The 576,716-nt window shown below is 43.6% G+C and overlaps 4 protein-coding genes across 8 annotated transcripts in view; 1 reads left to right on the top strand and 3 right to left on the bottom strand.

Annotated features, from left to right (window-relative positions):
* GPAT2 (glycerol-3-phosphate acyltransferase 2, mitochondrial) overlaps positions 1 to 108,104 on the top strand; it is a 206,570-nt gene extending 98,466 nt beyond the window's left edge. The window contains 10 exon segments of the mRNA XM_077469522.1: positions 13,211 to 13,311; positions 62,951 to 63,021; positions 68,318 to 68,579; positions 69,950 to 70,083; positions 76,511 to 76,588; positions 76,677 to 76,808; positions 81,788 to 81,908; positions 82,577 to 82,648; positions 94,528 to 94,583; positions 107,732 to 108,104. Of these exon segments, the coding sequence (XP_077325648.1) occupies positions 13,211 to 13,311; positions 62,951 to 63,021; positions 68,318 to 68,579; positions 69,950 to 70,083; positions 76,511 to 76,588; positions 76,677 to 76,808; positions 81,788 to 81,908; positions 82,577 to 82,648; positions 94,528 to 94,583; positions 107,732 to 107,851 (1,147 nt within the window). The 3' untranslated portion in view covers positions 107,852 to 108,104.
* LOC143960702 (oxaloacetate tautomerase fahd2, mitochondrial-like) lies at positions 107,865 to 153,607 on the bottom strand. Of its 3 annotated transcripts, none has more exons than XM_077469526.1 (8): positions 153,500 to 153,607; positions 142,677 to 142,941; positions 140,882 to 141,098; positions 130,941 to 131,000; positions 127,293 to 127,455; positions 118,789 to 118,897; positions 110,671 to 110,758; positions 107,865 to 108,204 (listed from the first exon to the last, which is right to left on the bottom strand). In XM_077469526.1, exons 2-8 carry the CDS (start codon positions 142,934 to 142,936, stop codon positions 108,142 to 108,144), a joined length of 960 nt encoding a protein of 319 aa, XP_077325652.1. In that variant the 5' UTR covers positions 142,937 to 142,941; positions 153,500 to 153,607; the 3' UTR covers positions 107,865 to 108,141. The 3 variants fall into 3 exon arrangements, with proteins under 3 accessions (XP_077325652.1, XP_077325653.1, XP_077325649.1); XM_077469527.1 differs by having other exon boundaries at positions 153,486 to 153,601; XM_077469523.1 differs by lacking the exon at positions 153,500 to 153,607 and adding an exon at positions 153,451 to 153,469.
* A 30,930-nt stretch (positions 153,608 to 184,537) lies between these two features.
* Positions 184,538 to 411,694, bottom strand: KCNIP3 (potassium voltage-gated channel interacting protein 3). 3 transcript variants are annotated; one of them, XM_077469519.1, is made up of 9 exons: positions 411,551 to 411,694; positions 353,832 to 354,000; positions 236,294 to 236,418; positions 228,638 to 228,707; positions 213,915 to 213,985; positions 201,820 to 201,927; positions 189,672 to 189,776; positions 186,431 to 186,493; positions 184,538 to 185,373 (listed from the first exon to the last, which is right to left on the bottom strand). In XM_077469519.1, exons 1-9 carry the CDS (start codon positions 411,554 to 411,556, stop codon positions 185,326 to 185,328), a joined length of 765 nt encoding a protein of 254 aa, XP_077325645.1. In that variant the 5' UTR covers positions 411,557 to 411,694; the 3' UTR covers positions 184,538 to 185,325. The 3 variants fall into 3 exon arrangements, with proteins under 3 accessions (XP_077325645.1, XP_077325647.1, XP_077325646.1); XM_077469521.1 differs by lacking the exons at positions 353,832 to 354,000; positions 411,551 to 411,694 and adding an exon at positions 320,318 to 320,465; XM_077469520.1 differs by lacking the exons at positions 353,832 to 354,000; positions 411,551 to 411,694 and adding an exon at positions 274,286 to 274,829.
* Positions 411,695 to 464,653: 52,959 nt separating this feature from the next.
* PROM2 (prominin 2) lies at positions 464,654 to 574,821 on the bottom strand. Its single transcript, XM_077469508.1, has 23 exons — positions 574,428 to 574,821; positions 563,319 to 563,368; positions 562,029 to 562,219; positions 548,339 to 548,459; positions 534,993 to 535,056; positions 529,848 to 529,937; positions 526,801 to 526,994; positions 526,577 to 526,651; positions 523,482 to 523,545; positions 523,224 to 523,383; positions 519,291 to 519,443; positions 517,456 to 517,579; positions 517,269 to 517,360; positions 514,577 to 514,661; positions 514,009 to 514,155; positions 507,820 to 507,894; positions 502,684 to 502,776; positions 491,039 to 491,092; positions 489,980 to 490,060; positions 489,452 to 489,520; positions 485,898 to 485,987; positions 485,246 to 485,343; positions 464,654 to 466,403 (listed from the first exon to the last, which is right to left on the bottom strand). Exons 1-23 carry the CDS (start codon positions 574,696 to 574,698, stop codon positions 466,268 to 466,270), a joined length of 2,577 nt encoding a protein of 858 aa, XP_077325634.1. The 5' UTR covers positions 574,699 to 574,821; the 3' UTR covers positions 464,654 to 466,267.
* Positions 574,822 to 576,716: the final 1,895 nt, after the last annotated feature.

Raw genomic sequence — 576,716 nt, 5'->3', positions numbered from 1 at the left:
GTACTCAGATGGACTGTGACAGGTACTCGGGTACTCAGATGGGCTGGGACAGGTACTCGGGTACTCAGTTGGGCTGTGACAGGTACTCGGGTACTCAGGTACTCAGATGGGCTGACAGGTACTCGGGTACTCAGATGGGCTGACAGGTACTCGGCTACTCAGATGGGCTGACAGGTACTCGGCTACTCAGATGGGCTGACAGGTACTCGGCTACTCAGATGGGCTGACAGGTACTCGGCTACTCAGATGGGCTGACAGGTACTCGGCTACTCAGATGGGCTGACAGGTACTCGGCTACTCAGATGGGCTGACAGGTACTCGGCTACTCAGATGGGCTGACAGGTACTCGGCTACTCAGATGGGCTGACAGGTACTCGGCTACTCAGATGGGCTGACAGGTACTCGGCTACTCAGATGGGCTGACAGGTACTCGGCTACTCAGATGGGCTGACAGGTACTCGGCTACTCAGATGGGCTGACAGGTACTCGGCTACTCAGATGGGCTGACAGGTACTCGGCTACTCAGATGGGCTGACAGGTACTCGGCTACTCAGATGGGCTGACAGGTACTCGGCTACTCAGATGGGCTGACAGGTACTCGGCTACTCGGGTACTCAGATGGGCTGTGACAGGTACTCGGGTACTCAGATGGGCTGTGACAGGTACTCGGGTACTCAGATGGACTGTGACAGGTACTCGGGTACTCAGATGGGCTGGGACAGGTACTTGGATACTCAGATGGGCTGGGACAGGTACTCGGGTACTCAGATGGGCTGTGACAGGTACTCGGGTACTCAGATGGGCTGTGACAGGTACTCGGGTACTCAGATGGGCTGTGACAGGTACTCGGGTACTCAGATGGGCTGTGACAGGTACTCGGGTACTCAGATGGGCTGTGACAGGTACTCGGGTACTCAGATGGACTGTGACAGGTACTCGGGTACTCAGATGGGCTGGGACAGGTACTTGGATACTCAGATGGGCTGGGACAGGTACTCGGGTACTCAGATGGGCTGTGACAGGTACTCGGGTACTCAGATGGGCTGTGACAGGTACTCGGGTACTCAGATGGGCTGTGACAGGTACTCGGGTACTCAGATGGGCTGTGACAGGTACTCGGGTACTCAGATGGGCTGTGACAGGTACTCGGGTACTCAGATGGACTGTGACAGGTACTCGGGTACTCAGTTGGGCTGTGACAGGTACTCGGGTACTCAGTTGGGCTGTGACAGGTACTCCGGTACTCAGTTGGGCTGTGACAGGTACTCGGGTACTCAGATGGACTGTGACAGGTACTCGGGTACTCAGTTGGGCTGTGACAGGTACTCGGGTACTCAGTTGGGCTGTGACAGGTACTCCGGTACTCAGTTGGGCTGTGACAGGTACTCCGGTACTCAGTTGGGCTGTGACAGGTACTCCGGTACTCAGTTGGGCTGTGACAGGTACTCCGGTACTCGGGTACTCAGATGGGCTGACAGGTACTCGGGTACTCAGATGGGCTGACAGGTACTCGGGTACTCAGATGGGCTGACAGGTACTCGGGTACTCAGATGGGCTGACAGGTACTCGGGTACTCAGATGGGCTGACAGATAATCAGGTACTCGGGTACTCAGATGGGCTGTGACAGGTACTCGGGTACTCAGATGGGCTGTGACAGGTACTCGGGTACTCAGATGGACTGTGACAGGTACTCGGGTACTCAGATGGGCTGGGACAGGTACTCGGGTACTCAGATGGGCTGGGACAGGTACTTGGATACTCAGATGGGCTGTGACAGGTACTCGGGTACTCAGATGGGCTGTGACAGGTACTCGGGTACTCAGATGGGCTGTGACAGGTACTCGGGTACTCAGATGGGCTGTGACAGGTACTCGGGTACTCAGATGGGCTGGGACAGGTACTCGGGTACTCAGATGGGCTGGGACAGGTACTCGGGTACTCGGGTACTCAGATGGGCTGACAGGTACTCGGGTACTCAGATGGGCTGACAGGTACTCGGCTACTCAGATGGGCTGACAGGTACTCGGCTACTCAGATGGGCTGACAGGTACTCGGCTACTCAGATGGGCTGACAGGTACTCGGCTACTCAGATGGGCTGACAGGTACTCGGCTACTCAGATGGGCTGACAGGTACTCGGCTACTCAGATGGGCTGACAGGTACTCGGCTACTCAGATGGGCTGACAGGTACTCGGCTACTCAGATGGGCTGACAGGTACTCGGCTACTCAGATGGGCTGACAGGTACTCGGCTACTCAGATGGGCTGGGACAGGTACTCGGGTACACAGATGGGCTGGGACAGGTACTCGGGTACCCAGATGGGCTGGGACAGGTACTCGGGTACCCAGATGGGCTGGGACAGGTACTCGGGTACCCAGATGGGCTGGGACAGGTACTCGGGTACCCAGATGGGCTGGGACAGGTACTCGGGTACTCAGATGGGCTGGGACAGGTACTCGGGTACTCAGATGGGCTGGGACAGGTACTCGGGTACTCAGATGGGCTGGGACAGGTACTCGGGTACTCAGATGGGCTGGGACAGGTACTCGGGTACTCAGATGGGCTGGGACAGGTACTCGGGTACTCAGATGGGCTGGGACAGGTACTCGGGTACTCAGATGGGCTGGGACAGGTACTCGGGTACTCAGATGGTCTGGGACAGGTACTCGGGTACTCAGATGGGCTGGGACAGGTACTCGGGTACTCAGATGGGCTGTAATGGGTGGTGATAGGTACTTTGATGGGTGGTGACAGGTCCTCTTTATTGGGGGGGGGGAGCGTAATCAGTGTGTGTTGGTGTACACTGAGCGGTAACGAGATGTTACCGCAATCTCCTCCTCACACACGATCAGTGTGTGAGAAGGAGAACCCGGTAACATCTCGTTACCGCGGTTTGTTTACATTTGGTGACCGGCTATGATTGGACACAGCCAGTCACGTGGTAAAGAGCCAATTTCATTGGCTCTTTACTGCGATCGGGGTTGGGCTGTGTCAGGGTGACAAGCCGCATCCCCGAACGGCGCTCTGCACGCGCCCTAGGCGCTTGCACGAGCGCTGTAACGGCACAGTACATGTGACCGGCTGTGATTGGACAAGGCCGGTCACATGTATCGGGGGGGTCGATGGAGAGGAAAATCCCACAGATTGGGGATGGGCTGTGTCCAGCTCATCCACGATTGCAGCGCTGTCGGCCCCCGGGGGCCCGCAGGAGCAGCGCAATACCGAGGCCCTCATATGACGTCCACCCAGGATGGGAGATCCCATCTGTGGTCATCATTTGACTATGGCCCGGTATTAAAGTGGTTAAATAAGCACCGTCACTGTGGAGCTTCCAATCCTCCACTAATCAATATTCAAGAAAAACGATGGGATTGCTCATGATGCAAAATCTTTAATCTAATTTTCAGGAATAACTACATAGCAGTATTCGCAGTAGCCACTGTACAGTTCCGAGCAAACAACCACTCTTCGTCAGGCTTTCTCTGGCTTGTGTAATATCCTACTACTCACACTACCTTTATAAATCCAACAATCAACAGGTATACCACTCAGATGTGTAACCCAAATCACCTAGTCACTATAATCCTAATGATTAAATCTTAACCTCTTCATACTCAGCCCACATCTAAAAGTCATCATCTATCTGGTAGTGGCTGAAGAATTAGTTTCTCTATCTCTATTTTCTATCTTCCATATAAAGGGCATGAATTAATAGTCATGAATGTTCTTCATTAGGGATACATTGTATGTCATATTTTCCATATTCTTCCAATCTCTATTTAGCCTGTCCAGAATCTAGAAGAGGGGAAAAAAATACCTGGTGATTGTTGGATTTATAAGGTGCGAGTAGTAGGATATTACACAAGCCAGAGATAGCCTGACAAAGAGCGGTTGTTTGCTCGGAACTGTACAGTGGCTACTGCGAATACTGCTATGTAGTTATTCCTGAAAATTGGATTAAAAGAAGATTTTGCATCATAAGCACGAGTCCCATCGTTTTTCTTGTGTGTGTATGTATGTGTGTGTGTATAGATATATATATATATTTTAATATATTAATTATATACTCCCAATATTATTTTCCCCTTGCCAGCCAATCATGAGAGCTGTTGAACCAGGTCTCTGAAATTCCCACAAAATCCAAATCCTCCTCGTACAATAGTATCTCTAGTTAACCCATCTTGTCTGCCAGACTCCTGCCATTGGTGAACATGCCATGTAGTGTAGACCGGTCGCATATTATTATAATGACATTATATATATATATATATATATATATATATATATATATATATATATATATATATATATATATATATATATATATATATATATATATATATATATATATATATAATGTTTGGGGGGTTCTAAGTAATTTTCCAGCAAACAAAAAAGTGTTAACTTGTAAACAACAAATCTCAAAAAGAGGCTCGGTCCTTAAGTGGTTAACAAACTCTGAAAGCTGTAAGGGAAAAATAAAAAAGCAATAGAAAAATTGCAAAAATGGCCTGGCTACCCGAGTTTTAAAATGGAGCCCAGGGCCTGGCAGCGAAAGGGTTAAAGCAAACATGTGGCTTGTTCATTCAGGGTAGAATAAACAACGTTGACTACATTTCCCCTTTTTAATAAAGTTTTACGTCCTTTGCGAAAAGCTCATGATGAGGGAAAAATAGCAGGGATGAAGAAGCGACAACACAATGAAATCAGTCTGACTAAAGACATTTGTAGAAATAGCAGTTATGTCAGATACAGAACATTTCATTCTATCCTTATTCAAGAGTATTTACATCCCCACTGGGGATTGCACATTTAGCAGAGACTCGCTTGAATACTAAGCAGATCTGTACCTCGGATAGACAGAATATATTGTGAAAATGGTTACCAGTAATTTTGTCTCTGTTGTAAATGTACATTTCTGAAAATTGTTAGCATGCCAGTGGTGATTAGTGACTGTCGGATAAATGAATCATTGAACTACAACTGGAACAAGACAGGTCATGTAAATGGTGCATCTTTTGTGGTTTTCAATATATCTTTCAACATGCTGATCTATACAAAATGCTTCTGGAAGTACATAATAGCAGACATCTGATTTCTTGCCCCCCTGTTTAAATTGCCCGGTTTTATGTAGTGCCTGGCAGCAGCTAGCAGAATTTTTTTAAAAAAAAGCTGTTGTACATGCAGGATGCGGACTTCATTGCCAATGCATTGAACAGCACTAAATACCATATTTATCGGGGTATAACACGCACCGGCGTATAACACGCACCCCAAGTTTAGGAGGGCATTTTAAGGAAAAAAGTTTTAGGAGGGAAGTTTAAGGGAAAAAAAAAACTTACATTTAAATGCCTGTCAATGCAGCCTTATCAGTGTGCATCTGCAGCCTTGTCCATAATTGCAGAATGATCAGTGTCATTTGCAGCTTGCCCACCGCTGTTTGCAGCCTTGCAGAGTGTCATTTGCAGCTTGCCAGTGTCATTTCCAGCTTCCATACTGGGCAAGACTGCGAGCCGAGCCAAGCCGAATACACAGTAGTGTCGGCTCGGTCTTTTTCGGCAGCGCTCGCTCCAGAAACAGCAGGGAGGCGGGACTACGAGCGATGCCGAGCAGACGGCTCGGTCTTTTTCGGCGCCGCTCGGTCTTTATCGGCGGCGCTCAGTATTTTAGCCTCACAGACAGTGGGGATCGGCGTATAACACGCACCCACGACTTTCCCCCGATTTTAAGGGGGAAAAAGTGCGTGTTATACGCCGATAAATACAGTGCATATTTCCAGGCCTTCTGTATTCTACCCTGTGTGAGGATGCACACTGTACTCAGGGATCCACAAATTGATACCAGGGGAGCTCCAGCCCTATTGCTAGAAGCAATACATGTATATATTATGATAGTGCTGCACCTTGATATGGTGTTAGAAGGGCTAGATGTCACCCAGGGTTCTAACTTATGCCGGTTCAGGGGCACTAGGATTTGTGTGCGGAGTTGAGAAAAAATTTTTTTGCAGTTTTCTCCAGGATAAGTAACTCTTGGGTTGGGTTCGGGAGCATAGAGACTTAATAGAGACTTGGAAGGGATAAAGCCAGCAACCTGATTGTGTAGACATGCCAAACCTTTTTAGTATAGGCTGAATATGGTTCAGGGCTCCATCCCTGGCGAAATGCTGCTGCATGAGCAGTGGATGTGAACTGAAGAGCGTCTGCTCAGTCTAACCAGGCTGCATAACCTGTGAGATTTATTTTAAATTACATTTTTGAATAAAAGTGGGCAAAAAGCCCTGAAATGTACTTCACTGGCTGGGCTTACGGTCATGAAAGTCCCCAATAAATATATACACTGTGTCTTCAGCTCTTTAGATTCTATACGTATAACCTCTATCCTGGCAGTTCTTGACCTCACCAAACTGATGCACTCCGTCAGAGCCCCTGCCTGTAATTGTTCAAGTGACTGTGATAAACAATTATAGAAACAGGTGGCCATTGCAGAGCTATCCTCCTAAAAAAAAAAAAGTTATTTACTTGTTGCCCTTCCTGCAGTTCTCCTGAATTACTGACCCAGAACAAATAAGCAAAGAAGGACTTTTGTCTTCTTTGTTTAGAGACCCTATCACCAACTTTGATAATTGTATATAATAGAAATATGTATTTCATAAAAACAGTGTAATGATCAAAGGTAACAACTGTGCAAAAAATTATACATAATATCCATATATAGTATATAAGAAAAGAGCACCTCTCCTATAGCTCCACACATTTCGAGAGATTCAAGATAAATCCCTTCTTCAGGGGCATGAAGGAGACAATAGTTGGAATATGCTCTGCAACAGAAAAAACAAAGTATAGATTTCCAGAAAACAGGGAAAACATGGTGGCAAATTTGGAAACATTGTAGCCATAAAAAATGTGCACATACCAATCCTACATTAGTGAAATCAAGTATTTATTAAAAGGTGGGCCCTTGTTTAGTGGGGTATCATGGTGGATTTGGGTTCGGTCCCAGCACTGACTGGGGCCGTCCTGCTCCTCTGTCACTCCCTTTCGCACCTTATATTTGGATATTATGTATCGTTTTGTGCATAGTTATCGCCAGTGGCGTCATTCCCCTTCTTCCTCCTTATTAGCGTAGGAGCAGCTTGCCAAAGAACTGCAAGAGGACAAAGGGAAAGTGACTTTTCCAGAAGAAAAGGATGATTCCTTTTCAGGAGGATCTACTCCTGAGGAATTTTAGGGCTAGGTTTTGCTTCAGACCCAGAAGGCTTTCATGGAATTTCTTATGCAAGTGGTCCATACCAACTTAAAATTACTGCATCCCATGTTCCCAGTCCTAAAGGTCATGGGATTGGGATCATGGGGCCTGCCACAGCAGCCTCAATTTTTCCCTGTACATCCTCCCAGGATGTGATTTACTTAAACTGGGCTTACCCTGAAAAGATGTTCGTTCTGTCAAAATGATTTTCTCAACAATAGTCAAGAGAAAGTGAGTTCACGAAGGAATGGATGCCTGCTGTGGAAATGGCAGTGTCCTATCTTAATAAGACTCTCACTGTATTTCAGGATGCATCTGACAAACATCTTAAGGCCTTATTCTCAACGCCTCTTTTGCTCTTGTAGGAGCAGCCTTACAGACTGAAGTTTTGGCTGTAGGAGTGTGTTAAAGCCTCAAAGTCTGGGCTCATTGGATGTTGAGAGGCTTGGGCAGATACTTGGAGTATTATCCTTGTACCCTTAGTTGGATGCCTCAATGGATGCCTTCATGGGCTCCATTCAACAGCTCTCTCATCTGGGTCTGTTGTCAGTGCAAACGTGCAAGGTTTTATGGCTGAAATGTTGGTCAGCGGAGTTACCATATAACAGGTTGACTGCTTACTTTTTCCTAGGTCAGTGTTTGTCCAGTCCTGCTTTGGATGATTGCATCCAAAAGGTGACTCTGGGTGAAGAGAGAAGTCAAAGCTCATGATACAAAGCCTGCTGCGCTTTCTACTTCCAAAATTGCATTTTTTGCTATTCACAAGCTTCGGGCTCTAAGCCCCAGTCCTAGGTTTGCAAGAAGACATGGACACTAGAGCCCTCTAAAGCAGTGTACAAATCCTTCTTATAATGAAGGGGCATCGTCACACATTCAGGTAGAGGGGATATTTGCAAGCCTGCATGGACATTTGAGATGGGTTTGTAACATAATGGCTCAATGCTACAAGCTGGAATTTCAGAGCTTTCTCCCCCTGTGATTTATGCTTTCAAATGTTTCTTTAAATCTGAACAGAAGGACTATCTCATTTTGGATACTAAATCAAAAGCTATCTTGGGGAGTGACCGTTCTATTTCATGAGAGTGAAAGGTTTCTACTCAAACCTATTCATGGTTCCGAAACCCAGCGGTGATGTCTGTCCCATCTGGCTCTTAAAGAGACTCAGTATGTTTCTCCAAGTGCAGATGTTGCAAATGGAATTGGTGTGTTTGCTGGTTGCCTCTCTCAAGCAGGGACATTTTCTAACATTTGTGGATAACAAGGATGATTATCTGCACATTCTAATATTCCTACCTCACCAATGGTTCCTAGGGTTTGCTGTAGACCATCACTTTAAATTTGCGGACATGTCTTTTTTGGCCTGTTCACTGCTCCCAGAGTATTCAGCAAGGTTGTAGCCTTGGTCTTAGGATCCTTAATCAGGGTATTTCTGTCAGGTTACATGGACGATTTGCTTTTGAGGGAGCAGTCTGCTCCACTTTTGGAACTCAGTGACTTGAATGGTGCAAACGCTGGTGTGTATGGGTTCTGAATTTTCTGAAGTTAGCCTTTAGTCCCATCTCAGAGGTTGACATATTTAGGTCTGATCCAGTACATCTTCCATCTGAGAACGGTCCTCCCCATGACAAAGGTCTTGCTCTCTCTGAAGTTGCTTTAAATTCTGACGAATCCCTCAATTTGACTTTGTATAAGGGTCCTAAGAGACGATAGCCACCTTCCATGCAATTCCCTTTGCCCAGTTTTATTCCAGGCACCTCCCAACTGAATGTCTTTTCAACATGGAAAAGGGGGGTACAGTTGTCGTATTCCCTGATGCAATTACACCCTAGATCGAAACTGTCTCTGGATTGGTGGATTTCCTTGTGAATGCTGCACAGTAGAAATTTTTTTTTTTCTGCTGTGCTGCAGGGTCCTGATGATGGACACCAGCCAGGGCAATATCTTGGTACAGGAGAAATTGCTGCCCATTACCATCCTGGAATTTGAAGGCGGGTTTGTCTTGGTCTGCTGCATTGGTTAGTGCACCTGGAGGGCTTCCCTCTAAAGGGTCAGTTGGACCATACCACAGCACTAACATACATAAATCATCAGGCGGTTTGGCTGCTCAGCTGGAAGCATATCCCATTCTGTTTTGGGTAGAATTCCATTTTGTCCAAATTGCCTGTGGGAAAAATTTGGCAGGTAGATTTTTCCAATAGCAAACCAAAACTTGTGCATACGAGCCTTCTAGCTTGGCTGTGAGTGTGTCCATAGACACCTACAGTGTGGCTCTGTCCCATCCCCTGCTCCCTCCCCACAGGATTTAACTGACAGCAGTGGGAGCCAATGGCCCCATTATGGAAATGTCATATTCGGAACCACTGGTTTCTAAGAGTGGAAAGAAACAATCCATAGGGGTAAAACCCAGGTGGGAAATAACATGAGTCAGTCTAGAGGGAGACTGGCAACAGGAGAGTTTTTGTTTGACTGCATCATTGTAAGTGTACCCACAGTGGTCTCCCCCTCAAGCCGAGCTTCCAAATCTACCATTACTTGTTGAATCTGATGGCTCATTTCTCAAACATACAGTTTAACAAACTTCAGCCTCGGAAGGATTTGCCTCTTAATGACCAGGCCATTTTTTGTGATATGACACTGCGATGCTTTAACTGACAATTACGATGTTATATCCAAACAAAATTGATGTCCTTTTCCCCCCAAATAGGGCTTTCTTTTGGTGATGTTTGATCACCTCTGTGGTTTTTATTTTTTGCCTTTATAAACAAACAGAGCGACAATTTAAAAAAAAAAAAACAAAAAAAACTTTTTTGCTATAATAAATACCCCCCCCCCCCAAAAAAAATGTATTCATCAGTTTAGGCCAATATATATTCTTCTACATGTTTTTGCTAAAGAAAATTGCAATAGGCATATATTGATTGTTTTGCATAAAAATATTGCGTCTACAAACTATGGGATAGATTTCGAATTGTTTTTAATAGTAACGGCGGCGATTTTTAGTAGGACTGCGACATTGCGGCGGACAAATCAGACCCCTAATTACACTTTTTGGGGACCAGTTATTACATTGATCAGTGCTATAAATATTCACTGATCAATGTAAAAATGACACTGGCAGTGAAGGGGTTAACACTAGGGGGCGATCAAGGGTGTTAACTTTGTTCCCTAGGTGTGTTCTAACTGTGGGGGGATGGGCTGCCAGGGACATGACAGATCACTGTTCCCGAACACTGGGAGCAGAAGATCTCTATCATGTCTCCTGTCAGAATGGGGATTCGCACAGGAGAGCCAACCTACCACTGAACAACAGCAGCTAATCGGCAAGTGGTTGAAGAGCAAAGTTCCACCTTTCTCTGGGATGGCTCATTCTACTAGGAGGTTTAGTGCTTCCTGGGCTATTTGACATCAGGCTTCAGTAGCTTGAGTTTGTAAGGTCTTCGGTTCATACTTTTACAAAGTTTTACCAAGTGAATGTTTGAGACTGAGGATGTGACCTGTGGTCAAAGTCCTGCAGTTTGCTGTGTGGGGTTCTAACCTGTCCTGGTTTCATTGTTTGGGGTCTGAGCTTGTTGCTATGTTGCCCTCCCCTCATATTCAGTGCTTTAGGACATCCCTATCATAATGGATATGCCCTCATGTACAATAAAGAAAATTAGACTTTTGTTTCACTTTTAAAATACTTTTCTTGGAGCACATCACAGGATCCCCCTCCTCATTTGTTGTTCATGGCTTTCTTAAAGCGGTTGTATACCCGCTGATGTGTTTTTTTTTTTTCCTACCTGCAAAGGAAAAGGCATCATGAGCTAGTATGCACCGCATACTAGCTCATTATGAAATACTTACCTTAGAACGAAGCCCCGACATTTGGTCCGATCCATGCCGAGGGAGCTGACATGTTCCCTCTGCGTTTCTTCCGGGTATTGCGGCTCCGGTGCTGTGAGTGCCGGAGCCGCGATATCGTCACTCCCGCGCATGCGCGCGGGAGGTTTCTTCCCGGCAGGGTCCGTCGTCTGTCGGGCTTTCAGCCGGGAATCCCCTGTGCGCATGCGCCGCTGCAGTCAGCGGCACATTGCGAGGGGAATATCTCCTAAACCGTACAGGTTTAGGAGATATTTTTTTTACCTACAGGTAAGCCTTATTATAGGCTTTCCTGTAGGTAAAAGTCCCAAAAAGGACTATACAACCACTTTAAGAACAAAAGCTATACCTAGCTGAGGGGAGGGGGTGTTATGTCTGGGAGAGGATTTTCTGTGTTTTTTTTTTTTTTTTTTGCCAGTGTCCTATCACTTGAAGGTGGCAGCATAACTGTATCATAATAGATATCAAGATACCCTGTGTCCTGTGATGTACTCCAAAAAAATGACTTTACAGGTACAACCCAATGTCCAAAAAAGTTGGGACTCTGTGTATAATCTACATAAAATAGCATGCATTGATTTTCAAATCTCCTAAACCCATATTTTATTCACAATAAAAAATAGAAAGCATATCAAATGTTTAAACAGGGAAAATTTACCATTTTAAGAAAAAAAAAAAAGTAATTTTGAGATTGGGGGCAGCAACACGTCTCGCAAAAGTTGGGACAGGGCCATGTTTACCATGGTATAGCATCTCCTCTTCCTTTACCAACAACATTTTGTAAATGTCTGTGAACAGAGGAGACCAGTTGCTGGAGTTTTTGGAGTAGACTCTTATCATATTCTTGCCTAATATAGGATTCATCTTTGGCATATTTTTCACTTTAAGATGAGCCAACTATTCTCATTTGGTGAAAGGTCTGGACAGCAGGCAGGACAGTTAAGCACCTGAACCCTTCTACTCTTCTACTACAAAGTCATAGATGTATTGTGCAGTTTAGCATTGTCCTGCTGAAATATGCAAGGCCCTGCCGTGCAAAAGACATCTGGATCAATTTAAAAATGTTCTAAATTTTAAAGTGATCTTATTTTTTTTTTTCCGTAAAATAGTTTGTTTAAACATTTAATATGCTTTCTATTGTGAATAAAATACGGGGTTATGAGATTTGCAAATAGTTACATTTTGTTTTTATGTAGACTTTACGTAGTGTCCCAACTTTTTTGGAATTGGGGTTGTAAACCAAAAATACCAATAACATTTTGTTGGAAAATTGTAGAAATGGTCTGGCAACAGACTCTCTTTAATGAGTATTAGTGGTTTAAAAGGTTGGCTGATTGTATAGACACCAGGTGGATGGTTCTTTATACCTTGCACTCTAGGATTTTTTTTTTTTTTACTGTGCCTACAGGTTTTCTGCTGACTTCACACAAAATAATAGCGCTGCACAGGGCAAAGTGAAAAGTTCTGGAGCACATATTGTGTTTTCAAGCAAGACAGACCTGCCAGCTCTAGTTGGTTGTCTGTAAATGGGCACTTATGGTGATGTAGTAGGCTAGACCACCTTGGCTTGAAAGTACTCTTACCCTTTGAAATACCGTCAAACACGCAGTCAAAGTATTCACGCCAATGGGTCATTATAACAGTATTTCTCTCGAGACAGATTCACTTTAATACTTGTATCTAGTGAGCCTGCATGGGAGCCTAATCACAGAGGGTGCAATAAGGTGATTTATGTTAACTGCAGTTGGAAATCTGTAGGGCCCATTCACAACTATGCATTGTGTTAACACATGCAATACATTTTAGTGCATTTCAGTGCATTTATTTTAAATAGACATGTCTGCTTTACCATGCACAAGGCAATTTTAGAACTGTTGGGGAGTGTTGGCAGCCCGTTTAGATAGGTGGCCCTCATACAACTTGTATTAACTTGCAACTTAATGTGTGACTGGATAGGTCTGAATGGGCCATTACTGTTTTAGTGAAATGTCCAGTGGGAACTCTACCACCCCTTTCCTCCTCCAAAAAGAAATGTAAAATAAAATCTATTCTCATTACTATCACTAGTAAAATTACCTCCCAGCTTATCCTGTTTTTTTGTTTAGGAAAAAGATGTATGATGAGACCGCAGTGGAAAGGGATGCCAGCAGAACTGTCTTCCAGGAACAGGCATTACTGCATGGCTTCTTGATGCATTCACTCAGAGGTAAAATGCCTTATACTGTCAGTTGGTTAGAAAAAATACAGATGTTTAACCACTTGCTTACTGGGCACTTAAACCCCCCTCCTGTCCAGACCTATTTTCAGCTTTCAGCGTTGTCGCACTTTGAATTGTACGGTCATACAACACTCTACCCAAATGAAATTATAATTTTCTCCCCACAAATGGAGCTTTCTTTCGTTGGTATTTGATCACCTCTATTTTTTGTTAAAAAAATTGAAAGACCAAATTAAAAAAAATATATATATTTTTTTATATTTTGTTATAAAATTGTGTAAACAGGTAATTTTTCTCCTTCATGTACGCTGATGAGACAGCGGTGATGGGCACTGATTACTTACACTGACAGGCAGCACTGCTAGGTGGCACTGATTGACACCACTGGTGGGCATTGATAGGTGGCACTGGTGGGCACTGGCAGGTGACAATAATAGGTAGCACTGGCAGGGGGTACTGAATGGCACAGGGGAGGCATCTTTACCTCCTTCCTCTTCGGAACGTATGTCCCTTTAACATAAGCTGGTGATCGGCTTTTTTTCTCCTCATGCTGTCAGCGTGAGGATGAAAAAAAACAATCACTGAACTTTTGTTTACATCGTGTGATCAGCTGTCATTGGCTGACAGCTGATCACATGGTAAGGGGCCAGGATCGGACCCTTACTAGGATTAGTGATCAGCCGAGCCTCCGTGACTCTGTGATCACAGCACGCACCCTGCAGGGCGCGTACACAGGGGAGGACATCCTATGACGGCCTCCCGGAAATTGAGGTCCGCACTGTAGCAGTCATTCGGCTATGGCCCGGACCTCAACTGGTTAATTTTTCTTTGTAATGCAGATTATAATAAACATTTATTTTAAGTATAAAAAAAAAATCCCATTTACAAATCTTTTCCTCATTCAGATTGACAAATTTCCAATTATTACACTGTGAAAATAGGAAAAACCGTAGGCAGGGTAAAGGACAAGGTTGAAAACCTCAATAATACAACATCTTTAGGAAAAAAAGGCTACTGTAAACATCTTCCTCCAGTCACTACAGTTTACCATTTTCTGTTTTTTAAAGTATAAAAGAGAAAAACCGTATTTCTATTTGTGAGAGACTAGAAAGAAAAAGTGTTACTAGTCAGAAAATTGATGCTGATTCTGGTTTCTACAGATACAAGGAACCTATTGGTTCCGTTTTTTTCTGGCTTTAAGTTAACAAATATTTTTCTCCATGAATATACCTTCCTGTGCAATTATAATTTGCTACATTTAACACAAAAATAGTATTCTGCGTTGCTTTTAACCAGCACCTATATATCAACTAGTTTATTATTTTATCGAAGGATTCTTCAATCAAATATTCAATGAATTCTTCATGGTCTTCTAATACAACAATAGAAGCAGTGCATCTTAATCAATGTAACCTCAGTAAAACTGTGGGAGCTGTACCAGTACCCCATGCCATGACAGGGGTGGCCTATAATGTTTCTTCACGGGATCCTACATGGACGGCCACCTTTGCACTTTGTGCACTGTGTGTAGTCAGCCGCCGAGTGCTATACAGGTGCGAGGTCATGCTCCATCTCTGGGGAACCCAAACCCTAAAGACCTATTCAGTGGTATGCTTACCATGATGGGTAAAACTTGGACCCTATATAGGGCCCAGTGTCATGGACAGGTGATTTAGGATCACCTTGTAGCTCTGACCATTACTGTTAAAACGGGCTGTGTTTGTAATGTATTATCTCAGCAAAAACTTTTCAAACTTAACATTGAAACTTACTGCAAACTTCTTCCAGACATATTTACCCTGTATTCGGCACCCTACTCCGTTTAATACCCCACAGAAGATTTCCTTTACCTGTAGCCATGGCAGAAATTAAGTGAAATGGAGCCATGGCAAAAGCTCAGGCCCATACAACATTCAACCTCAAAGTGGTGATGCTTCTTTCGCACCAGAGCAGAACCTGATTCCAACACCGATCGCTGCACCAGATTGTAGTTCTATTTCAAGCATGCAACAAGCAGCCTACCTGATAAAAGCAGATTTTTTTTTTGTAACAATTTCTTGGACAACAAACGACTTTAATACAGCCATCGATGTCCAGGGCTTAAAAACACCAGCCACTTTCTCCAGCTGCACAGTCTCTACCTGAATCACAGCCTAATATGCCCTCCCTAAAAGACACAGAAAGGAATAAGTGGACCCAGAGGCAGTGTTAGAAGAAGCTGTGGAAGATTTTTCACCCCCACACTCCTATATGCCCGGTATGGCAACTTTCCACAAATTGACACAAATGTCCAGAATTGCTCTAATCTCCATTCACATGCGCAGAATCGTATCACTCAAGTCCTGGTAAGCTACAGCTGACTGTAAAAGACACCTCCAATGTATGCTCTTTGAAGGAGGCTGTCTTTTTGATGAGACAGTTGACAAATTTATCAAGGATGTCAAAGAAGAGAAGGTTCTTCTTACATATCAGAAGATACCAGCCTGCCTCCCCATTTCCTCCAGGAACCTCCACCTCTTCAAAATTTAGAGCCCCTAATTGCTATCTCCAGGATTCAACTCGGTCATATTTGCAGAATGCCCTGAATCAGTTCTTGTCCAAGGGAGTAGTTGTGCAAGTACTCCCACAGGACAGAATCAAATGATTTTATTCAAGCCTGTTCACGGTACCAAAGTCCAATAGTGGTGGTCCTCCTATTCTGGACCTAAAATCCTTCAAATATTAAATTTCAAAAATATTGGCTGGAATATACAAAATCAGTTATTGCCTCTCTGAGACAAGGAGAATACATGGCATCTGTAGATATCCAAGATGCTTATCTGCATATTCTCATTTATCCACCTCATCAGGGATTTCTATGTTTTGCAGTAGGAGATAATCACTTCCAATTTTTCACACTGCTTTGTTGCCTATCCTCTGCTCCTGGAGTCTTCCCAAAGATCCTAGTATGTCTTCTTGCCTTTCTCAGAACTCAGCTTCCAGTTCACAGGTAATCTAGACGTCCTTCTCCTAGGGACTCCTCTGCCTTCAAGCTGAAAACATCCAAAAGACAATTGAGATGTCCCAGGCATTGGGTTGGGTATACTAGAATATGTGGGTCTGATCCTGGACACATTCCAAGTTTTTCTTCCGCAGAAGAAAATACTCTCTCAGAACTTACGCTCAGAAATTGCCCTCAGGTAATTTCTCTGTGAAAATCCTTGGCCTAATGGTATACTCTATTTGAGGTTGTTTCATTCATTCAATTTCATTTAGGATCCCTTCAGCACAACATCATGCTGACCTGGAAAGGCCATGATCCTTCTCTAGACTTAGTCATGCTCCTGTCCAGACAAGCAAGGAATTCACTAGCTTGGTGGACCCTCAGCCCAGCTATATCTGGTCCCTCACCATACACGTAGCATGGAAAAGCAATTATTTGAGTAAATATAGATTGCTTAATACCTTTTTCTCATCAGCAGTACATAGTAGTCTTGTTACTTCTATCAGTGTCAGGGCGAGCACTGGTTAAAGCTTGTAGGAGGAGTTTTCATTCTCCTCTGACTGTCCTATGAGGTGCACGAACCGTGCCGATTACATGCACCCTCCACCCCCCCCCCCCCCCAAAAGAACTCTCCTAGCAATACACTCCAAATGAGCATGTGCAAGAGTGCGTCTTAGGACTCTGTTCATTTATCAGCAGATGTTTTGGGGACAGTAAAAGAAGGTGAGGGTCAGAGAAGACAGGATCAAACAGCCTTTTTACACAATTAACCCCTTAGGTTTCACAGTGAGTATAACAATCATGCTTTACTGACTGATTTCACTGTTGTGTGTTTAGTAACACTTTAACAATGGGGAAGTCTTCCCTTCCTCATCACTATTCTGCTACACTGAACCCCTCTTCTGCAATGACACCCACTCATGGGTATAGGGTTCATGGCTGTGGCCTACATCAACCATCAAGGGGGCACCAGGAGTCATGCTGCCTTGAAGGTAGCAAGCCATGTCATCTCGTGGACCGAGATTCACTCTCCAATCTCTGATGTCCACATCCCAAAAGTGGACAACTGAAAGGTGGATTACATCAGCCATCTCCACCTGGACCAACATCTTCAGTCCATCATTGCTCAATGGATAAGACAACTCCTTGCTAGAGCTTACCCTCTGAAGAAAACAACGGCTTAGTTAGTGTTTTTTTCCTGAGTATTTGGGTAGCTTTGTAAGGCTAGCACCTGGTCATCTGTTCATACAATCACAAAGTTTTACCAGGTGCACGTCAAATCTTCTGTAGATGCCGCTTTCTTACGACACCCTGAAGTTGGGTCTGTTGACCTTTGTTGTTAAGCCTGTTGGCACAGTTTCTCTTTGCCTAGTACAGTACAGCACACAGACCACCGTACCTTTTTACTTAGTTAATGTGCTTTGACTGCTACAACATTTAAGGTTAAAAGGGATGTGCCAAGGTAACATGTCATCAAAAGCTTTGCCAGTATTCAATCACCTGCAGATATGAGCTTACACCCTATGAATATTCAGTTTGTGTCCTGTACTGTACTCCAAGATATGGAGTTTACAAGTAAGTCAAAACTCCTTTTCTTAATTTTTGTCTGCTTCCCTTTACAAAAACGAATAATATATATATATATATATATATATATATATATATATATATATATATATATATATTGAACTAGGTACCGTAATAAAAAACAAAACTACAGGTTCTTGGATGATCTTTGATTTATGTCTTTTTTGCAACCTTTATCGTTTAAATTTTCTAAAGTACTTTGATAATTAAAAAAATAAAAAATAAAAAATGTTTATAGAAAAAAATATGCTTTCTTTGCCACTTCTTATTGCCAGACACTTGTGGAGGTTGTACCTGAAGGAAACTTTCTCAGTGTGACCTAGGTAATCGGGTCTGAACTAGAATTTGCTCTAGTGATGCAGGCGGTTTCCTCTATTCTGTTTAGTAGAGGTTAACATTATATAGTGGAGTAGATAAAAACAGGCATAACATTTGAAGGTGTTTTCCTGCAAAAGTTCTTCGTACCATTGCATGGAGACTAGATACACATTTTAAACAGTTGTATTTATTTATTTTTTCATTTTAATAGAAGTAGGACTAATGAAGGCAAGAAGTCCTTAGTGATAGCCTTATAATTCTTTTTAATCTCTGACACCTTAACCACTTCAGCCCCGGAAGGAATTACCCCTCTAATAACCAGGCCATTTCTTGCTATACGGCACGTCGCTTTAACTGACTATTGCGCAGTCATGCAATGTTGTATCCAAACAAACTATGTCCTTTTTTTCCCCACAAATAGAGCTTTATTTTGGTGGTATGTGATCACCTCTGCAGTTTTTATTTTTTGCGGTATAAACATATTCATCGACCGACACAGCTCCTCTCTTAGCCATTGGGTTGTTATGCCCTATTACTAGGAGATACTAGGCATTGGTTGTACTACAACACTCAGAACTTAGTTCCGCCCCTTGGGCAACAACCCTCCACCCTGCCATGCAGTCATCAGTTTTATTCTGCCTAGTGAAGGAGAAGGACCTAGGAACCCAGCGAGCCCATCGGTCCGTGCTTTTTTTTTTTTTATGCAGAAGTGTGACTTTTTGCACAAGATGAATGATCCTTTGATCTACTATCAACAGCCGGCTGGGTGACAGGCTGGATGCCCGTATCCTTGTAGTCTCCCCAGTCCGGCCATCGAGCGTGTGCAGGCCGCAGCTACCCGCTCGGCAGGCCACGACGAAACCTCAGCTCCAGAGGTGGTCGGTGAGCTTTTTATGCTCAGTGACATACATATGACCGGGCTACTGATGTCTGCGTCACAGTATGCTGGGCCAACAGCCACCCTGTACTTGTCTGTGATGGAATGTCTCCCTGCTTCAGCTGGACATTCCCTGGGATATCGATTTGGGGGTCCCTCACCTCCCTCTCTTCTCTCCCCTGTCCCTATCTCCCCCCCCCTCTCTGGGGAGATGCTGAGTGTGTGTGTGTCTATGCAGGGGCTTTCTGTGGGGGCTCTCATCTGGGGGGAGGGGGGGCTGCGCTGGTTAGCGGTGTCCTGGGTCCTGTTCTTCATGCCCCCTGCTCTCACAACCATTTTCTCCGTGTTTTAGGTCTTTGTTCTGGACACTGGGCAGCCATTTTATTGAAGCCTAAGCACACTTCCGAGCGGTTTTGGCACTATTTGCAGCTGCTGCCATGACAGCGGCAGTAAGGAGGGTAGGACTGTCACTGTCCTAAGTCCCCTTAGGGTGGCAGACAGAGTAGGGTCAGCATGGCTTCAGAAACAGGTGTTTCTTCCCCTGAAATCTAGGCAATTGCAACCGGGTCACCTGCAGATTGCGCAGTGCCCATGGACACCCTGATTGCGGTCCTCAATTTGTTCGTTGCCAAGATGGAGGCGGTGCGTGGGAAGAAAGGTGCAATAAAGCGGCCCCTGTCCTCTGGGGAGAGCTCTGACACAGACTCGGGTCCTGCTGAGGCTGGTGACCCCTGCTCTGTCTTGTCAGACGACGCTGACCAGGACAGTGAGGATGAGTCCCCGTCCGGGACCGTGCATGACAAATCGATTGTTGGAGCACTTATCACAGCTGTGCGTGATACCCTGAAGATTCAGGAGCCAGCAGATCCCTCTGCTGATGTACCGGTCCCTTTTGGGTCCCGCAAGCCAGCACGTTCACCTAAGGTGTTCCTGTATCTGACTTATTTTGACAAGTACATTTACAAGGAATGGGGTCGCCTGCAACGGACCTTTTCGGTCCCCAAATACATGGCGGTGCGTTACCCTTTTGAGGAGAACCTTCTCAAAAAATGGTCGGCTCATCCAGTCGTGGACCCCCCAGTATCCAGGTTAAAGTAACCACGATCCCAGTTGAGGGGACTTCTGCATTCAAGGATCCCACGGACAGGAAGGCCGAGGCAGTGGCTCGTTCCTTGTTTACGGTTGTGGGGTCAGCCGTTCGACCAGTACTGGCATCCGCACTTGTGTCGCACGCACTGAGTGGGAAAAACTTTTGCACCACGAATTGGGAAAGCAACAGGCTTCTCCTCTGTGTGGAACTAGCAGGCAAATTAGTGCAAGGCCTCAAGTATGTCTGTGACGTGGCTTCAGTGTCAGCTGTCGTGCTGAGGCGCCTGATTTGGCAAAAAAGCCATGATGGATCTTCCCTTCCTTGGCGACTGGCTCTTTGGAGCTTCGTTGGATGACATTATTAAAAAATGCCACCGGTGGTGCCTTCCGGAGCTTCGACAAAACGTCCCCAACCTGACAGGACAATAACAGATGGACAAAAACGTCCCTGGAACTGCAAGCCTACCAAGTCTGCGAATAAAAGTGCTACCGCATGAAGGTTTGCCCCCACCCATGTCTCGCGTGGGAGGTCGCCTTCGGGAGTTTGCAGCCCGGTGGTCCCCTCGTTTATCCGACCAATGGGTCTGCGATCTGATTTCCTCAGGCTACAAGATATTTTCTCTCTTGGCCGCCAAACAGATTCTTCCCCTCCAGCATACCCATATCCCGGCTTGCCGGGAGGCCCTCTTTGGGGCAGTAAGGGACCTGCTGAGTCGCGGGGTGGTTGTACCGGTTCTGGAATCGGAACGTTTCCCGGGATTCTACTCAAATCTGTTTGTAGTTCCCAACAAGGAAGGGGTACGTCCAATCTTGGACCTAAAAGCCCTCAATCACTTTGTAAAAGTGCAGAGGTTCAGAATGGAATTAGTTTGCTTAGTAGTCCCTGCACTCCATAAAGGGGACTCCCTGGCGTCCTTGGACATTCAGGATGCATACCTGCACATACCCATATGCTTTCGGCATCAAAAGTTTCTGCGGTTTGCAGTCGGGAAGCCCACCAGTTTGTGGCTCTTCCTTTTGGTCTGGCATCAGCCCCCCGAGTCTTTACCAAGGTATTGGCTCCAGTTTTGGCGTTGCTGCGGCAATGTGGGATCGCGATCGTGGGATACCTAGACAATCTCCTCCTGAGAGCATCTTCAGCCTCAGAGTTAGAGGAGGATGTGGCGATCACCATACAGACCCTGCAAGAATTTGGGTGGCTGTTGAACCTAAAGAAGTCGATGGTTGTGCCGACCCAGCTTCTGGAGTACCTGGGTTTACTATTGGACTCCAGGGAAGCGAGGGTCTTTCTCCCCTCAGACAAATTGCAGACTCTCGGATCTGCGGTCAAACTACTGATGAACCGCAAGTGGTCGTCGCTCCGCTTTTTCATGCGAGTACTGGGGCTCATGGTAGCCTCCTTCGAGGCAGTACCTTATGCCCAGTTCCACACCAGAGTCCTGCAGAAGGAGATTTTGACAAAATGGGGCAAATCTCCGTTGTCCCTGGATCGACAGATTCAGGTGAGCCAGCCAGTCAGGGACTCTCTGATCTGGTGGTTGAGGTCCCCGGTGATTCAGTCCGGAAAATCGTTCCTTCCTCTGCAATGGACGGTGATCACTATGGACGTCAGTTTCTCAGGCTGGGGTGGAGTGATGGGGATTCAGTCGGCTCAGGGCCTCTGGTCGACTGAAGAATCCAAGTTGCCGATCAATCTGCTCAAATTGAGAGAGATCAGGCTGTGCCTCCACACGTGGTTGACGTGTCTTCAAGGACGTCCGACCAGGATACAGCCAGACAACGCCACGGCTTTGGTGTACATAAATCACCAAGGGGGAACAAGAAGCTCAGCCGCTGCTCGGGAGGTCGCTCACATACTTCGGTGGGCAGAGCGACACCTTCCGGCCCTGTTAGCCATTTACATCCCGGGGCTGGAAAATTGGCAGGCAGACTATCTGAGTCGTCAGATGCTGGACCCAGGAGAATGGGCATTGCATCCGGAGATATTCAGGCTGCTGTGCCTGAAATGGGGCACACCACATGTGGATCTATTGGCCTCCTGTCTCAATCGGAAGGTGCCAAGATTTGTGTCCAGGACAAGAAATCCGTGGGCAGACGCGCTGGTGGCTCCGTGGGCTCAGTACCAGCTGATCTACGCCTTTCCTCCACTGAAACTATTGCCACGTCTGCTGCACAGAGTGGAAGCCAAGGGGATTCCAGTAATCCTGGTTGCCCCAGATTGGCCTTAGCGGCCCTGGTACGCAGACCTGGAGCGTCTGGTGGCAGACGCTCCCTTGCGACTGCCATTGCGAGAGGACCTACTGTCTCAAGGTCCAATCTTTCACCCTGCTTTACCATCACTTGCTTTAACGGCATGGCTATTGAGAGCCAGGTGCTGAGGAACCGGGGTCTGACGGACTCCGTGATTCCTACTATGTTGAGGGCGTGGAAATCATCTTCACGGAAGATATACCATCGTACCTGGAAGGCCTACATCTCCATGTGTGAGGAGAAAGGATGGCATGCACGCTCCTTTTCTATATCCAGGATCCTGCTTTTTCTTCAGCAGGGAGTAGACCAGAAGTTGGCGTTAAAGTGGTAGTATGGTCAATTTTTTAACTTTTACCTACAGGAAAGCCTATAATAAGGCTTACCTGTAGGTAAAAATATCTCCTAAACCTGTACGGTTTAGGAGATATTCCCCTCGGTATGCGCCGCTGACTGCAGCGGCGCATGCGCACAAGGGGGTTCTCTCCGTGAAAATCCGGCAGCGCTCGTGCGGCCGGACTGAAATCTCGCGCGCGCATGCGCGGGAGTGACGATATCGCGGCTCCGGCCACTCACAGCGCCGGAGCCGCGATACCCGGAAGAGACGCCGAGGGAGCATGTCGGCTCCCTCGGCGTGGATCGGGCCAGATGTCGGGGCCTCGTTCTAAGGTAAGTATTTCATAATGAGCTAGTATGCGGTGCATACTAGCTCATTATGCATTTTGCTTTGCAGGTTTAAAAAAAAAAAAAATTGCGGGTTTACTACCGCTTTAAGCACCATTAAGGGGCAAATTTCAGCCTTGGCTGTCTTTTTTTCAGCGACCCCTGGCAATTTTTGCCTAGTTCTCCTAATGGCAGGCTAACAAACCCATTTAGTTACAGAGAGGAGCTGTGTCGGTCGGTGAATTACAGAGAAAAGGATTTTACGGTGAGTACGGTAAACCTTCAGTTACCAGCATTAGACAGAGTACTCTTGTCACACTCTAACACACTCTACCCACAGTGAAATCGATCTTTTCCTAGCTTCCCATTGCTTGTCGAGTTTGTAACCGCTATCTTAGATACCACTATCTTATAGTTGATCTTCGTTCTTTTTTCTCAGATCATTCCTTGATCCTCTTTTCCATTCAGGAGGAGATACTTCTAGTAATTAAATCATTACTATCTGGAAAGATTCTGGGTCCTGACATTTTATGCCTTTAAGAAAACAATTTAAAGAATTCCTAGCTCCTATCTTAAACTCTATATTTAATGCCTTATCTGAATCCTTTTCCTCCCGATGCCAAATTTCAGGAAGCCTATATCGCCCTAGTATCCAAAAACCAAAAAAATGAACCTCTGTGCTGAAGCTACCAACAACCAATCTCCCTAATCAATGTAGACTTCAAGATTTATACAAAAATATTATTGGATAAGCTTAAATATCTTATCTGGCCCAATAAGCCCAAGAGGGAAATTTCAAAACTCTGACCAGGTGGTATAGAAGCCCGGCCATATTACATAAGACTATACCATTGATTCCTGGAGGTGTGGGAGTCAGGTAGCACACACCTACACTTGTGCTAGTCCTGTTTCCATGTCAGGCCTTTCTGTAAATCTGTTTTTCAATTATCTCACCAAGTTATGAGTAGAAACCCCAGAAGTAGCTCGCTTATCAGTTATACATGGGTCAATCGTGAAGATAAAGAAGGAATTATTTTGTCTCCTAAAATTAGCAGATCATGTGTTGATCTCCAGACACTGGATAACGACCACCATACCTATTAGGGAATCAGTTCCTGAAACTGTAGTACACCTGGATCAACTTTTTGAATTCTGTGAAACTACTACACTTCTTCTAACCGGATCATGGTCTTTTGATTAACATCATCACTAGGCTGAATCAACCTTGCTGGGTAATCCCCCCCCCCCCCCCCTTTATTTTGTTAACTTTTCCCCTGCCCTTTTCCCTTCCCAGCCTTACCTCTCCTAATTAGTGGCTCTCCATTCATATTTAGTATTTTCTTTTTAGGAGGCAGCACTTGATGTCTTCAGGCCCCTTTATCATCCCAGTTGTCATCCTGGACTTTGCACTATTTAACCGCTGCCTAACTATATCTTCTTCCTTTCCAGAGGTTGCCAGGAGGTATCCTGGGCTTGACACCTCCTTTTGTGTTTGCGACCTGCACATTTTTTGTAACCGATAACGATAATTTGTAGAGAACAGCTGAACAGACTATAACGGTACCAGAGAGGACGATAACCAGCAGTTTCTATAATATTGTCTTTATTACAAAAATTTTCATCTATACATAACATATTATGTATACATAACATATTATGTATAGAGACAGGAGGCCAATAGAACCAGCGTTTTTGTGGTTTTATGAATAATATGTTATGTATAACATACTGTACACATACTTACATTACCTACATACATACAGAGAAGGACCACTTGCACGCATCTAAGGTGAATCAGTAGATGGAGGAAGGGCTGGTGTGCCGTATGTCCTTTGGAAGTGGCTTAGTATGTGATGCCATTATGTCATACAGGAAGATATAACTAGATAGTCCTATTATGAAGGAAAATGAGAAAAACACTAGTTGGCCATGTGTGAGCAGCTAGGCAAGTACATTACAACACAGACCAGCAGAAGAGATATACCGTATATACTCGAGTATAGGTCGATCCGAATATAAGCCGAGGCCCCTAATTTACCACAAAAAAAATGGGAAAACGTATTGACTCGTGTATAAGCCGAGGGTGAGACATGCCTGTCCATCCCTGTGTGTCCATCCCTGTGTGTCCGTCCATCCCTGTGTGTCCATCCCTGTGTGTCCATCCATCCCTGTGTGTCCATCCCTGTGTGTCCGTCCATCCCTGTGTGTCCGTCCATCCTTGTGTGTCCATCCCTGTGTGTCCGTCCATCCCTGTGTGTCCGTCCATCCCTGTGTGTCCTTCCATCCCTGTGTGTCCAGCCCTGTGTGTGCAGCCTTGTGTGTCCCGAGCCTGTGTCCCGAGCCTGTGTCCTTCTGCACATATGGCGGCCATGCCAGGATCGCCGCACCTCTTCTCGTCTTACAGACGGCGGCCATTCCAATGTTCAAAAGCCGCGCCTCCGTCTGTGATAGGCGGAACACTCAATTTCCCAGCAGTCTGTGTTCCGCCTATCACGGACATCCTCTCATCCTCGTCCGTAGTATGAGGATGAGCGGATGTCCGTGATAGGCGGACCACTGACTGCTGGGAAATTGAGTGTTCCGCCTATCACAGACCGGGAGGCGCGGCTTTTGAATAGTGGAATGGCCGCCGTCTGTCTGCTCGACACGCTGATCGGGTAGACAGACGGCGGTGACTCGAGTATAAGCCGAGGGGGGCACTTTCAGCCTAAAAAAAAAGAGGCTGAAAATCTCGGCTTATACTCGAGTATATACGGTAACACTTACTAGACATTTAAACACTAAAGCATGAGGCCCAGACTAAGCGATAACTGCAAGTATCACGATATTCATTTCCATGCAGGACAGCATGATCTATAATATCCAATGAATACAGATCCAGCATTACAATTGTATATGATATTCCTTTTGCTAATAAAAAAAAAAGTCTAGTAATAAAATTCATAGACATTAGTCTATACCTAAATGATGTTCAGCATAATAACCTCCGGCTGTACTCGTATCTCAGGGATTAAAATCTCCCATATGTGTATATTCATGCAGGACAGAACCTATAAGCCACAATAACTAAAGAAATGTAATGTTAAAGAAAGTAAAACACAGGGTATTATATAATCAAAGTCAGAAACAACTGTAAATATTTTTAATGATTTATTTGGGAAGGTTAGTAACCTAAAGCTGACCTTGCCTTTTTTGGCAAAGTTAAGTACCTCATGTGTGGGTGCCACAGGGCTTTGCCAGCTACAGTTGGGGTATTACAAAATGGTCCCAATTATTATTGCTCCACCCTCCATTTCATGATGAGTTGCTCCAGCTGTTTCTGCACTCCTGCACATCTCCTTCCTGCTCCATTCATACAAAAAAAGTCTGTCTATCTAGAGGTATCCAGTCTATTTTATAGCTGCCTTTTAGAAACCAGTACCATTTTTTTTTTTTTTTTTTCCCATAGTAAGGAAGTGAACACCATTATCTAATTGGTATGACATTTCTTCTCCACTTTAAGGCTCGGGTGACTAACCCAACTTTCAGCGCAACTTTGGAGTCTGACTTTGATGCGGCTTTGATACAACTTTTTACACTCTGTGGCATTGAAGCCTTATCAAAGTTGGATCAAAGTAGTATACGTTGAATTTTACATCATCCGACTTGGGGTCTCCCAAGTTGGATCTTATGTGGCATCAGTGTGAACAGAGATTAAAAATAGAATTCTGTCCCTTAGCCAGAAGTTTGGACAGATCAAATGGTCTATATTCCAGCTCCCCTTTGTACAAATATAGTATTAACGTACTTCCTTTTGAAAAAATAAAAAAGCTTTCCATTTGTTCTACAAACGCTTACCTCCCTTCTTCATGACTGTTTCAAAACACTTCATCCTTACTTCTGCTTCACTTCCTGGACAGACATATTATTATTATTTTTTTTTTTATGTCTTTTTAGTATTTTTCAATAAAAGAACCCAAAAAAGAGACCAAACAATTAAACATACATTGGTCTTACATGGTGTCGTTGTGATCCTTGCAGGGATCTTACTTTTACATTTTTATTCATACATATCAAGCATGAAGTAGAGATTATTATAATAGTTAACAGCAGCACAGTTCACTGGGTCACGAGGTAGTGCAATTCACAGTTGAACATGATATGATAACACATTATGGACTCATTGTGTACACTCGGCACCCACTTTTGAGCTATTTTGTGCTCATGTTCTATTAGGAGGCCTCTGAAGCAGTGGCGGGATCTGCCAGCCATTTAGACCAGACCTTGTCGTATTTGCTGGGGCAGCCTCTGTTGGCATATATGTCTTTATATAGAGGTAAGCTATTATGGATTAGTTGTTTCCACAGGGAGAGAGGAGGGGGGGTTGATTTGTGCCAACTAAGGGCTGTGGCTTTGCGGGCATAGAACAGGAGCAATTCCACCCGCACGCATCCTGCAATCGTGGGAATTAGTTGTTCTATCAGGCCTAAATGCAGATTGCCATTGATGATTGTAGTGGCACAGAAGTGATTTGCATGATAAAGTCTAATATCTCCCTCCTCCAGTACCCGACGATTGCCGGGCAGGTCCAGAAGATATGGGTGAAGTCACCAGGAATCCCACCACATCGCCAACACCCGGGGGGGGGGGGGGGGGGGGTCGGGGTTCATTTTGTGTAGTCTGAGGGGTGAAATATGCCCGGTGGACTATCTTGAATTGGATGAGGCGATCTCTGAGAGACCAGGGTGCTAAATGGGAAGTCCCATATGTCACCCCAGTCTTTGTTGTCAACATCGGGGATGTCATGGGACCATTTAGATCTTAGCTTTTCCAAAGTCGGGAGAGAGGTGATAATCAAATGTGAATATAATTGAGAAGTGAGTTTTTTCACACAATCTGACCTAAGGAGATCCTCTAGTGAAGATTGGATCCGTTGAGCAGGGGAGTTGGAGAATTGGCAACCAAAGGCATGGGAGAGTTGAAGGAATCTAAAAAAAAATAGGATTGTGGTATGTTAAAATCAGTTCAGTTCAGTTTGGAAAGTGGGACTAGGGATTGGCTGGAGACAATCTGTGTCACCTTTTTGATGTTTACTTCCTGGACAGACTTTAAAGGGGCGTTCCGGCCGCTATTTATTTTTTTTTTTTAAGTCAGCAGCTACAAACACTGTAGCTGCTGACTTTTAATAAGGACACTTATCTGTCCAGCGAGCCCACAATGGGGGCCACCTGAGGCCCATCCATCCATCGGATCTACTGCTGGTGCCTCCATCTTAACGAAGGGAAACTGGCAGTGGAGCCTTGCAGCTTCACTGCCCATTTCCTACTGCGCATGCCGAGTCGCGCGGCGCTTTGTGAATGACCCCGTTGTTTTCTGGGACACACACATGTCCCAGAAGGCAACGGGCCGCTTGCCGAAGAGGAGTAAGCGCCGCGGTATAGGAAGAGGCAGATTAGGAAGACTGCCTAGCAACAGCGGTTTCAGGTTAGAAAAAAAAAAAACATTTTTTTAAAAATTTTTAAAAGAATTTTAATGCCATTTTTTATTTCAGGGTGGCCTTCCACTTAAGTCATGACACAGGAAGGAGTTGACCAGCTGACCTCATTAGCACACACCCTGCGTCATCTACCCTCAGCTGGTCAACGACTTCCTGTTTCATAACCTAAGGTCTATCTAGGAAGTAAGGCAGAAGTAATGGAGCAGTGTTTTCAAACAGCCATGAGGATATAGTGAGTTGTGTGTAGAATACATGGAAAGCTTTTTTTATTTTTGTAAAAGTACATTATTGCTATATTGGTACATAGGGGAGTTGACATTTTAGGGGGGAAAAAAGTGAACAAAGAAGAACTTGACCTTTTTAAGCAACTGCATCTCTTTTGCACTACTTCCATGAATCTAAAACTAATTATTGTTACCTGTTTAGGATAGGGAAAGCAGACAGATTGACCAAAGATTTGGCCATATGCATGCATGGCCAGTTCTCAACTGGATATTTGGTACCCAGAATGAAATTGTGAATTTTACAGTGCATGACTACTGACAGATATGGTCGTATACAGTCATTTTTTTTTTTTTGTCTGATATTGATAAGATGAACATGTTTAATGCTAGTATAAAGGGAACATGGAGCTCAAAATGCATGTTAGCAGTCACTCATTCATGTTAGCGGTCACTCATTCATGTTAGCGGTCACTCATTCATGTTAGCGGTCACTCATTCATGTTAGCGGTCACTCATTCATGTTAGTCAAGGCTGGGCATAGACAGGCAGGTGTTATAACCAAAAATGGTGGATGGTAATGAGGCATGTCACTGTCTTTGTCCCATTCCCAGACAAAGACAGGCAGATATTTATCTGTACTCTAATTTGGTTCACGTGAGAATACAGCAAATGTATTATGAAAGGCTTAGTTTTCCTTTCCTCTGGAGCAGGGGCTTGCTACAAGATTTTACCCATCCCACTTCAACTTGACCCAAGTTTGGGCTATGCCTTTGCATGGTACAGATGGGCCAGTTGCCAGCGCCATAAGAAGTGATGACAGTATGCAACGTACACAGCACAAATGTAGAAATTTCACCCACCATCCCTCCCCCCTCCATGTCCTGCCTTGAAGGCATGTTAAACACTGAAAGAGTAACTAAAGGCAAAACCTCTTAATTTTTTTTTTTAATGGAGTCTGTGTCCCCTTTAGGAAGGATTACCCCCTCTATTTGTCCTGGGAACACTAGTTCTGGTGACACTAGGATTCCCTCACTTTGAAGGGATTTTCTCCCATTTCAATCTCCCCAATGGGACATAGATGATAAATAAAAAATGAAATTAAAAACTGACAGGTTATCCCTCCCTTACACTAAAAAAAGTTTTGCCTTTTAGCTACACTTTCTTCTTTTGGGTGGGGTCATGCACTCCCTTACCAACTGACCCCTTTAACGTTCCTCGCAGGGTGGTCCCTCTATAGGATTGCGTCATCCTAAACCCAGGTGAGTGATCATTTTGGCTTTCTTTCTAGGGCTTCTGCCCTCTGGGAATAAATCCCTCTTTTATTACCCAAACCTCCTCTCCCAAAGAGGTTTTAGTTCTTGGGTCCCTTACAGCATCTAGCATCAGTCCTTCTAGCATCACACCACCACCTGTTTTTCTGTTCATGTTTTCAAAGCCATTTTTTTTAAAAGGTGGGGGTTTGAGCTGCAGCTGATCTTTGCTTCAGCTACAAGGTGCTTCTGTTGTTTTCTATGTGCGGTTTTGTGGGCCGTTCTTGTTTATCCTTTGGGCTTGTTGCTTCGGTTTTGGCTGTATGCTTGCTCCTTAACTACTTAATTTACTTAATTTATTGCTTAGGGATGTCCCATGGTTTAAAAGTCCAACTCTGTGTCCTGTACTATATGATTATAACCCAACTCTATTGGCACAAAAGGGTGACTTAGCAACAATGACCTCCATGGAAAATATGTGTAGACAGTATAAGCTCAGAGGTCATATATCTGCTATATATACGGTATTAACATATATTAATGTGAAATTGAGTTATATGACTTTATGGGAACAGGATCTCTAAGAGACCTTAGATCTCGAAGAATGGCATTTGATAACAGCAGCATCTCACTCTCTTATCAATACTTCCATTATTGAGGCCAACTATAAGGTTTTGTTAAGATGGTATATGGTACCGGCCAGATTGGCCACTTTTGTGCCTGGAGCCCCCCCCGGATTGCTTTTGAGGATGCGGACAGCGGGGGACAGCTTGCCATATTTGGTGGACGTGCCCCAAGGTCAGGAGATTTGTGATCAGGGTCTACAACTTTATTTACACCCTCACCCAGAGTAACCTGCCGAAATCCGCAAAACACGCACTCCTGGGTGGCAAGGTAGCCGAGGCCCCCAAACACAGAGGAAGGCCTCTCACCTTCATATTTATATCAGCTAAAATTACGATAGCCAGAAATTGGAGGTCTGCGGTCCTACCATTTGATCAACTATCATGGATTATGCTAAATGAAAGATTTACGGCAATAGTTCAGGATAAAATGAAAATGTTTACTAAAGTATGGACCAACCGAGGACCCTTCTTAAACAAACTATGCAATGTGGAGCCCCCCCCCCCCCTTATTTTCCCCCTTCTTTATTCCCAACTTCATTTTCACTATTTCTACTCTCCCCCTCTCTTCACTTAGATAATGACCAATAACTTCCCTGTTTTCAACAAGTTGAAGTTGTCAATGACTGGGGGGACCTCACAGCTGCAGCCTGGGAGCCGGTAGCCCCCACTGTTGGGGGGGTAAGGCCGGCGTCACGGGTCAGGATGGGGGGGCCCCTCGATTATCATAGAAATATAGGATGGAGCTGGTCTCAGCCCAGAGGCTAGGCAAGGATGGGTATGGCAGCGAAGGCCACATAAAGTTAAATATGCTTACCTTACTTCAGGTTTAAAAACTGTGGCTGTACACTACCGAACAGTGGAAAATGAAGCAAAACCGGCAACTGTTGACACTTAAGACGGATTTCCTATGTAAGTGTAAGCATACAATGTAATACCAAAAAATATAAAGCTGCGCTAAAACTTATACATTACAATAATAACATTGTGACATATTAAATTCTAGTATTAAATACTAGACAGTGTGTACTATCAAAAATTTGGTAGAAAATCCTCAAACTTAAAACACATAAAAAGTCCAAGAGGAGGGAAGCCCAAAGGTATGAATTTAGTCCATTGAAGTGACTCTTTACAAATACCCTTCAGATCTATAGCAGGTGCGCCCAAAGAGAAAGTTCTATCCACCACCTATTTCAATGAGGCTTACCAGCTGCCAAGATCTCTTTTTAGGGAGATCATACAAGCATGAAGAAAAACGATCGTTCCTGGTCTCTCCAATGGGTTCTGCTGGCGTCTCCACCTCTTATATCTCTTTCTTACAGCGTCTCACATTCCACCGTAATTATTAGGTAAAAAAAAGAAAGAAAGGCTCCCATAGCGTAATTCCGCATAAAATTTTTAATTCGAACGAAATAAAGATAAAACAAACTCACAAATTTCCAGTTGAGTACAAGCGTAAGTACAATCACGAGCCGGCCGGCTCTCTCCTATTAACACTGCCCGTCCTTCCTGGTCAACGGGGAATGGCGGTAACGTCAGCACGCCGCTCACCCTACGTCGTTTCGTCAAAAATGACTTCTTCCTGGGGTACAATGTAATACCCAAAGAAATGTCGAGAACTGTGTGATTCATATTCTGAAAACTTTTATAAAAATTATTGAAACATAAAACCCAACTCCAAGCAAATATGAAATTTAAGTAGAACATTGTGCATCAATTACCATACGTCTCCGTTTTAATTCCAAACACCTCTTCCTAAGCCAGATTGCAGTGTAATAGATCAAAAAGTCATTGTTTCCTTTATGAACAAAGCTGATTTCCTGCCCTGGGGATGAGAACTTTTTCCCTGCTTGTTCTCTTCTTGGGAAATGTCTCCCCCCCCCACCGCCCCGTGCGTTCTTTTTCATCTGGAGCCTATGATATGCTGGCCACTAGAAATGTTGCCTCCACCAATAGATGGTGTGCACACAAAGCAGGCAGTAATGTGGACACCCAAAGAAGGATCCCAGAAAGTAAATAGCAAAGGGCAAAGAATCATCATGTATCTACGGCTTCAGTTAAATGGGCATCTGAATCGTTTTTTTCTTTGGTAATACCAGTGACTAGTTGGGGGGGGGGATTGAACATAGAGGTGGAAGGGGGAGTTGCTATTATACTGGAATTGGGCTTTAAAGGGGTTGTAAAGGTAAGTTTTTTTCACCTTAATGCATTCTATGCATTAAGGGGAAAAACATCCGACAATGCCGGCCCGCCCGTTTTACTTACCTGATCCCTCGAAGTCCCGCGCTCACCCCTGACATCCTCTTTGCTACTCAGCCTGGCCGTTGATTGGTTACAGTGGATGGATTGAAAGCAGCGCAGCCATTGTCTCGTGCTGCTGTCAATTACATCCAATGATGCACCATTCCGGGGGCGGGTCGAGTGATACAGTGAGTGGCTATGGCCGCTGACTGCACCACGGACGCGTGCCCGCAAGCACTCCTTACAGTGCGAGGGAGCTCGCATGAAGGTGAGAAGTCCTTGCGGGGGGGGGGGGGGGGGGGACCGAGACAGCTGCCTCGGGGCCACTCTGTGCAAAACGAGCTGCACAGTGGAGGTAAGTATAACATGTTTGTTATTTAAAAAAAAAAAAAAAATACCTTTACAACCCCTTTAAGATAATGGGAATATTGGTGTACCATTTGTAATGGAACCACCCAGCTTGGGTGCCACTGTAAAGAATTAGCTTCCTCCAGTCTCAAAACAGTTGTTATAGCTGAACACCCAAGATCTATACGACAACTCTTTATTGAAAATTCACACAGAAGATATAGCACCCAAGATCAGGTAGGGCCTGATCACATTACCCTAACAATACAAACTGAACAGGAATATAATGAACATATTTAAGGAACAGACCACATAAACATCCCGCAGTGGTTCGATACCAAGGTAAAGTGGACACAATATTAATCACATTTTCAAGAGATGAGCAGGCAGACAGAAACAATAGGCGACTTGATTAACAATGGGAATTCACATCTAGGAGACACACTTAAAGAGGAAGTAAACCCTGATGAGTTTTACTTCCTGTTTCTTCCCCTGCAAAGTAAAAGCATAACGGGCTAGTATGCTAGCCCATTATGTTGCACTTACCTGCAAAGACCGCAATGTCCCTGCTGGTGTCCACGTCGATATTTACCCCTTTTCCTTCCAGTGCCGTGGACTTCAGCTCTGTGACTGGCCAGAGTCAAGTGACATCACTCTCTGGGTGCATGCAGGAGGCAACGCAATGGTCCCAGAATGGGGCCATTAGAAATGGAAGATCATGCCATTCCTTCGGTGCGCATGCGCCAATGATGGCGCAAGCATATATGGTAAATATCTTCTAAACTGTGTAGGTTTAGAAGATATTTACAGTACCTACAGGTAAGCCTTATTATAGGGAAAAGTGGTGTGTAATGCCACGTACACACGACCAGACTTTTTGACAGCAAAAATTCGATCTTGTGTGGGCTCCATCGGACCTTTGCTTGCCAAATATCTGGTGGACTTTAGAAATAGAACATGCTTTACATTTTTCCACTGGAACTCCGCTGGACCCAGTTCCTACCGAGAAATCTGCTCGTGTGTATGCTAGTCCGATGGACAAAAACCGACGCGAGGGCAGCTATTGGCTACTGGCTATGAACTTCCTTATTCTAGTCCGGTCGTATGTCATCACGTTCGAATCCGTTGGACTTTGGTGTGATTGTGTGTGTGGCCAAGTCTGTTCATTCGGAAACTCCGTCAGAACTCAGCCGAAAGTCTGTCGGACCTAGTCCCTCAAAGTCCGGTCGTGTGTACGCGGCATTAGGGTTTACAACCACTTTAACAATAAACACATAACATAAACAGTGATCCCTCCCCACCTCAGACTCTCCAGCACCAGTCTGAGACAAACTCATACAATGTTCCAGCAGTCTGAAAAGGTGGAATTCATCTTCATAGATTTCTTGATGGATATTGTTGATAAATATTTCTGCCCCAAGTGAAGGAGCCTCTCCAACCCAGTCTGCAGAAGGGCCACCATATTCCCTCTGACTATTAACCTGTACAAGAATATTATAGTTTCATAGTTAGTAAGGTTGAATAAAGACACCAGTCCATCCAGTTCAACCTGAGTGAGTATCTACAATTGTCCAAATCCCTGTACGTTGCACACTTACATTGGTCCCTACCCTCAAGGAGCCCACAATTCAAGGTCCCCATTCATATACTAGGGCCAATTTTTGGACAGAAGCCAATTAACCTACCTGCATGTCTTTGGATTGTGGGAGGAAACCAGAGTACCCGGAGGAAACCCACGCAGGCACAGGGAGAACATGCAAACTCCTGGCAGGTAGTGTCGTGGTTGGGATAGTAGTGTAATTGAACCAGTGATCCTACTTACTGCTAGGTGAGAGTGCTAACCACTACACCACTGTGCTGCCCCATATTACATTTTTCCATCCACTCCAGAAGGGAAGCTTTATTGTCCTTATTCAGAGAATTAATCCAAGCCTTGCTCTCAGCCTGCATTAAGTGGTTGTCCATTAGAGAATGATCTTTTTTCTCCATGGGGTCAGAATCTTCGCCATAATCTGACCAGAAGAAGCAGAGTAAATCCCTGGTCTGCTCCATGGGCCATAATCCGAGGTTAGGAGGCTTTCTCCTAGTCCCCTCCATAGGCCCCTGTCTCGGTTGGGTCTATCATACCTGTAAATTCCTTATCTTTGAGTACAGCACAGGATACAGGTCCCTCTCCTGTTCCTCTCTGATCTAATTACTATGTGCCAAAACTGGAGCCTCACTATTGGCCGGGATTATAGGAGTACACTATGGGGTGGTTTCACAGCAAAGCTTATGCTAGAGTCCAATCACCTGAAGGTAGCAGCATAAAATCCATGGTCTAAGTATCAACTCCCTTGTCCTGTACTGTACTCAAGTACATTTGGAGTTTACCGGTATGTGAAAATTCCTATTTTTTTTTTTTCGGTCCCCAAATATCTGTAAAATATAAAAAGTTTCCCTCGTAATGCTGTCACAACATTTGTTAAACAGTTAACTCACCGCTATGATGCATGTAAGGGAACTATTTTATCTACCAAATGTTGTTTTTTTTGGCCATCCAGTTCAGAGGTTTACACAGTCCTGACTGGCAGGGAAGGAGACCTGATTTTTCTCTGCTTCAGTTGTTACACATACAGGTCTTGTCTCTCTCCTAACTTCTAAATCCGGGATATGCAATTAAGGGACCTCCAGCTGTTGCAGAACTACAAGTCCCATGAGGCATAACAAGACTGACAGCCACAATCATGACGCTCAGAGGCATGATGGGACTTGTAGTTTTGCAAAAGCTGGAGGTTCGCTAATTGCATATCCCTGTTCTAAATAGTGACAAGAGAAGCTGTGCACTGATATGCTCATTTCTCTGAAACTGCTTTCTTCTCCAGTTCTTGTGCTCCTTGCACTGCGACACAACGGATTGGGTCCCTGTGCTACTTCTAACTTCCCAGTCTCAGCTGCTGTACAGGGACTACAACAAATTAAGATACATTTTAGATTCTTACAATGCTTGTATTACCCCTGACTTTTAAAGGAAAAAAAGTTGTATCTGGACCTCATAGCAGTGGTGTGGCGCTTTAATTTTAATTTTTAGAAGAAGGTCAGCAATTGCAGCTTCCATATTTCTCTTGATTATAGGTTTCTTTTAATTGGACCATCTGACGCTCTTTAAACCTACACAATGTGATGGCTTATTTGCACCATAAAGATGTGTCCGAGCGTGCATTTGGAACAGCCCATTACTTTCCGTGGGCTGCCAAGCAAGCAGGAACGCACAGAAAGTAGTGCAGCGATACCGTGTCTGGCGCACGCATTTGCCAGATGCGTGGGGGTGCCAATAAAAATGAATGCCACACACGCATGTCTGCAGAACATTTTTTGTGTGGTCTGGGAAAATTTAATTTTCGCTTGTGTCCCCACATCGCATCTGGTGTGAAAAAGCCCTGAAAGTTGTCCATTTGTAACTAATGCTTCTTGAGGTAATTATTACATTGCTTGCAGTTATTGTGTTATGTATGGCCTCAATAGGACTGGATAAACTTCCATATTATTTGGCAATGAGGATATCCCCAAACTTTCTGGCTTGCTCAGCTTATACTTTCTGTTGTGTGCTTATGGCTTGGTGAACCCTCGTCATCTTGTGTTTTATCTTTTGAGAGCTCACTTAGCTTATTAAATTGGGTGAAGCTGTGTTCACTTGAATATCCAATCCTGTGATGTCTTCTTGTCATTGTAGATATTTCGCTACATGGATTATGCTGTTTTTAAAACATACCCAATACTGCTGGAGACACTTAATTTGAATTTAAGCAAGTTTTCATTTAAGGAATACTGTTTTATTTTTTAGCTGTCACTGAGCTGCTGCACCAATTTCCTCCCTCACTTGCTCCTCCCCTCTCGTTTCGTAGGCGAGCACCAGATGGATTTATTCTCATTTCTTTCCTCTTCATTAATGTAAATTGCTCCATCTCCCTCAATCCTTTTGTCTGGGAGCCTTTTGAATGCTTTGATACGTTTGATTTGCGTACACAGTTGAAGTGATCCTTTGTCAGATGACAGTGTCTCAGAACAATGATGAGGGGGCTGCAGCCGTGTTGGAGATTGTGGCACCTTTCTAGAGGACATATGTGACCCCCCCCCACCAATGATATGTCTTATCTAATACCTGCTCCCCATTCTGAAAAGGGGGGATATAACCCTTTAGTTTCAGGTATGAATTTATAGTTAGACATGCAGACATCGCATAGCATGTTTGGAATATCTGGTACAAGAGAGAGAAAAATTAATGGCTGAAATAATACCTTTCCTTAAAATCCTTGAAAGACCTCTTATTAAATAAAGACTATTTCTACTGTGAGATGTGACAGGCATAACGTTGACAGATTTTTTTTCCCTCTGTTCAAAATTATCCATAGGCATGAAATTCATACCTGAAATTGCAGCACATTTGGACAATTCTGGATCAATTCTGGATCTTTATCATGGGCATAGTTGACTGCTGATTTTGTTTATCGGCTTAGATTGAGTGTTTTGGTCAGCACAGAATTCAGCAAATACAATATCTTAATTATACAGTACAAGGTACACCACTGTAGTCATGGACCATGGGTTATTTGCAGGCTACCTTCAGGTGATTGGACAGGGCAAAGAACTTTGTTAGGGTTTCCCTTAGTAGATGCTTACATAACCCCACCCACTTAATAAAACTCCAGTTTTGTGCTAGTGTCCCTAGGTAATGGTTGCTTTGAAAAAAGTTTTTTTCTTGAGACCATTTCTTTGGCTTATCAGACTCTTCTATCAATATCTGACTGCTTATTACCCTGGGCTATTTAGCAGTTTCCTGTAACCCTCAGCGTTTACCTTGGGGACCATACCCATACTCCACTGTCGTGAATCTGATCTTTAATATTTGATTTGGGCCCTGGATCCTGCATTAAGTGTTCATATTGGCACATTCTTGCAACAAGCGTAGTTAGCTGCAGGATGCTATAGAGGTTCAGGGCCATGAGCATCTATAAGGTTCCTATGCCAACAGGGATGGGCAGATCCCGAACCCTTAACAGGCCCAGTGTCATGGGCAAAGTAAGACGGGGGGGGCCCCCTGTTTTGCACCGTTCCTGGCTGTACACAAACTACAGTGCTTAGCACACAAGTAAGCAAAGTTATTTACTTCATTGTGGTAATCAATAGAGGTCGACCGATATATCGGCCGGCCGATATTTGTCAGTTTTTATGAAATCGGCATCGGCCGATTATTGTGCAAACCATGCCGATTTGCGGGTAGCACTATACCCGGCCGCCTGCAGTACAGACCTGTGTCCCATGCAGCAGCATGTAAAATTAATCCTTGCTCCTTCACCCGTGTGGCCGGCCACTATAGAGTGGAAGGAGAAAGTTTCACTCACCACACTGTCCCGCCCCCCTCCCCCCAGGCTGTAGCAGAGGAACATCATTAGCATATCACATGTCTCCGCAGGAGATCGTAGCCAGCACTAGCTAAGCTCCTCTTCCTTCCCTGCGGAGCCTGCTGGCTGCTTCTATCTCACTATGTGATTGGCTGGTCAGCTTATCGGCATGCACCTAGCCCTATCAGGTGCATGCAGATAGATGCCAGCTTGTATGCACGGTAAGTCACAAAAATGGAGTGTGCTACTGTGCCCCCTTGCAGACTTTATTTAATATCCTTTTAAAGTGAAACCTGACTGAGGCTGACAAGCTGGCATTTAGAAAATGGATGACCCTCCTCCACAGCCACCTCTCTGTACCCCCCTATTACAACAGCCACCTCTCTGTACCCCCCTATTACAACAGCCACCTCTCTGTACCCCCCTATTACAACAGCCACCTCTCTGTACCCCCCTATTACAACAGCCACCTCTCTGTACCCCCCTATTACAACAGCCACCTCTCTGCACCCCCCCCTCCACAGCCACCTATCTGTACCCCCCCTCCACAGCCACCTCTCTGTACCCCTCCTCCTCCACAGCCACCTCTCTGTACCCCTCCTCCTCCACAGCCACCTCTCTGTACCCCTCCTCCTCCACAGCCACCTCTCTGTACCCCCTCCTCCTCAGCCACCTCTCTGTACCCCCCTCCTCCACAGCCACCTCTCTGTACCCCCCTCCTCCACAGCCATCTCTCTGTGCCCACCCTCCTCCACAGCCACCTCTCTGTACCCCCCTCCTCCACAGCCACCTCTCTGTACCCCCCTCCACAGCCACCTCTCTGTACCCCCTTCACAGCCACCTCTCTGTACCCCCCTCCTCCACAGCCACCTCTCTGTACCCCCCTCCTCCACAGCCACCTCTGTACCCCCCTCCTCCACAGCCACCTCTCTGTACCCCCCTCCTCCACAGCCACCTCTCTGTACCCCCCTCCTCCACAGCCACCTCTCTGTACCCCCCTCCTCCACAGCCACCTCTCTGTACCCCCCCTCCTCCACAGCCACCTCTCTGTACCCCCCTCCTCCACAGCCACCTCTCTGTACCCCCCTCCACAGCCACCTCTCTGTACCCCCTTCACAGCCACCTCTCTGTACCCCCCTCCTCCACAGCCACCTCTCTGTACTCCCCCTCCTCCACAGCCACCTCTCTGTACCCCCCTCCTCCTCCACAGCCATCTCTGTACCCCCCCCCCCTCCTCCACAGCCATCTCTGTACCCCCCTCCTCCTCCACAGCCATCTCTGTACCCCCCTCCTCCACAGCCATCTCTGTACCCCCCTCCTCCACAGCCATCTCTGTACCCCCCTCCTCCACAGCCACTTCTCTGTACCCCCTCCTCCTCCACAGCCACTTCTCTGTACCCCCTCCTCCTCCACAGCCACCTCTCTGTACCCCCTCCTCCTCCACAGCCACCTCTCTGTACCCCCTCCTCCTCCACAGCCACCTCTCTGTAACCCCCCTCTTCCACAGCCACCTCTCTGTAACCCACCTCTTCCACAGTCACCTCTCTGTAACCCCCCCTCTTCCACAGTCACCTCTCTGTAACCCCCCCTCTTCCACAGCCACCTCTCTAACTCCCCTCTTCCACAGCCACCTCTCTGTAACCCCCCCTCCTCCACTGCCACCTCTCTGCAACCCCCCCTCCTCCACTGCCACCTCTCTGCAACCCCCCCTCCTCCACTGCCACCTCTCTGCAACCCCCCCTCCTCCACTGCCACCTCTCTGCAACCCCCCCTCCTCCACTGCCACCTCTCTGCAACCCCCCCTCCTCCACTGCCACCTCTCTGCAACCCCCCCTCCTCCACTGCCACCTCTCTGTAACCCCCCTTCTCCACTGCCACCTCTCTGTAACCCCCCTTCTCCACAGCCACCTCTCTGTAACCCTCCCTCCTCCACAGCCACCTCTCTGTACCCCAGTGGCGGTTCATCCATAAGGGGCACACGGGCGCCAACACCTCTCTCCTGTGACATCTCTATCACCATAGATAGGTTCATGCATGGTATTTGTTTTTTTAAGCACCCGATTAGAGCCATAGGCTCTAATAGGCATCCAAAAAGGTGCTGGGCGCTCGCTGTTCACTCAGCGCTTTTAGGAAACCGATTCATTTGCTTTCCTAACCCTGAACCTGCTCAAGTCTGTTTCCTGATTGGCTGAAACGACAGTCACTTTGATTGAACGCCTATATAGAGGACAGAAGACATTGAGGATCGTGGAGCACACCACCGCCGTGACCCGCTGCCTTACCGAAAAAAGATAAGTGCAGGGCGGACGGGGGATGCACACTGGCAGCATTTGATGGGGCACAGTAGCTGCATTTGATGGGCACAGTGGCGGCATTTGATGGGGTTTTTTTTCAGTTTGTTTGCGCCCCCCAAAAAAGTTTGAGCACCAGCCGCCACTGCTGTACCCTCCTTTAAAATGACTAAGATTGTAATTTTAAATTTTTTAATAATTACAGTCTGATGATGGCTGAAAAGGAATCAAACCCAGTATGGCAGTATTTCAGTGAGCCAACATCAGGGAAGGCCAAGTGCAACATCTGACAGAACTTGCTGAGCATGGGAGCAGAAAAAGGAAAGGCTAAAAATACCACAAATATCTGGAATCATCTGAAAGTCCACCACCTCCAAGCTTATAAAGACGCACAGAGGGAGAAAGAAGATGCAGCTTCTTCTTCAGTCAACTTTCAGCCCACTGTAGTACAGATGTTTGATTCTAAAAGAAAATGGCAAAATACTGATCCCCCGGTCCAAGAAAATTGATACCCTAATAACAGAAATGATTGCCACAGACAACCAGTCATAGTTTCATAGTTAGTAAGGTTGAATAAAGACACCAGTCCATCCAGTTCAACCCGAGTGTCAACAATTGTCCCTATCCCTGTACTTTACACACTCACATTGGTCCCTACCCACAATCCAAGGTCCCCATTCATATACTAGGGCCAATTTTGGACAGAAACCAATTAACCTACCTGCATGTCTTTGGTCTGTGGGAGGAAACCGGAGTACCCGGAGGAAACCCACGCAGGCACAGGGAGAACATGCAAACTCCAGGCAGGTAGTGTCCTGGTTGGGATTCGAACCAGCGACCCTTCTTACTGCTAGGTGAGAGTGCTAGCTACTACACCACTGTGCCGCCCACTTCTTTTTTTTTTTTTTTTTTCTTCCTTTACAGTTGTTGCAGATATTGGCTTCCAACGCTTGCTGGCAACCATAGAACCAAGATAATCAATCAAAAGTGAACAATACTACCGCACAGACATGCTGGACAGTGTGTACAAGAAGGTTACACAGCGGATTAAGACACTAATTGCAACAGAGAATGCTGGCCCCTATTTGTTCTTCACAACAGACTGTTGGTTTGGTGAAACAGAATCACTTATGAGCCTAACGTGTCGTTTTATAGACAGTAACTGGGAAAGGAAACGGGTAATTCTAAATGTCAAGGCCATGTCTGGCTCCCATACTGGGGACTATATCAGGGAGATGTTCCTTAGCATGCTTAATGATTGGGACATCAACCAAGACAGAGTGGTGCTTGTGCTGCGAGACAGTGGTGCTAACATGCAGTGCACACACATTACAGCTTGTGGTGAAAGAGGGCATCAGCAGTCAGCGAGTAGTGGGGGACATCATTGCCAAATTAAAGACTTGTGCTACACACTTTAGCCACTCTGTTCTTGCAAAGCAGCGTCTTGGAGCCATCCAAAAAGATCTTGGCCTCCCACCCGCTGGAACTCCACATTACATATATTGCAGAGGATGCTGGAGTAGAAGCGTGCCCTGAATCTATGTAGCAGAACATGGCAAGTTTACCACACCTCCAGCAGAACAATGGGATATCATCTCAAATTTGATAGATTCCCCTCGCCCTATTGAGGAAGTGACATTGGATATCAGCAAGGCAGAGGCCTCCATCTCCTGCATCATTCCATGCATTGCTGTGCTGAAGATGGTGCTTCAGGCAGAGGGTCACACTACAAGGGGGATCAAAACACTTAGGGAAACCATGTGGCAAAGCTTGGAGAGACGATTCACAAAGATGGAAGATATCAAATGTTTGGTACTGGCAACACTGCTTGATCCTCGGTACAAGGGTCATGTATTTGCAAGGGACACACTGAGCAAAGCAAAAACTTGGCTGTGAGAAGAGCACTCTATTGTGTCCGAGCAACAAAAAGCGCCACCGGTGGAGATGAAGGACCAGAACCAAAATGGACCAGGACAAGGGTAGAAGAGGAGGAACCCAGTCCCTCTGGGTCTTCTGGAGAAAATGTATGCAAACATTTTGGAGGCTCATGGAACTCCTGCTGAAGAGAGTGATGAGCACTTAATTTCTGAGCAGTTGGAAAAGTACCTCCAAGAGCCACTGATAGACAGACGGACTGGTCTGCCACTGGAATGGTGGAAACAGAATGCATCCCGCCTGTCACCTTGCACCACTGGCAAGAAAATTTCTCTGTCTACCTGCCTCTTCTGTTCCCAGTGAAAGAGTGTTCAGTGAGATTGGGATCATCCATGACAAGAAGAGGAGCAGGCTCACAGGAGAAAATGCAGAGAGACTGTGTTTCCTGAACTACAACCTGAAGCTCTTAAAGTGGGGTACCCCCTAAAAAAAAAAAATTAAAAGTCAGCAGCTACAAATACTGCAGCTGCTGGCTTTTAATAATCGGACACTTACCTGTCCCGGGTTCCAGCGATGCGGGGGAACGAAGCCCCCCCCTCGCTCCCCGCTCCGCTCGCGGCGCCGTCATGCATACTGTGGGCACCCGGCTGTGGCTTCACAGCCGGGCACCCACTGCGCATGCGCGAGCGGCGCAGGGCGCCGTGATACGCCGTACAGTCACCTGGGACACGTGACAGGTCCCAGGTGAATGTGCGGCGCGAGGGGAAGTGATGTCACCAGCCCGGGCAATGAAGAAGGCAGACTACGAGGGACCCCCTAGCAACCGGTATTTAGAGGTGAGTAAAAAATTTTTTTTTTGCCAATTATTTTTTTTTGATTTTTTTTAAGAATTTTAAGTAGTTTTATTTTTTGGGGGGCAACTCCACTTTAAACTGGGAGTACCAAGAGAACTTTTAGGTGATGGATGTGGGTGAAGAAGAGAATTGGGAACTGGAACTGAAGCAAAAAGCCTAAAACTAAAGAAAATTTGCACTTTTCTATTGTTTACTATCTATTGCTGTTGATTACGTTGATTTCTTTCAAAAGTTTTGATTACCTCACCTGTTTTTGTGTATTTTTAAGATGCATAGTTATGTTTTTATTTAACTGACATACATGTGCACTGACTGGAGGCTTGTTGTGCACTTCTGTTTAATAAATGTTTAATTTAAGCAATTTTCTGTATCCCTTCTTTATTATTTAACTAAACTGTTAGATTTAATGAAATTAAGAAGAAAAAAAAATCAGCCTAAAAAAAAAAATCGGCCGCAAAAATCGGCATCATATATATGCCATCGGCTGCCCCGATTTCTAGATATAGTCATCGGGCAGAGAAAAACCCATATTGGTCGACCTCTAGTAAGCCTTTGGTGCTGTAAGACTTTACACTTCATTTTAAATGTTGCTGTATTTTACCATCCACACTATGTCTCAGGATGGGAATGTAGTTGCAGCACGCCTTCTGGCTGATGCACTTACACCTGTCATATTAGCAGCAAATGTGAACACGGTTTATTGCACTCACTGCTGTCTTCTGCTACAGAGATACAGCCAAGGAACATGGTCAGCACCTGGGCTATAGCAACTTCTCTATTCCAAACACCTACAACTCCATTCATCTGCATCTTTTCCATGCGTACCCCATCAGGGATCCCCTCGCTCAATGAATTATAAGTGCATGGAGGCTGGGACAAAAGGACCAAATAACACATGTTCCTACAGGAAATTTGGAACACCATTTAGGATAGCTGTTCCTTTGTCCTGAAGAAGTTTCCTATTATGACACTGCTCCCCCCATCTGACTCTAGCTCCTTCTTAGGCATGCTGCCTGTCTGACAGAAGCAGATTTCTTTGCCACTATGTCTGAATTCTTTTGAATGCATGTGGCATTTTTAAAACCTTTTGGTTTCCAGAGGCTAGAAACACTATATTCCTCCATTCCCTCTGACCCTGTTCAGGAATCTGAGGCAAAAACTCTTTTTCTTTTGTTCATTGATGGACACAGCTCCTTTAAATCTTGACCTTTAGGGTTATATCTCCACCTTCAGGAGAGGACTAGGGAGAACATGTAAAATATGTAAAAACAGCAAAACTGCATAGCACTGTGCAGGGGGCGGTCCCACTAGCTATAACTCCTCACTCTGCTTCCTGCAGCTCTTTTTTTTATGCCTAGTGTAGGAGGACCTGACTCTGAGGTCCTGGGAATTTTTAAATTTTTTTCTGCATTTTTGTGATCCTGTGATCTACATTCAACAGCGGGTGACAGGCTGGATTATATAGGTCCTTGTAGTCTCCCCAGCCTGGCCATCAAGGTGTAAGTAGACCCTAGCTACGCGCTGGGTCAGCCACGACATGCCCCTTTCTGGTCCAGGGGCGGCCGGTGAGCTGTATGCTCTGGGGCACACATATGATCGGGCTACTGCTGTCCATGTCACATTGTGACGTGGCTGATAGCTACCCCATACTGCACGGATGATGGGTCTGTGGGGCAATGCGTCCAGCGGTCCCGACAGGAGGAGTAAGTACGGCTCCACCTGTCTCGGCAGGATGGAGCAGCTGGGCATTCCCTGGGAGGTCCACTAGGGGGTCTCTCGCGCTCCTTTTCTTCTCTCCCTTTCCCTCGTTGCCAGGGTGGAAGTGGTGTGAGGGCACAAGGGGGGTAAAAGACCCCCGTCTTCTGGGGAAAGCTCTGATTCAGACTTGGGCCCCACAGTGACAGGTGGCCCCTGTTCTGACGTGTCAGAGTATGCGGACCAGGATTGCGCAGACAGTGAGGATAACTCTGTGTCTGGGTTAGCGCAGGAAAAGGCGCTTGTAGGAGCACTTATCACAGCAGTGCGGGGTACCCTGAACAGACAGGATACAGCAGGGGCATCTGCAGAGGTGGCGGTCCTTTTTAGGTTCCGCAAACCAGCCCGCACTGCTCAGGTGTTTCTGTATTTAACTTATTTCGATCAGTTTATATACAAGGAATGATTGACCCCCCGGTATCCAGGTTAAATAACCACCATTGCTGTAGAAGGGACTTCTGTCTCCAAGGACCCTACCAATAGGAGGGTCAAGGCGGTGGCCCGGTCCATGTGTACGGTAGTGGGGTCAGCGTTACGACCAGTGTTGGCCGCGGCTTTGGTGTCACAGGCGTTTACTGACTGGGCAAAATTGCTGCACCGGGAATTGGTGAAGCAACAGACCTCCCCAGTCTGCGTAGAACTGGTAGACCTGTTTGTGTATGGCCTTAAGTATGTCTGTGATGCGGCCCTGGATACGGTCCCCCTGCTCTCTAGAGCATCAGTATCAGCAGTGGTGCTATGGCGCCTGATGGCTGAAACGCTGGTCTGCGGACCAGGCATCCAAAAAAGCACTGGTGGATTTTCCCTTTCCTAGGTGAGAGGCTGTTTGGAGCCTCGTCGGATGGCATTATTAAGAATGTCACCGGTGGGAAGTGCACGTTGCTCCCACAGTCCAGGAAGGGTAAGAAGCCACGCCGTAGGCATGGGCTCTCTCTTTCCGCTTTCAAGTGGCTTTTCTGCTCATCCGGGTGGGCAGGTAATCGCTCCCAATCCGACAAGGCACATGCGGAGTGACGAAAGGGCCCCTGGTTTCGCAAGCCAAACAAATTCTGCGAGCAAAGATGTTGCCGCATGAAGGTTGCCCCGCCCGACTCTCTGGTGAGGGGTCAACTTCGGGAGTTTGTAGCTTGGGGAACCCCCCTATGGTCTGACCGACCTACAATACAAGATCTACAAACTGGTTTTATCAGGATACAAGATAGTTTCTTGTCCACCAGATTCTTTCCCGCCAACCTTCATCTGCTTTTGGCTCGTCGGGAAGCTTCTGCGCGGGGTGATAATTCCTGTACCAATGCTGGAAAGGTTTCAGGGATTCTACTTCAATCTGTAGTCCTGAAAAAGGAAGGGGTCCAGCCAATACTGGACCTTAAAGCCTTCAACAGCTTTGTGAAAGTGCAAAGGCTCAGGATGGAATCTGTTTCGCTCCGTGGTTGCTGCATTCCATTAGGGGGACTTCCTGGCATCCTTGGACATCAAGGGCGCATATTTGCATATACCCATATGCCTCAGGCATCAGAGGTTTCTGCGATTTGCAGTCGGGGAAGAGCACTACCAAATGGTGGCTCTCCCTTTTGGCCTGCCGTCAGAGCCCAGGGTCTTCACCAAGGTGTTAACCCCATTCTGGCGTTAAGGCAATGCGGGATCGGAATCCTAGGTTACCTGGGTGACCTCCCATCTGAGAGCAGCTTCCGCCTCAGAATTAAGGGAGGATGTGCGATCACCATGCAAACTCTTCAGGAGTTTGGTTGGGGACTAAACTTAAAGTCAGGGTTGGTGCTGACTCAATGCCTGGAGTACCTGGGCTTACTGCTGGACTCCTCAGAAGCAAGAGTCTGCTCGCTTCAGACAAGCTGCAGACTCTTCAAGCCGCGGTGAAGTTGTTGGTGTCCCACAGGTGGTCGTTGCTGTGTTTCTGCATGCGAGTTCTGGGTCTCATGATGGCTACTTTTGAGGCGGTACCGTATGCTCAATTCCACACTCGAGTCTTGCAGAGGGAACTCCTCCCAATATGGGACAAATTTCCCCTGCTCTGGTGGCTAAAGTGTCTGACCCTTCGGTCCGGGAAAAATCGTTCCTTCCTCTTCATTGGATAGTGATTACAACGGACGCAAGCCTGCCCGGTTGGGGTGGAGTTTTGGCGTACAGTCGGCCCTGGGCCGTTGGACGCAGGAAGAATCCTACCTGACGATCAATGTGCTCAAGCTTCGGGGCGAACAGGCGGTCCCTCTCCACATGGTCAAAGAGGCAGAGGGCGTCTGGTCAGGATCCAGTTGGACAACGCCAAGGCAGTGACATATGTCAACCATCAAGGAGGAGCAAGGAGCTCAGGAGCAGCATGAGAGGTCACTCACATCCTACAGTGGGCAGAGCGGCACGTTGCCGGCCTTGGCTGCCGTATACATTCCGGGGCATAGAAAAATGGCATGCGGACTACCTGAGGAGTCAGATGCTGGACCAAGGGGAATGGTCATTACATTCGGATGTATACCGGCTCACTCACCTCTGTTTGAGGAGGTTCACCTCTGAGGAGTTCCTCTTGTGGGTGAAGTTGTTTTTTTGCTATTTCCACCCCTCGTTTTTTTGACACTGCTTGGGGACATCCCTAAGGTCAAGATTTAAAGGACCTGTGTCCGTCAATGAATGAAAGAGAAAATAGGATTTTTGTACTCGATGTAAAATCCTTTTCTCTGAAGTTCATTGACGGACACAGCACCCACCCCTCCTATTTCTGGTCATACTGCTTTTTGACAAACTGAGCTGCAGGAAGCAGAGTGAGGGATTATAGCCAGTGGGACTGCCCCATGGGCGGTGCTGTGCAGTTTTTCTGGTTTTACATGTTCTGCCTAGTCCTCTCCTGAATGTGGGGATATAACCCTAAGGTCAAGGTTTAAAGGAGCTGTGTTTGTCAAGTTATGCTGTGGCAAGAGAGGTAGATTGTATCCTGCCCCAGGCAGAGCTTAAAAGTCCCAAATGTATACATTTCAGACTTAGACCGTTGGAAGGCAGTTTTCCATAGCCAGCAGCGTCTGGACCAGGCAGAATGGTCCCTATACCAGAAGGTGTTTAGGACCTTGTTGCAGGTGGGGGTAACAGATCTAGTTTCCAGGTTTCAAAACAAACTGGGCAAGATTGTCTCCAGGTACAAATATCAACTAGTGAAAGCAGTGGATGCTCTAGTGCAGTGATGGCGAACCTTGGCACCCCAGATGTTTTGGAACTACATTTCCCATGATGCTAAACTTCATTGCAGAGTGCATGAGCATCATGGGAAATGTAGTTCCAAAACATCTGGGGTGCCAAGGTTCGCCATCACTGCTCTAGTGCCTCTATTTAATCCGTACACCCTGATTTTAGGTTTTTCATTCCCTGAAATCTCTTCCTCCTCGGCTTCGCAGAATTGAGACTGATACCATTCCGATGATACTCATTGCTCCAGACTAGCATAGGTGTATGTGGTACTTCTAGCAGGTGCTCCATGGCACTACCAGATGGTCAGTATCTTCTATCACAAGGACCATTTTGCCACCCTGCTTCCCTGTCACTGACTTTATTCGCATTGCTGTTCTTAAGGATGGGAGTCTTTGATTCCTACTATGCTAAAAGATAGAAAGTCTACTTCCTGCAAGGTCTATCATTGGTCATGTGAGACATACATCACTTGGTGTGAGTCTCATGGCTTCTACATCAAGAGCTTCTCCATGGGACAAATTCTCTGCTTGCAACTGGGTCTTGATAAGCTTTTGACTGTTGGCATGATCAAGTATCAGCCCTTCCTATCCTGTTTCAGAGACTGTTGGCCTCTCACTCCTCGGTAAGCACCTTTTTGTACATGCAGTCTCCCTTGTAGCTCTCTTGTCCTTCCCTCAGTGGCTCCATGGAACCTGAATTTGCATGCTTCAGAAACTGCTGTGTGAACCCATTGGAGATACTACTCTACTCTAACCCAGAAGGAGGTTTTCCCTATAGTCATCCCCTCTGCAAGATGAGTGATTGAACTGGCAGCCTTACTTGCAAAGAACCCTTTCTGATTTTGTATAGGGACAAAGTGATATTGAGGTCCTGGACTTCTTGTTGCCTGAAGTAGTTTCTGTCTTTCTCATCAAACAGGACATTGTTCTTCCATCTCTCTTAGGGCCGGTTCACACAGCGGGCGATGCGAGGCGACACGACTCGCCTCGCCTCGCTCCCGCAAGTCGCCCCCGTTCTGTACAATGGAACCGTTCTGAGAGGAGCGACTCGAGTCGCTCCGACTCAGAAAAAAGGTTCCTGTACTACTTCTGGGCGACTTCGGGGGCGACTTGCATTGACTTCTATACAGAAGTCCTCTGCAAGTCGCCGCTGAGGTCGCCGCAGGTCGCGGCGAGGCAAGTCGGAGACGCCGCGCCGCGCCTGCAGTGTGAACCGGCCCTTACTGTAACTCATTTTAATTTCTCTTTATTGTCTGTATGTGGTTCAGGCTGTGAGAGTATGTATCTCAGACATTGTCATTTCTTACAAGCATATATATTGGTAAATGAAAAGACATTTTGAGGAAGGGGAGTACAGAATGTATTTGGAAGCTTCAAGGTTTATGACCAGCTAGGGAGAATATTACTCCTGAACCCCAGGGTGTTAGCCAGTCATTTACAAGTATAGGAGTACAACCCTGATTCCACAAAAGTTGGGACACTGTGTAAATTCTACATAAAAACAAAATGCAATGATTTGCAAATCTTATAAACCCATATTTTATTCACAATAGAAAACATATTACATGTTTAACCACTTCAGCCCCGGACCAATTGTCAGCCTAAGGACCAGAGGTCTTTTTACAATTTCGCACTGCACTGCTTTAACTGGTAATTGCGCGGTCATGCAATGTTGTACCCAAATTAAATTTGCGTCCTTTTCTTCCCACAAATAGCTTTCTTTCGATGGTAATTGATTGCCTCTGCGATTTTAATTTTTTGCGATATAAATGGAAAAAGACCGAAAATTTAGAGAAAAAAAGATATTTTCTACCTTTTGTTATAAGAAAAATCGAATAAACTCAATTTTAGTCATACATTTAGGGCAAAATCTATTCAGCCACATGTCTTTAGTAAAAAAAAATGTCAATAAGCGTATATTTATTGGTTTGCGCAAAAGTTATAGCGTCTACAAACTAGAGTACATTTTATGGAATTTACACAGCTTTTAATTTATGACTGCCTATCTCATTTCTTGAGGTGCTAAAATGGCAGGGCAGTACAACCCCCCCCCCCCCCAAATGACCCCATTTTGGAAAGTAGACACCCCAAGGAAATTGCTGAGGGGCATGTTGAGCCCATTGAATATTTTTTTTTTGTCCCAAGTGATTGAATAATGACACACAAAAAAAAAAGTTTACAAAAAGTTGTCACTAAATGATATATTGCTCACACATGCCATAGTTATATGTGGAATTGCACCCCAAAATATATTCTGCTGCTTCTCTTGAGTACGGGGATACCACATATGTGGGACTTTTTGGGAGTCTAGCCGCGTACGGCACCCCGAAAACCAATCACTACCTTCAGGATTTCTAAGGGTGCAAATTTTTGATTTCACTCCTCACTACCTATCACAGTTTCGAAGGCCATAAAATGCCAAAATAGCACAAAATCCCCCCAAATGACCCCATTTTGGAAAGTAGACATCCCAAGCTATTTACTGAGAGGCATGTTGAGTCCATGAAATATTTTATATTTTGCCACAAGTTGCAGGAATATTACAATTTTTATTTTCTTTTGCACAAAGTTGTCACTAAATGATATATTGCTCACACATGCTATGGGCATAAGTGAAATTACACCCCAAAATAAATTCTGCTTCTCCCGAGTACGGGGATACCACATGTGGGGGACTTTTTGGGAGCCTAGCCACATACGGGACCCCGAAAACCAAGCACTGCCTTCCGGATTTAAATATAAAACGCTACCAAAAAAAACTGTTAGCGATCGCAGGGATCAGGCCTGACTCTGCGAACGCTGCAGTTATGTGTTTAGTGTTTTGTTAGTGACAGTGATCGATCGATACTGCACTTGGGTGGGCTGGGAGAAGGGGCAAAATGCAGGTGCTAGCAGGTATCTAGGCTGATCCCGCTAAATATGCGTTTTTTGGAACCCTAAACTGCTGGGGACGCTAGTATAGATCTGATCAGTCAGATATTGATCTGTTCAGATTCTATACCACTACGGGAGGTTTATGCTTTGCGCATGGGTGTTAGCGGTACTGGCACTGACCTAGCGCTGCCTGGGGCGACGCAGACCCTGACCCTAAAATCTAATTGATATCACCCGCCGGGTGATCAGGGGGCTAAACCTTTATTGGGTAATAAATGGTGGGTGCTCTGATGCTATAAAAAGCAAAATAACTAACCAGAGTCACCCGTAACACTTATACAGTGATCACTGGGGAAAGGGTTAACTAGGGGCAATCAGGGGGTTAAAATCTTTTAGGTAGTATATGGGGGTCCCTGGCGCTATATAAAAACCTGACGGGGGACCTAAAAAAATAACTAGCTACCTAGCGACACTAGTGACACTAATGCAGCGATCGGAAAAATGATCGCTTAGTGACACTGGCAAAAGGGGGTGAAAGGGTTAACTAGGGGCAATCAGGGGGTTAAAACCGTTATTGGGTAGTATATCGGGGTACCTAGCGCTATAAAAACCTGGCGGTGAACCTAAAAAAATAACTAGCTACTTAGCGGCACCAGTGACACTAATGCAGCGATCAGAAAAACGATCGCTTAGTGACACTTGCAAAAGGGGGTGAAAGGGTTAACTCTAGGGGAAATCAGAGGGTTAAACCTTTATTGGGGGGGGGTAGGGGGCTACCCTGGACCTAACCTTAACTGCCCTGACAGTTTTTACTGTCACAACTGACACTAAATGCAGTGATGAATAAATAAATGATCACTGCAATCAGTGACACTGTGAGGGGGGGGGGAGGAGGTTTGTGTGCCTACATGTCAGTGTAGTGTTGGTGCACATTTACTTTCACTGTTCTCCTCGTAGTCCGGTCAATAAGACCGCCCCGAGGAGAATGACATCACTTCCTCCCTGCCTGTGTTTATTATGCACAGCGGGGGAAGCTTCTCATTCGCCAGGAGCGAAACCGTTGGTTTCTGGCCATCCCCTCATCCCGGATCGCTCCTGAAGTGAAACGGATCACCGCATCCAGCGGGAGGGGGTCCGATCGGACCCCCCACCCGCTGGAAGGCGAGCGCGTACATGTACGTGCTTGTGCCTGTCAGTGCCATTGCACCGACGTACATTGCCATGCGGCGGTCCTTAAGTGGTTAAACCAAGTAAATATACAATTTTAAGGGGAAAAAAGATCATTTTGAAATTGATGGCAGCAATAGGTCTCAAATTTGGGACAGGCCAACAAAAAGTTGGTGGCGGTAATAACCAGGAAGAGCTAGAACATTTTACAGCTAATGAGGTTAATTGGGAACAGGTCAGTAACACGATTGGGTATAAAAAGGGTAACTTGGAGAACCAGTGTTTCAGATGTAAAGATGGGCAGAGGTTCAACAATCCATGAAAAGTAATAACAATTTCAGAATAATAGTAATTGTTAGTTATCCTCGCGCCACAATGAATAATCAACAAGAAAACGACTATGGTTGCAGCAAAACACTGTCAGGGGTGGAAACCCTCCCCTAAAAGTGTGATATCGAATAAAAAAATGGTGTTGCGCTCCACAAAAAATAATAAATCAATTCAATAAATAAATATATAATGATAAATAATACCAAAATCAATATCTTCAATTGTGCACCTTTTAGCCCTTGTACACACGGTCGGAGAATCCGTCGGAATGTGTCCTATAGGACCGTGTTGTCGGATAATCCAACTGTGTGTGGTATGCATCGGACTGATTCCGTCGGAATATCCGTCGGACCCAATTTTCCAACTTGTTGGAAATATTTTCCGACCAACTAGTTCGATCGGACATACTCCGATCATGTGTAGAGAATTTTGATCGAACCAAGTGCCACGCATGCTCAGATCAAATTCCTACATCAAAGCTATTGGCTACTAGCGTGAACGTAGTCCCATCGTAGCGAAATTACGTCATCACGTTCTGAATGATCGGATTTTTCGACAACTTAGTCTGACCGTGTGTATGCAACAGTTTCGGACAAGATCCGACGGACAAAATCAAACGGATTTGGTTGTCGAAATCTCCGACCGTGTGTACAGGGGCTTAAAGTGCATCAGTGCCAGTCAAACAATATTCGATCCAGTGCAATGTGAATGGTTAAATATTCCAAATAAGGATAAAAATATTCCAAATATATTATTGAGCAAAGTTACAGCATAGTTACAGCATAAGACGAACAAACTCCACGTTCGTACCCCGGACATACTTCACTATTGGAGCTCCTTTTTCTTTTATGGATATGATCTATGGTTCATGGCCGAGTACCTAGAGGGGATTACCTGTAGTGCCTGCACCAGCTGACAACAACATTGTAACTGCTGGAATTTATTGCTGTTTACCTTACAGGTGTGAACACCTGATTTTGAGGATTCACAAGATCACCGGTGGAATTATCCCCCGTCTTTATTCACGGAGCTAGTTTACTGTATGGCACAGTGTGGATTCACATATTGCATGGCCTGACATGGATTGTTTTTTGACGTTATAGATAGACATTCATTTTTTACTGGACTTTTTATTTTTTCCTCTTTTTATATTTTTTTCACTGTACGCACTTTATGGATTGAGACACATTGTGAATGTTATTGCATCTTTTTATCTATGTCCACTGTTTGAATTTTATTCGTAATTTTAGTATTAACTCATTTTTCACTATTTACATTTTATTTGGAATATTTTTATCCTTATTTGGAATATTTAACCATTCACATTGCACTGGATCAAATATTGTTTGACTGGCACTGATGCACTTTAAAAGGTGCACATTTGAAGATATTGATTTTGAATAGTCACATACAGCTATTTTCTTATTTGCTTGGTATTATTTATCATTATATATTTATTTATTTATTGAATTGATTTATTATTTTTTGTGGAGCGCAACACCATTTTTTTAATTCAATTTCAGAATAATGTTCCTCAATGTAAAATTGCAAAGACTTTAAAGCGGTGTTGTACTCACATTTTAAAAAGCTCACAAGCCATAGTGTTTCTCCCATAGATGCCAAAACCAACCTTTATAAAAATCCGATCGCCGTAATTAACTTTTAATTTACATTTCAAAGGTGACTTCCGGGCTCTCCTCCCGTGGGAGTAGACGTGGTTACCGCCTTTCCCCGTCTCCGCAAAGTCCCCTGGGAGGTTTCTCACATTGTTCCCATGAATCAGCGGGGAACGCTGTCCTGCCGAAATCTCGTGAGATTTCAGCGTCACATGACGCCGGTCATGTGACGAGGGCGTGTCAGAAGGCACCATTGTTTATTTTGTTGCCATCACAACAGGGAGGGAACTTCAGAGGACGCCGCCCGTTGTGATGGCAACCCGAAGTTTTACGGCGCTGCTCGCTGCTATCAATGAGCATGCGTGGGATCGAGCGGTGAATGCTGGGAGCACAGCATCACCGCATCCCAGAAGGAAATGCTTGTAGGCTTCAAATGCCCACAAGCAATATGGAAACGGCCGGCATGAATTTTTAAAACTGTTCCTTCCGTAAGAAATCGGCAAGCCGGGGAGTAAAAAGCCACAAGTAGTGAGTACAAAAACACATTAGTAAACGCATTACAAAGACACAAAAAAAAAAAAAAGATTCGGCAGTGGAATCCCGCTTTAAATATATCATCATTGTCAGTACATAATATCAAGATTCTGAAAATCTGGAGAAATATCTGTGTGCAAGGGAAAAGGCCGAAACGCAATATGGATGCCCATGATCGTCAGGCTTTCAGATGGCGCTGCATTAAAATTGGACATGATTCTGTGATGGACATGCATGGGCTCAGAAATACTTCAGAAACCACTGTCTGTGAACACAGTACACCATGCCATCCAAAAATGCAAGTTAAAGCTCTGTCATACAAAGAAGCCATATCTGAACATGATCCAGAAACGCATCCATTTTCTCCTGGTCAAAGCTCATTTAAAATGGTTGTTGCAAAGCGCTCAGTTCAAAAGTCTGCATCTCTGATTGTATGGGGGTACAATAGTGTGTATGGAAAGGTACCATCATTGCTGAAAGATCTATCCAGGTTTGAGGGCCAGTACACGCCATAGAAACACAGTCCGGATGTGTTCCAGATTCTTTTCTGCATGTGCGTTTATGCGGTCCAGTGCATTTTCCCCCCTCCTTTTTTTCCCTTATTCTTAAATAAGGTCATGTGTGTTCCAGTGTGGTTTAGGTGCATCCCAGTGCGTTTTACAGTGTTCCAGTACAGGAAAAATGAAGCATGTTCTACTTTTTTTTTTTTTTTTTTTTTTTTTTCTGGAACTGCAAGCACCGCAGGCAACTATGCTATTGAAAAACAAATAACCTACTATGTATGCATTTTTGATGCAGAAAAAAACGCACTGGACTGCATGTGGTGTGAACTGGCCCTCAGAGCAGCATATGCTCCCATCTAGATTATATCTTTTTCAGGGAAGGCCTTGTATATTAAAGCAGAAAATTTGCTAAACTGCATACGGCATCTATGACCATAGCATTGCATCTTAGTGGAAGAGTCCAGGTGCTTAACTGGCCTGCCTGCATTCCAGACCTTTGACTAATTTAAAATTTGTTGCATCTTTGAAACAAAAAATATGACTAAGAGGACCCAGTACTGTTGAGCAGTTAGAATCCTATATCGGGCACAATGGGACAAGTTTCCTTTCCCAAAACTCCAGCAACTGGTCTCAGTTCCCAGACATTTACAGAATGTTTTTAAAAGAAGAGGGGATGATACACCATGGCAAACATGGTCTTGTCTCATCTGTTTTGAGATGTATTTAATTTCAAAACTACCTTTTTTGTTTTTTTGTTTTTTTCCTTAACCACTTGGGTACCGCGCTATTGCCGAATGACGGCATTAGCGCGGACCTAGATTTCCGGGACTACGTCTATTGACGTCGTCCCGGTTACGAGCGGCCTGCGCGCCCCCTGAGGGGCGCGCGCGGCGCGCTCTGTGATCGGCGAGTCCGTGAGACTCGCCTGATCACCGATCCGTGTAAGGGGTCGATCCCGACCCCTTATCACGTGATCAGCTGTCAGCCAATGACAGCTGATCATGTGATAGAACGGAGCCGGTAATCGGCTATTATTCCTCCTCGCGCTGACAGCGCGAGGAGAAAAAAAAAAAGCCGATCACCGGCGGCCGTGATCGGGACATCAGTCCCGATCACGGCCAGCAATGCAAGGCACCACATGCCACCTGCCAGTGCCCACCTGCCTCCCGCAGTGCCATCCTGAAGTATAACAAAGTAAAAGTAAGTGCCCCCCGTCTGTGCCCATAGTGCCCACAGTGCCACCCACAGTGCCACCCACAGTGCCACCCAATCTGCCTCAAAGGTGCTGCACCCCAGTGCCGCCCATCAGTGCCCAGCAGTGCCACCTATCAGAGCCACCTATCAGTGCCACCTATCAGTGCCCATTAGTCCCATCTATCTGTGGTACCTATCAGTGCCCATCCGTGCCACCCATCCGTGCCACTTATCCGTGCCACCCATCCGTGCCACTTATCCGTGCCCATCTTTGCCCATCAGTGCCGCCTTATCTGTGCCCATCGGTGCCGCCTTATCTGTGCCTATTAGTGCCGCCTTAACTATGCCTATCAGTGCCCACCAGTGCAGCCTATCAGTGCCCACCAATGCAGCCTATCAGTGCCCACCAATGCAGCCCATCAGTGCCCACCAATGCAGCCTATCAGTGCCGCCTTATCAGCGCACTTCAATGAAGGAGAAAAATGACCCGTTTGCAAAATTTTATAACAAACTATTAAAACATGATTTTTTTTTTTTTTTGCATCTTTTTTTGTTTGTTTAGCAAAAAATAAAACTCCCAGCTGTAACTAAATACCACCAAAAGAAAGCTCTATTTGTGGGAAAAAAATGATAAAAATTTCATTTGGGTACAGTGTTGTATGCCCGCGCAATTGTCATTCAAAGTGCATCAGCGCTGAAAGCTGAAAATTGGTCTGGGACTGAGGGGGGTTTAAGTGCCCAGTAAGCAAGTGGTTAAACTAGTGTAAAATGTACCATTTTATCAGTTTAAGCATTTGAAAATTTTCTATTGTGAATAAAATATGGGTTTGTAAACTATTGCATTTTGTTTTTATGTCGATTTTTACAGTGTCCCAACTTTTTTGGCGTTGGGGTTGTAATTTGGACAAAGGAATCATGGTTACACAGTTTTGCAGTTACTTTGCTGTGTTTTTAAGAATTAATCAAGCTATGCCCCCTTATTTTATCTAAAACTGCAAGTCCTTGTATGTGGTTTTAGGTACATCCTCTACAGTAGTAGATTTCCAATTTCTAGCTATAAGTCCACAAAAGGCAGCCAATGCCCCTGACAGTTATTACATTATTCCATTTTGATCTGTAAATTTTAAGTACTTGAGAAATAAAGTTCAGTTAAAGTGTCAATTTGCACAAAACCAGTATGTAATTTTTTTGGTAGATGTTGGAAAGTTGAAATGCCTCGCAGTTCTGTATAGCTGTCTGAGACTCTATTTGAGATCCCCCCCTATTTTAGGATGGGGCCCCTCTAGTAGTTTTTTAGTCAACTTTTATGTCACAGCACCAGAAGGAAACAGTTTTTTTTTTCAATTGAGGCTGTGCGTTTCACTTTGGATTTAGAAAATTCCAGCATTTCTTTACCTGCTTAGCCTTGGTGTTTAGCCGCAGATCTAATGTAAACGAGTATGTCCTTTTTGCCCCATATGCTATAGATTTATTTACAAAAATTAGGGTTATTCCATACAATCAATTCTGGTCATAAATTATTCAAGACAATCTGTCCCTTTCTGGAAAATATTTTAAAAAGAAAAAAATAAGTGGTCCACTCCTGAGGTTAATAGGTTGATATTCCAGTATCTTGTCATTATAAAGTCTTGACCCTTCCTATTGATGTTGCTCTGTCCTTTTATAGACACTACCAACAAGAAGTTGGAAGCTTTTTCTTGACCCTAGTTACTCTTTAGTAAGATTGGCTCTTCAACATTTATGTGCCACTGTCCTTTTTTCATAGACTTTGGCTACTTGGTCTAAATTCCCAAGTGTAAGTCAGGTGGCTGTTGGTGTCGATCCCTTATTTTGTTCTGTTGATCAGATGACTGTTGCATCACATTTTATGTTAAAAGTATGTTGGTTGTAAACGCCATTTTATTTTTAAAAATAATATATTCGCTTTACTGCAGGGGTCCCACGCCTGCATTCTCGGCTTCTCCGCTTCTCTGTGAAAAGTTGCTTCCTATGGTGCCCCACCTGCAGGCTCCCCACTGAGCTGTGTGCATCCATAGACACAGATAGCACAACAGCAGGAGCCAAAGGTTTCTGCTGCTGCCTCCATGAGGAGAGAGAAAGACAGGAGAGGGCGCCGCTGCAGATGGCACAGCACTGGATAAAAATAAGACTCAAAAAGGTGTCTATAGAGGGGTGAGGGGTGATCCAACTGCTGGGACATTTTTTACTTTAACATAGGGAGTGCATTTAGGTAAAAAATGTCCCACCTTTACAACCACTTTGAGTGCTGGTCAGTCACCTCCAGGTTATTGAGCACTGGCAAAATGTTTGGAAATGCTCCCCTGTTTGTAACCCTAAAATCATACTATGAGGCCTCCGTTTTTGCTAGTGTCCTGTAGGTGATGGACCTCTTCTCCCTTGTGGAGAAGTTTTCTATATTTAACTAGTTCTTATTTACTTTGAATGTTCAACTCTTTACTTGTCTTCTACTATAACTACAGAAGAAGTGCATTCAAATTGGTGCAACCTTGGTAATCTCTTTAGAACCATACCGAGAACCCATGCTCTGGAAACAGCTAAGTAATGTTGCTTTATGCACTTGATTCTGCTTGGGTGCTTACTGAGTGCAGTGCTTGTTAGTTGCAGGGTGCTATACAGGTCCAGGGCCATGTTTCATTCCTATAGTTCCCAAACCTAGTAAATTCTCCAGGAGTATGCCTACTGTGAGGGGTTAAGCCTGGACCCACACAGTGACCACCAATGTGGAAAGGTTAAGAGAGATTTATCTTGTTATTAAATTGTGTAAAGTTCGGGGAACCAGCTAGATCGCAGGCCACAGGCTTTGCAATCAAAGTAATCAGAGTTTCACCGACTTGCAGAGTTCAGAACTGCCATCGCAGGTAAACAGTCCCCAACTTTTTGCAGAGGGTAACTTCCCCTGTCAGCAGGTTTCCAGGCAGAATACTGTCATACATCTTCACAGTTGCACACAAAGCCGCCATCCAAAATCTCCTCTATGCTTCACCACACCACACCTACAACTTCCTGTTTTTTTTTTTTAAACCCACTTCCTATGAATTAACCCTCCTGTTCTCTTAAAGGGACCACAGTTCAAACCGAGGGGGAATGTCCTTCCAGGACCCAGCCCCGGCATCCTTTGCAATTGTTACTGCAGCCTTATAGAAAGTATGAGATGTAATATCTCCATTACTTAGTATCTCCAGAATAGTACTGGTTTTTACATTAAATCAGGAAACAGTGAACTGTTTGTCTTTATTCACTGTGAGTGTTAAAACTTTCAAACTTGACGTTAAAATTGCCACCATTCACAGCTTAGTCTCAGGCGAATGACTAGGTGGTAAATACACCACCACTTCTACCCAGAGCCCTAATAAGTTACTTAGGCACTTGCTCCTGCTCTTTCACCATGGAGATTTTGCTGCAGGACAGTCGACACCTGGGTTGCTGTGTATCCTACTCTGGGCTTGCTTATCCCATTTCCACACCCTATTCCGTGTCTACTTCACAGGGTAATCAAGAAGACGTTCCTTCATTTAATAATTCTGCAGACAGAAAACTCGAGATGGTTTGAAAGGCTCTTTACTCTTGCACATCTAGCCCTGCAACCAGTTGTTGCTGCAATTTCTGTCTGTGAAACCCCAGGTCAGGGATTTCCAAACCATGGCTCTCCAGCTGTTGCAGAAATACATGTCCCTTGAGGAATTGTAAAACTCTGACATTCAGAGACATGACTAGGTATGAGAATTGTAGTTCCTGAACAATTGGGGGACCCCTGCCCCAGGTAATTTGACTAGGGCGACACACTGTCACAACACACATTTTCATAATGTCTCATTTCTGTCCATATGCACAGAACCTTGTAGCTAACAACTTGAAGCTGCCTGTAAAAGTGTAAAAGACACCTCTATTGTATGTTCTTTGAAGGACATCTTGTTGAGGCACTTGAAAAGTTCATAAGGATTTCACAGGAGCAAAGGATCTACATGCTACACAAAACCCACCATGTTTCCAGCAAAACCACCTTCACAATGAAGGCATACCTTCACTTCCAAGAGTAGGGAAGTGAAGGTGTAGCCCCCCCCCCCCCCCCCAGTATGTGGTGGTTCTGTCTGGGAGAGGTGAACCGGAGGTGGAGGAAGAAGCAAGCAAAGGACACAGCATTAAAACTAAAAGAGCATATTGACCTTATAGCTATAAGGAGGTCACATCAACATGTACAGTTGTGCTCATAAGTTTACACACCCTGGCAGAATTTATGATTTCTTGCCCATTTTTCAGGGAATATGAATAACACAAACATTTCTTTCACTTGTGGTTAGTGTTTGGCTGAATCCATTTATTATCAATCAACTGTTTACTCTCTTTAAATCATAATAACAGAAACTGCCCAAATTACCCTAATCAAAAGTTTACATACCCTGAAATGTTTGGCCTTGGTACAGACACAGAAGGTGGTACACACAAGTTAAAACTGCAAAGGTTAATTTCCCACATTTGTGGCTTTTTAAATCAGTTAGTGTCCGTGTATAAATAGACATTGAATTTGTAAGCTCTCACATGGATGCACTAAGCAGTCTAGAGACTGAGTCATGAGGAGGTAGAAAAGAATGGTCAAAAGACCTGCGCAACAAGGTAATGAAACTTTACAAAGATGGAAAAGAATATAAAAAGGTATCCAAAGCCTTGAATATGCCAGTCAGTACTGTTTAATCACTTATTAAGAAGTGGAAAATTAGGGGCTCTTTTGATACCAAGCCAAGGTCAGGTAGACCAAGAAAGATTGCAGCCACAACTAGCGGAAGAATTGCTCAGGATACAAAGAAAAACCCTACAGGTAATCACAGGAGAAATACAGGATGCTCTCCCAAAAGACAGTGTGGTTGTTTTTAAGGAGCACAACTCAACGATACTTGAACAAAAAAGAGCTGCATGGTTGAGCTGCCAGAAGGAAGCCTTTAGTGCGCTAATGCCACATAAAAAACCAATGAGGTATGTCAAGGTGTTTTAGCCAGGCTTTTTTGTGGAACTTGTATAGTAAAGACTTCTTTCTGGGAACTTGACCATGCAGCTCTTTTTTGTTCAAGTATCATCGTATTGTGCTCCTTAAAAACAACTACACCATCTTTTTCCAGAGCAGCCTGTGTTTCTCCTGAAGTTACCCGTGGGTTTTTCTTTGTATCCCGAACAGTTCCTGTGGCAGTTGTGGCTGAAATCTTTCTTGATCTACCTGATCTTGGCTTGGTATCAAAAGAGCCCCTATTTTTCCACTTCTTAATAAGTGATTAAACAGTACTGACTGGCATATTCAAGGCTTTGGATATATTTTTATATCCTTTTCCATCTTTGTAAAGTTTTACCTGGTTACGCAGGTCTTTTGACTGTTCTTTTCTAGCTCCACATGGCTCAGTGTCTAGCCTGCTTAGTACATCCATGTGAGAGCTAACAAACTCAATGACTATTTATACACCGACCCTAATTGTAATTTAAAAAGCCACAAATTTGGGAAATGAAGCTTTAATTGCCATTTTAACTGGTGTGTGCCGCCTTCTGTGTACCAAGGCCAAACATTCCAGGGTATGTAAACTTTTGAGCAGAGTCACTTGGGTAGTTTCTGTTGTCATTATGATTTAAAAAGAGTAAACACAGTTGATTGATAATAAATAGCTTCAGCCAAACCCTAACCATGAGTGAAAGAAAAGTTTTTGTGTAAGGCTCCATGCACACTGAACGTTAAAATAATGTTATAAAAATGGCAGTAGCTTTGCAGTGAGTCTTTTAACATTTTTGAAAGTTTTTACAATAGCGTTTATCAGATTTTTTTTTTAAAGAATTTTTTTCCCCCACACTGATGAGCCACGTTTTTGAGCGTTTATCAGCGTTTATGCACGTTTAACATTTTTAAACATTGCACTTTAATTGCAGCACTTTATAACATTGCATTATTTAGATTTTTTTGCACTGACTTGTATTGATGTATTGTTTATAATTATCAGTATTAAGCACAGCAGCATGTTTAAATGTATAACATTGCAGACTATTGTCCATGTGGATAATGGGGGGGGGGGGGGCTCAGTTGCTACACCATATATTTCACATTCAGCTAAACCCTCTCTTAGCGTTGATTATTTTTTTCTTCCAGCTGCATTGTCTTGCTCATCAGTCATGGCTTCTCACATGATTTCAGCCCTTCTCCTCCACAAACACAAAACTGTGAGTATATTGTACATTCCTGGAGGTAATTCAGAACCTTATGAGTGATTTGTGCTATGGGGCACGTGTAACTCTTTTATGAGTGACCGTTCACAAAAGCATATTCCATGCCGTATTTGGGTTACGTGACACATTTTCCCCAAATATCGAATGTGATACTGAAAATGTCAATTCACTATATGCAGCATTTACCTGAAGGAAAAACACTTGGTAAATACGGCATAAAACGGGTTGAAGTCAAATCAATTAAAGTAAATAAATGCACGTGTTAAATAAGTAGGTCCAGGTATGTGACATTTATGGAACTTTTGGCTGGTTGGCACCTGTCACCATCCTTGACAACCACTGAATAGGTGACTGTTAAGAAGCAGACACTAGCTGCGTTCTAAACCAGGGATCTCCAAACTATGGCCCTCCAGTTGTCCAGGAACTACAATTCCCATCATGCCTAGTCATAAGTAAGAATGTCAGATTTTTACAATGCCTCATGGGATGTGTAGTTCCGCAACAGCTGGAGGGCCGTAATTTGGAGATCCCTGCTCTAAACAACCATGACTCGTCTACTGTCAGTGGCATTCCATTGCACAAGCAAAGGTTACCTTCAGTGAAAATTGCATGTCAAAACAGTCAGTTAATGCACAGATTTAGGCTGCTGAAGGCAGAGGTAGACCATGACTTCAGGTTGCCCCTATGCAAGACCAAAAGTTTCCTCATTCTACAGTGCCTTGCGAAAGTATTCGGCTTTTCAACCTTTTGCCACATTTCAGGCTTCAACCATAAAGATATAAAATTTAAATTTTGTGAAGAATCACCAACAAGTGGGACACAATTGTGAAGTGGAACGAAATCTATTGGATTTTTTAAACTTTATTAGCAAATAAAAAACTGAAAAGTGGTGCGTGCAAAATTATTCGGCCCCTTTACTTTCAGTGCAGCAAACTCACTCCAGAAGTTCAGCGAGGATCTCTGAATGATCCAATGTTGTCCTAAATGACTGATGGTGATAAATAGAATCCACCTGTGTGTAATCAAGTCTCTGTATAAATGCACCTGCTCTGTGATAGTCTCAGGGTTCTGTTGAAAGCGGAGAGAGCATCATGAAGACCAAAGAACACACCAGGCAGGTCCGTAATACTGTTGTGGAGAAGTTTAAAGCCGGATTTGGATACAAAAAGATTTCCCAAGCTTTAAACATCCCAAGGAGCACTGTGCAAGCGATCATTTTGAAATGGAAGGAGTATCAGACCACTACAAATCTACCAAGACCTGGCCGTCCCTCTAAACTTTCAGCTCAGACAAGGAGAAGACTGATCAGAGATGCAGCCAAGAGGCCCATGATCACTCTGGATGAACTGCAGAGAAATACAGCTGAGGTGGGAGAGTCTGTCCATAGGACAACAATCAGTCGTACACTGCACAAATCTGGCCTTTATGGAAGAGTGGCAAGAAGAAAGCCATTTCTCAAAGATATCCATAAAAAGTCTCGTCTAAAGTTTGCCACAAGCCACCTGGGAGACACACCAAACATGTGGAAGAAGGTGCTCTGGTCAGATGAAACCAAAATCAAAAATTTTTGCCCACAATGCAAAATGATATTTTTGGCGTAAAAGCAACACAGCTCATCACCCTCAACACACCATCCCCACTGTCAAACATGGTGGTGGCAGCATCATGGTTTGGGCCTGCTTTTCTTCAGCAGGGACAGGGAAGATGGTTAAAATTGAGGGGAAGATGGATGCAGCCAAATACAGGACCATTTTGGATGAAAACCTGTTGGAGTCTGCAAAAGACCTGAAACTGGGACGGAGATTTATCTTCCAACAAGACAATGATCTCAAACATACAGCAAAATCTACAAAGGAATGGTTCACAAATAAACGTATCCAGGTGTTAGAATGGCCAAGTCAAAGTCCAGACCTGAATCCAATCGAGAATCTGTGGAAAGAGCTGAAAACTGCTGTTCACAAACGCTCTCCATCCAACCTCACTGAGCTCGAGCTGTTTTGCAAGGAAGAATAGGCAAGAATTTCAGTCTCTCGATGTGCAAAACTGATAGAGACATACCCCAAGCAACTTGAAGCTGTAATCGCAGCAAAAGGTGGCTCTACAAAGTATTAACGCAAGGGGGCCGAATAATTTTGCACGCCCCACTTTTCATTTTTTAATTAGTTAAAAAAGTTTTAAAAATCCAATAGATTTCGTTCCACTTCACAATTGTGTCCCACTTGTTGGTGATTCTTCACAAAAAATACAAATTTTATATCTTTATGTTTGAAGCCTGAAATGTGGCAAAAGGTTGAAAAGTTCAAGGGGGCCGAATACTTTCGCAAGGCACTGTACTCCTAACCAGGATAAGACATGCACTGTGTCTCAAATGACGGCTAAATAGAGATGAGCCGTGTCATAAGCTACAAGATATCTTATAGCTTATGACACACCAGCTGCACAACTGATATCGGAGAACAAAGGAATAAGCCTGGACAGCAGCACTCGGATGCAACACCTTTATTCGATTAAAATCCAATGTACAGCAGTCAATCCATATGGTACAAAAGAGGGGGATGCAAGCATCAAATGAAGATGTTGTATCTGAGTGCTGCCGTCCAGGCTTATTCGTTTGTTTTCTGATCCCAGCAGAGCCTGCACCTGAGTGCCTATCAAGGGTGTGTATCATTTGGAACCTGTGCTTTGAGAGCATTTTTTTTTTTTCTTCTCTCTGATACTGAACTATGCACAACTGGTATGTTAACCCCTAGCTGTATAGTCATGTGAAAAAGTACACCCTATGGAAATTGTTGATTTTTTTTTTTTAAACTCATTTAACCACTTGCCGCCCGCCCTATAGGGAATTGACGGTGGCAAAGTGGTTTCATAATCCTGACCGGACGTCATATGACGTGATCAGGATTATGAGCCGCTGCGCGCCCCCGGGGGCGCGCATCGCGGCGATCGTTGTTGCGGGGTGTCAGTCTGACACCCGGCAACTACGATCTCGGTAAAGAGTCTCCGACGGAGACTCTTTACCATGTGATCAGCCGTGTCCAATCACGGCTGATCACAGTGTAAATGGGAAGAGCCGGTGATCGGCTTTCCCTCACTCGCGTCTGTCAGACGCGAGTAGAGGAGAGCCGATCGGCTGCTCCTCTGACAGGGGGGGTCTGTGCTGATCGATTATCAGCACAGCCCCCCCGAGGATGCCCACACTGGACCACCAGAGACACCAACAGACCACCAGGGACGCCACTAGACCACCAGGGAAAAGGTAATAAAGGCCATAATCCTCCCTAGACCACCAGGGATGCCAGTCAGCACAATGGGTGCCAATCAGTGCCCATAATGGATGCCAATCAGTGCCCACAATGGGCATCACTGATTGGCATGCATTATTGTTTGGCACTGATTGGCATCCATTACTATAACACCGATGCCGCCTATGAGTGCCCACCTGTGCCACCTATGAGTGCCCACCTGTGCCGCCTATCCGTGCCCACCTGTGCCGCCTATCCGTGCCCACCTGTGCCGCCTATCCGTGCCCACCTGTGCCGCCTATCCATGCCCACCTGTGCCGCCTATCCATGCCCATCCGTGCCGCCCATCCGTGCCAGCTATCAGTGCCAATTTGTGCCACCTATCAGTGTCCGTCCGTGTTGCCCATCCGTGTCGCCCATCAGTGCCGCCTATCAGTGCCACTTCATTGGTGCCACATTGGTGCCCATCAGTGCCGCCTTATCAGTGCCCATCAGTGTAGCCCCATCAGTAAAGGAGAAAACGTACTTATTTACAAAGTTTTGAAACTGAAACAAAAAAAAACATTAATTTTTTCAAAATTTTCGGTATTTTTTTATTTGTAGCGCAAAAAATAAAAACCGTAGAGGTGATCAAATACCACCAAAAGAAAGCTCTATTTGTGGGAAAAAAATGATAAAAATTTCACTTGGGTACAGTGTAGCATGACCGCGCAATTGTCATTCAAAGTGGGACAGCGCTGAAAGCTCAAAATTGGTCTGGGCAGGAAGGTGTTTAAGTGCCCTGTATTGAAGTGGTTAAAAATGCAAATGCTGGTGAGGGGGGTTTGGGGTTTGAGCTGCATTTTTACATGCCCCCAACTGCTCCCTATTAAAGCAGAACTTTACCAATAACGTCCTGATAAAAAATAATGTTCTTTAGCAAGGAACGTACATGCCAAAAGTAGTGTTTGCTGTAAATTGCCTTCATCATTGCTCCTGTTTGCCGGGAGCTACTATTCCAGAAGTCCAGAACCTCTGAGCAGCAGTAAATCCTTGGGCTATCAACCTCTAGTGGCTCTGATTTTGGGCGTAGTACCTGAGCATAAAAAACAGGCTGTGCAGAGCAGGATGGGGCCCGTGCATTATTGGATTTTAAACCGTAAAGGCAGTTATTTTTAATATTTTACACAGCTGTACCTGCAAATAAGGGCCAGCATGAAGTAGTCCATCAAGACCTAATTTTCTGACTAAAGCTCCACTTTAGGCTGCCAATGCATCAGACAGGGGCATACACATTCTGCAACGGTGATGCTTTGCATTCTAGAGCTGCAAAAGTAATCTTCCCTGTTGCATTCGGTAGGCATCACCACCTGCCAAACATAACCTATCCAACTTAACAGGGCTGCCTGCAACTGCTTACGGGTTTTTAGGGGTTAAAACAGACAGTGAGGAGGTAACAAAATGCCTACTCACCGTCTGTCAAAAGACCCGTAAAAAATGATCCACTTTAGAAGGTGAAAGTGTAAATAAGCCCTAAAGCCTCCAGAAAAAAGATTGTAAATGTGTTTTAAGAGGTGCTTAGAAATGTCAATTTTTTTTAAATCAATCATTCCAGTGTAAGAAAATAAATCTGCAAGTGTTAAAGATTTAAAGCGCCTGCTGATTTGTTTAAGACCAGCCAGGCCAGGAAATCAAGCCCATGACCTAGATATCTGAAGTTTAAGGCAGATTCCACCAGTGCAGATTAGGTGTCCGTCATTAGAACCTCCTCAAGAACACCTGATTCTATAGTTATGGATTTCAAATAATGGTAAATTTGTACTTTGCCTTTTCAATTAGACAAATCTGCTTTTGTGTTCATTTACAACATGAAAATGAGTATGCCACATCCATTGCGTATGCAAATATGTTAGAGTCAATAATTTCCATAGGGCAGAAGGACGGGGCTGCTCTGTGCAAAGCCATTTCACAGAGCAGGTAAGTGTAACATGTTTGGTGTTTTTTTTTTTTTTTTTTTTTTTTTTTTAAAGAGACTTTAATATCACTTTAATCCTGTTGTGTTCTTTTAGGGGGTCTCCCTATCTAGACTGCTTTCTGAATTTTCTTCATTGACAGAAGATATCCTCCTTCATGGATTTGACTTGGGGTTTTCTGGTCAGCGCTGGGACCTGCTTCGTCATAGTCTCTACATGTTGCGCAGCTGCGTGTCCCTATTTTCAGTACCATCCATTGATGTATATGTACTCTGTCGAGAATCACATGACAGCATTAAGGATCTGGCACAAAGGAGTGCCACCTTGCTCCCTGTCTTCCTTTATGAGGCTGTAGGAGGTTAAGTAGCTCAAATTCTGGTTCAGCAGTTTAAAATATTTTTTGCAAATTTATCAAGCTGTGAAAATATTTTTATTAGAAAAAATATAGGTAAATTAAAGATTGTGGCATTAATAATACCATATCTGTTAGTTTGTGTTGTGATTGTATGCCTTTTATCATAATTTCAATTGGTTTTGGGCATATTTACTAAATGGTTAAATGTTTGTGAACCCCTGACCATCACACTTAGATTATATATTCAGAAGTATGTAAACGCCCCTTCAAGTTGAGGTCAGGTGTTTCCAGTGAAGGGTACTGTTGCTGCTATAGTGTACAAAGTCATGTTCAACATTGAAAAAAATAAAGCACATGTTTTTGCAGAGAAAAAAAAAAGTGCATTTATCATTATTATTATTATTATTATTTGTTTTTTACATGAGCCTGCAAAGCATTGCACTGGTGATCAGTGGGTTGTGGGTGCAATGCCAGCCTCCTGTAAACTCTTCCTCCTTCTCTCTGCCCATACCTCTGTAGGGGCTGTCCGTTGGAGAGCTGGAGGAAAATTCAATGGACTATGGGTGTGCTGGTTACTACACTCGTAGTCTATTGAGAACTACAAAACTTTCTGCCAAGGTTGCAGACAAGACTTCTAGTTCATTCCTTCACAGATCCCTGTAAATTAATGATGCTACTGTGCCCCTGTGTACAAAGCTAGCCCCTAAAGGCAAGGCTTGATGAGTTTATGGTGTGGAGGCACTCCAGTGGCCTGCACCAGAGCCCCATCCTCAACAGTACTTGCCACCATTGGGATGAATCTGAATCAATTCCAAGTTAGAGAGCCAGAAGAGTGGAAGCTTTAACAGCTGCAAAGGGGGTCTATTCCATACTAATACCCATAATTTTGGAATGGAATATCCATCAACATGATACCAATTGTATGAGGTGGGTGGCTGAACTGATAGTAGCAATGTCAGATCAGACAGCATCGGTCAGGCTTTATCTCACCCAAAGCTCATCAAAGCCACTGGGCTCCAAGACCATGACCAACACTTAAGATCTAAGCAAACAAAAAGTTGAATTTCTTTATATCAAACACAAACAATGACACTCCTCACTAATGTTAGGTGGGAGACCTAGATGACACATATATACCATCCACAATCCTGCCAGCCAGTGCCTTACGAAGTGTAATAGTCGGGTGTCCACAAACTTTTGCCCGTATAGTGTAATACCTGACATACTGTATTTGGTAATATTTGTAATATATTGATACAGAATGAGTGCTAATCATATTTACGCTAAGTCCAAAGAAAGTTTAATTCAAAATACATCCATGTTGCTCCTAGTACAGTGACATTTTTCAAATACGTTTTTCCTTATACCTGCAGCCTGCGCTTTGCATGCCTTACTGACACAACTGCCCACTCTTTGTGTGACGGAAATTTTCCTAACCGAAGAAGAACTGATTGAAATGATGATGGCTTTGTGTTCCCTGCTTTCCAAAAATATCCTTCTCCAGCCAGTATGTATGGTTAAATTATATCTCAAGCCACAAAGGTTTTTTTCTTGTTTGGGTGAAGGGAGCAAGCATTGGAATCTCTCAATGTTTTTTTTTTTTATGCCTGTGTCTGCATTTGGGATGTCCCCATTGCTTTCTGATGACAGGTGGCAGACTGAATAGGAAGTGAAGGGAAATCTGTCTCATCACCCAATGGGGATACAGATGGCATTTAACCCCTTCCTGCCTCTCTGCCCTTTAAGGCCAGCCATAGATGGTTTGAATCTCGGCCGGTTCATCAGAAGATGAGATTCAAAACATTAATGGGCCACTGAATGTGCCAAGTTGATCTATCATAGGCACAAACGATAATCACTGTCTTCCCCCACTGGAAGAAGACAATTGCTCGGCAGGAGAGATTCCCCTGTCAACACTGTCTGTGTTGAAGGAGGAATCATGCAGAACGCAAGCGAATCCGGCAGGCTGGTTGTACCCAAGTTGCAGAAAAAAAATTTGCACTGTCTATGGCCGGCCTATAAGCTTCTAAATGCCGGTAGGTGGGTATTTGGGTCATGTGACCGATGTGATTTGCTGTAATGGCAGTCACATGGTTGTAAAGTTCCCGATCGCAAGGATGCTTTAGGAGATTTTCTGTTCCTGCTGGTAACTGTGATGGGAGTGCGCAGGGCACACATTCTCAGCACAGATAAGTGCTTACATAGCATGGCATTCAAGCCCACGCGCCAAGAGGCTGCATATAAATGCGTACCATCAGCGGGAAGAGGTTAAAACCTGACATAGTTTGAAGTAGGATAAACAAGACTGGTCCAGGCAGAATTTTCAGTGAAACCGTTTTAATGATAACAGCTGCAGTTGGGAACAAGCAATTGAGCTTTATAAACAAATCAAACCAAAGCACTATATCGGCTACATCATGATTGGTCGTCAAGGCTTACATTAATATCGCTAACCATAAATGTGCTATTTATTATACATTTAGATGCCAATTTAAATGTATCTATTACAGTCCTTGACAAAAACTATACCTTATCTATCTTTAATTAACCACTTGACCACTGGGCACTTAAACACCCTTAATAACCAGACCAATTTTCAGCTTTTGGTGCTCTCACGTTTTGAATGACAATTACTCAGTCATGCAACACTGGACCTATATGAAATTTTTGTCCTTTTTTTCACACAAATAGAGCTTTCTTTTGGTTGTATTTAATAACCGCTGGGTTTTTTATTTTTTGTGCTATAAAAGAAAAAATAAAATTCTGTAAAAAAAATGAATTTTTTTCTTTGTTTCTGTTATAAAATTTAGCAGATTAGTAATTTTTGTTCATAAATTTTGCCCAAAATTTATACTACTACATATCTTTGGTAAAAATAAGTACAAATTGGTGGTTATTATTTGGTCTTTGTGAAAGTAAGGCCGCGTACACACGGGCGGACTGTTCGCCCAACTTTGTCCGCTGAACAGTGTTTGGGCGGACAGTCCGCTCGTGTGTGGGCTTTCAGCGGACAGTTTCAGCGGACAGTTGGACGGACAAGGTTTTTCGGAATTTCCGAAAAACTGTCCGCTGAAACCTTGTTTCAGCGAACAGTCCGCTCGTGTGTAGGCTTGTTCGTCAAACAAAGTTGCGCGCATGCTCAGAAAGGATTTTCACGCCGAAAGCTATAATGCAGTGTATAGGACGTCGTATTTTTCGTCCCGTCGTACGTGCCGTTCACGTCATCGCGCACGGTTTCAGCAAACTGTTCGTTCGTCGTGTGTGGGCATGTCCGTCCATGCTAATTTTGAGCGGACTGTTTGCCGAAACTGTTGGACGGACAAAGTTGGGCGAACAGTCCGCCCGTGTGTACGCGGCCTTAGAGTCCACAAGCTATGGTGCCAATATCTGAAAATTGATCACGCCCGAAGGACTGACGGCCTATTTCAATTCTTGAGACCCTAACATGCCAGAAAAGTACAAATACCCCCCAAAATGACCCCTTTTTGGAAAGAAGACATTCCAAGGTATTTAGTAAAGGGCATGGTGAGGTTTTTGAAGTTGTAATTTTTTTCCTACAATTCTTTGCAAAATCAAGATTTTTTTTTTTCCATAAAATTGTCATATTATCAGGTTATTTCTCACACACAGCATATGCATACCACAAATTACACCCCAAAACACATTCTGCTATTACTCCTGAGTATGGCGATACCACATGTGTGAGACTTTTACACAGTGTGGCCACATACAGAGGCCCAACATGCAGGGAGCACCATCAGGCGTTCTGGAGCACCCAGGACAATTCTGACATTTCTCTCCTACATGTACAAATCATCATTTATTTGCTAGAAAATTACATAGAACCCCAAAATATTATATATGTTTTTTTTAGCAAAGACCCTAGAGAATACAATGGTGGTCGTTGCAACTTTTTATCACGCACGGTATTTGCGCAGCAATTTTTCGAACGCGTTTAAAAAAAAAAACTGTTTTGTGCTTAAAAAAAAGCAAAACAGTAAAGTTAGCGCAATGTTTTTGTATAATGTGAAAGATGAAGTTACGCCGAGTAAAAAGATACCTAACATGTCACCCTTCAAAATTGCACATGCTCATGGAATGGCGCCAAAACGTCGCTACTTAAAAATCCCCATAGGCGACGCTTTAATTTTTTTTTACTGGTTACATGTTTTGAGTTACAGAGGAGGTCTAGGGCCAAAATTATTGCTCTCACTCTAACATTCGCAGCAATACCTCACATGTGTGGTTTGAACATGTGAACGTTTTCATATGTGGGCGGGACTTGCGTATGTATTCACTTCTGCATGCGAGCACATGGGGACAGGGGCGCTTAAAAAAATTTTTTTTTCTTTTTTATTGTTAATTTTACTTTAATTTGAATTTTTTTCCCCAAAAATAAATTTTTTGATCACTTTTATTCCTATTACAAGGAATGTAAACATCCCTTGTAATAGGAATATGGCATGACAGGTCCTCTTTACAGTGAGATATGGGGTCAATAAGACCCCGCATCTCACCTCTAGGCTGGGAAGCCTGAAATAAATAAATAAATAAATAATTGCAGGGTATTGGCAGAGTATTGGTAGGGTTAAATTTCGATGAGCAGCGCTGTGGGCACTGCAGATGCAGCCCACAGCGCTGCTGACACCGATCTCTTCCCCCTCCGCTGTACCGATCATTTGACGGAGCGATCACGTGGTAAACGCCCACGATGAGCCGTAATCAAAACTTTCTCCTCCTAGACAGTCTCATCCCTACAGTTAGAACACACCTAGGGAACACAGTTAACCCCTTGTTCGACCTCTAGTGTTAACCTCTTCCCTGCCAGTGACATTTGCACAGTAACCAGTGCATTTTTATAGCACTGATTGCTGTATAATTGTCAGTGGTGTCCCAAAAATTTGTCAAAAGTGTCCAATTTGTCCGCTGCAATATCGCAGTCCCGCCATTACTAGTAAAAAATAAAAATGCCATAAGTCTATCGCCTATTTTGTAGATGCCAAACCTTTTGGGCAAACCAATCAATATACGCTTATTGCGATTGTTTGTTTTTTTGTTTTGTTTTTTTTTATACCAAAAATATGTAGAAGAATACATATCGGCCTAAACTGAGGGAAATGTTTTTGTTTTTTTTAACCGCCTCAGGCCGATTTACATCGGCAGAAGCGATCGTACAGGCAGAATCACATATCTGTATATTGCCCTTTAAGAGGCGGGTCGACAAGCTCTGTGAGTCGAGTTGCCGCGGGGATACCCGCGACCGCCTAACAGGGAAATGCTAATTTAAACAAGCACCTGCCTGTTCTGCCTAGTGACAGTGTCACTGATCTCTGCTCCCTGTGTCACATGTAGCCACGCCCCCCCCCACAGTTACAAACACACCCCAGGACGCACTGAACCCCTACACTACCACCTAGCGGTTAACCCCTTCACTGACAATGTACAGGTATGTGATTACACAGGAATCGATGCATTTGTATAGCACTGATTGCTGTATAAATAACAATGGTCCCACGATAAAAAAATCTGATCGCCGCCATTAAAAATAAAAAAATTATTAATAAAAATGCCATAAAACTATCCCCTATTTTGTAAACGCTTTAACTTTTGCGCAAACCAATCAATAATTGCTTATTGTGATTATTTTTTTTTTTTACTAAAAATATGTAGAAGAATATGAATCGGCCTAAACTGAGGGGAAAAAATATATATATATATATAATTTTGGGGGATATTTATTATAGGAAAATGTAAAAAATGTTTTTTTTTAATTGTTGCTCTTTTTTTGTTTATAGCGCAAAAAAATTAAAACTGCAGGGGTGATCAAATATCACCAAAAGAGAGCTCTATTTTGTGGGAAAAGGATGTAAATTTTGTTTGGGAGCCATGTTGCACAACCGTGCGCGCAATTGTCAGTTAAAGCGATGCAGTGCCAAATCGCAAAAAGTGCTCTGGTCAGGAAGGGAGTAAATTCTTCCAGGGCTGAAGTGGTTAGAAAATGTGGGATATTTATTATAGCAAAAAGTAGAAAATATTGTGTTTTTCATGTTTTTTTTTTCAAAATTTGACGCTCTTTTGTTTATAGTTCTATAAATAAAAACCGCAGAGGTGATCAAATGGCACCAAAAGAAAGCGCTATGTGTGAGAAAAAAAAAAGTCAATTTTGTTTGGGTACAGTGTTGCAAGACTGCGCAATTGTCAGTGAAAGCGACGCAATGCCATATCGCAAGAAATGGCCTGGTCATTGAGCAGCCAAATCCTCCGGGGCTGAACTGGTTAAGTACCAACACTGGACAAATCTCAGCCTTGACCATTTTATTTGAGACCTACCGTGTCTCATTCCTTGATAAAAAAAAAAAAAAAAAAAAAAGCCTTTGTGCATGATGGCACATGGATTGTTTATCCTGAGCGGCCCTTCTTGTCTCTGTGGGACCTTAACTTGGTTTTGTCTGGTTTGAACACTTCCTCTTTTATATTCTTTCTGGGAGATTCCTTTGTTGTTCCTCACATCCTAAGATTGTCTTTTTAGTTGCTATTACCTTGGCTCGCATGGTCTCAGAGTTGGCTATATTTTCATACTAGGAGCCTTTTTTAGTTCTTCACCAGGATAAGGTGATTTTGTGGCCTTGGTCCTCTTTCCACCTGAATCATGACATTGTACTGTCATACTTTTGTTCCAAGCATCCTAAAGAGAAAGTGCTTTTGGATGTTTGTGTCCAAGGACTACATCTTTGTTTCAATAGTCTGATTCCCTGTTTTGCCTGAGGGTCCTCTCAAGGATCAAGCTGCTTCTTGATCCAGGAATTCTAGGTGGATTCATCCGCTCATTTCTTAGGCTAATGGTATCAAGGGCAGGTCCCTCCCTTCCCAGACAAGGCCCATTCCACCAGCAGTGTCAGTGCTTTCTGGCCTATTCAGCATCAATCTTCTAGTGATGTTTTTAAGGCTGCTACTCGGTCTTCTCTTTACACGTTTATGAACTTTAACCACTTTGTAGATACCGGTTTTGAGCAGAAGGTCTTAGCCCTTGTACACACGGTCGGAGATTCCGACGGAATGTGTCCTATCGGACCGTTTTGTCGGATATTCCGACAGTGTATGGTCTGCATCGGAATGTTTCAGTTGGAATATCTGATGGGCCAAGTTTCCCAACTTGCCGGTAATTTTCCGTCAAAATGCTCCTATCGGACATACTCTGATCATGTGTAGCCTACTCCGACGGACAAAGTGCCACGCATGCTCAGATCAAATTCCTAGACCAAAGTTATTGGCTACTAGCCTGAACGTAGTCCCGTCGTAACGAAATAACGTCATCGCGTTATATACAATCGGATTTTCCGACAATTTAGTCTGACCGTGTGTATGCAACATCACTTCCGAACCTCTTCCGGAATTAATCCGTCGGAATTACTCCGGATTTGGTTGTCGGAATCTCCGACCGTGTGTACAAGGGCTAACAGGTAGCTCTGTAGTTAGCCCCCCCCCCCCCAATCATTCTATTTTGGGGTTTTAGTATATATAGGCTTGTTGATGTGTTGCCTACCCAAAGTAGTCATAAATATGAAGTCCTATGTGCCCTGTGATATACAATTTAGAAATTAAGATTTTGTACTTTTCTTGGAGTACATCACACGATGCAGAGATATCCCTCACCTCTTGTCTGAATCCTACATTTTTCTCCAACCTCCAAGAGTAACATACACTGATCCCACACTGAGTTGTGAAAATTTGAGAAAAGCCTACAGGGAGTGAGTGGGAGGAGCCAGAAACAGACTCTTAGCAAAGTATATGCCCCCTGACCTAATTAGCAAGAGTTGGTGTAAAATCTATGATAACCTCTGGAAATGTCCTGCCAGTTAAGTTTGTATAAATTAACCATTGTGTATCTGTAGGGAAAGGACTTAATCTTATGACTTTATTTCATTATGTTGCAGCCATGTCAGCCCCTGTATATTATGTGCCAGGATATTACGGACAAGCTAATTCACTGTGGTCTCCTTTCCATGTATGAAGTAAGGTATACATTTATGGCAGACATTAACTCACAGGCATTAGAAAGTACGGCAGTGAGATCTCAGGGCCTCTTGCCTGTCTTCTTAGGACCCCAATGCAATTCCAGCTTGTGACACTGGGAGGCGTTCCTTTGCAGATAGCCTTATGTGGAGAGCTACTGATGACTTTTCAGACAGTGACTGCGACTTCACAGAAGAAAAAGTAAAGAGACACTACAAGGTACTGCATGGGTGGGTTGTATTACTGACCAACCAAAGTATAGAATCTGCTTCTTTTTATTATGTGGATATCCATATACCTGCAGTTCTTTTATTTAACTTTTACTCTAAATCTTGAAGTCCTACAGTTGTTTTTTTTTTTTTTTTATAATAACTGCTCTATTTACAGCCAAAAAAATATGAGCTCTTGCCCTCACAGATCATCTGCATTTTGGTGAACCCTCTGCAGCCTACTGATATTATGTTAACATCTTACGGTGGTGAGTGAACTACTCCCGGCTGACATTGGGGCAGGGGGTTGCTTTTGGAGACAGTAGACTGGCTGCTCTGATAACCCAATACAGAGCCTCAAGAGTGTAGTCTAGTGCAGGGTTTCTCAAACTTTTAAAACACAGAGGAACCCTTGACTTATCATCCCGGTCTCAGGGAACTCCTGCTAAAAATGTCTATCTACAATTCCTGATACATTAGTTTCATGGTCTGTGGGAAGAATGCTTCTTATACTTGTGGTCACTGGGATAGCTAAAAGATAGATGGCTAAAAGGGATCAGTGGTATCAGTGGGAACTTATCTCAGAGGCAGAACTTGCTCATTGCTCAAGGAACCCCTAACAACCCTGGTTGAGAAACCCCAGTCTAGTGTATAGAAAAGTAAATTTCCCCCTCCCACAATTTAGTACTGTCTGCTTGAGCAGCTTATTAATGTGAACCTGTGTTTAGATCATGCACACTAAGCATTTGCATATTCTAAACATGCCGTAAGCATTTGCATAGTGGCACGGACGCGACGCGCGGCGACTTATATAGGGACATCGCCGGATGATGTCCCCGTCTATTATGATGTCACAGTCCCAGCATCCTCTGGGACTGTGACACCATAATGGGCGGGGACATCATCTGGTGATGTCCCTATATAAGTCGCAGCGCGTCGCGTCGGTGCCATTGTGAGCGGAGGATGCGACGAGGCAACATCTCCAGAAGAACCGAAGAGGGGGACAAGACCCCCAAAGTCGGAAGAAGAGGGCGGCGGCGAAGAAGAAAGCCGGGCTCCTCCGCTAGTAAAAGAGCTAAAAGAAGATAGCGGAGGAGTCCGGCGAAAAGACCCCCGAAGACGGAAGACCCCGAAGACGGAAGACCCCCGGAGCTGTGCAATAAACTATTTTAACCCTTGTGTGTTGTTTTTTTACAGGTGAACGGGTAGGGATACATTGTACCCCATACTCATTCACATAGGGTGGGGGGCGGGATCCGGGGGCTCCCGGATTCCGATAAGCCCCCCGCCCGCAGACCCCGACAACCAACGGCCAGGGTTGTCGGGAAGAGGCCCTTGTCCTCATCAACATGGGGACAAGGTGCTTTGGGGTGGGGGGCCACGCGGCCCCCCCCTTTCCCAAGGCACCCCCCCATGTTGAGGGCACGCGGCCTGGTACGGCTCGGGGGGGGCTCGCTCGTCCCCCCCCTTTCCTGGCCAGCCGGGTAGCGTGCTCGGACAAGGGTCTGATGTGGACCTGGGGGGACCCCCACGCCGTTTTTTTCGGCGTTGGGGTTCCCCTTTAAGTCCATACCAGGTGGCGGGGCCCGCGATGTCTCCTTCGCGGGCCCCGCCTACCTGGAGACGTGCTCAAAATGAGCGGACTTTTCTCCGGGCGGGAAAAGTCCGTTCATTTCAAAAGTACGGCGGACTGGCATACGCACGGCCGGAATGTCAGCCGAAATGCAAGTCCGGCGGGAAGATTGGAGTGCAAAACTACTTTCTAAGTCCACCGGAGGATACACATGGGGGGATTGTCTGGCGGACTTGAGTTTGCCGGACTTTTCCACTCGGTTGTTTGATCGTGTGTACGCGGCATAAGTGATGTAGCTGGGGGCCAAGTTGTGGATGGCTTTGTAAGTTATTGGTTTTAATTAAATTCATCGGGTGAGTGGCAGCCAATGGAGGGATTGGCAGAGGTGGATAAGTCTGGCAGCAACATTCATGATGGAGTTAATAGGGCATAGCCTATTTAACCACTTCCCGCTCAATATGAGTGGGAATAACTGAATGATGCCTGCAGCTACAGGCATCATTCAGATATCCTTATTTTCAGCCGGCGATTCTGTACACCATAAAAATGATCATAGCGGCAGTTCCACCGCTTAATCATTCTTACAGGCGACGGGAGGGGACATCCCATGTCATCTGGGACCCGGAGGAAAGAATCTGCCGCCACCAGATGACCATAGAGATTTCTGTCGGAGGCCCTGGTGCGATGTTATGACGTAACATCCGGGCCGCGAATGCAAACAAAGTCGTGATCGCAGCTGGTAAGCATGAGAGTGTGGACTTTTTTTCCTGACCTTAGCTTTCCAACCTGGAGGAGAGATGTGGGGTCTTATTGACCCCGTATCTCTCCATAAGGAGGACCTGTCACGAACGATTCCTATACAAGGGATGTTTACATTCCTTGTAATAGGAATAAAAGTGATATATATATATATATATATATATATATATATATCAATCAAACAAATAATTTAAAAAGTCTCTGTCCCCGGTAGCTCGCACTAAGAAGAAGTCCCGCCCACATATGTAAACGCTGTTCAAACCACACATGTGAGGTATTGCCGTGCGCATTAGAGTGCGAGCAACAATTCTAGCACTAGACCTTCTCTGTAACACTAAACATGTAACTTTAATTTTAAAGTGTTGCCTATGGAGATTTTTAAGTACTGAAGTTTGGCGTCATTCCATGACTGTGCCAGAATAGGCCCGATATGGAAGTGGTTAAAGGTAAGCCAATGAGGAGGGAGTTGCAGTTCAGCTAAGAGCTAGCCAGGGACTGAACTAGAAGCTTTGAGGTGTCATTGGTTAGGAAGGGGCATATTTTGGAGATGTTGTGGAGGTTGAGGCGGCAAGCTTTGGACAGTGATTGAATGTGGGGCCGAAAGAGTTCAGTGTCCAGGACTACATCTAGCACCTTGACATGCGGGGATGGGTTAATGGTTGTGCCATTGATCTTGACTGAAAAGTCAGGGGAAGGGGAACACGGGAGAGGAAATATTATGAGCTCGGCTTTGGATCGATTGAGTTTCAGGAAGTAATGTTATATCCAGAATGATATGTCTGTTAGCAAATTAGTGATGTGTGAGGGGTAGAAAGATAGATTTGGGTATTGTCGGAAGAGATGGGCTCAGGCGTGTTTGGGATTCTAGTCCCAACCCACCTGCCCGATCCCGCCAGGAAGCCGACGCGGTGTGCAATGTCGGCTTCCTGGCGTGATCGGGCAGGTGGGTTGGGACTAAGAACCCGAACCAGCCTGAGCCAATTTTTTAGCAGTCCGCATAGAAATTATATTGAAAGCCATGGGAGGCTATCAGCTGACCCAGGAAGGGGGTGTAGATCAAGAATAGGAGAGGTCCAAGTACAGAACCATGGGGGACCCCAATGGAGAAAGGAAGAGGAGAGGTGGAAGTATAATTGTAAGTGACACTGAAGATGCGGTGGGGTAGGATGAGATCCTTGTTTTGTTTTTTTCAGAATGAATAACTTCACATTAAAAGCACCTGCAAAGCTCACAGATGACTTGTTTTAAAGCTCTTTTACTGCCGATTAGGAATATGTAAATAGTTTAATGTCCATAGCCTGGGAAAATGTGCCTCTAAAGTTACTGTTGGCTCACAGGAAAGGAACTTTTAGAAAGTCGTCATTTGCATAGAATCAAATTGGGGCTGCAGCAGAGAATCGGGAAACCTGCCAGCAAATCTGAGGCTTACTTTGGTTTTAATACACCAATGAGAGGTATGGTTTATTGCATACCTTAACTGACACAAAGCTAAAACTAGCTGTTGTCTGTTGGCCATTGTGCCCACATGAAAGGAGCAAGTTTTATTGGAGTAAGTTAAGGCCTGGGAGCATGAAGGGCTTTACACCACAGAGATCTTGAAGGTTTTCCAGTCAACTCATACAGAAATATCCACACAAATTTGTCATCTTTGTTGTGAAGTAGCATATTGACCACTACTGCATGACTGTGGGTTTCCTATGAATTATTTCTGTAAATTTCTGAATTGTAAAATCTTTACAATTTTATTTTAGATATATTAAAATATTTAATGACTGTGCTTCAGGTAAATTTAACTCTGAGAATCCTAAGATACAAATGTGCTACAAAATACAAGAATGTAGTGCAGTAGTATGTTGTTACCGTAACAAGTAGAAATTGCAGTAAACATGGCTTTGGTTTACAGTTAAAAAAAATAAAAAAAGAGTCCACATGTGGCACTAAAAAAAAGCAACAGTCTTTTCAAGTATTAAAAGAGGAAAAGATGATAATTCCTTCACCAGTTTTCAGTGTGTATAGGAAAGCACACCACACCACACCACGTGATAATCAAATCTGCTTACCAGATATCAGCAAGTGATGGGCATTGATAACTTCCGAAGGGATCACATCTGAACTCATCAATCACCAGTAGGTAGATGGTTAAAATACACTGCAAAGCTTGCATCTATTCACTTGTCCCAGGCAGCCACAAAGCGGTAAACTTCCAGCAGTCATTGGGCGTCTCACCCAATCAAGCGGATATCATAACCAAATCAAAATAAAGCAGCATATAGTGAAGCCCGTCTCACTTGTGAAAGAATTTATTGTAGCAACTTACATGCACAATCATAAAGAACGATCATCACAAAACAAAACAGCCGCGGCATTGAGCGTGCTTGTGTCTCATAGCCAGCCTGACATGTTTCACCCGAGTGGGTATCATCAGAGGTTGTCTATTGTTTATGGTTGTCTATTGTTAGTGATGAGTGAAATTCATTGCTACATTTTCCTGTTCTCTTTCCTGTATTCTTACCCAAGTGCAGCATAATCCTACAAGAGTCCCACGACGCCGCTGTTTTTTTTTTTTTTTTCCAGTACATGTCGAGGAAAAGGTTAACTGTACAACCAATTAAGTTATTACTATTAACATTTTGCTCACTACTTTTCTCCTATACTAGTTGGGTCGCTCAGAACATCACGCTGATTTCTTTGTCTTCCTGTGTCATCTTTTGGGCCCAGTTTTGAGGGCATATGAGAAGGCTGCGTTATTCCTGCTGGAGCATGAAACCTGTGGAACTGGTATGATATAAGTTTTATCAGATAGGTTGGGGGAGACACCATGCAGGAGAATGATCTGTTATGAGCATATGTTGTCTTTCATCACCTAAAATCATTTGGGACACATTGAATTTAAAAAACGCAGGGCACAGTCTACCATGTCCTAGTTAGAGGCATGTGGGTCACAGGTAGTACAACAGTAAGAATATTCAAAATAAACGGGTGTCATCTAATCCTTTTACCCTTGCAGACTGGGTTCAGGAAATGTATAACCCTGTAATGTTTGAGAAATACTCTTAGGTGCAGTGCCTCTCAGAAATTTGAAAAAATATGGAAAAGGTGGATGGACGCATCATGTTCTAATTTCCGATCTGTAATAGACAAGGATGACCTGCCATAGAGAGTTTCATTACATTGATATAACATTGGTTGCCCTGGAGTATTTTTTTTTCCAGATACTTCTGAATACTTTTGAAGAATTTGATGGTAATAAGTCAAATGTATTGAAGATGTTATTTATTTTTGTGGTGTGCTTATTGCTTTGTGAAGCTATGTGATTTTTTATTTTTTTTTGTTTTTGTTTTTCTTTCTTTGCGTATGCTACTGTTTTTGTGTGTTTTATTTTTTTCCTTTGTTATATAAATATGAATAAAAAAAAAAATTAAGGAAGACTTAACTGTTTTCTACAGAAACAGAAGCAGACTATGTGGATCAACTGCACCAGTACCTGCTGCTGAAAGCAGAAGAGGATGGATCTTATGGTAAGTTAATGCGTTATGTTTATCGTGTAATAGAATTACTGCTTTAACATGGATGACTTCTTTCATATCTCTTTAATTTACACCTAACAATATATCTATCACCAACATAACTAGGCGTAGAAATGTAATTTTTTTTTACAAATATATAGGCATTGAACAGTTGCAAGTCTTATTTCTTAACCCCTTAGTGACAGAGGGTAAAACAAATCTTAATGCCGGAACACAATTGCAACTTTGACATGTGTTAGTAAAACTGTACATATCGCAACCTCTTTATGTATCCTTGTTTTTTTCAGGACTAATTGGGCATTCTTCTGTTGGTAAATAGTAATAGATATCTCCTAATTTCTTTCTTTATTTTTAGTATGAATGAAAAAATGGCCCAAAATCTTATCTTTATCACTATCTTTATTGCTATTGGCATAATTTACCACCAAATAACAACCCAAAATAAATTCTGCAGTGATGCCACATATGTGTATGTTGTTGTTTGTACCTGTAGTAGGGCCCAAAAACAATGGTGCACATTTTGCTTTTTTTTTATATCCTACATAAAACACAGACACTAATTAAAAAAAAATAAAAAAAAATCTTACCCTAAATATACCTACCCTGAGCTTTGAGCCCAACAATAAACCCTGACACTGACCTAGATTAAACTTTAATCTAGCTATTTTTTTTCTTCCACCCTTTTCAGCCAAAATGCTGTCCACGTGGGTTCTGCTGTTTTCCAGAGTAAGGGAATGCAGGATTTGGCTGTATTTAATAAATGATGTACTACAGATTTCTTGTAGGCTCTGGTCAGTATTGTGGAAACATGCAATAGGAAAAATGCTGGGTCAAAATCTGTGAATTTTTGGGATATGATGCGGACCGCCGTCCAAAACACTGTCAATTTAGGGCATGTCCAGAATATGTGTTATATCTGTACGACACCTCCAATAGTGTTCTGGTGTGTCTGTGAAAATAGTGTGAAGTCGGCTGGGTGTCATATACCATCTCGTTAGTACCTTATAATTTGTTTCTTGTAGCTTAGTACATAGTGAGGATTTGAGCGAGAAGTTTATCATATTCTGAATTTGTAGGGCAGTAAACATGCGGTTTAAATCCGTCTCGCATTTCAGTATACAGGCTAGTGTTGGTTGTTCCTGTGGTGTGTTACGTAGGGCATATGCTTTGGAGAGGACTTTGGGCATTGGTTCTGTGTCAGAGCAGTATTCAAATGTGGTTAGCTGTCTAGTGTACATCTGGGGGTCTTGTATAGTCTGGAGGAAGTGATGTATTTGCGCAGCATTCCAAAATGTAAGCTGATAAGGGCCTGAGGGGTCCATCAACTCTTCAGTGGTGGGCCATTTATCCCCTATCACAAACTGAGAGGCAGTAATTCAGTCGGTTTCACGTAAAGTCAAAAATTGTGTGGGCTGTAAGCTCGGGGGGGGGGGGGGGGAATTTGGGGTTTCCAATAATCAAGATTAGAGGTGATGACTTGGTTGTTTGTGAGGTCAATAGGGTGGCTTGTCAGCATTGTCTCAGGGTGTTCCCTATCAAAGGGTGCAATTTGAGGGCTGGTGGTAAGGAGTCCCAACACCACAATGCTCTCTTCAGGGGTGTGGGAGATTGACTCTGTTCTATTTGTACCCATAATTTCAGTTCACTATGTTGTTGCCAGTCAATGACTCTGCCAAGGTGTACTGCTTGATAATATCACCGGATATCTCGTAGTGCCAGACCCCGTAATGTTTGAGCATAGTTAGCTGGGTATGGGGGATGCACGTTTTTTTATGAGCCCAGACAAATCGGGTGAATAGAACCTGTATCTGCTTGAAGTATGGGGATTGTATTTTGACCAGTAGAGCTTGAAGAGAGAGGAATATTGGCAAAATGCACATCTTTAGTAGATTACTCCTACCAAACCATGAATGAAGGTTCGTATTCCATCTATTGAGTAATACTTTGGTCTTTGTTAACAGAGGGGGAAAGTTTTTAGGTCATAGATACGAGAGAAGTCTGCAGGAATGCTCGTGCCTAGGTAATTCAATGTGGATGATGTCCATTTAAAGCAGAAGCCAGATTGTACTATTGCAAGGGTTTGTGGCGGTAGTGTTATTCCCATCGCTTCTGACTTGGTAAAATTTATCTTCAGGTTGGATAGTGTGCCATAGGTATTGAATTGTTTGAGGAGATTTGGTAGCGAAACTGCAGGGTTTGTTAGTGAGAATAGCAAGTCGTCAGCATATCCCAAAATCTTATGCTGTGTTTTATTGACTGTTATCCCTTGTATGTCAGGATCTAGCCTGATCGTAGAGAGGAAGGGCTCTAGGTAGAGGGCAAACGAGGGGGGATAGAGGGCAGCTCTGCCTAGTTCCATTTCTGATTGGGAAGAGTTCTAAGAGTACCTCATTCACCTTAATTTGTGCAGTCCGGTTGGAGTATACTCCGGATAGCCAGGATTTTAGTGAACAGCTTGAGATCTACATTTAACAGTGATATAGGCCTGTAGCTGCCGCACGCTGTGGGGTCTTTCCCTTCTTTGTGAATAATGGAGATATGGGTCCTAATGTGTCTCTGGCAAAAGAAGAGCCATAGTCAATCGCATTATAGATTGATCATGCGTAGGCCTAAGATTGGAAGTAGTGTCTTGTAACATTGCTCTGCCAAGATCTCAGGGGGTAAAGATGGCATTTGAGATGTTCTAATATATTCCTCTCCAACGGGGGCGACGGTGGCAGCGGTAAGTTATATAAGTGGGAATAAAACTCAGAATTTTTGGGTAATTTGTGCTGGAAGGACTACTTTTCAACCGTCGTCCCTGACAACTTGCGGAATGTACGTGGAGAGTTTGTGTTCCCTAACCATTCTCACCAGTAGTTTCCCACATTTGTCCCCTGCTTCGTAGGTTGTCTTTCTGCAGAACTGCAATGCCACCTTTGCTTTGTATTAAAGCAGGTCAGTAATCTGTTTCCTGAGTACTGTAAGGTCTGTCTCTGAAGCTCGAGAGGGGGCATCTTTGTGTCTAGCTCCCGTTGCTGCCGGTCTATTTAGTAATTGCGAGAGCTGTTTTGTGCATTCTCATTTAATGCGAGCTCCATGCTTAATGAGCATACCCCTCACTGGTTTGTGTGCTTCCCATAAGATGCATAAGTCACAGTCAAGTTGGTCATTTGTTTGGAAGTACAATTTTAGCTCTTTAGTCACCTCCTCTAGTACCTCTGGAGTTTGTAAGAGGCTATCATTAAGGCTCTAAAAACGGTTTCTAGGTGACTGCATACCTGTCAGATTGTAGGTCAGGAAAATTGGTGCATGATCTGACCATGTGATACTGACTATTAACGTGGGTGTCTGTTGATGGTATCAGAGGGACATTGAAGTCACCTCTGAGGATTAGTTGTCCCTGTAGTTTCCCTAGTACCTCGTCTAAAGAAGCATGGTTCTCTTTGGGGGCATAGATTGTCGCTAGCATCACCTGTATGTGTCCTAATAGACCTTTAAGGAAGATGTAGCGTCCCATAGTGTCTGAGAGAGTCCTGGCATTGCTAAGGGGTGTTAGGAATGAATATCGAAACTCCTTTTGATTTGGTCTTGGGGTTAGTGGAGTGGTAGGCCAGTGGGTAGAACCTATTTCATAGGTATGGGAGACAGTTATATTTGAAGTGCGTCTCTTGGATGAAAGCAATGTCTGCATGTGAGTGCGCGTCTTTTTTTCCCTTTGGGATTAAGTGACATCACTACCATTTTGTCCAGTGCCATGTTGAGAGGGGGGGAACCAGAAGGAGGGGGAGAAAGGGGGTGTGGGTTGGAGTGGTGAGATAGAAGATTAGGAGAATCTAGAGAGGAGGGTTGGAAAGGAGAAAGAAAAGGGGGGGGGGGGTGAAATTAGTATAAAAAAGAAAAGAATGGAAAAAAGATCGGAGGAGAAATGAAAAGGAAAGAGCAGTCAAACAATATAATCTGGGCCTATTGCCCTAGTTCCATCTTAAATTATGGCAACTACAATATAACTAAAGGAGGTAAATATTGCGCTAACCAAAAATGAATGTGAAAACAAGCAGCTACATATGAACATAACCAAATTCATAAATAAAACTAAACAATATAATGTAGTGCTAAAAAAGTACTGTGAAAACACATGTGACAAGTATTAAAAATGAAAATAAATAAAGTCCAAATAATAAGTGAATACAAAAAGTCCTTAGAGTCCACATAGGACATAGGATGTGGTGTTTCACATAATATGAAGGCTAGAGAGTGATCTTGGAGACATCTCAAATCAGGGAAATCAACAGAGGTGTCTGTCCCTTTCGGGACCCACAAGCCGACCCGCGTGGCTAAGATGTTTCCTTACCCATCTTATTTTGATACGTTTATTTACAAGGAATGGGGGAAACCGCAGCGAGCCTTTTCAGTCCCAAAACACATGGCGATGCGTTACCCCTTTGAGGAGAGAAAAAATGGACATCTCCACCGATTGTTGACCCCCCAGTATCCAGGTTAAATAAGGTAACCACGATTCTGTTGGAAGGGACTCCTGCTTTCAAGGACCCTGCCGACAGAAGGGCTGAGGCGGTTGCCTGGTCCATGTTTACCATGGTGGGGTCAGAATTGCGGCCAGTGTTAGCCACGGCCCTGGTATCGCAGACGCATACTGAATGGGCTAAATTTTTGCACCGTGAATTGCAAGAGCAACTGGCTTCCCCAGTCTGTGTGTAGCTGGTGGACCAGTTGGTGCAGGGCCTTAAGTATGTCTGTGATGCAGCCTTAGATACGGCCCCCTTTCTCTCTAGAGCCTCAGTATCAGCTGTAGTGCTACGTCACCTGATTTGGCTAAAATGCTGGTCTGTGGACCAGGCATCTAAGAAAGCACTGGTGGACTTGCCCTTCCAGGGAGAGAGGCTTATTTGGAGCCTCGATGCATGACATTATTAAGAATGTTACTGGGAGTAAGAGTACATTACTCCCACAGTCCAGAAAAGGGAAGGAGCCATGCTGTAGGCAAGAGCCCTCTTTTTCCGCTTAGAAGTGGATTTTTCGTCCGCCTGGGTCGGCAGGTAAGTGTTCCCAGTCCGACAAGGTGCCTGCTGAGGGACAAAAGCTTCCCTGGTTTCACAAGCCTGGTAGCAAATCTGTTACCACATGAAGGTTTGCCCCCCGCCCGACTCTCGTCTGGGGGGTCGTCTTCAGCCTTGTGGACCTCCCTACTTTCCGACCAGTGGGTCTGCAAACTGGTTTCCTCAGGATACAAGATAGTTTCTTTCTTGTCCGCCAGATTTTTTCCCTCCAACCTTCATCTTCTTCCCGCTTGTCGGGAGGCCCTGTTTAGGGCAGTACAGGACCTGCGGCTGCGCGGGGTGATCGTACCTGTAGAGACACTGGAAAGGTTTCAGGGTTTCTACTCCAATCTGTTTGTAGTCTCAAAGAAGTAAAGGGTCCGTCCGGTCCTGGACCTCAAGGCCCTCAACAGCTTTGTGAAAGTAGAAAGGTTCAAGATGGAATCAGTTCGCTCAGTGGTCGCTGCACTCCATCAGGGGGATTTTCTGGCATCCCTGGACATCAAGGACGCATACTTGCATGTCCCCATATGCATCAAGCATCAGAGGTTTCTGCGATTTGTCGTCGAGGACAAGCACTACCAATTTGTAGCTCCTTTTGGCCTGGTGTCGGCACTGAGGGTCTTCAACAAGGTACTAGCACCAATTTTGGCTTTGCTGAGGCAGCGAGGGATCACAATCATGGACGACCTCCTTCTGAGGGCAGCTTCCGTCTCAGAATTAAGGGAGGATGTGGCAATCACCATGCAAACTCTTCGGGAGTTTGGTTACTGAACCTTCAGTAGTCTGTGCCGACTGAACGCCTGGAGTACCTGGGCTTGCTTCTGGATGACTCAGAGGTGAGAGTCTTTCTCTCTTCAGACAAGCTAAGCTGTAGACTCTTCAAGCTGCAGTGAAGTTGTTGGTGTCCCGCAGGTGGTCAACGCTGCGTTTTTGCATGCGAGTCCTGGGTCTCATGGTAGCCACTTTCGAGGCGGTACTGTATGCTCAATTCCATACTCGAGTCTTGCAAAAGGAGATCCTGTCCAAATGGGACAAATTCCATTCCATTGTCCCTGGATTGTCAAATTCAGGTTTGCCAGCTAGTCAGGGATTCCCTGCTCTGGTGGCTGAGGTCACTGGTACTTTGGTCCGGGAAGTCGTTCCTTCCTCTTCATTGGATGGTGATCACAACGGACGTACAGTTAGCCCAGGGTCAGTGGACCCAGGAAGAATCCTGCCTGCCGATCAACGTGCTGGAACTTTGGGCAATCCGGCAGTGCATATCCACACAGTCACAGAGGCTGCAGGGGCATCCGGGCAGGATCCAGTCAGACGGCACCACAGCAGTGGTGTATGTCAGCCATCAAGGAGGAACACGGAGCTCGGCTGCAGCACTGGAAGTCGCTCACATCCTGCGGTGGGCAGAGTGGCACGTGCCGGCTCTGTCGGCCGTGTACATTCCGGGAGAAGAAAACTGGCATGCGGAATACCTAAGTTGTCAGATGCTGGACCAAGGGGAATGGTCCCTACATCCGGATGTATTTCGGCTCCTTTGCCTAAGGTGGGGCACGCCAGATTTGGATCTCCTGGCTTCTCGACTCAAGAAGAGTTGCTGTGTCCGTCAATGAACTTAAAGTGGTTGTAAACCCTTACAAACCACTTTGACCTACAGGAAAGCCTAGAATAAGGCTTACCTGTAGGTCCAAGAAATATCTCCTAAACCTATACGGTTTAGGAGATATTTACCTGAAGACAGCCACCGCTGTCTATGGCGCATGCGCCGTAGACAGCGGTGCGCAGGCGCACTGGGCAAGCCACAGATCGCAGCGATATGCCGCGGGAGTGACGTCATCGCTACTCAGTCACAGAGGCTGCAGGGGCATCCGGGCAGGATCCAGTCAGACGGCACCACAGCAGTGGTGTATGTCAGCCATCAAGGAGGAACAAGGAGCTCGGCTGCAGCACTGGAAGTCGCTCACATCCTGCGGTGGGCAGAGTGGCACGTGCCGGCTCTGTCGGCCGTGTACATTCCGGGAGTAGAAAACTGGCATGCGGAATACCTAAGTTGTCAGATGCTGGACCAAGGGGAATGGTCCCTACATCCGGATGTATTTCGGCTCCTTTGCCTAAGGTGGGGCACGCCAGATTTGGATCTCCTGGCTTCTCGACTCAATCGGAAGGTACAGAGATTTGTGGCCAGTTCAAAGGGTCCCTGAGCTTGACGCGGCAGATGCGTAAGTGGCTCCATGGGGGCATTATCAGCTGATTTTTATGTATTCCCCCCACTCAAGCTTCGACCACGTCTGATTCGCAGAGTGGAGGCTGAGGGGATTCCGGTGATTCTGATTGCCCCAGATTGGCCTCGGTGTCCATGGTACACCGACATAGTACGAATGATGGTGGATGTTCCTTGGCGACTGCCGATGCGAGATGACCTTCTGTCGCAAGGTCCGATACTTCATACTGCTTTACTGTCACTGGCTTTAAAGGCATGGCTGTTGAAAGCCAGGAGCTAAGAGACCGAGGTCTGTTGGATTCGGTAATATCCACTATGTTGAGGGCACGGAAGTCATCTTCTCTGAAGATTTATCATCGTACATGGAAGGCCTACATCTCTGTGTGAGGAGATGGGGTGGCGTCCATGTACATATTCAGTTTCCAGGATCCTGCTGTTTTTGCAGCGAGGAGTGGATCAGAAACTTGCATTAAGCACCATTAAGGGGCAGCTATCAGCTTTGGCTGTCTTTTTTTCAGTGTCCCTTGGCACCTCATTCATTGGTGAGTACATTTGTTCAGGGGGTTTGACATGTGGCCCCTCCGGTTCGACCATCGCTACCTCCCTGGGATTTGAATCTGGTGCTCTTGGTGCTTCAGATACCACTGTTTGAAAACATTAGGGAGATTCCATTATTGTCACTCTCTCAGAAAGTTGTCTTTCTAGTGGCCATTACATCTGCCAGGAGGGTTTCTGAGTTGGCGGCCTTGTGCTGCTTCTGTAGCCTTTGTTTATTCCAAAGGTTGTTTTGGCCTTTCATCTTAATGAGGACATTGTGCTTCCATCCTTATGTCCTCAGCCATCACACCCCAAAGAGGTGGCTTTGCATTGCCTGGACGTGGTCTGGGCTCTGCGGGTGTATCTGTCTGCTACGGCTTCTTCCAGAGGTCGGACTTGTTGTTTGTATCGGTGGCTGGTCCGAAGAAGGGACAGGTGGTCTCATTGGCCACCATATCTCGGTGGATCAGACAGATTGTAGTTCAGGCTTATGCCATAAGGGGACAGGCGCCTCCCTTTCCTGTCACAACGCACTCTACCAGGGTGATTGGTGCCTCTTGGGCTTTCCGACATCAAGCGTCTGTTTCTCAGGTGTGTAAGGCCGTGACCTGGTCGTCCGTTCACACTTTCACTAAATTCTACAAGGTTGATGTGAGCGATTTTCGGATGCTTGCTTTTGGCCGCAAGGTTTTGCAAGCGGTTGTTTAGGGTTGCAACTGCGCTGTTGAGGAGCTCTGCTTGTTATGGGTGGAGTTATTGTTGTTTGCTGTTCCCACACCTTGTTTCTTTGACACTGCTTGGGGATGTCCCTAAGGTCAAGAAGAGCTGCTGTGTCCGTCAGTGAAGGATAGAGAAAATAGGATTTTTGTACTCACCGTAAAATCCCTTTCTCTGAAGTTCATTGACGGACACAGCGCCCACCCTTCCTATTTCTGTTTGCTTTTGATGAACTGAGCTGCTGGATGCAGTGTGAGGCCAGTAGGACCGCCTCCTGGGCGGTACTGTGCAAGTGTTGCTGTTTTTAACACTTTCTGCCTAGCCCTCTCCTAAAGGGGCGATATAACCCTAAAGTCAAGAAGAGTTGCTGTGTCCGTCAATGAACTTAAAGTGGTTGTAAACCCTTACAAACCACTTTGACCTACAGGTAAGCCTAGATTAAGGCTTACCTGTAGGTCCAAGAAATATCTCCTAAACCTATACGGTTTAGGAGATATTTACCTGAAGACAGCCACCGCTGTCTATGGCGCATGCGCCGTAGACAGCGGTGCGCAGGCGCACTGGGCAAGCCGCAGATCGCAGCGATATGCCACGGGAGTGACGTCATCGCTACTCTGGCAAATCACAGCGCCGGAGCAGCGAGACCCACCAAGAAGATAGACGCTCGGAACTACAGGGGACAGCGGTGACTTCGCTGGCTCCTGTGTCAGGTAAGTGACACATAATGGACTACTATGCGATGCATAGTAGTCCATTATGCTTTACCTTTGCAGGGAATCAAAGAGGAAGTAAACCCATCAGGGTTTACTTCCTCTTTAAGAGAAAAGGATTTTACGGTGAGTACAAAAATCAGTTTTTTGCTTTTTCAATTTATAGCACTTTCAGCATTCTTAGAAATCATAATGTGCTTATTTTATGAATGTATAGGAATGGGAAAATAATTGCGGGGAAAAGGTCAAGTAGTAACATGTTCTTAATTTTTTTTTTTTTTATTCATCTTAAACTGATGAAATGCATGTGTACAGAAAGACCAGACAGTGTAAATGCGTGTGTAAAAAGTTACAAGTCAGGATTCCCGGAGGGAGGAAAGCCATAAGCATAAAAATATCAGTATTGCACTCACATGACTCCTGAAATGACAAGCATGTGATCTCTCAGATAAGTCCACTGGAGGGATTCTGGTCCGATTAGTGGGTGCCGTGAGCCTGTATCTGCTGCAGGAGGAGATGCAGGGAGCCACCATGTTTACACAAAACTGTCAGAGAGAGCTGTCAGACCCAGGAATGGAATGGCCAATCAGAACACTTTTCGGAGACAGGGCCACGCCTCCGTCAGTCTGCTGGCTAGGCTGACCTCCGGGTTTAAATGTAATCTGTAATTAAGCCTGTATTAGCCAGGGGAACTGCGGATTGGCAAAAATCTGTGTAATATAATTTAAGGAAAACAAAGTAAGTTATTGGTAACAATAATAATTATGACAAAAAAAAGTATCTATGTAAAGATTTGTTATAGAATTATTTTTTAAACAAATTATTTTACATACATCGTTAAATATATATATATATATATATATATATATATATATATATATTTTATTTTCATACCCATATGTTTAACCACTTGCCTACTGGGCACTTAAACACCCCTCCTGCCCAGACCAATTTTCAGCTTTCGGTGCTCTCACACTTTGACAATTACTCAGTCATGCAACACTGTACCCAAATGATTTTTTTGTCCTTTTTTTCCCACAAATAGAGCTTTCTTTTGGTGGTATTTGATCACCTCATGACAGAAAATTTTGAAAACAAACGCATTTTTTTTGTTTCTGTGATAAAATTACACAAATTATTAATTTTTCTTCATAAATTTTGGCCACAATTTATATTGCTACATATCTTTGGTAAAAATAACCCAAATTAGTGGATATTATTTGGTCTTTGTGAAAGTTAGAGAGTCTACAAGCCGTGGTGCGAATCATACAAAATTCATCACATCTGATGTACTGGTGGCCTATCTCATTTCTTGCGACCCGACCAAGCCAGGAAAGTAGAAATACCCCCCAAATTACCCCTTTTTTTGAAAGTAGACATTCCAAGGTATTTAGTAAGAGGCACGGTGAGCTTTTTGATGATGTAATTTTTTCCCACAATTCTTTTCAAAATTAAGATTTTTATTTTTTATTTATTTTTTTTTCCACAAAATTGTCATTTTAATAGGTTATTTCTCTCACATGGCATGTGTATACCACAGATGATGCCCCAAAATAAATTCTGCTACTCCTGAGTATTACGATACCACATGTGTGGGACTTTTTCACAGCCTGGCCACTTAGAGAGGCCCAACATGCAGGGAGCACCATCACGTGTTCTAGGAGCATAAATTACACATCTAAATTGTTGACTACCTATTACACTTTTGAAGGCCCTGGAGCACCAGGACAATGACACGTGGCACTGATGAGCCACTGACAGATGCCACTAATACGGGGCACTGATGACAGATGGCACTAATATGTGGCACCGAAGACACGTGACACTGATGACAGATGGCACTGATAAGTGCCATTGATGACACGTGATACTGGTAACAGATGGCTCGTGACATTGACAGGTGGCACTGATGACAAATGGCACTGATACGTGGCACTGATGACAGATGTCACTAATACGTGGCACTGGGGACAGGTGGCACTGGGGACAGGTGGCACTGGGGGCGGGTGGCACTTTATTTAACTTTTTTTTTTTTTATTTTTTTTTACTTGCGCCCGCTGCAGCCGTTCATCTCTCCCACCTCACACACTGTCTGTGTAAGGAGGGAGAGCGGCGCTGAGAGACGATCTCATATGTTTACATATGAGATCATCTCTCATTGGACACACCGATCGTGCTGTAAACAGCCACTGTGATTGCCTGTTTACAGCGATCTGTGACTGGCTGTGTCCAGGGGACACGGCCAGCACAGAACTTCCCCGATGCGCGCCCGCGGCAGCGCGCAGAGGGGAAGTAAATAGGAGGACGTCCAGGGACGCCCTCCCGGCAGGAAACGTCCACGCTGTAGCCGTCTTTCGGCTATAGCGCGGGCGGGAAGTGGTTAAAACTAATTCTTTTGTTTATGCAGCTTGCCATACAATTTTTTTCTCTAACTTTTGTCATACTGATTACAAGAATCCGTAACAAGTACCAATAACTTACTTTGTTGTTTGCCTTAAATTATATTACACCAATATTGGACTATTGTGATTCAGCTTTGTCCTATGGCACAAAAATGCCATTGTTCCTAAACGGAGTTAATCTCATATTTCATAATGTGCAAACTGTAGGCAGTTTTTGTTTAAAGTTCTCACTCAAAGTCTTCTTTTTCAGAATGTACAGAACACTCCCTGGCTGCCTGTGCCATTGAAACCTTCAAAGATCTTGGGGTATGCTATCACATATTACCGCCACTGTTTGCATTAACTTTTATTTAAGGAACAGATGTTCACAGTAGTAGACCTAATTGGGGACTAGTTATAAAAGAAAAGTGAGAAAAATATGCGACAAAAGTGAAGAGTCACCTATTCAGATGCATAGTCTAACCACATTGCTACCGGAGCAATTTGTAATTTTTCACAAACTCATACTGCATTCTTGTCTAGAAAATGACTTAAAACCCACAAACATTATCTTTATTGTACAGCACAGGATATAGGAATCAATTCATAGACCATGGGTTATATGCCGCTACCATCAGGTGATTGGACATTGGCAAAAGCTTTGCTAATTCTATGTATAGATCATTTCTTTGATACTTGAAATCTGGATTTAGAGTTTTGGTGCTGCAAGGTCTTTGGAATAAACATATAGTGGGTTCCTTTGCTAGCTACTCCAGTTATCCATTAGTGAAGACTATAGCGTTTTGACTTCTAAACCTCCTTTGTGCTAGCAGACCCTGCCCTACAGCCAGGCATGGTCAGCTTAGCAGTTACCTGGACTGAAGAAATTTGCGATGAACTTTCTTCAGAGGTACATTATCCAAATCTTTATTCAGTTACAGCTTTTACCTTGAGCGCTAATATGCTATGTAGATGCCAAGAAGAAACTGATCCATCAGATTTCCAGAATGTCTTTACTTTTTGTGCATACAGCAACAAGATAAAGTATGTGAACCCGTTGGAATTAACAGTTTTTCTGCAGGAATCAGCCATAATGTGCTTAACCTAATAACACACAATCATAATTTCTCCTGTTTTATTTATTTTTTATTGAACACAATCAATAAACATTCAGTGTTTGAGGAAAAAGTAAGTGAACCCACAGACTAATCACTTCTAGAAAAGCTAACTGGACTTAGTAGTTTGCACACCCGGAATCCAGTTAATAAAATTAGCTTGAAGGTGTGGTTTAGAGCTACTTTTATGAAAGACATTCAGATGTTTTAAAAGTGCAGTTCATAAGAAACATCAGCTATTATGAACCATGCCTCACAAAAATAAGCTCTTCTGAAGACATATGATCAAGAGTAGTTCATCTGCATAAGGCTGGAAAGGAATACAAAACAAGTGTTTAGGCATCCATCAGTCGACAGACAAATTGTCTATAACTGGAGACAGTTTAGTACCATGGCTATTCTTCATAAAAGTGGGTGCCTAGTCAATGACTCCCAAGCCTCAATGCAGAATCCTCAGTGGGGTAAAGAACCTATGAGTAAGGCGGCATACACACGGGCGGACTGTCTGCCGAAACTAAGTTCGTCAAACAGTCCGCTCAAACTTTTGAATGAACGAACTTGCCCACACACGGCACTTTTTGAGCGGACTAATACGGCAAACTAAGTTCGTCGTACTAAGTCCGCGCAACTTTTGAAATGAACGGACTCGCCCACACACGCGGAGAACAGTCTGCTCATTTCGAGGTGTGTCAAGGTAGGTGGGGCCCGCGATGGAGACGTCGCGGGCTCCGCCGCCTGGAATGGACTTAAAGGGGAACCCCAACGCCGAAAAAAAATCGGCGTGGGGGTTCCCCCCAAGTCCACAACAGACCCTTGTCCGAGCACGCTACCCGGCCGGCCAGGAAAGGGGGGCGAGCGAGCGCGCCCCCCCCTCCTGAGCCGTACCAGGCCGCGTGCCCTCAACATGGGGGGTGCCTTGGGGAAGGGTGGGCCGCGCGGCCCCCCCACCCCAAAGCACCTTGTCCCCATGTTGATGAGGACAAGGGCCTCTTCCCGACAACCCTGGCCGTTGGTTGTCGGGGTCTGCGGGCGGGGGGCTTATCGGAATCCGGGAGCCCCCTTTAATAAGGGGGCCCCCGGATACCGGCCCCCCACCCTATGTGAATGAGTATGGGGTACAATGTACCCCTACCCATTCACCTGTAAAATAAAAGTACCCAAAAAAAACACAACACACGAGATAAAATATTTTATTGCACAGCTTCGGGGGTCTTCCGTCTTCGGGGGTCTTCTCGCCGGACTCCTCCGCTATCTTCTTGTAGCTCTTTTGCTAGCGGAGGAGTCCGGCTTTCTTCCTCCCCGCCGCCGGCCTCTTCTCCCGACTTCGGGGGTCTTGTCCCCCTCTTCGGTTCTGCCGGGCCACCGCGCCTTCTTATAGCTCTTTTACAGGTCTTACTCTTTTATAGGTCTTCTGTCGCCGTCGCCGCCTTCCGTTCTTCTTCTTCTTCTTCTTCTTCTCCAGGAGATGTTGACACGACGCTCTCTCCGGCCGGAATGCCAGAGCCGGGCTGCGCTGCCACTTATATAGTGACAATGGGGCGGTGTCACATGGTATATGTCACATGGGTTGGTCACATGGGTTGATGTCACATGGGGACTATGACATCGTAAGGGGGCGGGGTCACCATGTGACCAACCCATGTGACATATACCATGTGACACCGCCCCATTGTCGCTATATAAGTGGCAGCGCAGCCCGGCTCTGGCATTCCGGCCGGAGAGAGCGTCGTGTCAACATCTCCTGGAGAAGAAGAAGAACGGAAGACGGCGACAGAAGACCGGGCCACCGCCTGTAAAAGAGCTATAAGAAGGCGCGGTGGCCCGGCAGAAGAACTTTTATTTTACAGGTGAATGGGTAGGGGTACATTGTACCCCATACTCATTCACATAGGGTGGGGGGCCGGTATCCGGGGGCCCCCTTATTAAAGGGGGCTCCCGGATTCCGATAAGCCCCCCGCCCGCAGACCCCGACAACCAACGGCCAGGGTTGTCGGGAAGAGGCCCTTGTCCTCATCAACATGGGGACAAGGTGCTTTGGGGTGGGGGGGCCGCGCGGCCCCCCCCCCTTCCCCAAGGCACCCCCCATGTTGAGGGCACGCGGCCTGGTACGGCTCAGGAGGGGGGGCGCGCTCGCTCGCCCCCCTTTCCTGGCCGGCCGGGTAGCGTGCTCGGACAAGGGTCTGTTGTGGACTTGGGGGGAACCCCCACGCCGATTTTTTTTTTTTGGCGTTGAGGTTCCCCTTTAAGTTCATACCAGGCGGCAGAGCCCGCGACGTCTCCTTCGCGGGCCCCGCCTACCTGGAGACGCGCTCGAAATGAGCAGACTTTTCTCCGGGCGGGAACAGTTTGCTCATTTCGTAAGTACAGCGGACTGGCCCACACACGGGCGGACTGTCCGCTGAAACAAAGTTTCAGCGAACAGTTTTACGGAAATTCCGTAAGACTTTGTTCGTCAGACAGTCCGCTGAAACTGTCCGCTGAAGCCCACACACGAGCGGACAGTGTTTCAGCGGACAAAGTTGGGCGAACAGTCCGCCCGTGTGTACGCGGCCTAACAGCTAAAGGCTTAGACATGAATCAGGGATGTTTGCCAGTTCCAGTGATGGGCCTACCATACACAAGTCTTTGAACAGGCAGGGTAACAAAGGCAAAAACTCCATGGAGGAAGCCGCTGCTCTCCAAAAAAAAAAAAAAAAACTTGCTGCATACCTGAAGTTTGCTAAAGAGCACCTTGAGAACCGCAACGCTGCTGGGAAAATGTTTTGTGGACTGATGAAACAAAAGTTCAGTTGCTCAGGAAGAGTACTCAGCACTCATGTATGGCACAAAAAAGGGCACAGCTTGCCAACATCAAAACAGCATCCCAAGTTTGACATAATCCTGTAGGATATTTTGGTAGAGTGGCTGTCTGCAAACTGAAGCTTAGTAAAAGTTGGGTAATGCAGCAGCACAATGACCCTAAGCATCAAAGTAAATCCATCACAGACTCGTTTCTAGAGATGTTGCGGAACGACCTTGAGAGCCTTTCATACCAGAAATGTAACAACGCGTCTGTGCTGAAGCAGTTTTGTAAAGCGGAATGGTCAAAAAGTCCTCCTGAATGTTGCGCAGATCCAGAGATACTAAATGTATTTGCTTAAAGTCATTGCTGCCAAAAGGTTTGAGCAGCTGTTAACTCTAAGGGTTCACTTACTTTTTCCTCCAGTACTGTGAATGTTTAATGGGTATGTTCGATAAAGACACAAGAAATTGAAATTATTTATCGGCATAAGCACATTTTGTTTGTTGATTGTTGTGACTTAGATAAAGATCAGATCATATTTAATGGCAAATTACAGCAGAAAACCAGTTAATTTGAAGGGTTTTTTGTTTTAATCTTACCACTGTGTGCATAGAATTCTATAGCTTAAAGCCTGGGTGACTGATTCAGTGCGGGAAAGATGCCTTTTGTGCATGCCCTTCGAGGGCGAGTTTCTCTTTGGTCCTTTTTTTAATGAACACATCAAGCAAGCTATGGATGAGAGAGGGTTCAGGCTCTTTGCTGCTCCAGTTTCACAGTCCTCTCTGGAATATGTATCCCCTGTGCATATTATATCAGTTCTCCGCCCCCTCCGGTGCAATCATCTACTGCGTGCTCTTTTGTTTGTGGCAAACCTTCCCTCTCTAAGCCCACCAGAGCAGTTAACCAGCCTTCCTCACACTAAGACTGGGTTCAGTTTAGGAGATATTTACGTTGCATGCAGCCACTGACGTCAACCGCACATGCACTGTGAATGCCCGGCTGTAGGTTCGGCAGACGCTGCCGGACCTTGGCAGAAAAGAAAACTCCTGCACGCATGCCCGGGAGTGATGTCATCATGGCTCCAGCCACTCACAGCCCCGGAAGACACGCCAAGGGCAAAATGTCAGCTCCCTTGGCATGGACCAGGATTAGATACCAACGCCTTGTTCTAAGGTATTTCACAATGAGCTAGTATGCACTGCATACTAGCTCATTATGCCTTTGCCTTGTTTTTTTTTTCCCCCTGTGGGTATACAACTGTTTAACCCCATTCTCACTTTATCATTGCAATAAGTGTTCCTCTCCTTTATTACTCAGAAAAAGATTTAACACGGTATTAAGAACTGGGGTATGTAAACTTTTGATCAGGGTCATTTGGGTAGTTTCTGTTGTGATTACAATCTAAAAAGAGTAAACACAGTTGAATGATAATAAATGCCTTCACCAAAAACTAAAATGAGCGAAAAAAGTTTTTTTGTTTTATCATTCATATTCTCTGGAAAATGGCCAAGAAATCATAATTTGTCTTATATTCACTGACCGACACAGCTCCTCTCATACCATTGGGTTTTTATGCCACCTTTAGGAGAGGACTAGGCATTACATGTTATGAAAAACACAGCACTTTCAGTTCCACCCAAGGGGCGGTCCCTTAGGTAACAACCCCCCAGCCTGCCATGCAGCTTCAGTTTTATTTTGCCTAGTGAAGGAGAAGGACCTAGGAACCCTGCGGGCCCATCGGTCCATGTTTTTTTTCTGCAGAAGCTTTCCTTTTTTTGCGCAAGACTAAAGATCCTGTGATCTGCTATCAACAACCGGCTGGGTGACAGGCTGGATACCCTTATCCTTGTAGTCTCCCCAGCCTGGCCAGTGAGCCTGTGCAGACCAGAGCTACTTGCTGGGTCAGCCATGATATACCTCAGCTCCACAGGTGGTCGGTGAGCGTTAATGCTCCGGGGCACACATGACCGGGCTACTGATATTTGCATCAGTGTGCCGGGCCAACAGCCACCTCGTGCTGATCGGAGAGTGGGTCTGTGATGGAATGTCTCCTAGCTCTGCAGGACTGGTAAGTATAGCTCTCCCTGCTTTGGTGGGGCTGAGCAGCTGGGCATTCCCTGAGAGGTCGATTTGGGGGTCCCTCACCTCCCTCTCTTCTCTCCCTGTCCCTCTCTTCCCTCCCCCCGTGGGAGATGCTGCATGAGGCTGCTGAGCAGTGTGTGTCATGTGCAGGGGTTGTCTGGGGGGGGGGCTCCCACCTGGGGGGGGCTGCGCCCTGATGTGTGTTTTTCTCTCCCTGGGAGGGTGCCTGTGCCTGTGGATCGCTGCAGCGCTGTTCACTGCCATTTCTCTGTCACTGTCCCCCATAGTATTCAGTGTTCTGCGACTATCTTGGGTGAGGGCAAGGGGCAGCATGCTCTCCTGTAGCTCGGCTGCCATTTTCCCAGCGTTTTTGTCCTTTATACCGGACGCTCGGCAGCCATTTTCTTGAAGCCTTAACACGTTTTTTGGTCAGTCTCAAGGAGCAGCATTCTATCCTGTAGCTCGGCAGCCACTTTCCCTGTGTTTATGTCCTTTATACTGGACCTTCGGTGGCCATTTTCTTGGAGCCTGAACACGTTGGGGATCAGTTTCGGCGCCATAGCAGCTCTGGATAGCACAATGTGATCGCCTATGCACCTGGAAGCTGACAAGGGACACAGGCACTACTAGCTGGACAGCGCAGAACCAGTCAGGGTGGTGAGTCCTGCGGGAAAGAGCCCCTCAGCCAGCAGCAGTTAGGAGGGTGGGACCATCACTGTCCTAAGTCCCCATCAGGTGGCAGACAGGGTAGGGTCAGCATGGATTCAGAAACTGGTGTTTCTTCCCCCGAAATCCAGGCAATTGCAACCGGTTTGCCTGCAGACTGTGCAGTGCCTCTGGACGCTTTGTTGGCGGTCCTCAATTCGTTCGTTGCCCAGATGGAGGCGGTGTGTGGGCGCAAAGGTGCTAAAAAGCGGTCCCTGCACCCCCGTCCTCCGGGGAGAGCTCTGACACAGACTGGGGCCCTGCTGAGGCTGGTGACCCCTGCTCTGTCATTTCAGATGATGCTGACCAGGACCGTTCAGACAGTGAGGATGAGTCCGGGTCCGTGCGCGACAAAGCGCTTGTTGGAGCACTTATCACAGCTGTGCGTGATACCCTGAAGATTTAGGAGGCAGCAGATCCATCTGCTGATGTAGAGGTCCCTTTTGGGTCTCGTAAGCCAGCCCGTTCACCTAAGGTGTTCTGGTATCTGACTTATTTTGACAAGTTCATTTATAAGGAATGGGGTCGAACCGCAACGGACCTTTTCAGTCCCCACATACATGGTGGGGCGCTAACCCTTTGAGGAGAGCCTTCTAAAAATGGTAGGCTCCTCCAGTCGTGGACCCACAAGTATCCAGGTTAAACAAAGTAACGATGATTCTGGTAGAGGGACTCCTGCATTTAAGGACCCCACGGACAGGAAGGTCGAGGCAGTGGCTCGTTCCTTGTTTACGGTTGTGGGGTCAACCATGCGACCAGTACTGGCATCCGCACTTGTGTCGCAGACACTAACTGAGTGGGCAAAACTGCTGCACCGCGAATTGGGAGAACAGGCTTCTCCTGTCTGCGTGGAACTAGCAGACCAACTAGTGCAAGGCCTTAAAGCGGAGGTCCACCCTAAAGTGGACCTTCCGCTCATCGGAACCCTCCCCCCCTCCGGGGCCACAATCGGCACCTTTCAGGGGGGAGGGGGGTGCAGTTACCTGGATAATCCAGGTAACTGCACCCACTTCCGGGATAGCTCTCTGCGGAAAGGGGCGTAACTTACGCCCCTTTCCGCAAGTGCCCGCCCCTTCCCGCAAGTGCCCCGCTGCCTGCTGGGAAACACAGATCCCAGAGGCAGCGGGGAGCGTCCTTATTGTGCAGCGCGATTCGCGCATGCGCAGTAGGGAACCGGGAAATTAAGCTGAAAGGCTCCATTTCCTGATTCCCATACCCAAGATGGCGGCGACCTAGAGATCGGCTTCGGGTGCCGACATCGCGGGCGCGCTGGACAGGTAAGTGTCACTATTTTAAAAGTCAGCAGCTGCAGTATTTGTAGCTGCTGGCTTTTAAAAAAAAAAAACGCGGAGTCCCGGTGGACTCCCGCTTTAAGTATGTTTGTGACGTGGCCCTGGATACCCTCCCTCTGTTATCCAGGGCTTCAGTGTCAGCAGTGGTGCTGAAGTGCCTGATTTGGTTAAAATGCTGGTCTGCCGACCAGGCATCCAAAAAAGCCCTGACGGATCTTCCCTTCCTTGGTGACCGGCTTTTTGGAGCCTCTTTGAATGACATTATTAAAAATGCCACAGGTGGTAAGAGTACTCTACTCCCACAGGCCAGGAAGGCTAAGGAGCCACCACGTAGGCAAGGGCCCTCTTTCTCCACTCACAAACTGCTTTTTCATCCGCCCCAGGGCTTCGAAGAAGCGTCCCTAGCCCAACGGAACGACTTCTGAAGGACCTAAGCGTCCCTGGTACCGCAAGCCTGCGAATAAAAGTGCTACTGCATGAAGGTTTGCCCCCATCCCCAACACGGGTGGGGGTCGCCTTCGGGAGTTTGCAGCCCGGTGGACCTCTCGGCTGTCCGACCAATGGGTCTGCGATCTGATTTCCTCAGGCTACAAGATAGTTCCTCTCTTGGTTGTAAAACAGATTCTTCCCCTCCAGCATACCCATTCTCCCGGCTCGCCGGGAGGCCCTTTTGGGGGCGGTAAAGGACCTGCTGAGTCGCGGGGTGATAGTACCTGTTCCGGACTCGGAGCGTTTCCAGGGCTTCTACTCAAATCTGTTTGTAGTCCCCAAGAAGGAAGGGGTACGTCCAATCTTGGCCTGAAAGTCCTCAATTACTTTGTGAAAGTACAGAGGTTCAGAATGGAATCAGTTCGCTCAGTAGTCGCTGCAAGGGGACTCCCTGGCATCCTTAGACATCCAGGATGCGTACCTGCACATACCCATATGCCTCCAGCATCAGAAGTTTTTGCTTTTTGCAGTCGGTGAAGCCCACTACCAGTTTGTGGCTCTCCCTTTTTGGTTTGGCATCAGCCCCCCGAGTCCTGTTTTGACGTTGCTGCGGCAACACGGGATCGCGATTGTGGGATACCTAGACGATCTCCTCCTGAGAGAATATTCCGCCTCGGAGTTAGGGGAGGATGTGGCGATCACCATGCAGACCCTGCAGGAATTTGGGTGGCTGTTGAACCTAAAAAAGTCAGTGATTGTTCCGACCCAGCGTTTGGAGTACCTATGCTTGCTGCTGGACTCCATGGAAGCAAGAGTGTTTCTCCCTTCAGACAAGCTGCAGACTCTGAGCCGCAGTAAAACTGTTGATGAACCGCAGGTGGTCATCGCTATGCTTCTGCGTGCGAGTCCTGGGACTCATGGTGGCCTCCTTTGAGGCAGTACCATATGCCCAGTTTCACACCAAAGTCCTGCAGAAGGAGATTTTGACAAAATGGGACAAATCTCCGTTGTCCCTGGATCGGCAGATTCAGGTGAGCCAGTTAGTGAAGGACTCCCTGATCTGGTGGCTGAGAGCCCCGACACTTCGGTCCGAGTGGACAGTGATCACAACGGACGCCAGCCTATCTGGCTGGGGTGGAGCAATGGGAGTTCAGTCGACGCAGGGCCTCTGGTCGGAGGAGGGATCCAAATTGCCAATCAATGTGCTCAAGCGATCAGGCTATGCCTCTCCACATGGTCGATAAGACTTCGAGGGCATCCAATCAGGATCTAGTCAGACAACGCCACAGCGGTTGCGTACATCAATCACCAGGGAGGAACAAGAAGCTCAGCCACCACACAGGAGGTCGCTCCCATCCTTCAGTGGGCAGAGCGACATGTACCGGCCTTGTCGGCCATTTACATCCCGGAAGTGGAGAACTGGCAGGCGGATTACTTAAGTCACCAGATGCTGGACCCAGGAGAATGGGCGTTGCATCAGGAGGTGTTCCGGCTACTGTGCCTGCGATGGGTCACACCAGACGTGGATCGTCTGGCCTCCCGTCTCAATCGGAAGGTGCCAAGATTCATGTCCAGGACAAGAGATCCTTGGGCAGACACGCTGGTGGCCCCCGTGGGATCAGTACCAGCTGATCTATGCCTTTCCTCCACTGAAACTGTTGCCATGTCTGCTCTGCAGAGTGGAGGCCAAGGGGATACCAGGAATACTGATTGCCCCAGATTGGCCTCAGCGTTCCTGGTACGCAGACCTAGTGCGCCTGGTGGCGGATGCCCCTTGGCGACTGCCGTTACAAGAAGACCTTCTGTCTCAAGGTCCGATTCTCCATCCTGCTTTACCCTCGCTGGTTTTAAGAGCATGGCTATTGAGAGCCAGGTGTTGAGGAACGGGGGTCTTTCAGTGCTCCCAACTATGCTGAGAGCACAGAAATCTTATTCTCAGAAGATATATCATCGTACCTGGAAGGCCTACATCTCCATGTGTGAGGAGAAAGGATGGCGTTGGCGCTCCTTTGCTATATCCAGGATCCTGCTTTTTCTACAGCAAGAAATAGACCAGAAATTGGCTTTTAGCACCATTAAGGGACAAGTTTCAGCTTTGGCTGTCTTTTTTTTTTTTTTTTTTCAGCGACCCCTGGTGCCTCACTCTCTAGTGAGCACTTTTGTTCAAGGGGTCCGGCATGTAGTTCTTCCCGTGCGCCCACCATTACCTCCGTGGGATCTGCATCTGGTGTTGTCGGCGCTTCAGAAACCGCCATTTGAAAATATCAGAGAGATTCCCCTGTTGACTCTTTCCCATAAAGTGGTCTTTCTAGTGGCCTTCACATCAGCCAGGAGGGTTTCGGAACTGGTGGCCTTGTCTTGCAAGTCGCCCTATCTGGTTATCCACAGAGTTAAGGTGGTGTTGCGTCCGCAACCTTCTTTTCTGCCGAAGGTGGTTTCGTTGTTCCACATCAATGAAGACATTGTGCTACCATCTCTGTGTCCTAAGCCTAACGTATCATAAGGAGGTGGCCCTTCATGCCCTGGACGTGGTGCGGGCTCTGAGGATGTATTTGTCTGCCACGGCTCCATTTCGGAAGTCAGACTCCCGGTTTGTTTCAGTGGCTGGTCTGAAAAAAGGCATGGCGGTCTCGTCGGCCACCATTTCCAGGTGGATCAGACAGATTGTAGTACAGGCCTATGCTTTGAAGGGGCAGGTGCCCCCCTTTCCGGTCATGGCCCACTCCACAAGAGCAATCGGGACATCTTGGGCCTTCTGACATTAAGCATCTGTCGCTCAAGTGTGTAAAGCGGCGACTTGGTCGTCTGTTCACACTTTTACAAAATTCTACAAGATAGAGGTCAGTGCATCGGCTGATGTCTGTTTTGCAGGCGGCTGTATAGTTGCATTTGCACATACAATTTTTCCTTTTTTCCTGTTTTTTTTTTTTTTTTTTTTGGGGGGGTAAAAACGCAGTACCTTTAAGTTAATGCACTGTTGCATTTGTTACCGCAGTTTGATTGCGGTTTGAGGGTAGTGTCTCTCTGTTGAGGAGCACCCTGTTTTTTTTGTGGTGGTTTTTCCACACACTGTCGTTTTTTTGTGGGTAAAGTTTATACTAGTTCCCACATGCCATGGTGGATGAAGTTTTTTTATGCTGTTTTCCCACAACTCGTTTTGGCACTGGTTGGGGACATCCCAATGGCGGCTAAGAGAGGAGCTGTGTTAGTCGGTGAATATAAGCGAAAATAGGATTTTTTTGTACTCACTGTAAAATCCTCTGTAATTCACCGACTGGCACACTGACACAGCTCCCGCCCCTCCTATTTTTCTTTACGGTTATACTGCTTGTTGACATACTGGAGCTGCATGGCAGGCTTGGGGGGTTGTTACCCGTTTTTCATAATGTTATGCCTAGTCCTTTCCTAAAGGTGGCATAACAACCCAATGGCTAAGAGAGGAGTTGTGTCAGTCAGTGAATTACAGAGAGAAGGATTTTACGGTGAGTACAAAAAAATCCTATTTTTTACCAGGGTATGTAAACTTACAGCACAACTGTATATACAAATGAATTACAGTTTATATTTGAAGACAATACTTAGATGCAGATTCCTTATTTATACAGTAAGGCTTTTTTTTTTTTTTTTTTTTTTTTTAATCAGTGACATTAAGAAAAAATTTTGTGGGTGTTTTTGGACAGCTTGCTGCCGTTTCTAAAGCTTTGTTGACACATGGGATCTGGGGACAATAAAACCAGGTGGTTTTAGCACACTGACATGCAAAGGCAAAAAAATAAACAGAAGGTTGCATTTGGTAGTGTTACCACCACCGAATGCGATTGCAGCACGGTGGCATTTGCAGAATAAAGTCAGGTGGGGAGGAGTTGACATGTTTCCGCCTCGTTACCTGTCAAACGCCCATGAAATGTGATCCACTACAGGTTGCCTTTCAGAGGGCCACGAAGGCTGTTGCAAAAAAAGCCAACTTATGTAAATGTTGTGTTGTCGTTTTTAAAGATTAACTTTTAAAATGGTGGCCGAGCGGATGGCCTAGAATGTCATCCCAGGATCATGCCTTATGCTCTAGGGGGGCTGCTCTGCAGCACGATTTGTCACCCACTGATGACAAATCATTGTAACAGGCCACTGTTGGTACCATGTGATCTCTGTAATCAATCACAACAAATCACATGACCAGTTGTACACAATAAATGGGTTTCATTCATAACCATTGTGTAGATCTCTGATTGGTCACAGTGATCACATGGTACAGAAAGGGCCAATCACAGTGCATCAGTACCATGTGATAGCTGTGACCACTCATGAAAAGCAATTGCTTATAACTGATCGTTACTATTATAAGCACTCGCGCGTTTAAAAAAAAAAAAATGGATCACTTCCCCAGAGTTGTAGTGTCACTATAGTAACACTATACTGCTCTGCTCTTTATTTTCAAAAGTTTATAAAAGAAACAATTTTCTGTCTTCTTAAATTTATTTACCACATACCACACAAAAAAAGCTCTCTGTCTCAAAAAAATAAAATAAAGAAAAGTTGTGTACAGTGTTGCATGACTGAGTAATTGTCATTCAAAGTGTTAACAGTTTGCAACTAGAGAATTGTTTCCATTGAAATTATTGCAGAATTTGTCAGATCTTTCTTTTCCCAGATTGCATCATTGGGTGCCTCTGAGTAGCATGCAGTGTTTAGTATATACTTGTCTGTTTTTTAACCAAATATTTTTCTAAATCCATTGTGTAAGTCTATACTGTACCATGAAAGTCTATATTGCCTCCACTTTCTTTGGTTTTTCTATTTAGTTTTAGGACGGAGGTACCTTATTAATTTTCTATCAAGTAGCATTTCATATCCAAATTGTGGCAGCGCTGATATGTGAAAAGGGGGTGAAAGTGTCCATTATTGAAGTGGTTAAACTTGCTGGGTGCTTATGTGTTGCCATGTATAATAATAGGATTAGAACCTCCATGTTGGCTATCATGGTAAATCCTAAAAATACAGCGTGCCCAGAATTCTTGATGCTAATGACTGGGTAAAAGCTGTGTGTGCTGAATTCTCTTTGTCACTCTGCAGGTCTTTCAGTGTTCCTCGAGTTGTCCCGGATCAATACTTCACCTCTCAGAACCTTTTACTTTGAAGGAAAACTGCAGCAGACTAGTATCATTTATCCAGCAGTTTATATACAAAGGATGACCCGTATCAGCACTTTAAAATACTAATTCTTTGGTTTATTTACAAAGTTGAAAAATGTATTTCAATTAATGTTTGCCTTGTTTAAATGTATGTGCACAATTTGCTTGATTATTTGATTTGAACCTACTGATTAGTGAAATGTAAAGGTTCGCTTTAGTTTGTGGCCTTGCAGACACTTTTCACAGTAAGATGATTCCTGTTCTGCTTCTAAAAATGTGAATCGTTCATTATTATTAAACCCAAGTCTCCCGCACTTCTTTTGGTGTCCCTCTGGTGTAATGTACCAGTCTTCACATCACAGGGTTTCTGATCGCTCCCAGTTCATCAATTTCACACTCAACCACGTCTCCTGCCTGGAAAACAAAAGACACAACAATACAAGGCTTGGATGAATTGTGTGTGTTTGTATGGGTCATCTATTCAAATAGAGAGGAGCCATCAGGCTATTACACAAGAGCTTCTTTTTGGGGGCTGTGGTTGGGAACTTTGCTCCATGAGGTACAGGTTCATCCCCTCCACTCTCATACACCACATATTCAGAAAGGTGGTCTTGGAAATCTCTATTCATTAACCAGCAAGGATAGGGTCCCTGGTAGCTGAATATGAATATGTTGCCATCTGCTCAGGCATCTTTATCAGTTCTTAGTGAACACTAACTTTAACTTCTTGGCGTCAAGTGCACACAAATATATGGCCTCTCAAAGGATGGGCCTTGGTGCTGAGGGGGCCACATATTTGAGTGCAGAGCGTGTACACTCCCACCACAGTTACTGGCGGCTAAACGGCTACCGATCGGGAGCCTTCCGATTATGTGACAGCCAATCACATGACCATGGCTACCATACACAGCTCCATCAGATTCTGAGTGCACCAGTTGTAGTAAATCTACCCCTGGGTCTTTGCACAACAGGAGTGGTCACCATACCACCAGAAATTTCATCCTGTCCATTTGAGAAGCTGTGCATGATTTTCACATGAACCTGGTTATCAAACGAATTAAATGTAACTGCTATATATTGGATACACTGCAAGAATTTCTGCTATTCTCCTAAAAGAGATTTAGGCCCCTTTCACACGGGACGGATCAGTAATGATCCGCCCCGTGATGATCCGCTTGCTCAGCGGGGATCACTCCGTTGTCCCCGCTGAGCCGGCGGCGGACAGGGCGGTCTCTGCACACTGTGCAGGGACCGCCCTGTCAGCTCTCTGCTCTCCTCTGTGGGGGATCGGACGAGCATGGCCCGTCTGTCCGTGTTCATCCGATCCGCTCTGCAGACGGATAGAAAAATAGGACTTTCCTCCATCTGCAGAATCGGACAATTGCGGAGGCGGGCGATGGCAGGTGTCTGCGGATCCCATAGGGATGCATGTATGTCCGTATTTCATCTGCAAACGGATGGATGAAATAAGTACATAATGTCCACATGTGTGAAGGGGGCCTTATGCATTACAATAACTTCCTGATTTCTAAATACTAACTGTGAATGACTGGCATATGAATGCCGTAATCACATGAGCAAAGAAATGCTGGGAGAAGCAGTGAACACGTACTCCATGCATAGAACAACCCATGCTGTGGTTGTGTGGAAGCAGCACATGCTTTTTGGCAGTAGTGTAAAAAACAACATGGCTGCAAATGGAAAGAGAATTGTATTAGGCCGCGTACACACGGGCGGACTGTTCGCCCAACTTTGTCCGCTGAACAGTGTTTGGGCGGACAGTCCGCTCGTGTGTGGGCTTTCAGCGGACAGTTTCAGCGGACAGTTTGACGGACAAGGTTTTTCGGAATTCCAGAAAAACTGTCCGCTGAAACCTTGTTTCAGCGAACAGTCCGCTCGTGTGTAGGCTTGTTCGTCAAACAAAGTTGCGCGCATGCTCAAAGGATTTTCACGCCGAAAGCTATAATGCAGTGTATAGGACGTCGTATTTTTCGTCCCGTCGTACGTGCCGTTCACGTCATCGCGCACGGTTTCAGCAAACTGTTCGTCCGTCGTGTGTGGCCATGTCCGTCCATGCTAATTTTGAGCGGACTGTTTGCCGAAACTGTTTGACGGACAAAGTTGGGCGAACAGTCCGCGCGTGTGTACGCGGCCTTACTGTTAAAGTATGCCTAAAAAACATTTCCTTTTCTTGGTTATGGATAGAGTATGAAATGGATTATCCCGTCAGTTTTTTTTTTTTTGTCTGTGTCCCATTGGGGAAATTTCCCTGGCTTCTGGTCATGGAGCCACAATAGGAAGCAAAAGGGAATCCCTCCAGTAGGAGGAGAAAATCCCATCTTAGACAGTTGACACTGGAACAGGTGTCCTAATTAGAAGTGTTACCCTCTCTTTCTGTTCAGGTGACTGCTTTAGACCTACTTTAGGGGCGTGTTAGAAAAAGTTTGCATAGCAATTCACCCAGTCAAATGGATCACTAGCCTAAATATGATGCACTTGGCCACTAGATGGTACTAAGTATCATAGGAATTACCTATGATGCTGTGCACCATCTAATGGCCAAATGTGGCCTTTTCTGATTTAAATCAATTAAAAACATTTGGGAAATAGCCTAATAACATTTTCCCTCCATTTTGATAGATTGAATGTACATTTATTTTCACTGGGTGAACTGATATGCAGATTTTCAATAAAATACACTCCTCAGTGCCTTGTGTAGTAATTAGATAAATCCATCTTTGCCACTAGTGTCAGTGGCGTATGTCTGACTGGGTTCATACAGGAGATTTAGGCAAGTAAAGGTGTTAACAGACACCTTGGGGAGACTGCTTTTAGATGGCATGGTTATGTATTTTCTAATTTCTGGTATAGTTGACTCACCTTTAGGTATATTGGAGGCTTTCTGAATACACCAACTCCAGGGGGGGTCCCAGTTAGAAATAAATCTCCTGGATAAAGAGTGACAAATCTGGCAAGAGAAATGGTTTAAAATGTTAGCATTATTTTGTATTCAGACTATCCACTTCTCAGTAACAAGGCTCATGTCTCTCTGACTGACCCAGAGCTCTATTGTAGTATACATGATGGTGAAAAGACTGACATTTTCATATAGTGTGCGTGTATACAACTTCCAATTCACTTTTCAAATGAAAATATCAGAAAAGACAAACTCCAAAAATGTTCTCATACGCCAACAGAACTAACGATTTTAGTTTAACCCCTTGATGCCCACTGTATACAAATATGCGGCCCCACTGGACTGGGCTTTTTGCAGTGGGGTCATATATTTGCATATCTCTTTGTGCTGGAAGTGCCCAGCAGAGACCGGGGTCTCAGCGAGAGCACTTGGCCCGTACTAATAATGGTAGCCAGATCTCCCAATTCCGGGTCACCTGACTGCTGTAATAACCTCCGATATGCTATCACAGTGATCAGTCACTATCAAGCTCGCCCTTGTGTTTTCCTTCTCTGAGGGGGGAAAAAAAAAAATCTAGATCAAGGTTTGCTCTAGCTCATTACCAGAGTTAGTTTGGGTCAGGGTCAAAATTTTTTGACAGGATTATTTTTTTTTATTTTTTATTCATGTCAGTGTGTTTTAGGTAGGATAAAAAAAAAAAAATATATAAAAAAAAAAAAAGGAGGAAACTGCACACTGTTTTTGGGCTGTACAATGGGTACAAACAACTAACATGCGGAGCGGGGGGATTTCATTTGGGTTCTTTGATGGTAGGTTATGGTAGTAGCAAGAAATATACCACTAAATTAAAAAATGTACTAACACATGTCAAAGTTGCAAAATTGTGCATAGGCATTTAGATTTGTTTTACGTTTGCGCAAAGGGTTAATGTGTACTGTTTTCGTACAAGAAAAATCAGATATGAAAGACCGCATGATCAGAAACCATAAACTATGTACGCTACACTGTTTATATGTCAAGTCAAAAAAAAAAGCCTTTGCCGTTCGAGAATGTTTGTACGATTTGTACCATCAGGTTAGACTTTCTGTAAAACGATTGTTCACCCAATTTTCTTATAGTGTGCATCCAGCTTTAGTGCCAGGCTACACATCCTACATATCATCCAGACCAACATGTTTAGTAGAACTGACAGAAAAAAAGCTGGCCATAAATAGAATGAAATTTGACTAGTTCAGTAAGAACTGGAAGAAGTTCAATCCATCTATGAGCAGGCTGGTTGTGCTGAAGTCTTCAGTTCAATCAGCCTGTCAGTAATCATTGTATTTTGACAGCAGGAGGCTTCCCTTCCATCACAATACAATAGTGGGAGGGATACCCCCATCAATAATGGCCGTGGTGATGGGGGAATGGAACGATTTTCTTTTCATCAACCTATGATTGAAGGAAAGAAAATTGCATAATGTATGGCAAACCTATGGCAGGTCAGGAAATGTGCAAGTTTTTTTTTTTTTTAATGCTCTTAAGCTGGCACCAGAGCCTCTTTACTTCCCCATAGATCATATCCAGGTTCATACTCCTTTTTACTGAGCAGTCAGATTGTACCTTCATGTCTAAACACACCCTCTTATGTACAGACGTCAAATGCAGATACTAAAACTTTCCAACAACCACAGTGATGACTAGGATTGGGGATGCAAAGGACAAGAAAGAAATGTAAAAACTTAAGTCTGTAGCTCCACTCTGTGACTGATCTGAATCTGGTTCTCTTTGTGCTTCAAAGACCACCATTTGAACCCATTGAGATATTTCCCTCTCTATTCTCACCTACAAGATGATGATTCTGTAGCCATCACCACGGCAGGGTAATTGTCTGAGCAAGCAGTCTTAACCTACAATGAGCGTTTTCTGGTTTTGCACAAGGGCAAAGGTGGTGTTGAGGTATGGAACTGTCTTCTTAAGCAAGGTAGTTTCAGTCTTTGAATTCAGTCCCTCTGTCTAGCCCCAGTTCAAAATAAGATTTCCCTCCATTGTCTGAATGTGATGTGGGCTGTGAGTCCATATCCCAGTTACTGCTTCCTTCCAGGCTGATTCCCTTTTTGCCATCCCCTAAAGGGTAGATCAGCCATTGCTTGACCATCTATAAGTGGCACAAACAGACCATTATTCAGGTTTATGGTCTCAAGAATCAGGTTCCTCTCTTCTAGGTGTCCAGGCGCCTTTTTCTTTTATTGAATATAAGATATACAAACAGACAATTAACAGTAAACCTGCCACAGCCTTGGGACTAGACCCACGCAGGGGTTAGTGCCAGCTGGCAATTGGGCTGCTTCCATCATTAGTGACATACAGCTGTAGCACGTCCACAAGAAAAGAACAAACACACATCCTAGTGCAGAAGTGGCTCCTGCTCAATTGAACTATCTAAGGATCAAACCTTTCAGTCGAGACCCAGGGGACACTTGTATATATCAGGTTAACCCATATCAGAGATTACATAAAGAAAAAAAAAACCCCAATGTATACGTATCCCATTCACCCGTAGAGTGGTAAGATATGTATGCTCAATCAGTTTTCGGTTGCCATGGAGGCCTCGGCCAGCCATTTGGCCCACACTCTATCGTACTTTTTGGGGCATCCTCTATTTTGATATGTTTCCTTATAGAGTGGTAGTACTTTATTGACATGCGATTTCCAAAACAATATTGACAGCGGGGTACGTTTTTTCCAGCAGAGAGTGATCATTTTCCTGGCATAGAACATCAGGAATCCGATCAGAGTTCTCGCTGCTATCTTGGGGGTTAATTCTTCTACTAAGCCTAGAAGGCATATCTGCAGGGTTGGGGCTATATCTATTCGTCCAGGCGAATTTTACTAGGTCTGCAAGTACCTTTTTGTGCTTTTTGGCATCAGGCGAATGTTTACCAAATTGCAAGCCTGTCATCTGGTTGTCTTTTCACAAGTTCTTCAGTGCCCCTCACTGGGTGAGTATGAAAATAGGATTATTGTTCTCACCATAAAATCCTTTTCTTGGCATCCACTGAGGGATAGAGGGTCCCATCCATATGTATTTATGATCATGCTTTCAGTACTTCTTGCTCTAAAAGTGAAGCATGCTGGTTGTAGGCCAGTTGTCCAATCCTTGTAAGCGGCAGTATAAACCGTTCCTGTGTCCCTCAGTGGACGTCAAGAAAATACATTTACAGTGGAGTATAAAAATTACATTTTTATACATCACACCAGCTTGCCCACAGCAAGTAGGGTAGTTTATTTTAAAGTTGCTCTTTGGGAATCTTTCACCAATACTGTACTGCAAAGTGACTTGTTCAAGTAGTTTACCAAAAATGCAGAGGATGTCATTCAGTACATAGTCCTCAGCATGTCCCTGCTGCAGAGATACAATAGATATTTTGACTGTGCGTGGGAATAGCTGCCTGGGAAATATGTACATCCTTTAATGTGTAAATAATATATGTATTAAGCTAATAACATACATATGTTACACTATTGCAGTGGGAAACATCTGAGGATTCTTGATCCTCTACAATCCAATGTTTTCCTGGACCCAAAATGCATTGTACAGACAATTTACTATTTCTGTACATAAAAAGGTTTCTTAGTCTAGCTACAGTACTCGTTACATGCCAAAACAGGACTCAATGTGAAAGCAGAAGTTGCAGCTTTGGGCCTCTTTCAGGCGAACGATCCATTCAGGTCCGCCTGTCAGTTTTTTTAGGCTGAACTGAACGGATGCTCCATAGACCTCTATGGAGCGTCAGATGTCAGCGGTGACAGGTCCGGTGACATCCCCCCGCTCCGATCCGAAAAAGTGTGACGGAGGAACTACGGATCGGATGACGACAGACCGCAGAGTCCAATCTCCCATAGGGGAGAGTGGCACTCTGACAGGCCCGTCCCACAGTGTGCAGAGGCGGACCTGTCATCTGCCGGCTCACCAGGGATCGATGGAGCGGTCCCCGCTGAGCATGCAGATGTCCACGGGGCAGATCATCACTGATCCGTCTCGTGTGAAAGAGCCCTTATTCAAGTCCTCAGTATATTGGAAAGCTGCACACGTGACAAGATTGAATTCATAGGTCTCATATCAGAAGGCCCTGAAAGTAAATCTTAAGCCCCATACACATGATCTGACTTTGTACAAACTTTCTCTTGGATTTTTGTACAAAGGGCGTATGGTGTATCGCATACACACGATCTGACTTTTTAGGCTACAAACACGAAAATAGTGACATTTCATCGTACTGACGACACTTCAAAATAGGACGTTCAATTACTCCAGCGCCACCTTTGGTCAACTTTTGTATTGTTGTCTGATCTTGCATTGGTTCTGAGCATGCGTGTTTGTACTTTGTACAAAAGTCCGATGGTTTTGAGTACGCGCGATTGGACTTTGCTCCATCAGACTTATGTTGTCAAAAAGTTTGTCCATTCGCACAGCCAACAAAAGTCTGTCCAATGGAGCGTACACCCGGTCAGATGTTGCCTCAAAACAGCTAATTTGCATGTTTGTTGTCAAAAAAATCTGATCGTGTGTACGGCCCTTTCTTGTTTATAGCCAAGGTCTACAAAAGATCTGGGGCTAAAGCCCAAAGTAGCAAAGTAAAGAAAGTCATACACTTGGGTGGGCATATACATGTATATAATATACATGGGTAAGTATGTACACCATTTTTAAAGTGCTAAGTACTTAGTATGCTCTTTAAAACCATCTTACTTAAATCTTACTCGCCCTCTGCTGCCCCCGGACTGGCATGTGGAGATGGTGGCGGCACTTCACCTTTCTACTGTTAACAGTAGTCTAAACTTATCAAACTTTCTTATCCTCCATAAGAGTATTTTGCATGTTCTTTTCAGAGTACTCCAAAAATGTTAACTTGTTATCTGTGCTTTAGTTTTGAACAAAGTTTCTATATGTAAAAATAGCTTTTCATGATTTTTGTGGAGCTGACTTTCCAGCCATGTCATTATCAAGTGACAAACCCTAATTTTAAATTCCTTGGGAAATTTTGAAGTTGGATTTTTTGATGGTTGATTTTGTCAGTTTTGGCTGTTGACATGTGGCTCTGCTGTAGGGCTAATTATTTGGAGTGGATTTTTTAACCCTTTTACATATTTTATTGGGTAGGGAGATGATATGCAGTCAATAGTTGCTATGTCCTTTGATTCCTTATTAAAGCAATACAATCAGCACCCATTGTATTGCTTTTTTACTTTTATTAGAGAGCATAGTTAATAGTACCAAATTAACTTATTACTTATTTTACAAACACTTTAACTCTTCTGCCCCAGCCACAGGCTTTCTTCTGTTCTCCTGCTGCCCTCAACCAGGCATAATCAGTGTGACTCTGGAGGCAGCAGACTAGTGGCCATCGCCGCGCTGGCTGGGTGAAGGAAAAATCCAGCACCAAGGCTGTTCTGTTCTCCTGCTGCTGCCCTCAGCCAGGCATAATCGGAGCGAGATTCTGGAGGCAGCAGGCTAGTGGGTGTCGCCACACATGCTGGATGCAAGGAGAAATCCAGCATCAGGGTTGTTCTGCTGCCGCCTGCATCTCACAACACAGCCTGCAGGTAACAGTGCAGTGGGCGAATCCCGCACCGGCCTGATCACACAGAAGGTAAAATGCAGCTGCCACTGCTGGCTGGTCTTTTTATTAAAAGGCTGAACCCACTAAGACACTAGGGGCTATAGCCCCAAAAGCCACCTCCTAGTGATGCCACTGTCTATAGCTGTTAATCATGGGTCATTTTCTGGACTTCACTAATCAAACGTGTAAATTTAGGATTCCTGTAGGCTTCTCCTACTTATAGTCTGGCCATTTACAATGTATTGTCTATGATGCATCTGCAGATAATGCCACCTGGAACCTCTAGGAAGGCATAATTCTATGACATGTTAAGTCATTGCATAAGGATCTGCCTTTTCCCTACTTGGCTGACAAAAAAAGCACAGCACCCACATCTCTCCACAGGCCATCCCAAGTTACAATACATACACTATTATTGCCAACCGTATTGGGACTCCCTGCCTTTACACGTATCTGAACTTTAATGGCATCCCAGTCTTAATCCGTAGGGTTCATTATTGAGTTGGTCCACCCTTTGCAGGTTCAACTCTTCTGGGAAGGCTGTCCACAAGGTTTAGGAGTGTGTCTATGGGAATGTTTGACCATTCTTCCAAAAGCTCATTTGTGAGGTTAGGCACTGATGATATGGATGAGAAGGCCTGGCTTGCACTCTCAGCTGGAATTCATCAAAGGTGTTCTATCGGGTTGAGTTCAGGACTCATATGTATCATAGCATTGCTGATGTTAGCGTCAAAGACCACTCAGTGTCCTAGCAACCAATCACCAGCTGGTTAACTTGAAAGTCAACTCAGGCAGATCCCACCCTCCATCCAGTGCTGCTGTGCCTCTCGCCCTTCATCCATAATCCTTTTGCTCTGCTTTGATATTAACAGTGGCAGAGCAGCTCCTAAATGGTGTGACTGCAGCTGTCCAGATGGGGCAGTGGCATGGTCTATGATTTAGTGATGCTTGTTCTAGACCGGGGGTCAGCAACCAGTAGATCATGGTCTGGACTTGCTAATCCGCCATCCTAGAGCATCAAACAGAGTGCAATGCAGAGGAACTACTTGAAAAGTTGTAGCTGTAGTAGGGAGCACGAGTCAATGCCACCCCTGTAATGCTGGTCCTGTCCCATGCAGAGTAATACCAACTGTACTCCAACTGTTATCCCGGGTAGTGTGCCAGCAGCAGGAAAGAAGAGCTCTTCAGGTCAGTGTGAAACAATACACTGGGAATAATAGTATAAGGCTTCTTTCACACTGATGCGCTGCAGTTTACCCACACCGCAGATTTGCTGCACCTGCAGATTTGCTGCGCTTAGCCATAGACTTCTATTATATCCTGTGGATATACCACACCTGCACGATATAATAGAAAATCGATGGCAAAGCACAGCTAGCTCAGGAAAGTTGCAGATGCACTGTACCCACGAGGTGTGGGTAAATTGCAGAGCATCAGTGTGAAAGCAGCCTTACAAGGGGATCAAAACAGTAGAGGTTCATTTACATTTGTAGTTTGGGGGTTGGTAAAACCCTATAGTTTAAGATGTTTTTTTTTTATCAACCCCCAACAGCACCTCCTTTAGCTGCATTGGCCAGTCATGTACACGTCGCAGCCACAGTTATATGCTCTGTCATGGTTGGTGGGTGTAGCAACTGCCAACCATGACCCATTCAGTGAATGAGGTAACTCTGAAGGTGCCCTGCAACCTTGTGCAACAAACAAGGGGTTAAAACAGATAGCATTGTGTTGCTTTCTCACCACCTGCTTTAACCCCTTGGACTCCGCAGAAGCATGCTGGTGTGCGGCGCTTGCAGCGTGGCCCCATTTACTTGAATGGGTCACAATTGGCAGGCGGTAGCACCCACCAAAAGCCCCCCCTCCCCCACTTCACTAAGCATGATGCTGCCAAATGCAACTAAGGGATTTAAACCCATGATTACCGTGCAATGCACACGATTGTGCCATGGCAGTACAGCTATTAAAAGTTTAAAATCAGGTGTGAGGAGGAGACACTGTGCTTGGTGATCTTTGACTTCTCGCATGTTGTTCAGGTAGATCTCCACCTCTTTAAGGTTGCCTACTCTTGTTCTAGACTATACAGGCATGTTATTGAGCAAACATAACATAAGGTTGCGTCACCTTTCTGACAACCTTTTTTTTTTCCCCTGCCCTTCGATGCAGAGGTTTTCACTGCTGCCCTTTCTACAATGTTGGATGATTACATTTTGCCCCAAACAACCTACAACCCCCAATTCCGAAATAGTTGGGATACTATGTAAAAATGCTGCCATCCATTTTAAAATTCCCCTCTTTTTTTTTTTTCCTATAAATGGTACATGTTGAAACATTTGATAAGTTTTCTATATAAAATATGTTTTTTTGACATTAGAAAATCATTGCATTGCTTTTTCAGATTTTCCACAGCTCTCCAACTTTTTGAGAATTGGGGTTTTATTTGCGTTTTGATTTTTAAACAGCCTGTGAGTACACACTCACTTGGAGACCCAGGCTATGAGACTTTGCGTCTTGAAGACCATCTGGTTTGTGTTACTATCCTGGACGAGGTTTCCATTCACTCGACAGCGAATTCCAAGTCCATGAGGGTCTGGGGAAAAAAAAAAAAAAAAAAGGAGAGCTTGATGAATTGTGATTTATACTAAAATTACAAGCATATTAATTCTAGCATTGCCGATGTTAGTGTCAAAGAACACTTTATATGTCAGATGTGTAGCAAGACAAGTAGACATTGACCATCCTGGAATCTTACTACACACGTGTATGGACAGAATTCTGTTAAACCTTAAAAGGGTAAATAAATTCTCTAGCTCGCAGTCAACATAGATGCTGACTGAACTGTCAGACAAAGGGACAACCACTAGGGGTAGCACCCACAAATCTGCATATGGACTACAACATGAAGGTACAGCACAAGGAGAAAGCAAAAAATAGTCATAGGATACAATCAAATTCCAATTTTTCCAAAAAAAAAAAAAAAAAATCTTACTCTTGCATGGCAGGTGGGAAGAAAGCTACAAGCAGCTAAACGTGTACACTATGAAAAAAGCAAGATAGGGCTGTGGGATATGGGGGTATGTTACAACATGGAAATAAAAGAGATAGTCTCCTTTTACTTTAAATTCCTCTACTTCCAGACCAGGCCTTTTCTGGCATGTTTTAATCACAATCAGTTGTTTTTGCTAGAAAATTACTTAGAACCCCAAGCATTATATTATTTTTTATTTTTATTTTTGAAACAGAGGCCCTATAGAATAAAGTGTTAGGTTTTGCAATTTTTTTATGTCACAGTATTTGGGCAGCGGTTTTTCCAAACGTAATCTTTTTTGAAAAATTACACTTTTTTGAAATTTAATGCCAAAAAACACAATACATTACTCAATTTTTTATACAATATAAAAAATGTCATACCAAGTAAATTAGGTACAAAACAGGTCATGCTTTAAAATTGCCTGTGCAATGGCGACAAACAACGTCATATTTATTATTCATAGGTGACACTTTAAAAGCTGTGACATCTTTGGGTATCTTAAGCCGCGTACACATGATCGGATTGTCAATCTGCCCGTGTGTGGGCTCCAGGGGACTTTTTGTTCCCAAAAGTCTGGCAGACTTAGAAAGAAGTCTTGACTGAAAATTGTCCACCAGACTCGGCAGTCTGTGTGCTAGTCCACCAGACTTTTAAAATGAACGGACTTGCCCACACACGGAGTAAAGTCCGTTCATTTTAAACGTGGCTCCAGGTAGATGGAACTAGCGAAGGAAGTCAATGTCGCCGCCTCCATCGGCAAGATTGACACCTCGCGAGCCCCGTCACCTTGTATGGATTTAAAGGGGAACTCCTAAGCCAAAAGAAACGGGGTGGGGGTCCCCCCAAAGTCCATAGCAAACCCTTATCCGAGCACGCAGCCTGGCTGGTCAGGAAAGGGGGTGGGGACGAGCGAGCGTCCCCCCCCCCCCCGCCATACCAGGCCACATGCCCTCAATGCAAAGTACCTTGTCCCCATGTTGATGAGGACAAGGGCCTCTTCCCGACAACCCTGGCCATTGGTTGTCGGGATCTGTGGGCGGGGGGCTTATCAGACTCTGGGAGTCCCTTTTTAATAAGGGGCCCCCAGATTCCAGCCCCCCCCCCCCCCACCCTATGTGAATGAGTATGGGGTACCCCTACCCATTCACCTGGGGGGGGAAGTGTTAATAAAAAAAAAAAAAACACTGGTTTTTAAAATACTTTATTAGACAGCTCCGGGGGTCTTCTCGCCGGACTCCTCCGCTATCTTCTGCTCTTTTGCTAGCTCTTTTAGGAGCGGAGGAGCCCGGCTTTCTCCTTCGTCGCCCCCGCCGTCCGGGGGTCTTCTTCCGTCTTGGGGGGGTCTCGTCCCGCTTTTCGGTTCTTTTTCCAGCTCTTTTACTGCCTTCTGCTTCTTCTCTTCTCCTGATGTTGACACAACGCTCTCTCTGGCCGTAATGACAGGGACGCGTTGTGCGGCGACTTATATAGGGATAAGGGGCGGGGTCACCGGGTGATGTCACACTGACACCTCCCCTTATGATATCACAGTCCTGGGGGATGCTGGGACTGTCATTGTAAGGGGCGGGGTCACCATGTGACATCACCCAGTGACCCCACCCCTTATATATAAGTCGCCGCACAACGCATCCCTGCCATTACGGCCAGAGAGAGAGCGTCGTGGCAACATCGGAAGAAGAAGCAGAAGGCAGTAAAAGAGCTGGAAAAAGAACCGGCTTTCCTGACCACTTTTATTTAAAACCACATCAAAAAATGTACACAGGTATGTCTTCCCATGCAGGGGGTTCTCACTATCACCATGAATCAAACATAACATTCAGCCTCCTGGCTCTCTTGGGGCAGCTTTACTGCTCCGAGTACCTCTATAGAATCCTCCTGACCATAAGTACCTTTCTGTTCCCCTTGACCATGAAACACATTCCGGTGTTTATGCAGAACACGAGGGGGGCACTTTAGATTATTTTATTTCTTTTTTATTCACTTGGGTGGGGCCCCTTATTATTAAAAGGGGGCTTCCTGATTCTGTTCTTCCACACAGCTGATGTTGTGTTCAGACCATACCATAAAGTGATTGTTAGGTGGGGGAAAAAAAAAACCTTTACAAACATGTTATACTTACCTGCTGTGTGCAGTGGTTTTGTACAGGGTCCCCCTGGCACCTCCTGTTTTCCGAGTGGCCCCCTACCGGGGTACACTTGTGCGGGCTTGATCTTGAGCTGCACTGTGTGCCTTTATTAACACACACAGTGCAGCTCAGCCCCACCTTCTGCTCCTTTGTCACTGGGTTTGATTGACTCAGTCCAGTGAGGAAGGAGAGAGAGCAGTGCTGCTGCTCTCGGGCACAGTACTGGATTGAGATTGGGCTCAAGTAAGTATTTGGGGGGGACCTGTACCTCTACCTTAGGGTAAAGAAAACCCTTTAGAATTTACAACCACTTTAAACTCATACTTAATAAAACACAATGTGAAAACATTGAAGTTACATGACACCCTACAGACATCTCTCCGCCACCCCCGAAGGCAAGTCACATTCTGCTGACAAGGAGTGAAAGATCATTATTGTTATTGCAGAGTTGGAGAGGAGAGGCTCTATCAGGTCCCATCTGGATTGCTCCAACTGCCTATTAACAAGAATAATAAAATTGTAAAAAAAAAAAAAAAAAAAAAATTTTTTTTTTTTAAATATATAGAGAATTGACAAAAACAACCCTCCAGGTTACAATTACCAACTCAATCTCATAACCATATACACAGATTTTTATTTTAATCTTTGTGGTTCGTATAAAAAAAAAAAAAAAAAAAAAAAAAGGGTCAAATTTGACTCTGGGCCTTTGTACGCTATTATGTTACAGATACATTGAATGTATGTAATATTATTGAATCAGTCAATTATATTTGAAGAAAGTATTCAAAGAATTAAATAAAAGCATGGTTTTCTCTTTTTCCCCTCTGATTAAAACCTATGAAATTAAAATAAAATAGGATTTTAGTATTCTCATATAAGCATTGTGCTATTAAACTAAATATACGTGCTGCTACTTAAAATGCAAATAATAAAACAAAGGGTGAAAAACAATGTAGTGTCAATCTACACAATCACAGTAGCGCAAAAGAACAATAAAAATTATTCTAAAGTGTCCATAAATAAAATCAAAAATAAATTGTCCATCATAAATAAATTCAAATATCAAAAAAAGAATCAATTGTGAAAATAGTGCAACGCTTCATAAAGTGGAAAATTCTGAACACCTTAGAGCCTTCACAAAATTGCACAAGTGCCAATCCACACCCCTATAGAATGAGGCTCACCAAATCGTAGATTTCAATCGCATGTGTGATTAAATCACTCTAAGCTTTATGCAGATGATCAACCCAATCTCCACTCTGATCTCCTCAGATTCGAATGGATGACCGCTCTCTCCATATGTAGGGATTAAATCAACACAAAGCCAACAGTGTAAAAATTTCTTGGGTAACAATTTTAATGAAAAAGTATTGCGCTTACATCACAAATGAAAACAAATCGCCTTTGGTTACATGCTGGGTGTCTACGTGCTGCGTCTTTAACCCCTCGTCGCTCGCACTCACAAATAACACTCTCAGCGTCAAGTTTCAGTTGCCATATAGCCACACTCCTAACATTTTTCATTACTTCCAACTTGATCACGGGCTGCACGGCACAGCAACTGAGCTTAAAATATCTCACTCCACATTCACAGTGATGGGACCGAATAGTTTAGCTATCCTAGTGTGCAATTAGCCCTCCAATAGCCAAACTAGACTTATCCATATGTACAATTAACCCTATTTGTGCTGGATGAAATTCATCCAGTTTCCATTCAAACATTGATCCTATGGGGCAAAATATCTATGCCACACCCACATTTACAGTAATGGGACCGGATAGTTTAGCTATCCTAGTGTACAATTAACCCTCCACTGGCCAAATTAGATTTATCCATATGTACAATTAACCCCATTTGTGCTGTGTGCAATTCATCCACAGGTTCTAATTCAACAATTGGATCCTATGGGGCAACACATTCATGTCTACACTTAATCCTATCCTCATTGGACGCAATACATCCACAGTGATTACTCTACCTTACTCAACTAATAGGTGAAAAGGGTGGTGTAACGAGCCCCTGCTCGCTCGGTTCTACTCTCCTGGCACTCCTCTGTGGCTATGGAATTAACCTGCAGATCACAACGTCTGGTGGTTCGGTCCTCCGATGCTCCGGGATTTGAACTACAGCTATGTGCCGTTCGAATCCAGTTGCGATAGCTCAGAAAAAACACCAGGCAAGCTGTATGCAAGTTCAAACAGGAATCTCACCTTTATTGGATGCACACAACACACTTTTATACATAACGGTTTGAACACCCACCCCAACAACCACTTTCCAATTGGTCAATTGTAAAGTACACTTTAGTCCTCAATTAGGTCCTCTTGGCCATGCAAATGAGGACTTGAAACAGGGTCAGGAGGGATTGGTCTGATAGCTTTAATAGGAAGACAGATATGTGTGATGATACAGAGAAGTCCCGGGGGGGTACTTAAATAATCCTTGGATTGACCCTTTGTTTATGTACTTTATTATATAAACATTTATTTAAGGATTTTAGTATTGGCTGTAAAATCCTTTTCTCTGAATACATTACAAGGCACAGGATGATGTATCCTGGAACCAATGAGACAGCCTTTTATTTGATGTTGCTCACTCTTCAATTGGACTGCTTTTGGATAACGACTCGAAAGCAATGGGTTAACAAGGGCAGTTCATAGGACCCTACAATGTCGCCTGAAGAAGTTTATGACCAAAGCCTGTATCAGCCGAGGACTGAACATCCACCTGCAAAACCATTACAGAAGGTCAGGTGGTAGCCCTGCAACCTGTGAAACAGATGCCCGATTCTGAAAATCTCAAGCACCAACTGATCTGGTAGAGTGCGCTCTATCAGGGAAAGAGGGCACCTTGTCCTAGAGGCCATAAACTTTAATAATAAGCTGTCCATTCACCCCCAACAATAGTAGAACAAGATGCAACCTGTCCCCTATGAGGACAGTCAGGCAGGACAAAGGGGAAGTAATTGTTGAAAGGGAGCTGCGCAGAAAGAAAAAACTTGAACAGTGTTTACCACCTCCAAACGATGGAGAGAAATCTCCCAAGGATGTTTGAGAGCAGGTCATAGAGATAGATTATTATTATATGAGGTAAGGTGAAAGAAAAATAATCTTGGCAAGAAAAGGGGCCCTGGGCCCAAGAAAACCTTGTTCTTGTGTAACGCAAGAAGAGGTTTCCACCACCAACTCAAAAACTCATCTTGTAGCAAAGTTGGAACCTTGAGAGTAAGGAGAAACTGAGGCTGGGTTCACACTAGAGCCCTGAGCGGCTCACGGCAGGGGGTCTGGTGCGTCTCCATTCACCGCTTCAGGTCCGATTTCAGCCCAAATTTGTGGCTGAATTTGAAGTAGTACAGGACTGCAATACACACTGGAGCCGCTCTGGAGATTTGTGAACCGGCTCCATAGAGAGCCGGGCACAATCTCCTGCTATGCAAATTGGATGTACAAGATTCAAAAGGAATGACACACAAGTAAAAACCACAGCATCTCTTAAAATCCCCCTCTAATAAAAAAGGTACCCCTCTCTTCTCTTATATTTTTCTGAATCTCCTTGACCACTTACCTGTATGTCCTCGGGCTGAAGTGGAGGAACTGGGGTGATGGCTGCAGCAATCATCCCAGTACCAAAATTTTCCCAAGCGATGTAATGGGCTTTTTTTGTAGAAGTGGTCTGAGTAGCTTTACAGTCGCCTGATCACTTCTACGGGGTGTGAAAGAGGGCCCCCCTTCCACTGACTTTACCGTGCTCTCCCAAGCAATTAAGGGAGCCCAGTGTAATGGTTGTGCACATCGGGCCTATGAAAAGCTGTACGCAACATCCATGTTTATATCTCAGCTTATCTCAGCCATGTTGTCATATGAAGGGCATAACCACAGTGACCTTGCCCCCATCCATTTTCTTTCAGTTATATGATACACAAACTGTTGCCAGGTTATGCCAGAGACACACAAACCCCTTCCATTAACCACTCACTGGAGTTTTTCCAGACACTTGCAGCTCTTCTCCCTATTGTAAATACGGTAGCAATCCAAAATTCTGATTGACTAGTTATCAGCCAAAACTCAAACTTCAGTATAGCTCACAACTCATGAAGTAATAACAATACAGCCAGGATCTAGACATAATTTACCTCCCACAGTTAATTTTTAGAATTTTGAGGCCAAACATTGTTAACCTAGGCCAGTGATGGCGAACCTTGGCACCCCAGATGTTTTGGAACTACATTTCCCATGATGCTCAACTACACTGCAGAGTGCATGAGCATCATGGGAAATGTAGTTCCAAAACATCTGGGGTGCCAAGGTTCGCCATCACTGGCCTAGGCGAACCGGGAACAGAACCAGTCCAGTTCTTCTAGGGGAATGGACATACGAGACCTAAACATATTTATAGCCATTTCAAAGCTAATTTCATGCTTGACAATATTATGCATGTTAGCCGACTGTAAACAGTGATATTCAGAGATATGAATACCTATAGAAAAGTATATCTGGGACCTGATCATAAATGTGAAGACATCCCAGCAACCCTCCACAGACACTTAATTGGTCAGATGGCCTCTGTGAACACCCCTTTAATACAGAGAAAAGGGAAATGCCAACACATTGTGACAGCTCTTGTGTACCATCAAGAAAAAGAAGACCTGTTATGAGAGCCAATTGATCACTTTGCAAATAGCTTATTTGCACCATTTTGACCTTTTTAATTATTAAACCCTATGCCTCTTAGGCTTTTAGTGCAAACTAATAGAATCGGTGCAGCTGAGAGTAGTACGGTTACAAAAGTGACTGTGTGGTGTGAGATTGGCAAGTCCTTTGTCACAAGTTGGTGAGAAGGGCAGGGTCCAATACTGCATTTTATCACACCCGGTACTGCCGTCAGTGTGTGCTTGTGGACTGAGAGGGGAGGAAAGTACACCTATACCCAGTTCCCCTCTGTAATCAAAGCAACCATAAGTGACAAGGATTTTGTCACTTTCGATTTTGGTTTTGTTGTTCACAAACCATTACCAGCTTGTAAAGCGTCTGATCAAACCATTCTTGGTTTGATCAGATGATTTGGAGGCCAGAGAAGAGAAATGGGGCCCAATAGACCCCAGATCTCTCCATAAAGAGGACCTGTCGTGGCCCATGCTATCACAGGGGATGATGTTTATCCCTCGTGATAGCATTAAAGTTTATTAAAAAAATTTAAGTTGACAGTGTAACAAAGTTTCCACATTTAAAAAAAGTGCCCCTATTCTTATGAGTAAATGCGAAGGCATACGTAAATCCCACACGCATATGCAAACAGTGATCGCACCACACATGAGCTATTGCCACAAATGTCAGAGCAAGAGCCATAATTCTGGAGCAAGCCCTCCTGTTAAACTAGTAACCTCTATGAAGATTTTTTTATAGTTGGTCGCCATTGCTCAGGCGTGCAACATTTTAAAATGTGACATGGTAGGTAGCTATTTACTCTGCAGAACATCATCTTTTATATTTTACCAACAATTTTATATTGTGTTGTGTGCATTAAAATTCATTAAAGTGTGTTTTTTTTTTCCAAAAAACGTTGCGTTTGAAAAACCTCTGCCAAAATATTCCATACAGACATAAATTGCAAAAATCACCATCTCCAGGGTCTCTGCTTAAAAAAAAACAATGTTTATGGGTTCCAAGTAATTTTCTAGTAAGAAAATGCAGATTTTTACATATATGTATCAGGTGTCAAAATTGACCTGGGGGTAAACTGGTTAAAGGCAAAATGCAAGAACAATATATATTCCGACAAAGACATACGTACAAACACATAAAGAGAGCTTAAGATATTTACTGCATTACCTGAAATTGAGTCTTTACTAACCAATGCTGGCCCAAGTGGACAGAATGTGTCAAAAGTTTTACCCAGCAGCCACTGCTTGCCATTCTTCTTCATCTGCCAATCACGGGCACTGACGTCATGAGCAACAGTAAACCCAGCAACATACTCCATTGCATCTTCCTCCTGTGTAAACACTGGAAATGTAGCAGTGGACAGGATATAGGTGGCTCACAATAGCCATATAATACATCTTCTCGACATTAAAAGGACAGTTTTGCCCTTGCCCCATTATTGATTACATGCTTGCTACGCAACACATCTAATCTTGGTAAGTCCCCATGGAAGCGACCACTTACTCACTAGCAAATATCAAACATGTAGGCCTTAAAGGGCCAATTTACACCTTTTCACGTGCATACATATACAGGATTCAAGGGGTTGTAAAGGTAAATGTTTTTTCACCTTAATGCATTCTATGCATTAAGGTGAAAAAAAACATCTGACAGTGCCTGCGTCCCCAGCCCCCCCGTTTTACTTACCTCACCTCTCGAAAGTCCCGCGCTCGTCCCCCGACGTCCTTTCCACCGTTCAGCCTGGCCGCTGATTGGCTGGAGTGGATGGATGGAAAGTAGCGCAGCCATCGGGGGGGCGGGGCCGTGTGATACAGCGAGCGGCTATAGCCGCCGGCTGTATCACGGGAGCGCGCCCGCAGATGCTTCTCACCATGCGAGGGAGCTCGCATGAACGTGAGAAGCACCTGTGGGAGGAAGCCAAGACAGCCGCTGAGGGACCCCAGAAGAGCAGGTTCGGGGCCACTCTGTGCAAAACGAGCTGCACAGTGGAGGAAAGCATAACATGTTTGTTACTTTAAAAAAAAAAAGAATTCACTTTACAATCCCTTTCACAAGTTATTATTTAGGATTTATTTAACACCAACAGTACAATACTATAGAGTGAAGCCTCATACACACGATCGGATTGTTGGCCAACAGAGTGCATCAGACTTTTGTCTGAAGGGCGTGTGCTGTGAACTGAAAAATTTCAGCTTTTGAGCGCCACCCTTTGGGCATCTTCTGCTAACGTCATGTTTGGTGAGCATTGATTCTGAGCATGCGCATTTGTACTTTGGACTTTTGTGTGACGGACTTGTGTACAGACAATAAGAAAATCTGAAACAAACCGTTGTCCGCCGAAAATGTAACTAGCCTGCCATTCAACATTTGTTGGGGGAAAGTTAGGTAACAATTGTCTGACGGAGCAAGTACCAAGGGTGGGATTTTAGGCATCCAATCATGTGTACGAGGCTTTAAGAGGGCCCTGCTCAAGAAAGCCTACAATGCAATAGAAACAGGCATTTTTGTGCATTGAGGCAGGTTGTATAAGGTTTCATGTACAGTCTGGCTACATTTACTGCGGCCATGGGGAAAACCCAAAATGTGGCATGGTTTTGCTTCTCCCGCGGATGTCAAAATGTTCTGGAAATATCTCGTTCAAGAGAGGGAGGTTGAAGCTCAGCTAACTGCAGCAACTCCTAAACTCTGCTAAAAGCCTATGTGTACATGGACACAGACATTTTTTTAATATAGGAGCTTTGGCAACAAAAAGGCCAAAAGTTCCTAAACTCAAGTTTAGGAGCTGCCAGAATAGGCTAATGTACATAAAACCTAAAAGGCAGCCCATTCATTTTAAAAGGGCTCACAATGCACCTCGGTGCAAACATGCACCCGTTCTATTTTTGACAAGGCAATACACCACAACATGCAGAGTATGAAAATATGTTTTTTGTCAGTGTATGTGTACGTTCAGATACTGCCATTCCAAATGAGTAGTGCTGTATTGTAGTGTCCATACACCAGTGCAATACTTAAAAAAAAAGTATAAAAATGGGTCCAAGAGGATAACTGCATTTTCACAGAAAAATGCACATACCCTTTAAGCCTAGCCAATTTGATCTAAAGTAACCAACTCCCCCCTTCCCAAGGCATAATTACTTTCAAAGTATGCTGCAATGTTATAAGTCCACAGAAAACTATTCTTGCCACTAGCTAAACCTGTGTATGCAATCCTTAGACATCTATGGAACTGTCGCCCACCAACCTCAGCACACAGTTGCATAGAAGCTATGGGATCAACAGCACTAATGTTCTGTATATAAATGGAGAACACTTAGCAGCAAAATAATCTTATTGGTAAACTAAAATACATTTGAATGGGCAGAAAATAGTGGCTAATATCAATATATGTCTGGCAAGATAATATCCATCTACAAGGGCAGGATTTACTTTACACAGCACCATCACATCACATGGATCTAGCCCAGGGGTGTCAAACTCAATTTATTTGCAGGCCATATTAGCCCTCAAAAGGGCCACATTGCACAGTGGGAGGATCCTAAAGAGGCAATAAATTCCAGGAGTTGTGTGGAGTTCAGGCATACGCTATGTACAGAGTGCAGAGTTCAGGGGTGTGATATGTACAGAGTGCAGTTTCAGAAGTGTCCTATGCACAGAGTGCAGGGTTCAAGGGTGCACTACTTACAGAGCAGAGTTCAGGGGTGTGCCATGTACTGAGTGCAAGGTTGAGGAGTGCACTGCATATAGAGTGCAGGGTTTAGCTCTCTTTCACAAGCTGTCACATCCACCGCTCCTCGGATCTGACCTCTGCACTACTCTCTACCAACTCTGCAAACATGTCCATCCACCGCCCTGATCTCTCACCTACCCGGCCCTATTCCAATACTTCCTGGCAGTGTAGACAGCCTCGCCTCTCTCTTGCCCCGAGCACAGATGGAAACCACAGTGCAGCTTACCACGTGATGCCTCATTCCACAATGCATCTTCATCTCCCTTATCCCAGGCAGGGGATCTGTGAGAACTGCTGAGAGTAAAGCTGTCCTTGTAAACACTGTGGTGAGCAGAAGGCGGGAGTCTGTGGTGGCAGAAAGGAGCTCCAACACATTCCGGATAAAAAAAGGCTTGGGTGTGAGGGTCACATGAAATGGCTTGGGGGGCCGGATTCGCCCCCCCAGGCCATGTGTTTGACACATGTGCTCTAGCCAAACAGATACATGTGGTGTATCTACCAAGCACAAAACTGTAGACTTTGTTGGGTTTACAGACTAAAGTAATGATGAGGACAGCATGATTTACACTACACAGCATAGCACCATCTTTTAGGCTTCATTCACAGGAGATTTAAACTCCAGCTGCGACAAGAATCTAGCAAATTTTCATAGCAGGATTCACAGATGGTTGTGGACAGTTACAGATGCAGCTGTTTGCTGGTGTTCAGATGCAATTGTAAAATAGATTACCTGCTGTTAGGGACAGATAATTGCTCCTGGAGGCAAACAACTTGCGATCATTGGCCCCTAACCGCAGCAAATCGTTCCATGTGCGATTACATCTGATCATCTTTGGTCACTGTCAGCCTGTCATTGCTTTGTACAAAGAGAGGCTGCAACCTGTGATTCCAGGGGGGGCAGCTGGATTCTTGCCACAGCTAATGCTGTGTGAATTTCATCTGTACCATAAACTTGTGCTGAATTTACATGACATAGCACAGTGCCTTTGTTGGTTTTAGCCTTCAAGCCAGAAGGCCACAACATGCAAAAAATATTGGTTAAGAAAACTGCATCTGAAATATAATCAGTGTTTTGTATTTCTTACCTTAATGTTTTTCCCCCTTTTTCCAATAACAAAGGCCAATTCAACCTCCCAATCCACTTCCTGCAAACAGAATGGTAAAATATTTTACTATACATGCAATCAATGTCTTGTGCAAAAACCTTTAATGGGTAACTTAAAAACATGAACAAATGATGCTGAAAATACATTTCATTATTTGCATTAGAAAACATGAAAACTAGTGCCAAAAATGTAAAAAAGGAAGTTCAGAAAAGAGAACGCTGGATAAAGAGACTTACAATATAAAATATAGCAGTGGCCTCTAGTGGTGAAAACGTGTAGTAACATTAATAGCTAAACTGCTTCAAGAACAATTTAATTGAGTACTGTCCGTGATCATTTTTTTTTTTGCCCTAACATCCAAATTTTCCAGACAAGCTTTTGGCGCGTCCCCTTTATTCACGGTCCAACCAGTACTAATACAGAAAGTTTCCTGCAATACAATACAAAGGTCCCCAACCTAGTGTGACAAATTATATTGTTCCTTCCTAATTGATTTTCCACTAATATAGTGAAAATGTAACAAAGTCACCTGGAAATAGTAAATAAAAAAAAAAAAAAAAATACATCAACTTTTTTTTTTTTTAATGAAACGTTTATTTGTTGAATATAGGAGTTAGAAAGAGTAGAGCATGGGGTTGTCTTGCTAAAGCATTATGTATGCAGTACTTAAAGCGGAGTTCCACCCAAAAGTGGAAGTTCTGCTTTCAGCACTCCTTATCCTCTTCTATGCCACATTTGGCATGTCAGTTTGTTTTGGGGGGGGGGGGGGGCAAAGTTCCTAGTTTTGACAGGAACCTTCTCCCACTTTTGTTTGGGCTGCCTAGGCGGCTAAAGTGGAAGTTCTCCTCTCCCTCTTCTTCCCTGCAATCTTCTGGGATGAAGCTTTTTGTAGATGCCATTTTTATGTTTATTAAAAGTTAGCTGGAACTCCGCTTAAATGTATCCAAAGCCAAAACATGTTTCTTTGGAAAGAATGGTATGTGAACAGATCCTCTGTCAGATTTTTATTGCTGTCTGTGTATTGGTCCTGGTACCCACTATTACCGGGACTAAAAGTGAGGAAACGTTCCATTGGCAACTATCTGAGCCGACATTTCCTTCTCTTTGGAGAGATTTATTTTCTCTTCCTGTCCTGTCTACAGTAGAAGAGTGATTCTTGATGTTGTATGAAAAATGTAACTGCGCTCATTTTTGCTCATATATTATTACCACTAATAACGGTATCAGGAAAATGTGCACAAACATAAAAACTGTATAACTATAGTGCATAGTTATAGTGCAAATTATTAAATCATCAAGTGAAAAAATTGCAAATTGATCAAAACTGAAGGACACAGATCTTTAACAATCTTTTCCAAGGTCCACTTCACAATTCTATCATGTAAATCCCATGTGCGTAGTATGTTCAAAAATCACATCCGTGCTATTTTAGAAGCCTTTTCACCACCTTCTGAAATGGTCACTCACCAGAGTCTAGAAAAAAAAACGTTGCCTTTGGTTCATATTGGGATAACCACTCCACTTTCCTGGCGTTTCTCCAGCTGGATTGCCACTATTTACTCCTCAAATCTTGATATCTCATAAGAAGTAAATAGCCATCATTGTGCAATATGCTTTTAAAAAATATATTTAAACCAACAAGGTAAACATCCCCAATTATAAAAATGTGCACTCACAATTCAGGTGCCTTTAGACTGGCACTGAGTCATTCCAGCAGTGTATTTTTTGGGTTAGTTCCACCGCTTCGTCTCCCGGGATCAGTATGTGTTCCAAGCCTCAATCTGGTGCGGGTTGGGACAGGAAGGGACGTTAGCGGTTACCCAGAAGACTCTTGACGCTGACTTCAATTTTTTTTTTTTTTTTTATGTTTAAAAGCATATTGCATGTCACTTCCTGTCCCAACCCGCACCAGATTGAGGCTTGGAAAGCACGCCGTTCCCAGGAGACGAAGCGGTGGAAGTAATCCAAAAAATACACTGCTGGAATGACTCAGTGCCAATCTAAAGGCACCTAAATTGTGAGTGCGCATTTTTATAATTGGGAATGTTTACCTTGTTGGTTTAACCACTTAAGGACCGCCGCATGCCAATGTACGTCATTGCAGTGGCATGTACAGGCACAAGCACGTACATGTACGTGCTTGGCTTCCAGCGGGTGAGGGGTCCGATCGGACCCCCTCCCGCTGGATGCGGCGGTCCGGTTCACTTCAGGAGCGATCCGGGATGAGGGGATGGCCGTTGGTTTCTGGCCATCCCCTCTCGACCGCTCCTGACGAATGAGAAGCTTCCTCACCTGTGTAAGTGTAAACACAGGAAGGAGGAAGTGATGTCATTCTCCTCGGGGCGGTCTTTTTGACCGGACGGCGAGGAGTGAAGACATCCAAGTAAGTGCACAAACAGTCCACTGACACATAGGCACACATTTAACCCCAGTCACCCCCCCGATCGGCCCCCGCCCCCAGTCACAGTGTCACTGATTGCAGTGGTCATTTATTTACTGATCACTGCATTTAGTGTCAGTTGTGACTGTAAAAAGTGTCAGGGCAGCTAGTGTTAGGCCCCTTTAGGTCCAGGGTAGCCCCCTACCCGCCCTAATAAAGGTTTAACCCCTTGATTGCCCTCCCAGTTAACCCTTTCACCCCCTTTTACCAGTGTCACTAAGCAATCGTTTTTCTGATCGCTGCATTAGTGTCACTGGTCCCGCTAGGAAGCTAGTTTTCTTTTTAGGTTCAACGCCAGGTTTTTATAGCGTTAGGTAACCCGATATATAACCTAATAAAGGTTTTAACCCCTTGATTGCCCCTAGAGTTAACCCTTTCACCAGCAATCGCTGTATAAGTGTCACTGGTTACGCTGGTTAGCCAGTTAGTTATTTAGGTTCCCCGTCAGGTTTTTATATAGCGTCAGGTACCCCCATATAAATACCCAATAAAGATTTTAACCCCCTGATTGCCCTTTTCACCAGTGATCACCGTATAAGTGTTACGGGTGACGCTGGTTAGGTAGTTCGCTTTTTATAGCATCAGGGCACCCGCCATTTATTACCTAATAAAGGTTGAACCCCCTGATCACCCGGCAGGTGATATCAATTCGGTTTTAGGGTCAGATAGGGTCTGCGTCGCCCCAGGCAGTGCTAGGTTAGTGCCAGTACCGCTAACACCCATGCGCAAAGCATTCACCTCCCTTAGTGGTATAGAATCTGAACAGATCAATATCTGATCTGATCAGATCTATACTAGCGTGCCCAGCAGTTTAGGGTTCTAAAAAAAAACGCATTGTTAGCAGGATCAATCCAGATACCTGCTAGCACCTGCGTTTTGCCCCTCCGCCCAGCCCAGCCCACCTAAGTCCAGTATCAATCGATCACCGTCACTTACAAAACACAACACACATAACTGCAGCGTTCGCAGAGTCAGGCCTGATCCCTGCGATTGCTAACAGTTTTTTGAAGAGAAGTGAAGAGGAAGACACTGATCTGTCAGATTCAGGCTCAAAATACGAACCTGTAGAGGACAGCGGCTCCATGACAGCTCTGACGAAGAAGATGAGGTCCCTGCTAACGTCAGGCGTACCCAACCCCGATCTTCTGATGTTGTTGAGGTGCAGGAACCGCAGGTCCCTCGTATGGAGCAGAGAGCCAGTACTAGCGCTGCTCATCCTTTTGGTGAACTGGCAAGCACCAGCGGCCTAGTACACCCTGGACGTACATCCAGCACTGCAGTATCACGTGGTGACGTGGCGAGTCCCATAAGTGCAGTTCAAGCTGGCAAGCACAAGTAGTGTCCCGCTGCCACCAAGAAGAAGACGAAGGCAGGCCCGTCAAGCCCATAGTGCCCTTCCTGCAGAATTCGCCAATCCTGATTGGGTGCCCACCACTTCTGCAGAACCCGTACTTCCCCCATTCACTGCCCAACCCGGTATTCAGGTGGATACAGATGATTTTACGCCACTTGATTTTTATTCTCTGTATTTCACAGAAGATCTCTATAGATCTATTGTGGACCAAACCAATTTATATGCTGGTCAACACATCGCCGCTAATTCCCAGTTGCCTTCCCTTGCCAGAGATTGGAAACCAGTTACGGTTTCCGAATTTAAGACCTTTCTGGGCCTTTCCCTCAACATGGGCACACATAAATTCATGACGTTGCGGGCTTATTGGTCCACGCATCCGACTGACCACATGCCCGTGTTCTCCAACTCCATGTCCAGGAAACGATACGAGCAGATCTTGCGGTTCATGCACTTCAGTGACAATGAACTTTGTCGTCATCGTGGAGACCCTGAATACGATCGGCTCTACAAAATTCGGCCCCTCATAAACCACTTCAACCAACGTTTTGCAGACTTGTTTACTCCCCATCAAGTTGTCTGCGTTGATGCGTCCCTGATTAAGTTTACTGGTCGCTTGTCATTCAAACAGTACATTCCCAGCAATCGTACCAGATACGGGGTCAAGCTCTATAAGTGCTGTGACAGGGCCACAGGCTATGCATGGAGCTTTATGGTTTATGAGGGTAAAGATAGTTACGTAGAGCCGGAGAACTGCCCTGACTACATAGGAAGCGCTGGCAAGATAGTGTGGAACTTGGTATCACTCTTATTCGGAAAGGGGTACCACTTGTACATGGACAATTATTACACCAGCGTGCCACTGTTTAGTCACTTGTTTGATCATCAGATTGGAGCATGTGGCACCGTGCAACCTAATCGCCGGGGCTTTCCCCAGCGGCTTGTAGATTCCCATCTTAGGCTGGGGGAGAGAGCCTGCTATCGGTGTAATAATTTGCTCGTTATGAAGTGGAGGGATAATAAGAATGTTTTCGTTCTTACCTCCCTTCATGCAGACACGACGGTCCAAATTTCTACGGCGACTGGTATTGTGGAGAAACTCCTGTGTCCACGAATATAACAAAAATATGGGAGGGGTGGACCTCGATCATCAGTTGTTGGCGCCGTATCTAGTTTCCCGTAAGGCCAGACGCTGGTACAAAAAAGTGTCCGCTTACTTATTTCAATTGGCTTTGCTGAATTCTTTTGTGCTATACAAAGCTTCAGGCGGGACTTTAACCTTTCTTTTCTTCCAAAGAGAGGTTGTCACAGAGCTTCTGTATCCAGACGGTTCTGCACCTCACCATTCCCAACCAAATGCAGTAAGCCGGCTGCATGAGAGGCATTATTCTTATGCCATCCCGAGTACCCCTACCCAACGAGCCCCCCAAAAAAGATGTCGTGTCTGTACCAAGCGCGGATATAGGCGTGACACCCATTGTTATTGTCCACGCTGTCCTGGCAATCCTGGTCTTTGCCTTGGTGAGTGTTTTGAACGCTACCATGAACTAGTGAAGTATTAGCGTAGGGTACAGCATTTCACAGGCTAGGCACACTAACACAGGGTCTCCCAAGATGCCATCGCATTTTGAGAGACCCGAAATGTTACAGTTGTTACAGTTTACAGTTCAAAAAAAGTGTATAAAAAAAAAAAAAATAAAAAAAAAAAGTAAAATAAAAAAAACCATAAAAATATAAAAACCAAAAATAGTTGTCGTTTTATTGTTCTCTCTCTCTTCTCTCTAATTTTTTATACTTTACTGTGTTTTATTGTTAACCATTTTTCTTGTTTTCAGGTACGCCATTCAGCTGCAGCGCAGATTTATTTATCTTGACAGCAACAGCGTTTGCTCCCACGATACATAAAGCCGTGACTCCAACGCTGTAGGAGGTGATTTCACCACTACAGTTAAAAAAAAAAAAAGAAGAAGAGCATATATGCCCAAAGCATGGGGGCAGCTGGGGCGGAGGAGCGATTTTGCTCCTAATGCCGCATACATACGGTCGAAATTCCGACGGAGGGCTTGCCCGTGGAAAATTTTGACCGTGTGTACGCAGCATAACTTTTTTGCGGGAGGATGCCCCCATGCTTCGGCATATATATATTTTAGGCACAGGTTGTGTTAAAAAATGTTTTATTTTTTACAGTTTTTTTTGGCATTTGCTTTGCAGGTATGGTATGGTAAGGTTTTACTGTTATACTGTAATGTTACTTTGTTTTAACGTTAACCATAATTTGCTTAGCAGGTACGCCATTCAGTTGCAGCGTGGATTTATTTATCTTGACAGCAACAGCGTTTGCTCCCACGATACATAAAGCCGCGACTCCAACGCTGTAAGAGGTGATTTCACCACTACAGTTAAAAAAAAAAAAAAAAAAAAGAAGAAGAGCATATATGCCCAAAGCATGGGGGCATAAGGGGTGGAGGAGCGATTTTGCTCCTAATGCCGCGTACATACGGTCGAAATTCCGACGGAGGGCTTGCCCGTGGAAAAGTTCGTCCGTGTGTACGCGGCATAACTTTTTTGTGGGAGGATGCCCCCATGCTTCGGCATATATAAATGGTGCATGTATGTCCATCATTAGAAGTGGGTGGATGAAGGGAGGTATTCTAATGGTGGGCATACCCACCAATCAATCTCTTTTTTTTCGTTCAGCCAACATGACTCTCAGCAAATAGCTTGGGGTGTCTACTTTCCAAAATGGGGTCATTTGGGGGGGTTTTGTGCTATTTTGGCATTTTATGGCCTTCGAAACTAATAGGTAGTGAGGAGTGAAATCAAAAATTTGCGCCCTTAGAAATCCAGAAGGTGGCGATTGGTTTTTGGGGCCCCGTACGCAGCTAGGCTCCCAGAAAGTCCCACACATGTGGTATCCCCGTACTCAGGAGAAGCAGCAAAATGTATTTTGGGGTGCAATTCCACATATAACCATGGCATGTGTGAGCAATATATAATTTAGTGACAACGTTTTGTAAAAAAAAAAAATTATTTTTATTTTTTGTCATTATTCAATCCCTTGGGACAAAAAAAAAAAAAATATTCAATGGTCTCAACATGCCCCTCAGCAAATAGCTTGGGGTGTCTACTTTTATGGCCTTCAAAACTGCGATAGGTAGTGAGGAGTGAAATAAAAATTTGATGCCCTTAGAAATCCTGAAGGCAGTGCTTGGATTTCGGGGTCCCGTACGTGACTAAGCTCCCAAAAAGTCCTACACATGCGGTATCCCTGTACTCAGGAGAAGCAGCAGAATGTATTTTGGGGTGTAATTTCACATATGCCTATAGCATGTGTGAGCAATATATCATTTAGTGACAACTTTGTGCAAAAAAAAAAAAAAAAAAAAAGTTTGTAATATTCCCGCAATTTGTGGCAAAATATAAAATATTCCATGGACTCAACATGCCTCTCAGTAAATAGCTTGGGGTGTCTACTTTCCAAAATGGGGTCATTTTGGGGGGTTTTGTGCTATTTTGGCATTTTATGGCCTTCGAAACTATGATAGGTAGTGAGGAGTGAAATCAAAAATTTGCACCCTTAGAAATCCTGAAGGTGGTGATTGGTTTTTGGGGTGCCGTGCGCAACTAGGCTCCCAAAAAGTCCCACACATGTGGTATCCCCATACTAAGGAGAAGTAGCGGAATATATTTTGGGGTGCAATTCCACATATAACTATGGCATGTGTGAGCAATATATCATTTAGTGACAACTTTTTGTAAAAAATTTTTTTTTTTTGTCATTATTCAATCCCTTAGGACAAAAATAAATAAATATTCATTGGGCTCAACATACCCCTCAGCAATTTCCTTGGGGTGTCTACTTTCCAAAATGGGGTCATTTGGGGGGGGGGGGGGGGTTGTACTGCCCTGCCATTTTAGCACCTCAAGAAATGGAGATAGGCAGTCATAAATTAAAAGCTGTGTAAATTCCAGAAAATGTACTCTAGTTTGTAGACGCTATAACTTTTGCGCAAACCAATAGATATACGCTTATTGACATTTTTTTTTTACTAAAGACATGTGGCTGAATACATTTTGCCCTCAATGTATGACTAAAATTTAGTTTATTCGATTTTTCTTATAACAAAAAAAGAAAATATATTTTTTTTCAAAATTTTCGCTCTTTTTCCATTTATATCGCAAAAAATAAAAATCGCAGAGGCAATCAAATACCATCAAAAGAAAGTGGGAAGATATGGACGCAAATTTCATTTGGGTGCAATATTGCATGACCGCGCAATTACCAGTTAAAGCAGTGCAGTGCGAAATTGTAAAAAGACCTCTGGTCCTTAGGCTGAAAATTGGTCCGGGGCTGAAGTGGTTAAATACATTTTTTAAAAGCATATTGCACAATGATGGCTATTTACTTCTTATGAGGTATCAAGATTTGAGGAGTAACTAGTGGCAATCCATCTGGAGAAACGCCAGGAAAGTGGGAGTGGTTATCCCAATATGAACCAAAGGCAAACTTTTTTCTAGGCTCTGGTGAGCAACCATTTCAGAAGCTGGTGGTGATGGACGAAGTGGTGAAAAAGCTTCCAAAATAGCACGGATGTGATTTTGAACACACTATGCACATGGGAGTTAAATGATAGAAGTGTGAAGTGGACCTTGGAAAAGATTGTTAACCACTTCCTTACTGGGCACTTAAACCCCCCAACTGCCCAGACCAATTTTCAGCTTTAAGTGCTGACGCACTTTGAATGACAATTGCGCAGTCATACAACGCTGTTCCCAAATTCCATTTTTATCATTTTTTTCACACAAATAGAGCTTTATTTTGGTGGTATCACTACTAGGGTTTTTAATTTTCTTTGTTGAAACAAAAAAAGATGGGGGGAAAAAAAATAAATAAATCATGTTTCATAGTTTGTTATACAATTTTGCAAACAGGTATTTTTTCTCCTTCATTGATATGCGCTGATGAGGCGGCACTGATATGCTGCACTGGTGGGCACTGATAGACGCAGATAAGATGGTACTGATAAGATGGCACTGGTAGTCGGCACTGATGGGCAGCACTGGTGTGTACTGTTAGGCACCGTTAGGTGGCACAGATGAGCATGCGGCTGCTCTCCTTGACCAGGACCGATGTCCTGATGACACCCGTCATAACGAATCCCATGTGCAGCACCATAGCAGTTGAAGATTAAACAGAGGCAAAGATGGCAGCTTCCTTGGCTGAAAACGATAGGGGAGTTTACTTCCACTTTAAGTCTGTGCTATAGCCGAAAGGCGGTGGTTAAAAATCTGTGTCCTGCAGTTTTGATAAATCTGCAATTCTTGCACTTGATGATTTAATAATTTGCACTAACTATGCACTATATAGTTATACAATTTTTATGTTTGTGCACATTTTACTGATACCGTTATTAGTGGTAATAATATATAAGTACTTTATCAGCACAGTTACATTTTTTCATACAATATCAACTTTCCTCTAACCAATGGTAGAGAATTTCTAACTGCAGCAGATTTTTTTTTTTTTTATATATAAATTTTTGTGCCAGGGGACACATTTTTTTTCACAGGAGTGATTCTAGACTTACGGCTGACCCCAAGGTTGCATCACCCCTCTCCTGTTGTACAGGTTCATGTAGATCTGTATTTTTACCAAACAGAACACAATCACTGACAACACATGTAGCATCTAACTTTGTGATGCATTATCATTCAGGTTATATTTCTGTGTACTTTGCTGCTGTATGTTCGTGGTTTTAGATTTGGTGTCTTCATCTCTGTGACCCATGTCCCAGGACCCAGGCAGTTCTTGTGAACTCCCTGGATTGATGTTCATTTGGGGCTGGTGTTTGGGTTTGGCTATATTGGGTAGTTTCTTATACAGCAGCAATCACTGTAACAGCAGTGCCTACTACTGTGATTTCCAGCTTCCAAGGGGATCCCACAGGTATGGCACATACAGTACATACTTTTACTGGTCAAAGCTGGACCATTGTAGCCATGTAAAAATTGCCATATCTCAACTTCAGCTTTAACCTTGAAGCCAGAAGCAGCTGACTCACAAGAGCTGCGTGTACATAACTTTTAGCTTACGGTTATATCAAAGTTTTTCCATTGTACAAGATTTACCTTGCTTTCAGGTGGAAGGACAATGGAGTCATATGGGCCAATGATGGAGCTGGGGAACTTGCTGAAGATGATGGGCTCCTTAGGAACAGGAACATTCTGCTCCAGGCAGTGGTCCACATAATTCATCCCGACACAAACAACTTTGTCTGGGTTGGTGATCGGAGCCAAAATAGTAAGGTCATTGCGGTTCAGAATGTGTTGACCGGAGTTCAAAGCTCTGTGGAACGGGAAACGTAGGTGAGCAAAACAACTGATGATGAACTCCAGGCACATAGGAAATACACAACTGAAATATATACATGTAATCCGTTTTCACTACCAAAGGATGTCATTTTTTTGTGCCAGTACTGTTGTGTAGGCCTCCCTGCCACACAGAACAACCAAGTTTTGTACTTCTGTCCAACTACTTTTCAGATAACAGTACAGCCTGTTCCAGGATCAGCTCCAGCCTGTAAAATCGGACAATGAAGGAACAGCAGCACACTGATGAGGTCGTCATTTGCTCTCCCTTCCTGTAAGCTTGCTTGCAGAATTATGCCCTGTACAGGCGGTCGGAAATTCCGAAGGAAAAAGGTCCGATCGGATTATATTGTCGGAAAATCCGATCGTGTGTGGGCTCTATCAGACTTTTTTCTGTTGGAAATTCCGACGGAAAAAATTTGAGAGCAGGACCTTAAATTTTCTGATAACAAAATCTGGTCGGACTTTTTCCAATTGTTTGTAGAGAATTCCAATCGGACAAAGATTCAGAGCTCAGATCAAATTACGAAGCCAAAGCTATTGTCTACTAGCCGCAACGTAGTCCCATCGCAACAACGAGCGTCACCTCGTTCCGAACGATCGGATTTTCCGACAACTTTGTCCGACGTGTGTATGCAACACCAGTTTCGGACAAAATACGTCTGAAAAAAAATCAGATGGATTTTGTTGTCGGAATGTCCGACCGTGTGTACGGGGGCTTAGGCAGACGGTGCTATCCACTTTTAAACCCTCTCTCTAACACCCCAGATACAGGCAGTCCCTGAGTTACAAACATCCGACTTACAAGCGACTCCTACTAACAGACAGAGGGAGACAACAGGAAGCGAGAGGAAATCTACCCCTAGGAAGGGAAATTCACTCCTGTAAGAATTATAATGGAAAAAGGTGTCTCCACTGGAGTTTTAATCACCAATCCTTGTTTCCACAACAACCCAAAATGTTCAAAAGCCCATTGTCATTGGGACAGAAAGTGAGGGGGAATCTTCTGAACAGGGGCACAGACGACATCAAAACAAATGTTACAGGGGTATTAACCCTTCTCTATGCTGTCCAATACACTTAAAAAAAAAAAATGTACCTGTTCCAACTTACATACAAATTCAACTTAAGAACAAACCTACAGACCCTATCTTTGTAACCTTCTAGCCCACTTTGGGTTAGAAATCACTTGATCACCTTTCACACACACCCATACCGGCATATTTTCTGTAGGTTTCTGAGTCCTGAGTGTCACCCCGGGACTATCAGAAAGAGTGACTCAGCTTACAGTCTATTAAAGTCCCAGGACAGTTTTGTTTTAGGTCTGCAATCCCATATGAAAACAGACTCTTCCCCCACATATGACAGAATCACAGCATTTTCTACTGACTGTTACCATAAGATGATTCAGCCGGCAACACCCGAGTTAGGAACTTGCATTCTGTGCAGTGAAAGTAAAAACGATAATACATATAAAATCTCGAGGGTGACCCAGCGCCAAAACACTTTTAAATGCCTGAATCTGACATCTGAATGTCTAAACTTGAGATTATACCTCTTGGCTGTCTGAAAGGCCGCGTCTCCAGCTTCTAAGAACTCTCTCATTGTAGGAGGTAATGAAGAATCAAAGGAATTTAGGTCAATGATCTTCTCCCCATCCAGCTCCACACCAATTCTCTGGCCTGCAGAGGTGGCACTCTGGAACTGAACGAATCTCATCCTAAGGGGCTGAATCTGAGAGAAGCCTCGTCTCAGTATATTACAAATAGGGCTCTGCTGGACCAATCGCACTGCACCTCGGACCCAAATCGACATTAGCCCTTAAGGAAAAAAAAAAAAAAAAAAAGGAGTTAAATATGTGCACTAAAAATCCACAATTGCACAGTATCAGAATGATAGGATTTCTCTTGCTAGCGCGTGTGACAGTATATATTTCACATAGAGATTAAAGTGGACCTGTCTTCATGCAGTGCAAAGCAATAGGTTCACTTTAATACCAGCCCCATCAACTGCACATATTTATTTTGCTTTTATTCCCACACCATTTACTTCAATCACTGGGACCAAAGAGTGATCCCTGTGTAAACCACAACAGGGCACTTCTTTAAAAGGGAACTGCAGTCTGCTCACATAATTCGTAATAAAGAGATCTTTGCCATTCTGAAGCTTCCCTCCAACCACTTTGCATATTATTTTAGATATACTGTGATACTGTACTTGCCAAATATGCTGCATAATTCTCCCTCCACTGAATCTGGCTGCAATCATTTTAACTGTGGGCAGCTGAAGCTGTTGCCTGCTCACTTCCTGGATTTACACAGAGGCACACCTCCAGCTCTGCACTTCTCATTGGCCTTCTTACGACTCACCCCCTCCCTTCCTGGCAAACTCTCACCAGAGAGAGTGTGTGCATTATGTCATAAGCCTAGACTAATGACCAGACAAGAGGAAGTGGGCTGTATAAGGCGTTTACTGGCAGAAAAAAAAATGTTTTACTATCCAAAGTTAAAACAAAAAGGGCAGAAGATTTAATAGATGGAAAGATGAAAAAAAAAAAATGACTGAAGCTCTGCTTTAAGGACTGGGCACTCGCTCCCTTCCCTAATTTGACAGCACCTGAGTAACCAAACAGTATTTTCTTACATTAGGAAGTGAAGTCAGCCATGCGTTCCTCATACTCAGCAGAAGCCCCAGGTATTTCCTTTGTATCCAGAAGCCAAGAGTGGTGGGTGCACCCATTCATATCAGTGCGCTGTGGTAATGCATGCGTTGGTGTGCTGCAATGCCCTTTATTGTAATTGGCTCCCCATCACACCTTAGACCCCATTCACACCAGAGCGACTGGTGATGCAAAAGCTGTTGCAGTTATGTACAGGCTCCTCTAGTAGCCAACAATTTATTCCTGTCAGCTGGTCTTTTTTTTGATTATAGGCTGAAAATATTGACTGTGCAAACCATTTTAGGATAAATAAGGCCGCGTACACACGGGCGGACTGTCTGCCCAACTTAGTCCGCTGAACAGTGTTTCAGCGGACAATCCGCTCGTGTGTGGGCTTCAGCGGACTTTTTCAGCGGACAGTCTGACTAACAAAGTCTTACGGAATTTCCGTAAGACAGTCCGTTCAAACTTGGTTTTGTCCGTCCAAACTTGGTTTCAGCGGACAGTCCGCTCGTGTGTAGGCAAGTTGGACGGACTAAGTATGGCGCATGCTCAGAATGGATTTACACGGCCGAAGGTTGCATTGCAGTGTATAGGACGTCGTTTTTCTAGTCCCGTCGTACGTGCTGTATACGTCATCACGCACGCTTTCAGCGGACTGTCTGCTCATCGTGTGTGGTCAAGTCCGTTCATGGTCATTTTGAACGGACTGTCTGTCGGATTGTTTGACGAACTTAGTTGGGCAGACAATCCGCCCGTGTGTACGCGGCCTAAGGCTTCAAAAGAGCAGAAGGTCCTTCAAGGATTGCCACCTGGTGGGCCACATGCTGGCCTTCTTATCCATTACTGATCGCCAAGACCCCTGAATAATACTAGATAGTCAGAGGTTCTGCCAACTGGTCAAGTTGGCATTGACTTGAAACAAATTGGTCAGTGAGTGATGAAGCACAGATAAGCCTGTATGCATAGAGCGTTACAGTACCTCTAGGATTCGGAGGCATTGGGGGTTATTTACGAAAGGCAAATCCACTTTGCACTACAAGTGCAAAGTGAACTTGAAATTGCACTGAAAGAGCACTTGGAAGTGCAGTCGCTGTAGATCTGAGGGGAAGATCTGAAATGAGGGGAAGCTCTGCTGATTTTATCATCCAATCATGTGCAAACTAAAATGCTGTTTTTTATTATCCTTGCATGTCCTCCTCAGATCTACAGCAAGTGCACTTCCAGTGCAATTTCAAGTGCACTTTGCACTTGTAGTGCAACGTGGATTTGCCTTTCGTAAATAACCCCCAATGGCTTGTCTTGTCCATTTGCAACACATCATGCATGCCATCTTGCAAGCAGTGCCATGCACAGGTTTTTAGGGTGTTTAAACCAGAAGGTAAGGAGGCTTCCTCCCCGCCTGGCAAATGCCCTCTGAAAAGCAATCCGCAGCATGTAAACAAGCCCTTAAAATTGCTGTTCTGATTGTTTATTGTTGATCCAGACAGCCTGCCATCCTTCTTGTTTCTCCAACCCCTGTTGCAGACTGCCTGTCCCTTCTATTCTTTTCTCTGCCACAAGCTTGGATACTGACTCCCCTCTGCCTGCCACCTGCCCGTCTCCTCAGTGTAACCACCCTTTTCCTGTGATCACTTGGTAGGGCAATCCTGAGTGCCACAACCTGGTGCCAGCTTGCAGCAAAGGGGCCACTTGGGTCACCACTCATCACTCCTTACAGGGTGCTCTGGTGAAGGCCAATTGTCACTTAGACCCTGCATCTTAGATGAGCCCACGTCACTTGCCAGGGGTGTCAGTCATAACAGAGATATAGTGGCCAGACAGCAACATGCCAAGAAGCGAGGGAGTGCACACATACATTAGTTAACAGCAATTTGTGTTAAATTGGACCCGAATGACAGGCTAGCCATACACGGGGAGATGACCCACTAAGAATAGGGTAGTAATGATTCTGATAGTCATTAAACAGCTCATTGTTACCCAAAGAGAAGACTAGGTGGCCTAATGCCTCGTACACACGATCAAACAATCCGGTGGAAAAGTCTGGCGGACTCAAGTACGCCCGACAATCCCCCCCGTGTGTGGGCTCCGGCGGACTAAGAAAGTATTTTTTGCACTCCAATCTGTCCGCCGGACTCACATTTTGGCGGACAATCCGGCCGTGTGTGTGCCAGTCCGCCGTACTTTTGAAATGAACAGACTTTTCCCGCCCGGAGAAAAGTCCGCTCATTTTGAGAGTGTCTCCAGGTAGCCAGGGCCAGCGAAGGAGGCGTCGCTGGCCCCGTCACCTGGTATGGACTTAAAGGGGAATCCCTACGCTGAAAAAAAACGGCGTGGGGGTCCCCCCCAGGTCCATATCAGACCCTTATCCGAGCACGCTACCCGGCCGGCCAGGAAAGGGGATGGGGACGAGCGAAGAGGGGGACAAGACCCCCGAAGTCGGAAGAAGAGGGCGGCGGCGAAGAAGAAAGCCGGGCTCCTCCGCTAGTAAAAGAGCTAGCAGAAGATAGCGGAGGAGTCCGGCGAGAAGACCCCCGAAGACGGAAGACCCCCGGAGCTGTGCAATAAACTATTTTAACCCTTGTGTGTTGTTTTTTTTTTACTTTTTTTCCACAGGTGAATGGGTAGGGGTACATTGTACCCCATACTCATTCACATAGGGTGGGGGGCCAGGATCCGGGGGCCCCCTTATTGAAAGGGGGCTCACGGATTCCGATAAGCCCCCCGCCCGCAGACCCTGACAACCAACGGCCAGGGTTGTCGGGAAGAGGCCCTTGTCCTCATCAATATGGGGACAAGGTGCTTTGGGGCGGCCCCCCCTTCCCCAAGGCACCCCCCATGTTGAGGGCACGCGTCCTGGTACGGCTCAGGAGGGGGGGGGGGGGCACTCGCTCGTCCCCACCCCCTTTCCTGCCCGGCTAGCGTGCTCGGATAAGGGTCCGATATGGACCTGGGGGGGACCCCCACGCCGATTTTTCGGCGTAGGGATTCCCCTTAAAGTCCATACCAGGTGACACCACACACGCGGAGGAAAGTCCGCTCATTTTGAGCGTGTCTCCAGGTAGCCGGGGCCAGCGAAGGAGGCGTCGCTGGCCCCGGCTACCTGGAGACACGCTCAAAATGAGCGGACTTTCCTCCGCGTGTGTGGGCGAGTCCGTTCATTTCAAAAGTACGGCGGATAGTCCGGCGGACTAAGTACGCCGTATTAGTCCGCTGAAAAAGTGCCCTGTGTGGACAAGTAGCTCGTTCGGAAAGTCCACCAGACTAAGTCCGCCGGATAGTCTGCTACGTGTGTACGCGGCATAAGGTTCACTGTAGCTGTTACAATCTGACCATATATTCTTAGGCCGCGTACACACGGGCGGACTGTTCGCCCAACTTAGTTTGTCAAACAATCCGACAAACAGCTTGCTCAAAATTTGCATGAGCGGACTTGACCACACACGATGAACGAACAGTCCGCTGAAACCGTGCGCGATGACGTGAACGGCACGTACGACGGGTCGAAAAATACGACGTCCAATACACTGCAATGCAACCTTCGCCGTGTAAATCGTTTCTGAGCATGCGCGAAACTTAGTTTGTCGAACAAGCCTACACACGAGCGGACTGTCCGCTCAAACCAAGTTTCAGCGGACTGTCTTACGGGAATTCCGAAAAACTTTGTTCGTCAGACTGTCCGCTGAAACTGTCCGCTGAAGCCCACACACGAGCGGACTGTCCGCTGAAACACTGTTCAGCGGACAAAGTTGGGCGAACAGTCCGCCCGTGTGTACGCGGCCTTAGATTTACCAAAACTATGTAATATGAGGTGTATAAGGGGCCTTAGTCTCATCCAATCCATGAAATAGCAATCCAATCAGTGCAAGATTAGGCCATATATAGCCCACCACAAATGTGTACAAGGGGCTTGCTTTAGACAGGGGGGTCTCCAAACTTTCTAAATAAAAGGGCCAGTTTATTGTTCAGACTTTAGGGGGGCTAGACTGTGGCCAGTGGGAGTAGAAAATGTCCTGGTGTAAGTGGGAGTAAACAATGTTCCATCTTTGGTATTAGGGGGAAAAATAATGAGTCATTGTTGGTGTCAGTAGGAGGAATAATGCTCCATCATTGGCGTCAGTGAAGGAATAGTACCCCATTGTTGGCATCACTAGAAGGAATCATGCTCCATCATTGTGTCAGTGAAGGAATAGTACCCCATTTTTGGTGCCAGTAGAAGGAATAATGCCCCATCATTGGTGTCAGTGAAGGAATAGTACCCCATTGTTGGAGTCAGTGCAGGAATTATTTCCCTGCTGTTGGTGTCTGTGGCCTGAAAGGCCAGATATCAATAAGAATTAAAGGGCCACAGTTTGGAGACCACTGCTTTAGACTATATCTACCACTGATAATGGTTCCATCTGTTTTCTACTCCACATTACCTGTGTGAATGAGCCGTTTTGATAATAAACCAAGCATTATGTTCTTTATGCATTGAATCTTATTAACTAAATGACAATGTATAGCAGCGTGCGTTACACAATCATAAATAATATCACAGAATGAGCATAAAAAAGTGGTGTTGCCATGGATACAAAGGACGGCATCATGTTGCAGTATAGATGGATCGGTAAGGACAGATAATGAGCAGAGAACGACCCAAGAAGGTGTTAGTAAAGAAACATGCACAGTGGGTTATATCATAAGACCAGGAATCAGAGGTTGGTGATCCTATATAGTCACTAATTGCAGCATTTAGTTGAACAGAACCCGATGACGCATTGCCATCAAACCATAAGCCTGATTTAGGGTCCTTTCACACGGGGCGGATCAGTTCTGATCCGCCCCGTGGATGTCCGTTTGCTCAGCGGGGATCACTCCGCCGATCCCCGCTGAGCAGGGAGATGACAGGTCTGTCTCCGCACACTGTGCAGGGACGGACCTGTCACAGCGCCGCTCTCCCCTATGGGAGATCGGATGACGACGGACCGCAGTGCCCGTCGTCACCCGATCCGATCCGCAGACGGATGGAAAAATAGCTTTTTCCTCCGTCACACTTTTTCGGATCGGAGCGGGTCGGATGTCAGCGGACATGTCACCGCTGACATCCGACGCTCCATAGAGCTCTATGGAGCACCCGTTCAGGTCCGCCTGAAAAACTGACAGGCGGGCCTGAACGGGACGTCAGTGTGAAAGGGGCCTTACAGGCACGATGTGTTAATATTAAATAAAAAACGTTTCCCTGAAGTGCTTGAAGAGAGTCATTTCTACGTATTTAAAAATAAACGATTACATTCTGTTCTCCCGAAGACAATAGAATTATGTACAGTGTTTTGGTAAAGATTTGGGGATACTATCAGCTACCCCAGAATGGTAACGTTGTAAAACGAGGAAGCATGTCCGCTCTTTCAGGCCACATTCACACGCACATTTCTGCCTGCCACTTCCCCATAAAGTGGATGTAAAGAAGATTCTGAGCTGGGCATATATATTTGCAGTGTTTTCTTATCTCTCTCCGAAGCACTAAGCCCTGTAGCTTTCTCCTGCTCCGTAGCTCTGTTATCAGCCCGATAACTTCTGACAAGTTTTCCGAGACGGGAGCCTGAAGTGTGTGTCGGGGAGATTGCTATAAATAGATTAGCAGACAGCTTGCCATCTCACAGCAGAGCTCTACACATTCCTTCCTTTGCCAATGTGGAGAGGGGGGATCCCTTTCACCCAATCAGCTGTCTTGGCTGTATGCCAATAATCCACTCCCAGTGCTGACCAGGAAGAGAAAATCCGTAACACAATGTGGACTTTTTAAAGAACATATACAGCTGAAGACAGCAGACATACATGTAATACTTATTTAGGGTGACTGGTTTCCTCTCTGTGTATCATCTGAGGCTGTTCACTTCACTGGGGATATATGTGAGGTTTTACATCCACTTTAACCACTTAAAGACCACCCACCGCATATATACTGCGGCAGGGCGGCTCTATTGCGCGAAACAACATACCTGTATGTTGTTTCCTTATATAGATACTGTGGGTGCCAGGGCCGCCAGAGGCCCCCGCACCCATGGAGGAGGAGCCGATGCTGGTGCCCAGTGGACCGGATGTCCACCGGCCAGCCATGATTGCTCCACAGAAAGGCAGAACGGGGATCTGTAAACAAGTACAACGTTGCACGACCGGGCAATTTTTAGTTAAAATAACACAGTGCTGCATCGTAAAAAACGGCCTGATTATTAACCACTTTAGCCCGGAAGATTTGGCTGCTCAATGACAAGGCCCTTTTTTGCGATTCGGCACTGCGTTGCTTTAACTGACAATTGCGTGGTCGTCCGACGCTGTACCCAAATAAAATTAATGTCATTTTTTTCCCACAAATAGAGCTTTGCAGTTTTTATTTTTTGCGTTATAAACAAAAGAAGAGCGACAATTTTGAAAAAAAAAAAAAAAAAAAAAAACAATATCTTTTACTTTTTGTTATAAATATTCCAATTTTAAAAATTTCCTCAGTTTAGGCCAATATGTATTCTTCTACATATTTTTGGTAATTAAAAAAAAATAAAAATCACAATAAGCATATATTGAATGGTTTGCCCAAAAGTTATAGCGCCTACAAACTAGGGGATGGATTTTTTGCATTTTTATTATTTATTTTTTTACTAGTAATGATGGTGATCAGCGATTTTTATCGGGACTGTGAAATTGCAGCGGACACATCGGACACTTTTGACACATTTTTAGGACCAGTGACAATTATACAGTGATCAGTGCTATAAAAATGCACTGATTACTGTATAACATATCACTGACAGTGAAGGGGTTCACAGTAGGGGGCGATCAAGGGGTTAACTGTGTTACCTCACTGTGTTCTAACTGTTGGGGGGATGGGACTGACTAGGAGAGATGACAGATCAGTGTTCATAATCAGTATGAACACACGATCAGTCTCTTCTCCCCTGAGAGAACCGGGATCTGTGTGTTTACACACACAGATCCCGATTCTCGCTCTGTCACGAGCAATCGAGGCTGCCTAGCGATCATCGCACTGCTGGACACTGGCATCGGCTCCGGTGGTGAGCCGCGGTCACCCCTAGTGGCCAAAAGGCAAATTGACGTAAGGTAATGCCGTTTTGCCCAGGGGGGCCAACCTGTCGTAAAACTGCGGCGGCTGGTCCGGAAGCTGTTAAGGAGGTAAATCATTCAGGGGCTGAAGTGGTTAAAAGGAGAATTTTATAATAAAAAAAAAGAAGATACATTAAACCCACTGCTATTCCTTTATACTGGAATTGTACATTTATAAATGCAGCAATGAAAAGTTTAGCACTGGGAAACATTTTTTGAAGGATAAAAAGTGCATTTTATATACAATTCTATAGATCAGATCAAAATGAGGAAGAAAGAGGGACTGTCTCTCAAAAATCAGGGACAGTTGGAAGCTATGCCAATTCCAATTGTTTCCTAATGGCACCTCCAACATGGGTAGCACTCCAGTTTTGTGTCACACTTTTGCTGTGCGACAAAACCCATGAAAAATGACAAAATGCGATTGGCTGAGAGACAAAGAAAAAGGTACCTGAGCTACTTTTGCATGTAGGGAATCCTAATCAAGGGACTGGGCTTCCCTATGTTGTTGTGTGCCAAACACAGCAAAAAAACATACAAAAAAAAAAGCATCGTGTCACACAGTTTCTGAATAGGGCCTTAAAGTGTTTGTTACCCCAGCATTTCATATTCCTGATATGTGCCTGCTGTACCATGTACTTGTATGAGAATGTATCCTGTTATCTTTGCATTTCTTCCTTTGTGTCAAATCCCTGGTGTTCCTGCCAGTCTATCTGCTTTTCTGCTAAAAGCTGATCACACTAAGCAGGAGAACACACCATGGTCAGTTCTCTAGCTGTGCTGGGAACTCGGGCTCCTCTCCTCCAATGATCAGTCCTAACATTCCCCCCTGTACAGCCTTTCCCTGGAAAGTTCAGTGTGCTGTTGCTTTCCCCCCCCCTGCTCTTATACAGATGAGAACAGAGGAAACAGAGGGAAGGTGATCACTTCTGAAAAAGGGAAAGATTAAAAAAATTTAAGTAAAAAAAAGGTATTTAGAATGTTTTTGTTTTTTTTATATATACATTTATTTACACAAATGTTTTGCCTTTCATTTCCATTTTAACTGAATAGGTTGTTTAACAAGGTTATCGTTTACAATTACTTTAAGAGCTTATTCACATGAGCAGCTGGGGCAGTAAAACGAGACAGCTGAGCTGCGATTTTACCACCCTTCGCAAACTCCTGAAGCTTGAAACACAAGCAAAAACACTATTAAAACGCTTAAGGTGTGCCCTGCTCAGGTGTGATTTTAGGCTAATCATTATTAATCATCAGTCAGTAAGGGTTAATTTACACGGGCAGCCAGGGGGTAGTAAAACAGGTGGCTGAGCAATGGTTTTACTGTCCCCTAGTCGCCAACCCAAATTCTAATATTACAAACTGACAGGGCTGTACACATGCCGTGGTCACGATGTGCCTCTGCATCGTACCGGTACATCACGGGGGTTTGACGTGCTTATACCGGGATGATGCCTGCAGCTACAGGCATCACCCCAGAAAGTTTTTTTCAGCCAGCGATGCCTTAATCTAGGCTTACCTGTAGGTCAAAGTGTGTTGTAAGGGTTTACAACCACTTTAATTTCAATGGAGAGGGGCGTTTTTTCATCGCCCTGCCAGCGCACTAACCCAGTGTGAAAGCATTCATTGATTTTAATTAAATAGATTTTTGTGAGCTTTTCAGGTGTTTTTTTTTTTTTTAGCGTGAAAGGGGTCTTAGCATCCTGCCAGCGCACGGCTCCATTGTAATAGCCCTCAGGGCTTTCACATTGGAGAACCGGCAGCGGCTCTTTCTGGGAGCTTTGTAGGCGCCATTTTTAGCGCTGTAGCGCCTGCAAAGCGCCCCCCCCCCCCCTGTGAAAGGGGTCTTAGTGTGGGCATCCGAAGCCCGTTCGTAGCATCTTCCGGGATACGGTGCTCCTGGCTATACGGTGCGTACAAAGCGTGGCGCACTCATAGAAGCGGAGGATTTCCTTTGACTCCTGGGATTGAGGATACTTATATCCCAGGAGCCAATGGCCAGCTGAATAGGATGCTGAGGCGAGGTACAGCAAAAGTGCAACTGTTTACTATACTGACCCAAAAAAATAAAAAAAATAAAAAGGTAATAAGCTTTACAAAAAAATAAAAAATCTGAGTGTTAATGGGACTGTGATCAGCAACGGACTTCTAAAATTTAAGGTTAAAAAATATATATATATTATATATATATATATATATAAGTTGAGGCCTCATTCACACAGGCGTATGAGGACGCCACCCAGTGCGAGGGCCGTGTGTTGCCCACATTCATGTCAATGGGGACACAGCGCTTGCATGGAACACCAGCGCCTCCCTCTGGAGGAAAAGCACACCTACACACACACTGGACACCTCACTACCTTGGAGAATGAAAAACTACAATCTGATTGGTTGCCATGCACAGCCGCGGCCGTTGTAGTACATCCTCAACCTGATGATTATGAGGCCTGCACTATGTGTAGGTGATTCAGCAATTGAAAGATTTATGAATAATATATATATAAAAAAAAAGAAGCATTATCCTGCACGGGCCAGTGCGCCTCCTACGAGTACAGACCCTCATAAAACGCACCCCGCCATGTAATCACGTGACACATAGAAACACACAGTGCGCAGGTTACCAGGGTGACAGATCGAGAACCCCCCAACTTGTCCTCATGTGGCAGAAGCAGCGCTCAGTCCCGTGACCCGCTCTACAGCCAAATACAACTACACTTCCCAGAATTCCCTACGCCCGCCTTGAACAACTTTATTTAAAACGTGCAAGCGATTACAGCCAGCAGGCACTGAGCAGGTGTGTGTGAGGGGGTTTTAGTCGCCGTGCTTTGTGTGTGTGGGGGCAGGAGTGGAAGGGTTAAAGAGCATTGTGGTGGAGAAAAGGAGTTATGGGGGGGGGAATTGCACATGACAAACTTTGAAAGTTTACAAAAGATCCAGAGCACTTCACTTTCATTGTGCGCACGTTGATGCGCGCTAAAGTCACTTAACCGCTAGAAGAGCGCCCATTTTCTGGCAATTCACATATAACAATCAGTATTTTTTATTTTTTGCTAGAAATCTACTATGTACCTTGAATCCCCCAAATATTATATATATATCTTTTTTTTTTAAAAAAGCAGAGGCCCTAGAGAATAAATTGGTGGGTTTGGAAATATGTCACACGGTGGTTTTTCAGATAAAATTTTTGTGAAAAAAATACACTGTAATGCAAAAAGTCAGATTGCATAACCCAATTTTTTTGGGAAAATATAAGACGATGTCACCAAGTAAATGAATACCAAACATATCACACTTTAAAATTAGCGCTAGAAATAGCGCCTGAAAACTGCCTCCCCTTCATTGCAGTGGGTGCTTGTGGTGCGATTGCGGGACGTTACAAAAAGTTTGCAGTGGGTGCTTGTGGTGCGATTGCGGGACGTTACAAAAAGTCCTGTAAACAGCATCTTTGAGGCCGGTTGGGAGGCGATGTATACTGCGCTCCCAAAACGCCCTGCCCATTGCAATGAATGGGCTGCGCTTCCGAAGCACCTGAAAAGTGCTTCAGAAGTGCCGCAACACGTGAGTTTCTGAGGTTAAAAGCACCCTGCTAGCAGCCAAACAGCGGTAAAGCGCTGCTAAAATGAGCGGCGCTTTACCGCAAACGCACAGACGGCCCCAATGTGAAAGGGGTCTTAGGCCTGATTCCCATCTATGCAGTTTTAGTGCTCTATGCATTTTGCAGATTTGCACTACAGAACGTGTTCCATAGGAAACCATGATAAATGGACTGCAGTGCAAATCTGCAAAAAGCACTAAAATTGCATAGGTGTGAATCCAGCCTTATAGAGGAGGTCTTGGACTAGAACTGTTACTCTAACGCACATAGCGATCCCTCACATGTGTCATTTGAACGCCATTTACATATATGAGCGCAACTTACGTATGCACTCGCTTCTGTGTGCAGGGACTTTTATTTTTTATTTGTACACTACAGCCTTTCCAGCTTCGTCCCCGGCAATGTTTACTTCCTCCGAAGGTCATAGAGATGACTAGGGACCATCCGGTCACCAGGAATCTCTATGATCAACTTCCGGCAGTGGCCGATTCATTCTCTGGCTCGCCAACCACATGGGAGAGCCAGTAGAAGCGGCGGGAGCGGACATGCCCTTTGATTATTCTAACAGTGCAGAGAATAGCCGGCCGAAAAAGATGGTATCTGAATGATACGCCTAGCAACAGTGACACTGATCTCTGCTCCCTGTGATTGGAGCAGAGATCAGTGACGTGTAAAACACAACCACGCCCCCCACAGTTAGCAAGACGCCCCTAGGACACACTTAACCCCTACACTGCCACCTAGTGGTTAACCCCTTCACTGCCAGTGTCATTTACACAGGAATCAGTGCATCTGTATAGCACTGATTGCTGTATAAATGACAATGGTCCCAAAAATGTCCGATGTGTCCGCCATAATGTCGCAGTCACAATAAAAATCGCTGATCGCCGCCATTACTAGTAAAAAAAAAAAAAGATTAATAAAAATGCCATAAAACTATCCCCTATTTTGTAAATGCTATAACTTTTGCGCAAACCAATCAATAATCACTTATTGCAATTTTGTTTACCAAAAATATGTAGAAGAATACGTATCAGCCTAAACTGAGGAAAAAAATGTTTTTTTATACATTTTTGGGGGATATTTATTATAGCAAAATGTATAAAATAATGCGTTTTATTCAAAATGGACGCTCTTTTTTTGTTTATAGCGCCAAAAATAAAAGCCGTAGGGGTGATCAAATACCACCAAAAGAAAGCTCTATTTGTGGGAAAAAAAGGATGTCAATTTTGTTTGGGAGCCACGTAACACGACCGCGCAATTGTCAGTTAAAGCGATGCAGTGCCGAATCGCAAAAAGTGGTCTGGTCTTAAAGCGGGAGTCCGCCGGGACTCCGCGTTTTTTTTTTTTTTTTAAAGTCAGCAGCTACAAATACTGCAGCTGCTGACTTTTAAAATGGTGACACTTACCTGTCCAGCGCGCCCGCGATGTCGGCACCCGAAGCCGATCTCTAGATCGACACTCGGGTGCTGTCGCTGCCATCTTGGGTATGGGAATCAGGAAATGGAGCCTTTCGGCTTCATTTCCCGGTTCCCTACTGCGCATGCGCGAGCCGCGCGGCGCAATCCGGACGGTCCCCGCTGCCTCTGGGAACTGTGTGTTTCCCAGCAGGCAGCGGGGCACTTGCGCAAAGGGGCGGGCAGTTGCGGAAAGGGGCGTAATCTACGCCCCTTTCCGCAGACAGCTATCCCGGAAGTGGGTGCAGTTACCTGGATTATCCAGGTAACTGCACCCCCCTCCCCCCTGAAAGGTGCCAATTGTGGCGCCGGAGGGAGGGGGGATTCCGATGAGCGGAGGTCCATTTTAGGGTGGACCTCCGCTTTAAGTCAGAAAAATGGTCCGGTCTGAAAGTAGTTAAAAAAAATTTTTTTAGCACTTTTATTGCTCTCACAAGGAATGTAAACATCCTTGTGACAGCAATAGGCATGTGACAGGTACTCTTAATGGAGGGACCTGGGGTCAATAAGACCCCAAATCCATCCTTTGAACTTGAAAGTCTCCTTCTGCTGCTTGTAATAGCAATTGAGTGGCTAATTATCCACTCCAATGGCTTTTACAAGAGAGCCAACCATCAGCTCTAAAAAACGGTACTGGGGTGACATCTGCAGCTACAACCACTGAAAGTCAAATGACGTACCAGGTACATGATATTGTGGCAGGTGGTTAACCACTTCAGCTCTGGAAGGTTTACCCCCTGCATGACCAGGCCATTTTTTGCGATATGGTACCGCGTTACTTTAACTGACAATTGCGCAGTCATGCAATGCTGTACCCAAATAAAATTGATGCCTTTTTTTCCCCACACATAGAGATTTCTTTTGGTGGTATTTGATCACCTCTGCAGTTGGTCTTTTTTTGTTTATAGTGCTAAAAATAAAAACATTTTTGAAAAAAATAACTTTTTTTTTACTTTCAGCTATAAAACTTATATGCAATACATTTTGACACCAATACAGTGATCAGTGCTAAATAAATGCACTGTCACTGTACTAATGACACTGGCTAGGAAGGGGTTAACATTAGGGGGGATCAAAGGGTTAACTGTGTTCCTAGGGAGTGATTTCTAACTGTGTGGGGTAGAGGTCGACCAATATATTGGCCGATATTTGGCGTTTTTCAATTAATCGGCATCCTCTGATTGTGCTGTCAAAAAAAGGCCGATTACATCTTTAGCGTGACTTGCAAATGACTTCTGTAATAGAAGTCAATGCAAGTTGCCTGACTTCAGTGGAATGACTTGTCTCCTCTCTGGGCAGTCTGCCAAGAAAAGAGCAAAGAGATACAATGTTTATAATTTCAATGAACTGAACTTCTGTGTGTAGAGTTCTCAGTTTAACCATTTAAAGTGGTTGTAAACCCTTATAAACCACTTTGACCTACAGGTAAGCCTAGATTAAGGTTTAGCTGTAGGTCCAAGAAATATCTCCTAAGCCTATACGGCTTAGGAGATATTTACAAAAAGACAGGCACCGCTGTCTACTGTGCATGCGCCGTAGACAGCGGCGCGCAGGCGCACTGAGCAGGCCGCAGATCACGGCGATATGCCGCTCGTGTTGGCTCCCGTGCGCATGCGCGTGTGTGACGTCATCGCGGCTCCGGCGAATCACAGCGCCGGAGCAGCAAGACCCGGAAGTCACTCCGGGATACATGGCAGCGGTGAAGATGAAGAAGGAGGACCGCTTTGGGGGCTTCGTTCTCAGGTAAGTTATTCATAATGAGCTAGTATGCTATGCTTTCTAGCTCATTATGCCTTTGCCTTGCAGGTTGCATTTATTTTTATTTTTTTTAAAGTGCCTTTACTTCCTCTTTAAAGACTAAATCTTTTCTGACACTTGATGCTTACAAGTAAAAATCCTGTATTTTCTGCTAGAAAAGCACTTAGAACCCCCAAAAATGATATATATATATATTTTAGCAGAGACCCTAGGGAATAAAATAGTGGTTGTTGCAATATTTTATGTCACACGGTATTTGCGCAGAGGTCTTTCAAACGCAGTTTTTTTTGGAAAAAATACACTAATGATTTAAAAAAAAAACGAAAACCGTAAAGTTAGCCGCTTTTTTTTCATCCAAAAGTTTTGATTACCTGTTTTTGTGTATTTAATATAGTTGTTTTAAAGCGGAGGTCCACCCTAAAATGGACCTCCGCTCATCGGAATCCCCCCCCCCTCCGGCGCCACAATCGGCACCTTTCAGGGGGGAGGGGGGTGCAGTTACCTGGATAATCCAGGTAACTGCACCCACTTCCGGGCTAGCTCTCTGCGGAACGAGCGTAGGTTACGCCCCCGTTCCGCAAGCGCCCGCCCCCTTCAGCAAGTGCCCCGCTGCCTGCTGGGAAACACACAGCTCCCAGAGGCAGCGGGGACTGTCCGGATTGCGCCGCGCGGCTCGCGCATGCGCAGTAGGGAACCGGGAAATGAAGCCGAAAGGCTCCATTTCCTGATTCCCATACCCAAGATGGCGGCGGGACCCGGCAGCCGAGCGAGCGATCGGCTTCGGGTGCCGACATCGCGGGCGCGCTGGACAGGTAAGTGTCACTATTTAAAAGTCAGCAGCTGCAGTATTTGTAGCTGCTGGCTTTAAAAAAAAAAAAAAAAAACGCGGAGTCCCGGTGGACTCCCGCTTTAAAAAAAAAAAATCTAAGTTATACATACAAGTGAACTGATTGGAGGTTTGTTTTATATTGTCAAAAAGTTTGTCAGTTCGCACAGCCAACAAAAGTCAGATGAAAACCGAAAAAGTTTGTCTGATGCATCTAATGAAAGGACCGGCAGCACAATGGGTGTGCCATGAACAAGGGGAATTTCAGTATTTTTTTTCAATTATATAGCAAAAATAAAAAACCCAGCAGCAATCAAATACCACCAAAAGAAAGCTCTATTTGTGTGAAAAATGATATAAACTTAATTTGCGTACAGTGTTGCATAACCAAGCAATTGGCAGTTCAAGTAGTGCATTGCTGAATAGCAAGAAATACCCTGGTCATTAGGGGGTAAAATCTAATAGAGGCCAAGCGGTTAAATATGCATGCTGCACATCAGCTAGGGTTGCCACTTTGCCTTTGAAAACATAGCAGCCTTTTGATCTTTTCCATATTATTAACATTGGCAACAAGTCCAATTTTTACCAGCCAGGCCAGGAAAATCCTGGCCAGGTGTGAACCTGGGATGACAGACACAAGTTCAAATTTGCCCAAGCCATCCCGCAAGGAAGCTTTCAAAGCAGACAGCCATTCGTAGGCAACCTCACATATACAAAGGGCATGTATATATGCAGGGGCGAGGAATGTCTTTGCTGTAACAGCTTTCTGGTAGGATAGCACTAGACTCAACCCTAGTGGAAACCCTAACACCAGCACAGCACGCCCCTGTGAACCAGGCCTAATCCTAACCGCTCAATGCATATGATGTGAATGGGCTCTTCAAAGACAGTATTGTTGATTTTGTATGCCCCATGATAGTTGGGCAGATGTTTATTAAAGTTATATGTCCAATAACAAATGCAATAAATTGGAACTGAATAAGTGGTTTGGATAAGCTGCTAATTGTTTGCATTACTGAAAAAGCATGGCTAAGGCTGGGTTCACACTGCTGCGGCTACGAGAACCGGATGTGATTCGCACCGCACTGCAGTGCAAATCACATCCGATCTCTGTACGATGCGAGTTCAGCCATACAGATAGTATGGCTGAATTCGCATCGCACCCGCCCCAAACTCGCACAGGACCCTTTTTTTGGTCCGCAGCAGAATCGGATCGCATGGGTGTTCACACCATGCGATCCGATTCCTGTCCGAGTTTGCAGATCGCACTGCCAATCTGCGAACTGATTTGGAGGTGTCATTAACTTTTAACTGACACTCCCAGCAGTTCGCATAGGGCAGTGTGAACTGCCGCCGGGAGGCATGCGATGCGGGAACCCGCGGTGAATTCACAGCGTTCCTGCATCGCTGCAGTGTGAACCCAGCCTTAATGTGAATACTACTAGCTACTTTGTTGAAATAGATGGAATTGTGTCTTTCTTCAACCTGACATACTATGTAACTACTATACCATGACTTGGATAGATAAGAACCGTTGCACTAAAATGATTATTAGTGCACACAAATATGACATGAACTCAATAAGACCTACACAATTTAAAAGAGAAAGCTATCTGGATTTAAAAGTTCATATTTGTAAATGTAAAATTGTGTTTTAAGCAAAACAGTGAAAATAAAAAGTACTTGATATTGTAAACAAGCAACATTGTGCCCATTCACATGGATGGCCTCGCAGCATTTGCGAAACTTGCTAAGGCTGGATTAACGGCTGGGCTATTGGAGCTGCAGCTCCAGGCCCCTACCTTAATATAGGCCCAGCCACCCAAAAAAGAACAAATTGCTCATGGAAAGCAATGGGCCACCAGGGAGAGATCTTTCCTGACAGGCCCTGCATTTTGCATGCACCGCCTGGGCATGGTGGCGGAATTGATAATGGGCTCCGTATAAGCTGTGCTAATGTAAGCCTGGGGCACGCCAATGCAGGGATCTTACATAAGTCTGAGGCTTCCATAGTGTTAGGCCTGCACGGCTGCACTATTTCAGCTCAGAGTGCACGCCGATGCACGGCCCTTACGGAAACCTGGCAAATCAAATGCCAGGCTTCCATAGTGTTGCGCCTGTGCCCTTTTGAGTTTGGGCATCAACCTTTTGGACCTCGAAAACAACATGGCATACAGGATGGGATGGAAGATAGAGGTGCTGGAACCCCCTCTCGGAATGAAAGTCAATAATATATAATTAAAGGTAAAAAGTCAGATCTACTAAACTCACAATTTTGAATCCCGTGGGCCACTAACATGAATTTTACATGGCTTATACACACAATGATCCAGCTCTCTGCCCCCTCCCCCTGGATCACATTGCTATCTTATACACACAATGTTCCAGATCTCTGTCCTCCCACACACTGGATCATGCTGCTGCCTTACATAGACTCATCATTGGATCTCACCTCCTTATCCAACCATGTGCTCAACCTCTATGCTTCCTCCCACAGTCTGTGATGAGCGTTGCCATTGGAGGTCCCCTCCTCCCTCATCTCACACTCTGCACTACTCCTGATACCTCCCTCTGAGTTCACAGGAGCTGTAACTACAGAGGAGGCATCAGGTATCAATGCACGCTGACAGTATTGACTGTCAGCGTGCATTGAGAACAACACTGGAAACAATATTGGGCAGTATATATCTGCAAGAATGCTGATTCGTACCACCAAAATATTACGGTTGGCGACCGCTGCTCCAGATCCTTTACAAATGTTTTACAAATGCATGTCAGAAGGAACCCAAAGATGCCTGTGCACAGTGGTCCTTATGACCACTAGTAAATTACCTTATTAAATAGGCAGGGGGCCCATGCAATGAAAACAGCCCAGGGCTCATGGTACAATGAATTCACCATTTCAGTAGGTACTAAGCACTTCGTTTCTGATCAGCTCTCAGGGTAATGAGTTTACATCTGTTGGTCTGTGAGCCAATCACTTTACTACATTGAACTAAAACAGCAACCTCACATTAATGCACATTCATGTGTTATCAGGGCCTGTCTGGTACCAAGAGCAACCACTATATTCAGCTTAGTGTAAACCACAACCTGAAAGTGGAGTGTTCCTTCAGTTAGCACAAGTGTTATTATTTAAACATTATGTTTTTTAAGTATATTTCCTACTCAATCTTCTTTTGTGGTGAAGTATTTATGACTGTTTTTTTATCATAATTTTTATTAAATATAAACTTTTATATCTGAGAAGATTCTCACTTATCTCACTCCAGCCTTGTTAACTTTGATAACCATGTAACACAGACCTTTGGCAAAGTTGTCTACATCCCCCGGTTCAATATTTAATTACGGTATTTACTTTTTTCTCTGTTCCAATCATATTCTCTAGGACATGCTCCCAGCCAGCTCCTCTTTATCCTGCACATGCATGCTATTGCTGTATTTATTAATATGGATAAGCTGCACACCGAACAACCACTGGAGTACAGTTACATATAGTAATGAATGGGGCCACACCACTTACCTTAGTTTAGAGACTAGTTTTGTAACATGCCAACAGATGGCAGCACAAGGCTGCATGCACAGTCACAGGGTGCACTGACCTTCATAAGTCGGTATGCCAAAAGACATTGTTGTGTGTACATTGGGAACCGTGTGACTGGTGTTATTCTGGCCATGTGGGTTACCACATCTATCAAATGTGAGTTTCTCACCTCAAACAACATGATCTCACTTCCGCACCCACCCTACTCGCCAGATTTGGCTCCTGTGTACTTCGCCCTGATAAAGATCTAGCTCAAAGGTCTCTGTTTTGACGCCATTGCGGAGATCCAGCGCGAATTGCAGAAGGTGCTTGACACGCTTGGAAAATAAGTCTTCCAGGACACATTCCAGAAGTGTCAGGAACACTGGGAATGCTGTATTACTGTGCAAGGGGACTATTTTGAAGGCGATAATGTGTAAACAGGGATAGTCTCAAAATGTTTTGATACCACCTCGTATGTGCAGTGTGAAGAGGGGTTAAGGCGTTTGTTACCCCAACATTTCATATTCCTGTTATGTGCCTGTAGTACCAGGTACTGTATGAGAAACTCTACTGTTCTCTTTGTATTGCTTCCTTTGTGTGAAATCCCTGATGTTTCTGCCAGTCCCTCTGCTTTCCTATTAAAAACTGACTACACTAAGCAGCAGAGCACACCATGGTCAGTTCTTTAGCTATGCTGTGAACTCAGCCAGCTTTCCTCCAGTGATCAGACTTGTTCTGACACGCCCCCGCTGCACAACTATTCACTGGGACGCTTAGTACTGCTGCTTCTCCTCCCCCCAGCTCTTATGCAGCTGAGAACAGAGAGAATGTGATCACTTATAAAAAAATAAAAGAAAAAAAATAAATAAAAAAAGGTATCTATAATGTTTTTTTACACTATATACACAATAGTTTTGGCTTTCATTTCTATTTCAAGCTGAATAGGTTGTATTACGAGTTGATCATTTACAATCACTTTAACTAAGACATGTCAAAGGAAAGATCGCTGAAAGGGAGACTGTGGTAGGTATTGGAAGAAGTTGTCTGCATTCAAAATAACGAGGGTATTTTTATAAAAAAACTGCTTCAATAAACGTGTCCCTCAATCCAGTCCTATGGTGAACCTGCTTGGATAATATCTTTAACATTACAGAACAAAGTCCCATTGAATGCTACTACATAGAGGTTTATAGGAGAGAACTCTGTCGCCCCACTTAAAACTTGCCAACATAATTCCACAATCTCTTTTGAACCTAATTTATGTTCCCAACTGTTATGTTGTCCAAGGGCCTACCCAAATAATTCACTAAATTTATATCCAATTAGCTAGACGCTTATTCTATGTTGAGTGTAACATACATGGCCATCAATGTGGAATTAATGTAACAACTACACAAGGAGTGCCTAAAATTTGAAGGGTCAGATGAATAATAGACGTCCATTGAAAGAAAGAGCATTAACACTGAACCATTGTTCAGCGCTACAAAGGAATCAGAGCCTGCATATATAACAAACATGAATGGCTTCCCATATACATACTGAATATGATTCTGTGCCATTCACATACCGTTCTCGGCAGTGTGATTTCAGCATTTTGAATGGGCTGAAATCGCACCGCACCAAAAGTAGTGCATGCATTACTTTTTAAAGAGCACAACAACCACATCGCATGGTACTTTTGTACCATGTGATTCGGTGCTTGCAAATTCAGTGTGTTTGCGACCTGCATTTGGGATGTCGTTAACATTGCACTTACCCCTGCAGCATATTGGAAGGAGCACTGCGATTGGAATGTGGTGCTGGTAGCCGCACAAGAACGCGTCTTTCCCACACTGCATTCTAGTGTGAACGGACCCAATGAGTTTATGAAGAACTGATAAGTGACCTCTGTTTCCTTTACCTCCAAACACGGCGAGTCCCCCTCCTCAAGAAGGCACATGTACAGTCATGCCAATGAACATCTAAATGATTCAGAAGGATTGGGAGAAAGTTCTGTGGCCAGATGAGACCAAAATTGAGCTGACAATGACCCTAAGAACACCATCCCTATAGTCAAGCACAGAGGTAGAAACATGATGCTTTTGGCTGTTTCTCTGCTAAAGGTACAGGCTGATATATTGTAAAAATTTGGATAAGAATCTTCTTCCCTCAGCCAGAACACTGAAGAGGGGTCGTGGATGTGTCTTCCAGCATGACAATGCCTCAAAACATACCACCAAGGCAACAAAGGAGTGACTCAAGAAGAAGTACATTAAGGTCTTATGCCCCACACATGCGGTCGGAAATTCCGATGGAAAAAATCCGATGTTGTTGGAAAATCCGATCGTGTGTGGGCTCTATCGGAAATGTTTGACAGCTGGATCTAAAATTTTCCCACAACAAAATCCGATCGGACTTTTTCCAATCGTGTGTAGAGAATGCCGACGGACAAAGTGCTCAGATTAAATTACGAGACGAAAGCTATTGGCTATTCGCCTCTTTATAGTCCCATCGTACGTGATTTACGTCACCTTGTTCTGAACGATCAGATTTTCCGACAACTTTAGCTGCGTACACACGGGCGGATTGTATGGCCTACTTAGTCCGCCGAAACACATTTCAGCAGACAGTCCGCTCGTGTGTGGGCTTCAGCGGACTTTTTCAGCGTGCAGTCTGGCGTACTAAGTATTTCGGAATTTCCGTAATATTGTCCGTCATACTTTGGTTTCAGCGGACAATCCGCTCGTGAGTAGGCTAGTTCGACGGACTAAGAATGGCGCATGCTCAGAAAGGATTTACACGGCGGAAGGTTGCATTGCTGTGTATTGGACTTCCTATTTCTAGTCCCGTCGTACGTGCTGTACACGTCATTGCGCAAGCCTTCGACGGACTGTTTGTGCATCCGTGTGTGGTCAAGTCCGTTCATTCGAAAGTATGACGGACTGTCCGTCGGATTGTATGACGGACTAAGTAGGCCATACAATCCGCCCGTGTGTACGCGGCCTTTGTGCGACCGTGTGTATGCAACACAAGTTTTGGCCAAAATCCGTCAGAAAAAATCCAACGGATTTTGTGGTCGGAATGTCTGACCGTGTGTACAGGGTATTAGAGTGGCCTTGTCAGTCTTCAGGCATTAATGCTATAGAAAATCTATGGAGGGAGCTGAAACTTCGAGTTGCCAAGAGACAAACAAGAAACCTTAAGGATTTAGAGAAGATCTGTAAAGAAGAGTGGACCAAAATCTTATCTCTGTGCTTGTCAGCAAACGTTTCTCCACCAAGTACTAAGTCATATTTTGTTTGGGGATCAAATACTTATTTTACTCACTAAACTGCAACTTAATTTAGAACATTTGTATCTTGTTTTTTCTGGGTTTTGGTTGATATTCTGTCTCTATCATTTAAAATAGACATGATAAAAATGATAGACCCTTCATTTCTTTGTAAGTGGGCAAACTTAGAAAATCTACAGGGAATCAAATAAATATTTCCAGTGTGTATATAAAAAATTTTTTTAGCCATTCTTTCGTATTGCATTTTAGACAAGCTCTGTGGTGTGTACTAGAACTGCACGATTCTGGCTAAAATGAGAATCACAGTTTTTTTGCTTGGAAAATATATCAGGATTCTCACATGGTAACATCATCTTTCACATTAAACAAAAAAATTGGGCTAACTTTACTGTTTAGTTTTTTTGTTTTTGTTTTAATTCATTGAAATGTATTTTTTCCAAAAAATTGCATTTGAAAGACCACTGTGCAAATACAATGTGACATAAAATATTGCAACAATCGCTATTTTATTCCCTAGGATCTCTGCTAAAAATATATATATAATGTTTGGGGATTCCAAGTCATTTCTAGCAAAAAATACTGATTTTAACTCTGTAGGAAACAGTTTCAGAAAAAGGTTTAGAGTCCATTCACACAGGGGCAACTTTGGATTCGACTTCAAGTCGCCTCAAGTCGCGCTACATGAAAAAATCAATGTAAATGAATGGATCGTCTTAATACACACTACTGCAGTCCCTCCGACTTCAGAAAAGTTTCCTGTACTACTTCAATCCGACTTCTAGACGACTTGTACCCATAGAGTTCAATGGAAGTCGCCTCCAAGTCGGATCTCCATCTATATTGAAGCGACTTTACAGGAAAAGTCACCTCTCTAATAATAAAAACCGGCATGGGTTCCCCTCCACGGGGAAACCAGGCCCTTAGGTCTGGTATGGATTTTAAGGGGAACCCCTACACCGCAAAGCACCTTGTCCCCATATTGATGAGGACAAGGGCCTCTTCCCGACAACACTGGCCATTGGTTGTCAGGGTCTGCAGCCGGGGGGCTTATTGGAATCCGGGAGCCCCCTTTAATAAGGGAGCCCCCAGATCCCAGCCCTCCACCCTATGTGAATGAGTATGGGGTACATTGTACCCCTACCCATTCACCTGAGGGAAAAAAAAGTGTCAATAAAAAAACACACTAGACAGGTTTTTAAAGTAATTTATTAGGCAGCTCCGAGGGTCTTCCGACTTTGGGGGTCTCTTCTGACTTCTCCGCTCTCTCCGGCCTCTTCTACCAGTGTCCGGTTCTTCTCTTGCTCTCCGGCCTCTTCTCCAGCTCTCCGGTTCTTCCTCTCTCTGGTTCTTCTGCCGGGCTCCCCCGCTATCTTCTGTTCTTTTGCTATCGTCTCCATCGTCTTGATCCCTATTCTCTTCTTCCGATGTTGACACAACGCTGTCTCCTGCTGTAATGCCGTGTGCGAAGTGCGCAACAACTTATATAGGCATGGGGCGTGGTCACTGGGTGATATCACCCGGTGACCCCATCCCTTATGACGTCACATTCCCGGGGCATGCCTATATATATCCTCATCAACATGGGGACAAGGTGCTTTGGGGTGGGGGGGCCGCAGTGCACCCCCTTCCCCAAAGCACCCACCCCCCCCATGTTGATGGCATGTGGCCTGGTAGGCGGCGGGATGTGGGGGGGTGCTCGCTCGTCCCCACCCCCTTTCCTGACTGGCCGGGCTGCGTGCTCGGATAAGAGTCTGGTATGGATTTGGGGGGCCCCTACGCCATTTTTTCGGTGTGGGGGTTCCCCTTAAAATCCATACCAGACCTAAGGGCCTGGTATGCTCTTGGAGGGGAACCCATGTCAGTTTTTTATTTAAAATTTGGCGTGGAGTTCCCCCTCGAGAGCTGATTATTCTGTGATTGGCCACAGCTAAAGTCGCCTGGCCTGGGAGTGACATGAAGTCATGTTGCAAGTCACTCCAAGTCGCGTTGAAGTCACCCCAAGTCGTGCTGTGATTCATACTCAAGTCATGTCCAAATTGCCTCCCAAAGTCGCGCTGGAAGTCATGTTGCCCCTGTGTGAATGGACTCTCACTAAGTGAGTAAACTTCCTGCATTTACACACAGTTTATCCCTTTGATATAAGAAGGAAAAGTTACAATGTTTCAATGTTACAATGATGCACATAGGCACCTTGCCCTCAATTGCGGTCACTCTGGTAATTGTTTTTTATTTTCTTACCTTCACCCCTTATACTGATCACTTCCCCCCTTTTTTCTGTTGTTTTCTCAACCCTGCCAAAAAAATTATTTTCACAATTTTTTTCATTTTTAGTATTTTTTTCCTTTTGCTTTTTTCACTAGCTCTTCAACATAGGGGTTTTTCCACCCATCATATCGTTAGTACACATCTTGATTCACATGGGGTGCTGTCCATTTTGGGTTGCCGCCTGCTGCACTACGTCCCCTCAGCTCCCGGACGGGGCCCTGTTTGGTTGGTCTGGGGATATCACTGTCTGTGCCACCACTGCAAGGACCCTCATGTAAGTAACAGGGCTAATTAAGTTCAGGGGTATTTTCCCCTGTCCGTGGTTGGCCCTTTTTAATAATTTTTTACAATAAAATATTATTTATTCCCCTCTTATTATTTTTTCTATAGATCCCTACCACGGTTTTGCTCCTGATGATAGGCTATAAGGCCTTGAAACGCGTAGAGCTAACAACAACCGCGTGTATATACATATGAATTCCTCTGATCTTCGTTCCTTCCTTATTTGTTTTTTGTTTTTTGTTTCTTTTTTATTTCCATTTTTCTGTTTTTGTGGCTCCTCTGTGATATCTGTATAGTCATTAATTCCATTGTATTAAATCATGTTTCAATTACTGTTTGTATCTTATAATATATGTACCAACTCCTTGTTGGAATGTGTAATCAATGTGCAATAATTTTTATGAATTGTATATGTGTAAAAAATATAAAAATATTAATATATAGTAAAATGTATGGAACCAATTGATACAAATATTTCATAAACAATTCGAATAATTAAAAACTACTTTTAATCTAATTTGTTTCATTGCTCCCGTGTGCTTCATGGAAAAGTCCCGCTAGCTACGTTCTTCTATTTTTTTTACAATGTTTCTAGTTATCTACTAACATGGACAATGTTGTTAAAAACTTGGCAGACTGCCTGTTTTTTTTTTTTTTTGACAGCTGAGTGAGCAGAGAAGTCTCTACACTTGTTACATGAAAGAATCGGGAAACTGCAATAGAGATTGTGAGGGGGGTTCAAGATCACATTTTTTTTAACGATTAATTGTGTAGCTCTAGTGTGTACTGTAGGTCTGCAATATAATGAAGAGCATGAAAGGTAACCAACTCTGCCAGAGAAGATGAAGCTGTAGGTTATTGTGCACAAGAACGCCAGTACAAGGACGATAGAAAGACAGCTCATCCCAGGTAACATAATCTTAGCTTTATTTACAGAAGTGCAGAGATCTTTAGATAATGTAGTAGGACGCAAGAATCTCAGCTTATTTTCACTTGTCATATTGAAGATTCCAATAAAGGTCAGACACTGGTTCAAAGTCAGGTAACAGTCCAGCTGTTAAAAGACCTTCTTATTTGGTGTTGCCTACCTGTATGTGTATGTTGCCTACCCACAAATGTGTATCATGACATTTATGTGATCTGCTGCTGATATTAATGTTAAATTAACAACGCCCCAAAACAGCTTGCAAAACTCTGTGTGATTGCCTGAATCAGATTGCATGGGTGTGAGCACACTGGACACCCAGCAAGAGTACAATGGCAGCGAAGGTGCCCAGTGTGTCCCCGGACCACATATACAAACAGTAACAAAAAACTGGCCACTGCCCACACCTATAACGGGCCTTCACAGTGAGGAGCCCATGGAGGGCATATACATATAAAACAAAGACAATTCCATAGCTCAGCTCACCAACCAGTCTGCTGACCAACCAAATTAACCTGTCTAACCGTCTGTTAAAAGCAGGGGTTTAGTTAGCACACATTTGCAAACACATGTGAAAGCTGCAAGGCCTCGTCATGGCACCCTGCGTTGCTTGCAGTCCTAACACTACAAATTTCTATGTGTCTTCACAGTGGAAGCACATGCATGGAATGGATAGATGTGGGAGATTTGAGCCTGGAGGCTGCCCAATCACCCTTAAAGGAACAGGAGCACACTGGACACCCAGCAAGAGCACAATGGCAGCAAAGGTGCCCAGTGTGTCCTCAGACCACATATACAAACAGTGACAAAAAAATGGCCACTGTCAGTTTAGTTAGCACACATGCTAACATGTGCTAACTAAACCCCTGCTTTTAACAGACGGTCAGACAGGTTAATTTGGTTGGCCAGCAGACTGGTTGGTGAGTTGAGCTATGGAATTGTGTTTGTATTATATGTATATGCCCTCCATGGGCTCCTCACTGTGAAGGCCAGTTATAGGTGTGGGCAGTGGCCAGTTTTTTGTCTCTTCTGACATCTGTAGGGTATATTTTTCTCCTGACCCTGCTTTGGCACTGCTTCAGAAAGGGATTGATAAGCTATCTCTCCATTCCCGCACAATTATCATTCATATACTCAATATAGTCAGGCTATGGAAACCTCTCTCCCACCCACTATTTATAAAACTTTTCTATCAAGCTGAAATTTTGAGAATATTGGCATCCACAAATCTGACTTATGTTAAGTTTGTTTCTTTCTGGTCCCCGTGGTTACATCACCATAAATGTACAGTTTGAGAATGTTGACTTATGTTATGTCTTTCTCCTGTTCATAGTAGCTTTGTCACTTGATTTACCTTGTTTTCTTCCTTAATGCTTCTCTCCCTCTCCCCTATACCCCCAAACCAGTTTCCCTACTCTTCTTTTATCCTTCCCCTCTTATTCCCATCCACCCTCCTTTTCCCCCTGTTGAAGACCTTCACAAGTCTTGTTGTTGTAGACCTATCACTTTGTCTGTAGGTGGCTTCATGCCACATATGGAACTTTCTACTATAAAGTGATTTGTATATTGGCAGCGATATGACTTCAATGCTGTATTTTGTACCGCTCTATTTTTTCTTCTTTTGTTGAAACAAAAACTTTCAATAAAATCTTAGGCCCCTTTCTCACAGACAGACCACCTGTCCATTACCATCTGACTGTCATCATATCCGATCTGCCTGTTTTTAGCCTACAGGATCGGATGGGATATGGGCAGGTATCAACAGACACATGTTTGTTGACACCCACTGCTTAATTGATAGCAGTGGATGGTCATATCGGATCCGCCTGAAAAAACTGACAGGCGGACCTGATCTGACCATCCACTGCTCTCAATTAAGCAGTGGGTGTCAATGGACATGTCTGTTGACATGTCAACATGTCTGTTGAGACCTGCCATCATCCCATCCGATCCTGTATGCTAAAAACAGGCAGATCCATCTAGCGGATTGGATAGGATGACAGTCAGATGGGAATGGACAGGTGGTCTGTTTCCATCTAACAGCCGATAGAGGACAGCGGGCTGTGTCCGCTCTGCATCAGCGGAGTGAACACAAACCTGTCATTCGTGTCCACTCGTTCAGTGGGAATCAGCAGAGAGATCCCTCCACTGAGCAGGCGGATCCACCTGTATAAAAGGGGCTTTTTTGAACATAAAAGGCAGCATTTAGATGTGTATAGTTTTGTAAACATCAAAACGCAGCACTATAAGAATTGGTGAGGCCATGCACACAGCTACATCTAAAACCAAAGATGTGTGGTGTACAAAAAAAGTCTGACATAGCTTTTTCTGCAACCGTACATATCTAAAAATTTTACACGTGTGTAGCACTAACCCCCGAAGGAGCTGCTGGTTAGATTTGGGCTTACTGTTACCTTCTTTTCTCCTCACTTCACATCTAGGGGTGTCCCCGTGGTAGATGGCCCAGTAACTCGAGAGACTGACAACAGATCCACTTGAATGGATTTTATTTGCAAAACGTAGACAATGAACAGTCTCTTAAATTGGGATCAGAGGGTTGGAAAGGAAGTTCAGGTACTCTTAGTGTCAAAGTCAAATGTTGAAGAACTTGCTTACTTTGACTGCATCCAGAGAATAGCCATTCACAACTGGATATTCACTCAAGTTGGACAGTCCCTCTCTCACAAGGCCTAGCAGCCAACAAGGTGCTTAACTCAGGAACAAGTTTCTGCCACAGACATTGTTGTAGAACATACAAGATATGTCTCTGCCACAGACGTTGTTGTAGAACACGTAGGAAAACTAAACTTGAAGAACACTCGTGGTATATCTTGATCTTTCAGCCAGCTTGGCGATATCCACGAGACCGGATTCTCTTGGGCACTCCAGCACCTCCAGGCTCTTACTAAGAAACCAACCCGTACATGGCCTTCTTCTGAAGAGTCCTCACTGGGTCTGTCCCAAACCGGAGACAGCACCCAAACACCTCAGAATCCTCCTTTAGTTTCCTTGCCTCGGGCTAGCTAGCCCTGAGACATCAAGATTGGGTGGATCCACACCCCAGGCCATAGACTTCCTGGGAGCTGGTCAGGAGGACCAGGACCATGAAGTCAGCACATCCTTCTGGACCGGAACACCGACCCACGTGATTTCCGCATCTTAAATACCCTCTCCCAGAAAGCACAGCAAGAGCGCCACTCCCAGTGGGCAGGCTAGGAGAGAGAGTAACTTAAGCACCTGACCAGACCATAGTTCCATACCTGCCAGAAGAGACAGTGCCCCCTGTGGTCAGGCGGAACATCTCATAGTCCAGTCTGACTGATGCTGAAGTCCAAATTTAGACAATCGTACCCAAACCAAACTGCAGTTTAGGTATAACCTTAACTTTGAACAATGCATAGCGTGATCTCTTCAGGAGCCGCCGCTACACGTGTATACATGTAAATGCACATACTCTTACACACCTGAAGTAATTTAAAGAATTGTACACATCTAAATGCAAGTACTTTAGGCATGTATTTTATGCAGGATTTTCTGTGCAGAAACTAAGCATATGCCTGTGTGAATAAGCCCTAAATCTGGGTTTGTGCAATGCTCTGCAGAATATGCATGCACACACACCTCTAAAGGATCAGTAAGAGGGAAGGAGGACCTTCTGCTCCTGGACATACTGGAACCTGCGCTATATAACTTCTTCTGCTTCCCACACCACCAGTCACATTCCAAATTCCAAGGCTGATTCTTTACAGTGAGAAACCTATTTTGGGAATTTAGAACATCAAGCTTTCTCTTCTTGAGAGGCAGCAAGGAGTATGATCCTGCATCATCAGCAGGTGTGTTCCAGGAGCATGTGACCCCGGACTAGTACGAATCATTGGTGTATTACAGCAGTGTCTGGATGAGAAACTGAAATATTACTAAGTATGTAGATTTTGCTCCTTTGATGTATTTTAAAGATTTATTTTATTACCATTTTTACTGTCTAAATTAGGATCTGATGCAGGACATACAAGACTGTACTGCATTTCCAGCTCCTGGAGACGTTTGATAGGCACTGTTGTGGAATTATTTATTAATGTATGTTGTCAGAAATCCCCCAGTGTCAGTTTTGCTGTAATATGCTCATGCGAGCGTATTCACACATACAGACGGTGGAAGACCATTGGCTGTGGGAACCTTCCCGTGGACATAGCAGATCTGTTTGCTCTTTTAGGGATGATCGTTTATGCCTCACCAAGAGACTGGCCACCTCATGGCAATTGCATTAGCGCTCCTAGCAAATGGAAACAATAGCATAACCATACAAAAATCTTGGCCCACAGAGACATGATAGAGTACAGCTCACATCATTGGTAGTGGTGCGAATGTGCACAAGATCATGTTCAGAGCCCTGTAAGTAGTGTTCAAATTGTGAGACACTTTGGGGCTGATTTACTAACATGAATGTGTTGCGCCGGTTCATACCTCCATTTGTGCGGCAGGTAAATTTTCAAGTGAGCGTATGAACCGGCGCACGCATAAGCGAAACACAGAATATGCTGGCGCAATTCATAGTAGCGAGCGCCGTATCATTAACAGTGCATTCACACAGGGGCAACACGACTTCCAGCGCGACTTTGGGAGACAATTTGGACATGACTTGAGTGTGAATCACAGTGCGACTTGCGGCGACTTACAATACAACTTTAAGTCGCCCCAGGCCAGGCAACTTTAATAAAAAAAAAAAAAAAACGGCATGGGTTCCCCTCCAAGAGCATACCAGGCCCTTCAGGTCTGGTATGGATATTAAGGGGAACCCCACGCCAAAAAAAACAAATGGCGTGGGGGTCCCCTCAAAATCCATACCAGACCCTTATCCGAGCACGCAACCTGGCAGGCCGCAGGAAAAGAGGGGGGACGAAAGAGCGCCCCCCCTCCTGAACTGTACCAGGCCACATGCCCTCAACATTGGGAGGGTGCTTTGGGGTAGCGGCCCCCCCCAAAGCACCTTGTCCCCATGTTGATGAGGACTCCAAGATGATAGAAGACTTTAATAAAGGACTTGTCAAAGACCGTCTCCTGTCATTTTTAACCCCTTTGTCACTATTTTGGGGAAATGGTAGGGGTACTTTTGCACCCCCTTACCATTTCACACAGGGGAGGAGGCCGGGATCTGGGGGTCCCCTTGTTAAAGGGGGCTTCCAGATTCCGATAAGACCCCCATAACCACCGGCCAGGGTTATGGGGATGAGGCCCTTGTCCTCATCAACATGGGGACAAGGTGGTTTGGGGGCCCGCTACCCCAAAGCACCCTCCCAATGTTGAGGGCATGTGGCCTGGTATGGTTCAGGAGGGGGGGCGCTCTCTCGCCCCCCCCTTTTCCTGCGGCCTGCCAGGTTGCGTGCTCGGATAAGGGTCTGGTATGGATTTTGAGGGGGACCCCCACGCCATTTTTTTTGTCCCCGGGGTTCCCCTTAAAATCCATGCCAGACCTGAAGGGGCTGGTATGGATTTTGAGGGGGACCCTACGCCATTTTTTTTTTTGGCGTGGGGTTCCCCTTAAAATCCATGCCAGACCTGAAGTGCTAAATAACACCATCCTTTCACTCCTGTGGGGATCCATGGGTAACAGAGTTGAGTTGTCAGTAGCGGCTGGGGTTCATACATGTACACCAGCTAGGAGGCTCCAATCCATTGTCCCGGTGAACTATTTGATATACTGTGGAGGATAACCCATTGGCGTTGCTGTCTGGGCATAATATATACAAAACGTGTTTTGACATAATTCTGGTAAGCACATTTCCTAGGGAAGTGGAATCACGTGGTGCGGTGAAGGTGGATTCTCCACACACCTGACAAATTGTCCATGAACTACTGCTCAAGCACTTCACTTGGATTTGTCTCACTGGGTGATTTTCATTATACTGCTACCTAAGACCCCTTTCACACTGAGGCGCATTACAGGCGCTATATCGCTAAAAATAACGCCTGCATAGCACCTGTAAAGCGCCGCTCCTGTCTCTCCAGTGTGAAAGCCCAAGTGCTTCCACACTGGAGCAGTGCGCTTGCAGGACGTTAAAAATACTCCTGCAAGCAGCATCTTTGGAGCGGTAAAATGAATGGGCAGTGCGGCTATACCGCCTGCATAGCGCTGCTGCAGCAGCACTTTGTGGTGTTCTTAACCCTTTCTCGGCCACACGCACCCACTGCCCCAGTGTGAAAGGGGCCTTATGGTGTACAACTGATCATTTTAAAGCGCTGCTTTGCCTTAAGGACTTTTTTTCGAAATTAACTTTATGGTTTATAGATTTTAACTCAATACATTGGGCTAGAGAAACTATAATTGGTGGTATATTGGTGCACCTCATATCAAATAACCAATGGCCAGTACTCCATACTCATACTCTTGGACCTCTCTGCTGCCTTTGACACAGTTGGCCACCTGCTCCTCCTCAGCAAACTCCACTCCCTTGGCCTCCGTGATTCTGCTTTATCCTGGTTCTCCTGCTACCTATGTCAGCGCACTTTTAGTGTCACTTACAACTCCATCTCCTCTGCTCCTCTTCTTCTTTCTCTTGGGGTACCCCAAGGCTCCATCCTTGGGCCCCTCCTATTCTCTCTCTATACCTCTTCCCTGGGCCAGTTGATAACCTCCCATAGCTTCCAATACCACCTCTATGCCGACGATACCCAGGTCTATTTCTCCACTCCTCAACTCACCCCCTCGATCTCCTCACGGATCACAAACGTACTGAATGACATATCGGTATGGATGTTACACCACTTTCTCAAACTCAATCTTTCTAAAACTGAGCTTGCTATATTTCCTCCTCCCCATTCCCCTCCCCATGACTTTACCATTAAGATCAACAGCACAACCATTGGTCCCTCCACACATGCCAGGGTGCTGGGTGTAACCTTGACTCTGACCTCTCCTTCAGCCCCCACATCCAATACACCGGCTAAATCATTCCGCCTTAACCTCTGTAACATCTCCAGAATTCGCCCCTTCCTGACTAATGACACCACAAAGCAGCTTATTCACTCCTTGGTTATTTTCCACCTCGACTACTGCAACTCTCTTTAATGGCCTACCCTTAGACCAGGTTTCCCCCTTCAGCCTATTGAATACTGCTGCTAGACTCATACACCTCACTAACTGATCCATGACTGCTGCCACTCTCTACCAATCCCTTCACTGGCTTCCACTACTCCACCATATAAAATCCAAAATACTAACCACAACTTACAAGGCCATCCACAACATCGCCTCCAGATACCCCACCAACTTCATCTGCAGATATTACCCAAATCGGCTCCTCCCAGGAACTACTGCTCTCTAGCTCCCTTGTTACATGATCCCATGCTCGCCTACAGGACTTCACTAGATCCTCTCCCATCCTCTAGAACTCCTTGCCCCAGTATGTCCGATCAGCCCCTACCCTGTCCACCTCTAGGAGATCCCTGAAACTCATCTATTCAAGGAAGCTTATCCCACATCCACCTAAGAACTGCACCCAAGCCACCCCCATCAAATCATCCCTCACAGCTATTATCTTTTGTACCACCCCCCCCCCCCTTAGAATGTAATCTCCATGAGCAGGGCCCTCCTGTCCCTTCTATATTGAACTGTATTGTAATTGTGCTGTCCCCCCTCTACATTGTAAAGCGCTACGTAAACTGTTGGCGCTATATAAATCGCATATAATAATATACTATTATATAGCAGCACTTATAGTTTATGTAGAATATAGTTGAATGTGTAACTGTCTAATACCATCAAACCTTGGCGCACTATTGCACACAACTATTGCACCAAATATTGCCAAACTCATTTTCTGTACCATTATTTAGTTGGCGCAGAGAGGACTTTTTGTGTGAAACGTCACGCTTAGGATTTTGTTTTACAATTGCTGCATTAGTTGCATCTTTCATTTCAACCACCCTTAAAACTGAGCTATTATTTGGCACATCCAAAATAGTTTATCTGTCCAAATTTTCTGTTATAGTTCAGGCCCAAATTGAAAGTAGAACTGTAGGTACAACTTTTTTTTTTCATTTTGGATATGGTTACTGTATATGCTGGCGTATAAGACTACCTTTTACACTTAAAAAAAATGCCCAAAAATCGGGGGTCGTCTTATACGCCGGGTATACAATGCTGCCCGAAGCATGTCAGCCCCCAAATGTCTGCTAATACTGTATGTGGCTTCAGCTACAACAGTATACGCCGTTGAGCCAATCCCGGCGAGCGATGTATTCTATTAATGAATACAGAGCCTGCTTGGATTGGAGTAACAACCTCGGCCAATCCGAGCAGGCTACATAGAGTAGCCTGCTCGGATTGGCTTTGAGAGAGAGAGAGAGAGAGGCAAGGGCTGATGATGCTACAGCCTCTGCCAATCCAAGCAGGCGTTGTATTCATTAAAATAATACACCACTCACCATACTTCCCTGGGTAAATCCATTCACTGATCTCCTACTACTATACATCCTGCTGTTTGCCTTTGAGGTCCCAGGCACCCAAGAGGGACAGGCAAATCTGGGACATATGACAGGGGGGTTATTAAATGCATAGAATGTAACCCAAAAGTGGTATAGGTTTGGTTAGTGAAAAATTCTACTTTCCAGAGTTGTGGCATTCAATAGATCTCTGTTTGTGTTATTGTTTGATTTACTTTATGACATAACACAGCATGGCGGATGAGTAGTTGGCATTCTTGCTTTGTGTTTTTTAATGGTTCTAATGTTTTTTTTAAATGGTGTTGCCTCAGAAGGGGGGTAGTCTTATACCACGAGTATTGCCCAAATGTTTTCACTTGAAAAATAGGGGGTCGTCTTATACGCCCAGTCGCCTTATACGCCGGCAAATACGGTATAAGGTTTATTTTTTCCATCTTTGTCCCATTGGGGAGATTTAACTTTACTTTCTGTCCCATAGCCAATAAAGGAAGCCAATAGAGAAAGTGAGAGGAATTTCCTACAAATTAGGGGAATCCCATGTCACCATTTGCAGATTTGCCCTCTATTAATGATTTGGGGACAACCCAAAATTTTGAATTTTCTTTTACTTTCACTTTTAATGATAATGGTAAACAGGACTAATACAGAGGGTAAATATCCCTAATGGGGGGCACAGACAATAAAAAGCCGACTTACTCTGTCCAAAACTAAAAGAAAAGTTTGCATTTGGTTAAACTTGAACTTATAGTTTAGACCAGCTAAATACATTTAAGGTCCATAAAAATGAAAGGTTCGACATGTCCCCTGTTGAGTGAGAGCCAGAGCTCTGCAGTCAGCTGGATGCATGAGTTTTGCTCACTGCAGAGCCATAGGTCTGACTCGGGGGGGGGGGGGGGCATGATAGAGCTCTACAGAGAGACCGCTGCTTCCACATAGGAAAGGAAGGATTCTTTTCTGCAGAACATTGCCAGGTAAGAGAATTTTCCACTCAGGCTGTGGCCACTTTGGAAAGAAATTATACTGAAGGGCTTTGCACACCTTTTCTTTGGATGCACCTGGAATAAATTTTACTGATTTAAACATAAAGTTTGATTGAGCTTTAAAGTGGTAGTAAACCCCTACATATACCCAGTGAAGTGACTGGCCTCAGGTAATACACAGAGATGAAGTGACCTTCTCTACTCTAGATCCGTTCAAAGCTCAGAATTAATAAAGGTTGTCTGAGCTGTCATAAAAAAGTGGGCGGAAAGCTGAAATTACACTCTGCAGGGCTCTGTGAGGAGAGCTCTGAGAGATGATTGGATGAAAGTGGCACACCCCCTTCACACAGCACACAGGAACAGAGCTGAGGCTGTCAGTCAGCTGGAGATCCTTCCCTGTCACCTTTTTTCTCTTGGTGTCAGGAAAACTTGTCAAACGTGACTCATGCTAGTAGCAGAGGAATGAAGCAGCAGACAGAAATAACACTTAGCAGGTTGTGCTTTGTCCATATTTCATGTCTGAGGTTTACAATCACTTTAACCTCCCTGGCCGTATTCCCAAGTGTGTAACCCCGAGCCACACTTGGGATCGCATCACAGGATCCAGGTACAGTTACTTATCTTGTCCCCAGAATCCTGCGATGTCTCCCCGCTGTGTGTGTGAGCCGCCCTCCGCTTGATCTATCACAGTGCCGAGTTCGGTTCCCTGCAAGCGTTGCGACACATGGGGATGGAGCACGGCACAAAATTCAAAAAGTAAAACACACACGGTTTTATATTATACAGTGGTGTGAAAAAGTGTTTGCCCCCTTCCTCATTTCCTATTCCTTTGCATGTTTGTCACACTTAAGTGTTTCGGAACATCAAACCAATTTAAACAATAGTCAAGGACAACACAAGTAAACACAAAATGCAATTTGTAAATGAAGGTGTTTATTATTAAAGGTGAAAAAAAATCCAAACCATCATGGCCCTGTGTGAAAAAGTGATTGCCCCCTAAACCTAATAACTGGTTGGGCCACCCTTAGCAGCAACAACTGCAACCAAGCGTTTGCGATAACGTGCAATGAGGCTTTTACAGCGTCCTGGAGGAATTTTGGCCCACTCATCTTTGCAGAATTGTCCTAATTCAGTTACATTAGAGGGTTTTCGAGCATGAACGGCCTTTTTAAGGTCATACCACAACATCTCAATAGGATTCAGGTCAGGACTTTGGCTAGGCCACTCCAAAGTCTTCATTTTGTTTTTCTTCAGCCATTCGGTGGTGGACTTGCTGGTGTGTTTAGGATCATTGTCCTGCTGCAGAACCCAAGTTCCTTTCAGCTTGAGTACACGAACAGATGGTCGGACATTCTCCTTCAGGATCTCTTGGTAGACAGTAGAATTCATAGTTCCTTTTATCACGGCAAGTCTTCCAGGTCCTGAAGCAGCAAAACAGCCCCAGACCATCACACTACCACCACCATATTTTACTGTTGGTATAATGTTCTTTTTATGAAATGCAGTGTTCCTTCTACGCCAGATATACTTGGACACACACCTTCCAAAGAGTTCCACTTTTGTCTCATCGGTCCACAGAATGTTGTCCCAAAAGTCTTGGGGATCATCAAGATGTGTTGTGGAGAAATTGAGACGAGCTTTGATGTTCTTTTTGCTCAGCAGTGGTTTTCTCCTTGGAACTCTGCCATGCAGGCCATTTTTGCCCAGTCTTTTCCTGATGGTGGAGGCATGAACACTGACCTTAACTGAGGCAAGTGAGGCCTGCAGTTCCTTGGACGTTGTTGTGGGGTCTTTTGTGACCTCTTGGATGAGTCGTCGCTGCGCTCTTGGGGTAATTTTGGGCGGCCGGCCACTCCTGGGAAGGTTCACCACTGTTCCATGTCTTCGCCATTTGTGGATAATGGCTCTCACTGTGGTTCGCTGGATTCCCAAAGCTTTGGAAATGGCTTTATAACCCTTTCCAGACTGATAGATCTCAATTACTTTCTTTCTCAATTGTTCCTGAATTTCTTTGGGTCTCGGCATGATGTGTAGCTTTTAAGGATCTTCTGGTGGACCTTACTGTGTCAAGCAGCTCCTATTTAAGTGATGCCTTGATTGTGAACAGGTGTGGCAATAATCAGGCCTGGGTGTGGCTAGAGAAATTGAACTCAGGTGTGGACAACCACAGTTATAGTATGTTTTAACCAGGGGGGCAATCACTTTTTCACACAGGGCCATGATGGTTTGGATTTTTTTTCACCTTTAATAATAAACACCTTCATTTACAAATTGCATTTTGTGTTTACTTGTGTTGTCCTTGACTATTGTTTAAATTGGTTTGATGTTCCGAAACACTTAAGTGTGACAAACATGCAAAGGAACAGGAAATGAGGAAGGGGGCAAACACTTTTTCACACCACTGTAAATACTGTTCTTTCTGTCTGGAAACTGGAGATTGTCCATTGCAATCAAAACCGTCCCTTTACATCAAAAGCAGTTTTAGACCAGATAGAAAACAGTGATAATAAATTAGAATCACTCGCAGAATTGAGCGATAGGGGTTTGTGGGGGAAATCCGTCATCAAACACTGAAAATAATGACAGCGACAATTCTGCAACTGAGCGAATTTCTGTGTTTTTGATTTGATTACATTATTGAATCATTTTTATTTGTATTATATTATTATTTGTTATAATTATTTATTATATTATAATTTGTGATTTTGTGTTTCAAACTTTATCATACCCGGGATGTCTACTAGACTATTGTTTGGACAGATTTAAGTGTGTTATTCCTAAGGCCGCGTACACACGGGCGGATTGTCTGCCCAACTAAGTTCGTCAGACAATCCGACAGACAGTCCGTCCAACTTTTAAATGAACGGACTTGACCACACACGATGAACAGACAGTCCGCTGAAAGCTTGCGCGATGACGTGTACAGCACGTACGACGGGACTAGAAATTCGACGTCCAATACACTGCAATGCAACCTTCGGCGTGTAAATCCTTTCTGAGCATGCGCCATACTTAGTCCGTCCAACTTGCCTATACACGCGCGGACTGTCCGCTGAAACCAAGTTTGGACGGACAAAATTACGGAAATTCCGAAAGACTTAGTCCGTCAGACTGTCCGCTGAAAAAGTCTGCTGAAGCCCACACACGAGCGGATTGTCCGCTGAAACACGTTTCAGCGGACTAAGTTGGGCAGACAATCCACCCGTGTGTACGCGGCCTAAGAATTACAGGACTACAATATAAAATGCCAAATTTCCATACAAAACATTGTACCGCTTTGAGCATCAAAAATCTGAAAAAAAATTATACCGCCAGGGAGGTTAAGTAAGAAATACCACCTATCATGTGCATTAATTATCCAACATTTTTGGATTGTCTATTCCATTTGTCCATGCAGTAAATCTTTTACCTTTTGGGTCATAGTAATGACAATATATCTATTTTCTTCCATATCACCATATCCGCTGTTCCTTTTGTATGAAACTAATATTTTTTCTATATTGTATTTCATACTGTATTCTATAGGAATCCCATTTTTATAGGCCTAGCTCAGAAAGAGAACAGTGATCATTAATTGAAATGGTATATACAGTAAGTAACCTAAAGGGGCACTGGAGTTGAATTATAAAAACTGGAGAAAAAGTGGCATTTTCTATGGCAAGCAGTAAGAATATTGATTGGTTTCAGTCGGTATAGAGAGTCAGTTTTAAAATTTCTCCAGTTATTATAACTCAGTCTTAGCTATTATTTATAGTAAAAAGACAACACACCCTTATTTTTTATCTGATGGTTGATTGTGAAATGAAGACCACAGCACTAAAAGAGGATTTACAAGAAATCATGTCTAGCTTTGAAACCAGAAATATACCTTCCTGGTGGCTCCCTAGTAAATAAAGACAATTACTGATGTAAGCAAAAGATTGCCTCTCTATTTTCATTATATGGATTGCACATATAACTACTTTAAATTGCCAGACTATGAGTTGTTTTTTATTTGCACATCAAAGCAGTCTTCAGAGAAAAGTAGGATTATCAAAAGTAATTCTAATCTGCATGGTCAGTCTTGTTTGTTTGAACACATTGATTTAGCTGACTTGAAGAAGTTGATTAATTAAAGTGGTTCCAAAGGCTTAAGGTTTTTACCCTAATGCATTCTCTGCATTAAGGTAAAAAAACTCTCTGTGCAAAGGATTCCTCCGCAGCCCCCCCACCCTTTTATACTTACCTGAGCCCGATCTTAATCCAGCCCTGTGCCCAAAAGCAGCAGCTCTCTCTGCTTTCTCCCTCCTTCCTTACAGGGCAGATTGATAGCAGCGGGAGCCGTTGTATGTCAATTTTGTGTCTAGGGAGTGGGGGGTGTGGCTGAGCCACGCTGTCTGTGTCTATAGATGAAGGCAGCACAGCTCGAGATCCAGCCTCCCCCATGAGTTCAACCATAAGAAGTGGCTTCTTATGGGGGCACTCACAGAAGAGGTAGAGCGAGCCAGGAGCACCAGCGGGGGACCCCCAGAAGAGAAGCATTGGGGCTGCTCTGTGCAAAACCACTGCACAGAGCAGGTAAGTATTACATGTTTATTATTTTTTTTAAATGCACGGAAATTTACAATCACTTTAAAACTGATAAAAAGAAAATTACAATAAACTTTCTGATCACTGAGTCTTGTTCTCTCTGGAGAGTAGACCCTTCAGCCTGCCTGGTAAAATACTTACCTTCCTACCAAGTACACTCCAGCAATTTCACTGTACTGCCCTACCCGGAACCACAAAAGAAAACCTTTCATGGTTAGTATTTTAACAGACAGCCTGCATTAAGGGTGGTGGGAGTTACCTTAAAGTGTGTTACTAAACCCATAACAGTATAATCAATCTGTATATGCAGTAAAGCATGCTTGTTATACTCACTGTGGAACCTAAGGGGTTTATCCTGCGCATTGTGTAAACGGCTTTTGATTGTGTCTTCTCTGATCCTTCCCTTCAACTGTACCCAATCTATCTCCTGACAAGACAGAGCCTTTAGAGTCACTCTGCACATGCTCAGTTTGGTGTGTATTACTAGAAAAAAAAATTCTTGGGAGGGTGCATGTGATTGGCACAGGGCCAATCAGCACTGTCTAGAAAGATGACAGTCCCATTTATTTGGGATGACATCCCACCTCACTTGCTATACAACTGTTGGTTTTCCCATAAACTCATAAGCAACACATTGGGATTAGTATAAGGTTACAAAGGACGGTACTGGGTTTAGTAACACTTTAAATTAACTTTTCTATTGTGTTAATTTTTAGTCTGTTGAAAACATTTTGTTATAAACTGCAGAACACTTCCCTCTTATGTGTTATGGTGATAAGGAGGTGCTCTGTAGTCCTAACACCAGTGGCAGCTGGTGCTGGAGGATTTGGGGGGGTACGGGCGGCCCTCTTCAGGTCCGCACTTACCCTACGGCGGAGTTCCCCTGGACTGTCCGATGTTGTATCTTCTGTCAGGATTCTGACAGAATGTTGTATCTTCTTTCAGGATTCTGAATGGCCGGGAAGCTGGAAGCTGATACTGATTTGCTGGCATCGCAGGGAGGATGGGCTCAAGGCGCAGTGCTCTGTGCCCCGAGGACAATATACAACTGGCTAATGGGCCTCGGGATATGGTCATGTGCCTGTGAGGGGGTGACGGACCTGGTAGAAATCTATTCGTCCGGCGCCCCCTGAGTGCATGGCCACACAGATGGTGCGAGCAGGGGGGAGATACCATGGGCTTGGGGGTGGTGCCCCTGGGCCCCTTATAGACTGGCCGCCACTGCCTAACAATCTTCCTGTCCTAGGATGAGAGTGCTGCCCACCCACAGAAATAGTATAGTGAGTGAGTATTGTCACCCTAGAGAAAAAACTGTGACTGGCAGGATTACCAGGTAAAAAAGGACATAAGGACTGGTAAGCAGCAATATATTTAATTTTATGTCCTTGAGTTTCAATACATTTTAGCCAGTTAACCATTTAAACCTATGAAACTAAGTTTTTCTTTAAATCAACACTGCAAGCCTGCTTTATCTTTGGTAGTCATAAAATCCTCTTTGGTGTGCTTTTCTTAATCTTGATTCACTTCATTATTAGGGCTCTAACCTCAGGTCCCAGCTCATCATCTTTCCTGTGTCCATCTAGGGTATCTTCACTGAAGCACTCTAGCACTCTAGTTGGACAGGGGGTGACTTTTGGCATATTTATACTAATTTCAGAGGGGCATAAAGTAAAGAGAGTTTTCACATGACATGTACACTTCAAGTGCAATGTAACCTTGTTTGCATAGTTGTTAATAATGCAGTCACCTTAGGCACAACTTCATTGTGTTAATCTTCCATTCACTCTACTGATGTGAACCATACATTTTATTTTTTACCATATGGGGCAAAAATTATAGCAAAAAAAACTTCAACAGCAACAAACAGATCTGACAGAACAGCAAAGTGACATATTGCTTGGATGGGGTGTTGTTGAGGACATGCATAAAATAAAACCATCAGGATTGGCTCATTACATTTGTTGGAAAATCTTAAAAAAAAAATGCTCCAACAAAACAGAAATGATGACCTTAACCTTTCCAGTGCCAGAGTAGTTGGTGCAAAGATGACCCCATCCTCCGGCTGGGAAAGAGCTCACCAATTTTCCTTCTGCATCTTATACATGTAGGGTCAGGATGGGGGATTTGGCAGGTCTTCATGAAGCCCAGAACGTAGATTGTTGCGTAAAATTCGGATTTGTCTAACAAAAGATTGTATGTTTTCAGTTAATATGGGGTGTGTGTCGTGTCTCCTCATTGAGTTTAGGCAAGAGCGGCTTTCTGTAAAAATCCCTGATTTAAGAATCCCAGCTCTTGCAGAGATAAATGTGCTTTTTATCCTCTTATAATATAAAACAGTCCCTAAAAAGGTGAGTTTGTTACTGTGAGGAAAAGGAAGGGATCAGTGCAAACAGGCAGGCAGTAAGAGGGATTGTCTGTTCCCTGGGAGAGATTACTCCATCCATTGACTGTTCGTGACACAAGGAGTGGGGTGTCTGTGATCCAAGTGTGGGCATATGCCATTGGATGGGTCCTTTCTAGTGCTGGCATGGGTGGAGTCTCACATTCCCATCTAGATCACATTTTCAAAGAGTTGCATGGACTTCATGATGTTTTCATCCTGTGGAAAGAAAGGTACATTTGATTGCCAGATTCACTAATTTATGTTCAAAATTGTACAGTATCTAAATGAGCCTTTCTACCATTAAGGAAACCTTGAAAAAATGTTGTGATCTCGGTGAATCAATCCCTGAAATAATTTTAACTTATTTTTATTTCAGCAACTTATGGTACATTAGTGTAATCAGTGAGTTTTAGATATACATAAAATAAATAAAAGAGAAATATTGTCTGGAGTGGAGCATAAGATGAAGTAGGATGAATGGCTACATTTAAAGAAGTTTTCAAGACTGTCAAGCAGCTATAGGCGACCTAGGAACCACTGGCACTTGGCAACTTCCTGGACCATATTTATCATAATCTGCAACTGCTTGAAGGCTTACATTTCTTTTTAGGATCTCAACCTAATACACATTGTTATTATTTATATACTGTAGCTCTAAATGCCTTTGGCTCTCTTTTCTATAACTTTCATGCCTTTTAAAAAAAATATTTTAAAATAATGATAATGTAACCTCTGTACTAGTACTTACGTGGGCCTTTAATTTTGTCCTGCACTGCAGACTCAGAATGGTGGCATAGGCACTGGAGCCTAAAGCATATCGTTGGGTAAATGACAATCCCCCAAGTGGTACTTAGTAGCAGTATCTTGCATAGCAAGACAACTAAAGCTAGAACCCCTAGGGATTTCACAATGAACCCCAGTTTAGAATTCCTGATCTAAACATAAACAGCATTATTTAAGGTGGTTTTACATTCCCCACATCCAGGAAAAGAAACAAAACGACTGAATTACAGGTGGCCATGGTACTAAACTGTGCAGGGAAATTATGTAGAAAACAGTTCTACTGTTTCTAATGGTAAATCTGGCCCTACAAATTACAGTAAACCCATAGCAACCAGTAAGCTTTGGGTTCACTACTGCCAGATAATTAAAAGATGAACGTTGTTGATGTAAGATGTTTCTTTTTGTTAACCTAATGTGAAATGTTTAACATTATCATGTTTAATGTACAGAGAAGGGAAATACAATAGACAAACAAGGCCATAACAATAACCTTTTGGCAAGTCTCCAGAAATTCATCAATGGTCACAACTCCATCATGGTTTCGATCCATCTTCTGTAAAATAGGTGATGTGGAGAGAAAATGACACATTATGTATGGGTTAGGAGGTTGTGTGTCATTTTTAGAAAAGCTATAGACACTTTTTGTATGTTACAAATAACCTTTCAAACACCTATCTCCTCCCAGATGTAACTTATGAGGTAATTGCTCGTTTTGCGACCAGTGTAGGCCTAGAAATGCCTAATGGACAAAAGTTTGTGGACACCTGGTCATCACATTATAAAAACTCGTTGGACATTCCATTCTGAAACCATATGTATTATAATGGAGTACCCCCTTTGTGGTAGTAACAGCCTCTACTCTTCTAAGAAGGCTTTCCAAACACATTAGCAGTGTGTCTATGGAAATTGGTGCCCATTCAGCATAAAATGTCTTTGTGATATTAGGTAGTGATGTTGCACAGAGAGACTTGCAATCAATGATCCATTTCCTTCCAGTAGGGTTAAGGTCAGGGCTCTGGGCAGGCCAGTTGAGTACTTCCATAGCACCCTCATTAAACAATGGTTTTATGGACTAGACTTTGTGCATTTGAACTCAGTAATTTAAAGTGATTGTAAAGGTTTTGTGCTTTTAAATATGACATCAAACATGCCATACTTACCTGCTCTCTGCAATAATTTTGCACAGAGCAACCTGATCCTCCTATTCTGGGTCCCCCACTGCGTTTCTAGTTCCTCCTGTCTTCCAAGTACCCCCCTAGCAAGCCACTTGTGGGAGGAGGGGGGAGTACTTGTGTCCTGCTTGCAACTCAGTCCTGCAGTGCAGCTCAGCCCTGCCCCTCCCCCCCCCCCCGCTCCCTTGTCATTGGAGTTTAATGGCAGCAGCAGGTGTCAATTATGCAACTGCTCTCACTGAGCACAGTGAGGAGGGAGAAAGAACAGCACCATTGATCTCTGGTACAGCACTGGATCGAGTTCAGGCTCAGGTAAATATTGGGGGGGGTAGGCCAGGAAGTGATGATATCATCCCACATAGTAAACTGAGAAGTGACCCATCATACACCTGGGGAAGAATAGGAAGGGACTACTCGTGGCCACAGCATATGGAACAGGTACCCTAGTACTCTTGATGTCAGAAAACAAGCAAATGTACCTTAGTGCAAGGCATAACACTTTTTAATGTGAATAGGTAACGTGAAAGTGATTTTTTGGAAGAATAATGTTTTTTTAAGTTTGCACACTATGGTCTTCATCTATTTCTTCCTTATGTTGCTTGAACCTATATAATTATAACACCAGCAAGAGGAGAGAAAATGAGTTGGTCAAGTTGGAAAGTAAATAGTGTTTAATCTCTGTGTAACAAGTGTATTTTAACTTATCTGTAGTGGGTTGTCTGTGTTGGGGGTTGAATATCACTGGAGCACTGCGTTATTTGTCAGTAATCACGAGAGCAGTTTTATGGGCTACATGATATGGACACTGTTTTAACCGGTTCCCACCTGCTGTATAGTCAAATGACGGCTGGGTGGGACCACTCTAGTTCTGGGAGGACATCATATCAGAGGTTGCCCATCAGTTCTACCTATTAGTGTAGCCTCATCAGTGCAGCCTATGGGTGCCCATCAGTGCAGCCTCATCAGTGTCCATTAGTGCTGGCTACTAGTGCCCATCAGTGCAGCCTATTAGTGCTCATCAGTGCATCCTTATCAGTGAACATCAAAAAAGGAGAAAAATTACCTGTTTATAAAATTTTATAACAGAGACTAAGAAAAACTTTTTTATTTTCTCGATTTTTGGTATTTTTATGTTTGTTTAGCTAAAAAAAAAAGAATAAAATAATAAAACAGTGGTGATTAGAGATACCACCAAAAGAAAGCTCTATAGGTGTGAAAAAAATTATAAACATGTAATATGGTATAATGCTGCATGACAGCGCAATTGTCATTCAAAGTCCGACAGCGCTGAAAATTGGCCAGGGCAGGAAGGGGGCAAAAGTGCCTAGTAGGCAAGTGGTTAAGGGCATTGAGTCTGAATTTGATGGGGATATCTGCACTACTGCACTTTTTAGGGTAATTTTGATAAATGGGCACTTTATTTTTGCACTTTATTGTATAATATATATTTATTTTTTAGTTGTATGCACATAGATTTGTATACTTGGACCAATAGCACTGTATAGAATTGTTTAATATATGTACTTATGTTGCATTTTGGATACAGCAGCTTTTGTGTTAGATCCAAGCGCTGGTAGATAGGATTAGAGTTTGCACATAAAAGATGCAGAGAATTTAAAGTGGCTGTAAACCCTTTACGACCTCTTTTTACTACAGGTAAATCTATAATAAGGCTTACCTGTAGCTACCCTGGATATCTCCTAAACCTGGTTTAGGAGATATCCCCTGTATCTGCATGTGCCGACGTCATCGGCACATGCGCACTGAAGCAATGGCACGTACATACGTTAGTGTGCCATTACCGGTGGCTCCCGTATGCTTGCACTGGAGTGATGACATCACGGCTCCGGTTAATCACAGCGCCGGAGCCCGCGATACTTGAAAGTAACTCGGGGAGCAATGTCACCCGCCAGAGTGGTATACGTGGACTGCTGCAGGGGCTTCATTCTAAGCTAAGTAATTCATAATGAGCTAGATGATATATGCTATACATACTAGCTCATTTTGCCTTTGTCTTGCAGGTTTTTTTTGTTTTTGTTTTTTGGGGGGGGTTAGTGGGTTTACACTTTGAGATAAAAAAAAACCTTTAGCCAGTAGAACTACTTTAAAGGGATTCACCTAATTTTGCTCATATACTAGTGTATATACCTCCTGTATATAAAGTCAATTTTTGTCTAATAAGTACTTAAATGTCGCCATTAACAAAAGTGAATGTTCCGTGACCTTTTTATATAAAGGTCTTTTATATATTTAGTATAATAACATGTTCCCATTAGATGTAAACGCCTAAGTAGAATTCTTATGGTTTTAGTCTTTATTCATGCTCTGCTGTATGTTGGAATATTGTATTCGTTCCTTTGCCTGAAATATCAGCAAATGTTGGCTCCATATAAACAAATAATGATAATAATGCAAGGATGTAGTCAGAAATTGAAACTGGCATATGATGTCCTTTAGTGCTCTGACATGTCCCAGTCAGTGACTGTTTTTACAACATACACTGCTAATTATTGTGTAAAGCAAATCAATGGATGTTTGGTATTTTAATGTCAAATTTACCTGGAAGAATCTTTCCACATGCTCTATTGGTGCATCTTCTCTTAGCATTGGGTAAGTGTACCTCCCCATCATGTCATAGATAGACTTCATTATGGCCAGCATCTCCTAAATGTGACATAATATATCATAGAACAATAGTAATATATCATAAGAAAGACATAATATATCAGATTTAACACGTGTTTTTGGAGGTTAAGGGTTTACTTTTTTAAAGTATATGTGAACTCTCACCTTGTAAGACAACAGTTTAAAATATGAAAGGCAAAACATTTGTGTATACATATAAAAAATATCTAAAAAAACGTTATTTATGACAGTATCATCAGGTATTCCACACAAAGGAAGCAATACCAAGAGAACAAGATACATTTTCATACAAGCCCATGGTACAGTGGGCACACCATTAAATTGGCTGTAAAAGCTGAAGGTTTTTTACCTTCTTTGTGCAACGCCCCCCCCCCCCCCCATCCTTACCTAAACTCCTTCTGATACAGCAATATTCACGATAGCCTCGGCTGTGCCGGGACTCTCCCGCCTCATTGGCTGAGACAGCAGTGGGTGACCATTGTCTCCCACTGCTGTCAATCACAGCCAGTGAGCCAATGAGGAGAGACCAGGGGTGGGGTTGAGCCACAGCTCTAAGTGTCTTATGGATGCATAGAGCAGCGGCTCGGGAGCGAGCACGCAGCTGTGTCCCCAGGGCAAGCAGCTTTCTCTGCGGCACTGCTAGAGGGGGAGGAGCCAGGAGCATTGGTGAGGGACCCAAAAAGAAGGGAATCTGAGCTGTTCTGTGCAAAACCACCTGCACAGAGCATGTAAGTATAACTTTAAAAAAAAGCTTTAATACCACTTTAATGTGAAATGTTGGGGGTATCATATTCTTTAACCACCTGCTGACAGCTCACAGTAAACATGTATGTGACTGGCCTTCTTCTGGTTTTGGGGCATGCATGTGAGTGCCCCTTGCCGACCTATGCTGTGATTGGACATAGCACGAGTTGGCATCAGATTCTGCTGATCATTACAAAAACACAGAACTCTGTGTGCATAGGAACGGTGATCTGGCTGTTTCTTCTCCCTAAAAAACAAGGGGAAAAGACTACCTAATCAGAAAATAAATGCAGCACACATTGCACACATTCTTAGGCACGCTGTTAACTCCTTGATTGCCCCTAGATGTTAACCCCTTCCCAGTCAGCATCATTAGTACTGTGTCAGTGTAGTATGATCATTGTAATAGTGTCACTAGCAACGTCAGTGGCCCTCCCAGATAGTGTCTGTTAGTACCAGATTGGCTACCTCCCTATCACAGTCACACTAAGTCACTGATCACTGCCATTACAGTATATAGTATATAGTAGTATAGCATCTATAGCTGCATAAATTACCGTATATATAAATATAAATAAATATATATATATATATATATATATATATATATATATATATATATATATATATATATATATATACACACATATATATATATATATATATATATATATTAATTATGAAGAAATGTAATAAAAAAATTTTTTTATTGGATATGTTTTATAACAGAAAGAAGAAAATAACGTTTTTTTTTTTAATGTTCAGTCTTTTTTTGTTTATATAATAAAAAATATAAAACCCAGTGGAGATCAAATTTCACCATTAAAAAAGCTCTATTTGTGTGAAAAAAAATTGCTATAAATTTTATTTGTGTACAGCAGGGGTGTCCCAACTTTTTTCAAAGAGAGACAGATTTGATGAAGTGAAGATGCGTGAGGGCAGACCATTTTGCCTGACATTCTTTGAACTAGGGGTACACCGAATGGGTGCCGAAACCGATACTGAAAATGAAAAATACACTATGCCAAAAACCGAAACCAATATCGAAACAGCACCGATACCAAAAGTGACTGTTTTTAAAAATATTTTTATACAGGAGATGGTCAGCGTCTGGGGACATGGTACAGGAGATAGTCAGACACTGCAGAGATGGTACAGGAGATGGTCAGAGACTGCAGAGATGGTACAGGAGATGGTCAGAGACTGAGGACATAGTACAGGAGATGATCAGAGACTGAGGACATGGTACAGGAGATGATCAGAGACTGGGGACATGATACAGGAGATGGTCAGAGACTGGGGACATGGTACAGAAGATGATCAGAGACTGAGGACATGGTACAGGAGATGGTAAGAGACTGAGGACATGGTACAGGAGATGGTCAGAGACTGGGGACATGGTCATAGAGTCAGGACATGATACAATCGATCAATGCAGCCTCACCAGTGCACGTCAGATGCAGCCAGCCAGTGTCCCCAGTAGTGCAGCCAGTGTACCCAGTAGTGCAGCCAGAGTCCCCATTGCAGCCAGTGTCCCCAGTGGTGAAGCCAGTGTACCCATTGCAGCCAGTATCCCCAGTAGTACAGCCAGTGTCCCCATTGCAGCCAGTGTCCCCAGTAGTGCAGCCAGTGTCCCCAGTAGTGCAGCTAGTGTCCCCAGTGCAGCCAGTGTCCCCAGTAGTGCAGCCTGTGTCCCCATTGCAGCCAGTGCCCCCAGTAGTGCAGCCTGTGTCCTCATTGCAGCCAGTGTCCCCAGTAGTGCAGCCTGTGTCCCCATTGCATCCAGTGTCCCCAGTAGGGCAGCCAGTGTCCCTAGTAGTGCAGCCTGTGTCCTCATTGCAGCCAGTGTCCCCAGGAGTGCAGCCTGTGTCCCCATTGCAGCCAGTGCCCCCAGTAGTGCAGCCAGTGTCCCCAGTAGTGTAGCCTGTGTCTCTATTGCAGCCTGTGTCCCCAATAGTGCAGTCAGTGCCACCAGTAGTGAAGCCTGTGTCCCCAGTAGTGCAGCCTGTGTCTCCATTGCAGCCAGTGTCCCCAGTAGTGCAGCCAGTGTCCCCATTGCAGCCAGTGTCCCCAGTAGTGAAGCCAGTGTCCCCATTGCAGCCAGTGTCCCCAGTAATGTAGCCTGTGTCCCCATTGCAGCCTGTGTCCCCAATAGTGCAGCCAGTGTCGCCAGTAGTGAAGCCTGTGTCCCCAGTAGTGCAGCCTGTGTCCCCATTGCAGCCTATGTCCCCAATAGTGTCGCCAGTAGTGAAGCTTGTGTCCTCAGTAGTGCAGCCTGTGTCCCCATTGCAGCCAGTGCCCCCAGTAGTGCAGCCATTGTCCCCAGTAGTGTAGCCTGTGTCCCCATTGCAGCCTGTGTCCCCAATAGTGCAGCCTGTGTCCCCAGTAGTGCAGCCAGTGTCCCCATTGCAGCCAGTGTCCCCAGTGGTGCAGCCTGTGTCTCCATTGCAACCTGTGTCCCCAGTAGTGCAGTCAGTGTCCCCATTGCAGCCAGTATCCCCAGTAGTGCAGCCAGTGTCCCCATTACAGTCAGTGTCCCCATTACAGCCTGTGTCCCCAGTAGTGCAGCCTGTGTCCCCATTGCAGCCAGTGTCACCATTGCAGCCTGTGTCCCCAGTAGTGCAGCCTGTGAAGGTAGAGGAGAGCCACCGGGATATAAACAAAAAGGTCAGTGCTACTACCCATACATCACATAGATAGCAGAGCTCCCAGGTGCTCGATCCATAGTGGTTAGCTGAGTAGGGAAATTAGGAAAAGATGATCCGCACTCCTGTGATTGCTCTTAAAAAATGTAGTATTTATTAACAAGCCACAGTGACCAAACGCAAATAAGAAATAATGACACTCAGCCTATAAGTCCTTAGTCATTACTAAGAGCCACCGCCGCCTGTTTGATTACAGTGCCGGCAACATCACAGCTTTCATTTCAATAGCTGTGTGTTCCCCGCTGCGCACCGTCACATACAGCCCCTCCCCTTTGTCCAGGCACTTTGATAGACAGATCACTCGTCCAATCCTGGGACCGGTGATCTGTCTATCACAGTTCCCCAGACAAGGGGAGGGGCTGTATGTGACGGCGCGCAGTGGGGAACACACAGCTATTGAAATGAAAGCTGTGATGTTCCTGGCGCTCTAATCAAACAGGCGGCGGCGATGGCTCTCCTCTCTTCTATGATATAGGAAGCCCCCCTGATAGGCGGCCCGCCCGATTTTCGGCTCCATTATCGGCCATTTTTTTGGGCAAGTTGTCGAAAAGGCCATTTTCGGACTAAATTTCAGTGCATCCCTACTTTTAACCATTAAAATTAAATGCAAATTAACTAATACACTGCCCAACAAGAATTCTCTTGCCTTTGTGGCTGTGTGTAGTGAAGAGTCCAAGAATGAGCTTGGGCGTGTTATTTGGATATACAGCATTTATCGGCATATAACACGCACCTTCAGTTTCAGGAAAATAACTTAAATTTTTTAAGAAAGAACTGTGAAGCAAAATAAGGGTCAGTGCCCCTCAATGCAGCCTCACCATTGCCATGAATGCAGCCTCACCATTGCCATGAATGGAGCCTCACCATTACTATGAATGCAGCCTCACCATTGCCATGAATGCAGCCTCACTATTGCCTGAATGCAGCCTCACCATTGCCATGAACACAGCCTCACCATTGCCATGAATGGAGCCTCACTTTTGCCATCAATGCAGTCTCACCATTGCAACAAATGCAGCCTCACCATTGCCATGAATGCAGCCTCACCATTGCCAGCCATCAGTGCAGCCTGATCGATGCCCATCTGCAGCCCCAGAGAGGACAGGGAGGGGGGCGGGACAAGCGCCAACAAATTGCATACAGGACAATCTCCTGTTCACTCAGCGGCTCGCCAGGGGACGAGACTTCCTATTTCAGGGGCCCCCGAAGTAAACAGGAGATTCTCCTGTATGTAATCTGAAGGCACTTGTCCTGCCCACTCCCTGTCCTCTCCGAGGCTGCCATAACGATAAATAGGGTGCTCGGGGATTCGTTGGGGGGGCGGGCCACAAAAGATGATATACATTATATGTCCAAATTACCAGTGGGGCCACATTAAACTGGCCCACGGGCCGGACTTAGGACATACCTGGTATACAGTGTTGCATGTCCGTGCAATTGGCAAATAAATAACAGTGCTGAATAGCGTCATGAAGGAGGTAAAACCTTCCAGAGGTCAAGTGAGTAATTCAACAATGTGTTTATTGATATAAAGTTAGTACACATCCGTTCTTTTATATTTGTTATACATAATTGTTTCTGTGCAGTTGAAAAGAAACAGTCTCATCATCATGCATGCAATTTCCAAGACTTCCTTAGTGTCTTTCAGGTTTTTGAAGACGTATCCCAAAACACTTTATTCATGTCCTCACCTGCAGCTATACAGCAGCTACACTTCTATAATAAGTATTTTTTTATATGCCCTAGTTCTGTTTCTAGGAAGCCACACGCCTTTCTGCTTTTTCCTGTGTTCTTGCTGATTTAGTTATCTTTATTTATATATATATATATATATATATATATATATATATATATATATATATATATATATATATATATATATATATATATATAAACAGTTTTTATTGATTTTTTTCCCCATATAACAGCAAAAAAGATAAGGTAATTAAACAAAGGTCTACATATGAAGTTCTTACACAATCAGTAGTCTAATAAGGATACATAGCTAAATGATATGCATTAGTCATAGTGAACACATCAACTAGGAAAAGTAACAATGTGTTGAAGAAAAGAAGCACATCAGCCAATCTAGCTGCGTGATTTAGTTATCTTATGGCCTATGGCTTTGGGCATGTGTCAATGGGCAGATGGTGCTTTCTTCCAGGTGCCACCCACTTGCATTTTAACACAATCTGAGATGCTTCTGAGACCATTCACAGTTCATTAACAGGCGCATTTGACCTGTTGACCTTCTTCTGACATATATGTGGCCTCCTAATCCACATCCATCTCCTCCCGACGTTTATGCATTTCCATTGACTTGTTTGAGAGACAGTTCTGATGGGAATGAAAGAATGAGCTCTAAAGCTCCTCTCCATAAGTGATGAAAAGGTGTATAACCCAACGTTGCTGCATACATGAAGGAGGTATGACATGGCTCTAAATGCCTCATAAATGTACAGATATGCAATAAATGTGTATGTTAGAGTGTCTGTGACTGTAATGCAATTGTAGAGAAATAAAATGAAAGTGTCACTAAACCCACATCATAAAATACTATCAATAAATGCTATATTGCTGTTCATACTAGTTACTATGAAATACATTTTCTGGATTCTACAAAAAACCTGGTTGATCTGGCTGTTCTTTAACCCCCTCCTGTCCTCACTGCAGTTAGGGATTTTGCAGAGCATTGTTTGCAATTCTGCACATGCTCAGTTTTCAGTGAGTTTCTATGCTTAGCATTTCCTCCCTATCACATCTGAGTAGCCCATGTGACTATAGAGTCACACATGTGGGTGTATACACAGTGGTAAATGATAGCCCACTCCCTCCCTCCTTCTCCATGCCTACTAACCAGCTAAACACAATGGGGATGGGAAATTACATGTAGATTGATGGAGAAGTCACCTCCCTCTTATTCTAAGACACAGGCTGGAGGGATGAGACACAGCCTGTGACTGCCAGAAACCTACCCACACCATGTTATTGCCAAAAATATTAATTTGTTTATAAATATATATTTGTGTGATGATTTAAACAGTTTATTGATATTAAAGTGTAAGTTCACATTTACAGGAAGATGAACTTACACTGGACCCCCCTCCCATTGCACCCAGTCCCGTGTCACCGATGTACCGGTCCAGGGATTTGAAATTCCTGTGGCTTTCTCTCCTCTTCGCATGCGGTGACAGGACAGGCTACATGGGTTCTGATTGGTCAGTGCCACCCATGTGATGGCACCAACCAATTAGAATGCTCCTAAACTTACCTCCTTACGAAGTTCAATTTGGAGATTAAGCTGTGGAGGATTTCCAAGCCCCGGTCCGGTGAGGCAATGACCCGATGTCTCCTAGTGGATGATCGTCGCGCTACAGGTCAGCGAGACTAGGGGGGGGGGGGGGGGGTTTGGGGGTCGGGAAAGAGCTTGGTCATGTGACAGCTGTATATTGTATAAGCAAAAAGGACTTAGATTTTTTTTTATTAACCAACATCCACATACAGAAACAGAAAGGACAATGTAAATTAAACCGTGTGTGTTTATTATCACTTTAAAGTACCTTGCTATTCTCCCTCTAATTAAAACTCATCTTGTATGATGTGGAGTTGTTCAGAATTTTTTTTTAAATACTAAGGTTTATTTTGAGGTATACTAGCATCATCACCTCTGTGGTGTTATTTGGGTGTCTCTGTTCTCATAAATATTTTTTTATATAGGAAAAACTCTTGCAATCATAAATCACTTTGACATAAAAATGACAAATTTACTCTGCTGATCCGTTCAGGCTTGGTAAATCTGCCAAGAAAAGTTTTATTTCATTTTAGGATATTTAAGATACTTAAAGTGACACTAAATTTGGGTTTAAAAAAATATATACTGTTCAAGCATACTAGCACATTATGCTATTGTCTTGCAAGTTTTTCTTTTATTTTTGGGGTTCGGTGGTTTACTACCACTTTGAGAGCAGATGTTTTTAAGTAGCCTTGCAAGATTTGAAAGCAACCATTTTTTTTTAATATGTGTGCGCTATTCTCTGTGGCTTATTTGCATAGACATCTATCACACAAGTCACACAGATGTGGTGCAAGTCGCACTGACATGCAGCTTTGAAATAGCGTGATTTCAAAGTCAAATTCTGTGTTAATCAGGGCTTACTCTTGCTCAGTCCTGAGATGGACAAGGGATTTTGAACTATGAGACTTGTAGTGTGCATAGACAAGTGCACATGACTATATCTAATGTGCACTGCTCATTCCAAACAAACAGAAATGAGGAGAAATAGCAGAGGTTCAGGTGCTCATGGAGGATGTTACAAAGAGGCAGAAAAACTCAGTAAGGCCGACCATACATGGTTCGAATCTCAGCCAGTTCCTGATTCGAACTGTAAACTTGGGTACAACCAGCCCGACAGATTGTCTTGTGATTATCGCTAGCAGCTGCTATAGATGCTAGCAATAATCACTGTCTTCTCTTCCCCCACACCCCTACCGAAAGAAGACAATTGCTGATTTGGCCAGAAACACTGTCTGTGTTTATGGAGGTAGGATGGAGGAAAGAAATTTGCACTGTGTAAAAAAATGTATTACAGGATCATAAAGTAGTGGATGTGTATGGATTATGGAGAAAAAAAGTTGTTGTTTAGTGTCGCTTTAATAGAGATACCAGTTATAGATTTGCGTCCTGACATTTCTTTTGCCTCACTTCTGTGGGTGGAACATGCCCCCCAACCTTCCCGAAATCACCGGGAACGTCCTGGGATTTGATGTAAATCCCAGAGAACTGGCGAATCAAGCCTGAGTCCCAGATTGGAGCCCAAGTTCCAGCACTTGGCTCCAGGCACGCATCCACAGCTCTTCATGGCAGCTGACATATCTCATGGCCCGCTGCCTGTCTGGGTCAGTGCAGAGCCCCATGAACCAGCCTCCTCCCCGGCTCTGATGTATACAGACAGGAGGAGGAGGCGGGAGGAGAGACAGGGCTCTGCACCCACTTATCTGAGGTCTGTGAGTATTTTTTATATGTTCATTAATGTACAGACATGTGGTACACAGTGCCCATGTCCATATCCATGTGTGTGTCCGTGTGTGTCCATGTCCGTCTGTGTGTTTGTCTCTGTGTGCAGGTGTGTGTTGGGGGTTCGGAGTGCACACACAACAATGAACTATCCTTGGAATTATTTTGGGGGGATCAAGGATATGTGCTAGGGGTCATTATCAGAGAGAAGGATTTGTGCTAGAAGAAGGGGAGTTGGATATAAAATCCATACCCCCAGGCAAATATCTTGTCCCCCTCCGAATCAAAGAGATGATGACAGAATGGGCAATCGTGGCACCTGAGACCCCAGGCACCTGTCAGGGCTGGGCTCAGGCTCCCTTCTCAGTGCTCAGCTGTTAGTTAATTGCCATCACTCATCATTCCACAGTGCACAGTGGTGATCATTTCCTGCTCGTCAGCGAGCCCCTTCTGGCTAGTTGATTTCTCAAATGTCTTCAACTTGGTCAACATATCTGAAGATTCTCTGCTGTGTTCCTGTTAAAGACTTGCCTGGCTGACGTCCCTTCTGCTTTCTGATCCTGTTTGCTGTCTCTAACTATTCTGATCTCTTGCTTCATGATTTACTGGCTTGAACTGACTACCCGCTTTGATTACCAAACTCTGGCTATGTTTTAACTATGTTTACTGTTTGTACCATTTTTACCACTATGTTAAAAGGTGTGATTGTTACTGCATTTTCTGTCTGCGTCTGATTCATGGTTCCCGACATCACCCTGCAAGAGATGCAGGGTAATTGCCCCAAGTGCCCAAGTTAGTGTCCCCCTGCCAGGCAAGTTAGTTGTATTTGTTCCGACACTGGGCTCCAGGACTTAGGGCTGGTTCATACCATGGCTTGCATAAGAATGCACTGTGTGTTCTTGAGCAATTCACATGCGATACAGGTGCAGTGCAATTTCAGCCCATTTATTTAAATAAGCTGAAATTGCGCCAAAAGTAGTGCATGTGCTACTTTAAAAATCACACAACTGGATTACATTACTGTACCATGAGAACCTGCATTTGGGGTGTTAAGTTTATATGCTGAGGTGATTTGGAGAGGATTTGGGTGGGAGAGGATTTGTACTAGAATAGGGGGTTGTACTGGGACAAAGGATTTGGGGCATGGAAGAGGGTTTATTCAGAGAGGGGTACTAGGGGAGAAGGATTTGTGCTTTAAGGTGGAACTTCGTGTTAGGAGGGGGAATTTGTGTGGGAGAAATGATTTGTACTAAGGGGTGGTAAGCGTGCAAATTAGTCTTGAATTATTATTTTGTTTAGAGGGGGGAGTAGCTGAAAGCGTAACGTGGTATTGCTTGGGGGATAGGGGGATTTTGACCTCTCCTTACCCCTACTCTTTGCGATACACACCCCTTACTCCTGACTTACTATGCATTATTCTGTGCATTACACTCTTGTCCCCTGCATTCTGTGCATTACACTCCCGTCCCTTGCATTCTGTGCATTACATACTCCTGTCCCCTGCATTCTGTGCATTACACTCCTGTCCCCTGCATTCTGTGCATTGCACTCCTGTCTCCTGCATTCTGTGCATTACACTCCTGTCCCCTGCATTCTGTGCAATACATATTCTTGTCCCCTGCGTTCTGTGCATTACATTCCTGTCCACTGCATTCTGTGCATTACACTCCTGTCCCCTGCATTCTGTGCAATACATATTCTTGTCCCCTGCATTCTGTGCATTACATTCCTGTCCCCTGCATTCTGTGCATTACACTCCTGTCCCCTGCATTCTGTGCAATACATATTCCTGTCCCCTGCATTCTGTGCATTACACTCCTGTCCCCTGCATTCTGTGCATTACATACTCCTGTCCCCTGCATTCTGTACATTACACTCCCGTCCCCTGCATTATGTGCATTACACTCCTGTCCCCTGCATTCTGTGTCTTACACTCCCATCCCCTGCATTCTGTGCATTATACTCCTGTCCCCTGCATTCTGTGCATTATACTCCCGCCCCCACAATCTGTGTATTACACTCCTGTCCCCTGCATTCTGTGCATTACTCTCCTGTTCCCTGCATTATGTGAATTACACTCATGTCCCCTGCATTCTGTGTCTTACACTCCCATTCCCTGCATTCTGTGCATTATACTCCTATCCCCTGCATTCTGTACATTACACCCCTGTCCCCTGCATTCTGTGCATTACATACTCCTGTCCCCTGCATTCTGTGCATTATACTCCCATCCCTTGTATTCTGTGCATTACATACACCTGTACCCTGCATTCTGTGTCTTACACTCCCATTCCCTGCATTCTGTGCATTATACTCCTGTCCCCTGCATTCTGTGCATTATACTCCCGCCCCCCCCACATTCTGTGCATTACATACTCCTGTCCCCTGCATTCTGTGCATTATACTCCCATCCCTTGCATTCTGTGCATTACATACTCCTGTCCCCTGCATTCTGTGTCTTACACTCCCATCCCTTGCATTCTGTGCATTACATACTCCTGCCCCCTGCATTCTGTGTCTTACACTCCCATTCCCTGCATTCTGTGCATTATACTCCTGTCCCCTGCATTCTGTGCATTATACTCCCGCCCCCCACATTCTGTACATTACACTCATGTCCCCTGCAATATATGCATTACACACTCCTATCCCCTGCATTCCGTACATTACACTCCTGTTCCCTGAATTCTGTGCGATACATATTTCTGTCCCCTGTATTCTGTGCATTTCACTCCTGTCCCCTGCATTCTGTGCATTACATTCCTGTCCCCTGCATTCTGTGCATTACACTCCCACCCCTTGCATTCTGTACATTACATATTCCTGTCCCCTGCATTCTGTGCATTACACTCCTGTCCCCTGCATTCTGTGCATTACACTCCTGCCCCCTGCATTCTGTGCATTACATATTCCTGTCCCCTGCATTCTGTGCATTACACTCCTGTCCCCTGCATTCTGTGCATTACACTCCTGCCCCCTGCATTCTGTGCATTACACTCCCGCCCCCTGCATTCTGTGCATTACACTTACACCCCCTGCATTCTGTGCATTACATACTCCTGACCCCTATATTCTGTGCATTACACTACTGTCCCCTGGATTCTGTGAATTACACTCCCATGTCCTGCATTCTGTGCATTACACTCCTTCCCCCTGCATTCTGTGCATTATATACTCCTAAACCCTAAATTGTGTGCATTACACTCCTGTCCTCTGCATTCTGTGAATTACATACTCCTGTCCCCTGTATTCTGTGCATTAAATAATCCTGTCCCCTGCATTCTGTGCATTACATCAAAGCATATTTGATAGGTACAAGGAAGCCTGGATTTTGTTTACCATGCCCCTTAAGCCCCTCTTATTGTTAAGAGCCTAGCCACATCCACATATTGCCATGGCGCACTGCACGTGCCGCAAAACACTTCCTCCAGGTGTCCCTCATTCTGAAGTTTAAAAGTTGGGAGGTATGTATAAGACAAGTCAGTTACAACCAGGCATCATGTAGTTCCTATTTTATTCCGAATAGTAAAATATAAAAAAAAAAAAAAAAAAAAGTTTTATTTATTTATGAAATGCATTGAAAAATAAGCTGACATACCTCCTTGGTGATATATCCATCCTTATTTATATCATAGAGATTAAAAGCCCATTTTAATTTTTCATGGACAGTTCCTCGTAATAGAATGGACAAGCCAACCACAAAATCCTGTAGGGGACACAGGAGGAAAAACAAATGTTATTATAAATGTAATATATTTTCTCAAATGTTTGCTGTTGCTCAGGGATGTGCAGTCAGGGGAGGCATATTCTTTCCATTAACATAAAAACCCCCAAAACAAAACAAAAAAACGATCGAGCTTCGAGGGTCATAGGTTGGCGACCTGCGGTCACAGAGACCCCAAATGGGGGGGGGGGGGGGTAGCTAAAGTCCTACCCTGTCACTGATCAAAACCTGGGGCTCCTAGGACCTATGGTTTCGGAGATAGAGGGCTCCTTGCGCAGACTGTCAGAAGCTACATACAGAGTGGCCAGTTTAAATACAAGCTGGCACACGCTTTTTGCAGCAGACTGAGAGGTTGAGCTCACAGTGCCTGTCACTTCTTTTAGAGGCACTGAGCTCAATGGACAATTTGGCGTCTTGGACCAATAGTAAAGTACCATTGGCCCAAGCTGTCCAATAAAAATGCTGCAGTGGAGGCTCGCCTCTCACTGCAGCGTCCTATAAGGGGGTATGTGTCTAAAAGACAAATACTCCCTTCCAGCCCAGATCTCTTAACTACAAGGAAAAAAACATGTGTTTATGGGTATAAGATTTAACCACAATCCCATGTTTTTCTCACACAGTTAAGAGGGAGAATGAGAATCTGCTGCTGTTGAAAAGGTACTGTTATGATCAAGCTAAATCATCTATTTATATGCTATAACATAATCATTTATTGTTTATCTATTAACTGTGAAATTACTGCTTGGAAGTTATAACTTCAAACTTTAGTAATTTGTCCGTTAAGCCACCTGCTTGATTACAGATTTTGAAAATATAGTAAATTACTTTAAAAACAAAATATAACAATTATCTGCATATTACAAACTTATGTTAATTAGACCCTTGCCACCAAGGCCATCTGTCATCATTTTTTTTCTAGAAAATTACTCAGAACGCCAAAACATTATATATATATATATATATATATATATATATATATATATATATATATATATATATATATATATATATATATATATATATATATTTTTTTTTTTTTTTTAAGACACCCTAGGGAATAAAATGGTGGTTGTTGCAACTTTTTATGTGACACAGTATTTGTGCAGCAATTTTTCAAACGCCTTTTTTTGGAAATAAACAATTTCATAAAAAAAAAAACACACACACACTGAAATTAGTCAGATTTTTGTGTATAATGTGAAATATGATGCTACGCCGAGTAAATCGATACCTAACATGTCCGCTTTAAAATTGCGCAAACTTGTGGAATGGAACCAAACTTAAGTACTTAAAAATCTCGATAGGCAACGCTGTAAAAATGTATACAGGTTACTTGTTTAGAGTTACAGAGGAGGTCTAGTGCTAGAATTATTGCTCTCAGTCCAACAATCGTGGCAATATGTAACCTGTGTGTATCTGACCTCACCGCACATCCCTGCTGTTGCTTCTATATCTGTACCAGATTCCGGCACAGACATGAAAAGTGAGGCATAAATACCACAATATAAATACATAATGTAACCTTGAAGCTGAACTCAAAGTACACAGCTAAACAATTGAAGTATATATGTGAAGTATATGTATCTTACCTTAACCACTTGACAACTGGGCACTTAAACCCCCCTCCTGCCCAGACCAATTTTCAGCTTTCGGTGCTCTCACACTTTGAATGACAATTACTCAGTCATGTAATACTGTACCCAAATGAATGTTTTGTCCTTTTTTTCCCACAAATAGAGCTTTCTTTTAGTGGTATTTGATCACCTCTGGGTTTTTTATTTTTTGCGCTACAAATGAAAAAAGACTGAAAATTTTGAAAAAAAACACATTTTTCTTTGTTTCTGTGATAAAATTTGCAAATTATAAAATTTTCTTCATAATTTTTGGCCACAATTTATACTGCTACATATCTTTAGTAAAAATAATCCAAATTAGTGGATATTATTTGGTCTTTGTGAAAGTTAGAGAGTCTACAAGCTGTGGGGCAAATCATACAAAATTGATCACACCTGATGTACTGGTGGCCAATCTCATTTCTTGCAACCCGAACAAGCCAGGAAAGTACAAATACCCCCCAAATGACCCATTTTTGGAAAGTAGACATTCCAAGGTATTTAGTAAGAGGCACGGTGAGCTTTTTGATGTTGTCATTTTTTCCCACAATTCTTTGCAATATTAAGATTTTTTTTATTTAATTTTTTTCACACAAAATTGTCATTGTAATAGCTTATTTCTCTCGCTTGGCATGTGTATACCACAAATAATGCCCCAAAATAAATTCTGCTACTCCTCCTGAGAATTACAATACCAGAAGTGTGGGACTTTTCCACAGCCTGGCCACAGAGAGGCCCAACATGCAGGGAGCGCCATCAGGTGTTCTAGGAGCATAAATTACACATCTAACTTGTTGACTATCTATTACACATTTGAAGGCCCTGGAGCACCAGGACAATGACATGTGACACTGACATGGCACTGATGACAGATGGCACTGATAAGTGGCACTGATGATATGTGACACTGATGTGGCACTGATGACAAATGCCACCAATACGTGGCACTGATGACACATGACACTGTTGACACATGGCACTAATATGTGGCACTGATGACAGATGGCACTTATACGTGGCACTGATGACACGTGGCACTAATACGTGGCATTGATGACACATGGCACTAATACATGGCACTGATGACAGATGGCACTAATATGTGGCACTGATGACATGTGACACTGATGACAGATGGCACTGATACCTGGCATTGATGACATGTGACACTGATAACAGATGGCACGTGACACTGACAGGTGGCACTGATGACAGATGGCACTAATATGTGGCACTGATGACACGTGACACTGATATGGCACTGATGACAGATGGCACTATGTGGCACTGATGACATGTGTCACTGATGACAGATGGCACTATGTGGCACTGATGACAGATGGCACTTATAAGTGGCACTGATGACAGATGGCACTTATACGTGGCACTGGGGACAGATGGCACTGACAGGTGGCACTGGGGACAGATGGCACTGAGACAGGTGGCAATGGGGACAGATGGCACTGATGACAGGTGGCACTGGGGGCAGATGGCACTGACAGGCGGCACTGGGGGAAGATGGCACTGACAGGTGGCAGTGGGGACAGATGGCAGTGGGGACAGATAGGCACTTTATTTTTTCATTTTTTATTTTTATTTTTTCCCACTAACCGCTGCATCTCTCAGCGGTTCATCTCTCCCTCCTCACATGCTGTCTCTGTGTGAGGAGGGAGAGCCGGCGATGAGAGATGATCTCATATCTCTCATTGGACACGCCGATCGCGCTGTAAACGGCCACTGTGATTGTCCATTTACAGCGATCTGTGACTGGCTGTGTCCAAGGGACACGGCCAGCACAGAACTTCCCTGATGCGCGCTTGCGGGAGCAAGCATTGCGGAAGTAAACAGGAGGACATCCGGGGACACCCTCCTGGCAGTTAGCGTCCGTGCTGTAGCCGTCTTTTGGCTATAGCGTGGGTGCAAAGTGGTTAATACTCCTCAGCCAATATTGTGATCCAGACACCCCTGACAGGCAGAAGGCCATCTCAATGCCTTTGCTTTTCTTCATGTAGAAAAGCAATACAGCCTTTTGACCCACCTGCCTGCAGCCTGGTGAGTGAAGTAGCATGACCTCACTGATTAGGTCCTCATTCACTTCCTTTGCAATTTTCTTCTATCAGGTCCCAGTGTTATGCTCCATACACATGGTCGGATTTTCAGACGGAAAATGTGCGATCGGATCATGTTGTCGGAAAATCCTACCGTGTGTGGGCTCCATCAGACTTTTTCCGTTGGATTTTCCGACACACAAAGTTTGAGAACAGGATCTAAAATTTACGACAACAAAATCCGATCGCATAAATTCCGATCGTGTGTAGACAATTCCGACAACAAAGTGCCACGCATGCTCAGAATAAACTAACAGATGAAAGCTATTGGCTACTGGGCCGTTTATAACAATCGGAAATTCCGACAACTTTCGACAACATAGGACAAGTCCTATGGATTTTGTGGTCTGAATGTCCCACCGTGTGTATGGGGCATTAGACTGACAGCCCTGTGCAATGCAAAAAGGCCTGACTAACCGCTAGGCCTCTCTCTCTCTGAGGCCTCATTCACACCTCTGTGTTTTGTAGTTTGAAGTCTGAAGCTCTCAAAAATCTATTATTCTCTATGGAGTTTATTCACATCTCCACTCTAAGCCACCTGAAGGCAAACGCCTGAAGCTCAAAAACATTCTGGACCTATTTTTAAAATTCAAATAGGGCAGATTTGCACATTTTTGGAGCATTTTTATTCCCATAGAAGTGAATGGAAACGTGCGATTTGCGCATTTTGACTTGATTGATTTCATTTTCTGCTCAAATTAATAAAAAAAAAAAAAAATAGTAATAACATATAAATAAATGTAAAATAAATAAACAAATAACTTCAAATCATCATAAGTAAACAATAAATAAAATAAATGAATAATATGTAATAATAAATAAATAATAATTAACCCCTAACCTTAAAAGAAAATGTAAATACATAATAATAATAATAGTAACAAAATAAACACCCAAACCTAAACAAACGAAAAAAGTTATTTTTATTGTTGTTATTATTATTATTATTATTATTAATATTAATAATAATAATAATAATACAAAAAATCTTATTATTTCATTTGTGTTAGGGTTAGGGTGCTTTTTTATTATTTTGTTTAAGGTTGTGGGTTCATTATTTACTTATTTATTTATTACATAGTATTAAAGTGGTTGTAAACCCGAAAAAAACAACAACCCTGTAAGACAAAGACATAATGAGCTAGTATGCATTGCATACTAGCTCATTATGAAATAGTTACCTTAGATCGAAGCTGTTGCAGCCGCCTCGCAAACCGCTGTGACCAGCGACACGTCTCCAGGAGTTATTTCCGGGTTTGCGGGCTCCGGCGCTTTGATTGGCCGGAGCCACGATGATGTCACTCTACCAGTCACGGTACAGCTGCTGAAGAAACGGCACGGGCAAGCCGTTTCTTCAGTGCCCATGCACCGATGACGTCGGCGCAATCGTATATATATGGTAAATATCTCCTAAACCGTGCAGGTTTAGGAGGTATTTACAGTAACTAGAGGTAAGCCCTTTTTAAAGGCTTACCTGTAAGTAAAAGTGGTGTAACTAAGTTTATAACCCCTTTCATTTATTGCAATTATTTATGATTTATTTAGGATTATTTTTATTTATTTGTGTATTTATTTTAACTATATAATTTATTATTATTATCATTATTATTAGTAGTAATAGTATTATTAACACCTAACAAAAATAAAAACCACCTAACCCTAACAAAAATAAATACAAATAAATAAATAATAAAAAGACAATAAATAAAATATTAACCCCTAACTCAAACTCTACTCCCTAACTCTAACCCCAAACCCTGATCCTAATCCTAACCTAACCTTAACTCTAACCCCTTACACTGAAAAAATAATAATAATAATAACACATTTAAAAAAAAAACTGATGGAAAAACTAAAAGAGCTGAAAAACCTGTCAACAAAGGATGCAACAGATGATAGTCTTCTCTATCGGCTAATAAAAAAATGACAAAGTTCAAAAACGCTGTATAAAAAATGCACATAAAAACGCTCCAAATAACACCGGAACAACGCTCAAAGACGCTGTGCTTGGGGTGTGAGTGCAGCTTAAGTCAGTCACTGCTATGCAGGGGCGTACCTAGAGCATTTGGCACCCAGGGCCCATCCTATATCTGGCACCCCCTCCCCCCCAACTGTAAAAACACCCACAAAAAAACACCCTCCTCTGCCAAGATCAGTGTTTTTTAATTCTGCTTTCTTTTTTAAATGGCGCTGTTGGCTACCGAGTAAACCGGAAGTGACACTGTGCTGTCGCTTCCAGTTTTCTACATCGGAGACCTGATCAAAGGCAAATTCGGTTTCGTTCGGGTCTCTGGCCAGCTGGCTGGTGGCTCAAGTCTGCGGGTGGGATGGGAGACCTGGGCGGAGCTGTGGGGGGATGGGGACGTCCCCTCCCGCTCCTTGTAATAACAGCCGATGCTGTTCATCCATGGTAGCCAGTGACAATAGACAGGACAGGACAGAGGTGTCAGTCACTCAGGTGTTAGCAGATGCCACAATTTTGGACAGATTGTGCCGCGGTCCAGAAAGTGGAGAGCTGGACTGGAGCTGCTATGAGGGAGACATCAGAGTGATACAGCTGACAATACAAAGTATGGCCCATGTCTACTGTCCTCAGGGACAGATCTGATCCAGATATCCCACTGTATGGCGATCTCTGGATCGGATCTGTCCCTGGGGACAGCATTGGCATTGATGATTTGATTCAGATTTGGGAACTGACCTGCTGACAAGGCGTTTTGCTTGCTGGACCGTGGATGGGATCTGATGGCCGCAGGGAAGATGGCAAGATGCCGCTGTGACCTGCTGCTTGCTGGATGGATCTGATGGCTGCAAGATGTGGGTGCAAGTCCCCCCTTTATCAGACCAGCTCATCTACTCTATACCTGTTTTTTGAACACAGCAACACCACCCCCCCTTACCAGGTAAGATCACAGCTCAGCTACTATAGGTGGGTGGTAGACACACAGCAATATACAGCACACACATGCATTCTGCAACCTGTATACAGCACACGCCTGGATTCTGCAACCTGTACATAGCACACGCCTGCATTCTGCAACCTGTACATAGCACACGCCTGCATTCTGCAACCTGTACATAGCACACGCCTGCATTCTGCAACCTGTATACAGCACACGCCTGCATTCTGCAAAATGTATACAGCACACGCCTGGATTCTGCAACCTGTACATAGCACACGCCTGTATTCTGCAACCTGTACATAGCACACGCCTGTATTATGCTACCTGTATATAGCACAAATCTGGATTCTGCAACCTGTATACAGCACACGCCTGGATTCTGCAACCTGTATACAGCACACGCCTGGATTCTGCAACCTGTATACAACACACGCCTGGATTCTGCAACCTGTATACAGCACATGCCTGGATTCTGCAACCTGTATACAGCACACACCTGGATTCTGCAACCTGTATACAGCACACGCCTGCATTCTGCAACCTGTACATAGCACACGCCTGCATTCTGCAACCTGTACATAGCACACGCCTGCATTCTGCAACCTGTACATAGCACACGCCTGGATTCTGCAACCTGTACATAGCACACGCCTGCATTCTGCAACCTGTACATAGCACACGCCTGCATTCTGCAACCTGTACATAGCACATGCCTGTATTCTGCTACCTGTATATAGCAAAAATCTGGATTCTGCAACCTGTATACAGCACACGCCTGGATTCTGCAACCTGTATACAGCACACGCCTGCATTCTGCAACCTGTACATAGCACACGCCTGTATTCTGCTACCTGTATATAGCACAAATCTGGATTCTGCAACCTGTATACAGCACACGCCTGGATTCTGCAACCTGTATACAGCACACGCCTGCATTCTGCAACCTGTACATAGCACACGCCTGCATTCTGCAACCTGTACATAGCACACGCCTGCATTTTGCAACCTGTACATAGCACACGCCTGCATTCTGTAACCAGTACATAGCACACGCCTGCATTCTGCAACCAGTACATAGCACACGCCTGCATTCTGCAACCTGTACATAGCACACGCCTGCATTCTGCAACCTGTACATAGCACATGCCTGTATTCTGCTACCTGTATATAGCACAAATCTGGATTCTGCAACCTGTATACAGCACTCGCCTGGATTCTGCAACCTGTATACAGCACACGCCTGCATTCTGCAACCTGTATACAGCACACGCCTGCATTCTGCAACCCGTACATAGCACACACCTGCATTCTGCAACCTGTACATAGCACACGCCTGCATTCTGCAACCTGTACATAGCACACGCCTGCATTCTGCAACCTGTACATAGCACACGCCTGGATTCTGCAACCTCTACATAGCCCACACCTGGATTCTGCACCCCCCCATCAGGTCAGCTACACTATACCTACTACACAGCAACCCCCCCCCCTTCTATGACAGGCCAGCACAGTAAGGATGGCAGGACAGACACACTCCTCCAACGTCTTCTCACAGCTCACACATACCCTATCACCAGCTCACCTGGGCTCTCAGCTTCAGCTAGGGAGGTTTAGACTCTGGAAGATGATGTGGACCGAGTGTGTAACAGCAACCACCCCTGCGCTGAATGATGACACACTCAGCTCGGCTGCTCAGCAGTGGTGGGTGGAGCTAGCAGGGGAAAACAGAAACTAGACCATACTATTTCGGCCGCAGTGCTGGGGGTGTTCCAGCTCATGAAAAACTCACAAAAAACAGAGCAGCCAGAGCCAGGGATTCCCTTCAGGATTATGTCAGACTGTCTGAGTGCAGAGTGAACCCCATAGCAATGGCACCCAGCCACTTACACCCCCCTCAATGTTTGGCACCTGGGGCGGAACGCCCCCCCGCCCCCTGCTTGGTACGCCCCTGCTGCTATGTCAGGGATTACAAAAATCAAATATTAAAACAGATTTAGGTGTGCACTGTGATTTTTTTAAATAACTACTTACTTGGATTTATATGGTGACTATTTATATGTACTTAGAGTTCAGCTTTACATTGTAGTGATCAGATTATTTAGCATCTTGAAAAGTTTCCTAGGACTTCATATGCTGCCAATGCCTGTAGGGCCACACAATGCACAAGCCTTCCTAAAGGTGATGGAAACAGCACCAGATTTATCATTTGATATCCCCAAATGCCTTACTGGGCTTGGATTGTTTTAATGCTGAATTGTAATTATGCTCTTAATTGCATATATTATACATATTTCATACCTGAGGAACCAGTGTGGAAGCTCACAGTGAAGCCTGCTACACACTAATATGTTTTTTTGTTCAACCCTTGGGGTTGAACAAAAATAAACTGACAGCTCTGGTCAGAGCAGCTGTACTAACGATCTTCCCCACTGAGCTTCTTCAATCCCATAATACGTCATTTGTGGGGAAACGCATCGGACGGAGTCTTCATGGCCAGCGAGATGGGTGACGTCCCGGCCGGCTTTTTTCATACGCTGCTTTTAATTTACAACCTTGCTGTAAGTGTAACCTTAATTTTGAAATAAAGTTTAACTTTCCTGTTTTACACTGTTTTACACTATGAGGCCTCTCCTTGTTTATATTTTATATACAGTGCCTTGCGAAAGTATTCAGCCCCCTTGAACTTTTCAACCTTTTGCCACATTTCAGGCTTCAAACATAAAGATATAACATTTTTATTTTTTGTGAAGAATCACCAACAAGTGGGACACAATTGTGAAGTGGAACGAAATCTATTGGATTTTTGAAACTTTTTTAACGAATAAAAAAATGAAAAGTGGGGCATGCAAAATTATTCGGCCCCTCTTACTTTGTAGAGCCACCTTTTGCTGTGAGTACAGCTGCAAGTCGCTTGGGGTATGTCTCTATCAGTTTTGCACATCGAGAGACTGAAATTCTTGCCCATTCTTCCTTGCAAAACAGCTCGAGTTCAGTGAGGTTGGATGGAGAGCGTTTGTGAACAGCAGTTTTCAGCTCTTTCCACAGATTCTCGATTGGATTCAGGTCTGGACTTTGACTTGGCCATTCTAACACCTGGATAAGTTTATTTGTGAACCATTCCTTTGTAGATTTTGCTGTATGTTTGGGATCATTGTCTTGTTGGAAGATAAATCTCCGTCCCAGTTTCAGGTCTTTTGCAGACTCCAACAGGTTTTCATCCAGAATGGTTCTGTATTTGGCTGCATCCATCTTCCCCTCAATTTTAACCATCTTCCCTGTCCCTGCTGAAGAAAATCAGGCCCAAACCATAATGCTGCCACCACCATGTTTGACAGTGGGGATGGTGTGTTGAGGGTGATGAGCTGTGTTGCTTTTACGCCAAACATATCGTTTTGCATTGTGGGCAAAAAGTTCGATTTTGGTTTCATCTGACCAGAACACCTTCTTCCACACGTTTGGTGTGTCTCCCAGGTGGCTTGTGGCAAACTTTCAACAGAACCCTGAGACTATCACAGAGCAGGTGCATATATACAGAGACTTGATTACACACAGGTGGATTCTATTTATCACCATCAGTCATTTAGGACAACATTGGATCATTCAGAGATCCTCGCTGAACTTCTGGAGTGAGTTTGCTGCACTGAAAGTAAAGGGGCCGAATAATTTTGCACGCACCACTTTTCAGTTTTTTATTTGCTAAAAAAGTTTAAAATATCCAATAGATTTCGTTCCACTTCACAATTGTGTCCCACTTGTTGGTGATTCTTCACAAAAAATAAAATTTTTATATCTTTATGTTTGAAGCCTGAAATGTGGCAAAAGGTTGAAAAGTTCAAGGGGGCCGAATACTTTCGCAAGGCACTGTAACAGTGTTTTTCAACTCCAGTCCTCAAGGAGCTTCAACAGGTCATGTTTTCAGGATTTCTAATTACTAAGGCAGTGAAACTGATCAAATCACCTGTGCAAAATAATGGAAAAGCCTGAAAACATGACCTCTTGGGGCGCCTTGAGGACTGGAGTTGAGAAACACGGCTATATATGCCCGAATGGTGACATTTGAGTTCATTTCACCAGCACGAGTGCCATGACAGAAATGTCTTACCATTGAAATGATCCATAATGGAGTGCAGGCTTGCTTGATTTCTATATTTCGAGATTCATATAGTCTGGTAAGAGGCTACCCTTTCATTTAAGAAGTACATGCAAGCACTGGAGCATTTTAAAGTGTGAATTCTGTCCATAAGCACTGAGCACCTTATAATTTTTCATGTTCGTATTGGACTTTTTATATACCAGTAAAATGTTTGATGGACTTTATGTTTTGATCATATATTGATGCACATGATTCAATATTGCATGTTTACATATATTTTTTTTGCACATGCACTTTAGTTTAACATGTTAATTTGCTTATTTTCACTTTAAAAATGATAAGAGTTAACACATTTATTTTCATACCATCTATTATGTTGGCTTGCCATCTATTATTTTACAAAATGTATTTTTCGACCACATTATTGAGGAATTAGTCACTTAAAGGAACAGCGCACCGTTTTTTATTATGATTTTTTCAGTAGTCCGGTATTCAGACAGTTGAGTTGCAGCAATTTATATTACCTGTGTTGACCAAGCGCAAAACACCTTTTTTCTTTTTGGTATATTTGCACTTCTAGATGTGCAACTTACCACTGGGACCTAAAGGAATTATTTGCTTGGCTCTGCCCATTGTCCTGAAATAAGGAATAATCTTCTTATTTTTGGGGTATGTGATAAAGTGAGACATGTAAAAACCTTCTATTTCAGGCTAGGTTCATATCTATGTATGTGCGGTTTATGCGTTTTTGTGGCACATTTTTGAAGCATTTTCATACTTCTGTTTTTTTTTGTAGGAGGAGACTGATTGTTAAACACAAAACCCTAGCAAAAATGCAACAAAACATATGTACCGGTATATGGATTTTTATGCATTTTTTGATGTTTCAATTTCAATTTCAATTGAAGTCTGTGGAGCCAAAAATGCACTTTGCTGCATGTAAAAAAAGAATCCCTGCACCTTTTCCAAAAACACACTGCAGAAAACTGCATAGATGTAAACAGGACCCTTAGGAAATTATATTACATCGATTGTGGTGTGCTTCTGCAGATCTGCAAATGCACTAAAAAGCCTTAAGATTTTACTAAATTTGCACTTTGAAACCTTCATTCTGTAACCCTTGAATTTATAAATAATTTTAACTTTGATAATCTGACCACATAAAATATACTAACACAATATGAGTTTAAAAAAATATGTCTTTTTAGGTTGTGTACTTCCATGGGCCTGCCCTTCTTTTCTGTTTAGTTACCTCAAACTTGATTGCGCCACTTCTGTCCAGGTCAAAGGCGTTAAATAGAAAATGCGCATACATTGTGGCATCTGCAATTACAGGGAGAAAAGTGTTATTAAATATTCACAAGTGCATACACTATACAGATATATAATGTATAGTATATAGATGTGGTGCTATCCCTGCACGGCCAATAACAGCGGAGACTGTGGAGTCTTTAATGTAAAGTTTTTTTCTTTGAGTTAATTCATTTTCTAGATCTTTTGTAAACAATTTAAGAAAGCGTCATTGTAATTTTCTCTCAAGATCAAATCTATATTATTTTGATCCATTGCCGCAGGGCCTTTAAATGGTGCGGGGCCCATAGCCCAGTGCCTACAATTTGGTATTCTATCGCTGTATGTAAAAAACAACAGGTCAAAGGAGATCAAAGGCTTTGTAGAGCTGTGGGTGGGATAAAGTCTCCATGCCTTGGTCTTACCTGTTAACCAGACCTTTTTAAAGTGGAGAAAGAGCCTAACTGTATCTGTTTTTACATACCCCACCCCCTTCCCCGCCTATCCTGTCTAACCTGTATAAAAAAGATCAGTGTTCTACCCTAGTTCAATCCTCTCCAGTTTGATGATGTGATTCTGCAGCTCCATGAAAGGGAGCACCCAACAACGGCTGTTAATTCGATGTCACCCATAGGCTTCAATGGACCAGCTGTTTTTACTGCTCCTTCCTCTCCTCTGCAGAAGCTGCTTGCAAAAACAGCAGAGTCAGAGCTGCGGGATCATGTGACCAGAGTAGATTAAAAATAGGTAGGTATGCACTTTTTATTATACAGGTTACACTGGTTAGGTAGGAGGAGGATGGGGAGACATTTTTAATGATAGGTATAGTTAGGTAGTTAGGCATTTCTTTCACTTTAAATATCCTTAAACCGGATACACATGGGTTGAATGTCGGGGGAGACAATGGCCGATTTAAAAAAAATGTCCGACACTCAGCCTGTGTGTATGTCGTTCTGTCCGACAGAAGCTTCTGTCAGACATGCTTGCTTGAAAACCAGCAGCTGACTGGAGTGTTGTGGTGGGGGGGGGGCATCCCCCTCTCAGAACACAACAGTGGGGGAGATCGCTGAACTAATCTTGCGGGGTTGAACAAAAGAAAAAAAACGAAAAGTGCATTCCTGGCTTTAGCTGTGCACAGGCCTCTTCATATGTGAGATGATTAAAGCCCCGTACACAGGATCAGTTTTTCCTTCAGATTTACCAAAACCATATAATATGAGGTCAAAGCTTAGGAGTTTCAATTTGTATGCAATCAGGCAGGCCCTTGCACTACATGGTTTTGGTAAATCTGAAGGAAAAAATCAGCAGAAAATCTGATAGTGTTTATGGGGCTTTAGTCTCAAAATGGGCTCTCTTACTGTTAAAGAAGCAGATGGTGGTACAGAGTGCATTACGAAAATTGTCCCTGGAAGGTGATGTTGAGGCCTACCTCAGCATATGTAAGAGAAAGTTGTTCAAAGATACTGCCTGAACAGCAGTGGGCAGATATGCTAGCATCGTTTTTTAATGGCCCAAAAAAAAGGCCTATTTTGACTTGCAATCTCAGGATGCCAAAGAATATTCTAAGCTCAAAGAAGATATTCTACCAAACTTGGAGTTACCATGGCCATCTGAGTTCAGTACAGGCATACCTCACTTTTAAATACACATTGGGATTTATTTACTAAAGCTGGAAAGTGAAAAATCAGGCTCACTTCTGCATAGAAACCAATGAGCTTCTAACCCCAGCTTGTTCAATTAAGCTTTGGTAATAAAACCTGGAAGCGCATTGGCTTCTATGCAGAAGTGAGCCTGATTTTGCACTTTCCAGCTTTAGTCAATAAACCCCATTGTGTACTTAAAAGTGGGGTATGCCTGTATATGTGGTTGTCGACATATTACCTAAGAAAGCCAGATGTATGATCCACCCTACAAGAGGTGCACTGCTCATGTCTTCGTAGATGGTAGAAAAAGTGGCCTGCAACTATTACTTAATGGTCTTAGATTCCCAAAGTTAGCTGGGGTCCCTTGTAAAGTGACATAATACTGCTACCAAGGACTTTTATCAGGATCTGCCCCCCCCCCCCCCCCTCAAGCTGGTACCCTCTAGAAACAGGAAAACATCAGCCTGGGGTAAGACTTTAATTTTTAACAAAGGGGTAAACAGGCTCTTAAAGTAAGGGGGTGAAACACTCATGGGAATGACAAGCCCTGGGTTGCCTGTGATTATAGTTTGATGAAGTTGTGTTTGTGGTGGCATTTGGGTGTTTTTTTTTTGAGAGGAGAGCCATAGCAGAAGTACAAGAAGAATTGCTTAGTTCATTTGTTCTCTTTGGATGAATCACAAGGCTGCATAGGAGAGGAACCCCATCCGCTGTCACAGGGAGACTCAGGGGATGAGGGGGCAGTTGAATTGTAACATGTTACATTTTACACCCTAAATATGGCTTACTAAATGTTACTAAAGGTGAACCTATCCTTTAAATGCCAAATTGTCATGTGTGACTTGAGTGCCTTGTGGCTTGGGTATCACAGCAGCTCATAGAGATGGAAAAAATGATTACCTTTTCAGAGGTCAGAAGTTAAAAGTCCCTTAAGTACATTAAAGGAAATCTTTTCACCAAAATACACTGTGATCATCTCAGACGTGCTGTTTCACAGTGTCCTTCTTTACCACATCTCACCTTATTGATCTGTCGTTTAAGAAGGAAAGAGCTTTTCGTTTTCTGCTTTCAATAATATCCTAGGCATTATTCCTCACCCCTGCTTATGGCCATTATTCTGAGTTCAGACACAAAAGCAAGCTAGGTCATGCACATTCACATTAATGCATAGAGGTCACTGCCACTATGTTGTCCATTAATGCAAAACAGGGCTATTTACTGTTGTGGGGCAAAGAGCAGACAGTGGCTGCAGTTTGCTGATTGTAAGTAGTATTGTGTCACTGAACTTTCATGTTATTTCTGTTAGTATGCTTTAAAAGGAGGTATCATTTTTTTCATGTCATGTCATATTTTCTATATTGTTTCATTATTTGTTTAAAATGTTTATTTGTACAAATTCATTTTAAATACAGCACCTTTATGTTTTTTTTTTTTTTTCATAACGTGCTGGGCATTCTTATAAAAAAAAACACCGGCTCTGCACTCAATGACTGCTCATGCAGATTGAAATTGTAGTGAGATACTATCCTTGTTAGCAATGAGGTGTGTGTGCGTCCATTCAGTCATTAACCTGTGTGTTTGTGTAATCTGATATCCTGCTATTTATGTCTGTTTACAACACTATTCAAAATACAGTAATACCTGGGATTGCGAGTAACGCCTTTTACGAGCGTTTCGCATGTAGCGGCGGCTCCTGAAGAGCACACGCTATGCGTTTTTCTAAAACTAAAGTTGCCTAAACTGCAATTTGGTTTGGGTGTAATTATCTAAATTGGGCCTCAGCATCAATCTGACTGGACTGTGAGGTGTTTAGCCTGGCCACAGGGGGCACTGTCTCTTCTGGCAGGCGTGGAACTGTGGTCTAGTCAGGCGCTTAAGTTACTCTCTCTCGGAGCACGCCCAGTGGGAGTGGCGCTCGAGCTGTGCTTCTGGGAGAGGGTATATAAGATGCGGACGTCACGTGGTTTGGGGTTTCCGGTCCAGTATGATGTGCTGATTACATGGTCCTGGTCCTCCTGACCAGCCCCCAGGAAGGCTATGGCCTGGGGTGCGGATCCACCCGACTTTAATGTCTTGGAGCTGGCTAGCCCAAGGCAAGGAAATTAAAGGAGGATTCTAAGGTGGTTGGGTGCCGTCTCCGGTTCGGGAGAGACCCAATGTACTTCGAGCATTCCAGGGGAGGACTCTTTAGAAGAACACCTCGTACGGATTGGTTTTCTTAACAAGAGCCTGGAAGGGCTGAAGTAACCGAGAGAATCCGGTCTTGTGGATATCGTCAAGCCGGCTGAAAGATCCAGGTATCCCACAAGTGTTGCAAATAAAATCAATTCAAGTGGATCTATTGTCAGTCTCAAGTTACTGGGCCACCTACCACGGGACATCCCCTAGACGTGCAACAAGGAGAACGGAGAATAACAGCAACAGCTCCTTCGGGGGTTAGTGCTACATGCAATATGAGCTATTATTTTTGAAAAATCCTCACTCGGTTTGTGAGAGTTGTCTTGCAATATGAGCAGGATTCAAGCCTCTGGGGTGTACAGTACTGCATTTGGCCAGAGGTAGGACCGCGCTGGTGACACTCGAAGCTGCTCAGAGCCGATTGGAGACACTCGGAGACACTCCGAAACACTCCATTCCCCAGTGCCACTGAGCCTCTCTGAGTGCAGCCGAGCTGCTCCGAGCATTCTCTGAGTGTTTCTGAGTGTCTCTGGCGCCACCCACCTCTGGCCACATGCAGTACTGCATACGATAGCGGTGGCAGTGGAATGGATTATCTGAGATTTCATTATTTCCTATAGGAAAACCTTGCTTTGATATACGAGTGCTTGGGATTACAAGTATTCTTCCGGTGTTCTGCCAAGAACGTCCCTCCATCGGATAGTGTCCGCCCCGTACTGTGCAGGCACAGTGCTTGCGCAGTACGGAGGACAAGGAGATGCCAAAAGTCTCAGAAGATGAATGACGCCTGCGCACTTGATAGTACCTTCTGCCCTCAGTCCAGGTTCAAGCCCCACCATGCAAGTGGACATACGTTAGATGATGTAAAACAGCACCTTTGCTCGCCACGCTTTGGGCACGGCCTCGCTTGACAATTTTTTATTCTAACTCTATGTCCACTTGGATGGTGGGGCTTGAACCTGGACTCAGTGCGCGTGCGTCGTTCATCTTCGGAGACTTTCAGCGCAGTACAGGGCGGACACTATCCGATGGGGGACAGTATTCTGCACAACAAAAGAACAAATTATGCTCATAATTCAAGGTACCACTGTACAGTAACAAGTCAGCCTGGTGATTTATTTTGTCCCTGGCTTCCACCTGCTGGCTATAAGTGGTAATTGCAAAATACCCCCGTGGGGGGGGGGGTCTTTCTATTCAAATCTGCCCATTTATAGGGGTAATGAGGACAGTATTGTCAGGCAAAGTACACAGAAAACAAGAGACAAATCTAGGGATCAAAACAACTCCTTACAGTATTCAGTTGTAGCAGTCACACTAAACTAGACCAATCCTCTTTAATCAAAAAGAGATACAACAAATAATGTGTCAATCAGCACTTACAGAGAGCTTCAGTCACACTATTTAAAATTAAATCTACCTTTAGCTTATCTGTACAGTGCTGCACATGTATCAGAAGGAGACCAGTATTATGAGCTCAGTTTAGGAAAGACTGAGTTTGAGGAACTACAGTGCCTTGAAAAAATATTCATACCCCTTGAAATTTTCCACATTTTGTCATGTTACAACCAAGAACGTAAATGTATTTTATTGGGATTTTATGTGATAGACAAACACAAAGTGGCACATAATTGTGAAGTGGAAGGAAAATGATAAATGGTTTTAATTTTTTTTTACAAATAAATATGTGAAAAGTGTGGTGTGCATTTGTATTCAACCCCCCGAATCAATACTTTGTAGAACTGCCTTTCACTACAAATAAAACTGCAAGTTTTTATGAGGATGTCTCTACCAGCTTTGCACATCTAAAGAGTGACATTTTTGCCCATTGTTCTTTTCAAAATAGCTCAAGCTCTGTTAGATTGGATCGAGAGTGTCTGTGAACAGCAAGTCTTGCCACAGATTCTCAATTAGATTTAGGTCTGGACTTTGACTGAGCCATTCTAACACATGAATATATATTTTGATCTAAACCATTCCATTGTAGCTCTGGCTGTATGTTTAGGGTCATTATCTTGCTGGAAGTAAAAACTAACAGTACTGGTGCGCACAAACCTCGCCAGTTAATTACTAATCTTATAGTTCTAGAAAGCCGCTCACATGTAAAAAAGTGTTCTCTACACTCTTAAATAATCAGAAAAAAGAGGGGGGTTATGTGGCGCTACCTAAATATAAGTGAATCCTATAATTCTTATTGATCTCAACCCAATTAATATCCCAAAGTGTAAGGGTAAAGTAAAAAATTAAATATAATGAATAAACCTATTAACCACTTCCCACCCGGCCAATGCATATATACGGCCGGGTGGGAGCCGTCTACTCCTGATAGGACGTTCAGGAACATCCATCAGGAGGAGCGGGATCGCGCGCGAGCGTGCCCGCGCAGCGGCGCGATCCCGATGCGCCCGTGTCACCGGGACACGGCACATCTTAGATCGGCAGGAGGGCTCTGTGATTGGCCCTCCTGATCACATGACGGCCGTGTCCAATCACGGCCGTCATGTGATGTAAACAAACAGCCGGTTGCTAGGCAATCGGCTCCTCCTCTCCTCACACAGAAGTCATCGCTGAGGAGAGGAGAGCAGATTGCTGCAGCCGGCTGATGATCAGTGAGTATGAGCTGTTTTTTACAGCTTTTTACTCACTGATCTTCAGTCTAGTGTAAACACACAACACACCACACAGTATAAACACAGTCCCCACATATGTCCCCATAACACACATGTCCCCAAAACATACATGTCCCCAAAAAATAAAAACACATGTCCCTAATAATAAAAACATGTCCCCCGCATATGTCCCACTAAAATCACTTGTCCCAATGATTATGTGCACACATATGTACGTGATCACCTGCACACATATGTACATGATCATTTGCGTACATATGTCCGTGATCACACAAACCAATTATTATACACTTAACGGAATTTTTTTTACCAAAAACATGTAGCAGAATACATTTTGGCTTAAATTTATGACAAATTTGATTTTATTGGATTTCTTTTAAAATAGAAAAAAGAAAATATTGTTTTTTTTCCAAATTTCCGCTTTTTTGCGCTTATATCGCAAAAAATAAAAAACGGAATCGTGAATAAATACCACCAAAATAAATCTCTATTTGTGCGAACAAAATGATAAAAATTTAATTTGGGTACAGTGTAGCATGACCGCGCAATTGTCACTGAAAGCGCTAGAGCGGTGAAAGCTGAAAATTGGGCTGGGAAGGAAGGGGGCGAAAGTGCCCTGTATTGTAGTGGTTAAATAAACAATTACATAGATAAATATAAATATGTGCATACAATGCAATAGCGTTCCCAAAAAATGTGCAAATATATGGTGGTGCATGCATGCACAAAAGTAGAATAAACAGACACCTGGCTCCTCCCTTGATGCGTTGCGTCACATAACACGTGACTTTTTCATTTGAACTTTGGAAGTTATTTGCACTGTATCAAGATTTGATTGGATTTATTCATATATTTAATTAAATTTTTGCACTTTGCACTTTGATTGGATCAACTTACTATAAGATATTTGAAGGTTTTTATATATTTATTTACGGAATTTATCCTACATTTGTGCATGTTGTTTGCACCACCATATATTTGCACATTTTTGGGAACGCTATTGCATTGTATGCACATATTTATATTTATCTATGTAATTGTTTATTTAATATGTTTATTCATTAGATTTAATTTTTTACTTTACCCTTACACTTTGGGATATTAATTGGGTTGAGATCAATAAGAATTATAGGATTCACTTATATTTAGGTAGCGCCACATAACCCCCCTCTTTTTTCTGATCTTGCTGGAAGGTGAACCTCCATCCCAGTCTCAAGTCTTTTGCAGACTCTAACAGGTTTTCTTCTAAGATTGCACTGTATTTGGCTCCCTCCACCTTCCCATCAATTGTGACCAGCTTCCCTGTCCCTGTTGAAGTAAAGTATCCCCCCAACATAATGTTGCCACCACCATGTTTCACGTAGAGGATGATGTGTTGAGGGTTATGTGCAGTGTTAGTTTTCCGCCACACATAGCATTTTGCTTTTATGCCAAAATTCTGGTCTCATCTGACCAGAGCACATTCTTTCACATGTTTGTTGTGTCCCCGACATGACTTCTCACAACCTGCAAATAGGGCTTCTCCCACCAGAGCTGTGGATCTCTGCAGCTCTCCAGAGTTAACATGGGGCTTTTTGCTGCTTCTCTGATTAGTGCTCTCCTTGCTTGGGGTGGCAGTTTAGGTAGACGGTCATGTCTTGGTAAGTTTGCAGTTGTGCCATACTCTTTTCATTTTCAGATGATGGATTGAACAGTGCTCCGTGAGATGTTTAAAGCTTGGGATATTGTTTTATAACTTAACCCTGCTCTAAACTTCTCCAGAACTTTATCCCTGACCTGTCTGGTGTTTTTCTTGGCATTCATGATGCTGTTTGTTTACTAAGGTTCTCTAACAAACAGAACAGCTGTATGTATACTGAGATTAAATTACACACAGGTGGACTCTATTTACCAATTAGGTGACTTCTGAAGGCAATTGGTTTCACTAGATTTTAGTTAGGGGTATCAGAGTAAAGGGGGCTGAATAAAAATGCACGCCACACTTTTCAGGTATTTATTTGTAAAACATTTGGAAAACCGTTTATCATTTTCCTTTCACATCACAATTATGCCCAACTTTGTGTTGGTCTATCACATAAAATCCCAATAAAATATATTTACAATTTTGGTTGTAAGAAGACAAAATATGGAAAATGTCAAGGGGTATGAGTACTTTTTCAAGGCACTGTATGTATGACATTCATATTGATATGTCAGTTAGTAAATTAGTCCTGCGCGAAGAGGCTAACAGGGTGAGCAGAGTAGTGGAGAGATAGGTCCTTTCACGTGGGCATCATCTGTTCCGTCACACTTTTGAATTCGCTTTACATCAGTTTATCCATTATCCATCTTTCATTTAGTTCTGTGCCATTTACATATGTTTTTTATCCATTTAAAACCATTTTCATCCGTTTACATCTGTTTTTCATTTTCTTCCATTTGTTAAACAGAACAAAAATGGGGACTGCGGGAAAAATGGACCTTACTGGAAGTGGACGAAAAACTGATGTAAGTGGACGTTGTCCATTTATATCTGTTTGCCCAAAGGAATGGTGAAATGGACAAATGGAATTCCTGTGTGAAAGGGATCCGAGGGGTTTTGAGCCTGTGTGTACAGATTTTTGTCAAACGAACATACTGGAAAACCAGCATCCGACCAGTGCTCGCGGCCGCTTGTGTTCGTATGGCAATCTGTAACTTTTTTTTCATTCGGCCTGATGGGTTGAACAAAAAAAAATAATTTATAGTGTGTACCCTTCATAAAATTATGGAGTAGGGGCTATTAATGTTAGCAGATAGTAAGTCATTCTTGACTTTTAGGAAGGCAATTGCTGTGGAATATTGTTGGCAAAAGAGAGACTGAAAGGGGTCAAGAAGGTTGTTATCAGTGAGGTGGTAGCTCAGGTGGTTGTAGACTATGGAAACAGGAAGATGGATCTTAGATTGTTCAGACTGGTAGGGTCCTTAGTAAACATTTTTTGTGACGGGGTTGACCAGTGAATGTCTTAAAAGGTTGAGTCAAATGCCAGTACAGACGGAGAGATTGAGGATTTAAGGTGGTAGTAAACTCCAACTAACCTCAGCTGAATTTTTTAGAAGGAGTTATATTAATCATTGTAAACAATTGCACAGCAAATTCAAGTTTGTGCGCATGTTTCTTTCTTCTATTTAGTGTGTTTTTTCTTCTATGCTCATTTCCGTGTGCAGCTGCCACTATCATAAATATTGTTTTCCAATGAGCTCTGGACTTCCGCCCTTTCTTCTTTCCCCCGGTCTATAAACTAGAGCATGCGCAGGAAATGTTTAGCCAGGCCTCGTTTTAGTTGTGGGATTACCATGGCAACCGTGTCCCCACGAATCAGAGCCGACCTGGTTATGCTCACATGTGTGAATGGGAACTAAGTCTTACAGGATCTTGGAGCTGCCGTGGAAAAAGGAAATGACATAGCCCCGGAATATTAATGCAAGACTTACGGCAAGAAGAGCATGCGCCGATGATGTTATTGAAGAGAAAAGGAAACATTACATGAAAAGTAACAAGGTAGGAAGGATTCTACACAGAGCAATAAGTTAACTGCTTAGTAATGCTTTAGATCAGTGGTCTCAAAACTGCGGCCCTGGGGCCGGATGCGGCCCTTTGCTTGCTCTTATCCGGGCCTTGGGGCACTATTCCTCTCACTGATATGAGATGCTATTCTGCCATCTGACACTAACAAATGGGCACCATTTCTCCCACTGACACCAATGATGAGGCATTATTCCTCCCAGTGATACCAACGATGGAACATTATTCCTCCCCCCAGTACCAAATGTGGCGATGTTTACTTCCACTGATGCCAGGACAATTTCCACTCACACTAGCCATAGTCCAGCCCCCCTAAAGTCTGAAGGATCATAAATTGACCCTTTGTTTAGAAAGTTTGGAGACCCCTGTTTTAGATGGTGGAAAATTTACAGGCCAGATTTTCTACCACCTTAAGTTAGAAAGTGTAGAAAACAGCAAAAGGGTGGATATAGTAGTAGTTATGAGGGATGGACGAGGTCCAGGGGTAAAATCTTTTTCCTCCTGGTTTTGAAAATGGGACCTTTCGCATGATAGGTGAATGTGGTGGTTACTAAACTATGGAAACTCTTTGATGGGCTCTCCTAATGTGCAACAACTTTATATGGGATATGTGACTTTACTGTCACAGGAAGTAACAAAGGCTAAGTTCACCTTTTGGAGCACCTGTATTAAGGGTGTAATGTGGAACATGCTATCACTTACAGACTCTTTAGATCAATGTCCAACTTGACAGTGTCAGAATCTTAAGACCCCTTTCACACCACACCGCACATTGCGTCGGCGATAAAACGCCGCTATTTTTAGCAGGGGATTTGCGGCGCATTTCGGCCGCTAGCGGGGCGCTTTTACCCCCGCTAGCGGTCGCGAAAGGGTTAAAACCGCCAGCAATACGCCGCAATAGCGGCGTTTTGCCGGCGGTATTACAGCGCTGCCCCATTGATTTCAATGAGGAGCAGCGGTGGAGGAGCGGTAAACACACCGCTCCTTCACCGCTCCAAAGAAGCTGCTGGCAGGACTTTTTTCTGACGTCCTGCCAGCGAACCGCTGTAGTGTGAAAGCCCTCAGGCTTTCACACTACATACAATGGTGCAGCTTCTTTAGGGCGGATTGCAGGCGCTATTTCTAACGCTATAGCGCCTGCAAAACGCCCTGGTGTGAAAGGGGTCTTAAGCCAACTCGGCAATGATTTAGGTATGTTCTCAAATTTGAGAGCATCCTCCAAGTGAGTCACCAGGCCCTTCTGAGAGAGAAGCCTTCTTCCTTGCTCTCTCCAGCAAGGATCCTCCCCTGGGTCACTTCAGTACACGTTAGGCCCCAAAACAGGTATTGGACCTAACAGCAGAGCTCTCTGCAGCAACACTGTCCTAGGCCTCAGCCCAGGAGAAGAGAGAGAGCACATGGCCTGTCCCAAATTTTTAGATCCTGCCCCAGCATGCACCAGTGGCATAAACCTCCTACTGGATTGGCTGAAGGAAATATATATATTAATAACTTAGTTTTATTTGTGAATTCTCATACTATGAGCATTGACATCTACTAGCAACAGTGAGAAATCACAAGGCAATTTAAGCTAAGGGAAAAACCAGGTGAAAAACTATACAATCAGCCTGAACTAACTACAGGCCAGACAAAAATGTAATTGACATAGTAGCCTCTGTTTAGGACAAGGGGCTACATGAAAAATAATGATTATTTTGATACAATGGCATCATAAAGTGGCTGGCATATATTAGTGAACATGTTGTCCCAAAATCTGATATGTTGACAAGGGCTAAATTGTAATGGCTATATGACAGGGTCACAGCAACAACAAAACTGTAGTTCTCGTGGGATTCTCCCAGTCTGCAGTGGTCAGGACCTACCAAAAGTGATCCAAGGAAAGAAAACGAATGAACTTGCAACAAATCCATGGGTGGCTAAGTCCGCATACATACGGGCGGACTGTTCGCCCAACCAAGTTCGTCAAACAATCCGACAAACAGTCCGTTCAAAATTTGCATGAACGGACTTGACCACACACGATGAGCAGACAGTCCGCTGAAAGCGTGCGCGATGACGTGTACAGCACGTACGACAGGACTAGAAAAACGACGTCCTATACACTGCAATGCAACCTTCGGCTGCGTAAACCCTTTCTAAGCATGCGCCATACTTAGTCCGTCCAACTTGCCTACACACGAGCGGACTGTCCGCTGAAACCAAGTTTGGATGGACAAAACCAAGTTTGAACGGACTGTCTTACGGAAATTCCGTAAGACTTTGTTCGTCAGACTGTCCGCTGAAACAGTCCGCTGAAGCCCACACACGAGCGGATTGTCCGCTGAAACACTGTTCAGCGGACTAAGTTGGGCGAACAGTCCGCCCGTGTGTACGCGGCCTAAGACTCATTAATGCACATGTCGAGAAAGGGTTGGCCCATGTAGTCTGATCCAATAGAAGAGCTACTGTAGCTTAAATTGCTGAAAAAGTCAATGCTAGTTCCGATAGAAAGGTGTCAGATCTCACAGTGCATTGCAATTTGTTGCAGCTTAGCTATAGACTTGTCAGAGTGCCCATGTGGAACTTTGTCCACAACAAATGTGCCTACAATGGGCATGTGAGTATCAGAACTGGACCAACAGCAAGAAGGTAGCCTGGTCTGATGAGTTCAAGAATGGTTTGAGGAAAACATTGTGTTTGATGTTTTGATTTGGCCTCCAAATTCTGCAGATTTTAATCTAAACAAGCCTCTGTGGGGTGTGTTGGAAAAACAAGTCTGATCCATGGAAACACCACCTAACAACTTAATGATATAAAAAGATGATATCAATTTAATTTACATATAGTACAGTACAGTGTAGTACAATACAATATGTACAGTGCTGCAAGACCGAGCAATTACCAGTTAAAGTAGCACAGTGCTGAATAGTAAAAAATGCCCTGGTCAAGAAGGAGGTAAAACCTTTCAGAGGTCAAGTGTTTAAAGGGCTTGTTGTGGGATTTTTAAATATGTTGTTGAGAATAACCAAGAAACATTTTTAGACTCGTGTCAAACCCCCCGGGGGTTTTTTAAAAGAGTTAGGTTAGATCCTCCAGATCTTCTGTCAGATGTTTAATGCTGCTCAAATCCCCGCTGGACAGATTATCCCTTCACTAGCTGTCTGGGTGACACACGTACATGAATCACAGCAAACATAACATTTACCACTGTTGGAGATTTTAAACCCACAACCAAAAATGTAAGATATTGAAGCTTACTAATCCTTAGATGAGGTGGCTGCATTGTTTTTTTTTTTTTTTAGGAATTTACCCCTCTGTTTTCCCCTGGTGATCTGCTTGGTAACACACCTCCTATATTAGAGTGCCTACACTGTGGATGAAAGAGCACAGGGGGCACATTTGGACAGCTGCATTTGCAATCTGGGGGGATAGGAGTGTTAGATGTACAGTACCAGCAGGCAAATTGAAGCCAAACTCTGGCTTATACTCTGGCTAATACTTTATAATCAGTTACAGAAAACTGCTTTTATCCTTTTGGATAAAGGTTTTACATACATAAATGAAAGCTGATCATTGAAAGCACCACTGTCAGTGTTAAATGGTTTATCTCATCTGTATAATTGATACATTCTGCCGGCAGCATATTCTTTTGAAAAACAACAGAATTTCTGGCAGGATCACCAGATAAAAATAGTAAAAAAGTCTACAAAAGAAAACAAATTCAAGCCATTGGTAAACTGCAATATAATGTTTGCTTTTGGATTTAGACCCCTTTCACACTGTGCCACCCATAGCATCGGCGGTAAATCGCCGCTATTTTTAGCGGCGTTTTACCCTCGGATTTTTGCGGCTCAGTTCGGCCACTAGCGGAGCACTTTTGATCCCCGTTAGCAGCCAAGAAAGGGTTAAAACCGCTTGCAACGCACCGCAATAGAGTTTTGCTGGCGGTATAATCGCGTGGTTTCAATAGGGAGGAGCAGTGGAGAAGCAGTAAACACAATGCTCCTTCAACGCTCCAAAGAAGCTGCTGGCAGGACTGTTCCTGATGCCCTGCCAGCGCACCGATCCAGTGTGAAAGCCCTCGGGCTTTCACACTGGAGACAAGGGAGCAGCTGTTTGAGGGTGGATTGCAGGCGCTCTTTTTAATGCTATAGCGCCTGCTAAACGCCCTCTGTGTGAAAGGGGTCTTAACCATTTGACCTCCGGAAGATTTACCCCCCTTCATGACCAAGCCCCCCTAATACTTACCTGAGCCCCATCTCGATCCAGCGATGTTGCACAATAGACTCAGCTGTCTGAGACTCTCCCTCCTCATTGGCTGAGACACAGTAGCGGACACTACAGGCTCTCGCTGCTGTCAATCAAAGTCAGTGAGACAATAAGGAGAGAGGGACGGGGCCGAGTCACAGCTACATGTGTAAATGCACACATGGAGCCGTGGCTCGGGTGCCCCCATAGCAAGCTGCTTGCTGTAGGGGCACTTGGCAGGAGGGAGGGGCCAGCAGCGTCGGTGGGGGACCTAAGAAGTGGAGGATTTTGGCTGCTCTGTGCCAAACCACTGCAACAGAGCAGGTGAGTATAACATGTCTGTTATTTTTAACCAAAAAAAAAAAGTCTTTAGTATCACTTTAATTTCTAATAATCTATAAACTATAATATCCCAAAATTTTATATAAAACTTTATATAAAACAGAGACAATAGAAATTCACTGACCTCCTTGAGGAAAAAACTGAGCATATATGAGCTTGAATGTATCCTCATCCACCAATCCACTAGGGCACTCCTTAAAAAAAAATAACAGAAAAAGAGGCTACATTTATTATTTTTGTCACAGAGGGAATATTATGAAAGTAGAACTAATTCAAATACACCAATATAAAGACACACAGGCCACAGGACTCCAATGTAGATGAAAACGCACAAACTCCAATGACCACCAACATAACGGGGCACTTAATCCCGACTGCTACAATTACAGTCTTGATCCTGGCTCTATGACTGCTGTATGTTCTACATATAGTATTGTATAGTCCCGAACACTACATACAGTAGTTCTCACTGCTGCATTGTATAGGCTCTGGCCATACATTATACAATTTTCTTATTCATTTTCCTTTAGATTTACCTTCAACTATGTAGTGCAAGGGTGGGCCTGCCTCATTGAAATGCAAATGAAAAGTGTGTAGGTTTGACCTCATATTATATGGTTTTGGTGAATCTAAAGGAAAATTGTATAATGTATGGCCAGCCATAGTGTTGTACATTACGTGGTCCTAACTTGTGCACTGTATAAACTATGTAGTCCTGGCCACTACACTTTATGTAACATATTTGTTGACTTGCTGCCAAAAAGCTTGATTTTGGTCTCATCTGACCACAACACTTTCGCCCAGTTCTCCTCTGAATCATTCAGATATTCATTAGCAAACTTCAGACGGGCCTGTACATGTGCTTTTTTGAGCAGAGGGATCTTGCGGGCGCTGCAGTATTTCATTCCTTCACGGTGTAGCATGTTACCAATTCTTTTCTTGGTGACTATGGTCCCAGCTACCTTGAGATCATTGACAAGCATCTCCTGTGTAGTTCTGGGCCGATTCCTCACCGTTCTCATGATCACTGAAACTCTACGAGGTGAGATCTTGCATGGAGCCCCAGACTGAGGGAGAATGACAGTTATTTCGTGTTTCTTCCATTTGCGAATAATTGTACCAACTGTTGTCACCCTATCACCGAGCTGCTTGGCGATGGTCTTGTAGCTCATTCTAGCCTTGTGTAGGTCTACAATCTTGTCCCTGACATCCTTGGACAGCTCTTTGGTCTTGGCCATGGTGAAGAGATTGTAATCTGATTGATTGCTTCTGTGGACAGGTGTCTTTTATAAAGTAACAAGCTGAGATTAGGAGCACTCCCTTTAAGAGAGTGCTCCTAATCTCCGCTCGTTACCTGAATAGAAGACATCTGGGAGCCAGAAATCTTGCTGATTGATAGGGGAATCAAATACTTATTTCAATCATTAAAATGAAAATCAATTTATAAACTTTTTGAAATGCGTTTTTCTGGATATTTTTGTTGTTGTACTGTCACTGACTGTTAAAATAAACCTACCATTAAAATTATAGACTGATCATTTCTTTGTCAGTGGGCCAACGTACAAATTCAGCAGGGGATCAAATACTTTTTCCCTCACTGTATAGCAAATAGCTTTAGGTCTATTTATCGATTCCCCTTTAAGTCACTCCCACTGTTAGGCATGATCTACGCCCACCATTTGCCATTGCATGCTGCATAGACTACACAGTGTCTTGGGTCTTTTACAGTCCTAACAATGTCATTGTAAAAGCTAAAGGCGTTTTACCTTAATGCATTCTCTGCATTAAGGTAAAAAACCTTCCATGATCAGTTCCCCCCAGACCCCCTCCTCCCTAAAATATTTACTTATCTACCTATCTAATACTTTCCTATTTTGATCCAGCGCTGTGCTCGAGAGTGGTTGTTGGTCGGACACTTTGGTTTACATGGACGTCACTTCTGTTTTTTACTGGAAATGCGTCTTTAACATGGGGGAATGTCCGATGCTGATCCAGCTGTGGCTCCTTGTCAGTGATGCACATGCTGGACGTAATGGGTGGGAGGCATAGCAAAGCTGCCTCCTGGGATGCATAAATAGCCCCCTGTTTGGCGTTTTGTGTTGGCGTTGCCATTTTTAGAATCCAGGTTGATCCGGTGGCACTTGTCTGGTGTGCCTGGCTGCATACAGGGGTGAGTGTTGTAATGCACTTCATGGGTTATACATCTTTCTGAGTTTATTGCTATATATAGACTAGTCGGAGGAGTCTGGCGAGAAGACACCCCAAGACAGAAGAAGAGAAGACCACCGGAGCTGTCTAATAAATTATTTAAAAAACTTGTGTTGTGTTTTTTTTATTTACACTTTTTTCACCAGGTGAATGGGTAGGGGTACATTATTAAAGGGGGCTCCCGGATTCCGATATGCCCCCAGCCCACAGACCCCAACAACCAACGGCCAGGGTTGTCGGGAAGAGGCCCTTGTCCTCATCAACATGGGGACAAGGTGCTTTGGGGTGGGGGGCCGCAGGGCCCCCCTTCCCCAAAGCACCCCCCATGTTGAGGGCACGCAGCCTGGTATGGCTCAGGAGGGGGGGTGCTCGCTCGTCCCCACCCCCTTTTCTGACCGGCCGGGCTGCGTGCTCGGATAAGGGTCTGCTATGGACTTTGGGGGGACCCCCACGCCGTTTTTTCGACGTAGTGCTTCCTCTTTAAATCCATACCAGCTGACGGGGCTAACGAGGCCTCAATATCACCGATGGAGGCGGCGACATTGACTTCCTGCGCTAGTCCCGTCTACCTGGAGCCACGTTCAAAATGATCAGACTTTTCTCCGTGTGGGCAAGTCCGTTCATTTCAAAAGTCAGGCGGACTAGCACACAGACGGGCGGATTCCGGCGGACAATTTTGAGTCAAAACTTCATTCTAAGTCCGCTGGACTTTTGGAAACAAAAAGTCAGCTGGAGCCCACACACAGGCAGATTGTCCGGCGGCATAAGGGAAATTGCCATTTTTTCTTGGTAAGTTTTTTTTTTTTTTCTTGGGGTTATTTGTATGTATCACTTTTGCCCTCATTTTCTGGGCCAGTGTATTATATATATATATTTTTTTGTTTCACCTACTATTTGGATAGATATCATTCAGTTCATATGATTACGGCGAACTAGCCTCCCCATCATTTTCCTGTATTATTCGTCATCTTGGGGTGAGTGTCCCATAGTATTACGTTCTCTGATTTTCTGCTGCTGTCCCCCCAATCTATTGATCCAGCATGCTATCTCCAGGACGACTCATATGTATTTTCCTTTACCTCTTGCTTTCTTTTCTTTTTTCCCCCCTCTCATTTTTGCAGGTGTTTGTTGGTGTTATAGTATATTTTGTTTTCAATCTTATTTTTGGTTATTATATGAAATGTATACAGCAATCTTCTGGTATACCATGTAAAATAATAGACTGTCTGTATCATCAGTGGCGGAACTACCGCCATAGCAGCACATGCGGGCGCTATGGGGCCCGCAGTCAAATGGGGCCCGGTGAGGACAGGCCCTATGGCTCCGCGGGAGATAGCGGGCGGCTCCGCGGGTGGCCCGCGGGCAGTCCGCGGCTCCGCGGGTGGACCGCGGGCGGCTCCGCGGGTGAGAGCAGGCAGTCCGCGGGGGGCTCCGCGGGGTCCGCGGGGGGCTCCGCGGGTGATAGTGGGAGGCAGATGAGAGTGGCCGGTCCGCTGGTGAGAGAGTGGGCGTGAGCGGGCTGGCCAATCAGGGAGCTGACGGGCGAGGGAGCATAGAGATGACATCATCTCTCGCCGCCCTCTCATCCCTGCAGTGCAGTTCCCCCCTCACTGTGCAGGCAGCCAGGAAGCAGAGAGATGACATTATCTCTCTGCTGCCTGACTCTGTGACACAGCAGGAAAGTGGCAGAGCAAGTGACAATCCATAATGTGTGGCAGGCGACGTGGCAAGTGACAACCCAGGACGTGGCAAGTGACAATCCGTAACGTGTGGCAGGTGACGTGGCAAGTGAAAATCCATGACGTGGCAAATGACAATCCATAATGTGTGGCAGGCAACGTGGCAAGTGACAACCAGGGACGTGGCAAGTGACAATCCGTAACGTGTGGCAGGTGACATGGCAAGTGACAACCTGGATGTGGCAAGTGACAATCCGTAACATGTGGCAGGTGACGTGGCAAGTGACAATCCGTGACGTGACAAGTGACAATCCGTAATGTGTGGCAGGTGACGTGGCAAGTGACAACCCGGGACGTGCAAGTGACAATCCATAATGTGTGGCAAGTGACAATCTAGGATGTGGTAAGTGACAATCTGTAATGTGTGGCAATCTAGGACGTGGCAAGTGACAATCCGTAATGTGTGGCAGGTGACGTGGCAAGTGACAACCTGGATGTGGCAAGTGACAATCTGTAACATGTGGCAGGTGACGTGGCAAGTGAAAATCCGTGACGTGACAATCCGTAATGTGTGGCAGGTGACGTGGCAAGTGACAACCCGGGACGTGCAAGTGACAATCCATAATGTGTGGCAAGTGACAATCTAGGATGTGATAAGTGACAATCTGTAATGTGTGGCAATCTAGGACGTGGCAAGTGACAATCCGTAATGTGTGGCAGGTGACGTGGCAAGTGACAACCTGGATGTGGCAAGTGACAATCCGTAACATGTGGCAGGTGACGTGGCAAGTGAAAATCCGTGATGTGACAAGTGACAATCCGTAATGTGTGGCAGGTGACGTGGCAAGTGACAATCCGTAATGTGTGGCAGGTGACGTGGCAAGTGACAACCCGAGACGTGGCAAGTGACAATCTAGGACATGGCAAGTGACAATCCGTAATGTGTGACAGGTAATGTGGCAAGTGACAATCCGGGACTTGGCAAGTGGACAATCCGCAACATGTGGCAGGTGACATTCTGCAACGTGTGACAAGTGACAATCTGCATCTGGTGGCAGGCGACGTGGCAAGTGGACAATCTGCAATGTGTAGCAGGTGATGTGACAAGTGACAATCCTTAATGTGTGGCAAGTTACAATCCATAATGTGTGGCAAGTGACGTGGCAAGTGACAATCCGTAATGTGTGGCAGGTGACGTGGCAAGTGACAACCTGAGACGTGGCAAGTGACAATCTAGGACATGGCAAGTGACAATCCGTAATGTGTGGCAGGTAATGTGGCAAGTGACAATCCGGGACTTGGCAAGTGGACAATCCGCAACATGTGGCAGGTGACATCCTGCAACGTGTGACAAGTGACAATCTGCATCTGGTGGCAGGCGACGTGGCAAGTGGACAATCTGCAATGTGTAGCAGGTGATGTGACAAGTGACAATCCTTAATGTGTGGCAAGTGACAATCCAGGACGTGGCAAGTTACAATCCATAATGTGTGGCAAGTGATGTGGCAAGTGACAATCCAGGACGTGGCATGTGACAATCCATAATGTGTGGCAAGTGACAATCCAGGACGTGGCAAGTGACAATCCATAATGTGTGGCAGGTGACTTGGCAAGTGACAATCCGCAACATGTGGTAGGTGACATTCCGCAACGTTTGACAAGTTACAATCTGCATCTGGTGGCAGGCGATGATGGCAAGTGACACGCTCAGGGATCCCACTGATTTTGCATTATGGTGAGTTGAACTATTTCATTTTATATAACAGAACAGAAATTGGTTAAAAGGCCTGGAGGTCAGCAATGTGTTCCCTTCAGGGGCTGCATAGAGTATACTGCATACTTTGTTGTTCAAAATTAATATAAGCCGTTGCCTGGGTACTGTGCCACATGGGTGTGGTAGTCTGTTGTTTAATGGCATTAGTTCATTTTTTTGGTGGGGGGGGGGGCCCATACAACATTTTGCTATGGGGCCCTGTGATTTCTAGTTACGCCCCTGTGTATCATTCATTAGTTAATACATTGTGAATAGCAAGTGTATCCTGAAGAAGCCCAATTTGGGTGAAACGCATCCATCTCATCATCGCCTTTGATTCTGTTAGTGGTATAACAAACATGGCAGCATTTTTTATAATTTTAGATTGTACTCTCAGATTTTAGTGTATAATAAATATTGTTGTTTTTAAGCATATTGTTTTTTTGTGTGCTATTTTGCCAGTCACGTAAAACAATCCCCCACATACCTGTATCTCTCCTGGTGGGAGAGTCAGGGACATTTTGTTATTTCCACAAGCAGCACTGCTCTCTCTCTCATTTCACAGGACTCCGAGGCAGCAACAGAAGCCATTGGCTTCTGCTTCTTTCAATCAAAGGCTATAAGAAAGGGAGCAGGGGCATGGCCGAACCAGGCTGTATGTGTCTATAGAAGCACACAGCCTGGCTCTGGAACGAGCCTGCATAAGTTCCCCCCAGGCACTTGGAACAGAGGAGAGCAATGGTGGGGATCCTAGAAAAGGAGTTTTACAAAACCATTGCACAGAGAAGGTACGTATAACATCTACCGTATATACTCGAGTATAAGCCGAGATTTTCAGCCTCTTTTTTGAGGCTGAAAGTGCCCCCTCGGCTTATACTCGAGTCACCGCTGTCTGACTGCTCGATCAGCGTATCGAGCAGACAGACGGCGGACATTAAAATTCAAAAGCCGCGCCTCCTTCTCCGCCTCCGCCTGTGATAGGCGGAACACTGAATTTCCCAGCAGTCAGTGTTCCGCCTATCACGGACATCCGTTCATTCTCATACTACGGACGACGATGAGAGGATGTCCGTGATAGGCGGAACACAGGCTGCTGGGAAATTGAGTGTTCCGCCTATCACAGGCGGAGGACGGAGGCGCAGCTTTTGAATTGTAGAATGGCCGCCGAGAAGAGCGGCGATCCATCGGCACGACACGGGACGGAGGAGGCACGGGACGGAGGAGGCACGGGACAGAGGAGGCACGGGATAGAGGAGGCACGGGACAGAGGAGGCACGGGACAGAGGAGGCTCGGGACGACGGCGGCTCGGGACGGAGGCTTGGGACACAGGTAGGCTGGACACACACACAAGGCTGCACGGACACACACACACACACACACACACACACACACACACACACACACACACACACACGGATGGATGGATGGATGGATACACACACACACACACACACGGATGGATGGATGGATGAATACACACACACACACACACACACACACACACACACACACAGGGATGGATGGATACACACACAGGGATGGATGGACGGACACACACACAGGGATGGATGGATGGATGGATGGACACACACACAGGGATGGATGGACGGACACACACACAGGGATGGACGGACACACAGGGATGGACAGCCATGTCTCACCCTCGGCTTATACACGAGTCAATAAGTTTTCCAGTTTTTTGGGGGTAAATTGGGGGCCTCGGCTTATATTCGGGTCGGCCTATACTCGAGTATATACGGTATATTATTTTTGGGAAAAAAATTATGTAATTACATTTAGGATCAAAATGGTAAGTATTTAAAATCTTGTGATTTTATTTTTTTTGTACATAACTTCCAGTGCTCTTACATCCCGTCCTCCATCAGTCATAAGCAGCTAAAGACTGCTGCTCTCTGTATGAGAGCAGCACCCCTCCGCAGAGGTCCAACCAGCATGCTCCCGGCTTAGTCAGACCTTTCAGCTAGTTAGAAAGTGGTCACATTACAAAAAATTACAGATGGGTCAATTTTTTTTTCATATTTTCATAATCACATACTCTTATAAGGTATATAGTCTCTGCTTCCACAATAAATAAATAAATAAATATATATAATAAATATTGCCATCTCTGATGCTCACATTTTTAAATCCTCTGTAGAGAGACTGAAGTTCCTTCTTTGTAAATTTGGTGACAGCCTGCAGCTGTTCCAGTCCTTCTGGCTGGTGACGCACCGTTGATAACTCCAGTTCACTGTCACTGCTATCTGCAAGACATGAGCATATGGTCACTCCTATTATATTTGATTGTAACCATAATCCATACATTTATATATTTATATATATATTATATAGTGTATGTCTGTCTTCCTGTCTGTCACTCTCTTTATTAATCTTATATGAAATATATACAGTGTATATATATATATATATATATATATATATATATATATATATATATATATATATATATATATATATAATATGAAAGTGGATTATTGTACTGTACATATATTTGTGGATTATTGTAATATATATATTATAATATAATATATTCTAGTAAATATATATTTTTGGCATATTACACAATGCTTAAAACCATTCTTACTAGTCTGTAGCCAGGACAGAGAAAGTACAAAGACATGGGGAAGCATGCACTGTGTATTTCAAGAAATAAACCTCACTGCTTCCACATTTTTTGTATAGATTCTTTATTTAGGGAAGGCAGCAAGAGGAACATACAACCGTGTTAAAGTAATACTAAACACACACCATTTAATTTATTTTATCCCTTATACACATCCCTTATAAACATCTGTATGTGGATGATGGCCCTGTAACTATTTAAAATATAATAAAAAATAAAGAAAATCGAAGTAACTTTTTTCCTTATCGATATACAGCTGTGATAGATATGGCCCAGCTCTTTCCCCGCCTGTCTGCAGGGAAACAGGGGCAGCAGGAGCTTCTAGTCTTCCTCTGCTGGTCACATACTCAAAATACAAAAAATACAAAAAAAAAACTGCCTTTGAAATACAGAGTAAAAATAAATAATTAATATCAATAAACTGTTTTAAATTGTCATACAAATATATATTTAAAATTAAACTTTTATTATTTTTTGGCAATCGCATAATGTTAGCGGCTTTCTGCCTGCCACAGGCTGTGTCGCACCCCTCCAGCCTGTGTCTTAAAATAGGTGGGAGGTGAAGCCTACATCAATCAAGATGCAATATCTCACCCCTATTGGGCTAAGCTGGTTAATGGGTATGGAAATGGAGGAGGGGGGGAGTGGGCTGTGACTTACCAGAGTGTATACACCCACATGTGTGAATCTATAATCACATGGGCTGCTTAGATGATAGGGAGGAAATACTCAGGATAGAAAATGCACTAAAAACTGAGCATGTGCACTAGCTGCCAACACTGCTCTGCAAAATCCTCAACTGCAGTGGGAACTTGGACTGGAAGGGGAGATAGAGAATTCCAGGATCAGCAAAGTGTTTTGCAGAATACAGAAAACTAAGTATGTATGAACATCATGTAATACAGCATTTATTGATTGTTTTTAATGATGCAAATTTAATGGCACTTTAAAGCATGAAAATTGATTCTTAGCACAACTATCAATTTAATCAAAACTCTACATTTTCACCATATGTATGTACAGTAGCTTGAAAAGTATTCACACCCCTTGAAATTTTCCACATTTTGTCATGTTACAACCAAAAAATTTAAATCTATTTTATTGGGATTTTATGTGATAGACCAACATAGAGTGGCACATAATTGTGAAGTGGAAGGAAAATTATAAATGGTTTTCATAGTTTTTTTTACAAATACTCTAAATATTTGAAAAGTGTGTTGTGCATTTGTATTCAACTCCCTTTACTCTGATACCCCAACTAAAATCTAGTGGAACCAATTGCCTTCAGAAGTCACCTAATTAGTAAATAGAGTCCACCTGTGTGTAATTTAATCTCAGTATAAATACAGTTGTTATGTGAAGCCCTCAGATGTTTGTTGGAGAACCTTAGTGAACAAAAAGCATTATGAAGGCCAAGGAACACACCAGACAGGTCAGGGATAAAGTTGTGGAAAATTTGAAAGCAGGGTTAGGTTTAGAAAAATATCCCAAGCTTTGAACATCTCACAGAGCACTGTTCAATCCATCATCCAAAAATGGAAAGAGTATGGCACAACTGCAAACCTACCAAGACATGGCCATCCACCTAAACTGACAGGCAAGGAGAGCATTAACCAGAGAAGCAACCAAGAGGCCCATAGTAACTCTGGAGGAGCTGCAGAGATCCACAGCTCGGGTGTGCACTATTAGTCTTGCACTCATAAATCTAGGCTTTGTGGACGAGTGGCAAGAATAAAACCATTGTTGAAAGAAATGTATAAATAAATAGGTAAAGTCGCGCTACGGACTACTCACCCTATGAGTGCTAAAGACAAAAGTGGTAATTAAAGATTTTTAAAAATTTTTCAAGAATACATTTTTGGGGTTAGAGCTGCCTTTACCTGAAACCTCCACCTCCTAGTGTGGGAGGGGGGGTTAAAGTTTAAAGGTTATGGCGCTAAACCCAAAATTATTTACTTGACATATGTGTATGTCCAAGACATAGATCTCCATTGGTTCGCGTCCTTCCTAGGAAATCGGTCACAGACAGTGAAACTAGGAAAATTCCTCTCCGAAACTCGGGCAGTCACCTGCGGAGTCCCTCAAGGCTCTCCGTTGTCACCCGTTCTCTTCAACATTTACATTCGCCCACTCCTTCAAATCATCAGATGCTCAGATCTCTGCTTCCACTCTTACGCTGACGACACGCAACTTTATTTCCGGATCAATGGAAAAAAAGATCACCAACAACAACTTGAAAACTGCCTCAAATCAATAGAGGACTGGATGACCACCAACTCTCTCCAGCTGAACCAATCAAAGACAGAGCTTCTTATCTTACACCCAAATCATAAGCCCGCAACCAAAACCTCCTGGTCTCCACCAACCGTCTTTGGGCAGACTATCTCCCCAAAGACCAAAGCGAAGAGTCTCGGGGTTATTTTAGACGCACAAATGTCAATGGATGCGCAAATAGGAGCAGTAGTCAGTCGATCTCACCATCTGCTGCGCATGCTTCGCAGACTCATCCCTTTTATCCCAAAGAATGACAAAGCAGTGGTAGTTGGAACAATCATTAATTCACGACTGGACTACGCAAACTCGCTTTACATAGGATTACCACAATATCAACTTGCGCGATTACAACTGATCCAAAACACGGCGGCAAGGCTGATAACAGGAAAAAAACCCTGGGAATCCATTTCTCCTTCACTGAGGAGCTTACATTGGCTAACCGTAAAAAATCGGATCACGTTCAAGACCCTTTGCCTCACCCACAAATGCGTGCATAGAGAAGCTCCGCAATACCTAATGGAGAAAATAAATCATTACACACCAAACCGCAGTCTTCGATCAGCCAACAAAAACCTCCTCCTCGTGCCCAAAGCCCGGTATAAATCCAAGGGGGATCGGAGATTCGCTGTCCAAGGGCCTCGGCTATGGAATGCTCTACCAATAAACATCCGCCTGGAAGAAAATCACCTGGCTTTTAGGAAAAAACTCAAGACCTTCCTCTTTTAGCAGATGATCAAAGCTCGCCACAGCGCCTAGAGGCGATTCAGTTCGCATTGTGCGCTATATAAGTATTTCATTCATTCATTCATTCAAGTATGCTCTTAGTGACCTTTCTCCAAACTCAGTGATATTGTAAGTGCTAGTTGGACCATATAGGAATTAAAGTGCAAATGCGTGCTGACTTTACTTTGTTAAATCAATATAAGTGCCGTATGATAATAACCTCAAAACAAAAGGAAAGCGTAATCAAAAAAACAAAAAATTCATATAAGTGCCATATAACAATAGATCAAACTGCATTCAAAAATTCATACGGAAAGTAGTTCATATGAATAATAATTGATACCAAGTCCTTGTGCATAAAAGAAACTTTTAAAGCCACATAGAGTCATTAAACATGTCCCTCAATAATGTCCTGGCTATCCGTGACACAGGATGAAGTGACCAGTGCAAAAAGGTGCAAAAAGGTGCCAATCTTCAATTTAGGAAACAGTCACATGAAAAACGCTACATGTGTCCAATATTGGTATTATAGATGGTAATGGTACCAAATAAAGTGACTGGTGCAAACAGTGCAAATCTTCAATGGAGAGAAAACATTCGTCCCCGGTGCGCCACTCAGTGCTATGATAATGTGAATGCTCTCACCAGAACTTGTACCCCTATGGGGTTAGATGAGCTTTCACAGTGTGAGCCACTGTGTTGCCGTCTGGGTGCTGCTGCTGGTGCGCTGAGGAGATGTTCACTCTTCCGTTTGTATGGACTCCATTATTAAATGCACATAAGGGAAAACACATCCATAGTGTAGTATGTTTTAAAAAGATATTTTGTTTATTAAATTAAAAATCTACTCACATTTAGCAATAAAAACAATACGTATAATCTCCGCCGGCCGCCTCTAGCTATGGAAAGGGTGCACGCAACGTAGCCACGTCCTACGTGGCCCAGTGGCTGTAGTTTGAGGACCCCTGGTTTAGATCAAAGCATATTCATGTGTTAGAATGGCCCAAAGTTCAGAACTAAATCCAATTGAGAATCTGTGGCAAGACTTGAAAATCGCTGTTCACAGATGCTCTCCATCCAATCTGACAGAGCTCGAGCTATTTTCCAAAGAGGAATGGGCAAACATTTTACTCTCTAGATGTGCAAAGCTGGTAGAGACACCCAAAAAGACTTGCAGCTGTAATTGCAGGGAAAGGTGGTTATACAAAGTATTGGGGGACTGAATACAAATGCACGCCACAATTTTTACATATTTATTTGTAAAAAAAATTTAAAACCATTTATCATTTTCCTTCCCCTTCACAATTATGTGCCACTTTGCTTTGGTCTATCACATAAAATTCCTTTACTTTTTTGGGTGTAACATGACAAAATGTGGAAAATGTCAAGTGGTATGAATACTTTTTCAAGGCACTGTATTATCTAACCATGATGTACTCCAACATTTTGATGGGTGGGTTGAATAGTGAACTATTCATTAATGAGTATACAGAAAAGACCACCATTGTGGGGCTCAACACTCTAGAATCCTAGTCTGACATGTTAAAATAGTCAAATAGCTTTTGAGCAGAAAAAAAAGAGAACACTGGACAGGGCCACTTGTCATGCATGCACCAGGAAAATTTAATCACCACACTTAGGCCTCTTTCACACCGACGTCCCGTTCAGGCCCGCCTGTCAGTTTTTCAGGCGGACCTGAACGGGTGCTCCATAGAGCTCTATGGAGCGTCGGATGTCAGCGGTGACATGTCCGCTGACATCCGACCCGCTCCGATCCGAAAAAGTGTAACGGAGGAAAAAGCTATTTTTCCATCCGTCTGCGGATCGGATCGGATGACGACGGGCACTGCGGTCCGTCGTCATCCGATCTCCCATAGGGGAGAGCGGCGCTGTGACAGGTCCGTCCCTGCGCAGTGTGCAGAGACGGAGCTGTCATCTCCCTGCTCAGCGGGGATCGGCGGAGTGATCCCCGCTGAGCAAACGGACATCCACGGGGCGGATCAGAACTGATCCGCCCCGTGTGAAAGGACCCTTATAATAACAATGTTTTTTTTTTTTTTTTGGGCGAATGTGAGGAAGCATCTGTAGTCACACTTCACAAACACAAGAAGGAAATTCAAACTTCATGCAATCGGTGGCTTGATTAAACTTGAACCCAGACCTCCTCAGCCCTTCTAGACAAAAGTGGTAACCACAGGACTAATGCCGTGTACACACGAGCGGACTTTTCGACGGAATAGGTCAGACGGATTTTCGGCGGAGTTCCCACGGACTTTCCGAATGAACGGACTTGGCCACACACAATCACACCAAAGTCTGACGGATTCGAACGTGATGACGTACGACCGAACTAGAATAAGGAAGTTCATAGCCAGTAGCCAATAGCTGCCCTAGTGTCGGTATTCATCCATCGGACTAGCATACACACGAGCGGATTTCTCGATAGGAACTGGGTCCGGCGGAGTTCCGGCGAAATTTTTTTAAACACGTTCTATTTTTAAAGTCCGGCAGATTTTTGGTCAGCAAAGGTCCGATGGAGCCCACACAAGATCGAATTGTCCGACGGATTCGCTCTGTCGGACCTTTGCTGTCGAAAAGTCCGGTCGTGTGTATGTGGCATTAGATCTCATGCTGTTCCCTGGTGTTTTTTAGTTCAATCACTTCAGCCAACATAAAATAGTATAGGAGTTGGGAGAGGTATTTTCTTGACTCGTCATTTTGGACACCTTTGGAAAACGAAATGTGTCCTCCTTTAATTTTATATAAATAATATTGTAGTACGACATGTAATTTGTAATGTATTGTGCCTGTTTATAGCTTGTAATTTTAAAATAGGTCAAGTGTTTGATTGTTATATAGCATGTATAGGACATAATACAAATGTTCATAGCCTATCTGTAATAGGTGCATTGCAGTGTTATTTCATATCAGTTATGCAGTGCAGCTCAGACAGGTTCTGGTATCATATATGCCTGTGAATGTACTGTGTCTGTTAAACTGAGTAACTTTGCTTAGTACATAAGTGGTATTTGTTTTGCAAGAGATCCATTTACTACTTTAGTTCTCTTCTAGTGCTCCCTATAATGCATCAAATTACCTCTGAGCCAACGTACTCATCCCATCTGCCCTATAATCTTTCCATTTCATGGCATGTCATGTCTGGCTCAATTTATTATCAAGCTTACACTATGTTTATTCCTAGCATCTTCAACCTCTTTAAAGGTATTTGTTTCCATCGCACATATGGGGATTTTGTTCCCAGGTGACCTGTATTAACATGCTGAGTAAACACGGATGCAAAGTTGTATCTATTTGTTTGATATATTATAATATATGCTATTATAACACAGTCACATGCTACTTTATTGTACAGAGTGTGCACATCAGTCCCTGCCCCAAGGGATCAAGGGCGGCAAAGGGGCAAATACCCTCTGGGCAGAGGCGGACTGACAACTCATGGGGCCCCCGGGCAATAGGAGATTATGGGGCCCCCGGGCAATAGGAGAAGATTATGGGGCCCCTAGGCAATAGGAGATTATGGGGCCACCAGGCAATAGGAGAATATGGGGCCCCCAGGCAATAGAAGAATATGGGGACCCCAGGCAATAGATTATGGGACCACACAGTATACACACACATACAGTATACACACACAGACACACAATATACACACACAGTATACACACACAGAATACACATACACACACTGAAAAGGTGCTGGGAGGGGCAGCTATAATCTTGGGATTTAAAAAAAAAACACAGATTTTTTACATACTGCTCCTGGTTTTATTGAGGCTGGCAACCCTGATGGGGCCCCTCAGTGGCATGGGGCCCTCAGGCAGTGCCCGAGTGTCCGAATGGTCAGTCTGCCCCTGCCTCTGGGCCAATCCTGCTCAAGTGAATAAAGCTCTGGCAATGATTGGGTGAAATGGTTGTCTTGTGTGTTTAAAAGACAGAAGTCCAGGGTAAAAGTTATAAATTATACAAAAAATGTCTAAATAAAATGCTAGCAAGAAACCAAACCATGTACATATATTGTTTGTTGTTTCATTCTTGCACTTTGTTGAATGCGATTTATATAATGGTGCACTGTGTTTGTTATCTTTTGTAGATTTTAATGACGCAGTTGCGAATATTTCACTGTTTACCTCCCATCATTGCTATACGTTTGATTTATAAAGAAGGACAAACACCCACAAACTATTACAATTGTTTCTAGATAAATAGACATATGCTTCTTTTACAGGATTTGAAGGTCAGTTCTACAAAAAGCAATCTTATAAACCGTCTTTCCTCATATGAGCATCCCAAGTGTTGAGATAAAAATAGGAAGCAGACAACTAAATATTTGATGGTTAAAGTAAACCTGCCATAAGAGAAATGCAGGTCCCGACATTGCTGGTTTTCTGCTGAAAATGCTAGTTGCCTGGCTTTTATGCTGAGTCATTGGCTATGATATATTTTAAGTCATTAACGCAGAACAAGTATACAAGTCAGGTAAGTCAAAGAAAAAAAAAACATTTTTAGAGTGAGAGAGGTTAGCAGTGGCCTCCCTGTTTCTCTCATGGCAGGCTTTATTTAAAAAGTGTGTAAAGGAATTTAAATATGTAGAATCCAGTTTATACGAGGAGAAAGTCAGTAAATGTATAAGCAAAAGCCAACTTCAGCCCCCATGTGTATTTTTTTTTTATATATATATTTTTTTATGTTTAAATATTTTTATTCTTTATATTTCAATGAACATACAGGCACAGGTTGAGCATCAATTAAAAGGTAATGGACACATTAAGAACATTTTTGTTTGGTATGTTTGTTATGTTCCTAAAGCTCACTAACTGTAGAGTGCTATGTTTTGTGTAGAAAATGGGGTTAGGAGAAGAAGAGGAAGGGAAAGTCTCAAAAGTTTCCATAGGGTTGAAATCTGGAGAGATAAAGGGTTTCATCAACGATGGTGTTAAAATTTTTTAAAAACAAACATGGGGGTGGAATACAAAAGCAGTAGCAATGGTTTAATGAGACCATTGGGTATTGGGAGGGAGAATAGAAAACCTGTAAGGGGTATACCCAGATTTTGGGCTGGAGTATAAAAGTAAGATGGGAATAGAATGGGTGTCAAGTCTTCTAGACTTTCCTATGTGTATTTTATGCTTTTTATGACTTGTCAAACAGGGTCCTTTTATCACTTCTTCTCCAGCATTTGGCATACAGAAAATACTGCTCTCTCCATCATTGCACTGCAATTACAGGGCTCTATGCCGATGCCTCCTAAAGGGGTGAATCCCTGACACCCTGGACTCACAAAGTGTCCCCAGTCTTCCAGGTTGAACGATGCTGCTCCATCTACATGGGCAGTACAGTGGATTACTGGTTAACACTTCTAATTAAGACTATAATAACCTGGTTAACACAATCTTAATAAGTGGTTAAAACTTCTGCCTTGCAATTAGAGTCATTGGGGGTTATTTACGAAAGGCAAATCTACGTTGCACTACAAGTGCACTTGGAAGCGCAGTCACTGTAAATCCGAGGGGTAGATCTGAAATGAGGGGAAGCTCTGCTGATTTTATCATCCAATCATGTGCAAGCTAAAATGCTGCTTTTTATTTTCCTTACATGTCCCCCTCGGATTTACAGCGACTTCACTTCCAAGTGCACTTGTAGTGCAAAGTGGATTTGCCTTTCGTAAATAACCCCCATTGTTTTGAATCTAAACCATAAAACTACCTGCATGAAGTTTGCATGTTCTCCCTGTGCTTCTGTGATTTTTCTCTGGGTACTTCAGTTTCCTCCCACACTCCAAAGACATGCTGGTAGGTTAATTGGCTTCTTTCTAAATTGGCCTTAGTATGTGTATGTATGCATGTAATGTAGGAATCTTGGTTTGTAAGCTCCTTGAGGGTAGGGACTGATGTGAATGTACAACCAACACATATAAAGCACTACATGAATTGTTGGAGCTACATAAATGCCTGTGATAAATAAATTTTCTGCCACAGTCCCCTCTTTCTGGAAACATGGAGCTGGTGTTGTTGTCTGGTGATGAAGGAGAAACCGTCAAGTGAAGTGGGGGACCAGGGGCATGGTAAAAGACGATTTCTTTTCGGCATTCAGCAGTGAAAAGTAAACAATACTGACCTTTCACTGACAATTCTGATGTGGCCTGCATTGTTTCCTCTCCCTGACATTGACAACCTAGAATGTTGTCCAATGCTTGAGTCCATATCAAAGTTTTCCTTGGCTGGACACCCTCCCAAATCTTTGTTTCCTTGGCAGGCCCTGCATTTCAAGCTGCAAAAAGCATGATTTTAGTCTGTAAACATTAGGGGAATGGACTATGGCACTCAAAATGTGGGACGCGGCCCTGCAAAACTGTGTTGAATTCCCGTATGAGTCTCCCATCAGTGAAAGTGCAGCAAACTATCTGGGTGAAATGATGGGCTGTAGAATTTGTATGTAAATAGCATTTGCTGCACGTCCTTTAAGGTTGAGGTCCCCTTGGAGCTGGCTTGGATACCCTCATCGAGGATGTTACTGGGGGTAAGAGTCTTCCAGCACAGAAGAATGGGCCTCAAGCTGTGAATAATCAACCCTCCTTTGATGCTTTTTTCATGGCTCCAGCAGGATTAAGCCTCTAAGCCCAAACTTAATTCAGAATCCCAGTTTCACCATAAACCCTGGGCTTCAAAACTCCTAAACTTTCAGATAAGCCCTATTCAGCATGAAGGGGCACCCCCACTTCCAAAATGGGAGGGCTTCTGTTAACCTTTGTAGACATTTGAAAAGGCAATTTCAGATGCCAGGATATGGGGTATGGGAAGTGGTTTCAACAGGCTACATGTTGAGCTCTGCTACTAACTCCCTCCTCACTTCCTCATGTATTCCAAACTTCCTGTGTCACTGCTCAGATTAGCATACATCCATATAGCTCTTAGCCCTTGTACACACGGTCGGACATTCTGACAACCAAATCCGTTGGATTTTGTCCAACGGATTTTGTCCAATGGATTTTGTCCGAAACTGTTGCATACACATGGTTGGACAAAGTTGTCGGAATATCCGATCGTTCGGAACGTGATGACGTAATTTCGTTACGATGGGACTACCTTCAGGCTAGCTGCCAATAGCTTAGGTCTAGGAATTTGATCTGAGCATGCGTGGCACCTTGTCTGATCGGAATTCTCTACACACAATTGGACAAAGTCAGATCGGATCATGTTGTCGGAAAATTTTATAGCCCAGCTGGGAAACTTGGTCCGCCGGATACTCAGACGAAAACAGTCCGATGGAGCCCACACACGGTCGGATTATCCGACAACACGGTCCTATCGGACATTGTCCATCGGAATATCCGACCGTGTGTACAAGGGCTTATGTGTCTTCTTTAGTTCCTGTTTCAGGAAGGTTGCAAAGATTTTATTCCAACCTTTTCACAATACCAAAACCAAAAGGGGGTTTGTGCCCCATCTTGGATTCCAAGCCCCTAAATGTATTCATTCAGTTCCCAAAAGTCCTGTATAAAATCCAGCAGGTCTGTCATATCCTCCCTTCAACAGGGAGACTTTGTTACCTCTGCAGACATAAAGGATAACAATTGCATTCCCCAATTTTTAGTTACATAAGCAATTTATTTTCTGAGTCCTCAGTACTTTCAGTTTGAGTCCCTGCAATTCAGTCTGTCTGTTACTCTGTGTATTCACCAACGTTCTAGCCCCTGCTATTGCCTTGTTATGTTTCCAGGGCATCCCCATTGTGGGATATCTGAATGACTTCCCGCTAAGGGAGCAGGCGGTAAAACAAAACCAAAGAAAATTCCCAGCTCAACTTACCAATCAGCCTGCAATCAACTGAATTGCCCTAGTATGCGTTAAACTGTTAGACAGGGTAATTTTCCAAAGAAAATCTTAAAAATCGGATGTGGACTCCTCAAAGATTTGACCAACTGTTCAATTATACATGAGAGTCATAGGGCTGATGGCAGCCTCTTCTTCATTTGGCCAGTTTTACCCCTTCAACTAAACATTCCGTCATCTTGTGACAAATTGGTTTAGCCTCTGGACTAACTGTTTTGCCTGACACCAAAGACCAGGTTTCTTGCCTGGTGGAATATTAACCCCCAATCAACATCCTGGAGTGTTGAGCGACTTGGTTGTCTTTACGATGCTAGTCATCTTGACTAAAGAGTATTTTGATCAGGTTCCAGTTGAACAATGCCATTGCAATGGCATACATCAACTCGTCAGGAGCAAGGAAAAGAAATAGAAACAATCTGTCTTGAACAGAACCTTACATTCCAGCCTTGTCCACTATTGAAATTTTAGGCATGGAGAATTACTAGGCGGACTAACTCTGCTGGCAGTGCCTGGACTAGGGGAATGGTCTCACCACCTGGAAGTGTTCTAGAACCAGCCTCCAGATTTAACAACAACTGGACAGGTTTGTCTATAGCTACAGAGATGCTCTGGCAGAACTAGTGGATGCTCTGGTAGCTCAGTGGGATCAATACAACCTGATCTATGCCCTTCATCCCCAGGAACTTCTTCCTTATTTACTCCGCAGGATTGAAATGGAGGGCATTCCCATAATTCTTATGGTTACATAGTTTATAAGGTTGAAATAAGACACAGGTCCATGCAGTTCAACCTATGTGTGCGTACGTGTGTGATTTTTATTCTCTAACAATTCCTATAGCCCTGTATATTCTGCTTCCCAAGGAAGACATCTAAAAGTTTTTGAAGTTGTTGACACTCTCAGCTAGTACCACTTCCTGGGGGAGTTCCACATTTTACTGTTCTAACAGTAAAGAACCCTGCCCTCAATAAATAGCTCTGGACTGGTCCAAAGGCACCTGATCTGACTTCGGGAATATGCTGTGTGGGCTTTTTCAGATCAACTGACTCTTCTGTCACAAGAATCAGATTATCAAGTGTATCATCCTGATTCAAGGTCGCTGGCTTTAATGACTTGGCTGTCAAAGCCCAGGACTTGAGGGACAGGCACTTTTCTAACTCAGTGAGCCCCACAATGTTAAAAGCCAAGAAACCCATTTTATGAATGAACATAGAAGCCATACCTGGCTTAATGCAAGGAAAGACACTTTTATCCCAACCTTATCCTAACCTTTTTACAATTAGACCTGGATCAATAGCTACTCATTCTCTGATTAAGACCTTTGTACTGGGGTTTGCTTACATAGCGCCCCTTGCGTGCACACCTCTGGTATTTGAATTTTGTTTTCTTGGCATATCCAGGATATTCACCTTTCCATGCAAGCTCACAGGGTTGTTTTCTTGGTGCCATCACCTCTGTAATGTGTGTGTCTGAACTAGAGGCTTTGTGGCCTTCCACAATGACAAGGAAGCATTGAGAACTAGCGCCGTCTTCCTTCCCAAGGTGGTTTGGGGCTTTCACCTTAACCAGGACATTGTGCTCCTGTCCTTCTGTCTGACCCCAGTACATCACAAGGAGATTTATCATCATTGCCTGGATGGAGTGCATGGTGTGCATGTGTATTTCCCAACTACTGCTGGGAAATGGAAGACTGACTCTTCCTTTGTCATTCCTGAGGATCTCAGTGAGCCTGAGTTTAATTCCACCATTTCTCCATGGCTTGAAAAAGCATTCATGCTTATCCATCAAATTCCATCTACTTTGTCTCTTCTGCAAAAAGTGCTTATCTACATCCTTGCAAACTTCATTTTCCTGGCATCTGCTGGTTGCTGTGATGAATTAACTGAACATGCATGGTTGTATTATTTTGGTCCAGCCAATCAGGATGGATTGGAGCAAATTTGATATATTTTTTTTTTCTGTCTCTGGAACAACTGTGGGTATAGAATGTATATGGTGGCTTTATAATTATTTATTTATATTTTGGCATTGACTGAACTAGATGGACTTATGTTTTTTTTTAAACTGACTAATTATGTAACTACAGTGCTTTGAAAAAGTATTTATCCCCCTTGAAATGTTCCACATTTTGTCATGTTAAAACCAAAAACCTAAATGTATTGTAAACAATTTTGAAAACCATTTATCATTTTCCTTCCATTTCACAATTATGTGCCACTTTGTGTTGGTCTATCGCATAAAATCCCAATAAAAAACATTTACGTTTTTGGTTGTAACATGACAAAATGTGTAAAATTTCAAGGGGTGTGAATACCTTTTCAAGGCACTGTATGTAACAGTGTTATCTCTCTGCCAAAATGCCAAAATGCTGCGTGAAGAATATCATATACGAAATTGATCACAGAGATAGGGATACATACCATATAATATGTGTATAAATGACTGTGCTACCAAGGTGAGAAAAAATCCGACTGGATTATGTTGTCGGAAAACCCGACGGAAAAAACTTTGAGAGCTGGATCTAAAATTTTCTGACAACAAAATCTGATCAGACTTTTTCCGATCATGTGTAGAGAATTCCGACACACAAAGTGCCATGCATGCTCAGAAAAAAATTGAAGACGAAAGCTATTGGCTACTGGCCTCCACGTCGTCCCGTTGTACGCTTTGTACGTAACCTCTTTCCCGAACGATCGGATTTTCCGAAACTTTGTGCGACTGTGTGTATGCAAGACAAGTTTCGACCTAAATCCGTCGGAAAAAATCTGACAGATTTTGTGGTCAAAATGTCCGACTGTGTGTACGGGGCATAATGCCCCGTACACACAGTCGGAAATCCCGACGGAAAAAGTCTGATCGGATTATGTTGTCAGAAAATCCGATCGTGTGTGGGATCTATCTGACTTTTTCCGTCGGAATTTCAAACGGATAAAGTTTGAGAGCTGGATCTAAAATTTTCCAACAACAAAATCCGATCAGACTTTTTCAGATTGTGTGTAGAGAATTCCGACGGACAAAGTGGCACGCATGCTCAGAATAAATTATGAGATGAAAGCTACTGGCCTCTTTATAGTCCCGTCGTACGTGATTTATGTCACCTCGTTCCGAACGATTGGATTTTCTGACAACTTTGTTCCGACCGTGTGTATGCAACACAAGTTTTGGCCTAAATCCGACGGATTTTGTGTTCGGAATGTCTGACTGTGTGTATGGGGCATAATTGTATAAAGATGTGAATGAAATGTGTAACGCTAATAAAGCATATAAGTATAAACCTAGGGAACAATGAACATGGACCCCAAGGGTTGTGCAAACATTATGATGGTGATAAAGCCAAAAAGTTAAATGCACGTGAAGAATTTTTTTTTTTTTTTACAAACTGAACCAGAAAAATAAGTACAAATCAAAAAATTACACAAATCAGATGTTACCATAATGGCCAGCCAAACTAAATACAGGCATAAAGATAATATATGAAGTGCACCTGCTGTATCCATGAATGTTCAAATAAACCCGAAACATAATTTGACATGGTGATAAGTCCATGAAAAATTGATTTCAGGGTGTAATTCCTAGTAGGGTGTAAGATGTTGGTATATCCGAAAGAATACAGATGGTGGTATTTCAATATTCAAAATAAGAAGACACCCAGGACTGTGCTTTTGCCACCCAGGGGAGGGGTAGGTACTCTTACCATGAGTTGTGGACACACACGCCAGCAGCGTTGAGTCATACAGGCATGGATGGAACCTTGGCTTGCAGGTAATCTTCTTGAGTAGACAAGTTAAAAGCACACCCCGGCAGCTAGGCAGCAGTCAAAAGGTGCAGGAAACAGGAACTCAACCGAGATCTCCTAGTATTGTGCAATATCCAAATCTTTGCAGCTCTCCCCAGACAGGACTAGTCTGATTGAAAAATACTAAGCCGTGCTTAACTTATACAAACAACTGATTGTGCAAAAAATTGTAAACAAAATATAGCGACCATATGTAGATTAGTGTTACTTATAACGTGCATAATATAAAACACACATAAAAAACTCAAAACGTAGAACTTAACCCTTGCAATATAAATTCCCGTTATATAAACCTCTTATCAGCATAAAAGAGGATAGGACAAAAACACCCAGTGTTTGAACAGTGAGTCCGTATACATGAACCACAAAACTAATTGTTGGAAGATTATGAATAAAGTCCTCCAAAAATAGACCACAATATTCATAAAAAATCCGCCACTCAGTCCAATGGGAAAAAGAATGTTCAATCCACCACCAGCATGCGATACAATTTGCCGCTTACCAGAAAGACATGACCCCCCACTACAGAGGGTCACACAAGACTTCTATGAATGGATATAACTTCCAGCCAAGGGGGGATCCTCGGTGTCCTCCTGGTTCCACCACTCCAGTGGGGGTTGGGAAGGAGACCTGTTCCCGGACGTCTTCCTCAAAGGCCCAAAAGAGGACTCAAAAATGGGGACATCGAAACCATAAAGGGAAAAAAAACTCCAAATAGTGTAAAACCCTTTATTACTCACGATAAAAAAGTAAAAATACACTTACAAATGTATAGAAGAAAATAAGCTTTAAGTCTGTTGCGCCGGCCGGACGCACACAGACAGACCCGTTCTCCTGGAAGCCGTCACAAACACGAGGTGATGTATAGCGTACCGCTCAGCCCTACGCGTTTCGCAACAAAATTGCGTCATCCAGGGGCACTAAGGACTAGTCTGATCCCCAGGCCAAGAGCACTGGCTACAGGTTCTAGATGATATTTAATTGCCAGTGGGGAGAGGAGTCACCTTTATAACCCATATTGTATTCACAATAGAATTCGAAAACATATCAAAGGTAATTTTGAAATTGATGGCAGCAATACGTCTCAAAAAAAAGTTGGGACAAGGCAACAAAAAGCTGGCAAAGTAAGTGGTGCTAACAAGAAACAAGAAAGAGCAACATTTTACAAAAAAATAGGTTGATTGGCAACAGGTCAGTATGATTGGGTATAAAAAGAGCATCTTAGAGAGTCGGAGTGTCTCCGAAGTAAAGATGGGGAAAGATGTAAAAGTAAAAAAGTAGATAATATCATCAAAAGATTCTAAGAATTTGGAGAAATCTCTTTGCATAAGGGATATGGCCAAAACGTTATTTTGGATGTCTGTCATCTTTGGGGCCCCTGATGGCACTGCATTGAAAACAAGCATTATTCTGTGATAGACATCATTGCATGGGCTCAGGAATACATCCAAAAACACTGTCTGTGAACACAGTTCAGCGCGCCATCCAAAAATGCAAGTTAAAGCTCTGTCATGCAAAGAATAAGCCATATCTGAATATGAGCCAGAAACGTCGCTGTCTTCTCTAGGCCAAAGCTCATGAAAAATGGTCGGCTGCAAACTATTCTGTGGTCAGAGGAATCAAGATTTGACATTCTTTTTGGCAATTATGGGTGCTACGTCCTGCGGACTGAAGGCTTGTTATCAGTGCTCAGTTCAAAAGCATTCATCTGTGATGGTACGGGGGGGGGGGGGGGGGGGCATTAGTAGACATGGAATGGGCAGCTCACACATCTAGAAAGCCACCATCAATTCTGAAAGATATATCCAGGTTTTATAGCAGCATATGCTACCATCCAGGCGATATCTTTTTCAGGAAAGGCCTTGCATATTTCAGCAGGACAATGCTTAACCTCATACTGCATGGTTTCAGTAGAAATGTCCAGGTGCTTAACTGGCCTGCATGCTCATGCAGTCCAGATCTTCCACCAATTGTAAATATTTAGCACAGCTTGATATGAAAAATACGATAAAAACGACCCAGGACTGTTGAGCAATTAGAATCCTATATCAGGCAAGAACGGGACAACATTCCTCTCCCAAAACTCCAGTAACTGGTCTCAGTTCCCAGTAGGGCCACTGATAAGGCAGACCTCTGGTAGAAGGAGTGTCGACAACACCTCCCTCGCTGATAGAGGCAGTGCCAACTATTACAGGCATACCTTATCAACAGGCTGCTTTTTACACTTATGTTACTCTAGGTAACCACATGTGTCTTCACATTACTCCACTTCACACTGACGTCTTCATACCCCAAAGTGCTAAGAACAACATGGTGAACAATGTGTGTACCGGTTACTTACAATATACCTCTTTAGTAACTTCAGACCGGTAAGGACAATGTATTAATTCTTTACTTGGAGAAAGTGCAAAAATAGACCTTTTGCAGTCTAACAGGCAAGACGTGGTACTTTCCTAATTCTCTAACTATAACTATGGGCCTGTATACTGCCCTGCCATGCCTGCAAATGTGTAGGCCAGTAATCGTAGTCCTGTCCAGTTCTGGTATGTTCATGGGGAACCCCAAGTTAAAAGTCTCTACTTGTGGGCAGTAGTAAGCAGCAGTCTCCTGCTTCATTGGGTTTCATCTTCCATCTCCCTCCCCTACCAGTCTCGCAGTCCACCGCAGTGCTGGAACTCTATCGAACACTCTGCAGATTTTCCCTTCCCCAACTATCTCTGGGGTACGACCTGGACACACGGACTGGACCTAGAGTAAAACCCACCAAACCCACCAAACAAACAAAGGAACCCCCATAGAATTAACTTCTACCTTCCTGGTTTGGACAGCACCTAACTAACTGGCTCAGCCTGCCCACACTTACCTTGTGTGCCAACTTACCAACTGCTGAATCTCAAATGAGCAATCATTACCAAACAACCAGACAGATAAGGACAACTCGAACAATGAGTGGACACGCACCTGAACATGCAAACAGTGTCCAGCCATGTACATTGACTTCTACTGAACTAAAACAGACTAGGAGATTGCCAATGGTGGATGTCTTCCTGGTCATAAACTGATCCCCCAGAGACAGTATCCTCTTTAACTCAGTATCACCCTGTAGTATGGATAAGTACCTGCATATAGAACATTTAACCTCAGTAAACTCCATACTATACCAGGTCACAAAAGATATCAATTGGGAATAACACATCTTGTATCTCCTCTTACTACTACAATCTTGATCAGCTCTAGAGATGTGCTTAGTTGACTGATATGCCTTGTTTGTAATGGACTTATTATAGTCCCTTTAAAGCAGTTGTAAACTGCAGGCAATTAAAAAAAAAAAAAAAATCCTTGCAAGGCAATGTCATAATGATAATAGACTTACCTGAGAATGAAGCCCTCCAGTACCGCTATGTCACCACTGAGACGGCTGATATCTTCCCCCATCTTCCTTCTGGGTTCACGGCCTCCGGCTACATGAGTGGCCGTGACGCAAATACATCACTCTCACACATGCGCACACGAGCCGCTGTTTCCGGAATGGGCTCTGAAGGTCCAGCACTGTAAGCTGAACCTTCTGAGCGCATACGCCAATGATGTCATGGGCTGCATGCCCTCTGAATATCTCCTAAACTGTTTAGGAGATACAGAGACAGTACCTACAGGTAAACCTCTTTATAGGCTTGCCTGTAGGTACAAGTGGTAGTACAGAGCTTACTACCACTTTAACTTAAAACCTTCCGGTGATGAACAGTTACACCGAGCCCCAATAAGTTGCCATTTAGGTAAGGCTTTCTTAAAATGGGCTTTATGGCCACTATTAGCCTACAGAAGAAAATTTATCGACTTTGGCTTACAGTAAGCCTATACATTGGTCCTGAAAACCTACATGGTTTAGGAGATATTTACTAAAACACAGTGAGAGCTGTCTACAGAGCATGCGCCGCAGACAGCGGCACACATGCGCACTATCGCCGTTAGCAGCATGCCGCTGCTAACGACGATATGCCGTTAGTGGCGAATCCCGTGCACATCGCTGCTCCGGCGCTGTGAGTGGCCGGAGCAGCGATACCCACAAGAAGATGGATGCTCCGGACTACAGGGGACAACGGTGACATCGTTGGCTCCTGTGTCAGGTAAGTGACACATAATGGGCTGCTATGCGATGCATAGTAGCCCATTATTTAAAAAGGGGGGGTGTGTGCGCTTGCTTATTAAACCCAAAAAAAAGAAAAGAAAACAATCTTATAAAAACAATCTTATAAAGTGACCAAGTGTAAATAAATGTGAAAATATGTGGACCATCAAGGTAATCAATAAATAGGTGGGTCAACTCAAACAGTTGAAAAATGCGGGTATGTGCAAGGACTAATTAGAAATACTGCGTACATAAAAAGTGCATAAAGCATGTGCATAAAATACTCTAAACAAATCAGTGAATCACAGCAATAAAAAAATAAAATGCAATATGACACAAATCATATATGTGAAACACAATCGTGTCGGTGCGTCAAACTAAAGTGTCCCAAATAAAGTAAAATATAAACATGCCACTAAAAAATCGCAGCACAGAAAATGCATCAATCGGGTTAAAGTGCAATGTGCCAAACGTGGGACGATCCTCTGGTGGTGATCCGTGCCAGTGGTGGTGCTATCACTAGGTAATTACCTCCCCGCTGCGGGATTAAGCAGCGAAACAGACACAAAAGGCAATCAGGGAACAGAGGATGATCCAGGTGATGGCTGTACAGTGGAGTCTTGGAGATGACACAAATATATCCAGTTTCCTTGTGTATGGTCACGGGGCTCAAAGGGATAAACCAAGAGATACCGCCATAGTGTAGTATTTTCATTTTTAGTTTATCCCTTTGAGCCCGGTGACCATACACAAGGAAACTGGATATATTTGTGTCATCTCCAAGACTCACCTGGATCATCCTCTGTTCCCTGATTGCCTTTTGTGTCTGTTTCGCTGCTTAATCCCGCAGCGGGGAGGTAATTACCTAGTGATAGCACCACCACTGGCACGGATCACCACCAGAGGATCGTCCCACGTTTGGCACATTGCACTTTAACCCGATTGATGCATTTTCTGTGCTGCGATTTTTTAGTGGCATGTTTATATTTTACTTTATTTGGGACACTTTAGTTTGACGCACCGACACGATTGTGTTTCACATATATGATTTGTGTCATATTGCATTTTATTTTTTTATTGCTGTGATTCACTGATTTGTTTAGAGTATTTTATGCACATGCTTTATGCACTTTTTATGTACGCAGTATTTCTAATTAGTCCTTGCACATACCCGCATTTTTCAACTGTTTGAGTTGACCCACCTATTTATTGATTACCTTGATGGTCCACATATTTTCACATTTATTTACACTTGGTCACTTTATAAGATTGTTTTTATAAGATTGTTTTCTTTTCTTTTTTTTGGGTTTAATAAGCAAGCGCACACACCCCCCCTTTTTAAATTTTCATAAATTGAGAGTCCACTCACATAGTGATTGCTGCTGCTTTTTGTTTTTACCTCCCCCTATTTTACATAGAGCGCGGAAGCTCACAGATATACATAGTAGCCCATTATGCTTTACCTTTGCAGGGAGACAAAGAGGAAGTAAACCCATCAAGGTTTACTTCCTCTTTAATTCTTGCCCAGCCACTGTACATCTATGGTTGCGTGGAACAAGCAGTGTTCTGGCTGTCATTCATGACACTATTGTTTACTACTGTGATTGCTGTGATTAGTCACTACAATCACATGGTACCAGGGCCAGTCACAGCAGTCCTGTACCATGTGATAGCTGTGGCCAATCATAGCTATCACAGTAGTACCTACCTGTGACCAAAATGATTGCTTATACAGCCACCATGGCTGTATAAGCAATCACAGTGTAAACAAATTTTAACAATCCTATTCAACCCCCCCCCCCCCCCCATGCAGGGCACATGCAGTGTCGTTATGGGGACATTATACTGCTATGGCGGTGATTGCGTGCAATCAGAAGTATTGATCTGTTGTCACTGTAAAATCAATAGTATGCAAGCTCTTGGAGGGGATGATAAGGGACTATATACAAGATTTTAGTAATAAGAATGGTATCATTAGCAGTAATCAGCATGAAGAATCGTTTTTGCCAAACCAATCTATTAACCTTCTATGAGGAGGTGAGTTGCCATCTAGATAAAGGAAGGCTCATAGACGTAATGTATCTGGATTTTGCAAACGCATTTGACACCGTTCCCCATAAACGTTTACTGTACAACATAAGGTCTGTTGGCATGGACCTTAGGGTAAGTACATGGATTGAAAACTGGCTACAAGGGCGAGTTCAGAGGGTGGTGATAAATGGGGAATACTCTGAATGGTCAGGGGTGGATAGCGGGGTCCCACAGGGTTCTGTGGTGGGACCAATCCTATTTAATTTGTTCATAAATGACCTGGAGGATGGGGTAAACAGTTCAATCTCTGTATTGCGAACAATACTAAGCTAAGCAGGGCAATAACTTCTCTGCAGCATGTGGAAACCTTGCAAGAAGATCTAAACAAATTAATGGGGTGGGCAACTACATGGTAAATGAGGTTTAATCTAGAAAAATTTTAAATAATGCATTTGGGTGCCAAAAATATGAATGCAATCTATACACTGGGGGGAGAATCTCTGGGGGAATCTAGGATGGAAAAGGACCTGGGGGTCCTAGTAGATGATAGGCTTAGGAATGGCATGCAATGCCAACTGCTGCTAACAAAGCAAACAGAATACTGGCATGTATTAAAAAAAGGAATAACTCCAGAGATAAAACGATAATTCTCCCACTCTACAAGACTCTGGTCTGGCCGCACCTGGAGTATGCTTTCCAATTCTGGGCACCGTTCCTCAGGAAGGATGTACTAGAAATGGAGCGAGTAAAAAGAAGGGCAACAAAGCTAATGAAGGGTCTGGAGGATATTAGTTATGAAGAAAGGTTCCGAGCACTGAACTTATTTTCTCTGGAGAAGAGACGCTTGAGAGGGGATATGATTTCAATTTACAAATACCATACTGGTGACCCCACAATAGGGATAACATTTTTTGTGGAAGGGAGTTTAACAAGACTTGTGGCCACTCATTAAATTTAGAAGAAACAAGGTTTAACCTTAAACTATGTAGAGGGTTCTTTACTGTAAGAGCAGCAATGATGTGGAATTCCCTTCCACAGGCAGTGGTCTCAGCAGGGGCATCGATAGTTTAAAAAAACTATTAGATAAGCAACTGAACGACCACAACATACAGGGATATACAATGTAATACTGACATATAATCACACACATAGGTTGGACTCGATGGACTTGTGTCTTTTTTCAACCTCACCTACTATGTAACTACTCCTTTCCGCCATAGCAGAAAGAACTCGCTGCACCCAGGGCAGCCGCCCTTTCTGCCCAGCCCTTGTCCCGGCCCTGCCTAGTGTCCCTGATCACTACCACACCAGCCCCAGGGTCCCTTACCACCAGCACACCAATTCCAGTGCCACTAATCACCACCACAGTTGCCCTGATCACTGCTACACCAGCCCCAGTTTTCCTGATCACTGCCACACCAGTTCCAGTGCCCCTGATTACAGCCACACCAGTCTGAATTGACCGATCACTGCCACACCAGTCCCACTGTTCCTTATCACTACCACACCAGTCCCAGTGTCCCTAATCACTGCCACACCAGTCATCACCAGTGTCCCCATAAGGATTTGTTACATTTGTGATGCTCTCTGAAGAGCCATTTGTGTTCAGATAACTCTTTAGAGAGCAGGCATTGAGAAGGTGTTATATTGCCTCCGTACCACCTGCTTTAATTCCTTGAACCCCTCACAGACACCCTCATTCACTTTAATGGGTCACAATCAGCGGGCATACAGGGGTAAAATTTCCCATTAAATTCCCATCTTAGAGATATGTTATAGGAACATTTTCTGGATTTCCCATCACTTTCTGTTAATGTCAAAAATGTGCCAGCTATAAAAACTTGACACCACTTTATCTAAAACTAAAAAAATATGCTTTTACACACACTTTAAAGTGTAAGTTTGGCTTTACAAAAAAACACACTGTGGTGTCCCATGTGGGTATAGCAACATAGTGTGCTAAACCTACCTGCCAGCTAGGGCTTCCTTTATGTTTAAACAATGAAGTCCACAACTGCATTAAGAAGAAACCTATGGAAGTCTTCATTTATTGTAGGAACAGAGCTGCTGTTGGAACCAGCGCTTCCTAGTGCCTTTGGAGGAAGAGCTGTCCTGTTCTTTTGGGCCACACATGCACAGTGTGTACTTTTTTTAGGGTAGCCAGAGCTCATCACATGTGACAGGAGAGAATACACACAGTGCATTTGTGGCCCTCTTGGGGTACTAGGGGGGCACTGGTGCCAAGGCTGCTCCTTCGCTCAGGAACGATCCATTTCCGTCTGCAAAAGATTTGAAGAAGCCTTTTCTAAATGTGGTTGTGAACTTTAAAGCCCTGACTGGTAGGTAGAATTAGAATACTATACTCATATTTGGCACAGCTGCTATTCTGAGAATGCATTGCATTTTTCTCAGTTAAAGCGGTAGTAAACCCACAAATTTTTTTATTTTTTTTTTACCACCTGCAAAGCAAAAGGCATAATGAGCTAGTATGCACTGCATACTAGCTCATTATGAAATACTTACCTTAGAACGAGGCCCCGACATCTGGCCCGATCCACGCTGAGGGAGCTGACATGCTCCCTCAGCGTTTCTTCCGGGTATCGCGGCTCCGGCGTTGTGAGTGGCCGGAGCCGCAATATCGTCACTCCCGCACGCATGCGCGCGGGAGATTTCATCCCGGCCGGGCTGGCCACTGCCGGACTTTCAGTCGAGAATCCCCTTGTGCGCATGCGCCGCTGCAATCAGCGGCGCATACCGAGGGGTTTAGGAGATATTTTTTTTACCCACAGGTAAGCCTTATTATAGGCTTTCCTGTAGGTAAAAGTAAAAAAAATGAGTATACAACCACTTTAATGTACATTGTTCTCTGGTTGGGCAAGGTGGAAATCTTGACATCACTGCCCCTCCTCTCCACTTCATCCAATAAAAATAAATCTGACTTATCTTAGTGCAAACTTCTGGAAAAATGAGTGAGCCAATCACACAAGCAGGAAATGAATGCCTCCAGGTTGTCATATTACATACATTGAATTTTAAACAAAATGACAGTGCTGCAGATTGAAAGGAAATTTGAATTTTTAATAGCATTAAATTATAATATGGCTTGTATTACAATTGTATATGCCATATTATTATTTTTTATTTGCTATATTTTTTCTCCCAAAAAAAAATGGAGTTACTCTTTTGTGTTATTAAAAAATACCTTTCCATTTCAATCTGCAGTGCTGTAATTTTCTGTAAAATTCAATATATAATATGGCAACCTAGAGATGTTATATAGATGGTGTATAGATCACCTCCAAAAATGTAATTTCCTGCTTATACAGTATACTGTATGTCTTTGCTTATGTTGGGGTATGTGTTTTGCTGGATGTACTATATGTGTGTTTATGGAGGATTGTATATTGTGAGTATGCATACATAGATGAATGGAGGTAAATACGGAAGTGTGGATGCATGACAGTACGAGTTGGTGATTATATAGAGTTGATTTACTAAAGGCAAATAGACCCTCTGCAAGTACAGTTGCTCCAGAGCTTAGTAAATGAGGGAAAGATTCACTTTGCAATGAATACCCAATAACATGCAAGCAAAATAAATAAAAACAGCATTTTTTCTTGCACGCGATTGGATGATGGAAGTCATTTATTAAGCTCTAGAGGAACTGCACTTTGCAAAGTGCACAGTCTATTTGATTTAGTAAATCAACCTCATTGTGTGTATGCATTTCTCTGTATGTAACCAAGTGGGGCCTTCATTGATGTGAATTTGTACAGATGCCTTCATGTATGTTAATGTGTGTCAAATCAATAACTATATTTTGTATAGTGTATGTACTGTATACTTGGATGTGTTGCTGTACAGATTCACAAATACATATTAGGATGTGTACAGGTAGGTATGTATACATGTATGTATAGGTGTATGTATGGATCTACAAAGGCATTTTATTTTTACTTTCTTCTTGTTCTACTTAATGAGCTGTAACATTGCATTATGATTGCAACTTAAGAAATATCTGTAACTCATAATCACTGCTTATCTCTCCCACATTTATATAATAATGGCTTTCTCATGGCTTGCTAATATATATAAGTTACTTTTTTAACTCCTATTTTTCCATTAATGTGCACTTGTACAGTAGTTTGTGATATAAATCATAACACTGAGAAGACGGATGGTGGGGGAATGTCCATGTTCTCTTAGTAATAAAAGTTTGTACATATCAAAAAGTATCTTGTTTAATGCAGGGTATGCTTTAAGGTACAGTATGTGCTCTCTTTGGAATATAGGGTGGCATAACCTATTATGAGGGCATGAAAAGGATGTAAAATGGGTGTCATGGTGTAGGTAGCCCAGTAGAGCACATAGCAGTATCCACTCGCCATTATAGATCAACCCCCAAGTCTTTGAGTGGAAGGCTGGAGCTGTAAAGAGAAGAACGGCCAATACGTGCAGCCATATTTCTTCCCTTCCACTTTCTGACGGTGGGATGAATGGATAGGAAGGACTCTGATAACAGAAATGCAAGTCATGGGATGGCCAGTATTTCTCCACATAACACAAATCTTATAAATGTGCATATACTGCATATATACTGTATATCACACACAAGAATAGACACACATGCACTACAGGATTACCCCTTTCTTCCCCAATATTATTCTTATTACTGCCCCCTATTCATTAGCCTCCAATAGTATTACATTAAATATAGAGGCACAACAGGACTAACTATCAACTCTCTACTGTACCCAAATGGAACTAAGCCTGCATGCACTGCTATAAGCTAGCTAAATAAGACAAGCAGCAGTGAAGACCAACTAGAAAGTAGTAGTGCTGTCAGCCACTCGGGTAGCCACCCCTGCATCACAAATAGTCACATGACTGCTGGGGGCACACCTAGCAACCAATAGGGTATATTTGCATTATGCAATATACATATATTATATTTACAAAAGTATTGCAATGCCTGCCTTTACATGCACATGAATTATTTTTTTTTGCTCAATATTTTTTATAAAATTTTTAATTAGCATACAAAATTAGCCCACGTAGGGGCCAAACCTTGCCCACGCAGGGGCAGTTCTTCTGATGCGGCAACATACCGCAACAGGGCGCAACATACAACATAAACAAACTAACTATAACCCCAATGTGGGGAGAGGTTCAGTTCAGGAGAATCTGCGCTCAAATTGGTACCAACTGGATAATGCAACATGAGAGTAGTTGGGTCAATATACTAATAGACTAGAGATATAGTGTTAATCTAGGAATTAGTTATTGCATCAGCTGCCATGGTATTATCATCTAGCCAACAGGTCCATACCTTTTCACATTTTTGTGGACAACCCCTGCTTGAGTAGGTGGCTTTATACAGGGGTAAACTGGCATTCACTAGGCTTTTACAGAATCTGACAGAGGGGGGAGACGATTGTTTCCAGTTCATCGCAATGGCCTTACGAGCATAGTACAATAGCAGGGATATGAGTATTTTCCTGGCTCTGAGCATTGCTAGTTGTTCCACCAGCCCCAGTAGACAATATTTAGGCTCATAAGGAACAAGAGTCTTAGTGACCTTAGTAATCACCTGGAGTACTTCTTTCCAATGATGTTCGATTGCTGGGAAAACCCAAAAAATGTGGAAAAAGTCACCCGGTTGGTAGGAGCAACACCAGCGTGCCAGAGAATGCGCCGGCGACATCTGGTGCAGCCTGTGAGGTGTGTAGTGAGGTCGATGCACAATTTTGTATTGGACCAGTTTGTCCCTAGCTGAGACCAGAGGGGAGAAAGGAAAGTCCCAAATCTCCCTTCAGTTGTCCTTGTCCAGCTCCGGTATGTCCCCCACCCATTTCCTGCGGAGGGGGGACAACTCGGGGCTGGCAGCAACCAGCAGGGACCTGTAGAGCTGAGATGTGGGTTTCTCTAAGTCTTTCACCTGAAGGGTGGATTCGAGCTCCGAATATGCCAATTCAACTGGTTGGCCTAAGAACTGACACCTGTAGGCATGAGCGATTTGAAGATACCTAAAATGGGCCCGTGCAGGCACATTAAATGTGGTGCATACAACGCGAAAGGGGGTGAGCTCTCTGTTGGTGATAACATGCTCAAGGGTCTTTATTTAGTATTTGGCCCAGGCCTGTGGATCCAGGATGGTATTGAAATGTGATAGGTTAGGGTTCAGCCACAGGGGGGTGTGAGGAGACCAGGAGTTCACATGCACATGAACTTTAATGGCATCCCAGTCTTAGTCCGTAGGGTTCTATAATGAGTTGGTTCACCCTTTGCAGCTATAACAACTTCAACTTTTCTGGGAAGGTTGTCCACAGAGTTTGTCATTGGGAATGTTTGACCATGCTTCCATGAGCGCATTTGTGAGGTCAGGCACTGATGTTGGACAAGAAGGCCTGACTCACCGTCTCTGCTCTAATTCACCCCAAAGGTGTTCTATCCGGTTGAGGTACAGGACATTCAAGTTCCTCCACCCCAAGCTTACTCATCCATGTCTCTATGGACCTTATTTGTGCACTGGTGCACAGTCATGTTGGAACAGGAAGGGGCCATCCCCAAACTGTTACCACAAAGTTGAGAGCATGAAATTGTCCATAATGTCTTGGTATACTGATGCCTTAAGAGTTCCCTTCACTGGAACTAAGAGGCCAAGCCCAACCCCTGAAAACAATCCCACACCATAATCCCCCATCCACCAAATGATTTGGACCTGTGCACAAAGCAAGGTCCATAAAGACATGGATAAGCAAGTTTCCGGTGGAGGAATTTGACTGGCCTGCACAGAGTCCTGACCTCAACCCGATAGAACACATTTGGGATAAGTTACATCACAGACTGCTAGCTAGGCCTTCTTGTCCACGTTAGTGCCTGACCTCACAAATGTGCTTCTGGAAGAATGGTCAAGCATTCCCATAGACATATCACAAGTGTACAAGGTACAGACAAGATTTTGCTTAAAATGACATGTCCGGGTGCATGAGACCTTACTTTGCCTGACTTTACCACTGCCTGAATTTATACACTAGGCACTAATGCAATGGTTATCTGCCACAAAAGACATTTTGAGGGAGACATATGAATGCTATTTTCAGCTGTTCTTAAAGTGGTTGTGAACCCTTACAACCAACTTTGACCTACAGGTAAGCCTAGATTAAGGTTTACCTGTAGGTCCAAGAAATATCTCCTAAACCTACATGGTTTAGGAGATATTTGCAGAAAGACAGGCACCGCTGTCTACGGCGCATGTGCCGTAGACAGCGGCCAGCAGGCGCACTGAGCACGCCGCGGTCAACGGCGATATGCCACGAGTGGCGGCTCCCGTGCGCATGCGCGGGAGTGACGTCATCGCGGCTTCACCATATGACAGCAGCGGAGCAGCGAGACCCACCGAGAAGATGGATGCGCCGGACTACAGGGGACAGCGGTGACATCGCTGGCTCCTGTGTCAGGTAAGTGACACATAATGGACTACTATGCAATGCATAGTAGTCCATTATGCTTTACCTTTGCAGGGAATGAAAGAGGAAGTAAACTCATCGGGGTTTACTTCCTCTTTAAGGCAACTAGCAATCATTATAGCCTAGTGAATTTAATTTGAATTTGATATCAATATTAAAATTTATAGGCAGCATCTTTCCCAGCAATTCCACCAACCTCTAAAATCAAACCACACTCCAAAACACTTATTTTCTAGCAGCACCCTTGGGGCTTGGGTCAGTGGGCAAATGCAGCACAATTTCAGGTAGATCTGAGTTTAGTTTGAGATGCTTCTAAGTTCATTCACAGATGAATTTGACCAGTAGTTGACCTTCTAAGCTGCTTCAAGGTGCTTTTGCCTTCCCATTGATTCGCATGGAGGAAAAAGCAGTACTGAAGCAAACAATGGTGTGTGTACCATTGCATAACATTGGGCTCAGAGGCTTCTTGTAATCCTCAGATATGCTAATGTGTATTTGCATGTACCGGTACACGTCAGTAACTATTGTTTTGTAATGAGATCAGGTGTATGGCCCATTAATTGTTTTCATACTGGCTCGGACAAAGCACAAATAAACCCAAGGCTCACTGTGAATCTTTTTCATGGGGTTGACCTGATTTCCCGCAATTTCTGGGCAAAACCTACAGATAGGGCCACTCAGTGACACTCTGGAAGTAATCCAGCCTGGCTTAACCAGAACCTAGGACCTCTACATCCAGCCCATTCTCTCTGTCAAATATGATCCCAACTAGTCCCTAGACAAAAAAAAACATGCTCTAGTACAGAATATATCCATGCTCAAGAGTAGTTACCCAATAGTATATAATAAACAACGAGTTCCTTAACACAGTTACTAAACTACTAGGTAACAACAATAATACATAAAAAAGACAGCACAAGCTTGAACAAGTTACATATGTTATAGATCTTCCTTACCAGGACAGTGAGTGTGAAAGTAAGACCTGTACCCACATGGTTTTTCATTATTTTCCCACCTTTCCTCAATCTCCCATCATCTTATCTCCCTTCGTCTGGCAACTCTCATCGGGGAGTTGCTATGTGAAGGGAAGCATGTATTATGGTGTCCTGAACCTACATGGTAAAGGGTCCCAACACAGACAAGTAAACTCTGCTTCCAGTCCCCAGGTCCTCCCCAGGTCCTCCTAAACCTATATCTTCTCTTCTAATTCCAGGACACTCGAGAGAGGATCCCTTGTTTTAAAAGGAGGTTTTTTATCTGAAAAGGGCCTACACTCTGACATACTATCTACTACCAAGTTAGCCCTCAACTGCCTCTCATTCTATACCCTCTTTTTCAGTCCAAAAGGGAGAAGGTTTGGTCTGTAAAAGATTTAGAAGTCACTACATGGGGGGCAGACTATGCGACTCACTGTATTGATGGTAGTAGAAAGGGAGATGTGCTAATATCACTGGATAAATCAAATTCCTGTACACACTGTTAGGCATTGTGGCAAAGGAAGTGTCAGAATCACTGCCATTTTATTATGGTGCCACCGGTACAGCCCATCGGGACCAAACTTTAGTACCTGATCTATCAAGAATGCTGGCTTCAGAGCATTAACACAAAGGGCAAGGTACATTGTATAGGGCTAAGTATTGCTACTCATGAGAAAAAAAAACAATGTTGTCTTGCCTTAATATTTGAATTAAAATGAAGAACATAATGCAGTAACCCAAAGCAGCCAATCAGATTTTAGCCTTTACCAATCCATGAAATGTTTTTTTTTTCATTCGTTTCTGCACTTTGCGAGTAATGGCCAGTATTTCCATCATGTGTTGGGATTACCCTTGTGTGAACAGCCCCCTCGCTCTGCATGATACTCTGACATCCCCTGTATTATTGTGCTGACTGCAAAGTGTCATCTTTCAGCATGCCCTCCCTGCAAGATCTCTACTTTCCTGCAAATCCTAACCCCTCCTAAAAATAGACCCGGCTGCCGGCTGGGAATAGGCATATGCTGCAAATGCAGGCTCAGGATAGAGTTTCTTTTGTAAAATGACGCATTGTTAGAGGAGGTATTAATATTGAGGGATACCCTCTGGGAATTAACTCCGTCCTGTCCATATACTGTTCATCCTACTATTGTATAGCCTGAGAAAATAAACTCTGCTGTAAAACTTGCAGAGTCTTTTTTTAATTAAAGCTGCGGACATGCCTGTATAATAATACCATAAAGCACAAATCTAAAATTAAATATATGGAAGGACTAAACAAATACCAAGAATTAGAAATGTATGTGTCTATGTAACTATATAACATCACGTCTAAAGTTAAAAAGAAATACATCTCATGTTTTGTCAAGTAACTAGAGGCGAAGTGGCATACATGGAGATGCTGAACAGCTGGAATGGTAGATTTGTTGGATGTACAATGACTGCATGGAGAGAAAACTGGACAGTGCAAAATCTGATGCAACTCTGCATAGAAACCAATCAGCTTCCAGGTTTTATTGCCAGAGCTTAAAGTGATACTAAAGCTTTGTTTTTGTTTTTTTAAATAACACATATGTCATACTTACCTCCACTGTGCAGCTCGTTTTGCACAGAGTGGCCCCAAACAACCTCTTCTGGGGTCCCTCTGCGGCTCTCGCAGCTCCTCCCCGCATTAGGTAACTCCCTAGGAGAAGCACTCTCCCGAGGGGGTTACCTTGCGGTTGGGCACCCGAGTCATTCATTCAGCATCTATAAAAGCCGAATGTATGACTCGGATTTGATTGACAGCAGCGGGAGCCAATAGCTGCACTGCTATCCTCCTATCCAATCAAAGCCATGATTCCGTGGAGAGAAGGACGACGCATCCCCTTCGAAGAAGATGAAGGGGCTCATTTAAGTAAAATGGGAGGGGGGCTAGGGGGCTGGTGACTGCCTAGTGTTTTTTCACCTTAATGCATAGGATGCATTAAGATGAAAAAACATGTACCCCCATGTCCAGCTGCACCAGATTCTAAGTGCTCCTATTTTAGAAACATCTACCTCCATGTGTCATTGTATCCCCAGTTCTGTCCTTCCCAGGGGCGGACTGACAACTCATGGGGCCCCCCGGGCAATAGGAGATTAATGGGCCTCCAGGCAATCAGAGATTATGGGGCCACACAATATACACACACACACACAGTATACAATCACACAGTATACACATACATGTACACACAGTATACACAGACATGTTTCTATTGGCTGAGAAGGTACTGGAGAGGTGGGGCAGCTATAATATCAGGATTTTTAAACCAAAAGGATGTCGGTAAGGGATATTTTAGAGACAGATGTAAAAAAAACACAGATTTTTACATACTGTCCCTGGTTTTACTGTGGCTGGCAACCCTGATGGGCCCCCCTAGTGGCCCGGGGCCCTCGGGCAGTGCCCGAGTGTCCAAATGGTCAGTTCGCCCCTGGTCCTTCCCCATACAATCTGGAAGTTCAGTGCAGAAAAAAGTTAATAAACATTTTTTGAAAATCAGAACCCGCATTTATGGCTATATCTGGTTAAAATCCAGAAGCTTTATGAATAGTTATGGGGCAGTGAACAAATACGATTGTGTATGGAAATCTTTTCCCATGCAACAGTGATAAAAATAAAAATAAAACGTCTAGACTGTTCTGTATTGCGCAAAAGAAAAAGAAATATAAACAATAGTACCTCTATAGATCTGACATTTACATTCACAATATACGGGCTATGAAATGAAAAGACTAAGAAAATAAGCATTACGTATCTCTGCTGTAAAACCGTTTTTACAGTAGGTGCTGACTTGCCAATAAGTGGAAATGGAACACCAGAACAGAAGAGTCAGTACCAGGACATTGTGTGCTCTAAAGTACAAACATTTGAAGAAGAAAAAGTCTGTTTAACATTTGTGTGTAAAACAGGAATAAATAATATTATAGTATAGCAGAAAATATGCAGTAAATGCACAAACAATAGCACTCATGGTATGCTTGAGATGTATTCCGTTTCCTGTAATAAGCTAAAAAAAAAAGTACCTTCTGTCACCCACCTGCCCCCATATTTCAGTTGTTATATACTTGTTTTGTCTGGGGGACAAGAAATATGCATCATTACATATCTTATTCTGTCTGCAGTCCCATAAAGTTGTTTTTCTGCACCACTCGATCAGTAATGACCTCTCTAATGTCATGACGTACAAAGTCACGAGTCCAATCGTGACTTGTTATACACGCTAATATCAGGCTGCTTTATAGCTGCTGTTTATATATGGATATATGGCCCAATAATGACAAATCTTTTGACCAATTAAAGCATAGCTAGGTAATATGATTAAGCACAAAGTTTGTGTGAATTGCGTCATCTAGCAATAGCTCCTTTATGTCCTTGCTGTGGTTTTTGTACTTGAAGATTGCACAATATGCCGTTCAAGGACTAGCCGTAGTGTACAGACATCCTTGTATGGATTGAAGCATAGCTAGTAGTGGCGTAACTAGAACCTTCAGGGCCCAGGTGCAAGAAACCATGAAGGGCCCTCCTGACTCCCGACTGGGGCCCTTCCCTCTGAGCCCAGTTATTAAATTTTTTTATAATTTTTTTACCATTTTTTTTTTACATAATTTTTTTATTATTTTTTTTACGACTTTTTAGGAGACCCGTTGGGGGCTTTGGTGAGATATCAGGGGTCTAAACAGACCTCTGATGTTCCATCTTTGACAAAGAGAAAGGAGATTGAGGACAAGGCCCGCAATCTCCTTCTCTGCAGCCCCAGCTGCAGAGAATGAATGGGCAGGAATGCCTTTGTACAAAGGTTCCCCTTCATTCACAAACTGAAGCATAGTAAATGCAGTTTACTATTTTTCAATTATGAATGGACAGAGTCAGTGATTGGTGCAGTTCAGGAAGGAAGAAGCTGATAAAATACACATTTATCAGCCTCTTCCCCACTCTCTATTCTGACAGATCACCCCACAGCAGCGGGCAGAAGAGGGTAGGGGGGAACCCAGCAGAGCTGTGGGGGAGGGGAGGGGGGCAAGAAAGGGAATAGAGGCTGGGGGCAGAAGGAAGCTGGACAGGAGGAGTGACCCCTATACAGTATCTCACAAAAGTGAGTACACCCCTCACATTTTTGTAAATATTTTATTATATCTTTTCATGTGACAACACTGAATAAATTACACTTTGGTACAATGTAAAGTAGTGAGTGTGCAGCTTGTATAACAGTGTAAATTTGCTGTCCCATCAAATCAACTCAACACTTTGGGCCCAATTTGGACATTTCCACTTAGGGGTGTACTCACTTTTGTTGCCAGCGGTTTGAACATTAATGGCTGTGTGTTGAGTTTTTTTGAGGGGACAGCAAATTTACACCATTATACAAGCTGTACACTCACTACTTTACATTGTAGAAAAGTGTCATTTCTTCAGTGTTGTCACATGAAAAGATATAATAAAATATTTACCAAAAATGTAAGGGGTGTACTCACTTTTGTGAGATACTGTAGGTATGTTTGCGATAGCTAGGTTCCCGTCCCTGATAGCTGATAAGGTAGACAAGGGTTTAGAGTTGATGCTGCCTGTGTCCCACTGGGCAGATTTCTCTTCACTTCCTGTCCTGAAGATGAGATAAAAAATAAGAAGTAATCCCTCCAAAGTGAACCAAATTCCTGTTCTAGTGCGTTATCACAGGAACAGGTGTCCCCTAAGGAGGCAGTCTCCTTACTTTCTGTCTCAGCGACAATGGTCACCAAGGCAAACAATGTGGGTACACAGATAGCAATAAAAACTTGGCTAAGGATCTAACCCTTCCCAACTCTATCCAAAACTAAAAAAAATGTTTTACTTCTATATACACTGTAAGATATGAGCAGTAGCAAGCATGGATGAGAATTAAAAAAAAAAATGGTTGTTATCATTTGCCATTCTCAACCTGCCTATAGTACGCCGAAAATTATATGCACATACAGCCAAAATCTGCCAAATCCAAACCTTGAGCCCCAGAGATGTTCTTCTCATTCATATAAGCAATAGAAGTGGTCTGACATCTTTAAAATTGTACAGTGATAGCATACATAGGTACATCTTTTTCAGACAAGGAATTAACTTTTTTCCTGAATCGTTGCCATACATTAGATTATGTATGTTATGATTTATATAAAAGGAAGGTTAATGGTTTATTATAGTGCTTACAACAGAATGCACAGAAATGTGTTTTTGCCATTTTAGATCAAGTTTGGAAAGTAATACATTCTGAAAAGGTCAATCCACTAAAAACAAATATTTTAGTTTTTGGTAGATGCTAGAGAGGTAAACCACCTGATAATTTATTTTATCTCTCAATGACCGTATTAGTGAGATTTCTGTGCTTCAGTTCCTGAGCGTTCAGACCTTGTGTGTCCATTATTATTAGGGTGTTTCCACATTCCCTATTGGACTTTATATTAAATAATATACGACAGAGGTGCTTACAACACTCAAAGATGGTCAAAAGCACTCTTAAATTCCAGGTGGAAAGGAAAAAAGTTGGGCACAAGTGTTGGCATATGCAAGACATATAAGATGGGAGGGGGTGACTCAGCCTTCCAGGCATTCTTTTTTTACTAAAATATAAATTTGTGTGGACTGACCCTTTAAATCACCAGATAATTTAAAACAAGGGAGTCACTGATGTCTGCATTGTGTAACAAGTTTATTCTCTTTGCTATTGCTCACCATTGCTGTATTGTTTTTTTTCATAGACTCTATATGGGTAACGTTTATCAATACCTACATGAGCTTTTTGGATATCCCATTTCAAACCAATAGACAATAATATTTTGAAAGTAACAGCCTCCACTTTTCTGGGAATGCACGATTTTGGATTGTGGCCAGAGTTGAGGTCAGGGCTCTGTTCAGGGTTATCAAACTTGTCATACTATGTCTTCATGGACGTGACATTGTGTACATGAGCACAATCATGCTGGAACAGAAAGGGGTATTCCCCAAACTTTTGTCACACATTTGAAAGTGCACAATTTTTCTACTATGGGTGAAAAAAAAGCATTTGAAGAATTTATAATAGCAAGCGAAACCTTACATGTAATGACAGCCAATGAGAGCTGAAAATAACAGTCATGTGGCTAACCATTGTTATAGCAAATAACTTAGGAACAGTGTAGAAAATTCACTTTTTTTCTGTTGTGTAAAATATATGTTCTCTAGTACAGTGGTCATCAACCCTTTCCTCAGGGCCCACTAACAGGCCCGGGTTTTATGTATTACCTTGGTGAGATGCAGACTAGAATACTGCAATTACTGAGCAGAAAATGATATCACCTGTGATGTATTTCAGTTATCTTGCAAACCTGGCCTGTTGGTGGGCCCTGAGGACAGGGTTGATGACCACTGCTCTAGTACATACTGATTTTTGTGCTTCTCACAAAATCTATCATTACAGAAATTATGACTGAAAATTTGCAGATTGGCTCTACCAACTGATTCGGTATTTAAAAGGAAACTGCATGAAACTCCAACAAGTGATTAGTGGAGATATGAAAGTGAAGGAGAAGGTGAATCATGAAAACAGCTGCTCCTCTACTCTAATACTTAAAAGTCCTGGTGTGACCAAGATCCAGGTAGGGATAGCTCCTATATATACAGTATATCTTTATAATGTGGTATGCTCAAAGATATCAATAGAAATCTGTAACACCTAGAAATATGGAAACATGGGACCTGAAAGTCTCCTACAGCCTGGAGCAGAGAAAACAGAACAGAGGTTAGAGTGTAGACTACCCATTGATTGCATCAATGGACAGAACAATTAGATTTGTTGTTACTAAAGCAATCAAAGGTCACCCGAAGTCTACAATTTGCTAGGTATTTCAGGCTTAAGGTGACCTCTTGTACACTAGTGGCAGGCTCAGGAATATGTAAAGCTGAATATACGGGAACTATTAATCTTTCATAGATGAATCTGCACACTTGTAATAGCTGCAAACTGACCATTTAAATTTCTCCATTAGCCCAATCATAATTGCTTCTCTTTAAGCATCTCTAAATGCACAGTTGTTTTGCTTCGATGTAATCTATTTATAACAGAACTTTGCTGCCCCAGAACTTTCTTTTGAGAATAAATTAAACCAGCAGCAGTCTTTAGACCTATCCTACATTGAGCATAGTCACTCTTTTCCAACACAATCTGCAGGTTCCTACAACAGTCAGCACTGGTGAAAAAAAATGAAATAAAAACTATTGGGAATGTTATTAATAAACAACAGAGGCTTAAGGGTGGTTTTCCACGATGGAGGAAATATTGGGACAGCCTTTGATCCCCTGAGTATTGACCATTGGCAGGGTGGTTCCTGCTCTGCTCCACCACTGTCCTGGTCATTCAGAGACCAGGACAATGTCAACTGGAGCTGCTGGCCTTTATTGATGTGTCTAACAGCTAGGGGTTTCCTACAAAAAAACACCTTTAGATGTATTTTTTGTTTTTATATTTTTATATTTTCGGCAATATGATCTCTCATTAAGAAAATGAGAAAAGTTTCCGTTCTGAATTCAGAAGTTCCAATCATAACATATTTTATACTAATGCTAATGACTGTCATTACGTAATTTTATAACATATTATCCTACTAGAAAAAAGTTCACCACGTTTGCTCTGTTCGGGATGTGAACTTAGTAAATTATCTATTTTCCGAAACAAGGTATAGATCCAGATATACTCTGTAATATACAACCTGTGATGTAGGTAGGTTTTGTTGATCAATAATTACACATTGTTTAATGTGCATCATATGTATCTTTTACACACGGATCTTATTTTGCATTGAGTAATTCTTGTGCTCTGCAGTTGGGCCTCATTTAAAGCACAGTATAAACTGTGTCCTGAATTCATCCACTCTGCTGATTCACATCCCTCATCCACACAGATTGATCTACATAAAAAGCTTTAAGACAGATGCCAGCTCTCAGTGTTTCCTGTCTCTTCCATTTAGAAGTTATTATTTAAGTGCAAGGGAGAAAAACAACTTATTCGGTTTTCTGGCATCACACGTTCTTAAAACGTAATTTACAAAAAAGCATTTGTGTTGTTTCAGTGCAAAATTTATACATATAGCAAAGCAAATTAACTACAAGCTCTAAAACTATTATAGTTATTGTTGCAGAGTATATTTATTAGTTCAGGGAAATAAACATATGCATGCTGTAGTATATTTGCAAGGGTAAAGTAAATGATGCAGTTTATTACCTTCCATTGACATGGGTTCCAGAATCCCAAATTGCTTGAGGACAGCTATAAACAGTACAATAACCACAGCAATGGCAAATAGCTCCATACCATGGATCCCCATGGCTGGCCAGCTTCCCCCAGCACGGGGTCCTTGGCACTGGGCATGCAAATCACGCTGGTCTCCAGCTCTTCTGATGCACAAGTAAAAATCCTCTATGAGAAATACGGTATTATGGCTCCAGAGTTGACCAGTGCAAAAATTCCAGGTGGAGAAGAAAGGTTCTAGGGTGGGTACTAAGACCCCCCAAACTTCCAGGTTGTAAGCGAATTGCGCCAGAGTGCCAAGCTTACAACTTTATCAACTGTACTAATTACTTCAGGTCAGCATTTCTGTGCTTGGGTGAACTTGCATTAGCCACTGAAAAGCTCCTCAAGTGATCAGAAGTGGTCAGTTTTGCTAGGTTATAGAGAGGCTACAGGACATCACTATCTACAGTGTTGTGCAGTAGGAGTCAGCTCAACAACGTCCCATTGGATGCTGAATAACTAGCTGGCTCTGATCAACTTCTCCCCCTCCCTTCCCTATGCATCCCTCTCTCTGATGTGGGATGGGGTGGAGAACAGAGGAGTACCACTCTCCCGTTACTTGCATTGATTGAGATAAAGGTTTCCATAGAGACAACGGAGTGATGGTCTTCAGACAGAAAAAGACTTACCTCAGCAAGCCCGCGGTTTTGAAAAGTGAGCTGCAGAATTTTTCAGCTTTGCACGTGAAGTAATGTGTATAAGAAGAGGTGATAAAGGAGAGAGGGAGAGAGGGAGAGAGAGAAGGAGGGAGGAAGAGAAAAATCTGTTCATGCTCTTTTCTAAGGTCAAATGCAGCTAGTGATGTAAGCAGGACATATTGTATTCAAATTAATAAAATGCTCAGGCATGTCCTGCAGTACTACTCGCTGATAGAATCTCTTTTATTCTTTTTTACTGTTACAATTTAAAGCATTATTGTAATTCATTTTAATTGCATTTGTTTCTTGAACCAGTGAAGTTCTAATGTGCACAAACTCAAAGAGATTCATAAACTGGTATGTTTAAAAGCAGTATCAAAGGGAAACTGTCATGTACAGAAGAGTTTCAAAATTAACATTATTCCTTACAAATTGGCACAACAAGATGTGTTCCTGGATCCATACACCATTCTTTCATAGATATTGTATATTTAGTAAGTTATCCATGGTAGCCCATTGTGACCTGCCTATTGGATAGTGGGATGGCAGGAATGCCTTGCGTTGTAGACCAATGCAGGTGAGCGTTCTGAGATTAGACTTCTTATGGGGCTCGCCATAATGAATAGCTGAAAACTCTAGGAACTTGCTAAGAACACATTCTGTCAACTGTTAGCCCTCGTACACACGGTCGGACTTTCCGACAACCAAATCCGTCGGAACTGTTGCATACACACGGTCGGACGAAGTTGTCGGAAAGTCCGATCGTTCAGAACGTGATGACGTTATTTCATCACAACAGGACTACCATCAGGCTAGTAGCCAATAGCTTTGATGTAGGAATTTGATCTGAGCATGCGTGGCACTTTGTCCGATTGGAATTCTCTACACATGATCGGAGTATGTCCGATCGGAGCATTTTGTCTGAAAATTTTACCAAAAAGTTGGAAAACTTGGTCCGTTGGATACTCCAACGGAAACAGTCCGATGGAGACCACACACAGTCGGAATCTCCGAACCGTGTGTACAAGGGCTTAGGGTACAACTTTAGTCAAGAAACTTCCTGTATATAACAGGCAACATTCATGAAAACATGTCCCGGGTTTTTAAGATTATTTTTTTAAAAACAGAAATGGCTTACGCAGGATAAAACAATATTTTCCAACACATAGCTGATTTCCTGATCACTAGGCTGTTGGAAGAAAAACATTTTCACTGTGCTTGATGCACACACGAGTGGCTTAAGGTGTTTTTACACATAAGGTGCAACCTTTAGTTAAACTTGCTTTCAATCTATTATTTTCTGTGTTTGTAGCTGAATTTAGGTGTAACAGCAAGCCTAAGCTAAGTTTCATGCTAGACTTGCCATTTGCTCTGGGCTTTCTTCAATAGCTGGTAGGGGGTCAGATGGGGAATTTTAAAGGGCATAAGACTGGGTATTTAACTTTAGTCCACTTTTTAAAAGCATTGGTACGCATACACAGAATCTAGCATGGTTGCCCATGAACCAGGTACAGCTGTACCTCACCAGTCCATTCCACCAATTAACAAAACATGAATTATTAATTGTTACTGAAATACCAGTTGCCAGGCCATTTGGATGTATATACAAATATTCAGAAAGGAAGACAGAATACAGAGTAGGTAGACAGGAAGGCAAATTACATAGAATCAACTCTTGTGACATCAGATTATGACAGATGAAAGCTGTAATACATGTTGCTAAACCCAGAACCCTTCATTCACTATATCTGGTCTCCCACAGTACACGGTACATGGAAATGAGATTATTTTAGTAAATATAAACAGCTAAATACCTTTTCTCATCAGCAGTATATATCAGTCTTATGATTTCTATCAGTGTCTGGTTAAAGCTTGTAGGAGGAGTTTTAATTTTATTCTGACTGTCCTATGAGGCTGAACAACCCTTGCCTTTCTGTCTAGACAGTGCTGATTGGCTCTGTGCTGATCACATGCACCCCCTAAAGAAAAAAAAAACTCTCCGACAATTTACACCAAACTGAGCATATGCAGAGTGACTCCAAAGGCTCTGTCTTATTAGGAGCTGGACTGAGGACAGTGGAAGGGGAAGATAATCATAGGGGAGGATCAGAGAAGACAAGATCAAGCATTCTTTTTTACACAATGCAGAGGATTAACCCCTTAGGCTCAACAGTGAGTATAACAAGCATGCTTTACTGCATATACAAACTGATTTTACTGTTGTGGGTTTTGTAACACTATAAACTGGCTAAATAGAACCAGTGCAGTTTCAGAAAAACAGCATGTCTAAGTCTTAACAATGAAAAAGCTCAATTCACGTGATAATGTTGTAAAGCGCTGCGCAAACTGTCGGCGCTATATACAGGTAATTCCTGTATAATAATAATAATAATAATAATAATAATAATACATCAGGCGTTTCTCTTAGTCTCTAGCATGTAAGCTGTTGGCTGGCATTATTTTGTGGAAGGGATCAGATAGAACAGTTTTCAGAGTATGACAATGGACTCTATATTAGCTACTCACTTTCTACAGTTTGAAAGGACAGGATGTAGAAGCTAGGATCAGCATGAATGCCCCAGTGTCTACAAATTTAAAAAATAAATCACCAGTTACAGGTCCACATCTGTATGCTGACAGATTGCTCTTTTGGCAAATTAGGAGATTTTTCTGACTGAAATATAGTTACAACATTTCCTGGATAGTATTAGGAGGTCACTAATTGAGATCACATCTAGAGTTGTGGGGAACTACATGTAGGCAGGTACATGATATCTGCCCAGATATTTGCTGCTTTTACTCGGTTTTTCTAGGGTCCAGCCTCCCTCCTATGTTCTATAAAAGGGAAGAGTTCTGGATCCTAAGGGGGCTGCGGGGAACGCTTGGAAAAATGCACGGGTAACATATGTGACTGGAGACTTGCTGGGAATGTTGTCCACTTTGGACTCTATACTCAGTCAGTGCAGGCAGTGTAGTATATATACCACAGTGTATTAAAGTGGTTAAGAGGAACCCTGCACTAACATTTAAAAATAAAATGTCGTGGAGGTCCCCCCAAAATCCAAACCAGGCCCTTCAGGTCTGGTATGGATTTTAAGGGAAACTCCACTCCAAAATGTAAAAAACAAAATGGTGTAGGGGTCCCCCAAAATCCATACCAGGCCCTTATCTGAGCAAGCAGCCTGGCAGGCCATGCCAGGCCCTTGTTTCTATCAACATGGGAAGGGTGCTTTGGTTTGGGGTCTCCCCCAAAGCACCTTGTCCCCATGTTGATGGGGACAAGGGCCTCATCCCAGCATCCCTTGCCGGTGGCTGTGGGGGTCTGTGGGTGGGGGGCTTTTTAGAATATGGAAGCCCCCCAGATCCTGCCGCCCCAATGTGAATGGCTATGGGGTACAAAAAGTAATAACCACAAAAGACAGTTTTTGACAATTCCTTTATTAAAAAAGAAATAAAAGTGTCCCACGATGTTCATCCTTCTTCAATCACGGTGCCGCCGGACCAGAAAAATAGAAAAAAAAAGCTCTGCCTTGATGGGAGGCGTCCCGCCAACTGCTGTCTTTTTAGCGGTGACAGCTGTTATATAGGCAAGGGCGGGGCCACCTGGTGATGTAACCGAGTAACCTTGGCCCTTCTGACATCATGTGCCCTCAGTGGTGGGTGGGGTCTCCCAGTTACATCAGCCCCCCTATCCTGTCCTCCAGGCTGCATGCTTGTCTGGAATGAATTCTGGGGGACCCCCATGCCAATTTTTTTTTTTGCTGTGGAGTTCCCCTTAAAATCCATACCAGACCCAAAGGGCCTGGTATGGACTGGGGGGGGGGGGGTGACCCATGCTATTTTTTTCCTTGATTTTTATCTATATTACCAGGATCCAGAAATACATTACAGGCACGAGCAAATTTCAATTATATTTCCTTTAGAAATGTAATTTTGCAGTGGGACTGTAAAACACATAAGACAGATGCTCTACTTTAAAGGCAGACTAAGGGGACCCCCAGGCATGATATTTAAAGGAATATTTCATTTTTATTGTTTCACTTTAAAGAGGGATTCCACCAAAAAAAATAAACATTAAAAGCCAGCAGCTATAAATACTACAGCTGCTGACTTTTAATAAATGGACACTCACCTGTCCCGGGTTCCAGCGATGCCGGCAGCCGAGGCCAATCGATCGCTCGGCTCTCGGCTGCTGCCGCCACCATTCTAGGTGAGGGAATCAGGAAGTGAAGCGAATCGGCTTCACTTCCCGGTTCCCTACTGCGCATGCGCAAGTCGCGTCGCGCAATAGGAAATCTCTGCGCTGTCACTGGAACCCGTGTGTGTCCCAGCAGACAGCGCGGCAGGGCAGGAAATGGCGTAGACTCCCACGGGAGTCTATGCCCGGAAGTGGGTGTAAATACCTGTCTTTGACAGGTATCTCCACCCCCCTCCCCCCTGAAAGGTGTCAATTGTGACACCGGAGGGGGGGAGGGATCCGATCAGCGGAGGTTCCACTTTAGGGTGGAATCCCGCTTTAAGCATTCTTAGAATCACTGCTCCTGAAAAACATATTTTTTTTGGGTGGAGTGGGCAGAGGCTCAGCCTGTCCCTCTGAATGCAACACATACATCAGTGTGTAGGACAGGGCCACCTAAGCGACTTGGTAACTGTTTGCCGGATACAATGAGCAAAGCAGGCAGATGACAGGTCCATATGCATATGCAGAGCAGACACAGACACAGCTCACACTACTCTATGGGCACTTTGATCCAATCCACCCAGACAGAAGGGGGCAGACCCCCTTCTGTTTTTTTTTTAGCGGATTGGATTGGAGGTAGGCGAGTGTAAAAGGACACACGTCCACCATAGAGGTGAATTGAGCCTCCGATTGGGTCTGCCTGAAAAAGTGACAGGCGGATCCGATCGAAACGATCCTGTGAAAGGGGCCTAAGGCTGGTTTCACACTGTTACTCTGCAGTTTACCCACACTGAAGGTGCAGCACAGTACACCTGTGGCTTTCCTGCGGATTAGCTGCACTTTGCCATATAATTCTATTACATTCTGCAGCTGCATTCAGGAGTTTTGGTGCACTTTCAGAAAGCGCAGAAAGCCCACAGGTAATAACAGAAGTCTATGGCTCAGTGCAGGTAACCTGCAGGTGCACTGAGCTGAACCTATGGATCAGTTTGAAAGCAGCCCAGAGTAACTAATGCAGTATTAGAACAGATATGCCCATTGCTATGTAATTTTAACCTTTAAAAACACTCTTCACTTCAGGAATTAACCTACAGGTATCGCCAGCTGTTGCTGTCTCAGGTGGAGTGTATTTGGTATCACTCTGCCTTTGACAGGAGCCGGCGCTATACAGGAAGCATTGGCTCTGCTCTGTACTGCAGCCGCATGCTTCCTCTACTGCTGGCCCCATTCCCAACATTGATGCTGTGGGATGGCAGGCCAGGAACCCGTGATCTGTACTTGCTGACCTGCCATCCCAGAGCAGGAGCTCACGGGCCACATCAGAGGGCTCAGGGATCAGTTCAGAAATCATTTGGACACCCCTGGTGTAGGGCATGGAGTGAAGCAGCTTAAGGAGGAACTCTGTACTTTGTGTACTGCACACATGTGGCTCATCTCTGAGTTAGGAGGCTGCCTTAAATTTTTTACTTTTCACATGACCGCGGCTCCCGTCTGGTCCTACGTGCAAGGGTTAGTGATCCGGTTCAATGTTTGGTGTTAGGGTACCCTGGGGTAAACCTCTCATATGACCTTTGATTGGCACCCAATGAGAGGGAAAACATGGAGGACTTGATGACCATCCCACCCATCCTACCCTTATATACAGATAAAGCAGCTCAGGATCGTCATGGCTAGGAGTACCAACAGAAAGTCAGTTTGATTCTTTTCAGCTGTTCACTATTTTCTCTAAACAGAAAATCATGTCATCCAACCAACATCCATGGTCAGCATTTTGGGGAGTCTGAGCAGTTTTGAGAGTCTGAGGGTTTTTGACTCATGCAAAGATGATGGAATAAATCAAACATTCACGTCTCTCTCTTAATTGGGACCCCTCACTGCTCATTCACATTTATTCTGTATTGAATCCAAATTCACATTTTAAAACACATTGTCTATGGAGATTCCATGGAGGTCCTGTAAGCTCTGCCATTTGGAATGGACAAACTCAGTAAAAATTCAGGTTTTAGTGTAAGAAGAGGATCATACAACATAAAAGGATCAGAATGACTTTTAATAAAAGCAACTGACCTCCCGCATTCTTCCTCCTGCACCACCATGGGATTCCAAGTAAGATCTATAGGAGATCCATTTTGCCCCTCCTGATCACAGCTGCGAAGAGCTGCCCACTGCTCTGAAAGCAGACACAGCCGTTGTCGGTGGCTGTCTGGTTGAAAAAAGTAGCCGAAATTGATGCAATGGAGGACTTGGTGGCCACAGAGAAGGGCCTTCAAGAGAAATGTAAAAAAAATGGTTTTATTGGCACGAGTTTGTTTATTCTGAGGAACATGCAAAATTGGTGACTTTATCCCCCTTGGAGTGGGGATAAATGTGTGGGCTCCTCGGGCCTGGAAGGAGTGACTGGCGGGTGGTCCCCCCTTTTTTTTCTCCCCCCTTCAACCCCCCCCTTTCTTCTCTTTTCTTATTGTTCTCTTTTGCTGTTAGGCCCTTAGGATCATCCCTGCTCTTTCTACATCTTAATAAAACAGTGAATACCGTCTAGAATGCAGTGCAGGATGCAGAGACTTCCTAGAAGTACATTATCTTTCCTGTAGTTATTGGTGTATTCTTTACTACATTGTGATGTTTGTGAATATAATTAAGCAAGTGGAAGTGTTACGCTTTATATACACCTGTGTTTGGGTTTCTGTATTACTGTATGCCTTATTTAAATAAAGAATTGGGAAAAAAAGAAGAAAGCAACTGACCATATCTAACTTTTTACTGAAAAACAAAATGCTAGTTACTAATATTCACCCTTCTTGCTGTTTTCCCCTGTGCCTCACAAGCTAACATTTTTAAAAATGTTGTATTCTTGGCTCTGCCCTGAGTTCTGCAGTTCTACTTGCCAGCTCTATATCAATACTGTATCCTGTAGCGGCATAAGGTCCGGCAAGAGAAACCACAGCGTTTTGTGGAGGAACAGGAAATTGATACTCTCAGAAATGTTGGATTCTGAAGATTCTTCAGCTGGTGATTCCTCGTCAATACAGTGGAGATTGTTGGTGTCAGAAAAAAATGAGGATAAGCTATCTTTGCAATGGGTACTTTATTTCATATTTTTATTTTAGCCTAAGAAGTCCTTGTTTAAGTTAACCTGTCTAGAAAAAATATACAAGGTGCAATTTCTTGACTTGGTTTTGAAGGTGCTAGCTTTGGGCTTTCATTATTATCCTTGCATCAATACTTGGTGAGTCACTGAACGAGAACTAAACAATGTCCAGCCAGATAAGCGTTGGAACAAGCTTGATCATGATCAGTCACTCCACAAGGCAAGGATAAGGATGACAGCCTTAGCTGCACCTTCAATATTAAATTAGCAACCATGTTTCTCTCTTGACAGGCCCCTTTAATGAATTCCTTTTTTTTTTCTTATTCCCCACTAAACATTGCTGATGTTTGTACCTTTCTAATACTCTCTTTATAGTTTGCGTTATATTTATGACTTCCTTTTTTCCTTGCTCAAAGTCTCTTGGTCATCCCGCTCGTCTTTCCCCTCACCATCATATATTTTTTGCCTTCTCTGAATTTCTCTCTCAGCAATTCTGCCAGTGCTGTTATCTGAGCCCCAGAATGAGAGCTAAGATACAGCGGAGATTGATTCCTCTTTCTTTCAATGTAAAATATTAAAGATGTTTAAATGGATAAAAGCTCTAGACAGTGGAATCTATTCTGCATTATACAAATAGGATCCCTGCTCCATTAAAAGCAATACCTTATGTCTAAATGCTGAGAAAGGGAAATAGTTTGTAGGGGACACTACTGTTTACACATTACACAGCATGATAATACAAGTGATTTATCTGAGGAAGCAGAATGGGAGTGGGAGTGGGAGTATGGGTAAGAATAAAAGCTTCTTGGGGTAGCAGAAAAACAAACAAAGCAGAGGGTAATAAAAATAACGTGGAGGTGGATATTGTAGCTAAACTGCTTAAACACACAATTTATGTATGTGGTTACACTACAATTTAGAACTAGATCAAAATTAGATTACAAACTTGTCTTTATTTTTTTCCCTCCGTCTACCTCTGGATATGGATAGATTCAGAGAACTGTAGAGATAAGTGGGTGCAGGGGGTGTTAAAAGGAGTCATTAGACTCTATAGTTCAGGAAACAAGATCTCTCCATTACCTTGTCTGATGCCCTGTACAGGTGAAAAGCAACCATGCATATTGGACAGACCTTTTGCCACCTTACATAGCTAAATCAAGCCAGGCTTCCACCAAAATGCATCATCATTCAGGTTTTCCTAGAACAGCATGCATACAGCAATGACTATGGCCAATGAACCCAATCAGATAAGGGGTCCCTGGAAGTGGGCTTCCTTTATGGTACTTCATGAAGTGGTCTCTTTAGAAAGTCAACATGTAGGCAGGTTGCCTACAGGGGGAATGTTTTATGTTAGCAAATAAGAGAGGCTACCCACACTTGGGAGTGGGGTAAACTTGTCTCTGCAGTTTCCAGTCTTTTTGAGCTCTGCCCTCTCCCCTGTGCTGTAAATAAAAGAGGGAAAGGCTCTGCACACAGATAGCTGCTGCATGAGAAGAAGACACAGACAAGACTGAAGATGTAATCTCCAGCTAGGAGAAGGACTGCTGCACCTTGCTGTCCACTAAAGGCACTGGGTTTTCTGGAGGACATCCAAGCCATGGAGAATACCAGCATGGACTATCACCTCATGGAGGTATGCCTGGACAGCCACACAACCATAGTTAGAATTAGGAATTGGACTTTTTCTTGTTGTATTGTAATGTTGAATTATCTTCAGTAAAGTTACATTAACTATTCCAAGCCTGGTCTGAAGTTTTTCAAAAGGGTACATGTTGGTTCTGGAGTATCTACAAGAACCAGGGTATGTAAAGCACAAAGAGGTATGAAGTAAAACCACAAAAAAGGGTTAACTCTGCAAGACAAAAAGGAATGTAGTTGTTAAGAGTAACCAAGTTCAAATTCGAGACACAGAGCAGGGGACTGGCACTGGTTGAATATGTTTACATGTTATGTGTTGGAATTTAATAAAGTTGTGGCCTTGCCCTTTCCAACCTAATGGTTGTAAGTGTCTTATTGTAATGGGGTAAAGGGCAAGGGTGGTGGGGGATTTGATCCCTTGGGGTTAGGTTAATTGGGACCTAAGCCCATTGCGCATCAGCAGTCATGCATTTATGTTATAGCTGAAAACAAAGTTTCAATTTTTTTTAAAAACCTGCCCCTGAAGAAAGGTGCAATATACATTATTGGACCGAATTAAGGTTAGTTTTTTAGTAGAAAGGGGTTATATCCTTGGTCAGGTTTTTAATTATTGTCTTTTCTCCTGCTTGGGAGATTCTCTTCCACTAGGAACTGTCTGTGTGAGGGAAACTAAGCTGAAATTTCAGTTACAATGACAGCAGTGCAGACCCCAAAAGAGCTTCTCTATGAAGATAAAAAGTTATTTATTTATTTTTTATCTCAGTTTCAGAGATTTCCCCTCAATTAGCGTCCTGATAAAACTACTGGAAATCATCTTCTGAGCTAGGGAAAAAAATGGGCATTCACCACTTTAAATGAAAAGAACATCTGAATGTAATGTGAACAGTCTTTCTTTGAGTCAGACTGCAGTTCTCCTTCCTAATTAATTTTTGACCAGACATATGTTTGGTAGACCAGTATGAAATTCTTGTAGCATTTGGTATTGCACAAAGGCCTTTTTTTAGGTCAGGCAAAAGAGCAATCAGTATTTGAGAAAGAAATGATAGGGAAACTTAGACTTCAGTGGAGGCAGGAGCACATAATGATGTCTCCAGTGTGCTCTTTGAAATAGGGAAGATGTGGCAGCAGGTTGCATGAGCACCCTCACACATCTGGAAGAGGGTGGGAAGAAGAAGATGTGAAGGATCAAATTGTAATTGGGCTGTGGAAAGTGAGAAGCTTCCAGAGGTTTGGTACAGACAGGGATGGTAATTTATGCCCTTTTCTTACATGCATTAAATGACACCGCAACATTATCAACCAGTAGAATATAGCAGGAAACTGAGCAGGGTGTATTGGGAAGGGTAGAAGCTTTGTGTCACCAGCCATAACATTTATACATTTTTTTCTGATATTAGTTTGGGCTTGTGATCTTGCTCAGCTAGAGGAAAAGTTTTACTGTGGTGTTGACAAAATGAGGTTACCTGTCTGTGACAGGGACGTGTGGTGAGGTCAGTGGCTGGTGAGGCACTGGCTAGTATCAGAGCCATATACACACAGGTTACACATTACGTGATCGTTAGAGTGGGAGCAATAATTCTAGCACTAGACCTCCTCTGTAACTTAACATGTAACTTGTAAAAAATGTTTAAGCGTCTCCTATGGAGATTTATAATCACTGAGGCTCGGCACCATTCTACAAGTGTGTGCAATTTTAAAGTGGGACATGTTAGGTATCTATTTATTTGGCATAACATCATCTTTCACATTATACAAAAAAAATCGGGTTAACATTAGTGTTGTTTTCTTTAATTCATGAAACGTTTTAAAAAATTGCTGCGCAAATACCGGGAAATAAAAGGTTGCAACGACCACCATTTTATTCCATAGGGTGTCTGCTAAAACAATATATATAATGTTTGGGGGTTCTGAGTAATTTCCTAGCAAAAAAAATCTGATTTTTACATGTAGGATATAAGTGTCAGAATTGGCCTGGATGACAAGGGGTTAATTACCATAAGTAATATACAAATAATTATATATTGTTTTTAAGGTGATTTACTGTAGCGTTGGCTGCTGATGAGCAGGCGCTATGTTTTTTTCTAAAGTTAATTTGCCTGAAACCACAGTTGGGTTTCAGGACTATTTCTCAAAATTTCTGGTTTCAGTACCAGTCCAGCTGGGTTGCACTGGGTTCTCCCTGACCGCAGGTGTTGCTGTCACTGCCGCCAAGAGTAGAAACGCAGTCAAGCTGGGTGCATTGAATGCCACTAGTTCTCTCTGAACCAGCCCAGTGGGAGTGTTTTCCTGCTGTGCATTCTGGGGGGGTGGTATTTAAGGTACGCACACCACGTGGTTCTGGGTTGGAGCATTTTATTTTCTGCCTGTTCAGTTCTGGTGGTCCTCCTGACCCAGCCCCATGGCCCTCCTGGCCTGGGGTGTGGAACCATGCATCCTAAGTTTTGGGGCCGGCTGGCCCGAGGTGACGCAACTGCAGGGACCGGCCTGATTGGATTTTGGGGCCTACTGATCCAAGGGTGGTTCAGTGCCATCTCCTCTGAAGGGAGAGGCCCAGCAACTGAGGAACCCCAGGGGGGGACTCTTCAGGAGAAGGCTGTGCGTAAGGCTGGCTTCTCTGATGGAGCCTGGAGGTTTAGTTGAAGGACGCAACCTGGATCAACACACATATGGTATAGCCGGATAATGTTATAACATATAGCCTATAAATATATAATTTAGCTTGAATATAAGAGTACCTTTTCAGCAAACAGCAGATTCTCATTCTCCCTCTTAACTGTGTGAGAAAAACATGGGATTGTGGTTAAATCTTATACACATAAACACGTTATTTCTTTCTATTTAAAAGGGCTGGGCTGAAAGGGAGCATTTGTCTTTTAGACACATGCCCTCTTCTATGACACTGCAGTGAGAGGCATGCCTCCACTGTAGCATTTTTATTGGACAGCTGGGACCAATGGTACTGCACTGTGAGCTCAACCTCTCAGTCTACTGCAGAGTATGTCAGCTTGTATTTAAAGTGGCTGCTCTTTATTTTGTTTCTGACAGGCTGTGCAAGGAGCCCCATATCTCTGGAACCATAGGTCGTAGGAGCCCCACATTTTTACCAGTGGTGGGGTAGCACTTAGGCTACACACTCCTAAGTATGTATCTATGACCCCAGGTCTCAGAGCTATGACCCTCAAAGTTCGATTTTTTAATTATTTTTTTTTTTTTTTCATGGCAGCCTCCCCTGACTGCATGCTCCTGGTCTGTAAATCTTTTCATTTATCCAGTGGGGTTTGAATAGCTATTAAAGGTAACCATCCTCATCTGTGATCTGTTTGCTTGTAATTAGTGTGTGTGTATGAAAGGTCAATACATTTCTGGACTCCTGACAGACCCTTGCATCTTTCATCCAATGCTGCACTGACATTTATGGAGTCTGCATCATGGGGAAAGCAAAATAATTGTCAAAGGATCTGCGGGAAAAGGTAGTTGAACTGTATAAAACAGGAAAGGGATATAAAAATATATCCAAGAAATTGAGAATGCCAATCAGCAGTGTTCAAACTCTAATCAAGAAGTGGAAAATGATGGGTTCTGTTGAAATCAAACCACGGTCAGGTAGACCAACTAAAATTTCAGCCACAATTGTCAGAAAAACCCACAAACAACTTCAGGTGAAATTCAGGACTCTGAAAACATGTGGTGTGGCTGTTTAAAGATGCACATTGAAGAGGCACTTAAAGAAAGATGGGCTGCATGGTCAAGTCGCCAGAAGAAAGCCATTACTACACAAATGCCACAAAGTATCCCACTTACAATGCACCAAAGAGCACAGAGACAAGCCTCAAACCTTCTGGCACAAAGTCATTTGGAGTGATAAGACCAAAATTTTGCTTTTTGGCCACAACCATAAACACTACATTTGGAGAGGAATGTCAACAAGGCCTATGATGAAAGGTACACCATTCCTACTGTGAAACACGGATGCTGATCGGTGATGTTTTGGGGATGAGCTACAAAGGCACAGGAACTTTGGTCAAAACTGATGGCAAGATAATGCAGTTTGAAATCAAAAAATACTAGAGGAACATTTGCATTCTTCAGTCAGGAAGCTGCACATGGGACGTACTTGGACATTCCAACATGATAAGGATCCAAAACACAAGGCCAAGTTGACCTGTCATTGGCTACATCAGCAGAATAAAATGAAGGTTCTGAAGTGGCCATCTCAGTCTCCTGACCTCAATATCATTGAGCCACTCTAGGGAGATCTCAAACGTGCAGTTCATGCAAAACAGACAAATAATTTACAGGGACTGGAGGCTTTTTGTCAAGAGGAATGGGCAGCTTTACCATCTGAGAGGATAAAGAGCCCCATCCACAAATACCACAAAAGACTTCAAGCTGTCATTGATGTTAAGGGGGCAATACGCGGTATTAAGAAATGGGGTATGTAAACTTTTAATCAGGGTCATTTGAGTAGTTTCTGTTGTCATTATGATTTAAAAAGAGTAAACACAGTTGATTAATAATAAATGGCTCCAGCCAAACGCTAACCATGAGTGAAAGAAAAGTTTTTGTGTTATCATTCATATTCTCTGAAAAATGGCCAAGAAATCATAAATTCTGCCTTCAGAAATAGAAGTGTTAATTGTTTACTTTTATAAATTAACAAAGTAGACAGTAAATGAACAGAAGACAAAAACAAATCAATAATTGATGTGACCATTCTTTGCCTTCAAAACAGCATAAATTCTTCAAGGTACACTTGCACTTGGTTTTTGAGGGAACTCGGAAGGTAGATTGTTCCAAATATCTTGGAGGATTAACTACAGATCTTCTATGGATTTAGGCTGCCTCAAATCCTTCTGTCTCTTCATGTAATCCCAGGCAGTCAATGATATTGAGATCAGGGTTCTGTGAGTGCCATCCCCATTACAAGACCAGGACTTTTGGGCCAATCACATGCCTCCCTGATGGTATAGCATGATCATGACGTATTTGACTATTGAGGACACCATTGATCCTCAGCAAATCTGCAACTCCATTTGCAGAAATGCAGCCCCTAACTTGCAAGGAATCTCTTTGTTTCACTGTTGTCTGCAGACACTTATTATTGTACTGCACTCCAACCCTTTGACAAGCAAACAGCCTCCTGCTACAGCCAAATATTTCACATTTTGGCTTATCAGTCCGGAGTACCTGCTGACATTTTTTGCACCCCAGTTCCTACTTTTTTGTGCATAGTTGAATCCACGAAGGCCACTTCTGGCCAGATTGCGCCAGACAGAAGATGGGTGTATCTGGGTCCCACTGGTTTCTGCCAGTTTTGTGCTGATAACACTGCTGGATATCTTCTGATGTCAAAGAGAAGTAAGCATGATGTGTCTTTCATCTGTTGCATTAAGTGTCCTTGGCTGACCACTGCATCTACAGTCCTCAACATTGCTTGTTTCTTTGTGCATCTTCAAAAGAGCTTGAACAGCACATCTTGAAACCCCAATCTGCTTTGAAGTCTTTGGCTGGGGGGAGATCCTGCTGATGCAGTATAACTACCTTGTGTCTTGCTTCTGCGTTCAGTCTTGCCGTGGTGTATGACCTGTGACACAAAACTGTCTTCCACAATCTCATCTTAGTGGCAGAGTTTGGCTGTTCTTCACCCAGTGTTAAGCCTCCTACACGGCTGTTTCTGTTTCAGTTAAAGCAGAAGTAAACCCATCCATAAAACAGTTTAATTTCTAGCACATGCCAGAAATGGAACACTCCTATTGGTTTTGGTCTCAACCAAACTGTCAAACCATCCAATGGCTGGTGTCATAACTGATTACATGTGCAGCATCATGGAAGTTGTAGATTAAACAGAGGCACATATGGCAGCTTCCTTGGCTGAAAACGATAGGGGGGTTTACTTACACATTAATTACTGTGCTTTAATCTACATATAAAAATTGATGATCATTAACACCTACTTACCTGACTCAGCTCAGCACTGCTACCAGCCATTCCATCGCTGTAGAAGTTTACACAGGATGTGAAAACAGAGGCCCTTTTCTTTATATGATTTGTATGTTTCTATCAACTATCTTGTAAGCTTTTATCACTGATGTTTTAATAAATGCTTTTAATCTACTGCACTTAGATGGCGCTTATCTTTTTTCTGTGTTGGTATTATTGGTCAATCATACACCTGATTCAAGAAGCGTGTTAGTTTTTAGGATAAAGACCTAGGATTTCTGAGGTCTTAAAATATAAGGTCGGTATAGGAACATTTATTTCCTATGTGGGAACCACAGCATAATTAGGGATTCCCCTTATCCAATGGATTATATTAACCACAGAACTCTCTAGAGAGCACATATTATAATAACTGACAACATTCTATCTGATCTGACATAGGCAGGAAATTCCCATCACTGACTAACTGGGTAAATCTATACAAGCCTACACGTGTAACAGTGAAGGCAAATGGCTAAAAAAATACTTCGTTTTATACTTTTTTGTTTTTAACAAAACCCTAAATAGCAGTAAAAAAAAAAAAAAAACTGGACAGAGGTTATATAATACTTTCCCACTCTAACCAAAACTAGAAAAAAGGATTTGGCTTGACATACACTTTAATAAGGCAAAAAAAAGAATGGCTATTGTACAATAAAACAATCATAAATCATCTTTCATTTGTCTTTTTATACAAGACTGCTGGGAGATAAAAAGTAATTAGCTGTTATACATCACTGCTCTTTGCACTGCAGATTATGTCCATGGTGTGGGGTAAGAGAAGGAAAAACAAGGAGTTGGAGGGTGGGGGAAAGAAGGTGAAGGGCAATAGGGACACTGGGAGCAATGTGGGAAGAAAAGTTTCTGCAATATATTATTAAATAAAAACTGGTATGTGAATTAATGAAATCCTTTGAACTTAAACGACATGTTGTCTGTCCTTTGAATTCTCTTACTGTAATAATCTCTGCTACCTGGCCTGAAAAATCCCTTACGTTAGTCTAGCATCCTTTTTGCTAAATCATTAACTACATGCCCTGATTTCTAATTATATAAATGTTTCCTGCACGTCTCCTCTTAATATAATCTCTGCTCCTTTACTTGTCCTACAGAAGGAATATGATACATCTGATTCTTTATCCCTGCACAGCTACAGGGAGAGAGAGTTCAAGAAACCACAGTTTGAGGTCATTTAGCCAATCATTTATGCAGTTATTTTGGGACTGCTAAGTGATGAGTAGCCCTTTAAATATTCTGGATCATTCAGTAATAAGCATGGTATGGGTAGGCACAGTAGATTGGACCACAGATCAATGACAATGGATGGATAATTAGGGGTGGTGAAGAAGGAGGAGGCTGATGTCCATTAATAAAATGAGAGGTACTTTCTGCATAGGTCTATGGTAGACGCATTTCCAGCAATGAGCACATAAACATTACAGGGGAATCCCACAGTTTAGGCCCTTAAATTAATATTAATCATGAACGTCTCAGAGTGTGTTACTTAAGGAAACGTCATTGTTACAGCCAGAGGATCTCCCTAAAATGTCTCCTTTTTTAAGTGCATCTGATCTAGATTTTTTGGGGGATTCTGTTAATATTTTCCATTTAGTTCTATTATTTACCTCCTTAAAAAGATCCATGGGTCTCAATTTTTTCAGACAGGTCCCTTTGGTAAGGCAGCAAGGGCTTGTGTCGATTGGCAAATGTAATGCTATTAAGAGCATTATGCCCCATACACACGAGCGGAATTTCTGTCGGAAATATCTTGGATGGTTTTTCCGATGGAATTCCGCTCAGGCTTGGCTTGCATACACACAGTCACACAAAAGTTCTCCAAACTTTCGACCATCAAGAACACGGTGATGTACAACACTACGATGAGCTGATAAAATGAAGTTCAATGCTTCCGAGCATGCATAGGAATTTTGAGCGTCGGAATTGCTACAGACGATCAGAATTTCTGATGGAGAACCTACTCTCAATCTTTTGCTGGCGGAAATTCCGATAGTCTGATAAATCTGATAGTGTGTATGGGGCTTTACTTGTCTTTCAGATCAGTTTGAGATGCTTCTGAAATGATTACAATTTTTTTAAAAGGTGCTCTGACCGCCTTCTGGTCTGCAATTGACCTTCTTTTAAGCTGCATTAACCTGTTTCAAGCTGTTTTTTCATTCCCGTTCAATTGTATGGGGAAAGAAGCAGTTCTGACACAAACAAAAGCCTGGTGACACAGGCTCTAATGGCAGTAAGATGTATTAGCCCAGGGGTCTCAAACTGGCAGCCCTCCAGCTGTTGCAAAACTTCAAGTCCCATGATGCATTGCAAGGCTGACAGTTACAAGCATGACTCCCACAGGCAGAGACATGATGGGAGTTTTGCAACAGCTGGAGGGCCACCAGTTTGAGACCCCTGTATTAGCCAATAGCAACCAATTAGAAATTGCCTTTCAATGGTTTACTACAGTAAACTGATATTCTATCTGATATTCTATAGGCTGCTACTAGTGAGTTTTTCTTTTATGGGTTGTTTTAAAAAAAAAAAAGCAGTTACAATTTGTTATGCATTTAAAATATACACATTTTTACAAAGTTTGTACCAGCTCGTATTAAAAAAGAATGAACTATGCGTATGCCGTACCTGCGGGATCCCTGTGGAAGCGGGAAATCACTAAAGTAGACACCGCTTTTCTTCATGGTCCTGTTCTGAGCGGCAGCCTTGCTGCATTCTTTCTGAACATAGTAGGTTGGCCGCTCTGCACACGTGCCATTCCGAAACTGTGTTCCATCTTCTAAAGTAATGCAAGGTGTTCACTGATTGCAAGATGTCCCCCTGCCTCTCCACCTTGTCCAATCAGAGAACACTTTGCATTCATTCAGAAAATGCTTAATAGTGCTAGTGCCAAGCACAGGATGCTGAAGCTAGTGGAGATCACTGAAGTAGCGGTATTTAGCGGTATCTACTTCAGTGATTTCCAGCTTCCAGGGGGATCTGGCAGGTATAGTATATGCATAGTTACTAATCCGAACTGGATCAATGTAATTATGTATAAAATATCCATACCTGGAGTTCTTTTTTAAGTTTGTGGGGAGGTGAAGTGGTGTGTGGCGGCAGTAAGTTTGGTTGCAGAAACAGAACTGTATTGGCGTTAAAGTTCAACAAAGCACAACCCGACTGGGTGCACTGGCAGAATGTAGCGAAGATTGTAACAGTAGGTCTTGAGGTGAAACAGCGTCTGTCTCAAGGGATAGAATGCAGCCTGGCAGGTTTAGGCCAAAACTAGGAAGCTTCCGAGAAGGGTGGCATATCCATGCTCTTTCCCTACTCAACTGGAACCTCTCCCTGCCGCTAATACGGTCCCTGACAGATTAGTGACTTTTCCCTACACTACCTACATGCTAAATTCTCGCCAAGCCTGGGAGCCATAGTCTTAAATAAATAGACTGTGCCTGACCCAGGATGACCACCAGAGTCATATGGGACAGCAGCATCCAATCAGATAGCTCTCCCAGTGACTCAGTAAAGCATAGAGGAACCATGTGCCTCTTGACTTTCCTTCCAACTGCAATGCCACTGTGGTTTAGCGCCACCTGCAGTAGGGAAAGTAGACTGCACCTGCTACAAGCTTATTACTGCAGTATTCACATGATGTTTTGTACACATTTCTGTGGCCTCCACGAGCATTCGTGGCAGGAAAATGGGCAAACAGCCCATTACATGTACACAAGGACTGAATATAAATACTCATTGAGTTTTCAGTTTTGTAACCATTATTATTCATTAATGACACTGAAAATCAAAATACATTCAAGTATCTGCCCTATGAGTAGCTTAGTGTTAGCATACATATGAATTGTCAGCTGTGATGGCTGGGGCCGGGCCTGGTGACATCACACGCCAATTGGCGTTGTGGGTGGCACTGGGCAGGAGCCCCATATGTATGGGGAAGTTGCGTATTTTCTCTGCTGCTGCAGCACTGAGACAGATCCTATCTGGAGACAGATCCCTTTTTGAGTGGTAGATAATAGGGTTTTTTTTCTTCATGGACCTGTGATATCGCTATACTTACTGTGGCCACAGCCTGTAACAATGGTACATTTTTGCCTTTAGGGAGGAGTATATGAGATACATGCTGGCTACCAGTTTGATTGTTTCCAGGTTCTGCATCCCAAGCTCTGTTCCTGCATTCATTCTCCTTTGCATGTTTCCACTGACTCTATCAGGTGAGCAGTGTATGCAGATGTCTTTATTATTGCTGACACTACGTACATGTAGCATGTTACATATGTGCACTATATCTAATATGGTATTGGACAATGAACATTCCTGGCCATATATTATGTGTCAGATACCGTACATTCTTTGCTATCTGTATCTGATTATGTATCTTAGACTTCATTTACATGGCCTGCTGGATCTGTGTAGTAAGTGTTTCCTAAAATAATACACACTTTTTGTTTATCTATTCCAGATATAGCTGATGAGATATTATGACGTAGGAATCCATTAAAGCTATAGATATATCCATATTCTGCCACTCATCCCCCTATAAGGTGAATTATGCAGTCATCACTTTATGTAACCTGGAAGTTGCAGCCCATGAATGGCATTAACATACAGATGATGATATTTGCTTTATTTACTATATTTCCTTTTTTTGTGCAGTTTACTACTGCTGGGATGATAGAATGCACATACCATGATCAAGTTCTACTCTGAGAGGATCTGTCTCAGATGACGTAAATCTGTTATTACAGTGTGTTACAATTTATACCCATATAAAAACCCTTTGCACATGCTCAGGTTTTCCATTCCACTTCAATTTATCATCTTTACCTCTCCCCTGCTAGATGGAGGACTATGTACCCCCCTAATGTAGGACTCCCACATTCGCTGGGATAGACTTGTACTCCCATTTGGGTTTCCCGCAGTTGATAGCGTGCATGGGATTTTGCCATACAGTATCTTACAAAAGTGAGTACACCCCTCACATTTTTGTAAATATTTTATTATATCTTTTTATGTTGCAACACTGAAGAATTTACACTTTTCTACAATGTAAAGTAGTAAGTGTACAGTTTGTATAACAGTGTAATTTGCTGTCCCCTCAAAATAACTCAGCACACCGCCATTAATGTCTAAACCTCTGGAAACAAAAGTGAGTACATGCCTAAGTGAAAATGTCCAAATTGGGCCCAATTTGCCACTTTCCCTGCCCTGTGTCATGGGACTTGTTAGTGTTACAACGTCTCGGGAGTGAATGGGGAGCAGGTGTGTTAAATTTACTTACATACTGGTCACTGGAAGTTCAACATGACACCACATGACAAAGAACTCTCTGAGGATCTGAAAAAAAGAATTGCTGCTCTACATAAAGATGGCCTAGGTTATAAGAAGATTCCCAAGACCCTGAAACTGAGCTGCAGCATGGTGGCCAAGATCATACAGTGGTTTAACAGAACAGGTTCCACTCAGAACAGGCATCTCCATGGTCAACCAAAGAAGTTGAGTGCACGTGCCCAGTGTCATATCGACAGGTTGTCTTTGGGAAATAGACGTATGAGTGTTGCCAGCATTGCTGCAGAGCTTGAAGGGGTTTGGGGTCAGCTTGTCAGTGCTCAGACCATACGCCATACACTGCATCAAATTGGTCTACATGGCTGTTGTCTCAGAAGGAAGCCTCTTCTAAAGATGATGCACAAGAAAGCCTGCAAACAGTTTGCTGAAGACAAGCGGACTAAGGACATGAATTACGTGAACCTCATGTCCTGTGGTCTGATGAAACCAAGATAAACGTATTTGGTTCAGATGGTGTCAAGCGTGTGTGGCGACAACTAGGTGAGGAATACAAAGACAAGTGTGTTATGCCTACAGTCAAGCATGGGGTTGGGAGTGTCATGGTCTGGGGCTGCATGAGTGCTGCCGGCACTGTGGAGCTACAGTTCATTGAGGGAACCATGAATACCAACATGTACTGTGACATACTGAAGCAGAGCATGATCCCCTCCCTTTGGAGACTGGGCCGCAGGGCAGTATTACAACATTTTAATGACTGCAAACACACCTCCAAGACAACCACTGCCTTACTAAAGAAGCTGAGGGTAAAGGTGATGGACTGGCCAAGCATGTCTCCAGACCTAAACCCTATTGAGCATCTGTGAGGCATCCTCAAACAGAAGGTGGATGAGTGCAAGGTCTCTAACATCCACCAGCTCCGTGATGTCATCATGGAGGAGTGGAAGAGGACTCCAGTGGTAACCTGTGAAGCTCTGGAGAAACCCATGCCCAAGAGGGTTAAAGCAGTGCTGGAAAATAATGGTGGACACAGAAAATATTGACACTTTGGGCCCAATTTGGAGATTTTCACATAGGGATGTACTCACTTTTGTTGCCAGCAGTTTAGACATTGATGGCTGTGTTTTGAGTTATTTTGAGGGGACAGAAAATTTACACTGTTATAGAAGCTGTACACTCACTACTTTACATTGTAGCAAAGTGTCATTTCTTCAGTGTTGTCACATGAAAAGATATAATAAAATATTTACAAAAATGTGAGGGGTGTACTCACTTTTGTGAGATACTGTGTATGTATTCTACATTATAGTAGAATCATGCAATTCACTTTGTCTTTTCTAATTGTTTTTTATTATAGCATTAAAATTATGATGTTTGCTCTATAATACTATTTGACTACAAGCTCCTGAAGAAGCGGTGGTGTTCCCCACAAAACATGTTGAGCTCCCAATATACAGGTGGTATATATTTTAGTTGACAACTATCATCTTCTACTGATCATTCCATCTGTAACTTTATAGAGTCGAATGTGCAAGATACGTCTTCCAGCCTATACGTTTTAGATGTTCTGTATTTTTTTAAAGATATGTTTGAAATAAAATTACATTTTTTATATATTTACCTTGATTATGTCTAGCCTTTGTATGGTACCATGAAAGTCCATAATAGCCTCAAACCATTTCCTCTTCATGTCAGCTGTGATGGTTTGTTTAATGTATTTTGCAAAACGATAAAATCTAGCTTCAACTAACTAACTTTATCTAGATTTGCAAATACTTGCAAAGCAATTGTTCATTTATAAGACCACTCTAATGCTTTGTAATCTCTGAACAAAGCAGAACTTTAATTAATATGGGCCTCTTGCCATATTGTTCAAGGAAGCACAGCATACCTACATATTATAGCACACTTACCTGTTAAAGTGCAGTCCTTTAGTGATGCATTATCTGTTCTGTCCCTCGTTGCTCAATGGCCACCATTGACATCTTGTCTTGGTGTGTTTGTGGGTTTGAAGTCTTCTGTCTTTTGCACTGGCCAGTATGAGTCAAAATAGAGGTGTTGAACTTCAATCACTTTTATTATAAAGCTTGGTTAAAAATGTTTATTGTTTCTACATTGGCCAACCAGGGGAGGACTTAACTGCCTTGCAAGGGCTTTATTTTGTCCTGATTTGAACTCCTGGAATCTTACAAATGCTGGGATTGTACACTGAGCTGTACATGCACCGCAGTCAGTGTGCAAAGAGGAATATTATAAAGAAGCCATGAAAGAGGTTTTATTGCAGAAGAGACATGGATGGGTTGATTTACACGGCAAATAGACTGTTCACTTTCTAAGGGAAGTTGCAGTTTTCAAGAGAATTTTCCCCAGAGTTTAGTGAGGTGAAGCTCTGCTGACTTGCATTATACAATCAGGTGCAAAATTTTTTTTTTTTCTTGTATGTGATTTGGTATTTTTTGTGAAGTGAAATCTCCCCTCATTTACTCAACATACACATTCCCTTGCAAAGTGAACAGCCTATGTGCTTTTAGTAAATCAAGCCCATTAAATTAAACTTACGTACAATTTTTAGTGTTAAGTATCCCCAATGTAGAGGCTTTAACTGGCTTTCCTAAGATTCAGAGTAAGCTGTAGCAGAAGGTTCTAACAACACCATATTATTTGACAGTAATGTCAACATGAATTAGAACTTAAAGTGGACGTGAACCCGATTCATGAAATTTGAGCTGGGCACATATAGGTGCAGTGTTTTGTTATCTCTCTTCAAAGCACCAAGTCCCATTGCTGTCTCCTGCTCCATTCTCCTGTTATCAGCCTGATAACTCCTGACAAGTTCTCTGTCACATATGATAAAAGCAGCCAGAGTTTTGTGTTGGAGAGGATGCTATAAATAGATTAGCACAGAGCTGAATGATTCAACAATCAAAGCTGAAAGTCTCTACCTATGAGGAGAGGGGGTGTGTGCCTTTCCTCCAATCAGTTGTTTGGCTGTATGCCCAGGCTTCACTACAGTGTTAACCAGGAAGGGAAAATCTCCTAACATGATTTGCACTTTCTAAACAGTATATAAAGATGAAGACAGCAGATATACGTGTAAAACTTATGTAGGAAGATTTGTTTCATCTCTATGTATCATCTTAGGCTTTTCACTTCACAGGGTATATGGAGGGTTTACATCCACTTTAAACACCAACACCTGCCAAACTACAACTTACCATTACTTTCGCCTCGCTGCCATTACTGATACTGGAGATTACATTCAGTTACAAATTGTATGTCAAAGTGATCATTGTATCCAAAGATATAGCCTGAACTCTTCTGCAAATTTGGTCATTTAGACCCTTTCACACTGAGATGTTTTTCAAGCGCTAAATGGCTAAAAATAGCGTCTGTAAAGCGCCTGGAAAATACCTCCCCTGCCACCCCAATGTGAAAGCCCAAGTGCTTTCACACTGGAGCGCTTCGCTGGCAGGATGTTAAAAAAAGTCCTGCAAGCAGCATCTTTGGGGTGGTGGAGGAGGGATGTATACAAAGCGCTTCGGCAGCTGCGCTACACGGGCGCATTTAACCCTTTCTTTGGCCGCTAGCGGGGGGTTAAAGCACCCCACTAGCAGCCGAATAGCGCCGCTAAAACAGCGGTAAATCGCTGCTAAAACTAGTGGCACTTTACCGCTAATGCTGCCCACGGCTCAGTGTGAAAGGGCTCTTACTGCAAAATTTGCACATGTGCCATACCACCTCTTGAGCAATCTTTTAAGTTTTTTCATCATATGCTCAATTTTAATGACCCCAATTTGTAAGGTATGAATTTTGTTAATACTAACCAGTTTGAAATTGTATTATGTATCAGGTTTTATTGGTCCTAATTTATTTTGATCACTAACGCAGATAGCAAGGATAACTTGACACACATTTGTGGCAGTGTTGAATTGTAAGTCTGTTAACTTGCTGCACATTTTCACTGGCAAGTTGTACACTTGCAGAGCACTTGAAGCACAAGTTCTAGTTGACACTTTTCCAATTTGTAGCAAATTTGCATGGCAAGTCTTTTTGCAACTGGCAAGTCTACACTCTACAGCAAGAGCTCTGCAAGTCTATAGCATGAAAATTCAGCCACAGTGACCCCTGTGGGGGGTTGACTATTGCACAACATAACTGAACCAGAAGTTGCAGCAGACTTGAAGAATGTTTGCAAAGAATGTTGACCTGGAGACATGCAAAGCAGACTGCAATTGTGCAACAAAATTATAAAGCCAGGCAAGTCTAGCAATAGCTTCACAAGTCATTTTCAAACGTGCAGCTCAATTGATTGCTATCTGGGAATTTGGTGGCCAGGCTGTTTTCCAGGAAAAATATATATCGTAAGTCTGAGAATTTTGGGACCTCCAGACTCTCAAACCCATTTGCGGTACTAACCCACAATTGGTGCACTTTGCATAGAGCAGAGTGTTTATAAGCATACAAATTAAATTGCATATTTTTACAAAAAAAAAGAGAAGTGGCACTATGCAATATTACCATAAGTCAGGGCTCAAGTCCTGCAGGAACGCATGGGAACGGAGTTCCTGTACTTTCTCCACAACAGGAACTAAGTTCCCGTTAGCAGCCATATCCTGCAAGACTTTGAAGTATGCGAGCTGTGTAGCAGGTGCTACACCAGCAGCTGCCGACACAGCTCTCAATAGTAAGTGCCGCACACCTGGCCATTCAGGCATTGCCAGTAGGGGGCCCCGTGACAGCTTCCACTGTCAATCACAGCTAGCTGACGGGTAGATCAGGTCCCTGCTGCTAAGAGATTGTATTTAGTCAGACCTCTCATGATGCTCTCCTCCCCACCAGCCCCTCTTGATTTTCTGTCTCCTCATCCCCCCCCCCCCCCCCAGTCTCCTGCATACTTGCTCTGTGTGTCCCACTGAATCCCCCCCTCCTCTAACTTCAGTGCCATATGATGAGAGAACCCAGAGGAGGAGCACAGCTATTCTGCTCACAGGACATGCAGGGAGAGAGGTGAGCTGAGGGAGGAACATAAGTTTGGGGTGGTAAGCTGAGCCCAATACCTGGCAAAGTTTAATGCCAGGAGGGGAGTTTATGTGGAAATATGTGAAGGGTTGGAATAGCAGCGAGTGTGTGTTGGAGCGCTGCAGACCTTGCAGCCCCCCAAGCTAACATACATCTCCTAAGCAGGAACACATCACTATCTCCCCAAGCATTCTGTCCAGATAATGTGCAGTTCATTTGTGACCTTTCCATTTAACCCTGTGTTATCCAAACTCTGTTCAATGAAAAGTGTAAACTCACCACTAGTGATGGACGAACTTCCGACGGGACGTTTCGCGAACGCGGCCGATAGTTCGCGAACCGGAACGTTCGCGGCGGTCCCCACTGACTTCAATGGGAGGCGAACTTTGCAAACCTACAGGTCAAATTTGCAGCCACAAAATTATTAATAGCTGTGCAAACATAGTCCCACCACATGGCCAATGACATAACACATGTATGAGGTGAATCTGGGATCGACAACTACAAGCATTCTTTTTTTATATGGGAAATTGTTGTGACAATTCAGGACTGTGGAGCGCATGAAGGCAATGGAGGAGAGGGAAGGTCAGGGTAGGCAAAGAAGAGGGTGCAGGAGATGATCACCAGCAGCGTGACATACAGCAATGACACCTGCACCGTGATAGAGTCATCTGACAGCAGCACCGTGATAGAAAGCACTGACATCAGCAGCGTGACATACAGCAATGACACCTGCACCGTGATAGAGTCATCTGACAACAGCACCATGATAGAGAGCACTGACATCAGCAGCGTGACATAAAGCACTAACACCAGCACCGTGATAGACAGCACTGACAGCAGCACCGTGATAGAGAGCACTGACATCAGCAGCGTGACATACAGCAATGACACCTGCACCGTGATAGAGTCATCTGACAACAGCACCGTGATAGAGAGCACTGACATCAGCAGCGTGACATAAAGCACTAACACCAGCACCGTGATATACAGCACTGACAGCAGCACCGTGATAGAGAGTACTGACATCAGCACCGTGATATACAGCACTGACACCTGCACCGTAAGCAGCCCCAGGAGGAAGTCAGCATAGCACAGGGATGGTGGGAGCCCCTCATAATGAGCATAGCACAGGGATGGTGGGAGCCCCTCATAATCAGCATAGCACAGGGATGGTGGGAGCCCCTCATAATGAGCATAGCACAGGGATGGTGGGAGCCCCTCATAATATGCACAGCAGAGGTACTGCCCCATGAGGAAGTCAGCACAGCACAGGGATGGTGGGAGCCCCTCATAATAAGCAGCCCTAGGAGGATGTCAGCATAGCACAGGGATGGTGGGAGCCCCTCATAATAAGCAGCCCCAGGAGGAAGTCAGCACAGCACAGGGATGGTGGGAGGCCCTCATAATATGCACAGCAGAGGTACAGCCCCAGGAGGAAGTCAGCACAGCACAGGGATGGTGGGAGCCCCTCATAATAAGCAGCCCTAGGAGGATGTCAGCATAGCACAGGGATGGTGGGAGCCCCTCATAATAAGCAGCCCCAGGAGGAAGTCAACACAGCACAGGGATGGTGGGAGCCCCTCATAATAAGCATAGCACAGGGATGGTGGGAGCCCCTCATAATATGCACAGCAGTGGTACAGCCCCAGGAGGAAGTCAGCACAGCACAGGGATGGTGGGAGCCCCTCATAATAAGCAGCCCCAGGAGGAAGTCGGCACAGCACAGGGATGGTGGGAGCCCCTCATAATAAGCAGCCACAGTAGAAATATGACACCGCTCAACCTCTTCAAAGAGGAGGGTACGGGCATATAGTACGGTGTGCTTTTTTTGGACAAGGAAGTGAGCCAAATGAAGAAAGAAGGTCTGTGTGCTCGATTAAAAAAATTGTTTATCGACATATACATGGTCTACTGGTCACATGTGTTGAATTCCTCTGAGATCCATGCCTCATTCATTTTTAGAAATGTGAGGTAGTTAACACTGTCGTGAGCTAGGCAAGTACGCTTATCGGTCACGATCCCCCCTGCTGCGCTGAACGTCCTTTCGGACAGGACACTGGACGAGGGGCAAGCCAACAGTTCGATTGCAAATTGGGCAAGCTCTGGCCATGAGCAGCCACTGGCGCGGTGAAAAAAAAAACAGCTCCCCAGAACCTGTTCTGCCGCAGAGTTCATACAGGTAGACGTTAACTGCACGTTTCTGCTGGAGCAGCCTATCAAGCATATAGAAGGTTGAGTTCCATCGCGTCGGGCAATCGCAAATAAGACGTCTGACCGGCAGATTGTGTCACCGCTGAATGTCAGCAAGACGAGCCATGGCCGTGTAAGATCTTCTGAAATGGGCCGAGATTTTCCTTGCCTGCCACAAGATGTCCTGGACCCCAGGGTATTTGACAACGAATCGCTGCACGGCCAAGTTTAAGACGTGTGCCGTGCATGGCACATGCGTGATTTTGCCCTGTTTCAATGCGCTAAGCAGATTGGCACCGTTGTCACACACCACTTTACCAACTGTCAAATTGAGCGGTGTTAGCCACTGATCTGCCTGTGAACGCAAAGCTGAAAGGAGTGCCGGGCCAGTGTGGCTCTTGGCTTCCAGGCACAACAGACGCAGCACGGCATGGCAACGTCTCACCTGGCATGTCGAATAGGTTCTGGGGAGCTTGGGCGGTGCAGCGGAAGAGACGGTAGCAGCGGAAAAGGAGGAGTCAGCCGAGGAGGAGAGGGAGGAGGATGGAGTAGGAGGAGGAGGAGAAGAAGGGCCAGGCCTGCATGCAATCCGTGGCAGTAAAACCAAATCTACACGGGTGCCACGGGTTACATGCTTGACGGCCGTCAGAAGGTTCACCCAGTGGGCAGTAAAAGTGATATACCTTCCCTGCCCGTGTTTGCTAGACCACGTGTCTGTGGTCAGATGTATCTTGGCACCGACACTGTGTGCCAGAGATACATTCACTTGCCGCTGAACATGGCCATATAGCTCTGGGATGCCTTTCTGTGAGAAATACTTCCTTCCTGGGACCTTCCATTGTGGTGTTCCAATGGCCACAAATTTGCGAAAGGCCTCAGAGTCCACCAGTTTATATGGCAGTAGTTGGCGGGCTATGAGTTCTGACAAGCCAGCCGTCAACCGTTGGGCAAGAGGGTTATCCGGCATCATCATTTATTTACGCTCGAACATTAGGCCCACGGAAGCCTGCCTTTTTGCAGAAAAACGTGAGCTTGGCGTGATGGAAGGTGGAGTGGAGGACAAGTGTGAGGAGAGAGGAGAAGGAGAAGTAGAAGACGAGGCTGGACGGTGAGAGCCTGGAGTGTGGCTTTGTGTGTTCCATTGCTCCCACTGGGCTCGGTGATGGCTGTTCATGTGCCTTCTTAAGGCGGTCGTCCCTAGGTGAGTGTTGGGCTTACCGCGACTAATGCGTTGACTGCAAAGATTGCAGATGGCAACGCTATTGTCAGCAGCGGACACGTTAAAAAAAGCCCACACTGCGGAGCCATGTGCCGGTGTCCTGGGAGCGCCAGATGTGACCGTACATGGTCGATGACTCGCTCCTGATACATTTGGAGTCTGCTTTGGCCCTCCTGTGCAATGTAAGTTATTCCTGCTTCTTCTCCCTATCTGCTGGTCCATATCTCCCTCTGAACTCCCCTCCTCTTCCTCTCTTGTGGGGACCCACGTGACATCACTAGACACGTCATCATCGACGTCACCTTCCCCACCACTATAAGTAGAGATCTCGGAGTAGGCAGCAACACCGGGGACCAACCTCCTCCTTGGGCTGATCTGGGTACACGGTCGTCAGACTGCTGAGTAGCGGTTGTTGCTACCTCCTCTTTCTGATCCAATATCAAGAGTGGCTGCGCATCAGAAATGTCTTGATATGGATCGGAAAATAATTCCTGTGACTCAAGCGGAAGGTATGTGGTGGTGGTGGTGTTGTTGGTGGTAGTGTCTTTGGGGGTGCACATAGCAGAGAGTGAAGAAGAGGGTGAAGATCGAGAGGATGAGGAGGGTGCAGAAGAGTAAGGCTGAGTGAGTCACTCAACCAAGTAAATGAATTGAACGCACCTTCTGCAACTTCCCACTTTGGCTCAAGCCTGTTGCTCCTGCCCTACCCCTACCACCCCTGCGGAAGGGCCTGCCTCTTCCTCTGCCTGTCATTTTTTAAATGACCCTGTGACAAAACTCTCAGTCCCTATACTGATAAAGGACTGCTGCAGTATAGGGTAGCGGTCAGCAGTAGTGCACCTCAACCCTATGTATTGTGGACCTATACCAGTCCTTATAGAATAGCAGACTGTACCTCACTCAACCCTATGTACTGTAGCACCCTACACCAGGTTACCAGTCCTTATAAGGACCTTTGTGGAACAAGTAGGTTGTGTGTGACTGATTAGCAGACTGTATGTCAGTCCCTATACCGATGAAGGACTGCTGCAGTATAGGGCAGCGGTCAGCAGTAGTGCACCTCAACCCTATGTATTGTGGACCTATACCAGTCCTTATAGAATAGCAGACTGTACCTCACTCAATCCTATGTACTGTAGCACCCTACACCAGGTTACCAGTCCTTATAAGGACCTTTGTGGAACAAGTAGGTTGTGTGTGACTGGTTAGCAGACTGTACGTCAGCCCCTGTACTGATGAAGGACTGCTGCAGTATAGGGCAGTGGTCAGCAGTAGTGCACCTCAACCCTATGTATTGTGGACCTATACTAGTCCTTATAAAATAGCAGACTGTACCTCACTCAACCCTATGTAATGTAGCACCCTACACCAGGTTACCAGTCCTTATAAGGACCTTTGTGGAACAAGTAGGTTGTGACTGATTAGCAGACTGTACGTCAGTCCCTATACTGATGAAGGACTGCTGCAGTATAGGGCAGCGGTCAGCAGTAGTGCACCTCAACCCTATGTATTGTGGACCTATACCAGTCCTTATAGAATAGCAGACTGTACCTCACTCAACCCTATGTACTGTAGCACCCTACACCAGGTTACCAGTCCTTATAAGGACATTTGTGGAACAAGTAGGTTGTGTGTGACTGATTAGCAGACTGTACGTCAGTCCCTATACCGATGAAGGACTGCTGCAGTATAGGGCAGCGGTCAGCAGTAGTGCACCTCAACCCTATGTATTGTGGACCTATACCAGTCCTTATAGAATAGCAGACTGTACCTCACTCAACCCTATGTACTGTAGCACCCTACACCAGGTTACCAGTCCTTATAAGGACCTTTGTGGAACAAGTAGGTTGTGTGTGACTGATTAGCAGACTGCAGCAGAAGGGCAGCAGTCAAGTATAATTTTCCTTCTATATTTGGAAGAAAGAATATTATACGTGTACAAGCCTATTACCATACCACTGATACCAGTCCTGAAAAGAACCTTTGTGGACCTAATATAGTAACAGCTACTGATTAAACTGACCCTCACTGCCTCACACACAGCTTCCTGCCTGTCCCTATATAAACTGACAAAACAGAGGCTGCTGGAACAATAACTTGAATAGCACTTTTGTGGACCTGATAGTAACAGCTAATGACTAAACTGACTGTCCCTGCAGCACACACCGTACTGTCCCTTTCTCTAAACTGACAAAAGACACTCAGGCTGCTACAACAATCACTAGCACAGCACTGCCTCAAACCTATATCCTGAACTACACCTAACACCTATACCAGTCCTGAAAAGAACTTTTGTGGACCAAATAGCTAGCGATTTGGGTCACTGCAGTCTCTCCCTGCTCCACACTGCAACCTCTCCCTATAGTGACAGAAGAAAGAATGTAAAATGGCCGCCGGATCTGGTGTATTTATAAGTTAGGGGGAATGTCCAAGTGTCCATGTGCTGTAATGTCTCAATTGGCTGTCCTGTACCCCATGATGGATGTGTCATCATAGGTCAAAGTTCTTTTACACAGTAAACACGGAAGTCCGCCGGGCGAACGGCGGCAATAGTCCGCCGATCGGGTGGATCGCGAACAGCCGAAATTCGCCGCAAAATGACCGCCGGGCGAACCGTTCGGCCATCACTACTCACCACATAAACACTCTATATACAAAATAAAATTCCCCAATAAAGATCAGAACATGATGTTCACATTTGCATGGAAGCACAATTGAATGAATGCTGATTATTCAGAGAATTACTATATTTATGTTTATTGTTTTTTATTTACTAACAGTTAAGCTTCATACACACAATACAAAAATTGGATGAAAAATACCACTTTTGAAGCGTTCGTTCATATGAGCGTATCATTTTTTTGTTTTTGGTGGGCGAGTGGATCTTGGGTGGGAGTTCATACACTTTTTTGCTCAGGACTTGATCCCTGCCATAAGTCATAGACATTTCTTCATATAATTAAAATTGGAGCCATGCAATTTGTAAACAGAAAGACTTGGAATCTGCACAGACTATAACAACACAACTGTGTTTTCTGTCTATGGTAGAAACGATAGTATACTGAGACTTGGTTGTTGAACTTTGTGAGAATGCTTAGTGCTCTTTAATGACAGGATCTCCTTTTTGGGCAATAGGGGAAGTATTGAGGGACGGATATGGAGTTGGAGAGTGGGAAGGACAATCTGCCTGCTCTGGCATTTCGTACTCTGTATTTTAAGACAATTAGTGTTGTGAATTATTAAAGACAAAAGAGGCCTGCCTGTAATAAACTATGAGTAAGCAAGTGCCTTATCGCTGTGGTAAGCAGTAGCCAAATCAATAAATCCACCTGATTTAGGCCTCATTTTAATGGCTGTAAATATTTTCATTTTATCGTTGTGTATTTGGCTCTATCACTGGGCTGGGGCCAGCCGTGTACTTAGCACTGTCATCAGCACTGAGATCAATAATCATGGCAGAACAGGAGATAGAAAGTCACGTACAGCATCAACATGTAAGCATGGGTTCCGATCGATCTATCTATCTATCTATCTATCTATCTATCTATCTATCTATCTATCTATCTATCTATCTATCTATCTATCTATCTATCTATCTGTCATGTTTGTGTATCTATCTTTCTCTTCTGCCCATCTACTACCTATCTAATCAGAATTGGATTTGCAGAAAGCTAAATTCCCCTTTAAAGGATAATATGCCCTCACTTTTTGAACTGATAATGGGTACCACAGAGACAGCGACGAGCGGCCTCTCATGTGGACATACAACGTTTAAAATGAGATCAGAAGTTCTGTACATAAGTAAAAGAAGATATATGTTTTTGAGTTGGCCAATACTATTTGTAGACTTCGACACTTGCTACATTGTGTGATAATGGCCATGATTTGTCAAAAATGGAATAACACATAATAAAGTGTAACTATGGCTAAATCAAAAATTACATATATGATACAGTCTGTCACTAGCATTACCAAAGCAGTCTTAGTTATAGCACCCCCCGCCCCATATTTCATTACTTGATGATCTAGACAGTAAGTTTGAGACAAACTATTTGCCAAAGAAAGGGGTACTTACAAGTATCCCTACCAAAAAACAAAAAAAAAAGAAACTATTGCTGTAACTGCCTGATAAGTATTAGCTGGAGTTCAGCTTATAATTGTTAATCTGTAGTCCATATCCATATGCTGGTTCATCCATCACATTGTCACAGTGGAGCACTAGAAATGGGCAATACTGAAACTCGACAAAATGAAGTAATAGCAATTAGAAAACATTGCCTGTGAGAGCAACTAAGGGAATATCTTGGATGGGTTAAAATGGAAATTTCTGCAATACAGAAAGTACCAACTTGAGGTCCCATGGAATCAACAGAGTCTTAACCAGTGCAACAATACGTTTGACCCCTTGTACACAGGCACACACCAATAAATGAGAAGCAATAGGTCTCCGAAAGAGAACCTGCCAAGGCCAAAATCTGACCCTTGACTGTACTCAAGGCCAGTCCCTGATTGGCTCCAGATTGGAGAAACATCAAGGGGTTGTGCATGACATACTTATGAGAATGAAGTCCCTGGGATTCACACTAGGAAAAATAAGTCCTGTGGTAAAGCATCATCCTGACACCAGCAGAGTAGAAATGACTGAATCAGACACTCTCCTGTCTCTTAGGACCCTAGCTTTAACAGTCATGCCGTTAAAACCAGTGACTGAAAAGAAGGATGGAAAATTGGATCTTGTGACAGGAGGTTGGGTCAATCTGGAAGGGTGCATGGTTTGTTCATAGACAAGTTTAGAATATTAGCGTACCACATTCTCCAGGGCCAGGCTAGGGTGATCAGAATCGCCGGATTGCCTTCCACCGGAATCCTGCAAAGCAGATTAGGTAGATACTGTTATGAGGGAAAGGCATGAACTATGAAGAACTGATGCCACAACACCACCAGAGCATCTACTGCAAATGCACGGGGGTCCCTAATCCTGGATATGAATCTGTCTAGCTTCACATTGAACCTGGATACCAGAACATACACATCCAGGGTTCCCCACCAACTGCAGAGTTTTCCAAACACTTCTGGGTGAACAGCCCACTCCCCTGAAGTCAGTCGTTGACAGCTGAGAACCTGGCGATTTTTCATGTTGGGAATGTGGATGGCGGATAGGGTGGAGACATGACGTTCCACCCAAGACAGGATGAGATCCTCTCCCTCCTGAGCAGCCAGATATCTGGTGCCTCTCTGATGATTTATGTACATCTTCACTGTGGTGTTTGATTAAACACTTAGAGCAGTGGTTCTCAACTCCTGTCCTCAGGACCCACTAACAGGCCAGGTTTGCAAGATAACTGAAATACATAACAAGTGATATCATTTGCTACTCAGTGATTGCAGTATTCTAGTCTAGTTTATCCCACAACCCTCATGCAAAGCTAAATCAAGGGATTTGTCAAAGTTTGAAGCAACTCCACCTGAGTTCTCATAGGAAGGCGTTTTTCCTGGGGTAGGAGCACTCTTGTGCACTATTCAGCCTAAATATTCCAACCTTTGGGTTGGTACTATAGCTATACAGAGTCTACACCATTTAACCACTTGCCGATCGGCACACGCCGATATATGCAAGCAAAGTGGCACATTCTCGCAAATCGCTGTATGGGTATGTAGGCTCCTTTAAGAGCCATAGCAGGCACGTGCGAGAGCCAGACTGGGGATTTTTGTATGTAAACAGACAGATCTGCTGTTTGTAATAATTACAAATAGCGATATGTCTCCTCCCCCAGTCAGTCCCATCCCCCCACAGTAAGAAACACTCACGAGGGAACACATTTAACCTCTTGATCATCCCCTAGTGTTAACCCCTTTCCTGACAGTGACATTTATACAGTAATCAGTGCATTTTTACAAAAGTAAAAAATATTTTTTTTTTTCAAAATTGTCGCTATTTTTTTGTTTATAGTGCAAAAAATATAAACTGCAGAGGTGATCAAATACCACCAAAAGAAAGCTCTATTTGTTGGAAAAAAAGGACCCAGTCCTTGGCCCAGTCATTAAGCAGGAAAATCTACCGGGGCTGAAGTGGTTAAAGCATATTAAACTGCAGCAGCAGAGTAGACTGTTGCCTTAGATCAAGTCATCCAGGTAACCTATGACAGGAGCACTCTGCCCACATGGCCACATCATTCATTTACAGCGATCTGTGAGTTAGAGAAGTATCCTCATCCATTGCGGCTGATGGCTTGTGCTTCTCGATGGACTGTGGGGGCACTGATGAGCAGTCTCATTGTTCATTCACAAACCCCGAAGCTTGTATAGAGTAAGCTTGTATCAGAAGTATGGGCTGAAAGCTGTAGGGCTTGTCTACAAGATCCTGACATTGCACCCATGATCCACTAATCACTGGTGCAATACTTTGCAAGATTTCCAGGAGGGAAATCAATAAATGCACATTTTCTTACTGCAAAAATATGTGAATTTGTTGCTTTTTCCCAAAAGGTGAATTTAGGACTGCATGAGTTCAAGGTATATGGTTAAAAAAGAATGGAATTTTTAGGCATACTTAAAAGCAATATCACAAAATGTAATTTAATTTATAACAAATATGTAAACAAACAATGAATAAAACACATATACATAAGTGCACAAGTGGTTTAAAACTTCTTAAAAGTCTGCCGTTAATCCAGGGTCCAAATAGGGCCCAATGGATATAACTGGTTGGCCTAAAAACCTGAGTATGGCAATCAGCCCAAAGCAATAGCATATAAGGCAACCTGAATAGGTCAAATCCTATAGTAGTAGATAGTAGCCAACTCAGGAAATATCAGTTTTGCTTCCCAAAGTATAATTGACATGCTCGACTAGTTTCACGCCTATATACAGTACGTGCTTCTTCTGGAACTAAGACAATATATATGAAACAAAGTTTGCTTTCTAGAAGGCAGAACACCCCAATGAACATGGACTCCGATAGGACCACAAGGTCATGCAGGGCAGGTATGAGGACACATTAAAAGCATGGGCCAACCCCAGGATCTATAAAATAATTGAAAATTATATACCCCAGGTAGATGCTTCTACAAAAGGTGCTTAGGGTAACTGGTTCCACAGGTGTTGATTGGTATAGGTCTAAATATATAACATATTAAAGCGGATAAGAAGGTATTCCAAAAATAAGACCATGCATACAGTATCTCACAAAAGTGAGTACACCCCTCACATTTTTGTAAATATTATATTATATATTTTCATGTGACAATACTGAAGAAATTACACTTTGCTACAATGTAAAGTAGTGAGAGTACAGCTTGTATAACAGTGTAAATTTGCTGTTCCTTCAAAATAACTCAACACACAGCCATTAATGTCTAAACCGCTGGCAACAAAAGTGAGTACACCCCTAAGTGTAAATGTCCAAATTGGCCCTAAAGTGTCAATATATTGTGTGTCCACCATTATTTTCTAGCACTTCCTTAATCCTCTTGGGCATGGAATTCTCCAGAGCTTCACAGGTTGCCACTGGAATCCTCTTCCACTCCTCCATGATGACATCGCAGAGCTTTTGATTGTTAGAGACCTTGTGCTCCTCCGCCTTCTGTTTGAGGATGCCCCACAGATGCTCAATAGGGGTCATTATCATGTTGGAATACTGCCCTGCGGCCCAGTCTCCAAAGCGAGGGGATCATGCTCTGCTTCAGTATGCCACAGTACATGTTGGCATTCATGGTTCCCTCAATGAACTGTAGCTCCCCAGTGCTGGCAGCACTCATGTAGCCCCAGACCATGACACTCTCACCCTTGACTGTAGGCAAGACACACTTGCCTTTGTACTCCTCACCTGGTTGCTCCCACACACGCTTGACACCATCTGAACCAAATACGTTTATCTTGGTTTCATCAGACCACAGGACATGGTTCCCGTAATTCATGTCCTTAGTCTGCTTGTCTTCAGCAAACTCTTTGTGGGCTTTCTTGTGCATCATCTTTAGAAGAGGGTTCCTTCTGGGACAACAGCCATGCAGACCAATTTTATGGAGTGTGTGGCATATAGTCTGAGCACTGACAGGATGACCCCCCCACCCCTTTAACCTCTGCAGCAATGCTGGCAACACTCATATGTCTATTTCCCAAAGACAACCTCTGGATATGCGCTGGGCACGTGCATTCAATTTCTTTGGTTGACCATGGTGAGGCCTGTTCTGAGTGGAACCTGTTCTGTTAAACCACTGTATGATCTTTGTCCACCGTGCTGCAGCTCAGTTTCAGGGTCTTGGGAATCTTCTTACAGCTTAGGCCATCTTTATGTAGAGCAACATTTCTTTTTTCAAATCCTCAGAGAGTTCTTTGCCGTGAGGTGCCATGTTGTGTCATGATGCAGCTGCCACGGCCGGACCCCGAAAAAAAAAAGAAAAAAGAGCTCTGCTCGCTACGAACGATTCCGTGGTCTTCCTGCCCCACTGTGTGACATTTCCTAAATAGCTATGGGGCGAAACCACCCGTCAGAAGGAATTGTCAAAAACTCTTGAACTGTCATTATTCCCTTTTATACTTTCTTGGCAAATGGGTAGGGGTACAATGTAGCCCATAGTCATTCACATGGTGGGGGGCGGAATCTGGGAGATTCTGATAAGTCCCCACCTGCAGACCTCCACAACCACAGCTCAGGGTTGTGGGGAATAGGCCCTTGTCCCCATCAACATCAAAGCACCCCCCCCCCCATGTTGAGGCCATGTGGCCTGGTATGGTTCAGGAGGTAGGCGCTCACTCGTCCATGTAAGGGAGAGCATTGACCAGGAATATGGGGGCACAGTGATATCAATGTAAGGTTGGCACATTGACAACCAATGTGGAAGCACACTCACCACCAATAAAAGGGGACACACTGACCACAAATAGAAGGAAAACTCCCTAACAATGTATGGGGAGCACACCAATGTAAGAGGGGCATACTGCTTACCAATGTGGGAGAGCAGACTGGCAAATAATGTAAGGGGAAAACACTAACCACCAGTGTTAGGGGAGCACAATTATCAATGTGAGGGGAACACAGTGACCACCAATGTAAAGAGAAAATACTGACCACCGTTGTAAGGGGAACTCACCCAGTACCAATGTATGGGGATAACAATAAGCACCAATGTAAGGGGAACACACTGACTACTTATGTAAGGAGAATGCTCTGACCTCCAATGTAAGGGTGCATGCTGACAACTAATGTTAGGGGCATATGCTAACCAACATTTAAAAAAAGACCCACTGAGCACTGATCACCATTGTAAAGGGTAGACAAGAGTCTACCCTTTACAATGAGATACAATGAGATAAAGGACAATCCGCAACTCCATACGTGCTCTTTAAATCAGTCCAAATGTATTATATCTCCATAAGGATGAAAGTACAGCAGAGGTAGATGCGTTTCAGCTGCAATGGCCTTGTTCACAATGCTATGGATTAATTGTTGTGCTATGCTGAGGTTTAACTATTGTGCAGCGTTGGTGTTTAATTATTGTGCAGTTGTGGGTTAATTGTTGTGCAATGCTGGGGGCTAATTAATGTGCTTTGCTGGGAGGTAGTGGGGGTTATTGCTGGCCCTGACACATGCTAGGGATTATCATTGCTGACCTTGACACTTACTGGGTTGTCATTACTGGCCCAGACATTTGCTGGGGGTTATCATTGTTGGCCCCAATAGGGCTTATTTTATTCCCACAATCTCTTTAGTGTATCCCCAGGCCCTATTTTGTCTATGCAAAGAGGGAAAATTGGCACACTACAAGCCCACTTTAGTCATACCCACTTTTGGCTACACTCCCTTGTGCTGTCAGCACCAGCACAGGATCAGCACAGAACCCCCCCAAAAATTGTCTGGAGTCACCTCTAGATCTAGTACTCTGAGATTTTAGATTTTTCTCTCTGCACTTATCTGTAGGTGGGTTTGGTCTCAGCCCTTGTATGCATGTCCATGTATCCTCACCTATCAGCAGCATATTAATTTTAAGCTTCCAGTTTTCTGCGACTGAAAATGTTGATAAAACACTGTTTTATCATATATGCTTTCTTACTTTTTTCTTTTTCAGAGACTGTTTTGCTGTAACTCTGAGCTGCATCTGTAGCAGTATTTTGTACTTTGGCTATAGCTGGGCCCATAACCTGTTGGAAAGCTGCTGCAAATTGTATTGCACTGTACAAGGATTAAACATAACACATACTACCACCTAGTGGCAGATCTAGTAGTTACAGTAAAATATATATGAATAGGGTTGTTGCATCTAAGTCAGTACAAATAGCATGTTCATGCATATACTTTAAGTGCTACTGATGCTGGAACAATTAAGACTCATTACTTTTTTATTTTGCAATATTAGAACCTAATTCACACAACTTTTTCTTCTGAGAAAAAACAAAACATATCTGTCAGCATCTCTATATTGTTTACAAAAATATAAAGGAATGATTCCCCAAACCCCAAAAATACCAGACTGCCAAACCAAAAATAAGGCAGGCCATACACGGTGGGAATTTGAGGTTGCAGGAAAGAGATCTTCACAATTCCACCATCAACACAGACAGTGCTGACAGGGAAATCACTCCTGCCAAGACTGGGCTGTTTTCAGTTCATGCTACAACTGCCTCCCCCTAGTTTATTAGAATCATTCATGGTCATATGCATATAACAGCAAATAATCTTAGTGGCAGAACGCATACTTTATGTAAATAGGGGTTGACCTTATGAAGATGTGAACCTTCTGCTCATGAAACATCCATGAAGTATTTAAAGTAATGCTAAACACTCAGCATTTATTTACTTAATGCACTGTTATTAAAGGGGAACTGCAGTCTGCTCATATAATTTGTAATAAAAACATATTTGCCATTCTGAAGCTTCCCTCCAACCACTTTGCATATTATTTTATATATACAGGACTGTGATTCTGTACTTGCCAAATATGCTGTAGAAATCTTCATCCACTGAGTCTGGCTGCAACCATTTTAACTGTGGGCAGCTGAAGCTGCTGTCTGTTCACTTCCTGGATTTACACAGACACACAGAGGCATACTGCCAGCTCTGCAGCTCTCATTGGCCCTCTTATGACTGATCCCCCCTCCCTTCCTGGCAAACTCTCTCTCTCTCTCTCTCTCTCTCTCTCTCTCTCTCTCTCTCTCTCTCTCTCTCTCTCTCTCTCTCTCGAGAGAGAGAGCTGTGTCTGATGTCACAAGCCAGGAAGTGGGCTGTATAAGGTATTTACTAGCAGAAAAAAGTTTAACTAACCAAAGTTAAAACAACATGGGCAGACGATTTAATAGATGGAAAGATGAAAAAAAGACTGATGATCCGCTTTAAGTAGTGACACATGTCCAGTACATCTTAAAGAGGCTGTATACCCTCCTATATACTTTGTACCTAGATGTAAGCCTAGAATAAGGTATCTCCTAAACATGCACCGTTTAGGAGATATTTACTGTATACTGCACCGATGATGTCATTGGCCCATGCGCTCTGAAGGAACGTCCGCCTGTGCCTTCAGGAGCGTGTACCGTGACCGCCGGCTCCCACACGCATATGTGGGAGTGACGTCACATGGCTCTGGCCAGTCACACAGCCGGAGTCCGTGACCCCGGAAGGAAGACGAAGATGGATGTGGCCTGTAGTGGGGGCGACGCGGGCTTCATTTGCAGGTAAGTGTCACATAATGTGCTAGTATACGATGCAGAGGTGATCTCTGTCCTACCTTCCCTAATGCCACCCCTTCTAACCCCAAAGAAAACTTTTCACTCAAAATTGAAGTTAAATGGCTGTAAGGCCTTTTATTATAAAACAACAAACAAAAAAGAATAAAATTAAATAACCAACCATAACTTTATATATTTAATAAGGTCCTTGAAGGTACCATGTAAAAAAAAAACTTTGGCATCTGTGGCACCAGTTAGCTAAGTAATGCCCCTAGCTGAAAAGCACAGCTGCAAGGGCAATCCCAGCTGACCTCAGACACCCTACTACCATTAATTGACCGGACTAACTAGAGGACACCATGCCTAAGATGGGTTCCCACTTTTTTCCCAAAACACCAGATTTCAACCACCTTCAAGAATGCCATACTTCTCCCACTATCCTAATCACGGTGTCCTATCATATAGTGTCCCCCATCGGATAGTGTCTGCTGTGTACTGCGCATGCGCAGTACACAGCACACAGCACACACAGATTCCGAAAATAGGCGAAGATGAACGGCGCCTGCGCCGTGAGTCCAGGTTCTAGCCCCACCATCCAAGTAGAGATAGAGTTGGAATAAAAAGAGCCGAGCGCAGCGAGGCTGAGCCTGAAGTGCGGCGAGCGAAGCGCGGCGAGCAAAGCGAGCCCGCGAGGGGCCCTCTAATATCGGCAGCCCAATGTCTGCTTGGATGGTGGGGCTACCACCTCGATTCACGGCGCAGGCGCCATTCACCTTCGGAGATTTTCCAAAGCTTCTTCTGCGCCGCACAGCACAAGCCAGAACACCGGCTACCATAACCATAGCCAAATCAATCAGGGTGGGAGGGATCTAACGACTTCTACTCTCCCACTAGATCTGTAATTCTACTCCCTGCAAACCTTCCTCCTATACTACTCTGCTACTATGCTTTTGAAAGCCAATCATGTAACTACTTTATACTTTCCTCACTCTTTTTTTAAACACTTAACCCCACACTACCTGGTTCCCCTTCCACTCTGTCATGTCTGCCCTGCACTCAATTGATTTCGTTCCTACCCCTAGGCTTGCCTATACTGTCACAGTAAAAGGATGTGTAAGGCCTCATGCACCCTGGACATTTTCAAAGCTGCTGTTGTCAGCTTCAGGCATTTTTTTCTACAGTCAGTAAACTCCCCAGCATGTTATCCTATGTGTCCAAGCACACATAGGCTTTTATCTGTGTTTTTTTGGAAAATGTGTTTTCTGGCTGAAACCCCCCCAGAAATAGTGGGTTTTCAGAGGAGTTTTTCAGCTGTAAAAACACTTCCGAAATTCCGACCTTGTGTATGCTCCATCAAACTTTTGCTGGCGGAATTTCTGTCAGCAAAAGATTGAGAGCAGGTTCTCTATTTTTCCGTTGGAAAAAGTTTGTCTGTATGCAATTCCGGCGCGCAATAAAAAACACGCATAATCGGAAACAATTCGACGCATGCTCAGAAGCATTGAACTTAATTTTCTCGGCTCCTCATTGTAGTGTTGTACGTCACTGTGTGTATGTAAGCCAAGCTTGAGTGGAATTCCGTCGGAAAAACCATCCAAGATTTTTTTTCAACGGAAATTCCGCTCGTGTACGAGGCATGACTCTGATAAAAGCTTAAAAACGCAGAAAAATTTGTAAAACGCTGAAAACCATGGCTATTCTGCATCCATCAGTGTTTTTGAGCCATAAGCTTTTGTGCGAGTATAGTTTTGCTAATACAAGCTAAAAAACGCTACAGCTATAAATGCTTAAAAAAAACCTCTGAAATCCCTAGTGCAAAAATGCTGCAAAACTAATTTTAAAGCTACAGCTTTCTATAGCGTAACACTACTGGCATTTTTATAACGTCCAGTGTGCATGAGGCCTAAGATGTAAGATGTGTAAACTGTGTCAGTTATGACATAATCTGTCAAATCCTGTTCTATTCAGTCACCGACTTGTCAGTGTGGAAATTTTGACATCCTCTTGTGCCATGCATGACCGAAAATAAAGGTAACATGCGTCATCTCTGCTGCATACTGTAGGCCAGCCACCCTCTGTTGTTAATGTCCATACACAAATGATGTAAGGACTGATCAGAGGAACAAATGCCCCATTATGTTGTGTACGATTCGTGGACTCGGCATTGTGATGGTGGATTTTCATTTCAAATCAAGCATCTCTGTGTAATAACAATACATGATAAGAATGGAAATTGAAATCCTGTAGACAGGGCTGGATTAACGTAGGGGCTATTGGAGCTGCAGCTCCAGGCCCCTACCTTAATATAGGCCCAGCCACCCAAAAAGGACATGGAAAGCAATGGGTCAACTGGAAGAGATCTCCCCTGATGGGCCCTGCATTCCACATGCACCGCCTGGGCAGGGTGGTGGGATTGATAATGGGCACTGCATGAATGGTTCTAACAGAAGCCTAGTGCACGCCACTGCAGGGCTCTTACAGACATCTGGGGCTTCCATAGTTTAAGGCCTGCGTAGCTGCACTCTTTCAGCTCAGAGTGCACGCCAATGCACGGCCCTTACAGAAACTTGGCAAATCAAATGCCAGGCTTCCCTAGTGTTATGCCTGTGTGGTTGCGCTACTTTTGAGTTTGGGTGCATGCCAGCACAGGCTCTTGGAAAGCAGAAGGGTGACCAGTAAAAGGCCCATCAAAATCCTCAGCACCAAGCAGATGATGCTCTTAATCCGGCCCGATAAACCCAATAGTACAGCTGGCTGCTACTGAAACACTAGGGAATTTCCATTTGTAAATACATCAATCCTCTAAGGATTCAAAGCAGTGTATTGATGGTTCTATCTTGTTTGCAGCAGACACCGTTATGGTCACCAGTTGCCCCCCTCACCCTCCCTATTGATTAATTCAGAGTCCCTTCTCAGAACATGTGTGCAAAACATGAGTTCTGACTTCAAGCAGTATTCAACCCAAAAGCAAAAATGTATTATATTGCAGTTTACATTAGAAGTGACAACTGCATTCGTTGTCTTTTTTCCATTTCTGTTTTCACCTGGTAATCTGGCCAGTAACACATCTTCTCTGTTACTGTGCTCCCACTCTGGATTAAGGAGCACAAGGGCACTTTAGATGGATTAGCAGATTATTAGATGGTTTAGCAGATTTTTATAGATTTACAAATTGAAATCACACTCCAGATAACACTCTTTAAAGCGGTTGTTCACTCTAGAAATGTTTTTGAAAAGTCAGCAAGTACTGTAGCTGCTGACTTTTGATAAAAGGACACTTACCTGTTCAGGGATCCAGCGATGTCCTCACCCTGGCTATTTCTTCACTAGCCTTCAGGTTTCTTGGCAACAATATCCTAACAGTGGGCCGCTGGCTATGTTGCTTTCGGCTTCACAGCTGGCTGCCCACTGTACATGTGCAAGCCACGCTACTATTTGTGAATGGTCCCGCAGTCTTCTGGAATGTATCTCAGAAGACTTTGTGGGAGTAGGAGGGTTAGGAGAACTTCTGCTCAGATCACCTAGGAAGTGGGAGTGGGTATCTGTCAAAACTAGGTACCAGCTCACCACCCCCAAAAATTACATGTCAAATATGGGAGAGGAGGGGTGCAGGAAAACCTAAAGCAGAAAGTCCCGCTTTATGCAGTTACAGCAACAGTTTTTTCCTTTTGAGATAAAAGTTTTACTTAAATAAATACAAGATGATCATTGTAATCACTGGTGTCAGTAGTAAATGGTTTGTCTCAAATCTCTTATGCCCCGTACACACGAGAGGGATTAAGTCTGACAGACCTCCAAAGGAGTTCCGCCGGAGTTCCGACGGAGTTCTGGCGGACTTTTCGACCGAACGGACTTGACCACACACCATCACACCAAACTCCGACGGAGTCGAACGTGATGACGTACGACTGGATTTGACGTAGGAAGTTCATAGCCAGTAGCCAATAGCTGCCCTAGCGTCGGTTTTAGTCCGTCGGAGTAGCACACACACGAGCGAATTTTTCGAAGGGGACCGGGTCCGGCGGAGTTCCGTCGGGAAAATTTGAAGCATGCTTCATTTCTAAAGTCCGTCAGACTTTTGCGAAGCTAAAGTCCGTTGCAGCCCACACACGATCGGATAGTCTGACGGACTCGGTCTGACGGACTTTGGATGTTGAAAAGTCCGCTCGTGTGTACGGGGCTTTATGCTATGTACACACGATCGGACATTCCGACAACAAAACCGTAGATTTTTTTCCGACGGATGTTGGCTCAAACTTGTCTTGCATACACACGGTCACACAAATGTTGTTGGAAATTCCAAACGTCAAGAACACGGTGACGTACAACGCACACGATGAGCCAAGAAAAATTAAGTTCAATAGCCAGTGCAGCTCTTCTGCTTGATTCCGAGCATGCGTGATTTTTGTGCATCGGAATTTTGTACACATGATTGGAAAGTCCGACAACAAGTCTTCTTGTCGGAAAATTTGAGAACCTGCTCTCAAACATTTGTTTCAGAAATTTCAACAGCAAATGTCCGATGGAGCATACACACGGTCGGAATTTCCGACAACAAGCTCACATCGAACATTTGTTGTCGGAAGATCCTATAGTGTGTACGGCCTATAACTGATACATCTGCAGGGCAGCTTGTTCTGATGAAAAATAACAGACTTACTGGCTGGAACATCATGTGAGAATTAAGGTAAGAAAGCCTAAAAGAGAAAATGAATGCAGCCTTCACATCTAGGAATTGGTAAGCTGCAATATAATAAATGTTTGCTTTTGGGCTTATCATGACATTTATTCTGACTTTGCGGATCTGCATGCTTTTTTAGGACAGTGACTGAGAAAGTATTGAAGCCAGAGACAATTAAATAACTAGAATTTTAAGAAGGAGGTAAGGTATGGCAGCCATTATATGTCAGGACAGGTTTCCTTAAACCAGTAAATTCATCTCATGTCTAAGGGTCCCTTTTAGTATTTAGTATGTGTAAGTGCTGATATATCATGGCAGCAGATATACACAAATATACTCCAGAAGATAGTTGTAATAGAAAAACAGAATTTTCACCTGCTGCCTGATGTCTCTCCTGGGTTGTCCTCTGTAGAAGGCTCATCCTTCTCTTCTGATTTCTGTGCACTTTCATGAGGCTCATGCTTGCCCCCATCAGTTCCTGCAACTCTGCTTAGTATGATCTGTAGGTAGAAGCCACGTTCTAGGTTGTTACATGCGAGACTCTTACATTTATAGGCCTTCCCCTTTGAAAATGCTAACACCTTCCTCTTTCACGCAGAGATCTGAAAACACCTTTGTGTTTTTCTTCTTTCTTCTATGACTTCAAAAGGCCAGAGAACTTCAAAGGACAATTGTGTCACATGGACTGGCCTGAGCTCTCTACAGTATTATTATTTTTATTATTACCATGTACTATTATGTGCAAAACATAAATGGTAGTGGACATGCTGCAAGATTTTAAGGGGTTCACATAAGGAACCGAGAATTTCTAAATTGCAGTACATGCAATAACTTTTTCATTTTGCTTAGAAATAAATTAACAAAAGTAAAAGGACAGGGGTGCCAGATGTAGCAGCTATTATGTTGAGGATCACTACAGAGTTCCAACTCTAAACATTTGACCCACCCACCCCTGCTGCTTAATGTAGCATATTTGGGCTATGCATCACTGGTTTGTCTCCTGCCAGCTGGAAATACTGATAAAAACACAATGGCCGCTTCTGCATTCATAGTGTTTACTCATTTTTATCCATCCCTTTCATCTGTGGTAACTTTAGCCAATTCCACTAGCTATAAATTTGTATATAGACTGCACTGCCAAAAATGTGAATCAAGATTAGTGATAGACGAACTTCCGACGGGACGTATGGCGAACGCGGACCGCAAATGCGGCCGATAGTTCGCGAACCGGAACGTTCGCGGCGGGCCCCATTGACTTCAATGGGAGGCGAACTTCGTAAACCTACAGGTCAAATTTGCAGCCACAAAATAATTAATAGCTGTGCAAACATAGTCCCACCACATGGCCAATGACATAACACATGTATGAGGTGAATCTGGGATCGACAACTACAAGCATTCTTTTTTTATATGGGAAATTGTTGTGACAATTCAGGACTGTGGAGCGCATGAAGGCAATGGAGGAGAGGGAAGGTCAGGGACCAGGGTAGGCAAAGAAGAGGGTGCAGGAGATGATCACCAGCAGCGTGACATACAGCAATGACACCTGCACCGTGATATACAGCACTGACACCAGCACTGTGATATACAGCACTGACATCAGCAGCGTGACATACAGCAATGACACCTGCACCGTGATATACAGCACTGACAGCAGCACCGTGATAGAGAGCACTGACATCAGCAGCGTGACATAAAGCACTAACACCAGCACCGTGATATACAGCACTGACAGCAGCACCGTGATAGAGAGCACTGACATCAGCAGCGTGACATAAAGCACTCACACCAGCACCGTGATATACAGCACTGACAGCAGCAGCGTGACATAAAGCACTCACACCAGCACCGTGATATACAGCACTGACAGCAGCACCGTGATAGAGAGCACTGACATCAGCAGCGTGACATAAAGCACTCACACCAGCACCGTGATATACAGCACTGACAGCAGCACCGTGACAGAGAGCACTGACATCAGCACCGTGATATATAGAATTGACATCAGCACCGTAATATACAGCACTGACACCTGCACCGTAAGCCGCCCCAGGAGGAAGTCAGCATAGCACAGGGATGGTGGGAGCCCCTTATAATGAGCATAGCACAGGGATGGTGGGAGCCCCTCATAATAAGCAGCCCCAGGAGGATGTCAGCATAGCACAGGGATGGTGGGAGCCCCTCATAATAAGCAGCCCCAGGAGGATGTCAGCATAGCACAGGGATGGTGGGAGCCCCTCATAATAAGCAGCCCCAGGAGGATGTCAGCATAGCACAGGGATGGTGGGAGCCCCTCATAATGAGCATAGCACAGGGATGGTGGGAGCCCCTCATAATATGCACAGCAGAGGTACAGCCCCAGGAGGAAGTCAGCACAGCACAGGGATGGCGGGAGCCCCTCATAATATGCACAGCAGAGGTACAGCCCCAGGAGGATGTCAGCACAGCACAGGGATGGTGGGAGCCCCTCATAATAAGCAGCCCCAGTAGAAATATGACACCGCTCAACCTCTTCAAAGAGGAGGGTACAGGCATATAGTACGGTGTGCTTTTTTTGTACAAGGAAGTGAGCCAAATGAAGAAAGAAGGTCTCTGTGCTCGATTAAAAAAATTGTTTATAGACATATACATGGTCTACTGGTCACATGTGTTGAATTCCTCCGAGATCCATGCCTCATTCATTTTTAGAAATGTGAGGTAGTTAACACTGTCGTGAGCTAGGCGAGTACGCTTATCGGTCACAATCCCCCCTGCTGCGCTGAACGTCCTTTCGAAAAAGGACACTGGATGAGGGGCAAGCCAACAGTTCGATTGCAAATTGGGCAAGCTCTGGCCAGAGGTCAAGCCTGCCCACCCAGTAGTCCAGGGGTTCATCACTCCTCAGAGCGTGCACATCGGCCGTTAACCTGATGTAGTCGGACACCTGACGGTCTAGGCGTTCCCTGATGCTGGATCCGGATGACACCTGTCGATGGGTCGGCTGAAAGAATGACCTCATATCCGAAGTCACCAACACATCTTCAAACCGGCCTCTTCTTGCAGGCGCTGTTGGATTGGTACCCGCAACTCCTTCTCTGGGAGTGGGAATTGCTCCTGTGCCAGCGCACGCAAAAGCAGAATGCAGCATTTCTCGAAGCAAGGCCTGGAAGTGCTGCATTCTGACAGCCCTCTGTGACGGCGGTAACATTTCCGCCATTTTGTGTTTGTACCGGGGGTCTAAGTACGTTGCCACCCAGTACTGGTCCTTGACCCTTATGCTTTTTATACGGGGGTCCCTATTAAAACACTGGAGCATGAAGGCCCCCATTTGCACTAAAGTGGAAGCAGTGTGGTGGCCTGGCTCCTGCTCATCATCCAGGATAATGTCGTCCTCTTCATTCTCCTCTCCCCATCCACGCACAACAGGGATCCCAGAAAGGTTTAAAGCATGCTCTTCTTGCTCCTCCTCATCCGCCCCGGCACCATCCTCCTCTGACTCCTCTTCAGACTCCTGTTGTTCACTTGTCTCAGATAGAGTAGCCCCCCCTGGGAATTCATCCAGCATTGCGACTTCCTCATCTTCCCGCTCCTGCTCCTCCACAGCTTGATCAATGACACGACGCAATGCACGCTCCATAAAGAAGGCATAAGGTACCATGTCACTGATGGCGCCATGGCTGCGACTGACCAGTTTGGTGATCTCCTCAAATGGGCGCAGAAGTCTGCATGCGTCGCGCATGAGCAGCCACTGGCGTGGTGAAAAAAAACCCAGCTCCCCAGAACCGGTTCTGCCGCAGAGTTCATACAGGTAGACGTTAACTGCACGTTTCTGCTGGAGCAGCCTATCAAGCATATAGAAGGTTGAGTTCCATCGCGTCGGGCAATCGCAAATAAGACGTCTGACCGGCAGCAAGGCGAGCCATGGCCGTGTAAGATCTTCTGAAATGGGCCGAGCTTTTCCTTGCCTGCCGCAAGATGTCCTGGACCCCAGGGTATTTGACAACGAATCGCTGCACGACCAAGTTTAAGACGTGTGCCATGCATGGCACGTGCGTGATTTTGCCCTGTTTCAATGCGCTAAGCAGATTGGCATCGTTGTCACACACCACTTTACCAACTGTCAAATTGAGCGGTGTTAGCCACTGATCTGCCTGTGAACGCAAAGCTGAAAGGAGTGCCGAGCCAGTGTGGCTCTTGGCTTCCAGGCACAACAGACGCAGCACGGCATGGCAACGTCTCACTTGGCATGTCGAATAGGTTCTGGGGAGCTTGGGCGGCGCAGCGGAAGAGACGCTAGCAGCGGAAAAGGAGGAGTCAGCTGAGGAGGAGAGAGAGGAGGATGGAGTAGGAGGAGCAGGAGAAGAAGAGTCAGCCCTGCATGCAATCCGTGGCGGTAAAACCAAATCTACACGGGTGCCACGGGTTACATGCTTGACGGCCGTCAGAAGGTTCACCCAGTGGGCAGTAAAAGTGATATACCTTCCCTGCCCGTGTTTGCTAGACCACGTGTCTGTGGTCAGATGTATCTTGGCACCGACACTGTGTGCCAGAGATACATTCACTTGCCGCTGAACATGGCCATATAGCTCTGGGATGCCCTTCTCTGAGAAATACTTCCTTCCTGGGACCTTCCATTGTGGTGTTCCAATGGCCACAAATTTGCGAAAGGCCTCCGAGTCCACCAGTTTATATGGCAGTAGTTGGCGGGCTATGAGTTTTGACAAGCCAGCCGTCAACCGTTGGGCAAGAGGGTTATCCGGCGTCATCATTTTTTTTACGCTCGAACATTTGGCCCACGGAAGCCTGCCTTTTTTTTAAAAAAAGTGAGCTTGGCGTGATGGAAGGTGGAGTGGAGGACAATTGTGAGGAGAGAGGAGAAGGAGAAGTAGAAGACGAGGCTGGACGGTGAGAGCCTGCAGTGTGGCTTTGTGTGTTCTGTTGCTCCCACTCGGCTCGGTGATGGCTGCTCATGTGCCTTCTTAAGGCGGTCGTCCCTAGGTGAGTGTTGGGTTTACCGCAACTAATGCGTTGACTGCAAAGATTGCAGATGACAACGCTATTGTCAGCAGCGGACACGTTAAAAAAAAAAGCCCACACTGCGGAGCCATGTGCCGGTGTCCTGGGAGCACCAGATGTGACCGTACATGGTCGATGACTCGCTCCTGATACATTTGCAGTCTGCTTTGTCCCTCCTGTGCAATGTAAGTTATTCCTGCTTCTCCTCCCTATCTGCTGGTCCATATCTCCCTCTGAACTCCCCTCCTCTTCCTCTCTTGTGGGCACCCACATGAAATCACTAGACACATCATCATCAACGTCATCTTCCCCACCGCTATAAGTAGAGATCTCGGATTAGGCAGCAACACCGGGGACCAACCTCCTCCTTGGGCTGATCTGGGTACTGTCGTCAGACTGCTGACTAGCGGTTGTTGCTGCCTCCGCTTCCTGATCCAATACCAAGAGTGGCTGCGCATCAGAAATGTCTTGATATGGATCGGAAAATAATTCCTGTGACTCAAGCGGAAGGTATGTGGTGGTGGTGGTGTTGTTGGTGGTAGTGTCTTTGGGGGTGCACATAGCAGAGAGTGAAGAAGAGGGTGCAGATCGAGAGGATGAGGAGGGTGCAGAAGAGTAAGACTGAGCGAGCCACTCAACCAAGTCTGGTGCGTCCTTTAAAGTAATTGAACGCACCTTCTGCAACTTCCCACTTTGGCTCAAGCCTGTTGCTCCTGCCCTACCCCTACCACCCCTGCGGAAGGGCCTGCCTCTTCCTCTGCCTGTCATTTTTTAAATGACCCTGTGACAAAACTCTCAGTCCCTATACCGATGAAGGACTGCTGCAGTATAGGGCAGCGGTCAGCAGTAGTGTACCTCAACCCTATGTATTGTGGACCGATACCAGTCCTTATAGAATGGCAGACTGTACCTCACTCAACCCTATGTACTGTAGTACCCTATACCTTACCAGTCCTTATAAGGACCTTTGTGGACCAAGTAGGTTGTGTGTGACTGATTAGCAGACTGTACGTCAGTCCCTATACCGATGAAGGACTGCTGCAGTATAGCGCAGCGGTCAGCAGTAGTGCACCTCAACCCTATGTATTGTGGACCGATACCAGTCCTTATAGAATGGCAGACTGTACCTCACTCAACCCTATGTACTGTAGCACCCTAGACAGACCAAGTTACCAGTCCTTATAAGGACTTTTGTGGACCAAGTAGGTTGTGTGTGAGTGATTAGCGGACTGTATGTCAGTCCCTATACCGATGAAGGACTGCTGCAGTATAGGGCAGCGGTCAGCAGTAGTGCACCTCAACCCTATGTATTGTGGACCGATACCAGTCCTTATAGAATGGCAGACTGTACCTCACTCAACCCTATGTACTGTAGTACCCTATACCTTACCAGTCCTTATAAGAACCTTTGTGGACCAAGTAGGTTGTGTGTGAGTGATTAGCAGACTGTACGTCAGTCCCTATACCGATGAAGGACTGCTGCAGTATAGGGCAACGGTCAGCAGTAGTGCACCTCAACCCTATGTATTGTGGACCGATACCAGTCCTTATAGAATGTCAGACTGTACCTCACTCAACCCTATGTACTGTAGTACCCTATACCTTACCAGTCCTTATAAGGACCTTTGTGGACCAAGTAGGTTGTGTGTGAGTGATTAGCAGACTGTACGTCAGTCCCTATACCGATGAAGGACTGCTGCAGTATAGGGCAGCGGTCAGCAGTAGTGCACCTCAACCCTATGTACTGTGGACCTATACCAGTCCTTATAGAATGGCAGACTGTACCTCACTCAACCCTATGTACTGTAGCACCCTAGACAGACCAAGTTACCAGTCCTTATAAGGAGCTTTGTGGAACAAGTGGGTTGTGAATGATTAGCAGACTGCAGCAGAAGGGCAGCAGTCAAGTATAATATTCTTTCTATATTTGGAAGAAAGAATATTATACGTGCACAAGCCTATTACCATACCACTGATACCTGAAAAGAACCTTTGTGGAACTAATAGTAACAGCTACTGATTAAACTGACCCTCACTGCCTCACACACTGCTTCCTGCCTGTCCCTATATAAACTGACATAACAGAGGCTACTGGAACAATAATTGAAATAGCACTTTTGTGGACCTGATAGTAACAGCTAATGATTAAACTGACTCTCCCTGCAGCACACACCATCCTGTCCCTTTCTCTAAACTGACAAAAGACACTCAGGCTGCTGCAACAATCACTAGCACAGCACTGCCTATCCTGAACTACACCTAACACCTATACCAGTCCTGAAAAGAACTTTTGTGTACCAAATAGCTAGAGATTTGGGTCACTGTAATCTCTCCCTGCTCCACACAGCAACCTCTCCCTATGGTGACAGAAGAAAGAATGTAAAATGGCCGCCGGATCGGGTGTATTTATAAGTTAGGGGGAATGTCCAAGTGTCCATGTGCTGTAATGTCTCAATTGGCTGTCCTGTACCCCATGATGGATGTGTCATCATAGGTCAAAGTTCTTTTACACAGTAAACACTGAAGGCCGCCGGGCGAACGGCGCCAATAGTCCGCCGAACGGGCGGACCGCGAACAGCCGAAATTCGCAGCGAAACGACCGCCGGGCGAACCGTTCGGCCATCACTAATCAAGATTAATAAAAAGTTTACCACATATAAATGTGCAAAAAAATTTAATAAATGAACAGCACCAAAAAACGAATGCCCAATGTATGCATTGGTAACAGATAAACACCTAACCACTTCCAGGTACTCCAGATGACCTCACGTGGATGTAAACTCACCACAATGGATGGACTTTCTATTACTAGATATGTCTCACTGTGCTTTTTTAGGTTGGACCCACTGTGTATCTTAACATCAACTTGACGATTCATATGGACCAGGATACGATTCCTTCCAATGCCATACACCGCCACTCAAAAAACAGTATCAGGGAAAAGGTTCCTTGTGCAAAGCAGCTGAATTTTTTTAAACAATATAAAAGCTTACAATTGAGTATATCCCTCACATTTTTGTGAATATTTTATTAGATCTTTTCATGTGACAATACTGAAGAAATTACACTTTGCAACAATGTAAAGTAGTGAGTATACACCTTGTATAACAGTGTAAATTTGCTGTCCCCTCAAAATAACTTAACACACAGCCATTAATGTCTAAACCGCTGGCCAGGGAAAAATTTCAAATTGGGCCCAATTAGCCATTTTCTCTCCCCGGTGTCATATGACTTGTTAGGTCTCAGATGTGAATGAGGAGCAGGTGTGTTAAATTTGGTGTTATCACTCTCACTCTCTCATACCGGTCACTGGAAGTTCAACATGGCACCTCATTGCAAAGAACTCCCTGAGGATCTGAAAAAAAAACATTGTTGCTCTACATAAAGATGGCCTAGGCTATAAGAAGATTTCCAAGATCCTGAAATTGAGCTGCTGTACGGTAGCCAAGACCAAACAGAGGACAGATTCAACTCAGAACAGGCTTCGCCATGGTCGACCAAAGAAGTTGAGTGCACGTGCTCAGCGTCGTATCCAGAGGTTGTCTTTGGAAAATAGATGTACGAGTGCTGCCAGTATTGCTGCAGAGGTTGTAGGGGTGGGCGGTCAGCCTGTCAGAGCTCAGACCATACTCCGAACACTGCATCAAATCGGTCAGCATGGCTGTCATCCCAGACAGAAGCCTCTTCTAAAGATGATGCAAAAGAAAGCCCGCAAACTGTTTGCTGAAGACAAGCAGACTAAGGACATGAATTAGTGGAACAATGTCCTGTGGTCTGATGAGACCAAGATAAACTTATTTGGTTCAGATGATGTTAAGCGTGTGTGACGGCAACCAGGTGAGGAGTACAAAGACAAGTGTGTCTTGCCTATAGTCAAGCATGGTGGTGGGAGTGTCATTGTCGGGACTGTCAGCACTGGGGAGCTACAGTTCATTGAGGGAACCATGAAAGCCAACATGTACTGTGACATACTGAAGCAGAGCATGCTCACCTCGCTTCAAAGACTGGGCTGCAGAGAAGTATTCCAACATGATAACGACCCCAAATATACCTCCAAGATGACCACTGCCTTGCTAAAGAAGCTGAGGGTAAAGGTGATGCACTGGACAAGCATGAAATAAAAGGCGGAGGAGCTCAAGGTCTCCAACATCCATCAGCTTTGAGGTCATCATGAAGGAGTGGAAGAGGACTCCAGTGCCAACCTGTGAAGCTCTGGTGAACTCCATGACCAAGAGGGAAGTGCTGGAAAATAATGGTGGCCACACAAAATATTGACACTTTGGGCCCAATTTGTGCATTTTTATTTACTGGTTTACTCACTTTTGTTGCCAGCGGTATAGACAATAATGCCTGTGTGTTGAGTTATTTTGAGGGCACAGCAAATTTACACTGTTATACAATCTGTACACTCATTACTCTACATTGTAGCCAAGTGTCATTTCTTCAGTGTTGTCACATGAAAAGATATAATAAAATATTTTAAAAAATGCCAGGGGTGTACTTACTAATGTGAGATACTGTATATTTTCCTAAGGACCGGCACTAGATACTGTAAATACAGTGCTTATGGTTAAGATGACTGCAACCGCCCTGAAGCCGGAAGCTGGCTTTCACTCCAAGGATGAGATATAACATAATGACTGGGGAACACTGCCTTAACTAGTTTCATCTGTAATTGTATGTCTTAAGGAAGCTTAGTTTCGGGGCAGTGGCAACCATCCAAATCATAAGCACTGTTTAATATTACAGAGCAACTAACACCACCTTTGATACTTCATAATAATTGAAGCCACCTAGCTTGATGAGACCAAGATAAACTTATTTGCTTTACATGGTGTCAAGCGTGTGTGGTGGCAACCAGGTGAAGAGTACAAACACAAGTGTGTCTTGCCTACAGTCAAGCAAGGTGGTGGGAGTGTCATGGTCTGGGGCTGCATGAGTGCTGTCGGCACTGGGGAGCTACAGTTCATTGAGGGAACCATGAATGCCAACATGTACTGTGACATACTGAAGCAGAGCATGATCCCCTCCTTTCGGAGACTGGGTCACAGGGCAGTATTCCAACATGATAACGACCTCAAGCACATCTCTAAGACGATCACTGCCTTACTAAAAAGCTGAGGGTAAAAGTGATGGACTGGCCAAGCATGTCTCCAGACCTAAACCCTATTGAGCATCTGCGGGTCAGATGGAGAAGCGCAAGGTCTCTAACATCCACCAGCTCCATGATGTCGTCATGGAGGAGTAGAAGAGGACTCCAGTGGCAACCTGTGAAGCTCTGTTGAACTTCATGCCCAAGAGGGTTAAAACAGTGCTGGAAAATAATGGTGGCCACACAAAATATTGACACTTTGGGCCCAATTTGAAAATTTTCACTTAGGGTTGTACTCACTTTTGTTGCCAACAGTGTAGACAGTAATGGCTGTGTGTTGAGTTATTTTGAGGGGACAGCAAATTCACACTGTTATACAAGCTGTACACCCACTACTTTACATTGTAGCAACGTGTCATTTCTTCAGTGTTGTTACACGAAAAGATATAATAAAATAATTACAAAAAATGTGAGGGGTACTCACTTTTGTGAGATATTGTATATATAGCATACCTGTATATCAATACAGGTAAGCCATATATACAGTATTTTTTTGTTGTTTATATGTATATGTTGCACTGATCTATTTATTCCTGTTGTACATTCAATACCCAGAGGACTATGAAGCCCTTTGTTCCCCAACAAGATGTTTTTTCCAAGCTGGATTATAGAATATTTTATTGTATTTTTAAATACAGTTCTTCAATAACTATTAGCATTAAAAGCTCTGAGAACACCAAGAAATGAATAATACAGAGAAATCAGGATTTTACTGTGCAACAGATCGATAGTGACAGATAAGGAGATTTCCTGGAACAAACAATTCCAGGCAATGGTTAAATAAAACTATCATAGACCCTGGGTTGTAAGTCAAGTTGTGGGCCGCTTAGAACCAATCAAGAGACAGAAGTAACTGTAATCCTTCACATTCAGTGTTATGTGAACCCCAAGGGCTACTTCTATCATACTTCAGGGTACTTCTGTTTTAAATTCTACATTAGTATAGGAAGGAAATAATACCTAACATATAAAGCAAAGTCAGTACAATAAATATTTAAAAGGTCAGTACATCCAAAACTGATATTTTAGGTTTTTGTAAAAATTGCAGAGTTAAACCACCTGATATTTTTTTATATAATTTGGTTACTCTATTGGTGAGATTTCTGTCACACATACTGTTGCCATGAGGACTTTCCACTGTTGAACTATCAATAATTGTATATTATGTTGAATACGACCAGTGCTAGAACACACAAAGCTGAATGGGAAAACTAAGAACCTTCAGTTACATACATAGTTACATAGTAGGTGAGGTCGAAAAAAGACACAAGTCCATCAAGTCCAACCTATGTGTGTGATTATATGTCAGTATTACATTGTATATCCCTGTATGTTGCGGTCGTTCAGGTGCTTATCTAATGCCTCATACACACAATCAAACAATTCGGTGGAAAATTCCGGCGGACTCAAGTCCGCCGGACAATCCGCCCGTGTGTAGGCTCCGGCGGACTTTTACCCAAAAGTCCGGCGGACTAAGAAAGTATTTTTGCACTCCAATCTGTCCGCCGGACTCGCATTTCGGCGGACAATCTGGCCGTGTGTGTGCGAGTCTGCCGTACTTTTGAAATGAACAGACTTTTCCCGCCCAGTAGGAAAAGCCCAGCCAAACGAGCTCAGGCTGGACTTCTCCTTTAAAGGAGAAATGCAGAAAGTGAAAAAACATAAACACATACAGTGGTGTGAAAAAGTGTTTGCCCCCTTCCTCATTTCCTGTTCCTTTGCATGTTTGTCACACTTAAGTGTTTCGGAACATCAAACCAATTTAAACAATAGTCAAGGACAACACAAGTAAACACAAAATGCAATTTGTAAATGAAGGTGTTTATTATTAAAGGTGAAAAAAAATCCAAACCATCATGGCCCTGTGTGAAAAAGTGATTGCCCCCTAAACCTAATAACTGGTTGGGCCACCCTTAGCAGCAACAACTGCAACCAAGCGTTTGCGATAACGTGCAATGAGGCTTTTACAGCGTCCTGGAGGAATTTTGGCCCACTCATCTTTGCAGAATTGTCCTAATTCAGTTACATTAGAGGGTTTTCGAGCATGAACGGCCTTTTTAAGGTCATACCACAACATCTCAATAGGATTCAGGTCAGGACTTTGGCTAGGCCACTCCAAAGTCTTCATTTTGTTTTTCTTCAGCCATTCGGTGGTGGACTTGCTGGTGTGTTTAGGATCATTGTCCTGCTGCAGAACCCAAGTTCGTTTCAGCTTGAGTACACGAACAGATGGTCGGACATTCTCCTTCAGGATCTCTTGGTAGACAGCAGAATTCATAGTTCCTTTTATCACGGCAAGTCTTCCAGGTCCTGAAGCAGCAAAACAGCCCCAGACCATCACACTACCACCACCATATTTTACTGTTGGTATAATGTTCTTTTTATGAAATGCAGTGTTCCTTCTACGCCAGATATACTTGGACACACACCTTCCAAAGAGTTCCACTTTTGTCTCATCGGTCCACAGAATGTTGTCCCAAAAGTCTTGGGGATCATCAAGATGTGTTGTGGAGAAATTGAGACGAGCTTTGATGTTCTTTTTGCTCAGCAGTGGTTTTCTCCTTGGAACTCTGCCATGCAGGCTATTTTTGCCCAGTCTTTTCCTGATGGTGGAGGCATGAATGCTGACCTTAACTGAGGCAAGTGAGGCCTGCAGTTCCTTGGACGTTGTTGTGGGGTCTTTTGTGACCTCTTGGATGAGTCGTCGCTGCGCTCTTGGGGTAATTTTGGGCGGCCGGCCACTCCTGGGAAGGTTCACCACTGTTCCATGTCTTCGCCATTTGTGGATAATGGCTCTCACTGTGGTTCGCTGGATTCCCAAAGCTTTGGAAATGGCTTTATAACCCTTTCCAGACTGATAGATCTCCATTACTTTCTTTCTCAATTGTTCCTGAATTTCTTTGGGTCTCGGCATGATGTGTAGCTTTTAAGGATCTTCTGGTGGACCTTACTGTGTCAAGCAGCTCCTATTTAAGTGATGCCTTGATTGTGAACAGGTGTGGCAATAATCAGGCCTGGGTGTGGCTATAGAAATTGAACTCAGGTGTGGACAACCACAGTTATAGTATGTTTTAACAAGGGGGGCAATCACTTTTTCACACAGGGCCATGATGGTTTTGATTTTTTTTCACCTTTAATAATAAACCTCTGCATTTACAAATTGCATTTTGTGTTTACTTGTGTTGTCCTTGACTATTGTTTAAATTGGTTTGATGTTCCGAAACACTTAAGTGTGACAAACATGCAAAGGAACAGGAAATGAGGAAGGGGGCAAACACTTTTTCACACCACTGTACCTACTCACCTATATGGCTGCAACATCAGTCCAATGCTGCAGGTCCCCCCTTTCGGCTCTAAGCCCGAGAATTTAGTGATTACATCCCCATGGATTACTCTTGGGTCTGCTCTGAGGACAGAGCGGTGACTGCCAGTCACCTCTTTGTGCTCTGCCCCTCCAGTGCTCACTTTTAAAAGTATAACAAGAGGTTCAACTTTTTTCAATTTTGGATAGACTGGAGAGGGTTTGGCTTATTGCTGTCTGTTGCCACATTAGGGAGGTTCAGCCTCTCTATTTGTCCTGGTGATTATTATCACTGAAAGTGAAAGAACATCTCAAATTTAAGGTTGTCACCAGAACAGGAACAGATGGAAAATCTTCCAATGATTAAATTAGTTCCCACCTCTTGTTTTTGGTATGGGACAGGAAGTGGAGGTAAATCTCCCCAATCGGACACAGATGTCAAAAAAACTGACAGGGGTTATAAACCTCTTTAACTGTATGCAATTTTTTTTAAATTGCCTTTAGTTTGCCTTTTACCAAAATATTGTACTTCAGTAAACCTATCGTTCAACTTAAAATTATTGCTTTTGTTATCTTGAAAAGCCACTTTAATGGAATAGCAGTGGTGAAAAAAAGCACTTGTGGGTTTAGTAGGGTTGTTACCTGTCAGGGACCATGTGCCTGGATTTCAGACTGCCTGAAACCCGTACACCTTATTCAGACTGAACTATGATGTCCCAGCAGGGTTGCTGGCTGCAGTTGTCTAAGCCGAGAGTGTCTGTTACACTCTCTTTCACACTGCCCAAAGCCAGCACTAACAATCCCCCACCCCCCCCAAACACACACACACACACAGATGGGAGAGGAGAGAGGACTCGATCTGCACCCCTTACTCCGGCCCTACCCCTCTGTGTCTGCCCACACTTCATTGCCTGGCTCTGAGCCTCAACAGGGGCTGGAAATTTGAAGTCCAGCAGCCTCAGATGCATCTGGATGAGAGATGCTGACTGCCAAGGGGTGATTGAGCTCACCATCCATTCTTGTCTATTACTGAAGTCTCCCCCCTTCTCTCTCCTGCCTGTGAGAGAGTACACTAGGGAAAATCAGGGTTCTCAGGCCACCCCTTATATCAGAGTTCCACTTTACACCAAAGGGCACAGTGTCCTCTCCGAACATCAGAGTTCTCAGTGTTCCCCCTTAATTCAGGGTTCCTTATGTTAGAGTCCCCAGAGTTCTCCCTTACATCACAGTCTGCAGATTCTCCCCTTACAGTGAAAGGGAACTCTGCGAGTTCAGATGTAAAAGGGGAACTCTGTGGACTCTGATGTAAAGGGGAATTCCTGTTATTAACTTCATATAATTAGAAATGTTATTTAATAGTAAAATATTTGTATAGTTTATACCATAAAAAAAATTGCTATGCACCGCTAAAGTGTTCGAGTTTGACTTGAAGAAAAGGTGGCAACCCTAGGGTTTAGCCAATGGTGCCTACATAGTCTATGCTGCAACGTATCCATCTTTGTCACCTCAGAAAGTTGGGAGGTATGCATACCTAATTGCCAAACAGCATTTCTAGCTCATTGCAGCTATAACTTTCATAAGCCGGTGCCTCAAGGCCAACATCTTTAACATTACACTAAACACTATCATTTATTTAACATGTTGATAATGTTTAACTTCATTGCCCAGCAGAGCGCACAGTGGGGAGACAATAAAACTCAAATGTCTGCACATTACTTTCACCCAGTGGAGGTGGCAGCGCTACATTATTTAACCCAGTTAGAGCATCCAGCCTTGTCAAACGCTATTCACTGTGTGCAATAGCTTCCAGGTAAAAGCCATTACAGGATGTGGAAATGTGATCAGTGCAGCAGTTCTACGCCATATTGTTTTATACAACACTGCATATAGAGATAGGTAAATGTCTCCATGGACATTAGGTGAAGGTTGATGATGTCATGACCAGGCAATAATTGTCATGTCTACAGGTCATTTCAGACCGTAGCAAACACTTTGGTCACTGGAGCGTGAGGGAAAAGTAGGACAGTTTGGATCATTGTGGCTGACAGATATAACATGGTTGGTAGGAATGCAAAAAATTCCCTTTTTAGAAAAAAAGTGGTAACTTGCCCAAACAAAAAGAAAAAAAAATTATTCTTGATCACTATAAAAAAAGCCTTTGAATATTTTTTTTCAATAACTCCATCAGTATCACCAGCAAAGCAGCTTCATTATTATCCCATTAAAGAAGAGGGGATGTGTGCTGCATTTTGAGATTTCCTAATTTGCCACGTCACAAATTTTAATTCTCCATTACAAACGCTAGTTTAGAAGACTGACCACTTCTGGCTTGTCCTTGCTTCCAAGCATGCGTGTTTGTACTTTGGACTTTTGTCCGACGGACTTGTGTACACACGCTTGGAAAATCCCACAACAGACATTTTAAAACCTGCTATCCAACATTTGTCCATTGAAAATCCGACAATTGTCCGATGGAGCATATATACGGTCGGATTTTCTGCCAACAGCCTGTCATCACACATTTCCTGTTGGAAAATCCGATTGTGTGTATGAGGCTTTAGAGTATACTTGCAATCTCTGCACTTACCTACTCTTTCCCAGTCTAAATTTGGAGTTCTTGGAGAAGGATTTTATGGCTGAGGAAATAGAGTGGCTATTTGTTCATTTTCCAGTGGTAAAACACCTGGGCCAGACGGCCTCCCTGGTGAATGGTACCGAGTGTATGCAACCTTATATGCACCTAAACTATTGCAGCTATACGCTGCCTGCAAAGAACTCTCATCCTTAACCTCTTCTATGAGCCAAGCACACATTGTTCTCATCCCCAAACCTGGTAAGAATTAAAATTAATGTGCCTCTTATAGGCCGATTTCCTTGCTAAATTATGACTTCAAGATATTGACCAAGATTCTGGCCACCAGGTTCCATCCATAGTCAATGATCAATCTGATTTCATACAAGGGAAGTCAATGGATATTCATTTACATAGGGTTTTCACACATATACAGTTGCCTCCATCTGAGACCTCCACCAGGGTACTGGTCACATTAGACATCGAGAAGGCATTCGACTCGGTGGCATGGTCCTGGAAACTATAGGATTTGGGATAGAATTTTGCAGATGGATTGACATCTTGTATAGGTCCCCAATGGCGCAGATTAAACTGGGTGCCCTCTCGTCCCTCTTCGCCATTGGACGTGGAATGAGGCAGGGTTGCCCACTGTCGCCAGCCCTCTTTGCTTTGGTGATGGAGCCACTTGCTTCTGCCATTAGACAGTCTAACATAGTCAGCGGCATCTAGGTCAGCTCCATACATGAAAAACTGGGCTATGTATGCTGACGACCTTATGAATGATCCTGGTCCTTCCCTTTGGGAGACCCTGGACATTCTTTATGATTTCACTGCCTGCTCAGGTCTTAAAGTTTAACTGAGATAAGTCCCAAATATTGCCAATTCACAATGCAGCAAGATCCCAGGCAGACCCCACTCTTTCGTTGGTATGGACAGGTCAGACTAAATATCTTGGTATCCAGATCTCTCAATCCCCTGCAGACTACTACGCACTAAATTTAGCTCCATTGGTGTAAACTATGAAGGAGAGGTTGAAGGCCTGGGTTCATCTCCCCCTCTCCCTGACTGGGCAAATAAATGTATTCAAGATGAAGCCATTGCCTGTTTTTCATTATGTTCTTAGACATTCCCCGGTGTGGATACCCAAAAAAGTGTTCCGCCTAATAAAAACAACTTCTCTCTTTTCTCTGGGGCATGAGCCAACCAAGTTTCAAGCTGACGGTGCTACAGAGGCCCTGGAGCGAGGGGGGTCTGGCTTGTCCTGATCTGTACAAATATTATTTGGCTGGCCAATTGACACATGTGCAAAATTGGCTGATATCAGACGAGTCCAATGCAGCGGTGGTTTTGGAAGCAGCTTGTTCTTGTTCTTGTTGAATTCAAACGCCTTATCCCCTGACACTGGCTATGAAGGCTGTCCTGAAAGCATGGTCTGTGGCCCTTTCCTTGCGCCCTGTCCCCTCTGGACATATCTTACCACATAACCCCCTCTGGCTCAACACGGCTTTACTGGAGTTTATGTCCATACCTGACACGAATGTCTGGGCACTCAGGGGCATTATATATGTAGATCAGATATGTAAGGGGGGTTAGCTTCAGACTTGAGAGTTGAAGCAAAAGTATGATTTACCAAACTTGCATCTGTTTAGATTTCTTCAACTTAGGCATGCTTTTAATACTCAATCTGAGAACTTGCAAGTGGCTTTCTATACTTTGAATCTGGAGGACTTGCTCAGAGACAAATCTATGGTTAAGCCTTTGCCACTATATACAGTGCATTACTACCTAATGTACATGGGTGACTTGAAACCCTCTGGGCCAGATGGGTTGAGGACTTCCCTACAATGGCTTCAGAGGACTGGGAGGAGGTGTGCACATACTCCTTCTCACAATTATTCTCCACAAGGGACAGACTGATTCAATTTAAAATCATACATAGAATGTATTGCACACCTGCACGACTACATAAAATATACCCAAATATTCCGGATTGCTGTTGGTTATGCGCCACAGCGGACTTCATGCATCTTTTCTGGACCTGTCCACATGTAAATTCCTTTTGGGATGAGGTCACCACCTTATTCTAACAGTTACCACTAGCCAAGTCCTGCTGATGGTGGAGGCATGCCTGTTGAGACTTTTAGAATCTCTGACCAATCGCCGGGTGGTCCGAACCCTTCTAGGATTACTACTATATTATGACGGCAAGGCCATTGTACTCAAATGGAAATACCCTATTGCACCATCCACTCATTTCTGGAAATGTTTAATCAATGCAGCCCTACAATTGTACAAGGCCACTTATCTGTCTAGGGGGTGTGCTAAGAAGCTCCATAAAATGTGGAATATCTGAATGGCGTCTTCAGCTACTAATGCAGAATCTTATGTCTCTGCCACACCAGATGGATGATTTCCTGTGTGACTAGGTTTTGGGAGGAAGGGCATCTCGTTATTGTATTTGCCATTGAAGATTACCTGGTAAAACTCCAGAAAACCAAATTGCATAGTTGGACTGAGCGTACAACTCTGAGGCCGCGTACACACGCGCGGACTGTTCGCCCAACTTTGTCCGCTGAACAGTGTTTCAGCGGACAGTCCGCTCGTGTGTGGGCTTCAGCGGACAGTTTCAGCGGACAGTCTGACGAACAAAGTTTTTCGGAATTTCCGTAAAACTGTCCGCTGAAACTTGGTTTGAGCGGACAGTCCGCTCGTGTGTAGGCTTGTTCGTCAAACTAAGTTCCGCGCATACTCAGAAAGGATTTACACGCCGAAGGTTGCATTGCAGTGTATAGGACGTCGTTTTCTAGTCCCGTCGTACATGCCGTTCACGTCATCGCGCACGGTTTCAGCGGACTGTTCGTTCATCGTGTGTGGTCAAGTCCGTTCATGCTAATTTTGAGCGGACTGTTTGTCAAACTGTTTGACGAACAAGGTTGGGCGAACAGTCCGCGCGTGTGTACGCAGCCTTAGTAGTTTTAGTCTTGCTTTTACTGTTTTAATGTTTGTTGTCTAGAGTCTGTCTCTGAGGCTGGGTATGCCCAAGAGGCTCTGTTTTGTAATATTAAAACTACAATAAAAATAATAATAATAAAAAAAAAAGCTATTAACAGCTTTATGGAACAAGCAAGGTCCATAAAGAAATGGATGAGCGAATTTCCTGACCTCAACACTATAGAACAGTGCTGATTACTGCAGAGACTTCAAGCCAGGCCTTCTCGTCCACAACAGTGCCTAACCTCACAAATGCGATTCTGGAAGAATGGTCAAACATTCCCATAGACACACTCCTAAACCTTGTGGACAGCCTTCCCAGAAGAGTTGAAGCTGTTATAGCTGCAAAGGGTGAGCCAACTCAATATTGAACCCTACAGACTAAGCCCCTGTACACACGGTCAGACATTCTGCCAACCAAATCCGTTGGATTTTGTCCGATGGATTTTGTCCGACGGATTGTGTCCAAAACTGTTGCATACACACGGTCGGACCAAGTTGTCAGAAAATCTGATCGTTCAGAACGTGATGACGTTATTTCGTTACGACGGGACTACATTCAGGCTAGTAGCCAATAGATTTGGTGTAGGAATTTGATCTGAGCATGCGTGGCACTTTGTCCGATCGGAATTCTCTACACATGATCGGAGTATGTCCGATCGGACCAGTTTGTCCGAAAATATTTCCAACAAGTTGGAAAATTGGGTCCGACGGATATTCCGACGGAATCAGTCCGATGCATACCACACACAATCGGATTATCCGACAACACGGTCCGATAGGACACATTCCGACGGATTCTCTGACCGTGTGTACAAGGGCCAAGACTGGAATGCCATTAAAGTTCATGTGCATGTAAGGGCAGGCGCCCCAATACTTTAGATAATATAGTGTATATGGAGTTCAATTTATGTTATCAATTTGCTAATGACATCTTTAATACCAAATAACTTAAAATACTTGTGAAAGAAAAAAACAAACAGAGGTTCTGATGCTTACCCATCATCCTCACAGCTAAAAAAAAAAAGGTTTGGCTGGAGTTGGGCTTTAAACCTAAGTCTCTGGGGTTGATTTACTAAAGGAGAAAATACTGCACACTTTGCAAAGTGCAGTTGTTATATAGCCTAGTAAATGAGCAGAAGTTCTGCTAACTTACACCATCCAGTCATATGCAAGCAAAAATACATTTTTTTTTTTCCTTGCATGTGATTGGGTACTGCTTGCAAAGTGAAACCTTACCTCATTTACTAAGCTCTGGAGCAACTGCACTTTACAGTGGATTTGCCTTTAGTAAATCAACCCTTCTGTGTCTGAGAGAGTCAGTACTATTTCATCACAGTAATGCATTATAAAATTTAAATGAAATTAATGAAATTTTAACTCAGAAGCACTTTATGGAACAGTTAAGCTAAGCTACTCAATACCTTAAGTTATTAATGCAATGCTTATGTTAAAATACATTTTATGTGACTTTCATATTTTGTAAATGCTTGACATGTATTTTTTGGAGTTGCATTTAACTTAGAGATGTGTAGACTAGCCACTAGAAGGAGCTTTGTATTTTCAATTGCAACCGTTTAAGACACAATGGGGTTATTTACTAAACCTAAAGAGTGCAATATCTGGTGCAGCTCTGCATTGAAACCAATCAGCTTCCAGGTTTTACTGCCAAAGCTTAAAGGGGTTATAAACCCTCATGTTTTTTAACCTTTATGCATAGTAAAAAACACCTGGCAGTCACCGGCCCCCTAGCCTCCACGTTTTACTTACCCGAGCCCCTTCATCTCCTCGGCGGGGACGCGTTGTCCCTCTCCCTACTACGGGGTCCTGGCTCTTGATTGGATAGTTTGATAGCAGCGCAGCCATTTTCTCCCGCTGCTGTCAATCAAATCCAATGACGAGGGCGCCGGAGGGAGGGGCCGAGTTTGGTATTCCTGTCTGTGGACGCAAATGCTGGACTCTGGAGCGCACCTGCAAGGTAACCCCCTCGGGAGAGCACTTCTCATAGGGGGGTTATCTGACACGGGGAGGTGCCGCAAGAGCCGCCGGGGACCCCAGACGAGTAGGATCGGGGGCCACTCTGTGCAAAACGAGCTGCACAGTGGAGGTAAGTATGACATGTTTGTTATTTAAAAAAAAATTAAAAAAAATATACTTTACAATCACTGTAATTGAGCAAGCTGAGGTTAGAAGCTGATTGGCTGACCAATCCAGGGATATCGTTACCAAATTTGCTACGGGAATTTGAGAGATATGGGAAGCTTTCCAATATGAAAATCAATTTCACCAAATCAGAAGCTATGGGTCTCATGTTGCCGCCCCGATTGCTGTCTGCTCTACAATCCTCCTTCCAATTTAAATGGACATCTACCGCCCTGACTTACCTCGGGACTAAAATCCCCTCGGACCTGTCGGACCTCTTTGAAAAGAATTTCCCCCCCCTCCTTGCTGGGGTGAGGCTGCTTCTGGACTCATGGCGGAAGGGGATCCATTCATGGTTTGGTAGGTGCAATCTGTTGAAAATGTGCATTTTGCCCAAATTTTTGTACCTTTTTCAGGCACTACCGATTAGGATTCCGCCCATGTACTTTAAACAGGTCCAGACCTTGTTTACTCGTTTCGTCTGGGCACAGAAGCGGCCTCGGGTACCTCGATCCCAACTCTCCCTACCGAAATCCTATGGGGGGTTGGCACTTCCTGACGTTAAACAATACTACTCTGCCGTACACTTGGGCAGGATTCTGGATTGGGGTCGTAATCTTGATACTAAACTATGGGCACAAATTGAACAACAGTGCCCCTTTCCGCTGAAAACAGCTCTCTGGTGCCTCGAGGCACTACCACGAGCGGTGAAATCTCACCCCCTCATAGGTACCACGGTCTCTCAAGGTGCAAAGGCGGCGTTGCAACATTCTCTGACGACCACGGCGTCCCCGCTAACTCCGATCTTAGGTAACCCCTGTTTTGCACCTGGACTATCTCGGGCAGGTTTTCGACCGCTATGGGACTCCGGTCTTTTTATGGCCTCTCACTTTGTCAGGGGGGATGGCTGGACTTCCATCCCGGATCTTGTGGACCCTTCAGGCCCGTATGGTCTGCATTTTTGGAGCGCCTGCCGCCTGCATCACTTTCTCCATTCTCTCCCGAACCCTCTAGACTATACCAGACCGCTCACTACTTTTGAAGAATACTGTTCTGACACTGAGCCGATCTCCCGAATCCTTTCTAAAATGTATGTGCTACTTAATACACCTACACAACCACCACACATCGCGAGTCTCGCTAAGTGGGAAGCGGACCTGGGCCGCACTTTTACGCAACCACAGGTTAATAACATACTGCGCTTCGCTTTGCGATCCTCGCTTTGTACCAAAATACAAGAGACGAATTACAAAATTCTTGTGCGGTGGTACCTGACGCCCAGTCGCCTCCACCTTATCTATCCGGACGCATCTGAGTACTGCTGGCGCTGTCGTGAGGGGCGGGGTACGATTTTTCACGTTTTTTGGTCCTGCCCTAAGCTTTCGGAGTTCTGGGCCGCAGTCCGGACCATATCTCAGAAATTTACCGAATGGCGAATCCCTAATGACCCGGCCTTTTTCTTACTACATGTTTCGGACATACCTCCTAAGGCATACGCACGATCGATTCTACGTCACTTAACGAATGCGGCCAAGTCCTGTATCCCCTTGCTATGGAAACAAGAGACGCCGCCTTCAGCGGCAATGTGGGTAAAGAGGGTGGAGGATATAAACAAAATGGAAGACCTGGTGCTTACAGCTCAGGATCGGCAGGAGACGTATCGTAAGACTTGGTCCCTCTGGAACGTGTTTGTGTACTCGGATGAGGGCAAAACCTTATTTGGCCGCTAATTTGCTGCCCACTGGGGTCTGACGTACCGCGCAGGCGAGGCCAATCCCGCCCTACCCCCCCCCCTCCCCTCCCCTTTTCACCTTACTTCTTCCTCCCCACCCCCCCCCTGCCCCTCCCTTCCTTTTCTCCCTTTTCTTTGTTATTTTTTCACTTTCCTTTCCATTTTCACTCTCTTTTTTGGCCGCGACTCCGAACATGCTTCCAATGACCTTGTGCCGAAGTGTTAAGTCAGGCTTCGCCGTAATTGCTTCCTATGCAGAAGCGGGGACATCTTGGCCGGCCCTGGCCAGGGGGATTTAGTCTCCGAGGCCAGCAGATAAGCCATGGTTTCCTGATAGTCTATAGGTTCCTTTGCCATTACTTATACCACATGTTTGTGAGGCTGCGACCTCTTTTGTCTCTTCTGTTATGTTTGCTGTTGTTTGTTTTGGGGTTCTCCCAATGTATGTCTTTATTGTTCAAAATTCTAATAAAAATTATATTTGTAAAAAAAAAGAAGCTGATTGGCTACCATGCTCAGCTGTGCCAGATTCTGAGTGCACCAGCTTTAGTAAATCTCCTCCAGTATACACCACATAAGGAGTGCATTGTTTTAAGTCATGTCAACCATGTATACAGATTGGCCATTGTTTTAAACTGGTGATAGATTACATACCTTTTTTCATGTATCAACAAACATTATGGGGTTTGTTTACTAATGGCAAATAGACTATGGACTTTGCAAAGTGAAGTTGCTCCCGAGCTTAGTAAATGAGCAGAAGCTCTACCGATTTCCATCATCCAATGATATGAAAGTAAAAATGCTGTTTTTTTCCTTACATGTGATTGGGTAGGGTTGCCACCTCATCCCTTTAAAACCAAACGCATATTAATTACACAGGTTCCGTGGCTGATTGAGATGGTAATTAAACTCACTTGGTGCCTTATATGCATTAAATTAGCCTCAGAACCTGTGTAATTCATATGTATTTGGGTTTAAAGGGATGAGGTGGCAACATCAATGGGTATTTTTTGCAAAGTGAAGATTTACCTTATTCACTAAGTTCAGGAGCAACTGCACTTGCAGAGTGCACAGTAGGAGTGGGCCCACTGTTTGAGTTGAACATAGGTCCGACTTGAATATTGGGTGTTCACTGAACACACGAACAAATGGGGCGTTCGGCAGGGAGTTTGCCTGCCGACGAGCACCCCATAATGCACTGCGCTCTCACAGTGCATTGATTGCTGATGATTGGCCAAAGCATGCATCTGACCTGTATGCTTTGGCCAATCATAGCACAATGCACCCTGGTACCCTGACTTTGGCTAATCATGGCTCAGTGGCTCAGTTCACACCCCACACTATATAAAGCTGCTTACACGGCACCCATTTGTAATATGTGGGGACTGGAGATTAGGCAGGGTAGTTAGTGGATTGTGTGTTCAGTCAGTTTAGTGGAGCCAGTGTAGTGTAGTGTTGTGATGAATAACACAGTGTAGTGGTGCCACTGAACTGTTGGTGTGTACAACACTTCTGTGTCACCCCACTGATCCAATTTCTTTTTTTCAGAGAATTATTTTTTCTTTTATAATTTTTTTTTGCAGCATCAGGTTCTGTTGCTGCATTATTAGTACTCCCACCTTTTTGCTTTATTTTTATTTTATTTTATTTTAATTATTATATATATATATATATATATATATATATATATATATATATATATATATATATATATATATATTATTTTTTTTTTTTTTTTTTTTTTTAATTTGCCACATCAGCAGCATTAACACTATTTAGGGCATAATTGCTGTTCCTCCATTCCTTCTGTGTCACCGCTTTTTTTTTTTTTTTTGGCTTACTTAATTTTTTTTACATTTATTTTATTTATTTTTTCAATACATTTTATTAAGGTTTTGTAAGTTTACAAAAAGACAAAAAGGTACAGGTAGTATATCACAGAGTCTTCAGTGTGAACCAATAAAACAGAAACCAAGTATATGACATTACATGCGTAGACTTAAACATGTATGTTGCATCGGAAATAAAGAATATAGGCAGAGTGTCTCAACGAGTCGGCTGTAGGTTGATATTTTATTTTTATTTTTTAGCAACAGCAGTAATATACAATTTATAGTGCACCAAGCACAAAAGTATTGCACTCAAGCACCATATTTCCATCCCACACTCTATAATAAAAAAGTTCTAAAAGTCCCCCCAAAAAATCTCCATCATGTCCAAAAGGCCAACAAGGAAAGACAGACGCTCACAGGCCACTAAAAAAGCAGCCTCTGTGTCCATGATGCATCCTCTGCAGGCGAGCATGCTTGTCCTCTTTTTTCAGTGCTGGCTGTATTATTGAGCCACAAGATGAAGAAGAGTTGGTGGAGTGGATAACTAAGCTGTCCTCGTCCTCCTCATCATCTATCACCTAGGCTCATACTATTTTGTCTTCCACCGCAGCTGTCAAAGCAGCCTATTCCCCAGGCTCATTGTCCACATCTACTATAGTAGCCCATTATGTGACACTTACCTGCAGAAGAAGCCCACAATGTCTCCGTCTTCCTTGCTAGTAGCAAGCGTTCATTCTTCACCCCTCTTCCTTCCGGGGCCACGATCTCCGGCTCTATGACTTTTCGGAGTTGTGTGACGTTATGTCACGTCACTCCTGCACATGCGCGGGGAAGCTGCCCTTAATGGCATTACCCAAGCTAGAAACGGCACAGCATGCCCTTACTGTACAGCTTTTAGGTTTGTTAAAGATTGGGTACTAAAAATCCCCCCTAATGTTACTAATGCCCTGTACATACGGTCAGACTTTCTGCCGGAAAATGTGCGATCGGATCATGTTGTCAGAAAATACGAGCATGTGTGGGCTCCATCTGACTTTTTCTGTCCGAATTTCCAACACACAAAGTTTGAGAGCTGGATCTAAAATTTTCCGACAACAAAATCCGATCATTTATATTCTGATCACGTGTAGACAATTCCGACGGACAAAGTGCCACACATGCTCAGAATAAATTGCGAGAAGAAAGCTATTGGCTACTGCCCTCTTTTTACCCCCTTTGTACGTGATATACTCCACCTCGTTCTGAACGATCAGATTTTCCGACAATTTTGTGCGACCGTGTGTATGCAAGACAAGTTTGGGCCAAAATCCATCTGAAAAAATGTGACGGATATTGTCGTCGGAATGTCCGACTGTGTGTACAGGGCATTAGAATGGGCATTGCATGGTTCCTGTCTTCAAGAACTACTGTGCTTGAAGAATCTTTTGCATCTGACAATGGGTGTACCTAGAGCTTGCTCAGTGCTTCCCTGTGAGCTGCCCCTACATCTCAACTGTGTCCTTTAATGATGTAGGGACTGACAGATGGAACCACAGCACAAAGCGAGGGTCCAAGCATGCAGCACTCCAAGAAGTATACAGAATACAGAAGAATCTTTGACATTGTCAGGACAAGGTCCTTTAGTACAGTGACAGCTGATTGGTTCCCTTATGGGGGGGGGGAACAATACACCCACAGCCAATCCCCCCCGGTTGGTCGGGTTACCTGCCAACCCCTCCCCATGAGTCGGTTGGCCTTGCGCTTACCCCGGGAGGCGACTTCTTGTGTGTCTCCTCACAGCGGCCATGCATCTCCTCCCTCTTCCTCTCTCCTCCTCCTAGGCCAATAGGATCGCTTCCCCTTTTAGCCAATCAGAAAACAGGTCTCAAGACCTGCTTCCTGATTGGCCAGAAGGAGAATCAGTGTGAAATTGGGGAATGTTCATTTGCTATTTTGCTATTGTCACAAAACTGGGTGGGGTCAGAGCGCAGCGTCCGCCCAAAATTCATACCATGCCCTTATCCCAAGCATGCAGCCCGGCAGGTCAGGTAAGGGGGAACAGTGAGCGCCCACCCCTCCTGGACCATACCAGACCACATGCCCTTGACATGTCGTGTGCCCCCCCCACCCCAAAGCACCTTGTCCCCATGTTGATGGGGACAGGGGCCTCTTCCCGACAACCCTAGCTGTTGGTCGTTGGGCTCTGCGGGCGGGTGCTTATGAGAATCTGGAAGCCCCCTTAAAGTGATTATGACCCTATGTTAATGTTTATGAGGTACATTGTACCCCTACACATTCACTCCAAAAAAAGTGTCAAAAATAAAAACAGGACACAGGTTTTTGACAGGTTTCCTCAGCACACAAGTCACACTGCAACTTCTATTCAAATGAATGGGCTCTCATAGGGAATCATTGATTTTGAATAGAGGCAGAGAAATGCTGCTGAAAGCTAGCGTGGCTAAACGTGCATTAACACCAATACAGAATGCTACTAAAAACACATTTTTACAGATGGTGGTGTGTCCTTTTCCTAATTGGGCGTCCCTCGTTCCCATCTCAAAAAGTCGGGAGGTATGGACTTGCAGCAGAGAATGAATAGTCACACTCAAGCCTTTGAATTTGAATACTTCTGCATGAGCTTAGCTGTTATGAGAATGAATATCACATAAACAATGCTTACTGCATTTGTAGATTTTTTAGTGATATGTTTTGTGTCCATTATAAATAGAGATTAGTGGACCTGTTTCTAGGTTAGAAAATGGCTCACCAAACCCCTATAATAGACCTTATGTTCAAGTAGGAATGTTATCACATGTACCCATTGGTGTAATCCGAACACATATATTAAAGCAATATTAAACCTCAAACCAAAAATGTAATGGACAGGTAGCGTCACTTAGCATACAGCAGTTTTTTTTGTTTCTAGAAACTTGTGCCTTCACAACACTATGCTAAAATCTTAGCTGACTTTTTGCTTTAGGTAGAGCCTTGAACTAACCAACACATCCTATGGCGCCACCTGCTGCCATTTAAGAAGTATAACATCACACTAAAAAAGAATATATTTGAAGGTTGTTAGATTTTGGCTTATTGTTATATAGTAACATTTGCATATCTGTTTCTCTTAAATCTTCTAAAACATGTAAAACATATTACATAAAACCTACAGTGGGAAAATATGTAGGCTTCCATTGCTCAACTTTAATTTGAAAACGGTAGTTGCCAGGCTGTTAAAGTGGTTGTAAACCCTTACAGACCACTATTTGCTACAGGTAAGCCTATAATAAGGCTTACTTGTAGCTACCCAGGATATCTTCTAAACCTGCAAGGTTTACGAGATATCCACTGTATTTGCATGTGTTAACGTCATCGGCACTTGTGCACTGAAGCAATGTACGTATGTGCTGTTGCTTCAGTGAGTGTGCTGTTACCGCGCACACGTGCAGGCGTGACGTCATCACGGCTCCATCCAATCACAGAGCCGGAGCCGCGATACCCGGAAGTAACCCCTGGGAGTGATGTTGCCGGCCGGTGATGTGTACGGGCACCGCGGCGAGGGCTTCAATTTCAGGTGAGTATTAATTAATGAGCTAGTATGCTATGCATACTAGCTCATTATGCCTTTGTCTTGCAGGTGTTAGTTTTTGTCTTTCAAAGTGGGTTTACAACCACTTTAAGCCATTGACTAAGCAGAACAGGTTGACGTTTAGAAGATCTGATATTGCTCTGACTTCACTAGCTGCATTCGTATTTATTGTCAGTTATTTACAAAGCGCCGAGGCCATAGACAGCAGGGCAGCTAGCATTTTCAAAAGGAGGTTGTCAATGGCAATCTCTATATTTCTCTCAATACAGGTCTCATTTAAAGTGGATGTAAACCCAATTCATAAAATTTGAGCTGGGCAAATATATCTGTAGTGTTTTCTTATCTCTCTCCAAAGCACTAAGTCCCGTGTGTTTCCTCTGTTCCATAGCTGTTATCAGCCTAATAACTTCTGACAAGTTTTCAGAGATGGGAGATAAAAGCAGCCTAAAGGTTGTGTAGTGGGAGGTTGGAGGTAGGTAGATTAGCAGAGAGCTGCTCAATTCAAAGCAGAGCTCTGCACATTAGTTCCTTCCTTTACCAATATGGAGAGGGGGTGTGTGCCTTTCTCCAATCAGCTATCTTTGCTGTATGCCAATAATCCACTCCCAGTGCTGAACTGGAAGAGAAAATCTGTAACAAAATGTGCACTTTCTAAAGGATATCTAAATGATATATAAAGCTGAAGACAGCAGATATACATGTAATACTTATGTAGGGTGACTTGTTTCATCTCTGTGTATCATCTGAGGCTGTTCACTTCACTGGGTATATGCGAGGGTTTACATCCACTTTAACCACTTAAAGACCACCCACCGCATATATACTGCGACAGGGCGGCTCTATTGCGTGAAACAACATATCTGTATGTTGTTTCCTGCTATAGATACTGTGGGCGCAAGGGCCGCCGGAGGCACCCGCACCCATGGAGGAGGAGCCGAAGCACGTGCCCGGTGGACCAGATGTCCACCGGGCACGTGATTGCTCCACAGAAAGGTAGAATGGGGACACTAGTGTAGTGTACACTACAATTTTTCTCAATAAATCTACTTGTCCATGCAGGCCGAAGTGACAGTGTCTCTGCAAAGGCCCCCTCCAACTCCTGATACACACCTTACCAGTGACCAGTACCAATTGCTAGGCCTGTCACATGACTGAAGGACTGATGCCATTATCTCCCTGGTCTCTGACACTGCTGATTTCAGTGCCAGTTGCAATAAAGGAAGAAGCAAGGATAGGAAGGGCTGGCCAGATGAATAGAACAGGGCCGGTTGAAGGCACTTTGCAGAGTCACGTTTCCATGAAGGGGTATTTCACATTTAAAGTGGTTGAAAACCCTTACATATACTCAGTGAAGTGACTGGCCTCAGGTAATATACAGAGATGAAACAAATCCTCCTACATAAGGTGCACCTGTTTATCTGCAGTAATCGACATTAAAGCAACTTTGACATGACTTTCAGGGAATGCCTGGGTAATCTTCCTGTAATATCGGATCCAAATCAATAAAGATGAGGATCCGACTTGGAGGCGAGTTCCATTAAAGTCTATGTGCACAAGTAGGATAGAAGTCATCTTAAAGTCTTTAGTAGTGCTAATTAAGACAGCTCTCATTGACTAAGATGGGATTTCAAATGTCATGCGACTTGGGGTCTCACAAGTCGAAACCCAAGTCGCGGCAGTGTGAACTGAGCTTAAATGTTTCTAAATATAAAATAAAGGCTATTGGACTTGGTTATAATTAGTGCCAACTTAGTGGTTAGGTTAGAATATGTACTGTTCCCATGGTCTTTTGGGGCCCACCCTGAATCTGATTTAATGATATGTATATGGTTTCACTTCCTCCCAGTTTAACCCAATTGTGCATCAATAAAGTATGTTTAGCATTAAGTAGTAGAAATCATGTTCACAAACCTTATTGTGTTATGTTTTTGTTTTACTATTTTTGAGTAGAGCAGGGGTCTCCAAACTTTTTAAACAGAGGGCCTGTTTATTGTCTTTTAGGCTTCGGGGGGAACACACTGTGATCGGTTGGAGTAGAGGTTACCCCAGCATCAGAGGAAGTAGAAAATGCCCCAGACATGGTGGTCAGTGGAAGTAAAAAAAAACATAACGCCTATAGAATAGTGCCCCATCATTGGACCGCATCATTAGTATCAGTGGGAGTAATAGGACCCCATTATTGGTGTCAGTGGGAGTACAGGCATACCCCACTTTTAAGTACACAATGGGGTTTATTTACTAAAGCTGGAAAGTGCAAAATCAGGCTCACTTCTGCATAGAAACCAATGAGCTTCTAGCTCCAAAGCTACCAAAGCTTAAATGAACAAGCTGGGGTTAGAAGCTCATTGGTTTCTAGGCATAAGTGAGACTGATTTTGCACTTTCCAGCTTTAATAAATAAACCCCATTGTGTACTTAAAAGTGGGATATGCCTGTAATAGGACCCCAATAAATGTCAGGTTTAAAGGACAAATACTGAACATCTGACAAATAAACATGTTTTTGGTTTCAAGAGACATTTGCGTTATTGGGATGAGCCTTAGAATATTCATGTCACCAAAGCTCCACCTTGTGGCTACTGTAGGGTGCTGCTGCTGTTTTAAGATCTATAAAAAGGTATGCACATCCTGTGTTACACTTTGGGCCGATATACACGGTTCAACAGAGTTGCCTTAACTGACCATCTAAAGGCCCATTGGGTCTTCTTATGCAGAGGCTGGCCAGTGCTTGCTCAAAGCTTGTATTTCGTTTTATGATAAAGACAAAGAATAATGCACACTTCGTACATCTCAGCTTGCGCATGAAATGGATGATAATAGCACATGATGTGTTGTTATTACAGCTTGTTCTCCTGTAGAAATAATTGCAGATTTAATGAACACTGTGCATATATACAGAATCCCTCACACTAAGCATTGGATACATTTTAATATGCTAAATATGTAGAAACACCCACAAATACTTCATGTTTGCATTAAAATTGCATATGATATATTTTTCTGTTTCAATAAGTACAGTGAGGAAAATAATTATTTGATCCCCAGCAGATTTTGTAAGTTTGCCCACTTACAAAAAAATACATGATACCAATGTTATAAATTAAGTTGCAGTTCAGTGAGGAAAATACATATTTAATTCCCAAGCAAAACATGACTTAGTACTTGGTGGAGAAACTCTTGTTGGCAAGCACAGAGGTAAGACAATTCTTGTAGTTGGTTACTAGGTTTGCACACATCTCAGGGGAGTTTGGTATACTCTTTTTTACAAATCTTTTCTAAATCCTTAAGGTTTCCTGGCTGTCTCTTGGCAACTGGAAGTTTCAGCTCCCACCATAAATTTTCTATAGGATTAAGGTCTGGAGACTGGCTAGGCCACTCCATGACCTTTATGCACTTTTTCTCGAGCCACTCCTTTATTGCCTTGGCAGTATGTTTTGGGTCATATTCATGCTGAAAGACTGATCTATGACCCATCATCAGTGTTCTGGCTGAGGGAAAAAGGTTCTCATCCAAGATTTTACAATACTTAGCCCCGTCCATTGGCCCCCCAATGCGGCAAAGTCACTCTGCACCTGTAACAGAGAAACTGCCCCAAAGAGTCTTAATGCTTAACTGTAAGGATGTTTTCTTAGGGTCAAAGTCAGCATTTTTCTCCCTCCAAACATGGCAGATCCCCCTCCTCAACAAGGCACATGTACAGTCATTCTAATGAACATCTAAATGATTCAGAGGAGGATTGTGAGAAAATGCTGTGGTCAGATGAGACCAAAATTAAGCTCTTTGGCATTAACTCGACTTGCCATGTTTGGAGGAAGAAAAATGCTGACTATGACCATAAGAACACGATCCCTACAGTCAAGCACAGAGGTGGAAACATGATGCCTTGGGTGCTGTTTCTCTGCTGAAGGAACAGGCTGACTTTGCCACATTGAGGGGCCAATGGATGGGGGCCATGTATTGTAAAATCTTGGATGAGAATGGTCTTCCCTCAGCCAGAACACTGAAGATGGGTCGTGGATGGGTCTTCCAGCATGACAATGACCCAAAACATACCGCCATGGCAACAAAGGAGTGGCATAAGAAGAAGCACATTTAGGTCATGGAGTGGCCTAGTCAGACTCCAGACCTTAATCCTATAGAAAGTTTATGGAGGGAGCTGAAACTTCCAGTTGCCAAGAAACAGCCAAGAAACCTTAGGGATTTAGAGAAGATCTGTAAAGAAGAGTGGACCAAAATCCATCCTGAGATGTGTGCAAACCTGGTCACCAACTTAGTTCTGATGGGGACATCTGATGTAAAGGGGAACTCTGATGGGGACATCTGAAGTAAAGGGGGACTCTGATGGGGACATCTGATGTAAAGGAAGACTCTGATGGGGACACCTGATGTAAAGAACGACTCTGATGAGGTCACCTGATTTCTAGGGGGATGCTGATGGGGACACCTGTTGTGAAGGGGGACTATGATTGGGACACCTGATGTATAGGGGGTTATGGTGGGGACACCTGTTGTAAAGGGGGACTCTGATTAGGACATCTGATGTAAAAGGGGGCTATGATGAGTAGACCTTATGTTAACTGGTTTTATTTTATTTTACTTGAAATATGGATGTGATTGGCCTACTGTGATGGGCACAGAGAGGCTGCAATTAATTGGCACAGTGAGGCTGAAATTGATGGGCACAGTGAGGCTGCGTATGATGGGCACAGTAAGGCTGCAACTGATGGGCACAGTGAGGCTGAAATTGAGGGGCACAGTGAGGCTGCATATGATCATATGATGGGCACAGTTTTATCTAGCAGCAATGATACATAATCACCTGATAAAAGGCTATTTACAGTCCTGCATTACTAACAGTTTAATTTTTCAGTTTGTTTGCGCCCCCCCCCACCAAAAAATAAAAAATAAATATGAGCACCAGCTGCTACCAACAAGAAACATCTTACCTCTGTGCTTGCCAACAAGGGTTTCTCCTCCAAATCTGAAGTCATGTTTTGCTTGGGGATCAAATTTATTTTACTCACTGAACTGTAGCTCAATTTATAACATTTGTATCATGTGTTTTTTATGGATTTTTTGGTTGAGGACACCTGATTTATAAGGTGATTCTGATGGGGACACCTGTTGTAAAGGGGGGCTTTGATTGGGACACCTGATGTAAAAGGGTCACCTGCTGTAAAGGGGGTCTCTATCATTTAAAATGCACCTATGATAAAAATGCTAGACTCCTTACTTCTTTGTAAGTAGGTGAAACTTACAAAATTTGCAAGATAATCAAATAATTATTTTATCAACTGTATATTCAATATTTTCAAGTAGATGCCAATTGAATATACAAATATTGGGTCGTGCATATATTATTACAGTCATATAGAGTGGAACGTTATATAATATACAGTATATTCTATATTTTCAACATATATTTTGAACATGTACAAGTGAATCATGAAATTTAGATTTGCCAATAAGTGCTTGGAAATAGGAAAAACTAACTGGCTACATTTGTAAAAGTCAGAAATTCAACAGAAGGTCTGAGTTACATTATATTACAATACAATAATGTTACAATACATTAAAATCAGATATTCATTTTGGTACATTTTTATTACCTGGACCTTGTGGTGATGTACTGGAAAGTATCCACTTAACCAGGCAGCACTTCATCAGAGTTCTGCGGGTGAGACGTGGCCTCTGCCACTTCACTCCATCCTTCTTCTCGGGGGAAGTTTGCCCAGGGTCTCCAAGTAAACTGCCATCGTTCTCCTTAATGTCATCTTGCTGCACATAGACATAAAGATACTGCACGTCAGCTGGGATTGCAAGTGGTATTATATCATTTATATTTATACATCTATCATGTGGGCCTAATTCCTAAAAGGTGTACATGCCTGTGCAGGGCCATATTTACCCACACAGGGATGCACCGTTACCATTACACCACTCTCATCAAAGCCCTTTCATCCATTTTTCACCAGCTCTTTTTTACAGGTAGTTCCCTACTTCACCCCCCTCTCCCTCCATCTAATAACGTACTTAACCCCTTCATGCTTGACACTTGTTGCTAACAAGTTAAAATCAGTATTTTTTGCTAGGAAATTTACTAAGAACCCCCAAACATTATATAGATATATTTTAGCAGAGACCCTAGAGAATAAAATGTCAATCCTTACAATATTTTACGTCACACTGTATTTGAGCAGCAGTCTTTCTAATGCAATTTTTTGGGAAGAAATTTACATGAATAAAAAAAACAAAAACAAAAAAAAAACAGTAAAGTTACCCCAATTTTTTTTTGTATAGTGTGAAAGATGATGCTAAGCCGAGTAAATAGCTACCCAACATGTCATGCTTTAACCACTTCAGTCCTGGAAGGATTTACCCCAATTTTTTGCGATACAACATTGTGTCGATTTAACTGACAATTGCGCTGTTGTATGATGTTGTAACCAAACAAAACTGATGTCCCTTTTTTCAAATGGGAATAAAGCTTTCTTTTGGTGGTATTAGATCATCTCTGTGGTTTTTATTTTTAGCGCTATAAACAAAAAAAGGCCGAAAATTTTGAAAAAAAAAAAGACTGCTATAATAAATATCCCCAAAAAAATATAAACAAACTAATTTATTCATTAGTTTAGGCCAATATGTATTCTTCTACATGTAATATGTATTCTTCTACATATTTTTGGTATAAAAATCGCAATAACTGTATATTTATTGGTTTGCACAAAAGTTACTGGAACATTGCGGCGGACAAATATGACCCTGAGTAACACTTTTTGGGGACCAGTGACATTATTACAGTGATCAGCGCTTAAAAAACAACAACTGATCAATGTATAAATGACACTGGCAGGGAAGGGGTTAACACTAGTGGGCAATCAAGGTGTTAACTGTGTTTCCTGGGTGAGTTCTAACTGTGTGGAGGATGGGCTTACTGGGACAACACAGAGATCGCTGTTCCTGATCACTAGGAACAGCCTTATTTACATAGGCATATCCCCGCTCTGCCTCTCTTTACTGCGATCGCACCAGTGCTTGCCCGCTGTATCTCATGCACAGACCAACATACTGGTATGTTGGTTTGCACAGCCAGGCCTCTCTGCCGCAGTATATGTGCAGTGGTTAAAATTGCGCACGCTTGTGGAAAGGTGACAAACTACGGTACTTAAAAATCTCCATAGGCGACACTTTAAAAAAAAATCTACAGGTTACCTGTTTTTTTTTTAAATCTGTTGCCTTTAAGTCTTCAGTAAACTGGAAGTGATGTCATAACATCGCTTCCGAGTTACTAGATTCGAGACCCGATCAAAGTCGGTTCTGGCTTTGTTTGGGTTTCTGGCCAGCTGGTGGATGTGGGCGACATTTCCTCCCACTGCTTGTAATAACAGCTACAAGCATCACCCCAGTACAATCCCTCGAAGTTGAAGGTGGCATATTTTCATTAGATCGGCTTCAAGGGGTTAATGCCCAGGAGATTGCCAATCATTTTAAAAACAATTGATACAATTTATGATGAGATCTCCAGTCTCCAGCTTTCTCCTTCAACCAACATACCAGTTCCAAAACCACACTCAATACTTTCCTCCTTTGACCTTGTTACCTCTGAGGAAGTTGCCAAATTCCTTTCTGAGCCTTACGTCCCCACCTGTCCCCTCACAACGTCTGTGTCCCCCGTCCTGTTCTGTCCTACATTCTCTAACCCACATTTTTAATCTCTCCTTTTCTACCAGCACCTTTCCCTCCCCTCTCAAACATGTACTAGTTACCCCTATAATATAGAAAACCATCAGTGGACCCCATCTCTCTGCTCTCGTTTACACCCAAGCTTCTTCAATGCCTTGTCCAGAACTGTATGACTTGCTACCTAATTGATAATAATTCTATTGACCCCCTACAGTCTGGCTTCCACTCACAACATTCCATTGAAACTGCCCTATTAAAATTCACTAACGACCTACTAATTGCTAAAACCAATGGCTGTTGCTCCATACTCAAACTCTTGGACCTTTACACTGCCTTTGACACAGTTAGCCATTGCTCTTCCTTTTTCTGTTGGGGTATCACAAGGCTCCTCCTTGGGCCCCTCCTATTCTCTCTTTACACCTCTTCTCTGGGCAAGATGATGACTTCCCATGCCTTCCAACATCACCTCTATGCTCATGACACCCAGATCTATCTTTCTACTCCCCAGCTAACCCCTCGATCTCATGTGTAACAAAATTACTGAGCAACTTATCAGTATGTACGTCACACCATTATCTCAAACTCAGTCTGTTTAAAACTGTGTTTGTAATATTTCCTACTCCCAGATCCATGACTTCACTATTGAAATCAATAGCACAATTATTTTTCCCTCCACACATGGAAGGGTGCTAGGTATGATCATAGACTCTGACCTCTCCTTCGACCCCTTATCCAATCACTGCCCTACACCAGTATGTCTGATTAGCTCCTACGCTGTCTGCCTTTAGGCGATTCCTGAAAACACATTTATTCAGGGAAGCCTACTACCTAAAAACTGTACTTAGGCCCCTCCACCAAGTCCTCCCCAAAGCTATTACCTCTTGTACCACTTTCTCCTCCTTTTAGATTGTAAGCTCCATGAGCAGGACCCTCCTATGCCCCCTTCACTGAACTTTATTGTAATTAAAAATTGCAAATGGCGCTATATAAATCCTTTGAGTTCAGGGTGTGTGTTCCTGAACTCACTCTGTATGCATTTGGGGACACGCACCTGCACTAACATGAATGTCATATAAGGACACAGCAGCTGAACAGACACAACCAATAGAAATCAATGGGACTTCCTGCATGGAGATGTATGGATCACCTATGCATCCCCATGCAGGTAAACATGGCCAAGTGCAGGTGTACAGTATTGTATGCCCTGTGTGGACAAGGCCCACAAATACAGTTTAAGGAAACAAACCTTACTATAAGGGTATAGGGAATCGATTTAATGTAAACTCAGGCAGTTATACCACATGACAGATACACCATATGCAGAACACAATAACTTTACTGAACCTGTACAACTCATAAAGTTTTGATTAATACAGAAGGTAATCAGTAATAACTTTGAATAAGGCCAGTATCAGTCCATAAGGGGTGCAGGGATGCCGCCCCCTCATCTCTATGTGCCAGCCCCTGATTTCCACATGGGGTGCCAGTCTCTATGAGTTTTTTTTTTTAAGTACATGATTAGAGCTGGTGGCTCTAATTGGCTTCAAAAAAGTTGGGCTCAGGGCACAGAGCACAACCCCACCCACTTGTGACACTAGCAAATAAACATTTGCTATTGTCTTCCTGCTTCTCTTCCTAACATGCCGTTAAAGCCAGTGACGGTAAAGCAGGATGAAATATTGGACTTTGCGACCGAAGGTCCTCTCGCATCGGCAGTTGCCAAGGAACATCTGCCACCATTCGTACTATGTCGGCAAGGCCAATATGGGGCAATTAGAATCACCGGAACCCCCTTGGCCTCCACTCTGCGAAGAAGACATGGTAGAAGTTTGAGTGGGGGGGAAGGCATAAATCCGCTGATAATGACCCTATGGAACCACCAACGCGTCTGCCGCGTCCGTCCAGGGATCCTTTGAACTGGCCACAACCTCTGTGCCTTCCGATTGAGTCGAGATGCCAAGAGATCCACATCTGGCGTGCCCCACCTTAGGCAAAGGAGCCGAAATACATCTGGATGTAGTGACCATTCCCCTTGGTCCAGCATCTGGCGATTCAGGTAATCCGCTTGCCAGTTTTCTACGTCCAGAATGTACACGGGCAATAGAGCCGGGAGGCACCGCTCTTCCCACCGCAGGATGTGAGCGACCTCCAGTGCTGCAGCCGAGCTCCTTGTTCTTTGACGCCCTGCAGCCTCTGTGTCCATGTGGAGAGGCAAAGCCTGATTGCCTGAAGCTCCAGTACATTGATTGGCAGGCGCGATTCTTCCTGGGTCCCCTAACCCTGGGCTGACTGCACGCCCCAAACTCCCCCCAAACCAGTCAAGCTGGCGTCTGTTGTGATCACCGTCCAATGAAGAGGAAGGAACAACTTCCTGGACCGTAGGGCTGGCGACTTCAGCCACCAGAGCAGGGAATCCCTGACTAGCTGGCTGGATTCTTCCTGGGTCCACCAACCCTGGGCTGACTGTACGCCCCAAACTCCCCCCCAACCAGTGAGGCTGGCATCCGTTGTGATCACCGTCCAAGGAAGAGGAAGGAACAACTTCCCAGACCGAAGGGGCGGCGACCTCAGCCACCAGAGCAGGGAATCCCCAACTAGCTGGCTCACCTGAATTTGACAATCCAGGGACAACGGAGATTTGTCCCATTTGGACAATATCTCCTTTTGAAAGACTCAAGTGTGTAATTGAGCATACAATACCGCCTTGAAAGTGGCTACCATGAGACCCAGGACTCACATGCAAAAACGCAGCGATGACCACCTGCAGGACACCAACAACTTTACCGCAGCTTGAAGAGTCTGCAACTGAAGGGAGAAAGACTCTCGCCTCTGAGGAGTCCAGAAGCAAGCCCAGGTACTCCAGGCATTGAGTCGGCACCAACACTGACTTCTGTAGGTTCAGTACCCAACCAAACTCCCGAAGAGATTGCATGGTGATTGCCACATCCTCCCTTAATTCTGAGGCAGAAGCTGCCCTCAGAAGGAGGTCTTCCAGGTAACCCACGATTGTGATCCCTAATAGTGATGGCCGAATGGTTCGCCCGGCGGTCGTTTCGCGGCGAATTTCGGCTGTTCGCGGCCCGCCCGTTCGGCGGACTATTGGCGCTGTTCGCCCGGCGGACTTCCGTGTTTACTGTGTAAAAGAACTTTGACCTATGATGACACATCCATCATGGGGTACAGGACAGCCAATTGAGACATTACAGCACATGGACACTTGGACATTCCCCCTAAATTATAAAAACACCCGATCCGGCGGCCATTTTACATTCTTTCTTCTGTTACTATAGGGAGAGGTTGCTGTGTGGAGCAGGGAGAGATTGCAGTGACCCAAATCGCTAGCTATTTGGTACACAAAAGTTATTTTCAGGACTGGTATAGGTGTTAGGTGTATATAGGTTTGCTGTGCTACTGATTGTTGCAGCAGCCTCAGTGTCTTTTGTCAGTTTAGAGAAAGGGACAGGATGGTGTGTCTGCTGTAGGGACAGTCAGTTTAGTCATTAGCTGTTACTATCAGGTCCACAAAAGTGCTATTCCAGTTATTGTTCCAGTAGCCTCTGTTTTGTCAGTTTATATAGGGACAGGCAGGAAGCAGTGTGTGAGGCAGTGAGGGTCAGTTTAATCAGTAGCTGTTACTATATTAGGTCCACAAAGGTTCTTTTCAGGACTGGTATCAGTGGTATGGTAATAGGCTTGTACACGTATAATATTCTTTCTTCCAAATATAGAAAGAATATTATACTTGACTGCTGCCCTTCTGCTGCAGTCTGCTAATCATTCACAACCTACTTGTTCCACAAAGGTCCTTATAAGGACTGGTAAGGTAATAACCTGGTGTAGGGTGCTATAGTACATAGGGTTGAGTGAGGTACAGTCTGCTATTCTATAAGGACTGGTATAGGTCCACAATACATAGGGTTGAGGTGCACTACTGCTGACCGCTGCCCTATACTGCAGCAGTCCTTCATCGGTATAGGGACTGACGTACAGTCTGCTAATCACTCACACACAACCTACTTGTTCCACAAAGGTCCTTATAAGGACTGGTAAGGTATAGGGTACTACAGTACATAGGGTTGAGTGAGGTACAGTCTGCTATTCTATAAGGACTGGTATAGGTCCACAATACATAGGGTTGAGGTGCACTACTGCTGACCGCTGCCCTATACTGCAGCAGTCCTTCATCGGTATAGGGACTGACGTACAGTCTGCTAATCACTCACACACAACCTACTTGTTCCACAAAGGTCCTTATAAGGACTGGTAAGGTATAGGGTACTACAGTACATAGGGTTGAGTGAGGTACAGTCTGCTATTCTATAAGGACTGGTATAGGTCCACAATACATAGGGTTGAGGTGCACTACTGCTGACCGCTGCCCTATACTGCAGCAGTCCTTCATCGGTATAGGGACTGACGTACAGTCTGCTAATCACTCACACACAACCTACTTGTTCCACAAAGGTCCTTATAAGGACTGGTAACTTGGTCTGCCTAGGGTGCTACAGTACATAGGGTTGAGTGAGGTACAGTCTGCCATTCTATAAGGACTGGTATAGGTCCACAATACATAGGGTTGAGGTGCACTACTGCTGACCGCTGCCCTATACTGCAGCAGTCCTTCATCTGTATAGGGACTGACGCACAGTCTGCTAATCACGCACACACAACCTACTTGTTCCACAAAGGTCCTTATAGGGACTGGTAAGGTATAGGGTACTACAGTACATAGGGTTGAGTGAGGTACAGTCTGCTATTCTATAAGGACTGGTATAGGTCCACAATACATAGGGTTGAGGTGCACTACTGCTGACCGCTGCCCTATACTGCAGCAGTCCTTCATCGGTATAGGGACTGAGAGTTTTGTCACAGGGTCATTTAAAAAATGACAGGCAGAGGAAGAGGCAGGCCCTTCCACAGGGGTGGTAGGGGTAGGGCAGGAGCAACAGGCTTGAGCCACAGTGGGAAGTTGCAGAAGGTGAGTTCAATTACTTTAAAGGACGCACCAGACTTGGTTGAGTGGCTCACTCAGCCTTACTCTTCTGCACCCTCCTCATCCTCTCGATCTGCACCCTCTTCTTCACTCTCTGCTATGTGCACCCCCAAAGACACTACCACCAACAACACCACCACCACCAACACATACCTTCCGCTTGAGTCACAGGAATTATTTTCCGATCCATATCAAGACATTTCTGATGCGCAGCCACTCTTGGTATTGGATCAGGAAGAGGAGGTAGCAGCAACCGCTACTCAGCAGTCTGACGACAGTACCCAGATCAGCCCAAGGAAGAGGTTGGTCCCCGGTGTTGCTGCCTACTCCGAGATCTCTACTTATAGCGGTGGAGAAGGTGACGTTGACGATGACGTGTCTAGTGATGTCACGTGGGTGCCCACAAGAGAGGAAGAGGAGGGGAGTTCAGAGGGAGATATGGACCAGCAGATAGGGAGGAGAAGCAGGAATAACTTACATTGCACAGGAGGGACAAAGCAGACTGCAAATGTATCAGGAGCGAGTCATCGACCATGTACGGTCACATTTGGCGCTCCCAGGACACCGGCACATGGCTCCGCAGTGTGGGCTTTTTTTAACGTGTCCGCTGCTGACAATAGCGTTGCTATCTGTAATCTTTGCAGTCAACGCATTAGTCGCGGTAAGCCCAACACTCACCTAGGGACGACCGCCTTAAGAAGGCACATGAGCCATCACCGAGCCGAGTGGGAGCAACGGAACACACAAAGCCACACTCCAGGCTCTCACCGTCCAGCCTCGTCTTCTACTTCTCCTTCTCCTCTCTCCTCACAATTGTCCTCCACTTCACCTTCCATCACGCCAAGCTCACGTTTTTCTGCAAAAAGGCAGGCTTCCGTGGGCCTAATGTTCGAGCGTCAAAAAATTATGACGCCGGATAACCCTCTTGCCCAACGGTTGACGGCTGGCTTGTCAGAACTCATAGCCCGCCAACTACTGCCATATAAACTGGTGGACTCGGAGGCCTTTCGCAAATTTGTGGCCATTGGAACACCACAATGGAAGGTCCAAGGAAGGAAGTATTTCTCACAGAAGTGCATCCCAGAGCTATATGGCCATGTTCAGCGGCAAGTGAATGTATCTCTGGCACACAGTGTCGGTGCCAAGATACATCTGACCACAGACACGTGGTCTAGCAAACACGGGCAGGGAAGGTATATCACTTTTACTGCCCACTGGGTGAACCTTCTGATGGCCGTCAAGCATGTAACCCATGGCACCCGTGTAGATTTGGTTTTACCGCCACGGATTGCATGCAGGCCTGACTCTTCTTCTCCTCCTCCTACTCCATCCTCCTCCCTCTCCTCCTCGGCTGACTCCTCCTTTTCCGCTGCTTACGTGTCTTCCGCTGCGCCGCACCAAGCTCCCCAGAACCTATTCGACATGCCAGGTGAGACGTTGCCATGCCATGCTGCGTCTGTTGTGCCTGGAAGCCAAGAGCCACACTGGCCCGGCACTCCTTTCAGCTTTGCGTTCACAGATCAGTGGCTAACACCGCTCAATTTGACAGTTGGTAAAGTGGTGTGTGACAACGGTGCCAATCTGTTTAGCGCATTGAAACAGGGCAAAATCACGCACGTGCCATGCATGGCACACGTCTTAAACTTGGTCGTGCAGCGATTCCTTGTCAAATACCCTGGGGTCCAGGACATCTTGCGGAAGGCAAGGAAAATCTCGGCCCATTTCAGAAGATCTTACATGGCCATGGCTCGCCTTGCTGACATTCAGCGGCGACACAATCTGCCGGTCAGACGTCTTATTTGCGATTGCCCGACGCGATGGAACTCAACCTTCTATATGCTTGATAGGCTGCTCCAGCAGAAACGTGCAGTTAACGTCTACCTGTATGAACTCTGCGGTAGAACAGGTTCTGGGAAGCTGGGTTTTTTTTCACTGCGCCAGTGGCTGCTCATGCGCGACGCATGCAGACTTCTGCGCCCATTTGAGGAGATCACCAAACTGGTCAGTCGCAGCCATGGCGCCATCAGTGACATGGTACCTTATGCCTTCTTTATGGAGCGTGCATTGCGTCGTGTCATTGATCAAGCTGTAGAGGAGCAGGAGCGGGAAGATGAGGAAGTCGCAATGCTGGATGAATTCCCAGGGGGGGCTACTCTATCTGAGACAAGTGAACAACAGGAGTCTGAAAAGGAGTCAGAGGAGGATGGTGCCGGGGCGGATGAGGAGGAGAAAGAAGAGCATGCTTTAAACCTTTCTGAGATCCCTGTTGTGCGTGGATGGGGAGAGGAGAATGAAGAGGACGACATTATCCTGGATGATGAGCAGGAGCCTGGCCACCACACCGCTTCCACTTTAGTGCAAATGGGGGCCTTCATGCTCCAGTGTTTTAATAGGGACCCCCGTATAAAAAGCATAAGGGTCAAGGACCAGTACTGGGTGGCAACGTACTTAGACCCCCGGTACAAACACAAAATGGCGGAAATGTTACCGCCGTCACAGAGGGCTGGCAGAATTTAGCACTTCCAGGCCTTGCTTCGAGAAATGCTGCATTCTTCCTTTGCGTGCACAGGCAGAGGAGCAATTCCCACTCCCAGAGAAGGAGTTGCGGGTACCAATCCAACAGCGCCTGCAAGAAGAGGCCGGTTTGAAGATGTGTTGGTGACTTCGGATATGAGGTCATTCTTTCAGCCGACCCATCGACAGGTGTCATCCGGATCCAGCATCAGGGAACGCCTAGACCGTCAGGTGTCCGACTACATCAGGTTAACGGCCGATGTGGACGCTCTGAGGAGTGATGAACCCCTGGACTACTGGGTGGGCAGGCTTGACCTCTGGCCAGAGCTTGCCCAATTTGCAATCGAACTGTTGGCTTGCCCCTCATCCAGTGTCCTGTCCGAAAGGACGTTCAGCGCAGCAGGGGGGATCGTGACCGATAAGCGTACTCGCCTAGCTCACAACAGTGTTAACTACCTCACATTTCTAAAAATGAATGAGGCATGGATCTCGGAGGAATTCAACACATGTGACCAGTAGACCATGTATATGTCTATAAACAATTTTTTTAATCGAGCACAGAGACCTTCTTACTTCATTTGGCTCACTTCCTTGTCCAAAAAAAGCACACCGTACTATATGCCCGTACCCTCCTCTTTGAAGAGGTTGAGCGGTGTCATATTTCTACTGGGGCTGCTTATTATGAGGGGCTCCCACCATCCCTGTGCTATGCTGACATCCTCCTGGGGCTGCTTATTATGAGGGGCTCCCACCATCCCTGTGCTATGCTGACATCCTCCTGGGGCTGCTTATTATGAGGGGCTCCAACCATCCCTGTGCTATGCTCATTATGAGGGGTTCCCACTATCCCTGTGCTATGCTCATTATGAGGGGCTCCCACCATCCCTGTGCTATGCTGACTTCCTCCTGGGGCTGCTTACGGTGCAGGTGTCAGTGCTGTATATCACGGTGCTGATGTCAGTACTCTCTATCACGGTGCTGCTGTCAGTGCTGTATATCACGGTGCTGGTGTTAGTGCTTTATGTCATGCTGCTGATGTCAGTGCTCTCTATCACGGTGCTGTTGTCAGATGACTTTATCACGGTGCAGGTGTCATTGCTGTATGTCACGCTGCTGATGTCAGTGCTCTCTATCACGGTGCTGCTGTCAGTGCTGTATATCACGGTGCTGGTGTTAGAGCTTTATGTCACGCTGCTGATGTCAGTGCTCTCTATTACGGTGCTGTTGTCAGATGACTCTATCACGGTGCAGGTGTCATTGCTGTATGTCACGCTGCTGATGTCAGTGCTCTCTATCACTGTGCTGCTGTCAGTGCTGCATTTCACGGTGCTGGTGTTAGTGCTTTATGTCACGCTGCTGATGTCAGTGCTCTCTATCACGGTGCTGTTGTCAGATGACTCTATCACGGTGCAGGTGTCATTGCTGTATGTCACGCTGCTGATGTCAGTGCTCTCTATCACGGTGCTGTTGTCAGATGACTTTATCACGGTGCAGGTGTCATTGCTGTATGTCACGCTGCTGATGTCAGTGCTCTCTATCACGGTGCTGCTGTCAGTGCTGTATATCACGGTGCTGGTGTTAGAGCTTTATGTCACGCTGCTGATGTCAGTGCTCTCTATTACGGTGCTGTTGTCAGATGACTCTATCACGGTGCAGGTGTCATTGCTGTATGTCACGCTGCTGGTGATCATCTCCTGCACCCTCTTTGCCTACCCTGACCTTCCCTCTCCTCCATTGCCTTCATGCGCTCCACAGTCCTGAATTGTCACAACAATTTCCCATATAAAAAAAGAATGCTTGTAGTTGTCGATTCCAGATTCACCTCATACATGTGTTATGTCATTGGCCATGTGGTGGGACTATGTTTGCACAGCTATTAATTATTTTGTGGCTTAAAATTTGACCTGTAGGTTTGCGAAGTTCGCCTCCCATTGAAGTCAATGGGGCCCGCCGCAAACGTTCCGGTTCGCAAACTATCGGCCGCGTTCGCGAAACGTCCCGTCGGAAGTTCGTCCATCACTAATCCCTAACCTTGGTGAAGACCCTCGGTGCCGACACCAGGCCAAAAGGGAGAGCTACAAATTGTTAGTGCTCGACCCCGACCACAAATCGCAGAAACCTCTGATGCTTGATGCATATGGGGATGCAAGTATGCATCCTTGATGTCCAGGGATGCCAGAAAATCCCTTTGATGGAGTGCAGCGACCACTGAGCGAACTGATTCCATCCTGAACCTTTGTACTTTCACAAAGCTGTTGAGGGCCTTGAGGTCTAGGACCGGATGGACCCCTTCCTTCTTTGGGACTACAAACAGATTGGAGTAGAATCCCTGAAACCTTTCCGGTGTCAGTACAGGTACTATCACCCCGCGCAGCAGCAGGTCCTGTACTGCCCCGAACAGGGCTTCCCGACGAGCCGGAAGAAAATGAAGGTTTGAGTAAATAAATCTGCTTGGAGGACAAGAAAGAAACTCTATCTTGTACCATGAGGAAACCAGTTTGCAGACCCACTGGTCGGAAAGCAAGATGGTCCACCGAGCTGCAAACTCCCGAAGGCGACCCACTACCCGAGAGTCTGGCGGGGGGCAAGCCTTCATGCGGTTACAGGTTTGCTTGCAGGCTTGTTTGGCTTGCGAAACCAGGGACACTTTTGTCCCTCAGCAGGCACCTTGTCGGACTGGGAACGCTTACCTGCCAATCCGGGCGGACGAAAAAAAACGCTTCTGAGCGGAAAAGGAGGGCACTTGCCTACGGCGCGGCTCCCTACTTTTCCTGGACTGTGGGAGCAACGTACTCTTTTCTCCAGTAATATTCTTAATAATGTCATCCAGCGAGGCTCCAAATAACCTTTCTCCCTGGAAGGGCAAGTCCGCCAGTGCTTTCTTAGATGCCTGGTCCGCAGACCAGCATTTCAGCCAAATCAGGCGACGTAGCACTACTGCTTATACTGCTGAGGCTCTAGAGGGCAAAGGGGCCATATCTAAGGCTGCATCACAGACATACCTAATGCCCTGAACCAACTGATCTGCCAGCTCCACGCCGACCAGGGAAGCCTGTTGCTTTCACCAATTCGCGGTGCAACAATTCAGCCCATTCAGTAAGCGTCTGTGACACCAGGGCAATGGCAAACACTGGCCGCAATGCTGACCCCACCACGGTAAACATGGACCAGGCAACCGCCTTGGCCCTTCTCTCAGCAGGGTCCTTGAAAGCAGGAGTCCCTTCCACCGGAATCTGGTTACCTTATTTAACCTGGATACTGAGGGGTCAACAATCGGAGATGTCCATTTCTTCAGGAAACTCTCCTCAAAGGGGTAACGCACTGCCATGCGTTTTGGGACTGAAAAGGCCCGCTGCAGTTTTCCCCATTCCTTGTAAATAAACTTATCAAAATAAGTTAGGTAAGGAATCACCTTAGGCGTGCGGGCTGGCTTGTGGGACCTAAAAGGGACCAACACCTCTGTAGATGCCCCCGCCGTATCCTCCATTTTTAAGGTATCCTGCACTGCTGTAATAAGTGCTCCTACAAGCACCTTTTCCTGCGCTGACCCAGTTGTGGAGTCATCCTCACTGTCCAAACGGTCCTGGTCCACATCCTCTGATACATCAGAACAGGGGCCGCCAGTTACAGTGAGGCCAGAGTCTGAATCAGAGCTTTCCCCAGAAGACGGTAGGGGGAGGTTCTTTTTACCCCCCCTTGTGCCTGCACCCCACTTCCACCCTGGCAACAAAGGCCTCCAGGACCACCGACAGAGCGTCCATAGGCACAGCAGGTGCAGGGGAACCAGTTGCAATCACAGTGATGTCTGGGAAAGAAGCACCAGCTTCTGATGCCATGCTGACCCACACTCGCCTGTCAACACTTAGGGACCTAAGGCAAGTCACACAAAAGTCCACCCTCCTAGCTGCACAGACTGAGGGGCCTCCTGCAGGACTCACCACCCTGACCCAGGTACTGCGCTGTGCTGCTGTCTGCTCTCCCCTGTGCCACGAGGTGTCTGTGTGGAAGCGTGCTGTTTTAGAAGGAAACAAGTGTCCAGTGCTAGAGGCAGAACCACCTGAGGCTACTAGAAAATGACTGCCAGCCGCCTCAGCAAAGAACGTCTGAGAGAGCAGAGAAAATGGCCGCCGAACTACTAGAAAATGGCTGAAGGCAAAGAATTAACTGTGGCTACCACAAAATGGCTGTGGCCCAGGAAAATAGCCACGGAGCACGCGGCGGCATCCCCACATGGCTCACACAGCATGTACACCCACCGTGGCCCAGAAAAAAGGGAAGAGGATGAGCGGCCCCCCAACACCCAGTGCAGCCCCTGCCAGGACCCAGAGCACCTCCCGGAGGACTCCCAGCCAAGTACGTGCACCGCACCCCCATGTGCCCAGTCAAACAGCGGCACATAGCATGGGGAGGAGGAAAAGGACAGGGAGAACAGAAAGGGAGAGTGAAAGACCCCCCAGTCGATCTCCCAGGGTATGCCCAGCTGCTCCATCCTGCCGAGACAGATGGAAACATACTTGCCCCTCCTGCAGGAACTGCTGGACACATTCCACAGACAGACCCATCACCTGAGCAGTACGGTATGGCTGCGAGCCATGGCACACTGTGACACAGACAGCAGTAGCCCGGTCATATGTGTGCCCCAGACCTTATAGCTCACTGGCTGCCCCTGGAATAGATGGGGCATGTCGTGGCCAACCCAGCGCGTAGCTAGGGCCTGCTCATGCTTGATGGCCAGGCTGGGGAAACTACAAGGATCTATATTATCCAGCCTGTCACTCAGCCCGGCTGTTGATTGAAGATCACCGGAATCAAAAATGCAGAAAAAAGAAAAAAATTCCCAGGACCAATGGTCTCATCAGGAGCCAGGTCCTTCTCCTATACTAGGCAGAAAAAAACTGAGCTGCTGGATGCAGTGTGAGGGGTTATAGCCAGTGGGACCACCCCTGGGTGGTACTGTGCAAGTGTTGCTGTTTTTAACACTTTCTGCCTAGTCCTATCCAGGCATGTACTGGCCATTGGGACTACAGGGAGTTTCCCGGTGGGCCGATGGCTCAGTGGGCCAGTTTCAGTGACAAAGTAATGACTGCGCGGCTCGCCCTCAACTTCTATTTTTTTTTTGCACAATTGCGTATAGTTTTATATAGTTTTTGTGCTTGTTTGAAAAATTAAAGTGGGCTGGTCTGGATAAAGTCCAGGGCCAAATTTTTGTCCCAGTCCAGCCCTGGTCCTATCCTAAAGGGGCGATATAACCCTAAGGTCAAGATGAGATGCTGTGTCCGTCAATGAACGATAGAGAAAACTGCATTTTTTGCTAGTAATTGCTTTAAACCCCAAAACAATTATATATTTTCCGAAAGCAGAGCCCACGTAGAATTAAATACTGAAAGCTGCAATTTTTATTTTTATTTTTAAGTAAAATATAAAAGATGGAGTTGCGTTGAGTAAATTAGTTGACCCTGAAAATTGCGTGAGCCCATGAAATTGCAAAAAACAATGACACTTAAAATTCTCTATAAGTGCAGCTTTAAAAGCCTTTACAAGTTATCAATTTGAAGTTAACTCCATTAATTTAAATCCCTAGAATGTTTTCTTTGATGCAGATGTTGACGTTGTTATTACCAAGAGGGGGTGCCTCAATGCCAGTGGCGTAACTAGAACCTTCAGGGCCCCGATGCAAGAAACTATGAAGGGCCCCCCTGAACCCCAGCCAGGTCCCTTCCTTCCAAGTCCGGCGGTGGAAATCCAGGGTGTGGTCACAGGTATGACCTTTGTGAGCCCTGTAGTTCCACCACTGGTATCAGTATTTTTATTTTATTATTATTTTTTTTTTTTAGGTGCCCCATTGGGGGACTGTCCCTAGGCAGGATGGGGTCCCCGTCCCCAGAAGAGATGAGGTCCTTTTCTCCAGGGCATATGAAGTTACTGCCCCTAGGTGAGAAGGGGTCCCTGTCCCCAGGGGAGGTGGGGGTCCCTGTCCCCACGTGAGAAGGGGTTCCTGTCTCACTCACCATGACCAAGCTGTAGGCCACGCACTCATCCATGTTGGCCTGGGCTCCATCCAGTGTGCTGGACGGGTGATCAGCATATCTCCCAGAAAGACCTTTCATCATCTGTGAATGACCGGGGGAGGAGGGGGGCTGGCAGACATAGGGCTGAACTGCATCTGTGTGCTTAAAGATTGTTTACCCGGGAGAAGTATGCAGTGCAGTGTGGGTCGGACTCGGGGGGGGGGGGGGGGGCGGGACTCTGGCTGGGGAGAACAGACATCGGACTGAGTGGCAATGCATGGAGCAGGAGAGGGGTACTCTGAGGAGCCGGCTGAGGACACAGGTCATGCGGGGAATGCACAACTAAAGAGCAGCCAGTGCGATAGTCGAGCATGGAGCTCTCCAGTCACCCGTGTGCATGATGCACTGGTACCCCTAGCTGCCTATGCTGCTGCCAGCCATATGTAGAGGGGGCTGCATGGGCCCCCTGCATCACAGGGCCCGGTTGCGGTCGCGACTGCTGCACCCCCTATAGTTACGCCCCTGCTCAATGCTGTTGTATCATAGCTCCCAACTGTCCCTGATTTGGAACAATGTCCCTCTGTCCTTCATTCCTCCCTCATTTTGGCCTGATGCATATACCTATATATAAAATGCACTATTTAGTTATCAAAAAGTGTTTTCCCACTGCTAAACCTTTCATCCAGTTTCTAAGTTGTTGCATTTGTACATTTCAAATGCCAATGTAAAGGAATAGAAGTGGTTTCAACTAATAATTATTTTTATATAATTCTCCTTTTTCCACTTGCCTACAGGGCATTTTTCAACTTTCAGCGCTGTTGCACTTTGAATGACAATTGTGTGGTCGTGCTACACTGTACCCAAACTAATTTTTTTACCATTTTTTTCACACAAATAGAGCTTTCTTTTGGTGGTATTTAATCACTGCTGGGTTTTTTATTTTTTTACAAAAAAAGACCAAAAATGTTGAAAAAAAATATACTTTTTTCTGTCAGTAATTTTTCACCTTCACTAATGTGCGCTGATGAGGTGGCACTGATGGGCACTGATAGGCTGAACTGATGGGCATTGATGAGGTGGCACTTATGGGCATTGATGAGGGGGCACTTATGGGCACTGATTAGGTGGCACTGATGAGGAGGCACGAATATGCCACACTTATGGGCACTGATAGGTGGCACTGATATGTGGCACGGATGAGCACTGATAGATGGCACTGATGGGCACTGTTAGTTGGCACTGATGGGAAGCGGATTTACCACAAGATCACTTTTATCGGGGGCGAAAGTGGGGCCCTCCCTCCGGCCGTTGGTAGCAGCGGAGACGATCATGTCCTCTCCTCTGACAGGTCTGGAGCCGAGTGAGGGAAAGATGGCCCCACTTGGCTCCATAACATTAGATGGTGGAAGCAATGTCAAACTTCACTTCCGCCCTATGGTCTTAAAGGGGAATTTTTTTTTGTTGGCAAAAAAAATTACATTTACATTTTGTTTTATGGCATTTAAGTGTAAGTGTGAGATGTGAGGTCTTTTTGACCACAGATCTCACATTTAAGGGGTCTTGTCATGCTTTTTTTCTATTACAAGGAATGTTTACATTCCTTGTAATAGGAATAAAAGTGACCCAACACTTTAAAAAAAAAAAAAAAGACAGTGTAAAAATAAAAAGTAAAATAAATAAGGAGACTTTTTCTTTTAAAGCACCCCGTCCTGCCGAACTCACGTGCAGAAGCAAACGCATACGTAAGTCACACCCGCATATATAAACAGTGTTTAAACAACACATGTGAGGTATCACCACGATCGTTAGAGCGAGAGCAATAATTCTAGAAAAAAACCTCCTCTGTAACTCCAAATTGGTCACCTATGGAGATTTTTAAGTGTTAAAGTTTGTCACAATTCCACGAGCGGGCGCAAATTTGAAGCATGACATGTTGGGTATCAATTTACTTGGTGTAACATTATCTTTCACACCAAAAAAAGAAAAATTGGGCTAACTTTACTGTTGTCTTATTTTTTAAGTAAAAAAAAGTGTATTTTAAAACAAAAATTCACTTGTAAGACTACTGCGTAAATACAATGTGACATAAAGTATTACAATGACCGATATTTTATTTTCTAGGGTGTCTGAAAAAATATATATAATGTTTGGGGGTTCTATGTAATTTTCTAGAAAAAAAAATGATTTTAACTTGTAAACAAGTGTCAAAAAGAGGCTCGGTCCTTAAGTGGTTAAATATAGTCTATAGGAGCTGAACAGGAAAAATCAAAAGTGCCTATTTTGAAGGCTTATATGCAAGTAATTGGCCATAAAAGGGGTCCGTGTATTGCCCTGGGGGACATGTATCAATGTAAAAACATTTTTTTTAAATAAATAGTTTTTTCAGGAGCAGTGATTTTATTGATACTTAAAAGTGCAATAATAAAAATGAAAAATTCCCTTAAATACAGTGCCTGGTGGGTCCCCTTAGTCTGCCCGTAAAGTGGCACATCAGTGGCATGCATAAAACATACTGTATCAAAACTGAAATTTCTAAAGAAAAAAAACGAGTCAAACCACATTTAAAATTGGTTGCAATTGCTGGTGTCCTGTCAGATAGTGTCCCCCGTCGGATAGTTTCCGCTGTGTACTGCGAATGCGCAGTACACAGGACAAGCAGATTCCGAAAATAGCCGAAGATGAACAGCGCTTGCGTCGTGAGTCCAGGTTGTAGCCTCACCATCCAAGTGGACATAGAGTTAGAATAAAAAGAGCCGAGCGAAGCGAGGCCATGCCCGAAGAGTGCCAAGCGAAGGGAGCCCGTGAGGGGCCCTCTAATATGTGCAGCCCTATGTCCATTTGCATGGTGGGGCTCGCACCTCGACTCACGGCGCAGGCGCTGTTCATCTTCAAAAATTTTCCTGAATCTCCTTCTGCTCCTTACTGCACAAGCACTGCGCCTGTGCAGTACGGGGGGGGACACTTTTCAATGGCCGGACTGAATATGTCACAACACCGGCATCCGGGTATTGAAAAAAAATTAAGAAGAAAAACGTTGTGGAGCTCCCCCTAAAATCCATATAAGACCCTTATCGGGGCATGCAGCCTAGCAAGTTGGGAAAAGGGGGGGGGGTGGGGAATGAGCGTCAGCAGGGAAACCAATTGACAGCTGATGACTTATTGGTTGTTAAGGATGCCGTGGCCATCTTCCCAGCCCCACGCCTTACCAACCAGCTTATACTGCACCCTGATTGGGCAAAGCTTTGTCCAGTCAGAGCACAAAATGCACTGTGTAGCACGCAGTGCATTGCAGGGCGTTCAGCGGGACGAACACCCGCTAAACACCTTGCAAATTGGGGTGTTGGATGAACGGGCAAAACAGCCAATGTTCGGCCGACCTCATTCTAGGGCCAAACCGTTCGCCCCAACACTAGTAGTAATTGTGTATGTTATGCTATTTTTTTTATTTGCTATTACGTGGAGTTACCTTTTAAATGCTGAAAGTTCTTTTTTACAGAAACACAGAGAAAAATATTTTAGAGGAAGGGTGGAAGAGGGGGATTAAGTGTTCCTGTTGAGATTGACTGTCATCAGAGTGTGTTTAAAAAAATAGGATTGCTTTACACGACGGGTCGAATTTCTAACACATGACCATTATCATAGCTACCTGTATAAAAAATACAGACAGAGGGCAATCTAGGGAAGCAGTTTGACTAAAAACAAAATGTAATATTAGATGCAAGGGAGAAAACAGTAGAATCAAATGATAGCAAGAGGAGGAAGCCTTCTTGCAGTTTGCTCAGTGAGGTGTAAAAGTTCATGTGTGCATCGGAAAACCAGGCCAAGCTCCTCCCTGCTGTCACTGCTCATTACCTTTCCACTAGTCACGTAGAGAGAAACAGCATTTATAAGGAACAAGCCTTTTATCCCTTGAGAAGAAAGAGTTAATTTTTCATCAGGCTCATAGTATGAATATTTCAGGTAGTTAAGCCTAAAACATGTTTGTCTCAGTCCCATGAGTATGTCTGCATGCAAAGGGTAAGTAAGGGCTAATTTCTAAGATTGTTCTCAATCTGCTTTATAGATGAAGTCAGGAGTCATCCTACTTAAACGGGCTTTCCATTAAGAAGAAGAACCCTGTAACTACGCTTTTGTACAAAACCAGTAGATATATTTTGATGTACAGGTGATCCTGAGGATGCAACGGGTTTGTTTAGCAATAATGACATGTTGAGTACATTTTCTTTCTTTCTTTGAGCTGTGAGACCCTCCAGTGGAGCCGTGCTAGAAGTCCACACAACCCAAACCAAGGTCGTGAGTTTGGTTGGGCTTTTCAGTATGAATCTTGCCTTGGGGCAGAATTGCCTGGTTCAGTGAACTATCTCCTCTAGTCGTGTGTATCCTGAAGTAAGGGCCAGTTCACAGCAGAACACGGTGCAGAAAGCCCAGCATTCCGTAGTCATAAGGCACTGCAGTTATTTTTTTTTTGCATTCTTTTATTTAAGATTTAAAGTATTACAATGCAAAGAAAACATATGAGAAGCACTCACTACAAACAGTAAATATAAATCAATATATGAATAAGAAAAAAATAATAATAATAGAAATGAATTAAACAAACAAAAAAAATCCTTTCCCCTATCATAGTATGTACAAAGATGAGAAAATGGTGTGTTCTAATAAATATTACATGATATATTACACAATGAATAATGAGATAATAGTATGTATAATCGTAGAAAAAAAAAAAAAAAAGTAGCATAGTGATGATTATTAATCATATATAGTATATGATATAAGACCAGAAAAGGTGGTGGGAAGTGTGTTAGGGAGATTAGTACACCTGATCTAATCAGGGAGAATAATTGGTCCATAGATATAAAGATTTTATATAGGCGATGAAACAAAATCTACCCTAAGGGCTCCTTGAAGAGGAAGGGGAAGTGTTAGGATATGGATCAATTCTTCAGAATGGGAGTAGTCCTTCCAGGGGTGACCATATATTGCTAAATTTAATGGTTGTTCCTTTAAGAAGACTTGTAAGATTTTCCATATGTTTTATTTCATGAACTCGATGGCACCATTGCCATATAATAGGCTGCGAAGGGGATTTCCAAAGAGCTGGAATGCAGCTGGCGGTAAAAACAGGCAGTTGTCTTGTGTTTCTTACCAACCACCTACATAGTTACATGGTGGATAGAGGGGGGAATTCACATTGCCATGGCCGTGATGCTTCTCTTCACTGTGCAGCAATTTTATCTTGGCATATTGAAGTCAAGAGGACCTTGTAGCATACCATGTGCCAAACAGGGCTATGGTAGTTGTGGTGTTCTTCTATTTCAAAGTAAAGTCCCCTATGGCATTGGTACTCCAACCCCCGGGCCGAGAACCGGTGCTGGTCCGTGGCCTGATGATGACTGAGCCGCACAACTGGAGGTGAGTGCTGACCACGGTCCACATAAGGCCATTACAGACCGTGGTTCCTGCTCACCTCCTTCTGTGCAGCCACGCATGTGTGTCCTCTCCCGCCTCCTCCGCCCGCCCCGCTGACAGTGCCAACTTATCAGCAGGGTAGGAAGTGGGAGGAGCTACAGATCGGAGTGGAGAGCTCCTCCCACTGTCTGTCCTGCTGATAGAATTACATTGTAGGGCAGGCGGAGGAGCTGAGAGAGGACACACCGACTGATAACAGTCTCTGCCCTGTCAAAAGGTAGGAGTCCTGTGCAGGCGAGGCAGAAACTGGAAGTGTCATGTTTGAGAGGAAAGGGGGGATAGACTGCAGGGGCACTGTGATGGAGGAGGTTGTGATTGCTAGGGGCACTGTAATATAAAGGGAACTGTGAAGGAGCACTGTAATCATTAAAGTGCTGGCCCCTTTATATCACAGTGCCCCCTTTACAGTGTAGTCCCCTTTATGTCACAGCTCCCCTTTAAAGAAGTTTCACAGTGTCCTCAGTTCCCCTTCACATCACAATCCCCCCTTTACATTACAGTACCCCTTTATAGAGCAGTCCCGGTTACATTAAGGTAGAGGGGCACGGTAATGTAAAGGGGGCTGCACTGTAAAGGGGCACTGTAATGTAAAGGGGGCTGTGATGTGAAGGGGAACTGAGGACACTGGGACTGCTTTAAAGGGGAACTTAGATGTAAAGGGGGATGGTGGACACTGCTATAAAAGGGGGACTGTGCAGTGAATGGGGGACTGAGGACGGACTGACATCCGTGAATATCCCATCCCCCGACCTGTCCACCAACAACACCCCCCCCCCTGCATTTAGGAGGCAGCAGCGATCTACCACAGATCTCTTTCCTTTGCAGTAAAGTCTGCAGCTTGTGTGAAAGGGGACAAAATCCTCTCTGCTAGACGCTGTGCCCAAAAGAGTCTCTAAAATGAATGTGTATCTAAAGCAGTCCATACACAGAGCCAATATCTTTCCTGCAACCAGGGGCTTGACAGGGTAATCCCTTCCGCCTAGCCATTATATTCTCCTGGCGGTTGAAGCTGTCTGTGCCAGGAAAAAAACAATGATTATTGCTAGCGGCTATGTTAGACGCAGCGATAATCACATGCAAAATTCGGCAGGCTGGTTGTACCTAAGTTGACTGATCAATCAGCTTGGTACATTTAGCTATTCCATACATGATTTCAACTGTCTATGGCCGGTCTAAAGCCCTAACATTTTTATTTTATTTTGAGTAGGAAAGGGTTAGCCACCCTGTCAAATTTGTACTGTCGTTTGTGTCCCTGCTTGGAAGATTTACTTTTGTCTATTTGTCCTAGTGACCATTGTCCCTGGAAGTAAATGTGGGGAAAATACACAATTTAAAATTTTCACTGAAATAGGTATAGAGGGTATAGGTATAGAGGAAAAATCTTCCAATAGGGATATGTGTTGCTGTGATAACTGCCAGAGGATTACCCTTACTTTGTAGATATTTTCTTTCACTTCCTGTTATGTTTACAAGACAGGGCATGAAGGAACATATCTGTACTAGGGCACATGTTTTAACCTCCCCTACTGTCAGGAACCATAAAGCAGACAGAGACAGAAAGTGCAGTGAAAAATCACACCTTTCATGAAATGGCAAAAATAACACACTTCAGGAACGTAGTAAAAAACCAGAAGCAAGGGTTTGGATGCCATAGCAGGTAATCAGACGAGGCGGGATCATGAAACCAGAAGTCAGCATAGTCAGGAGCAAAAATCAGGAACAGGATTCAGAAGGAAAGTCAGCCAGGCCAAGTCATACACAGGAGCACAGAAAGTAAGCACTTAGAAATCATAGACCATGCAAGGGAAGGAGGAAATATACTAATCTGCTTAAATAGCAATAGGGCTGGCTGTAGGCTGGACTTGGGAGGCAGGTTAATGGTAACCAGATGTGTCACTGAGGTAACAATGAGTGGCTGGTTATTAATCGACAGCTGAGTAGCTTCTAGACTCAGAAAGAAAAGATCTACTGTTTACGTAGCTGGAGCCAAGCCCTGACACCTACTCTTTCCAAACCATGGCGAGAGCCCAAGAACATAGAGTTTGTGTGAGAGCATTGTACACTTTGGGGAACTGGCTCAGAAACTCTCTTTGATGAACCAGGCATGTCTTAAGCTGGCCACAAATGTATAGATTTATTTTGTTTAGTCTGTGGGCTGAATGAAAGAATTCTAACAAATTCTCCCATCTACATGTGGATAGATGAATAACCTCTGATGGGCTATTTTATTCTGACAGCCGGCGCTGCTGGCTGTCAGAATACTCAAAAATGCCTGCATTTGATTGGATGCAAGCACTGTTTGGTTGATAATTTTCCAACAGGCTTCTTTGACAAAAGTTGATTAAACAATTAACTTTTATTGAATAGAGCAGTGCCTGCAGGGCCAGCTACTGCTTGAATCTTGGATGAACAAGCAGGAATGGCCAAAACGTGAGTGATATATGGCCAACTTAACGTAGAAGACTCATTAGTCTACTGCTTTTTCAACAACTGTTATTAACATTGGCAGAAGGGTCCAATATTGTTTTAGTAGGGCTGCAACTCAATGCAGAAAATCTGAAAATTATTTAGAGATTTTTGCTACTTAAACTCCTGATATACTTGTCTTTGTTAGACAGGGAAGAAGCAGATTGTCTTTTGTTTTACAATAAAATTTACTCTACAGACTTGCAACAAGCCAGGTGTGCAGCACTGCACCCTGATCCTGCAGAAGGGCTGAATGCCTAGAGTGCTTTGTCTTGAATATAGGAAAACAGACACATTTTATACAGATTATGTAACCCACTTACTAAAATCTCATATGAGCTTTAACATGTAAAAGCAGAAATGTGGCTTGAAAACAAAAAATTGTGAGGAAGATTTTTTTTTTTATACATGTATCGCCGGGCTCCTGAAAATGTTTTTATCAATTTAAATGTTCCTAAGACCATAGTTGGGTTTTAGGGTTAATTTTAGTAAATTATGGTCTCAGTATCAGTTTGGCTGGACTGTATTGTGTTCTTCTTGGCCATAGGTGTGGGTGTCACCTTTGGCAGGCATTGGAACGCAGTCCGGTTGGACGCATTGAGTGCCAATCTTTCTCGGAACCAATGAGTGGCTGCGTTTTCTTGCTGTGTATTCTGGGAAAGGGTACTTAAGGTACTGAGGTCATGTGATTCGGCATTCCGGTCCAGAGGATTCTTTCTGACTGCCTGGTCCTGGTCCTCCTGACCAGCCCCCAGAGGCCCTCATGGCCTGGGGTGCGGATCCATCCATTTCCGAGTCTCGGGGCTGGCTAGCCCGAGGCACAGTAACTGGAAGGAGGGTTCCAAGGTGGTCTGGTGCCTTCTCGGTTATGGAGAGGCCCAGCAACTGAAAATGCAACCAGGGGAGGACTCTTTGGAAGAGGGCCATGCTCAAGGCTGACTGCTCAGCAAGAGCCTGGAAACTAAGCTGGAAAGGACACTAGGTGAATCCACACTCATACGGTATCACCGGACCGGCTGCAAGATACTGGTACCATACGAGAGTTCTCTAATTTTATCCTTCAGTTTCGACCAAGTCTGTGGCAGAGACTTTTCATTCTAAAGTTCTACAACCAAGTCTGTGGCAGAAACTTTTCATTCTGAAGTTCTACAAACAAGTTTGTGGCAGAGACTTTGCTTTATCTGAATCACCTGTCGGTTGCTAAATTCACCAAAAGGGGATTTATCCGATAGTTGTAATATCCATTTGCGAATGGCTATTCCCTGGATTGCATAAAGAGAGACATTCAAGTGTCAGCAGTTCCAAGAGTACCCGAGCTTTCCTACCCATACCCTATATTCCCTACTGAGAGACTGTGTTCTGTTCAACGTTTTGCAAATAAAAATCCCTAAAGTGGATCCAGTGTCAGTCTCTGTAGTTTGTCGGGCCATCTACCTCTGGAAACCCCTAGATGCACACGAGGTCAAGAAGGTAACGGTAAGCCCAACAAAAATAACCAGCCGCTCCTTCGATGGTTAGTGCTACATACAGAAGAGGCATACTATGCCAATACACGGTATACTAAGCTGTGCATTGTTTTGCTTTGTCTTTTAGGTTCTTTGCAGTGAATCCAAGGAAGAAATGAACCCTCAATAATGTATTAATGTGCTTTTACTAAACAAAATGCTGTACTCACAAGCTATTACAATTATAGGAATACAATACAAGACATATATACATACAACAAGCATGTACAAACACTACCTATCTATACAATAGGAATATGCTAAAAGTTACTTAGCAGAGCTTATAGCGACTGAACAATCTCTGTAGGCAACCATGACCCTGGCTGTACTCTAACGATTGCAGGAAATCAGGCGATAGCTTAATATTAGGGGTTGTAGTTTCTTCTGGCACAGACTTTCCTTGTTCTTATGTCATTATAGAGTCCTGTTGGCTGCGGAGCTCTTGAAGCCACTACAACCTGAGCTAAGTAACTTTTAGCATATTCTTATTGTATAGATGGGTAGTGTTTGTACATGCTTGTTGTATTTACAGAATATCTGTCAGTCTTGTATTGTATTCCTATAATTGTAATAGTAACACATGCAAGCATTACTCAGCGTAAAATTCTGGCATCTGTTGGGTACCGAGATGAATTAACTCCCATGTGCATGCAATTATCTCCATCCAGCCTCAACCCCAAACCCAAAAGAAAACAGGGGCTTTAACATACAACATAATTTCAAAAGTCACTGTTTCTAAATCCAGGGGGTATATAAAAATAACAGCTGGTGAACCTGCATTGAATGCCCTCACTCAGGCACTTTCTGTTATAGGGTGATCACACTCTATTGCTGTTTCCCAGTTGTGCCCCTTTGTTGTCACCATGACACACGGGTATCTGATGGAGACTATAAGTGTTCATTTCAACATGCACTGATCAGGCATTCTGTCAGGGAATCCCAATGAGATGTCTGGTGCGCAGATATACGCATGGTATTTCCCATAGAACGGTTACCAAGAGTGTGCATGCGTACAAGAATGAGCACTTGCTCACACACACATGCACAATTCCTGTTGGTGCCAGGCAGGCTATTTAAAGGATGCTCATGCCCATTTTCTGTGTTGACTGATCTTCAGCTGTTCTGTGTCCTGCATTTAGCATGTATGATTCTCTTGTTGCTGACCCAGCTTGCTCCTGCCTTGATCTTGGATTCTGCTTCTGACCAGCGCTAATTCCTGACCTGACTCTGTTCCTGACTTCGGCTTTGCTCATGATTTGGTACCTCACTGCTGCCTGTTGATGACCCTGTTATTCCTGTGACCACGCTTCTGTCTCTGATCCTAACCTCCTGTCCTGCTCAAGTGCCTGCCTGGCTGTCTGTTGTACCAACTCTGTGCAGCGCATAGTGGTCCTGCCTCAAATCTGCTGAGAGCCCTGACAAGCCACACGTCCTGAACCAGCAAGGTAAGCAGAGTGCCCCTTTAACCTGGGCTAGCTACTGCTGCATTGCTACTGTTCTTAAACCATTGGTTTGCCAGTCTTCTTGGGACTGCATCTCCTGCTGCAAGTTCTCCCATCAATATCTGCTGGCACGTGTGTTCCTCCTGTCTCTTGGTACTCTCTGTTTCACTTCCAGTGGTGCTTGGGCTAGAGATACAAGAGAGGCCAACCTCATCATTTCAGTCTCCTCTCAGGTGCGTGACACATTCCATGTGTCTGCATTCCCAATGACAACAAAAAAAGTACATTTTTTGTTTTACAGCACTCAATGTAAAGACTATAAACATGAAATGAAATATGATTTCAAATTCAAGTGTAAAACTGCATAAACAAGTCTCTATCTGACAATATGTGCTTATTATCCGTACTGTACTGCCATATCTCTAACTCATATCACTTGGTGCTGTCTTGTTGTTCCCTATAAATAATAGAACAATCATTTTTTTTAGCTCTTATGCAGCTGAAGTATTTGTAGAAAAGGATGATTAAAATAGACAATCTAGTTTTCTCCTCCAGCAAGTCAAATTAAATGGAAAATCAATCTAAGAAGAACATTCTAACATTCTTGGTAAAGAAAGTGTTGATTCTTGAAGCATGAATTCTGGATTGTAGACAACCACAAAAAAGACCGGCCTCGTCTGTCAACACGTCTCTAATAAGAACTTGTACTATCCCGCGGCAACCAATCAGATTCCAACTAGAATCCTCCAGCGGTCGTTATTGCAGATTTGAAAATAATTGGTTGCTGCGGGGTATTGCAGACAAATCTTAATAACAAGGAGAAATCATGAAACTTCACATTCCCTATAAACCAATTGGGGACATGTTAGAATTGCCAAATGACATTACAGTGTAAGTGAAAACAAAGCACTTTCTTTCTATGAATAGGAAACTACTACTCCTGAACCTTCTCATATGAACTACACTATATTACCAAACCTATTGGGATGCCTGTCTTTACACACACACTTTAATGGCATCCCAGTCCTAGTCCATAGGGTTCAATATTGAGTTGGCCCACCCTTTGCAGCTATAAGAGTTTTATCTCTTCTGGGAAGGCTGTCCACAAGGTTTAGGAGTCTGTCTATAATTAGTCTGAAACATGTAAGGTGTCTGTCAGTTTGTATGACAGCTCGCCCACCAGTATGTATGGGCAGTATGTGCCAGACATACAGAATGCTATTTTGGGTATTATGCATCATGCCCTGCTATTCATATTTGCATTAATATTATATGATGCTCATTGTTGATTTAGTATGTTTTTTTTCTTTTCATTTTAATAGGGTTTTGCAGCGCTGGTTGTAATAATTTATTGATTATGTACAGCAGTACTACTATCAACAATGTACACAGATACTGCCCACTCTCCACTATGGGCAGGTGGATGTTATTGGACTGCCTGTCCATTTACACCCAACTATCATCCGATCTGCCAGACATATGGGGAACAGATCCCCATCTGTTTGTTTTTAGTGGATAGGAGCGGATGTCAGCAGGTGTCAACGTACACATGTCAGTTGATACTTGCCGCTCCATAGAGGAGACTGGGCGGTCTGATGGGGTCTGCCTGAAAATCTGTTATGCCGCGTACACACGACCAGACTTTCCAGCAGAAAAGGTCGATCTGCTAGTGTGAAAGGGGCCTAATACATATTGCCACTGCCACAAAGTTTGGCTCATGGGTTAGCAAAAATGATATCACATGTTGTGTTTGTCAGGCAGAATCGCCATCAAACGTGACCCAATCAAGTTATTAGAACCACACCACCACCATCCTGCAGCCACGTGTTACGCATGCAGTTGTGGTGCAGTGCTGTGGACCTTCACGGGTTAAGACAGGTGTTCAGTGTAAACAAGCCCTACCAGTGCAAAGTACCTGGGAGATTTTGTATTTTGCTTCCCAACAGAAGCAAAGCGACACCGTAAAAAGAAAGTTCCTTTCACAGGAAAAGATTAAGTTTTTCTAAAACCAATATAGGGTTATATTCTATCACCATTTTCAATACAAATACTGCTTGGTGCATCTATATTTAAAAAAAACAGCTCATTTGGGACAGAGCTTTAGTGCTGTTGGTTATATATAGGACACTTTTTCTTTTATTACTGGATTAACAATGCACTCTGATCAACATGAAGCGCAATGAGAATAAATGCACAAAGGCTGCAAGAGGGATTGAGAGAATTGGGTCTATTCATCAAAGGTTCTAATTTATCTCATGCAGGATAAATAAGACTTATTATTATCTTATTCTATGCAGCTTGTTCATCAAAGTGTTTAAAATAGCTCCCATTTTCATGCAAGACAAAAAAAAAATAACCTTTAAGGAAGAAGGAAATGAAGAAAGAATGTGAGCTCTGCAGGGAGAGATAATAAACACTAGAGAATGAGGTTGAGAAGAAGTGACACCAAGGGATGGAGACTCACAGGAAGCAAGGAGAAGGCAAAAGAGGAAACAATGAGGGCAAGGGGACACCCAGGGCTGTAATTGAGGGCATAGAGCCACACACATAGACCGTATGTATGATGATTCATTTTTACACACCCTTTTATCAACAATCCGATGATGTTTGACTGGATAGGAGTCACCTCCGGGAGCTTGTACTTACCTTCAACTTACCACCCTGTTTACCAGCGGAAAACCTAAGAATAATCCAGCATTTGTAGTTATGGCGGAGCATGTGACTATATCCACTGACTATGCTGCATGCTGCAATGCATGCCTTAGCGACCATTTGCAGCCCCAGCATGCAGTGCTAATGGCAGGGTCATTAGCACTGTGTAAGCTTTGACCAAGAGCTGAGGCTTACACAAATTGTATTTGGAGGGCTCAGGTGAGCAAATAGGGTGGCAAATGATTTAGTGAGATGTAAGTAGAAATGCAAGGTGCCTGCTATCGTGTGAGCTGCCCCGAATGACAAGTACTAATTTTGATAAAACTCCAAATTTTGGCTGAATACTGAATATACTGACTATATACTTTTCACATATTTATTTGTAAAAAATGTGGAAACTATTTATAATTCTCCTCCCACTTCACAATTATGTGCCACTTTGTGTTGGTCTATCACATAAAATCCCAATAAAAAACCTTTACTGTACGTTTTTGGTTGTAACATGACAACATGTGGAAAATTTCAAGGGGTATGAATACTTTTTCAAGGCACCGTAGATGTAGTAGTTTATATTTAAAAATTTTTTGTGTATTTTGAGTTTACAGATTTATTTTATATTGTCTTTTTTTAGATTTTTTCCCCCAACTCTGGTGAAGAAACCATGGGCAAGGACATGCCCGTTGTGCATGCGAGCCATGTCTCTGCTCAATGTATCACAGCACCGGGCTCCGTTCTTTGCGAGCGTTGCATAGCCAAATTCGCGAGCATCGCGTTGCAACGCCACATCAGATAACCCCCTTGGAGAAGCGCTCTCCCAGGGTTTACCATGCGTGCGCAGTCCTGAGTCCAGTATTCGGTGTCCATAGACGCCGAATGCAGGACTCGGCCCCGCCCCGGCGTAATTGGATTTGATTGACAGCAGCGGGAGCTAATGGCTGCACTGCTATCAATCTATTCGATCAACAACTGAGAGCCCCCTAGCAGGGTGATGGCACTTTTGTGGGACAAGTTCGAGGGTTCAGGTAAGTAAAACGGGGGGGGGGGGGGGGGGCTCGTGGCCGGTCACTGATAGGTGCTTTTTCACGTTAATGCATCCCAAAAAACATGAACCTTTACAACCCCTTTAATGTACACGGGGTGTTTTTACAACCTCTCCTGAACGATTTGACAGATAGTAACCCACATTTAAAACATCCGTTTTGCCGCGTTTAGCTGTGTTTTTTTTCTCAAAATAGCCAAAAATGAGAAATGCCTGTAAACGAAATGCGGCTAAATGCGTGTTACCTTGTTTATCTTGGTAATCTGCTTTTTTTTCCCTCATGCTGACGGCGTGAGGAGAAAACAACAAGCCAGTTATCTGCTTCTGTAAAAGGGATATCGGTCTCACACAGTGCTGGTAACCATTGCCCACCAGTGCTCCTACCAGTGCCACCTATCAGTGCCCATCAGTGCCTATCAGTGCCTCATCGTCAGTGCCACCTATCAGTGCTGCTTATCAATGCCACCTACCAGTACCTATCAGTACCACTTATCATTGCCCCTCACTGCCACCTATCAGTGCCCATCAGTGCTGCCTATCAGTGCCACCTATCAGTGCCGCCTATCAGTGCCCATCAGTGCCACCTATCAGTGCCCTTCAGTGCCACCTATCAGTGCAGGACTGATAAGTGCCCATCAGTGCCTATCAGTGCAGTCGATCAGTATCCATCAGTGCCTATCAGTGCAGCCAATCAGTATCCATCAGTGCAGCCTCATCAGCGCACATCAGTGAAGGAGAAAAATTACGTGTTTGCAAAATTTTATAACAAACTATGAAAACAGTTTTTTTTATTCTTCAAAATTTTTGGACTTTTTTTGTTTGCTTACCAATCAATGTGGTTCATTCCAATCAAAGGAAAGCTCTATTTGTGTACAGTGTTGCATGACCGCGCAATTGTCATTCAAAGAGTGATAGCACTGAAAGCTGAAAATAGGCCTGGGCAGGAAGGGGGTGTATGTGCCTAGTAAGCAAATAGTTAATTTTGGGAATATCAAATTCAAATTATAAATGATATTACATATAGAGTGGTTTACGATAAACATGCAAAGATTATTATTGTTCAACCTGCAGGTGAATAAAAATAATCTGACTCCCCCATCCACGTTACTTAGCGCACATGGAGGAATCTCCCATTGCAGTTATTGCATTCTGACAGCCGCAGCTGGCACCTGTCAGAATACCTAAACAGGGGCTGCATCCGATTGGATGCAGGCTCTCTTTACCCAGAAATTTTCCACATGGCTCTTTGATTTTTCAATCAAAGGAGATCGGTTGGTAGGAGGCCGATGGCGACACTCACAACCAAAATTCATATAATGTGTACCCAGCTTAAGGCTACTGAAGGAAAGTCTGGTTGCCACGGTGCAGTGTACATACATTGATAAATAAATCTTGGGGCAACTCTTAGGCTCCATGCACACTGAAGCTCAAAAAAGCTATTTCTGGACGCCAGATTGCTGGCAGAAAACGCTGGTTGAAAAACCTGCTTTTAACAGCGTTTTATACTAGCGTTAATGAGCGTTAATGAGCGTTTTACAGCGTTAGCGTTAATGGGCGTTTTTTATAAAAATACACAGAGGACACTCCAAAAATCCCACAATGCATTGAAAAATAGAATGCCGAACACTAATTAACGAGCGTTAATGAGCGTTAATGAGCGTTTGTCGTTTTTTGCCGCTGAAAAACGGCACTTTGAACGCGAATTTCTGGCGTTCAGAAAAAAGCCCATAAACTCCACTGCTCATTAAAGCTGAAAAACGTCCATGTGTGCATGGACACATAGGCTAACATAGAGTGGAGTTTATGGGCTTTTACAAAAAACGCCCAAACTCCAATAAACTGCAGTTTATCAGCTTCAGTGTGCATGGAGCCTTAATGGACTTACTACACAGAGCTAAAGGGTTACAAAACAACCACATTAAAATGTACATTTTCCAGGTACTGACTTGTCAGTTGATATTTTGCAGATTCCACAAACAATGTGCAGGGGGAAGCCGTATGGAATTTATAATAGAATGAAATGACTATAAAACTCTTTGATATTAAAACTGTAAATCTAGCCTGATAATAAAATTTTGTAATCTGTCAACATATTTGATATAATTTAATAGCAGAGTTTATGGGCACCTGGGCACATTTCCCAGTCTTTTCGGTGGAAAAGCATGGTCGTAAATATGACTGGGAACAGACACAGTATACTGGTGCTGGATGCAAGTTCCTGCATAGATTCCTGGAAACGGTCTGAGCATTGCAGGATGTACATATTCGTGTGACTTCAGGAACACATTTGTTTATCTTACTATATATTGCAAAGACTTCTTGCCCTGCCTGTCAAGTCAATTTAAAATTGCCACTGCCATGGAGCAAAGCATGTGTACATGTCTGTTTTTACCACCCTCTTGCAAGAGACATTATTGTTGACTGACTCACTACCTCTGCTTTATATGGAAAATTCTGCCATCTTGAACTGTATACACCACATTAAAGTCATTGTAAAGTCTCATTTAAAAAAAAAAAAAAAAAAAAAAAAACATGTTATACTTACCTTCTGTGTGCAGTTGGTTTTGCACAGAGCAGCCTTAATCCTCCTCTTCTCGGGTCCCTCTTCGCTGCTCCTGGCCCCTCCATCCTGTCGCATGCCCCCACAGCAAGCAGCTTTATTTTTATATATTTTTGAATTAGTGAGCTAGGGTAAACTGCATGCAATGAGATTTATTTAAAAAAAACTGGAGAGTGAAAAACCAGCTTCCGTTTTTTTTTTTTTTTTGTCAAAGCATGCACATCTGCAACAGATTTTGCACTCTCCATTGTTAGTAAATCAACCCCAGTATCATAAATAAGGTCCAACTAAAGATCTATATAGGTGAATTGGGACCTTCTTCCTTCTGCTGGTGATCCTCCATTATCTGAAATATTCCTCTGAAGTTCAGACCAACAGTGTACCCCTAATATTGAACTCTATCATACAATTCTGTTTCTCTAATTACATTATTTTGCATTGAGAAACATTGAACTGAAGTTTCCATTGCTTCAACCAATCTGGCAACACATGTATTCATTATTTAAGTTTATGTCCTGTACACACGATCGGAAATTCTGCCAGCAAAAGACAGATGAGAGCTTTTGGTCAGAAATTCCGACCGTGTGTATGCTCCATTGTGTTGGTTCCAAACGGAAATTCCGATCGTCTGTAGCAATTCCGACACACAAAATTCCTACGCATCGTCGGAAGCATTGAACTTCATTTTCTCAGTTCGTCGTAGTGTTGTACGTCACCGCGTTCTTGACGGTCGAAACTTCAGAGAACTTTTGTGTGACCGTGTGTATGCAAGCCAAGCTTGAGCGGAATTCCGTCGGAAAAACCATCTAAGATTTTTCAGATTTCGCTAGTGTGTACGGGGCATTACAGATAGCATCAAGCATTTTTAAAGCCCAACTCAGGTCACCTTCCTTTCTAAAAAAATGTCCTATACACCAGTTGGACTGATGTCATCAACTGCATTCTTGGTAGGGTACGAGGATCCAGATTTAGGGTTGTTTCTGACAGGTTTTTGTTCCCTTCAAGAGGGTTTTCCATCCCTTTAAATGTCTATGAGAATGCAAAACCCACGTGAAACAGGTCACATGCAGGTCATAAGGAGGTCAACTGTGGGTCAAATGCACCTTCTGGTGAATTCTGAATGATCTCAGAAGTGCCTGAAACTAACGTCAAACTGATGCCACTGACACAAGCCCAAAGACCGTTGACACAGGCCATTATAAAAGAAAAAGTATTTCATACTAAGGCCAGGTTCACACCGGAGCAATGCGAATCCGCGGCGTTTTTCCCGCATCGCATGCCTCCCGCCGGCAGTTCACACTGCCCTATGCGGACTGCTGGGAGTGTCAGTGAAATGTTAATGACACCCCCAGATTAGTCCGCATATCGCAGTGCGATCTGCAAACTCGGACAGGAATCGGATCGCATGGTGTGAACACCCATGCGATCCGATTCTGCTGCGGACCAAAAAAAGGGTCCTGTGCGAGTTTGCGGCGGGTGTGATGCGAATTCAGCCATACTATCTGTATGGCTGAACTTGCATCGCACAGAGATCGGATGTGATTTGCACTGCAGTGCGGTTCTCGCTTCCGCAGCAGTGTGAACCCAGCCTAAAGGTGATTCATAAGTAAAGGGCTAATAGGAGTGAGAATTTAGTAGGTGCCTGACCAAGGGTCAGAATTACCCGCCCAGGGCCTCCTTCTGCTGCTTGTGAAAATCCAGTCTAATGGCTGCAGGTAACAAATAAAACTTACAGCAGCCTCAAAAGCCAGCACATTCAGATAAGTCTAAAGACTAAACTCATAAAACCAAGGGGCCCCTTTATATGGCAGCAGTATGGCCTTACCAATTTTCTATGTAAAGCTACTGTGGCACATGGATACAGCACAGCTGTGTGCTTAATGAATGCACTTTGCTTGCTATGGGACTCTAAAGCAGTAGGCAATCACTGCCCCATTTATTCTAACTAATGGAAAAAAGTCTGTGCCAGGAAGAAGAGGAAACCTGTCACATGACTTGAAATAGCACACCTTAAGCTCCGGTTCAAGCTGATGCCATGTTGGAAATGCAACAATTTCTGTGCGTATTCTGTGATCTGCTGTGGGTGCCAATGGAAAGTTAACAACACCCCAAAAGCAGGTTGCAAGGGCAGTGTCGGGACAAGGTCATCTAGATCCCAGGGTGAACATGTGAACTTACGACCCCCCCCCCCCAAGATGTATGAGCATTCTGTGTCAGCAAAAATCCCCCCACAAAAACACTGATTACCCCAAGCATAAATTCCCTCCCTCAGCACAAATACTTGTCCCCACCCCCAAAGTGCCCCAGCTTAAATACCCCCACAAAAACATATCACCTGTCCTAGTACATATCTTCCCCCCAACTTCAAATCCCCCTCCCAGCACAAATCCCCCCCAATCCCCCAACATGCATACATCTTCTTCCTTCCATCCCCCCTCCCAACACAAAACCCCCTAAATCAGCACTCTTAGTACCCCCCCCCCCAAATTTTCCCTCCTAGAACAATACTTAACTGCTGCTGCCCCCCAAAACCCCCCTTCCAACACAAATCCCCTCCCCCATCTCCTTGTGGCAACCCCCCACCTCACATGGTACCAGAGTGATCAGAGGCAGCCTCCTCTCCTGCCTCCTCTCCTGCCCACCCCTTGTTCCAGCCCTGTGTGTATAAACACCCATGCAATCCGGTTACAGTGCGATTAAAAAAAAAAGCTGCCTGCACCTTTTTGATGTGGATGCAGTGCAATTTGAGCCATCCAATATGAATGTGGTGCCATTCCTGTGCAAATCACATGCAGTTCACAGTGTGAACCTAGGCTTAATCTTGTAAAAATGTCCATTTCTATTCAAGCATATCACATCAAAGTTTCAGTGGTGGCATAGCTAGTTATGTGATCTGCGAACATCTCCATATAATGGATGTTTGAATAAAACTATATTTTTTTTTTATATTTAAAGTGTCCTGGTGACATATTATACTTCTTCACATCATTCCAGTTGGTGATTGCTACCCTCATCAGCTTGGTTCAATCTAGTATGGTGTATGATGGCAACATACAACTGATGATCTGAAACATGTGATAGGGCGTTCTTCTCACCTACAAGTGTTTCTGCAGAACATACTGCAGCAGGACGCCAAATCCACACTGCACTGTGTTTTCTAAAGTACAAGCACCAGTGGCAGCTGGTGCTCAAACTTTTTGGGGAGGCGCAAACAAACTGGAAAATTCTGAAAAATATCATATCAAATGCTGAAACTGTGCCCCATCAAATGCTGAAACTGTGCCCCATCAAAGGCAGCCTCACTGTGCCCATCAAATGCAGCCTCACTGTGCGCCATCGAATGCAGCCTCACTGTGCCCCATCAAATGCTCCTACTGTGCCCCATCAAATGATGCCAGTGTGCCCCCCGCCCACCGTCTGTACTTACCCTGTCTCGGTGGCGGTGGGACAGCTCCTCGATATCTTCTCCCGTCCTCTCTTCCCGTCTTCTGTTATGATTGGACACCTGATAGGGGTCCAATCACAGCGCCTGCTGTTTCAGCCAATCAGGTGACGGGTACCAGATCTGAGCACCTGATTGGTGATTAGTGATAGGAAATCGAATATTCAATCGCTTTTCTAACACAACTGAGTGACTGGGTGCTTGCAGGTCACCTTTTTTGATGCCTATAAGAGCCTATGGCTCTAATCAGGTGCTTAAAAAAAACCCTGCCGGGTGCCTGAATTGTGGGTAGCAGTGGTGGCCATAGATAGATTCATGCAATGCACGAACCTATCTATTGGTGATAGAGGGGTGGCTGGAGAGAGGGTGCAGCGCCTGCGTGCCCTTATGGACGCGCCGCCACTAAGAAGCACATTGTGGAGTAATTACCATGACAGCTTGCAAAGAGCAGATACCACTCTCCATCATAAATAAACCCCATATAGTGATAATGTAAACGCTGTGTCATAGAAGGAATACTAAAAGTCTATCATTTAAATATAAAGCATCTATGTAAATAAAATATTTGATAACACTGGAAATATTTTTTTTCTTAGACTCTGTTCACATCTAGGCGTCCGGGATCATGGGCAGAATCACAGCGATTCTGCCCGCAATCCCTCATCAAGCCAACTTATGGGGGGCCCTTGCGATCCCCATCACTTCCAATGGCAGCCCGATCGCTGCATGAAGTTCCAGAACTTCTTTTGGGCAACAGGCGTACTATGATTCTGTTTGTGTGATTTTACAGCGATTAGTCGGGCGACAATCATGGTGAAATGGTGCCGCGATCAGGGGGGGGCCACTGAAAGTGACGGGGGATTCGCAAGGATGTCCCACGTTTTGCCGTGATTCGGGATCGCGGCAATGCCACCCCCGATCCAGGACACCTAGATGTGAATGGAGCCTTAATGAGGTGAAAATAAAGAGTTTCACTTCATTCTCCTCTACTGTATATATTTTATTTTGTTGACATAGAGTTACATAAGGAAAACTGGAGAGTTAAAAAATCTGGTGCAGCTCTGCATAGAAACCAATCAGCTTCCAGGTTTTATTGCCAAAGCTTAATTGAACAAGCTGAAGCTAGAAGCTAATTGGCTACCATGCACAGCTGCACCAGGTTTTGCACGCTACAGTTTTAGTAAATCACCCCCTATGGTATTTTGATACTGTTGCCTGTTCACATGCACATTATAATACATTGTTGCTGACCGATCTTTGCCCCCTGCCTCCTGTGCCATATATGTAGGAAACTAGGAATAGACACTAAAAAGAGGTTATAACCTGCTGTGTCCATTTAGTGATGTACAGAGGGAAGCTCTATTGAACATAACTGGGTCGATAGATGTACATACAGAGAGACAGGTGTCCAAAACTGAACAATCCTAAATGACTATACTGTATATGAGCAATGTGTGCTCCTTAGTTACTGCAATGGTCTTTTCACTGGCGTCTAGCTCATTATTTATTTGCACAGTGAATGTTCAACTTAATTATTGATTCAGTTGTAAAATTGCCTTTGATTGTCTATTGATAGTTTGAATGACATTGTGCACTGCTTGCAGTAATTGGACAGTTGCGTACATGCATGTTATTACATCACGCTCTTAAGAATTCTTTTAGAGCACTTGAGCTTGTTCTAGTTATTCAGAGGCAGCTTAAAATGTTAGAAATATCTGTAATTTTATATTTTTTTATAAATTACTAAAAGCTATATTTAGTAATATAGTAATAGTAATAAAGAGCTTTATAGAGAATGTATGGTTATTTTTCATTTATTGTAAACAGGCACGATAAATAATCCTCCTAGGGGGTATCCCTACATCGTTGCCAGAGGGCGTCTTTACCTGTTTAGTGTGGTGTGGCTTGTTAGGGATGAGCTGGTCATTAACCGCTTGACCTCCAGAAGATTTACTCCCCTTCACGACCAGGCCTTTTATGGGATACAACACTGCATTACTTTAACTTACAATTGAGTGGTCATGCAACGCTGTACCCAAATAAAATTTGTGTCATTATTTTCCTACACATAGAGCTTTATTTTGGTGGTACTTGATCACCACTGTGTGTACTGTGTTAGGTGATTTTACTAATTGAAGAGATTGCTTTTGTTCCCTGCTTTGCATGAACACAAAATCCATCTCTTCACCCCTGTCAGAACTGAGATCTGCCTTGTTTACAGCTCTTCTGGGAATACTGCCGGCAAGGTTTGGGAGTGTGTCTATGGGAATGTTTGACCATTCTTCCAGAAGCGCATTGGTGTGGATGAGAAGGCCTGGCTCGCAGTCTCTGCTCTAATTCATCTCAAAGATGTTCTATCGGGTTGAGGTCAGGCCAGTCAAGTTCCTCCACCCCAAATTCCCTCATCCATGTCTTTATGGACCTTGCTTTGTACACTGGTCTAAATCATTTGGTGGAGGGTGGACTATCGTGTGGGGTTGTTTTTCGGGGGTTGGGCTTGGCCCCTTAGTTCCAGCGAAGGAAACTCTTAAGGCGTCAGCATACCAAGACATTTTGGACAATTTCATGCTCCCACTTTGTGGGAACAGTTTGCGGATGGCCCCTTCCTGTCCCAACATGACTGCGCACCAGTGCACAAAGCAAGGTCCATAAAGACATGGATGAGCGAGTTTAGGATAGAGAAACTTGACTGGCCTGCACAGAGTCCTGACCTCAATCCGATAGAACACCTGTGGGATGAATTAGAGCGGAGACTGTGAGCCAGGCCTTCTCGTCAACATCAGTGCTGGACCTCACAAATGCGCTTCTGGAAGAATGTTCAAACATTCCCATAGACACACTCCTAAACCTTGTGGACAGCCTTCCCAGAAGAGTTGAAGCTGTTATAGCTTCAAAGGGTGAGCCAACTCAGTATTGAACCCTAAGGATTAAGACTGGGATGCCATTAACGTTCATGTGCGTGTAAAGGTAGGCATCCCAATACTTTTGCTAATATAGGGTATATGGGCTTTGTTTGCATCTGAGCTACTTTTCTTTTCCTTACAAGTCAATAAAAATACAAAAGTAACCAAGAAGCAGCGTGAAGAAACTCCTTGAGCAACTGAGAGGAGATTAAAGCAACAGAGATGCAGGTTTTCTTTAGAATTTCTATCACCCCCCCCAAAAAAAAAAAAAAAACCCACCTGAAGCTGCTCCCATTACCCATTTGGCTGAATGAGTGTTGGGACTTGCTGCTACTTCTTTTCCCCCACTATACTATTTGACCATCGCCACAATGGGGTGCCACTGATTCAGCTGTAATGATGAGAGGTTTGTGGGAGCTGCTGTAGGTAGCTGTAGGCATGGCAAAGTTCTGGCACTTTATACCTACAACAGTTTTTCCTTGGGGCAAAGGGGGTTATTTTTTTAAAGGCCAAACAAACTGCTTGTGCTGCAGCTGTATTGCATGAATTGTTAATATTTAACAAAATGGAAGCCCCCAGTGCAAGTATTACAGCAAGGGTTTGCTATTGGTCAGTTATTTAACATGTACAAATGATCATTTTCTAACTTCAGTTTTTTCAGTTAAAGTACTACTAAAACCACAACAGTAAAATCAGTCTGTAAAGCATGCTTGTTATACTCACTGTGGAACCTAAAGGGTTAATCTTTGCATTATGTAAAAAGGGCGCTTGATCTTGTATGCACAGATCCTCCCCTCCATGTACTGCCTCCCCTTGACAAGTCTGGATAAGACAGAGTCTTCGGAGTCAGGCTGCACATGCTCAGTTTGGTGTGTATTGCTAGAGAGTCTTTTTTGTTTTGTTTTTAAGGGAAAGTGCATGTGAAAAGCACAGGGCCAATCGCCACTGTCCAAACAGAGAGTCAGGAGCCCTGCAGCCTCATAGGACAGTCAGTGCAGTATAAAAACCCCTCCTACAATGTTTTTGCTTTATTTCTATTTTCTGATTATACATGATGTATTTACCAAAGAGTTAAATTCAATAAAAATTATTGAAAGAGAAAACCCCTCCTACAAGCTTCACTAGGAACTGATAGAAATCACAAGACTGCTATATACTGCTAATGAGAAAAGGTATTTAGCAGTTTATATTTTTCTAAAATAATCGCATTTTTATGTTCTGTGTAATGTGGGAGACCAGATAAAGTGAATGCAGGGTCTTGGGTTTAATAACACTTTAAGCTTTGACAAAAAATTGGAAGCTGATTGGTTTCTATGCAGAACTGCACCAGATTTTGTACTCTCCGGTTTTAGTAAATCAACACCAAAGTGTCTCAAAGTCTGTATGCACTAACCTGTAAAGGTGGTGTTTGCCCTGCTTTTGCCTTGAAGTTGGTGTATGTTATTTGCAAAGCTTGGCTTCAGATATTTTCTATGAATCTTTATTATTTTTTAGTGTGCTTAAATTTCTTTGTGTTGTGTTTTCTCAATACAGTGTTCTCCTGTTTTATGTTTTATAAGGGTCAACACAGGAGAACTGAATAATAAATGTCTGTGAAGATGAACTTTATATGTCTACGCTATGTGACAAGCATCTCATATTCATTTTTCTTGTGATTAACCTTTGCAGAATCTATCAAATCAAATCAGAGAAACAAGAACACATTATGAACACAATAAAACACAGTGTATACAAACACGATATTAACACATCAAAGGCTGTTGTAGAAATGCTTTTCTGTTGAGTTGTATTTGTATTGTTTTGCCCACATGTTTGATAATTGGTTGATAATTGGAACTGAATGTCAGTGTGTAGGTGTCCCCACATTAAGAGTATGCTAAAATTAACAAAACGATAGAACCATCCAGACCCAGATTAATAGTAAAGCAAGAGGGAAAGTTTAGGAGTAGAAGGGAAAGGAAGCCTACACCTTGTCTGAGTATTATGAAGAACATTAAAAAGGGTGGTAACCCTAAAATAAAAATAAAATAAAAAAAATAAAAGATCCTGTTCTTTTAAAGCATTTTAGACATCATAGAGCTTGTGCTGTGTAAGTTATATGCCCCTTCTATGCTGTAAAATACCTGGTTAATCCAGCCTGTTCCTGTGTCGCCTATGGGAACTGACCACGGTAATCATGGCAGCTGACACCAGGGGTCAGTTTACATGCCTCCGTCTTCCTGCTGTGTTAGCCCTTGTACACACGGTCGGAGAATCTGTCAGAATGAGTCTTATCGGACCGTGTCGTCAGATAATCCGACTGTGTGTGGTATGCATCGGACTGATTCCATCCGAATCTCCGTCCGACCCAATTTTCCAACACGTTGGAAATATTTCCCGACCAACTGGGCCGGTTGGACCTAATCTGATCATGTGTAGAGCATTTTCATCGGACCAAGTGCCACGCATGCACAGATCAAATTCCTACATCAAAGCTATTGGCTACTAGCCTGAATGTAGTCCCATCGTAACGAAATTACGTCATCATGTTCTGAAAGATCGGATTTTTCGCCAACTTGGCCCGACCGTGTGTATGCAACAGTTTTGGACACAATCCATCGGACTAAATCCGACGGGCAAAATCCGACGGATTTGGTTGGCAAAATCTCAGACCGAGTGTACGTGGGCTAAGAGTCTCTTACCCTCTCTACCTCCCTGTCAGTTCCTAGTGTGTGAGCAATCCTCAAACCCACCCCTCCCCCCCCCCCTGCCGCTATCTTGTGTGACAGTAAAGTCAGTGTCATTATAACAAGGTATAGTACAGAGTGTCAATGTTTTTTTTTTAAATGATGCTGCTAAATACCTTATTTCAGAGAGCCGCTGTTCAGTCACTTGACCTCCCTTCACTCTCCTCCTCTGATCTAAGGACTTCAGTGGGAGGGGCATGACCTCCCAGCTGATTTCAGAAGGCAATCTCAGCTCCTCCCGCTGTAGTCCTTAGTTCGAAGGAAGAGAGTGGTGGGAGGTTATGTGTCCGCACAGTGGTATTAAGGTATTTAGCAGCATCATCTTAAAAAAAACATTGACACTGTGTATTATACCTTGTTATAACAGAGGGGCTGGCAGTAATGGTACTCACTGACTACAGCTACTTCAAGTGACTATCCTTATTTTCTTTCATATATACACTACACATGCACAATTTACAAAAACTTTTGGGGGATTTCTTATCATTTATGGCTATAGTAAAGGTACCATAAATGAGTTAGGGTTCATTATTGATACCAATAGTTGTGAAAGATAGCTGACCCAGAGCTGTCCAGTTACACAGTGATTTATGCAGGCAGCATTAATGTTTCATAAATAAACTTAAATATACAGTAATCAATGTATTGTATATACAGTATTTGTTAAGGAAACGTCAACATGACTTCCATGAAAGCATTCTGTGTTCTGTATCAAAAGAGGAACGATCTTTAAGTGGGAGATAGTATCGATGCTTCCCTACTCTCCCCCATAAAAGGGCTCTTTTATTTGGATATGTTCCACAATATGGAAAGAAATCAATTGCAGTACATTCAGCTACAGACCTCTGGCATCTGTATGTAGTCTGCTGCCAGCTGATGAATGTGAGCTGGCTGGAGGAAATCTGGAAAACTACTGGATGTCCACCCCACCTGCCACAATCTAGACTAAGCTGTACTAAATATAGTATTGACGTTTAAAGAAAAAATCCATATGATCCTTCTCTGTAGTCACCGGAATATTCAACTGTCACCTCATATTACTTTTATCCCCTTCTTTTTAACATGTTCCCAACTAAGATGTGAACTGCAAGATCAAAAATGTGAGCCGCCTTTATATTAGATAAAGTCCATCCATCCTAGCCATAACAACAAAGAGGGCTTTTAACATGCTTTTATTCCTTATGGGACTCAACATACAGTCAGTATAAATAAACAGTGTGGCTATTGGGTGTTGAAAATTTTTGTATTGCCTTTCTAAATAGGTATTGTTTTAATTTGGTTTTCAATATATCCATTTATGGAACACCCTGAATTAAAGAGACATGCCCATATAAGGAAGAGTGATAGCATCTTAAAGTGCACCTCTTGGCCAATTTATACTAGACTTCACCTATTGCACTTCCACTGTTCCATCTTCTATTGTAACCAATACATAGAACCCAGTGCTTCCGGGTGTGGGAGAGCATGTGACCTCCTCCCATGATGGATTACTTGGGAATAGTAGACAGAACACTGTCACATGACTGAGAGCGTGATGACACCTTGTATGTTGTGATGTAAGAATGAATGGCAGATAAATTTAACTAGTTGAGGGGTTGACTTTAAGATGGCTCTGTCACTTTGCTCTGAATAGGCAAAGTGAAAGGGTCTGTTGAAGGGGGGCGCAAAAAAATCATCAATTGCAGCCACTGTGCCCTCAAACGCTGCCACTGTGCCCATCAAACGCTGTCACTGTGCCATTAAATGCTGCCACTGTGCCCATCAAATTCTGCCACTGTGCCCATCAAATGCTGCCATTGGGCCCACAATTGCAGCCACTGTGCCAAACGCTGCCACCGTGCCCATTAACCACTTGCTTACTGGGCACTTAAACCCCCCTCAGTCCCAGACCAATTTTCAGCTTTCAGCGCTGATGCACTTTGAATGACAATTGCGCGGGCATACAACACTGTACCCAAATGAAATTTTTATCATTTTTTCCCACAAATAGAGCTTTCTTTTGGTGGTATTTAATCACAGCTGGGAGTTTTATTTTTTGCTAAACAAACAAAAAAAGATGCAAAAAAAAAAATCATGTTTAATAGTTTGTTATAAAATTTTGCAAACAGGTCATTTTTCTCCTTCATTGAAGTGCGCTGATGAGGCGGCACTGATAGGCTGCACTGGTGGGCACTGATGGGCTGCATTGGTGGGCACTGATAGGCTGCATTGGTGGGCACTGATAGGCTGCATTGGTGGGCACTGATAGGCTGCACTGGTGGGCACTGATAGGCATAGTTAAGGCGGCACTAATAAGCACAGATAAGGCGGCACCGATGGGTACAGATAAGGCGGCACTGATGGGCAAAGATGGGCACAGATAAGATGGCACGGATGGGTGGCACAGATGGGTGGCACGGATGGGTGCCACTGATGGGCACTGATAGGTGGCACTGATAGGTGGCTCTGATAGGTGGCACTGCTGGGCACTGATGGGCGGCACTGATGGGCACTGGTAGATGACACTGATGGGCATGGATATGTGGCACTGGGGTGCAGCACCTTTGTTGAGGCAGATTGTGGGCACTGCTGGGTGGCACTGTTGGCACTGCTGGGTGGCACTGTGGGCACTGCTGGGTGGCATTATGGGCACTGCTGGGTGGCACTGACGGGGGGCACTTTTTTTTTTATTATGTATAGTTATGAGGGGGCAGGTGGGCACTGGCAGGGGGCAGGTGGGCACTGGCAGGGCTGGCCATGATCGGGACTGATGTCCCGATCACGGCCGCAGGTGATCGGCTTAGCCGATTACCGGCTCTGTTATATCACATGGTCGGGATCGACCCCTTGCACGGATCGGTGATCAGGCGAGTCTCATAGACTTGCCGATCACAGAGCGCGCCGCGTGAGCCCCTCAGGGGGCGTGCAGGCCGCTCGTGCACGGGACTACGTCAATAGACGTAGTCCCGGCAAAGGAGATCCGCGCGGTAGCCGTCATTCGGCTATAGCGCGGGTCTCAAGTGGTTAAACACTGCGACTGTGCCCATTAAATGCTACCACTGTGCCATCAAACACTGCCACTGTGCCATCATATGCTGCCACTATGCCCAAACGCAACCACTGTGCCAAACACTGCCACCGTGCCCATTAAACGCTGTGACTGTGCCCATTAAATGCTGCCACTGTGCCATCAAATGGTGCCATTGTGCCATCAAATGGTGCCACTGTGCCCAAACACAGCCACTGTGCCAAAAGCTGCCACTGTGCCCATCAAACGCTGCCACTGTGCCATCAAACGCTGCCAGTGTGCCCATCAAATGCTGCCACTGTGCCCATCATTTGCTGCCAGTGTGCCCATTAAATGCTGCCAGTGTGCCCTTAAATGCCCCCAGTGTGCCCCCCCCACCAGCTCACCATCTGCCCTGCACTTACCCTGTCTGGGTGGAGCAGCAGGTGATAGCGATGAGCAGGGTCCTTTGTGCGTCTCCTGCTGTCCTCATCTCCCGTCTTCTCCTCCTGATAGGCGTCCAATAGTGGCACCTGTCTTTTCAGCCAATCAGGTGACAGGTAACAGACCCAAGCACCTGATTGGCAGAGAGGTGGTTTAGTGTTAGGAAAGCGAATATGTTAATTCCTTCTAAAAATTCAGAACTGCATTATGGTACTGTTCATCTGCAGAGGAACTCCAGAACTGAACAGCATCATTGTACCTGCTGGTTGAAGTGGACAATAAGAAGGATGAAACTGAAGCATATCCTTCAGGTAGCCTAAATAGTACAAGGCCTTGAAATTGAGTAGACTTCTCTTTTAGGGGGCTACTTAAGTGACTAAAAAAATCAGCATTATGGAAAATGGTGTATGTTAACCTCTGGTGGAGACTGTTAATTGCAAAGGCTCTGTAGGGAGGGGGCTACAAAATAGAAAAATAGCAAACACTACCTTTCTTTGTTCCTCAATTTTACTTAAACAGAAGAAATATGATGCATATCAGCATGGAGCATAACCAAAATACAGCAGAATCCAACACTATACCTATTCTCTCATGGCCTGATACATTCAGGAAACCAATACAGCTTTGCTATGCCAGATGTTTTTATTGCACAGTGGACACCATAAAAACATGGAATTCCTAATATGTCAATCAGCTACAGTATTACTGATTAAGAGAAATGTATTACCAAGCAAATGACTTTTATATAAGTAAAATGTCACAAACCGTGTCACAAACCTTTCTATAAATGCAGAGGTATCATCAGCTGATATTATGTGCAAATCCAGACTTATAGGAACGCCTCCTAAGGCAGAATGTGATGGGCTCCAACACCACTCTCAATGGAAAAGGCAAGACTTGCCTGTAATTTCAGCTGCTTTTATCTGTGCTGAATTTTTGGCTATGTGGTTCTCATTGAAGGTCACCTCTGCATGTTTTTCATCTTGTGCATATTTGGAATTTTCCACGTTAGTTATAGGCTTACTTTAAGGCCATATATATATATACCATCATAGCAAACATAAATAAATTTGACAATAAATATCTGGAAAGTGTAAAAACATTTTTTAATATTATTAAGATAAAGGTGATCTGATGCTGCACTTTGCATTGGATTTTTCATACTTTGCTTTGAATGTATTTTTTGTATTAGGAATTCCTGTGTGGCGATCTGATAAAGTGGATAAGTGGGCAACAGGAGCATCTAGATAAAACTGACAGTACTATCCAACATTTTCCTTGAGAAGGAGTCGCATCTATTTAAAAAAAGGCTTAGGAGCTCTGAGCACTTTTCTATGTGTTGGATACCACTAGACAGCAAAATGATAGTCTTACAAAAGAAAAGCTGTTATACTCTCCTCTCCAGTGGCCCACGTCTTCTACATTCCATCTGATACAGTGCTGCATCCTCTGTCAGTGTCTTTGGCATTCAACACTTCTAGGAGTGTCGGATGCTTGTGTCCCCCACTGTGCATTGTGGTTCCATGCTCTGACCTCTATGTTACTACAGAGTGCAGCATGGATGGATTTACGGTATCTGACAATTCATACTGCAGATATCTAATGCCGCGTACACACGATCAGACTTTCCGCCAACAAAACCGTGGATTTGTGCCCAAAGGATGTTGGCTTGCATACACACGGTCACGCCAAATGTTGACCCAAAATTCCGAACGTCCCTGATTGCAAGCATGCGTGAACTTTGGTGCGAGGACTTGTGTACATACGATCGGACTCTGAAGGATATTGGCTCAAACTTGTCTTGCATAGACACGGTCACACCAAATGTTGGCCCAAAATTCCGAATGTGGGAACTTGGGGTGATGTACAAGACGTACGATGAGCCGAGAAAAAGGAAGTTCACTAGCCAATGCGGCTCCTTCTGCTTGATTGCGAGCATGCGTGAACTTTGGTGCGAGGACTTGTGTACACGCAATCGGACTTTCAGCCAACAAAGTGAAGTTGGCTGAAAATTTGAGAACCTGCTCGCAAACATTTGTTGGAGGAAATTCCGACAGCAAATGTTTGATGGAGCCTACACACGGTTGGACTGTATGGTTTAACCCCCCTGACGGTATTCCCGAGTCTGACTCGGGGTGGATTTTTTATACCAAGAGCGGTATCCCCGAGTCAGACTCGGGACTGCATCGCTGGATCCAGGAGGAGGTTTACTTACCTTCTCCCTCGGATCCAGCGTTGTCTCCCCGCTGTACGAGCGAGCCGTGTCTCGCTCGATGCATTACATCGCCGATCTCCGTGCCCTGCGAGCGTTGCGACGCACGGGCACGGAGATCGGCGCCAAATTCAAAAAGTGAAACAAACAGTAAACATACAGTATAATGTAATCTTACAGATTACATTGCTGTATGTAATTATTTCACATCCCCTTTGTCCCCAGTGGTCTGCCCAGTGTCCTGCATGCAGTTTTATATAATAAAAACTGTTCTTTATGCCTGGAAACTGGAGATTGCCCATAGCAACCAAAACTGTCCCTTTACATCAAAAATGATTTTAGACCAGCTAGAAAACAGCGATAATAAATTAGAATCACTCGCAGAATTGAGCGATAGCGATTTGTGGGGAGATCCGTCATCAAATACTGAAAAGTAATGACAGTGACAATTCTGCAACTGAGCAAATTTCAGTGTTTTTGATTTGATTACATTATTGAATAATTTTTATTATTGTTATATTATTATTTGGTACAATTATTTATAATTATTTATTATATTATAATTTATGATTTAATTTTTCAAACTTTATCATACCCGGGATGAATGCTAGACTCTGGTTTGGACAGATTTAAGAGAGTTATTCCTAAGAATTGCAGGACTACAATATAAAACGCCAAATTTTCATGCAAAATAATGGTACCGCTTTTAGCACCTAAAATCCGAAATAATCGTACCGCCAGGGAGGTTAAGAGATATTCCCCTGGCAATGAGCCGCTGATTGCAGTGGCGCATGCGCACAGGGGTTTCTCGGCTGGAAGCCCGGCAGACGCCGGACCCTGCCGGAAAGAAATCTCCCACGCGGCATGTGCGGGAGTGGCGATATCACCGCTCCCGACACTCACAGCGCCGGAGCCGCGATATCCAGAAGACACGCCGAGGGAACATGTCAGCTCCCTCGGCGTATATCTGTTGAGCTGTCGGGGGCTCGTTCTAAGGTAAGTATTTCATAATGAGCTAGTATGCGGTGCATACTAGCTCATTATGCCTTTTCCCTTGCAGGTATGAAAAAAAAAAAAAATTCTGCGGGTTTACTACCACTTCTACCACTTTAAAGCTGACTGATGGGCATAGCTCTGCTTCAACCAGGACCTGGGTTCATTTTTAGAAAATCCTAAAGTGGTTCTAAAGGTAGAGCATTTTTACCTCAATGCATTCCCTGCATACGGTAAAAAAATGTCCCAGTGGATTTATTGCCCTCTCACACCTCCTTATATTTAACTCCTCACTTGATTCAGCACTGTGTCCATGTGCAGCGGTGATGGTCTCTCTCTCCTCACAGGACACAGAAGCTGCAGCAGAAGCCACTGGCTCCTGCTGCTGTCAATGAAATCCTGTGAACAGAGAATGGGGGACATACACAGCCCAGATCGGGAGAGAGCCATAGAAAGTGTCTCCCTATGGTGGCACCCTGAGAAGAGGAGGAGCCTGGAGTTCTAGCGGGGGACTCTTAAAGAGGAGGTTTGGGGCTGCTCTGTGCAAAACCATTACCCAAAGCAGGTAAGTACAACACGTTTATTATTTAAAAACATTTAAATCATGTTTAAGTGAAGTCCTGAGTCTACTATTTTCATTGCAGAGGAGAAACGTCCACATCACTGCCTGGGCAATATGGGCAATGCCAATTTACTGGCCTGCAGCAGCGTTGTCAGTCTACACAGTGTGATGATGTTACAAAGACAAAGAGTTGGTATGGACCATAGGGATATAGATATAGAATGTAGGGGAGTAATAAAATGCTTCAGGAAGCAACTTGTTTTTTTTTTTTGTAAGTGGATATAAACCGCGACATATACCCAATGAAGTTACAAACCTCAGGTCATACACAGAGATTAAACAAATCCTCCTACATAAATTGTACCTTTTTATCTGCAGTCGTCTCTCTTCTACAGCTGTTCAAAGTCCAGAATTTATAAAGCTTGTCTGAGGTGTGAGAAAAAAGGGGACAGGGACCTGAAGTTACACTCTGCAGAGCTCAGTGAGGAGAGCTCCGAAAGCCCTCTTTCACACCGCACACAGAAACAGAGCTGAGCCTGTCGATCAGTTGGAGCCTCTCTCTCCTCTGTCACCTTTTTTCTCTTGGTGTCAAGAATACTCATTAGAAGTGATTTCTGCTGATAGCAGAGGAACAAAACAGCAGACAGAAATTACACTTAAGCCCCGTACACACGAGAGGACTTATGTCCGACAGACATCCGAAGGAGTTCTGCCGGAGTTCTGCCGGAGTTCCGACGGACTTTTCGACTGAGCGGACTTGGCCACACACAATCACACCAAACTCCGACGGATTCTAACGTGATGACGTACGACTGGACTCGAATAAGGAAGTTCATAGCCAGTAGCCAATAGCTGCCCTAGCGTCGGTTTTAGTCCGTCGGAATAGCATACACACGAGCGAATTTTTCGGAGGAACTGGGTCCGGCGGAGTTCCGTCGGAAAAATTTGAAGCATGTTCCATTTTCTAAAGTCCGTCAGACTTTTGCGAATCAAAAGTCCGTTGCAGCCCACACACGATCGAATAGTCTGACGGAATCATTCCATCGGACTTTGGATGTTGAAAAGTCCGCTCGTGTGTACGGGGCTTTAGGGGTTGTTTTACTAAAGGCAAATCCACTTTGCATTACAAGTGTACTTGGCAGTACAGTCACTGTAAATCTAAAAGGGGTAGATCTGAAATGAGGGGAAGCTCTGCTGATTTTATCATCCAATCATGTACAAGCAAAAATGCTGTTTTTTATTTCCCTTGCACGTCCAAGTGCACTTGCAGTTCTGCCTAGTGACATGACAGAGATCTATTGCTCCCTATCATCGGGAACAGTGATCGCTGTCATGTCAGTGGTAGCCCACCCCCCCCACAGTTGGAACACCTCCCTAGGACACAACTAACCCCTTGATCGCTGCCTAGTGTTTAACCCCTTCCCTGCCAGTGTCAGTAATTAGTGCGTTAGTGCATTTTTATAGCACTGATCACTGTAAAAATGAAAATGGTCCCAAAATAGTGTCAAAAGTGTCCAATGTGTCCGCCATAATGTCGCAGTCACGATAAAAATCACAGATCGCTGCCATTAATAATAAAAATGCCATAAAACTATCCCTTATTTTTGCGCAAACCAATCACTATACGCTTATTGCAATTTGTTTTACCAAAAATATGTAGAAGAATACGTAAAAATTTGAATAAAAAGAATAAAAACCGTAGAGGTGATCAAATACCACCAAAAGAAAGCTCTATTTGGATAAAGTTAGGAAGGCTTAGAACCCCTGTCAGGTTCTTACCACAATTTTCTGCTCTCTAACAGAGTTTACTATCATGGTGAGAACATTTTCATCAGTTATCTGAATATCTGGAACAGGGACATAAACAGCAATAAAAGAAAACTAGCAATGAAGAGAAAACCAGCACACAGAGATGTAGATTCTGAAGTAGGATTTACTGAAGTCCCATATCAGCAAAAAAGTTACTGATATACAGTGGTGTGAAAAAGTGTTTGCCCCCTTCCTCATTTCCTGTTCCTTTGCATGTTTGTCACACTTAAGTGTTTCGGAACATCAAACCAATTTAAACAATAGTCAAGGACAACACAAGTAAACACAAAATGCAATTTGTAAATGAAGGTGTTTATTATTAAAGGTGAAAAAAAATCCAAACCATCATGGCCCTGCGTGAAAAAGTGATTGCCCCCCTTGTTAAAACATACTATAACTGTGGTTGTCCACACCTGAGTTCAATTTCTCTAGCCACACCCAGGCCTGATTATTGCCACACCTGTTCACAATCAAGGCATCACTTAAATAGGAGCTGCTTGACACAGTAAGGTCCACCAGAAGATCCTTAAAAGCTACACATCATGCCGAGACCCAAAGAAATTCAGGAACAATTGAGAAAGAAAGTAATTGAGATCTATCAGTCTGGAAAGGGTTATAAAGCCATTTCCAAAGCTTTGGGAATCCAGCGAACCACAGTGAGAGCCATTATCCACAAATGGCGAAGACACTGAACAGTGGTGAACCTTCCCAGGAGTGGCCGGCCGCCCAAAATTACCCCAAGAGCGCAGCGACGACTCATCCAAGAGGTCACAAAAGACCCCACAACAACGTCCAAGGAACTGCAGGCCTCACTTGCCTCAGTTAAGGTCAGCGTTCATGCCTCCACCATCAGGAAAAGACTGGGCAAAAATGGCCTGCATGGCAGAGTTCCAAGGAGAAAACCACTGCTGAGCAAAAAGAACATCAAAGCTCGTCTCAATTTCTCCACAACACATCTTGATGATCCCCAAGACTTTTGGGACAACATTCTGTGGACCGATGAGACAAAAGTGGAACTCTTTGGAAGGTGTGTGTCCAAGTATATCTGGCGTAGAAGGAACACTGCATTTCATAAAAAGAACATTATACCAACAGTAAAATATGGTGGTGGTAGTGTGATGGTCTGGGGCTGTTTTTCTGCTTCAGGACCTGGAAGACTTGCCGTGATAAAAGGAACTATGAATTCTGCTGTCTACCAAGAGATCCTGAAGGAGAATGTCCGACCATCTGTTCGTGTACTCAAGCTGAAACGAACTTGGGTTCTGCAGCAGGACAATGATCCTAAACACACCAGCAAGTCCACCACCGAATGGCTGAAGAAAAACAAAATGAAGACTTTGGAGTGGCCTAGCCAAAGTTCTGACCTGAATCCTATTGAGATGTTGTTGTATGACCTTAAAAAGGCCGTTCATGCTCGAAAACCCTCTAATGTAACTGAATTAGGACAATTCTGCAAAGATGAGTGGGCCTAAATTCCTCCAGGACGCTGTAAAAGCCTCATTGCACGTTATCGCAAACGCTTGGTTGCAGTTGTTGCTGCTAAGGGTGGCCCAACCAGTTATTAGGTTTAGGGGGCAATCACTTTTTCACACAGGGCCATGATGGTTTGGATTTTTTTTCACCTTTAATAATAAACACCTTCATTTACAAATTGCATTTTGTGTTAACTTGTGTTGTCCTTGACTATTGTTTAAATTGGTTTGATGTTCCGAAACACTTAAGTGTGACAAACATGCAAAGGAACAGGAAATGAGGAAGGGGGCAAACACTTTTTCACACCACTGTATAACCCCTGCATTGCTGAATTTTGTATGGTACCAACGTAATATTTTGCACCCACCCTCCCACAAGGTTACCCATGGGTGTCTGTACAGTATGGTTTGATTAATTCTTCACAATAAAATCCAAAATTTTTATTTCTGTCGCTGTTGGAGATCTCTCTCCGTCACTTCCTGTTTGTTGGAACCATTGTCATTGTGACAGTAAATGAGGGGAAGACCCCCCAAAAAGCAGTAAGAACTTTACAAGGGTTCTAATCTTCACCGCTCTATCCAAAACTTTGGCTGGAGATACACTTTAAACAGGCAGATCCCCACCAGTCAAAAATCAGGAGATCGGTATTGGGTTATGTACTTCAAAAATACCTTTAAAAGATTTTGACTTTTCGATGAAATTGCCCGATTTGCTTCCTTCTGCATGTTATGACGCACAAGAGTTCTCTCTTCAGGAGCTCCCCAGTAATCAGATACACACAGAGATAATACATGGAGAGGTCAGTGGCAGATCAGGGCTTTTCATGCACACTGGGTGCTGCTTATAATTTGATTGTGGTTAATTATTTGAACAGAAAACGACTTGCACTGCTAGAAGACTTGTTTTTCTCCCTGATACACGCATACACATTTATATACTAATCTCTAATACAGTCTGTTAAACATGACACCATGGACATTTAAAAAGTTACTTCACTTTCTCCTTGTTTCACAGTAAAGTTTGTTACAGCCCTTGGGGCCGTGGTGTGCTTGTTTCCTTTTAATAAAGTATTTGTGGAACCAAAAAGTGGCTCCACATCTGTGTGGCAAGGCAGCAAAGCAATCAACTTTATAAGTATCTGGAATCTGTGCCAGAAATAAAGATGGCTGAAGGTGATCGCTTGACCGACTGTTTCCTAACAACCCTTGTCTATAGCAACTTATCTGGGCTCCAGTTCAGACATATTATCTAGCGAGCTTTCCACAAAGGGCACAAATCCTTCAACCTTGGCCTTTTTTTCAACAGTATAGCCATTCAAACATATACACTCCCATGGCCTTTCAGGACCACTGTAGGAGAAACCCATCTGACATCTAGGGTCCCATCTCTTTAGATTCTCCTTAGTCATTTCAAATGCTAACACTATTTAGTAGGTAAACAATGCCCACTTAGGCATCTTCTTGTCTCATTAGCATGCCAAGTCCCAGAATGCTTAGCCGCCCAGTGGCCACTGTGGCTCACCTCAATGTCAGTTCTTCCTTAAAAGGAAGGACAGATGTTGGCAGTCACTAATTTGGTTAGATTTGCGCAGTGGTAGTATTAACTTGTACCTATCTTTATTTTTGTTTATAATGTGTACTTTATAATGTGTACGGGTTCTGGAGGAGGCCACTAAAGGAGCAGAGGCTGTGTATTTTTACTTTGCAAAGTGTGTGCTAGTGAATGTTGGGTCCTAGGGTCTCCTCACAGCTTCCAGGACAGACATGCTTGGTCATTTCCACCCTGAAGTACTGCTGTTTTATATCTGAAGCTGATTTGTGTGTTTTTTTTAATAGCTGCCACTGTGGGTCGACATGTTTTCTTTAATAGTCATCATTATGGGCTGATATCAACCCTTTGGGCAAACACATATGCAATCTCATTACTACCTTACAATTTCATTTCATGTTTCTACTTTATATGTATTCTGTCAGAAGCATCCGCTTCTGATGAAGTGAATGAATATTCACAAAATGATTTGAGATTTGTGATGCGTCCTTATATCCACTGGATTTATGTTAAAGTATCTTTGTAAGCAACAAAATGGGATATATGTGGAATTGTAACTATGAATTTGTTATGACACTACCTTGTATGTTTAGACTATTAACAACAGACAAATCAGCTTCTCATGTTTAATTCATTTATTTTCTACATTTCTTACAAGATCTTTCATTCATCGTTTGCTTCCTAATGAAAGGTTATTTTTTTTATCTTGCTGTTGATGGTATACCTTATTTTTATTATTATTATACAGAATTATATAGCACCAACAGTTTACGTAGCGCTTTACAATAAAAAGGGGGACAGTACAATTACAATACAGTTCAGTACTGAAGGAATAGGGGGGCCCTGCTCATGGAGCTTACAATCTAAAGGGAGGGGGAGGTGATACAAAAGGTAATAGCTGCGGGGGGTGATCTGATGGAGTATAGTTCTTAGGTAGAGGTAGGGTAGGATTCCCTAATTTAAGTAAGTTTTCAAGGATTGCCTAAAGGCGGACAGGGTAGGAGCTGACCGGACATACTGGGGCAGGGAGTTCCAGAGGATGGGAGAGGCTTTGGAGAAGTTCTGGAGGCAAGCATGGGGGGAGGTAACAAGGTAGCTAGAGAGCAGGAGGTCCTGGTAGGAGCAGAGGGGATGATTTGGGCGATATCTGCAGATGAGGTTGGTGATGTACCTGGGGGAGATGTTTTGGATGACCTTATATGTTATGGTTAGTATTTTGAATTTTTTTATGATAAGGTAGTGGAAGCCAATGAAGAGATTGGCAGAGAGGGGCAGTAGTCACGGATCGGTTAGTAATGTGTATGAATCTGGCAGTAGCATTCATGATAGACTGAAGGGGGATAGCCTGTGTAAAGGTAGGCCAGTGAGGGGAAGTCACGTGGGCAGTTGAATTTTTTTTTTGCATTAAATTATAAAGGATGGATATACATTATTTTGTGTACTGTATCACATTAAGGTGTCTGTTTATGAAGCAGTGAAATATATTCACTGCTTCATTCTCCAGAATTCTCAGAGGAGATTGTTCTCCTCTGATTGCCAGTTTATGAAGCTTTGTAGATCGCTTCTCCTTTGGAGAAGTGAAGTGATCTACAAATGCTTCAAACAGTGGAGAACGGTCCCTGATACTGGAACCTCGTGAGACTTTGGTGTCCGTTTATGAAGCAGTGAAATCTATTCACTGCTTCATTCTCCAGCATTCACAGAGGAGATCTTCTAACAGTGAAGAACCCTGATACTGGAATCTTGAGACTTTACAAGATTACAGTATCAGAAATTCACTGAAACACGAAGATGTCAGTTTATTAAGCAGTGATAAATTATCACAGCTCAATACACCGACAGACAGCATGGTTAATGTTAATAAAATAAAGAGCCCCCTACATAATATATATATATATATATATATATATATATATATATATATATATATATATATATATATATATATATATATATACACATATATATATATATACACACACATTATATATACATCTTTAGACACACACATTATATTATATATATATATATATATATATATATATATATATATATATACATATACACACACATTATATATGTTGGGGGGTCTGAACGAGGTGGAAAGAGGCTAATAATCTTCCTCCTTCCCCCTCAGATCCCCCGGGATTCCCTCTTCACTCCCCGATTCTCCACCTCTGAGCTGGTGAATTGGGGAGGGTGAATTCTGACACAGATCACCAGTGAATCACTGAGATCTCAGCTTCATAAACTGGCCGTTACTGTGTCAGTCAATGAGGATTCTCAGTGATCTCAGCGCATAAACGGTTTATGAACCAGAGATCATCGGCGGGAGAACATGTTCAAACACTTCTCCCCCGATTATCTCTGGTTCATAAACCATTTATGGGCTGTGATCAGCGGCGATCATCGGGATCATCGTTCTTCACTGCTTCATAAACGGACACCTTTATGAGATTACAGTACTAGAATTTCACTGAAACACAGAGATGTCCATTTATTAAGCAGTGATAAATTATCACTACTCAGTACACGGATAGATGATGTGGTTAATGTTAATAAAATAAATAGTCCCCCTACATAATATATTACTGTCTTGGGGGGTCTGAACAAGGTAGAAAGAAGTTAAAAATCTTCCTCCACACCCCTCAGATCCCCCCAAATTCCCTCTTCATGCCCCGATTCTCCACCTCTGAGCTGGCGAATCGGGGAGGGTGAATTCTGACTCAGATCACTGGTGAAGCGATGAGATCGCAGCTTCATAAACTGTCCGTTTCTGTGCCAGTCAATGAGGATTCTCAGTGTGTGGAGATCATCGGCGGGAAAACATGTTCAAACATGTTCTCCCCCAATTATCTCTGGTTCATAAACCGTTTATGCGCTGAGATCACTAGGGATCCTTGGGATCACCTCTGCTCATAGTTTCATAAACGGACACCTAAACATGTTGAATGCTAGTGAGCTGTGTTCACTTTGAATTCACAAGTGGGCTAATAAAGAAACCTGTTTTAAGTTTCCATCACACATGACTGGGTACTTAAAGTGAACACAACTTCAGTTGAATTCACTAACCTTCACTTTATAAAGTAAACCTCCACTATGCTAGGTGAACAACCTTTATTCCTAAATCAGCCTTTTTTTTTTTTGTTCAAATTGTAAGTGAACAGAATATTGTCTATAAGGACATCCTATAGTCAACTGCAGACAAATTTAGGACAATTGATAGACTAAAGCATGAGAAACAAAAGTGTCATTTGGAAATGGTTAGTTGTGGCAATAAAATAAAAACTTGGCAATGACATTACACAAGCCAGGATTTTGATAACCTTTCCCAATGAATGCTTTTATTGGCTAATGGTAAATCATACACCCAACAGCAGAAATGAGCACGGTATGATTTCCAGAGTTCCTAAAGATCACGTAACAGATCTCCTCGCTAATTTTTTATTTTTTTTGTAATTCCTTTTAACTCATTTTGTGTATACAGTAGAACATGACGTTACTGTAAGTCGTAGCAAGGGACAATTCAGCGAGGAGCAGCACAGCTGCTGACTGAGGGAAATCTGCATCCCTCTGATCGTCACAGAATGGATTCAATGGGAATGCATTTAATGAATTAAGCCCGCAGGAAGCCGTATTAATTGCACATCGACCATGGCTTTCTTCCCCGGTTTGTGCACAAGGGGAAGGAGAATGGGACAGATATTGATTGCCCAAAGAAAAAAAGTACAATTCTAGAGTGAAATGGAAGTGAGAAGAAAAGGAAAGAGCAGGCAAAGAAGCCCAGGACAAGAGGCAGACCGAGGAAACGGAAGACACTGTAAGCAATACCCATCTCCAGCTAAAAAGATAAGTAGTGGACCCCTGCCCCATACACTGCCACCCCCCTCTCTTACCTGCATCTTGACTTGAGATGGAGTTGAGCAGGGATGCTGCAAATCTGGCAATGTGTGACAATAGCAACACTGTGCAGTGTCTCCTCTCTCCTCCCAACCCTCTTATCAGAGTCTCCAGGAAAAAAAAAGCCTCTTTTGTATTAACTGTTTCATCTCCATCCTCCTTGGACCATTCTTTCTCATCTTCCTCCTGTAATCTCCTTCTTCCTAGAACAGAGAGAGTTTTTGCCCAATGAAAGGCAAACCTTGATGGGCATTATTTTTTACTCAGTACAACTGAATCAGGTTGTTCTGGACATTTTTCATACATTTTTCATTTCTCAATTTCTTATACTTTTTTTCCCCTTTAATAGTCAATAAACATCACTAACCAAAAGTACTGGAAAATGTAATTTTCCTCTTATCATTGGATGGTTCCGTTTATTTATTTGACCTATTTATTTTACAACAACAAAAGTTGTGCATCGGCCATGCAAACAAACTTGCAATCTAATGATGCCCATACGGACATCGATAAATGATCCCTTTATTTTATTTGATTTCTCTTGATATGAATAATCAATATACGGTATAGTTGGCTACCCATTTAAACAATATGCTACACATGGGGAAATGCATTTTAATTTTGATCAATGTATAAAAGGTACGATTGTAGCTTTTCAACACGCAATTTCATAATGGATGGAAATACGATAAAATTTTTGACCAAAGCATCTCTGTCCCGCTGATTGATCATTACCTGCCCTGGCCGATCGACTCAGTTTGATCAAGTCAGATTTAAATTGAGTTTAAATTGATCGGAAGGGAAGTTCTTCCTATTCAATTTATTGCCTATTTGATTTATTTTGATAAAATTGCACATTGATTGGAAAATAAAAATCGAACCACATAAGACCAAAATAAGGGGGCTATTATATGGGTTCAACTACACTAATGGGTCACTGTGGTTCCAAACTTATTAAAATAACAGTATTGTTTACTTATCACTGTTTACAATAAAATCACTGACAAACAACCTAGCAGTATTAGTATTTGATATTAAATGCCAATTTTAAAGAGAAGCACAGGTTTTGCAGCTTTTGGTCCCCAGCTTAAATCTCATCTGGGACCCTATCTGCATGGAGTTTGTATGCTCTGTCTACTTGGGTTTCCTACCACAATTCAAAGTTTTCCTAGTAGTTATTTGACTTCCACTTCAAATTGCTGATTGTGATGCTAGACTGTAAGCTTGCATGAGGAGAATTGATTTATGTACTGTGTACATAATGCCATCATACTGTAAATAAAGGAAAGTATCTGTTGCCCAGAAGCGAATGTCAGATTCCTGCTTCTAGGTTACACTGGAAGACTGATACATATATGAAATATAGGTTTTCTCAATTGTCTACACTTTTGTAATAGTAAATGTGTACTCTCTAATAAAGGGTAGATATTTTGCTCTCATTTTATTTATTGAGAATATTATTATATATTTATATCTTTTTTATCATTTTGTTTTTATTAAGAAGTTTTTCAAAACATAGGAAATAGAGAATACAGTTTTACAAGTGTGATAAAAATCATACAAAGAAATATACATAGTTAAAGCCTTAATGAAGACAATAATAAGCAAGGACAGGAGAAAGTGACAAACAATGTCAGGCCAAACATATTCATAGTACAGTAACAGTAAAAGTAAATACTCTAAGTAAGTAAATACTGTAAAAAATGAAAGAGTGGGAATAGTAAGAAGATGACAAAAACATTATGTGGTATCATAGAGTGAGTGGGATAGAATAAAGGGATATATATATATATATATATATATATATATATATATATATATATATATATATATATATATATACATGTAGGAACCAAATTTTCTAGTCATTGCTCTAAAGCCCCGTACACACGAGAGGACTTATGTCCGACAGACTTCCGAAGGAGTTCTGCCGGAGTTCTGCCGGAGTTCCGACAGAGTTCTGACGGACTTTTCGACTGAGCGGACTTGGCCACACACAATCACACCAAACTCCGACGGATTCGAACGTGATGACGTACGACTGGACTCGAATAAGGAAGTTCATAGCCAGTAGCCAATAGCTGCCCTAGCGTCGGTTTTAGTCCGTCGGAATAGCATACACACAAGCGAATTTTTCGGAGGGACCGGGTCCGACGGAGTTCCGTCTGAAAAATTTGAAGCATGTTCCATTTTCTAAAGTCCGTCAGACTTTTGCGAATCCAAAGTCCGTTGCAGCCCACACACGATCGAATAGTCTGACGGAATCATTCCGTCGGACTTTGGATGTTGAAAAGTCCGCTCGTGTGTACGCGGCATAAGTCAGCCTTTCTCAACATTTTCAACACAAAGGAACCCTTTAAATAGTTCTCTAGTCTCGGAGAACCCCTGCTAAAAATTAGAAATCTGCAACTCGTCATGATACAATAGTGTGATGGTCAGTGGGAAGAATGGTCCTTACACTTGTGGTCATTGGGAAGAATTACCTCCTTACAGATAGCTAAAAAGATCAATGGTGTCAGTGGGAACTTATTTGAGAGGCAGAAATTGCCCAATGCTGAAGGAACCCCTAGCAGCCTTTGGAGGAACCCTAGGGCTCCACGGAATTCTGGTTGAGAATCACTGCTCTAAATAGTCACAGAGACTTCTCCAGCTGTTTTAACCACATATGTAATACTTAAAGGAACTGCAGTCTGCTCACATAATTTGTAAAAATAAATAATCTTTTCCATTCTGAAGCTTCTCTCCAACCACTTTGTATATTCTTTTATATATACTGTGATTCTGTACCAAATATACTGCAGAGATTTCCCTCCACTAAGTCTGGCTGCAACCATTTTAACTGTGGGCAGCAGAAGCTGCTGTCTGTTCACTTCCTGGATTCACACAGAGGCACACCTCCATCTCTGCAGCTCTCATTGGCCCTCCTATGACTCATCCCTCTTCGCTTTATGGCAAACTCTCATGGCAGTTAGAGAGAGAGCTGTGCATGATATGGGCAGATGGGCAGGAATAAGGGGCAGCTGCAGCCAGGAGGGCTGGCAGCACCTGAAGAGGTGGTAATGGGAGCAGTAGCCACAGATAGGACAGCTAGCACTTCTATTTTTGCTACACCATAGGTGCAGGCGGTCCCTGCCTGCAAAGGACATTCGTCCAGCTTCAGCTGAGACTGATGAACCTGAAACTTGTGCTAGCTAGTCCTGGGAGTTGTCGTTCATACACTTATGGTCTCTACGGGGGTAGCTCTGCATTTACATGCTGGTTAAGAGCAGTGACAGTGGCCCATATGGTCCATATAACGCATAAGCACAAATATTACATGTGCTTGGGAAACTTTTTATGCAGCAAGATTCTAGATCAACTTTACTCAGGACAGGTATTTAATGGAATGTGAGCTGAATGGTGATTCAGCTTCTTACATCTTTTGAAGACACTGCTTGTGAGATTTTCTATAACAAAGATGTTACAATCTTGCAGCATGAATATGTCTTACCTTATGTATTATACATAGTGAAGAACTCACAGGGGGCAGCACAACATCATTATTTGGCTTAGTCATGGCTGTATAAGTTAGATCAGTGGTTCCCAACCTTTTTGGCTCTAGGGACCAGTTCCATGGCAGCCAATTTTCCCGGGAGCAGAAGGATGGTATGTGGTGGATGGGTTGGGAAACAGGATATTCACGGAGTCTGTCCTCAGCCCCCTTCATATCACAACCCCCCTTTACAGCACAGTCCCTCCTTTATATCAATGTCCACAGTACCCCTTTACATCACAGTTACCCCTTTAAAGCAGTCCCACAGTGTTGTCAGTTCTCCTTCGCATCACAGCCCCCCTTTACATTACAGTGCCCCTTTACAGTGCAGGCCCCTTTTACATCACAGTGCACCTTTAGAGTAATGTAACAGGGACTACTCTGTAAAGGGGACACTGTAATATAAAGGGGACAGCTCTATAAATGTGACACTGTAATGTAAAGAGGGCTGTGATGTAAAGAGGATTGCAGTGTAAAGGGGCACTGTGATGATCACAGTGCCTCTTTACAGTGCAGTCCCCTTTATATTACAGTGCCCCTAGCAATCACAGCCTCCTCTATCACATTGCCCCTGCAGTCTACCGCCCCCTCCCCCCCTTTTCCCCAATAACATCAGACTTCCCGATTCCAATCTCTCCCTCCCCTGCACAGGACTTCTACCTCTGGCAGGGCAGAGGCTGTTATCAGTTTGTTTGTCCCTGCCCGATGTTATCTTATCAGCAGGGCAGGGGGCAGGAGGGGCTCTCCATTCTGATCTGTAGATTCTCCCGCCCCTGCCCTGCAGATAGGATGAAGTAGTCGGCTAGGTGGGCAGAGGAGCCAGGAGAGGGCGCATGGGCATAGCCGCACAGCAGGAGGTAAGCGGCGACCGTGGTCTGTGATGGACCCATGTGGACTGCAGTCGCCGCTTACCTGCTGCTGGGTGGCCTGGTCATCTGGCACAAAAATCTCACCTTTAGGAGTCTCTGGGGGATGGAAAAACAGGATGCTTTTAAAGTGATATTTTTGTGTTAAGATAAAAAAAGATGTTACACTTACCTACTCTTTAGCACTTCACTGCTGGCACTGTCTGCTCCTCCCTCCTCCAGGTACCTCCTCAGCAAGCCAGGTGGCTTCTGAGCTGGCGGTGTGAATCCATAGACACAAACAGCAATGGCAAGCCACAGCCCCGCTTCCTCCTCACAGGAATCTGTCTGACGGCAGTAGGAGCCAATGACTCCCCTTCCTCTCAGGCTAGATTCACACCTATACGGCTGTGTGGGCCACAGTTTGCACAGACACGAGTGCCTATTAATTTGAATAGGCTGCCATGCCCTGTGATAAGCATGAAAGAAGCCCCTGCATTATTTTTGAAATTGCAGCCCTCACAGCAACTGAAGTTTCCAGTATGGGTGCGATTTTCAGATTAATGGCACCCGACCATAAGTCTCACATTTCTCTGTGTGGGTGGTTCCAATTGCAGGTATTTGTGCGGGTCTTGTAGCGGGACCACCTGCACAGATGTGAATCTTGCTTTTGTGTTTCCTGTGGACCAGGAATTGAGAGAAGTGGTGCGCAGCTGGGGACAGTTCTGGAGTGGGGAGAAGAGCCAGGTAAGTGTTTAGGGATGGGGGTAGGTAGTGGGACTCTTTTTACCTTAATGCATGAATTGCTTTAAGGTCAAATACATTTTGAGTTTAGAACCACTTTACCTTATCAGCAATTTTTGGGTTTTGGCTTGAGGTCTTGGGTTTTGGCTTGAGTTTTCCCTTTAAAGAAGAACTGTGGTCAGGCTATGATCATTCAATAATTTATATACTGTTAGGTCCATATATATTTGGACACAGGCACAATTTTAGTTTTTTTCAGTTATTTACCTAAACTTATTCAAGCTATAGTTATCTAGTGGATATGTTCTGAAAGTGCACACTACCAGGTTTAATTTGAGGGTATGCACATCCAAATCAGAGGAAGTGTTTAGGAATGACATCTCTTAAGAATAGCCATCCCCCCTTTTTCAAGGGGCCAAACGTAATTGGACAATTGAATCAAAAGCTGTTTCATGGCCAGGTGTGGGCTACTCCTTTGTCAATTCTTAATCAATTAAGCAGGTAAAAGGTCTGGAGTTGATTGTAAGTGTGGTATTTGCATTTGGAATCTATTGCTGTAAACCTACATTGTGTGTTCAAAGGAGCTGTCCATGCAAGAGCAACCGGCCACTGTAAGTCTTCAAACATGAAACAAATACATCAGAGAGATAGCAGCAACATTCGGAGTGGCCAAATCAACAGTTTGGTACATTCTGAGGAAAGAAGAATGCACTGGTGAGAGCAGCAACATAAAAAGGCCTGGAAGTCCACAGGAAAAAAAACAGTGGTGGATGATTGCAGGATGGTAAAGAAAATCCATTCACAACATCCAGACAAGGGAAGGACACTCTCCAGGAGGTGGATGTATTATTGTCAAAGTCTACAATCATAAGAAGATTTCACAAGAGCAAATACACAGAGTTCCCCACAAGGTGCAAGCCATTTATAAAGCTGAAGAATAGAAAAGCCAGATTAGACCTTGACAAAAAACCATCTGAAGCCCCACTATCTGAACCATCTGAAGCACACTATCAGTTTTTCTGCTGAGTTTTTAGATTCACCAAAACCATATAATATGAGGTTAAACCTTAGGAGTTTCAATGTGTATGCAATCAGGCAGGCCCTTCTACTACATGGTTTTGGTAAACCTGAAGGAAAAACTCAGCAGAAAAACCGATAGTGTATATGGGGCTTAAAAAAGCTAGACCAGTTCTGGAAAAGCATTCTTTGGATGGATGAAACTAGGATTAATCTGTACCAGAATGATGGGAAGGAAAAAGTGTGGAGATGCTTGGAACAGCTCATGATCCAAAGCACACAACGTTATCTGTAAAACATGGTGGAAGCAATGTGATTGCATGGGCATGCATGGCTTCCAGTGGCACTGGGAATAAAAAGAAGGGGAAGGGGCACTGACCTAGTGCATTACCATAAAACAGCTTTATTTAAAATTGAATCAAATAGCAAAATGGCTACTCACAAACGAGTATTGATCACAGGCAAAATCAATACAAATAAATCCATCGCACCAAGCGTTTGGCGACTCCAGACCAGATGTCCGAGGAATTTGATGAGTACCTCTACGGAAATGGCTAACGCGTTTTGGGAGTGACCCCCTTTCTTCAGAGCCAAAGAGGGCTATGAGTGGCACTGGGTCATTGGTGTTTATTGATGATGTGACAGAAGACAGAAGCAGCCAGATGAATTCTGCAGTTTATGGATATACTCAGTCAACCCAGATAAAGCCAAATGCAGCAAAGTTGATAGGACGGTGCTTCACAGTACAGATTGGCAATGATCCAAAACACACTGCAAAAGTAACCCAGGAGCTTTTGAAGGAAAAGAAGTGGAATTTTCTGAGATGGCTGAGCCAATCACCTGATCTCAACCCAATTGAGCATGCATTTCACTTGCTGAAGGCAAAACTAAAGGCAGAAAGACCCTCAAACAAAGAACAACTGAAGACAGCTGCAGTTAGAGCCTGGCAAAGCATCAGAAAGGAGGAAACCCAGTCTTTGGTAATGCCCATGAGTTCCAGACTTTAGGCAGTGATTGCTAGTAAAGGATTCTCAACAAAATATTAAAAATTTATTTTATTTATGATTATATTCATTTGTCCAATTATATTTGAGCCCCTGAAAATGGGGGGACTGTGTATAAAATGGTTGCAGCTCCTAAAATTTGTACTTGATATTTATATTCAACCCCTTGAATTAAAGCTGAAATTTTGCACTTCAAATGAATTTAGATTGTTTAATTTTAATTCTATTCTGGTGGCATACAGATACAAAAGTATGAATATTGTGCCTGTGTCCAAATATATATGGACATAACTATAGTCTCAAAAACAGTAAAAATGCTTTAAAACTAACATTCACTGACCTCTGTGAAGATTAAAGCTGAATTCCAGGAATTCATCCACTTTCTTACACATGCAGAGAGGCACGGAGCAATGCCGAAGGTATTCGGCGGAGGGCCGGCATGACAGGGGTTAACGGGGGCGGAGCCAGGCAATGGGTGTATTCCGGGGGACTGGACAGATCAGAGTATGGGCGGGCTCCATACTCTGTGAGGCAGGAAGCGGAAGGGGAGGGGCCAATCTGCACGAGGAGCTGTGAGGGTAAGGAGCTTCTTCCTTCCCTGCGGCCGTTGTTCGTTACAGTTGCACACCCCGCGCCCCCCCCCCCCCGTTCGGATCGCCGCGGGGGCACTCGGCGGCTGCGTTAGTCTCCACACTAAAAAAAAAAAAAAAAAAAAAAATAATAATTGTTGCTGCTCGTACGGCCGGCCATGGCGGACGTTGAGCGGCTGTTACAACAGCTGTGGGATACGGCGGCGGTGCACGGCACCGATTGGCTGCATGCCCAGGTGGGGGGTTTATTGACAGGAGCCGGAGACGGGAGGGGGGCTGTCCCTGCGCCCCCTGCTGTATCACGGCCTTGGAGGTCTAGGCCTCCGGAGCGCCTCAGCCCGGAAATCTCCTCCAGAGTCCAGCGCTGCGCTAGGAGCCCCTCTGAGCGAGCCTCTAGGGACCCTCCGGCGCCTGCACGCAAATGCCGTACTCAGGCGGGGGCAGGTAGGCCCGGGAGGAATCCGCTGCCCCGGAAGGACTCGCGAGATGGGGCAGGGGGATCGCCCGCAGCCCATTCCTCCGCGGGGGGATCAGAGCCGCAGTGCGGCGCTCGGGTCGGCCTCTGAGGACGCCCGGGTGGCTCGGCGGGGGGGAGCTATGGATTCGGGGACCAGCCTGATGCCTGGAACGGCTAGTGCCCCCCCCTTTCAGGAAGGGGCGAGGGATCGGATGGTGATCGGCAGGGGTTCAGCTGGGGGCGGCCGGAGTGGAACTGCGAGAGGTGGGGAGAGAGCGGCACCGGCCCTGCCAAGTCCCCGTCGGGACAGTGATGAGGAACAGCCTGGGCCCTCCTGGACTGTGCCGAGGAGTGACAGCACGGACGGCCGCGGCGGCGTCCAGCAGCTGGTAGTTTCGGGCCGGGGCAGTGTTGGAGCTCGGGAGGACGCCCCCTTGTCGGAGGGAGAGCTGGAAGATGGGAGCGCAGATGAGTCCGTTCTGGTGCCGGCAGCGATGGAGAGCGTGATGACGGCTCGTGGAGGTCCGATTCCGCGGCAGCCTGGTAAGCGGCCGTATGGCCACCCTTTGTTGTCTTCTTTGTGTGCGCCTGGGGCTGGGGGTGTGAGTGCTGGGGGTGGGGAGCATGGTGTGTCTGTCTCAGGGACGGGGGGGGGTTGGATTCTGGAGGGCCAGGGTCCGGTTCACAGGATCTGGCGCTGTTACTGGCAGGTTTGAGGGATATCTTGGGACGGCTGGTTCCGGCGCAGGGTGCTGCGTTGCCCACGGCGGCTTGGGTACCTTCCTCGGCTGCGATCGGGAGTGGAACGGGGCTCGGGGGTTCCGGGGCGTTGGGTGTGGTGCCGGTCGCGCCATTGGCAGCTGTGGGGGCGCCTCCTGGCCCGGGGTCGGGGGCACAGGGAGCCGGAGATGGAGTCGCAAGTGCAGCGGATGGCGACCAAGGTAAGTTGAAGGAGAAGGAAGTGGACAGGGTGCGTTTGGCAGATTCTGCCAAATGTGAGGTGTACGTTTGTTTTGAAGGGCCGCTGGGAGCGTACCTGAAGCAGGAGGTTCGTGAAAAGATGAATACCTAGCAACCTTTGGAGGAACCCCAGGATTCCAGAAAGGCTGGTCTAATGTTAACTAAACACTAGGCTGATAAGAGGTAAAGAAACAGAGTCCCAGTTTCAGAAGTCCACTGGATCTCTTGTATACCTTAAGGATGAATTTCTCCATGGTGTTGTTGCTACAAAGGTGAGTAAAGGCTTTTTTTAAAACTATTTTACTGCTTGTTAAGGATAGGTACGTAGTTTAATATCCGCAGCCTGGTTATGGGGCTACTATATAGTGATGGACGAACTTCCGACGGGACGTTTCGCGAACGCGAAACGCGAACGGACACAAACGTTCGCGAAAACGACCGTTCGCCGCGGGCTCCATTGACTTCAATGGGAGGCGAATTTCGCAAACCTTTAGGTCGAATTTGCGGCCACGGGGTAATTATTAGGGGGTAGCACGTAGTCCCACCACCTGGACAATAGCATAATACATGTATGAGGTGAATTTGGGATCGATAACTACAAGCATTTTTTTTTTATTTGGGAAATTGTTCTGACAATTCAGGACTATGGAGCTAATGAAGGCAATGGAGGAGAGGGAAGGTCAGGGACCAGGGTAGGCAAACAAGAGGGTGCAGGAGATACAGAGCACTGACAGCAGCACCGTAATACAGAGCACTGACATCAGCACCGTGACATACAGCGCTGACAGCAGCTCCGTGACATACAGCGCTGACAGCAGCTCCGTGACATACAGCGCTGACAGCAGCTCCGTGACATACAGCGCTGACAGCAGCTCCGTGACATACAGCGCTGACAGCAGCTCCGTGACATACAGCGCTGACAGCAGCTCCGTGACATACAGCGCTGACAGCAGCACCGTGACATACAGCGCTGACAGCAGCTCCGTGACATACAGCGCTGACAGCAGCTCCGTGACATACAGCGCTGACAGCAGCTCCGTGACATACAGCACTGACAGCAGCTCCGTGACATACAGCGCTGACAGCAGCTCCGTGACATACAGCGCTGACAGCAGCACCGTGACATACAGCGCTGACAGCAGCTCCGTGACATACAGCGCTGACAGCAGCTCCGTGACATACAGCGCTGACAGCAGCTCCGTGACATACAGCGCTGACAGCAGCTCCGTGACATACAGCGCTGACAGCAGCTCCGTGACATACAGCGCTGACAGCAGCTCCGTGACATACAGCGCTGACAGCAGCTCCGTGACATACAGCGCTGACAGCAGCTCCGTGACATACAGCGCTGACAGCAGCACCGTAAGCAGCCCCAGGAGGAAGTCAGCACAGCACAGGGATGGTGTGATCCCCTCATAATAAGAACCCCCAGGAGGAAGTCAGCACAGCACAGGGATGGTGGGAGCCCCTCATAATAAGAACACCCAGGAGGAAGTCAGCACAGCACAGGGATGGTGGGAACCCCTCATAATAAGCAGCCCCAGTAGAAATATGACACCGCTCAACCTCTTCAAAGAGGAGGGTAGGGGCATATAGTACGGTGTGCTTTTTTGGGTCAGGGAAGTGAGCCAAATGAATTAAGAAGGTCTGTGTGCTTGATTCCAAAAATTGTTTATAGACATATACATGGTCTACTGATCACATGTGTTGAATTCCTCCGAGATCCATGCCTCATTCATTTTTAGAAATGTGAGGTAGTTAACACTGTCGTGAGCTAGGCGAGTACGCTTATCGGTCACAATCCCCCCTGCTGCGCTGAACGTCCTTTCGGACAGGACACTGGATGAGGGGCAAGCCAACAGTTCGATTGCAAATTGGGCAAGCTCTGGCCAGAGGTCAAGCCTGCCCACCCAGTAGTCTAGGGGTTCATCACTCCTCAGAGCGTCCACATCGGCCGTTAACCCAATGTAGTCGGACACCTGACGGTCTAGGCGTTCCCTGATGCTGGATCCGGATGACACCTGTCGATGGGTCGGCTGAAAGAATGACCTCATATCCGAAGTCACCAACACATCTTCAAACCGGCCTCTTCTTGCAGGCGCTGTTGGATTGGTACCCGCAAATCCTTCTCTGGGAGTGGGAATTGCTCCTCTGCCAGCGCACGCAAAAGCAGAATGCAGCATTTCTCGAAGCAAGGCCTGGAAGTGCTGCATTCTGACAGCCCTCTGCGACGGCGGTAACATTTCCGCCATTTTGTGTTTGTACCGGGGATCTAAGTACGTTGCCACCCAGTACTGGTCCTTGACCCTCATGCTTTTTATACGGGGGTCCCTATTAAAACACTGGAGCATGAAGGCCCCCATTTGCACTCAAGCGGAAGGTATGTGGTGGTGGTGGTGTTGTTGGTGGTAGTGTCTTTGGGGGTGCACATAGCAGAGAGTGAAGAAGAGGGTGCAGATCGAGAGGATGAGGAGGGTGCAGAAGAATAAGGCTGAGTGAGCCACTCAACCAAGTCTGGTGCGTCCTTTAAAGTAATTGAACGCACCTTCTGCAACTTCCCACTTTGGCTCAAGGCTGTTGCTCCTGCCCTACCCCTACCACCCCTGCGGAAGGGCCTGCCTCTTCCTCTGCCTGTCATTTTTTAAATCACCCTGTGACAAAACTCTTAGTCCCTATACCGCTGAAGGACTGCTGCAGTATAGGGCAGCGGTCAGCAGTAGTGCACGTCAACCCTATGTATTGTGGACCGATAGCGGTCCTTACAGAACAGCAGACTGTACTGCACTCAGGCCTATGTACCGTAGCACCCTATACCAAGTTACCAGTCCTTATAAAAACTTTTGTGGACCAAGCAGGTTGTGTGTTAGTGTTTAGCAGACTGTGCGTCAGTCCCTATACCGCTGAAGGACTGCTGCAGTATAGGGCAGCGGTCAGCAGTAGTGCACGGCAACCCTATGTATTGTGGACCGATAGCGGTCCTTACAGAACAGCAGACTGTAACGCACTCAGGCCTATGTACCGTAGCACCCTATACCAAGTTACCAGTCCTTATAAGAACTTTTGTGGACCAAGCAGGTTGTGTGTTAGTGATTAGCAGACTGTACGTCAGTCCCTATACCAATGAAGGACTGCTGCAGTATAGGGCAGCGGTCAGCAGTAGTGCACGGCAACCCTATGTATTGTGGACCGATAGCGGTCCTTACAGAACAGCAGACTGTACTGCACTCAGGCCTATGTACCGTAGCACCCTATACCAAGTTACCAGTCCTTATAAAAACTTTTGTGGACCAAGCAGGTTGTGTGTTAGTGTTTAGCAGACTGTGCGTCAGTCCCTATACCGCTGAAGGACTGCTGCAGTATAGGGCAGCGGTCAGCAGTAGTGCACGGCAACCCTATGTATTGTGGACCGATAGCGGTCCTTACAGAACAGCAGACTGTAACGCACTCAGGCCTATGTACCGTAGCACCCTATACCAAGTTACCAGTCCTTATAAGAACTTTTGTGGACCAAGCAGGTTGTGTGTTAGTGATTAGCAGACTGTACGTCAGTCCCTATACCAATGAAGGACTGCTGCAGTATAGGGCAGCGGTCAGCAGTAGTGCACGGCAACCCTATGTATTGTGGACCGATAGCGGTCCTTACAGAACAGCAGACTGTAACGCACTCAGGCCTATGTACCGTAGCACCCTATACCAAGTTACCAGTCCTTATAAGAACTTTTGTGGACCAAGCAGGTTGTGTATTAGTGATTAGCAGACTGTACGTCAGTCCCTATACCGCTGAAGGACTGCTGCAGTATAGGGCAGCGGTCAGCAGTAGTGCACGTCAACCCTATGTATTGTGGACCGATAGCGGTCCTTACAGAACAGCAGACTGTACTGCACTCAGGCCTATGTACCGTAGCACCCTATACCAAGTTACCAGTCCTTATAAAAACTTTTGTGGACCAAGCAGGTTGTGTGTTAGTGTTTAGCAGACTGTGCGTCAGTCCCTATACCGCTGAAGGACTGCTGCAGTATAGGGCAGCGGTCAGCAGTAGTGCACGGCAACCCTATGTATTGTGGACCGATAGCGGTCCTTACAGAACAGCAGACTGTAACGCACTCAGGCCTATGTACCGTAGCACCCTATACCAAGTTACCAGTCCTTATAAGAACTTTTGTGGACCAAGCAGGTTGTGTGTTAGTGATTAGCAGACTGTACGTCAGTCCCTATACCAATGAAGGACTGCTGCAGTATAGGGCAGCGGTCAGCAGTAGTGCACGGCAACCCTATGTATTGTGGACCGATAGCGGTCCTTACAGAACAGCAGACTGTACTGCACTCAGGCCTATGTACCGTAGCACCCTATACCAAGTTACCAGTCCTTATAAAAACTTTTGTGGACCAAGCAGGTTGTGTGTTAGTGTTTAGCAGACTGTGCGTCAGTCCCTATACCGCTGAAGGACTGCTGCAGTATAGGGCAGCGGTCAGCAGTAGTGCACGGCAACCCTATGTATTGTGGACCGATAGCGGTCCTTACAGAACAGCAGACTGTAACGCACTCAGGCCTATGTACCGTAGCACCCTATACCAAGTTACCAGTCCTTATAAGAACTTTTGTGGACCAAGCAGGTTGTGTGTTAGTGATTAGCAGACTGTACGTCAGTCCCTATACCAATGAAGGACTGCTGCAGTATAGGGCAGCGGTCAGCAGTAGTGCACGGCAACCCTATGTATTGTGGACCGATAGCGGTCCTTACAGAACAGCAGACTGTAACGCACTCAGGCCTATGTACCGTAGCACCCTATACCAAGTTACCAGTCCTTATAAGAACTTTTGTGGACCAAGCAGGTTGTGTATTAGTGATTAGCAGACTGTACGTCAGTCCCTATACCGCTGAAGGACTGCTGCAGTATAGGGCAGCGGTCAGCAGTAGTGCACGTCAACCCTATGTATTGTGGACCGATAGCGGTCCTTACAGAACAGCAGACTGTACTGCACTCAGGCCTATGTACCGTAGCACCCTATACCAAGTTACCAGTCCTTATAAAAACTTTTGTGGACCAAGCAGGTTGTGTGTTAGTGTTTAGCAGACTGTGCGTCAGTCCCTATACCGCTGAAGGACTGCTGCAGTATAGGGCAGCGGTCAGCAGTAGTGCACGGCAACCCTATGTATTGTGGACCGATAGCGGTCCTTACAGAACAGCAGACTGTAACGCACTCAGGCCTATGTACCGTAGCACCCTATACCAAGTTACCAGTCCTTATAAGAACTTTTGTGGACCAAGCAGGTTGTGTGTTAGTGATTAGCAGACTGTACGTCAGTCCCTATACCAATGAAGGACTGCTGCAGTATAGGGCAGCGGTCAGCAGTAGTGCACGGCAACCCTATGTATTGTGGACCGATAGCGGTCCTTACAGAACAGCAGACTGTACTGCACTCAGGCCTATGTACCGTAGCACCCTATACCAAGTTACCAGTCCTTATAAAAACTTTTGTGGACCAAGCAGGTTGTGTGTTAGTGTTTAGCAGACTGTGCGTCAGTCCCTATACCGCTGAAGGACTGCTGCAGTATAGGGCAGCGGTCAGCAGTAGTGCACGGCAACCCTATGTATTGTGGACCGATAGCGGTCCTTACAGAACAGCAGACTGTAACGCACTCAGGCCTATGTACCGTAGCACCCTATACCAAGTTACCAGTCCTTATAAGAACTTTTGTGGACCAAGCAGGTTGTGTGTTAGTGATTAGCAGACTGTACGTCAGTCCCTATACCAATGAAGGACTGCTGCAGTATAGGGCAGCGGTCAGCAGTAGTGCACGGCAACCCTATGTATTGTGGACCGATAGCGGTCCTTACAGAACAGCAGACTGTAACGCACTCAGGCCTATGTACCGTAGCACCCTATACCAAGTTACCAGTCCTTATAAGAACTTTTGTGGACCAAGCAGGTTGTGTATTAGTGATTAGCAGACTGTACGTCAGTCCCTATACCAATGAAGGACTGCTGCAGTATAGGGCAGCGGTCAGCAGTAGTGCACGGCAACCCTATGTATTGTGGACCGATAGCGGTCCTTACAGAACAGCAGACTGTACTGCACTCAGGCCTATGTACCGTAGCACCCTAGACAGACCAAGTTACCAGTCCTTATAAAAACTTTTGTGGACCAAGCAGGTTGTGTGTTAGTGTTTAGCAGACTGTGCGTCAGTCCCTATACCGCTGAAGGACTGCTGCAGTATAGGGCAGCGGTCAGCAGTAGTGCACGGCAACCCTATGTATTGTGGACCGATAGCGGTCCTTACAGAACAGCAGACTGTAACGCACTCAGGCCTATGTACCGTAGCACCCTATACCAAGTTACCAGTCCTTATAAGAACTTTTGTGGACCAAGCAGGTTGTGTGTTAGTGATTAGCAGACTGTACGTCAGTCCCTATACCAATGAAGGACTGCTGCAGTATAGGGCAGCGGTCAGCAGTAGTGCACGGCAACCCTATGTATTGTGGACCGATAGCGGTCCTTACAGAACAGCAGACTGTAACGCACTCAGGCCTATGTACCGTAGCACCCTATACCAAGTTACCAGTCCTTATAAGAACTTTTGTGGACCAAGCAGGTTGTGTATTAGTGATTAGCAGACTGTACGTCAGTCCCTATACCAATGAAGGACTGCTGCAGTATAGGGCAGCGGTCAGCAGTAGTGCACGGCAACCCTATGTATTGTGGACCGATAGCGGTCCTTACAGAACAGCAGACTGTAACGCACTCAGGCCTATGTACCGTAGCACCCTATACCAAGTTACCAGTCCTTATAAGAACTTTTGTGGACCAAGCAGGTTGTGTATTAGTGATTAGCAGACTGTACGTCAGTCCCTATACCAATGAAGGACTGCTGCAGTATAGGGCAGCGGTCAGCAGTAGTGCACGGCAACCCTATGTATTGTGGACCGATAGCGGTCCTTACAGAACAGCAGACTGTACTGCACTCAGGCCTATGTACCGTAGCACCCTATACCAAGTTACCAGTCCTTATAAAAACTTTTGTGGACCAAGCAGGTTGTGTGTTAGTGTTTAGCAGACTGTGCGTCAGTCCCTATACCGCTGAAGGACTGCTGCAGTATAGGGCAGCGGTCAGCAGTAGTGCACGGCAACCCTATGTATTGTGGACCGATAGCGGTCCTTACAGAACAGCAGACTGTAACGCACTCAGGCCTATGTACCGTAGCACCCTATACCAAGTTACCAGTCCTTATAAGAACTTTTGTGGACCAAGCAGGTTGTGTGTTAGTGATTAGCAGACTGTACGTCAGTCCCTATACCAATGAAGGACTGCTGCAGTATAGGGCAGCGGTCAGCAGTAGTGCACGGCAACCCTATGTATTGTGGACCGATAGCGGTCCTTACAGAACAGCAGACTGTAACGCACTCAGGCCTATGTACCGTAGCACCCTATACCAAGTTACCAGTCCTTATAAGAACTTTTGTGGACCAAGCAGGTTGTGTATTAGTGATTAGCAGACTGTACGTCAGTCCCTATACCAATGAAGGACTGCTGCAGTATAGGGCAGCGGTCAGCAGTAGTGCACGGCAACCCTATGTATTGTGGACCGATAGCGGTCCTTACAGAACAGCAGACTGTACTGCACTCAGGCCTATGTACCGTAGCACCCTAGACAGACCAAGTTACCAGTCCTTATAAAAACTTTTGTGGACCAAGCAGGTTGTGTGTTAGTGTTTAGCAGACTGTGCGTCAGTCCCTATACCGCTGAAGGACTGCTGCAGTATAGGGCAGCGGTCAGCAGTAGTGCACGGCAACCCTATGTATTGTGGACCGATAGCGGTCCTTACAGAACAGCAGACTGTAACGCACTCAGGCCTATGTACCGTAGCACCCTATACCAAGTTACCAGTCCTTATAAGAACTTTTGTGGACCAAGCAGGTTGTGTGTTAGTGATTAGCAGACTGTACGTCAGTCCCTATACCAATGAAGGACTGCTGCAGTATAGGGCAGCGGTCAGCAGTAGTGCACGGCAACCCTATGTATTGTGGACCGATAGCGGTCCTTACAGAACAGCAGACTGTAACGCACTCAGGCCTATGTACCGTAGCACCCTATACCAAGTTACCAGTCCTTATAAGAACTTTTGTGGACCAAGCAGGTTGTGTATTAGTGATTAGCAGACTGTACGTCAGTCCCTATACCAATGAAGGACTGCTGCAGTATAGGGCAGCGGTCAGCAGTAGTGCACGGCAACCCTATGTATTGTGGACCGATAGCGGTCCTTACAGAACAGCAGACTGTAACGCACTCAGGCCTATGTACCGTAGCACCCTATACCAAGTTACCAGTCCTTATAAGAACTTTTGTGGACCAAGCAGGTTGTGTATTAGTGATTAGCAGACTGTACGTCAGTCCCTATACCAATGAAGGACTGCTGCAGTATAGGGCAGCGGTCAGCAGTAGTGCACGGCAACCCTATGTATTGTGGACCGATAGCGGTCCTTACAGAACAGCAGACTGTACTGCACTCAGGCCTATGTACCGTAGCACCCTATACCAAGTTACCAGTCCTTATAAAAACTTTTGTGGACCAAGCAGGTTGTGTGTTAGTGTTTAGCAGACTGTGCGTCAGTCCCTATACCGCTGAAGGACTGCTGCAGTATAGGGCAGCGGTCAGCAGTAGTGCACGGCAACCCTATGTATTGTGGACCGATAGCGGTCCTTACAGAACAGCAGACTGTAACGCACTCAGGCCTATGTACCGTAGCACCCTATACCAAGTTACCAGTCCTTATAAGAACTTTTGTGGACCAAGCAGGTTGTGTGTTAGTGATTAGCAGACTGTACGTCAGTCCCTATACCAATGAAGGACTGCTGCAGTATAGGGCAGCGGTCAGCAGTAGTGCACGGCAACCCTATGTATTGTGGACCGATAGCGGTCCTTACAGAACAGCAGACTGTACTGCACTCAGGCCTATGTACCGTAGCACCCTATACCAAGTTACCAGTCCTTATAAGAACTTTTGTGGACCAAGCAGGTTGTGTATTAGTGTTTAGCAGACTGTGCGTCAGTCCCTATACCGCTGAAGGACTGCTGCAGTATAGGGCAGCGGTCAGCAGTAGTGCACGGCAACCCTATGTATTGTGGACCGATAGCAGTCCTTACAGAACAGCAGACTGTACTGCACTCAGGCCTATGTACCGTAGCACCCTATACCAAGTTACCAGTCCTTATAAGAACTTTTGTGGACCAAGCAGGTTGTGTGTTAGTGTTTAGCAGACTGTGCGTCAGTCCCTATACCGCTGAAGGACTGCTGCAGTATAGGGCAGCGGTCAGCAGTAGTGCACGTCAACCCTATGTATTGTGGACCGATAGCGGTCCTTACAGAACAGCAGACTGTAACGCACTCAGGCCTATGTACCGTAGCACCCTATACCAAGTTACCAGTCCTTATAAGAACTTTTGTGGACCAAGCAGGTTGTGTATTAGTGTTTAGCAGACTGTGCGTCAGTCCCTATACCGCTGAAGGACTGCTGCAGTATAGGGCAGCGGTCAGCAGTAGTGCACGGCAACCCTATGTATTGTGGACCGATAGCGGTCCTTACAGAACAGCAGACTGTACCGCACCCAAGCCTATGTACCGTAGCACCCTAGACAGACCAAGTTACCAGTCCTGATAAAGAGCTTTGTGGAACAAGTGAGTTGTGAATGATTAGCAGACTGCAGCAGAAGGGCAGCAGTCAAGTATAATATTCTTTCTATATTTGGAAGAAAGAATATTATACGTGTACAAGCCTATTACCGTACCACTGATACCAGTCCTGAAAAGAACCTTTGTGGAACTAATAGTAACAGCAAGTCTTTAAAATTATCCTCACTGCCTGACACACTGCTTCCTACCTGTCCCTATACAAATTGGCAAAAAAGAGTAGGCTGGAACGATTAGCTGGAACAGCTCTTTTGTGGACCTGATAGTAACAGCTAATGATGATGATGATGATGATGATGAAGAAAGACTAATCTGGCTGAGCTGTCCCTAAAATAGCAGCATACAGCGCTCTGTCCCTTTATCTAAACTGACAAAAGAAACTCAGGCTGCTGACCTAACACCTATACCAGTCCTGAAAAGAACTTTTGTGTACCAAATAGCTAGCGTTTTCTCTGTCCCTACTCCACACAGGATCCTTTCCCTACAGTGACAGAAGAAAGAATGTAAAATGGCCACCGGATCGGGTGTATTTATAGGTTAGGGGGAATGTCCAAGTGTCCATGAGCTGTCATGTCTCAATTGGTTGTCCTGTAACACATGATAAACGTGTCACGAAAGGTTAAAGTTCTTGTATACATTAAACACGTAAGTCCGCCGGGGCTAACGACGGAAAAAGGCGTTCGAACCCGCGGACGGCGAAAGTCGGAAATTCGCCGCGAAACGACCGCCGGGCGAAACGTTCGTCCATCACTACTACTATAAGGTTTTGTGTACACTTACTGCTGAGTGGTGGTAAAATTAAGTGGTTGAGTCACAGTTTTATCATTCACTGACCCCCCCATCTTAATTTAAAGTGGAAGTAAACTCCCCTATCGTTTTCAGCCAAGGAAGCTGCCATCTTTGCCTCTGTTTAATCTTCAACTGCTATGGTGCTGCACATGTGATTCCTTATGACACCAGCCATTGGATGGTTTGATAGTTTGGCTGAGAGCACAGCCAATGGGCAGTTAGCATTCCCAGCATGCCTTTTTTTTTAACTGTTTAACCACTTTCAGACTGGACCTATTTGTTGGTCAAAGACCAGACCACTTTTTGCGATTCGGCACTGCGTCGCTTTAACTGTCAATTGCGCGGTCGTGCAACGTGGCTCCCAAACAAAATTGACGTCCTTTTTTTCCCACAAATAGAGCTTTCTTTTGGTGGTATTTGATCACCCCTGCGTTTTTTATTTTTTGCGCTATAAACAAAAATAGAGCGACAATTTTGAAAAAAACGCATTATTTTTTACTTTTTGTTATAATAAATATCCCCCAAAAATATATAAAAAAACATTTTTTTCCCTCAGTTTAGGCCGATACGTATTCTTCTACATATTTTTGGTAAAAAAAATCGCAATAAGCGATTATTGATTGATTTGCGCAAAAGTTATAGCGTTTACAAAATAGGGATAGTTTTATAGCATTTTTATTAATAATTTTTTATTATTTTTTTTTTACTAGTAATGGCGGCGATCAGCGATTTTTATTGTGACTGCGACATTGTGGGGGACCCATCGGACATTTTTGACACATTTTTGGGACCATTGTCATTTATACAGTAATCACTGCTATATAAATGCATTCCATTCCTGTGTAAATGACACTGGCAGTGAAGGGGTTAACCAGTGGGTGGCAGTGTAGGGGTTAAGTGTTCCTAGTGGTGTGTTACTAACTGTGGGGGGGTTGGGCTTTCATTTAGTGAACACTGATCTCTGCTCCAATCACATGGAGCAGAGATCCGCGTCACTAGTTGCTAGGCAGAATGAAGAAATGCTGTTTACAACGGCATTTCTTCATTTGGCCGCTCCGTGAGACGATCGCGGGGATGCCTGCGGCGATCGAGTCCGCGGGTCCCGCGACCGGACTCACGGGGGTCCCGACCAGCGCGGGAGCGCGCCGCCGGCGGCGCGCTCCCGATGGCAGGGCGCCAAATTTAAAGGGACGTACATGTACGCCCATTTGCCTGCCCGTGCCATTCTGTCGACGTACATCGTCGTGCGCTGGTCGGCAAGTGGTTAAATCCATGGGTTTACTTCCACTTTATAGTGGTTGTAAAGGCACAAGGTAAAGGCACAAGGCCATTGGCTCCTGCTGCTTTCAATCACAGCCAGTGAGCCAATCAGGAGACAGAAGTTGCAGGGTCAAGCCATGGCTTCATGTGTGAATGAACACACAGAGCCGCTTGGGTGCCCCCATAGCAAGATGCTTGCTGTGGGGGTACCCAGCAGTGGGGAGGAGACAGGAGTGTCAGTGTGGGACCTGAGAAGAGGAGGATCTGGGCTGCTCTGCAAAACCACTACACAGAGAAGCTAAATATAACATGTTTTTTTTTTTTTTTTTAAACAAAGCTCTAATATTGCTTTAATATAGCGTCCAGAAGGGGTTGTACACATGTTGTGGCTGCCGCAAAATTTATACCACTGCCCGTGCCTGAGACAGTGACTTGTAACAGGAAGTGCTGTCACTGGCAGGATCTCCCAGGAAGAAACTTTGCAAAACATTTACAAAACAAATTTGCTTACAGTGGGATATGATAAAAAACATACTGAAAAAAAATGGGGTCTACAAACACTTTAGTTACTGCGAGAAGTAATTCAGAAAGGACCATGATGTATTCTTATTGGTTGCTATGGGCTACAACACTGATCTCATTGTTTTATGGCTCATTAGATACTGTAAGTCTGAGTGTAATTTACTGAAGTTTCACAGACCATTGAGCTTGTGTGTTCAACTGAGCAGAAAATAAATCATTTTTTTAAACTTTCCTTTAACCCATTTGGCTGCCTGAAGCGAATACGGATTCACTGACCTGGTAAACCTTTATGAAATCTGTGGTACAAGAGGAAGAAAAACCCTTCCATTATGTGTGTAAGGTACCATGTCTTTATATTGTCTTTATATTGTTTATGGAAAAGACTGTATTATATCATAGACAGATTTTGTTAAGAAAGAGCTACTGTATGACCTACCGTAACACAGTCTTTGCTTTCATATACATACACACATATTTGTTCATTACTATGAGTTGATTAGTTAATCCAGATTTATAGCCAAATAAAGTATATGTAACCCCTAATTAAAAAAAAAAAAAAAATATATATATATATATATATATATATATATAAAGTACTTGTTTCTGCATGTGTCATTATTCTATGCATTAGGGCTGTTCCTCTACTGAATCTGGACCTGGAGATCTAACCAGCCACAGCGCTTTCTAATGTGCTTTGTGTAGTAGGGTGATGATACTCATCCATTATGTGTTATAGGTTCCCCATGCTGTGGTGTGTAATACTATAATCTGTGATTAGACTGCGGCTGTGGAGAAAAGGTATGATCCTTTAAAAATTAAAATGTGAAAAATCCAGCACTGTCTACCACCATATAATACACTCAAGTGTCAAATACAATCTATAAAGTAAAAAAATACCTAGAAACTCAAATATATAACTATCCACATGTGACAGTCATGCCACAAGTCAATCCTTGTAAGTGCAATCCACTTCCAGTGGTATATGGCAATGCAGTAATTCAATGTACATGCAATATCCAATCTTTACACATGAATAATTAAAAATAAGTCCATAAAGTGATATGTATCATTGTTGTGCCAATAATTAGTCCTTGAAAGTGCTATCCATGCAACAATTTCCTCGGGCCAATAAAGTGCCGATATTCACCCACTGCTTAGCAATGCAGTAATGGTGTTATCACTATACCATAGGCACTTATGGAATTTAACTATGGTTAGCCATGCCAAGGCATGGCATCTCTGTTGGTATTCCTGTTGTCAACACACACCATGCTGTCCAAAGCAGTCTAAGGCTGGGTTCACACCTATGCAAACTGGATGTGGGTTTCCCCGCAACCAAGTCGTATAGCAGGAGATTGTAACCGACTCTCTATGGAGCCGGTTCCCACATCTCCGCAGCTGCTCCAGTGTGAATTGCACAGGAGTCCTCTGCGTCTTTTGGTCCCTTTCAGGTTTCCGAATTCAGCCAAAAATTGGGTCTGAAATTGGACCTGAAACTGTGAATGGAGATGCACTGGACTCCTGCTGTGATTCGGAGCGGGCTGTGGTGTGAATCCAGCCTAAAGGTTTGCATGGCATGCTGATACTTGAAGTCCCTGGCCCAGCAGTAATGTCACTGATATGACATCATCACTGCACTTTCATAGCGGTCCGCTGACCTGTCCCTATGTGCACAGTGGGCAATTTTAGCAATTTTATGAACAGAACATTTTAGGTATTTGTAGAAGGATAGTTTTTATGCAGAATACATAATTTTGATATATATCATACTCTAGTTGTTTATGCAAGTGATACCTTAAATCTACTTTAATTCAAACTGCTCAGTCAGGATCAAGAGTTAAATGGCTACAATGTAGGTATACACTCACTGGCCACTTTATTAGGTAATCATTTACAAATTGCTTAACAGCCAATTACATGGCAGCAACTCAATGCATGTAGGCATCTAGATGTGGTGAAGACAACTTGCTGAACTTCATGTTCATGAATAACACTATATAAATAAGGTTCTGGATGAAAAAAAATAATGTGCTGGATGAAAAAAATTATATAATAAGGGCAGCACACTGGCTTGCAGCACTAGGGCCATGGGTTTGAATCCCACCCAAGACAATTCCTGCCTGTTCTCCCTCTGTCTGCGTGGGTTTCCCACTGGGAACAGCGGTTTCCTCTCACACACCAAGGACATGTTGGTAGGTTAACTAACTCCTGTTTAAATTGGCTCTAGTAAGTGTATGTATGTATGTATAAATCACATACCTGTATGAGGAGCCTGAGATGATAAAGGTGGCCTCTTGTACATTTCTCATCTAAGCATCCCAGGGCGTTGAGGCAGGGTCTGCAGGGGAGAAGGAAGGGCACAAGTGTCAAGGTGTACACATTGTGAGCTGGAACTTGGCAGCACTGGTGTCTGACAAGTAGAAGTTCAGCTGACGATATACTAAGTCAAGTTAGAGGTGGAGTCAGTTCCCAAGCCTGGTCAAGTGATAACTGAGCTGAAGGACACCAAGGTGTAAGCAGAGTCAGAGTCAGGAACAGTCAGAAATCAGCAACAATTGGACAGTGAAGTACACATTCACTAGGCAAAAGCTTGGTCAGTAGTCCAAGATGAGGCCAGTCGTGGAGGCGGACAGCAAACATAAGTATGTAAGGATAATCCAAAAAGCAGGGTCAGAGGGGAAGGCAGGTCAGTAACAGGACCAATATGCGTATTAGAAACTGGATAACAGGAACAAGACTGAGGACCATTCAGCAAAAATCTAGAACTTTGGTTCAAATAGGCCACTTGGTGGCATTGGACGTGCACAAGTCCACCCTTACGTGTGTTTATACATGTGGGCAATGATATATATATATATATATATATATATATATATATATATACAGTCCACCTTCTTTGACTAAAGAAATGTGCATGCTTATGAGCATGAAGTGGAAGAAAAATGATAAATGTTTTCATTTTTTTTACAAATAAATATCTGAAAAGTGGGGCATGCATTTGTATTCAGCTCCCCCGAGTCAATACTTTGTAGAATCATCTTTCCCTGCAATTACAGCTGCAAGTCTTTTTTGGGTATGTCTCTATCAGCTTTGCACATATGTCTCTATCAGCTTTGCACATCAAAAACTTTTTGTCCATTCTTCTTTGCAAAATAGCTTAAGCTCTCTCAGATTGGATGGAGAGCGTCTGTGAACAGCAATTTTCAAGTCTTGCCACATATTCTCAATTGGATTTAGGTCAGGACTTTGACTGGGCCATTCTAACACATAATATTCTTTGATCTAAACCATTCCATTATAGCTCTGGCTGTATGTTTAGGGTCATTGTCCTGCTGTAAGGTGAACCCCTGCCCCAGTCTCAAGTCTTTTGCAGACTCTAACAGGTTTTCTTCTAAGATCGCCCTGTATTTGGCTCCATCCTTTAGAATGTAAGCTCTACGAGCAGGGCCCTCCTGTACCTTTTGTATTGTACTGTAATTGTGTTGCCCCCCCCATACATTGTAAAGCGGTGTGTAAACTGTTGGCGCTATATAAATCGTGTATAATAATCCATCTTCCCATCAACTCTGACCTGCTTCCCTGTCCCTGCTGAAGAAAAGTATCCCCATTACATAATGCTGCCACCTCCATGTTTCACAGTGGGTATGATGTGTTCAGGGTGATGTGCAGTGTAAGATTCCGCCACACATAGCGTTTTGCTTTTAGGCCAAAAAGTTACATTTTGGTCTCATCTGACCAGAGCACCTTCTTCCACATGTTTGCTGTGTCCCCCACATGGCTTTTTTCGCAAACTGCAAATGGAACTTCTTATGGCTTTCTTTCAACAATGGCTTTCTTCTTGCCACTCTTCCATAAAGGCCAGATTTCTGGAGTTCACAACTAATAGTTGTCCTGTGGACAGATTCTCCCACCTGAGCTGTGGATATCTGCAGCTTCTCCGGAGTTACCATGGGCCTCTTGGCTGCTTATATGATTAATGCTCTCCTTGCCTGTCAGTTTAGGTGGACGGCCATGTCTTGGTAGGTTTGCAGTTATGCCATAATCTTTCCATTTTCAGATGATGGATTGAACAGTGCTCCGTGAGATGTTCAAAGCTTGGGATATTTTTTTATAACCTAACCCTGCTTTAAACTTCTCCACAACTTTATCCCTGACCTGTCTGGTGTGTTCCTTGGCCTTCATGATGCCGTTTATTCGCTAAGGTTATCTAACAAACCTCTGAGTGCTTCACAGAACAGCTGTATTTAAACTGAGATTAAATTACACACAGGTGGACTCTATTTACTAATTAGGTGACTTCTGAAGGCAATTGGTTCCACTAGATTTTAGTTAGGGGTATCAGAGTAAAGGGGACTGAATACAAATGCACGCCACACTTTTCACATATTTATTTGTAAAAAAAAATCAAAATGATGTGCCACTTTGTGTTGATCTATCACATAAAATCCCAATAAAATACATTTATATTTTTGGTTGTAACATGACAAAATGTAGAACATTTCAAGGGGTATGAATACTTTTTCAAGGCATTGTACATTGACATTCAATGATAGAGATATATTACATCCCCCCTGAGTTAATGTATTTCACACTGTACACAGACTATTCACATTGGAATATAATACAGATAATCTGCAGTATCCCATACCCACCCCCACATTGTCATGGTAACAGAACCCAAGTACTGATGCCCACACATTAATAGGGGGGCCCTAACGTGCAAACTACCTTATTAACCAAAACCATTCATGTACGGATGCTGCAGAACCAGCACAGTCTATCTTTACTGGGAGCTATTTTTAGAGCAGAGACTAAAATAGATTAGGCTCTGTTAGCAGAGTAACACTATTCACACAGCCGGAATGAGAAGACCAGGATTTTTTTTTTTTTGCTGAACTTGTAAAGCTGTAAAGGACAGAGAGAGAGAGCTACATGCGTGCTTTTATAGGAACTAGAGACATTAAAGGAATTTTATTTGGGAGGATCACAGTTGCATTCTAGAGTCTATGACATCAAATAGAATGGCATACTACCTTAGAATGTAAGCTCCTTGAGGGCAGGGACTGTTGTGGAGGTACAATGTGCAAAGCACTGCATAAATTGCTGTAAAAAAAAAAAAAAACTTAATAAATATACTGACAGGGATATAGTAACAATATACTGCATTTTTATTGCTGGGTTAACTAATAATAATAATATTTTTATTATTTTATATATGTAAGAGAGAGAGACACACACAGAGAAAGAGGGAGACACATATTTTTTTGTCATTGTAATTCTGCTAAAATAACTACTTGCAAAAATAATAGCTGTTATTATTATTATCATTAATATTATTCATAATAATAATACTATATATAGCCCATGTAATTCAAATTAAAGCTGAAATCCAGGCAAACAGCTAAATACACATATAGGGACTGCTTTACCTGCCAAAGGATTTGAATTTCTCTCAGTCCAGTTCTGAGATTTACACAGCTCTGCCACACAGCACAACCCTGTCTGGCAGGGCAGGGGACCTGATTTTTCTCTGCTGCACTTTAAGTAACACTAATGCCGCGCACACACGATCGGACTATCCGGCGCATTTTGTCCGGCAGACAAACCGCCGGACTTTGCAGCGGAGGTCCGCCGGACTTTCCGAACGAGCGGACCTGCCCAAACATGACCGGACCTTTCCGGTGGACAACCCGCCGGACTATGGACTGGACTTTTGAAATTAACGGACTTGCCCACACATGGAGAAAAGTCTGTTCATTTTGAATGTGGCTCCAGGTAGACGGGACTAGCGAAGGAAATCAATGTCGCCATCTCCATCGGTGAGATTGACATCTCTCTAGCCCCGTCACCTGGTATGGATTTAAAGGGGAACGCCTACGCTGAAAAAACGTCATGGGGGTCCCCCCAAATTAAATAGCAGACCCTTATCTGAGCATGCAGCCCCGGCTGGTCAGGAAAGGGGGTGGGGACAAGCGAGCGTAATATAGTGTATCTGATTGCGAGGATCAATCAGCATCTCTTTTGCATACCTGGATCATCTTAGGAACAAAGAAAATATTGCATGGTAGTAACATACATGGGACACATTAAAATTTTCCAACTCTCCTGACAGCCAAGTAGATAATCTTAGGAATACAAAGTTGGGGTTGGGTTATGTTTAGGTAAATTTTTGGCAAAATGGGCCTAAGCTGGCTTTTTTTGGCCACTAATTCAGTGGCTACATTAATGGCGGTCTTAGCCCTTGTACACACGGTCGGAGAATCTGTCGGAATGTGTCTTATCGGACCGTGTCGTCAGATAATCCGACTGTGTGTGGTATGCATCGGACTGATTCCGTCCGAATCTCTGTCCGACCCAATTTTCCAACATGTTGGAAATATTTCCAGACCAACTGGGCCGGACGGACCTAATCCGATCATATGTAGAGCATTTTCATCGGACCAAGTGCCAAGCATGCTCAGATCAAATTCCTACATCAAAGCTATTGGCTACTAGCCTGAATGTAGTCCCATCATAACGAAATTACGTCATCACGTTCTGAAAGATCGGATTTTTCGCCAACTTGGCCCGACCGTGTGTATGCAACAGTTTCGGACACAATCCGTCGGACTAAATCCGACGGGCAAAATCCGACGGATTTGGTTGGCAAAATCTCCGACCGTGTGTACGTGGGCTTAGACACAAGAGGCTTAAATATGAAGGGCATTTCAGCTTCTTGTGTCTTCTGTGATAAGTGATCATTCTTATTTATTCTCCAATAAACAAGCTGGAGTTCAGAGATGCAATGCAAGAAGCTGAAAGCTGAGTTTGTGCTTTTGGGTATTAAAGACTTGTTTAACAGAAATCTAATTCCTATGGCAGGTAAGACTTCGCATCACTTTGAATGTGTGTATTTGGTAGTATTTTGGAGTTCCACTTTGATTCACGATGCACCCAGTTGGCTGAGAGTTTTTTAGTGCATTAGTATGAACTGATGAAATGCTTGTACAGTCTGGTTGGTTAGTACGCTTCCACATTATTCCAGCAGAGCATCTCATAGTTTCTACCAACTAATAACCTAACCAGAGTTTTGAGTCCCTGGGGCTTTATAATTAAGTGATTACTTCACCCCTCCAACGTCATTCTTAATTACAGCAATTTGCATGTCTTTATGCATCAACAGCCCCTTGTCGCCTCTAAACGGTTTGAGCAGAGGGCAACACTGCCCTGCAGAGTCTGGTGCAGGCCACATTATTATGACTGCGTGGCACCATGCTGTGCATAAACTTGTTCCAGTCAAGAGACATGCAAATGTTTTAACTCCTAGGGGAAAACTGAGGCAGACTGAATTATTAACCAAGAAAAGTCTACCTAAGCAACAAAACAGCAGCAAAGCAATACGTTAAACTGATGCTAAACTTAAGAGTTTTGAGCTGATTCATTTTATAACGGAAAGAACAGACCTAGATTACGGCCTCTATACTCTGCCTGCCTTGAGTGATGGTGGCAAGAAACTAAGGGCAACATAAAATGTTAGCACACTTTTCATACTTACTGTACGGAGGTCCTATGACGTAATCAACTGTTCCCCTCCAACCAGTCCATCGAATCTAAGAAGTCCTGCCCTACTGCTAACTAGTAAAAATTAGGGTTGCCACCTGTCCGGGATTCACCTGGACAGTTCGGGTTTGGATTCATACATCCGGGTTTCAGACCGTCTGAAAACCAGACCCAATATTCTGACCAGACTATGGCCTCCCAGCAGGGTTGCTGGCTACCATTGTGTAAGCCAAGAGTGTCTGTTACACACTCTTTCATACTACCCAAAGCTAGCAATAACAATTCCTCCTCCCCCACACAAACGGGAGAGGAGAGATGGCTTGATATGCTCCTCTTCCTCCCGTCCCTACCCCTCTGTCTCTGCCCACACTCCAAACCTTGGTGCTGTGCCTCAGAAAAGGAAAGTGGGGGCCAGAAATTTGAAGTCCATCAGCCTCAGATACATCTGGATGACAGGTATGGATTGCCAAGGGGTGAGTGAGCTCACCATCCATCCCTGTCTGTGACTGAAGTCTGCCCCCTTTTCTCTCCTGCCTCTGAGTGAGAACACTAATGTACATCAGGGTTCTCAGAGCACCCCTTACATCAGAGTTCCCCTTTACACCAGAAGCCACAGTGTTCTCCCTTACATCAGTGTCCTCTCCGTACATCAGAGTTCTCAGTGTTCTCCCTTTTGTCAGGGTGCATCCCTTATGCTAGAGTCCCCAGAGTTCTTCCTTAGATCAGAGTCTGCAGATTCCCCCCCCACCCCCCCTTACAGTGTAAGTGAACTCTGATGTAAAAGGGGATCTCTGTGAATTCTCTGTGAATTCAGATGTAAAATGGGGACTCTGTGGACTCTGATGTAAAGGGGGACTCTTGTGCTTAAAGTGGTTGTAAACCCTTACAACACACTTTGACCTACAGGTAAGCCTAGATTAAGGCTTACCTGTAGGTCCAAGAAATATCTCCTAAACCTACACAGTTTAGGAGATATTTGCTGAAAGACAGGCACCGCTGTCTACCGTGCATGCGCCGTAGACAGCGGCGCGCAGGTGCACTGAGCGCGGCACCCGTCAACTGCGATATGCCGCGCGTGGCGGCTCCCGTGCGCATGCGCGGGAGTGACGTCTTTGCGGCTTTGCCAAATGACAGTGGCGGAGCAGTGAGACCCACCGAGAAGATGGATGCGCCGGACACAGGGGACAGCGGTGACATCGCTGGCTCCTGTGTCAGGTAAGTGACACATAATGGACTACTATGCGATGCATAGTAGTCCATTATGCTTTACCTTTACAAGGAATGAAAGAGGAAGTAAACTCATCAGGGTTTACTTCCTCTTTAACTTCATTTGTTTAGAAATGTTATTTAATTGCAAAATATATGTATAGTTTATATTTTCAAAAAATTGCTGTGTACCGCTAAAGTGGTTGGGTTTGACTTGAAGAAAAGGTGGCAACCCTAGTAAAAATCCAATGCACTGGCAGAGGTGGATTGCTGGTGCCAAGCAGAGATTTACAGAGGTGTAACTGTACTAAACCACTGTGCATTAATCTAAAACATAAGTAACTGGAAATACTGATACACATTTAGAGGGTATTTGTAATACATGTACATGAGTAAAAGTGCACTTGAGAAAAAAGTATCCCCCTGAGGAAGACACGTGATTAGCCCTGTGTCGTCACATGTAGGGGAGGGGCCAGGACGGTGGAGGAGCTTGGATTCATGCTTGTTTGTACAAGCTGCTGACACATACAAGTTTGGAAGTCGTTTGGAGAGGAATCCTATGCTTAAAGGGGTTTTAAAGATAAACATTTTTTCACCTTAATACATTCTATGCATTAAGGTGAAATAACATCTGACAGTGCCGGCCCCCCCAGCCCCCCTGTTTTACTTAACTGACCCCTCGAAAGTCAAGCGCTCGCCTCCGACATCCTCTTCGCCGCTCAGTCTGGGCGTTGATTGGCTGGAGTGGATGGATTGAAAGCAGCGCAGCCATTGGCTCGCGCTGCTGTCAATCATATCCAATGACGCGGGGCGCCGCTGGGGCGGGCCGAGTTATACAGTGAGTGGCTATAGCCGTCAGCTGTATCACGGGTGCGTGCCCGAAAGTGCTTCTCACCATGCGAGGGAGCTCGCATGAACATGAGAAGTACTTGCGGGGGAAGCCGAGACAGCCGCTGAGGGACCCCAGAAGAGCAGGTTCGGGGCCACTCTGTGCAAAACGAGCTGCACAGTGAAGGTAAGTGTAACGGCACCCCTAATATAAAGGGGGTTAACGCCGTTTACGATGTTCCCTCTCCTAGACACAGATCCACTCGCTACCAATATCCACAGCTAAACGACCCTTTCCTATAGGAGCCGACCCCTCTGGCAAAAAGACGAGACGCACTCTGTCTCTTCTGTAGTAGGAATGACTTTATTAATGAGAAACATTGTAACTTTATACACAATTCAAGGCACATGCTTTAACATGAACAAGGGCCCAGCTCCACCCACACATCCCAAGACTCAACACCTCATCCTGACGTCTGCTAGGCTTCAAACGTTCCCACCCAATACACATCTTTTCACAAAGGGTTGGCAGCCAGTCTGTCTGGCACTTTACAATACACACAAGGACAGACTTAAATGAACAATAGAAATGCAAAACAACTTAATTCCTCACAGCAATGATACTTAACCCCCATATACAGTATACATCCAATCTATATACAATGTATATACAGCCTTGAATATGGCTATCACAGACCATATCGGGGGTTTCTTTTATTCACCCTGTGTCCAAAGTGACCCCACTGTCACACATCTCCCCTTTCGGCAGGGGACTAACAGAGGAGGGGACCCCAGACGGGTTGACTCCGCAGTTAGTCCATGGGTCCATTCTTCCAATACTGGATAACCCATCAACATTGCACTAGGAGCCCGGGAGGGCGTCAGTTTGCCGGGACAACCCATCAGCATTGCCGTTTTGCTTACCGGGTCGGTAGCTGATGGTGAAGTTGTAAGTTTGTAGGGCTAAGCTCCACCGCAGCAACCTGCCATTATCTCCGGAGACCCGGTTAAGCCAGACCAATGGGTTGTGGTCGGTGACCAGTGAAAATTCCTGTCCGTATAAGTAAGGGTTCAGCTTTTTAAGGGCCCAGACCAGGGCCAAACACTCCTTCTCCACTGCCGCATAGCTCACTTCCCGGGGTAATAGTTTTCTACTCAGGTATGCGACAGGGTGTTCTCCTCCATCCTCCCCAACTTGGCTCAGCACCGCCCCCAGTCCAAACATGGAAGCATCTGTGTGGACAAGAAAACGTTTGTTAGGTACTGGGGCAGCCAAGACAGGGGCATCTACAAGAGCTTGCTTGAGGGCTAGAAACGCGGATTCACAAGCTGGAGACCAGAGGACTTGCCTAGGTAAATTCTTTTTCGTCAGGTCAGTCAGGGGTTTGGCGATAGCACTATAATTAGGGACAAAACGTCGGTAGTACCCCGCAGTTCCCAAGAAGGCCAATACCTGGGTCTTAGTACGGGGCGTGGGCCAGTTAGCTACTGCCTCTACCTTGGCTGGCTCGGGTCTCTGGTTCCCACACCCCACTCGGTGTCCCAGGTACTGCACCTCCGCCATCCCTAGATGGCACATGTCTGGTTTCAAGGTCAGGCTTGCGGCCCGAATTTTGTCCAGAACCTCTCATACGTGAACCAGGTGCTCCTCCCAAGACCCACTGTAGATCGCAATGTCATCCAGATATGCACATGCAAAATCCTGGAAGCCATCGAGGAGCCTATCCCTCTGATCCATCTCGGTTAGTTCCCTGATCAAGGTGGCCTTGTTCTTTGTCCCACTGGTCCCTCCACAGCTCTCAAGTAAGTCTTTCAGTGCGGCTTTCCTGCAGGCTGCATAGCTGGTCATTTACTGTGGTGGTTTGAAGTGTCCCAGTAACTGGAGGGAAGATCCCACTGCTGCCACCAATGTAACGGCACCCCTAATATAAAGGGGGTTAACGCCGTTTACGATGTTCCCTCTCCTAGACACACATCCACTCGCTACCAATATCCACAGCTAAACGACCCTTTCCTATAGGAGCCGACCCCTCTGGCAAAAAGACGAGACGCACTCTGTCTCTTCTGTAGTAGGAATGACTTTATTAATGAGAAACATTGTAACTTTATACACAATTCAAGGCACATGCTTTAACATGAACAAGGGCCCAGCTCCACCCACACATCCCAAGACTCAACACCTCATCCTGACGTCTGCTAGGCTTCAAACGATCCCACCCAATACACATCTTTTCACAAACGGTTGGCAGCCAGTCTGTCTGGCACTTTACAATACACACAAGGACAGACTTAAATGGACAATAGAAATGCAAAACAACTTAATTCCTCACAGCAATGATACTTAACCCCCATATACAGTATACATCCAATCTATATACAATGAATATACAGCCTTGAATATGGCTATCACAGACCATATCGGGGGTTTCTTTTATTCACCCTGTGTCCAAAGTGACCCCACTGTCACAGTAAGTATAACATGTTTGCTATTTAAAAAAAATAAAAAAATTCTCTTTACAACCACTTTAATGCTTTTATAGTTTTGTGTGCTGGAAGCACCTAAAATATGTGAGTACCCTGATGTTATGTTTTCTACATACATTTTTAAACTAGCGATATAGCACTATCCAGCCTCTTTCTTGTTTTAAAATTGAGGACAACTTCTCTGGATTTTCCTGTGGGATCTTAGAGCCCAGGAGTGGTTCAACTGCTTATGTGGACCAAACTTAAGTGTGAGGTCACACTATTGGAGGTGAGCGCATTCACACTGGGAGGGGGAGGGGAGCACGTGTGTGAAGTCACCCTCTTCTGATCAGGATTATTATCACTAGAGTCGCTTTTTGGACAGTAATACCCCAATTTGCACTTTTGTCTCTGTGGATTCATGAAAATCGGGAGAAAAAAAATCTCTTTTTTGGACACTTGATATTAAGGAATAATACTGAATTTCTTTTACTGTGAGCTCCTAGCTTCTTCTTGTTCGATTGAGCTTTGACAAAAAAAATCCTGGAAGCTGATTGGTTTCTATGCAGAGCTGCACCAGATTATGCACTCTTCAGTTTTAGTAAATCAACCCCGAAGTGTTTGGAATAGGATGTCCAACAATCTTATATAGGTGTGATGGTAAGTTGTCAGTAAATGTTTGACAATATGTTCAGTGTGTTCATATCAGTAACTGCAGATCAAAAGTCGGGACACATGATATGTACATGCATGTTCCAAGGCAGCGAGAAAAAAAAAATGACAACCCTGTAGGTCGGGAGTCAGCAAGCAGTAGATTGTGGCCAGGTGACTGGTAGATTGCAGTCTGAGCTTGCTGACCCCCCCCCCCCCCCCCCCACTCCAGAGAATCAAACAGAGTGCAATGCAGAAGGACTACTTGTAGAGTTGGAGCTGTAGTAGGGAGCAAGAACCACATAAGCTGATGCCTCCACCGTATTGCTGGCTCCTGCCCCATCCTGGCAAGGGTTCTCCAGAGTGGTGCCAGCAGCAGGAAAGAAGAAATCTTCAGGTCAGTGTGAAACAATACACTGGGCATAATAGTATAAGGCTGCTTTCACACTGATGTGTTTTGCGGTTTACCCACACAGCTAGTGCAGTGCAGTGTAACTGCGGGTTTGGTGCACTTTCTGAAAATGCACTAAAACTAGGAGTTCTGGTGCGGTTTCAGAAAGCACATGCCGGTAATAATAGAAGGCTATGGCAAAGTGCAGCTAACCCAGGAATATGCACTGCCCGCCGCGATGCAGGTAAACTGTATGCACTGCTGAAAAGAGATCCAAGTGTGTTTGACAGGTGGTGAGGAGGCGATATGTTGCCTCTTCACCACCTGATTTAAACCCATGATTGCCATGAAATGCACACGGTTGCAACACAGTAGTACGGCAATTAGAGGTTTAAATCCGGTGTGAGGAGGCAACACTGGTCGACTGTTCCCGGAGATCTTTGAATTCTACCATGTTGTTCAGGTAGATCTCCACCTCTTTAACCATCATCTAGCTAGAGCTGAGAGACACTTTTCCTAGTATGCGCAGTGTGGGCTCAGAGGATGCCCTCGATAATCTATTTTGGGTGTTCTTTAACCACTTCCCTACCCACCCATAGTCATATGACGCCCACAGATGGGATCTCCCATCCTGGGTGAGCATCATATGACGTCCTCCCATTTCCGGCTGCCAGGGCTGGACTGGGACAAAAATTTGGCCCTGGACTTCATCCAGACCAGCCCACTTTAATTTTGCAAACAAGCACAAAAACAGTATATAAAACTATACATAATTGTGCAAAAAAACATAAGTAGTATAACATAAGGAGTCCTCACTAACCTCTTTTTATTATTTCACTTGTTCTCCTCTGTATTTTTTTCATCTTTCTCACATCACTGCGTGGAGTTGAGGGCGAGCCGCGCAGCCATTGCTTTGTCACTGAAACCGGCCCACTGAGCCATCGGCCCACCGGGAAACTCCCTGTAGTCCCAATGGCCAGTACATGCCTGCCGGCTGCCTAGGGGGCGAGCGTGCGCCGCTGGCGTCGCTTGGGACCCGGTGCACGTGCTTGGCGGCCGCGATGTCTGCCGGGCACCTGCGATTGCCCGGGAACACAGCAGGATCGTGGATCTGTGTATGTAAACACACAGATCCACGTCCTGTCAGTGGAGAGGAGACCGATGGTGTGTTCCCAGTACAGAGGAACACCGATCGGTCTCCTTCCCTTGTGAGTCCCCTCCCCCCACAGTTAGAATCACTCCCATAGGGATCATACTAACCCCTGCAGCGCCCCCTGGTGTTAACCCCTTCCCTGCCAGTCACATTTACACAGTAATCAGTGCAATTTTATAGAACTGATCACTGTGTAAATGTGAATGGTCCCAAAAATGTGTCAAAAGTGTCCGATATGTCCGTCACAATGTCGCAGTCATGAAAAAAAGTGCAGATCACCGCCATTACTAGTAAAAAAAAAGAAAAAAGCCATAAATATATCCCCTATTTTGTAGACGCTATAACTTTTGCACAAACCAATCTATATACGCTTATTGCGATTTTATTTTTACCAAAAATATGTAGAAGAATACGTATCGGCCTAAACTAAGGGATTTTTTTTTTAATGGGATATTTATTATAGCAAAAAGTAAAAAATATTGTGTTTTTTTCAAAATTGTCGCTCTTTTTTGTTTATAGCACAAAAAAGAAAAACTGCAGAGGTGATCAAATACCACCAAAAGAAAGCTCTATTTGTGGGAAAAAAATTACATCAATTTTGTTTGGGTGCATCGTCGCACGACTCGCAATTGTCAGTTAAAGCGACGCTTTTTTTTTTAAAATAAAGATGACTTCAAAGTGCATATTAAAATCTTGAGTTTGTTGTGATATGGTTGTGTAAGCAAGGTTTCAGTATTGAACTCAATGGCTTGTGTGATGCTTGTTTTTTTTTTTTTTTTTTCTCTGAAACTTACGTCAAATGTGCCTTTCAGTGGAAGAGCCAGAAGCATTAATTTTTCAGATGCATCCTGCAATTTATTAACAGTAAAGAGGATCAGCACACTCTCTTATAATGCCAGAGGCTGGAGATATTGTATCCTCAGAAGAGAGCCGCTGCCAGCTTTCTGTCTGCAAGTAGATAAAGATTTCAGAGAACATTAGGAGTCTGTTTTAGGCCAAAAAACCCCGGGTCATGGGAAGGGAGGGGTGCGATCATTAATTCTAAATTTCTGAGGTTTTTGCTCCTTAGCTAGCTAGCATCAGTGGAGTTCACACAATGCTAGAAAATCTCATATGGCTTTTTGTTTTTATCCTTGCTATGGAGTACATTCGGTGGTAATTGATCTTCCATTGGCACCAAGCTTGCTATAATATGTTGGCACAAGAACTGTGAGATATCAGTGCAGGACACTCTCAATGCTGATAAAGTACGTTGTAAATGTCCAGTTTCAATGCCTTTAAGGAGTTAACCTAAAGCAAAATTAAACATTTCTAAAAATGACTGTATCACAGCGTACCATTTCTTAGTTGTGGTGGCTGCATTTGTTTTTTATTTTTTGGCTTTTTTCCTGTATTTTTACCTGGTGATCCAGCCAGGAAGTCTGTTATTTTTCAGCTTCCTTTAACAAACCAAAGCTGTTAAGAAAAAAATGGCAGTTAGAGGGCTGGGACAAACTATTTAAAGCGGGAGTCCGCCGGGACTCCACGTTTTTTTTTTTTTTTAAAAGCCAGCAGCTACAAATACTGCAGCTGCTGACTTTTAAAATAGTGACACTTACCTGTCCAGCGCGCCCGCGATGTCGGCACCCGAAGTCGATCTCTAGATCGTCTCTCGGGTCCTGCCGCCGCCATCTTGGGTATGGGAATCAGGAAGTGGAGCCTTTCGGCTTCATTTCCCGGTTCCCTACTGCGCATGCGCGAGTTGCGCTGCGCAATAAGGACGGTCCCCGCTGCCTCTGGGATCTGTGTGTTTCCCAGCAGGCAGCGAGGCACTTGCGGAAAGGGGCGGGCACTTGCGGAAAGGGGCGTAATGTATGCCCCTTTCCGCAGAGAGCTATCCCGGAAGTGGGTGCAGATACCTGTACTGTACAGGTATCTGCACCCCCCTCCCCCCTGAAAGGTGCCAATTGTGGCGCCGGAGGGGGGGAGGGTTCCGATGAGCGGAAGGTCCACTTTAGGGTGGACCTCCGCTTTAACAGTGACAGGGGGAGATTACAGTGGTCAGCTCTTATAAATGTATGTAAAATCTTTATTCCAAAGGGGAAAAAAACTGTTGTTGTAACTGTTTAAAATGCATTAACTGGAGTCTGGCTTTAATTTCTTAGTCAAATCCATCTAAATTTAACACTATCCTCTCCCCAGATTAATAATGCTGCTGTCCAAAGGTGTCTCGGTTGCTCCTTCATCCAGAGTGGAGACAGGAAAAGTATTACTGGCTAGATCACAAAGTGAAAATAAAGGAAAAACACTAAAACATGCAAATGAATGCAGCCACCACATTTACAGCTTGATAAACTGTATTTTTTCAATTATTGTTTTTCGGTTTAATACAGCTGGACATTAAAGCAGCTGTATAGTCAAAATGTTAACTTTTACCTAAGGTAAGCTTATAATAAGGCTTACCTATAGGTAAAAATAATATCCGCACAGGTTTAGGAGATATTCCCCTCACAATGAGCCACTGCGCATGCGTGGGTGTGATGACATTGCGACTCCAGCCACTCACAGCACTGGAGCCGCAATACCCGAAAGACATGCAGAGAAAACCTGTCAGCTCCCTCTGCGTGGTAAGTATTTCATAAGTATTAAGTGGTAAGTGGTAAGTATTTCATAATGAGCTAGTATGCAGTGCATACTAGCTCATTATGCCTTTTGCCTTGCAGGTGTATATAAAAAAAACATTTTTGGGGTATACAATCGCTTTAAAGTGGTTGTAAACCTCAGTCATGAAACCTGATCAAAGCACATACAGTATATCTGTCGTGTTTACTTATCTCTCGTCAAAGCTCTAAGTGTTGTTTCTTTATGGTGCTTTGTTCCTCTATTATTAGCATGAGTCACTTCTGAGAAGTTTTCCCAACACATGAGATAAAAGTGGGGTTTCAGTTGGTTTCCAACAGCTTACATCACCTACTGTCTATTTATGTCAAAGGGCCTGCAGGCTAAAAACTTTCTGCTGCCAGAAAAAGGGGAAAGAAGCTGTGATTCCAATGCCTCTGTTGTGAAGCTCCTTTACTGCTTCATAATATTTCATCTAAACCAGGGGTCTCAAACTGGTGGCCCTCCAGCTGTTGCAAAACTACAAGTCCCATGAGGCATTGCAAGGCTGACAGTTACAAGCATGACTCCCACAGGCAGAGGCATGATGGGGCTTGTAGTTCCACAACAGCTGGAGGGCCGCCAGTTTGAGACCCCTTTTCATTTTATTGTAGCGGTGTTCCCAGTGGCATAACTAGAACCTTCAGGGCCCCAATGCAAGAAACCATGAAGGGCCCCCCTGACCCCCAGCTGGGGCCCTTCCCTCCGAGCCCGGTGGCAGAAATGCAAAGGCCTGGTCGCAAGTACGATGTTTGTGACTATAATAGTTCTGCCACTGGCATCTGTTTTTCTTTTTTAATTCTTATTTTATTTTTCTACCATTTATTTATTTTTTTACAATATTATTTTTTTTAAAACATCTTTTTATTTTTTAAGAGCCCTGTTGGGGGACTTTTGTGAGATATCAGGAGTCTAAGCAGACCTCTGATGTTTCACCTTTAAGACCGAGAAAGGAGATTGAGAGCTGCACAGAATGAATGGACAGGAATATCTCTGTATAGAGCTGCCCTTTCATTCGCAAACTGAAGCATAGTAAATACAGTTTACTATGTTTCAGTTATGAATGGAACTGAGTCCGTGATTGTTATGGATCTCTGACTTTCCATAAAAGGCTTCATCCTGACAGATACCCTGCAGCAGCCGGCAGGAGAGGGAGGGGAGGGGAAGGGGGGAACTCTGCGTAGCTGTGGGGACAAGGGGAGGGGCCAGGAGAGAGCACGAGGGGGGCAGGAAAAAGTACAGGGGGGCTGGAGAGCACACAGAGGGCAGCAGAAAGAAGCTGCATAGGAGGAGTGGTGGGGGCGGCTGCATATAGAGGAACTGATCTTTCCATTTCCCACACTTCTCCTCTCCCTCCCGCAGGCTTTCAGCAGCTGCAGGTGGAAAATGGAGAGAACAGTTTCTCTGTATTGGGGTTTCGCAACATTTTATCAGTCAAGACGCAACATATTGCCTCTTCACTGCCTGTCAATTGCCTCTCAAAATCGATCTGAGCCTGCATCACTTTTCAGAGGAATGGTATTTTCTTGTTGGTATTATGAACCTGCCCTAAAAAAATCAGTTCTGACCGTAAAGAAAAATCGTCAATTCACACACACATATAAACATACACACCTAAATGCACACACACATATAAACATACACACATAAATGCACACACACACATATATAAACATACACACATAAATGCACACACACATATAAAACACACACACACAAACATGCGCAGACACACACACGCACATATATAAACATACACACATGCACACACCTAAATGCACACACACATGCACGCACATAAATTCACACACACATATAAAACACAAACACGAGCACACACACACATATAAACATACACACATGCACACACATAAATGCACGCACACACATATAAAACACATGTGCACACACACACATATAAAACACATGTGCACACACACATATAAATGCACACACACACATGCACACACCCAAACATGCAGACGCACACATATAAACACACACACATGCATACAAACATATATAGCCTTTTTAAAAATCATCAGCTGCAGCACCTTCACATGCCGGGTACTGCACTGTAGGGGGAGGCAGAGAGCACAGCACACACTGTGCTAGACACCCCTCCCTTGCTTTCACTTTCAGAGTAAACACAGCGTGACCGAGCTCCTGCACTGCTGATTTACGCATCAGCTGAGGATTGGGTTGCTCGGTCCCATATGCAGCCACCGCTCGGGGAGGGGGGCCCATGGCCCCCTGTAGCATGGGGCCCAGTCACAATGGAGACTTCTACAACCCCTATACTTCCGCCCCTGGGTGTCCCCGACCCCTAAAGGCCTAGTGGTGACCACCAGAGTCAGGGAGAGCTGACATCCTTCCTCGAAGTGTGGGTTATTGGGCATGGTGGGTGTAATGCAAGTTGGAAACATGGGCACCAGTAACTTTTTGAATGCAAGAAAAAGAGATTTATTGTCTCTTAAACAGAACTGGTGTAGAGAGGGTTAGGGCCAAGACACCCTTAGGCGGATGCAATAGCAATTGGCAGACTTTGAGACAAAAACAATAGGCAGGCAGCTATACAGGTGGAGGGCCTTTAAGCTGGATGCAGCAATTGTATTTGTAGAACTGCTGTCTCCTATGGCAACTGAACTTTCAAGTCAATAGAGATCTGTACACATAACTCACGGTAATCCATTACAGATCTTCTCTCACATCTCACAGTATCCCACTGTAGGTCTTCACTCACTGAGGTCCTAGTCTTTCACTAGACTTCAAGATCCCAGTCGTCGCTGGATCCCCTGAGACACATTAACATGTGAAGAAAAAAATATGCAAGGAATGCAAGTTCTACAGTCAAACATTACAGGTCCAGAGTGATACAAATGTGTGATCACATGGGGATATATGTGAGTAATGTACTGTAGGTTCCCATTTGTGAGATTTCGATATTATAGTAACAACTGAAAGAAGATGCAGTTATCAAGAAAGATAATCGTAACACCACCCTACTGTACTAATAAAGTTGTTTCATAAAGCGCTTGTACAGCTGAGGAGATCCCCTTGCGGAAGTCTGGAGGGCCAACAATCCTATAGGTGATGTCAGGTATGGTGTATGATGAGACAAGAAAAAGAAACCTGGATGACTAACTTAAGAAGTGTCTAGGAGAAGATTGTACCAAAGAATCAGGGGAGAAAGAGAAGAAAGAAATGAAGGATAAACCCTCAGGGAAGCCAACAGACGTTGGGCAAGTTTCACAGGATGCCCAACAATATTTTCACATGGTCATCTAAATTACCGCATGAATGAAACCCAACCTTGGGATTGAATGAACCTTCCTTTAACCAATCCCTTCCAACGTTCTCTCACTAATCCCTGGGATGAATAAAAATAAAATAAAACATTCTAAATCCCCTTTTTCACCTCCCGTAATCTGCGATCATCTGTGATCATCCAGTGAAGAGTCCTACTCCTTTCTCCTTGTCTGTCCATTGGAGGGGTCCTCCCAGTGTCCAGAAGATGACTGACATCTGCCTGTGGGGAGGCAGTCAAAGGGACCGGAGGTAGAGGATCAATCTGCAGTGCTGGATTTGCAGTCTCCACAGAAATGGTATCAGCAAGACCAGATGTGGGGACTCACGTAAATAGTTAAGTTTGGCTTTAGAACAATGCACAGCAATTGATTCTTATGTACTGTATATGAAGAATATTTTATAAGTACAGCAGTGATGCCTCCAAATCAAATATCTCCTTCTGTGCAATTCCATCTTTGATCTGTACTTTCACTCTCACAGATGGACCTTTTAATTAAATGTCAAACTGGCTATTTTCACTATTGGGAACATCACTCAGTATTCTTCTTTCTAACAGTTCCCCAAAGGAGGTAGCGTAAAGAATCTAATGTCCAATAACATAGCTCTTCTCTGCTCTAAATTTACTTTATTTAATAAGAAATAAAACCACTTATAATGTTTCTATGCACTACACATGTGCACAGTACCAACGGTTAGTCTTTACAATCCAGTGGGCTCAGGAACACTGTCATTATGCGACTCCCAGATACGAGCCTTGCCTCTTCCCTGCACAATGGCATCACCTTGAACTCAGCTCTTTGCATAAAGTCAATGGTCTTCATCATCATCAGGAATTTTTAATAATGTCCTATTTAATGGAGGGGATAATGTACAAAAGGAGAAAGAAGAGCACTTTAGGAAAGGAATTTTCCCTTTGCACAGTTAGTTTTCACTTAGCTTAGTGAATGGGGTGAAAGCTAAGTAAAAATTCATGTTGCAAAGAATAGAAAACAGGTGTAGTCCTCCTTTCTACTCCACGTTTTAGTCCCTCCCGAGTAGTTTTATAATAGTCTTTTCTGGTCCAATATTTAATAGCACAGGACACGTGGCTGAGACTTTCTCTCTCTTTCTCCACTTCCTCCCTCTGGGGTTTCAAAGACAACAACCAGGGGCAGGAAGTGTACACATACTATATTTACAGGCATTTACAAATGCAGACAGTAGAGGGCAGCAGATCCCTACACAGGATTTTTGCTTGCATGTGACTGGATGATTGAAGTTAACATAATTTAATTTACTAAAATTGACTTTACAAAGCAAACTTTGGAGAGACAAATTGACTGGCAGCGAGGTGACATTATATCGCCTCCTTACCACATGCTTTATCGCTTTGATCCTCATTATTGCAGGGTGCTTGCAGAGCTGCCCTATTCACTTAAACGAGTCAAGTTCGGCAGGTGCTATGCTAGCCAAAAGCAACGGGGGTATAATGCCCAAGCAAAGTATTGTGACTGTGGCTCAACTGTGTGTAGAGGAGGGACAGCTGACAATGACCCCATAGTAAACCTATGGGTGATGGGTAATGTCACTGCACAGGCATTGCAGACATTTTTAGCATTTTCTCCTCTACACTGAAGCCGGCCACAAGGGAGATCATGTGACCGGACCAGAGCACCCCCAGAATAGGTAAAGAATAGGTAAAGTAAAGATGTCTTTCCTTTGCAGGGTAGTTAGAATAGGGCTTAAAATGGAGGTGGTAGCAGCAGGACCAGCCCTATAATGGGTCCCGTTGGATCCATTGGACCCAGGCGGAATTTTAAGAGGGACGACACACTGCCCCTTGAGTCTCTGAGTTTTCATGCAAAGTTTGGTGGCAGCGGAAGCGTGGCAGAAAACAGCGACAAGGCTGTGGAGATTTGGGGAAGGTGGCCAGCAAGGAGGGCAGTTAGATCTGTGAGGGCAGGTGAACTGATTTTTCTCTGCTGTACTTGAGCAACATTTACAGGTCTTGTCCCCCCAACGTGTGATTGGACAGTTAAAGGTGAAGTGCACATCAATCTATCACTCTCTTCCTCTTTCCTCCTATCAGCCTTATTCTTGTTGGCAAGTAAACGCTGCAGCACAACTGATTGGCTGCTTCTTCTGCTTCTTCCTCTTCCAGTCTGAGCTCCACTGTACAAGAGGCTGATATCAAATCATACCCAGTTGTAATTGGTAGGTGCTCTTTCCAGAAACACTGTCATTTTGCCCTGCATGGGTAAGATAAGATTGCCTCTTTAGAATCTGGTGGAATCTAAAGTTAATCCAGCTAGGTGTCTCCTGAGCAATCACACAGATTGTAGACATTGCAGAATCTAAGATATGAAATGTTGAAAAAAAAAAAAAGGCAGTCCGCAGACAGATATGTGTGAAATGAGAAAATCTGCCTGCAGTGAGCTGCAATAATGAATTAGCTTGCAATCCTATCTCACATCTACACTCAGACATGCATGACTTTATTAATTATAGGGTATTAATTATGAATTTCAGGGCTATTATTTAAAACCTCATAATTACAGCAACGGGTCATTCTTATCTACCATATTTCATATCATTTTGTCATCGGCATAAATCGTGCTCTGCGCATATCCCATCAATGTACCGCAGGGAGATTAGAGCTCTGCAGGGTTAACTCTCATTAGTAACTGTCATTGGTAACTTGAAATAGAATCAAGATGTCAATAAAGTGTTCCTAACAACAGACATTACTTTATTTACATATGGCATATGCACATTGCACGTAGAACAATGAATACATTATCTCTAAATGGCAGCAGAGGGGCATGGCGGTGTCTTCAAAGCTTGTTCACTTACCAAGGGCAGCAGATTGGGTTTCAAGTTAAATAATTAAATTTTTCGCTCTGCAATTGACATTTCATGCAGGTGATAGAGGGAAAGATACAGTATATCCAGCTATGTAGTTATAACCTGATTGTGTACACTTTCACATTTGTTTGCTGAGTTAACGAGATATTAACCTCCCTGGCGGTACGATTATTTCGGATTTTGGGTGCTAAAAGCAGTACCATTACTTTGCATGAAAATTTGCCGTTTTATATTGTAGTCCTGCAATTCTTAGGAATAACTCTCTTAAATCTGTCCAAACCAGAGTCTAGCAGACATCCCGGGTATGATAAAGTTTGAAAAATTAAATCATAAATTATAATATAATAAATAATTATAAATAATTGTACCAAATAATAATATAACAATAATAAAAATTATTCAATAATGTAATCAAATCAAAAACACTGAAATTTGCTCAGTTGCAGAATTGTCACTGTCATTACTTTTCAGTATTTGATGACGGATCTCCCCACAAATCGCTATCCCTCAATTCTGCGAGTGATTCTAATTTATTATCGCTGTTTTCTAGCTGGTCTAAAACCATTTTTGATGTAAAGGGACAGTTTTGGTTGCTATGGGCAATCTCCAGTTTCCAGGCATAAAGAACAGTTTTTATTATATAAAACTGCATGCAGGACACTGGGCAGACCACTGGGGACAAAGGGGATGTGAAATATTTACATACAGCAATGTAATCTGTAAGATTACATTATACTGTATGTTTACTGTTTGTTTCACTTTTTGAATTTGGCGCCGATCTCCGTGCCCGTGCGTCGCAACGCTCGCAGGGCACGGAGATCGGCGGTGTAATGCATCAAGCGAGACACGGCTCGCTCGTACAGCGGGGAGACAACGCTGGATCCGAGGGAGAAGGTAAGTAAACCTCCTCCTGGATCCAGCGACGCTGTCCCGAGTCTGACTCGGGAATACCGCTTTTGGTATGGAAAATCCACCCCGAGTCAGACTCGGGAATACCGTCAGGGGGGTTAATGTAGTTATAATCTCTGTGTCCTTTCCTTGCCTTATCTTGTAATGATACACTCACATGTTGTGGCTGCAGTTTTTTGCATCATGGCTGATCTCCATTCCCCTATGTCCATGCATTCATTCCTCTAGCTTGTCCCTATGTGCTAAAGGGACAGACAACCTCTTATTCTGGGTCACACAGTGTCCAGTGTCCAGTCCCTGCCCTGCCACTTCCTGTGTTGCATCACAAATGTGGGAGTTCTAATGTGATGAAAGCACATCTCTCCCAGCAGTGGTGGGTGGTGGTCAATTTTTTGGTTGTGGTGGCAAACCCCCTTCCCCGTCCTCTCATCCATACCACCTCCCCCCACCCAGTCAGTCGGTTAAAGCCCAACACTTACCCCATCTATGGCGCGGCAGCGCTTGCCTCCGGGTGGTGGCTTCTGCCGTGGTCTACTACTGATTCCTCCTAGGCCAACTGGAACGCTTCTCCTTTTGGCCAATCAGGAAATGGGTGGGTTCAGTGCTCTGTGCCCCGAGCACATCCTTTTTTCAAAGATAATTAGAGCCTGAGGCTCTAATCATGTGCTTCAAAAAAAAAAAAACCCCATTGGGATCCATGCATCTGGCGCCCCGCATATAGATTAGGTGGCCAGATGCATGGATAGGAGGGGCGGCGCCTGTGCACCCTGCATTATGGGCAGCCACTGTCTCCCAGTATGGTTATGTCTCTGTGAATGCTCTGTCTGCTTGTCAGATGTAATTATTGCACTTTCAACAGCACTAGACTGAGAGAGGATTATGGGATATGTAGTTTCTTCACAGGAAGGGCTGGTTCTCAGAATACAGATAGACAACGTGAATTACCATATTTATCAGTGTATAAGAAGCGTTGCCGACGCACCCCAATTTAAGAGGGAAGTTTCAGGGAAAAAAACACTTCGAAGCAAAATAATGGTCAGTGAGCATCAATGCAGCCTGATTAGTGCCCATCTGCAGGTTCAGTGAATCCTGATCTGTGCCCATATGCAGTCTAATCAGTGACCATCTGCAGCCAATCAGTGCCCATCTGCAGCCTAATCAGTGCCCACCTGCAGTCTAATCAGTGCCCATCTGCAGTCTGATCAGTGCCCATCTGCAGCCTGATCAGTGCCCATCTGCAGCCTAATCAGTGCCAATCTGCAGTCTAATCAGTGCCTATCTACAGCCTAATCAGTGCCCATCTGTAGTCTAATCAGTGCCCATTTGCAGTCTAATCAGTGCCCACCTGCAGCATTGCTCAGTGTCCATCTGCAGCCTTGCCGAAATATAGGCTGCCACGAGGGGAAGGAGGAGATGAGCGCTGCTAGAATAGAGCCGGATCTCCTGTGTACTCGGCATCACGCTCAGTCCTGCTCCTTGGGCTGGATCCTATGATGGACATAATGCTGGTCCAATGCCGGGACGTCAATGCTAGGAGATGTCCAGTCACTGAGCGTGCCTGCAAGCCGAGCCGAGTACACAGGAGATCCAGCTCTATTACGGCATCGCTCGTCCTCTCGGCGGCAGCCTATATCGGCATATAACATGCACACCTATTTTAAGGGGAAAAAGGTGCTTTTTATATGCTGATAAATATGGTAACCCGTGCAGTGACATGACCCATGCCTCACAGTTGAACACAACCGAAACCTCTGACACAGGAATGTGTAGATTTAATCTACTTTAGGCTGTGCATACTAGGCAACAAATGACACCAGGAAACGACATCATCTATGCAACCTGTCAAAACCTAAGAGAGGATGCTGCAGCTGGACACTCAGTGGCACTTCCATTTAGAGCAGCATGCGATCAGGAACGAATACTTGGAACGTAGGTTCCTTGTGTCCTGGGCATTCATCATTGGGCACATACTGCACTAAATGTAAGTATCCCCCAGCCCCATCCAGCTGTGCCAGCCTATTTGACTTTAGTAAATCAACTCTAAGTGTAATTTCTGTCTATTGCTTCTGCTATCAGCATGTGTCACTTCTGACAAGTTTTCCTGACACCAAGACAAAAATGGTGACAGGGGAGGGACCTCCAGCTAAATGACAGCCTCACCTCTGTTCCTGTGAGCTGTGTGAGGGGGGGGTGTCTTTTCCCTTCAATTGGCTCCCAAATCTCTCCTCACTGAAATTTGTAACTTCAGCTCCTCGTCCCCTGTTTTTTGACATCTCAGACACACTTTATAAATTCTGGACTTTGAATGGATGTAGAGAGGAGAATACTGCAAATAAACAGGATCTGTTTCATTTCTGTGTATCACTTGAGGCCAGTAACTTCACTGGGTATATGTAAGGGTTTACAACCATTTTAAGCTCAGAAAAACTTTGCAGAAACAGAGATTGATTTGAAGACCAACACAGATACTTGAAGGCAGTTCAGCACTGTTGTTACCTTTTTGGCACTCTTTAAGCTCAGTCAAGACATGCATGGAGCTTGAATAAAGTTACATAACTTAATAAGTGAGGTTGAAAAAAGATACAAGTCCATCAAGTCCAACCTGTGTGTGTGATTATATGTCAGTATTACATTGTATATCCCTGTATGTTGCTGTTGTTCATGTACTTCTTGAAACTATCAATGCTCCCCACTGAGACCACCACATGTGGAGGGGATTCCACATCCTTGCCACTCTTACAGTAAAGAACCCTCTACGTGGTTTAAGGTTATACCTCTTTTTTTCTAATTTTAATGAGTGGCCACAAGTCTTGTTAAACTCCCTTATGCGAAAAAGTTTTATCCCTATTGTGGGGTCACCAGTATGGTATTTGTATTTTGAAATCATATCCCCTCTCAAGCGTCTCTTCTCCAGAGAGAATAAGTTCAGTGCTCGCAACTTTTCCTCATAACTAATATCCTCCAGACCCTTTATTAGCTTTGTTACCCTTCTTTGTACTCTTCCATTTCCATTACATCTTTTCTGAGGACTGGTGCCCAGAACTGGATAAAATACTATAGGTGCGGCCGGACCAGAGTCTTGTAGAGCGGGAGAATTATCGTTTTATCTCTGGAGTTGATCCCCTTTATAATACATGCCAATATTCTATTTGCTTTGTTAGCAGCAGCTTGGCATTGCATGCCATTGCTGAGCCTATAATCTACTAGGACCCCCATGTCCTTTTCATTCTAGATTCCCCCAGAGGTTCTCCCCCCAGTATAGATTGCATTCATATATTTTTGCCACCCAGATGCATTTTTTAAAATTTTTCTACATTAAACCGCATTTTCCATGTAGTTGCCCACCCCATTAATTTGTTCAAATCTTTTTGCAAGGTTTCCACATCCTGCGGAGAAGTTATTGCCCTGCTTAGCTTAGTATTGTCTGCAAATATAGAGATTGAATGGTTTACCCCATCCTCCATGCCATTTATGAACAAATTAAATAGGATTGGTCCCAGCATAGAACCCTGGGGGACCCCACTACCCACCCTTGACCATTCTGAGTACTCCCCATTTATCACCACCCTCTGAACTTGCCCTTGTAGCCAGTTTTCAATCCATGTACTCACCCTTTGGTCCATGCCAACGGACCTTATTTTGTACAGTAAACATTTATGAGGAATTGTGTCAAATGCTTTTGCAAAATACAGATACACCACGCTCACGGGCCTTCCTTTATCTAGATGGCACCTCATCTCCTCATAGAAGGTTAATAGATTGGTTTGGTAAGAACGATTCTTCATGAATCCACGCTGATTACTGGTCATTATACCGTTCTCATTACTAAAATCTTTATATAGTCCCTTATCATCCCCTCCAAGAGTTTACATACTATTGATGTTAGGCTAACTGGTCTGTAATTCCCAGGGATAAAGTTATAAGTGAAAGACATACATGTCTAAATTAGGGGTTGCGTATGAAAGGTCAGGACTCTTACCTGATTGGATGAGTAGAAGGGGTGATGGGGAGGAGTAGAAAAGATAGTAGTTGAGGGTTGGAGTGAAGGGGAATCACTTGCAGTCTGGAAATCATAGGAATGTCACTCCCTCCCGCCCTTGGTGATATTGTCTGGTCAAAGTTGCTGAGGACGGTGGACATTGGTGGTTGGGGTCCTTGACGAGGGTCTAAAACATGGGGTCTATTGCTGAAACGGTGGGACCCATCTCAGATATGGAATCCTCTGGTTGGTGTTATTCAGTTTAGACTGACTGGGTAGTTAAGGTGGTAGGGGTCTGTGGTCAGTTAGGATGGTCCTCGAGGCGGTGTTTGGCGGCTGGGGACAGAACCTAGCTTAACCACTTTCAGACCGGACCAATTTGCTGGTCAAAGACCAGACCACTTTTTGCGATTCGGCACTGCGTCGCTTTAACTGACAATTGCGCGGTCGTGCAACGTGGCTCCCAAACAAAATTAACGTCCTTTTTTCCCACAAATAGAGCTTTCTTTTGGTGGTATTTGATCACCCCTGCGGTTTTTATTTTTTGCGCTATAAACAAAAATAGAGCGATAATTTTGAAAAAAACGCATTATTTTTTACTTTTTGTAATAATAAATATCCCCCAAAAATATATAAAAAAACATTTTTTTCCCTCAGTTTAGGCCGATACGTATTCTTCTACATATTTTTGGTAAAAAAAATCGCAATAAGCGATTATTGATTGGTTTGCGCAAAAGTTATAGCGTTTACAAAATAGGGATAGTTTTATAGCATTTTTATTAATAATTTTTTATTATTTTTTCTTTTACTAGTAATGGCGGCGATCTGCGATTTTTATTGTGACTGCGACATTGTGGGGGACCCATCGGACATTTTTGACACATTTTTGGGACCATTGTCATTTATACAGTAATCACTGCTATATAAATGCAGTGATTCCTGTGTAAATGACACTGGCAGTGAAAGGGTTAACCAGTGGGTGGCAGTGTAGGGGTTAAGTGTTCCTAGGGGTGTGTTACTAACTGTGGGGGGGTTGGGCTTTCATTTAGTGTACACTGATCTCTGCTCCAATCACATGGAGCAGAGATCAGCGTCACTAGTTGCTAGGCAGAATGGAAAAATGTTGTTTATACAGCATTTCCTCCATTTGGCCGCTCCGTGAGACGATCGCGGGGATGCCCACGGCGATCGAGTCCGCGGGTCCCGCGACCGGACTCACGGGGGTCCCGACCAGCGCGGGAGCGTGCCGGCGGCGGCATGTACATGTACATGCATGTACGCCAATATGCCTGCCCGTGCCATTCTGTCGACGTACATCGTCGTGCGCTGGTCGGGAAGTGGTTAATGGTATCACAGACTCCAAAGTTGTGGGAGATGGTGTCATCAAGGATCTGCAATCATTTCATCTTCTTTAAAATGGATTGTTTATGAATGTTTTATGTTATTCATGATTTTTGGTTTAATAAAAGGCTGAATCAGCCACTTAAACCCAGTGCAATTTGGTATCATTATTGAAGATAAGTGGGGTGGTGTTGGGTTCAGAGTCAGGTAGAATGGGTAAGCAAGTGATATCTGAACTACCCTAGCCATGCCCTCTTTAAAGAACGTTGGCTATCCTATAAATATAAGCCCCCATTGTAATTTGATTTAAAAAAAAACATAATATTTTTGTGAACATGGCTTACTTACAGTATAAGTTGTCATAATGCCTCAAACCACCATTTGTACACCTGTGTGTGTGTGTGTGTGTGTTCAGTCTCCTCCAGAGCATAGCTAGAAAAAAATAAAAATGAAAAAGCACAATGCTGTAATAGCAGAGTGGTTCCTCTGTATGACCTGTACTATCATTCGCCATGAGTGTGGTGGGTGGACTTAGGCGCAGGGTTTGTTGAGTATGATGAGCTGATAATTTGCATAGTTGACATTTTTCTATTACAAGAATAAAGTAGACATGTTAATTGAATTTATTTAGTTTATTACCACCTTGTTTTAAACAATAACCCTCTTGTTAATTAGTGAGGAGTAATTCGCTGTACAATATATTGTGATTATTGAGATAGAATTAACAGATTTCCAATCTTTATTAAGGCAGATAGTAAAGTGCAATAGTCCATTTACTCACATTTAATAAATCTTTTTTAATCTCCTGACCATACATTCTCTCTTGTTGCCATGAATTAATGAGGCAAGCCATCTCTCTTTGCATTATGTAACACATATCAAATAATTTTTAGCAGCAGTAATAAATCTTATGCCACGTACACAGAACGGACTTTCCGTCAGAATAAATTCTGACGGTCTTTCCGACGGAGTTCCGCTGAAATGGACTTGCCTACACACGATCACACCAAAGTCTGTTCGTTTAGAACACAATGACGTACTACGGGACTAGAAAAGGAAGTTCAATAACCAGTAGCCAATAGCTGCCCTTGCGTCGTTTTGGTCTGTTGGAAGAGCATACAGGTTTTGCTGATAGGAATTGATTCCGTTGGAAAGATTTAACACGTTCTATTTCTAGGTCCATCAGAATAATAATAAAAAAAAGGCAGCTGAAGCCCACACATGATCGCAATATCCGATGAAATGATTCCGTCTGACCTTTTCTGCCAGAAAGTCCGGTCGTGTGTACGCAGCATTAGGATACTTGCACACGGTACTGATGTATGTATATGGAGAAAAACCCTCATAATGGGACTTTAGCGGCACTGGTTTCTTGTATAGGTAAAATAGAAGAAGGTTCAAAGGATTTTTTAGAAATGCTTCCAATTTCTTTATTATTACAAAACTATACAACAAAATTGCAATACATGTTAAAATTGGGTTGGACAGTCTGTGTAGATACAATACACTCAAAAAGTGAATGACCAAACAGAAAATGATGATGAAGGACATCCAATGCGTTTCAAATTAGATTTTTCTTCTTCAGGGAATGCAAAAAACATTAAAAGGAAGAGATTGCCTTCTTTGTAATAGTGGGTGCATCTAGAAATATTACCCAAAATTAAAAATAAGCTGCACAGTATCCTCTGAGCATCAACAGGGGGGGGTGCGTCAATGCCAATGCCCAGCTGATGATCCACTGGGGTTGGGTAATTCAACACAAGGAGGGTGTTGGTGTATATACTAAATCTGGAGTGTCCATACAGAGCCAGCGATATGTAAAATCATTCTATTGCACTTTCATACACAGTAATCTGTATGAATGCAGTCTAAGACCACAATCTTTGGAGATATGACCCAGGGATCTTTGCCTCTCCATTGATTTTACTGCTTATATAGTGGCCTTTACACGTCTGTGGACAAATTGACCATGATTTTTTCATGATATTACACAGATAACGCAACAACCTTGAATGTTATTCAACCTAGCACCCCTCTATCCCTGATGACCATGCAATAGAATGATCTTAAATACAGCTGGCTCTGTATGGATACTGCAGATTTAGTATATACACCAACACCATCCCCGTGTTGAATTACACGACTGATCAGCTGGTCATTGGCATTGATGCCCCCCATTGATGCTCAGAGGATACTGTGCAGCTTTTTTTTAAATTTTGGGTATTATTTCTAGATGCACCCACCATTTTAAAGAAGGCAATCTGTACCTTTTAATATTTTTTGCACCCCTGAAGAAGAGAAATCTAATTTGAAACATGTTGGGTGTCCTTCATCATTATTTTCTGTTTGGTGTTTCCCTTCTTGAGTGTATTGTATCTAGACAGACTATCCAACCCAATTTTAACATGAATTGTATTTTTTTTGTATAGTTTTGTAATAATAAAGAAATTGTAAACTCAAAAAAATCCTTCAAACCTTTTTCTATTTTACGTATATAAGAATCCAGTGCCAGTAAAGGCCCATTATGAGGGTTTTTATCCATATACATAGTTCAGGGATGTTGGCACATTAGCAGCTACTTTCCTTATTTTCCGGTACTGATGTATGAACATTAGCTAGTCCTGGCAGAAAAAAAATGTAAAGATGGGCTGTATAGCACATGTGTGTATTTGCGCTTATGCATACACACAAGTAAAATTCCTCTAGCTTTTTAAATTAAATTTAATCAAATCAAATGAAAATGTATGCTCCTGTGTGTACAGGCCCATTGAAAACAAAGGGTTGCATTTATATAGATAAAAAAGAAAGACTGAAAGAAAACAGCAAGGGCACATGGATGCATTAGTATATTGCACTCTTTAATCGTTAAAAACAAAGTATCTACTTCGTTAAATTTGGGCATGCGGAAGTGCAGGACACCACACTCAGATAAAGGCCACCAAACACACACATAGCACTGCCCTTTTCAATATACTGGATGATATTATCTGGACACCTCCCACACAGATTGAGTAGGGTAGGTGAACAGGAACGTGGTAGGCAACATGTTTCTGGGCTCTCTTTCTCAAGCCTGGTATTAACTGTAGGTGGATACATCGTTTTTACTGATTAAATAGTGGAAGATGCAAATGTATCCATGCACCCTTGCTGCTTTCTTTCATGTTACCTGATGCTGGTAAATTTTCCCTGATCCTAAGAGTCCATTCACACAGGAGCAACGCGACTTCCAACGAGACTTTGGGAGGCAACTTGGACACGACTTGAGTATGAATCACAGCACGACTTCAGGCAACTTAAAAGGCAACTTGAAGTTGCCTCCAGGACAGGGGACTTTGCCAGTGGCCAATCACATAATAATCAGCTCTGTGGGAGGGAGGGGTTTACCTAGAAAAGTATTTTTACTTCCTGGAAAGTTGCTTCAGTTAAGACAGGGGATCCGACTTGGAGGCAACTTCCATTGAAATCAATGGGTACAAGTTGCCTAGAAGTCGGATTGAAGTAGTACAGGAACCTTTTCTGAAGTCGGAGCGACTTCAGTAGTATACATTAAGATGGCTCTCATTCACTTACATTGATTTTATCATGTTGCGCGACTTGAGGCAACTTGGGACGACTTCAAGTCGGATACATAGTTGCCCTTGTGTGAATGGACTCTAAGGGTGAGGCGCAGCAGGAATCATTAACCCCTCGCGTGCCCGATGTTACCCGCTGGCTTCCTTTGGAGCAAAATTTCATTCAGTGACTATTGTTTTTTTTAAATGGACTTTGTAATACACTTGGGACATCTACAGCATATTTCTTTCTCAGGTTGTGAACATTTTTAGAGCACAACATCTTTGTTAAAAAAAATGCTTGAATGCATATAAATATGGCATATTTAGGCATCCGTATAAGAGGCCTTATATGAGATTCTTTTACTATAGCCTTTCACAGATATGATATATTTTACATTCACATAGCAGGATTGTTCTCCTCAGTATGTATTTCACATATAAAGAAAATGCATTGAGTCCTTCTTTAGACACCACTTGGGGAAGCTTTTGGAGGTTTAGTATACAGTGTTATTACTGGTCACTTTCACACCCATGTGTGGCGATTTTCTTTCCCTGAGACCAGACTGTTCATCTTCTTCATCTTTACTTTGTGTTAATGGGAAGAGATTCTCCTCTTCAGGTTTGGGGCCTCTGCAGGTAGAGCAGACACATTGACAATCAGGCAGGACTAGAGCGTCAGAGAAGTTCTGTGAGGAAACGCAGAGACAGACAAGAGGCCGAGAGTATGTTAGTATAGGGAGAAATCACAACTAGTGTGAGTAGCATTCAATGAAAGACACATCATTTGTTTCATTCACTACAATACTGAAGTCAATAAATTGACTACTCAAAATGAGATTGTATTTCCAAGAATGCATGTGTTTACATTTAGAGCCCATTCACACTGTTCCTTGCATAGACAGATTAAGATTGAAAAGAACCGTAGGTAAGGTAGCATCTTTGAATCACATTCAGAAGGACTGCAAGGAAAGGCCCCCTTCCATATGCATTGTCTTTACAACAAACCCCAGTCTTCTAGAAGTATATTCTTCCTTGCAAAGTGACCGGCAGGTGTGTAGCTTTGACCAATTGCACTCTCGCCCTAGATTAAATAGGTGCATGAAGGGTCTAGCTGAGTCTTTGGAGACTAGGCTCCTGCTTAGGTTAGCTTATGGACCATTCCATTTTGATTCCATGTGCAGTTTCGCATGGGTCCTTTTGGTGCATCAACACATGTCGTGCTGCATGGAACCCAGAGGTGTTACTAAAATCTTCGGGGCCCCCCGGTGCAGAAAACCATGAAGGGCCCTCCTGACCCCCTGCCAAGGCTCTTCCTTCTGAGCCCAGGGCCCTTCCCTCTGGGCATGGGCTCTTCCCACTGATCCTGAGGACCTTTACTCCCATCATGGGGCCCTATATTATGGTCCCGCAGTGGGACCCTTTCACATGTTCTGAAGTGGGCCCCCTGCGGTCTTACTTAAGGGCCCCACCATAGTAGCGAGATGTCAGAGCCCAATTGCAAGTGCAACCTTTGCGACCCTGGTACTTCTGCCACTCGTTGTCAGTAGGACTTTGAATGGTGTCAGTAGGGAAATGGAGTTTGACAATATGTCAGTGGATGGGGTCAGTAGTTTTTGGAGGCCCTGGAGCACCAGGACAGTGGAAACACCCAAAAAATTACCACATTTTGGAAAGAAAACACTCCAAGGTATTGTCTAAGAGGCATGAGGAGTCTTTTGAAGACTTCATTTTTTTGCCACAGATTTTTGGAAAGTATGGAATAAATATGAAGATGTATTTTTAAAAACAAATTTATCAATTAATAAGACATTGTCCCACCAGGCCATTTATAAATAGTGTACGGATGGGAAGAGGATAAAATCAATATATATACAGTATATATATTTATACAGTGTTATGTTGGCAGGGTGTAAAAAAACATATGAGAGAAAGAAGGAGGCTGTCATTGCTGAGCTTTCTTTCTCCCTGGCTATCACGTTGCCCGTTGCCACCTTTGCTTCAATAGTTGAGTCTCTTACCTGGAACACGTAGGTAGAACAAAATCTCTCTAGAAGACTTTTTCTCTGACTTCCAGGATCTTAACATTTGTTTTGGGTAAGTGTTTGGTTTGGGTAAGTCAACATTCATATTTGCCAGCACAGCATGGATCACCAATGTCATCCAAAGGCTATTTTTACTGAAGAATGATCACATTACACAAAGAAAGGGGCAACATTTCGGAGCCACGCAGGACCCCTTAGACAGGCATGGGATCATGTCTGACAAAGGAATCCTTCACGACTTCGAAACATCGCACCTTTCTTTGTATGATGTGATCATTTTTCAACATTTGTGGACAACATTTGTGATCCATAGTGTGCTGGCAGATATGAACTTTGTTCTATGATTGCTCCAGTTTCAAGCTGGAAGTTGCTGCAGCACCTGCTACTTTCGAGCCTGATCCAGGACCGTGTGCGATGGAAATATTAACATTATCTTATGGTTTGCTTAAGTGACTCAGCATGTTTAAGGTTGCATTGTCATGGGTGTTTAACTACATTGAGATTCCCATGGAAAGAATCTATGCAGTGCTGCGGCTGCAGAACCAGTACAGTCAATGAAAGACCATCAGCAGTAATTGCTGGCTGAGTGAACAGTCACAAACATGGGCATAGCATAAGGGGTTGCAGGGGTCACAATCACAACCCCACCCCTATCTCCAGGGGGCCCCTGCAGCCTCCCTGTCATATTATCATATCCTCCACAAAGTCCAGCTCCAATCTGCCCTAGGGTCCCACAGCCACGCTCCAGTACCGGGCTTTCAGGCTTTCACTTTTCCTTCCACAGTCCACACCCTTCTGTTCTTATTGGCTGGGGAGAAGCTGCAAGCCATTTCCTGAATGGAGAGGAGCACAGGGTGTCTGTGCTGTGTCACATGGCTTTGCCTCCCCAGATCTAAGTTGTGCCCCCCCAAAGCCCCCTGACTGCCCCTCCGTCTTGGATGCTATACCAGGCTGCTGAGCTCCTTTCCCGTTACAGCACTTTATACTGTTCCTCCTCCATGGGGCTGCAGTCACATTCCTTTACAACACAGCCAGTCAGCCATGATCTGCATAGGACGTATATGCCTACTGCAACTGCACTGCCATTCCGACCAGAGAATTTTACAGGTCAGAATGGCAACATAAAAGCCAGATACACCTTGTGAAGGCTGATAGACTATGTGTAAAGAATGTGATTTCAGCCCTGTATAGTGTGTGTGTGTGGGGGTGCTGTATAGTGCTGGGATGGGAAAGGAGTTCTGCCAAGTGACCTACCAGGGGTACCTGTCCTCTGATGTAAGGGGGAACTCTGGAAACTCAACCTCTTTTTTTGTTTACAAACTATTTTTATTGGGTACAAAAAAATTTACACAAAAAAGTGATATCATATGTCAAGAGAAATGCATTAGATGAGATTTAAAAGTAAGGAAGATTATGTTAAGATTAAGTATACAGTAGTTGATAGATGTACTTTGTTATAGTTAAAGCGGAGGTCCACCCTAAAGTGGACCTTCCGCTCATCGGAACCCTCCCCCCCTCCGGCGCCACAATTGGCACCTTTCAGGGGGGAGGGGGGTGCAGATACCTGTACAGTACAGGTATCTGCACCCACTTCCGGTATAGCTCTCTGCGGAAAGGGGCGTATATTACGCCCCTTTCCGCAAGTGCCCGCCCCTTTCTGCAAGTGCCCCGCTGCCTGCTGGGAAAACACACAGATCCCAGAGGCAGCGGGGACCGTTCTTATTGCGCAGCGCGGCTCGCGCATGTGCAGTAGGGAACCGGGAAATGAAGCCGAAAGGCTCCATTTCCTGATTCCCACACCCAAGATGGCGGCGGCAGCACCCGAGAGATGATCTACAGATCGGCTTCGGGTGCCGACATCGCGGGCGCGCTGGACAGGTAAGTGTCACTATTTTAAAAGTCAGCAGCTGCAGTATTTGTAGCTGCTGGCTTTTAAAAAAAAAAAAAAACGCGGAGTCCCGGCGGACTCCCGCTTTAACTAACATGTTAACAGTAATATCCTTGAATACCATAAACAATTTGTATTTTTCAATGATCTCTGATGCAAAGTATTATTATTCAGGGTTTAACCACTTGGGATCCGCGCTATTGCAAAATGACGGCAACAGCGCGGACCCACATTTCCGGGACTACGTCTATTGACGTCGTCCCGGATACGAGCGGCCTGCGCGCCCCCTGAGGGGCGCGCGCGGCGCGCTCTGTGATCGGCGAGTCCGTGAGACTCGCCTGATCCCCGATCCGTGTAAGGGGTCGATCCCGACCCCTTATCACGTGATCAGCTGTCAGCCAATGACAGCTGATCATGTGATAAAACGGAGCCGGCGGCCGTGTTCGGGACATCAGTCCCGATCACGGCCAGCAATTTAAGCGGACACCTGCCCCCTGCCAGTGCCCACCTGCCACCCGCAGTGCCATCCTGAAATAAAGTAAGTGCCCCCCTGTCAGTGCCACCCAGCAGTGCCCATAGTGCCCACAGTGCCACCCAGCAGTGCCCACAGTGTCACCCAGCAGTGCCCACAGTGCCACCCACAGTGCCACCCAGCAGTGCCACCCACAGTGCCACCCAAAATCTGCCTCAAAGGTGCTGCACCCCAGTGCCGCCCATCAGTGCCCAGCAGTGCCGCCCATCAGTGCCCAGCAGTGCCGCCCATCAGTGCCCAGCAGTGCCACCTATCAGAGCCACCTATCAGTGCCACCTATCAGTGCCCATCAGTCCCATCTATCTGTGGTACCTATCAGTGCCCATCCGTGCCACCCATCCGTGCCACTTATCCGTGCCACCCATCCGTGCCATCTTATCTGTGCCCATCTTTGCCCATCAGTGCCGCCTTATCTGTGCCCATCGGTGCCGCCTTATCTGTGCCTATTAGTGCCGCCTTAACTATGCCTATCAGTGCCCACCAGTGCAGCCTATCAGTGCCCACCAATGCAGCCCATCAGTGCCCACCAATGCAGCCCATCAGTGCCCACCAATGCAGCCTATCAGTGCCGCCTAATCAGCGCACTTCAATGAAGGAGAAAAATGACCCGTTTGCAAAATTTTATAACAAACTATTAAAACATGATTTTTTTTTTTTGCATCTTTTTTTGTTTGTTTAGCAAAAAATAAAACTCCGAGCTGTAACTAAATACCACCAAAAGAAAGCTCTATTTGTGGGAAAAAAATGATAAAAATTTCATTTGGGTACAGTGTTGTATGACCGCGTAATTGTCACTCAAAGTGCATCAGCGCTGAAAGCTGAAAATTGGTCTGGGACTGAGGGGGGTTTAAGTGCCCAGTAAGCAAGTGGTTAAGAAGTGTTTAGAATGATTGAACCAGGGGTCCCATTTTTTATCATATAAATGATTTGTATTATGTAAGGTGTGAAATATATATTTCCATGAGATTAATATTGTTAATTCTAATTTTCAAATTGACTAGAGGTACCGATGGGGATTTCCAATGGTATGCTATCAGCTAGTGTATTGCAACACATATTGTGTGGAAACTCAAACTCTTAAGCCAGTTTGAGTATCTTGGCATGTGGTGGATGTATCTGAGTGCACGGTGGAAGTGGTGGATGTATCTGAGTGCACGGTGGAAGTGGTGGATGTATCTGAGTGCACGGTGGAAGTGGTGGATGTATCCGAGTGCATGGTGGAAGTGGTGGATGTATCCGAGTGCATGGTGGAAGTGGTGGATGTATCCGAGTGCATGGTGGAAGTGGTGGATGTATCCGAGTGCATGGTGGAAGTGGTGGATGTATCCGAGTGCATGGTGGAAGTGGTGGATGTATCCGAGTGCATGGTGGAAGTGGTGGATGTATCCGAGTGCACGGTGGAAGTGGTGGATGTATCCGAGTGCACGGTGGAAGTGGTGGATGTATCCGAGTGCACGGTGGAAGTGGTGGATGTATCCGAGTGCACGGTGGAAGTGGTGGATGTATCTGAGTGCACGGTGGAAGTGGTGGATGTATCTGAGTGCATGGTGGAAGTGGTGGATGTATCTGAGTGCACGGTGGAAGTGGTGGATGTATCTGAGTGCACGGTGGAAGTGGTGGATGTATCTGAGTGCACGGTGGAAGTGGTGGATGTATCTGAGTGCATGGTGGAAGTGGTGGATGTATCTGAGTGCACGGTGGAAGTGGTGGATGTATCTGAGTGCACGGTGGAAGTGGTGGATGTATCTGAGTGCACGGTGGAAGTGGTGGATGTATCTGAGTGCACGGTGGAAGTGGTGGATGTATCTGAGTGCACGGTGGAAGTGGTGGATGTATCTGAGTGCACGGTGGAAGTGGTGGATGTATCTGAGTGCACGGTGGAAGTGGTGGATGTATCTGAGTGCATGGTGGAAGTGGTGGATGTATCTGAGTGCACGGTGGAAGTGGTGGATGTATCTGAGTGCATGGTGGAAGTGGTGGATGTATCTGAGTGCATGGTGGAAGTGGTGGATGTATCTGAGTGCACGGTGGAAGTGGTGGGTGGAGAGGGGCCCAGGTCAACTTTTGCATCAGGGCCCACAAGCTTCAAGCTATGCCTCTGGTCATGAATGGCTGCTTCCGCCAACAGTCTGTGATGGCATTGTATGTGGTTATGCACCTGTGTGAATGCAGCCTTAAATGCAGACAAGAGGCCTAGAATTTATCTCATGGCAAGTTAACAGTAGAAGTCTCCATATTTCCATGTATGCAGCAGTGCCAATGCTTCTTTTCTAAGGCTGGGTTTGCACATCTTCGCATGCAGCTCACAGCAGGGGGTCTGGTGCACCCTGTTCACTGCTTCAGATCCAATTTCAGACAGAATTTTTGTCTGAATTCGGATCTGTAACGGACCAAAAGATGTACAGGACTCCTGTGCAAATTTTCACTGGGAGATATGTGTACCAGCTCCATAGAGAGCCGGTCAAAATCTCCTGCTATTGCGAATTGAGTGATAAAACCGTATCCAAAGCGCAATAGTGTGAAGCCAGCCTGAGGCTGCTGTTGTGTGCATGACTGATATTTGTTTAATTGTTGACAGTCACAAGTTTGTGTGATTTCAAGAACCATTTTTACTGTATATTTAGGATTTCCTATAAATTGATCACTCACGAAAACCGATAAAATCCAAAAACAATGTGTGGGAGCAGATGGAGGCACAAATAATGAAAACAAGAGGAAAGGATAAATAAATGTATATAGTGTAGAAAATGAACATAAAACGTGAAAAAAGGCAATTGGGGATATAAAGATGACATCAAAGGGCTGTATAGATGCAATTTGAATCAGATTGGAAAGGGATGTTTGGTGGTCAGTGACGGCTTTATTTGTAGTTAAAGTTGCTTTGCTAGTTCCTCTGAACACTTGTAGATATAAAGATACTGAATACAGAAATAGTTTACAAAAAATTGAATTTTTAATGATAGGTTCCTCATCACATCAATCTATGGCAAACAACAATCAACGCAAGGCAAGTTGAAAAGTAAAAAAAATTCACATTCCCTTGAAATATGGCGGACAACAAGTGCATCTATTGCATTTTACACTGTGAGGGTGAATCTCCCCCGATGGTGACACAGACAACAACAACAAAAAAAGCACAGAGAGCAACAACAACAACAAAAGCACAGAGTGCAACAACAACAAAAAAAGTACAGACAACAACAACAACAAAAGCACAGAGAGCAACAACAACAAAAAAAGTACAGACAGCAACACCAAAAAAAGCACAGAGAGCAACAACAACAAATAAGTACAGACAGCAACAACAACAAAAAAAGCACAGAGAGCAAAAAAAAAAAAAAAAAAAAGCTTTAACACTTCCATTCTCTATCCCAAACAACAAAATGTTTTGACTTTTCAAATACTTAAAAGGGAACTTTACAACTAATTTCCACTTACATCATTATAATCCTCACCCATCCTTAAAGTGGAATAAAAGGGAGCTATAATCACCTTTCCTCCAATGGTCCCATCCCTTGTCAGCATCGGCATCTTTTTCTGTGTGCCAGCTTTCAGCTATCTTCATTGATCGGTGGGAGATGATGTCACTCCTGCGCATGTGCAGGAGCTGATCCTCCCAGCCTACAGGAATAGAGCCAGCACTGTAAGCTAAACCGTGCATGTACAACTCAGTTTCCATGGCGGGGAATGCTGAGAGCAGGCAGGTAGGTGTATTTTGAGACTCGTACACACTATAAGAAAATCAGAAAAGCATTTTCATCCGAGGAACTTTCATACGATTTTCTTATAGTGTGTACACAACTTTCAGCAGCTGAATCTGACTTTTCGTATGAAAATTCCCGAAGGGACAAACTCCAAACTTTTTTCCGTACAGGGACAGAACTAATGATTTTTGTTTAATGTGTACCGTTTTCGGATAATTTTCGTTTAACCACTTGACCACTAGGCACTTAAACCCCCTTCCTAACCAGACCAATTTTCAGCTTTCGGTGCTCTCACACTTTGAATGACAATTACGCAGTCATGCAACACTGTACCTATATGAAATTTTTGTACTTTTGCACATCAATGGAGCTTTCTTTTGGTGGTATTTAATCCCTGCTGGGTTTTTTATTTTTTGAGCTATGAATCAAAAAAGACTGAAAATTCGGTAAAAAAAATAAAAATTATTTTTTTCTGTTAAAATTTATTGCAGAGTATTGGCGAGTATTGGCAGAGTATTGGCAGAGTATTGCAGTGTTGCAGAGTATTGGCAGAGTATTGGCAGAGTATTGCACAGTGTTGCAGAGTATTGGCAGAGAATTGCATAGTATTGCACAGTGTTGCAGAGTACTGGCAGAGTATTGCACAGTACTGACAAAGTATTGCACAGTATGGGGAGAGTATTGGCACAGAGCAACGCTACACATCCAGCCCACAGCGCTGCTGCCATCTCTCCGCCTCTCCCCTCTCACTGTACTGATCGGTACAGAGAAGGGAGGGAGGAACCAGCGTCATGACGTGACGCCTGTTTGTTTACATGGGATCGCTCCGTCATTTGACGGAGTGATCACGTGGTAAACGGCCGATATCAGCGGCTGTTATCTGCGACCCGTGATGTACCTGGTCTTCTGGACCCGGCTGTCACGGCAACATTCTGGAAGGACGTCCATGGATGTCCACCCAGGAAAACACGACCGCACTGTAGCCGTCTTTCGGCTATGGCGTAGTTGGCAAGTGGTTAATGTGTACTGTTTTCGTATGATTTTCGTAGAAGAAAAATCTAAAAAGAAAGACTGCGCATGATCTGAAACAATAAACAGCAAAAAAAAAAGCCTTTGTCGTGTGAGAATTTTCATTTATTGGTTCCGATTTACTGTGAAACAACAAGGAAGATTGGATGATCGTTGGCCCGATCGTGTACCCCACATTACTGTAGATGTGACATTGCATGTCATTTCTGCAATAAAGAGCCTGCCTGCTCGCTGCGAGTAAAATACTTCTCTAAAGTAGTATTAAACTCAAAAACTAAAATGTATTATATTGCATTTTACCTATACCTAGATGTAGTGGCTGCATTTGTTTTCTTTCTTTAGGCTTGTTTTACCTTTACTTTTATAGATAGATCTATCAGTAAGTCTGTTATTTTTCACATACCTGTCAGGAAGGGCATGCCAGCAGACAAGATGGCTCCCTTGGGCAGATTCCTGTTCACAGCTCTTCACCTGCACGTAGGAGATGTGCATCTGCCCATACCCATGTGTATGCGCATTCGCACACACGTATACACATTGGCACGTATAGGAATGTGCATGGCCATGTACAACTCATGACCAAGGTGATCAGCTATTATGCACAGCTGTACCAGATTTTGCACTCTCCAGTTTTAGTAAATGAACCCTAAAGTGTGTTAATTGCAGAATAACCAGGTGAAAATAAGCCCCAAAAAGATAACTAATGCATTCACCTCATTAGAGAGGTCCACTTTAAAGTCAGGTAGACAACGGTGGTAAACAGTAGCTCCACTTGTTTGAAAAAAAAGAAAAATAACGGCATGATTCACAAAAACGACTGAAATGTTACCATGGCAATTGGACAGAATGCTCCCAGAAATGTAATTTTCTACCATTTTTTCACATAATTTCTCTATTATTTCATTAGGACTGATCATGTGACTACAGCAGGCGGACCCTCCAATCAGCACACCAGATGTAAGGGGAACACAGGGCTGCATTTCTAGCTAGAGTCCACATTGTATATAACAGACATATATAGAAGGGCTGTTCTTTCTTTTTAGCCAAAGGAGAGTTATACTTTATATTCTGTATAACAATATGATAGTGGTAAACTATGGCCAATTTATATGGTGACATGAGCATTTCTTTTATAGAGCAGGATGATTTCTGCAGCAAATTGCAGGTCCTTCTTTTATGTCGGTTCATCCACAAGTATGTAAGCATTGCTTTTTGTTTTTCCTTTGAAATGTATTTAAAAATAAAACTGCAGCATGCTGCAGTTTTAATCCTTCAGGTTCTGCTTTCGTACACGGCGTACAATATAAATCAGATTGAAATGCATTGGCCGTTTTTATTCCGCTTTCTTTTGTTTATTTTTATTTCTGTGACAACCAGGGGGGTGGCATCTAAAAAAAGGAAATGTATGAAAGTCAGAATGGAAAGTGAATGAAAATGTTTAATAATAAGTATGTTAAAACAAATTGATGGACAAAGGAATAAAGGGTAACTGCACTTTCGTGGGGGGAAAAAAAAATAGAAAATTAAAAAGAATATAGCATATACAGGGAAAGTGCTATACAAGTCATATTGTCATTAAGGCCACTTTCACACTGAGGCCGCGTACACACGGGCAGACTGTTCGCCCAACTTTGTCCGCTGAACAGTGTTTGGGCGGACAGTCCGCTCGTGTGTGGGCTTTCAGCGGATAGTTTCAGCGGACAGTTTGACGAACAAGGTTTTTCGGAATTTCCGAAAAACTGTCTGCTGAAACCTTGTTTCAGCGAACAGTCCGCTCGTGTGTAGGCTTGTTCGTCAAACTAAGTTCCGCGCATGCTCAGAAAGGATTTACACGCCGAAAGTTATAATGCAGTGTATAGGACGTCGTATTTTTCGTCCCGTCGTACGTGCCGTTCACGTCATCGCGCACGGTTTCAGCAAACTGTTCGTCCGTCGTGTGTGGCCATGTCCGTCCATGCTAAGTTTGAGCGGACTGTTTGCCGAAACTGTTTGACGGACAAAGTTGGGCGAACAGTCCCCGCGTGTGTACGCGGCCTGAGGCATTTTACAGGCGTTTTTGCGCCCGAAAAGTGCCTGTAAACTGCCACTTCTGCAGCCCCAGTATGAAAGACTTAGTGCACTCACACTGGGGCAGTGCGCTTGCAGGACGGGAAAAAAAGTTCTGCAAGCAGCATCCTTGTGGCGGTGTACACACCGCTCCTAAACCGCTACTGCCATTGAAATCAATGGACAGTGCTGCAAAGCGGTGCTTTTAACCCTTTTTTTCCCAGCCGCTAGCGGGGGGTTAAAAGTGCCTGCTAGCGGCTGAAAAGCGCCGCTAAATCGAAGGTAAAGTGCCGCAAAAATTAGCAGAGTTTTACCGTCAACGTGCCCACTGGCCCAGTGTGAAAGTTGCATTAATGTTAATGAAAATCATCTTTCCTTTTCAATCTGTAATATTTCGTAAAATACAATGTACTATGGCAACCTGGAGCCGCTCTGTACACAGATGGTATATAGAACACCCCCAGAAATGTAATTTAATGCTTGTGTGATTAGCTTACTGGTTTTACCAGAAATCTGCACTAACATACAAGTTTTAGGCATCCTCTGCAACAAAAAGTATTATTTTTTATTTTTTTTGCAAGATGTTTCCAGGAGGTTAATCACTTCCAAAGCGATGCTAACACTGCAACCTTCTTCATTAGAACACTGCAACTGATCATTAATGGAAAAGATCACTTCCATTCAAATTTACTCTGCACACAACAAACAGCTTTTTCATCAGAGCAGAAACAGGTACGAGCGTTCAAGAAAGTTTGTTTTAAATCCCTGCAATGTACATTGATCACCACTCTAACTAAATCCATGTTTTCCTCTCTTTGTGCATCTGTATTTGTCCAGTTAACCACTTGCCCTCCGGAAAATGTACCCCCCTTCATGACCAGGCTATTTTTTGTGATTACTTTAAATGACAATTGTGCGGTCGTGTGATGCTGTACCCAAATAAAATTGATGTCCCCCCCCCACAAATAGAGCTTTGATAACCTCTGCGGTTTTTATTTTTTGAGCTATAAACAAAAAAAGCAACAACAATTTTGATAAAAAAACAACATATTTTATTTTCTGGTTTAAAACATATCCAAAAAAAAAAGAAAAAAATGAATTTCTTCATCAATTTAAGCCAATATTTATTCTGCTACATGTTTTTGTTAAAAAAATCCCAATAAGTGTATATTCACCATATATGATGGATGTTACTGAGACTTGGATATCCTAATAAATTGCTGGCGATGAGGGCCCATTTACTCCAGAATTCAAGGTGACACAAAGTTTGTGTTTTCATACATTGAGGCACATTGCATTAGGTAGACCATTCTAAATGAATGGGTTGTCTAATCACCGCGACACAGAAAAAATAGGCTGTGCTGATTTTTCTTTTCTTCCTTTTTTTTTTTGCGCTGTGGGTTGCTGTGCCATGCAGATATCAGTAATGCATTCTTTTTTGAATGGTACATCCTATATTGGTATTGCATCCTAAATGGTGCACTGGTGTTGGTGCATGTGTTATGCATTTTATTGCATGTTCTGCTGGATGATGCGCTTTGTTTTTTGATGGGTTTTTGTACCCATTTCAATATATAATAAATACATTTATGTTTTATGCAATGGGGATCATTTACTAAAACTGGAAAGTGCAAAATCTGGAGCAGCTGTGCATGGTAGCCAATCAGCTTCTAACTTCAGCTTGTTCAATTAAGCTTTGGCAAAAAAAACAAAAAACCTGGAAACTGATTGGACGCCATCCAGATTTTGCAGTCTCCAGTTTTATTAATTCTACCCCAATGATTTTTTCCTCTTCTACATCCCTTTAATATTAGATCCATGAAGAGCATTCACAGGGACTCATTATCCCACTGAGCTGATTTAATTAAGTACATATAAACCTTTTTTTTTTTTTTTTACTAGGGGGTCATCTACATTTGGTGAGTATATATGGTCACTGGGGGTTTCTATAAACAGTGGATGAAGCACTAATTTAGAGAGTGATTTATTGATCACCCTGTTTTTTTCTTTTTTTTGCAGCACTATCTAATCTAAATACACATATAAGATTCAAAAAATAATTCTTCTGTGTTGTCATTGATGGCTGGACATTTATGAATTTCCATGTCCAATCTACATTTAATGAACTGCACACTTATTTATTTATTTATTAATGTGATGGTTTATACCTGCTTATTGTATATTTAATGGATTGCACATTTATTTGTGAACTTGTAAGCAATTTCACACATGTAGGTTTATTATATTGATTAATATGTGACATTCATAGGGTTACATTTATTTACCTCAAGCACAGTACCTTTAAATGTCAATTTGATATTTATTGGTGGTACATCGTTTAGAATTATTTATGTTTTGTATCCTCTTTGTTGCAGCATTTGTTTTATTTTATAATGCACGTTTTGCTACAGGTTATCGCAAAGTGATATGTGATTGAGCCATTAATATAACTTGAGTGAGCAAATGCAGATGGAGAATATACTATACAAAATATATTTCCATCAAAATATGTAACAGTAAAAAGCGAAGAATTGAATGATCAGTGAATCAGCCATTCACAATTTATGAAACACATATGAACACAAAAGTCAGTGAGTATGTCAGTGAGTTTTTTATTTTTAATAACTGATTTTTTTTTTACAATTTAATTGTAAAAAATCGGGAGGTGCTTGCAGGTGTGTGGGAGCCGCCACAGAAATGCGGGAGTCTCCTGCACCTTCCGGGAGACTTGAGATGTCTGAGATAGTAGTATGAATATTTATGCAGCCCTGGCCAATCCCAGGGAATAGGGCCCTGAACGCATGCTGGAAGTTTGTATAAATTCTCTGGGCACACTGAGCTCTGGATCTTTTCCTGCAGAGGATCAGTCCAACCTCCAGGGCAGTGCTGCCATGTGCTTGCTGTTTGTGAGGCCTCAGGTGGGTGACCTGGGGGCCTGAATGCTGAAACTACTGAGAGCTGACTGAGGGCTGTCTGATGAAAATGTAGTCTGGTATTACTGGAGGAAAGTGGCGCTTGGAAGTTAGAAGGAGGAAACCAACTATCCCTACACATTCTGTGCATGCAAACTGCTGTGAGAGATCTTAGAGATTTTTTGGCTGCTGCCATCCCTGTTGTGCTAGAAGGTCAGCTGTGTGTTTGCTAATGGGGATATCAGCCGGTGTCCTGAAGAGATTAGTTTATCTTATTCTTTTTGAAGGGACTCTTATTGCTCTAAAGAAAGAAGCTTGTGTGCTTTAACTGCTTATACTACAGGGGAGCCCTGTATATTTAGTTCTTTGTGAAGGGACTCTGCTCTTGGTGCTCTAATGAAAGCAGCCAGCTTCAGCTCTGCATTTAACTGCTTCTACTACAAGCCAGGTCCACAGTTTGCTATATGCAAGGACTTCTGCTTCAGCTTAATAGAAAAGAGTTTATGTTTTTTTGGTATCCCACTCAGTTCCCTTAACCCTATCCAAGTTCTTCGAAAATATAAACAATATCCATGGGTTAAAGCGGTAGTAAACCCGCATTTTTTTTTTTTTTTTTTTAAACCTGCAAAGCAAAAGGCATAATGAGCTAGTATGCACCGCATACTAGCTCATTATGAAATACTTACCTTAGAACGAGGCCCCGACATCTCGCCCGATCCACGCCGAGGAAGCCGACATGCTCCCTCGGCGTCTCTTCCGGGTATCGCGGCTCCGGCGCTGTGAGTGGCCGGAGCCGCGATATCGTCACTCCCGCGCATGCGCGCGGGAGATTTAAATCCGGCCGGACGAGCGCTGCCGGATTTTCGCGGAGAGAACCCCCTTGTGCGCATGCGCCGCTGCAGTCAGCGGCGCATACCGAGGGGAATATCTCCTAAACCGTACAGGTTTAGGAGATATTTTTTTTACCTACAGGTAAGCCTTATTATAGGCTTTCCTGTAGGTAAAAGTTAAAAAAGTGGGTTTACTTCCACTTTAATTATTGAGGAAAAGTGTGGCTGAGATTATGTACCTGGCTGTGAGGCAATCTACTGGCGAAAAACCTGGGCAAATTTCCAGCGGCTCCTATGAGATTAACTGCTACATGTGGGGGCTCGGGCTGGGATTTTCCCTATGGATATCACAGCTGTATATACTGTAAATACAATATGCGTGAAGTTTATTATATTAAAGTGGGTGTAAACCCACCACTCACCCAGTATAAACTAATGGCACAGTATTAATGTATATGTACATGCAAGCCTCCTGCATGTATGCCTACATTACAAATGTCACTCTCTTCAGCAGTAGGAGCCCTGCAAACTCTGGAATTGGTAGGTGGTTCTCTTTGCCAGAGCTCGGTGGACAGTCATGATGTCACAAGGCTCCCCGCCCACCTCTACACTCTCCTACTCTCCTATTCCTGAGTTTTGAGTAACATCCAATCAAAATTCAGGAAAGGCACCACATGACTTCAGCATGCCCAATCATGTTGAGATGTAGAGCAGCCAATCCTGGGAGAGCTGGAGAAGAAAGGTGGGGAGATGTGAAGTTGGAATTGTCACTCTCTGTTCTCTGATAAAGAAATCAGATGTCAGTCACAACAGTGGGGGATGTGGCGACACAAACTTATCTGTGTGTCATTTGTTATCTTACTACAAAAAGAAAAACAAGAGGATTGCTCAGAGCTGGATTAACTCTTTGTGCCAAGACTGGACACAGATGACTTGACATCCTCTACTGTACCAGGTAGATGTCTTCATTAAAAAAATGTTTTTTTTCAGGTTTACATCCACTTTAATTTTGTGTTATAAATTCTATAGTTTTCCTCTTTATGCAGTTCAATTCTGTGGGTTATCCAGACACATGGCACTTCATTGGAGCCTGTGGGTGCCTTATCCTATAACTGACTTTATCTGAACAGATCCTCAGTGATGATGCTGATTGAACAATGTAACATAGGGACTTAAAATTACAGGAAAATATTGCACTCTTGTATCATCATGAAAATAAACCAAAAAAAACCCTCTTTGAAATAAGTGTTATATTTTATTTAGAGTATATACCGTATCGTAAAAATTTAGGGCTGCTGCTCCTCGCTGCTACTGCTCCCTCTGGGGCCTTGCTTCTCCTCCCAGCCAAACAGAAAGTGAGTCATGAGATCCAATTGGCCAGGAGTCTCAGGACTTGATTACTAATTGGCTCAGGGAAGAATCAGGAAGACAATAGCGAATATTAATTCACTATTGTGACACAACTGGGTGGGCTCAGGGCCCTGATAGCATCAATGAATACAAATATGGTAGAGTGGAGTGCCATCATCTCAATATTAACAGTAAAAAGAATACCCTCCAGAAAGAATAGGGGGAGTATTATGCGCATAACAGACGATAGGAGCTCAATTAAAAAAAAAAAAATAGTTTATTATAAAACCAGTAAAAAGAGTCAATAAAATATAGTTGTGGCTATACACAGAATGCATACATAGCACACTACTGATCATAAAAGATATCCTTGACCATGATTTGAAGAATTATTGCCTCTTTTTACTGGTTTTGTATTAAAGTACAATTTCTTTTTTACAATTTTGAGAGTTCCTACAGTCTGTTGTGTCCATAATAACCCCCTCCCCCTTTTATTTCTGGGGGGGTGTATTCTTTTAAAGTGCATGTAAACCCTTACACACCACTTTTACCGATAATAAGGCTTACTTGTAGATTCTAGAAATATCTCCTAAACCTGCATGGTTCGTGTGATAGTTACCATATACGCTTGTGCCGATGCCATTAGCGCATGTGCACTAAAGAAAGGGCACAATCGTGACATTTCTATAGGGCCTGTCCCATGACGTGTGCTTCCGAGCGCATGCGTGGGAGTGACATCATGCCACTCTGGCCAGTCACAGAGCCAGAGTCCACGGCCCCGGGAAGAAGAGGGGTAAAGATGGATACAGCCACCAGCAGAGACATCGCGGACATCGCAGGCTTCGTTTGCAGGTAAATTCAACATAATGGGCTAGTATGCAATGCTTACTAGCCCATTATGCTTTTATTTTGCAGGGGGAAAAAAGAAGTAAAACCCATCAGGGTTTACTTCCTCTTTAACTATCAATGAATAAAGTGTTTCCTGCTGAAAAGCTAATGTGATATTAACACCTGAAATCAGCATTTTAAGCTAGTGAAAAAGCTTTGTGAATGAAGGTTTAATGTTCGCAGATAGGTATTCAAAGCTTAATCGCTAAAACTTTTCCAGCTTTAATGAATTAAGTGTTACTATCACACAATATAACACTTGATATTCTCTTTTTAGTGTATTGTATGCAAGTAAATGAATCAGGCCCTTAGATTTTTTTTAAGTATGTATAGAACTACTCCCTTCTTCATAATTGTCCTGACCTGATGTAGCGAAAAATTGGACAAGATTGATTATAAAATTGTCTGCGATGCCAGCATATTGGGTGAACTTCAGTTTTATAATACCATATTTATAATATAACACGCACCTTCAATTTAAGAGAGAAGTTTCAGGATTTTTTTTTTTTTTTAAATAAACCACTTTGAAGCAAAATAATGGTCAGTGCCCATCAATGAAGTCTGATCAGTGCCTATCTGCAGCCTCAATGCAGCCTAATCTGTGCCCATCTACAGCCTCAATGCAGCCTGATCTGTGCCCATCTGCAACCTCAATGCAGCCTGATCTGTGCCCATCTGCAGCTTCAATGCAGCCTGATCTGTGCCCATCTGCAGCTTTAATGCAGCCTGATTAGTGCCCATCTGCAGCCTCAATGCAGCCAGGTCTGTGCCCATCTGCACCCTCAATGCAGCCTGATATGCACCCATCAGCAAGCTTGACCTGCGCCCATCTCCCACCCATACAGCCTGATGCCCATCTGCAGCATCACCATCTCTCATGCAGTAAAATAATGCAGGAAATCACTGCGCCATCATCTCCTGTTTACTCGGCTCTCAGTCGGCAGTCACATACACAGTCCCGCCCCTGTGCCCATATCCCACCAATACAGCCTGATGCCCATCTGCAGCCTTACCATCTCTCATGCAGTAAAATAATGCAGGAAATCACAGAGCCATCATCTCCTGTTTACTCGGCTCTCAATTGGCAGTCACATACACAGTCCAGCCTCTGCCATCGGCATTGGATCAGCGTCTGTGATAGACAGAACAGTGGTCCAATTCCGGTGGCGGAGGCAGGACTGTGGGTGTGACATCAGAGCCGAGTGAGAGCCGATTATACAGCAGATGACGGCTTGGTGAATTCCGGCAGCAATCGGCGGCGCTCGTCCCCCTCCTTCCCCTCGGAGGTACACTATTGGTGTAATTTACGCACCCTTGATTTGCCTCCTATTTTCAGGGGGGAAAATTGTGTGTTATACGCCAATAAATATGGTAATTACCAGAGGTTGTAGGCCCATTTGTGAATGCCAACTGGTCTTTTATTTCAGGTGGAGAGCTGTCAAAGCTGGATTTCCCCCACTTGATCCAGTTATCACATAATCGTTAGTGGAACTCCCCTGGGATCACCTCCTTTACACAGATCATTTTCTTTTCAGATTATCTTTACAATATTGTGACTGTATATTAAGCTAATATAAGATTGTTGCATTTCCTCTTCTGATGAGAATAAAATGAGAAGTCAATAACAGAACAAGGGATAGTTTACTCATTGTTTTTTTTTCTTTTAACTAACAGAAAATCGGCTATTCACGTTGCAAGGGAATTTTCCCTAAAGGATAGTGAATGTGGTAAAATTTTACTTTGCAAAGAATACCCAATCACATGCATAGAAAAGAGAAAATAAAAATTCTTGCTTGCACATGATTGGACCATTGAAAACAGTAGAGCTTTACCTCATTCACTAAGCTCTGGGGAAAAGTTACTTGCTGCATCTTCCCTTACAAAGTTAACAGTCTATTTCTCTTTAGTATCTTAAGCCCATTGTCTGGAAATCTGGACCTGAGCCTTGTTAAACATTGTCAGTATTAAAATCCTACAGTGAAAGCTACAGTGGTAAGACTGATGCTTGTGGTTGAGAAGACCAGCTGGGAGTAATTGTTCCTTATATTTGTGTGATGGGGGGACTGTCTCCAGTCATTTTAATGCTCAGAGGATGGAGCTCAATGAAACAACGCTTTTCTTCTAATGAAAGATTTGAAAGTACTGGTGACCTGATAGTGAAGTGGGCATCATTGGAAGCATGTTGTAGTATGAATGTATGAAGCAGTGACAACTTGGCTGAATTAACGAGCTGAGGTGGAAGTGTACTCACCGAGACTTGGGTGCAATATGCTGTGCTGACTTGATGCTCAGGAAGATGTTAGGGATAAGGAGGATGGTGCACCAACCAAGGCAAAACCAAAAGCCATTCTAAAAAAAAAAAAACATAAGACTTTTTAGAACATCCATATTGATAATGGAATATCAAGCGCATCTTTTAAGAGGGAAAATGTGAGCTGTCATTACTGACTTATTCCCTGGGTGTCTCAAGCTAAGTAAGGTTTTCTCTACTGCTCATGTGCTAACTATGAACAGGCCTATAGGAAGAAAGAGCTACATGACAGATGCGCTTATCAGTCTGTTACTCCTCCCTTTATCGTTCACTGTCCAATCACAGGCCGGGGGAGGAAAAAGACCGGTAAGTGTTACTTAACTGCAATAGAGAAAAATCAAGTCTCCTGCTTTTCCAGACAGGGCTGTGTTGTGTGGCAGGGCTTTGTAAATCACAGGACTGGCTAGATAGATGTGCAATTTCTTTAGTAGGTAAAAAAGCTCCCTTATATATATTTTAGCTGTTTTCCTGGAGTGCAGTTTTAACCAGGTTGCTACTTAATGTAAAGTGTACACAATGGAGCACTTACATCCTACTAGGATTGTTATATTTTTATGAAGTCACTTGGATTACTTTTTGGCACTCTACTCACCCAGGGGTGGACCACATTATCGCAGACAATCACACGGGCATTGTCAAGTGTTGCAGGCACTGAGCGGCAGGAGGCAATGTCCTGTGTAATCTGGAACAAAAATGTACACGCTCTGACTGGCAGGAACAAATGAAATTAATTATGCTTGATAAAATAAAGTCTGATGAGCAAGACAAGGTCTGACCCTTGGGCCCTTTCATGGACCGCTATGTAAACTCTATAGAATACATATTGTTAAATATACATGTACACATCATAACCTTTACTGCACCTGAAAAGTCACTCTGGAATTGTGTATCATGTTTTAAAGTAACGGGAAATCTAACATGAAGAGTGAAATGTTATATGATATATTTAGGGTGAACTTTTGGAAAATAAATTCACTATGCCTTCTTATTTGAGGATATTAGGTTTCATATTTACATTCTAATTCTAATTCAAAGTAATATATTGTAATAATGAAGAACCAAAATAATTAAATATAGCTACAGTAGTTATCACTTGTAGTGTATTTTTTCCTTTGTAGTGAATGAACAGCTGATATATGAACCATTATCTGAAATCCTACAAGGTAATACATATTTGTGCCCACCCCCTCTGCAGTATTGTGCTGATTGATATGACAGACCAATTTGTTTTGAGAAGGTAAAAATACAGCATTGTGGTAACTAACATTTTTAGACCTGCTCAACTATGAAATGCTGAGAAGGAAGAGTGGCTAGACACTAATAGAAAGCTTGCATTCATGTCCCTGGTAGACAGAGGTACAGGGTCTCAAGGACTAAAGGAGTATGTATTTTTTTTTACATGTTTTTTGTTTTTCTGAAATGGCATAAGGCCCCTTTCATGTGGGCTTGTCTGTATACGGACTCCGCTTTGCTCAGCAGGGATCGATCCGCCGATCCCCGCTGAGCAGGTGGATGACAGGTCCATCTTCACTCACTGTGCTGAGATGGACTTGTCAAAGCGCTGCTGTCCTCTATTCAATCCTATCCGATCTGATTCTCTAGATGGATGGAAAATGTTATTTCCATCCATCTGGATTCCACGGACAGGATCAGATCGGATATCGGCGGATGTCAGTGCTCCTGAAAAACTGATCGGAAAACCCATGTGAAATGGCCTAAGTGTTAGCTATGACAGGTCGTTTTAAATAAACCTAAAATATGCATTATAGATGAGCCAGGATCTAATATTGAGGATATAGTAGTTGGTCAGGCCTTCAAACAGCCTTGTATGCAAGTCATGTACATATTTAGTCACGTTGAAAAAGAAAGACACTACAGGCATACCCCACTTTTAAGTACAAAATGGGGTTTAGTTACTAAAGCTAGAAAGTGCAAAATCAGGCTCCCTTCTGCATAGAAACCAATAAACCACACCCAGGCCATAGCCTTCCTGGGGGGCTGGTCAGGAGGACCGGGACCATGTAATCAGCTCTTCATACTGGACCAGAACCCCGAACCACGTGCCGTCCGTATCTTCAATACCCTCTCCCAGAGGGCACAGCGAGAGGGCCACTCCCACTGACCTGGCTCTGAAAGAGAGTAATTCAAGCGCCTGACCAGACCATAGTTTCACGCCTGCCACCAGAGACAGTTCTCCCTGTGGCCAGGCTGAACATCTCACAGTCCAGTCAGACTGACACAGCAGTCAAATTTAGACAAATAGACCCAAACCAAACTGTAGTTTGGGTAAAGTTTTAACTTTAAAAAACATAGCATGTTTTTCAAAGTTAAATACAAGAAAGTATTTGACCAGCATTAGAAACTGCAGCTTGGCATTGACATAACTGGTTTCGGCATTTTATGGCCATTGTCATTGTTAGTTAACTGTTAATGGCCTTCTACAACTACAATTTTACTCTTTTTTTTTTTTAAACGGAATGGAATTTTGTTTCTTTGTTTGATTGCCACATTTGTTTGTTTTTTTTGTTTATTTATTTTAGATAGGGTGGGCTAGAGTTAGAGGCTGTTATATTGTCTACTTTCTCCCAGGTTAGGAGATTTCTCTTCTCACCTTTGATTCCATTAATAGCTGTCATTAGAACAGGAAATTAGAAAATCTTCAGAGCATGGACAGAGACAGCAATGATAACCAAACAGAGGTTCCTACCCTTCTCTATTAGCTTCCGTATTAAACAACATTTATACTGGAGTTCTGCTCTAGTATTCAGTATTCTCCATTGCATTTAACTGGTCAGGAGACAATACAATACACTTCAGTAACAGTTGGACAGGTTGTCACTGATGTTCTTGGTCTTACTTACTGGCCTTGGTAGATAGAAGCCTCTGCATGTTATTACATGGAAAAGCCATACTGAGATTTTTTACATTTTTTCATGGTAAATCCCTTTTAGGATTTGAGTTGTCTAAGTGCAAATTGTAGTAATATTAACATAAACAGGTTTTACCAGTTAAACATCTGAAAACTGCCGATCCACAATGAGCAATACACTGTGTGAGGTACACACCCTGAATATAGCACAAATAAATCACCTACCAGTGATAAACATAATAATAGATAATTAGAAATTGTTAACCATTGCATGCGGCCCTCTGTTTGTCCTAATTATAAACTGGTAGAACAATATTTACAGATGTATTGCTTCTCATTACGTACTAATAACTACCAACCAAGTGCCTGTTGTCAAACAGTAGGTGTTAAAATAAGTAGAATGCAATAAACAAATAAATAAAAGATTTATATGAAATACTTGGTTTGCGTAAGAATAAAACGTATCTGTGGTACTTGCTTGCCTGAAATTCCATGACAAATATATTGTGATACAAAACAAAGTTTCCCAGTTTTTTGATAAAGTGGCGAGGGGTTAGATCCTCTGCCAGGTTTTTTAGTGCTTTGAACTTGTTAGGGAGATTCACCCCCTCTATTTGATCCCTGCTCTCTAAACTGAAAGTGAGCTGTTAATATAATAAAACAAGAATAGCGGGGAAATCCTCCAAGTGGGATGCCTGTTTTGGAGGCAAATATATAGAGATTGTATACTTATACCTGGTCAGCTGCCCATGCCACTAGTTTTGCTGTCTTCAAGAGCTATGATGCTTGGGCAGTCCTCTCCTCTTCATCTGAAACACTTCTGGGAGTGTCAGATCCCTGGTCCCCAAAACGCATTTGTTACTTATTTCTACTGGCTGTAAATTACTGCAGGACACAGTGGTGACACAGGCAAAAAGAACAAAAAACAAAACAAAACATGCCTATTCCATTAAAATATCCAAAATGGCTTGCGGTATATTTTAAGTTTAGTTCTCCATTAAGGTCAGAGGGATGGCAGACTAAACAGTGTGGTGGAGGAGGAGAAAGAGTGGATTGTGTCAAGGGGGCAAGAGGTGGGATTGGACAGGAGACTTGAGGTTACTGAATCAAAAGGCATAAAAATAGGAAGCAATGCAGAAAAAAATAGGGCTTGTGAATTGGTGTGTGGAAAAGTGAGCTGGACTCCCAATAATTATACTCCATGCCCAAATTGAAAGACACTGATGAAATAGTAAGATCTCTCTTTCACAATAACTATACGATTTAATGATACTTACTGTCATTTTCACCCAGTCAATGTACTGGGAAAAGTATCCTTTAGCTTGATTGATAAGACATTTGCTTTCCTAGTGAAATGACCAGAAATAATAGTTACTCTTCACAAGACGAGACACCTTAACAGACCAGTGCACCTAAAATTGATGATTTTGATTTGGTTGGATGACAAGTGTGTTGAATCACCCTGGTTCCTTACACCTCTTGGCTAAGCTAAGAAAGGGTAAATATCCCCTAGGACCCTAACTCTGTCTCACTGTAGGGGTGTTCTCCAAATGATACCTTTGAAAAGTTCAGTAGGCACTGAGATATAATAAACTGAGTATGATATGGCATGTTTATGATATGACCAGAGTCGCTGGGTGCCATGAATTTGAAGAGGCTAATGCGTGATTTATTGTACCAGCAACTGTCTACCTGAAAGGATGCAGGCCCTCATAGTATTTACTGTAATAAATAGTACATTTTCCTGATTTGAGAAATTAAAATAACACTGTGGACATCATGATTGTGTTTTCTGTTTAACTTACATTTCTCAGCATCTTAATAAAGTCATCCACCAAAGGTCCATTCAGCATGTTGATATCTTGTATTGTACGTTGAATACCAATCTGAAGTTATGAAGTTTTTTATTAAATGAATTGCATTACAGTATAGAATGTAAATGACAAATACACAGACACAGTATAAATAAATATATAAATAAATTAGACATTTTCTCCTTTTTTGGTGTTATGAAATCAATAAGCTATGGTATGCAAGGTGGGCCTATAAAGCTTTTGGCTATGTTACAAAAAAAAGCCAATCTTTAGTACAAGAAGAAACCTTTATCTCGCATTACAAACATTATTACATGCCAGAAGGCAGACTAAAAAACAGAGAGTACTGCCAAATCTTTAAATCTTAAAAACAAAACCCTGGCCATAAAGTTATTATAATCACAGGAATAACTGAACCCAATGACCTATTAAAACGGCAACAATACTTGATCTTTATTCAGACGCATTAGAAGAGGTCGCTCTTTGTGTGAGGGATCTCAACTTCTTGGCAAGATGCAGGTGTCAGACCCAGTCGTGTGCACCCATCCCTCTGATCCATTCTTAGTGCTCAAGAATAGCGGAACCCCCTATTCAGTAAGATAAGTATGGCCAAACATATGTGGATACACCTCCTAATTATTTAGTTCAGAAGCACAAAGCCACCTCCATTAAGACATGACTTGACAAGTGTGGTGTGTGTAGAATCTTGAATGCACAGAGGCCATACCTCAGCTCCGTTGAACACCTTTTGAGATGAACCGGAATACCAATTATGAGTATTTTTGTCCAACATCACTGACCTCACAATTGCTCTTTAAGCCAAATAGGCACAAAATAACCCCCATACACTCCAAAATCTTGAGGACATCCTTCTCAGAAGAGCGGAGGCTGTTATAATTTAGCTGGGGCAGTGAATGCTTTACAAATGATGCACAAGGTGTTGGGATGGAATGTCCATTAAGCTCATATAGGTGTGTTGGCCAGGTATCCACACACTTTTGGGTGTAAAGCTTAATTTTTTGGGTAAAAAAAGCAGTGGCCACAACTTACTTTAAGCGTAGGTACTAGTGAAGCCATGGTGGAGAGACTGTCATTCAAACTCCGCTGCAAAAAAAATTATAGATACAGTACAGTACAGATTAGTTAGCTATATTACTGGCATTATAATTATATAATGTATATTGCATAATAAGTTCTGCACCAGAACATATAGTTTTTATCTTTATTAACCATATGCAAGTTAATCAATTTCTAAGAGAAGTAAATATTAATAAAAATGTGACCATCCCAGTACATATAGAGGGATGCTTACTCATTTAAAGTGTAGTTCAAAATAAAACTATTTTTAGTTTTGGATAGAATGAAACAAAATTGGAACTGATGTCAGGTTTATTACTGTCTGTGGCGCCATTGGGGAGATTTCCCCTTGCTTTCCATCCCCATAGTAAATAACTTAATTGAAGAAGTAAACACTCAAAAATTATGAAAATAATAGTGCTCAGAGATGGGCTTCAACTTTTTAATTCCTTATGACAAATAAACTTCAACCTTGCATTGCGTAATTGGCTTCTTTTTTGTTCACTTGTAATATAAGGCAAAATAACAAGCTTCTGCCTCCTACTTGTGGGCGTATGTATTTAAAAATGGTCCTTTAAGGACTAATATATCTGTGTACAATAGACATGGGGAATGGCATAAATAGGTCAGGTGGATTTCTATTGGGAAATGGCATTCCTGAAGGACATATGTATTGGCATAAATGGTTTGGTGCGTTAAAATAAAAGATGAAATCTCAAATATTTTTTACCACTCGTAAACACTAACAGAAAGAAAAAGAAAGTTGTAAAGTGCATCGTTTGTGGTGAGTTTTTAGATGTCCATTTTATTTTTCTTCCCTTGAAATTTGCAATCTAGAATATGTCAGAATACACTCTTTGTTTTAGGTTGTGAGCTTCCCATAAATCTGTGTAGCCCCTTTGTGGTTTGGCATGTCTCAATTTCCTTGCTTCATATTTATACAGTCTACTGAAGGTGCGCTAATCCTTAAAATTCCATTGTTCCTCAAAAAGATGATTCATTATAGAAGAGACTATTATGCTAAATGTTCTGTATTCTAAGGAAGTACTAAAAATAAAAAAATAAATAGCCTTCACGCACTTGGGTATTTGCCGTAAACTTGAGTTCAGTGGACTAATGTGATATCCTTTAGTAAACCTGCCTTATTTGAAACTTACTGATCATTGTCTGTTCAGGTTACAGAACTAGGACAATACAGTGGAATGTTAAATGTGGAATTCCAGATCACATGGTTTACAATCAAATTCCATCTGTCTCTTTTCTAGTGTAGATTAGAAGATGAGAGCTGGAATGAGCTGTGGGCTACACACAACACCAGTATTTTACTCTGTCTTGGCTATCTTACCTTCCCTTACCTAATAAAGGAGTCGTCTTTGAAAGGTGGAAATACAGTATTCCATTGGATAAGTGTACTGTAGTATAGTAACCTAAAGGGCTTCCCACTTCCCACAGCTTTCTGTGAAACAAAAGGCCCAATGACAAAAATACTGTCATACCAATTAAGAATCACTGTATTATATAGTAGTGCCACAACAACACAATACATCATAAGACACTGATTTAGGTGAAATCTACCGTTGTTAATCCTTACCTGAAAAAACATCCTTTTCACTCTACAAAAGGACCTCAGACAGCGATATGCTCTTTATAGTAAATATGAATGAGGCCTAACTGAATAACGTTTAGTGTATCCTAAAAATGTTGCATTTCAGTTCTGCTGATGTCCTGCTACTTCTTTTCAGCCATTTCCTGTCTACATACACTCACTCCATCAATGGCAGCATGACATTTCTCAGAGCAATTTTCCTGATGCTGACAACGGTGGATCTCTAGTCTCCATTGTGAGAGCATTTGATAGGATGACAACATAGACTATTTTGAGAATAGGAACAGATAGTTGTCACCCTGTAACTAGAAGTTTCTTAATAAAACCGTCATGGTGGGATCAACAAGTATTATTTATTGAACACTGCATATTTAACAATATTGAAAATTACTTCTGAAATTACATGAACAGGTTAAAGTGTACAGGTGCATCTCATAAAATTTGAATCTCATCAAAAAGTAAATTTATTTCAGTAATTCCATTCAAAAAGTGAAACTCATATATTATATAGGTTCATTACACACAGAGTGATATATTTCAAGAATTTCTTTCTTTTAATTTTGATGATTATGGCTTATAGCTAATGAAAACCCAACATTAAGTATCTCAGAAAATTTGAATATTGGGAAAAAGTTCAATATTATAGACTCATGATGTCATACTCTAATTAGCTAATTTACTCAAAACACCTGTAAAGGTTTCTTGAGCCTTTAAATGGTCTCTCAGTCTGGTCCAGTAGGTTACACAATCATGGGGAAGTGTATAAGGAGGGTAAGTCACAAAATGTAATTGCTAAAGAAGCTGGCTGTTCACATAGTTCTGTATCCAAGCATATTAATGGAAACTTGAGCGGAAGGAAAAAGTGTGGAAGAAAAAGGTGCACAAGCAACAGGGTAACGGCAGCCTTGGGAGGATTGTGAAGCAAAGGCCATTCAAGAATTTGGAGGAGATTCACAAGGAGTTGACTACGGCCAGTGTCAGTGCTTACAGAGCCCCACACACAGACGTGTCCAAAACATGGGCTACAACTGTCACATTCTTTATGTCAAGAGACGTTAGAAGAGTCTTACCTGGGCTAAGGAGAAAAAGGACTGAACTCTTGCTCAGTGGTCCAAATTCCTCTTTTCAGATGAAAGTACATTTTGCATTTCATTGGGAATTCAAGGTCCCAGAGTCTGGAGGAAGAGTGGAGAGGCATTGAATCCAAGTTGCATGAGATCCAGTGTGAACTTTTCACAGTCAGTACTGATTTGGTGAGCCATGCATTCTGCTGGTGTCGGTCAACTGTGTTTTATCAAGTCCAAAGTCAGTGCAGCCCTCTACCAGGAAATTCTAGAGCACTTCCTGCTTCCCTCTACTGACCCGCTTTATGGAGATGCTGATTTAATTTTCCAGTAGGACTTGGCACCTGCCCACACTGACAAAAGTACCAATACTTGATTTAATGATCATGGTATCACTGAGCCTGATTGGCCAGCAAACTTGCCTGACCTAAACCCCATAGAGAATCTGTGGGGTATTGTCAAGAGGAAGATGAGAGACACCAGACCCAACAATGCAGATAAGCTGAAGGTCACTATCAAAGCAACCGGGGCTTTCATAACACCTCAGCAGTGCCACAGGCTGAGCGATTGATGCCACGCCGCATGGATGCAGTAATTCATGCAAAAGGAGCATGACCAAGTATTGAGTGCATACTATACTGTTCATGGACATACTTTTTAGTAAGCCAACATTTCTGTATTCAAAATCCTTTGTTTTTATTGGTCTTATGTAATATTCGAAATTTCTGAGATACTGAGTTTTGGGTTTTCACCCATAATCATCAAATTTTAAAAGAAAGAAATGATTGAAATATATCACTCTGTGTAATAAATATATATAATATAAAGTCTCATTTTTTTAGTTGAATTACTGAAATAAATTAACTTTTTGATGATTTTCAAATTTTTTGAGATGCACCTGTATATGAGATTTTAGTGACTGAGTTTCAATATACTTAAAATCATCTCTTATCAGGGTTCATAACAGTTACTTTAAGACAAATGCACATGGTATTACTGATATTTCTGTAACCTACAAGTCTAATTCTTGTTTTTTTGTTTTCTTACGTATATATTAGAAAAAATTGCAATTGTAAACCATATGGGCTACAGAAATGGTTGAATTGTGCTTTTCTTGTCATTTACATTTTCCACACTGATTCTCCGACATGGCAAGGATCTAACCCATGATCAAATTCGGGAGGGCCTTGTCTTCCAGTCCAGTTTCTTTGAGGAAGAGCTATGCTCAGCTATCAGAATATAATGTTTTCCTGCTGGGTTTTGATAATGCAGCACGTTATTTTGCATCTCATGCCCGGAGCGGTATTTAAATTATTTGACATTTGTAAACCAATTTATGGGCTAGATGCAGCCTTGTGAGCACACACAGTCCACATCATATATTACATAAAAGTTCAAGAAAAGTACAAACAGGCCCAGCAGGGAGATACATGCGCCCGGAGCCACTTAAAACTGTAACAGCAGTGTTTGGAAACTGGGAGATGCCAACAGCATCTCCCATGAGGAGCAGAATGTGGCCTGGCCTGTTTACACCCAAAGGGTAGGCTTCCTAGAAGAGGTAGACATAATCCCTTCAATGTCCCTAACTCCTCTGGAGCCTTTCCCAATCTCTAACCACCGTCCTTGACAGTTGGGAAACCTGTCCCTACGCTACTACTATTTGCATACAGTGCGATAAGTCCAGGAGCTGGAGTCTGACCCAAGATGGCCACCAAAGTCACATGGGGTGCTAACATCCAATTGAATAGCTGCTCCCCAGTGACTGAGTAAAACCTAGAGGAAATAGTTCCACTATGGTCAAGCGCCACCTGCCGTGGAGAATTCAGACTACACCTGCCTACAAAAGGTTGCTTTGAGCTACAGGGATGGTTGAATTGTGTATTTCTTATGAGTTACAGTTACCACACTGATTCTCAGACATGTCAGGGACAGTGGCAGCTGGTGAAGTTTTAGGATGGGGGGGTGCAAGACCCCACCCTCCACGTTTGGCCCCTCCCACTTCGCACAAGCCACACCCCTTATAGAATCCACATCATATACCAGGCTGCACATTATACACTGGGCTCTGCACATCATATACCAGGCTGCACATTATACACCGGGCTCTGCACATCATATACCAGGCTGCACATTATATACCAGGCTCTGCACATCATATACCAGGCTGCACATTATACACAGGGCTCTGCACATCATACACAGAGCTCTGCACATCATATACCAGGCTGCACATTATACACTGGGCTCTGCACATCATATACCAGGCTGCACATTATACACCGGGCTCTGCACATCATATACCAGGCTGCACATTATATACCAGGCTCTGCACATCATATACCAGGCTGCACATTATACACTGGGCTCTGCACATCATATACCAGGCTGCACATTATACACCGGGCTCTGCACATCATATACCAGGCTGCACATTATATACCAGGCTCTGCACATCATATACCAGGCTGCACATTATACACAGGGCTCTGCACATCATACACAGAGCTCTGCACATCATATACCAGGCTGCACATTATACACTGGGCTCTGCACATCATATACACAGGGCTCTGCATATCATATACCAGGCTACACATTATACACAGAGCTCTGCACATCATATATCAGGCTGCACATTATACACCGGGCTCTGCACATCATATACACAGGGCTCTGCACATCATATACCAGGCTGCACATTATACACAGGGCTCTGCACATCATATGCCAGGCTGCACATTATACACCGGGCTCTGCACATCATATACCAGGCTCATGACGTCCAGATAAAAAAAAAAATACATGTAGTTTAGAATCGGGGTGGGGGAGGGGGGGTGCTGCCATCCACAATAAGAAAATAAAAAGTGTAGTTTAGAAGTGAAGGGTGCTGCTGTCCAGAGTAAGAAAAAAAACATGTAGTTTAGACCATGGGGGCGGGGGGGGGGGGGGGGGGTGTGTTTGCTGCCGTCCACAATCATTACAAAATACATGTAGTTTAGAACCGGGGGGGGGGGGGGGGGAGTTGGAGAAGCTGCAGTCCAGATTAAGAAAATAAAAACATGTCGTTTAGAGGGGGGGGGGGGTGGGTTGTGGTGCTGCCGTCCAAACTAGGAAAATAAAACATGTAGTTGGGGGGGGGGGGGGGTGTTCTGCCATCCACAATAACCAAATAAAACAATAAAACATGTACTTTAGAACAACGGGGGGGGTTGCTGCCATCTAACTACCTAGAAACGAAAAGTCTGCATGCCATCAACAGCAGGAGCTTCTGCTTACCAGAGCAGACGAGTGCCAACGTCACATCCTTGAGTGACGTTAGTACCACTGCTTCTCAATGAATCTATGCACTCGCCCGGCCAGTCAGACAGCTGGAAGCTGTGGCACGATCGACCGTGGCGCAGAGTGAGTTCTTTTGGTCCAAATGAAGCGCCTTGTCTACAATCTCGTGATTGCATAGACGTGGCGCTTCACATATCGCACTGTGCCCGGGACACAGTGCACATAAGGACGTTTAAAAAAAAAAAAGGACAGGTTTAAATAAAAATAGTTTTTTTTTTTGGACTGCCTGGGGGGGGGGGGGGCGGCGCCCCGGCGCCCCCTATGGACGGGCCGCCACTGGTCAGGGATCTAACCCATGATCAAGGCTTTTGGAATCAAGTCCTAAAGAGTTGCACTGTAGGACTATCCCAAACATTTAAAATAAAAAATATAGTGTAGCGCTTCAATAATAAGTGTAATCAACACAAATTCTATAAAGATAATAGTAGCAAAACAGAGATCACACAGAACCAAATGCCTAGAAATCAAAGTCCAACATAAAACAGTCATTCAACTGTGTTGATGGCGTAGAAGTGACCAAACCGTCACCTAGAAGGACAATGATGTACTGGACGAATGAGTTCATGCGGGTAAACTTGATTGTAAGCATCAAACTGAAAAGTGAATAAATACTTCTTACCGGAACGGTTGGACTCACACAGTCATATGACGGTTGAGTCTAGAAGGCTTGGGGTCACACTCTGGGACCAAAGACTGTAAGGAGAGAGGTCAGTTGGGCTGGTGCAGAAACTCCTGACGGTTGTAGGCTCGAAGGTGGATCCTTTCAGATGAAACCTCAAAGGTCAAGCCCAGACGCAGCTCACTGTACCAACAATCCTGCCACCCCCGAATGGAGAGGGAGGTACTCGTAAAATTTTACACCAAGGCAACGGAGAGGGGAAAAAAGAAAAAAAGGCTCCACATGGTGCGGGTCAAACAATATAAAAAAGTTGATTTATTAAAGTCAAAAAGATAATAAATTGACTTAGTGATCACATAAAAAGCAAAATGAACTAAAAGCAATGTGGGGTACCAACAGCTCGCCCGACGCGTTTCGACATATGTGTCTTCAACTGGGGCATGCCCCAGTTGAAGACACATATGTCGAAACGCGTCGGGCGAGCTGTTGGTACCCCACATTGCTTTTAGTTCATTTTGCTTTTTATGTGATCACTAAGTCAATTTATTATCTTTTTGACTTTAATAAATCAACTTTTTTATATTGTTTGACCCGCACCATGTGGAGCCTTTTTTTCTTTTTTCCCCTCTCCGTTGCCTTGGTGTAAAATTTTACGAGTACCTCCCTCTCCATTCGGGGGTGGCAGGATTGTTGGTACAGTGAGCTGCGTCTGGGCTTGACCTTTGAGGTTTCATCTGAAAGGATCCACCTTCGAGCCTACAACCGTCAGGAGTTTCTGCACCAGCCCAACTGACCTCTCTCCTTACAGTCTTTGGTCCCAGAGTGTGACCCCAAGCCTTCTAGACTCAACCGTCATATGACTGTGTGAGTCCAACCGTTCCGGTAAGAAGTATTTATTCACTTTTCAGTTTGATGCTTACAATCAAGTTTACCCGCATGAACTCATTCGTCCAGTACATCATTGTCCTTCTAGGTGACGGTTTGGTCACTTCTACGCCATCAACACAGTTGAATGACTGTTTTATGTTGGACTTTGATTTCTAGGCATTTGGTTCTGTGTGATCTCTGTTTTGCTACTATTATCTTTATAGAATTTGTGTTGATTACACTTATTATTGAAGCGCTACACTATATTTTTTATTTTACCTGTTGAACTTTGTTTGTTTTTGGTGTTGGCTGCTGTTGTGGCCGTTGTGGCCATTTTTTCACAAATTATAGCGCAGTGTTTTCCCTTTTTATATATCCCAAACATTTAACATATTAAATCACCGACATAATAAATTGGACAAGCAGCACATCGTTAATTACAGGTCATATTAATTTCTGTTATCTCAGGACATCTTATCAGCTTGATCAACCTCCAAACTCCCACTTTAGAACCAGTTCCATGTTGCACAACAAGGCAAGAGTCACAACAACAGATATCAGTTCTAATAAAATTTTTCTGCAAAGTCATAGTAGCAAGCAAACCTGATCTTATATGAGGAACATATAAGCACTCAATACTTTGATCTTATTATTAGTAAATTCATATGATAATTATTTTTCTTTATCAGACTGAATGTGACATTCTCATTGGTAAATTTTTGTCAATTCAGAGATGCTTTATACACTTCCTTGTAATGTAGTTAATCCTGCACTATAATTAGGATATATTATGCAAAAATAATGAAAAAAAGAATAAAATCTAAAATATGGCACCACTAAATCATTAAAATTACATTAATTATGTGTGTTTAATGCAGATGTAATTTCTTTAAATGAATACAACAAGTTTCACAACTAATGAAAATGCATTAGTGGCAATTAAATGCAACAGTAACATAATTTACTCAAGAGACAGAGATCCAATGTCTTATGCTGTTGTAATGTCACTGATTGCTGTGGGGGAAGTCATAGACTGAATATTCAGTGAATCTACAATCCATCTGCTTCCACTGAGTGGTCACCCCAAAGCTGCCTCATTCATCCCAACATTCTATGGATGAGAATTCCACTTAATACCCATGGTGATATGTCTTCTATATCTTCTATATCTTCTCAGGAATACAGTATACTGTATGGTTAACTCTTTGACATTTTTTTATGATATAACTCAGTGATCTCCAAACTGCGGCCCAAGGGACAGAGGCAGCCCTTTGCCAGCCTTTATACGGCCCTTAAAGGCATAATTCCTGCCACTGACACCAATGATGGGGCATTATTCCTTCCACTAATATCAATGATGGTGCACTATTCCTCCCACTGATACCAATGAAAACACACAATTCCTTCTCCTACTAACCACCAAGCTTTAGGCCATGTTTATTTTTACTGTGTTGGGTCAGGGACATTTTCTAACCCCACTGGCCACAATACGGACCCCCCTAAAGTCTGAAGGACAGTAAACTGGCCCTTTGTTTGAAAAGTTTGGAAACCCCAGATATAAATATTTGCTGACCGCCCCATAGCATATCTACTGCTACAGGGTGGCTGCACTGCAAAGAATCATGTATAAATTAGTGATTCTGCACTTCTGGGGTTTTGGGCGTGAGTGCACCACTGGCGGCTCGCTCCTGCTGTAATTTTACACAGCGGGTCCTGCTGATCATTCTGTATACAGGCAGAAGGGCAGACTCTCTGCCTGTGTAAACAAGGTAGATTGCCATTCTGTCAGTACAGAAGGTATGGATCCTGTGTTCCTTTAAAGCAGGAACACCGATCCATGCCTTCCACCAGTAAAGGCACCTCCCTCACTACACTGAATCACACGTTAGGCACACATTCATCTTCCCTGATGTTAACTTCTTCCCTGCCAGTGTCATTAGTACAGTGACAGTAGATATTTTTAGTATTGATCACTGTATTAGTGTCAGTTTGGTGTTCGATCACTGTATTAGTGTCAGTTTGGTGTTCTATTTTGTCCGCCACAATATCACAGTCATACTCATTGCCACCATTACTAGTAAAAAAATTAAAGACAAATAAAAATTCCCTAAATATGTCACATAGTATGTAGATGCTATAACTTTTGTGCACACCAATATACACTTATTGGGATTTTTTTTAACCAAATATATTTAGCAGAATACATATTGACCTAAATTGATGAAGAAATTAGATTTTGATTTTTTTTATAGGATGTGTTTTATATCAGAAAGTAAAAAATATAGTTTTTTTCTGAATTGTCTGTGATTTTTTTGTTTATAGCACAAAAAATTAAAAATCCAGAGGTGACCAAATACCGCCAAAAGAAATCTGTAAAGGACAAGGTTATGATGCTAGTGTATTGTGCAAATATGACTCAAAGCCTTCCTTGTTGAGATGCATGTTTCTGCCACCAAATACAGTGCACATCCTTCTTCAGGCCTGACTGACCTTTATTGGTTTGATATTTGTTTATATCAATTTGATCATAATTCCTAACTGCAAACAATCACAATTCAATTTGCTGAGGACAGATTAGCACATGATTGATTGTAGTTGACTGATGTGGGTTACTGCACATTACTGTTAACTGCTTGCCTACCAGGGCAATTTTTTGCACACGTTAAAATCTTAATTAGATCTTAATAGAAAATAGAAATAGAAAAATACTAGCAAACATATATTTTATGAAAGCAGGCCCTGGAGAATATTATAATAGCTGTTGCAATTTATGTCACATGATATTTGTGCAACCATTTAGCAAATGCAGATTTTCAAGAAAAATACACTGAAATTAATTGTAGTGCACACAAACACAAAATACACAACTTTTTAGTAAAAGTAAAAGATGACACTGCATCGAGTAAATAGATACCAAATATGTCAAGATTTTAAATGACATATGCTTGTAAAAATGTCAACTAAAATGGTACCCCTTAAGGAGAACGCTTTAAATGCCTTTGCAGGTCTTCAGTTTAAAGTTATTCATGAATTATGGCCCTAGAATTATTGCTATCTCTTCGAAAGTTGGTGGAAATAAATCACATATGTGCGGGGAATAGGGGTGCGTTTACATTTTTTTTTTTATTATTTTTATTTATTTACCTGCTTTGGGCAAGTGACAGGTACACTTTATGGTGACATTAAGGGTCTTTTAGACCCCTAATACCTCCCTTGCCCTCCAAAGAGACTAACTAAGTACAAATCATGCTTGGATGATGCTTCCTAGCTGTTACAGACAGAAAATAATGGCATTTGGAATGAGACAGACCGGGTTGGGTGATAGATGGTCTGGTGTTCAGAGAGGTAGGGCAGAATATGTTATCATGCCATTTTCTGAACCTACTGAAGCACTTAGAATCCTAGAGCCTTTGGCAGGCTATGGGTTTATTTCCAGTATCTCTATCTTTTACCTTTAAAATAAGTCAAAACAGCAACTGCGCTGAGAATACTTGCTGAACTTTTTGCCAAGGATGTACAGACTATGCTTGAGCTTCACATATGCAAGGATGGCAGAGTAGCCTTCAAAGGGTTCTCTGTGTTTTTTATTTATTTATATGTGATGCTTTTTTGGATTATGTCATGCAGAGATGTTAGGCAGATAGTAGCACTGACAGCACTGCCTGTCCACACTGCGACCACTATTTTGTCTTCTTCCTTACTACGCTACTTGTAATGAAGGTGCTAAATCAAAAAAATTAAGAAAATCCCATTACCCCTCCTGCACTGAATTACTTGCATGCTTTTTTGTTGGGCTTTATTATGTACAAGCACATACATAGCCAGATTTTGTAGTAATTGTACACTTTAAAGCAACTAGCCTGCCTGAACTAAACCTTTTGGGACCATAGAAAATCAAGTTGTATGCATTGTAATCTAGTCTTTCTAGGATTTTTAGTTGGGCACTGAATGGTAACATTGGTAAAACTGGAAATTTTATATGTATATAGTCAAGTAATTTAAAGACAGAATCACTAGTTCCTGATCCAATTCTGACAGCCTAATACTTTATATGCATGGCCATTATAAAGATTAGTTAGGTTTAAAAGGCTTTATGTTGGTGCTTTTAATTAATTGTACATACCACAGCAGCCACTTGATCTCGCACGACAGTGTTCAATATATTTTTCAGTGTCCCCGTTTCCTTTTCCAACTGATTTCGTATTGTCGCATTACTCTGAGGCAGGATAAAATGAACACACAGGGAAATCAGAACAGAGCATGGCATGACCTTAGGCAGATTATGAAGGGCATAATGGCACTTGATGTAATCCTGGTGTAATTACACAACTCTATCCCAAAGATTAATGTCTGCTCCGGGAGCCTGATCAAATTTGTTAATAGACTCAGAAGATATAGATAAAATCAGCGCAGAATTATGAGATCCAGCATATGTTCACAAATGGCCGTAATTCTGGAAAGGTCACAAAGGGGTTAGTTATCTGGAGCCCCACATATGATTGCTGGATGATTTTTGAAGGAGTTAGATATAGTACACTGCTCCTACTACTTACAAAAAACAAACAAAAAAAAAGATTAAAGAAAGAAAGGAAATGTCTTCTAAGAATAAAACAGAAAATGGTGTTTCCATATGTTTTCAATATGTCTCCATGTATTGTTAAATCATTGCACTATAGTAGGGAAAATATAAATATAGAGATACAAAGTAGCCACGCATGACTATAGTTTTTTCCATAAAATAGAAAAATTGTGTAGCACCTTGGAGTTTAGTCAGGAAGCTCCTCACAAATTGACTTGCCAAGAGTAGTTATCTTGATCGATTGATAGGTATTTGTTGATTTCTCCCTAAGCTTGTCCTTGTTGCAATTTTCTCTTCTACCACCGGGTGGCAGGGTACTTGGTGGTACTAGATATGAGAAGGGCAAACCAAAGTCAGGTTTTGGGTATGTGGGCATGCCAGCCAATGGGCAGGGGTTTTCTTTAATCCCTTAGCCTGCTGGGAGAGCCTATATATTCGAGTGAGGACAGATGTTCTGTGTTCTGTGGATGTGTGTCGTCTGCCCCGGGCTGCTGGGCCAGAGATTGGGTCTATCACGGAGGCAACTGGCTGCCAGGCTGTGTGAGGGCCTATCCAGAAGTAACAGGGCTCTGCAGGGTTGGGACTGCGGCTTGCAGTCCAACCAAACCTGTCAGTGGTCGGAGGTAGAAGGGAAGCTTACCAGGGACCACAGTGAGTACTGGAACCGTATTCTCACCGAAGGGCACGGTGGAGAATTGGGAAACTTCAGGTGGTGATAAAGTCAGGGACCCAACCAGTGGAGGTGATGCTTGCAGAGCAGCTTTGTGTGTCAAGCCAGGGACCGTGCCAGCCAGCAGGGATGAAGCTTGAGAAGTATCTGGAGTGCCAAGTCAAGGGTCTAAGCAGAGGAGTGGGGGTGACGCTTGAGGGGATAACACCGCAAACCTTGGAGGAGCTCAAGGGATTCATAGTCAGAGAATCAGTGGGTCTAGTGAGAGACCAGGAGCTCACTATTGAAGAACTACAAGGAGCAGTTGCAGTGAAGCTGAAAGAACTGATACGTTGAGGAACTGTTAAAGGACTGTTACCATAGGAGACAGCAATACTGCACGTGCAGAAGTGGTGCCTTGCTTGGGCCTTTCCCTGTAAGGCTGTCTTCCTACTGAAGTCTTGGTGTCTGCCAATTGAGTTTGCAACTATCTAAGGGTAAAGTTTACATTTTTTCTAACTATCTAAGGGTGTCCTGGCCCCAACTCTCGTTCTCCAAAATATATAAAAAGGACTGTCAAAAGAAATAGAACCTCTTTTAAATCCAAGAAGTGTCTGGCGCTCAATGACTTTCACCATTTTTGCACAACCCACCACATATTGAAGGATGTCAGCTATCTTTGGCTTGGAGGTCCTCATTAGCCAAAAAGAGGTAAAATGCCGCATACACATGATCGGAATTTCATCAGAAAATGCGACCGCGTGTATGCTCCATCAGAATTCCCGAATTCCCACCAGAAAAAATTTGAAAGCATGTTCTCAATTTTTCAGACGGAAAAACTTTCAATCGGAAATTCCGATCGTGTGTATGCAATTCAGACGTCTGACCCCTTTTCAGACGCCTGAATTACAGCAGCAGGGTGTATTTTTTAAGCGCATGATTAAAGTCATAGCCTCTAATAGGCTTGAAAAAAGGTGAAAGCATTGCGCCTGCAGTCTACCCAGGTGTGTTAGAAAAGCGAATGAATATTCGCTTTCCTAACACTGAACCGCCTCTCAGCCATTTGGGTGCGTGGGTATGTTACCCGTCATCTGATTGGCTGAAAGGAAAGGAGCTATGATTGGATGCCTATCAGGAGGAGGGGAGGACATGCATGAAGGACACAGGAGCCGCTGTCTGACCCACTGCAAGGTCTCACCGCTTGCCGCCATCACCCGCATGCCTGACACCACCCCCGAGACAGGGTAAGTGCAGACGGTGAGTGGGCGGGGGGGGGTCACAGTGGCAACTTTTGATGTGCACAGTGGCACCATTTGATGGGCACAGTGATACTATTTGATGGGCACAGTGGCAGCATTTGATGGGGCACAGTAGCAGCATTTGAAGGGGCACAGTGGTTGTGTTTGATGAGCACAGTGGCTACGTTTGATGGGCACAGTGGCTGTGCTTGATGGCACAGTGGCTGAAATTGATGGGCACAGTGGCTGCGTTAGATGGGCACAGTAACTGCGTTTGATGGCACAGTGAGGCTGCAATTGATGATTTTTTTTTTTCAGAATTTTTCAGTTTGTCTCTGTCCACCCAAAAATTTTGAGCACCAGCCGCCACTGCTTGACACCATGTATCTGCCTTATATCTTCTTTATTTGCACATAGAGATGATGGAATATGTCCACCTGGGATTACAGAAAGGGAATCAGCCTTTCTAAAGTGACTACTCTCAGGACCAGAACCACCAGAACCACATCCACACAATAGGGAGAAATGTACTTTTTTTGAACTGGAGTTGGCAAAAGGGACAGGAGAACAATGTGTCAGAGTTGAGGTGAAAGCTGGAAAAAAAACCCTTGGCAAGAAGGAAATTCTGGGCCTCAACATTAGAAAAGGTTCATTTTGCAAAACGATCTTTACAGGATATGGTCCCCAGTTTAGATATTCATCTTCCAGGGGTGATGGCTACACAAAAATATCACTTTGTGGGTGGGAGTAAAAAGATGATTGTCTCTAATAGGTTGCACAGAGTAACAGGGGAGCAAACATGGGGAGCTACATGGGAGACTCCCTATACAAAGACCCTAATCAATGAGTAAGAGGCCAAAAATCTGTGAAAAGATAGAAAGGGCAGAAACCTGGTTCTTGATAGTGATAAGAACAAATGTAGGTCTAGACCTCAATGCAGAAAACAGAGGTTTTGTTCCACAGAGTGTTGAAGGCAATTAGATTCACACCAAGTGTAATATGCCTGTAGCACTAACCCCCGAAGGAGCTGCTGGTTATTTTTGGGCTTACCGTTACCTTTCGTTCTCCTGGTTTCACATCTAGGGGATGTCCCGTGGTAGATGGCCCAGTAACTTGAGACTGACAATAGATCCACTTGAATGGATTTTAGTTGTAAAAACTCAAACCATTGAACAGTATTTCAACTTGGGATCAGAGGGTTGGAAAGGGAAGTTCAGGTACTCTCAATGTCAAAGTCCAAAAACACTAAAGCTTACTTTGACTGCATCCAGAGAATAGCCATTCGCAGCTGGATGAACACTCAGATTGGACAGTCCCTCTCTCACAAGGCCTAGCAGCCAACCAGGTGTTTACTCAGGAACAAAGTCTTTATCATCGACGTTGTTGCAGAACACGTAGGGAAACTAAGCTGTAGAATACTTGTAGGATACCTGGATCTTTCAGCCTGCTTGGCGATATCCACAAGACTGGATTCTCTGGGTTACTTCAGCCCTTCCAGGCTCTTTTTAAGAAAACCAACCCATACGTGGTGTTCTTCTAAAGAGTCCTCCCCTGGAATGCTCGAAGTTCAATGGGTCTCTCCTGAACCGGAGACAGCACCCATCCACCATGGAATCCTTCCTTAGTTCCCTTGCCTTGGGCTAGCCAGCCCCGAGGGATTAAAGTCGGGTGGATCCGCACCCCAGGCCATAGCCTTCCTGGGGGCTGGTCAGGAGGACCAGGACCATGTAATCAGCACAGCATACTGGACCAGAACCCCGAACCACGTGACGTCCGCATCTTAAATACCCTCACCCAGAGGGCACAGCAAGAGGGCCACTCCCACTGACCTGACTCAGAAAGATTAAATTAAATGCCCAACCAGACCATAGTTCCACGCCTGTCACCCTTTTAAAAATAAAAACCCTAAAAAAAACTAGAACACAAGGTGTGACACAGTAGTGTCCTCTGCCCCCCTTCACATCCCCCCCCCCTCCACAGTAGTATCCTCTTCCACCCTTCCCATTACCCCCACAGTGGTGTCCTTGATTGGCTTCTGTCAGAAAAGGGGCTGTATATATGGGCTGAAAGTCAGCCGGTCAGCCGTTCCTGTTTTTGGACAATTTTCGGCCCATGTGTACCCAGCTTAACTGGACCTGTGCCAATCGTTTTGTCTACTTCAGATCTGCTTCCCAATCCATGTAATAAATAGAAATGCAAAAGCAGCTTGAAGCAGGCTGATGCAGCTTGGTGGTTATGTTAATAACAGTGAAAACAATGTAAAAAGCTCACTTCCAGGCAGACTAATTAAACATTTGAAATAGATGGGAACTGTTTTTCCCTTCTAAAATATTTGTAATTCACTCCATGCTAGTCTTTCCAGAAAATACAGTCAGGTTGGTGACCAGACTTTTTGTTACTGAAGTGTAGGTCACCAGCCCCCCCCCCCCCCCCTCCCCAGCCTGTGATAAGACAATGAAGAAGTAGTAGTAGACTGATGAGCTTAACTCATTCCTCATTCTACTATTTTCTACTGGCAGTATGCTCCTTGGCAGCACATGTGCATGCAGCGTAGACTAACAGGCTGCTTGTGCTGTGCCTGCCCTTTCCAATGGAAAACAGAAAACTAATGACAGCTATCTGTTCATTTATTATACTTAATGCAATTTTTATTTTTTTTAATATATCTTTAAATGCCTGGAGTTCAGATTTAAATGTTGAATACTGGAAATAAATTGAAACATTTACTTTGACAGATCTTCTGATTTGTGAAATAACATAAACACATGTATTGCATAGGTAGGGGAAGATTACCTGAATTAAAGAAAGAGCTTCCAGCAATGGAACAACCCCCTCAGCAGTTTGCAGAGTCGCCAGAGTTGATTGAATCTATAAGAGCACAAAATATTAATTATGATTACTGACAAATTTATATATAATAATTTCTTAATGGGTTTCATCACTTTTACATACATGTATTCAATGTACTTATGCATGCAATTTAATGTGCATGTTTTAAGGATTTGCCAAGTATTGTCTGTCAACTATCTACCCAGTCTATTCCTTTTCGGTCTCAAGAAAATTAAGCACAGCATGTGTATGGATTTAAACTGGCCACAACAGTCTTTATTAGCAAACTAAATACCAAACCAAACAAGGATGACCTAAAGTTCACAGAACACAATCAATAAAATCCACAATACAGGGATCCCAAAACACCAGTTGGGACAGAATTTCCAAAATATAACAATTTAGTCACTTTCTTAATAGGCTTACCATCTGCCATACTATAAACGGGCTGAGAAAAATGGGCATGTCCATGTGACTGCTCATATGAAACTGATTATTTAATCCAACCCATGAAAATCTCTTCGGACCACCAGCTTTACATCATCAACTAATAATAAAGTAAGGCTTTTATGCTCTTTCTCTAATCAAGAAGTTCATTTTCCAAGCTTTTCTTTGTGTCTGAGCCTCACCTGAAATGCCTGCATATAACTGGGTTTCTGTTATGCCGCGTACACACGACCGGACTTTCCGGCAGTAAAGGTCTGACGGCCTTCCCGACGGGTTTCTGACGGACTTCTGACTGAACTGACTTGCCCACACACGAATGGACCAAAGTCCGTTAGTTTTGAATGTGATGGCGTACGATGGGACTAGAAAAGGAAGTTCAATAGCCAGTAGCCAATAGCTGCCCTTTGCATCGTATTTGGTCCGTCGGACCAGCATACAGATGAACAGTTTTCCAGATAGAAATTGATTCCGTCGGACAGATTTGAAACATGTTCTATTTCCAGGTCCGTCTGAATTTTTGAAGAAAAAAGTCAGATGAAGCCCATACACGATCATATTATCTTTTACCCTAAAATTCTGCCGGAAAGTCCGGTCCTGTGTATGTGGCATAACAAGGCAAAGAGCACAAAAAAACAGGCAAGGTGAAATTGGAGCAGCTGATTTTGGGGTAATGACCTATACAAGTAGCTTGATCCCACTTTAGCATTTCAGTCATTTAGTATTTGACCTGATATCTGTAGATCTCAAACTTAATCTGGCCATAGATAGATAGATAGATATAAATTCAGCCTGTTCATCAAGGAACTGACATATTTTGATCCATCTATAGCCGTTCCCATTCAAGAGGAGTCAATTTAACGATTGACTTCTCTCGAACGTGTAAGTAGGTGCAGTCTACTTTCTCCCCTGCAGATGGCGCTCTTACACATTGAAAAAAGTAAGGTACTAGTGCGCACAACCCCTATAAATTAACTAATTCCTAACAAATGCCTAATTAACTAAAAAACCAAGGAAGCCGCCAACACAAATAATGTTCTCAACACTATCTAAACAATTGCATATAAAAGTGTGTGGCGCTACCTTTAAAATAAATACCAAAATATGTGAAAAAACAAATCAAAATAAATGTGCAAGAGTCGTGTGCGGCAAGCAGAGGTTCCTCTGAGATGCTTTCAAGGAGTTTTATATAGCGTTCATGCAGATCGCACTGTCACTCTAGTAAAAGTAAAGGATTTGAAGACTGGGGAAGCTGTGTGGGGACCAAGGCTGTTTTTTGGCCCAAATATTCTGAATGTTGAACCAGTGGAAGAATCTAAAAGTGTTGGCCAAGAGGTTGAATTAGAAACATCAGAAGAAAGGCACTGGATTACCTTGTGGGATTACCCTGTGAGATTATCTTGTGAGGAATACTGAGAAGGAGCCATTTCATCTATGCCCCCTACATGTGTATCTGACCCTGCGGGGTCTACCATTGAGGTGAGAGGCTGGGGGAAACGGGGGGTGCACTGGTGGAGCACTGAAGGTGGTTTGTGGAGCACGTTTGCATCCGAGTGAATACGGCATGTTTTCATCAGCACGTTTGGATATTGAATTTATTTATTAAGCACTGGAACATCAGCTTGAACATTTTATTGGACACTTTGTTTTCTATATTTTTAGCACTATTTTGCGATTTTTTGCACATGTTATGCGTTTTTTTTTTTTTTTGCACATTTTATGTGATCTCCATTTATCACATTGCTATAGGTGATTTGCACTTTTTATATTGAAATTATTTATTAAGCACTGGAACATCAGTTTGAACATTTTTTTGGACACTTTGTTTTTTATATATTTTTAGCATTGTTCTGCAATTTTTTGCACATGTTATGCGATTCTTTGCACATTGTATGCGATTTGTATTTATTATATTGCTATAGGTGATTTACACTTTTCAGTCAGTATACACATTTGTGTTGTGCATGGGTTTTTAGCATTGAGTTTTGCTATTTGCACATTTATTTTGATTTCTTGTTTTGTTTTTTTCACATATTTTGGTATTTATTTTAAAGGTAGCGCCACACACTTTTATATGCTCTTTCACATTGGCACTGCAGCTGTAGAGGAAGTAAAGAGGAACACAGTTCCTCTATGGTTTCATGGGTCACTGGGGAAGCATCCAATTGGCAGTGGCAGCCATTTTGGGTGAGGCAGGGCCTATTTAAGTCCCTGACTTCCAGGTACCCCACCTGGTAGGCAGATGCATATCTAGTGAAAATGGTGCCAATGGTGGCAAGAACTGAAACTGTGCCCCTGTCAAAACATTTGAAACTCATCTTTCAGATAACTTTAACAAAACAAAACAGCTAACAAAACTACAAGTCAAACTCTTTAATCTTCCAATTAACAAATTGCAAATGCAGTAACACCAGCACCCATAAATACAGTAACATCAGCACCCAAAAATGCAGTAACACCAGCACCCATAAATACAGTAACATCAGCCCCCGAAAATGCAGTAACACCAGCATCCATAAATACAGTAACAGCACCCAAAAATGCTGCACCAGCTCCTTTGACACTGTGCAGAGGTATAGAGGGAGTAGGATCACAAGTGGCCGGGTGCCCTTAACTGACTAGTTTGCCTAGTGGTAGCACCGGCCCTGTCTGCTTGGCACACATGCAGAAGCTCACATGATGACTTTAAGACTCCTTTTCGGGTCAGCCGTTGACAAGAAGAACCCCAGACAAGATCAAGTGAGTGTGACAAATGCTGGCACCAGATCGGCGACTGACTCTATGATTGATGGTGCAGGATTTGGGCATTAGCAAGGACATGGTGTGCACCTTGGGTAAACGGAAGATCAGTTCCTGATTTGTGACGAACAAACTGACAGATGACCAGAAACCAAAATGGATGGAAACCTCCGGAGATTTAAAGCGGAGTTCCAACCACTTTTGAGAGGTGTCTTAAATGAAAGACCACCTCTATACCACTCGTTTTTGGCTAGTTACAATTTTTTTTTCTTCTAACTCATGTTTTATGAAGTACAGCCTGTACTTCTGATCCAACTGGTCCATAATATCTTCTTCTTCGCCGAGCCCCCCCCGATGTCTTCAGCCGGCCATTCACAAGGTGCCACGTGACTTGCGCATTCGCAGTAGGTAACTGTTTCCCTTAATTAGAATGGCGGCGCCTGCACCCGATCCGATGGATGGATCGGCCTCGGGGGACCGACATTGTGGACTCCCTGGATAGGTAAGTTTCCTTATTAAAAGTCAGCAGATACAGTGTTTGTATAAATAAATAAATTTGCGAGTGGAACACCGCTTTAATTATCATGTATGACCAGGATCCAGCCTTTCTGCAAACCATCATCACAGGGGATGAGACATGTGCAACAATTCTTGGCTCAGCACGGCATACCTGTTCTCCATCATCCACCATACTCCCCTGATCTGGCACTTGCAGACTTCTTCCTGTTTCCCCACCTGAAGAGTGTCACAAAAGGCTCATGTTTTGTGGGCGTGGCCGCAATCAAAGAATGTGTGACAGTGGTTCCTGAAGAGGCCTTTGCTGACAGTTTCCAGAAGCTTTATGAAGGTTGCCAAAAGTGTGTTGATGAAGAATGGCAATTTTTTTGAAGGCCAATAAAAGGTAATTTGTATCTTCTGTTTTGTTTGTTTTGTGATACTATTCACCAAACGTTTTAGAAACACCTCATATTCTAGCTCTCTATTTGAAAGCTTTTTCTACTTTTCCATAGACGCAGTAAACTTCTTAAAAGTACACATAAACCCTAACTGAATGTCATTTCGTTTGCCCAAGGGCTGTGTATCAAAGACAACTGCATACAAAAGAAATATTGTGCAAAATAATATATCATACAAATAAAATTAAAGCATTGCAGTGTAAATATTCATCTGCACCACTAAAGTGAGATATAATCACATTACAAAGCATGTACAAAAACAGTGTTGCTCTAAACATAAAATTGCTCATAAAGTGTTGATAGAAAATAATCCAGTTGTAGAAGTCAAGAATCCAGAAGATGCTCCACCTCGTGCATATACTGCCACCTCAAGCAATATAGACTCTTACCAGAGAGCCTGGACCCTTTATTACAGATGTCAAACAGGCTTGATGTAATAATCTTTGCAGGGGTTATCAGCTGGAGATGTGTTCTCAGAGCAAATTAAGAACTGGATCATTAGACCAGGCTCCATTCAACCCATGACCAGATTTAACCATGCAAATGAAGGAAACACCAGATAGTGTAAAATCCCAAAAGACTAATTTAATAAAAGGTATTGCACTTACATTTGTTCAGATAAAAACCAGCGTTGTATACAACATAGGTGGCCATCATAAAAAACATCCAGATGCTATAAACGGGAACACAATAGCAGGAAACAGCGCCTTTAGCCGACTGGTTTCGCGCTAAGAGGACTTCTTCTGGGGCATGAGCATCATTTCCTGCTATCACAATATATACAAAACAAGCAATCCAAGCCTCACTTTCATTTCTGCAGCCACAGGAGAGGAGGGATATGTCACATCCAAACCTCACTCTCATGCAAACAGGAACTAATATATAGGAAACAGGCAATTCATTTCATTCCTACAAATGTAAGTACAACACCTTTTATTAAATTAATCTTTTAGGATTATACACTGTCTAGCGTCTCCTTCATTTGCATGGTTAAATCTGGTTGTGGGGTAAAAGGAGCCTGGATTGATTATCCAGTGAAAGTTCTTAATTTGCTCTGAGGACACATCTCCAACTGATATAGATACAGTATATGCACGAGGTGGAGGGTCTTCTGGATTCATCTGCAATTTCACGGATTTGTGTTTTTTTTGTTTTTCTACAATTGGACTATTTTCTATCAACACTTTCAGCAACTTTTTGTTTAGCGCAACACTGTTTTTGATATGAAAGACAACTGCCATTTTTATCACAATACTTGTTTATTTCATCTTTTGTTCATATAGCTACTTCCTGTTTACATGCTTGCTCTCCAGCAAAGGCTGCATGGCATTTGACAACGGTGGAACATGCCAGTGTGATAAGCTGAAATGGTAACTAGAAGCACAATTGGGAGACGGGGACAAAGTGGAAGTGTTTTAATGAGGATCTTCATGGCAGTATCAAAAGATATTTTACCCCCTTCCTGCCCCTTCCTGGCAGCCCTTTACTGTTTAAAAAATAAGGAGTTTGGATGGACTTTCCAATCACATGTTTTTTTGCTGTCATAATGGTCACATGATCAGGAGCTAGTTCCACCAGCTCCCGACCATAAACAGAGACCCGGAAGCCGTCTGTGACAGCTCACTCACTCTGCTGGGAGTGCAGAGTGAAAAGTGTCAGTGCTGATACATCAGCTGCCATGGAACCATATGTGTGAAGTGTGGACGTTAAGGTCCACCTTCCCTGCCATCGCACATGTATGTTATGTGGTTGGCAAGAGGTTAATAATATCTGCAGATTTAAAATTTCTATAATTCACTTTTGACTTTTCATTACATGTTAATACTTATATAAGATTTTAGTGATTTGGTTTACATACTTTAATACTTATGATCTTGGAAACAAACACAGTGTAGTAATGTGCTTGTCTTGGTTATCCAGTATAACATTGATACTCATGCATAATTGCATGTGCTGCAAGCTTCATTAACTAAGCAAGATTAGTATCTGTGCTGAAATATTTATAGTATCCCACCTGTTGCAGGATGTTGTTGAAGGGTATCTCGTCCACACCACTCTTGTTATACTCTTGTAGAACCTTCAAGGCTATAGTGGACATTAAGTTCAGTGGAGCTAGATTCAAAGTGAAGTTGTCAATTTTTTCCTCGAGATCTGATGTGTACTACGGGGAGGAAATGGAAAAGTAATAAGAAAACAGGTTCAATACAATGCGACCTGTCATCAGGATTAAAGCTGAGTCTCTTTTATCCCATTAACATTACTCATTAGTTATTAATACACATACCAAAGAGTGACTCAACTGTCACACAGTGAACTGAAACAGTATCAGCCCTATACACAATACTAGCCTAAAGCTGAAACTTAGAAAAAAAATTATAGTGTAGGATGATACTAATCACAAACAATGATTACGTATCATTTAAATGAAACATAATATTTATTACTTGTATCTACTAGCTCTTTGAGAAATGTGTGCATTTGTGTGTCTTTCCAGTGTCATAATACAATCTAATGTCAATAGCTTCAGGTTTTAGCAAATGTGAAGTCTTTTTTATCTGAGAGTCATATTGACTGCTGCTTACCTGGGTAATGTTGAAAGCACTGTCCAAGTCAATAGGGTTGCTAAACTGAAGGACATCCCAAATTGGAGAACCTCTCTTGCACTGGCTGAGAGTAAGAGACACAAAGTAAGTCAAAGGGTCCAGAGGCAGGATTACTAGTCTGAAATGTCAGGCATAATTAAATTACCAGTGTGTGTGACCTATGCTTGGTATGGGGCATATGCTGCAAACCTCTGTAAAGTTCCATTCAAGTAGCTCCTCTATTGCTTGATCAGGCAGGCAGTTAAGTGCACCTTGCATATGCTCTCCAGTTCTGGAGATGCTAGATAGGTATTGGTTGGCACACTCTACTGATCTTTAAAAATGTCTGATGCCGCCTTCCTATAATTGGTGAGAGCAACAAAAGAAAGTGGCATTCAGAAGATGCCAAAAAGTGCCTTTTTTTGATTGCCAAAGTCCATGTCTGTGCTAAGCCATGCTATTTCTTGAAAAACAGGCTATTTCCTTAATGGGAAAACTAGACAAGAAGTGTAGAATGGTGAGTTAACTTAATCTCAACACTTAGCTGAATGAGTCCAGAGTATATTTGTATATTAATTATCCATATTTTCCATCAAAGCCCCATCTTAGAAATAGAGAGGCTTAATAAAGTGAGTATAGTTTTAACTTATCGTGGAACTTTTTGCAATGTGGGGGGTTTTGGTGTGGGGTTTCCCTTAATATTCATACCAGACCCAAAAGGTCTGGTAATATACTGGGAGAGGTGGGGAACCCATGCCGTTTTTTTTCAATGATTTTTATCTATATTGCCAAGATATGACAATTAATTACAGCCGCAAACAAGGGAATGATGCGCTATTTTACAGGCATACTAAGGACCCCCCCCTCGGCACATAATTTAAAGGAATATTTCATTTTTATTGTTTCACTTTAAGCATTATTACTTTTTTTGCCATTGATACATGCATTTTTATCCATATTGCTGGGATCTGACAATTCATTACAGCCTCGAGCAGTTTTAAATTAGATTTTTTCCTTCGAAAATATAATTTTGCTGTGGTATTGTTATAAACATGGGAAAGATGCACTACTTTACAGGCATACTAAGGAGACCCCCAGGCATGATATTTAAAGGAATATTTCATTTTTATTGTTTCACTTTTAGCATGATTAAAATCACTGCTCCCTAGAAGGAAGGAAGTTGTAAAATCATATGATTGCTGGCAGGATCGATATATCTCTTAAGTTAAAAAAATACCTAACAAAATGCTAAATTGTATATTTTACAGACCAAAGAGAGCAAATATGAGAAGGCCATTGTTTTGGTTTATATAGATGTAACATGATCGATAAGTGCCTATGTAAGTACAAGGCCTGTCATTTGTAGTCCATCTTTGATAAAATGTTAACATTGTAAGCAAAGAAAAGCCAGATTTTAGAGTATTACACCTAAGTGCCAGCTTTTCTTTGCATATACGGATTGTCTGGATGAGAAGTCAGCTGCCTCTGCCAGAGCACAGGTGATAAAGCTACATTACAATACTGGGAGGTAGTAGCATCTACTTTCATGTATTTGAAAATATTGTCAATAGACTTTTTTGAAATGCACTAGTCTCAATTTTTCACACTTAGGCCTCATACAGGGGGTATAAATCTGTGCCCCATGTGAAGGCCGTGTGTGAGGAAAAGTTTCATCTGCTGGTGGCACTGTCAGATCTTTGGGCCACAGTACTGGTGTGCGCCAGTGGGTGTCTCCTAGCAGTCTGGAGCTGTCAGGAAAGGTTTCACCTGCTGGTGGCACTGTCTGATCTTTGGGTCGCAGTACTGGTGTCCACAAGCGGGTGTCTCCTAGCAATCTGGAGCTGAAATCATCTCCTGCAATCAGGCGTCACCTGAAACTGATTGCAGGAGATGTGTATTTATACCCGGCAAGCACTCACACACTTGCCTTGGTATTGTCCTTGAGCCCTGACCTGTACCTACTGTATGATCCTGAACCTGTTCCTGTTCCTCCTGTGATCCTGTTTTCCTGCACCCCTGCCATGCAGCATGATCCCTTCAATCTTCTCACTGTCCTGTCTTGCTCCTTGCCCCCATCTGCTGATCTCCCGTATATGACCCTAGCCTGGCTACGTTTATGATTCTGGTATTCCCTATCCCTATTTCTGTATATACTAGTTTAGATTGTTGTTCTTTGTGGGTCACTGTTTGGTTGTTTGATTTGTTTTACACTGTTTGGTATTGGAGGTGCGTTTAAATCTGTGTTCACTTATCTTAATAAACTACATTACTTTTTCACCTTACATACATTTTGGTTCACTCTTTTGCAGTCCACACAGTTCTGATCACACCTGTTTATGACACCGTGCTTAACCACCCAGGAATGCACAGGTTTTCATGCAACCAGTTGCCTAGCTGTCAATTGGGATGCAGCAGCTGCACAGACACATGATGTGACATCAAGCACTAGCATGTATACTAAATTAGGAGCAGCGGCTGCATCCCAATTGGCAGCTTTGGGACTGCCTGGATGGGGATGCTTGGACACACATGCATCCCCATGCAGGTTAATACAGCTCTCATACGAGGCATGGATTCATATCTCCCATGCCTTGGGGTTAGTAAGCTTGTAGAAGCTGCACATGAATACTAGGGAATTTACACCCAAGTACTAGATAAATAAGTTAGATGAGCACATATCTGTTTTACTCACGTATACAAATCTGTGAAGCTGGAATTTTCTCTGAGTCCAAGTTGTTTTCGCAAGTTGATATTATTCGGCAGATTTTTAGGGTCATCCAGAAACTGTAAAGTACATATTATCATTATTGAAAAGTGACAGACATTTAAAGAGTTTGTGAGTTAATATACTTTTGCTGTCTTTCATTGCCCTCACTTACCTTATAGATATCCCCATTCACCCAGTGTTTACACACAAGGGTTTGTATGTTTCCTCCAATCAAGAAGGTGAGGAACACGAAGAGGATCAGTAGCCAGGAGAATATGAAGGTCAGATACACCTCCCTGCAGGAGATATGTGCATTAGATTGGTTAGAACACACTCTTCTGTCCTGTTGGTACTACTGATATTATTGAATGCTGTGTTTCCACCCTTATTTTTGTAATTCACAAATCAAAACTTTTTAAAGTAGGTCTTTGAAGGCTACATGTACCAAACTAATAGTAGCAGTGGCATGTTTTAGCTGTAACTACTATACTCAATCTTTTTTCTCTTGCTCTGGCTCTTATTCTTTACTACATACACTCATCCACTGACAGTACCAGAATCCAATCAAGACACTTCTTTTAACACCAATGGTAATGAGAGTGCACATTAAGTAGATATTTTAAGATGTAGATATTTTGAGATCAAGGCTTATATCACTATGACATTAGTGTAAGCTACAGTGATGAGTACTAGGCACTAGAGCAGTGGTGGTCAACCTAGTAAATATAGGGAGCCTCGAGTGCAGCCCGTGACATGCCCATAGGGATGCATAATAGCTTAGGGCCCAGTCACACTGATATGTTGCAGTAATCCTTGGTAAAATGTGTGTTTGCTATTACTGGTACATTATATTGCAATTAATCCTAGAAAATATTAATTTGCGTAAAATGTAACTTTAAGATAAGATCAAGATGCTTATGCCGTTAAAGCCAATATCATCTATTGTTGAGAACTTGGGACCTTAGAAATGAATTGGGAAATTGAACTTCTATTTTTTTATTGATCTATTTAATATATTAAATGGTGTTATTTTTTTATTTTTTTGCTTTTCATAGGATATCTGGATTCGGTCAATGAAAACCCCATACTTACACTCTACATAACTCTACTGCACTATAACAGCGGTCTATCCATGCAGAGGCGGCAGAACAGACTAGTGCTGTGACATCAGATATGACCTCACATCACTTTCACTGTAAACACAATGCAAAAAGCATTGTATTTTAGTGCCTACTACCAGTGCTTCTGTGGAGTGAAGCTGATCAATACACTGAAGCTAATTGGGACCTGCAGAGGTCGCTGGCACTTGAGTAACTGGCTATTCTTCTAGCCTGATTCTGGAGGAATCTAATTTTTTAAATATTACAAAAGTTCCAATATTTTGAACACTGATACCCTACTGACTGACTACTGGGTCAAAATTTGGTTTTCTTTTTACCGTAATTATAGTGTTTATTTAAAGAGTTAACACACAGTAATAGGGGACTACAACACTACAATAAGTACAGTATCTGCTCTTCTCTGGGCTCCATCTGGTTCTCCCTGCTAAGTCTTAATCCGAACCACAAAGAGTAAGGAAGGTTTATGCCTCACTTCTCTGAGAACCCAACTGAATGGAATTCTCATTCATACTTTTCAACTCCTTTATTTGTATGGACAGGTGCAATTTACAGAGCAGAGAGAGGTGCAGCCTCAGACTTTTTCTTTGTAACATTTAGATGGCTCGATAAGTATAAAGATTCCATTACCATCTACTGAATTATATGATAGTTATAAAATATATAATTACATTAAACGTCTTCTTTTTTTCTATTTTAGTTTTGCCTCCTTTCTCATTGTTACTTCCCCCAGTGTCTGCAGCTGATTGCTATGATTTTTCTTATATTATCACAACAAATCTGGTTGCTGATACTCAATTTACTGCCTGATTGAATTTCTATATTACTATGTTGGAATTTTGTTTCATTTTACTGACAGCATCTATTTAAAGATTTCAGAATCACACACATTAAAAGAAATCCAGCTCCATCCCTCCGTCTTCGCTGTCTGCTGTCTGGGTTACGCAGTATGTAGAGGCCCCAGACTCCAAAGATCAACCCCAGTGCTGTGCAAGCAGCTATCAAGAGAAGGATACAACACAGAACAACTCCAATTATCCACCTGTAAGTAAAAAAAAAACATATTAGAGACAAGCTTATTTAGGGAATGGTGAATAGATATAGGAAGAGCTACAATAATAACAGTAGGAACAATTACAGGGAGGCTTTGAGCAGAGCTCCTATGGGAGTGGTTAGGTTACGCAATGGCATTAAAAAACTGTTATTAGGTTAAGGAGGTCCACCCTAAAGTGGACCTTCCGCTCATTGGAATCCTCCCCCCCTCTGGCGCCACAATTGGCACCTTTCAGGGGGAGGGGGGTGCAGGTACCTGTACAGTACAGGTATCTGCACCCACTTCCGGCATAGCTATCTGCGGAAAGGGGCGTATCTACGCCCCTTTCCGAAAGTCCCCCGCTGCCTGCTGGGAAACACACGGATCCCAGAGACAGCGGGACCATTCTTATTGCGCAGCGCGACTCGCGCATGCGCAGTAGGGAACCGGGAAATGAAGCCGAAAGGCTCCACTTCCTGATTCCCATACCCAAGATGGCGGCGGCAGCACCCGAGAGACGATCGAGAGATCGGCTTCGGGTGCCGACATCGCGGGCGCGCTGGGCGGGTAAGTGCCCTTATTTTAAAAGTCAGCAGCTGCAGTATTTGTAGCTGCTGGCTTTTAAAAAAAAAAAACGGCGGAACTCCCGGCGGACTCCCGGCGGACTCCCGCTTTAAGGGCAAGAACAAGGCAAGTAGCTATTAACAGGATGAATTTGGAAATTAACTTATATTAGTTCTATGTACATTAGTTGCACAAAGTAATTGCCATAATTTAAGCTTTTAAATTACACACCATTGATATATACTGTAAACTGACCATATAACATAATAACCAAAGCAATTTAGAAATAGTAACATATAATATATGCAAAACTACTGCTTATGGGATCCCTATAACCACAAAAATAGAAGAATAAAAATAAGTCCTGTGTACAGGCACACCTCTGTGAAAAAAAGGTTTGGTTTTCACAATTTAATTGCAGATCCCACTACTCTGTTCTATGTAAGCTGAGCTGCTAATTAATATAGTGGTGGGGATGAGTATAGACAATTTTTAAGGTTGTCAGAAATCAGACTGCATATGAACAGCTGTTTTTTTTTCTTTTGTTTTTTGCTCTGATCTATATTTTTTATTTTGTCCTAAAAATTTAAGTTGGGGTTTAAGATACAACATGCACATTAAAGTCAACCATGCTGTTCCTCTCGACATTTTATTATTTGATTTCTAGCACTTTACATAGAGCCAATAAATTACATAGAATCGTGGAACCATTTTTTTTTTATAACCGTCCCCAAAAAGGACACACGCTAATGTCTATACCTCACTAAGACTGGCCGTAGATGAATCAGTCTTTTTTTAACCACTTAAGCCCCGGACCAATTTGCAGTCAAAGGACCAGGCCCCTTTTTGCGATTCAGCACTGCGTTGCTTTAACAAACAATTTGCGCGGTCGTGCGACGTGACTCCCAAACAAGATTGGCGTCCTTTTTTTCGCACAAATAGAGCTTTCTTTTGGTGGTATTTGATCACCTCTGTGGTTTTTATTTTTTGCGCTATAAACAAAAATAAATTTTGAAAAAAATCTATATTTTTTACTTTTTGCTATAATAAATATCCCCAAAAAATATATAAAAATATTTTTTTTTCCTCAGCTTAGGCCGATACATATTCTTCTACATATTTTTGTAAATTGCAATTAGCGATTATTGATTAGTTTGCGCAAAAGTTATAGCGTTTACAAAATAGGGGATAGTTTCATAGCATTTTTATTAATATTTTTTTCTTACTAGTAATGGCGGCGATCAACGATTTTTATTGTGACTGCGACATTATGGCGGATACATCGGACATTTTTGACACATTTTTGGGGCCATTGTCATTTATACAGTAATCAGTGCTATTTAAATGCACTGATTCCTGTGTAAATGACACTGGCCGTGAAGGAGTTAACCACTAGGGGGTGGGGAGGGGTTAAGTGTGTGTGTTTTTTTTTAACTGTAGGCGGTGTGGCTTGGCGTCTGACGTCACTGATCGTCTTTCCCTATAACAGGGAACAGATGATCAGAGACATGCTCAGTAGGAAGCATGGGGAGAGGTTTGTTTACACAGACCTCTCCTCGTTCTTCAGCTCTGTGACCTGATCGCGGGACACCAGCGGCGATCGGGTCCGCTGGTCCCGCGACCACGGTCATGGAGCTCAGCATCGGGTCCCACGGCTGGGCACTTAGCCCCTTCCCGACCGGCACACGCCAATGTACGTCAGCAGAATGGCATGGGCAGGCATATTGGCGTACAGGTACATCCATTTCTATAATGCCACCTTGCCATCGCGTGCGTGCAGCCGGTGGCGCGCTCGCATGCCGGTTGGGACCCCGTGAGTCCGGTCACGGGTCCCGTGGACTCGATTGCTGTGGGGATACCCGCGATCGTCTCACGGGGAGGCTGAACGGGGAGATGCTGTTGTAAACAGCATCTCCCTGTTCTGCCTAGCAACAAGTGACACTGATCTCTGCTCCATGTGATTGGAGCAGAGATCAGTGTTCACTAGCACAAAGCCCAGCCCCCCCCCACTTAGTAACATGCCCCTAGGAACACTTAACCCCTACACTGCCACCCCCTGGTTAACCCCTTCACTGCGAGTGTCATTTACACAGGAATCAGTGCATTTGTATAGCACTGATTGCTGTATAAATGACAATGGTCCCAAAAATGTGTCAAAAATGTCCGATGTGTCCACCATAATGTCGCAGTCACAATAAAAATCGCTGATCTCCGCCATTACTAGTAAAAAAAAAAAAAAATGCCATAAAACTATCCCCTATTTTGTAAACGCTATAACTTTTGCACAAACCAATCAAAAATTAGCTTATTGCGATTTTTTTACCAAAAATATGTAGAAGAATATGTATCGGCTTAAACTGAGGGAAAACATGTTTTTATATATTTTTGGGGGATATTTATTATAACAAAAAGTAAAAAATAATGCGTTTTTTTCAAAATTGTCGCTCTATTTTTGTTTATAGCGCAAAAAATAAAAACCACAGGAGTGATCAAATACCACCAAAAGAAAGCTCTATTTGTGGGAAAAAAAGGACGTCAATTTTGTTTGGGAGCAACATCGCACGACCGGGCAATTGTCAGTTAAAGCGACGCAGTGTCGAATCGCAAAAAGTGGTCTGGTCTTAAGCCAGCAAAATGGTCCGATCTGAAAGTGGTTAAAGAGCAACATACAGGTACGTGCTTGTGCCCAGCTGTGCCATTCTGCTCACGTATATGTGCAGGAGGTGGTCCTTAAGCGGTTAAATAACAAAAACATATCGGATCATCCCATTCACATAGGTGAGGTGGATAGAGGAATCCTCCCTGCTGTATTATTGTATTCTGACAGTTAGGACTCGATTGCCTTCAGCACTGATCCAACACAAATTTTCCAACAAGCCTCATCATGAGAAATTGATCAGCAGACTGATTTCTCATGAAGGCCATAGATGGTTTGAATTTTTGCTGATACAGTACATACACTTGATAAAGCCAGTCAGCCAGAGTTCTGTTTTTTTGGACTGAGTGAAGAAACCACAGCATGCAGTAAGCCATTAAAAACACAGGAAGCAAATATCTGAACAGTGCCTATGGTTAATGGTCAGGGGATCTGGGAATAAACATGATTGTGAGCTAAGAAAAAGAGGACCTCGCACAATGCCTTATTGTGACCAGTGACTCCAAGGATCATTTCTCTGCTTGTTACTCACTACATTATTCTGTTTGGTAAAGCGGGAGTGACATTACCTGTAATACTCATAGCGCTCTACTTCCTCTCCATACACCTCAGTCTTCTCCTCAAAAGTAATCAAAGCTGCATTTATAGGACCGATATACTGATTTATGGGCAAAGTGGATGCATATGATCTAACGTCTGCCTCGGTTCTATTCAAAGCAACAGCAACATCTGGAATTAAGAAATATCAGAATAAAGGGATACTGTACAAGAATGAACGTTAAATAAAAGAAGTAAAATCTCTTAATCCCTTTGGGTTTGCAACTCACCACTAATACTCTTGGAAGTCTGTGTGTTCACGAATTTTGGCACGTTGTTCAGAGCTTGAAGTGCCTGAGAGGATGAAAGAAAGAGAGTGGGGGCTAAAGACTGACTTACTAAAAGGGAGGTATGAGGAACGCAGGCAGGACCTGAGAGGAAGATTAAAGAGAAGAGGAAGAGGGAAGTGACAGAATGACACAAAGAGACACAAAAAAGAAGTCAACACATGTAGAAGAAAGGCAACAGTGTGGTAGAGAAAGCAGAAGAGGAGAAAGATGTCAGTGTCCTGAAATCAAAAAGCTTAGAGCAATTAGTAAGTAACGTTGCACTAGATATACTGTAGGAGAATCCTGTTAAAACTTGTGTGAATATGTGAAATAAACAGCTGAGTGCTGGCATGGGGGAAGGCAAGGATATGCCGGAGATGATTCTGCTCTAAGCAGAGATAAATGTATTGTCAAGAATCACACAAACAAAACAACCATCGACACAGAGTCATTTACTGGACTTTTAAAAATACACTGTTCATGTGCAAAACCAGGATGTATCACACAGCAGGTGTCAAACAGTCCACACTTCATCTTTAATCCACAGACGTTGTGTCCAGTGACTGGGCATCCACAGTACCAGCATATGGACACCTGGACACTCTTATACCTACAATCAATTGAGTGGTGTCATTACCATACTATGAAGTTCTATGCCTTCTGTTCATGAATGGTTTTGCACAATGTAAATGCAATCTCTAATGAGGGTTGTTTTTTAATAGAGGATTCACATGCTATGCCATTGCACATTTTCTTTTTAATGACAGTGCTTTTTAAGACCACTCTAATGCCGTGTACTCACGATCGGATTTTCAGACGGGAAATGTTGGATGGTGAGCCTGTTGGCAGTAAGTCCGACGGGATGTATGCTCCATCGGACATTTGTTGTCGGACTTTCCATCAAACAAATGTTGGCTAGCAGGTTCTCAAAATTTCCGGCAACAAATGTTTGTTGTCGGACCTTCCGATCGTGTGTAAACAAGTCCGTCAGACAAAAGTCCAAAGTACATACACGCATGCTCGGAATCAAGTAAGAGCCGGAAGCGCTTGGTCTTATAAAATTAGCGTACTTAATGGAGACATCACGCACGTCTTGTACGTCACTACATTCGTAATTGTTGGACAACTTTTGTTTGACCATGTGTATGCAAGACAAGTTGTAGCCAACACCCTTTGAACAAAAATCCACGATTTTGTTGTTGGAAAGTCCGATCGTGTGTACGGTTCATTAGTCTAAGTGGTTTATCATTGAGTGAAGACCGTCTCAAGGATCATTTAAGTCCCTTTTATTTTCTATTTTCTTGCTTGTGACTGTTGATTGGATATCAGGTCCTGGATAAAGGCTTTGTTACTTTAATTTCAGGCATTATCATAAGACATTCCAAGGCCCATAATATCTGATAATTGCTACTGGTCTGTTCCAAATGTATTTGAAATCGATCTTACAGTATATGATATTTGATCCAATGTGGCTCTTATAATTAATCTTTCTTGATTATGCACTGAGCGTTTAACTTAACCCCAGTCCCAGGGCATTATTAAAAGCCTTTGTAAAAAGGAAAGTTCAATAGCCAGTACCTAATAGCTTCCCTTGCGTCGTATTTGGTCTGTCGGACCAGCACAGACGAATGGTTTAGTCCATTGGAATTGAATCCATCGGATAGATTTGAAACATGTTTTATTTCTAGGTCCGTCGGATTTATTTTTCGAAAAACGATCGGACTAGCCCACACACGATCGGATTGTCAAACTGACTAATCCCTTTGGGCCTAGTCTGCCGGAAAGTCCGGTCGTGTGTACGTTACAGTTAGTAGCTACATTCACAGAGTGCCAGTGGGCTTTAAGGTTCTCAACCTGTGAAGACTAATGCCGCGTACACACGAGCGGACTTTTCAACATCCAAAGTCCGAAGGACTGAGTCCGTCAGACTATCCGATCGTGTGTGGGCTGCAACGGACTTTTGACTCACCAAAGTCCGAAGGACTTTAGAATATGGAACATGCTTCAAATTTTTCCGAAGGAACTCCGCCGGACCCGGTCCCCTTCGAAAAATCCGCTCGTGTGTATGCTACTCCGACGGACTAAAACCGACGCTAGGGCAGCTATTGGCTACTGGCTATGAACTTCCTTATTCGAGTCGGGTCGTACGTCATCACGTTCGAATCTGTCGGAGTTTAGTGTGATCGCGTGTGGCCAAGTCCGTTCGGCCGAAAAATCTGTCAGAACTCCGTCGGAATTCCAGCAGAACTCCGACGGAACTCCTTTGGAAGTCTGTCGGACATAAGTCCTCTCGTGTGTACGGGGCTTAAGTACTTTCCTCTGCCCTTTTCAGGAGTCTACTACTCCATGAGTGTCCTGTGCCTTTATACTCTCTCCCAGGAGTGTTGAATGAGAGTAAAAAAAAAAACTCCTGTGTTTCATCTAAAAGTGACTGTTACTCATCTGTAGACATTGCTCCACTATTGCTGAGGACTATACTCTGAGATGAAATGCTAGTCCACCCTGTCCCTTTGGGTGTTGAGGGGGAAGGGGGTGCTACATGTATTTCATCCCCTCCTGTAATATTATGCATGATATAGAGGAAAAGAAAACATACAGATTGAGCTGGGACCTCTCCTAATGTTCACAGAAGACTTTCAGATTTGGGAACTTAGAACATAGATATCATCAGTAAAGGAGTGTTAATTGTAATGGTGTATGTAAATCTGCCCAGAAACAGCTTTAAACAAGTTCAGGTTCTCATTTTATAACCAAGCCAATGGTACAGTTGTCAGCCCCCGTTTTGTTAGTATTCTAGAAATGCACAAACTTGCTACACAAACGTGAATAAAGAGCTTCATCATGAATATTGGTATGCATTGAGGACTTTGTCCCGTATTGTCAATGCTTTGCAGGAACGCAGAACAGAAGGAAAAGAAATTCAGAGCTTTACTAGAACCATGATCCTCTAAAGCATAATATAAAGGAATACAATTTATGGCTGGCTACCTATAGGGTTAGTGACCATAGTGGTAATGGTTTAGCATGGATTGGGGCTAGAAGCAAACATTAGTTACCTTTTCAAAGATTCCAAGTAGGTTTATCTTCTTAAAACCATTTAGTTTACTTGCAATTTTACCTAGTGAGGGAATCTGTAAGAGAATATGAGATAATAATTCAAAGGGTGACAAAATATGTTGTTTACCCTATTTTACAAATTTAAGGCCTTACCAATTTTACATATTTTCTTGTTTTTCTTCTCTATATCCATCATAGTTACACCAGCAAATTGAGAACCTACCTGGATTTGCTCCAGTTGAATACCCTGGACAATGTTGAGGGCCTCTGCACAGTTCTCACAGTTCTGGTCTGATAGCACTCCTAGTAGAGCCTTTTGGAGGCTGACAAGCCTGGTGTCCAGGTTCTTCTGCCGCGTTTGCATGCTATCCAGAGACTTGTTAACGCTTAGCAGTATCTGTGCTGCAGCTTCCAAGTCTGTGCATGAGATAATACAACAGGCTTGTGAGTAAATTTTATAATTTATTAAAAGTTTCCTAAACACAAAAATTTTTGTCTAAAGGTAATTCTGATTTGTCAATAGCAGATTTCCTTAAATATCACTGGTTCTCAGGATTTGCCCTGCTACAATTTTTTCACTTTTTTTTTTGCAATTAAATAAGAAACATACAGTATCTCACAAAAGTCTTTTCATGTTACAACACTGAAGAAATTAAATTTTTCTACAATATATATAACAGTATAAATGTGCTGTCCCCTCAAAATAACTCAACACACAGCCATTAATGTCTAAATTTCTGGCAACAAAAGCAAGTACACCCCTAAGTGAAAATGTCCAAATTAGGCCCAAAGTGTCAATATTTTGTATGGCCACCATTATTTTCCAGCACTGCCTTAACTTTCTTGAGCATGGAGTTTACCAGAGCTTCACAGGTTGCCGCTGAAGTCCTCTTCCACTCCTCCATGATGACATCACGGAGCTGGTGGATTTTAGAGACCTTGCGCTCCTCCACCTTCCATTTGAGGATGCCCCACAGATGCTCAATAGGGTTTAGGTCTGGAGACATGCCTGGCCAGTCCATCCCCTTTACCCTCAGCTTCTTTAGCAAGGTAGCAGTCATCTTGGAGGTGTGTTTGGGGTTGTTACAATGTTGGAATATTGCCCTGTGGCCCAGTTTACAAAGGGAGGGGATCATGCTCTGCGTCACTATGTCACAGTACATGTTGGCATTCATGATTCCCTCAATGAACTGTAGGTCCCCAGTACTGGCAGTGCTCACTCAACCCCATGCCATGACTCTCCCACCACCATGCTTGACTGTAGGCAAGACACACTTGTGTTTGTACTCCTCACCTGGTTGCTGCCACACACGTTTGACACCATCTGAACCAAATAAATTTATTGTGGTCTCATCGGACTACAGGACATGGTTCTAGTAAACCATGTCCTTAGTCTGCTTGTCTTCAGCCAGCTGTTTGTGAGCTTTCTTGTCATCATCTTTAGAAGAGGCTTTCTTCTGGGATGACAACCATGCAGACCAGTTTGATGCAGTGTGCAGTGTATGGTCTGAGCACTAAGAGCAGCCCTTCAACCTCTGCAGCAATGCTGGCAGCACTTATACGTCTATTTCCCAAAGACAACCTCTGGATATGATGCTGAGCACATGCAACTTCTTTGGTCCACCATGGCGAGGTCTGTTCTGAGTGGAACCTGTCCTGTTAAACAGCTGTATGATCTTGGCCACTGTGCTGCAGCTCAGTTTCAGGGTCTTGGCAATCTCCTTATAGCCTGGGCCATCTTTATGTAGAACAATAATTCTTTTTTTCAGATCCTCAGAGAGTTCTTTGCCATGAGGTTAGATGTTGAATTTCCAGTGACCAGTATGAGAGAGTGAGAGCCATAACACCAAATTTAACACACCTGCTCCGCATTCACACCTGAAAATGGCGAATTGGGCCCAATTTGGACATTTTCACTTAGGGGTGTACTCACTTTTGTTGCCAGTGGTTTAGACATTAATGGCTGTGTGTTTAGTTATTTTGAGGGGACAGAAAATGTTCACTCTTATACAAACTGTACACTGACTAGGTTCATTCACACCAGCCACCGTGTTATAACTTAGCGTCTGGCGTGCGATGTGGTCTGCCAAGATCACTGCACTGTACTGTTTTTTAAATAAACTTTACTGAAATGTCATACAGACATTTCATAAAGTACAATTGGCTGCCATGCGATACAAGGTGATAGATTGCCATATGCTGTGCTGAAAAAAAGATACTGCACCGCCCCTACATGCCACTGCAACGCAGTGGTGAGAACCGGATACACAGGAGACAAGGCATTTTGCCTTTTCATGTAGTGGGCCAGCACTGGATATGCATACTGTGTTTCTGTGATTTCTGCACCTCTTATGCTGGAGCTCCATTCATTTTTGTAAAAATTAAAAGTCAGCAGCTACAAAAAATTTATTCTGAACGGTCCCACAGTCTTCTGTGACCTGCACAATGTCCCAGAAGACTGCAGGGATGGAGGGGGGTAGGAGAACTTCCGCTCGGATCGTCCAGTCGAGTGGGAGTAGGTACTCAACAGAAAAAACAGGTACCCCCCTCCTCCCAAAAAATGAAATTTTTTAAAGAGGAGTGGGAAAGCAGGCCTTAAAGTGAAACTTCCCCTTTTGGGTATTGACATGAGGCATCAACAACCTGTCTTTAGGAAAAGGCTACCTACACACAGTGACACAGAACAAGCCATGATAAAGCTGACCATACATGGTTTAAAATTCCTCTGATTCATCAGGAACAGGCCACATTTCAGTTCCTGTATGGGGCAGGGTGGTTGTACAGGAGTATATCTACCGATTGACTGCTGTGCAACAACCTTTTTGGAAAATATCTGCTCGATCAACATATTCTGATGACAGGGAAGTTGCCCCTTTGTCAGAATACCAAGGCACAGCAAGAAGATTCTCCCATCCACATCAAATGTGTGGATGGATAAATTGAGTATTTTTTTTTCGTTCAACCTGCAGATTGAACGTAAAAAAGAAAAAAAAAAGATCATGAATGGGCGGCCTAAATCAGTAATGGGGAAAAGAACTGTAGCAGGGAGTCCGTACTGGTGACTAATCCTTTGCCTTTTGCTTTTGGGGACAGCTTTACCAGTTCAGGTCCTCCTTAGGAAAAATGTTATACATAAAGTTCGAAAATAGTGAATTTGTGAATCCAAACTTGGTGAATGGTATAAAAGAAGCTTGATCGATGAACCTCTCAAAGAATGAGTTGCAGATTATTTGCCACTTTATTAAACAAATGCTCCAATCTCGCACATACCTTTTGCTGTCTGTAGAGCCTCTTCAAGTAGCGGGTGAATCTCATTATTGATCTTATCATTCACAGTGCGATTGATGGTGGGACGAAAGCCTGTGAACATACAAGACAAAGAGTCATCTAATCATCCTCCACAAATTGCGCTTCTGATCTATCCTAGGATAAGTCAGCCACTGGCTGGCGGCTTTAAAAGAGAAGCGCGCAGATCATTGTGTGTGATCTCAGTTCCAAATGGCTAATTGCTGTATTGGTCCTAGAGATAAGCTGAGCGTTTGTAGCCGGTGATTCCTTTTATTGGGACAACATAATAGTCCTTTACAGACAAAGCATGCAGCTGTAAGAAGCTTGTACAATTCCTCTTCAAGGGGCTGATTCAAGTGTTTGCTTCAAATGAACACTTGAACAAGAAACCTGGAAGGATGGAAAAGAGCCGCACTTCATCTAGAATGTATTTGTTGCAGATATAAAATGATTCACTGGCAGCATTCAGCTTGAGAAGTGAATGTCATGCCTTGATTCATTGTATTTGCCAGATACGAAAACCAGGAGAACAGTGCATGCATAATATATGCTGGATATACCAGCGAAAACATAAATTAGAGCTGGATTATAGGCCGTTGAGGTGTTCAGTGACCACAGAAAGAGATTAGGCCGTAAACCAAGTGCTTTAATAGTGATCGCCCTGTAAATATTGAAATTTATTTTAAATACCCTTATAATGGACAAATAAATCTTATAGTACACATTAAGGGAAAGTAGTATGCTTTCCTTACTCTGCACGCCAGTTTGAAATGAATGCTAAAGGAATTGAAAAGCAGAAATTTGTGTTAAAAGCTACAGCTACTGAAGTTGCAGAAAGACTTAAAAAACAAAAACATTTCAATATTTACAATTCTTTGGGGGTTATTTACTAAAGGCAAATCCACTTTGCACTACAAGTGCAAACTACAAGTGCAAAGTGCACTTGAAATTGCACTGAAAGTGGACTTAGAAGTGCTGTCGCTGTGGATCCGAGGGGGACATGCAAGGAAAATAAAAATCAGCATTTTAGCTTGCACAGGTTTGGATAATAAAATCAGCAGAGCTTCCCCTCATTTCAGATCTACACCTCAGATGTACAGGGACTGCACATCCAAGTGCACTTTCATTGCAATTTCAAGTGCACTTTGCACTTGTAGTTTGCACTTGAAGTGCAAAGTGGATTTGCCTTTCATAAATAACCCCCTATGTTCCAAAAGGAAAAAGTTGTTACTGTCTACTTTAAAAGAGATGTACGGGAAATTGGGAATTCAAAATAATGAACATACATACTCATCTAGGTGGATATAGCATTGGCCTGGTGCTGCATCTGATCACTCGCCACTTTTAAGACTGGGAACTGAGCGATCAATGGTCTTTGATCGTTCAGTTCTCGGTCTTCAGTGAGCAGAGAGCAGTCAATCAACGTCTCTCTGCTCTGCCCATCTAGCGCTCACTGGAGCGCCAGGCTGTGGAGGGGGTAGGAGCAGCTGGCTTAGGCTCTTGGCAGTGGGCTGGGAGGCAGAGCTAGCTTCCAGTCAGACATCTGTGTGGATCTTGACATTAAAGTCAGGATCCTTCCAGAGCCTGGACTGGCTGAGTGATGTCAGCTGACTGTGGACCTTAGCCCGCTGTTGGCTGAATACTGGTTACAGGAGTGCCGACTTAAGTGCACTTCTGTGATCCACGGGAGAAGTAAGGCCAAAAGAGCCAGGCCGGTGATCTGACAGTTCTCTACTGCAGTTATGCCATAAATCCGGGTCACATCCTTGCCAACAGGTTGTGATTAGAAAATGAAGGAGAGCAGACTACCGATAAAGTCATCACTCTGCTGTCTCCTCCTGTCAACATGTTCCTTTGTCAGCAGATGTTTTCTGTGGCACACCTGATTGGCTCCTAGTTCTACTCCCTCTTCAGTGCTGTTGGGCAGAAGATGATAAGGGACTAATACCAAGTTAAAATCTAGTAGTTATGCTGGTTGCATTTGAAAATACATTTAATGATTTTTGAATACACAATGAATACACAACTGCTTTAATTTGTGTTTTTTTAATAACTGTCTTCAGTTAAACTTTAACAAAACTTCACTTAAGGAGAAGTATGGTCAAAGCTCTTGGTCAGGGTTCGTTTGACTGGCAGCGGGCTCAGTTTCTCGTTGGTGCACTGAGAGCTCAAGCCAACCACTCCCACCCCTTGCACATCCCGGCACTTCAGTGAGCTCTGGAGGTGCATAGTGAAGAGCGGGTGACTAATGCCGCGTACACAGGATCGGACTATCCGGCGCCCCCCCTCCTGAGCTGTACCAGGCTGCGTATCCTCAACATGGGAGGGTGCTTTGGGGATAGGGGGGCCCTGCGGCCCCCCACCCCAAAGCACCTTGTCCCCATGTTGATGAGGACAAGGGCCTCTTCCCGACAACCCTGGGCGTTGGGGTCTGTGGGCGGGTGGCTTATCGGAATCCGGGAGCCCCTTTAATAAGGGGGCCCCCAGATTCCGGCCCCCCACCCTATGTGAATGAGTATGGGGTACGATGTACCCCTACCCATTCACCTGTTGAAAAAAAGTGTAAATAAAAAAACACAACACAAGTTTTTCAAATAATTTATTAGACAGCTCCGGTGGTCTTCTCTTCTTCCGTCTTGCGGGGTCTTCTCGCCGAAATCCTCCGCTATCTTCTGCTCTTTTACTACCTCTTTTACTAGCGGAGGAGCCAGGCTTTCTTCTTCGTCATCGCTGCCGCCATCCGGGGGTCTTCTTCCAACTTCGGGGTCTTGTCCCACTCTTCTGGGGTCTTGTCCTGCTCTTCGGTTCTTCTGCCGTGCCTCCGCTATCTTCTTATAGCTCTTTTACTAGCGTTGGCCCAGTCTTCTGTCCCCATCCCCCTTCATGACCGGCCAGGCTGCGTGCTCGGATAAGGGTCTGCTATGGACTTTGGGGGGACCCCCCCAGCGTTTTTTCAGTGTAGGGCTTCCCCTTTAAATCCATACCAGGTGACGGGGCCAGCGAGGTGTCAATCTCGCCGATGGAGGCGGCGACATTGACCTCCTTCACTAGTTCCGTCTACCTGAAGCCACATTTAAAATGAACGGACTTTTCTCCGTGTGTGGACAAGTCCGTTCATTTCAAAAGTCCGGCGGACTCCCGCCATATTCCGGCGGATTGTCTGCCGGACCTAGTCCACCGAAAAAGTCTGGTCGTGTGTGGGCAGGTCCGCTCGTTAGGAAAGTCCAGCGGACCTCAGCTGTAAAGTCCTGCGGTTTGTCCACCGTATTAAGTCCGCCGGATAGTCCGATCGTGTGTACGTGGCATAACAGTCACTGCTCTCTGCTCACTGAAGATGGGAAACCGAGCCATCAGCGGTTATGTGATTACTCAGTTCTTGGTCTTAGAGCTGGTAGGGGCAACTGCAGCATCAGATCAATGCTGCAGCCATCTAAGTGAGTATGATTGCTTTTTCTATATCCTGCACTTCTCTTTTATTATGTATATTTAACACTAATACATAACCACTGTAAGCCTAATTCAGTAAACCAGAGCACAGCTTCAGTAATATATAGCAATCTATAAAAATGTTTTTACTACAGATCAGTAAAAGCTGAATGCTGATTGGTTGGTATGGGCTACTTCACTTTTAGCATCTGTTTTGTATCCCTGTTTGTGGCACATATTCCTCATCAGGATGAGCTAGATGAGTAGACCAAAAAAGGAAAAAATTATGCTTCCATCACGAGTTGAAAGATTTTCCTGGTTCTATTATGCCCCGTACACATGGTGGGAATTTACGATAACAAATGTTCGATGTGGGCTTGTTGTTGGAAATTCCAACCGTGTGTATGCTCCATCGGACATTTATTGTCGGAATTTCCGACAACAAATGTTTGAGAGCTGGTTCTCAAATTTTCTGACAACAAAACCTGTCAGAAATTCCGAGCGTGTGTACACAATTCCACACAAAAGTCCACGCATGCTTTGAATCAAACAGAAGAGCCGCACTGGCTATTGAACTTAATTTTTCTGAGCTTTGTACGTCACCGCGTTCTTGACATTCGGAATTTCTGACAACATTTGTGTGACTGTGTGTATGCAATATAAGTTTGAGCCAACATCTGTCGGAAAAAAAATCCATGGTTTTGTTGTCGGAATGTCCGATCGTGTGTACGCAGCATAAGAGTTGTGCTGGGGTGATGTAGTGGAGAAGGTGGACACAGGGAAAAGGGGAGCTGCGTAGTAGAGAGTGTATAATTTGCATATGTTCATTTCTCTGTCAAAGCAAGAAAAGTAAGAAATGTGCTAATCGGTTAAATTTGGTCATATATTGATCTTCTCATTTTAAAAGCAATATGTAAAAATGGTTAGCAGGTTGAATTTAGTGATACCTATATGGCTAGACTTATTTTATGAACAACGTTCCCACTTTATATAAAACACAGAACCTTGAGTCCTAACCCCCCCACTCTGTAATAGGCAAAAGCCTCAGCTTCTTGCCAGGTCCCCATTAATGGGATTCTGCCAGCTGCACAGCTATTATGAGCATGAGTTGGTATTTCGATGAGATGAGTGAATTTGCCCCCTTTCTCTCCATGCGTAAACAATCCCTCAACCCAAATTAGGGTCTCTCAGGCAATATTTGGGATTTATACATTATGAAATATCCTATCATGCTGTATTCGGGTCATATCTTTTTAGTAGATCCCATTACAATCTCAAATTTTCACTTTGTGGCCCAAGCAAAATATGTAGAGCACTTTTGCCTACACTAGTACAAATCATAGCCATACACATGTGCTATTAACATGCGTGACCAGGCTTTTGTAGTAAATAGATATTCCCTATGAAGGTTCTTATTTATCCAAGTCATGGTATAGTTAGTAGTAGTTACATTCAGTCTCATACAACTAGAATTGCTCTGTAATTCTGAAGACATTTTACCACCCACCCAAGGGGCTTACTTAGTTCTCAACACCCATATAACTGAGGAAGCCACTTAGATTAACAATTAAACATTTTAAACATTACGAAATATGTATTGATATATTTTCCTGTTTCTATAGCAGAGATTCCTTAGCACGGTTGCTTCCTAAACAATAGGGTATCTATACAGTATTTACTTATTAATAGCATTTTACTTACTCTCTAAATCAGCAAAAACTCTTGCTTTAGGGACTTCAAATTCAGCAACCACCTTTGTAATGGCCTGCAAAAAATATTTGTAGAGAAATACAGTTTCATTATTAATGAATTCAAAGCACATTTAGGTAACTGCATACACATAGAGACTCACAGGGGGGGAATGAGGGCAAACTGCTGCAGGTATAAAGTGCAGGAACTTGTACATAGTAGCAGTGTTAATTTTGGCAGCAAATTTCAATTTAGTTTTAGTCTTAGTCTTAGAACTAAAATGGCATTTTAGTTTTAGTCCCAATTTAGTCTTCTGCAATTGTTTTAGTTTTAGTCGTATTTAGTCGACTAAATCTTCAGTACATTTTAGTTGGCTAAAACTCATTTTAGTCGTCTAACATCTAATAATCTAATTATATAATTATCAAATAATTAAATTGTAATGCATTAGTTAACATTTCTCTACAATTTACAAACTCATTATATACTGCTGGAATGAAAAATCAAATCTGTTATTTATTATGGCATTATGGTATGAACATGCACTACAGACCAATGTTAATTTTGAAGTCAAATTTCAATTCAGTTTTAATCTAATGCCGCGTACACACGACCGGTTTTCCGGCAAAATAAACTCAGACGGTTTTTCAGATGGAGTTCCGCTGAAATGGACTTGCCTACACATGATCCCACCAAAGTCAGATCACTTAGAACGCGGTGACGTATAACACGTATGACGGGACTAGAAAAAGGCAGTTCAATAGCCGGTAGCCAATAGCTGCCCTTGCGTTGTTTTTGGTCCATCGAAAAAGCATACAGACAAACTGTTTTCCCGATAGGAATTGATTCCGTTGGAAAGAATTAAAACATGTTCTATTTCTAGGTCCGTCAGAATTTTCGAGAAAAAAAAGAAGCTGAAACATACACATGATCGGAATATCCGATGAAATGATTCCGTCTGACTTTTTCTGCCGGAAAGTCCGACCGTGTGTACAAGGCCTTAGACTTTTGACTAAAATGCCATTTTAGTTTTAGTTGTATTTTAGTAATCTCAGTTGTTTTAGTTTTAGTTGTATTTTAGTCAAATAAAATAATATTCATTTAGTCGACTAAAATGTTTTAGTCGTTTTAGTCAACGAAATTAACACTGCATAGTAGCTGCTTGTACATATGTGCAACAGGCTTCCAAATCTTGATATCTTGGCTAAATGCTGGGCCATTCAACAGGCAAAGCTTTAACACTTCTGGGTAATTTAGAGAGCTTATCTCCTAACCCTGCAACCAGGCATTCATTACCACTGGCCCATCACTACGGTGGGCAGATTTCACTGGCCAGTAAGAACTCACAGAAGGCAGACAAGCTTCGCCACTGTGCTGAAGGTCTGAATACTGGCCAGAACAGCCTATAAAAAGGGGAAATTACTTGCTGGGGGGTATGATTCACAGTACTGGTAGAATAAAAATACTTTGGCAGGTGCTGTAAAGACACACAGTATGTATTATATATTTGAACTGTTTTCTTGGAGGTACACTACACCTCACAAATCGAAGGATTATTAAAGTGGAGCTCAGCTGTAAGACATAAAACTCTTCTATTTTAATTATGAAGGTACAGTGCCTTGCAAAAGTATTCGGCCCCCTTGAACTTTTCAACCTTTTGCCACATTTCAGGCTTCAAACATAAAGATATAAAATTTTTATTTTTTGTGAAGAATCACCAACAAGTGGGACACAATTGTGAAGTGGAACGAAATCTATTGGATTTTTGAAACTAATAAAAAAATGTGGGGCGTGCAAAATTATTCAGCCCCCTTGCTTTAATACTTTGTAGAGCCACCTTTTGCTGCGATTACAGCTGCAAGCCGCTTGGGGTATGTCTCTATCAGTTTTGCACATCGAGAGACTGAAATTCTTGCCCATTCTTCCTTGCAAAACAGCTCGAGCTCAGTGAGGTTGGATGGAGAGCGTTTGTGAACAGCAGTTTTCAGCTCTTTCCACAGATTCTCGATTGGATTCAGGTCTGGACTTTGACTTGGCCATTCTAACACCTGGATACGTTTATTTGTAAACCATTCCTTTGTAGATTTTGCTGTACGTTTGGGATCATTGTCTTGTTGGAAGATAAATCTCCGTCCCAGTTTCAGGTCTTTTGCAGACTCCAACAGGTTTTCATCCAGAATGGTCCTGTATTTGGCTGCATCCATCTTCCCCTCAATTTTAACCATCTTCCCTGTCCCTGCTGAAGAAAAACCATGATGCTGCCACCACCATGTTTGACAGTGGGGATGGTGTGTTGAGGGTGATGAGCTGTGTTGCTTTTACGCCAAACATATCGTTTTGCATTGTGGGTAAAAAGTTTGATTTTGGTTTCATCTGACCAGAGCACCTTCTTCCACATGTTTGGTGTGTCTCCCAGGTGGCTTGTGGCAAACTTTAGACGAGACTTTTTATGGATATCTTTGATAAATGGCTTTCTTCTTGCCACTCTTCCATAAAGGCCAGATTTGTGCAGTGTACGACTGATTGTTGTCCTATGGACAGACTCTCCCACCTCAGCTGTAGTTCTCTGCAGTTCATCCAGAGTGATCATGGGCCTCTTGGCAGCATCTCTGATCAGTCTTCTCCTTGTCTGAGCTGAAAGTTTAGAGGGACGGCCAGGTCTTGGTAGATTTGCAGTGGTCTGATACTCCTTCCATTTCAAAATGATCGCTTGCACAGTGCTCCTTGGGATGTTTAAAGCTTGGGAAATCTTTTTGTATCCAAATCCGGCTTTAAACTTCTCCACAACAGTATTACGGACCTGCCTGGTGTGTTCCTTGGTCTTCATGATGCTCTCTGCGCTTTCAACAGAACCCTGAGACTATCACAGAGCAGGTGCATTTATACAGAGACTTGATTACACACAGGTGGATTCTATTTATCACCATCAGTCATTTAGGACAACATTGGATCATTCAGAGATCCTCGCTGAACTTCTGGAGTGAGTTTGCTGCACTGAAAGTAAAGGGGCCGAATAATTTTGCACGCACCACTTTTGAGTTTTTTATTTGCTAAAAAAGTTTAAAATATCCAATAGATTTCGTTCCACTTCACAATTGTGTCCCACTTGTTGGTGATTCTTCACAAAAAATAAAAATTTTATATCTTTATGTTTGAAGCCTGAAATGTGGCAAAAGGTTGAAAAGTTCAAGGGGGCCGAATACTTTCGCAAGGCACTGTATATTCTAGATAAATCTACAGATAAACTAGCTTCTTTGCATTTCAGGAGGACTCCAAACCCAGTTATGGAATATATTCTGTTTAAATACTTCTTTCAAACAACTGAGGAATATTAACTTTTTCTCTGTTTTTGTAAAGACCTAATTTTCCAACTGTGTAGGTAATGTCACGTTGAGGTCTAATTGATCTTGATACACTATACAATAGCAGCTATGTCTGGTAATGAGAACTTCAATTAACTTGACTATGTACACAGTTTGTAGGCATGTGCAGTTTACTTTCTCCACTACAGGCGGTGCTCTTCCACAGCGACACTGCAGTTGGAGAGGAAGTCAAGGGGAACAGGGTTCTTTTATGGTTTCCTGGGACACTGGGGGAGCTATACCAATGGATGCTGCCACCCCATGCCATTCTAGCAGCCATATTTGGTCAGACAGAGCCTTTTTAAGGCCTTGGGTCCCAGGTTTGCGAGTTGGTAGGGACAGGTACCCAGCCTGGTAGGAACAGAACTAGCAGCAGGGAAAGGTTTCTGATGAGAAGGTACATCTGTCTGCTTGGGTGCCAGAGAGCCAGATCGCATTCTGCCACTGCCGTGGAGGGTGCTGTCAGTCCAGCTGAATCCTGCTCTCTACACGCTGTTGGAACTGTGAGTGTCCCAAGCTGGGCTGCATTCTGACTGGGGTATTTGTGAACTGTCTCTGCTTTATTTCAATACAAGTTATTTTATTGCACTGGCATTTGAATGTATTATTGCCATTGTACCGCACTGAAACCCACCTACAGGTTTCTTGTAGTGCAAGTTACAATACAACAGCTAATGTGCCCAAATTGTATATATGGATTAATACAGGATGACTGCTTTTTTTGAGCATGTTTTACTGTCTGACCAGACAATATTGTAGCCAGACACATACGTGTTTATATTTATATATAAATGTGTGCCATCTCAATAAATGAAACCATGTTGGGAGACAGAATGTAAACTGAACATGGTGTTGTTGTCAGAGATGGGGCACAGACCACTTGGAGAAGAGGCAATAAAGTAGGCAAACAGTAAGAGGTTGTGGACCAGGGTAGCATAGGGGCAGACTTCCCCCTGGTCTACCATCTCTTGGTGTTTTATCCACTTTATTCCACAACACATGGCACAGACATGGCAGGCGTGGTGCAGATAGTGGGGTGAAACCTAGAAGAGACAGTGAAGAGCAGTCAGAGGTCATCGTGCAGACGGCAGGAGCTACCAGTGTACACACTGGCAATCCCAGCACACTTGTTTATCTTTTTTAAACTATGGTATGTTGGTAGTCAGACAGCGTTCATACATAAAACCGTTATTTTATGTCTATGGCCAGTTTACACCCAGCTTTCTGATGGAAAGATGGCATGTATCCATGTCTTGTTTTTCTCAGTCCTTTACCCTTATGCCACGTACAAACGGCCGGAATTTCCGATGGAAACAGTCCGATGGGAGCTTCCGACCGTGTGTATACCCATCAGTCTTTTTCTGTCGGCATTTCTATTGGACTTTAGATTGAGAGCCTGTTCTTCATTTTTCCAATGGAAAACCTTTCTATCGGATTTTTCGATCGCGTGTATGCAATTCCGACATGCAAAATTACGACGCATGCTCGGAAACAATTTGACGCATGCTCGGAAGCCTTAAACTTCCCTTTTATAGTGCCGTTGAACGTGTTGTATGTCACAGTGTTATTGACCGTGGGAATTTGGTGAGACCGTGTGTAGGCAAGACAGTTTGAGCGAATTCCCATCGGAATTTCCGACGGGAAAACCATCAGACCTTTTTCCGACAAGAATTACGATCGAGTGTACGCGGCATAAGTTTATCATGACATTAGGATTAGGTTTTAGGCCTCTATATCATTGGTGTTATTTATCAGCTGATTATTATTTAAAACGTAGTCATTTTAATTATGATTTTATTAAGATCTAATAAACCCTTATTTATTGTTCTGCAATTTATTTATTGTTTTGTCTATGGTGCTAGAATATACACTCTCATGTACGGCATCTCCCAAAAGTGAGTACACCCCTCACACTTTTGTAAATATTTTATTCTATCTTTTCATGTGACAACACTGAAGAAATTACTTTGCTACAATGTAAAGTATGGAGTGTACAGCTTGTAAAACAGTGTACATTTGCTGTTCCTTCAGAATAACACAACATACAGCAATTAATGTCTAAACCGCTGCAACAAAAGTGAGTACACCCCTAAGTGAATATGTCCAAATTTGACCCAAAGTCTCAATATTTTGTGTGGTCACCATTATTTTCCAGTACTACCTTAACCCTCTTAGGCATGGAGTTCACCAGAGCATCACAGGTTGCCACTGGAGTCCTCTTCCACTCCTTCATGATGATATCACTGAGATAGTGGATGTTAGAGACCTTGCGCTCCTCCACTTTCTGTTTGAGGATGCCTCACAGATGCTCAATAGGGTTTAGTTCTGGAGACATACTTGGCCAGTCAATTACCTTTACCCTCAGCTTCTTTAGGTGATCTTGGAGGTGTGTTTGGGGTCGTTGTCAAGTTGGACTACTGCCCTGCGGCCCAGTCTTTGAAGGGAGGGGATCATGCTTGGCTTCAGTATGTCACAGTACATGTTGGCATTCATGGCTCCCTCAATGAACTGTAGCTCCCCAGTGCCGGCAGCCCTCATGAAGCCCCAGACCATGGCACTCCCACCACCATGCTTGACTGTAGGCAAGACACACTTGTCTTTGTACTCCTCATCTGGTTGCCCCCCCACATGCTTGACACCATCTGAACCAAATAAGTTTGTCTTGGTCTCATCAGACCACAGGACATGGTTCCAGTATTCCATGTCCTTAGTCTGCTTGTCTTTATCAAACTGTTTGTGGCTTTCTTGTGCATCATCTTTAGAAGAGTCTTCTTTCTGGGACGACAACCATGCAGACCAATTTGATGCAGTGTGCGGCGTATGGTCTGAGCACTGACAGGCTGACCCTTCATCCCTTCAACCTCTGCAGCAATGCTAGCAGCACTCATACGTCTATTTCCCATAGACAACCTCTAGATTTGATGCTCAGAGCATGCACTCAACCTCTTTGGTTGACCATGGCGAGGCCTGTTCCGAGTGGAACCTGTCCTGTTAAACTGTTGTATGGTCTTGGTCACCGTACTGCAGCTCAGTTTCAGGGTCATGACAATCTTCTTATATCCTAGGCCATCTTTATGTAGAGCACCAATTCTTTTTTTCAGATCCTCAGAGAGTTGTTTGCCATGAGATGCCATGTTGCCCTTCCAGTGACCAGTATGACAGACTGAGAGCAATAACACCCAATTTACCACAACTGCTCCCCATTCACACCTGAGACCTTGTAACACTAATGAGTCACATGACACTGGGGAGGGAAAATGGCTAATTGGGTCCAATTTTCACTTAGGGGTGCACTCACTTTTGTTGCCAGCGGTTTAGACATTAATGTCTGTGTGTTGAGTTAATTTTAGGGGACAGCAAATTTACACTGTTATACAAGCTGTACACTTACTACATTGTAGCAAAGTGTAATTTCTTCAGTCACATTAAAAGATATAATAAAATATTTGAAGGTGAGGGGTGTACTCACTTTTGTGAGATACTGTGTATCTGAGCACTACAGTTACAGTCTATCAATTTCTTTCTTCCCCTATGATAAATGTAGTTGGTTGTGACCCCGTATTTCAGTTTAAGACATTTATACCCCCAGCAGTCATGATGATCCTGAAGCTTTGCTGTGGGGCCTTATTAAACCAAAGATATAAAAGGACCAGTGAACGTATGATGTTATGACCTCCAGTAAAGCCTCAGGATCGATGTGACTCAGTGGCTTACCTCGCATTAGTGGTGACCCCTGTCATTTTGCAATGTGGCTCTGACCTCCCTGTCTCTATTCTTCCTGTGCTATTCCAGCTACTTCCTCACTCTGATTTCTTGTCGTCCTCCCAGGAGAATTGCTCTGTCTCCCTTAATCACCAGTGGAGCGTATGAGGCAAGATCTGAAATCTGCAGAGCAATGTCCCCCCTCTTACACCACTTCTTATCCTGTGCTGCCAATGTAATGTGCTTTATCTCTTATCCCCATGAAATAAATATTTCTGCTGTGTTTTTTTTGGGTAAATGAAATGCATGGCTAGCTTGGCTGCACACATGAACTACGCTAAAGTGCTTCTCTAATGCCAGGGCTTTGTTTCCTTGCAGCATTAATTATACATTGAAGCAGGGACTGGCTCTCCATCTGACAACTGCTTGTCAATCATGAGTGTACTTTATAATCATCTCATTTTGTCCTCCTAAGAGAGAAAGGGATGAAGTTAGGGGCAGGAGGCAGCTGCAGTAAAAGCAAAAGAGATGACTCCTCCTTGATCTCTGTGCTGACATGTATACAGCAGGGATCACTAAACAATGGGTCCTAACAAGATACTTAGGCTATATTATAAAGGATTTATTTTATTGTCCTTTATTGTCCTTTGAGGGGCACAGGAAGATACTAATACTTAGACAACTGGGTTATATACAGTTGCCTTCAGGAGGTGGATAATTGCAAACAGAAAAAAAAGTTGAAGGCTAGCCCCTTGTAGGCAGGTGCAGTCTGTATACTCCACTGCAGATGGTGCTTGACCGCAGAAGCAATGCAGATAGGATGGGAAATTGAGAGAAGCTTGGTTTCTCTATGATTTTCTCGGTCACATGATCCAGTTGGATGCACATGCCTTATGTGACCCTGGTGGCCATCTTTGGTCAAGCAGAGTCTATATTAGACTCTGACCCCTGGGTTTGGCATAATTTATGCGAGTGGACAGGGTAGGGAGAGGTTCCATCTCTGCCAAGAACAGTGGTAGCGATAGGGAGAGGTTCCAGGGGAGTAGGGAGATAGCATAGGCTATGTCTACCTTCTCAGGAAGCTTCACTTTTGGGTTGGACTGGCCAGGCCACACTTCGAATCTTGTGGCAGATGCTGTTGGCATCCCTGCAGTCTTCTGAGCGCTGTTTCTCCGCTACTCAGTTGGGTCAAGCAGAGTGTATATTAGACTCTGACCCTTGGGTTTGCATGCTCTATGCGAGTGGACAGGGTAGGGAGAGGTTCCCTCTCTGCCAAGAACAGTGGTAGCGATAGGGAGAGGTTCCGGGGGAGTAGGGAGATAGCATAGGCTATGTCTACCTTCTCAGGAAGCTTCCCTTTTGGGTTGGACTGGCCAGGCCACACTTCGAATCTTGTGGCAGATGCTGTTGGCATCCCTGCAGTCTTCTGAGCGCTGTTTCTCCGCTACTCAGTTGGGTCAAGCAGAGTGTATATTAGACTCTGACCCTTGGGTTTGCATGCTCTATGCGAGTGGACAGGGTAGGGAGAGGTTCCCTCTCTGCCAAGAACAGTGGTAGCGATAGGGAGAGGTTCCGGGGGAGTAGGGAGATAGCATAGGCTATGTCTACCTTCTCAGGAAGCTTCCCTTTTGGGTTGGACTGGCCAGGCCACACTTCGCTCCTTGTAGCAGATGCTGCTGGCATCCCTGCAGTCTTCTGAGCGCTGTCCCCCCCCGCTACTCAGTTGTAAGTGACACTGTACTGTACTGTTATGCCCCATACACACGAGTGGATTTTCCGTCTGAAAAAACTTGGATGATTTTTCCGATGGAATTCTGCTCAAGCTTGGCTTGCATACACACGGTCACACAAAAGTTCTCTGAACCTTCGACCGTCAAGAACGCGGTGACGTACAACACTATGACAAGCAGAGAAAATTAAGTTCAATGCTTCCGAGCAAATTGTTTCTGAGCATGTGTAGGAATTTTGCATGTCAGAATTTGTACAGAAAATCGGAATCAGAAAAGAGAACCTGCTCTCAATCTTTTGCTGGCGGGAATTCCGCCAGCATAAAGTCAGATTGAGCATACACATGGTCGCATTTTCTGACCAAAACCTCACATTGGACTTTTGCTGTCTTGTGTACGTGGCATAATACTGCTGTTTTAATACATTGTTCTTTGTAAATCGGGACTTTGTGTTTTTACTGCCTACCACACCATGCTGCACCTATCCAACACCCTGTTTAACCCCAACCCTTACCATCATGTTTCAGTTTTTTGCTGATTGGCTGCCTTTTTATCAACTCTGTAGAAAACTCTATGCTTTTATTATTTTTTTCTTCTATCAACTTTCTTGATACTTTGTGAATCTTTTTTCACTTCAGTCAATACATTTATGAGACTGCTTTAGCTGGTTTCTATACTGCAGCTATCTAGATCATAATTTTCCCCAGCAACAGATTTTAAAGTGATATTAAAGGCAGATTTAAAAAACAAAAAAAAAACAAACATAGCATACTTAACAGTGGTTTTGCACGGAGCAGCCCTGATCCAACTCTTCTCAGGTGCTCCTGGCCGCTCCCCCCTGCAAGCAGCCTGCAATAGGGGCACCCAGGCATGTTCGCTCCCGAGCCACAAAAATAAGAAAGAGAGACGGTGCCCGCTTCCGAGCCACTGTCCTGTTTTTCCATTCACACATGGAGCGTGGCCTGGCCCCACCCCCGCTCTCTCCTCATTGGCTCACTGGCTGTGATTGACAGTAATGGGAGACAATGGCTGCTGTCTCAGCCAATGTGGAGGAAGAGACCCAGGAAAGCTACTGCTCTTGTGCACAACTCTGGATCAAAATGGGGCTCAGGTAAGTATTGGGGGGGGGGGGGGTTGCTGCACACAGTAGGTTGTTACCTTCATGCATAAAAGGTAAAAACATCTTAAACCTTTACGACCACTTTAAAGCTGTACTTCAGCTCTGCTAGACTGAAGATTTCTGGACCTGTCTGTAATGTGACCTTCGGGCACTAAGTGCTGTTTGTGGCCCTTTCCAGATCTTTATGTACTGTGTTTATTAGCAGCCAAGCACTTTCCAGGTCCACTTTACTGCACAGTCTCTGGTGTGACCCAGTCTCTGATGCTCACTCTGTGAGTAAGCTCATAAATGAGGCAAAGATAAACTGGAATATGAACTTTAGGCATTGGGCTGTGCATGTGGCCCTTGCCACTGCTGTGTGTACTGTGTCAGTTACCTACAAATTGCTTTTCAGATTCAGAGCAGCAATATCGCATCTGGTGTAAACCCAACCCCTGATGACTTCCTATCTAATTATGCCTCTGAAAATGTTGAAGATAGCCTGGAATGTGGTAGCTGAGCACTGTGGTACTTTCTACGTCTGTGTGTACTTTGTCATTTAGCTGCAGAATGCTCTTCAGTTTCAGAGCAATGGTACAGTATCTGGTCTTGATAATTAGTTATATTGACCCCAAACAAAACAGAAAAAAGGCAGAAGTCATGTTGCACAGAGTGCAGGCCTATGACAAACCTTTTAGGTAAGGTAGCCCATAGATGAGTTGTTTTTTTTTTTTGTTTCAGCCAGTAAGTTTAACTAAAAAAATGATTTGATTTCCACATCCAAACCCTTGATGTGGATAGGGAAATTTAGTAATGTTGTTCAACCCAATGGTTGAGCTATTGTATTCTGATTGTATTCAAAATACACTGATCAGTGCCGCCGGCCATAGTCTGTAGTGCTGATCCGGCGGGGAAATCCGATAGGGCAATTGTACAGAAATCGATCAGTAGATGACCTGCTGTACAACCTTCCTGATCATACATGGATCAAAATTTGGCTAGTCTCTGCTGAAGCAGCCAAATTTCAATCCATATATGGTTGGCTTAAGATTTCAATCTGATGTCTATGCTACAGAAGAAATGTCAACTTTTAAAGCTACAGACCACAATAAACATCCACACTAGAACACAGCTCAGCCATCATAAATTGCATTAAGACATTCTAGGATCTGCAAAACCTGCTGATGAGCCCCATCATAAATAGCTAAACAGTAATTCGCAGAGGCTGGAAAAACAGAAACTCCTAATAAAATCTATTGTAAATAGTCTGGAGGAATACATATCTGTCAGACTCGGGTAAGTGACCTATACTAAACATGTAGATAAGCTGCCAAGAGTTAGGTTTTATGCAATTTCAATAATTAATGCTATGATGGCAATACAATAATAATAAGTATTAACATAAATGTGTAGGAAAATAACAATTTGATACCAAACATTCCTATGCTATAGTGTACAGAAGTCACATAGTACACATTAACCTTCCTAAGCAATATATGCATTTAATCTATATCATGTTTGGTCTTTATGGAAATATGGACATAGATTGATTGCATAGCAATAAGGGAGTATCCGCTAAATTATCATACAGTATCTTAAAACACTTTAGCACTCCTACCTCTCTCTCCTCAGTTCTTGATTATGTAGAGGTTTATTGGAGAGTTAAGAAATTGCTGCTCCAATTGGTAGCTGCAGCTTTAGTTTTCCACCAGAACCATGCCAAAATGCTAAGAATAATTTTGTGAGAACCGGGGACTATATCAGATTTGAACATGATCTAAAGTGTTTTAGAATTTGCACAAGAACCAAACAACAGGCTAACTGTGCTAAAAAGTTTTAAAATAATATATATATTTTACTACTCCTGAGTCTGGTTCTATGGGAAAGACAGCTTCATAAAGGCTAAGGTTCACTTTTTTTTGTTAACTTGTCCTTACCTCCTGGTTAGACTTTAGGTCATGACACAGGAAGGAGTTGACCAGCTGAGTGTTGATTATGCATGGTGTGTGCTAATGAGGTCAGCTGGTCAACTTCTTCCTGTGTCATGACCTAAAGCCTGTCCGGGAAGTAGAGCAGAAGTAATGGACAAGTGTTTTCAAACAGCCATGAAGACAGTGAGGAAACACGTGTAGGATACATTTAAAGCTGTTTTATTTTTGCAAAATAAGTACATTATATTGGTGCTATATTGGTACATAGGGGAGCTGGAATTTAGACAAAAAAAGTAAAAGTGAACAAAGTTGAATTTAGCCGTTAAAATGCAATTTTATCTCTATGTAAGTCATTTTTTAAGCTGACTCCCCCTTCACTTTAATAAGGTGTTCAATACCTTCTTTTTTGAAAGGGAATTTAAACATTCCATCTGTCACTACTGATATCCACCTCCATACGCTGCACAGTGCTGGCAATCTTGTAGAGTCCACACACTAGTTCCATGCAAGGCTCCATTTTTATTTTCGGGATTCCTGCATTATTTCTGTGCAGTTTCTTTTTTACATTTAGCCTTCCCTTTAATGTAGGTGTGTGGATTAAAGGTTTTTTGCCCTGTCTTCTATTATATTACTATTGAGAAGGCTATTATTATGGATCTCTGGAAGTCAAAGCTTATAGGTATTCCATTTTGACCCCTAGTTGTTCATTGCTAGTCTTTGGTTGGGGCATACTTTGGTTGTCCAAAATTTCTTCCTCGGATGTCAAGGGCCAAGAATGCTAAGCTTTGGCCTTTAACTTACAAACTTTCTTAGGTTGTTGACCACTTTTGCTGCTTGTCTAAGTTTTCTCCCATCTGTTTTTTAAATTTATGATGGTTGTCCTCCATCTTATTATTGAGGTCCATTGTTCTTTTAGAATAGCCTTTTCACCTTAGCAGTGCTACCTGTCCTGCTCTGGAACAATAGGCTCTTTCATTTTTAGCAATTTCCATATTTGCTCCCCTTTTCCATCTAGATAAGGTTCAGGCATTGATTCCTATGAATAGTCCTCTAATAAGATTTTTATAGCCATTGTGTCTGTTCATACTCCTCAGTTGAACTGTTTTGTATGTCCCAATCATCACAAAATTACTATCTTCTTGTGTCCCTCAATGAACGATAAAAAAAAAAAAAAAAAATGTAGCACTTACTGTAAATTCTCTCTGTTTATTGGCCCATGTACTGCTTGCTCAAAAAAGTGAAACATGTTAATTGGTAGCTGGTTTTCAACCATTTTGTTCTGTTTGTTACAGTCTACCTCCTGAAGGCAGTTTCATAAACTCCAATAGTCCAAGAATTACTAACTTCAAGAAAACACTTTTACGGCAAACACAAAATCTTATATTTATTTATGTTTATTTTAAAAAAAGGATGTTGCTTCTGAACCCGCTGTGGCTGCATATGTGCAGTTATTCAGATATACATATATAGAAGGGTTCATTTTTGCGACACATTTTTATGTTATATCATGCTTTGTGCCCACTTCTTTTTTACTCACCTGAGGGATGCTGCTCACAGACAGTCTGAAATCTTGCAGGGTCCTTGATAAGTCCTGAACTCCATAACTCACTTCATCATGTGCCTTCTGGTTCATATAGAACGTGCAGACCAATCCAGCACTAACAATGAAGAAAAGTTAATGGCAAATGTTTACTGTGGTATGATAAATTAATGTAAATATTATATATTGCATATGAATATTTCATGGTCACCTTTTGCCCTCAGTAGCCCATGAGTATGCAATTGCTGGTTTACTGTGAGTCATTAGGAGAGAAGGCGTCATCCAGATCCTAAAACTGACTGAAAAACGAACACATTTCTCCATCCATGCTTTACAGTGCAGAAGGACAAATCTCTCAAAGCGACTATTTTATTTTGACAGGTGACCCCGCCGCCTGTCAAAATACGTGAACATTGGCTGCATTTGATTGACTGCAGCGGCCTCTCAGTAGACATTTGTCTGCTAGGGTTCTTTGGGGTTTTTTTCAATCAAGGGATGTTGGGAGGGAAGCGGTTGACAGGGCTACCTACTGAGTGAATTTAGTTGATTGCTAAGCAACCAGCTGAAATTCATAAAATGTATGACCAGTTTAAAGAATAGCTCTAGTAATTTTTTGAGTTTGTAGCACCGTTTAGTGTGCAACTAGTGTAGGTAAATTTATTTTGCTGACACGTGGTAGTTGTGTAAGTCTGCAGTTGGGTTGGGTTACTCCAGGTCAGGCTGGAGGGCTCTGCAGGGCAGGTCTCTGGTGCCTCCCCCTGGTTCCAAAAGCTTGGAGAAGCTTCTGTAAGTTAGAGGGTGGAGGATAGGAAGTCCTGATCTGCATACTTGAGGAAATTTGGCCAATCTCCAGGCATAATGCACTAGAAGGGTAGCTGGGTCAGCCCTTAAAGATCGTGAAGCCTGAGCAACAGGGAAGTGGGGTGGAAGATGGACTGCTGAGGTTGCTATTGTGTGGCCTGAAAGGGGACCCCGGGTATGGGGGCTCTGCCTCCAGGCAGGAGCTGAGGAAATTAAAGAAGGAGAGGAAGACAGTGGTCTCTATTACCTTTGGGTCTTGTGCAGAACGCATCCTGACTGGCATGAGAGGATCTGAACATTTGGAGGCCTGATCAGAAGTCTTACCCAGTGTAGCAGAAAGCAAGGAACAGTGTGAGTACATCAGCATACCCAGGGGCATACAAGAGCAGAAAATGCCAGACGTAGCATACTTTTCCGGGGACAGTGCTAAATCCCAATCCCTTGTCCTGGGGCATTCTTCAGTGCAGCCATGTGGGCTGGTAGTATCTGCAAGTGTCAGAACTGTGAGAGGTTCTAATGAGGAGACACTATACTCCTGCATACAGATTGGTACTTTGTGCTATTTTATTAAAGGGGACTGAGAGCTCCTAGTTGGAAAAGAACTTGCGGAAGGAGTACAGTCCAGCATCTTCATTTTTTGTGTACAGAGAAGGAAATTTGTCCTCATCTGTTATTCTTCAAGTCAAGTTGGGCTTGAATTCTTAGTCTGGTTTCACTAACTAGTGAATTGTTGATCTGGATCTTAGTATGCAGCACATTTTAGACCTTTTAGACTTTACTAGCTGCATGATCATTCCAGATCAGTAACTTGCTAGTCAGTAAAAGCAAGATTAAGCTGTGAACTCTGGAGCTTGCACCAACAAAAAAACAAATTAACAACATAGGCATATTTATGTTCTTACAGTTTCACTTCAACAGCAGCTGTTTAAAAAATAGGTCACAAGCAGAAATACTTAGTTGGAAAGACATCCAGAATTCATTTAAATGTGTCTATAGTCAAAAAATTGTTTTTACATTTTATATAGTTTGGGAAAAGATTAGAGCTGCTGTCAGGTTTTACTGTTGTGCGAGGCTCCATTGGAGAGATACCTTCACTTCCTGTCTGGCAAAAAGGTTTTCACCAGAACTGAATTTCTAATAGCAACATAGACAGAAGTCAAAATAATGGTTACGATTTTCTATCACTACCTGTGTGGTAAAAGGTTGTACCCTGAACAGAAAGTGTGGGAATACCTCTCTAACGGAGCCCCAGATAGCAGTAAAACCAGACAGGTGTTCTAACCTTTCCTCATTCCATTTAAAACTAACAAATATATATTTTAGCTTTGTATGTAGCTGTTTGCCTGAAGTTCAGATTTAACCTGTCCATAACTGACCCACATAAGATCAGACACACATAATCTAGCCCAGCCTTTTTCAATTAATTTCCTCCAGAAGTTTTCAGGAGTTTCTGCTGCAGTGGCAATAATAGATACACCCCCTGACTTACGGGGCCTTCATAGTTTTAGCACTAATGTTACTCCGTGGGATCAATAGCATGAGAGAAGTTTAGCCTCTTCTTTAGTTTTCTCAGGTAAATAAACACTGACACCGATGATCTTTTTAGCTGCCTAATATATATTCTTCCCACTGCCAATCAGTGTAAGGGGACTCTACACCAGTGAAAAAACACCCTTCTCCCATTGACCACCAATCTCAGGTGGTCCTTCTACCATCAATCACCAATCTCAGGGGTCCTTCTTCAACTGTCCACCAATCTCAGGTAGTCCTCATACTGACCATCAATTTTAGTTTGTCTTTCTTCCACTGGCTACCAATCTCAGTTGGTCCTTCTACCGCTAACCACCAATCTCAGATGTTTCTTCTACCATAGAACACCTATCTCAGGAGGTCCTTCTTTAATAGACCACCAATCTTGGGGTGTCCTCCCACTGACCACCAATAAATGAGGACACTACACTAACCATCAATCCAAGGGGGCATTTTTCTCCACTGACCACCAATTTGTACTTCTTTTCTTTTAAGGCCAATATTACTATTTACTCAATTTAGCGATTATTCGATTCATTTTGTAATATAGGGGTGGGTGTCGAGTTAAGCATGTTGCAGTCTTAATTCTGATGTTTATTATTACACCTCTAAGTTACTGATCATGCTAATGCACTTTGGACTGTAGATATAATCACTTTAGCAGTGGGTCCCTAAGAGCCCATTCACACTAGTGCACTAGTTTGCATTGTGTTAAAGCAGCCCATTCATTTGAATTGACTGGTAATGCACTAGACTACACTAAAAAACAGAAATGCGTACATTTCTGAAATGCAGTGCACCATAATGCATGGTAGTGTGCAACAACAAATTGTAGTGTGCTGTTTTGCAGGTGCATTGGGATGCCATTAAGTATGAATGACACTGCATCGCACCAGTGCACACGTTGCATGTTAGCACACTGTAACAGTCTGAAAGGGACTGCAATACATTTGGCCAGGGCCATGTCTTTTTGTTGGGCCTGGTTGTGGATTTGGGGTTGGGAGTGTTAGAGTAGAAGGGGGTGTGGCCGCCTACACTTGGGCTCAGGGATACTTTCCTCTTCTTGACAGTGGACTCTGCTGGCAAGAGAGGATGGGCTGAGACCTGAGTGGCAGGAAAACCCATGTGAGAGAATTGACCAATGGTTAATTTTGTGGTCAGTATGGGGGTCTCTCATAAAAGGGGGGGTCACAAGTCCTCGGGAGGTTCAAGGAACGAGGTACAGAGGTTCGGGACCGGAGGCCCGGGGGTCCAGAGACCCTCCGGGAGGAGGCTTGAAGGCCCAGGAGTTCAGAAATCCCTGAGCCGGAGGGGATTTCAGGGAGGCCGAGGTCAGGTCCCCTGGAGCAGGAGTCATCATGTAACACTGGAGAAATACCAGACGGGGATGTACTGGATTGCGCGGGAGGAAGAAGTAGGAACAAAGAGTAAGGAGTCTGTGAGTAGAACATGGACTGTTGTTGGGAGAGTGCAAAGGGAGTGCAGACCCAGTGGAGCTATTCAGAAATTCTATGCTGTGTATCCCAGGACCACAGTATTAAACACTTCTTGGGGCAAGTAAAGGAGGTTGGACACTGCAAGTCACGGAGATAGGTGGTGAGGCCTAGGACTTTGAGTTTCAACATCCACAGCTTTATTCAGAGTGATGCTCAGCTGCCCATAGCGAGCATGTGCTAAAGAAATTTAATATTCCCTTTCATTCCAAATTTGGGATTTAACAGGGCATCTCATATTCTTCATTATACCGCCCTATAAATGTGTTCCCAAATAAAGACATTTTAAAAGTTCAAAGTGTGAAGTGCTACTTGTATGGAATTGCATGGGAGGATCGGGATCGGAGCAGGCTGGCGTAAGGTAAAGGAAAAAAATCAGCAGCCCCCAAGGGGGTAGTGCACTACATGGTGGTCCCACCAAGATTTGCCTTTACTGTCAGCCCGCTAGCCGCAACCCATAGCAACCATCTACCGGATTTAATATAAAGAAAGTCCAGCATTCAGTGACTGTAACATGTCCTGTCATACGTGGCAATCACAGTGGCATTGTGCCATTCAATTACAGGTGTCCGGCGTGGGTACAACGCTGACCACCACTCACTGTTTGCAATAAGTTTTCCTGCTATCACAGGAAGAATGTGGATGGGGCTTGTGGATGTTGCTGTTGCCCTTGGAAACATGGTCAAAGGGAGTGGCATGGTAGGGGACTGCGGAGAAGTTGGTGTTTAGTGATGGCTGCTAACTAGCCTTCAATTCTTTTGTGCCTGCCACCAGGTGTTGCTGGAGTGCACGGAGAAAATGTAGCGTTACAGTTGCTCGCATGCTGAGCCAACGAGTAGAGGGGGGTGGAGTTACACCCCAGAGGAGAAGTTAAAGCTTTCAGCCTGCAACACCCAACCACGAGGCGGAGGAAGATGGCTGACCGTATTCAAAGTACATCAGCCATGCAGCCCACTGAATTGCAGGAACTGGTGTTGGTGGATACCGCCATCCGTTTGGAGGTAACTGGAGGACTGGCACTGGGAGTGATTGCTGGGGTGGAGAAACTATGCATGCTATGTCCTGTTAACCCACTATATGGTCTTGGCTACCATGCTGCAGCTCAGTTTCAGGGTCTTGGCAATCTTCTTATAGCCTAAGCCATCTTTATGTAGAGCAACAATTTCTTTTTTCAGATCCTCAGAGAGTTATTTGCCATGAGCTGCCATGTTGAACTTCCAGTGAGTATGAGGGAGTGAGAGCGATAACACCAAATTTAACATACCTGCTCCCCATTCACACCTGAGACCGTGTAACACTAACGAGTCACATGACACTGGGGAGGGAAAAATGGCTAATTGAGCCCAATTTGGACATTTACACTTAGGGGTGTACTCACTTTTGTTGCCAGACATTAATGGCTGTGTGTTGAGTTATTTTGAGGGACAACACATTTACACTGTTATACAAGCTGTACACTCACTAGTTTACATTGTAGGAAAGTGTCATTTCTTCAGTGTTGTCACATGAAAAGATATAATAAAATATATACAAAAATGTAAGGAGTGTACTCACTTTTGTGAAAAACTGTATATATATTGTTTTACAAGTTAAAGAGGGATTCCACCTAAAAAAAAAAATATTAAAAGCCAGCAGCTATAAATACTACAGCTGCTGACTTTTAATAAATGGACACTCACCTGTCCCGGGTTCCAGCGATGCCGGCAGCCGAGGCCGATCGATCGCTCGGCTCTCGGCTGCTGCCGTCACCATTCTAGGTGAGGGAATCAGGAAGTGAAGCGAATCGGCTTCACTTCCCGGTTCCCTACTGCGCATGCGCGAGTCGCGCAACGCAATAGGAATTCTCTGCGCTGTCACTGGGACCCGTGTGTGTCCCAGCAGACAGCGCGGCAGGGCAGGAAATGACATAGACTCCCACGGGAGTCTATGCCCGGAAGTGGGTGTAAATACCTGTCTTTGACAGGTATCTTCACCCCCCTCCCCCCTGTAAGGTGCCAATTGTGACACCGAAGGGGGGGAGGGTTCCGATCAGCAGAGGTTCCAATTTAGGGTGGAACCCCGCTTTAAGGGTTTGCATCGTACCTTAAGAATTACCCCAGAATAGTTTAAAATGCAATCTCTTTACTGTAGTCGAAGAGATACACATTAATGCTAGGGTCATTGTCTTTTAAACCAATTAACACAAAAGTATGTTTTTGATGTGCAACAGAAAAGTGGATCACCTGTAAAAATCTACAAAGCATAGTAGAGAGAGACATGCAACATCCATGCAGGTAACGTATCTGGTGGAAACTGACCCTTGAACCCAGATTTTGTACAGTAAAGTGTTACACGCTTAAATGGTTTGCTATCTACACTAGCTACTGTTATACCGCTAATATTGTGTAGAGGAGATATTTCATCTTGTATCTTTAATGGTATGCAAAATAAACATATTGAAGTCTCTATATTTACACCTTGTGTCATCTTTACTGAACAGGATGTGTCACATACAGTAATTTGGATATTTCCGAACACAGGATAAGGGAGTAGACACACCACATGGTAAGACAACACACACACAGATGCTTCATCTAACTATTGTGCTTCTCTTTTTATGCATCAAACATAATAACTTCACAAAATAAAGGGCACAAGTGAAACTCAATCAGGGGTTCTATTTCAATTTATAGTGCATGATAATGAAGGATATGTATTGTGTGTCATCAACAGCTGCTATTCATACTCATGGAGGGTAAAACGCCTGTCTTCATTAGCTCCCACTGGGTGGTTGTTCATTAATATGGGAAAATAACAGCACTATTAAGAACTATGAAGACAAATCATCCTGTTAAGGAGCAAGATCTAGGCGTGACAGGTTCTGTTGATGATCATTCAGGAATAATGAACTAATTTATAAGCATTATGTTAAAAATGAATTGACAGACTATTCAGAAGTGAGCAACCTGTAGCTGTGCACGGGAATTGAATGTAAAATCCACCAATCAGCTGGAAGGGGTTGCTGGGATATTTCATAGTTGGAGGGCCGTTGCCTGGTACTTGAGGTTGTTAATTATAAGAGAGCATACAAGGAAAATTCCGTTGCTGTGTAGAACAGTGGTGGTCAACTTACTTGATATGGGGGGGCCTCAAGTGCGGCCCTCAATATCACCAAAGGGTAACATGAAAAATTCTGTGAATATTCAGTGTCAGAGACAGCAGGCACACAATAGGATATAGTAAAAGACTAAGCATGACAAAAGAGATGGTCAGAGACTGGAAATATTACAGGAGATGGTTGGAGACTTGCGGACAGGATACAAGAGATGGCCAGAGACCACGGACATGATGCAAGAGATGGTTAGAGACTGAGGACATGATACAAAAGGTGGTTAGAGACTGAACACATGATACAAGAGATGGTTAAAGACTGAGAACATGATACAAAAGATGGTTAGAGACTGCATACATGATACAAGAGATGGTTAAAGACTGAGAACATGATACAAAAGATGGTTAGAGACTGCAGACATGATACAAGAGATTATATAGAAAGGATACAGGTGGGACTTTATATGAGCCGTGACCATCTACTGCTTCACTTATTTTTCCTTGTCTCTCCATATATCATTACCATTTAACCCCCCCCTTCTCCCTATCCCACTTCACATTCATTACATTATCCCCCCTTTTTTTAGTTTCCTTAGCTTCCCTCCACCACACCTACTCGGCTTGAGTAAATTCCAGTCACATTTAGGACCTTCTCACTTCCTGGCCTGTTTGCCGGCTTCTTGGATGTCACATCAACTCCCGGAAAGATGCAGATTCCCCCTCCACAGTGCCTCTGATGTAAAACCTTCACTACCATGAGATCTATATGCATTTGTTGTTATTCTATAGGTAAGAGTGGATGGGACCACTTTGTATGCCCCCTCTTTTCCTGTATAATCAATTATCATTGATTTTTAATACTCAGTATATTTTTTTGTCACAGGTACCCCAAATTTTTATAGCGGCTCCTGATGAGTGGAAACCAACCTCACCGGATCGCTCATGTCACTGGAAGACTGTTGCTCTATGGTGGGTGGAGTCAGGAGGAGGGGCCGTGTGCCGCTCTGTGGTGGGCCGAGTCAGGAGGAGAGAGAGGGTGCTGTTTTCTAGTGCCCGGAGTCAGGAGGAAGGGTTGGGTGCCGCTCTGTGGTGGGTGGGGTCAGGAGGAGGGGCAGGGTGCTGCCCTCTGGTGGCCAAAGTAAGGTGGAGGGGCAGCGTTGTGCTTTGTGGTGTGCGGGGCCAGGGAGGGGCAGGGTGGTGTTTTGTTTGTGGGGTGGAGCCAGGAGACTAAAAGCGAATATCGGCCCGTCCATCCCGTCATGAGAGGCTGAATTTGACAGCTGCACTTTCCCTCATTGCAGTCTCTGCCACCAATCCCTTGCTTGCCCAACGATCCCTGGCAGTGCTAGATGTTGCAGCATACTGCTGCAGGTCCTGCTGTGCATGGAGTCATGCGGAACAAAGTCCCTGTACTCCGGGACCGCGGGACGAAGGTGAAAATGCGGGACAATCCCGCCCATTCTGGGACTGTTGGGAGGTATGCTTTTCTGGTAACAGCAATCACTAGGAGGATGGGGGTGAATTTCACCAGTTTGCCAGTTCAAACCTGACAAACATTATAACAGAAAAAGGAAATATATGACTGCACTCTGGGCTGCAGCAACTTTTCCTATTTATGGAAAAATAGTATGAGCCATCTCCATGCTGAAAAGAATTTATTAAAAACAAAAACAAAAAAACACTGAGGCCCATGGCCATGAAACAGTGGACACCAGACAATGGGGAGCATGCAATTCACAAGCTTTGTGTTTATTTGAAAATGGTAAGGAGAAAGATATATTAAATCTAGGATTGGCTGGGTCCTTTAATGGTGAGTGGTGCAAAATGAGTCTGAATAAAAGAATAAATGCAAACATGAAATTAAGTTCTTCTTCCTTCATCAAAGGATCATAAACTAGCACACATGAACTTCAAGGGGTTCAGTTGGGGGGTCAATCATAATTAAATAGTCCAAGCTGTCAAATATGTTTTTTGACAATTTTTCCCAGCATCTATGTGTGTCTGAGCACAAACTGCAGCTTCTAGCAAAGTCAGTGCACCATTTAACCCTTGGAATACCAGCTGACACAGCCACAGTAAAATCGTTTAATGATCTACTCATCTGCTAAGACGCTGCCTGTTCCTGTGTGTGTTCAGGTGCATTAACAATGTCAATAAAAAGCTTTGAGGCCCTTTAGAGGTAAAGTGAAATGACTTCAGTTCTGAAATTGGGTCAAGTGACAGGAGAGTGACAGCCGTGCCTGCCACACTCACTTTGTCAGATCTTTAATGTGGGAGCAAATGGAAGGGAATTTGTCTTCTCTTTTGCTGGCTAAAGCTGCTCTGAGCAGAAGTAAGGCTTTAGGAAGTAGATGTCGGGGAGGGGAGAATGGCATATTATACAGTAATTGCAAGAATAAGGAGATTTTCTGAGATTTGGTGTTTACAAGTTAAAACTGTTTTTTTTTTTGTTTGCTAGAAAATTACTTAGAACACCCAAACAATATATATATATATATATATTTTTTTTTTTTTTCTAACACCCTAGAGAATAAAATGACGGTCGTTGCAATACTTTTTGTCACAGTATTATTTGCGCAGCGCTCTTACAAGCGTGCTTTTTTTGGGGGGAAAAATACACTTTTTTGAATTAAAGAATAAGTCAACAGTATTGTGAAACATAATGTTAAGTAAATTAATACCCAACATGTCAACTTTTACCCTTAATTCCCATAGGCGACGTTTACAAAATTCTACAGGTTGCATGTTTTGAATTACAGAGGAGGTCTATGGCTAGAATTATTGCTCTCGCTCTAACGATAACTCACATATGTGGTTTGAACACCGTTTTCATATGCAGACGCTACTCACGTATGCGTTCGCTTCTGCACGCTAGCTTGGCAGGTCGGGGCATGTTTGAAAAAAAATATATTTCTTATTTATTTTACCTTTTATTTTTTATTTTTACACTGTTCTTTTTTTAAAAAAAGTGTCACTTTTATTCCTATTACAAGGAATGAAAACATCCCTTCTAATAGAAAAAAAGCACGACAGGACCAAGTCAAAAAGACCTCAGATCTAATAATATACACTAAAATGCAATAAAAAAATAAAATAAAATAATGAAATGTAAAAAAAAAAAAAAGTCTCTTTAAGAGCTATGGGCAGAAGTGATGTTTTTGACATCTTCCCCCTACTCATCTCCATACCTAACAGGGAGAACAACCTGATGGCCTCTGCTTCTACCGATGGCTCCAGTAAGTGGCGGCGGGCACTGGAGCACGTGGGGGGTCCCCTCTCCCACCGCCACTGATAAAAGTTGAACTTGCAGCAAATCCGTCGCAGACACCACTTTTATCTGAAAGCGGATCGCTCACTGAAGAAGAGGATACTGGGGTTATGGTAGCTAGCTGCTGCCACAATAATGATACCCCTCTTCAAAGTACCGACGTATAACGATGGTGGGCGGTCTGTAAGTGGTTAACATATCAATCCTGTATAATAATTAATAGTAATAATGCTGCTTTTTTTTTTTTTTCTTTTAAGGAAGCAAGTTGAGGGCCTTGTCTCTGGGGCCAGCCTCTAGTGACATCAAGAGAGGACACCATCACCTTGCGTTCCCCTTTGACAAAGGCTCTCTGCTGCTGTAGACACTGGAGAAGCTGTACAGAGATACATGTACCCATACATGGAGACACTGAGTCTAGTGTATTGAGAGCAGATTATCACTGCACATGATTGCCAACTGCTGTGACAGGGATCAGATGAGCTGGAAGACTTTGGGCTGTGTTTTTTTGACCTCTGCTGATGAAGCAGAAATAAGCCAGCAACACATATATCACTCCTTGGGGAGCTCTCCCAGCATACACATTTAAGGGTCAATTCACGAAAGCATAATTCCTGTTATATTTTATTTACTTTGCCTTCTTTATTTGTTGCTAAAAAGTAACAAGTCTAAAGTTATAGCTGTATGAACATTTTTTGCAATATTTTAATGCAAAATATTACTTCATTAGAGATTACATGTCAGCAGCCCCAATAATCAAAAGGAACTGATGGCTTCCCATTGATTTCAATGGCGCTGCTATATACATCTAATTGTTGGCAACCCCCACAGGGTCTTCTGTATGAAATTAGTAAAAGTCCTATTCCCAAGTGTGAATTGGGCAAAAGCAAATTCCTCTCTTAAACTCTGTTAGAAAAGAGAGGGTCACCATCTAAGTGCAGCCCTTTACTAGTAATCAAAAACATAAAAAACATGTTTGCTCTCACCGCATTAGATCAAGGATGGGCATATCAATCATATTCTCCATGCAGAGTTTGTCCAGAAAGCGGCCTAGGATAGCAGAATTTGGCAACGAGAAGGCCAGCTATGGCCTGCTGACGTAGGTGGGCATGACAACTCATTTTGAGGCTATACATTTCCCTTTGTCAAGCCAAATGAATATCAAAGTTGTGTGCATACATGTTTTTTATGTTTTATAATTACTAATAAATGGCTGCACTTAGATGGTGGTTCCCTCTTTCCTTTGTTTACTATCTGTGCACTAGAGTTTACTCAAGAGTTGAATACTGAAGAGCTGCAACCATTGTCAATTGGCTTTGGCTGAATTCATAGTTATCAATAAGACTCTATATATTTAACCCTAAGGCCATTTTCTCCCCCTTTGACATATTTTAACTCAATTTTGCGCCATAGTTATCAGTTTTCTCTCCACTTTCTGCTCTGGTGGCCACCTAACAAAATTGATTTCCCACCACTTTCTGCTCCACTGGCAATGGGTTACCAGGGTAAATAGAGAGACTGAAGTTACCCAGCAGGGGCATAAGCAGCAATAAAGACCTCACTGGTGTTCTAATCCCTTATCTAAAACTAGAAAAGAAAGTTTTGGCTATAAATGCATGTTTTATTGCTTAACTGCAGTAGGAAAAAGTGTGGTCACTGGCATCTTTATGTTGTCTGGCAGTGGTGTCTAGATCATAAGGCTGGCCGAAAATAATTAAAAATCCATTGGGACATCAAACAGTCTATGTATTTGTATTCAGCTATTGTCTTGGCTCTGGTGACAACATCAAAAAAATGGATTTCCCACCATTTTCTGTCCCGCTGGCTGTGGTCACCAGGCTTAATAGATTGGGCAGTTTTACCCAGCACTTAAGACCCCTTGCACAAGGGGCCATCTAGAGGTGGTGCGTCCCTCCTGGCATTTTAGTGTGGCTGGGAGGAACAGGTGCAGTGTCCAGCCGCGCTACAAATAGCCAGTTAAAGTCTATGGCAGACTATGGCTGGATGGACATATTATAGACAATATAGACATATTTCAGCTCTTCTATCTATCTTCCACCTCTTAGGCTGAACCCCCCCCCCCCCCCCTTCCATCTGCAGCTGTACCTTTGATTACTAAAACAGCGACAAGACAATGGACAGTCTGTTTGGCGGCTGTCCATTGGAACAAAGCCCCACCTCCTCCTTACCCTAGAGGAACACTGATACAATGCTGGGAAACTGTATCAGTGTTCCATCTATCACGGACGAGGAGGAGGTGGGGCTTTGTTACAATGGACGGCTGAACAGACTGCATAACACAGCGGGAGACATCTGCTGTTTTAGTAATCAAGGCTGCAGATGGGTACAGTGAGGCTACAAATGGGAACAGTGAGGTTGCAGGTGGGTACAGCGAAGCTGCAGATGGGCACAGCGAGGCTGCAGATGGGCATTGTTTACCCAGTAGCTGCTGCATTTTCCCACCCTAGGCTTATACTTGAGTCAATACATTTTCACAGATTTTTGTGGTAAAATTAGGTGCCTTGGCTTATATTCGGGTTAGCCTATACTCGAATATACACGTTACCTTATACAGCCCACTTCCTGTTTCTTGTCTGGTAAAGAGCCTAGGCTTATGACGTCATGCGCAGCTCTCTCTCTCTCACTCTCCTGAGAGTTTGCCAGGAAGGGAGGGGTGATGACTTCATAAGAGGACCAATGAGAGCTGCAGAGCTGGAGGTGTGCCTCTGTGTGTCTGTCTAAATACAGGTGAACAGACAGCAGCTTCAGCTGCCCACAATTAAAATGGATACAGCCAGACTCAGTGGTGGGAGATTTATGCAGCATATTTGGCAAGTACAAAATCACAGCATATATAAAATAATATGCAAAGTGGTTGGAGGGAAGCTTCAGAATGGCGAAGATGTTTTTATTAAAAATAATGTTAGCAGACTGCAGTTCCTCTTTAAGTTTATGCGAACCCCTACCTTATAAAACAAACTATTCAGTTTACAATAGAAACAAACATTTGTGTAAATATATAAAAACAAATTATAAATACCTTTTTTTATCACACAATCTCTGTTCTCAGCTGCATAAGGGTCTCAGAGAGCTGGGGGTGGAGAAACAGCAGTACATTGATCTTCCCAGTGAATGACTGTGCAAGAGGTTGTGTCAGCACAAGTCTGAGTACTAGAGGACATGTATGCTGTTCTCCCAGCACAGCCAGAAAATTGACCACACTGAGATGGATGTGCTCTCATGCATAGCGTGTCAGTTTAAAACAGGAAAGCAGAGGGACCGGATCACCAGAAATGTCACACAAAGTAAGCAATACAATCAGCAAACAGCAATCCTGTTCAAACAGGATACTTTTGAACTCAAGTACATGGTACAGCAGGCACATATCAGGAATAGGAAATCTTGGGGTGACACATTCTTTGATCTGTATCCTTCACATTGTGACTATTAGCTTTTTTTGTCAACTATTGAGCACACATGCTATTATATAAAAAGGAATGAAACTTACATCAAGCAGCAGAGTGTAAAGAGTAGGACTGTGAAGACCGGGGTCGGTGCACAGAGAGCTCCTTCACACGGCAGGACTTTTCTCCCACGATAACGGAATGTACAGAAAATTATTCCGAATACCAGAGCAAAGATGACAAAAAGAATTGTAATGATGGCACAGGTCACATATCCAGCCTCATATTTTACTACCTACAATGAAAATAGAAATGGCACAATAAAATACAACAGAAGAAGAATTATGGTTTCTTTCATTTGTCCTTATTATGTAGTAGCAGTTCCCGATCTTACAGTAAAGTCTGATTGGCTATGTTCATTTTAGATGCAATGCATTGTCTAATCAGGAAGTCAGAGCCCATTGTGTCATTAGAACGGATTTAGCTCATTTCAACTGAAAGTTCATTTGAACTTTACAGCAGTTCTTCAGTCTGAAACAAAAAATAAGTCAACAGCTACAAATACTGTTGCTACTGACTTTTAATAATAGGACACTTACCTGTCCGAGGATCCAGTGTGGTCCTCACCTGAGCCAGCTCTTTGTCTGTCTTCATGTCCAGGCTCCGGCATGTTTACTTTGGGAAACTGGCTATGGCTGCTTGCAGGCTTCACAGTTGGCATTTCACTGCGAATGAGCGAGCCACACTATGCTTTGTGAATGGTGTGTGCATCTGTGAAATGTCCCAGAAGGCTGTGGGGGAAAGAAGGGGGTCCAAACTTCTGCTCAGAACACCACAAGGGGAAATGGAGGCAGACAAGCGGAACATCCTCTTTGGGTAAAGTTTTTTTTTTAAGTATAGTCTGAAATGGATCAGTGTGTTCTGGGCTGATATGGCCTTTTTTGTCCTTCAGACAGAGCACTGAACTTCAGAACTTTCCCTGGTCCACCAATCAAAGACAGGTATCCGTTCCCCTGCGAAAAGTGCCAAATGGCACCCGAGGGGGGAGAGGAATAAGATAAGTGGAAGTTCCACTTTTGGGTGGAATGCCTCTTTAACACGCACTTTTGAATGTGTTTCCAGGTGATCACAAAAAATTCTATGGGTAAGAAGAAAGCTCAAATCTGCCTGGATAGAACCTGCTGTACTTTTTCAAGTGACCAGTGCCTGTGTGCACTGAGTGGAACAGGCAGCATTTGCAACAATACAATATTTAATGTTGAACGCTTTGTGGTTTCGAGCTTCAACCTACAAAATGCTCAGCTGTATATGGGACCTTAGCTTTTCTAGCATTGAAAAGTTTATGCATTATACAGGACAGACTATATATGCATACAGTGCAGCATTTTACTCACTTCAGCCGTTTCCAATAGAGAGTAATTTCTGAAAAGAGCACGCAGCAACTCTAGGAGATAAAATACAACAATATAACAAATGTAACTGTGAAGTAAAGACATCTTATTATTATTTAAATATTGTGCTTCCTTTTGGTGGTTCATTTTCTAAAGCTTGAGGGCACAGCATTATTATTCTTTAAAGAGAATATTAAAGGTTAAGTTTTGTTTTCTTAAAATGAACAAACATGTTATACTTACCTGCTCTGTGCAATGTTTTTGCACAAAGCAGCTCCTATCCTCCTCTTCACAGGTCCCCTGCCGATGCTGCTGGCCCTCTCCCTCCTGCCCCCATAACAAGCAGCTTGCTATTGGGCCATCCAAGCAGGCTTGCTCCCCACACATTTTGTGTGTCCATTCAGACATGGAGTGTGGCTCGGCCCCGCCCTTGCTATCTCCTCATTGGCTCACCGGCTGTGATTGACAGTAACGGGAGCCAATACCTCCCACTGCTGTCTTAGCCAACGAGGAGGAAGAGACCTGGGAGAGGTACTGCTCTTGTGCATATCGCTGGGTCAAGATGGGACTCAGGAAAGTATTGGGGAGGCTGGGGGGGTTGCTGCACTTATAAGGCTTTTATATTCAGTATTAAACCCTAAAACAAACATTTGCTAAGTTCAGCTCACCAGTTCTTAGATGTGGTGGCTGTATTTTTTTTTTTGTTTTCCCATGATTTTCATCTGGTGATCCAGCTAGTAAGTCTGTTATTTTTGAACTTCCTTTAACAGACCAAACTGTTCAGACAAAGTAGCAGTTATATATACAATGAATGAACTGACATGCATAGGGCATGGGTGTTTCTCAGTTCCAAAATGTACATACACACAAAAATAATTTTGCCCACGGGACTTTAACGAGGCATAACCAACAAATAAAATTTACAAAAATTTTACAAAAATTACATAAATTTAAAATCATCTTAACTTCCATAAGATGACTACTATGCACCGATTCTCTATGCGTTCCATTAGATAAAAGCTCACTTCCTCAGGAGAGGTACATATGGATATCTAAAAATAGAGACAAGGCTGGTAAAGAAAAAGAGGTTGGAGGGGAGGGGAAGAGAGGCAAAAAGAAAAAAGGAAACAAAAGTCAGGCTTACACATCATAGGAGTCATACTATGGACCATCACAAACGTTCAATGGTATAGTAATTGATTTGATGAATTTTCCAAGTAAAGATGAGTTAAAGTAGCCAGACACAGACACCCAATGGTGCATAGGGGGCATAGGAGGGAGGCCAAATACTTGACAGAGCAATCCCCTGTGACAGCAGCATGGAGTGCAAGGAAAGGTCGACACGGGTACTAAAAATTAATTAGAGAAAAAACTGATGTAAAACCTCAACACAAAAGGAAGTTCTGGGTAACGCTATCAATTCTCAAAGATTGGTCCAACTTGACCAATAAAAAAGAGAAAGTGTGTAATATTTGAAGCAGGTGAAATTGGGAATATTGGTGACTGGGAACTAGTGCAAAAAAGGGAATTCGATACATGAAAGTGCTAGTTGCAAAAAGTGCCAATATTATAGAAATATAAAAAGAAAAAAAAAGGGGGGGAATATAGATGTTTTAGCTTCGCTCTTCTCCACAACTACTCCCGGGGGGAACCATATGCACCATTGGGTGTCTGTATCAAAGATTTAAATGTATGTAATTTTTGCCTTTTGCATTAATAAAAACATTTTGGCAAATTTTATTTGTTGGTTGTGCCTCCTTAAAGTCCCATGGGCAAAATTATTTTTGTGTTAAATTAGCAGTTAAAGAGTTGACTCAAACCATTTACCACAGCGAGGGGTGCTCACAATGGTCAGCTTTTATTTAATTATGAAAAACCTTTATCCCCAAAAAAAAAAAACATTGTTAAGTCCATTTAGACTAAGCAGGACATAGATGGATTTCAAACTAAAATTCTTAGGAAAAGTCTTGGGAAAAATTGTGCAAAAATTCTCAGAACATTCGTTCATGGTTTCAAAGATTTTTTTTGGTTTTAACATTTGATTTTGGAATGATTGAACCTCACCAAGCGAAAACCACATATACTGTGAGAAATTTGTTCAGTTGAGAAACATTTTCCATTCTGCTAAAAAAATGTTTTCATTAGTGTGGTCAAAAACAAACATTGTTTTGACCCACACAATTAGAAAAACCAACAAACTTTCTTAAAACCTTATTTTTCCAAAAAGTTTTATTCAAAATTCTACCCATTTATGGACATCTTTTGGATTGAAAAGCTGCAATATATTACATTTTTGTTTTTGGATTTAACGCCACTTTAAGTCCTTTTTGATGGGTAGTAATTTAAACCTTTGTGATGGGTCAACATTTTTGTTATACCATGTGGTATATTATAAGACTGGCAACATCTTACTTTCAAATTTTACCAGACATTGGCTAAAAACTAAAAATTTACATTTCTTTTTTACTAAGATGTCAATTTAAAGACAAATATTTTGTATGGACAAAGGACTAGTGCGAGAAAGCATGGCAATATTTTTACAGCTACTGATTACAGAAATGTGTGCTGCATGTTTATCTTGTAAGAAAACTGTATTTTCTAGTACTAAGAAGATTGCTGAATCTCAGGAAGGGTTGGTTAGTGATATGCCACGTACACACGACTGGAGTTTTCATCGGACTAGGTCCGACGGTCTTCCCAACGGACTTTCAACAGAGTACCAACAGATTTTCCGAACTAACGGACTTGGCCACACACAAGCACGCCAAAGTCCGACAGATTGGAACGTGATTACGTACGACCAGACTAGAATAAGGAAGTTCATAGCCAGTAGCCAATAGCTGCCCTAGCGTCGGTTTTCATCCGTCAGACTAACATACAGACCAATGGATTTTTCTCGAGTCCGTCGGAAAGATTTGATACATGTTTTATTTCTAGGTCTGTCTGACTTTTGTGAAAAAAAGGTCCTGCTGGAGCCCATACACGATCGTAATATCCAACGGATTCATTCCGTCGGACCTAGTCCATTGAAAAGTCCAGTCGTGTGTAAGTGGCATTAGGGTTATGGGGGGCTTAGTGTGAAGGTTAGTACAAGGGTTACGAGGACTATTAGTGTTAGAGTTATAGTGAGAGTAATGCCGCATACACACGACCGGACTTAGGTCCGACAGACTTTCGATGGAGTTCTGACGGAGTTCTGACAGAGTTCTGACGGACTTTCCGAATGAACGGACTTGGCCACACACAATCACACCAAAGTCCGACGGATTCGAACGTGATGACGTACGACCGGACTAGAATGAGGAAGTTCATAGCTAGTAGCCAATAGCTGCCCTAGCGTCAGTATTTGTCCGTCGGACTAGCATACACACGAGCAGATTTCTCGGTAGGAACTGGGTCCGGCGGAGTTCTGGCCGAAAAATTTGAAACATGTTCCATTTCTAAAGTCTGTCAGACTTTTGCAAATCAAAAGTCCGCTGCAGCCCACACACGATCGAATGGTCTGCCGGAATCATTCCGTCGGACCTTTGATGTTGAAAAGTCCGGTCGTGTGTATGCAGCATTAGGGTTAGTGTTAAGGCTACTGGGAGGATTATTCTTAGGGTTATGGGGAGGGTTCGTGTGAAGGCTAGCAGCAGGGTTGGGTTGAAAGGGAGAGTTCCTGTTAGTCACAGGGAGGATTAATGGCAAGGTTAGTGTCAGGCCCACAGGAAGGGTTAGTGTTAGGGTCCAGAGAGGGTTAATGCTACAGGGTGACTTCTTGTTAGTGTTAAGGTTACAGGGAGTGTAAGCCCCTGTACACACGGTTGGAGATTTTGCCAACCAAATCCGTCGGATTTAGTCCGACGGATTGTGTCCGAAACTGTTGCATACACACGGTCGGGCCAAGTTGGCGAAAAATCCGATCTTTCAGAACGTGATGACGTAATTTAGTTACGATGGGACTACATTCAGGCTAGTAGCCAATAGCTTTGATGTAGGAATTTGATCTGAGCATGCGTGGCACTTGGTCCGATCAAAATGCTATACACATGATCGGATTAGGTCCGACCGGCCCAGTTGGTTGGGAAATATTTCCAACATGTTGGAAAATTGGGTCGGACGGAGATTCGGACGGAATCAGTCCGATGCATACCACACACAGTCGGATTATCTGACGACACAGTCCGATAAGACGCATTCCGACAGATTCTCCGACCGTGTGTACAGGGGCTTAGTGTTAGGGTTCAGAGAGATTTAGTGTTAGGGTTTCAGTGAGGGTTAGGGTTACAGTAAAAGCGAGGGTTAATGTAAAGATTAATGTTAGGGTTTTGTGAAGGATTAGTGTGCAGGCTAGTGTTACAGGAAAGGTTAGTGTGAGAGTTAGTGACTTTGACACTGGATAAGCATAGGTCACTGATATGGCACAAAGAAAACAATTGTTCACATCAAACTGGTGGTGTGATGTGCAGTGTATTGCAGTGTGGAAAAATGCTGTATGTCTGCATAACACTGCATAACATGTCAAAGCACAGAATTGCTATGCACTGTGCTGCTGCGCAGGGCCATGAATAAAGTGTCATTATGTGATACTTCAAATAAAAACAACAAAAACAAAAAAACAAGTAGTATGATGTGCTACAATACACTCCTGCCAAAGCCAATACTGCAATAACCTGCATGGAAAAATGCTATTTTAAGTTCCTTTTAGAGATGACACCAAAAATTAAAATGTTTTCATTTAACAAGATTTTTTTTACACTCACAAGACACGCCACTAAGGAATAACACTCCACTACAGTTTTTATAAGCTGGTCAACAAAGACATTTGCTGCTGAGTGCTGACAATTACATAATTTTTTCAGTATAAGTTAAAATTTTAGCTTTTGATCTGCATTCTGAGAGGTCAATTTGCTGCAATTAATAAAAGAAATACGGTCCATATACTAGCGATAAAGAACGTACCACAAATAAAACAGGTTAGCCTTATGTAACAGTACCGTATTTGCCGGCGTATAAGACGACTGGGTGTATAAGACGACCCCCTATTTTTCCAGTGAAAACTTAGGTTTTGGGCTATACTCATCGTATAAGACTACCCCCTTCTGAGGCAACACCATTAAAAAAAAACCCATCAGACTTAACATCAGATTTGATTTAAACACAGTAATTTTAATGAACCATCAGAAACAGGTACAGTATACAGTATATGATGCTTTGTTAGTGGGTACAGTATACCGTATATGATGCTTTGTTAGTGGGTACAGTATACCGTATATGATGGTACAGTATGCTTTGTTAGTATGGTAGGTACAGTATAATGGTTTGTTACTGCAAACTTGTTGTCACTTCCTCACTGGTTAACAAATTACTGTACAGTATACTGGTATACTGGTATTTTGTTTGTATATTTCGTCCGGTTACAGAATACAGTGTGCATACAGTGTGCACCACTGAGCCAATCACGGCAGGCAATGCATTTTACTACTCTGTTGATGGATGCAAAGCCTGCTCGGATTGGCAGAGGCTGTGACATCATCAGCCCGCACCGCTCTGACTCGTGTATCCTGCTCGGATTGGCAGAGGCTGTTAGTCCAATCCGAGCGGGCTTAACAGGCTCTGCATTCATCAACAGTGCATCGCCCGCCAAGATTGGCTGAGGCGCACACTGTATGCACACAGGATCACCCGGCGGCCTCTCCACCCAGTACGGAGCACCGTACAATCACGATCGTCCAGTGGCCTGTTATCCAGCTTACTGAGGGCTTTACCAGGTACTCTTCCTCTTCACCCGGCGTATAAGACGACTCCCGGTTTTTGGCGGCGGAATTCGGGTGTAAAAGGTCGTCTTATACGCCGGCAAATACGGTATCTTCGACTGTTACATAACAGCCATATACATACATCCTTTTAAAAATACACTATATTACCAAAAGTATTGTGACACATGCCTTTACACACACATGATGAACGAGTTTGGGGTGGAGGAACTTGACTAGCCTGCACAGAGTCCTGATCTCAACCGACTGCGAGCCAGGCCTTCTTGTGTGCCTGACCTCAAAAATGTGCTTCTGGAAGAATGGTCAAACATTCCCATAGACATGCTCCTAAACCTTATGGACAGCCTTTCCAGAACAGTTGAAGCTGTTAGAGCTGCAAAGGGTGGGCCAACTTAATATTGAACTCTATGAACAAAGACTGGGGTGCCATTAAAGTTCATGTGCGTGTAAAGGCAGGCGTACTAATACTTTTGGTAATAGTGTAAGTGATGGAAAGCTTTACAAGAGTACCATGAAGCATCAAATATATGCATAGTATGATTCAACAATGGGTCAGTTAAAAAACTTGACAAGAAATTCTAGAAGTTATCTTGTTAAACTTGCGCCAAACTGGTTGCAGCACACCACAAGACCAAAACATGTGATATAGTGTGCTTTGAGAGGGGCAACTCCAAAAGCAGAAGTCTGAATAATTTGGAAAAATAACATGAAGTCTAACATGGGTATAATACCACCTAGTTAAAAGTTTGAGAGCTATCTCCCTAACACTCCTTTCACACCAGGGCATTTTTGCAGGTGCTATGGCGTTAGAAATAGTGCCTGCAATCTGCCCTAAAGAAGCTGCACCATTGTGTGTAGTGTGAAAGCCCCGAGGGCTTTCACACTACAGCGGTGCGCTGGCAGGACATCAGAAAAAAGTCCTGCCAGCAGCTTCTTTGGAGCGGTGAAGGAGCGGTGTGTTTACCGCTCCTCCACCGCTGCTCCCCATTGAAATCAATGGGGCAGTGCTGTAATGCCGCCGGCAAAACGCCGCTATTGCGGCGTATTGCCGGCGGTTTTAACCCTTTCGCTAGCGGGCGAAATGCGCCCCAAATCCGCCGCAAATCCAGCAGTAAAACGCCGCTAAAAATAGTGGCGTTTTACCACCGACGCAAAGGGCGGTGTGGTGTGAAAGGGGTCTAAGGGTGAGAGATTTAGTGCGAGAACGCAGATTGCATATCATGTCCCCCCAGCCCTGTGAGGTACATTGGAGGTTATAATCTGTCTCCTATTACCTCACATATGAAAAGGCTTCAGGGATCAGATCATTAACTAGGGCACTATAAATATCTGAAATCAAACCCTTCCCCCTCGGAGGGGCACTGCAGATAGAAGGATTTAGGAGAGGTAGGAGTAAGGGCATGACAAGTGGTGTAATAATGTCTGATTTGGAGATACCATAGCATAGACGTTCTTGTTGTGGGATGTTTTTAAGCTGACAGAGTTTCTCAAACTTAAAAAAAGGTGGAACCATTTATAAGCGCAGATAGCGTAACCAATTATTAATTTTCCACTAAGAAAAGTGTCTATCAATCAGAAAGGCTGCAGTAAATACTGGATCGCCTAGAAACTAGGTCAATGGAGAAACTCGGGAGGACAAACCATATTTCAAATTGTATATAGACCAGAGGCAAACTGACTGGGGAACCAAAGTATTGTAGGGGCCAAGGCTTTATAGGATGTAGTGGAAGACCATAAAATACTAGGGAGGTAAAACCTATATATAGAACATGGTTCTAATTGGAGTTTACAATGTTCCATTTTGTTGTGAGAATCTAGAGGCTAGATAAACCAGAAACTGGGCAAACCTGAACCTCCTCTACGTTGCAAAGGATCTAAAATATGTTTAGAGAATCTAGGTTGCGTGTCATGATAAATAAATGTACTAATATCCATCTTGAATTTATCTATAAATGATTTAGGGATTGTGATTGGAAGGGCAACAGTTTTGGATATTTTGGATATTCATCTTGACTGCAGTGACTCTCTCTAGGAAAAACATAGGGCAATACTTTGATACCTTAACCACCTCCCGCCCGTGCTATAGCCGAAAGACAGCTACAGAGCGGACCTAATTTGCCAGGTGGGAGTCCATAGACGTCCTCCCATGCTCGAGCGGCCTGTGTGCCCCCTGCAGGGCACGCGCAGCGCGCTCTGTGATCAGCGAGTCTATGAGACTCGGCTGATCACAGATCGGAGGGAGGGGCCTATCCCGACCCTTACCAAGTGATCAGTTGTCAGCCAATAACAGCTGATCATGTGATGTAAACAGAGCTGGTAATGGGCTATTTTTTCTCCTCACAAGCGTGAGAAGAATAAAAAAAGCCGATCACCGGCCAGCTTTGAGAGGGATATCAGTCCTGATTGTGGAGAGCCTCACAGAGGCTTCTGTGTCCACCTGTGCCACCTACCAGTGCTCACCAGCGCCACCTAGCAGTGCCCACAGTGCCACCCATCAGTGCGCACAGTGTCACCTATTAGTGCCCATAATGTCACCTATCAGTAACCACAGTTCCACCTATCAGTGCCTCATCACCAGTGCTGCCTATCAATACCACCTACCAGTGCCCATCAGTGCCAGGTACCAGTGCCCATCAGTGCCAATCAGCAGTGCCACCCATCAGTGTCACCCATCAGGACCCATCAGTGATGTCTTATCTGTGCCTATCAGTGTCGCCTTATCTGTGCCTATAAGTACAACCCATCAGTGCCCATCAGTGCAGCCTCATCAGTGAATATCAATGAAGGAGAAAAAATACCCGTTTGCTAAATTTTATAACAAACTATGAAACTTTTTTTTTTTTTTCTGTATTTTTTGTTTGTTTATCAAAAAAGAAAAACCCAAGTGGTGACTAAATACCACCAAAAAAAATCTCAATTTGTGTAAAAAAAAATATAAAAATGCAATTTGAGTACAGTGTAGCATGACTGCGAAATTGCCATTCAAAGTGTGACAGCGCTAAAAGCTGAAAATTGGTCTGAGCAGGAAGGAGGTTTAAGTGCCCTGTAAGCAAGAGGTTAAGGGAGTTACAGAGCCATGTCACACAAGGGAGGTAGTTATGTTGAAAAAAAGAGGTAATATTAGGAGTAAATTGCACCCCAAGATACGGTAGCATCTGTAAAGCCCAATGGAATGGAAAAAGTTGTTTAAAGGTTCACACTGGGATGTCAGAGGCATATTAGAAAATTTAGAAAGGTTAACCATAAGCCTGGACACAGCTGCAAAGCTGTTAAGGACACTGAATAGGTTGAGCAATGATATACGGGACTGTGTAATAAATAGCATCACATCATTGGCGTACATACATAACTTGAATTGAGAGTGGCCTTTAATATATCCCCTAATATCCAGATTCAGATTAATAGCTGTAACCAAAGGTCCCATAGCTAATTAAAATAATAAAGGAGAAAGGGAATATCCTTGGAGTGTTCCTCCACCCAGTGTGAAGAAGTCAGAATTACATGCAGGGGTGCAGATTGTAGTTTGGTGATATATAGCTTCATAACCATGAAGAAATTCATCTTTGAAATCATAGCATTGCAGCAGAGTATGTAAATATGGCCAGGTAACAATATCAAATGTTCTGTTATTATATAGGCTCAATAGTAGTACTTGTTCAGAATATAAATTTGCCTCTTGAATGACATTGGAAACCAGTCTGATATTGTCAATGAGTGATTAATCTGCTGGGAATTAACCGCGATTGACTCGTAGAGATCAGAGCTGAAATAATAGAGGTTAGTCTATCTGCCAAAACTTGACCAATGATCTTTAGATTGCTATTAATCACTGAGATAGGCCTATAATTTTAAGGCAGCGGGTGATCCTTATTCAGTTTTGGAAGCAGGAGCATGTTGGCCAAACTTTCTTCTTTTTAATGTGATCGCTATGAGTGACCAATTGGGGAGATCACATGATTGAGGGCCATACATAGATGGGCACATTTAAAACACCATGATAAGCATACTTATTTTCATAAAGTGACAGTTATTTTCAGTCCAATAAGAGTTGAAATGTAGTCAATATTCTTATTCTTATGTAAAGCTTTGTGAAATATTACTGATTCTCTCTGCAGGGTCTTCAGCTGTTAGTAGCAGTCAGGTCCCAGAATTGAGTGCACTCACGATAGCTCACAGCTACCCACATTCAATACTGTTCTCTCAATACTTAAACATCCTGGGGGAAGCTAATACACAATAAGGCAGATGGGAAGGCTCTAAAAGGTATTCAAGTTTACATGGAAATGTCATATCGCTTGGATATTCTCTGTGTAGTAAGACATATCATTAGGACTACAGCACATGGGCTTCTAGGTAGATAACAAACTGGAAATCATCTTTAAGGTAGAACTAAAGCCCAGAGTTTTTTGAATAGATTAATGGAGCGTTATAACCCCTGTCAGTTTTTTACCATCTTTTTCCTATTTGGGGAAATTTCCCCTTACTTCCTGTCCTGTAGCCACAACAGGAAGTGGGAAGAAATTCCTCTAAAGTGAGGGAATCCCTTACTAGTCACCAGGAGCACCAGAACTGTCCCCATTGGAAGATTCCCTATCCTGTTTTGGTGAAAATTCAACATTTGGGGTTTTCTTTGACGTTCACTTTCAGGTGATAATGGTCTCCAGGATATATAGAGAGGGTGACTCTCCCTACGTACGGCAAACCTGACAGGTGTTCTAATCCCTCTTCACTCTACTTCATTCTAAAACTTTATAAAAAAATGTTTTGCCTCTAGTTATACTTCATATCAGTTTTGGATCTTTAGTTAATAAAGATAGGGATGCTCATGACAAAAAAAAAAAAAATAATTACCTAGATATTCTCTTATGCAAAATGTATCTTTAGAATGACACATGTACTTTGAATTGCAGTCATTACTCTTGAAGGTGAGACATGTATCATACTACCATACAGTCATAGTGAGACACTATAGTATTTCACACTGTATGAATCTCATTTTGAGGTATAAACATCTATCACCACAGGTTATAGAATGTATATGTGTTGCCATCACCCCTCCAGGGTTCCTCTATTTTCATTATACAGCCATCCCTGGAGAAAGCATCCTAATCATTACTGAGCCAGTCATATAATAATACTTACATTTGGATGAGACCACAAAGTGCCCATTACCTGTTTTTTATAACTCAGTAAGTGCTGCTATCTGTCATAGATGTGTAACACACCTGTAGCCGCACAACTCATATGTTGAAATATTGCTTCATCTGACATTTCTGATTTTACACTGCAATGTAAATCAATTTTAGTACATTTTTTTGCTCTTCTATTAAAATAGTTTCTCAATTTCTCCTACCTTTTGGAAAGGGGTTTGGCTGGACGGCTTTCAGAAACAACCTCTGCATGTTATACAGGGGATCCAGAGCATCAGATTGTCTTCTCACAACAGATACATTCTGTGTAATTCCCACCTTATCAAATATTAGTTCTTCTGATTCAGTAACTAGCTGGCATGTCTGCGCTGCCACTGGTCCCATATTATGAAAAAGGATGCAAAAAAAGGCCAGGTGCCAGGAGCTTATCCTGAAGTCCAGCGAGCCCATCTTTTCACAACCCAGGTATGGCATCTTTGTCACCGGTTGGATGTCACAGAACCCATTACATTCATATACCAGAATTCCTGGTCCTGGATCACTACTGCCAAATCTACACTTGGTGTAAGGCGGTCAATAGCTCAGAGCAGTAACACTCCTACAGCTACTGTGAGAGTGCAGAGCATGTCGTTTGATGAACCTGATGTACTTGTTTGTGTTGGGGCAGGTCCAGCATTCTCTTAGAGCATCCCAGACACATCCTCCACTGAGTCACTAATAATTTGAATAAAACAGGAAAGTCTCATTTGTAATTAGCAAACACCTGCACCAAGGTCATCACATTAGCTGCACTCTCACTATTCCCATTGGTGGATTATTCCAGTGATATCTTGCTCAGGTGAATCACCATTATGTACAGAAAAGATCCACAGGAGACAGGATATAGGCTTGTTCAGAAAGTGTAAACACATTTTGGACAAGTATACATCAGCTAAAGGAAATTTCAAGGGGAACTCCATAAACTGGTTTATGCCCAGTTAGTTGACCTAGGATAGACAATTGCCCCCTTCTCCTCAAATGACAGTTTCACTATCATAAATTTATTTTAATGTCGTAGTAAAAACATAGGGGCATCTTTATTAAGCAGTGAATGTGAGATTTACTAAACATTCACTGCAAGGAAATCTTACTGTTGAATTTTTAATGTTCAGAGTTTAACCACCTTAATACTAGATATGCTCACCCCCTTCCTGCCCAGGCCAATTTTAACTTTCAGTGCTCTCACACTTTGAATGACAATTAGTCATGCAATACTGCACCCAAACAAAATTTTTTGAATTTTTTTTAGACAAATAGAGCTTTATTTTGGTGGTATTTAATCACCAATTTTTTTTTTTTTGCTATAAAAGCTAAAAAATACTTTGTTTTTACATGTTATTCCTACTATGTTTTTAAAATTATGCAAATAAATAATCTTTCTTCATAAATTTATAGTGATATCAGAGCAGCAAGCCAATGTATATGGTCACCACCAAAACAGTACAATTGCTCTGGTGTCAGTATGTAACAAAAATATATACAGTGGGGACGGAAAGTATTCAGACCCTCTTAAATTTTTCACTTTTTTTATATTGCAGCCATTTTCTAAAATCATTTAAGTAATTTTTTTTCCTCATTAATGTACACAGAGCACCCCATATTGACAGAAAAACACAGAATTAAAATTGTTGACATTTTTGCAGATTTATTAAAAAAGAAAAACTGAAATATCACATGGTCCTAAGTATTCAGATCCTTTGCTCAGTATTTAGTAGAAGCACCCTTTTGATCTGATACAGCCATGAGTCTTTTTGAGAAAGATGCAACAAGTTTTTCACACCTGGATTTGGGGATCCTCTGCCATTCCTCCTTGCAGAACCTCTCCAGTTCTGTCAGGTTGGATGGTAAACATTGGTGGACAGCCATTTTTAGGTCTCTCCAGAGGTGGTCAATTGGATTTAAGTCAGAGCTCTGGCTGGGCCATTCAAGAACAGTCACAATCAACAGAGATGTTGTGAAGCCACTCCTTTGTTATTTTAGCTGTGTGCTTAGGGTCATTGTCTTGTTAGAAGTTAAACCTTCGGCCCAGTCTGAGGTCCTGAGCACTCTGGAGAAGTTTTTCATCCAGGATATCCCTGTACTTGACCGCATTCATCTTTCCCTCGATTACAACCAGTCGCCCTGTCCCTGTAGCTGAAAAACACCCCCACAGCATGATGCATGATCTCCCCACGGCATCTCTGGAGCTCAGCCACAGTGATCTTTGGGTTCTTCTTAACCTTTCTCACCAAGGCTCTTCTCCTCTGATAGCTCAGTTTGGCCGGACAGCCAGCTCTAGGAAAGTTTCTGGTCATCCCAAACATCTTCCATTTAAGGATTATGGAGGCCACTGTGCAGAATTTTTTTGTATCCTTTGCCAGATCTGTTCCTTGCCACAATTCTGTCTCTGAGGTCTTCAGGCAGTTCCTTTGACCTCATGATTCTCATTTGCTCTGACATGCACTGTGAGCTGT

This window comes from Lithobates pipiens, unplaced genomic scaffold, assembly GCF_037356315.1.
Source record: "Lithobates pipiens isolate NorthernLeopardFrog02 unplaced genomic scaffold, aLitPip1_a1.2 Scaffold_8, whole genome shotgun sequence".
NCBI classification, from domain to species: domain Eukaryota; kingdom Metazoa; phylum Chordata; class Amphibia; order Anura; family Ranidae; genus Lithobates; species Lithobates pipiens.
This window is presented reverse-complemented; position numbering and strand designations above follow the sequence as displayed.

What these genes read in the sequence shown, in the direction of transcription:
- LOC143960702 (XM_077469526.1), bottom strand. Translation starts at nt 142,936, where the DNA reads ATGTCGATTTGGGTCCGAGGTGCAGTGCGATTGGTCCAGCAGAGCCCT. An exon ending in GCCTTTCAGACAGCCAAGAG is followed by an intron (nt 141,099 to 142,676) that starts GTATAATCTCAA and finishes CCCGTTCCACAG; the next exon opens with AGCTTTGAACTCCGGTCAAC. An exon ending in CTCATAGCCTGGGTCTCCAA is followed by an intron (nt 110,759 to 118,788) that starts GTGAGTGTGTAC and finishes TTCTCTTGCCAG; the next exon opens with ATTTGTCACTCTTTATCCAG.
- KCNIP3 (XM_077469519.1), bottom strand. An exon ending in TCAGTTTTTTCCTCAAGGAG is followed by an intron (nt 213,986 to 228,637) that starts GTCAGTGAATTT and finishes CTGTAATTGCAG; the next exon opens with ATGCCACAATGTATGCGCAT. An exon ending in TTCTGGAGACTTGCCAAAAG is followed by an intron (nt 185,374 to 186,430) that starts GTTATTGTTATG and finishes TTCTTTCCACAG; the next exon opens with GATGAAAACATCATGAAGTC.
- PROM2 (XM_077469508.1), bottom strand. Translation starts at nt 574,698, where the DNA reads ATGCCATACCTGGGTTGTGAAAAGATGGGCTCGCTGGACTTCAGGATA. An exon ending in TACTTGGAATCTTTGAAAAG is followed by an intron (nt 523,546 to 526,576) that starts GTAACTAATGTT and finishes TCATCCTCTCAG; the next exon opens with GCACTTCAAGCTCTGAACAA. An exon ending in AGCTTCACAGATTTGTATAC is followed by an intron (nt 514,662 to 517,268) that starts GTGAGTAAAACA and finishes TCTTACTCTCAG; the next exon opens with CCAGTGCAAGAGAGGTTCTC.